This window comes from Euleptes europaea, chromosome 5 (genome assembly GCF_029931775.1).
Source record: "Euleptes europaea isolate rEulEur1 chromosome 5, rEulEur1.hap1, whole genome shotgun sequence".
NCBI lineage: Eukaryota > Metazoa > Chordata > Lepidosauria > Squamata > Sphaerodactylidae > Euleptes > Euleptes europaea.
Genome location: NC_079316.1, coordinates 97,649,565 through 98,226,280, shown reverse-complemented (window position 1 = coordinate 98,226,280; position 576,716 = coordinate 97,649,565). Strand labels below are relative to the sequence as shown.

At 44.1% G+C, this 576,716-nt stretch overlaps 3 protein-coding genes across 4 annotated transcripts; all 3 read right to left on the bottom strand.

Moving 5' to 3' along the window:
• Nucleotides 1-6,945: 6,945 nt before the first annotated feature.
• On the bottom strand, nucleotides 6,946-29,309 carry SLC16A9 (solute carrier family 16 member 9). Its single transcript, XM_056850077.1, has 5 exons — nucleotides 29,105-29,309; nucleotides 13,164-13,307; nucleotides 11,569-11,664; nucleotides 8,854-9,771; nucleotides 6,946-7,189 (listed from the first exon to the last, which is right to left on the bottom strand). Exons 1-5 carry the CDS (start codon nucleotides 29,298-29,300, stop codon nucleotides 7,005-7,007), a joined length of 1,539 nt encoding a protein of 512 aa, XP_056706055.1. The 5' UTR covers nucleotides 29,301-29,309; the 3' UTR covers nucleotides 6,946-7,004.
• Nucleotides 29,310-91,565: 62,256 nt separating this feature from the next.
• On the bottom strand, nucleotides 91,566-171,582 carry CCDC6 (coiled-coil domain containing 6). The gene is made up of 9 exons (XM_056850049.1): nucleotides 171,298-171,582; nucleotides 124,767-124,916; nucleotides 117,855-117,983; nucleotides 107,659-107,762; nucleotides 104,535-104,695; nucleotides 97,465-97,621; nucleotides 96,180-96,280; nucleotides 93,600-93,724; nucleotides 91,566-91,914 (listed from the first exon to the last, which is right to left on the bottom strand). Exons 1-9 carry the CDS (start codon nucleotides 171,580-171,582, stop codon nucleotides 91,738-91,740), a joined length of 1,389 nt encoding a protein of 462 aa, XP_056706027.1. The 3' UTR covers nucleotides 91,566-91,737.
• A 21,287-nt stretch (nucleotides 171,583-192,869) lies between these two features.
• ANK3 (ankyrin 3) lies at nucleotides 192,870-494,114 on the bottom strand. Of its 2 annotated transcripts, XM_056849508.1 has the most exons (47): nucleotides 493,638-494,114; nucleotides 396,590-396,691; nucleotides 394,718-394,816; nucleotides 392,289-392,387; nucleotides 383,499-383,597; nucleotides 381,800-381,985; nucleotides 379,018-379,116; nucleotides 374,423-374,521; nucleotides 357,975-358,073; nucleotides 355,175-355,372; nucleotides 351,910-352,008; nucleotides 349,639-349,737; nucleotides 345,257-345,355; nucleotides 342,846-343,043; nucleotides 340,936-341,034; nucleotides 339,723-339,821; nucleotides 335,695-335,892; nucleotides 329,919-330,017; nucleotides 316,404-316,502; nucleotides 316,175-316,273; nucleotides 314,746-314,841; nucleotides 310,842-310,914; nucleotides 310,658-310,720; nucleotides 299,013-299,136; nucleotides 293,458-293,560; nucleotides 282,926-283,032; nucleotides 262,576-262,800; nucleotides 255,506-255,660; nucleotides 247,246-247,457; nucleotides 245,832-246,039; nucleotides 243,167-243,263; nucleotides 242,515-242,743; nucleotides 240,657-240,782; nucleotides 235,261-235,383; nucleotides 234,755-234,781; nucleotides 230,810-230,891; nucleotides 217,648-225,327; nucleotides 216,905-216,979; nucleotides 215,514-215,645; nucleotides 214,106-214,249; nucleotides 211,238-211,328; nucleotides 207,032-207,410; nucleotides 205,133-205,294; nucleotides 198,042-198,125; nucleotides 197,836-197,895; nucleotides 195,104-195,189; nucleotides 192,870-193,039 (listed from the first exon to the last, which is right to left on the bottom strand). In XM_056849508.1, the coding sequence occupies exons 1-46, from the start codon at nucleotides 493,749-493,751 to the stop codon at nucleotides 195,121-195,123; spliced, it is 13,308 nt and encodes a 4,435-aa protein (XP_056705486.1). In that variant the 5' UTR covers nucleotides 493,752-494,114; the 3' UTR covers nucleotides 192,870-193,039; nucleotides 195,104-195,120. The 2 variants fall into 2 exon arrangements, with proteins under 2 accessions (XP_056705486.1, XP_056705485.1); XM_056849507.1 differs by lacking the exons at nucleotides 205,133-205,294; nucleotides 310,658-310,720; nucleotides 310,842-310,914; ... (19 more) ...; nucleotides 396,590-396,691; nucleotides 493,638-494,114 and adding exons at nucleotides 231,733-231,795; nucleotides 303,270-303,510.
• Nucleotides 494,115-576,716: the final 82,602 nt, after the last annotated feature.

Here is a 576,716-nt window from a genome sequence, read left to right as displayed (position 1 = left end):
AGGGGAGCTACTTGTAATCATGAAGCCCAAGCATCAATATTGGCATCTGGTTTTCTGCCCATTTGTGAGTTAAACAGATTCGGCGGATCCCACACAAGCCAACCCAGTGAATCCAGAAAATTCTTCCACAACCCCAGCTGAAATATGGTATATATAGGAGGCTGAAGCGGGAACTGGGAACCAACTTTGGCCTCCTCATAAAGGAGGCATGAGGGGGATGCATAGAATGGACACAGCCCTTGCGTTCCAATTCTGAAGTTTTCACTTCACTTTGCAAGCACTCAGACCATGACAGAACACCCATAGTCCACAGCAGCCAGAGCGCCACACCTCTCCTAGAACCCCAAAGTAACAGCAGAGCAGCGACACATTTCTGGAAGATGAAACAGAAAAGAAGCGAAAGTGCAGACAGCAAAGGAGAGTATAGGGTTAATAAGCAGCAGCAGCAGCGGAGGCAGGGGTTCACTGGAGGACTTCCAGCTTCCACCACTGAGCACTGCTAAATGGGAAGAAATCTGGCACCCTACCCATCACGAGACACTGTTGGAGCTGCTACTGGGGCTGTTGCTTCAGCACTGTGACTTTAAGAAGTTGCTGTGCCGATATCAACGCCCATTGTGGGCCACTGATGCCATTACCTGACCCTGCATTGGGTACTGCTTTCCACCAAGTTACCCTGCACCTCCACAGTGCTGGGGGAACAGTTCTTGATGCTACTTCTTGATGCTTCTGATAAGGGCTCCAGTCCCCTGTCCCCATTTAGTTGTTAAACGGGTAGCCCCTCCAGTGAACTGCCGCATGAGGAGGAGGTTCAATGCCATTTAGTAGCCCCAGGAACAGAGGAATTAATTAAGACGAAACTGCTGAGTCGCAAGGAAGATCCTTGTGAAAACAGAAGTTTGAAAACCATTGGTACTGAAATGTGCCAGAAGGCAGAGCAGGTTTACGGGGATGAAGTACAGGAGAGTTCAGTGTAGCCATTGAAACAGTGAGAAAGAACAGAATGAATCAAAACATGGCAGGAGAGCCCAGGCTATACTAAGCTTGTCAGACTTCATAAGCCAAGCAGGGTTGGCCATGGTTAGTATTTGGATGGGAAACCACCAAGGAAGAGGGTTGCTATGTGAGGATGGGAGCGGCAAACCAGCTCTGCTCATCACTTGCCTTGAAAACAACGTAGGGGTTGCCGTAAGTCGGTTGCGACAACACTTTATTATTATTATTAATATTGTTATTAGAGAAAGAGAAGATGATCTAATGTGGCTTGCGGAAGAAAACTTTTTCAGTGAAATGCAAAGATGGACATTGTGTTTTAAAGCTGCTATCTTTAAAGGAAGATACACTTTCATCTTTGACCACAAGATGGCAGTTTTAACCCAAAACACTTGGGATTCTTCTCCGTGGGGCATTTTTCACAGTAGATTTTGCTTCTTTTGCCGTGGAGCAAAAAAACCCAATTAAATTACTTTTTCATGACAGCGTACCTTCCCCCCCATCCCGAAGCAGTTTTGATTTTTCACGGGAAGAACTGCGCAGTATTCTGCACCGCTTACCTCTGCTCCCTTGTCCTTCCCCTTCCATTCCGCTTGTGACTCACTGCCCCAAATCCGCCCAACCCCGCCCACTTTGCCCATGATGCTGCTTCACTCCATCTGGCCTCTAGATGTCGCTCCCTCGCTGGTGATTTGACAACACTCTCCCGGACATGCCCGGGCACTGACTCGAAATTGTCTCATCCCCCCCCCCATTGCCTACTTTGGCATAGTCATTCCATTAGTATTGCAGTCGGTGGGTACACGTTTACAGGTGGTTGTATGTTGCTGCCACCCACAACATCCGCTCCCTCCATTAGGAGTGATTCCAATAGTGCAACCTTGCCAACCTCTCTCCTCTTGCTGTACAAATCGTAAGCAAAAAGGAAAACAGCAGTGCAGAATGCCTTGTGCCATATGTACATGGACTCTCTGCCTCCCTCGGACTTGCTAAGCCGAGGTCCCCGAGTCCGATTGGTCAGGTATGTAGTATGCGCCAGCTCTCTTTCTGCTTGTGGCCATGGATATTCCTCTTCCCATTGAATACTGTTACTCCCCTCTTCCAGGCTGCAAAGTTGGCTACTACCATCAACTCAACGTGGGCATGGAGTTCTGCGTTTTAACCATGCATTGTCCATGACGATTGTGGCGAAGGGACCGAAATTATGTGGCCTCCAATGGCTCTCTCCCTCAACCCAACTGCCCCTCGCAATGACGCCATCACGAGACTACACCACGCGTGCTTGCAAAGTACAGTGCTCCGCCCTCCTGCACCGAGAACCCCCTGCGCAAGCGCTCATTGGCAAAAGGGGGGGAAAGTGAGGCAAATTAGGGGGGGGAATCACAACCACATAAACACTTATGGGATCTGTGCTTGCAGCAACAGACCAAGAAAGGGATCTTGGGGAGTTAGTGGATAGCTGAATGAAGATGAGAAACCACTGTGCAGCTGCTGTAAAACAGGCAAATTCCAAGCTGTCCATAATTAGACAAGGAATACAGATTGAAACTGCTGATATCATACTGCCATTGTACATATGTTTGGTGAGACCACACTTGGAATACTGTGTGCAGTTCTGGTCACCACACCTAAAAAAGGAGATTACAGAGCTTGAGAAGGTGCAGAAGGTGCAGAAAACAGCTGCCAAAAGATTAGGGGACTAGAGCAACTGTCCACGGTGGAGCGTTTAGGACGCTTAGGGCTGTGTAGCTTTGACAGAAGGTGGCTAAGGGGATATATGACAGAGGTCTGGATAATTGTGTATTGTGTACAGATAGTGGGCAGGGAGAAGTTGTTCTCCCTCTCACATAATACTAGAACACGGGGTCATCTGCTAAAGCTGGAGACAGAGAGATTATAAACAGATAAAAGGAAATATTTCTTCAGACAACACATAGTTAAATTTTGGAACTCCCTGCCCCAGGATGTGGTGAAGGCTGCCAGCTTGGAGGGGTGGAAGGGGGGAGTGGACATATTCATTGCGGAAAGGGGTCTTCATGGCTGTTAGAATGGATAGTAGTCATGCTGCATGCCTACTCTCTCTGGTATCAGAGGAGCATGCCTATTATTTTGGGTGCAGTGGAACACAGGCAGGATGGTGCTGTTGCACTCGTCTTGTTTGCGGCTTCCTAGAGGCACCTGTTTGCCCACTGTGTAAACAGACTGCTTGACTTGATGGGCCTTGGTCTGATCCAGCAGGGCCTTTTGTGTGTTCCTATGTTATTCTGGGGTTTTTTAAATATAATTTTGGCAAGCCTGGAGTTATCCACATTTGCAGCACCCGCACTCAGTGTTGAAATCTTCACTGAGGTATCCTCCACCACCAACACAAGATGTGATTGAATGCCCCAATTTGCATTACCTGTGCTATTTTGGAATGCAAGCACACAGTTTTCACTGGCTCATCCCCATCCTTATGCTTACCCCCCCCCCCATAAACTGCTTATGCTGACTCATGGATATTGTATTTCAAAAATTTACTTCCCAGAAAGATACCTGACTGTAATAGAATGGGAATGTGTACCTATTTTCTGGGGCCTGACCAAGCTGAGACCTTACTTGTGTGGACCAAAATTTGAGTTGCAAACTGATAATGCCCTTCTTTGTTGATTGGATAGGGTGAAGAGCGCAAACCAGAATTTTTTTGTGGTAGAGTCTTACCCAGCAAGACTTTGATTTCACGTTAAAGGGAGAGACAAAACAGTTGCTGACCACCTCTCCCGCCTGTATGTGGATTCTGATGTTAACAGAGATTTGGTTGTGCAACATTATTTTGCTTTCTGTCTTTGACTGTCGATTTGTGTATGAATCCATGAATGTAAGTGAAGCTACAACACCAAACCAACTCATATGTGTTTAAGAGAACTGTTTTATATCCAAATTCAGAGTGTTGTTTGACCATGGTTTCATTGACCATGGTAGATTAGCCCTTTCTTAGGATGAAACTTAGCTCACATCTGTAGTTTAATATTCCCCGAGGGGACAGACGTAAACAAAAAACCACCTTGGTTTCCTTTTGCTACAAAAGATTTGATCAGGCTGCGGCCTAACAGGGATTAATATCAAACCTTTGAGGGCTCCATACAGAAAACAAGCCCCCTTGCAAACGCACTTTGGTGTAATGTTACTTTGTGTTTGTAGCATGTGGGAACGAGGACGGAAGCTCAGTCAAAGCTGCCTTCCAGGCAACATCCTTTTCCCTAATTGGGGGCCATAAAGACCCATTTGTTTCCCAGGTGACAAATCTGCAGAGGCGCCATCATGACTTGCTTTTGCATTTGCTGCAGAGATGGTGTGTAAATAGCAAAGTTGTTGGTCAGGTGCTAAAAAATTGAACCCACAGTGAGGTTGGCTTCAGTGGGCTGGCGCAAGGTTGACCCCGCCTTGCATTCTGCACTGTTAGTTAAAATGAGTAACCAGTAGATGCAAACTTTCCCCATCCGAATTCTCAAAACTCAACAATAAGCCCCCCTCTTCCGACACAAACCACATTCATGGCTGCGAGCTGCAAAACCCCTCCGCCAGTGGCCAAGAGGGGGCATGTGACCTGACCGCTGGATGCGATTGGCTCGAATCCGCCAGCAATCAAGTGGGACTTTTGAAACAAAGAAATAAATGGAAATAGTCACCCAACGCTGACCAATCCCTATGCTGTGTAGCGCAGTCAGAACACTGAGCAAAGAAGTGACACCTGCTGGCCGCCGCACAAATTGCAGCAAAAGGGGCGGTGTTTTCAACCAAACACGGAACTCACCCCAGCCAATCGCTGTTCTTGGAAGGAGGAAATAGCCATCATGGGCAGTGGCAAATGAACCGAAGCAAACAATTCTTCATGGGCCTCTGAGCCACAAAACGCGCACCAACAGGAAAGAACGGCTCAAAAGTGGTTTGATTTGCCGCAGTTATAATGCGGCTTTTATTGCTCAATCCGGAATAATTCGGAGCTGCCATGAATAATCCAAAATTTGCACTGACGCAAATCAGATTTTAAACCGCAGCAAAGCTCCGTGAAAAATGCCCCCGTGTGTTGGCCAGTTCATTGATTTGCAAAGCAGTCTTAACTCAACTGATAGGACTACAAAAACTATAGGGACAGAAGCATGAACTGAATGTGCTTGCCCCTTTAACTTCTATGGGGCATGTATGAGAAAGGTTCTTGCTCGGTGGCAGCATTAAATTACCTGAAAGCTTCTTGGCATGGAGTAGGGGTCACTGGGGCTGTGTGTGTGCATGTGGGGGGATAGTTGTGGATTTCCTGCATTTTACAGGGGGTAGGACTAGATGACCATAGCGGTCCCTTCCAACTCTATGATTCTAAGTCAGAGGTGGGGGATCGTCAGGCCCGGGAGCACTTTAAGGCACGCAGAATCATTTGGTCTGGCCCTTGGTGGGTCCTGGCAGATCTCTAGCTCAGAAGGATTGAAGACTGGCGATCCATCCCGTGGACAGGAATAGCCTCTCTTCAAGGTGGAATAGCCTCTTTTTGAGGCGGATGGTCTGTTGCACCCGGCTGGTGCAACAGACCATCCCATTCCACCAGATGCGCAAGCACACCACCGGTTGGATGCCTGCCTGCTTGCCCGAGCGGGAGGAGAGGGTTCATCTGGGGCAGCTGCCTGCTTGGGGCTTGGTTGGCTAATTTTTAAGTTGATAATTGTGTGGCCCGCCAATGATGTTAGAAATATCCAAATGGCCCTTGGCGGAAAAAAGGTTCCCCACCTGTTCTAAGTAAACTCCCCCTTAAAACTAAGAAGAGTCTACAGGGTATGTTTTAATGTGATGCACTAAAGAACCTCCTGCCTCAAGGTTTCCCTAGACTGGAATATGGCAAAACACTTCCACGACCACATGACTGTTTCTGTACCTGGTCCACAGTTTGTATTTCCTTCCTTGGTTCCATATCTTTTGGTTCATCAGTTTTAGAAAAACAGACTTAGGAAGAAGAGAGCAGTAAAATTTTGGAGTACAGCATCTTCAGCAGTATCTCGAGCCCACACTGTTTACCTCACGGGTAATGCAACCAAAGAGACCTTACAATAGAAAATGTTATCTTATGGGGAAGCAAGTACCCCCAATTCATATTACATTCAGGTTGATATGATGAGATCTTCTCTAACAAGTTCTCTCCCCTACAGAACAATCAATATTTCTGAGAGAAGCAAGAGCCATCACTGTCAAATATAAGCAAAAGGTTTACATAAAGTTGGTATAAAATACATTTTGTTCGTTTAAAAAAGAGCTGGTGCAAATGCAGCAAAATATACCATAAGTAAAGGGTGGTGGTAGGACAGAGATACCACTCTGGCTCTCAACTAGAGCTCTGGATATATCTATGGATCTCTAGAACTTCTGTGCATGCAAAACTTTCTTTCTTAATTTCAGCATTTTGTATGTGTATTGCTTGCCCAATACTGAAGCCAATGAGAAAGTCTTGATGCAGGAATTCCATATACATCTCAGAGCTTCTTAATGGACCCATTAAGAGCTCTGGGTTAGATAAACTGGCTACAGTCCAGCTATGTAGGCACAAGTGGGATTCTCTCACTGCTGGCAATGGAAAGGTAAAAGACTCTTCGTGCAGCTAGATTTGAGTCCAGCAGCACCTTAGAGACCAAGATTTTTTTGGGGGGGGGGGTATATGCTTTTTGAGAGTCAAAGGTCCCTTCATCACACTCTCAAAAGGTTATACTCTGAATATCTTGTTGGCCTCTAAGGTTCTACTGTACTCGAAGCCAGCTCTTCTACTGCAGATGAACACAGCTATCCTCTGAAATGATCCTTGTGCGGAAGGAGCTTTGGCAGCCATTGCTAGCACTGAGCCTCCCATGCATGACAGAGGCTCTGGATCAAACCTAAATGCATTTCAGAGTAATAAAAAAGAGGTTTCTTGCTTCATAAATAAAAGTGGGGAAAATTACTAAAATATCTTGCTGTGCAGTATAAAAAGGCAATCGAAGGCTCTTTGCCGTCACCTAAGCAGTGGCTGAAACTTTGTAGGAGTAAATACTCGGAAGTGGCTTTTCAGGCTGATTGCTACTGTTCAAGTTGTTCCAACATGGAATTGCAGCAACCAACAAAAGCAGCCCTCCAAACAAGACACAAAGTCCACTAAAATAAAATGCTGTGTCGTAGGACTCTGTCCAGTCATAGAACCAACCTGAAAAAGAAAAGAAAAAAGTTAGGCACACAAACCTTGACTGAAAAGATTAACAGTTTCTAAATACATTCTATTATCCTTTATACCAGGGGTCCCCAAGGTGGTGCACATGGGTGCCACAGCACCCGCTGATACTTTTCCTGGTGCCCAGCAAGTGTTTTAAGAATGTGGGTGAGGCCAGGTGGTGCTAGCTGAGCTACTGATTGGCCATTGGAGACCTGTCAGACACTGCCAGGTGAGTGCTTCTTACCTAGTTCAATCAGTATATTTGTGCGTGAGAAAATATTTTTAAACAATATGTTCAATTTTAAAATCACTTCACTTCACTCTGACATTTTGTGACTGGCTCCACCTCCTGCCGCAGCCATTCTGTGGTTGTGCCCACCGCCCTGTGTCAAATTTCTAAAGGCACCCCCACAACCTTGGGGACCCCACTGCTCTCTCTCTCTATATATATATATTTCAACTAGACATCCAGGTAGCATAAAAATAAATGAAGCTACTTTGTGTTTTTCCATGAAAAAGAGAAACATGATTGTAAAATAGATATTTCTATACTAGCAAATATGAAGTTGCCACATTGTGGCATCCCAATTTGCAGCACACCCATTGTGAAGGATCAGGACTGGTAACAAAAGCTCAAGAACGCCACCAAGACAAAATAAAACCCCATCTTGTTAACCATCCCCACCTCCACCCCTCTGCTGATTTAGTCATGAGCCCCCAAAGTCAGACTGAAAATATATGCCTTCCCCTGCTACTAAAAGATGCTTATGCTTGGACTTTTTAAAGTTACATGTCGGTCCCCCAATGATGGACAAAGAAACGCTGGGCTGGTTTCAAATAAGGCACTTCCTTTCATGCCAGTGTCCCACCCCACACCCCACCCCAGTCTCTGCCAATTCTCCCTCCAGTTGCAGCCCCATGTACCAGATGCAAACCCCCCCCCAAAGGTATCCTAACTGAGGAATAACGGGGGGGGGGCAGATTCAAGGAGCAGGCAAGAAAGTGCCATTTCACAAGTTGAACTCTGCTCGGGTCCTTCCCATTGTTTATAGCAGGGGGTCTCCAACTTTTTTGAGGCTGTGGGTACATTTGGAATTCTGACACGGTGTGGTAGGTGCAGCCACAAAATGCTTGCCACAGCTTAACTTCAGTACCACAGTGTAGATCCTTGTGCTGCCATGACAGCTGCTGCCAAAGCAACTTTAAAAAAAAAAGTCTGCACAGCCAATCAAATCTCCGATAGTCAATCAGCATGTTGGGGATCCCTGGTTTATAAAATGACTGGCTTAAGATATCTCACCTTACAAACAGAATTAAAAAAAACCAGAAAAAATCCCCTAATAATGTGTATTTTATAGGTTTTAGCATCTAATGAGTATCTTTTCACATTTACAATAAAGTCTGAATAGCAGTAGGGATGTCATTCACTTCCTTCCAGAATTTCTTATTTGAACAAATTTTACATTTCCCACAAATTACTAGAACTGATTCCACTGAAGAAGCCATGGCCTTCAGTTTGGAAGACCCGAGGCTCTTAATGACACATTGTTTTGGAGGTAATTAGTTCATAGGGTCATCATAAGTCACATAACACACACAAGGAAATGCCTTTTTAAAAAAAAAATCAGGAAAACATACATGTTTAAATGTGATCTTACCTACAATTGGTGGTCCAAGACTATTTCCAAGTCCAGCAAAAAACATCAATATACCATATGCATGGGCTAATTTTTCTATTCCCACAGTCTCTGTTGTGACATATGGAAAAATGGACCAATTGCCAGTCAGAAAACCTAAAACCCCTGAAAGTATTGCCAGCATAATGTAACTTTGGGCAAACGGAATCAAAAGCAGTGCCACTGAAGTCATTATTAAGGTCAGGACGTACAGATATAAAGTATTCATCCATTTAAAATCTGCTAATATTCCTAAAGCAAGTTTACCAGTGGCAGTCATAATGCCTATGATCGAAACAAGAGGAATGACGCAGTTTTCTTCACCAATATTCGAACTTCTGGCTATGTCTTCCATGAGCAAAGATGGAGGAAATACCCCAATGTCAAAGAAGAAGATGGCAATAAAAAGCGATGAAAATACTTTGTTTTTAAAAAGACTTAGTGTTTCTGCCCAGTAGTCTAAATAGAGGTGCCATTTCTTTTTGGCAAGATGTTTACAGAAATATGTCTTTTCTGCGACTTTCATTTTGTAAGTGTCTGTCTCCTTTGATGCGACTGACGACAGTCTGTTCTTGTTCACAAGAGATCCCTGCTTACAATCACTGCCGGATGGTTTATTCACACTTTTCCCTTCAGTACTGGCTTTTTCCAATATATTTTCATTCTCTTCATAAAGGTTTTTTTCTTTTTCATTATAAATGAGGTACTGGTCTGGAATCTTCTCGAGGCATGGCTTCTCTGGTAAGGAAAAACTGCATGAGCGCAAAGGTCTCATTAGACTCCCGCACGCTAGTATATTTAGAGACAATGCGCCAACAATGAGCAGACAGCCTTCCAACCCATAAAGTTCAATTAGTTTTCTTTGTAATGCTGCATATATAAAAAGTCCAACACTTGATCCTGAGGGGGCAGGGGGAGAAAATAGACAGACACTTAAAAAGACACACTTAAAACCCTTTCATAGAGCAACTTTTAGTACGACAATACTACACATAATCTAGCGGCTGAACATACTGGGTTGGATCCAGATCAAGGACCATGCAAGGACCCCACGAGGTTTACCTATCTTTCCAACTTTCTTCTCCCCACAGCAGTCATTTCTGACCTGGGAAAGTTTATATGGGGTTGTTGGACAAACATGGAGTAACAGCTACATGGGGGGGGGGGGGTGTCTGAAAACTTGCTCCTTTCTTCCTTTTCTGTCAGCAAAGCTCCACTCATAGAGGAGAGAGGAGGGAGCAATTTCACCACCTTCTCTCTCCCTACCAGCTTCCCAGCCCACATGGCTATTACTCCTTCAGGGTCCCCATAGCTCCAAGAATAAACTTTCCCAGAGTCAGACAGGACTGGAGGGGGGTGGGGGGTAGGAAGACTATCAGTGTCTTCTGCTGTCAGATCTTGGGATCCAACCCATAATTTATGAAATTGTAAAAGAAAAACAAACCCTTGACTTGAATCAGAATGTCGTTCAGCTAGTAATCCATCAAGCCAAATACAGTATGCCATGTATTGTGCATGCCATGTGTTTGAGACACACACACCTCCATTTTGGTAGTAAAACCAGAACATTTATTGAGTTCCTGGGGGATGCATGTGGCTTCATGGTCTCCAATTATGCAGTCCATGTATATTTAACTATAGTTGATCATTTTATAATCCTTTGCTCTGAGCAAAGATTTTTTTGGGGAAGGGCAACTGATAAACATCTAAATAAACTTGCACATGCAGCTGTTTTTGAAGCTATTTTTGTATTACATAAAAACCCTAATGCTGACAGAAGTACAGAAAAATAATTTTATGCAGGGTTTCTGAGCAGAATAAATCTATTAAGAAAAAAATGACAAAGCCACTAAAGAGGGGGTCCCCCATTTCTGCATCAGGCATAGAAAAAAGGTACTAGGTATGTTTTAGATATTCAGACAAAACAAAATCATAGATAAGGAAAGCATCATTAAGGCTCAGTTCAGACAGATGTGACAAAAAAAATCATTGTTTAATTAACAGTGAAATCCTACAGAGTTCCTCCAGGCTAGCCACAGTAATTTTAGTGGACTCTGACTGGAGTGACTCTGCATAGGATTGCACTGTAAAACTAACCAAGGCTAGTGTGATTTTCTGAACAGCCACTCCCACTAACTAGGAGTAGCCGGATCCATCAAACCAAGTCCTAAAATCCTAGTTTGAAGTTGGTTTATTTACCACAGTTAGTCTTAACTATGGCTACGTGTGATGTGTGAACACACATATATCCCGGTTTGTTTTCTGAACACGACCCCTCCCCAATTACTAGGACTTCCAGCCTCCAGGAAGGGCCTGGAGGTTTCCTGGAATTACAACTGGTCTCCAGACAATCAGTTCCCCTGGAGAAAATTGTTGCTTTGGAGTGTGGACTCTATGGCATTATACCCTGATGAGGTCCCTCACCTCCCCAAACCCTACTTTCCCCAGGTTCCACCCTCAAATCTACAGGTATTTCCCAACCTGGAGTTGGCAACCCTACCAATTACAGAGTGAAACCAGTCTTTCTCAAGGCCAGTCAAAATTTGAGTGAACACCTACAAGCAGAATCTTAGCATCACAAACCAACTATTGTTAAAATAAACCATGGTTTGCATTACGTCTGAACTGTGTGGAAGAGTTATACCTGTGTAGGGCCATTTGGAACAGAAGAGATTAATCTGTGCTAAAAGCCCATACCTGTAGAAATGAGGCCAAGGGCAAGGCCTCTGCGTTTGTCAAAATACTGGCATGTAATAGTTACTGTTGCTGTGTACAATAAGCCACACCCGAGTCCTGAAAAGAGAAGAAATTTTTCACAAATGAAGAATCCTTTATTACTGAATAAGGATTATGATGATGTGCAGCAACAAAGGCAAAAATCATTTGTAAGGTACAAATCTAGAAAGCCCTGCTGTAGCACAACCGCCATTAATTTACAACAGGATATATGAGGCAGCCGCCAGAAAGCTTCTTAGTAATTCAGGTAGAGTGGCCAACACCGGATTGGGAAATTCCTGGCGATTTGGGGGCGAAGCTTGGGTAGGGCAGGGTTTGGAAAGGGGAGGGACCTCAACACAGCAGAGTATAATGCCACAGAGGGCTCACTCCAAAGCAGCCATTTTCTCTAGGGGGACTGTGGTTTGGAGATCAGCTGTTATACTGGGAGATCTCCAGACCCTACCTGGAGGCTGGCAACCCTAGGGCAGTTAACTTATGAATGCTTTGCTATTTGCTCTTATCAGTACAAAGGAGAATTAAAGTATTAAACTTAGGGTTGCCAGCTCCGGGTTGGGAAATACCTGGAGATTTTGGGGGTGGAACCTGAGGAGGGCAGGGTGTGGAGAGGGGAGGGACTTCAATGCCATAGAGTCTAATTGCCAAAACAGCCATTTTCTCCAGGGGAACTGATCTCTGTCACCTATAGGGTTGCCAGGTCCACCCTTGCCATTGATGGGAGCTTCGGTGTGTGGGGGGGGCGATTTGTGAGCACACAGCACACACATGCAATAATGTCTCTTCTGGGGTAAACTCAGAAGTGATGGGGACACTATAGCATGTCCCCTTAAAAACTCTATGGAAACCATAGAGTTTTTGGAGGAATGTGCTAGAGCATCCTTGTCAAATCCGGGAGTGACGGGGACACTAGCATATTCCTCCAAAAACTCTATGGTCTCCATATATATATTTTTAAAAGAGATGTGCTAGAGCTTCCCTCTCTTTTTCAGGTTTACCTCGGAAGAGACTTTATTGTGCCACGCCGCATGCATGTGGTGATTGCCCCCCTTTAGCTGGACTGTTTCCGCCCGCTGGCCAGCTGAGGGGCAGCAGGCAGGCCTGTTAAGTGGCGGGAATTGCCTGCCATTAACAGGCACCTGGTAAGCCTAGTCACCTGGAGATCTGATGTTGTTGTTGTTATTGTTGTTGCTGTTTCAATTTATAGTCCGCCTGCCCTGGATGAAGCCAGGTTCAGGGCAAGTAGCAGCCATAAAATCAACATATCATCAAGTATAAATATCTCAATAAAAGAATTAAAAGAATTAAAAATACCACAGCAATTCCCTAATTGCTAAAACCATAGATAACGGACAATACCATATAGTACTCGCTGAAAAACAGCAAGCAGATAGGCCCCCTCAGATCAATAGTGGGAGATCTCCAGCCACCACCTGGAGGTTGGCAACCCTAGACTGCAGTTCTGAAGTGCAAAAAAAAAAAAAAAAAGAAAAAACCTTCCCCTCTAGAACACATAGGCACCTTATGCATTTTTAAAGGATCTCTATGAACTCTCTTACCAACAAGAATTCCATAGGAAAAAAACAGGAAGTAGATGTTAGGCGCAAAGCTGCTCATCATTAGCCCCCCTGCAACCATAAAGCTGCTGAAGATGGTTACAGGTCTGGCTCCAAATGCAGAGACGCATGTGCTGCAAACAGGACCTATATGGTTTTTAAGGGGTTAAAAATGGAAACACTTTTATGATATCAAGCTCTCTAAGGTAGCATTCAAAAGATTCATTCCCTTAACTCAATAACTCTCAACAGGCCGTTCGGTCAACCAGAATTAGGGGAAATAGGAATTCCTCTTTGACTCTTATTTAGTGTTTGAAGAGTGAACCAGGAAATGCTCCTCTATTTGCAGTGCTTGATGGTACCATCGAGCAGTAAGTCAATCTCCCGTTTCACTAGCACTTTATCCTCCCATAGATTTTTCCTTAGCCAGATTTAATGTATTACCGTCAGCTCTATTAACTGGTCATTATCTTGGTGTTCCCCTTTCTGATAGATTGTGCCCTTGCTCCAACAAAGAGGTTGAAACTATCCAACATGTTTTCTTCCGGTGCCCCTTCTATCAAACGTTACATTTTAAATTTTTTAATCCTATCTTGACTCAAATGGAGGAATTTCCTAATTATTTAATGGTTCTCACTCTTCTTAACAATCAGGACCTAATATTATTGAAACCGTGGCTAACTTTCGTGTTGGTATGATTGCAATCCATTCTGCCTTATAACAGCTTTTCTATGTGTTTTACTGCATTTATCGAAATGTTTGTTATCCCAATAAAGGTACCTGAACTGAACTATCCTCCCATACACACAAGTAGTATTTGTGGTCCTAGCTCCCTCCATTTGCCTTAGGCCTGCCATGTCCTGATGGGTGCTGCCAAGTTGGGATGACGACTGCTGCTCCATTTCTAAACCAGCTAAGATTTAAGCAGATTTCTTTCTTGGCCCAAGGGAGCAAAAGTTTGAGAATTTCCATTTATTTAATTTGGCCTTTATCCTTTGGACTTCTATTCTCCGAGCAAGTTCCATAGAGGGTTGCTCCTATATTTACACACTAACATATGGATTGTCCCTATATATTATACCCTAACATGCTGAAATTCTAAAATAAACTTGCATGCTTCAACAGAAGAAATGCAGTGTTATCCCTGCAGTATGCTCAATAACCAATCAGCACTATAGACAGGGCCATGCCTCTTTCTCACCCAGTGCAGGATGGGAGGTAATTACCCCAGCTTCTGCCCACAATGCCTGAGGAATCAACAGATGTCCACCCACTCTCTCCATTCAAGCGTGAGTGTATGTTTGTGTGTAAAGAGCCATCAAGTAGCTGCCAACTTTTGGTGACCCCATAGGGTTTTCAAGGCAGGAGACTAACAGAGGTGGTTTGCCATTGTGTTCCTCTGCATAGCAACCCTGGTATTCCTTGGTGGCCTCCCATCCAAATACTACCCAGGGTCGACCTTGCTTATCTTCCTGATATCTGTCAAGATCGGCCTAGCCTGGGCCATCCAGGTAGGTAGAGGTGACCAAGTCTATCTGCGACAACAGGAGCTCTCGAGACTGGACAGACAGCAACCAGTCATCTAGGTAGGGGAAAATAGTATAACCAAAGTGCATAAATGCGCCACCACTGCAGCCATGCACTCGGTGAAAACCCTTGGTACTGTTGCCAGGCCAAAGGGGAGCACATTATACTGAAAAATGTGGGGGCCCTGTCTAAAACGCAGATACTTCCTGTGAGCATCACAGACAGCAATGTGAAAGTAGGCATCCTTCAGGTCAAGAACAGCCATCCAGGTAGCTGGGGTGAGTAGCTCAATCACAGAAGGCAAAGAAACCACCCTGAATTTATGAATAAACAAACATTTATTTAAATCTCTCATGTGAAGGATGGGCCTGCGACCACCATCCTTCTTTATCAACTACAAAAACTCTGGAGAAAACCCCCCAACAAGGGGTATCATGGGGCACTTGCTGAACTGCACCCTCTCATAACAACTCACAAAGATGAGAGGTGAGCTCTGGGAAGGGATTGTCCCTAGCCAAACTGGGAGGAGAACAGGGAGGAACACTCTTACTCTAGGCTGTAACCGAATCTAATAATCCTAAATACCCATGAATCTGAATAGATTCTAGCCCACTCAGAAAAATATCTGGAAAGCCTATCAAAAAATGGAGTATACTCAGTGAGTGCCGGCAGGGACAGTCAGAAGTGTGGGCCTTGCTGCTCACTATTCTTAGGAGGTGGTGGAGTGGTGTTAGACCTGGGCCTGTGAGGAGGCTTGGTCTTCTTGAAGGACTGTTGATAACTGGGCTGATAGCCAGCTTGTCTGGAAGGATACTAGGGGTGATATTGACGCTGGCCCCTGAAGAACGGGTTGGCGAAGCTACGCTGGCACTGCCCAAATCTGTCCCTGGGTTGCTGTTGCTGTGAGGGTATCACACCCAGAGACTTGGCCGTTTGCTTGTCCTTCTTAATATTGGTGAGAAATTCAGTAGTCTTGGTGGAAAAGAGGGTGAATCCCTCGAAAGGCAGATCCTCCACCCAGGACCGGATGTCAACCAACAGAGCAGTGTTATGCAACCAAGTAGGTCTTCTGATAATGACAGCAGTGGCAATCCCTCTGGAAGAGGTTTCTGCCACATGTTTGCCAGCTTGAATCTGTTGAATCTGATTCCTGGAGTCCTCAGTAAAGGAGTCTAGGCGTGGGCTAAGCTTCTCCCAAAGATGAAGCTGGTATCCTGCCACGATGACTTGGTACATCACAATCCTATAGTTTAGGGAAGGCAAAGTATAGACCTTCCTTCAGAGGGTGTTGATCTGATGACTCTCTGTCAGAAGGAGTTGAATGCTGGCCAAATCTCTGTCGAGCCTGCAATTCTGTAGCCACAATGGATGACGGTGGTGGGTGCAGAGATAGGAATCCTGCTGATTCTTGTTTGATGCAATAGAGATTTTCTAACTTCTTTGACGAAGCAGTGGCAGAGGCTGGCTTCTTCCAGACTGGAAAGGCCAGGTCGGAAAGTCCCTCCAGCAGTGGGAAAGACACAAAGGATTGTGAGTCAGGGTAAAGACGATTTAGGATCTTGTATTGAGGTTTATAATGGGAGGTGGATACCTCAAGCTCAAAAGCCTGCGCGATGTTAAGCATTTGCTCTACGTGGAGCTTAGAATCCTTCGTGGGAGAGCTAGAGCCCGGGTCAGCAACCGTATCATCAAGTGATGTCTCTGATCTATTTTCCAAACTGTACATCGAAGGATCGACCTCTTCCTCCTCCTGATCGGAGCTGGACAGGGCGGAGGTGGATGGGAAAGGCTGCACGGAACCAAAGGATGTCACTGGGATCAGGTTAGGTGGAGGAGCCAGCTGTTCCAGTCCTGAATCTAGAGCGAGATAAGAAAAGGGGGGCTCAGGGGGTTGTTGCCAGGGAGAAAACTAATGAGTGTCAAAAGGATGCTCTGGGCTGAACTGAGCCAGTTGGGGTTACAGCTCACCTTCGGAGGAGGGTGGAGAGGCAGAACCTAAGGATGGCATCTTTGGCGGACTCTGCAACTTGCCAGAACCAGCAGGTGGAACCAGCTTCTGATCGGAGGGCTCAATGTGCTTGAGCTTCTGTTTGCACTTTTTGGACGAAGGACCCACAGTGGGGTGCTTCTTGTTTGACGAATGGCGCTTATGTGAAGAAGTCACTCTTGATGACACCAAACCCTCCTCTGTTCCGGTTAGTGGAGGAGTGGGTCAGGAAGATCATGGATCTGTCGGAACCGAGGGAGCCCCTGAAGAGACCATCGGAACCGTGGAGGGAACCAAGGATGTAACAGATCTAGATATGGATGGTAAACATGGGGTCCCAGGAGCCAACGGGGGGAGAGTGGAAGAGAGGGCTCTTTTCCACAGTTCGGCCTTGAGTCTGGCCTCTCTATCACCCTTGGCCTTGTTACTGAATTTTGGGCAGATCTTGCAGGCCGCCACATTGTGCGCCTTGCCCAGGCATAGCATGCAGCTCTCATGCCCGTCAGAATGGGGCATCTTGATGCTGCATTTCTTAAATAAGGGCTTAGGAGACATAATGAATCAGCCCCCCAATCCTGAGAGGGAACAGTGCAGGAAAAACTGGAGGATGGGCAAGTCAAACTACCCACACACTTAAGATTGATGAATAAAATGGCTAGGAAAGGAATAACACGTCTGAGCTCGGCGGCAGTGAAAAAGGAAGGGGTGGTGCCTCCCCAGAGTGTGTGACGTTTGGGTGAGAAAACGTCTAACTAGCTCCGGGCGTAGGTGCCCCATTGTGGCTAGTAGCTAGAAGTCTTTTCTGATAGCAGACCTGCACTTCCTAATTTACCTCTACACCACTGGTGTTTAGATAAAGACAGAGAGGAAAAGGTGTAGCCATCCTTATTTCTTTTAACCTGTAGATTCAGCTGAGTCACTTCAGTTGCTAATCTTTTGTATATCTTTTCACTTAAAATTTCCTTCTCTCAAGATTACTGCTGTTCCACTTTGCACCAGAATGAAAAATAAAATCAATCCAAGTATGTTTGTGCTGAACTAAACACCCTACAAAGCCGGTTAGTAGCATCATCCCTGCTTGTCCCTAAAGACATCAACACTTGGATTCTAGGAGAAGGGGGGGAGGGGGAGACAGAGACACTTCTAACTGCCATTTACCATGAGAGGGAGGGCAGCTCCTGACTCCTTCCTGCACCACCTGCAGTGGCTGTGCTAGCCAATGTCCCTCATGCTCCACTATATATCTTTTTCTCATCAATTTATTTTTAAGAAAAACCCAATCCTTTATTAAACACCATACACCCAGATGCACAAAAACCTATTTCACACTGCACAATTCTTTGACACCACACAAAATGTATGTAGCTGCACATTACTATGATTCTTGAACTGAAGCAGTCATTATTTCTGTTTGGCACAAGTGACACAAGCAGAACAAAAAGTGAAACAACATATAGTTCAGCACGGGAGCATCACCAGATTCCCACAGCAGATATCCCATAAGAGTGCCTGCCTCACCATATCTGCTTCGAGAAGAGGGCCTAGGCAGGGTCCAAACCAAGAGAAATTTACTCAGGTTCTGGAGGGCTTTTGTGAGCAAGAGATACTGAAACTAAAATGTAGTAGGTTATGTTTGTGCAAATATATATCCCACTCAGTTTATATTATCATTACATCTATAGGGTGTCTATATCTTGTAACATCTTGCAGAAACAGCATCATCATTCGATCAGGTTAAGCTGCCTGCTGGTCCTCTCATAACTCAGGAAAAGTGCAGAGGTTCCTGGTCTCAAAGCTGGAGCCTACTATTCTTGCACCAGGAATGGTCTCAGAGATCACTCCATCAGTGCTTCTTTCTGTGCAGTTGGAGCGTGTGTTTAAATGTAAATGGGGGTAAAATACCAAAATTAGGATTTGAGGGAGGTAAGCACCCTCCCTAGACCCCGCAGACACCCTTGTTAGGCAGAAGTCCAAAAGATCCAGGAAGAACAAACACAAGCCAAATATCAGCACGTGTAGTGAAGAACTAGTCAAAAGTCAGAGCCATGGAGTTCTCTTGATGACCGAATAACTCTTTCTGCTCCTTCTCTCAGTGTGTGTTGAGACAGGCATTGCCTTTGCCGTTTACACACATGTGCTACAATAGAACCTTTGAAAAGTAGCCAAAAAAATAGTGGTTCTATGGTGCTCACAATCCAGGAGATGAGACTCCACAAGTCATGGGTTGAAGACCACTGCCCTTCATGAACCAAGAGTAATTCCAGAAGACTGCTCAGAGTAGACAAGCTGACATCTAGGAAAGCTTGCCGATCATTACTAATCTTCTCACTGAAGAGTTCCTTCACACAAATTCCTCTCAGAAAGTATACTCCCTAGCAGCTCTTTAATTTCCTTTTTTTCCCCTCTGGGGATTTGACTTGAGAACTATTGAAAAGACTATTCAGCTGGTTACGTAGCCTTGGTAAAAAGTTCTTACATTTAAATCACCATTAAAAAAAATTAAAACCTGCTCTTCAGCTGCCTGTTTGGGGAAGCACCTCTTGAGAACAAGTGCCTCCCTGGATGCAGGTTCTGATACCAAAGGTAAAACATACATTATGGCACAGGACGACAACGCCACGACAGCTTAGTTTTTCCAGAATCACAATATCCTCCATCTGCTCAACAGAATAACGGTGTTGATGCGACTGCAACACAATGAGAGAACAGGTTCTCACTCCCAAAGAAGCAGTCTGTCTTTTCCAACACTTGCTCAACAGTAATTTTTCAACACTGAATTGACAAGAACCTTTATCAAGGCATGCGGAAATTATGATTAGGAACCACTAGAGGGCCAGGCAATGTGTAGTAAAATAGTTAGGCCCAGATGAAAGGTGGCATCACACTTTAGCTTCTCCCGTACCCTTTCTAGTATAAAAGACTCACTGTGAGCTCTGGATCATCTGGAAACAGGTGTTCTATTAGGGAGGCAGTATCACCTTGCTAAGCATTAACATATTCTAAGGAGCATTATCTTCTCTTTTACAGATTACACATTATATGCCCAAGTGTAGAGGGCAAACAGCTGGTACATTTATATCCTAGCAAGGGCGAAGCCATGCCAAGAACAAAAACTTCATGCTTTACCAATGGAACATTTATGAAATTACACCTAAAGCAAGTGTGATCATTACAACTCTAGACACAATGATAAATCAACACATAGTCCCAGGTATGTGAGGAATTTCCCAATTCATCTTTTAACATAAAGTCACATAGGCTGTGTTCACATAATGAACACTCTAGTTAGTGGCAAGAACAAGCCTGGTTTACCCTCAGACACTCCCTTACCCCTGACTTTCTGCTCTCTTCCTTCTTTTGAAAGAAGAAAAGGGTCCTTACCTGTAACTGTGGCTTTCAAGTACTGGCACAGAACCATGTTTGGAACATTCTAGAAGTTTAAACCAATCTTGTCAAGAAGCATGAGAAGTGCCACTGGAGCATGGGCATCCAAGCACACCAGTTGAAAGACTGGATCTTGAACTGGTGGGGTAGGTTGGTTGACATCCAGCTTGCACAATGTGGCCACTCAGATGAGCAGTTCTACAAAGCCAGATGTCTTTAGCAAGAAACACAGGTATCTGATCTCCTACCGAAGAGTCATGAGAAGATTCCAAGGCTACCTCTGATGATGCTGATGATTCAACCCCTCACTTTTGGGCAACAATAAAGAACAGGATCTAGATTGGCTGGAGGCAGCTTGAGGTAGGTTACTTTGGAGAGAACTGTTGCTTGGCCGTAAGAAAGGACAATGGCAGAGGACTGTCAGTTCTGAGGGAACAGACGGACTCCAAACCATCGGTTTTGAAAGGGCAGGCAGAGCCATGAGACAAAAGAGCTGCCCTAACTGAAGAACTTGCAGGAGGTATAGGACACAGGAGCTTCAGTTTTGTGAGGAAGACTGTAGAAATGGAGGCAGATGGACCAGAAGGGGGGGCTCAGGACCTAGGTCACAGTGGGTGGTGTTCAAATCAGAAGTGACAGTTGGACCACGGTTTACAGACCCTAAATGAAGGAACTTAAGAGCATTTTCAATGGTTTCTAGGATCTTCTTCTCTCCCATCTTACTAGTGATCGGTACCCAAGGTAGGTCATGTATGCAGACCGGGCCTGATAGTCTTTCTGGAACGTGGTTCCCAGATGTGGTACTGAGAATCACAGGACCAACCCTGGTAAGTCCCAGGCACATGGAAAGGAATGATGAGAAAACACCCCACCTGTTGAATAGCCAACTTGTGTAAAGGTGAGGGAGTGGCTGTGAGGACCATCTCCTAGTGGAGTGCCCTGGGGGGGGGAGGTTCCAGTGCAACACCAGACAAGCCTCCTGTGTTCTGAAGCTGTCCATCCAAAATGGATCCGATGAGCTGCACATCAGGGCAGGTGCTACACCCCCAATATTATGCCCAGTATTACAGGCTGTGGAATGGACATGGATGGTGAAGCACCGTTCAGTATCGATTAAAGTCGCGCTGCTGGAACGGATAAGAGTGGTTTGAGGGGTTTTAGAACAGCAAGCAGCCCTGAAGATGAAACCAGGGAGAAAAATAACAGATGTGAAGAGATGGTCATGTCCACTTGGAAACCAGCCGATGGACATTTACTTTCTTTTCTTCAGCTTTGAAGATGTGCCACAGTGATGTTTTGCTTTCAAAGGTCAGGATTTTTGATTTAGCTGGTCAGGAGTCACAGCTGCAGTACCCAGGGGGTCAGAGATAAACAGAGATAGAAGCAGTACTCAGACAAAGCACACAAATCCACTTGGTATCTACTTGGCAAATAGTACCTGTGGCCATCAAGTCTGAACCACATAAGGCAAACTCTCACAATGTAGCTCAAACATAAATGAAGCTGTTTTGGTGAGCTTGCTTAATGAAGCACTGGCAATGTGTACAGGAGCCCCAGCAGCTTTGCGACCCTCACCTAGCCTAAGATAAGAGAACCAAGGAGGATGGCACACTGGTCCCCCCCCCCCAGGCATGCCTGTTGCACCCACTTTCTTAGAATGGGGGTGGGCGCCAGCCACCAAAAACTGGTTTAAGCTTAGCCCTTAAAAAGTTCTCAGCGTGGCTCTGCACAGGTCCCCCGCCCCGCTGGGGAGAGCAGGCCACAAAGAAGAGTTTTTGTTCAAGCTGAAGTACATCAGCAAAGAGCAGTTTATTTCTTGTCTATGGATTCTAAACCACAGTTCAGTCCTGGGTCAGAACTCAGTTTTTTAGGCAAGAAACAAAAGAACAAATGTGTTCAAGTGCCCCAATTTATATGTCATAATTGCAGTTTATTTTGATCCAGAAAGTCTTCTGTTTTAGTTCAGCAGACAAAAGGGAGGAGGTGGGAGCTCAAGCACCTGAGGAGTAAATCATGAATAAAGCGAATACAGTGCTCCTGTGTAAATGTTTTTCAGAATGCGTAGAATAACTGATCAATTTCCAAATGAGTAACAAAACCACTTTATTTTATACAGCTATAGATAATTGAATTTATGAAACACAGCATAGCAAAATTCCCAGTAACTTATTCTTAACATACACCTTATGTCAAGCTATATCATTAAAAAAAAAAACCATCAGTGAACGAAGTTAATGTTTCACTGAAAATGATCTAACTCTCTTATGGAAGAAAAAAAATTCTTTGGTAACAGGGAATACTGTAAAGACAGATTGATCCTTGAGAAATTCAGCTGGGTGTTTTGTTATAGATCTTCCTGCCTTCAGTCAAGCCTTAGTTGCCATGGAGAGGGCAAAGGGATAAGTCTTCTCCCTCTCCTTCAGTCACCAATGTCATTTTTGAATCTTAAATATGATATCCGTTTGACCCGCTCTTTGAGATTCATCAAACAATTTACAAAGACAATCCCCTTTTCTTTCTAAACACTGGCGATAAATATTTCATTGCTGGCCAGTCTTCATCACTGTGACAAACAAATACCAGCCTTATTCATATGATCACAATCTTCTCTTAGGCTGCATTCCAATAGCAGTTTTTCACATTGCTGGCTGCACAGCACATCAAATTGGCCATGTGAGAAAGAGAGCTGCAGAAATACGAGGTTGTGTGTGAGTCTTTGTGAATTTACTGCTGAACAATCAGATGCTTGAACCTTACCATCTTAGGTAGGCCTCATGTATACCCGTCTGCTGTATGGATCACAATGGAGCACTATAATTGTTTTCTGCAACCTTGTGTGATTTATAGGCACTGCCTATACTTCAGTAGAACTGGTGCACCCAACACTTGAGAATCTCCAGTGAAGATAGTAATTTAAATCGATTCTCAATCCTAGATGTAATGGTTTCTGTACATTAAGGAGGGATGTTTCCAAATCACAGAATTCTTAATTCTCACTAGCTACAAGCCCTACACACACACACAAAAAATCATCTTTCTTGTCTAGTTTCTTTTTGTTTCTTTTCTCTTCTGTGTTCTTGTGTCATCCTTTGGACCTTTATACCTCCTTTAACTGATCCTTCCTCCATAACCAGACCTGCTTCACACTGTGACTATTATTGGAGGAAAAGCATAGCAATGCTATTTTTAAACTCAGTTTTAATACAAACAGTAGACACACAGTAGACAAGTAGTTGTAGATGTGATCATCCCATCTCCTGTGTCCTTAAAGATTCTTCCCTCTGCCCTGCTGCACTAGTTTTATCGACAAGTGTTGCCTTAGTGATATGCTAACCTCTTCATGTCATGCACAGTAGGAAGAACTGCAATAAAAAGCAGCAGAGATCTGCAAAACCTTATACAGATATATTCTGGCACAACCTCTAAGCAACACTTTCCTACTAAACTATACCCAAGTACACACAACTGAAACACATATTCTGGTCTTCCCTATTTATCATGACCTTCGCCTTTCTCCAATCATTACCCTCTTGGCAAATTTTAGATTGCAAGCTCCTTGGGGCAGGGACCTGCCTTCTTCTGTTTTGTAAAGTCCTGTGCATATTGCTGGTGCTGTATAAGAAACAACCGCAGACTCCCCATACTTCATAAAGAGGACAGCTGCTTGGTACCTACACTGTATTAACTCCTCTGCCCTGCACTAATAATAATAAATAATGATAATTTATTGGATTTTTAGGCTGCTCTATCCTGACAAGTCGGGCTCAAAAAAGACTGAGAAGCATATATACAAGGTATCAGCCAGGTATTTGTTAGGGATGCACACTTAAATACTACTTAATGAAAATCTGAAAGTAATGATCTCTTATCTTTAATACACTGAATGTTCCACATCTAAAAAAATCTCTAACAGTTATGACCATCAGTAATCTCTGGAAATGTCTATGGCAACTTCTGTCACTGGTACTGTCTGCTTTTCAGTCATACTAGGTGGTGGTAGCAAGAGCAGATAAAAGTTTTTGCCAGTTCACACATTACAGAGTCCACAGGTTGGACCTGGGGTCCCCTCCCTGTATAACAACTGGACACAAGTTGTGGATTCTCTTCCATTCAGGGGCAGACAGGGAGGTGAAAATGTCCCAGAAAGGGCCCTGCCTCTGCCCCCCCTTCCCCCAAGGGAAGGGGGAAAGGAGCAACAGCTGTTTGCTGGTGGCTGAGGCAGCTGGCTTGCTGGCTGGCTATGGCGGCAGCTGTTCACCAGCATGGCCTGGGAAGCCAGCTCACTCGCCACAGCAGCTGCTCACCAGTCCTGCACAGGGAGAGAGCTGATGGCTCTCTCGCCGCCATTACTGCTCTGCCACCCCACACTTGGCAAGGGCCTCCAGCTCTCCTGTTGCAGTAGCTGTTCACCTGCCATGCACAGGAAGAAGGTCAACATCTTTCTTGCCCTGGGGGCTGCTCCTCTGCCCCACATGGGGTGAGGGCTGAGGGCTCTCCTTTCGCCACAGCCATCTGCCTGCTGCACAGGGGGTGAAGGCTGCACAGCGGCTGCTGAGAGGGCCTCTCTTAAAAGGGATAAGGGCAACCTCTCGCCTGAGGCTGGGGTGGCCCCTGCCCCCCCTCCCCCACCATCAGCCTGCTGGGATTTTTCCTGATGGTCTTAATGACAAATCTGCCCCTGCTTCAGTTCCTCCATGTGTGGGGTGCCCAATTGAACACACATGAACACATGACGCTGCCTTATACTGAATCAGATCCTTGGTCCATCAAAGTCAGTATTGTCTACTCAGACCGGCAGCGGCTCTCCAGGGTCTCAGGCAGAGGTCTTTCACATCACCTACTTGCCTGGTCCCTTTAACTGGAGATGCTGGAGATTGAACCTGGGACCTTCTGCCAAGCAGATGATCTACCACCACTGAGCCAGGGCCCCTCCCCATTCATGACTGATGTGAAGAAGGGACTTCAGCCTCCCACCCCCCCATGCAGTTTTCCCAACCTGAAAGGGGGGGGACTTCTTGGCCTGTTGGTGAAGACCACAAGAAACTAAAGAGAACCCCATTCCCCATCCCCCCAATTCAGGTCAGGAAAATGGCACAGGGGGAAACTGAAGCTCCTTTTCCACATGCATCACCATTCCGATCCAAGCTGAGCACGACATACAAAGGAACGGAGCACACCCACAACTCCCATCTTACTGTTACGCATGGTGGGGACTCCAGACCCAACCTGTGAATTCTATGTCAATCAATTTAAGTCACAGGTACATCTTCCAAATGTTCCCACTGAAGATCTTTCCGAAAGGCATTTTTGTGCACAACATTTCCACTTCTTTCCAATCACTGCACTGTCTCAGGGGCTTTCTGCGTTTACATAAGCAGAAGCAGGCTCCCCTTGCTTGTTATTCTCTAAGCTGGAGCTCTGCTTCCCTGTCTACCAGGAGGCAAATGCAAGCAGACACTCCCAAGGTCTGACTTATATTCTTTGAAAGGCAGGAATAGAGTAGACTACAGCAGAACATCATCACGCCTTGCACGGTCTGCGGCCTTCGTATCTGCGGGACTGCCTCTCCTGGTGTGCTCTCCAGAGGACTCTTCGTTCAACCAATACCAATCTTTTGGTAATCCCCGTCCAGAGGAATGTACGGCTGGCCTTGGCCAGGGCTTTTCGGCCCTGCCCCCCACCTGGTGGAATAGCCTCTCGATTTGAGATCAGGGCCCTGCGGGACCTTAAGGAGTTCTGCAGGGCCTGTAAAACAGAGCTATTCCACCAGGTTTATGGTTGAGGCCAGCTACAGTTTCACAAATATGATTGCTGGCCTCCCCAACCCGCACCGTCACAGTATCTTAATTCCATCTGCTCGCCTAGTTAAACCTTTTTATACTTAGAGGCGCCTAAGTAGTTTTAGGATTGGATTTAGAATTTTAGGGCTATTTTAAATGCTGTTTTAAATGGTCTTATTGATTAAAAGGGTTTTTATTCCCTTGTAAGCCGCTCTGAGCCCAGTCTCGGCAGGGGAGAGCGGGGTATTAAATTGAAACAATAAATAAATAAATAAAGATGACAAAAGGGGATGGGAAAAACCCAAAAATTAGCTTGAAAGTGTTGCAAGATGAGAAAAGGCGAGATGGCTTAGCATCACCAAACCTTAAACTGCACTATCAAGCTGCGGGATTAGTTTGGATAGCAGACTGGATCAAAGAACCAGAAGAGAGTATACTGAAAGTGGAGAAGGGGGTGCACTGGTTTGGGACAACATCTGTATTTCAAAGTTGCTATAAGCCCCTCTCCTTAATTCATTCAACTTAAAATTTACATAAACACAATTTTTAAATATAAATTTTAAGTTGAATAAGTTAAGGAGAGGGGCTTATAGCAATTTTTAAACTCCTTAGGAAAAACATGTAATTATCTTTTCTTAAGTTCCTTTTTTAAGAATAATTTCAAGATTAAGCTGGGCTATCTTAAAAATATATATCGCGCTCCAAAATGGAAATAGCAGCTGTGGTTTGGCTAACGCAAAGAGGTGAAAGTACAGCCTGTTTCTTGCTCTCCACAATATGACTAATAGTCTACTGCATGTTTCCTGCAAGATGGCCCACACAGAATGCTTCCGGTGAACATATTCCAAAATAGTATTTCTGTACCTTTCGATATGACAGGTTGGTTACAATATAGCAATTTGCTATTCACCAAAAAATTCAGGTCTCACACGACACTATTGGGCTGATGGCTTTCCCCCATGCACTCAGTTTCTCATTCTTTTTTTGTAATGTTTCACCTTTTCTTCCTTCGATAAATTAGATTTTATAGCTAACTGCCAGCCAGATCTCCAGGTCAAGACTCCAAAAATTTGCCCAAAAAATCACTTTCCCCTTGTCTACTCCTACAAATCTCATGAATGGGTCCTGATAGTTATTTTTAAAATGGTGGGATGCAAGAAGCAGTTCCTGCAAAACTCCTCTTTTCCTCACCCTTCTATAACAATGACTTTAATGGTGGTAGAAAGTTCTGTCAAGCTGCAGTTGATTTACCCCATAGGGTTTTCAAGGCAATAGACGTTGAAGAGGTGGTTTGCCATCACATGCCTCTGTGTAGCGACACTGCACTTCTTGCTGGTCTCCCAACCAAGTGCCAACCAGGGCCTGCTTAGCTTCTGAGATATAATGAGATGAGCCTGGCCCATCCAAATCGGGGCTTAAAGTAAATAGCCAGTCATATTTCCAACAATTGTCTTTCTGGGCCACTTCTCAAGCTCTGTGCTATGCATATAGGCATCAATCCCCCCCACACACATACACACAGATGAGAGGGATTTCTACCAGTGTAGCAGGATTTCCACCCCTTCCCAATCCTGCTGCACCCCAAAATGCTCCTGTAAATGGTATTCCTGGGGGACATGGGACCCCCCCGGAATGGAATAAGGAAGAGTTGACAGTCTGCACCAGAACTTAGTGAAAATTACACCCCCCATGTCCATTAGCAAAATTTCTCATGGGATCCAACTTCTACTAGTCTGTTCTCCTGACACATCCCTGCAGCACAAGGGGCATTCCACTGACACAAAAGCCTCCTCTGGCAGCAGAAGAGCTCTTCAATTGGAAAAAGGCTCCTTGAGTCAGAGGAATGCACTGGCACCAGAAGAACAGACTGGCAGGGCCCCATCAACAAAATCTGGAAGTGCCTCAACCTTCACCGGAGATTAGTGTATCATGTAATACCTACTTGGTTCTCCTCTGAACAAAAGGGAATTAAAAAAAAAAAACCTCAAACCTTTTTAGGTCATTTCAAGGGTATATAACTGCCTCATATTTGAACACACGCACACTTACATTGTGTGCAGTTTGGACCCAAGAACCAGTGCCGATAGATTAACATCATTGTGTTTTTCTCCATGTTTCAGTTCAGAATGAAGGATGGACACAATGAAAGCAGGTGCTACTACCTTCCATGAGGTGCCATTTCAGACATTTCATGGCTCATGTGAGGGCTTTGTCCACATGCAGCCCTACTATTTCCCACTAGAGTTGCGGTTTTAAGTATATGCTCATTTATGAATGACATTTTTATTATGCTGATCCTCTAGCAATTCAGGGTGGTGTATACAGTTAGGGTACAATTACTAGCTGCTCTGCAATTTACTTTTATGCAGCAGGTTCATGCTTGCTTCCTTAAGCAAACGCTAAGGAAGCAGCAATTCCGTATAATTATCTGTGGATGCTTCTACATGGAGATGATTTTGTGTAGCTCTCATTGCCACTGAGAATGCAGAGGCATTTGCGGAGGTGACAGAACATCCTCACAGCAGTTTCCCCCTCTTTCCTTGCCTCAGTCCCCTGCAGCCATCATTCCCCTTCTCCAACAGAGGTTGTTGGTGGGGGGGTCAGGAACTGCTAGATCGTTCTAATGCTATAGCAGTTCTGTTAGTTCCCATTTTCTTTTTTTAAGAAAGTACATCTCAAACCCTTTTTGTTGTGTAGTTATAAGAGAAAATGTAAGCCTACACCTTTCCCCTTAAAATTCTGGAACAAAATGAGCCAGAAAGTTACTTTCTTTAAGAAATAGAACCAAAGAATTAGTAGATTATGGCTACAGACTGATATAACACTATAGTGATGTAGCAATTCCCAACTTTTAAAAAAAGCCCTCTGGTGTGTGTGGGGTGGAATGTTGCCATGAGGACTGGGGCAAGGAAAATGGTGCTGATGTGGGTGGGACCTGCAAAACTGCTCACCTTCCCATCTACACATCCAAAAGCACTTTGACTGCAATCATTCCAAACAGATCATAGCAAAGTGGACCAGCAGAGGAAAATGTCACATGGATGGTCCTGAAAACAGCAGTGCTGTAAGGAAGACAAGGCAGAGCAATATGAGCTGTTTCCACATGGATGTTTTGGTTTCTTTATTCGAAAATATGCAAGGGAACTTTCTCATTTTTAACAAATTGAATTTGGTTATGTAGAAATTTTAAAGCACACAGGTACTGGAAACGTGTTTTATAAGTTAACACTGAAATTTAAATTATAAGCTTTTAAAAAGATACTTACTTGCAAGTAAACCGACACCACTTGCAAGGGATCCAACCCAAGCAGTTTTTCCTTTCCCTTCTCCAAAAATGTCCAGCCATTCTAAATATAAAACTCCAACAGCTAATGGAGATCCATAACACAAGAACTGGGTGAAGAAGGAGACAAGTACTATAACCCAGCCCCATCCACCATCTGGTGACTTCTCGAACACCATTCTCTGGGAGTAGTTCAAGAACTCAAAGGTCTGTGTAAAAAAAAATATGTACACATACATATGGGAACAGAGTTGAATGGACACACAGATTTCAACAAAATTTAAAATATATAAGCCACATGTTCAGAAAGTAAGTTGGCACAGATGCATGGAGACAGTGTCACCAAGCCCAGACTATAAACATCGCTTAGAGTGCAGTGCTAAATCCATTAAAATTAATGTGCTTAAAAGAGTGCAACCTTGCTTAGGAGGGCACTGCACAGGCTTCACCAGTGATCTCTCTATATGCTGCCTAATGCCATCCACCATAGACTTGATGAAGGTGAGGATGGAATAGGTTTTGATAGGCTCTAAAGTGCCACTGGACTTCCATCCAATGTTGCTGCTACACACTAACATGGTTACCCATCTGGAACGATCATCTGATGGTAGACTTTGGTATAAAGTGTTTGCCCCCTCCACAGCCACTCACTGCAACCCCACTCCCCTTCTCACACCTCCAAGGGTAAGCATCCCTACCCAGAAACGCTTGTAAAGACAGGAGAGCCTCGTGGTGCTCATGCAGCTCATGGTTTCAACAGAGGCAGCTTACTGTGCATATCGTACTGGGCGCTAGGCTGCCCTCCTCTACTGAAACCTATGGGCAAGTTCTGTGTACACGCCAGTGCCCCCCACAGACTTCTAGATCAAGTGCAATATTCTACTCTACTAGTGTGACTCGTGTACCTACTCAGTTCATAAGCAATTCTTCAGGAACCTTACAGAACAACTTTTTTTAAAAAAATAACACTACTTTTTCCAGTCAAGGGATCACTTTGCAAGTTCAGGCAATTACACGAAGACCAGTGAAAGAATAATATGTGACAGTGAGCACACACAATGTGCTTCTCTATTTAGATGTGGGTTCCAGCATCCAGCTGGACTCCAGAGACAGACAGTTCTGCAGAGGAATAACCCACGTGCTACTTTTTTACATTTGGGTACCTCTGTAAATCACTCTTGAAAGCAGTGTGTCCTTCAATGGAAAATACACATGTGTGCTAACTGGCTCTTATAGCTTCCTCAACCTCATTTAGTATAAGCTCAGGAAGACCAAAAGTTTCTCCCACATGCCCATAGCAGTTTTCATTACAGGCAGGCTCGGTCTGACCAGTGGTGATTTCAGACTGCTGAGAGTTTACATGTAAAGCCAGGTAAGGGCACAACTCTGAGTTTGGAGCCAACAGACCAACCTCCATCCAGGGTAAGTCAACAATTATCCCTGCCTCACTGGAGACCAGAAGTGCTCACTAAGGGGACCCACAATGTGCTATTATAGCCTCACTTCATAGCCAAAATTTGGGAGATGGAGCAGAGAAGCAAAGAGGGACAACTCTGCTTCATCTGAAGGTAAAAGGATGTCGTAGCAGCTTCTGAAGACAGGTGTGGCTTGATAAAGTTAGAACAAGGAATCAGTTCAAAAGGAACACTCACCACAGCCTAAATTTTACACTTATCCAAATTCCCAAAGACTGTAAAAAGGCATAAGGCATTATATAAACCAGTAAATAAATATATCTGTATGTTTAAGGTGTGCATTTTCCCTTATTTTTTCAGGCAGAGGAAGGGGCTGCAGAAACCCCATGGGTAGGACAGTACAAATAAGCTTGCAGCTTTTCCTGCCTTCCCCCAGAATGTTCTTGTGCCCCTCAAATGCTGCTGGTTGAGAAACAAAATGCTACAGGGCATTGGGGGAATCACAGTGAGGAGCAGGGAATTAAGCAAAATCATCCTGCCTTCCCCTTCTGCCAACAGTGCTCAACTGATGGAGAAGGAAGGTATGGACACTTTCTCCCAATTCTCCCACCTCAATGCAGCCCCCTCCCTGAAAGCCTTTTATTCATGGGCCCCCTGAAGCTACAGAATCAGCTTTTTGGGGCTCACAAGAAGCTGCTGGTGGAAGACAGGGAAAATACTGGTTCCGGAAGCGCTCTAGCATTCTCCGTTCAACGGTTTAACCCGTTAAACCCAAAGGCTGAAAAAGACCAAGATTCAAATTTAAAAATCAAACATTTCTTGTAATGGTTATTTATTTCCTAAGTAAAACAAAAGACTGCAAGAGGTATGCCATAAGGTGAAAAAATGGGAATGCTAACAGCAGCATGCATCTTAAATTTTAAAAAAATCCAATAAGGAAAAGAAAACCCTCTCATATAAATTGTATAAGGCTGCAATGTACTTAAAGACATAAGAGGTAGTACTTACAGAAGATGGTCTCAAGTCATTCAATCTTCTAGAACAAGTTATTACTCGAGAATCTGGCAACCCAACCTGGGAAGAAATATCAGGTTTCTGAGCCAAAGCAACCGAACTGTGCAGAACCACAGTGGAAAAGAATTAAAAAATTTGCTATTGTGATGCAGGAAGGATTGTTGTATAGAGATTTCAAAAGCTACTACTCTAATCAGAGAGAACAAAAACAGAGGAAGCACCCACCATCACTCAAAAATTTGACAACAGCCTTGGATCCAAGGAAAGCAAAAACTGTAAGGGCAATAAACATAAGAAACATTCTGATATTCTGTACCCTGGAGTGATTTCTAGATCTCCAGCATAACTGCCTCTACTTTTGATTTATTGCCAATAATTTATCCATAAAATGTAGGATCTTTCTACCCTTCCATCACATATAGTTTTAAAAGCCATTGCTTTCATTAACTGCACTGTAGTCCTTGTCCTTTAGCCTGGTGCTTGTATCTGATGAAAGAAGCTCTGCCTCTCAAAAGCTCATACCCTGAAAATCTCATTGGTCTCTAAGATGCTACTGGACTAGTTAAAAACATGTTTCTCTCTCCCACTGAAGTCAGTGGGACTTAAAAGTACCTAATTATGGCTGGATTGTGCCCTATACTTGAATAGCCACTATAGTAACTGATTATAATTTCTCAAATGCTTGCCATCTTTGTGTTACACATATCCAAATTCATTAGAATGTCCGTGTGCCTATATTTTGTTGTATTTTAATTTAAAATTGTTATTCAAACAGATTTTAAACCATACTTGAAATGTTATCATTGGGAGAGAGAAAAATACAGTGCACTCAATTATTTATTAGAAAATAAAAATCCTGTGCATTTTCAGCGGGGTGCTTGTCACGAGGACGGATTAAAATCTGGAAGAAGCTTTTATCCATCAATCTATTATGAGCAAGGAAAAGTATTGTAGCAAGTGCTACAACGGCATGGAGATGTATCACCAAGCCACCCATGAATAAAGGCAATTCCTTAATCCTCTGAGCACTGGTAAATTGGATGTAAGACATGCAACAGAGGTTTCAATATAGTGGTTAGTGTTGGACAAGAAGTAGGGAGCTCCAGTTCAAGATCCCATTCTGCCATTAAGCAAAGTGGCTGACCTTGGTCTTGGTCCTTCTGCCTCCAGATTTCGCTCTCTCACCCACATACTCCCCCTAACCTGTCTCACAGAGTGGCTGTGAAAATAAACAGAGGACAAGAAAAAGTGTGTAACCCAAATACCAGAGACTACACATTCGATTCAGACTGGCACAACTCCTACTCCACAACTGATATGTGTTGGATTTCAAAGACAATGTTGACAAATCTGGGACCTGTAAATATTGCTCCAAGAACATTTTCTGATCACAGTCCCATTGAACTAACCTGGATCCAAGGAGGGCACTGCCTAAGAAGATGGAAAGTTAATGATCAGATTTTGCAAAGGAAAGAGATAGCTGCCCAATGTGGAAAAAAACTAGAAGAATTCTTCCGTTTTAACAACACTCCTGATGTCTCAAGCTCTACAATTTGGGATGCGAGCAAAGCCTTAAAAAAGAAGAAGTATGTAACCTTGCAGTGCTTGAAAGAAGGGTGGGACAAAACCCCAATGAATAAAACCCACAAGCATATATTAATCTTTTCCCCGCATCAAGTCATAGCTGACCTATGGCAACCCCATGGGTCATTCTAGGCAAGAGATGAGCAGAGGTGGTTTGCCATTGCCATCCTCCATATAGCAACCCCAGTCTTCCTTGGTGGTCTCCCATCCAAGTACTAACTGTGGCCAACTCTGCATCATTCCCAAGCTCAGGCTAAGCTGAGCTATTCAGGCTGCCCAAGAAAGCGATGTTAAAATTTCCAGGGCCAAAACAACATAAATTGCAGCACATTAAATGCCGATCAAACTTTTTGTGCAGATTTTCTTAGCAGCTAGTTTGTACAGAGACATCATTCAAGTAACATCCTGATCATTGTTAGAAAGAAGATTATTTTATCTACCACTGAGCGTGAAGCTAGCCTGGCTAAAATGGCTGCAAGAAACTTGGACCCAGGAGCTGAGTAAAGACAGCAAAACAGGACGTTGTGTGGGATGTCCTCTAGTTCTGGTTTTTCCAAGTAACAGCTGGCTAACATGGTTGTTAGCACTGTTTGAAATCAGATTACAGTAAAGGCTTCTCTTAAGTTTATGAAAGGTGAGGCTAGACAAGTAAAAAGCTCTTGTGTGGTCCTGTTTGATCAGTTTAAACCAAGGAACCAACCTGGAGCTGATGATAATTCACCTGTCATCAACAGCATCTACATTAAATATCTGGTCATGAGTTTTATGACCATCCAAAGAGGCACCCTGGGAGCTGACCGATATCTGACAGTGACAAAAAAATCCTAATATAACCGGTGCCCCAGGGGGTATCCTTCTGCAGCTGGATAAACACAGCCTTGACGGGCAACTAGATGGATAATTCTTCAGCAGCTTTCTCCAGTAGCTAATTAAAACAACATGGGCACAAGTCCTGACACAGGGAAAGCCAACTTCAGCCCACAACAAGGCAGCTGGTGTACCCTGATGAAGACCAAAAATTCTCAAAAAAGAAAAAAGAAAAAAAAAGGAGTGCTCCAAACTCATTACTGTGCTGTCATTCCAGCCCCAAATCTCAACCCCACAAGAATGTCGAGCAAAAACTTTACTTGGGAACAGTCTCAAGGTGGAATCTATCAGGAAAACGGCCCAAAACAATTTAAGAACTGCCCCAAGTCATTCTTACGACTGAAGCCTTTGTTATCACTAAATGGGCCTTCCAGGGAAGGGTTTTAGGTTACCCTAAGGTACTTGAATCTACTACAGTGACTTATTGGGGCTATTATCCTTATGCTCCCAGAACTCCTTTCCCCAAAAAAAATCACCTTAATCTTTTAAAACTTTTTTTAATGATTCTGCTTGAATGACCAATAGGTTTTAAGCAGGACCATATTAAAGTACAATGGCCAAATTTTTTAATATTTAATACATTCCCCTTATCCTTTAAAATCTCTCTCTCTCTCTCCTTACCATCTCCAATTTATTGTTATTAAATTTCAGGAAGGGTGAATTGGGGGAGGGGCCGTGGCTCAGTGGTAGAGCATCTGCTTGCCATGCAGAAGGTCCCAGGTCCAAGCCTTGGCATCTCCAGTTAAAGGTACTATGCAATTAGGTGATGTGAAAGACCTCTGCCTGAGACCCTGGAGAGCCGCTGCTGGTCTGAGTAGACAATACCGACTTTGATGGACCAAGGGTCTGATTCAGTATAAGGCAGCTTCACGTGTTCATGTGCCTTCTTTCCATTATCAAATGACTCAACCACTCTATCAACCTCAAATAATGGACAATGAAAAAAAATGTAACTTATCGTACCTATACTGCCAGAATTAAGTACCTAGAAGGTCAAGCAAAAAACAACTAACAAGGCCAAAAATATAATTAAAAGCTAAACCATTAAAAAGTTGTCTAAGTACACATACGTTTAAAACAAGTTAACATGCTAATGATTTCTACAAATCTTTGTGATTTTTGGGCATAGTAGAAATTTGATACATAATTTACAGTCTGGTGTGCTAGTTTCTTTTAGGCCACTGAAAGAAGGCAAATATGCCGAAACATGTATGGTCTTTATATGAGTGCATGTCTATGGTTTGCGTATGATTGCATGTCTAATTGTATATTATGCCAATTGTGTTATTTTAATATAGGTGTTTGGAAGGCTCCTTGCAAGCCCATATAGGAGTCATTAGCATTATATGGTTTTAATTTGTATTAAACTTATGTGTACTTAGACAACTTTTTAATGGTTTAGCTTTTAATTATATTTTGGCCTTGTTAGTTGTTTTTTTTGCTTGACCTTCTAGATACTTAATTCTGTTTTTAGGGTTAAGTTTTTGTTCCCCCCCCCTTTTTGTACCTATACTGCCAGACCCACAAGGGCAGATCCTATTGGAAAATGGAATTTTACCAAACCTGCCCTTCAACTCAGGTGATGACAGTGCATTCAGAGAGGTTGTGCTAGATCCTACATAAAATATAAACAAATAAATCTATTTTTATTATATTGTGCACAAATATATGTTAGAAACACTAAGCCTACAATGTAGGCTACCTAAAAAGCATGAACAAATAACACATTCTCAGTTGATGTCAATACATAAAATGACCAAACACATTTTGGCCTTATATAGGCTTTTCTCATACATAAAACAATTTTATAATACACATCCTGACATCTATATACACGTTATACAAGGTAAAATATATATAAAAGTCTTTTGAAAAGTGAAAGTCAATTAGTATAACCTTAATAAATAATATACCTTAAAAAAAGTTTATTTTTTTTTGAAATTGTATGGTTACCTTTTGTTTTGTGTGGCTTTATGTAGAAATATTTAGTCCATGTGTGTTAATACATGGTTGCAAGCTCACACCTGGGTCAAAAATTATATATATATTTAAAAAATAGTTATACTATCCATAAAAGAATTTTTTCTAGAACCTCCTCTTTTTCCTTAGAATTGTCCCAAATTACCTATTCAAACTAACCTTGTCATTCCTCATGAGGCCAACATAAGAGAGAATAGAACCATGTCACCAGCATACAGAACAGATCCTCTCTGGACCAAGGGAGAGTGGAAGCAGATCTGGCCCTGATAATCTCACTACTCTGTTGCTGAGGTATAAATTGAAAAGCAATGGAGCCAGAATGAATTCCTTTTTTACTCCTCTGAGAACTGGAATTTCCTCAGTTAAGGATCCAGCTGTGCACACTGTTATTTTAGTTGATAAATTGCTGTAGAGTTCATACATCAAGCATAGTAACCATTTGTTGACGTTTGTAACAACCAGCTGGGACCACAGCCGGTTCCTACCCACAGATGTTTAGTAGAACAATGTGCATAGTATGGCAGCCTCGATCCCAATGAAAACACTGAAACTTTGCTTTACATCTGACGAAATGGCCTCTGGTTCACACAAAAAACCCACCTTCAGTCACCAAAAAAAAAGTCTTTAAGGTGCCACAGACATCTCTGTTGTTGTGGCAGCTACAGATTAATATCCCCCTAGTATTAGTATGCGAGTTGGTTGCAGATAACTTGCTCCATTTGTTCCAGCAGGACTATGACAGCATTATACTAACACTCGAGGCATCTACAAAAGGCTGTATCTCTGAATTATGACTACTGAACATCTCCTTAAGGGAGTTGATACCTACAGGTGATGCTAAACCAATCCTAGGTGGTTCTCCCATTTAGTGAAGGAATATACTCGGGGGGGGGGGAGGATTACTTGACTACAGAAGACCAAGAAACATTCCAAATGGCCCCTTAAATCAAGCTGCAAGCTGAAGTTTTAGCTACAAAGACCAAAATCTGAAAACTGTAATCTTACACGCCGCAATCCATGTCAGCCTCTTTCAAAGACTCATCTCTCAGTAGGCCTGAGCGTCTGCCATCTAGGTTCTGTTTTTTCGAGGAACTGATTTTACTGCTTTATACTGCAGTTCTGTTAACGCCTTCCCCCCAGGGGAGCAAGTATTCTCAATGACACACAAATCAAAATTAACCCCAAACCAGTTCAGCATGATTGCTTATGCCAACAATACACATGTTTAGATTGCCTGGTTCCCAGATTACATTCATTTTCTCTGTAATTAGGAGATTTAATATCTGCTGCCTAACACCTTAGAAGACAGAGCTCTTGCAGCTGGCAATTCTATCATGTTCCTGAATTAAGAGAAACCAATGATTTGTATTTTAATTCTTTTTGTAGAGAAACATGACACTAGTTTTGTGAACATTCTCCTGGTCCTCAGGAATTTCCATTCAGTCACAATGGTTTTTTGCCAGGTGCCCTGCTTTCACCACATAAGACACTGGCACAACTTTTATCACACTGGCAGAAAACAGGAGGGAAAGAGCAGCACTACAAAACTTTTACAGCGCAATAATAAGCAACACTGAGTAAATTGCTCATACCCAGCATCGAACAACTGTTTCAACAGAGAACACCTTAGAGAGAACATTTTCTCTGTCTCCCACACTACTAGAACTTGGGGGCACCCAATGAAGCTAATGGAGAATGGACTCACAATGGACAAAAGGAAGCACTTCTTTACTCAACAAGTGATTAGAATGCGGAATTCACTGCCACAAGATGCAGCATTGGCCAGACACACTTACTACGGCTACTAGCCATGATGACTAAAGGAAACTTCCACACTTAGCGGCAAAAAATCTCTGAATACCAGTGCTAGATGGCAACACCAGGGGAAAGCTTGGCCTCTATGCCCTTTTTATGGCCCACTGCAGTAACTGGCTGACCACTGTTTGAGACAGAATGCTGGACTGGATGGACCACTGGTTGATCCAGAAGGGCTCTTCTTAGGTTCTTAGGGGGGGAAATTGCAATGATAAAGCATTATTTGAGTGTGCAAAGTGCCGTGCAGTCGCAACCAACTTAAGGTAACCCTGTAAGGTTTTCAAGGTAAGAGATATTCAGAGGTGATTTGCTAGTGCCTGCCTCTATGTAGCAACCCTAAACTTCCTCGGTGGTCTTCCATCCAAGTACTAACCAGGGCCGACCCTGCTTAGCTTTTGAGATCTGACAAGATCTGGCTTGCCAACTATTTAGCAGTAGTAAATTATCATTCCTATTAAGTACTTTTAAGGCATTTCTATACAATGCAAACATACTGTCAAATAACATAGATGAAAAGTGATGTATATCATATGGTGGAATAAATTTTTCCTTCCAAGATTTACTCTTATTGTGTTTTGCTTTTCTCTTTTAACTACAATCCCTGTAGTCCACCAATCAATTTTAAATGTACACAGCATGAGTGTGTATTAAGGACCTACTTAACAGTTAAGGCATTAACAACACTTTTAAATTACTGCAACTATGCACTTCAGAATATTAGCATTTTCTTGGATGACAGCAAGGCCCACCTGTCCCAGCATTCTTTGCAATAATCTCCACAGCCAGTGGACATAAGAGGGTCCCCAGGAAACTGTACGGTAGTTCCCCGAGGACCATGGTCTGACTTCTACTCATGAAACAGCAGGATTCTGCTGTATATTCCAGAACTGGGGTTGGGTTCAAGAGAACTGCATTCAAATGTCTACTCAGTCATGAAGCTCACTGGACAGCCTTGAGAAAGTTACTATCCTCAGCATAAACTGCCCCCAGAGTGTTCGTGAGCATAAAATGATACGCCATCCTGAGGTCCTTGGAGAAGGGGGTAAGACACAAGTGTGGCAACCATAGGCAAGCAAGCAAAATAAGTGTAACTTACCATAAATTAACACACACCATGGAAAAAGGCTAACGTCAGTGGAACAACACCTGGCATATCTTCTTCATAATGATGAATACTTCCTCTTTACCTAGTCCATAACTGACCAAAAAAAGAAAAAAAGAAAAGTGAGGCTATCACAGTATAATAAAAGTTTGCCTTCAGGGGGAAACACATTTTTCCACAGCACATACTGTGCAGTCAGAACCTCAATACTAGGTTAAAGCAAAAACTAAAATATAACTGGTCATTACATAATCCAGTTTTAAAAATATGTTAAGGCTCACGAGGTACATGCTGTACTGCAAGATGTCACAAGAAATATGCACTTCAGCCTAGACACACATATACACTTTAACTCACAATCTATCTTGAGGTAAGCTAAAGATAAGTTTGAACGCAGTTGCTGGAATGTTAATACAGTTGGAGATGGCTTAGCATTTCCAGAATTAAAATTTTAAAAATAAGAGACAGGGTGAAGCTTTGTGGCTGCATCTATTCAACGGACATTGCAGTATCTTGAAATAAAAGAACTACTTATAGCATTGTGGTGTTATGTTCAAAAACATCTCACAGCTTATTTTGTAAGCCTGGAAGTATGACCAGGAAGGGAGAGTCTTCTGGACACAGACTGGGATTCTGCAATCTGTTCAGCATGGGAAACTTAAGAGTCACTGACTCTCAAGTTTCTCCACCAAGAGGAGAACAATCGTGTTCCAAGAGCAAATAGATGTATTTTGGTCAAACATACTACTGTCATCGGTTCTTGTAGGTTATCCGGGTTGTGTGACCGTGGTCTTGGTATTTTCTTTCCTGACGTTTCGCCCACAGCTGTGGCAGGCATCTTCAGAGGAGTAACACTGAAGGACAGTGTCTCTCAGTGTCAAGTGTGTAGGAAGAGCAATATATAGTCAGAAGGGGCTTGGGTTTGAGCTGAGTCATTGTCCTGCAAAGTACTGAAGGTAATGTGCTAATCATTGTCCTGAAAGTATTAAGATAATGTGCTAATGAGGGTGTGGTATGTTAATGTGGAACCATTGTATGCTGAAGTGATCTGTTAACATGTGGAATCCAAAGCTAATCCGCAAGGCTATTGTGGACTGTAGTCTTTGTTAGTCTGGAGGTTTTCAGGACAGGAAGCCAAGCCTTATTCATTCTTAAACTCTCTTCTTTTCTGTTAAAGTTGTGCTGATGTTTATGAATTTCAATGGCTTCTCTGTGCAATCTGACAAAATAGTTGGTAGAATTGTCCAGTATTTCAGTGTCTTGGAATAAGACCCTGTATCCTGTTTGGGTCAGTCCATGTTCAGCCACAGAAATGAAATCAGAAGAGCCATTAAACCAAACAGAAAACTCAGGAAAAACAGTCTCCCATAGGAAAGGTATTCTTGCCATTTATTAAAGGAGTCACTGATAAGATGGAGAAACTTGTGTTTAAACCCACCAAGAAAATACAACAGATGCTACGATCAGCAAAAGAGACCCCCTCTCCTCTGCAGGAGTATATCGTATACCTTGCAGTTGTGGACAAGTTTACATCGAGACCACAAAACGCAGCATACAAAAAAGGATAAAAGAACATGAAAGATACTGCAGACTTGGCCAACCTGAGAAATCAGCAGTGGCTATCCCCAAGATCACGATTTTTCGCAATCAATCTCAACAAATTGGCCCCTTCCAACACTATGATTTGATGATTCTAAGACTTTATTCCTTGCCTCCATCATCAACCAAAAGGGAGACCGCAACCAAGAAATCATGAGACTGAGACTGGGAAGGGTAGTCATGAAGGAGCTAGAAAAGATTCTTAAGTGTAAGGATGTGTCACTGGCAACCAAGATCAAGTTAATTCATGCCATAGTATTCCTTATTACTATGTATGGGGGTGAAAGCTGGACAATGAAGAAAGTAGATTCCTTTGAAATGTAGTGTCAGAAGAGAGTGTTCCGAACACCGGGTCCACCAAAAAACCAAATAAGTGGATTCTAGATCAAATCAAGCCTGAACTTTCCCTAGAAGCTTAAATGACTCAACGGAGGTACTTTGCTCTCATAATGAGAAGAGTTACTGGAAAAAAAACAATAATGCTAGGAAAAGTTGAAGGCAGCAGGAAAAGAGGAAGACTCAACATGAGATGGATTGATTGTATAAAGGAAGCCACGGCCCTTAGTTTACAAGACCTGAGCAAGGCTGTTAACGAGAGGACATTTTGGAGGACACTGATTCACAGGGTCGCCATGAGTTGGAAGCGACTTGACGGCACTTCACACACACACAAATTTATAGCATCTTGGAGACTAAGATTAACATCAGGGGATATGTGCTGTGAGGCAGATCCTAATCTCCTCCCACCTCGGTCAAGGATTTTTCAAAGCTCTGATTGCTTTGAAGCTGTCAGAAAGGTTCATTCCACCATACTCAGCATTGCAGGATTTTGCAAAGTGCAAAGGCCCATAAAAAACCTTGTAACATCCTAGATTTGAGGTGGATGGGGATGTGATACATAATTTCCCCATACAATCCTGCATAAAAATAACACCCAACTGTGCTTAATTTTTCAGGTTTGAAGCTACATAAAACTCAGCTAAGTGAAACTCAGAATCATAGAGCGGGAAGGGACCACCAGGGTCATCTAGTCCAACCCCCTGCACAATGCAGGAAATTCCGAACTACCTCAGTGGCTCACAACAAGCGCAAGGGCACTAGAGCATTAGACTTCTAAAATTCTGGCCCTGCCTGAAACTCAATGATCATGTAAGACTGCAATATCAGCTATCCCACAATGCCTCAAGGAACTCCCAAACTGTAGAAATTTAACTGTAGAAATTTAAAAGCTGGTTGAACTATCCCAACATCTATAACCCAGCCTGCAAAGGTATTTATTGAAAATTCTTCCCTGCCCCCCTCTGAAAATACATAGTGTTTGCTTGTACAAGAGAAAGTTCTGGCACAATAGATGAATTACCTTTCAGTATGACTACTGTGATTTTACAAGTTGCACACAGATGCACACAGATGTGGAGATGGTTTCAGATGCAGGCAAATATCTGTTTTAATGTTAGTGTTTTAAAATGTTACCGGTGTGGCATCCCAAAGCATAATCTTGATGTATGTACATCTCTCACCACATGATACACCTGTGGCTCATGTGGTATAAAATAAGTGTCTCTCTGTCCATAAGAAGACAGAGTGTACACTTTATAGCAACTAAATTAAGCTGATAAAGTATAAAAGGCTCAAAATCCCATCCAGTTGATTTACAACAACAAACCCCTTCACAGGTGAGAACAGCTCCTCAGCCTTAATACACACCCCACACTCTTTTACTTTAGATTATTGTTTATATAGCAGTCATCAGCAAACAAAGAGATTTATACCAGACAGCAAAAGAAACCACCTGAAGGAATTTACAATCAGAAGTTAGACAAGGGAGAGAGAGATACCGTAATAGCGACAAGAGGACACAGCAACAAGAGATAAGTATGAACAACTATTAGCCTCTGGTACTTATACTTCACAGTGGGTAGCTGTGTTAGTCTGTCTGCAGTAGTAGAAAAGAGCAAGAGTCCAGTAGCACCTTAAAGACTAACAAAAATATTTTCTGGCAGGGTATTTTCTTTACTGAAGAAGTGAGCTGTGGCTCACGAAAGCTCATACCCTGCCAGAAAATATTTTTGTTAAGTCTTTAAGGTGCTATTGGACTCTTGCTCTTTTCTACTGGTACCTATACTGACAACCAGCCCCCCCCCCCGCAGCATTTTAACAACATACTTGACCTTTCGTTGCTCTTCACTCACTCTTGCCCCCAAAAAATAGTGATTAAAAAGTGAAGTAATCCTGCTTTAAGCAATCTTGGCAGCGATCAAGTCGTGTGGAGAAAGCAAGACTGCAAGGTTACTTCCAGTGCAACTCCAGCCAGACTCACCCCAGGCTAAGCACGCTGGTTTCTGCATAGGATTGCACGGTAATTCCGGGACATGCAAACTATTTGCGCCTTTTAAACCGCGTGGAGAAAGCAAGACTGCAAGGTTACTTCCAGTGCAACTCCAGCCAGACTTACCCCAGGCTAAGCACGCCGATTTCTGCATAGGATTGCACGGTAATTCCGGGACATGCAAACTATCTGCGCCTTTTAAGCCGACTGAATGAAGGGAACGGAGCCAGCCGTGCAAAACCGGGTCCCTGCTGCACAATCTGCAGCTCGTTTGAACCCTCAGCTGCAGCACATCCCTCCCATGCAGTTTATAGCGTCTTTTTTTTTGCAAAAACGGAGGAAAAGGGGGTTGCGAGTGGGCTTCCCCCCCGCCCCCCCGCCAGTCTTGGACGCTGGGCAAACTTCATGTCGCGCCCCGCACCCCCGGACCCCAAACCGGACCCCCCACGCGCCGGCCCGACTCTCTCCTCCCCTTCCCCCCCCACCCCATTTACCTGCTATAGCCCCGCTCGGCAGCCCCCGCCCCCACCCCCCAGGCAAGGCGGCGGCCGTCTCTGTGAGGGAAATCTCTCCCCCCCCCCCCGACCCCGAGGGCCCTTCTTTACTGACGCCTCAGGCCGGGGGAAGCGAGGGGGCCGCCCGGAGCCGCCGAGCCGGCCAGCGCCCGGCTCCCCCGGCTGGGCGTCCTCCGCGGAGGCGGCGGGGGAGCAAGGCGAGAGGGGCAGCGGCCGGCGCGAACCGGTTGGAGCTCAGCGCGGCTGTGGTGTGGTGGTGCGGGTGTGTGTTTTTGTGGAAAGGGGAAGAAGGCGGCGGCGGCGCTGCTGAGGCTCCGGCTGCGCCTCACCCGCTCCTGCCGCCAGGAAGGAGCCCCGCGGCCGCCTTCCGCCGGCCCGCAAGAAGCGGCGCCCTGGCAGGCCGGTCGGTGTGTCACCCGAGGCCGTTGCCAGAAGGAGGGGGGAGGGCGAGCTAAGGCGGGGGGGGGGGGAGGAGAGCCAAGGCCTGGGTCGCTCGGCGGCCTCAGCATCTGAGGCGACAAGTCAGGCAGGTGGTGCTGAGGCCGCCGAGCGACCCAGGCCCTGGCTCCTGCCTGACTGGTCTCCTCAGATGCTGAGGCCTGACTGGTCTCCTCAGATGCTGATGCTGCCGAGCGACCCAGGCCCTGGCTCCTGCCTGCCTGGTCTCCTCAGATACTGAGGCCTGACTGGTCTCCTCAGATGCTGATGCTGCCGAGCGACCCAGGCCCTGGCTCCTGCCTGACTGGTCTCCTCAGATGCTGAGGCCTGACTGGTCTCCTCAGATGCTGATGCTGCCGAGCGACCCAGGCCCTGGCTCCTGCCTGCCTGGTCTCCTCAGATACTGAGGCCTGACTGGTCTCCTCAGATGCTGATGCTGCCGAGCGACCCAGGCCCTGGCTCCTGCCTGACTGGTCTCCTCAGATGCTGAGGCCGCCGAGCGACCCAGGCCTTGGCTCCTGCCTGACTGGTCTCCTTAGTTGCTGAGGCTGCCGAGCGACCCAGGCCCTGGCTCCTGCCTGCCTGGTCTCCTCAGATGCTGAGGCCTGACTGGTCTCCTCAGATGCTGAGGCCTGACTGGTCTCCTCAGATGCTGATGCTGCCGAACGACCCAGGCCCTGGCTCCTGCCTGACTGGTCTCCTCAGATGCTGAGGCCGCCGAGCGACCCAGGCCTTGGCTCCTGCCTAACTGGTCTCCTCAGATGCTGAGGCCTGACTGGTCTCCTCAGATGCTGAGGCCGCCGAGCGACCCAGGCCTTGGCTCCTGCCTGACTGGTCTCCTTAGTTGCTGAGGCTGCCGAGCGACCCAGGCCCTGGCTCCTGCCTGCCTGGTCTCCTCAGATGCTGAGGCCTGACTGGTCTCCTCAGATGCTGATGCTGCCGAACGACCCAGGCCCTGGCTCCTGCCTGACTGGTCTCCTCAGATGCTGAGGCCGCCGAGCGACCCAGGCCTTGGCTCCTGCCTAACTGGTCTCCTCAGATGCTGATGCTGCCGAGCGACCCAGGCCTTGGCTCCTGCCTAACTGGTCTCCTCAGATGCTGAGGCCTGACTGGTCTCCTCAGATGCTGAGGCCGCCGAGCGACCCAGGCCTTGGCTCCTGCCTGACTGGTCTCCTTAGTTGCTGAGGCCGCCGAGTGACCCAGGCCCTGACTCCTGCCTGACTGGTCTCCTCAGATGCTGAGGCCGCCGAGCGACCCAGGCCTTGGCTCCTGCCTAACTGGTCTCCTCAGATGCTGAGGCCTGACTGGTCTCCTCAGATGCTGAGGCCGCCGAGCGACCCAGGCCTTGGCTCCTGCCTGACTGGTCTCCTTAGTTGCTGAGGCCGCCGAGCGACCCAGGCCCTGGCTCCTGCCTGACTGGTCTCCTTAGTTGCTGAGGCCGCCGAGCGACCCAGGCCCTGGCTCCTGCCTGACTGGTCTCCTTAGTTGCTGAGGCCGCCGAGCGACCCAGGCCCTGGCTCCTGCCTGACTGGTCTCCTTAGTTGCTGAGGTCGCCGAGCGACCCAGGCCCTGGCTCCTGCCTGACTGGTCTCCTCAGATGCTGAGGCCGCCGAGCGACCCAGGCCTTGGCTCCTGCCTAACTGGTCTCCTCAGATGCTGAGGCCTGACTGGTCTCCTCAGATGCTGAGGCCGCCGAGCGACCCAGGCCTTGGCTCCTGCCTGACTGGTCTCCTTAGTTGCTGAGGCCGCCGAGCGACCCAGGCCCTGGCTCCTGCCTGCCTGGTCTCCTCAGATGCTGAGGCCTGACTGGTCTCCTCAGATACTGAGGCCTGACTGGTCTCCTCAGATGCTGATGCTGCCGAGCGACCCAGGCCCTGGCTCCTGCCTGACTGGTCTCCTCAGATGCTGAGGCCGCCGAGCGACCCAGGCCTTGGCTCCTGCCTAACTGGTCTCCTCAGATGCTGAGGCCTGACTGGTCTCCTCAGATGCTGAGGCCGCCGAGCGACCCAGGCCTTGGCTCCTGCCTGACTGGTCTCCTTAGTTGCTGAGGCCGCCGAGCGACCCAGGCCCTGGCTCCTGCCTGCCTGGTCTCCTCAGATGCTGAGGCCTGACTGGTCTCCTCAGATGCTGAGGCCTGACTGGTCTCCTCAGATGCTGATGCTGCCGAACGACCCAGGCCCTGGCTCCTGCCTGACTGGTCTCCTCAGATGCTGAGGCCGCCGAGCGACCCAGGCCTTGGCTCCTGCCTAACTGGTCTCCTCAGATGCTGAGGCCTGACTGGTCTCCTCAGATGCTGAGGCCGCCGAGCGACCCAGGCCTTGGCTCCTGCCTGACTGGTCTCCTTAGTTGCTGAGGCCGCCGAGCGACCCAGGCCCTGACTCCTGCCTGACTGGTCTCCTCAGATGCTGGGGCCGCCGAGCGACCCAGGCCTTGGCTCCTGCCTAACTGGTCTCCTCAGATGCTGAGGCCGCCGAGCGACCCAGGCCTTGGCTCCTGCCTGACTGGTCTCCTTAGTTGCTGAGGCCGCCGAGCGACCCAGGCCCTGGCTCCTGCCTGCCTGGTCTCCTCAGATGCTGAGGCCTGACTGGTCTCCTCAGATACTGAGGCCTGACTGGTCTCCTCAGATGCTGATGCTGCCGAGCGACCCAGGCCCTGGCTCCTGCCTGACTGGTCTCCTCAGATGCTGAGGCCGCCGAGCGACCCAGGCCTTGGCTCCTGCCTAACTGGTCTCCTCAGATGCTGAGGCCTGACTGGTCTCCTCAGATGCTGAGGCCGCCGAGCGACCCAGGCCTTGGCTCCTGCCTGACTGGTCTCCTTAGTTGCTGAGGCCGCCGAGCGACCCAGGCCCTGGCTCCTGCCTGCCTGGTCTCCTCAGATGCTGAGGCCTGACTGGTCTCCTCAGATACTGAGGCCTGACTGGTCTCCTCAGATGCTGATGCTGCCGAGCGACCCAGGCCTTGGCTCCTGCCTAACTGGTCTACTCAGATGCTGAGGCCTGACTGGTCTCCTCAGATGCTGAGGCCGCCGAGCGACCCAGGCCTTGGCTCCTGCCTGACTGGTCTCCTTAGTTGCTGAGGCCGCCGAGCGACCCAGGCCCTGGCTCCTGCCTGACTGGTCTCCTCAGATGCTGAGGCCTGACTGGTCTCCTCAGATACTGAGGCCTGACTGGTCTCCTCAGATACTGAGGCCTGACTGGTCTCCTCAGATGCTGATGCTGCCGAACGACCCAGGCCCTGGCTCCTGCCTGACTGGTCTCCTCAGATGCTGAGGCCGCCGAGCGACCCAGGCCTTGGCTCCTGCCTAACTGGTCTCCTCAGATGCTGAGGCCTGACTGGTCTCCTCAGATGCTGAGGCCGCCGAGCGACCCAGGCCTTGGCTCCTGCCTGACTGGTCTCCTTAGTTGCTGAGGCCGCCGAGCGACCCAGGCCCTGGCTCCTGCCTGCCTGGTCTCCTCAGATACTGAGGCCTGACTGGTCTCCTCAGATACTGAGGCCTGACTGGTCTCCTCAGATGCTGATGCTGCCGAGCGACCCAGGCCCTGGCTCCTGCCTGACTGGTCTCCTTAGTTGCTGAGGCCGCCGAGCGACCCAGGCCCTGGCTCCTGCCTGCCTGGTCTCCTCAGATGCTGAGGCCTGACTGGTCTCCTCAGATACTGAGGCCTGACTGGTCTCCTCAGATGCTGATGCTGCCGAGCGACCCAGGCCCTGGCTCCTGCCTGACTGGTCTCCTCAGATGCTGAGGCCGCCGAGCGACCCAGGCCTTGGCTCCTGCCTAACTGGTCTCCTCAGATGCTGAGGCCTGACTGGTCTCCTCAGATGCTGAGGCCGCCGAGCGACCCAGGCCTTGGCTCCTGCCTGACTGGTCTCCTTAGTTGCTGAGGCTGCCGAGCGACCCAGGCCCTGGCTCCTGCCTGCCTGGTCTCCTCAGATGCTGAGGCCTGACTGGTCTCCTCAGATGCTGAGGCCTGACTGGTCTCCTCAGATGCTGATGCTGCCGAACGACCCAGGCCCTGGCTCCTGCCTGACTGGTCTCCTCAGATGCTGAGGCCGCCGAGCGACCCAGGCCTTGGCTCCTGCCTAACTGGTCTCCTCAGATGCTGAGGCCTGACTGGTCTCCTCAGATGCTGAGGCCGCCGAGCGACCCAGGCCTTGGCTCCTGCCTGACTGGTCTCCTTAGTTGCTGAGGCCGCCGAGCGACCCAGGCCCTGACTCCTGCCTGACTGGTCTCCTCAGATGCTGAGGCCGCCGAGCGACCCAGGCCTTGGCTCCTGCCTAACTGGTCTCCTCAGATGCTGAGGCCTGACTGGTCTCCTCAGATGCTGAGGCCGCCGAGCGACCCAGGCCTTGGCTCCTGCCTGACTGGTCTCCTTAGTTGCTGAGGCCGCCGAGCGACCCAGGCCCTGGCTCCTGCCTGACTGGTCTCCTTAGTTGCTGAGGCCGCCGAGCGACCCAGGCCCTGGCTCCTGCCTGACTGGTCTCCTTAGTTGCTGAGGCCGCCGAGCGACCCAGGCCCTGGCTCCTGCCTGACTGGTCTCCTTAGTTGCTGAGGTCGCCGAGCGACCCAGGCCCTGGCTCCTGCCTGACTGGTCTCCTCAGATGCTGAGGCCGCCGAGCGACCCAGGCCTTGGCTCCTGCCTAACTGGTCTCCTCAGATGCTGAGGCCTGACTGGTCTCCTCAGATGCTGAGGCCGCCGAGCGACCCAGGCCTTGGCTCCTGCCTGACTGGTCTCCTTAGTTGCTGAGGCCGCCGAGCGACCCAGGCCCTGGCTCCTGCCTGCCTGGTCTCCTCAGATGCTGAGGCCTGACTGGTCTCCTCAGATACTGAGGCCTGACTGGTCTCCTCAGATGCTGATGCTGCCGAGCGACCCAGGCCCTGGCTCCTGCCTGACTGGTCTCCTCAGATGCTGAGGCCGCTGAGCGACCCAGGCCTTGGCTCCTGCCTAACTGGTCTCCTCAGATGCTGAGGCCTGACTGGTCTCCTCAGATGCTGAGGCCGCCGAGCGACCCAGGCCTTGGCTCCTGCATGACTGGTCTCCTTAGTTGCTGAGGCCGCCGAGCGACCCAGGCCCTGGCTCCTGCCTGCCTGGTCTCCTCAGATGCTGAGGCCTGACTGGTCTCCTCAGATGCTGAGGCCTGACTGGTCTCCTCAGATGCTGATGCTGCCGAACGACCCAGGCCCTGGCTCCTGCCTGACTGGTCTCCTCAGATGCTGAGGCCGCCGAGCGACCCAGGCCTTGGCTCCTGCCTAACTGGTCTCCTCAGATGCTGAGGCCTGACTGGTCTCCTCAGATGCTGAGGCCGCCGAGCGACCCAGGCCTTGGCTCCTGCCTGACTGGTCTCCTTAGTTGCTGAGGCCGCCGAGCGACCCAGGCCCTGACTCCTGCCTGACTGGTCTCCTCAGATGCTGGGGCCGCCGAGCGACCCAGGCCTTGGCTCCTGCCTAACTGGTCTCCTCAGATGCTGAGGCCTGACTGGTCTCCTCAGATGCTGAGGCCGCCGAGCGACCCAGGCCTTGGCTCCTGCCTGACTGGTCTCCTTAGTTGCTGAGGCCGCCGAGCGACCCAGGCCCTGGCTCCTGCCTGCCTGGTCTCCTCAGATGCTGAGGCCTGACTGGTCTCCTCAGATACTGAGGCCTGACTGGTCTCCTCAGATGCTGATGCTGCCGAGCGACCCAGGCCCTGGCTCCTGCCTGACTGGTCTCCTCAGATGCTGAGGCCGCCGAGCGACCCAGGCCTTGGCTCCTGCCTAACTGGTCTCCTCAGATGCTGAGGCCTGACTGGTCTCCTCAGATGCTGAGGCCGCCGAGCGACCCAGGCCTTGGCTCCTGCCTGACTGGTCTCCTTAGTTGCTGAGGCCGCCGAGCGACCCAGGCCCTGGCTCCTGCCTGCCTGGTCTCCTCAGATGCTGAGGCCTGACTGGTCTCCTCAGATACTGAGGCCTGACTGGTCTCCTCAGATGCTGATGCTGCCGAGCGACCCAGGCCTTGGCTCCTGCCTAACTGGTCTCCTCAGATGCTGAGGCCTGACTGGTCTCCTCAGATGCTGAGGCCGCCGAGCGACCCAGGCCTTGGCTCCTGCCTGACTGGTCTCCTTAGTTGCTGAGGCCGCCGAGCGACCCAGGCCCTGGCTCCTGCCTGACTGGTCTCCTCAGATGCTGAGGCCTGACTGGTCTCCTCAGATACTGAGGCCTGACTGGTCTCCTCAGATACTGAGGCCTGACTGGTCTCCTCAGATGCTGATGCTGCCGAACGACCCAGGCCCTGGCTCCTGCCTGACTGGTCTCCTCAGATGCTGAGGCCGCCGAGCGACCCAGGCCTTGGCTCCTGCCTAACTGGTCTCCTCAGATGCTGAGGCCTGACTGGTCTCCTCAGATGCTGAGGCCGCCGAGCGACCCAGGCCTTGGCTCCTGCCTGACTGGTCTCCTTAGTTGCTGAGGCCGCCGAGCGACCCAGGCCCTGGCTCCTGCCTGACTGGTCTCCTCAGATGCTGAGGCCTAACTGGTCTCCTCAGATGCTGAGGCCTGACTGGTCTCCTCAGATGCTGAGGCCGCCGAGCGACCCAGGCCTTGGCTCCTGCCTGACTGGTCTCCTTAGTTGCTGAGGCCGCCGAGCGACCCAGGCCCTGACTCCTGCCTGACTGGTCTCCTCAGATGCTGGGGCCGCCGAGCGACCCAGGCCTTGGCTCCTGCCTAACTGGTCTCCTCAGATGCTGAGGCCGCCGAGCGACCCAGGCCTTGGCTCCTGCCTGACTGGTCTCCTTAGTTGCTGAGGCCGCCGAGCGACCCAGGCCCTGGCTCCTGCCTGCCTGGTCTCCTCAGATGCTGAGGCCTGACTGGTCTCCTCAGATACTGAGGCCTGACTGGTCTCCTCAGATGCTGATGCTGCCGAGCGACCCAGGCCCTGGCTCCTGCCTGACTGGTCTCCTCAGATGCTGAGGCCGCCGAGCGACCCAGGCCTTGGCTCCTGCCTAACTGGTCTCAGATGCTGAGGCCGCCGAGCGACCCAGGCCTTGGCTCCTGCCTGACTGGTCTCCTTAGTTGCTGAGGCCGCCGAGCGACCCAGGCCCTGGCTCCTGCCTGCCTGGTCTCCTCAGATGCTGAGGCCTGACTGGTCTCCTCAGATACTGAGGCCTGACTGGTCTCCTCAGATGCTGATGCTGCCGAGCGACCCAGGCCTTGGCTCCTGCCTAACTGGTCTCCTCAGATGCTGAGGCCTGACTGGTCTCCTCAGATGCTGAGGCCGCCGAGCGACCCAGGCCTTGGCTCCTGCCTGACTGGTCTCCTTAGTTGCTGAGGCCGCCGAGCGACCCAGACCCTGGCTCCTGCCTGACTGGTCTCCTCAGATGCTGAGGCCTGACTGGTCTCCTCAGATGCTGATGCTGCCGAACGACCCAGGCCCTGGCTCCTGCCTGACTGGTCTCCTCAGATGCTGAGGCCGCCGAGCGACCCAGGCCTTGGCTCCTGCCTAACTGGTCTCCTCAGATGCTGAGGCCTGACTGGTCTCCTCAGATGCTGAGGCCGCCGAGCGACCCAGGCCTTGGCTCCTGCCTGACTGGTCTCCTTAGTTGCTGAGGCCGCCGAGCGACCCAGGCCCTGGCTCCTGCCTGACTGGTCTCCTCAGATGCTGAGGCCTGACTGGTCTCCTCAGATACTGAGGCCTGACTGGTCTCCTCAGATGCTGATGCTGCCGAACGACCCAGGCCCTGGCTCCTGCCTGACTGGTCTCCTCAGATGCTGAGGCCGCCGAGCGACCCAGGCCTTGGCTCCTGCCTAACTGGTCTCCTCAGATGCTGAGGCCTGACTGGTCTCCTCAGATGCTGAGGCCGCCGAGCGACCCAGGCCTTGGCTCCTGCCTGACTGGTCTCCTTAGTTGCTGAGGCCGCCGAGCGACCCAGGCCTTGGCTCCTGCCTGACTGGTCTCCTCAGATGCTGAGGCCTGATTGGTCTCCTCAGATGCTGAGGCCGCCGAGCGACTCAGGCCCTGGCTCCTGCCTGCCTGGTCTCCTCAGATGCTGAGGCCTGACTGGTCTCCTCAGATGCTGAGGCCGCCGAGCGACCCAGGCCCTGGCTCCTGCCTGACTGGTCTCCTCAGATGCTGAGGCCGCCGAGCGACCCAGGCCCTGGCTCCTGCCTGCCTGGTCTCCTCAGATGCTGAGGCCTGACTGGTCTCCTCAGATGCTGATGCTGCCGAACGACCCAGGCCCTGGCTCCTACCTGACTGGTCTCCTCAGATGCTGAGGCCTGACTGGTCTCCTCAGATGCTGAGGCCGCCGAGCGACCCAGGCCCTGGCTCCTGCCTGCCTGGTCTCCTCAGATGCTGAGGCCTGACTGGTCTCCTCAGATGCTGAGGCCGCCGAGCGACCCAGGCCCTGGCTCCTGCCTGCCTGGTCTCCTCAGATGCTGAGGCCTGACTGGTCTCCTCAGATGCTGAGGCCGCCGAGCGACCCAGGCCCTGGCTCCTGCCTGCCTGGTCTCCTCAGATGCTGAGGCCTGACTGGTCTCCTCAGATGCTGAGGCCTGACTGGTCTCCTCAGATGCTGAGGCTGCCGAGCGACCCAGGCCTTGGCTCCTGCCTGACTGGTCTCCTCAGATGCTGAGGCCGCCGAGCGACCCAGGCCTTGGCTCCTGCCTGACTGGTCTCCTCAGATGCTGAGGCCTGACTGGTCTCCTCAGATGCTGAGGCCGCCGAGCGACCCAGGCCTTGGCTCCTGCCTGACTGGTCTCCTTAGTTGCTGAGGCCGCCGAGCGACCCAGGCCTTGGCTCCTGCCTGACTGGTCTCCTCAGATGCTGAGGCCGCCGAGCGACCCAGGCCCTGGCTCCTGCCTGACTGGTCTCCTCAGATGCTGAGGCCGCCGAGCGACCCAGGCCCTGGCTCCTGCCTGACTGGTCTCCTCAGATGCTGAGGCCGCCGAGCGACCCAGGCCCTGGCTCCTGCCTGACTGGTCTCCTCAGATGCTGAGGCCGCCGAGCGACCCAGGCCCTGGCTCCTGCCTGCCTGGTCTCCTCAGATGCTGAGGCCGCCGAGCGACCCAGGCCCTGGCTCCTGCCTGACTGGTCTCCTCAGATGCTGAGGCCGCCGAGCGACCCAGGCCCTGGCTCCTGCCTGACTGGTCTCCTCAGATGCTGAGGCCGCCGAGCGACCCAGGCCCTGGCTCCTGCCTGACTGGTCTCCTCAGATGCTGAGGCCGCCGAGCGACCCAGGCTCTGTCTCCTGCCTGACTGGTCTCCTCAGATGCTGAGGCCGCCGAGCGACCCAGGCCCTGGCTCCTGCCTGACTGGTCTCCTCAGATGCTGAGGCCTGACTGGTCTCCTCAGATGCTGAGGCCGCCGAGCGACCCAGGCCTTGGCTCCTGCCTGACTGGTCTCCTCAGATGCTGAGGCCTGACTGGTCTCCTCAGATGCTGAGGCCTGACTGGTCTCCTCAGATGCTGAGGCCTGACTGGTCTCCTCAGATGCTGAGGCCTGACTTGTCTCCTCAGATGCTGAGGCTGCCGAGCGACCCAGGCCTTGGCTCCTGCCTGACTGGTCTCCTCAGATGCTGAGGCCGCCGAGCGACCCAGGCCTTGGCTCCTGCCTGACTGGTCTCCTCAGATGCTGAGGCCTGACTGGTCTCCTCAGATGCTGAGGCCTGACTGGTCTCCTCAGATGCTGAGGCCTGACTGGTCTCCTCAGATGCTGAGGCCTGACTGGTCTCATCAGATGCTGAGGCCTGACTGGTCTCCTCAGATGCTGAGGCTGCCGAGCGACCCAGGCCTTGGCTCCTGCCTGACTGGTCTCCTCAGATGCTGAGGCCGCCGAGAGACCCAGGCCTTGGCTCCTGCCTGACTGGTCTCCTCAGATGCTGAGGCCGCCGAGCGACCCAGGCCTTGGCTCCTGCCTGACTGGTCTCCTTAGTTGCTGAGGCCGCTGAGCGACCCAGGCCTTGGCTCCTGCCTGACTGGTCTCCTCAGATGCTGAGGCCGCCGAGCGTCCCAGGCCCTGGCTCCTGCCTGACTGGTCTCCTCAGATGCTGAGGCCGCCGAGCGACCCAGGCCCTGGCTCCTGCCTGACTGGTCTCCTCAGATGCTGAGGCCGCCGAGCGACCCAGGCCCTGGCTCCTGCCTGCCTGGTCTCCTCAGATGCTGAGGCCGCCGAGCGACCCAGGCCCTGGCTCCTGCCTGACTGGTCTCCTCAGATGCTGAGGCCGCCGAGCGACCCAGGCCCTGGCTCCTGCCTGACTGGTCTCCTCAGATGCTGAGGCCTGACTGGTCTCCTCAGATGCTGAGGCCTGACTTGTCTCCTCAGATGCTGAGGCCGCAGAGCGACCCAGGCCTTGGCTCCTGCCTGACTGGTCTCCTCAGATGCTGAGGCCGCCGAGCGACCCAGGCCCTGGCTCCTGCCTGACTGGTCTCCTCAGATGCTGAGGCCGCAGAGCGACCCAGGCTCTGGCTCCTGCCTGACTGGTCTCAGATGCTGAGGCCTGACTGGTCTCCTCAGATGCTGAGGCCGCAGAGCGACCCAGGACTAGGCTCTCCTCCCCCCGCCCGCCTTCCCCCCCCCGCCTTGGCTCTCTCTCTCTTCCCCCCCCCACATTAATGGCATGTGTTAACGGCAGTGACTGAACAGCGTCTCAAGGGGTCGTTTTATGAGGCCTTCAAGCTGCCGGCCGTGTTTTCCCTTAACGCGTCCTAAGGCTGCATAATATTCACACTTAGTTGGCGGTTGCGTTTAGGGTTGCCAGGCCCCTCTTTGCAACCGGCGGGAGGTTTTGGGGCGGAGTCTGAAGAGGGTGGGGTTTGGGGAGGGACTTCAGTGCCCTAGAGTTCAATTGCCAAAGCGGCCCTTTCTCTCCAGGTGGTCTGATCTCTGATGGCTGGAGATCAGTTGAATTAGCAGGAGATCTCCTGCTACTACCTGGCTGAAGAACTCCTTACACACCTGAAGTCCCTTCTTTCTGCAGTGGAAATTTACTACATATAAAGAAAAAATTGAAGCTCACTTCTTGTCATTTTACACTTGAAGCTATGGAAATTGACAACAACCATAGAGGGTGGTTCCCCCATTAAATACCCGTTCGGCGAGCTGATAAAGGATACTTGAAACGCGTTCTTGCCTTGGACCTTTTGACTAGACCAGTGGTTCTGACTTGTTTCTTCGTGATTAGGACTACCTGGCAACACAACGTTTTCAGTCTGAACTTTAGTGTTTTTGCCACTTAAGTACTTGTATAGCCCTAGCTGGCTGTTGTAAGCTGTATAGCCCTAGCTGGCTGTTGTAAGCTTTGATAAATTTATTTTTATTTTTTTGAGTGAATCAACACACTCATGAATTAAGCCCTGTGTGGCATTTGAATGTGAATTAATGAATGTGTGAATTAACATGCAACAGCTTTTGTTTTAAGCCCTGCGAGGCATTTGATCTTGTTGCTTTTCATTGCCCTTTTTGAATTAGAAAATCTTTATTTATTTTCATAAGCTTGGTCTTATACATTTGGTTACTATTTTGAGCCTCGTGCTGCTTCCCTCTATAGACTACCTGGCAGTTGGCAACCCTAGCTGCGCTGCAGCAAATGTGTTATAGCTGGATTGCCCAATGATTGCAATAGCACAATAGCTCAATGCCCGATGTTGGCTGGGTGCAGCCACACACGTATCATCTTCACACTGTAGTTCTCGCCTTTTAAGGAAGGTAGAGGTCACTTTCTAGGGGGAGGGATGGACACCCCACATACACCGGTAAGCATTTGACCCATTCAGCGGCTGTTCCTGGTGATGTGGGCTAAATCCTCCGTACTACTTGTTACGGATACCGTGGACTGCCAAAAAAACAAATCAGTGGGTTATAGATCAAATCAAGCCTGAACTGATCCTAGAAGCTAAAATGACTAAACTGAGGCTATCGTATTTTGGTCACATTATGAGAAGGCAAGAGTCACTGGAAAAGACAGTCATGCTAGGAAAAGTTGAGGGCAGCAGGAAAAGAGGAAGACCCAACAAGAGATGGATGGACTCAATAAAAGAAGCCATAGCCCTCAGTTTGCAAGACCTGATCAAGGCTGTCAAAGACAGGACATTTTGGAGGACTTTCATTCATAGGGTCGCCATGAGTCGGAAACGACTTAACGGCACATAACACACACACTTGATGTTAAGATATGGATAGTCAACCTATACCCTTCCCTGGGCCCATGGGTTTGTGACAGAGTTAATCAGTCTGCCACAGCTTATCTACCCGTATAGTCACGTTTTTGTACTTACTTCATGTGTTGAGCTTGGGATGAACCCCACCACAAATAGCCTTGTTTTAAGGTTGGAATCCTATATCCACACTTTAAAATTAGCTCCACTGGGGGACTCCCAATTTAACACATACAGGATCAAGCAACATGTTGCTTAGGGTTTCCAGTCTCCAGGTGGAGCCTCAAGATCAGGAATTTCAATTGATCTCCACATTCCCCTGGAGAAAATGGCTGCTTTGGAGGTTGGACACTATGGCATTATGCCCTCCTCTTTCCAAACACCCCCCTGGAGGCTACACCTCAAAAAATTCCAGGAATTTTCCAGCCCAGAGTTGGCAACCCTGTTGCGTACTGTTTCCTCATACCATGTTTTCTAACCTCAGACCTTCACTGTTCCCGTTTTCTTCCATTCATGCAAACACCAATTTCTAATAACATTTTGCATTTACTCAGGGCTTTGGGTGTTCAAAGCCTTTAAAACAATCCTTTAAAGTTGGCCAGTACTAATTGCACAATAAAGAGAATACTACAGATGGGAAAACTGAGGGAATAGTCAAGGTCAAACAGTGATTTCATGGTTGATGTGGGATTTGGACTGAGGACCTTCAAAACCTCACACATTCGAATTATTCCCACTCTCACTATTGGTGGTTTTAATTTTCTCCACTCTTGCTGATACTCCCCCTGCCTCTGATCTGCTTTTTTTTTTAACCGTCATTATGACTTTAGTTAGCTATCACACTAGAGATGGAATTCACTTTGGGTTGTCAGGTCCTCCCTCGCCATGGGCGGTAGATGGGGAGTAAGATTGCCAGATCCAGGTTGAGAAATTCCTGGAGATTTGGGGATGGAGCCTGGGGAGGACAGGGACCTCAGTGGGATACAATGCCATAGAATTTACCCTCCAAAGCATCTGTTTTCTCCCGGAGAACTGATATCTGTAGTCTAGAAATGAACTGTAATTCCACGGGATCCCCAGGTCCCACCTGGACTCTGGAATCCCTAATATTCACCATCTTGGCTGTGGACAAAAAGTTAACATTTGGCAAATTTGGATGCATCAGACATATCCTAGCACTTAGAATCATAGAGTTGGAAGGGACCACCAGGGTCATCTAGTTCAACCCCCTGCACAATGCAGGAAATTCCAAACTACCTCCCCCCATACCCCCAGTGACCCCCTACTCCATGCCCAAAAGATGGCCAAGATGCCCTCCCTCTCAAGATCTGCCTAAGGTCATAGTATCAGCATTGCTGACAGATGGCCATCTAACCTCTTCTTAAAAACCTCCAGGGAAGGAGAGCTTACCACCTCCCGAGGAAGCCTGTTCCATTGAGGAACCGCTCTAACTATTAGCAGATTCTTCCTAATGTCTAGATGGAAACTCTTTTATTTTAATTTGAACCCTTGTTTCTGGTCCGACCTTCTGGAGCAACAGAAAACAACTCAGCACCATCCTCTATATGACAGCCCTTCAAGTACTTGAAGATGGTTATCATATCCCCTCTCAGTCTTCTCCTCTTCAGGCTAAACATACCCAGCTCCTTCAACCTTTCCTCATAGCATAGGCGTAAACTATGGTGGGGGGGGGGCTGAGGGTCTCGAGCCCGCCCGAACTTAGCCAGGGGTCTGAGCCCCCCCCCCAGAAACCAGTGCCCACATGAGGGGCTCAGTTACAATGGCAGCTGAAGCACAGTCCTGTCCTACCTTCCTGATGTATCATATTACAATTTCCATTATTCTTTGGGGCTTTGTAACTGTTTGTTAGTATGTATTTGTGTGTTTATTAAGAATTTATACATTGCCTTAAAAGACCTATTTCTTTGGCTCAAACAAAGGATCTTGCCACTGAACTTTGCAGGTTTGTTCTCACCCACAACTGCTTCAGGTTTGGTGAGGAGTTATATCTTCAAATCAGTGGCACAGCCGTGGGCACCCGCTCCACAGTATGCCAATATTTTCATGGTGGATCTAGAACAGCGTTTTCTGAACTCCTACCCATTGGCACCTCTCCTTTTCTTGAGATTAATTGATGACGTTTTCTTTGTCTGAACTCATGGCAAAGAAACCGTCAAAAGATTTCACCAGACTTTCAACAACTTCCACCCCACAATCAATCTAACTATGAATTTCTCTGAACAAGAAATACTCTTCCTGGACACCACAGTATGGATACATGAGGGACGCACAAGCACCACATTATACTGTAAAACGACAGATCAGCAAACATATCTACATGCCTCCAGGTACCACCCCAACCATATCAAACAGTCCATTGTCTATAACCAAGCCCTACGCTATATACCGTATATACTCACGTATAAGCTGAGTTTTTCAACCCCAAAAAAGGGCTGAAAAATCCCAACTCAGTTTATACGCAGGTCAATACAGTATTTCACGGTTTCTCCCCTCCCCCAATGCATGGAGCCGCACTGAGTCTCCTGCCGTGCCAGCGTGCTCCCCCCTCCGCTGGCCAGCTGATGGGAGGGCTGTCCCGCCTACCCCCCCACCCCCCACGCCTTCTGCTGGGCGGTGGTTTCGTCCTCCACCGCGCTGTCCCACCTTTCCCCGCAGCCCTGGCTGGCTGGCCAGCCCGGGGGCCAGGGAACGTCAGCGCCGCTGGAGGTTTCCTGCCCTGCCCTCCCCCCCGGATCACCCGGCCTGCGTGCTGGACGTGCCGCCGGAGAGCCCCTTCCATCCCAATCCCCCAGCCTCTGCGCTGGCTGCGCCGCCAGAGGTTTCCTGCCCTGCCCTCCCCCCCGGATCACCCGGCCTGCGTGCTGGACACGCTGCCGGGGAGCCCCTGAACTGCCCTCCCCCCTATCCCCCAGCCTCTGCGCTGGCTGCAGCGCCGGAGGTTTCCTGCCCTGCCCTCCCCCCCCCATGGATCACCCTGCCTGCGCGCTGGATGCACCGCCGGGGAGCCCCTGCCCTGCCCTCCCCCCTGACCCCCCAGCCTCTGCGCTGGCCACACCGCCGAAGGTTTCCTGCCCTGCCCTCCCCCCCATGGATCACCCGGCCTGCGTGCAGGCCACGCCGCCGGGGAGCCTCTGCGCTGACCGCGCCACCGGAGGTTCCCTGCCCTGCCCTCCCCCCGATCCCCCAGCCTCTGCGCTGGCCGCGCCGCCAGAGGTTTCCTGCCCTGCCCTCCTCCCCCCATGGATCACCCAGCCTGAGCGCTGTCCCACCTTTCCCCGCGGCCCCGTCTGGCTGGCCAGCCCAGGGCCAGGGAACGTCGTCGGCGCCTTGTCGGCTGGGCGGGGCCCTCCCGGGCCGGTCCTCCCTCTTGCCAACTGACGAGCGGGCCTGTTGGTGCTTGTGGGGGCCTCTGGCGCACACCCCTAGCCGGCTGCATAGCCGCCTCTCCCGGTGAGTAGGGGGTTCAAGGGCTCTTCCCCTCCCCCCGTAGGATGGCGCTGGGGTCGGGGTGGGCGGTAGGGTGACCCGGGGCAGGGGCGAGATCCTCCTCCCGCTCCAAAATGGCGGCCGCCATTTTAGAGCGCAGCATTATTGACCCTCGGCTTATACTCGGGTCAATAAAAAAATCCCTTTTCTGTGGTGCAATTCGGTGCCTCGGCTTATACTCAGGTGTGCTTATACCCAAGTATATATGGTATAAGAGCCCCGTGGCGCAGAGTGGTATGCTGCAGTACTGCAGTCCCAAGCTCTGTTCACGACCTGAGTTTGATCCCAACGGAAGTTGGTTTCAGGTAGCCGGCTCAAGGTTGACTCAGCCTTCCATCCTTCCGAGGTCGGTAAAATGAGGACCCAGCTTGCTGGGGGTAAAGGGAAGATGACTGGGGAAGGCACTGGCAAACCACCCCGCAAACAAAGTCTGCCTAGAAAATGTCAGGATGTAACATCACCCCATGGGTCAAGAATGACCCGGTGCTTGCACAGGGGACCTTTACCTTTACCTTTTACGCTATAGTCGCATCTGCTCCAACCCCTCAGACAGAGATACTCACTTGAAGGAGCTACAGCGAGCATTTTTGCAACTACAATATCCTGGTTATATGGTACAAAAAGATGATTGGAAAGGCCAGAATGATACCCAGGCACAGTTTGGTACAAGACAAACCCAAATAAAATGACAATAGAACACCTTTGCTGGTCACATACAACTCACAACTCAAACCAGTCCAACGTATTACTGTTAACAACCTACAACCAATTCTGGATTGTGACACTTTCCTCTTCAGAGAAGAGAGCTTCTAATGTGAAGCGAAAGCCAGGCCGACAGTACCAAGATACTTCAAAAACCACCTATGAATGGCTCTCTTATGATGTGGCAATGGAAAAAGCACACACACACACATACAGAACCTTTATTGGCATAATAACCATGTTGGCAGATGCATTTATACAGGCACCTTAAAAGAAAAAAAAGTGTTTCATCATAAAATGACAATCAGTTAAAATCAGTATATAACATTAAAAAGGATCTCCTTCTCATATTTCAAGCTAATAAACCCCATTAATAACAAATACACAATTGCATCTCTATGGTCATCATTTTTGTCCTAAACCATCATTCTCTCTCTCTCTCTCTATGACAATTGCAAGAAATTCAGCAACATGATCGATGACTTCTGGGGATTTATCCATCAGTAACAATTTGATACTCTTGTCTGCTGAATTTTTTGCAACTTGAAGGTAAGGATTAATTAACTGTAAATGCTGTTGAGTGAAAAATGGACAGCGCAAAAGGATATGATGGACAGAGTCTGGTCCTTTAAGATGACAACTACAAAACCTTTTCTTACGTGGTAGTTTCTTATATCTGCCACTAACCATAGCTGAAGGAAATATATTCAGCCTGGCCAACATGAAGGCCCTACGCTGCTGGGGGAGAACTAAATTTGAAAAACAATGGGCCATGACGACCTGTGTGTGAGGCCAAAAGCACATGGTGAGCAGGTCTTGTTTGCTCCACCAATTATTATTGGCATTCATTTTTCTGTTTCTGTTCCTGCCATCTTCCCATGCCCCTCCCTACTCTTGATGCAAGATTCCCACTGTTTTATCACTGTGGACATTAAAGAGGACAAAAACAAAGGTGTTGAGACAGAGTAGAAGAAAATGAATTTGATCAGGAAGGAGCAGCCATCTTGCCACTTTCTGCCCCCATTCATTCCAGGCAATTGAGACAAAAACTGTTTGCACTTATCCCTTATACTCCCGTATATCTTTGCAACAAAAAGGGCTTGAGGCTTCTTTCTTAAGTGAAAGCTAGGAATTCAGAGGTGAGGCACGGCCTATTTTGGGTGGGCATTGCTCTAAAATGCCCCTCTGTAGTTACTGACATGTGAAATGGCCTTTAGCTCACAAAACCTTATGGTTAAAAAAGGAGGAAGGTGCCACAAGACTCCTTTTAGTATGTTTGCAGTGATTTCCTTAGTGCCTAAAGAGCATAACATCTGTGATTTAAGAAGAGCTTCATAGGTTATAGCCCATGTGGAGGGAGTCACAAACTACTATCACATGATGGCTATGTTCCGCCTAGAGGAAGGTTCCCCCATGTGGGCCCCATGAGAGGCATGGCACCCGCTTCATGGCAACCAGAATGAGATGGGGATTAGCAACATGGGGGGGATTGACAACTGTGTGACATCACTTCCAAAGAATACCTGGAAGTAATGTCTCATCTCTTTAGGAATCGCTGAAAACTCTGTGTATCAACTTGCTCCTGAATCAAAGGCAGTATCCTTTCCGTTAAGGAAGAAAATAGATTCCTTTGAAATGTGGTGTTGGAGGAAAGTGTTGCGGATTCCGTGGACTGCCAAAAAAACAAATCAGTGGGTTATAGATCAAATCAAGCCTGAACTGACCCTAGAAGCTAAAATGACTAAACTGAGGCTGTCGTATTTTGGTCACGTCATGAGACGACAAGAGTCACTGGAAAAGACCGTCATGATAGGAAAAGTTGAGGGCAGCAGGAAAAGAGGAAGACCCAACAAGAGATGGATGGACTCAATAAAGGAAGCCACAGCCTTCAATTTGCAAGATCTGAGCAAGGCTGTCAAAGATAGGACATTTTGGAGGACTTTCATTCATAGGGTCGCCATGAGTCGGAAGCGACTTGACGGCACTTAACACACACACACCCTTTCCATTAGCTGATATGTGTCAGAAAACTACGAGATCAGTAACTAATTTTTTGTCCGCTGTAATATCTTTAAAGCGCTCTCATGCTCAGAATTAAGAAATAATGCTAGCTTTTATTATTACATTTTATGTTTATGTTTTATACGTTTTCTAGTATGGTTTAATAACACTGTAACTAATTTTAATCTTATTATATGGCTTAAGATTTCAGGTCGAAGGAGCTCTGTTAATAAACATAAAAAGGAAACTCTGTAGCAAACCATAAAGCTTCTGCAATTCCTAGAGAGGCATTACATCATTTCTGGGATTTCCACAATGAGTACAGTCAGATTTATTGTCAGCTGAAACATTTCTTACTGTGTAATTGTCCTTATTTTTATCTATCAAATATTGAAGGGTATGTGACACCTCCTACAAAGAAGCCACTGGAACCTATTCCAGTTAGTGTTCCTAGGGAAGGGGAGAACAGTCATTGGTGCTAACATGAACACACACAAAATCGCCTGTTAGAATAAAAAAATCTGTGTATGAGATGTCCTATACTTGTCAACACTCTCATGTACATGTCACTCGTCTAATTACACACCAAGATTGTTTCAGCTACTGTGGTTAACGCCAACAACATTGGAAAAGGCATCTGAGGAATTGTACAGATATGCAGTTACAGCAGCCAGAGTGGTTCTAGCAGCGAAATGGAAATTGGATGGAAGCCCCAATATAGAAGAATGGAAGAGCAAATTGGCAGAATATGCTGTGATGCTGAAACTATCCAATCTAGTAAATAAAAGACGTAGAGAAGAATTTATCTCAAACTTGAGGTTCTACGTGAGAACAATATAAATTATGAGGAGTTTGATATGGAGAGTATCAAACGTGTTATTAAGATGTATTTTTGTTCAAGTTTAGTAGAAATATAGAAACAGGCAATAAATACAGTATACTTTAGAATGTATTGGGATACAAGGGATACCCACACCCATTGTAAACATGCATACTCTTGTGGATAAGATTTGTGAAGCATCACTGTAACCCCCATCCTTCCTTTTTATGTTTATCCTTTTATTTTTTTGAAAATAAAAATTTAAAATGAAAGAATTAATCTGACTGTACTTATTATGGAACACCTGTAATTTAAACATCCACAACATTTACTACCTAGGTGTGGGAGAAGCCAGTAGAAGGAAAGCAGCACATTTATATTTGTGTTTAATCTGGTTACCCAGTGATTGGGTTTAATCACAAGATTTACAAACACAGAGTGGTTGTTCTTGTGCCTAAAAAGTTCCTAGAAAAATGTCATTGTTCTAAGATTTAACATTTCAGAATTAACCTCAATAGCTGTAGTGTGTGAAAAAGCAAGCTGTGTTCTGTATGGTGATTTTGTGTTTGTGTGTTCATAGGGTTGCCATCTCCTGGTTGAGAAATACCTGGAGATTTTTGGGGTGGAGCCTGAAGAGGGTGGGGTTTGGGGAAGGGAAGGACTTCAATTGGGTCTAATGCCATGGAGTCCACCTTCCAAAGCAGCCATTTTCTCCAGGTGAAAACATATTTTTCTGACCTTAATTGTCAACGCAGTGTTATATAATTGGTGAGCAGACAGTCATACAGCAGTGTGTGCAAAAATATGGAATAAAAATCTGATTATTTTAATATAAACTGCATGCAAGACTGTTGTCTATAGTTGGCGCCTGTGCCGTTTTTGCACAAAGAACATAACACTCTACAGCTGCTGTTCTGTCTCTCACTCCCTCAATCTTTTCTTTATTCTTATTCACTTCCCCTAGTCCTGCTAACACTTCAACTTGCAGGAAATAATTTTTTGATTGCCGGCATAAATTGTCGGCTGGTAATTAAAACCTGTTATATTGCTAGACATTCTCCTTCATGGTACTGAATTTTCAGAAGCTTTTTTTTGTGTGTGCTACCACTGTTCCAGTTCCATAGAACTGAAAGCTCAACTTTGGTGGCCGTCAAGCGTAAGAACACTTACTCCGATGTAAATTCTACTGAAGTCAAAGAATTAATTCCAAATAAATATGTTTATGATCAATCAATTGATCTGACTCTCAGCATACATAAAGGAGCCGGGAATCAGCTAATAGGCAAAGACTGGAATGCTTTTTGTTTGTTCATAGACTCCCATAATGGACTAAAAGATGTGAATGCCTTAAAATATGGACTTAGTATATATACATGGGTGGCTTCCAAAAGATCTTTAAAAACTGACCTTTTGATTTTGCAATGTGTTTATTATTTTATATGGATTGTACATATCTTGTGAGCTCTGTCGATAATTAGTAGAAAATCTTGTCTGTTCATACCTTGTGACTAGAGAAGTGCAGCAGCTAAACACTACAGTTAAACATTCAGTCCTTTTGGTTTTAAAAACGGGGGGGAGAAAGTTGTCGAGACACCTATGCACAGCAATAATTATGCTTTAAAATAATCAAAACAGAGGTTTGTAGATATACTGCAGTGTTACATTCACTGACACATTCCGAGAACCTAGTTTGCTGTGTGGGGAAGAATAAAGGTCTACAGTGACCATTAAGAGTAAGGGAGCAGTCTTCCAAATCTGTAGTTAATAATTCAAAGACAGTTCAGTAGCTGCACAATTATACTTTTGCTGGCCTGCTTGTTTTCTTTCACTAACACAAGGAATGGCTGAGTTGGCCAAGTTTAAACTTGCCAGGTTAAAAGATGACAATTGTAGAGTCAATCACACTTAATCCCTTGTTATTTCATTTCTACTTGTCAAGATTTGTATTAATAATTAGTTGGTTAAAAGGCTCCAGTTTCTTACCTCACAAATCCAAGGGAACAAGAGAGATCTGGGAAGGAAGAGGAATTTGCACTGTGCTCAAAGTCCATTATGTTCCAAGTCCAAGAACTTAAATCTCCTGTAAGAAAAACAATTCTCGTAACTAAAGGAGTAAAGATAAGGAAAACAAAATGTTACTATGATTAATTGCATTCCGGAGTTGAGAGGGCAACGTCTAAAAGTGGTGTGTTGGTCACTATAATGAAATCCATCCTGGGGCATAAAAATACTTGCAAGCCATGTTCCAAGTGTTTGCTTGCACCAGATGGGAAAGCTGAAGATAGCTGTGTTGGCTATCATGCTTCTAGAGCAGGATCAGATAACGCTCACTCAACCTGGGGTGGCTCTCCCAAGACTTTTCTAGAAGAGTTGCAGGATTTTTTCACATCAGGACTTGGTTGTTTCATTTATTGGTGCAGAAATAGCTGCACATTCAAAGGATCCTTTATCTCTGACAGACTGGGATCACAGACTGGGAAATTTTGTAAATGACACACCAATTCATATTAACTCCAGGCTGTACTCAACCTTAAATTTTTAATGCCAAACTGTTTTTTTAAAATATCATTTTATATAATTTGTGCCAGAAGGTCTTCAATAAGGGAATTACTGTAAGTATGGATTTGGCAGTTTTATTGCTCTCTGGATTTTAAATTTTCCTTCATTTGGGGAAATATTAGTAACTTTTCTTCCAAAATAATCATTGGCTCCTTGACCTGATCAGTATTGTGTGGGGAGAGATCATTTCAGTCACACACATATACACAGAGAGAGTATTGGATCACAATTCCAAATCTGAGCCCCCATCTTGAGTGGGACTGAATGAGAAATGAGGCTAAACCGCCTCTTCCTCTGCTGCTACAGAGCAGAGGTTCCCAACCTTTTTGACACAGTAACTCATAAGAGTAAATTTGCTTGGTATGATGAGCCATTTTAAAAAAGGGAGGGGGTCTTATGTAAGTCAATAGAACTGCAAAATCCTGGGACCCACCTGCACAGGTTTTGCAACCCATGTTTGGGTCGGGACCCACAGATTAGGAAAGGCAGCTACACAGAATTTCAGGCTAGCTGCTCAGCAATCGGTGTAGCACAAAGTGGGGCATAGGGGCTCTCCTGGCCCCGTGCTGTGCTTGAGACTGATGACTCAGCAGCTTTGTAATTCCCAAGAGGTGGGGAGGTGTTTCTCCTCCTCATTGGTTCTGGAGAAGCCCCCCTCCCAGTTATAAAACTTGGCCTCTTCAAGGTCAATTCCTTCTTTTTTCCATTATCAAATATATGCTGCCTCTCTGCTTTAAAAAGCCCCTGAGGTGATGAAGAATAAAAACATGGTAGTTCAAATACTTAACTGGCAGAATCTGCCTCCCAGGCTCTTGCAGGCTCATTGCTGGCTTACGTGTTACGCTCTCTCCTGTTCTTTTCAAGCTGCTCTCTTCAGTCAGGTTATGACAGGCTGTTCTGTCTCCTCTTGCCTCCTCTCAGGGGCAAAACAGCTCTTAAGCAGACCTGTGTGGTAGCACAATGGAGAGAGCAGCCACCTCAGCTAGAAACAGAGGAAGCTGGATGGTAGATTGACCAGGCTGTACTCTTCTTACTCCCCTCAGGACCAAATGGTTCCTCAGTAGGCTTCCTTTTGCCCCTGTCAGGGCTTTCATCTGCTCTAAGCATCCTGTTCTCACTGGAAGATGCTGTGCATGTACAGCCCTCACTAGGCGGGCTTTTGTCTCCTTTTTTAAATAACAGCAGCAACAAGTAATATTGTTCTAGATATTTGGCAGGTCCACCAAGCATATCTGTGGGGAGACGATGGTGTCCGGCAGGCCGTGGGTGGCGAAGAGCCGGCGCAGCTCCCGGATGACGGTCCGCGAGGTCAGGGATGTCACGGCCACAACTTCCAGCCATTTGGAGTAGGCGTCCACAATGACTAGGAAAGTCTTGCCTTTGAATGGTCCTGCAAAATTGATGTGTAAGCAGGACCAGGGGGGGGTGCGGATTCCCACCGCTGAACAGGGGCGCTTGGCATCTCGGGCCGGGACTCCTGGTAGGGCTGGCAACGGCTCACCCATTCCTCTATTGTGGCATCAATGCCCGGCCACCAAACGTAGCTGCGTGCCAGCGCCTTCATGCGGACGATGCCCAGGTAGCTGGCGTGTAGTGCCTCCAGTACTCTTGAGCGCAGTTTGGCTGGTATGATGACGCGGCTTCCCCAGAGCAGGCACCCTTTGTGAAGGCACCCTTCGGTGGCGGCCGCGATCAGGACGTCGTCGAAGTACGGGACACCGCCGGGAAGGCCCTTCAGGAGATCCTCCATGAGGTTTTGGAAGATGCCGGGCACCGTGCTGACCTCGAACTGCAGGCATTTCACCCTGAAGGTGCCCTGGTGGGTGACGATCGTCTGGGCGTCCGCTGAGTCGCCGTCGACGGGCAGCTGTTGATACGCTTGCGCCAGGTTGAGCTTAGCGAACATCCGGCCGCCGGTGAGGGACGCCAGGTGGCGGCTCTCCACGGGCACCGGGTATGCGTGACTCTGAAGTGCCTTGTTAATGGTGCACTTATAGTCCGCACAGATCCGGACGTCGCTGTTGGGCTTCAGCGGTGTGACGATCGGGGTCTCCCATCGTGCGCTCGGGAACAGTTCCAGGATGCCCTGGGAGACGAGGCGGTCCAACTCGGCGTCAATTCTGTCTTTCAGGGTGAAGGGAACGCGGCTGGGCTTGAGGCGGGTGGGGACGGCGGCAGGGTCGATGAGCAGGCGGACGGGAGGGCCTTTGTAGCACCCCAGCGGGCCGTTCCATACGTCCTCGAATTCGGTCCAGACGGCGTCAAGCAGGGGCTGGTTGATGTGGTTTATGCCCATTAGGTGGATTCCCAGTGTGGGGAACCACTCGAGTCCCAGGAGGCTAGCGCGAGGACCCTCCTCGACGGCAAGGCGTAGGCGGCTCTCGAAGGGCTTGTGGCGGACGTTCACGAAGGCGGCGCTCCGAACTGGCACCCGGCCGCGCTGGTAGTTGGAGATGACGATCTCCGACGGCTGCAGCTTGGGAAGGGTCGTTCAGGCGGCCAAGGCGCGATAGGTCTCCGCCAAGATGATTGAGAGCGCCAAGCCGGAGTCGACCTCCATAACACACGGGGCGCCCTCGATGGAGATGGTGATGGAGACTTTCTGGGCACCGCGGACCTTGTGAAGCTCGATGCTGTGAAGTCGGTCGTCATGGTGGCAACGGCAGGACGTGGTGCTGCCCTTGGTGGCCAGCTCGTGGACGGGCTGGGTGGCGCCGTCTTTCTTTCCCGGGGCTGCCGACCGACCCTTCTTGGCGGCGCAGCAGACTTTAGCGATGTGGCCGCTCCGGCCACATCCACGGCAGACGGCGTCGCAGAAACGGCACATGCGACGGTCGTGCTGGTCCTCGCAGCTGGCGCACGGGCAAGCCATTGGATCCCGCAACCGGTGCCCCTGGACGGCCATTTTGTAAGCCTCAGCCTCTCTGTCCTCATCGCTGGCGCTCTCATAGTGGACTGTCGCAGGTGTCGGTGGATTGGTCTTCCTTAGTAGGGTTTTAAAAATGGAACAAACAACTTAGTAGAGGAAAGACAGCTGATAACACAATCTCTCCTCAGAAAGTTAGAAAACCCAATGCTTGGCAATGCCTTATGAGAAACCAGTATCTGTACGTAAAGTAACACATTTGAAAATGCATTATTTTACATGCGTATAGTTATTTACTTCATTTACACCCTACTTTTCTCCCAGTGGGGAGCCAAAGCGACTTACAAGCTTCTATACTTCTATCATCACAACACTGGTGATGTAGGCTAGTCTGAGAATGTCTGAAATTCTAACCACTTCACCACACCAGCTCTCATGTTCGGGATGGAACTAAAATGTAATGTATCTTCCCTTAATGGATTGTGTAAGTAATATTCATTTTGTAAGGGACAGCACCACAAGTGCCATTAAATCTTTATATCAAAGAACAATTAATATATTCCCCTGCCCTTTGTGATGTAGCAGAAGAGCTCTACTCTTCCAGCTCATCTCAGTTAAAGGAGAATGAACTGCTCAAAGACTAAGAAGAATGCAAAATTTTCATAACTGGCCATTCTAGAGATCAATTGACAGAATTTGCTCTCAAGTAAATTGATCAAAACAAATGTAATAAAACACAATGAAGTAAATCAATTTAGGAACATCTAGTAGAAGTTCAGGAATATTTTAACTTTAATCGCAATATTCCAAATGAATCCGCTATTCTATTTTAATTAGCTAATCATAAAGGGCAGCAGGAAAAGAGGAAGACCTGACAAGAGATGGATTGATTCGGAAGCCACAGCCCTCAGTTTGCAAGGTCTGAGCAAGGCTGTCAAAGATAGGACATTTTGATTAATTTTGATAGGACACTTTGATTCATAGGTTCGCCATGAGTCAGAAGTGACTTGACGGCACTTAACACACACATTCATAAACATTAACACTAATTATCATCAACAATGAAATGAAGTTTTATTCTTCCTCCTATAAATAGATATGTAAGCACAAGAAGCTCACTTTTGCTAGATTTGCTAAAGAGAAGTAAAGCGGATTGTAGTACAACAACAAAGTGTATTGTAGGGCCAAGAGAACTTCCAGTAATATGTTAAAACAAAATATAGCAATTGTACAGGTTTGATGAACAGAGTTCTTTCAACATCCAGGATCTTATCTCAATGGCTACATTGAAAAAAAGTTATTTATTTATTTACTTACTTTATTTATACCCTACGTATATCTCCAGTTGGGACCCAGAGCAGCTTACATCATTCTCCTCTCCACCCCTTTATCCTCACAATCCCCTGTGAGGTAGGCTAGGCTGAGTGTGTGTGAGTGGCCCAAGGTCACGCAGCAAGCTTCCATGGCAGAGTGGGGATTCAGAACTGGGTATCCCAGATCCTAGTGTGACACTTGAACCACCACAGTGCACTGGTTCTATGCATCCTCCCCAGCTAGTAGAAGGATAACTCGCTGTTTACTTCAAAGGCCTGGAAGCAGCTAAGAGGGGAGCAATGACACTATCTCTGACTCCTTTATAATAATAAGAAAACAATAGCACACGGGTTACAGGCTCTATCACCCCTACATATGGTTGCTAACCTCCAGGTGGGGCCTGTAGATCTGCTGGAATTACAACGAATCTCCAGACAACAGAGATCTGTTCACCTGGAGAAAGTGGCTGCTTCGGAGAGTGAACTCTGGCATTATACCCCACTGAAGTCCCTCTCCTTCCCAAATCTCCGCCCTCGCCAGGCTCCACCCCAAAAATCTCAGGGTATTTCCAAACCCAGAGCTGGCAATCCTACCCCTGCACCACAGGAACTAAGTTGATCTTTTGAAGGCATGTGCTTCTGACAACCCTGAAGGATTGCTGAAAGCAAACAGTTATCAACCTGCTAATGTAAAAGCTCTCCTATATTTTGGTACACTTAAGGTTTTGAAATATCTTGCACCTTTCTTAAGTACTAGAAAGTTTAGATCCAAGGATAAAAGTAAACAGGAGCTATGTGCCATAGCATTCATATTCTGGTAAATCCTTTCCTTGACTAATGTTTGGGCCTTCTTCAGAATGTAAAACAGTAAAGCCAGGATTGAAAATCCGGCCCCGTCCCTCGCAGAGCTCAGCCAGTGGACTCCTGCCGAAGGGAATGGTCGCCAAGGCAGTCCATTTGTGTTGGGTTACACAAGCCGGATGGCACTGAGGCCCATTTGACCCACCCTTTCTCTTTAGGGAAATAGGGGGAGGGGTCATTTAGCAGCCTCCTTCCTATGTTGTCATGGCTTAGCTTGTACTGCATGGGATCGTTTAGATGCTTCAGCAGTGGAAGTGGACATCCATCCTGCCTTTAACTCATGTGTGTGTTCATGAAAGAGGCACTGATCCCCCCAGATATCTTTCATAATTAGAAATGCCAGCTGTGCAGTATTGCTAATTATCTTGTGAGTGTGCCTACAAAGAGCAGAAAGAGCAATTCCTTCATTTTGAATGTAGAAACCATACCTGGCAAGAAGGTTGGATTGGTGTAGCAGCCACATTCTTTCTCTGCTGCAGTATACTTTCTTCCATTTGCTGAGAAAAGCATCTTTCAATTCTAAAGAGGCAAAAAGATGGCAAATACGCAGCCAGAGGTTTTTGACTACAATCTTTGCAATAGCTAATATAAACCGCTGAGATAATCCGCTTCTATTTAGTAAATCAAAGGAAATGCTGCACCAGGATTCCAGCCTTGATGTTCAGTTGCTTGTGGCCCAAATCCAAAATGCATAAGTAACAGTATATACCTCTCTGTATAGACAAGTACTTCACCTACATGCAGATTTCTTTTTGCTGACTCACAGAGCGTTTAGGCTCTAAGTCAGACAAAGCTTGCTGTTTCATTCAAAAGCCTTCTGTTTTATGAACTCCCTTTCCTGATGAATACTGGGCCACAACAATTCATCTTAACCCAGACAACAGAGGCAATCATTTGGTAAAAATGACTTCTACCTTAGTTTTTTTGCCCGAATACCAGACTGTCTCCCCATGACATTGGTGATGTAATGACATCACTTCCGGAAGTGACATTGGCCCCAGCCTCCCTCTGCAGCTGGTATGTGTCCACCTCCCACCGCTGGTAGCCAGAGGTGACCTGGCAACCGTATGTGGAGCTCATTTGTAATTCCAGGAGATCTCAGGCCCACCTGGAGGTTGGCAACTCTAGCTATCCTTGATACTGAAAACAACAGGGACATGCAAAAGCTCCATGTCTGCAAGGTTAGCTGACAGCTCAGACTGAATTGGCAGGCAGAAAGTTAGACAAATAGAAAAGCTTTGGACATGGGAAAGCTTTGGACTAGTTCCCATCTCTCCTCAGCTGCAAAGTTAACTTGATGGTCTTAGGTAAGTTACATTCAGCCTCATGTAATTCTTGAAGTGGAGTTGCTGTGGGTAGAAAATGTTATCATCACATGCACTCAGTCTTGAGCTTTTTGGGTGGAAGGATAGGATATAAATGCAATGAATAAAGCATTCAGCCTATAGAACTCACCGCTACAGGAGGCTGAGCAGACTACTTTTTAAAGTATTGGCTAAATATATGAAAAATAGTCCTGTCCGTGGCTGTAGGTAGCACACAAAAGAAGAAGAGCTGGGTTTTATACTCTGCTTTTCTCTACCTTAAGGAGTCTCACAGTGGCTTACAGTTACAATTCCTTCCTCTCTCCACAACAGGCACCTTGTGAAGTAGATGGGGCTGAGAGAGTTCTGAGAGAACTGTGTCTGGCCCAAGGTCACCCAGCAGGCGTCATGTGGAGGAGTGGGAAATCAAACCCAGTTCTGCAGATTAGAGCCTGCCACTCTTAACCACTACACCACACTGGCTGTCCAGGATCAGACCAGGCATAATTCTAAGTAGCAGATAGTGATGTTTTGTCAAGGACCTGCCACCATTACCTACAATTTGCCCTGTCTTGTCTAGATAAGCACTGCAGGAATACACTTATAGCTTACTCTTCCTGGCAAGATTTGTGCCAGTTCACTTCCATTTGTACCTGCTTTTTCGCCCCCAAAATATAAACGTACATGCCAGAGAACAGCAACCGTTTCTCTTTTTCCTTCCTCCTCCTCTTTCCCCCCCATCTACAGTCATAATTAAAATTTCTTTATTTGAGATGGTGGAAATCCTGCAGCCAGTTTTCACTGGTTCTTCAATGGTACATCCCTTGCCCTGCGGTCATACAAGAGGCAGCATGAATAAAACACTAACATGTCCTTCTTGTTCTTCTTTCAGTTTTGAGCTGGTTATAGTTAGATACAGGAGGGCAGAGGCTAGCCAACAGTGTTGCAGTCCATGGACCAAGAACCAAAAATTGACCTACTGGTATCAGATAATGCGGCAAACCCTCTCAATGTTTTCCTGAAAATGTATGTCTACGTATTATCTTTCTGTGTAATAACCCTTTCTGATTGATAGTATAAGCTTTTTATGATGTCATTAAGATGGCTCAGGGCAATTTTCCCTACCTTTTCTAATCTGAGCTAATCATGAACCGAGTGACCAATTTAAAACTTGAAAGCACTGCTGGAAAGTGAATAAATTCCCCTACAAATAACTAATACTAATAATGTCTCTATCCATTACTTTTTTTATATATGGCATAATTTTTAAGTTAATTTTACCACATTTTTATAAGGTTTATGGCATATGGCGCTTTACCTAATCCAGATGTGTGTGTGTGTGTGTGTAAAGTGCTGTCAAGTCGCAGCCGACTTATGGCGACCCCTTTTGGGGTTTTCATGGCAAGAGACTAACAGAGGTGGTTTGCCCGTGCCTTCTTCTGCACAACAACCCTGGACTTCCTTGGTGGTCTCCCATCCAAATACTAATCAGGGCTGACCCTCCTTAGCTTCTGAGATCTGAAGAGATCGGGCTAGCCTGGGCCATCCAGGTCAGGGCCCTAATCCAGACAGTCACCAAAAATATATTAGATAATTGTAGCTAATTCTTTTGTCTTTGCAATTAGCCATAGCATGACGGAATCCATTTTGGTATTCTACAGTTAGGTATATGGGAACGGATCCACATTCTATGTGATTTTTAGCCAATGTAACTGGATAATAGGTAACTTAGTGTTGCTGCAAAGAAACAACTTTTGTGAGTTCAGCAACTGTTCAGTATGCGTTTTTTTTATTTACAAATCTGACATTTCACAACTGCTAACATCTGATTCCCCCCCCAAACTATTTTTAATGTTCATCAGCACGAAAATCATCTTCCAAGTCCTCTGTTCAACTGCAAAGTCCACCTCTGTGTTGTTGTTTTTCCTGGTTGCTACATGGACTTAGTTGCACTGCTATGTGTACAGACATGTAACAACCTGGAAAGGGGGGGAGAGAAAGAAAGAAGCTTTGCCACCTTACCTGATACTGACATCTGGTCTGGCCGATGGACTATTAATAACATGTTCCTGCAAGGACAAAATCCACTCTCTGTATGCGGCTTTCATTACAGGACTGTGCCAATAGCATTCTCAGCTAGAAGGGCACTGAAATAGGTGATTGGTAATGTTACATCATCACATCTACCCTGACCAAGATATGGAGCCCTGTGTGGGGCTGCTTGGTAGCTAGGGCCAGAGACGCTATAGGCAGTGATGTATAGGCAGCAACGGCATCTGCTGAGTTCTGTGGAACGGGCTGCGTTCTGGGATATATTTAGTGGGAAGAACTTGGTCTCAATCCTGGGCTCTGCAGAAGGGAGGGGATTTAGCCTCTACTGCACAAAAATTCCCTATTGTACATTTTTCCTTTTCTGTTGTATAAATACTTTAATTCCTATAAGGGCAAAGGGGACTATTCTAAGTGGGGAACTTTATTACTGGGGAGGGGAGGGGGTTCCAGCATAGGTGGGATCAGTGATATACTGCACTAGTTGACTAGAAACACAGCTGAGCTACAGATAAATCACATGGTACAAAACTCCTTAGACTATACTATTTCAGACACTTTCTTGTATCCATCCTCTTCACAAATTCTGACACACACACACACACACACCAACAACTCCCCGCAAACAGAAATCCAGTACACCAAGGAGAAGGATAGGCTAGAACCATTTGCCTGAAATGCTTGATTTTCATGGGCAGAGAATTTTTTATATGGGGGGGTGGATCCTTCCTATGGGTTGGCACAGTTTTGGGAACAAAAAACCCCATGTGATTTATCTGCTCATATAAATCAACCCCTAAAATTAAGTCTGTGAGTGGGAAAATAAATATGTGCACAGCAAAAATTTAAACAATGTTCCTCTCCTCAAGGATGATTTTCAGCAAATAGGCCTCTCCAGCAAAACCCTTAATTACATTAAAATAACCAGCCAAATTTAAGTAGCGCATGATTTAACACCCCCCCCAAAGACAAAATCAGGTAGTAATCCTAGAACTCCTTAATAGTTTGAGGAATGCAATACTTCTTAACAGGCTTGATGCTTTAATATGTTGTCATGGTTAGCACTTGTTTTGGAAAGAACCAAACAGAAACACACAGTTATTTAAATAAAGTTGGCATGACACTCACACCTCATGAAAAATCTACAAAGTCTTTCTCAGTATAAACAAATGGAAGTGCGGCCTTTTACATTAGAGGAGATATGTTTGGACAAGCAGAAGTAACCTGAACAAGCTGGTAATACATACGTGGGAAAGCTTGAATCTTCCATTTAAGGCCAACAATACTTCAGCTGTATGTAGTATCCAGTATTTTCCAAATGGCTTTGGAAACACCTGCATACAGATAGTTTTCAAAGCTCTTTTGCACTTTCCATGTTCAAGACAGCCAGTAAAATGGTAACAAGACGGGCGGCATCGTGTAATGTAAGAACTAGCTCGCTAGAGCAGGCCAAGATTCCTCCAGTTTAATGTTCTACATCTAGATTAGATTACTGGTTTGCTCTACATGGGGCTGCCCTTGATAAGAGTTCCAAAGCTTCAATTGGTGCAGAATGCCGCACCCAGGATGCTGACTGGTGTGAGTTGTAGGGACCATATCTCTCCAGCCTTGGCCAATCTACATAGGCTCCCAATTTTCAGAGAAAAACTGAGGCAAAATAGGCATTAAGCCTTTCTGCTTTCTCTCTGTCTTCTGTCAGTTTCATCATTTTCACCCAACAGTGGGCCTATGGTCTCTTTTCCCTTGCGTTTGCTTTTCACCTTGGTAGACGCTGGCAGCTGCACAGAATCTGGCAGCTCTCTCTGAGGTTTCAGATTCAAGGTCTGCAAGAAGAAGGGAGGTATACCATTCCTCCAATCTTCCTGGATTTTGGTGTGTGTGTGATTTTAATGGTTTGAAGTGTGATTTTGTATTGCTAGCCAGCTTGGAACAGGACCTTGATTACTCACCGAGAAGGTTCCTTCTCCTCTGAGGTACGAAGGACATCTTGGAGAGAGATGGGTGATTCCGTTCCTGGTCGATAGATAGGCAGGAAGTAGAAAACTTTTCGCCTCACTTCCTGTCCTGTGACCGGAATCGCCCCTTTGTCTCCACTTGAGACTTCCAGAGCTGGACAGGAATCTGAAAGGTAAATAGAAGGAACAACACGGACCGAACTCTCAGTCATGTGGTTGTGGTTACTTTAATGAGGATTACATTGGGGTAACCTGGGTTACACTGAGCTTGGGTCCGCTATCAGACATAACCATAAAGAAATAAGTGTGTGTATATATATATATATATATATATATATATATATATATATATATACACACATATTCTACGTGCGACATGCCGAACAGGTGGTGATACACGAGTTTATGTGGGAGGAGGACAACTCCCTCTCCCTCATCCCGACTGTGGCTGAGAAGTACCAACGTAAGGTGCTCCAGTCTCTGCCCCAGGGTGGGGCCAAGATGCCCTTCGTACCTCAGAGGAGAAGGAACCTTCTCGGTGAGTAATCAAGGTCCCGTTCTCCCTGAGGTGAAGGGCATCTTGGAGAGAGATGGGATGTCCAAGAGCTACTCCGTTGAAGAGTGGGTGTCGTCCGCTGCAAGGACGTGCTGGAGCACCCGGCCCCCAAAGGCGGCGTCTGCCGAAGGAAACTGGTTGAGGCGGTAATGACGCACGAAGGTGGACACTGAGGACCAGCTGGCTGCCTTGCAGTTCTCTTCGACTGATGCCCTGTTGTCGAAGGCCGCTGAGGTGGCTGTGCTGCAGATTGAGTGCGCAGTGATGCCGGGCGGAACAGGCCTGTCGCTGAGTCTGTAGGCTTCTTCGATGCACTTGCGCAGCGTCCTGCTGAGGGCAGGCTTGGAGAGTTGTCTCCCCTTGTTGGGAGCGGCCACTGAAATGAACAGAGCGTCGGACTGCTGGAAGGCTGCAGTGCGAGAGATGTATATGCGCAAAACCCGCCACAGGTCGAGGGTGTGCCATTCCTGCTCCCGGGGGTGTCGCGGGTGTGGCGCGAAAGAAAGAAGGTGGATCTCTTGCTGTCTGTGGAAGACCGAGGTGGGGGACTACGGTGGAGATGGCTGCCAGCTGCTTACGCAGGGTGGACGGCTGCAATCCCTGTCGTGCTCCCTCCTGCAGGAAAGCCAGTAGCGTGGCCGTGGGCAGAGCCAGCGGGTCAGCTCCCTTCCGTCTGCACCAGCGAACGAACGCCTTCCATGCGGAGTTGTAAATGCACTGGGTGGCTGAGATGGAAATGTGAGTTCCAGTATGTGCTTATGTACACAAGCAAAAAAACTACTCATTATAATGAGTGAGGGTTTGTGCATTGAAAGGATTCAGGATTGGGGGGGAGATCACTTCCACTCCGCATTGTTTACACTGAACTGGCACCATAGCTTTAAAGGCTGAGAGCGCTCTGTTTTCCTTTCCTGAAGTGTGACCTTGCTGGGAAAGCATCCATTTACCCTGCAACAAGTTATAAGCAAGGAGTCATTTTGTAAAGAAAGGAGCATCTGTACAGGCTCAATGTCTCTTGTGATTTTCTCCATAGGGGTGTACTCTCGTGTGCACAGGGACAGCACTGGAGTTTAGGGGCAAAAGAATGTATGGGGACAAGGAGACAAACTTGAGCCAAACTTTCTGTCAGAGAATAGCTGGGTCAGAGGTGGATCTGCCACTTTCCAACCATACTGTTGTTCTGCATGAATTGTATTTAGTCTAGTCTAGTCTATTAGCAGAATGAATAGCCCAGACTAGTCTGAGCTCATCAGAGCTTGAAAGCTAAGCAGGGTTGGCCATGGTTAGTATTTGAATGGGAGACCACCAAGGTTGTCTATGCAGAGGCAGGCAATGGCAAATCACCACCTCTACTCATATCTTGCCTTGAAAACCCAATGATGGGTCACCATAAGTCAGATGTAACTTGAAGGCACTTAATTATTATTATTATTAGCCCTTTGTAGTTTCTTGATTGAACTGTGCATGAACAGTAGCTGCTAGAAAGACTCGCTTTCCCCCAAGTAATATATTTGGGAAAGAAACCACCAGCCTCATTTTGTACTCCTTCATTATGCTCTTTAGTTATCATTTTGAAACTATTGTGCCTTTACCGATTTGCCGGTTGGGCAGTGACAAGTATTGCATGACTCACACAAAAGTAACATAGGACAGGAAAATGGAAAGGGGCACTGAACACACACATTGCACAGAGAAGGTTCCAGTTTCAATACTGAAGGGCTTCTAGGAGCAGGTGTTGGGAAACACCTTTCTTGGCCGGAGGCTGCAGACAACCACTGCCAGTCAGAATAGACAATAAATAAAGCTCGATGGACCAATGTTGCGACTCAGTTCAAGACATCTTCCTCTACCTGTGGTGAGCGGGGGACCTTCTCTCTTTCTACAAAGTTATTTTCAAAGCTGAACACATACCCTCCCTGTCTCCCACAGCGAAGGTGTGGATGAGTTCAATCAAGTAGTGGGTCTGGGGGCAGATTTCACGCCAATCCCCCAACTTCAGCTATTCAGCCTCATGCTTCCTTTTGCTGCTTGAGACTGATACAAGAACTTTACCTGTGGCTCCCCATTTCCATGGGCCCTTGCTGGCATTTGTTCTTACAGTGCCATGGAATGGCACATAACAGATCAACAACAGCTAGTTATTTAAGTAATTTTGTAGACCCCTTTCCCCAAGGCTCAGCTTAGGAAAGGGGTACAATCTCAAACGCCAGGCTGTATTTGACCCCTTTTGAAATGTGGTTAAAACTTTATCAACAACACAATATACTGCTGCACTGTCTGGAAGAGTGAGATGTCTTTTGCAGCTCTCTACGGCCAAAAGCTACAAGGAAGCGGCAGTTTGCTCTTTTCCTAGGTCCAACCATCCCTTACTTTAAGGCCTTGAAAATGTGCAATGCCTTTTCAGCATATGGAGGGAAAACAGACTTTTAGCCATGTGCAGTAATCTTCAGTCTTCTTCGAAGACCAATGTAACGGTCCATTTTGCACTTTTCCACGGAAATCCTTAGGAGGTGGCCATTACATTATGAATGCATTGGAGCCAAATTACTGCACGGACGTCAAGCTTTGGATTCACAAGGGCACTAAACAAGCAAAAGAGGTGCTGTGTGGCTTCTTGGAACTCATTCATCCTGAAGATGCAACTCACATGGCATCTCATTCAAGAAAGGAAATGCTTTTGAGGGCTTCTGTTATCAATCTGTTCCCCAGCACTATAATTAGTGTTGCATTACTTTTGTAACATTTGGCCAGGATCCAAAGAACCCAGAAGTTGCTTCTGCATGCAAAATAAGGATTCTGGGCCTCTCCTCTTCCCATCAATTTTCATAGCCCAATTCTCAATCCCTTTAGGGTTGCCAACTCCAGGATGGGAAATTTCTGGAGATTTGGAGTGAAGCCTTGAGTGGAGAAGGATCTCAGTGGGGTATAATGTCCACCCTCCAATGCAGCCATTTTCTCCAAGGGATTTGATCTTTGTTGTCTGGAGATCGGTTACAATTCTTCAGATCTCCAGGTCCCACCTGGAGGTTGGCAACTCTATAGCCCCTTTCCACCTTTAGAGCCATTCACAAGGAATAGATGCAGCAGCTGAAAGCAGTGGAAGCGCATGTCTCTCTGGATGTTTGTCTTTACCTGTCTACTTGAGGTCATCCACATCCATGGTACTTTACAGAGTAACATAAGCAGAATGAATGTCAGGGGGTGAGATACTTCTGATGCTCAGCAGCAGCTGTGAGTCTCCAGAGGGCCAGCAGGCTCAGTGGCCATGTTCTGGTTGTGACAGGAGCCCTGCCCACTGATCAGCTGGGCACCAACAACACAGTTGCCACCTGGCTGATTGGCAGGGATAAGAAGACCTCACCTATAGAGCAGAGAGCAATAACATGGCTAAAAGAGGAAAGGATGAGGCCATGCCTATCGCCCAGTTAGAGCGGTTCCTCAGTGGAACAGCCTTCCTTGGAAGGTGGTGAGCTCTCCTTCCCTGGAGGTTTTTAAGAAGAGGTTAGATTGCCATCTGTCAGCAATGCTGATTCTATGACCTTAGGCAGTTCGTGAGAAGGGAGGGCATCTTGGCCATCTTCTGGGCATGGAGTGGGGGTCACTGGGGGTGTGGGGGAGGAGGTAGTTGTGAATTTCCTGCGTTGTGCAGGGGCTTGGACTAGATGACCCTGGTGGTCCCTTCCAATCAGCTCTCCACTTCCTGCAAAAGCCAAGAAGCTCTCTCTGAGGAGTAGTCTTCAAAAGCAAAAGAGAGGCCCATTAGGAGAAGCCAGTTTTTGCTCCAGACAGCCACAGAGCAAGGTAGAGACAAGAGTGAACTCTTTCCAGAGGCCTCTGGATAGGCAGGGAGGTAGATTGGCAGGGAGCCCAAGCACGGAGCATTACAGCGAAGGCAAATTCCTGCCCCAAGACAAAGGGAAAAGGAAAGTAGGGAGGGTAGCACCACATAGAAACGCGAACAAGTGTGAGCAAGTACCAGTCATACATCATTTTAGTTTGTGATGAGGACTAAGATTAAGCTATGAAATCATTACCTGAGAAAGAACAACACTGAGAAAGGAAATCAGACTGAGAATAAACAAAGTGAGCTTCTCTGAATCATGTCCTGTTTCGTGGAACTGTTCCAATGAAGAGTCCACTATACCTTTTAAACACTCATAAAAAGGCATTCTGGACTCTCTCCTTAAAACTCCACTTATGCTATATAAAGGTGTCAAAACAATCAGAAAGCACTCGACTTAGCAGTTTCTTGAGGTTTAAAAAAAACAGGAAGAACAATGGCTAATTCTAGCAGGCCGATGAAAACAGGAAGCTAGAATAACAGATGTCTTTCTAGAACTTGTTATGCTATGGGAAGCTGAGCAGCACAGCAATTTTAAGTAGGGTTATGTTGGGTCAACGCCAGAAGCCATCCCTAACGAGATTACAAGGAAACAATCTTGTGCATTTCAAAAGGTTGTTGCAACAACAACAATAAATCAAGTGGCATGAGACCATAGCCAAAACTTAGAGGGGGAACCTTGTTTTAAGGTCAATTTCTCTAGCGTACAATAGATTCTGCAGTAAACTCAGTACAAGCCCATAGGCTTCAAGGTCATGGTAGGAACAGAACACCTCTGCCAGCTAAGTGAAATCTGGGCTGAGCTTCTGTCCCTTCCTTGTTATAGATAGTTAAGCCTGGGCGTAGCCAGAGTAATGAGCTCAGTATTACACGGTTTTTGTCTTTTTCTTTTTAATGTATTGTTTGTAAATCGCTTGAGCCTCTGCTGAGGAGAATGGGAGAGTAAAGTGTGGATGGATGGATGGATGGATGGATGGATGGATGGATGGACGGACAGACAGACTTTACTCTCCCTTTCTCCTCAGCAGAGGAGAAATATATATATTTACAAACAGAAAGGGGAAAAAAACTACTGATGTTTATGAGGGCAAGGATATGCACACATCAGCCTTCTCTGTCTTCCAAAGCATGTTTGTTCAACTGAAAAGACCTCTTTAGATTTTCAAAAGGAAAATTCTATTCACTTACTATGAATTTCTATTTTCAGTGGTTCTTGAGTGTGCCAGTAAACATGTGTGGGGAAAGTTCTTCCTATAGTCAACAGGCAGCATCCTCAGGCTTTGATGACCCCATAGGAGGGGCTTCCCCAACAATCCCAAATCCTGGGGAAAAACCCACTCCATAATCAGCCTAAACTGGCCCTATTGGGCAAACCATTAAGAGTCCAGAAAAACAGGGACATCCCTCTGTGTAGAGCTATAAAAAATGCATGCAGCAGATCCCATAAAAATTAACCCAATATTCTCAATCCTAGATTCCATATTCAAAGACTACCATCATGAGGGTGGGGGGGGGACTACTTCAGGGATGGGGCAGTTTGCTATCATGTAGAAAGACTATGAAGAATTAACTACTACTGTCTGACATCAACATCCTGCAAAGGTGGCACTGTTTGAGGTGATGGCGTCTATGCAGCAGTGGTAAAAGCATCCATTGGTTTTCAGTTAACTACCCTAAAGACCAAATCCACTGATGCGCTACAGAAGTCGCCTCCCCCGCCCAAGCAGGTATGCAGTAACTCCCTTTAGAGGTTCCAACTTCTTGGATCGGTAAGCTTTAGCTATGCACCCTCTAATCACCCTACCAGTTGTTGAGACTGAAGTCCTAGACCTCTGAGAACTTTTGACTGAGACAAATTGACTCATACCTTCCAAGGTCCTTAACTGCTGAACATCAAATACATTTTCATTGTTCCAAAGGAAGGGCAGGATTGGGAAAAGACATTGGAAAGACAATCTCCTCAGACCTGTGAAAAAGAGAATAATCTTTCAGGATGAAGGTTGGGGTCAGCCCTGACACCCACTTCATCCTTGTGTAACACACAAATCTTTATTTACAGAGCGTGTGTTCAAATCTGAACTTGTACAGGCTAAAATAATGCCAGGGAAGAGAACAGTCTTAATGTCAGTTTCATAGGTGGCCACAGGTTTCCCTAGGTGGCTATAGGTTTAAACAGTGCCTAAATAAGAGCTAATAAAACTATTTTTTGCTCTGACCTGGATGGCCCAGGCTAGCCTGATAAATAGAGTTGCACTTACCTGTAACTGTTGTTCATCGAGTGGTCTTCTGTGCAGGCACACATGGGTACTGTAGTTGCTCAGGCAAGCTGCAGAGAACTGTCTAGAAAGCTTTGAGGCGCTTCAGAGCACATGGAGAACATGGAGGACTGAGCTGACCGCCAGATGTGCTTGACAGAAGTAACAACTAGGCGAGTATCATTTAATGAGCATGAGTAATGACACACCCCACATAATGGTGAAGTATAAGGTTGTGGGCCATCTGAACCCAATCATACAAAATTTGAGCTCACTTGGCAGCATAAGACAGTCAAGTGGGTGGTATTCGTAATGCTAACAACAACTTTTGCAACTCTAGCTAGGTTCCATCCAATGGTTGGGATAACCATGCCGCCCGATGTAGTGAAGGGATGCGGCAGAGTAGGGGCCAAGCCATGATCAGATCCACATTTTGAGGAAGTACACCAAATCTCCATCAGATGTAATCCAGAGAGTGGGAAACAGAAAACATTCTGACCAGTAGGGACGTGTGAGCATCACTGGTGCCCTGGTTCTGTGGAGCCAGGGAAACAAAAAGGCAGTATCAATAGAAACACGACCAGCACAACTAGAAATCATCCCAAAGGGCCTCATGGCAGCCAGTGTCCCGGAGTAAGACAGGGACATTTTGGATTGGCATTTATGACAATAGGGCTCCACCAGGGAAAAACCCTTATTCCCTAAAAAGGGAAAGCAGGGCACAAAGTGTGAGGAACTACCTGTGGGTTAACAAAACCTGTCTGCTTGGGAAATCTGTAACAGAGTAGACTTCTCCCACCATCTGGATGGCCAGGGAGGAAACGTTGCATTATGTGATCCTTTGCCACAACAGGAAGAACCTGGCCCAGCAGGACAGGGAACCCCCCCTCATTCTATAGATATTTACGTTGCCATACTGTATGCATTCATAACAGTGCCTGAAAGGCATGAAATGGCACTGGATCGTCCTGACCTCCAGAAGAGGAACGTGATCTCATGTAAACACCTTTAAACAAGTGCTGTGAGAACCTCAGTACCGGAGAGAATACAGCACAGCTCTGGACATAGGGAGACTATGCCCTGAGGTGGTATCAGTATAACACTCATCCTATCAGCCAGGATCTGTACCACTAGTCTGAGAAAAAGCAGGAACCATAAGGATATGCAATAATCCCAACTGTACTAGGGGACAAGGACTGGAAAAACAATTTTTTGTTGTATAGTTTTTAAAATGTCCTCTCGAAACCCGTTTTATAAATTCGGCAACCAGAGGTCTAAAGGTCTTCGACTGATGATCTACAATACACACAGAGGGGTATTTTCCTCAGTTTCAGAACCAAGTTGAAACAATTCGTTGTTTTTTTAACTACTAAGTATATACTCTAGTATCCAGTCCAGTAGCAATGGTGAACCAAAAGATTCCTTTTCAGAATTGATCTACACATGCAGATAAATCATGCAGCTACCAGAGACCAAAAAGCCCGTGGGCTGTAGCGCCATTAAGGGCTTAAACGAAAAAGCATTCAAAGTAGCTGCCAAGAATGCTATCTTTTGAATGGGTAGCAATTGGGTTTACACAAGATCAACTAGGAAACCCAAGATATATAGGGATCAGGAGGCGACAGACAGGCAAACCTGCAGGACTGGTAAAATGAATTGTCTAATTACAGATCTACAGCACCACCTGCTGATGGCAGGAAGCAAGTGCAACAGGCCTGTGCCTAGAACATAGTAGGGCAAATTAACATAAATTGTCCTTAAATCTAGGACTACAACCAAAAGGTCCCCCCAGGCAATAGAGGAAGGGTATCTGAAGGGGAAGTATCCTGAAATTTGGGCACCTGGGGATCCATATTAAGGAGTCTGAGGTCCAGTCAGGGTCCCTTATCAGCATTTTCCTCTTATTTAAGAGAAAAGTACATAGATTAAAATTTGTACGTTCCTAAAGGGAGGTTAGGATAAGAAGAAGAAGAAGAGTTGGTTTTTATATGCCAACTTTCTCTACCACTTAAGGCAGAATCAAACCGGATTACAATCATCTTCCCTTCCCCTCCCCACAACAGACACCCTGTGAGGTAGGTGAGGCTGAGAGAGCATGACTTGCCCAAGGTCACTCAGCTGGCTTCGTGTGTAGGAGTGGGGAAACAAATCCAGTTCACCAGATTAGCCTCCGCCGCTCATGTGGAGGAGTGGGGAATCAAACCCGGTTCTCCAGATCAGACTCCACCACTCCAAACCACTGCTCTTAACCACTACACCACGCTGGTGTTCATAGAGACCTCAGCTGCAATGAACTCAAAATCGAAGGAACCCGGTGCCTTGGATGGTTAAGATCACCATTCAGCACGTAGAACTAACATGCCCAGGAGTTAGCATTTAGTATTCTGTAGTCATGCCACCTGTTTGTCCCTGTATGAGAAGGTCCATTGTAAGCTGGGGAAGTCTCCCAATGTTGGGTAAACACAATGCATACACAGACTTAGAAAATGTACATAATTTGCTTAGGCTAATTACCGCCCTAACACTGAAACATGTTCTGCCCTTAATGGGAAGACTCAGTGCTCCTGCCCAGAGTCAAAAGGGCAGCCCCAGCAAACCCAGGGAAAAAATTGGGAACCTGAGCCGTATTGAGATAGAAGTATCCCAGCAACTAGGTGAGGGATACTGTAAGAGTTATCCAGCATCCTCCTTAGCTTTATATAGATTTCCTACCTTCTAAGTGAAAGCTTAGCTATAAAAGGAAGTAAGCCAAACATATACCATATTGGTTTCACATAACATATCCCTTGTCAGATCCAACTTTGAATCTGAGGGAGAGTATCAATTCTTCCAAGCCTATGCCTCCAGATTAATTGCTCTGAATAGAGCTGAACGACCCTGTGGGTGAGACCAGCAGGATCTCTGATATAATCCATCAAATTGGCCTGCACATGAGATGAAGTGGCCCATGAGCCCTCCCTCCTCGACATCAAGGTGGGCATGTCGGGGTTGGTGGGGAGACACTTGTCACACAGGGGATAAGTGTCTATGCACCCATGAGGGTGACTGGATTCCAGAGTGAGCAACCCAAGAAGGGGGCAAAGATGGCTCTGCTGACACGGGGGAGAGGAAACGGAACCTGACTGAGAAGCCTTCCCCACATGTTGGACAATGTTTCAGTCCAAGACTGACACCTGCTTACCCCACCAGTGACAGCGATGCATGACGTCGAGGGAAGCGGGAGAGGCTGTAACGCCAAACCTCTTTGCCGAGTCCAAACGGATGCCTCAGCAGCGATAGCAACAGTCGGCATGGAGGCGAACTCGAACCTGCTCGCCTTGGCACTGAGGAGGCATCAGTGCGTGACGTCGATGACACGCTCGTCTCCGCATCGAGGAAGAATCGGTGTACGACGTCAACGAGAGCCAGGTGGCTGTCGTGTTGGTGTGTCAGAGGTGACCCAATGTTGTTTTCTGTTGCTCTAGAAGGTCGGACCAGAACCAACGGGTTGAAATTAAATCAAAAGAGTTTCCGTCTAGACATTAGGAATAATTTTCTAACAGTTAGAGCAGTTCCTCAGTGGAACAGGCTTCCTTGGGAGGTGGTAAGCTCTCCTTCCCTGGAGGTTTTTAAGAAGAGGCTAGATGGTCATCAGGAAAAGCAGGAAAAGAGGAAGACCCAACAAGAGATGGATTGACTCAATAAAGGAAGCCACAGACTTCAATTTGCAGGATCTGAGCAAGGCTGTCAAAGATAGGACATTTTGGAGGACTTTCATTCATAGGGTCGCCATGAGTCGGAAGCGACTTGACGGCACTTAACACACACACACAGATGGTCATCTGTCAGCAATGCTGATTCTATAACCTTAGGCAGATCATGAGAGGGAGGGCACCTTGGCCATCTTCTGGGCATGAGGTATGGGTCACTGGGGGTGTGGGGGGGAGATAGTTCAGAATTTCCTGCATTGTGCAGGGGGTTGGACTAGATGACCCTGGTGGTCCCTTCCAACTCTCTGATTTTATGATTCTATGAGAGGTTTTTCACCCGGAGAAGGAGTAGACATTCCCACCTCCTTGGAATTGTTCATCCTCGAGATCTCCTCTCTGCACGTCATGGGGGACTGAACCCCTAGTGCCATAGACTAGAAAGCTTTCCACAGAGCCTGTTGACTTCGAGGTGTCATCCATGCACATAATGGGGGACGGAGCCCCTAGTGCAACTGTAAAACAGCTTTTCTCTGAGCCTGCTGACTTTGAGGTCTCATCCATGCATGTCATGGGGACATAGCCCCTAGTGCAAAAGAAGGCTTTCTTGCAGCCTGATGACTTCAAGGTGTCATCAACGCACATCATGGGGGACGGAGCCCTTAGTGCCACAGCATATCTAGTCTTTATCGCAGCCTTTCGGCTTTGAGACCTCTTCCACGCATGTCATGGGGAAACCTAAGCCCCTAGTGCATTAGTAAAACCGGATTTCCTCATAGACATTCGAACTGGAGATCACAAGCCACGGCGCCAAGGTGACATCAGAGTAGGCTAAACAGCTGTTTGTCTTTTTGATGGGGTTCTCCGAAGTAAACACCAACTCCTTATGAAGCAGCACCGACGGCTGTTAGCGAGTTTACACACAACATAGCCTGAATGACTTCTAAAGAGGATGACAGCATGAAACAAGTAACTGAAACAGAACAGACCATTAATTTGTGGCATACTCATTCTGCATTTGGCAGCATTGTTAAATAAAGCCATATTGGCAAAACGGGAATCAAATGCTGAGAGAAAACTTTTCTGAGGTAAAAAAAAAAAAGACACTAATCTCTCAAACAGAACCATTATTATTTTGTGCCATACTCAATGTACATTTGGCACATTTGTTAAATAAAGCTATATTGGCAAAAAACAAATCAAATCCTGGAGAGGACTTTTCTAAAATAAAAGACACAAATCTCTTAAACAGAAGAACAATGATTATTTTGTGTCATACTCATTCTATATTTGGCACATTTAATAAATAAAGCCATATTGGCAAAAAATAAATAAAATCCTGAAGAGAAAAACTTCTGAAGTAAAAAAAAAAGAAAAAAAGGCACAAATCTCTCAAACAGAACAACAGTCATTATTTTGTGCCACAGTATTTCTACATTTGGCACATTCGTTAAATAAAACCATATTGGCACAAAAGAAATAAAATCCTGGAAACTTTTGTGAGGTAACAGAAAAGACACTCTGAAACAAAGCTAGTCCTCCCTCCACAGCGGCGAAGAGAGAACTGAGGGAGGAGCACCCCTCCCCCTCCATCACATGACCGTTGGGTGGGAAGCCAGCTAGCTCTTGGCCTGGGATGGAGGGGAGGGGGAGCGCTCCAGGAGCTCTGAAGCTTCTCAAAGCTTTCTAGTCAGTTCTTTGCGGCTGGCCTGTGCAAGCACAGTACCCATGTGGGACTGCAAAGAAGCCACAAAGATGAACTTGTCAGATCTCGGACGCTAAGCAGGGTCAACTCTGTATAGTCCTTGGATGGGAGACCACCAAGGAAGTCCAAGGTGGGTATGGAGAGGCAGGTAATGGTAACCACCTCTGAATGTATCTTGCCTTGAAAACCCTAGGGGGGTCACCGTAAGTAGGCTGAGACTTGACGGCAATTTCCACTACCAAAACTATTTTTATCTCATGTAAAGGAACGGAATTAAGACCATCCAGTGACCTTGTTTGGCTGTCTGATGCTGGCATGGGAGCAACAGCTTGGTATGAAACAAACGTCCCCAGGAATTGGGCGAACATTATTAGATCTTCCCAAGTCCACTCCTCCACATGAACGGCGGACGCTAATCTGGTAAACTGGATGTTTCCCCACTCCTACACACGAAGCCAGCTGGATGACCTTGGGCAAGTTACAGCTCTGTTAGAGCTCTCTTAGCCCCACCTACCTCACAGGGTGTCTGTTGTGGGGAGGAGAAGGGAAGGTGATTGTAAACCGGTTTGAGTCTCTCTTAAGTGGTAGAGAAAGTCAGCATATAAAAACCAACTCTTTTTCTTTAGTATCGATTGCAGCGAGTCTAGGATCTTTTGTTGCCTTTCCTGTAAAAAGAGAACATTGTCTACTTGTCCGCAGTCACCAAACCCCTTCAAAAACACCCTATGTCCAGAGACCAGGGTGATGGAAAGGGCTCAGGATGACATGCATTTTCCTAGCAGAATACAGCCCTACCTCTGGGTCATCAAAGAGCGACACACATTTGCCAGTTCTTTGCTTTCAGCTGAGAACCAGAAGAGAAAGTTCTCTGTGACATTTGTATCAGCCAGCCTAACTGGAATACATAATGTCTGTTTGAGAGATAGCTGCCAATTCTAATCCATCACACTGTTTCATTTAAGCAATATTATGCTTCTGTTATTGTGATTGTCTATCAACATTAGCTTTCAAGCATGCAGTCAGTATAAGTTAAATTAAAAAAAAAAAACCAAGTACTTAGGGCTTACTTTCCACCCCTAAGCATTTGAGATTTTTTGACAATGATGCGTTAACTATATCTCAAAATGACCAGCAACATGAGCTACATCTTGCTAAGGATTTGTTTTTCTATATTTTCTCCAGCACAAAACCTGTTGGTTTTTAACAGTCTGATCAGAGATCTGTTACCTGTACCTTCTGTAAATGTTCCCAATAAATGCAACCCCCTCCCCAAGAATTCACAAACTGAAATGATTAAAGCCAATGAGTACCTGCTCAGAATACTGATTCTATTTAAAAGTCAGTTAATCTGAACTATATTAACTGGATTGGGGGCATGGGGGAGTGATGTAATAACCTTTAGGGGAAAAAGGTAAGAGACTTCTTCCAAAAGGGAGACTTCCAAGCGTACATTATTTTCTGAACCTACAAGCATAACAGAACAATGTGATTCATTGGTTTATAATACGGGCTGGCAAAGAGGTAATGGTGGTCCCCTATTGTGCCCTTTTGTTTCCTAGAAGAAACTGCCCCTGCTTTAACTGCAGTACCAGAACCAAGGACTACTTAAATTCAAGAGGTGAAAGTCACTTAAAACTAGTTTCAGATCCTGATTTAACAATAACCCTTGTTAACTTTAAACCACAGTTCTAAAGAACTGTTTAACCATGGATAAGCAAGGAGAGAAGAGGTATGAGGTTGTGGGGAGGAAGCACGCATAACTTCCTGGGAGCTGGACCCCCATTTCTTAACTGTGGTAAAACAAGGAACCAGCCCTCCACCTGCACTGGTTTTATAATAGCCCAAGAGTAGAAACTGACCCAGAAAGTTAGAACACAATCCCCATTTCTTTGGCTCTAATGAAACATTTAATATTTGGCATTCCACAAAGAACAACCTGGTCCAAGCCCCCTCAATTTTAATGGGAGAATATTAAGCACACGCCATTGAAATCAACGGGAATTAGACAGTGGGCATCTGCCAACCACAGCAAATTTCAATGGCAGAGTTAAAAGCATGCACTGTTCTCTCCAATAAAAATCAAGGAGATTCAAAGAAGGACTGGGATTAAATTTTTTTCCAACAATTATCTATTTTGTCCTCAAGAATGCGTGCAGTGAAGCTGCTAAAATAGCCACGAAAACATTTCTAACAAATTCATGTTCAGTTAAAAGCAGAGGAACTATAAAATAAACTATTTTCTACTGTATGCACTGAATAAGGTCTGATTTAAATGTGTTGGTTGTGATGTAAAAGTGCACACTTCGCAGTTGCAGCATGTCTCTTTCAAATGGACCTACTATGTATGCCCCCCCATCATGCTTAATCACGCCTTACAACACAGGAAGTGAAGCCATTAACCTAATTATGTCCCTGTTTGTCCTCGTGAAAGCATTTGCTGAAGAGAATGCCGTATCAAGGGAAAAAAGTGACAAAGTTTTTTTCCACTGCAAAGTGAAACCAAACAATTTATTTGTGTTAAATGAATTGAAAGAATGTATTTCAGAATATATTTCTTTGTACAATGTACCGGCTTATGCTGCTAAATATGTATTTGCTATCTTCACTTAACTTACTCTGTAATCTGTTATTTTTCCACCAAGCAATACAAAATTTTAGGCTGTTATACCAATATGCAGCTACAAATGTGTACTTTCAATAATATTTTCTTCTGATTCTTCATACAATATTTGTTCAGATTTTCAGAGTGGAGGGGTGGGAGTGTCACACAATATATTTTAAACATGAGGGGGAATCAGCCTGTTTTTTGTTTTTAATGCAAATTGCTTTTTATGGCAGAAATCAGAGAACACACTTTAATCAGCCACAAGGATCTTGTTGGCAGCACACACTTCACAGAAGATCATTGTGATGAAAAACAACATTACAGACAGTTTTACAGATCAACGTGAAAGAGAAATGAAACAATCAACTCTTAAGGTTCATGGATTGATACATTCTATATACTTCGACAAGTCAGGCTTTCCACATTGTACTTCAGACTGTACCACACACTGGAGAAAAAGGTATTTAAAGTTTAATGATGAATCTGAAAATTAAAGGATGCAATTAAGAAAAAGTGAACTTGGGCATCGAGCTGTCCAACTTCCACTTTTGCACTAAAAAGCTGTACTTTTGCCATTACTGAAATGTAGTGCTAATATATTGAATATGCTCGAAACATACTGTCCTGTCTTGGGAGTTCATAATATATAGCCCATGCCTGTAAATTCATATGCAAACTGTCATCAAAAAATATAAAAAGCTGTCCCTTTTATCTTACAAACCTAGAAGCCTGGGAGGGAAAAAAATAAAGCTTTGGGAGCTCAGCAAAACAAAATGCTGTAATATCAAACAGAGTAGCGAACGTTCCAGCCAGAGAATGGGCACACACACGCAAGTTCAAGTAAAACACTGATGGAATTTTTTTTTAATTAGTGTTGTAGATCCACAACACTGGCTGCATGGTAGGACTGCTTCAAATACGACATGCTTCTTGCACAGAAGACACTTCTGTGTAAAACTAAGCACGGCATCTCCCATGTAAGCTGCCACGTTTTATCATCTACGTGTAAGCTTCATGCTATCACCTACACCAAAGCGGTTTCCATGTAGGAAACATGCTACTATTTGAAGGAGCCTGTGGACAAAAAAGAAAAAAAAGGGAAAAAAAAAACCCATGTATAACACAATTAAACAGTGAAGCCTCAATTAACTTCAGTGCAAATAAGTCAAATCCAAATATGCTGTTGTAAGCCTTTGGCTTGTAGTAAACTGCTCGGTGTCATGAGTCCAACTCTGAAGACAGATTTGCTGAGCGCGTGCACTAAGGCTGAGATGAAGGATGCATCGAGTGTGGAAAAGAGGCCGACTGGACTGGTGGCTGCACGGGAGGTGGCGGAGGGGGCGGAGCAGGCTGCAGCGGGGTCTGCGTATTCGGAGAAGGAGGAGGAGTGGGGCGTTTGAATTTGTCAGGGCTGTTGCTTCTTCGTGGTGAAGGCCTCTGTGGAGCCAAATACAAAAAAGCAGGGATTGAATCTGCTGGTTCTTAAACAGCAAGGTAGAGGTTTTCCCAACATGTCCCCTCGTCAGGCAAATAAAACATCAGCTTCAGTACAAATTAAACCTGGATAACAAAATGCAAAACAGATATAGTTTATGGGCCCAATTTTTGAAATCTCTTTCAAGGGACCCACACCAGATCTTCCCAAGCTTTCAATACCTTCACGATAAGGGGCCTTTGTCCACTTTGAGCTATAATGCAAAGTTGCCGTTCTTTGATATATCCCATGCTATTCAAATTGAGCAAAGTGGACACACACAACTGAAGCAGAACAGGCAGAAAAGCTGAAATGAATGTGCCTATTTTCAAGGAGAAAGTATGCTTTGGAGTAATTCCTGGAGTGCACATAATGACCCAATTGTGGCACATCGTAACAGACAACCGATAAATGGATGGCCCTATAACTTCGTGTATTTTATGAAAACCATTAATGGAAATAAAGATTCATAGGATTTTACCAATTAATGTAAAAAAAAAACCAAACTCACAACATAATGAAGGACACCCGTGCAACCTTTTGGGGTCCAATAGCAAAAAAAGAAAAAGACAAAAGGGCCAGCTCTGAACTTTCCTGGTCCTTCATGCAGGACAAGTCTATCAGTGGCTATTAGCTAAGGTGACTAAAGGGAACATCCATATTTAGGGGCAGTAAACCTGAATACCAGTGCCAGAAGGCACTGTTTCTATGCCCAATTTCTGGACCTTCAAAGGAGCTGGCTGGCCACGGCATGAGACAGGATGCTGGACTAGATGGACTACTGGTCTGGTCCAGCAGGGCTCTTCTTATCTTCAAGCCCTAATACTGGTTACCTGCCAGAATGGTTTTATTACAGGCATAATGAAATGAAATAATGGAGGTTGACAACCCTTACATGGAAGTTTTGTTTCTAACCAGTGAAGACAGAAAATGTGTAAGCAGCTAGGTATGAATCATAGTATTGTACGGTGTCTAACCAAACTTTCTGTCAGATCATGACAACTGGGGATCAAACTGCTGCCTTGTTTCCCAGAATGAGTGGGTGTGGAGCCTTGGAGTATTTAAACTGTGTCACAACTCCAGCACTCAACTGACTGGTCTGTGACTGTCCCCTACTCTTCCCCCTGCTCCCCTTCCTGTTACTTTCCCTGCAGCTTCTGGTGGCAGAGCGTGAACACATGGCGATGAGAAGGTAACAGATGCAATTCCAGCACCAGCAACTACCAGGAACAGAAAGTGGCCGACCTGTGAGTGCAAAAGGTGTATATGCCCTGTCCCAAGGTGTGACCAATCCACTCCCTAATCTGAGTATTTGTTATCTATTCAATTAAATTATGATGCCTTTCCCACAGGTGATGGAGGCTTAAGGTGGCAAAGAAAGGCGTGAGCAGCAGGCAAGAAGAGAATTAAAACCATAAGCAATCCAGAAACACAAACCATTCTAACCGTCTTGCTCCACCCAGCAAAGCAAACTATTTATCGGAATCTGTCAAGTCTTGGCTGTAGAATAAAACTTTAGCGACAGAATTAGAAAAAAGGGAGAAGCATGGGATGAACAGGACTCTGATTTGAAGACATATGCAAAGAAGACAGAACTCTCACGTTTTACAGAAACCGGTTTTGTGATGGATTAGTCTGAAATACTCACTGTAATACCATGGGATGGTCCCATATGCTGCACATGAAGGCCTGGGTTGTTATAATAAGACACACCGGCTCTGGTAAGTGAAGTTGGGGGAGTAAAACCAACTGTGTGACTTGCATATGAGAGACCTAAATCAATGCAATTGACAGGTTAAAAACATATTCATGTATCCAAACATCCACCTAGTGCATTAGAAATGAGCGAGCAACAGTTACTACCTTCTAAAATGTTTTTTACACTAGACCAATAAGCTGTGTTTGAAAATCCAATTCACTTTTGATCTGTTCTTTGCCAGCCACTGACTTGAGTAAGCCCAAACTTATTCAAACTAGACAACAAGTAAATAAGCAAGGCATTAAACACTTGCACAGTTACGTAATAATGTTTTCCTGTAATTAGTAAGGACATATTTTTCTTCTTTAATACTCAGAAGAGGCTGTTAAAAGAACTGGCTGAAGTGATTTCAGAACCACTGGCAATAATCTTTGAGAATTCATGGAGAACAGGAGAAGTTCCAGCAGACTGGAGAAGGGCTAATGTGGTCCCCATCTTTAAAAGGGGGGGGGGGAGAAGAGATTCCAAACAATTATTGCCCAGTCAGCCTGACATCAATACCAGATAAAATACTAGAGCAGATAATTAAACAGATGGTCTGTAAGCCCTTAGAAAAAAATGCCATGCTCACTGACAGTCAACATGGGTTTCTCAAAAACAGGTCATGTCAAACTAATCTCATATCTTTTTTTGAAAGAGTGACAAGTATGGTAGATGAAGGGAATTCTGTAGAAGTAGTGTACCTTTATTTCAGTAAAGCCTTTGATAAAGTCCCCCATGATCTTCTTGAAACAAAGCTAGTAAAATGTGGGCTGGACACTGCTACTATTAGGTGGATTGGTAATTGGTTGACCAACTGAACCCCAAGGGTGCTCATTAATGGCACAACTTCCTCCTGGAGAGGAGTGACCAGTGGGGTACCACAGGGGTCTGTCCTGGGACCGGTACTATTTAATATTTTTATAAATGACTTGGATGATGGAATAGAGAGCATGCTAATCAAATTTGCAGATGACACCAAGTTAGGAGGGGTAGTTAAAACCCCGGAGGGTAGGGTCAGAGTTCAGAATGGCCTCAATAGACTGGAGAGTTGGGCCATAAGCAATAAAATGGATTTCAATAGGGAGAAGTGTAAAGTACTTCACCTAGGCAAAAACAACATAAGGCACAGGTACAGGATGGGAGATAGTTGGCTTGAAAACAGTACACGTGAAAGAGATCTGGGAGTCTTAGTTGACCACAAACTGAACATGAGTCAACAGTGTGATATGGCAGCTAAGAAGGCCAATGCAATTCTGGGCTGCATCAATAGGAGTATTGCGTCTAGATCAAGGGAAGTAATACTACCACTGTATTCTGCATTGGTCAGACCTCACTTGGGAAAGATTTGATGTGAAAGTTGTAATAGATGGGAACAGATTTGAGTTCTCATGACCACTCAGCTTTGAAAGAGTATATAAGGGGTTAAAAATTGTTCAGAAGTTGGAAGTTCTTTAGCAGACTATGCTGCTCTGCTGTCTGTCTAAATAATTCTTCCAGCATGGCCCATACAGAGGTATGTGAACTTCGTGTTTTTCCTGTAATTTTTTCTGAACAGATCTGCTTATAATCTGTTTATATTCTGTAATATTTTGTTAGATTTTTCATACAATGTAACTTTCATATATTCAATATGTGATGTGTTTTTTTACTTTAGTTAACTAGAAGCTAACAATAAAATAATTGTTTTACAATTCAAGGTTTGTATCATTACTTGGGGTAACTGGTTAAGTAAGATAATGTACTTTTTAGTGAAATACACAGAAACCTAGTTACCTATCACAGTAAATGACCACTTCAAGGGAAACAAACAAACAAACAAAAAAACACACCCAAATAATTAAGCAAAAAGCCAACTAACACATACACAACTGATCAAGTTGGGGAGAACAAGAAGGTGCGAATCCAATACTTAATAGTCTGTAAACTGGGTGACAAGTGAATAGCTGAGGATTTAGAGGTCTCCTGTCAAGAGGCCACTACAGAAAAGGTCCTATCTATAACTCCCCACCTTGCCTCTAATGGTGGGGTCAGAAAGATGACTGTGGCAGCCTGCCATGCCCCAAACATGCATCCCACACCCTTACTTGGTACACAAGAGGGCAGAAGGATCCAAGAGGGGAGAAGGTTTGTTCTTTCCAGACCTAGCTCTTTTTTTTTTTAGGTTCTTCCACAGCATACCATGAAGCCAAGGAGCAAGATGAACCCTGCAGGCCAACTGGCTTGCCGCCAGGTGCCGACATACACGTTATCAGTCACACCTGAGGGGGATGACTGTCAAGCAGGGCCATAAGGAGGTCTGTCCAGAGTTTGCCTGGCTGTATGACCTCTTGCAACAAAACAAAACTCTGTAGCCAGCCAGCTGCCAATCTTCATCATGCATGTGTAGGAGTTGAATATGCCCCCCACTGGGGGCCTACACTCTCATAGTGCACATAAAGACATCACAGTGCAATACAAAATTTGATCATAATCTAGTAAATCACTTACCAGGTGATATAGGTCTGCTAGAACTTGGTGAAGGTGTGTAAGGGATTGGACTGGACACAGTGCGAGGTCTTAATCCTTGTGCAGACATCTCGTTAAAGTATCTGATTAAAAAGATAAAATAATTGTTTGTTATTTTCAAACCCAGCCCCTTCCACAGCACACCACAGACCAAACTATAATAAGCTAGTAGTTCAGCAGCATCACACAGTCAGGAGGCATTGTAAAGTTTAACTGATTAAGCAGCTAGATACAATACACTGAACACCCTGCTGAGTAGGTGGGGCTGAGAGAGTTCTGACAGAACTGTGACTGGCCCAAGTTCACCCAGCAGGCTTCATGTGGAGGAGTGGGGAATTGAACCCGGTTCTCCAGATTAGAATCCGCTGCTCTTAACTACTACACCATGCTGGCTCTCAATGTTTCGCTGTACTGTTCTCAAAACTAGCAATGCTGCTTATTGCCTGTACATGGTTGGTTCTATACATCATATTGTCCTTGCTGCCTTGTTCTTAGTTATACTCTGCCTTGAGTCTCAGTGAGAAAGGCAAATTATGAATGAAGTAAACACACAAACATGTGCACGCATTATAGAAAAAACAATGACCTTCAGAGGTACTATTCACATACACAAATATGCAGTTGAATTGTGTGACTAAATAGTGTTTGATGAAATCATCTAAGATTTCGATGGCGGCCCTAAGAGCTACGTGATCCTTGCATGCTCTTGTCCTCAGTTTGCACTCTAGCTTAATACACAAATCAACTTGTTAACCATTAGGCTGTCAGGAGACCCACCCCGAATTACACGTGCAGGTATTACTCGAAAGCAGCAAGTGCATTAAGGAGTGGGGCAATCTTTGGAAGCATGAATGTTTGTTCTGATCTGATACTTCCATAAACATGGTATCGTAAGAGAGATCACAATACATTATAACAAAAAGAAGGCTAGCAAAGGCATATAGAAGTTCCAGTTCAAATGTGCCCCACCCAAAGCGGGTACAATTTATCTTGTGGCTGAAAGCTGTTTTGCTGCATTCCCCTTCTCCTCCAGTCCACCTTGTAAGCTGTGGGATTGCTCAGCATTAATTGTGTCAGGACAGGAAGTCAGCTGTACATCACACTGGAGAGGAGAAGAAATCTATACTTTTTTTGTGACCGCTCTACATTTTTATGATGCATGGTTCTTCCTTAAGATTTAGAAGCCATTTTTTGGAACATGTATTTAGTTTCTTTTGATGCCTTACAAAGCCCATGCTGTACCACTGCATTTACCAGCAACACATACCTCTCATCATCCATTTCCAAACTTGATTCACTTTCTGACAGCTGTCTGCACAAGGCTTCTCTTCTCTCCATCTCTCTCTGCAGTTTTCTTTGGAGCCTCAAATTTTCTTCTCTCATGTGACGTTCTTCCTCTAAATATTGTGCCATCTTCTCTGAGTCTAAAATGTCAAGATTTTTTTTTCTTTAGCAGCTCTTATTAAGTAAACCCAATTTCATGTTTCAGATGCATTGGAAACACTGGTACATTTTTAGAATTCAGAGCTTGTCTTTACCGAGTGGTAACAACATAAGCAGCATAACAGGTACCCTACTTTCAGGGGTCAGCAACCTTTTGATTTAAATTGCCGAACAATGTCAAAATTTAGAGCATGCAATCAACAGAGATAGCATAAGAAAGCCCATTTGCATAACTGAAATGATACTCTTTAACTTTACTGATAATTGACATATTCATTAATAATCCATAAACGTTTCTGCAGCCCATACACTGGTTTGTTGCGAGTCCTTCGTTAGCAAGTAGCACACACAAGATCTCACAATAAGTAATAAATATACACCGGAGTACAGGCTGTTTTAGTGCAGTGGCATAAATCTGTGCAGGGTTTGCAATTGGATTACTGGATTACTGTTCACTGCTATAATCTCCCTTTCTGTAAAGCATCTCTAAGAAGTCCTTTCGCCCAATAAAATGTTTTGCCGGCCATTTCCTTAACATGCAGATTATTCTAGCACCCCACCTACCCTGCCATTAGACTTTAGTTTAAAGATTTCATTTTCTTTCATTTGCTTTTTAAAAGAGCCATATTTGATTCTACTGGACCACATTTGGCTTTTCAGCCATACGTTGCGGACAGCTGTCCTACTTGGGCTATATGAGAGAAACCAACAGCAGATCAAAATACAGGAGGTGTGATCAGTTCCTAGAACAGACACAAGCAAAAGCAGACTAAAAAGAAAATGGCAGAACAGAAGGAAATGAAACAAAACAGAAGTAATACCAATATCCTGGGCTAAGTGTTATGGCGCAGTGATAAGCTGAGCTCATGAGACACAAATACAAAATTTCTTCCAAGACTTCACAACTGTTTTTAGCAAAGCAGAGAGTCATTTTTCAATTAGCATGCCTCCTCAGTGGGTGAGTGGCTTCAGAGCAAACTGCTAAAGAAATCTCTGGCTGAGTGTACAGTTATCTCTGACACAGATGTATTGTTTTGCTGGATCAGGAACTAACCCGTGTTGAAATGCAGCCAAGGTTCTTTTTTATTCATCTATTGATAAAACAGATGCAACACATAGAAAAGATAAACTCACGGTTGCACAGCAGAGATAAGAACTAAATTTACGACAACTTCAAGGTATAGGGAAGAGGGAGAGATGCAACTGTGAAGGAAATCACAGTCCTTCCACAACTATTGCCAACATCTGAAGCCATGAAGTTGCCTTATACTAAATAAGGTACTGTTGGCCCGTTACTCTGGCTGCCAGCGTCTCAGGCTGAGGTCTTTCATACAACCAGTGGGGTACCACAGGGGTCTGTCCTGGGAACGGTACTATTTAATATTTTTATAAATGACTTGGATGATGGAATAGAGAGCATGCTAATCAAATTTGCAGATGACACCAAGTTAGGAGGGGTAGTTAATACCCCGGAGGGTAGGGTCAGAGTTCAGAATGGCCTCAATAGACTGGAGAGCTGGGCCATAAGTAGTAAAATGGATTTCAATAGGGAGAAGTGTAAAGTACTTCACCTAGGCAAAAACAACATAAGGCACAGGTACAGGATGGGAGATAGTTGGCTTGACAGCAGTACATGTGTAAGAGATCTGGGAGTCTTAGTGGACCACAAACTGAACATGAATCAACGTGATATGGCGGCTAAGAAGGCCAATGCAATTCTGGGCTGCATCAATAGGAGTATTGTGTCTAGATCAAGGGAAGTAATACTACCACTGTATTCTGCATTGGTCAGACCTCACTTGGAATACTGTGTCCAGTTTTGGGCTCCACAATTTAAGAAGGATGTTGACAAGTTGGAGCGTGTCCAGAGGAGAGCGACCAGAATGATCAAAGGTCTGGAATCCATGCCCTATGGTGCTTTGATTGTGGGATCCTGCATGGCGGGCGGAGGGTTGGGGTCACTGGGGGTAGTTGTTAATTTCCTGCATTGTGCAGGGGGTTGGACTAGATGACCCTGGTGGTCCCTTCCAACTCTATGATTTTATAACCTACTACCAGGAGGGGCCAGGGATTGAACTCGAGACCTTCTGCGTGCAAAGCAGATGCTCTACCACTGAGCCACAGCCCTTCCCCAAGAAGGAACAGGGAGAGGCTGTTGGGGGGTGATATCCTCAAGGGGATACAATTATTCCCAAGGAACCAAGATCTATCCTGACAACTCATTAGTTCTGCATAGTGATTATTATTGTTACAGTGGCCTGAATCAAAACTGTATCTTCTGGTGGCAGCAGACAGAAAAAGAACGGGAGATGGAGGTAGAGAGAATTTTTCACCCATTTCCCCTCCCCTCCCATTGCAGACCTCCACTTCACCTCCCCCTCCTTGTCTCGGGGATCCCCTAGTCCCCAGATAGGCAGAGTAGCCTGCAGTGGGAGTTTGCTTCTGTAGGCAACCCTTTGCCTGTGCCAAGCCAATGAAATAGAGTATGTGTGTGTTGGGGGGAGGGGAATGTGACAATGACTCAAAGCCCTTTGCTTAAAAAAAGTGGGGGGGAGGAGAAAGAAAGAGAAACAGGTTAATCTGAGTTAGTAATGTTGCTATAGTTATTACGGGGTATAATATAATCATTCTGAGGCTGGGATGCAAACTGGCCAGGTCACTTTAAGCTTGGCAGAGTTGGACGCATCCCTGGAGCATTCCCACTTAGTTAGGAGGGAAATCAACTACAACTTGATTACAAGTAACCTGGGCCCAGCTTCTGGACCCCCCCCCCCGCCTGTGGGAAGTGGTTTACAGTAAGGCAGAACTGCCATGACAGCTCAAGACTCAGAAGGATTGCCCCTGGAACTATGGGTGGGGGGATCTTGTGGGAGGAAGGAGGGCAAATCATATACAATCCTATAAAATAGCTACCTTGTGAATATTTCCCAGCAGGTTTTCAGTTGACTTTACCCTAATAGATTAAAACAGTAGGATAGTCATTTACATAAATTCTCATGCTTAAGAAGAATTCGGCCACTCTAACAGAATACTGGGACGGTGTGGTGTAAGAATCAGATCACCTGAAAGTTTGGGTTTTTGAGGAGAGACCCCCTCCCCTTTGGACAACAATAAGGATTTTACTGTGAGGACAGAAATGAGGAGCTGGATCTTTGTTAATGCATAAAGAAGGTGAAGTGTTTCTGTCAGGCTTGTCGCCTGCCTTTCCTATAAGGAATTCGGGGCTGAGTACACGGGATTCACCCCCCATATATTTCCACAAGAGCCCTGTGTGACAGTGTGTGACTGACCTAAGATCATTTTGTGATCTTAATCACTGACAAACGAAGCCACTTCACCCCAAGTTCAACACTATCCATTGTCCACACCGTATCTGCCACACAAAGGAATCCTTCTCATATGACTTCCCTGGCAAAGGTTACTTCAGTAGCCCCAGATCCACACAGGAGGAGCCCATCCCCCTGCAACTCTCCCCACACCAGAAGAGGCCATATTTGCGTGGGAAGAAGCTCAGAGTAGGTTCTGACTGACAGCTCATATTGGAATAAATGTTGTCAGTCATTGAGGTGCAATTGGACTTCTGTGTTCTGTTTTGTGATGACAGACTAACATGGCTACCCGTTGGAATCCTCTCACATGGCTTCTGATGTTTTTTGCATTCTAGAAAGAAGCAGCCCCAAAGAGGCACCCAAAGTAGAATTCATTTCCCAAACTGAAATTGGGTAGAAAAGATTACATTGATCACTTTGGCAGTACAACAGACAGCTTCGAGGGCTTTCTTGCAGTTTGATCTCTTTTAGGTTGCTTATGGCCCCGTATGATATAATAAATCATTTGTGTTCACGGACAGATTTACTGTCCATTAGGTCATTCAAGGACAACAACAAACCACTTGAAAGACAAACTAGAGTAAAGCCAAAATCTGTCTTTGTGCTAATAAATCAGGCTCAGCACTTGTACATGTTCTCATTCACTGTACCCAGAGACCTTGTCCTTACTTTCAAGTACAGCAAGCGAAGGTAACACATTGGAAAAACTGGAGTATACCAAGGTTAATGCATCTCATCCACTTTAAGTGACAAAGAATATTAATTCCCCAATCTTGCATTCAAGGTCTCCACCTACTCTGCCTATAATCATATGCTCTACCATCTCCCCAAAACAAGGGCATTAATATCAAATAAAAATAGGCAGAAGTATTTTGGCAGGCCGGATAAATTAATAGAAATGAAACTAAAAACAGTCACATATGGGTGTGTCAAACAAAACGCAGGACATATTACAAGGTTTCTTCTCATCAGTAGATCAGAAGGTATCCATGAGAAGTTTATGCCTCCTACTCAGTCTGAAGGCAGGGCTTATGCCAGTTAGCTGCACTGTTCTCAGAGTCTGGCTGGAGGCAGACCCCCTAGTTCATGGCTTACAACAGCAGACAGGAAATACTGCGGGGGGGAAAACCATTTTGCTACTATTGTGAACATTATACTAGGCTGAGCTGAATGATGAACATAAGGGAAGCTACTTAGCTAGGAGATAAAAACCCCAAATGGGATTTTTGGCAGGGATCCCCTTCCATGTCCTTAACAACTGTGTGCTTTATCCATAGGGCAGAGGTCCAGATGGAGGGATTTTCTCATCCACAATGGCAGAGGGAAGGAGACCAGTGAGTAGAATGGGATGGCATTACTCTATTTTGAGGGCCTGGCCAGTCACTTTGCCTCAGTAGCAGGCCACCAAAGTGGAATTTCTTACTGTGGCCATAAGCGATGCCAAAGCAATTCCTGGGCACAATCGGAGGCAGCTGGGTTGGCAGGAGTAGCACTGCTGCTGGCACCCAGAACTGCTGAAACTTTGGTACGAATGAAAGCAGTGCTTCTTGCTGCTGGAACCGCCAGAGCAACACTGAAAGCAGCTGGTGTCTAAGGGGGCAGACTCCACCAGGGCCAGAAAACACCCGTGTGGCCATGACTAACTCTTCCTGACTAGCTGAGGCTGAGGGAGAAGACAGAGAAAGGCATGAGGATTTGGTATTAAAAAACATAGAGGCTTCGAAAGGGGTCTCCACAGAGGAAGCAGGCTGGGCATAAAGGGGAACGCACCGTAAGCCAGCCCTAGAAGTCTGTGCAATTCATTTCCATGAGTCCTGCCAGTGGAGTGAGGAGGAGACGTTGCCCTCTCGAGGACAGCCTCTTTCAGTAATAGAGAACTATCATGTTCTTAACGCTACCTACCCCCACAAGGGTATGGCCACACTCTACTGAAAGTAAAAGCAAAACAGGACATTATGTTCCTGTGTTTGCCAGTTTTCTATTGAAATCCAAGAGACTTTTCAAGCCTTAGGCCCACCCCCTGCCCTTTTCAACATACTAAATTTTTCTAGGAAAAGGAAAAAACATTCTGAAGTAAGCACGATGTATTTCCAATAATTTATCATTAACAGCATTAAGAGTCACTTTCCATTTGTTGAGGAAAAACTGTGCTCGTCAGTAATTACTGCCTTTCTTCCAGAAAACCTGAAGACCTGTTCCACAATCCGGCACCTCTCTCCCTGTTCTTGCCTTAAGTAAGTGATCTTCCATGTGAATTCAACATGTCAGAAATACAATAACATTTCAATTTATATTTTGTAAGTTTTTTACCCTTTCTTTCCTCCAAGCTTGATTACATCAAAGCCCATATAACTGAGTCGTACAAAAGTCACGTTCGCTGTGCAACCTGAAGTTCCAGATTCTGTTCCTAAATAGTACTGAGGTTTCATTTATTGGAAAGCCTACTATTACTACTACTGTTTGCCTACTAAAGCAACTAATCTGTATCTGCTTGTTCACGAAATGCATGTTTTACACAGACAACTTGACTTAAACCAATTATTTAAATCAATCTTTTTATCTTGCTGATCTTAAATTATTTAAATAGCTGACATGCAATCAATCCACCCTTCTGAATATTGACAGCTTACTTAATTTATAAAGTTCAATGATCAAGAACAAACAGGACTCCTATGGAAAAACAGGAATCACTCAGTTAGGGCATTTATTTCCACGTGCAGGAAGGAATAGCTGACAGGGAAGAAACCTGAGTCCCATTCATGATCTTATCAAAACATTTGTGTGTGTGCGTGAGGGGATACCCAGGGAAGACCACAAAAGATACACTGTCAGAAATGTAGTATTTAAAAAAAAAAATTCAAACAAGAGATTTCTTTAATGTTTGATATTCCTTGGAAGTCTGGCAGAGTGGCATCTTAAATGCTTTTTCAGGCTTCTGAACAGCAAATCCGGTATTACAGAGGGTAATGCAAACCTCAGATAGTTTCATTTCAGCAAAGTTGTATTACAATACCATGTCAATTTACTAAAAACTGTTTCATTTCTCCTCAAATGTGGCAATAGTCTTTAAAGCACCACCATAAAAAGATGGAATGACGTGGCGACGAGGGCAAGGTCGTAGTCCTTCTTGGATAGGAGGTAGTCCTCCGCTTCTCTCCTTTCGTCCGCCATCTTGCTCTCGGAGTGAAGTGGGGGGAGGAGGAAAAGGAACGGTCGAAGGTAGAGTGAGGGAAAAGTTGGGTAAAGAGACAAATGGAAGACAAGCGGGATTAAGCAGAGTGGGGGAGGATAGAGGAAATAAAGTCTGAAAAGGAGATGAATGAAAGACGTAGATCCCTATCTAAGTCGGAGCCACTCGGCGATACTGCTCTCCGTGATCTAGGCAGCACGGAAACTGGGCTATCTGGGCTTTCCCGCCCAGGAAGACAAGAAGTAAAGTTTTGGTCCTGCCTCCCTGGGCATGTGATGGTAAAACCCACAAGTCTGCAAGATGCCCTTTCTTCAGAACGAGAATATACGTTAGCAAGGCACGCAAGATCTCACAGGCAAGGCCAATTGGACTTACGTTGCAACTGTGCTGCTCTCAGTTGTTTCTTTAACCTCTCCACCTCATTCTTTAGAAACCTGATGTGCCGCATCATGTTCTCTGGGGAGTCTATCTCCATCGATATGTCCCTTGGTGAGGGAGGAGCAGACACTGGTTGGTCTAATTTCTCCTGCAAAATTCTAAATTAAAAATAACAAAAATGGAAACAAAAATCACATACAATCATATTCCACTTTAGTTCCGCATAACCCAACAAGGGAAAAAGCAGAATTATGTTTGTTTTTAAAAGGCTATATCTGAAGGGAGAGTAGTAGTCAAAGGCTATCTATTCATTTGCTCCAAAGCAACCGTCATATTAGGGCTACTCCAGCACAGCATCTTAAAGAAGAACAAACTCATGGTAGCACTTGTGGGTCTGAAGGCCACTTCCACAAGGAGGTCATCTCCATAATCAAGGTCATCTCCATAATCAGACTACACTTTGTATTCATTTGTGCTGTACATAGTGCTGGGACCAAGCGCCATCTGTTGCATTGCTGGACTTTCTGGCCTTGCTTTGTAAAAATACACAATATTTATTCTTTATAAGGTACCTTAAGTAAATCTAACTACCTATGAAAGCGATCACGCATGCTACAAATGCAGGCATTTTTAGCTTTTAACAGGCCAAAAGACTCTTCGCTGCATTTGTTTGCTTAAGTGCTTTCTTGCAAACCCAATCCTGTATTACAATCTTACTACTCTCCAAGAACACGAGCAAATAGAATTTCTGATTTCTTAAAACTTCCTCCTTCATTTCTGAACTACTGTTTGTACAAATCATACTTTCAAATATCCCTTTGCAACCATGAGGACTAGACTTTTTAAAAAAAACCTAGATTTATCAGGACCTAACAGGACACAGTACCTCATGCCTAGGATGATATAAAGATCACATCTAGACCTAAATGCATGACAGACCTCAGGGAAAACGACTGGGATGTACCACACTACAAAAGAATATAGGACTGGGATGTACCGCACTACTACACATGCAGAGGCTGCAGTCAGTTTGGCTGAGGATGTATGTGTGCCCCGGGAAGTCATCTTCCAACATGAGCGCATATGTATATAACTGAGACAGGAACAAGACTGCTTGCAGAAGTGAATCAGCAAATCAGTGGATTTCAAGAATTCCATACAGGTTACTTTTAACAGTGGGGGTACACGCTGACAGTCTAAAAACTTCTTTTCCCCTTTGGGTGGGTTCATGTGTCCGAGAGTCAAAATGCAGAGCAGTATTTGTGAGTGATAACTAACCATGCCGTGTGTGATGTAACAGAACAACACAGATAAGACTCTGAACCTTCTGAAGTCCATCCTACTGCAACCCTTCCAAGAAATGCTGTGTCACAGTAAGTCAATCTTACCACACACACAATGCAGATTACAGGCTCAGGAAGAAAAGAGACCTACATGAGAGAGGGGCTTGCTTATGATCATCCAGACAAGTCCATGGCAGAGGCAAGACTCAAACCAAGGATTTTCGGATTTGGAGTTGAGTGTGCCTTGGCCAATATGCTACATTAGCTCTGGTAGTGGGGATAATTTTATCACACTCCTGTATCTGATGAGAAGTTTGGGCAAGCGTGCGAGGGGCAACTTTCTCCTCACTGCTAAGTTACTGCCTGGTAAGTGGTCATCCTACATCTCCATGTGCTCTCAGATAACCATCCAAATGATTAATATGTTGAATAAGTTACTCAGTAGTCACCTGAACACATCTCCCCCCTCCCTATCCTCTCTCATCTTGTCACATTTAAAGAGAAAACAGTTTGATAAGTTAGCTTGATGTCATTTAGCTACATAAAGAGCATGCCAATATTTATTTATTTATTTATTTCCCACCCTCCCCAGCCAAGGCCAGGCCCAGGGCGGGGAACAACATTAAAACAACATAACAATAAAATACATTAAAACCGTAAAATCATCCCAAATTATTCTAAAATCATTAACACAAGGCTCCAAATAAAATGGCCATGAGACCAGAAAGATCACATCCACCCTGAAGCATTAATTTATCAGATTAACTACTACCACATCAAAGCATCTTTTTATTTTTTCCCACGGCTCTCACAGATGTCACTGCTTCAATGAAATTCATTGGTCACTAAGAAATGTCAATGAATGTCCAAAGCAGTTAAACATGATGATAATTTCAAGTTGTAAAATAAAGTTTTATATTATTGAAGCAAAGCCTGTCACAGGCCAAAAACTATGACACCCAGTCATTCAATGGTTACCGACAGGAGTAGACTGGGGACATTTATTTTTTACTTAGTTTATACTCTACGTTTCTCCCCAATAAGGACCCAAAGTGGCTTACATCCTCCTCCTCTCCTCCATTTTATCCTCACAACCAACCTCTGAGGTAGGCTAGGCTGAGAGTACATGACATTGTTCTTAATTTTTCTCCATTTTATGCTCACAACAACCTTATGAGGTAGGTTAGGCTTGAAAACGTGTGACTGGCCCCAGCGAGCTTCCATGGTAGAGTGGGGATCCAAATCTTGGTCTCCCAGATCCCAGTCGAACACTAACCACTACACCAGACTGGTTCTTGCCCTGGACCAAGACAAACTAAGTGGCTCCTGGCATACTACACAACAGAGCTACAAGGGCCACTCAAGTCAGAGCTATAGGGGCCAAGCATGGGCATTAGCTCACCTACTGCATCCTCCCCCAAACTGGCAGCGATCCAAGAGGCAACAATTGGTGAGCTGACACCAGGTGATATTGCTGATGCAGAGTCTGAGCCTGAGGTGATGGCAGTACTGCTGGGGCTTGGCTCCGCTTGCTCCTGGCCACCAGTAGCCCTCCAGGGCAGTGGCCCACTGGCAAATTTCCCTGCAAGTTAAATGACCAGTCCACCCTAATTTCAGACACATTTCGTATCCTATTTCCTACCCTAAGTACTAGTATTAATTAGGGGCTTTCCAAATATATTTCACCACAACCAAAAACATACTTCTTGTATAAAAAGACATGAAAAAAAACTGCTTTTAGAGTTTAAATATTTGATTTTAAATATTAAATAGCTTTCTTTAAGGAAGTTTTGTGAAACATGCAAGCAATACAAAACAAGGGGGGATTGAACACACACCGTTTTTCTGCTTCAAGTTTATCCATTCTCTTCCAGAGGCGATTCACTAATGCTTCTTGTTCTTGTTCTAGCGTATTTTCAAGGTCAATCTTCTCACGTCTTAGCTAAGGAAAAGAAATGGTTAATAAGAAAGAGAACTGCTTTGTCAAACATTTTAGTTGTATTGTTGCAAAAACATATTTAGGACCATTTTTACATATAAAAAAATTAAGTGGAATAAAGTATGGGACTGAGGTCCAAAAACCATATTTAGAGGGGTTTATGCTTCTGTTAAAAATCACTTCTGTTAAAAAACAAAACAAAAAGACAGCCTTCATCCACCCCCCTGAGGGTTGCTCTGATTTTCTTATCTCACCTGACTCTGAATCTGTAAAAATGCCAGAAATTAGAGCCCTTGTTACCTGCAACTGGGCCCATGAGAGAAGACTAGCTAGGGCCACAGGTCTTTTCCTCTCGACCAATCACTCTGGTAAAAAATATGCAATCAAATGACACTTTCAACCTGGGATGCAGGCCTGATTTTAATAGCAAAGTAACATGTATGTGTGAGGAGAGACAGTATTCCCCCCTTTCCTGTGCTTTGTATCAGCTGGAACTCCTTTCCCCCCCTTGACACAGGACATCAGTGGGGAGTAACGTGTGTGGGGAGTCAGCTCAGTGAGAGGGGCCACGGGGAAGTAACCTTGGGGTTACTGAGCCACATACCTCCTTAGCGCTTTAGTCCGGCCCCAACTCCCTGACTTTATACTTGATTTGGGCAGACACTAGATAAAATTAATGGACCAGCCACCATCAAAAGTAGTTAGGAACTAAAATTACACAGGATTTCATGGTTTGCTTAACTCAAGGCATCTGTCAGACAAGTGGAAGCAGCAAACAGATCATCCGCTATCAAGAAGCATGTACTCTTGCAGAGAACAACCTTGATTGATTCACATCTGAAGAGTAATCAAGCACAACGGCAGAAGAGACATACAGCAGCTCATTTCTAATGGCATCTCTGAAAAGGGCCACCATGAGAAGGAGATACAGTCACGTATCACATCCACTGAACCATCCACTCAGAGAAAAAATACCCAGGCAAAGCTCAAAAGTCTTCACAGTACTGAAAGTTAATGCTTATTTTACATTAAGGGAGAAAGAACGTCTCAATCACAATGAACAATAATTGCAGGAATAGAACAAAACTATCTTTGCCCTATATTTTTACTACCAAATGTAAAACTTCATCTAATGTGAAAGGAACTGTAGCATTAAACAGATGCAAAAATGAAGCAAGGTGATTCATAAAGGTGATCATGCTTTCCCAGATGACTGCACTACTAGTTCACACGAATCAAGAAGACAAAAAGATTCAATTCACATAACTGGCAGCAAAAACCTTACAACCTATTAATAGTTAATGAAAAACGTGTGCTTAACACAGCCAATGGGAAGAACTCAGAATTAATAGTCTGTAGGGCAATGAAAAGAATCAGCAACTAACTCTGATCTGATTGTATAACCAGGAAGCGAGAATGACAACTGTAACAGATTGTACTACGTCAATAAAAGGCAGTAGGAAAGAGGCTCTTCATAAAGCCAGATGATTCCTTCTCACAATATTTAAATATTAACCTTAAATGCTCAAGAAGTCTTACATGTGACATTTGAGGAAGGACTCAGCTCTCAGGAATGCTAACATCTTTGAACAAGTATTAGCTTTTTTACTCAAAGAGCAACCGCAGCAAAACCTACACCTATTTGTCACGCGGATGGCAAAATGTTTGGCTAATGCAGGGTAAAGAGTAAATTATGTCACAGGCAAGGAAGGAACAGCTCCCAAGAAACATGGGGAACTGGAAGGAATTAGGAAATGCCTAAACTCTTCTCTGATTAACAATCTCAAACAGTGTCTGTGACAAAAACTCCCTCCCTCTTATAGAAAACCATCTTGGCCATGAGCAGGACCCTTCTTTCAGCACTGAAGACTCACCTGACTCCTCTTGCCAGATGTTTCCAGGGAGAAGGATGTACATACTCCAGTCCCTTTAACAAAAGGAAGGCTTGGTGGCTTTTCTTGCAGCACTACCAGAGGCCTTGGTGCCAGGTCTGCCTACTACCCCATTCCCTGTACCAACATTATTGTGGATGAGTATGAAACTAAAGCCACTCCAAAGACAGCACCAGTGGACATCCACTTGGAATTCTAAAAATATCTCAAGCAAGATGCAGACTTGCATCTGGTACTCTAAGGAGGGCTGTGCAATCAACCTAGACCAGTGATGGCGAACCTTTTAGAGACCGAGTGCCCAAACTGCAACCCAAAACCCACTTATTTATCGCCAAGTGCCAATACGGCAATTTAACCTGAATACTGAGGGTTTCGTTTAGAAAAAACAACTCATACATTCACATATTTTGCATTAAAAGAAAAACACAATAACAGAGCTTTCAATGATACAAACAACTTTTTATTGAAAGGTAAAAGTTTGCATTTGGCATGCATCTCTCCAGGACTCGTCCTCTGCTCAGCCACCGGACATTATTGTACTTAAACAATTATACTGTGCCTGAACTTCAAGAAGTGCTTGAAACTGTCGACAATTCAGAGCACGAGCCATGATGTAATTCACCATTTTTGTGACATCTTTGAGGACATCATCAAATTTTTTGAACAATTAATGTGATTTTTGCTGTTGTGTGCATGCTGATAATTTGTCTACCCTTGGCTCATACTTTGTAAGTTTGAGAGCAACACATGCAGCACTCAGGTCATCTGTTAGCCTGTTTCTGGTGTCAGATTTGATATAATTCAAAGCTGAAAACAGCTGCTCACAAGCATAAGATGATCCAAACAAAGTAAAGAAAGCAATCCCAAGTGCTTTCATTGACTAAAAATTATTTGGCAGAGAATTCCACACTTTAAGGATTTCATTTTCAGAACTAACTGTGCTGTCCTTTGGCATCCCTTCTATCTTCTCAAGTGTTTCACGCAGGTCGTAGAATTTATTTTTCCAGATAGAGCTTTCTTGAAATTCTATTAGCTCCATTTCCAGATTTTCTAAATCTAACCAGTGTAGGCAGGAAAGATCAAATTCTTCACATTTGGCTTTATCTGGAGAAGTAAGAAAACGGAGCCTTGTTTACTCACTGTGACGGCTCCTTCTGTTCTGGGTTTAAGGGCATCTTGTCATCTGTGGGTATTGCCATCACGTGTCCAGGGAGGCAGGACTAAAAATTATCTTCAGCTTCCTGTCTCCCTGGGCGGGAAACCCAGTTTCGGACTCGCCGAGCTAATGAGACAGGTAAGTGCACACACACAAAACAGTAAGCAATAAACACTGCTATAACAATACACTGAACTCCAATAGAAACTGTAACATGGAAGGAACAACAGTGAAGAGGCCCCCCACAACGAGATTTAGGACAGATGGCGGACATTGGGAGAGAATTGACCCGCACTACCATCAGACCAGACCCCCAATTTTAACCAGAGAACAGGAGGAGATAAGTCTTGGATCCTAATGGGCGGGCAAGATGCCCTTCAACCCAGAACAGAAGGAGCCGTCACGGTGAGTAAACAAGGCTCCGTTCTCAGTTCTGGGTGAAGGGCATCTTGTCATCTGTGGGATATCCAAGAGCTCAATGACCGGGTGGGATTAGGACTTATCCAAGACCTGCTGCAGGACCCTTCTGCCAAAGGCTGCGTCAGCAGAGGCCATGGCGTCTATTTTGTAGTGTTTTATGAATGTAGAGGCAGTGGACCAGGTGGCCGCTCTACATATCTCCTCTAGGGAAGCCTGCCTATTGTAGGCGGCTGATGTGGCAGCACTGCGCACCGAATGTGCAGTGATGCCTGATGGGGGAGTAATCTTACTGGCCCTGTAGGCTTCAATGATACACTGTCAGACTGCTGTGCTAATTGCAGAGCTAGACATTTTACATCCCTTGAAGGGACTGGTTAAGGAAACAAACAGGGCATCTGATTTTCTGATAGAGGCAGTACGCTTCAGGTATGTTTTTAATAACCTTCTCATATCTAGGTGATGCCACTCCTTCTCCTTGGGGTGAGTGGGGTTAGGACAGAAGGAAGGTAGATGAATCTCCTGTGATCGGTGAAAAGAGGAGTTCACCTTGGGAATAAAGGTAGGGTCGGGTCTAAGGACGACCTTGTCCTTATGGAAAATACAAAAACCTTCGTTGGAGGAAAGAGCGCTCAGCTCCGACACGCGACAAGCCGAGGTCACAGCTGTGAGGAAAATGGTCTTAAGCCTCAGTAACCTTAAAGGGATCTCGCTAATTGGTTCGAATGGGTGGCGTGTTAATGCCGTGAGAACCACGTTTAACCGCCAGGTCGGGAAGCGATGTATTACTGGTGGGCAGGTCTGCCCTACGCCCTTGAGAAAAGTTATGACATGGGAGTGTTTGGATAGAGGCAAGCCCCCATCTATTGAGAGTACGGTGGAGAGGGCTGCCACCTGCCTTCGCAGAGTGGAGACCTTAAGCCCCACCTGAACTCCTTCTTGAAGGAATTCAAGGGTGCTAGGAATACCAGGAGAGGGTCTATGTGTTTGAGCCTACACCAGAGCACGAACGCCCTCCAGGATGTATTATAGATCCTCCTGGTTGAGGGTCGTCTGGCCTCAATCATTGTGTCCACTACCTGAGTCGTGTAGCCTTCTTCTAGAAGGGGTCTCCTCTCAATTTCCACGCGGTTAAGCACAGCCATTGAGGGTCTGGGTGAAACAATGCCCCCTGATTGAGTAGGTCCGGGGAGATTGGAAGTTCCCAGGGCGGTTGGACCGAGAGTTCCCTTAGGCTGGGGAACCAAGGCCTCCGAGGCCACATAGGAGCAACGAGGATCACAGTTGCCCTTTCCTTTCTGATTTTTCTTATTACCTTCTGCCCTGAGTGGAACTGACGGTGGATTGAACCATCGTCTCCCCTGAGAGAGAGGGAGGGCGCCAGCGCAGGCTTGGGGAGCATGGGCTTGGGGAGAAGGAGCACCGCCCTCAGCGCCCTCACCACAGAAACGACACAGCCCTAGGCAGAGGCGACGGGTCTGGGCGTGCCCACAGAGAGGGCTCGGCGTGCTGGCTGCGGCACGCGTGCCATAGGTTCACCAACACAGACCTAGACCGAAGATGGATACTATCAATATATTAGACATACAGTTTTAGTGGAATCATAATGAATCAAACTAAACTCTGCACTATTCAGCTTTGGGTAGTTTAGACGTCTACTGACAAGAAAATTTAGAGAATCGTTTTGTTTTGCTCTCAATGGGTCGAGGAATTCAACCTCCAAAGCAAGGTCAGACTGTAATTCCCCGTAGAAAATGGATGTAAAAGCAAAGCAAAGCCCTTAAAAGTTTTAAAATAAAGTTTGCAACATATTAAGATGGTCCTCTGCAGACTCAAAGGGGGAAAAGCCTGAATTGCCCTAATCCAGAAAGTAAACCACTCCAGTGATTTAAACAAAGAAGTTCAAATAGAAAAGAGCAAGAGTCCAGTAGCACCTTAAATAGCAATAAAATTTCTGGCAGGGTATGAGCTTTCGTGAGTCACAGCTCACTTCTTCAGGGGATATGATGATCATGTTCAAGTATTTGAGGGGCTGTCATATAGAGGATGGTGCTGAGTTGTTTTCTGTTGCCCAAGAAGGCCGGACCAGAACCAGCGGGTTGAAATTAAATCAAAAGAGTTTCCGTCTAGACATTAGGAAGAATTTTCTAACTGTTAGAGCAGTTCCTCAGTGGAACAGGCTTCCTTAGGATGTGGTAAGCTCTCCTTCCATGGAGGTTTTTAAGTTCAGATGGCCATCTGTCAGCAGTGCTGATTCTGTGACCTTAGGCAGATGATGAGAGGGAGGGCATCTTGGCCATCTTCTGGTCACTAGGGGTGTGGGGGGGGGAGGTAGTTGTGAATTTCCTGCATTGTGCAGGGAGTTGGACTTGATGACCCTGGTGGTCCCTTCCAACTCTATGATTCTAAGTTCAAAGTTCACACCACTAGTATGCCCCTGCAGGGTATGAATTTATAAGTTTGCTCCCCAGCCTCCTCTCTAATCAATTCAGACTATGTAAAAATAGTTATCTGGAAAAAGTTACACTGTTTACATCTTCAGGGAGTACCTACTGCTCCACCTAGCATTTGGGAACATGAATCATGATTGGGGAAGGCACTGGCAAACCACCCCATAAACAAAGTCTGCCTAGTAAACGATGGGGTGTGACATCATCCCATGGGTCAGGAATGACCTGGTGCTTGCACAGGGGACCTTTAAAAAATATTTTTCCCCAGGATCTAAAATCTAGAAGATCCTCAAATTGGAGCTCAATAGACTGAACATATGTAGACACAGTTTTGCTAAAAAAAAATATTTTTGGCCAGCCAGGGTGCTTACAAGAGCTACATTCTTAAGTCTCAAGTAGGAGGAACCCAGACAACAGGTAAGTAGCCCAGCATAAGACTGGCTAAGGTCAGTGTCAATCAAACCTATATTGAGGATTAGATTAACATAAATCTCCTATCTCTTTCCACAGTGGCACTGGCATCGTGTAGCATCAAAGAAGATTATCAGGTTCTCACAGACGCCACTATAGCGCCTTTAGTATTCATGTCCTGGAGTAATAATTCCAAGGGCAAGAACTGTACAGGAGACCCATGTGCCTCAAGATGATCTTTTGCTTTATCTACAATCCTACAAATGGTATTCTAATAGATTTCAGGGCTCATTACCACTGCGGTGGTTGCAGGGGGTGTCACAACTCTTCATTCCTTGCCAATGGTTAGGAATATTGCTGAGTTCTAACAGCTTTCACTATGCAGGGCCAGAAAACTATGGCCGGGCAGGGGGCCAAAATAAGGCATCTCTCTCAAGCCCCTGGTTTAGGAACCAAGGAATAGAGGGATGTACTCACACAGTGGTGAAATGGCTAGACTTCATTGTTATCGAGTATAAGGGATTAATCTCCATTCAGCCCAGGGCTTACAGGGGGCAGGCCCCTTAGCTGTTCTGAGCTATTCCAGCGTTTTCTACAAGGTTAACCTAGGTGGGTCAAACCCCCACCACATTTATTTATTTTGTCAAACTTATAACCCACTTTATCCCAGCATGCCAGGCTCAGAGCGTTTCACATAATCTACGAAATATACAACACAATAAAATCAGATAAAGCAATACATTAAAACAGCCCTAAACGGATTAAAATCACAAATTCTAATTCCTAATGACTCATGGAATTGCAATATACAGCCACAATATGGACAGTATGGTAGTTGTTGTTCGGCAGCGGCGGAAAGCACAGGGAGGCCAGCATTTATAGTACAACCGTAGCTGGCCTCAACCGTACGCCTGGTGGGACAGTTCTGTTTTACAGGCCCTGTGGAATTCCATAAGGTCCTGCAGGGCCCTGGTCTCATCAGAAAGACTGTTCCACCAGGCCAGGGCTGAAAAAGCTCTGGCCCTGGTTGAAGCCAGCCGGACACTCCTTGGGCTGGGGACCAGTCAATTAGTATTAGATGATCTTCGTCTTCATACCAGGAGAGGCGGTCCCACAGATACAAGGATCCCAGATCGTGTAAGGCTTTAAAGGTAATAACCAGCACCTTAAACCTGATCCGGTATTTCATCTGGAGCCAGTGCAGTTGATAAAGCACTGGCTTAATATGTGCCCGTAGCGGGGTCCCCGTAAGGAGCCTCGCAGCGGCATTCTGTACCAGCTGGAGTTTCTAGAGTTTTGAAAGGTTGCCTGAATGAAGAGGTGTTCACTGATCTCTTTCATGCTTGATAACATGGAATGATGCTGGTCCAAAAACTTAGAGGGTGAGAGCATGAAGTTCCAGGTTTGGGTAAGAGAATCAGTCAGATGCCCATAAGAGGGATGTTACAAGTTCCTAACTCTACCTCTGCACGCCCCTAGATACTTTCCAGCACCTCAAAGTTCATATCACAGAATGCAGACTATGTCATTCATGAAAATGCAGTCTTCTGATGACTGCAGCGTCTCCCTTCATGGATATGATGAAAGGAAACATTCCGCCTCAACTTTTGACAGACTGGCTGCTTCCACATGGGAATTTCTACATGTTTTGCGGAGTACAGAAAGGACTAGTGGGACTCCCAGGAAAACCTCCTCAATTCTGCATTTCTTCCCCCCGTTTTAGCCCTTTTTTTGGTCTTCATGCCTCATAACAGACATTCAATACTGTGGTTAGATTGTCAGTCGAGGATCTGGGAGACCCAAGTTCAAATCCCCACTCTGCCATGAAAGCTTGCTGGACGACCTTGGGCCTGTTACACACTCTCAGCCTAACCTACTACAGAGGGTTGTTGTGAGGATAAAACACAGGAGATGCGAATGATGTAAACTGCCTTGGGTGCCTACTGGGTAGAAACACGGTATAAATGAGGTAAATAAATAAAAAAATAAATGAAGTAGGCTGCCCTCTCAACACATTCCTACTCCACTCTAATTGGGGTGCCTTTTCCTTCCCCTGTGTGGAAGCAGCCATTGTTAGTCTACATACATCGAATGAAAACCTAGCAGAAAGCTCTGCTTTTCAGCCACAACCAACCTCTTGCAGCTTGTATAAAAGTAGTTCCCTGTAAAATACATCCCTTGTAATTATCACATTTTGAAGACCCCTATTTAAGCCCAACCGGCCCCCATAGCTGCTCATAACTCTAAAAACAATCCATTTACATCTACAGTTTGACTTTTATGAGAGAACACTTTTCCAGCCAAAAGGCCGAGAACCAACAAGGAGAAAATACATCAGAGACTTGAGTAAAGCTGCACTATCAAGATCCATAGTAGGTTTTAATGTAGACCCATAAAGATCTTTGGAAAAAGGAAAGTTTTAACTTTTCCCTGAAAAACTTGCGATCCGGCTAAACCATTTTACGGTAACCTGCATGCAAGCTAAGTGACCACTGCCATCTAGAGGCCGTTGTTTTTATTTCAACAAAGCCGGCTTCTACTTCTCTGGTTACTTTTGAGCTTCCTCATCTATTACTAATATACAAGCGAATGCAACACATTATTTTAATGCCCAGCAATGTCAGAGGGGTAATGTTGTTTTGCAGCACTAATCTGACCTTGCCCATGAAAATTTAGTTACATTTGTAATAAAATATATTTTAAGATATTTTTCCAGTTTTCAGAATTTATACTTCACTGGAAAAAAACACCCCATCAGCAACACTATTTCATTTTTTAGATCTACAAACATGGAACACAGTGCCATTGGTCAGAAACATCTTACTGCTTTACTCATACGATGGCAGATAAGAGAGGCAGAGAGGGAGACAAGGTGGTAAGATTAGTTCAAATGTCTATGAAACAGCATCAATATGGCTGTCTGAAATTTTCCAACTGTGGCACGGGATGCAGCAACTCTTGCGGCTTCACTCCCTAGACCATTTAAAAATTCCCACACCAAGTTTACTATGTGAAGGAAGTGCCCAAGTGTGAAAACAGGGTTTTTGCAAGAAGGAGACTTGACTGCATAATTCAGTGAGGTCTCATTTGTGGTCTAGATCAGCCTATAGTCAGCAGCCCTCCAAGTCTTCCTAAATGCCCCCTCTCCTTCCCATCGATAGCATATGGCTGTATTCATGCCTCTGCCAGCCTCTGTTTCCTCAAGTCACTGCATCTCTGGTCCCACTCCCTTTGGCTGCCCTATACCTTGCCTGGCCTTTCTACGACCCCTCTCCCCCATCCAGACAGCATACAGCCCATCTTAAGCTCCATGAGGTTTTTTCAGTGACCCCTCTCTTATTATGGCCTTCCTGCCCAAACTGAGAGCCAATGTGGTGTAGTGGATAACAGCGGTGGTTTGGAATGGTGGACTCTGATCTGGAGAACCGGGTTTGATTCCCCACTCCTCCACATGAGCGGCAGAGGCTAATCTGATGAACTGGATTTGTTTCCCCACTCCTACACACGAAGCCAGCTGGGTGACCTTGGGGCTTGTCACACTCTCTCAGCCTCACCTGTCTCACAGGGTCTGTTGTAGGGAGGGGAAGGGAAGGTGATTGTAAGCCCATTTGATTCTCCCTTAAGTGGCAGAGAAAGTCGGAGTATAAAAACCAACTCTTCTTCTTCAAACTCCATCATCTCCCCCCTTTGCCTCAAGCCTTCTTTTTCTGAGTTCCTCATCCAGAGCTTTACCATCAACAAATGCAATGTACTATAAAAGGATATTTACCTGCTCCAAAGTAAGTTGCTTTGAAATAGTATCATTTTCCAGTTTTTTAATCTTCTTCATCAGTTTGTTCACCTGGAATTCCTGTTCCTGTTCTAAATGCTGCTCAAGTTCAGCCTTCTCATGCTGTAGCTGTAGACCAAGAGAGACAGGGAAACCTAAGACACAAGCATTTTAAAACTGCAATGGGAATGATAAAAGACAGCTTTCATTAGCTCTGATCTGAAAATGGAGTGATGAACAGAACTAGTTTAACACAACAAACTTTTAATATACATGAAATCAAAGACAATTTCTATGCTTTTTGAAAGGACAAAGTTGGGTTTAAAAAAATACTACGTGTTGCATAAACAAGGTATAAGTTTTGGAAAAGGCACTCAATGCAACAGCTTAGAACACACCTGTTTTTTAAAGGCAGAGATTAGAGACAGGCAACTGGAGGCACAGAGAGTTCAATCTGGCCTCCCCGAAGGGCTTTCTCATATGGCATCGGGAACAGCCCATAATCCCACATTGCTCTCCCTTATTATCTATCTTGAACCCTTTCTCCTGTTGCAGTTCTCCTTAGGAAAGATGGGAGGTGAACAGAGAACACTTGGTGATCTTTTGGTCCTTGCCCTATTTAAACAGCGGCCCATTCTAAAAGTTAGATGCTGACTAGGGGCACAGTGGATGAATTCGCAGTGGAATGCCTCCCCAAAAGCCCTTTTCAGGTGAATGCTCTTTTGGAGACTTTTACATACCTCCTCCCAAGGTGGATACTACTCACAATTTATCCAAATCTATTATTCCTTTGTGAGAAAAACTGTCCCAGTGCAGCACCTGCTTGCATTTTCCATCTTCTAGTGTTACCCAGCGTTTATTTCCACAAGGAGGATCAAAATAAGATGAAACAGTGGAAGGAAGACCTGCACCTGGATCTTCCTAATGTCTTTTGATTCACAATTGCAGCCTTTTAAACCCAGTGCTTTTTTGAAAGCTTAAAAAAAAAACACGTCGGTACTCTTATATAAAAAGTTGCACTGAGTTCCACCAATTTCCCGCCTCAGGACCTGAGTCAGCCTTCACCCCCTTTGAGCTTATCTTGTATCAAAATAAACTGATGATGATGAGAGAGGGGTGAAGTACCAGTGAGTACTGCCATTAAAATGCCCTGTTTAAACCAAAGTTGGGTTCCTACTTTTTTTTTTCCTTTTGAAGGACTAACAACAGCGCAGATGGGGGGTGTCAATTAGTGAAACTACATGGAGTTGTGGAGAGGTTAAACATCCCCCTCCTGTCCCTGCAAAGCTCTGAAGATGTGGCAATTGTGAATGTAAAGCATGTTTACATCCTCTACATAACATTAAGCTGCTCTGGCAAGTGTGGAGGTACATTCAGCTCTTTTCAGCTTTTAAGAGCATCAAGAAGTGCTGGGAAAGACCTGAGAATAAAAGTTTAAGAAACTCTATGGAATCCACATGATTACAACACAGTTCTAGCCTCAGCCATTGTGAAGAACTAATAGCAGGTACAACACCAATATGAAGAATTATGCTCTCAGGGCATGAGCTACATATGCTGTGCTTACAGTCAACTAGTTTCCATTTAATGACAGTATTCAAACCCACTGGTACACATGAAGATAAACAACCGAACTACACACACAGAATACCTACAGAAAATGAGCATAGGAAAATAAGGTTCCTCAACATTTTGTTTTCTGCTACCAAGTCAGTCAGTCTCTCTCGCTCACACACACATCTTGTTTTCAGACAAACATGTTCTCTTCCAAGATTCCTGCTAACAGGCCATTGCCTCCCTACTGTGTTCCAGCAGTACATTATCTATGGAACCAATCATTGTGTTGCATAAAGCTAATTGAACAAAGTGCTCTTGCAAGGCCAATAAGCAAGCACAAAGTGTTTCTAAAACCACCATCCAGGCATTTTACAGCACTGGTTATGACATATTATGGAGTGGGGGGATGACATGGTCTGAGCAGAGAGATGGGAATCTGAATACTGAGTGTGCAAACAAGCTTTCCCTTTAAAATTAAGCTGGCAGACTGAAGGGTTTTTCAAATCAATACTTCCTTACGCTAAAAGTGAAAAAGCTGATACATCAGTGGGTTTTTAACCACAACATAAATCATGCTGATGTGGGAAATTCCAGCCAAGTTGCTAATGGGAGATCTATAACTCTCATACTCGGTCAGCTTTGTATTTATATTGTATTGGGGGGGGGGGAACATTCTGGAAGGTTCTCTTCACCCACCCATGATGCTACTATGAATCCAGTGTCTAAGCTCCCTACACGACAACAGCAAAAGCTTAACAATGCAGGCACTCAGGCTTTGTGACAGTCACTTTGCTGAACAATCGTGTGAGGGCATGATGCTGCACCCATCAGGGGCTCTGAGAGTCTGCACAAATGCTCCACAAAGAGGCCTGTCTCCATCCATGCAGTTCCAAAATTTCTCAAGAGCAGCATATAGGGCAAAGTGGGGGGGGGGGTGCAGTGGAAATTGCCAACCCCTCTTTCAAAAACCTAAGTACCCTTAAAGTCTTCAGAATTTGTGGTGTGATGCAGGTCAATAGATCCATCACTATGAGCGAGATCTGTAAAAATGCAAATTAAGCAAATTCATGCAAAATTACACAATCTGCCCTTCTGCAGAATGAAGATTCTGTGGATTTGGAATACTGTAAAATCATAGTTCCAGAGATCCTGGCAGACATTTTCTTAGGTGGCAAAACGGTAAGTTTGGGAAAACAATGAAAAATACTAAATAGACAGAGCAAGGACTCGACACCCAAGATACCCAGACAAACATTTTTAACATCCTCTGCAACTCAACTAACTTTTACTTTCATAGCCTACTTCTTGATAGTGTATCCTGAATTTATGTTGTTATGGAAAAGTTTTTTTCTTTTGATTTTCAGGAATTCCTTTCTTGGTCTGCATTCCTACAGTCGACAACAGCCCTAGACATAATGCTATCAACTTGAGATTCTCCCAAAGGAAATTACATGCAAATTGAAAGGAATAGTTGCAATGGGTAATTTCAGCCTGAAGAAGCGAGGCACCATCTGGATTTACACACCTCTAGTTAATTTAGCGTGTGCAATTTAAGCAATTACCCCAGATGTATTGTTAAGCATAAAGTAAGCGCTGCTTTTCATAGTGCCAATGGGTTCAAGGATTTCTTCTCTCCCCAGAAAAATTTCCTCCCCACTGGAAAATGTTCATTTTAGAAAGTGCTGTTATAGCTGTCAATCCTTTAAGGATTTCTTAAATTAAGTGACTGGATTTTAACTGATTACCTGATTAAACACTTTGAATTTTCAAAAACAATTTTTAGATAATTAAGAAAAACCTGTTTTTTCCTTCTGTAGTGGCATACAAGGAAAATAAATAAAAGTTGTTGCCATCAGGGAAAAAGTTATTACAAGTTTTCAGTATAAAGAAAAACTGGATCCATAGAATACACCCTAACACACTGAAATCAAAACAAATTTAAAAATAAACAAGTTTAAGGAAGGTCTATCAGTGTTATGGAAGAGAAGGCAGCCTTGCCTGTGAGATCAATGAGGAAAAAGCAAAAAAAAGAAGGAAGGAAAAGTCAGTAGAAGCTGATTTAACTATTATTTGTACTTTGAAGCTTGTACTTTGAAGCTTGTCAATCGTTAATAGCTGAAAAAATATTGATATTTATCAACTGAGCACAACCAGTTTTCCAGTCACATATTAAAATACTACAAAACTACAGGTTCGACAGGAAGACAAACTGCTACTTCTTAAGAAAGGATACCAACTGGTAAAGATATCTCCAAATTTATCTACCCTGTTAGCCATGGGTGTAGACCAAGCATCAAGTTTCTTGAAGCAAAGGTGGAAGACATCGAACACCAGACAGACCTTGGAAAATCACCATTTTCCCTAGAACCTGATAAGTCTAGATACTTAGTCTCACCTGCGGCCTGTTTTTCTCATCTTGAGCCTATTAATTATAGGAAGGCCTTTACCCTTGCCAGATGCCAGGCCCTACCATCGGCTGTTTTAGAAAATATAAGAAGATTCCTAGATCAGAGAGGTTTTGTTTGTGTGGGACAGGGGACATTGAAACCATTGAAAATGCACTATGTTGTCCATTCTACCGTGAAGTTAGATCAAAGCTTATTTTCCCCCTGCTTGGTAAATTCCCTGAAGCTTTTGGCAAAGAAGCTCCTATTAGAAGATCCACAGCTTACGCTCCAAACTGCTAAGTTCTGCGCTGCTGCTATTAAAATACGCAGAGCTGTATTAGAAAATGATCGTTAGAATATTTTACAATTTTAAGGTGATAATTTTAATCAGGGGTTGTTTTTATTGATCTTACACCTTTATTTGTACGGGCAGTTTGAGATTCTGCGGTGCAAAACTATTGAGTCTGGAAATTTTGAAGTGTTGGCATGTGATTGGTCAGTTGATCGTATTAATAAATTTGATTGATATCTCCAAATTTATTTTTCACCACATTTGGTACTGATAAATAAGTATTTTTAGACGTTTATTTTTAGAAGTCTTCTGGAATAGAATCAGGCCCCAGTCTGTTCAGTGCCATCTATCCTGACAAGAAGCTATTCTTCAAGATCCCCAGCAAAAGTCTTCCCCAGCCTCACTACCTGAGATTCTATTAACTGGAGTTCTCAGGGCCTGAACCCAAGACCACCTGCATGACAAGCACGGGTTTCATCACAAAGTTTACAGCTCCAACACAGTAAACATTCTTAGTTCCCACGTGCTGGTTTGCTTTCAGCCAATTGATGGGGGTTGAGCTGTATGTGAATATGCAGTCAGAGGAGCTAAACAGATATTAAAACTGATCAACCAAACCACTATCTGGTTTGCGTTCATATTTATCCTTATACCGCCCCCCCCAAAAAGGAACAAAGGCCACTTATTTATGATGGAGTAACATAGAAACAACCCCTGACCTGGATGCCCAGGCTAGCCTGATCTCATCAGATCTCAGAAGCTAAGCAGGGTCAGCCCTGGTTAGTATTTGGATGGGAGACCACCAAGGAATACCAGGGTTGCTGGGCAGAGGAAGGCACTGGCACACCTCTGTTAGTCTCTTGCCATGAAAACCCCAAAAGGGGTCGCCATAAGTCGGCTGCGACTTGATGGCACTTTTCACACACAACATAGAAACAACTTTAGCCCAGGATCCGCTTCCAAATTAATTTCTTTAACTGTTCTTCTATACAGACACATAAAGACCCTGTTCCCAAATGTAAGGATGGAAAGCTGACAATACTCTCCGTTGCTTTGTCCCAGTGTGATGATTAGGAGATCACTCTGGCTGAAAAGTCTTTCCAGACTATCAGAATCAGCATTCACTGAATCACTGTATAGATAGTTTTATTCACAGTGGGTAGCCGTGTTAGTCTGTTTGCAGTAGTCAAAAAGGGCAAGAGTCCAGTAGCACCTTAAAGACTAACAAAAATATTTTCTGGTAGGGTATGAGCTTTCGTGAGCCACAGCTCACTTCTTCAGATAAGAATCTGAAGAAGTGAGCTGTGGCTCACGAAAGCTCATACCCTACCAGAAAATATTTTTGTTAGTCTTTAAGGTGCTACTGGACTCTTGCCCTTTTTGACTAGATAGTTTTATGTCACTCCTGATATATTAGGTTCCATGTGGTTATGGATTTGGCTTCAGGCAGCCTCAGTCATTAGAAAGTGGAAAGGCTTTACTAAGATCATAAACCTGTTATGATACTCATTGCCACGGGGGAGAAAGATGGGGTATAAATGAAGTAAATTAAAATATAAATCCTCACTTATATTGCTACTATATATTTGGCGCTTTGGGGTGTGTATTTGTAAGGTACTATCTGTCTTTTGAAGAACTGTCGTGAGACTCTAAGCCCATTAAGTGTATGAACCTTTCCCCTCCTCATACACCAGGGAAGATACCAGAACTTCCAAGCCATTTTGTCACCTGCAAAGTCCCCATCCCACCACAGCGTCAGGAGGTCGAAGGCCCACTGCACAGAAGCGAAGACAATTCTTTCCTTGCTGTGCCAGATTAAGTGACAGGGTGACTTGGTAAGCATATGCAAAAAAATTCAAATGCTCTAAGCTCTTGAATAAGCACACAACCTTTCAAAACGGTCTCAATAAAAACACTTGTAAGCACACACTATAAATACCTTATCAGGAAAGCCGTATGTTAGTAAAAATAAAATTAAACTGCCAGAGAGAAGCATTTCTGACTAAGGTTTATATATAACTGCAAGGGTTATGTCATTCAATTACCTTGGTCAACCATGCTTTCTTTTATTTACAAAACATGGGCTTTGAATCCTATCAAGGCACAAACAGAAGGAGATTGCAGGAGGGTTTTTTTGCTGCCTGCCCTTCCCACTGCCTCCTGAAAAGCTGCTCCTGACAGTTCAGGGGTCCCTGGGAACAATGTGAGATGCATGAGAGAAAGGACAACCAGAAAGTGAACATCAGCAGAGACCACCACACAGATGTAGAGCACTTCTTGAGGAGTGTGTGTGCGTGCGTGTGTGGGGTAACATGTTACTAGGGGGCTACAGTGGGAAGGAAGCAGCAAAAAGTGGGGATGTCAATTTGCGCTGTTTGCAGTACAACAGGATCCAACTCAGTGTTTTAACCACAACCCCCGAGAAACAAGCCAGCCCAAACCTGTAACTTTATTCAGAAGCAAGCACCACTTAACTCAGTAGGATCAGGATGCACAGCTGACAGGCTAGATCATACCAGCCCTTGTCTCCTCCTTGTTTATGCTGCTTCCTTTCTCTGCTTTCAAGATCTCACGAGGCTACAAATTTAATGACACCAAACACATCCTCCAGCCACCTTCCTTCCAACTCCATCCTGTGATTTCCTTTCCCGAAAAGACGTGCTAAAAACCACATACCTGCATCAGCTTCCTTGAGAGCTCGTTAGTGAGAAATTCTTCCTCCTTTTCATAGTTCACTGCAAGTGTCTCTTTCTCCTTTTGCAAAGCTTGAATCTTCTTAAACAGGGTATTACTGATAAATTCCTCTTCTTGCTCTGCTCTTGCTTGCTGCAAAAAGAAAGATTTTAAAAAATAACTACATGATGGAAACAGCCAAAACAAAAACTGTGCTTTGGTGGACTGGAATCACTCTCTAAATGTTTTCATGTTTTGTTTGTTTGCCACTTAAGCTTCACTAATACCAAGATTAAGACCAAAGACTGGTAACTTTGCCCCCATCAATACATGTGAAGATGGAAACGCTACCCACCAAACCTATAAATTAAGCTCTGATATAGAAAGTGATGCATTTAGTACTGCACTTCCATTGGAGAAAAACAATGCACTGCAGTAGTGCCACAGATTGTCAAATGCAACTGTGAAGTGAGGTACCTATGAGGCTGTGCACACATTTATTGGGCTCCTGGGAAAAGTGTATTTCTAAATCTACATACAGACAGCAAGCATTCCCATACCAAGTAAATCAAACCTGTGTGCAGAAACATATTTTGGCACACAGACGGCAAGTTCCAATTCCTGGAGCAGAATGCAAGTATTTCAGCCAGTTAAAATGAAACCAAGACGCAGGCCACAAAGATGTGACACAAGATGCCAGCTCTTTTATATCCTCCACCTCTCTTAGGAATTTTACTTGTCATATAAATACAAAATAGTTCTCCACTTCTGTTTCTTTCAGTACTCAAACAAAGGGGGTGAAGGTATGAAGGCCCTGCAGAACCATAGCTAATTCATTCCCCGCAACATATCCTTCTAAAACTACAGGTAAGAGGGCTGTCACAGAAGGTTGGGGGGGGGGAAATAATTCAAACAATAGACGCTTTGTGTGACATTAATGTAATGGAAGCAATGGCTAAGGGGGAAATGTCGGAGAGTCCGTCCTTACTAAGTGTCGATCGGGGCTCATGCCCACCATAATCAGGGAAGCACCACACGAGTCTAAGCAAGTCCAAACCAACAGGCTGTTCCTTGTAACCTGGCAAGGCACAGTTTCAGGTTCTCATCTAGGATAATTAAATCTCTTATGTCCCTAGAAGGACAGCCAAATTTAATTGTGAATTCAGCCCATAGCTGCGAGGCATTTGCAAGCTTTTTTTGCGGCATCTTGTCGCTTTGCCATGATCTCCCTGCCAATCTTGATACAGTAAAGGAACTAGAGGCCCCTTGTCTGTGTTCCGGTCTGATTTTGGACCATTTCAGTCGGCTTTCACAAATCGATGTTGACAGGATCCTGTTAGCTGTGAGGCCCACCACAGGCCTCTTAGACCCTGGGAGATCCTGATAGGTCAAGGCCAGTCTAGATGCGGTGCGGGATCCCCTGGAAGAGAGTGTCAACCTGTTCCTTAGCATGGGGACGTTTCCCAGGGGCTTTGAAAGAGGAAATGGTGTGGCCACTTTTGAAAAAGCCATCTTTAGTTCTCTGGGATCTTACCAACTACTGCCCAGTATCCAATCTTTCATACCTGGGTAATGTAATTGAGAGAGAAGTGGCAGAGCAGCTGCAGGGTTTCCTGGGTGACACATCAGTTTTGGACCTATTCCAGTCAGGTTTTCGCCCTGGTCATGGGACAGAGATGGCTCTGGTTGCCCTCGCAGACTATCTCTGTTGACAGCTGGACTGAGGCGGGACGGGGCTGCTGATACTGTTGGATCTGTCAGCAGCCTTTGACATGGTTGATCACGATCTCTTGGACCACCGCCTCACTGACATTGAAATCCAGGGCTTAGCCCTTCAGGGGTTGCACTCCTTTCTCCATGATCGGGGACAGAGGGTGACGCTTGGGGAAGAGGTATCGCAGTGGCACCCTTTGTGTGTGGGGTTCTGCAGAGTGTGATCTTCTCCCATGTTGTTTAACATCTACATGTACCCCTTGCCCAGCTTGTCAGGAGTTTGGGGCTGGGTTGTCACCAGTACGCTGTTGACATACCCAGCTTTACCTGTTGATGGACCTCCACCCAGACTCCGCCCCGGACATACTGGCCATGTGCTTGGATGCTGTGACTGGATGGTTGAGGAAAAGCTGGTTAAAATTGAATCCATCAAAGACGGAGGTCCTGTGGCTGGGTCGGGGCAGCTCTGAGGCAGGGTGCCAGCTCCCAGCTCTTGATGGCATGCAATTAACCCCTGCACCTGCCGTCAGGAGCCTGGGGTGATCCTGGATGCCTCCTTAACAATGGAGGCTTAGGTCAGAGCCGTGATCAAGGCAGCCTTTTCCCATCTCTGCTGGGCCAGGCAGTCGGTGCCCTACCTCTCCCACTCTGATCTAGCCACAGTGATCCATGTGACGGTCACCTCTAGACTGGATTACTGTAACTTGCTCTATGTAGGGCTGCCCTTGAGACTGATCCAGAAACTCCAGCTGGTACAAAATGCCGCAGTGAGGCTTCTTAGGGGGACCCCACTGCGGGAACATATTCAGCCAGCGCTCCGTCAACTGCACTGTCTCCAGCTGGAATGCCGGATCAGGTTCAAGGTGCTGGTTTTGACCTATAAAGCCTTACCGTTTGGGACCTCCATACCTTTGGGACCACCTCTCCTGGTATACCTCCAAAGACCATTACGCTCGACTAATAACAATTTGTTGGTGGTTCCCAGCCCCAGGAGTGTGTGGTTATCCTCAATAAGGGCTAGGACCTTTTCTGCCCTGGCCCCGGCCTGGTGGGACGCCCTTCCTAGTGAAGTCAGGGCCCTGCAGGACCTTAAAGAGTTCCGCAGGGCCTGTAAGATGGAGCTATTCCACCAGGCCTACCATTGAGGGCAACCACAGGTTGTCATCTGTGCTGGCCTCCCTACCCCCACCCTCTCTGTTTTTATTAACTATGTTGGGGCACTGAGTGCTCTGCCGGGCCTCTCAGTGGCGACTATGCTTTGAATAAGCGCCATCCGGCTATACAAATTAATATCTGCTGTGTAGTTTTAAAAGTTTTAATTGTAGATGTATTATGATTTTATTGTTCTATTCTTATTATTTTGTTGTTAACCACCCTGAGCCCAGCTTTGGCTGGGGATTGAGGGTGAGTTAGAAATCTAAATAAATTAAAAGTAATAATATGAAGCTGGAAGCAGGGAAGGCTCATCTGGAGCTGCAACAGAGGTCCCACTGGCCATCTAACCTCTGCAAACAACCCAGGCGACCTGCTCATAGGAGCAAAGAAACTGCTGACAAATATGCTCACAGAAGTTGAAGCAGCTGCTTCTGCAAGCAGCATATACACCAGGGATCTCCTTTTACAGAAGCCACCACCCGACTTCTGACTCTCCTCTCTGCAGTCAGTCTTGGACTGGCTAATTCTTTATTAACGTCTTCCCTCGAAGCCAGCATTTCAGTTTCTCTCATTTGATCCCTGCCAGATATTTCACCAATGACTGAAAATCCTGATAAAGCCAGCATCCCCGATTTTGCAAAAATCATAGCTTTCTCGTCATTGCCATGAGAATCTTCACAGGTGTTCACGTCTGCAAACGCCACACGCCATCTTGTGCAGCATCTCCTGCACAAGCTGAGAAATCACACTCTCTCCTCAGACTCTAATTTTTTTAAACATCTAATTTATTTTGTTTGGACTGAAGTCTTCAAACATTCACATATCCCATTGCCTTCACTGCAGCTGTCATTTTAATCTTCGCTTCAGCTCCACTGCAATTTGAACTGTTTTTAGGAAGGTCTGCTGTCGAGATGAAGAGTGACCTCAAGAGGACGTCTGCGCCATCCCCTTTTGCACAGCATGCACTAGAATATATCAAAAACAGCTGGAGCACTCTGCACCTCGTATCTCCAGTTGTATCTCTTTTTCCAGGTTTTAATCACAGAGAAATTAATATCTATATAATGGGGTGCAAACATTTCTATGCTGCCTCTTGTAATGTCCATATAATCACTGCAAAGGATGTTGCCTCCCTTTAAAAAAATTATATACCGCTTTTCTCCCTAATCAGGACCCGAAGGGGATTATCACATTGTTCTACCCGCTCCTCATCCTTATCCCCACCACTAGGCCTGTGAAGCAGGATAGGCTGAGAGACTGTGATGGGCCCAAGGTCACCTGACGCACTTCCATGGCAGAGTGGGAATTTGAACCCAGGTCCTAGTCTGACACTCTAACTCAGTGGCCCCCAACTTTTTGACTCTGCAGGCACCTTTGGGATTCTGACACAGGGAAGTGGGCACAACTACAAAATCGCCGCTGCAGGAAACAGAGCCAACCACAAAAAGTCAGGGAGTGAGGTTACTCTAACAGTAACTCTTCAACATTTCATGAAGAAGCTCGGTTTAACAGGATGCCTTTTTAAATGAACACATTGTTTTTAAAAAAATTATTGCATGCACACAGTCATGCAGTGAAGATCCTTGTACTGTAGTTGTAGCTGCTGTTGAAGCAAAGTTTTAAATGTTCTGTACAGCCAATCAGATCCCCTGCTGGGCAAACGCCCCATCTGTCCCTGCCCACTTTCTAAAAACACTTAATGGGTGCCAGGAAAAGTGTTGGCAGGCACCATAGCACCCACAGGCACTACATTGGTGATCCACGCACCTTACCATTACACCATGCCAGCTCTTGGCAGCTCCTTCAGGCTGCCACATGTCCTACTGGGTAAATATGAAAGCAGTGAAGCAACATGGCATTTTAGGCAATGTACTACAATATTTAAACCTAAAGTATACTAAGAAGTAAACATAGCAGCACCTTGCTTTATCCATTACGACTTGATTTAACTGGTGGGCCAGTGTGGTGTACTGGTTCAGGTTTCAGACTAGAATTTGGAAAACCCAGGTTCAAATCCCCACTCTGCCGTGGAAGCTTGGGCCAGTCACACACTCCCAACATAACCTACCTCACAGGGTGGTTGTGAGGATAAAATGCAGGAGAGGAGAACAATGGAGAGAAAAACAGGATATAAACAAAGGTAATAAATACATTTAAGAACACAAGAAATGCCCAAACGCAATGCAGCAATTATCCATCAGGCCCATCATCCTGTTCTCCACTATGTCCTACTTGGCATTACTGAAACTTGGTGGGATATCACTCACAATTGGAATGTTAAGATTGAGGGGTACAACTTGTTTAGAAGGGATAGACAGATAAGGAAGGGGGAGGAGTAGCATTGTATGTCAAAGATGTGTACACTTGTGAAGAAGTACATGAATCTGAGCATGGTAGTTCAGTCAAGAGTCTATGGGTAAAAATAAAAGGAGTAAGAAATAATCGTGATATTAAGGTGGGAAGTCCAACTCTGCTAAAAATGCAGGGTCCAATAAATTCCTGACTTGTCTTGCTGACAACTTCATATTCCAGAAAGTGGCAGGGAAACAAGGGGATCTACTATCTTGGACTTGATTCTCACCAACAGGGAAGAACTGGTTGATGAGGTTGGAAGTCCAACTCTGCTAAAAATGCAGGGTCCAATAAATTCCTGACTTGTCTTGCTGACAACTTCATATTCCAGAAAGTGGCAGGGAAACAAGGGGATCTGCTATCTTGGACTTGATTCTCACCAACAGGGAAGAACTGGTTGATGAGGTTAAAGTAGTAGGCACTCTGGGTAGTAGTGAGAATGTCATCTTGGAATTTACAATATTGGGGAAAGGAAAAACTACGTAGTCAGACATATAGGTTGGACTTTAAGAGAGCAAATTTTAACAAACTTAAACTTATGCTGGGTAGAATCCCATGGTCAGAAATATTTGAGAAGGGAATTCAAGAAGGGTGGGGGATTCTTAATACTGAAGGCGAAATAACAAACCATTCCAATGTGAAGGAAAAATGGGAGGAGCCTAAAGAGGCCAGGGTGGCTCCATAAACAGTTTTTTAAAGAGTTGAGAAATAAAAAAGACTCATTTAGGAAGTGGAAGGAGGGCCTTGTAACCAAAGAGGAACATAAACAAATAACTAGTGCTTGTAGGGAGAATGTTAGGAAAGCTAAAGCTCAGTATGAGTTTAGGCTAGCAAGAGATGCAAAACACAACAAAAAAGGGTTCTTTTCCTATGTACAGAGTAAGACTAAGAAAAAGGACAAGATAAGCCCACTGTGGGGACCGGAAAGTGAAATTGTAACAGGAGATGAAGAGAGGGCAGAACTCCTCAATTCCTTTTTTCCCTCAGTCCTTTCTTGTGAGGGGAGCAGTGCTTAACATGGCATAAACAGAACACATGATGAGGGAAGGGATGTGCAGCTGAGGATTGGCAATGGGGTAGTGCACAAATACCTAGTTTCTTTACACAAAACAAAGTCCTCAGGGCCAGATGAATTGCATACAAGGGTACTCAAAGAACTTGCAGATGTAATTTCTGAGCCTCTGTCCATTATTTTTGGAAAGTCTTGGAGAACATGTGAGGTGCCAGAAGATTGGAGGTGGGCAAATGTTGTCCCCATCTTCAAGAAGGGGAAAAAGGAGGATCCGGGTAACTATTGACCCATCAGCTTGACTTCTATATCGAGAAACATTTTAGAACAAATCATCAAACAGTCACTCCTTGAGCATTTAGAAAGGATGGATCTGATTAATAAGAGCCAGCATGGGTTTCTCAAGATCACGTCATCTCAGACTAATCTTATTTCCTTTTTTGAGCAAGTTACTACCTTGCTGGATCAGGGGAATGCTGTAGACATAGTTTATCTAGATTTCAGTAAGGCTTTTGATAAGGTTCCACATAGTATTCTAGTTAATAAATTGGGGAAATGTGGTTTACATCCTATTACTATTAGGTGGAATTGTAACTGGTTGACAGATCACATCCAAAGAGTGGTTGTTAATGGTTCCTCATCCAATTGGAAAGAAGTGACTAGTGGAGTGCCTCAGGGATCTGTCCTGGGCCCTGTGTTGTTCAACATCTTTATAAATGATTTGGATGAAGGAATAGAGGGGATGCTTATTAAATTTGCAGATGATACTAAATTGGGAGAAGTAGCAAATACAGTGGAAGACAGAGCCAGGATACACGATGATCTTGATAGGCTTGAGAATTGGGTTAAAACTAATAAAATGCACTTCAACAAAGATAAATGTAAAGTTCTGCATTTAGGTAGGAAAAATCAAATACATAATTATACGAGCAGTAGTGTGTGTGAAAAGGATCTGGGGTCTTAGTAGACCAAACATTGAACATGAGTCAGCAGTGTGATGCGGTAGCTAAAAATGCAAATGTGATCTTGGGCTGTATCAACAGAAGTATAGTGTCCAGATCACGTGAAGTGCTGGTATTGCTTTACTCTGCTCTGGTTAGACCTCACCTACAGTACTGTGTTCAGTTTTGGGCACCGCAATTTAAGAAAGATGTAGACAAGTTGGAACGTGTCCAGAGGAAGGCAACTAAGTTGGTGAGGGGTCTGGAGACTAAGTCCTATGAGGAAAGGTTGAAGGAGCTGGGAATGTTTAGCCTGAAGAGGAGAAGACTGAGAGGGGATTTGATAACCATCTTCAAGTGCTTGAACGGCTGTCATATAGAGGATGGTGTTGAGTTGTTTCTGTTGCCCCAGAAGGTGGTACCAGAACCAACGGGTTGAAATTAAATCAAAAGAGTTTCCGTCTAGACATTAGAAAAAAATTTCTAACAGTTAGGGCGGTTCCTCAGTGGAACAGGCTTCCTCAGGAGGTGGTAAGCTCTCCTTCCATGGAGGTTTTTAAGAAGAGGTTAGATGGCCATCTGTCAGCAATGCTGATTCTATAACCTTAGGCAGATGATGAGAGGGAAGGCATCTTGGCCATCTTCTGGGCATGGAGGTCACTGGGGGTTTGGGGGGGGAGGTAGTTGTGAATTTCCTGCATTGTGCAGGGGGTTGGAAATCTGCCCACACCGACCCATGATCTGATTACATCCAGGTGAAATTATTGTGATGTGTTCTACATGGAACTGCCTTTGAAAACAGTCCAGAAACTTCAGCTCATCCAGAATGTAGCAGCCGGACTACTGTCAAGGGTTGGTTTCAGGGATCCTATCACCCCATGCTGAAATATCTATATCTATGCTGGCTTTGTTTCTGAGCACAATTCAAAGTGCTGGTTCTTACCTTTAAAGCCCTGAATGGCTTGGGGCCATAGTATTGAACAACTGCCTGCTCCCATATTGTCCAGTCCACCTGATAAGATCTGACTCAATAGCCCTGCTCTCCGTCCCTTTGTCTTCAGAGGTGAGGCAGAAAGTTATTAGAGATAGAACCTTTTCAGTGGTGGCACCCTGTCCATGGAACACCCTTCCCCTTGAGGCCCACCTGGTGCCTACACTACTTTCTTTTAGATGCTAGGCCAAAATGTTTCTGTTTACCTAAGCTTTGAACAAAGGGGCTTACCTTTTTAACATCATTTTATAGTCTGTTTTTAGCCCAAGAACCCATTTTAATCTACTTCATATTTTATGCTCTCCTTTTTTTAACGGTGGGTTTCAACAACAGTTGTGACGTTTTATGTATATGTTTTATGTTGTAAGCTACTTCAGGCAGCTTCCCTGGAGAGGTGGCATAGAAATTTTCCAAATAAGTAACAAAAAATAAAATATTTTGCAAATGGCATCATTATTGTTCCACTCAATTTTGAGAGTAGTGATATTTTTCCAATATTAATTAAAACAATTTTTCGTCCACACAACTTTCCAGCACAATATCAATGCTCCCAATAGGTAGTCATGCCCTTCCTGACTTTCCAATACAAAATTGCAATGATAATTTTTGAAGGAACTTCTCTAAGGCCAACTTTAGGAATCCCTAAAGCTTCCTTTACAACAGTAACAGTGGTTTTCCTCCTACCCGAAACCAACCCAAGGGACCCAAAAAGGCTTCATGTAGTTTTGATTGCCAGGAACATCTTGATCCTTCAATTAGTGGCAAGATAGTCAGCCTTTTTAAAAGGTGTTGGGAGCCTAGAGTGCTTCCTTCAGGGCTCTGTACTGTTTAGCCCTGCCAAGAATGCTCTGGCATCACACACTCCTGGCCACTGCCTACCAGCACAGCTAGCACCCAGAGATGTGGGGCGGAAATGTCTCCAGTGCTTTATTTTTTTCCATAGAAAAATTTCCATTTCTAAATTCATAAAATTAAGCACAGAGAACGGATACCATAACTAATATTAGGCATTTTTTAGCAGTTCTGAAGATTTTTTTCCCCAGGTGGATGGTTAAGGTTTTCCAGCTGGTCATTCCTACGAATTCTGAGAAAGAATATATGACCTCGCCGGCGGAGGGAACCTCCAAGGGCCCAGCAGGGTAGGGGAACAGCAGTGGGGAGAGCAGCAAGAGCCCCAAACAACTTGGCAGCAGCCACAGGAGCAGCAGGATGGGAGGCACGGAAGCCAACCCCCCTGCCACAGGCCCTGGGGGAATAACAGCCTACAGCCGGGTCGGGCCCAGATGAGAGACAAGGAAGGGAGGCTTCCCACCCTGAGCAACAGGAGGAAGGAGATGGAACAGTGGCAGCCTAACTGACCACCTCCCTTTATCAATGCCAGAGGGAGGTGGAGCCAGGGCCCTGGGAAGGGCCCCAAAAGCTGAGGGCGGGCATGCCAGGGTGGAGCAGGGTAGGCCTCGCAGAGTTTAATTGGTTAGCTGTAGAGGTCAAATCAAAAGTTAAAATTATGTTTCTTCTCTCACATGGTCGAATGGACAGTCAAATCACCTATATGATATGAAACTAAGTAGTACTAGAAAAGCCCTGACCTGAATGGCCCAGGCTAGCCTGAACTCGTCAGAAGCTAAGCAGGATCATCCTGGTCAGTATTTGGATGGGAGACTACCAAGGATATCCAGGGTCAATACACAGAGGCAGGCAATGGCAAACCACCTCTGTACATCTCTTGCCTGTGACTTGACAGCACTTTCTCCAACCAGTAATAGAAATGATGCCACAAATAATCAAGCTGACATGTCCCAGTGATTTTTTTGTCTTATCAAATATTATAGCCCAAATGTTAACCTACTGGGACATAAAATTAATACTGGTGTATTTACAAAATATTGTTTATTAAATAATACTAATTAAGTACCATCAAGTTGCAACACTCTTATGGAGACCCTCTCAAAGGGTTTTCATGGCAATAGATGAGCAGACGTGGTTTGCCATCGGCTGCCTCTGTGTGGCAGCTGCAGTCTTCATTGGTGGTCTGGTCTCCCATCCAAGCACTAACCATGGCCAACCCTGCTTACCTTTTGACAAGCTTGGCTAGTCTGGGCTATTCAGGCTGGGTTTTTTTTTACTAAATACAAGTCAAAATAGACATGCTAAATCAGATCAGTCTCTACTTAGGGCATTGGAAAATTTCCTGATCCATATTTTTCCAGAAAAACCATATCACTGCTTGCACCCTTCCACTCTTTCCCGGCCACTTGTGTCAAGAGTAGCCTGCTCTCTCATGAGAGGTTCTGTGCTTTTTAACAGCTGCATGACAAAAAATCAACAGGTGCAATTTTTCTGAGTACAGAAATGCAGAGTTGGGACTTCTGACTGTCCTATTTTGGAAGGGGGAAAATGTGGCAAGCCTAGCTGGCATGGCGGGGCTCCTCGTAAATGGGATGTTTAGAGTGTGCAGTTTCACTGAAGCTCTGAGCCAAGTGCATTTGCACACAGTTTGGTAAAAATGCTGTCAGAATATAGCATGAAAAGGTGCAGGAAGGCCAGCAACACCAGGAGCTTAATTCCTAACCAACAGTGTCTCCTTCCTTTGACCGCGCTAAGTTCCCCCTCCCTCTCACCCTTTCTTCTTCTTGCAAAAAGAAGGGCAGGGGAGCCCTGCTTTTCACTTTTTCTCCTTACTACACACTTCTTCAGAAAAGAGTAGTAGTCTAGGGTCCCCAACACAGTGCCCATGGGCACCACGATGCCCACCATCACCTTTCCTGGTGCTCGCCAAGTGTTTTTAGAAAGTGGGCAGAGCCAGGTGGTTCTTTTGTCCAGCAGGGCTTCTGGCTGTGCAGATTAAAAGGCATCCTGTTGAGCAGAGCTTCTGCCTGAAATATTGAAGAGTTACTGTTAGAATTATACATAACCTTGCTCCTTGATATTTTATAGTTAGCTCCACCTCCTGTTGTTGCACCTACCACCCTGTGTCAGAATCCCCACGGTGCCTGCAGGCTCAAAAAGGTGGGGGACCCTTGGAGCAGTAATTTTGGCTCCTCTCTCTTCATGCTATATTCTAAGCAGGTAAGCAGGTATATTCTAAGTCAGATAAAGCAGGTACATTCCAAGTCAGGTAAACACCTGCTTCCTTTTATTACCTTTCTGTAGAAAACAATGACCTCCTTGAAGACTGAGAACACACACCATGATTTACCTCCTCACAAACAAACCTCAAGCTATTCTTGGAAATGAGAGCACTATTACATTGCTGCCTTAGGGTATGCATCACAATGGAGAGGAAGAAGCCCCTGGAATGATTTGGTACTAAAGAGTTAGAGGGAGGGTGGCTGGACTGAGCCCAGATGTTGTTTTGAGCCCCCAAAATAATAATAAAAGTTTGTGAGGAAGGAGGAATCAAAGCTCTTCCCCCTAACCCCATAAATGCTGCTGGGAGGATCACAGACACCACTACATCATCAACAGCTGCTGGTGATAAGATCTTCCCATCACATACTCACCCCCCACACCCTCTCATCCACTCTTTCTGGCCTCTACAGAAGCTTCTGTGGATCTCGAAATAAACACATTTTATAGCCTATCTTTGAACAAGGGGTTTTCTCTTGAGTCAGAATAGATTTGCAACATTTCTGGGGGGAAAACTGATTATTGTAAGCAAGGAGGATCGCTCAGGTCCGTCCCCCCCCCCCCCCGCCCTCATATCACAAGCCCAGGGCATTATGAGGTGTCCTATAGTGAAACTGATATCCCCCCCCCATTATAAGCTGCCTTGAGCCAAAAGAAAAAGGTTGTATAGGGCAACTCTGCCCCTTATCCCGAAAAGGTTTTATACTGTTGAGCCTGAACTTTACCTGTCCTCCTGTTCAACCATAAAGGCCCTATTTGGAGGAAGAGCACAAACATGATCGGAGTGCACCAAGGTCAAACACGTACTCAGCCCATAACACAAGCCAGCCTGTAATAAGACAGTTTCTTAACCTCAGTTCTACAAGAAAAATGAAACTGCAGAACACTAAAAAATGTTTTGTGATTAGTATATCAGTATATTATAATTAACTTCATAAGTAAACTGAAACTCATTAACATGGAATAGTTATAAGCTGATTCCCCCCACAGCAGACAATCACTATTATTCAAGGAAAAAAAGCAAAGCAAATATAGTTAAGCAATTATATCAAAAATATTTTTGTTTTCTTTTAAGGGAACCCTGCTTTACTGACTCGGCCATTTTGCTTCAAATTAAGGAGAAAAATATCTGTCCCTTGTTAAGCAGCAGAATGCCCGCTTACAGATAGCTCATTTCAGTTTGGCAAAGCTAGGACGAAGCAGCTACAGAAGAGAGAACAAAAAAACAATCAAAATATGAAGTTCAGTTTGAGTTTAACTATCAGGATTATCCACCAAGCTCACACATGCCAAACATAAATGTGCACTAGATACATCACACCCAAATATGTCAAGCACACATACCAACTTCCCAAATAGCTCTATTACAAGAACTATACTTTTCCCCAAAACTACATTTGAGGTGCCAACAAAAAACCACCCAAAAACATATTTGTCAAATGTATGGCAAATGCCTGGATTTTTAGAGGCAAGAGACGTTCAGAGCTGGTTTGCCAGAGCCTGCCTCACGACTCTGGACCTCCTTGATTGTCTCTCATCCAAGTGCTAACCAGGGTCAACCCTGCTTAGCTGCTGAGATCTGATGAGATTGGGCTAGCCTCAGCTATTCAGACATGCACATGTGTGTGTGTGTGTATAAATATATAAATGCAAATTCAGAATAAATACCTGCCAGAAACCTCATACTTCTTCCAAATGTACTGAAATACTAAAAGCATAAGAAGTGTCAGAAGAACAGTTCCATTGAAAGAAGGGAGACAAATGGAATTTGAACCGAAAAACCAGGTTTTTTTTTAGCAAACCTTCTATGCAAAAAGTAGTAACAGACTCAAAATAAAGTGGTTCAACAGTCAGGCACTCAAGAGGTTCTTAGGCCATTTATGCAGGGCTGTTTCCCTGTGGTCACCCCTGCCGACTGCTCTGGTGTTTAGTTTTGATTATGCATGCCTTTCCCGACTATCAGAGGTCACCTTGCTCTCCCTGAGCATTTCATCCACGTTTTCCGGATTCTCGCTAAAACAGCATCTGGAAAATACAGGCAAAACACGTGAAAACGCACAGAGAGAGCGAGGCAACCTCTGACAGTCTGGAAAGGCATGCATAATCAAAATGAACCACCAGAGTAGTTGGCAGGGTGACTGTGAGGGAAACAGCCCTGCATAAATGGCCTTAGGGATGTTGTGGGCTTCTTTTTTGCTCCAGCTATACTTGGGAAAACTCTACTTCCCAGTGAACCATGTGAAAAAAAGGAGAAATAGGAAGAACCGAGTACCAGAAACCCTCCTGGTGGTACAGCCGAGGGATGCTGTTGTCCAGCAGCAAGGCCTCAGTCTGGAGGCTTCTTCTGCTTCCTTGGCCCCGGAGTTCCTCCTTATCCCATTCTATCCTACCTAAAAACAGTTAAATTCTTTTCGATTTTTGCTAAGACAGTGCATCTTCTTGAAGATAGTGGAGGTAGGGACAAATTTTAAAAAGGCAGGCAGGCTATGAGAACTAGAGTAAAAGGAGGTCGAAAGGTGGAATAAGATGGTGTTTAGCTGTTTTAAGCTCATTTTGTCATCATGTTGTTATTTAGGCCAAGGCCTCCAAGTGTGACTAGATACCTGACAAAAGGAACTTTGACTCTCGAAAGCTTATACCCCGAAAATCTTGTTTGTCTTTATGGTGCTACTGGATTCGTATCTAGCTGTTCTACTGCAGACTAACACAGCCACCCTGTGAAACTATCTTCTTAGTAAACCTAAGGCCTACGGAAGATACGGAACTGGAACATTATGCTGACATTACACATAGCTTAATAACTAGTTTATGCACCAGGTCATAGCAAACAAAGTTTACAAAAAAATTATGCAAGCAAGCACTGTGTAATTATTCTCCTCTTTTATTGGCCAAAGGAGAAAAATTTAGGTCAATCCACCCAGAGAGACTTCAAGCAACATAACAAAGTAATTAATATAATAATCAACTTGAAAAACAATCAACCCCCCCCCCACCAAAGCTCAAACTGAGCATCCTTTCCTGCCACTTTCACATAGTTACATTGCAAGCAAGCAGCATATTATTCCACATGAAACATTATCTTACTGGTTCAAAGCATCTGAATAGACAAAACAATTTTTTGTATCTGATCCAGACAACTGAAAAAATACTTCTGAATCTTAGCCACAACTGAATGCATATGTTTAATGGTTTGACTCAAAAGTATAGTGTCCAGATCATGCGAAGTGATGGTATCACTTTACTCTAGTTAGACCTCACCTAGATTATTGTGTTTAATTTTGGGCACCACAATTTAAGAAGGATGTAGACAAGCTGGAACTTGTCCAGAGGAGGGCAACTAAGTTGGTGAGAGGTCTAGAGGCCAAGTCCCATGAGGAAAGGTTGAAGGAGTTGGGTATGTTTAGCCTGGACAGGAGACAACTGAGAGGTAATATGATAGCCATCTTCAAGTATTTGCTGACATATAGAGGATGGTGCTCAGTTGTTTTCTGTTGCCCCAGAAGGTTGGACCCAAACCAACGGGTTGAAGTTAAATCAAAAGAGTTTCTGTCTAAACATTAGGAAGTACTTTCTGACAGTTAGAGCAGTTCCTCAGAACAGGCTTCCTCGGGAGGTGGTAGGCTCTCCTTCCCTATAGGTTTTTAAGCATAGGCTAGATGGCCATCTGTCAGCAATGCTGATTCTATGACCTTAGGCAGATCATGAGAGGGATGGCAGGAAGGGTTGCGTCAAGTGTTTGACTCTCGTGGCCCTTTCTTGCATACCTAAAGGTTAGTGCCGATTACCACTTTGGGGTCAGGAAGTAATTTTTCCTACAGGCCAAATTGGCCAGGGATCCTGGAGGGTTTTTTTTTTTTTTTTTGCCATCTTCTGGGCATGGGGTAGGGGTCACTGGGTGTGTGTTGGGGAGGTAGTTATGAATTTTCTGAATTGTGCAGGGGGTTGGACTAGATGACCCTGGTGGTCCCTTCCAACATTATGATTCCGTGATTCTATGACTCCCTGATTGCAAGAGAACGGAGCCTTGATTACTTACCGTGAAGGCTCCTTCTCTTCTGAGGCGAAGGCGTCTTGAGCTGTGGGTCATTTTCCTTGCTTCATCAGGGAGGCAGGACCTAATTTTTTAATTTCCTGTCCCAGCTTGGCGGTAAATAGCCTACAGAGACTCAGTTACAGTCTTGCCTAGCTTAATAAGACAGGATTGATTAACCATTCCAACAACATACGTAACGACAGAAAACACCCACAATGATAACACTGGAACACAAGAGCCAGAGTGAAGCGAGAAGGACCCGAAGGAACTAACAAAACTGCGTAACTTATCAAAGAAACTTTTTTATAAGTTCTCCTGATCATGTCTAACATAGTCAGAAGGATCAACTGTAATTATTTCCCAGGGCGGGCAATACGCCTTTGCCTCAGAAGAGAAGGAGCCTTCACGGTAAGTAATCAAGGCTCCGTTCTCCACTGAGGCTCAGGCATCTTGAGCTCTGGGACGTACAAGAGCTCCCATGTGGGTGGGCTATGAACCTTCTTCCGCCACGTGTTGTAACACTTTACGACCGAAGGCAGCTTGTGCAGAAGACCAGGTATGCACCTTATAATGTTTGATAAAGGTAGAAACGGAAGACCAGGTGGCGGCCCGGCATATCTCTTCGACTGGAGCTTGCCTGTCAAACGCTGCTGTGGTGGCCGCACTACGTAAGGAATGTGCAGTGATGCCGTCAGGGACGGTTACCCCTGTGTCCTTGTAAGCCTCTATGATACACTGTTTGATCGTGTAACTAATTGCTGCTGTTGACATCCTTTCCCCTTTTTTAGGATTGGTAATCCCAACGAACATGTAGTCTGATTGTCTGATATCGGAAGTTCTGTGTATGAAAATGCATAAGGCTCTACACATATCCAACAAATGCCAGGATCGTTCCTTGGGGCAGAAAGGTTTGGGGCAAAAGGAGGGAAGGTTGATTTCCTGTGGCCTATGGAAGTTGGAGTTCACCTTCGGACAGAAGGTGGGGTCTGGTGTAAGAACCACTTTATCTTTGTGGAAAACACCGAGACCCTTGCAAATCGAAAGTGCCCTGAGTTCGGACACTCTTCAGGCCGAGGTAATAGCCACCAGAAACAATACTTTCGTACACAGGTATTTCATGGATACCGAGTGGAGAGGCTCGAATGGGGCTTTTGTGAATGCCTTGAGAACCAAATTGAGGCTCCAGGAGGGGAAGCGATGAACTACTGGTGGCCGAGTCTGAGTGACTCCCTTTAAGAAGGCGATAATGTGCCTATGTCTAGATGTAGGAATCCCTTCTATGAATGGGATAACTGTGGCCAATGCCGCAACCTGTCGCCTCAAGGTAGATGCAGAGAGTTTAAGTCGTATGCCTTCCTGGAGGAACTCCAGTATCTTGTGGAGACCAGGACAGATGGGAACCAACCCCCTTTCTTCTAGCCCAGTGGACAAACGCCTTCCATGAGGTGTTATAAATGTGCCTGGTAGCAGGCCGGCGGGCCTCTAATATGGTGGTAACCACGTCAGTAGAATATCCCAAATCTAGCAACGATCGCTGTTCAAGAGCCAGACGGTCAAACAGAACCATTGGGGGTCTGGGTGTTTCAGGGGCCCCTGACGCAGGGTTCCCCAATGGGACGGAATTCTCCAAGGTTCCTGACATGACAGCTGGAGCAGTGTCGCGAACCAGGGTCGATGGGACCAGAATGGAGCTATCAGAAGAACTTTGGCCCTTTCCGACTGTATTTTTCTCAGGACCTTGGCTAGGATGGGAAGTGGGGGAAAGGTGTAGAGTAGCCCCTGAGGCCATGGGCTCAATAGTGCGTCTGTGCCCTCCGCTGATGTGTTGTGATACCTTGTGAAGAATCTTGGGACCTTGAAGTTTTCGCCAGAGGCGAACAAATCTACTGATGGAACGCCAAATTTGATAGTAATTTGTTGGAAGGCCTCCTGATCTAACGCCCACTCTCCTTCGTCTACGAACTGGCGGCTTAGCCAGTCCGCTTGGACGTTGAGAGTGCCCTTGATGTGTTCTGCTTGTATTGATGTGAGATTGCCATGTGTGGTTCTAAGGATTGAAGCTACATGCAAAAAGGAGCCTTGTTTACTCACCGAGAAGATCCTTTCCGCTCTGAGGAAGAGGGGCATCTTGAATCTTGGGTGTTTCTCGCCCACTGCTAGGGAAGGCAGGAACTAAAATCTCAACTTCCTGTCTCCTGGGCAAGGAGCACCCACAGCTTCCAGTTTTTTTTTAACGAGCTGAGAGCAGGTGTAACATATATAACCTCAACAATACACTCAACATGAGTATGAACGAGGAACAGTAAGATAACAGGAACAAGAGAGGAAGAAGCCTTATGACCAGCTGCATGTGTAATTTCACAGGCTTCGAGTATTTGGCTCTGCCACCCTAGGAAGGTGATAATTGCCATCTTTGGGTGGAAAGGATGCCCTTCTTCCTCAGAGCAGAAAGGACCTTCTCGGTGAGTAAACAAGGCTCCTTTCCAGCTCTGAGGGAAGGGCATCTTGAATCCTGGGATAGCCATGAGCCATGTGTTCTCAGGTGGGAAACAGTCCTCATCATCTTTCACCACGTGTTGAAGAATACGTCTTCCAAATGCCGCATCTGCCGAGGCGGGGGTATTGATGCGGTAATGTCTAATGAAGGTAGAGATGGTCGATCAGGTGGCAGCCATACAAATCTCCTCTATCGATGTTTGCTTGTTGAAAGTGACCGTAGTAGTGGCACTGTGCAGGGAGTGGGCAGTAATACCTTCTGGAATGGAAAGACCGCTAGCCCTGTAGGCTTCCATTATTCAACAGACCAGGTTCTGTGTGGCCAGTCCGGCAATATCAATATCACATTCGCCAGTTCTCGTTGAATTTTCCTGATGACCTTCAAGAGGATTGGTAGAGGCGGGAAGGCATATAGTGGACCCGGAGGCCAAGTTGACAGTGAGCCTTGACCTCCTCTGCATTCGGATGGAAATATCGGGAGAAGAATCATGGAAGCTTCCTGTTCTGGAATGAGGCAAAGAGGTCCACCTTTGGTGTGCCAAACCTGTCTGCCATGGACTGGAAGGTCTGAGTGCTGATTCTCCCTCCTCAATGATTTGGCAACTCAGCCAGTTCACTTGTAGATTGAGGATGCCCTGAAAATGCTTCGCCTGCAGGGACTTCAAATGAATTTCTGCCCATGAGATTATCAACACCGTCTCCCTGTGGACCGCCAAAGACCTGGACCCACCCTGTTTGTTGATGTGAACTTTTGTGGCAATGTTGTCCATTCTGATTAGGACATGTCTGTTTAGAAGGGTGGCACGGAACTCCAAGAGGGCCAGCCGCACTGCTCAAAGCTCCAGGAGATTTATGTGTAGTAACTTCTCGTCCAAGCTCTAAGAGCCTTGAGCAATATGGCCTTGTATTGTCGCTCCCCAACCCTCCATGCAAGCGTCTGTGAACACCTGAACCGGATCTTCGTGGATATAAGTCTGCCCTGTAGTGAGGCTGGATGGTTTGGCCCACCAAGTCAGGCTTAATCTGGTGCTTGGAGTTAGCTGAATGGGTTTGTCTATTTTGGCGGTGATGCACAGCTGATGTGGTCACTACAGGGACTGAAGAGGTCTGGTGTGGAAGCGTGCCCATGGTAATAGTCTGAGACATGATATCATGAGCCCTTGGAGTCTTGTTAGGGCCAATAGACGTGGTTGTCGTAGCATGGTCGTGGATTGGGCAGTGGCTGAAATCTTGAGAGTCTTTTCCTTTGGAAGGAAAAGTGTGTTGACTGTAGAGTCGATTTTTTCCTGGGGTACAAGGGAGCTTTTGGCCCTGTTTATCAGGTAACCATGGTTTTCTAGAGTCCTGATAACCTTGTTGGTGTGCTGGATGGACAGGCGCTTGGACGGAACACTGATGAGTAGATCAAGGTAAAGATGAATTTGAACTCCTTCCCTCCTCAACAAGGCCACCAAGGTGATCAGGACCTTCGGGAAAACCCTAGGAGCTAAAGCCAGACCAAATGGGAGAGCCTTGAATTGCGTGTGTTGGTTTATATAGAACCTCAGGAAGCGACGGTGGGATTGATGAATAGGAATGTGTAGATAAACTTCCTTGAGGTCTACGGAAGTTCCGGGATGGGGGGCCTCCACAATGGTCCTCCGGGTCTCCATCCAGAAGTGTTTTGCCTGAATGAAGCAGCTGACAAACTTCAGGTCTAGTACTGCTCTCCAGTCCCCATTCTTCTTGGGGACCGTGAAGAATACTGAATACACTCCAAGGGAATGCTCCTCAGTCGGTACCGGCTCTATTGCATCGATGCTGAGCAGGTGGTTTATGGCTTCCATGGTTCTCAGGTGCTTGTCTGCATGTTGGGATCTTGGTGGCATGATAAAGCGGTTGGGAGGCTTCCGTAAGAATTCTTTTGTTGCATGGACGCTGAGGGTGGGTCCCTGGGTCCCCTCAGAATCAGGGAACCTGGGGTTGTTTGGGTCCCTGACTGTTATCATGGACAAATTGTTCATTTACAGGCATAACCTAAATAGATAACAGCAGGGCACAGAATCCAGTACTAGGTTTCCAGGGTGGAATAAGCAAATATGGACACTTTTTTCAGTTAAATCCCTTGATGCCAAGGATCCTAGGGCTTGAACCTGAAACCATGAAACCTCAGGGCCCTCTTTAGACACAGAAGGACAACATGGGGCCCTGTGAGTGGCCAGCAAAAGGTTCACATGTCCTCAAACTCAAGCAGCAGAGCTTGTATGTGAAGTCAGAGAGCTCAACTGGAGAATGAAGGAGGATCCCTTTCTGTTTACAGAACTGTACTGGACCTCTAGAGGTTTCAGATTCCATTTGTGTACTCTGTTTGCTGTGCTCTATGCTCTTGGGGAAATTCACAGTCTTTACAACAGTTCCCTTTCTATAAGACTGACAGCAACAAACAAAAATATTCAAGAAGGTAAAACCACATGTGGGTCAAAACACAATGAAAATCAAGTCGAACAAGTGTACATTGTTTTCCTCACATTATTCGGCAACCCCTTATATATATTCACACAATTTCTCAGAGGACTAAATTTTGCAAAGGAAATATAGGAAGGCACATAATATTTAGCTGGTCACCAACTGACAACTAGCTGGTGACCCCCTGTGAGCCTCCTGGTGGCACCACTGGGCTCATGATCTACCAGGCAAACCCACACACAAAGGAGCCACTGGTGTGATGAATTGGTGTCTCCAATATGGCAGCTGTCTTTGCAGGGAAAAAGTAGTATAAAAGAAAATGAATCCAGCACAATCTCAGTGACACAGCTGCACTAAGTTGCAGCACTCCGGTAGACACTCCACATGTGAAGACATGAGAACGCCTGCACACACAGAATGCCCTACATATGAAAGCTTCCCAATAACAAGCATGGTTGGTAGAGGACATATGCAGTGTGTGAAGTGCTCACAGATTAATCTTCAACTTGGAGGTGGGGTCCAGCTGCTCGCACATTCTCAAGTTGAAACTGAAGTCACCATTAGCATTAACAAGTGATGTGCTGCCCTTGGACACTGCAGCGGGTGAGAGAAAAAACAGCAGCCAATCTGACTCCAGGCTACCCAGGTTCCCATCGACAAGGATCCCGTAGAAGGTGCAACATAATGATCAATCTCAATCAAGCTTGCTGTTATGTAGCAAAGAACTGTGCAAAACCCTGTGTCTTATACCACCATTATACATTTACAATCTCCAGGAGGGAAACATTCTACTGCAGTTGGTAAAGGAACAGTTTCGTGAAAAGGAATTCTAGCATGCTGTAGGCTACAGGACACATAGAGATCCGTATCTTCATGCAGATTTGTCTCTGCTGACCAGGGCGGAGAAGGAGCCAACAGCACATCACAAGAGAATGGGTGTGACTATGCTACAGCTATACTCACAGGCCCACCAGCTCTTGCCCCGGCATGCCATAACCCAGCCCTTGTGGAACCCGTTGTAGACTGGCTAGCCATGACTTCTATTATTTCCATCTCTAAAAGCATAGCTATCTCTGAAAAGAACAGCTTTCCCAGCTATATTTTCTGGTTTTGTAAGTTTTTTCACTGACCCAAGAACTGAAAAATAGATGGGGGTCGGGTGGTGGACTCCCCGTCTTTGGAGGTCTTTAAGCAAAGGTTGGATGGCCATCTGTCGGGAGCATTTTGATTTTGGGATCCTGCATGGCAGGGGGTTGGACTGGATGGCCCTTGTGGTCTCTTCCAACCTTGTGTAATTTTGTGATTTTTGTGATTTTGTGGGTCAGTTTCTTAACAGAAAGGACAGTGCACTGAAGACTTATTGAGTTTTCTTGTACCGGTAATCTGTTCACTAATGTAATTATAGGCCAGGGGTGGAGAACCTTTTTCCTGCCAAGGGCCATTTGCTCATTGGAGCCATAACCAGGTGTAGATCTCCCGGCGTGTGGGGGGAAAGAGACTAGGGTTGCCAGGTCTCCAGCCACCACCTGGAGGGTGGCAACCACAGGGGAGGCCACGAAGAGAAGGCCTGGAGGGCATCCCCGCTCCCCCTCCCAGGAGGGAGGGCAGCCAGCGGTAGGCCCCCAAGCAAATGAGGCGCTGGGGGGGCGAAGCCCACAGCAGAACCTCAGGGAAGGAAGGGAGGAAGGAAGGAAAACAGAGAAATGGAGGGGGAGAAAAGGACGGAAGGAGACAAAGAAAGAGACGAGGGAGAGAAAGGAGAAAGAGTAATAGAAAAAGAGGAAGAGAGAAAAGGCTTCCCCCCACACACACACACACAAACACGCCGGCCCCACACAACCGGGCCCAGGCTCCCCGCCTCCCCCAACACACACACTGCAACACACGCAGCCCCGCGCGACCGGGCCCTATCCTCCACGCCCTCCCACTCCCCCACCCCAAGTCCATAAAAGGCCCTCCAAGCCCAATCAGCTCCCGTACACATGTTCCGCCGCCGGGAGCCACTGGCCTTCCCCCCCCCCCTCATCGCTTGATAGGCGGCGAGAGGGGCTTACAGTGTGCTGCGGCATTCCTGCATGCCGCGACTGTAGGGGGCAGCCCACGGGGGAAGAGTCCCTCCCCCTCCCCTTGCCGACCAACAGTCAACGAGAGGAGGTCCAAAGGGCGCTGGCCCCAGGAACACCCTCTGGGAGGGCCGCGCTGTACTGCACCTCCGCGGCTGGGCTCTGGAGCTCCCGAGGGCAACTGAAAATATCCTCGGACGCTCCCCATCCCTGTTATAGGGCCATGGAACCAAGCCCACTAACAAGGCAGCCCAGTGATGGAAGCCCAGCCACCCAAAAATCAGTGTTATCTTCCTGTACATTCCTCTGCATAATCCTAATGCTTGTGCCAGAGTCAGTGCTGATTCACAAAAGTTTATACTGGATTAAATTGTTAAGACTTTAAAGTGCCGCTGGTCTTCTGTTTAATTTCGGCGAAACAAGCAAACACAGCTACGCCTCTGGAATTGTAGTCTCTCAGCCAGCCAAACTCTAAAGTGCTCCTGATTAGTAGCGTTGGGGGGAGGGGAACTACCACTCTTGCCAAACCAAAACTGGATTGAGCCCTCACTCTGGCAGGTGTGTGTGACTCACACCCCAGATGCTTAGATCTAATGGCCTATTCGCGCTCATGTTCAAGCAACACCAAGGGCATGGAGGATTGCCTAATACAAGGACACAAGTGATAGCAACAGTGCTCCAGCCTGGTTTCATGCTCCCATCCTGCACTGCCTGGTTTGCAACTTTGAAAGTCTGGGGAACTTTAAAAGTAGTTCATGATGCAGCACGGGACGGGCACTGGTAAAGTCAAGAGGCCCTCAAATGTACCTACAACAAACTCTCTGGATTACGGCCATAATTCTTTTTTTCATTGCCAAAGGACCCCAGTTCCCACAGGTTTTGTTTTGCAAGGGCCTGTTAACACTCTGCCTATCTCGGTTCTGACTTCCTCCCTCTCCCATTTCTCTTTAATTGAGTCTTCTCAATTTAAACGTTTTCCTTGCAAATATACCAGCCCCTTTGTCTAAGCATGTTCCTTCTAGCCCCACATAGAGCAGAAAAGAAGTTTTCAATTCATTCTGCTCATTTTTGAAAGTTCTATAACAGGGATGGGGAACCTCAGGCCCGGGGGCCGTATGCGGCCCCCGAGGACATTTTTTGTGGCCCTCGGGAGCTCCGGGGCCCTGCTGCAGAGGCGCAGCACAGGGCAGCCCTCCCTGAGGGTATTCCTGGGGCCACGGCTTGCAGGGGCGCTGCAGCACCCTTTGGACGGCTGTTGGTCGGCGAGAGGAGGGGGAGGGACGCTTCCCCCAAGGCTGCCCCCTATAGCCGCAGCATGCAGGAATGCCGGGGCACACTGTAAGCCCCTCTTGCTGCCTGTTGGCTGTTGAGCAGTGAGGGGGGGGGGAAAGAGGCCTGTGGCTACCGGCGGCAGAGCATGCACGCAGGAGCCAATCGGGCTTCGGGGGGCCTTTTGTGGACTCTGGGGGGGGGAGGGCATGGAGCCTGGGGCCAGGTCGCGTGGGGCCGGCGTGTGTGTGTGGGGGGGAAGGCTTTTCTCTCTCCCTCTCTTTCTCTTTCTTTGTCTGTCTCCCTTCATCCTTTTCTTTCTCCCCCTCTTTCCATTTCTTTCTCCCTCTCTCCCTTTTCCTCTTTCTGTTTTCCTTTCTTCCTCCCTTGCCGATCGACCACGGGCTGCGCCCCCCTGGCGCCTCGTTTGCTCGGGCCCACCTCTGGCTGCCCTCCTGCCTGGGAGAGGGGGAGGACCGGGGGCACCCTCCAGGCCTTCTCTGCATGGCCTCCCCTGGGGTTGCCAACCTCCAGGTGGTGGCCGGAGGCCTGGCAACCCTAGCCTCTCCACCCCCCCCCACCGGGAGATCTACACCTGGTATGGCCCCCGAATAATGTTATAAATGTGCAAATGGCCCTTGGCAGGAAAAAGGTTCCCCACCCCTGTTCTATAACAAGCCAAAAAACTCTGCTTCATTCTAAGTGTATTTTCTTGTGCTAAACTGCAAGATCATTATCAACCTCAACAATTAACATTTCACACAGCAAGCATAGAGCCCTGTTGCTCTTCCTCAGCATGTGGGAAGTATAAATAAGAACACAGCTACAAGTTGCCTGATTTGTTTCACTGTTCTATGGAATCACTCCCACCCTTTTGCATGCTGGCCCTCTTCCAGTTTCTCTCTGAAATTCCAATCTATTTTGCTTGAGGGATGGACTGTGCAATTATTAAAATAATATTGTGCAGTCTATCTTAAAACGGAAAGGGAAAGAAAGAAAAAAGGGAGCGAAGGCTGCTAACGGCAAATTTAAAGCAGGTCAAAGAAAGAACTGCCTAAATAAAAGGAAAAGATCATCAACCTTCTAAATGGAGCCTTGATTACTTACCGTGACGGCTCCTTCTCTCCTGAGGCGAAGGGCGTCTTGAGCAATGGTTATCTTCCTTATTCCATCCGGGGAAGGCAGGACTAAATTCTAACTTCCTGTCTTCCTGGCGGGAAAACAGCCTGAAGAAGCCCAGTTACCGGCTTGCCTAGCTCAATGGACAGGAGTTATAACTGAAAACTGATAACTGAAAACTGATAACATGACCAACAAGAAAAAACGTGATAACAGACCAACCATAGTAAGTGAAGATTAGAGAGAACTAAGAGATGTAGCTCGGTCTACTTGCAATTGGCATCCGTTTAGAGAATGCCAGTCCTATTATTATGGTGTGAAGGTTCGGAATTAATGCCCCTTTACGCTCAGGGTGGGCAAGACGCCCTTCGCCTCAGGAGAGAAGGAGCCTTCACAGTAAGTAATCAAGGCTCCATTCTCCTCTGAGGCTTCAGGCATCTTGAGCAATGGGACCTTCAAGAGCTCCCAAACGGGCGGGTTAAGAACCTTCCTGCACTACCTGCTGTAATACCCTTCGGCCGAAGGACGCTTGCGCAGAAGACCATGTGTTGATCTTGTAGTGCTTGATAAAAGTAGAGATTGTAGACCAGGTAGCTGCCCTACAAATCTCTTCTAATGGTGCTTGCCTGTTAAACACAGCAGTAGTTGCCGCGCTACGAAGGGAATGAGCGGTTATGCCCTCTGGAACAGGGGTCCAGCTGGCCTTATAAGCCTCAATGATGCAATGCTTAAGGGTGTAGCTGATTGCCGCCGCTGACATGCATTTTCCCTTAGTGGGTTTGGTAATGCCTATAAACATGTAATCCGATTCCCTGAAATCTGCCGTTCTACAGATGAATATCCGGATTGCTCTTCTAAGGTCCAAGGCGTGCCAGGCATGTTCCTTGGCACAAGAAGGTTTTGGGCAAAAGGAAGGTAAACTGATTTCCTGTGATTTGTGGAAAGAGGAGTTTACTTTCGGACGGAAGGTCGGATCTGGTCTTAAGACCACCTTATCCCTGTGAAAAACACAGAGACCTTCTCTGATGGATAAGGCTCTAATTTCCGAAACCCGTCTGGCTGAGGTGATGGCCACCAGAAATAAAACCTTCAAGCGAAGATACTTGAGGGGTAGTGAGTCAAGAGGTTCAAACAGAGCAGAGGTCAGTGCGTTTAACACTAGGTTTAGGCTCCAGAAAGGGAACCTATGAACAACCGGTGGTTGTGTCTGAGAAACTCCTTTTAGAAAGGCCATCACATGCCTGTGCCTAGATGTGGGAACCCCTTCTAAGGTGGGGATCACGGTAGTGATTGCGGCTATTTGTCTTCTTAGGGTAGACGCTGACAGTTTTAGGTGTACACCTTCCTGTAGGAACTCTAACACTTTTTGAATACCTGGATTCAAGGGATCGACCTTTTTTCTTCTCGCCCAGCATACGTATGCTTTCCATGAAGTATTGTAAATGCGTTGTGTGCTTGGACATCGTGCCTCCAGAATGGTAGCTGCGACCTCCTGGGAGTAACCCCTGTCTAACAGGAGTCTCCTTTTAAGTGCCAGGCGGTTAAACAAGACCATGTTAGGTCTGGGTGCACTAGTGGGCCCTGACGAAGTATTCCCCAGTGTGTTGGAATCCTCCATGGTTCCTGGACCGACAGTTGTAGGAGAGTTGCAAACCAAGGTCTGCAGGGCCAAAATGGGGCAATAAATATGACATTGGCCTTCTCTTGGAATACTTTTCTCTACCTTGGGTATTATTGATAGTGGTGGAAAGGCATACATCAGGCCCCTGGGCCATGGGCCGGTCAGGGCGTCTGTCCCTTCCGCATTTTGGTGGAAGTAGCGCATGAAGAACCTTGGAAGCCTGCTGTTTGTGTTTGAGGCGAACAAATCTACCTGAGGGACGCCAAATTTGGAAGTAATGAGCTAAAAGGCATCTAGATCTAGTGACCACTCTCCCTCGTCTACAGTTTGGCGGCTCAGCCAGTCCACCTGGATGTTGAGGGCCCCTTATATATGTTCTGCTCGAATTGATTTGAGGTGTACTTGTGCCCATGAGACTATTTCTACTGCCTCCAGATGAAGGGAGGATGACCTGGACCCTTCCTGCTTGTTGATGGATGCTTTTGTTGTTGTGTTGTCCGTCCTCACGAGGACATGGTGGCCCCAGAGGACTGATGTGAATTTTAGCAGAGCCAACTTGACTGCTCACAACTCCAGTAGGTTGATATGGAGTTTGGTCTCGTGAGGTGACCAACGCCCTTGAGTTATGTGTCTGTTGAGGGTGGCTCCCCATCCCTCCATGCTGGCATCCGTGAATACCTGTAAGGGCTCGTCGTGGATGTATTGACTGGCCTTCTGTAGGTTTGACATGCGGGTCCACCAACGTAATCCGTTTTATCTTCTGAGTAATAGGTATGGGTTTGTCTCATTTTTTGGCTATGTCCTTTTGGAAAGGCTGTAATAGCCATTGGAGGGGTCTCGAATGAAACTGGGCCCACAGTACCACCAAGATACAGGAGATCATGAGCCCCAGAAGCCTCGCCAATCGCATTAGGCGGGCCGACCTTGATATGATTATGGGAGATGTTAAGGTGACAATTTTGCAAATTTGTTCTGGAGGCAATGATAGGGAATTTGTGTGAGAGTCTATTTGGACCCCCAGGTGGACCAGGGAACGGGAAGGTGTCAAGGAGCTCTTTTTGAAATTGACTATGTATCCAAGGTGTTGGAGTGTCTGCACTACAGTTGTGGTGTGCTGTATGGACTGGGTTCTGGATTGGGCACAGATCAGGATGTCGTCCAGGTACTGGTGTACCTGGATCCCTTCCTGTCTGAGGGACGCTATGATAGTGACGAGAACCTTCGTGAAGACTCTCGGAGCGAAAGCCAGGCCAAAGGGGAGGGCCCTGAACTGAAAATAATGTTGGCCAATAGCAAACCGCAGGTAGCATTTGTGGTGCGGGTGAATGGGTACATGTAGGTAGGCCTCGGTTAAATCTACTGCCATCATGAAAGTGTTTGGCTGTAGTGACTCTACTATAGAGCGAAGCGTTTCCATTCTGAAATGTTTTCGTACCATCCTCCTGTTCACATACTTGAGGTTCAAGATGACCCTGCAGTCCCCATTCTTCTTGGGGACGGTGAAAAATATGGAGTAGACCCCTTGGTGCATCTCGTGAATGGGTACCTGTTCTATGGCCCTGATGTTTTGAAGGTGTTGGATGGCCCTGAGAGTTCTGGCTCACTTCTCCCTCTTGAGGGTTGTAGGGGAAAGGATAAAACAATTTCGTGGTTGGAAGATGAACTCCAGAAGGTAACCCTCCGATATAATTCTGGAGACCCAGTTGTCCGGGTTGGAGGCCAACCACTTGTTCTTGAAGAACTGAAGCCTCCCCCCGATCCCTGTGAGTTGGACGTCACTGGGCATTGGGTTTTGTAAATTTGTCTCCCTTGTCATTTCTGTTATTACTCTGTGGTCTTTGGAACCTCCCGCCTCTACGAAAGGGGCGAAAATTGCTATTCCATGACCCTCGTTTGTACTCAGTTCTACCCCTGGAAGAGGGACGAAAGGAACGAAAGGGCTGGTAATTGAAGGATCTCTGTTCCTTGAGCAACTGTCTAGGCCTGACCTGTTTTTTATCCTTCGTCTCTATCAGGATTTTTTCCAACTTTTCTCCAAAAAGTTTATCTCCTTGCACTGGGTAGGCCATGAGGGTGGTTTTGGCTCTAAAATCCGCTGGCCACGCTCTTAGCCAAAGGGCCCGTCTCAGTGATGTGACAGAGGCCATGGAACGGGCCGTGAAGGAGATGGAGTCTAAGGAGGCATCGACCATTAGACTGACCGCACTTAGAACTCTCTCCGAACCTCCAATAACCCTAAGGTTGTCGTCTGGGACCAATTGAATGAGTTTCTTGACCCATAAAAATGAGGCCCTAGCGAAAATGGACATAGTTGCATTTGCCTGAATCGCAAGGGCTGAGGCCTCATATGCCTTTCTGGCCAGGGAGTCTGATTTCCTGTCTAAGTGGTCACGTAAGGCTCCCATGCCGTCCTCTGGAACCAGACCTGGATTCTGTAGGTCTACCACCAGAGCGTCTACAAGTGGGACCTTGAGCATGGCCATGGCATGAGGTGCCAAAGAATAAAGTTTTTTAATCATGGGAGGCACTGTTTGGTGGATGAAGGGTTATCCCACTCCTCCCTGACTGTCCTAGAAAACAGGTCGGGAAAGGGGACTAAATTGTTAGAAGCCTTCTTCAATGGAAAGCACTCCTTAACCCCTTGTTTTAATTTGGATGTGGCTTCGTCTGAAGAGTCAGCCTCTTCATTTAATTCCAGGGCCAGGATTGCCTTAGCTAGCAGTGCCTGGTAGTCTTCCCCATTAAACAGTCTGGTGGGCTGTTCATCTGAGTGGGAGGACTCGTCTCCAGAGTCAAACTCTCCTTCTTCTAGCTCTTGATCTGAATCAATAGACAGAGAGGAATCTAATTGGCTAGTCTGAGTTTCACTGCCCTTAGATTTCAATGCAGCCTTGGTTGGCTACTGAGCCGAGGTAGAAGCCTGTGAAGCCTGTGGCTGGACTTGAATTGGAGCCAAGGTCTGATTAGTACCAGGCTCTCCTTCTCTATTGCTCAGAGACTAAGAAAATGGAGGGGGACCCAAAGGGACCCGCCCAAGGGAAGGTGGGGGAGTCTGCATTGGTAAGCCTGAAAGGCCTGCCATTGTCTTTGCAGGGCATAATTCACCAGGTCGTCAGCCTCCTGCTGGGAAAAATGGCAAACTCCTGCCTCTTCTGAAAGGGGAAGGGTACGTTACCAACTCCAGGTCGGGAGATATAATCAGCTGGAAACGCGAGGGCAGCCGTGGGTGCGCTCACAGCGGTCGCAGAATAGGCGGGAGACCTTTTCCTGGCTTTCACTTTATGGCCGTTCGTCTTGGAACCGCGTCTCTTTTTCCCCGCTCCATGTTTTGCCGTTGCGGTTTTTCGCGCCTTTTTAGGCGCCGACTGCCGCGGTACTGCCACCGCGCTCTGCAGCACGTCTTCTAAAGCAGCCATTCCTAAGGGCTCGCTATTGCGGCCGTTGGGAGAATCGGGGATGTGGCGGGCTGTTTGTACCAGCCCAAGTTGGTAATCCTCCACCAGCAGTAAATCGTCCTCCCGAGTGAGTATGGCATCCGCCATCTTAAATCCTCCTCCCGGGCTCTCACCACACTCAGACTGAAAATCCAGAAAAGAAATGCCACAAAGGGAGGGTTGGGAGGGGTGTAGATGGACGGAAATAGAGTATGTAGAAGTAGGTAAAAGATAAAAGTAGATAAGATAGAAGGGGGGGCTAAATAGCTACCCTATTCTGACTAAGCACAGAGCTGTGCCAAGATCCTGCTTTCCCCTTAAGAAGGCAGGAGGAAACTGGGCTTCTTCAGGCTATTTTCCCGCCAGGAAAACAGGAAGTTAGAATTTAGCCCTGCCTTCCCCGGATGGAACAAGGAAAATAACCATTGCTCAAGACGCCTGAAGCCTCAGAGGAGAACAGAATAAATAAGGCCAACATTTTGCTTGGTGTCAGGCCTGCTCAATACCCACAGGGAGCATCCACACACACACCCCCAACTGTGCCATAGTACCCTTCACTTTGCCAGAAATCCCTAACACAGGACACCTTGAGGCGTTTTGCCAGAAACTTCTCAGAACAAACCAAATCAAATGTATGCTACTTCTAACCCAACCTTTTTTTATTTTCTTTTTTTTTGCATGTACCTCCAGGACAATTAAAGCCATAATTGCTCTGATTTGATGTTCACTCAGATAAAAATGCTATCTTTATCTATCTAGCACATGCGTATCTCACCCTTCCTCTGAGAGGTGTACATGCTGCTGCGCATTTTATCGTCATAATCACCCAGTGAGGTAGATGAGGCCAAGAGACGGCGACTAGCCCAAGGTCACCCTGCAAACTTCATAGCAGACCCTACACCAAGTCTACCCACTCCACAACACAGAGATTTCAGCTCATCCAAGAGATATGTACTATGCCCATGGTCTGTTTCTAGGACAGAACAAAACTTGGTAATTTGCCAGGGGTTGGTAACCACTACAATTGAACCAGGAATTTTTGCCTTTTTAAATTTTCAGACCAGCAGCCACCTATGCTATATCGCCAATGCTTTTGAGGCTCTTCTCAGGCTGCACTCAGAAGCCAAGATGAACCATGACTTGTGCAAAGAACTGGGGCTAATTTACCAGATGTAGAGGAGGAGGAGGAGGAGTTGGTTTTTATATGCCGACTTTCTCTTCCACTTAAGGAAGAATCAAACTAGCTTACAATCACCCTCCCTTCCCCTCCCCAAAACAGACACCCTGTGTGACCAGCCCAAGATCACCCAGCTCATGTGTAGGAGTGGGGAAACAAATCCAGTTCACCAGATTAGCATCTGCTGCTCATGTAGCGAAGTGGGAATCAAACCTGGTTCTCCAGATCAGAGTTCACCCATAATCTGCCTGCTTCCTGCCTCTTTCCTGCATACTAGCAGGCAGGACAACCTCCATGCATTACCTCCGCAGCCACAAGGGATGGCTTTACTCAAAAACTGTTTGCAAATTTGTCACAACAAACTTCAAGTAAAACAAACCAAGGGGTTTTCGGGGGGGGGGGGAGTTTCCAAAAAGCAGCCTTTAAACTTGGGGCCCTTGAGAGGGGGGGGCTGTTAATAAATTAGAGTCTGAAATCCCAGGTTGGTTCCAGTTAACAAACCTAAATCTTGATTCAGATATCACAACAAACTGCAGTTTGAGTGAGCAACCAAAGTTGCTCATGATGTCCGAACAAAGCCTTATTTTCAGAGGCAGACTACTATGCAGCCAGTGGGTATGTTACTGCTCAAACGCGCCCCCCACCTCCGACTAGGATTATAGAACTTGTTTCACAGTTCCTTGGGAACTGGTCCAACTACCAGAATACAGAAAAACAAAAATATGTAACAGTTTCATCACTGACTTAATATGTTATGAGACAGGAAAAGAAAAAGAGTTGGCAGTTTCATCAGCTGGGTATTCACATCCACCTTGTCTGCTGCTGCCAATCCACTTCCCCCAAAAGCTGAGTAAATCTCTCCCCTCTCCCCCCTCTTCAACCTCTCATGTTCTTCCGTCTTTTCAATCAAGCACACCATTTCAATCCTTATTAGGCAGGAAGCTACAACTAAAGCATACACACACAGAGAGAGGCAAGAAATTTAAAAAATGATATTTTATGGAACTAATCTCTTTTTAAAGAATGTAGTATCAGGACAGGTGAATGCCATATTGATTTCAGTGAATAATCTGCGTCAATAATATCTCACTGTGAAGTGCTGACTTGCTGCAGTTAATGCAAATCAAAAACTGAGTAAGCACTTCTATGTTTTTGCCCCGACTTGCCATTTTAGATAATTTTGCATCACTGCACAGTTGTTTTACTATTATTTTGTAGACTGTATCTACACTTCTGCCTCACTTATTGGTGTTGTCAACATCATTATCCTTTTGCAATTGCTGACGGTATTATGTAATCACTTCAATTTAGGCTTATTTCTGATCACAGGTACAGAGAGAAAAGAGGCCTTGAATAACCTTGGGGAGAATTCTACTATCAGGCTGCACTACAAAAACAAACTGAAGGCCTCAGATACCTAGAGAATATATGACCCCTGGGGTGTAAAGAATGCTTTGGTAAAAGAAAACCCCACTGCAAATCATTCAAAACAATTTCAGGCACAGATCAGTCTTAAACCGACAACTGACCTTAAAGCAGCCACAGAAGAAAAACAGCCTATATCATGTGAAGCTCAAAACATTTCAAATATGAAAAATTCCAAAGTCAATGAAAATGCATCATCATGCAGTCAAAAATGACTCCTCTCTCTGCTCAAGGCAAAGAACTGTCATTGCTTTTCCAAATAATCTTTTAAAAGCTGGAATTCTCTCTTCCCCAATATAGGAGGACAACTATCGAAGGAACGTCAGAATATTCCCAACAGGGAAAAAGCAGCAGCTTCCAGACACATCTTATCCCATATCAGTATTAAATAATCTAAAATCACACCATATTCATATAATAAACTGTCTTGCAACACATCAAATGATCACACTTAGTTCAGTGGGATTTTGTTTTCATGGTTTGTTTTAAATGGGTTGGCCAGGGGCAAAGTGCATAGATGCTCAAGAAGAACAGGCCCAGGTGGGCAGTTGTTGTGTTCTTGGCCAAAGTCTTCATTTCCAACCACCTTTTCCACTTTAGATTATTATTCTTTTTTTAAAGCTCTTAGCACTACACAAGTACATAATATTAATTTCAGTTCTGGACTTCACTATCTGGTCATGCAATAAATTTTGCCATGACATTTTGCCATGACATTTTGACAACATTCTCCTGGGGGAAACTAATGAATCAGGAGCTACTTTTCCTGATCAAAAGATATCCTTTGCCATCAGCAGCAAAACCACTTTACCTGGAAAATGCTGCTTATATGCACTTTTACTACTGGGGGCTGATACCTCAACAAGGAACCTACCTTTACGTTTTATAACTCCTCTTTCAGTTACAGTTTTTCAGGACAGCTTAAAATTTAAAAAAATCCTACGAAGTCAAGAGAGGAGTATCTATGAAAACATCCCTTAAGCCACCCACACGTTTTTTTTTCCTAACGTAGCTGCTGCTCTTTCACTAGGATCTTCAAGCTTAGTGCTGATAGTGCTAATCACCTGCTTGGGGGGAGGTATACTTTTAATCATCCTCTCCTAACAGGCAAACAATACTGACAACACTGATCATAGCCTAGCTATAAAGTGCCACACAAGGAGCCACTGCATATACGGTAAGGTTTTAGAGCCACTGCCACCCACGTAGCTGAACAGCAACAGGTGCCTCAGCCAACTCCTGATTACACCAACCTTGAAAGTGAAGGGCTGCAGTCCATATCTCACACTGCAATAGGGTCAAGCTTTGGATCCTACCCAACTGCCAGAGAACAAGGGAAATTAACCACTGAAATACAGGGTGAGACACAGCCATTAAACTTCTCCCAGACATCAGCAACAGAAGATGATAAAGATCTAGAGTCCATCTTATCAGACCTAAAGAGATCCTTAGTGAGTCTACAAGTTAGAGCTGTGCCTTTAAAAAAACTTTCGTCAGAGGCTCAGTTTAGGAAAAGATTCCCATCGGGACAAAACCAAGCCCCAAGAAGAAACACAAGTAACCTCTCTAATAAATCTTAAAACAATGCAAACACAGGATCTTATAGACATTTCTGCCAGTCCTTTAAATGTCTTAAATCCAACCTCTGAAAACGGGACTTGCCCCCTGCGAAAGTAAGTCCCACACTACTGGGCAGTAGTCAGCATTGTGATGCGGTAGCTAAAAAGGAAAATGCAATCTTGGCCTGTATCAACAGAAGTATAGTGTCCAGATTACTTGAAGTGATGGTATCGCTTTACTCTGCTCTGGTTAGACGTCACCTAGAGTACTGTGTTCAGTTTTGGGCACTGCAATTTAAGACAGGTGTAGACAAGCTGGAATGTGTCCAGAGGAGGGCAACAAAGATGGTGAGGGCTCTGGAGACCAAGTCCTATGAGGAAAGGTTGAAGGAACTGGGTATATTTAGCTTGAAGAGGAAAACACTGAGAGGGGATATGATAACCATCTTCAAGTACTTGAAGGGCTGTCATATAGAGGAGGGTGCCGCATAGTTTTCTGTTGCCCCAGAAGGTCGGATCAGAATCCACGGGTTGAAATTAAATCAAAAGAGTTTCCGTCTAGACATTAGGAAGACTTTTCTAACAGTTAGAGCAGTTCCTCAGTGGAACAGTCTTCCTAGGGAGGTGGTAAGCTGTCCTTCCCTGGAGGTATTTAAGAGGTTAGATGGCCATCTGTCAGCAATGCTGATTCTATGACCTTAAGGAGATTGAGAGGGAGGGCATCTTGGCCATGGAGTAGGGGTCTTTGGGGGGGAGGTAGTTGTGAATTTCCTGCATTGTGCAGGGGGTTGGACTAGATGACACTGGTGGTCCCTTCCAACTCTATGATTCTATTCTATGAGGGAGAAACCAACGACAAAACGGCAATGTGTTAATGGCCAAAGAGCAAAAAACTGCACAGACAGTTTCTATATGGTAACTGCTAGTCCTAGCCTAACATTAGCATCCTATTTTTTCCAGGGCACCACCCTGTTCCTGGCTGCTTGCATTCTACAACTTCATTTGTTATACAAAACTGATTTTAACATCACTTCTCTTCATGATTTATATGATTACAGCTGGTTTGATTTTTTAATACCTAAACTGCCTTGCTACTACAGTCAAACCATTTAAGTGCTCATTTTACAGGGATTTTCAAGGATACAAAAATTGAAAGCTATGAGGTTGCTATAGAAATGCTGTACCTTTCTTTATTCTTCTGTTAGCCCTTCAGAACTCTCTGTGCTACTAAATGTCTGAACATATAACACCCACTTATAAATAACCTATCCTACATATAATATTTCAGAGAACAACCTCTGCATATCAGATCAAAAGCATAATTAGAAAGAACACCCAGTGAAACGTTTTGGCCAAACAAAAGGGGAAAAGGATCTTATTGTTTCAGATGTATACTCGTCTTTTGCAGCTATGTAGTGTGACATGCAGGTGATGGATTATAGTAGTAAGTAGGGTTGTGCAAAAAAAAAATCTGTAAATTTTGTGTTTGGGTTTATTGGGCCTTTTTTTTTTTTTTTTTTTGGTAAATCCAGAATAAGCTGAATACCCATACTGGTAAATATGGGTATTTGGCTTATTTCTGGGTTTACCGGAAAAAAACTGGGCCCATTATAGTATATGGAAAAAAATTCGAAGCTCCTGCGGGGGCATTTTTGGAGGTAGAGTCACCAAATTTGCAGCATGGCTGCAAGAGACTCTCCTTAGACGGTCACCGAAGTTTGGCAAAGTTTGGGACAGGGGGTCCAATTTTATGGGCCAGCAAAGGGGTGGCCCCCATCCTCCAGGCATTTGCGAGCCGAGCTGTCCATCGATTTTCAAGTTCCAAAGTTAAGCTTTGCCGAGGAGTGGCAGAAAGAGCCAATAGGCAGGCTGGCACCTCAAAGTCTGGGGCTCCCTTCATATTTGGGGTGCACAGCATGATGTCCATGCAAATTAGCTTTCAAACTGAGAGGAAAGGCTTAAATGCAAGGAAAATCAGGCATGGAAAACATTTCTTTTGGTGGCAAATGACATCCTGTGAACAGTCCTTTATTATAGTAATCAAAAATCTGATTTCAAGCGATCGTCACTGTGTGGAGAAACGAAGCCTCTACTCGGGCGACCTTCAGTTTGAGAGCAGGTTTTTGGGGGAGGGTGATAACAGAGCCAGTTGCAGTCTCGACCACGTGGACTGTTCTGAAGGAGACTGCTCATCCGCGCAGGTGAGGAAGTCTCCTTTGGAAGCCTGGTGGTGTGCGCAGCTGTCAAAGCTGGTTCTTTTTAGTCAGAGGGTATATCCCTCCGGATGGGACTAAGTGAGCCCCATCTTTTAAATAACCCTTATGCTTGATCCAGATTAACCCACTGAAAGGTGATGTTTGGTCAAACCAAGTTGGCTCCAATTACACGACCCCTACCTCAAAATCCTAACAAAACCAGTCAAAGATAGAAAAATGGGAGAAAGCACAGAGCTGTGCATCTGAGCAAAGGCAAATAGCCAAACCCAAAAAATTCAGGAATCGCCTATTCGGTTTCGGGCAGATTCCAAGGTTTTGGTATTGGGTCTACCTGAAACCCGAATATTGCCAAAATGGCTAATTGCGGGTTTATTTTTGGTTTGGGTATATTGATATGCACAACCCTAGTAGTAAGGTTTCCAACACATTGCTTCTTCTATATAATTAACATGGAGGGACATTCTGGTTAGTTTCTCTATTTGTCACTCTTCTCAGGAACTGTTCATATCTTGAATTCCATCTCTTCTTCCTGCATTTCACTCTTCTAGTGTCCAGTAAGAGATTTGTTACCTCAACTTCGAGCGCCTTTTTAAACAACTACTTCAACACTCAAATTTAAATGGAAAAATTACATCTCTTTTTACGATGCAATTAAAAGGCCAAAGAACTGAATAAGCATGAGAAAGCAAGTTTATTGCAAAACCTCTCTTCAAAATTTCCTCCTTAAAAAACCCACACATTTTCCCAATTAAGACTTCATATTGTTTGGCAATCAATCCCAAAAATTATTGAAATACACTGGATGTGAGAACCAAGTGGATGGTTTTTAAATGTTCTTAACAATGGATGAATCACACTAATTGTTCTATTCCAAATAAAATTCTATCAGACCCAATCTACCAAATCTACCAAACCCAAACGGATGAGTATTCTTTGTCCAGATAATAAAGTATTTTACTGGAAGTCTGGCTACCACTTGCAAGATAGAAAAACTCAACAATTTACATAAGTTCATAATATATACTTTTTCATATAAGAATGGTTTTGAATATTTCATGTTTTCCAATCAAAAAAGAAGTGGAAAATGATCACTGTTTTGTGACATCAGGTTTACTCTTTTATACTGGCATGCAAATTGCAAGCCTGTAGCCTTATCTTTCATAAATATTGAATATTTATATATGGATTTGCCTCTAAAACAGTCTCTGTAATCAACAGAAACAAGCCTTTCTAGTCAACTTTGCAAATGAGTATGAAATTAACACAAGCTACATGGTACTTGCAAAAACTCAAATTCAAAGTGTAACTGGTATACCTACAAACTGCTTATTTATGAGCAAGCAATTCCACTGTAGTAAAAAGATGGTCTTTAGAGACTGTTTGGTGCTCTTTCTCTGTGTCCATCCAGCTCTTGTGCTTCAATTAAGCATTTAAAAATATAAACATTAAACATAACTATTTTAATAAATATACTTGCCAGTGTCAAACTTGAAAAGCCAGGGACTGGAAGACCTCCTCTTTGGTACTAAACAGAAATTACCGTAATTTAGTACCGTGTGCAAATTAGTTAATTTTAGTCCACCTGCCCTTTTAAAACATTTTTGCTTTACTCTGAAAGAGCCACAGAGCTAGGCACAGAAAAGAACACCATAAAACACATCAGGACACTTTATGTATTACGGAGAGCTAGCAGAATCTGCATGAACACTGTCTCATATACTCTGGCCATGTGCCTGGAGGCCCTGGTGAGATGGTTAAAGCAGAGTCATCTGAAATTGAATCCATCAAAGATGGAGGTCCTGTGGCTGGGTTGGGGAGGCCTAGGGCAGGGGTTTCAGCTCCCAACTCTTGACAGAGTTCAGCTTAAATCAGTTTCCTCTGTCAGGAGTTTGGGTGTGGTCCTGGATGCGTCCCTTTCTTTGGAGGCCCAGGTCACAAATATGGCCAGGATTGTGTTTTTCTATCTCCGCCAAGCCAGGCAGCTCTGCCTACTTGTCTCCCCCTGATCTAGCCACAGTAATCCATGCACCAGTCATATCCAGATTAATTACTGTAACTCACTCTACGCAGGGCTACCCTTGAAGTTGCTTCGGAAGCTACAACTGGGCCAGAACGCAGCAGCATGGGTCCTTATGGGGACCCCATGGAGAATACATATTCAACCAGTGCTCTGCCAGGTGCACTGGCTCCAGATTGAGTACCGGGTCAAGTTCAAGGTCTTGGTATTGACCTTGAAAGCCATTGTAACTTCAGGACCACCTCTCCCAATACACCCCCCAAAGAGCGCTGTGCTCAGCTAGAACCAACTTACTGGTGTTCCCTGGCCCAAGACATATCCAGCTGTCCTCAACCAGAGCCCTGGCCTGGTGTAACTTTCTGTTGAATGAAATCTGGGTCCTGCAGACCTGGCTCAGTTCCACAGGGCCTATAAGACGGAGATGTTCCGCCAGGCCTATGGTTGAGGGCAGCGACGGTTTCACATCAATCAGCCTCCCCTGCTGGACCCTCCTAGAGTTGTATTCCCAGCTGTTGTTTGCTTTGTCCCTTGTGGATTTTTTGTTCATCCATACAAGGAACGTATCTCTCAATGCCATCTTTTAAGTAATTTTAGATAGTTCTAATTAATCAGTTTTAATTGTTGATGTATTGTGATATATTGGGGTTTTTAATGATTATAGGGTTGTTAGCTGACCTGATCCTGAGCTTCATTGGGGAAGGGTACAATGGAAATCGACTAAAATAAAAATGAGATGAAGATACCTTCAAATGTACACCCAAGGATTTCTCATAGGCTTTACGGAAGGAACCACCATATAAGGTCATACAGCAAATAGAGAACACCCATTTTCACATTATTTTCAATAGGAAGGGGAGTAAAGGCAGTTCCTACTACTTTAGGAAGTCAGAAGCAGATACACTCCTTGTGGCAAGAGATCCCTTATGTGAGGGGAAAGAGTGCCCCTGTTCAGGAGGTCAATACCTACTGGAATTACTAGATAGCTTGCACTTCCAAGGTTTGCACTCTGAATTCAAGACAAAGAAAAAGAGCCTCCATCTGCCCAAATGTAGCACATCCTGAGTCTACTTCTAGACTTCATCCTTATTGGGATAGGATACCCAAACCAAAATGAACACTGATAATTCAACGTGCTTACCTCTAGAACATGAATACCCAAGAGTCAAACTCATCACATTTTCAAAACACAAAAATCACAGAAAATGCTTTCCAAAATACAACATCCCCGATTAAAATGTTTACACAGAGTTTGAATATCACAACAGACTCAAAGTGTGTGAAAAATTCCAATCTGCTACTCTCAAATAAGCTTGCAAAATTTAATATAAACAGACCTGATGGCCAGACTCAATGAAATGACAATATTACTCAACCTATAGAGTCTAATTGCCTCAGAATATGCAATCTGTGACAAACTAGATGAGTGGATAGGCTTAACAGCCGTTTCGGGTGGGAGGGCATCTGTTGGTAGGCCCTCCCACCCCTGCTCTGTGGACCAGTAAGGGAAAGGTCCAGGGGCAGAAACAATGCCATGCAATCTCTCCTTGTATACTCCCCACAGAGCCTTACACTCTCTGAATAACAATTTACTGGTGATCCCTGAGGAGTGAGCTGCTGTCCTCAACGAGGGCCAGGGTTTTTTCAGCCCTGGCCCCAGCCTGGTGGAACAGTTTCCCTAGCAACATCAGGGCCCTGTAGGACCTAAATGAGTTCCTCAGGGCCTGTAAAACAGAACTGTTCTGCCAGGCTTATCACTGAGAGCAGCCACAAGTTACCTTCCATTGTCATAGCTGCTGGCCTTCCCATCCTTCCCCCCCCCCATCTTGCTTATGGGGGGCTCACTGCCTGGCCAGGTTTTTCTAATGGCCACTATTTATGATTATTGAATGCTATCCTGTTTTATTATTATATGTATAGACTTTTAATGAAGTTTTAAAGTATGTTTTAAGTGATGTTTTATGATCATATTGTTGTATCTCGCTCTGAGACTGGCTTGCTGGGAATAAGGGTGGGCTATAAATATAAGGAATAAATAAATAAAATGATGTCATGTCCGCCTGAAACCCCAGATGCGACATAAGCATTTCAGGGGACACTCTGTATGTCTCTGAAAACAACATGGTACTAATTTCTGCCTCTGCCTCCACGCCTAAACCTTCCAGGGATGTCGGCCACTGGCAGTACACACATGAACACACATGAAGCTGCCTTAAACTGAATCAGACCCTTGGTTCATCAAAGTCAGTATTGTCTGCTCTCCAGGGTCTCAGGAAGAGGTATTTCATATCACCTACTTTCCCAGTCCCTTTAACGGGAGATGACAGGGATTGAACCTAGGACTTTCTGCATTCCAAGCAGATGCTCTACCACTGAGCCACAGCCCCTCGCCTATGTACAGTTTTCAGAGTTGGAGGTAGTATTATAAAGATGTGTATTTATTATTTATTATAAATTTATCATACATTATTATAAAGACGAGTATTATAAATGAATGTATGAAGAGGTAGCATTATAAAAGAGGGGTACATGTGCTTTTTTGTGCCATCACAGCTCAAACTGGCTTTGTAGAGATCTGTAAGCACTTTCAAAAGCTCCCTACAACCCCCCCCCCCAAAAAAAAATTAGCTCACAGTAGCACAAACAGCACTGAAGCAAAAACGTGTTCACTTTTGTAAAGGGTCTGGGACTTGAAACACAAGGTGACATTTTAGTTTAGAAAAAAGATGACTAAGTAGGCACACAGCAGAGGTTTATAAAACTATGCATGGGGTGGAAAAATAGAACTTTCTCCCCCTCACCCACAATACTAGAACAAGGGGGGGCAGTGAAGTGGATGGGCAACAGATTCCTGACAGATAACAAGAAATGCATCTTTACTCAACAAGGGATTACGTTGTGGAACTCATCGCCACTGGATGTAGTGATGGCTACAAGCACAGGCTTCTAAAGGATTCATGGAGGACGGGTCCACCAAAGGTCCTCAGAAAGAGTAAATGAAACCTCCACACTCAGAGGCTGCAAACATCTGAATACCAGTGCTAAGAGGGGACATCATGGGAATGGTGTTGATCTTTATACCCTGTCTGTTGACCTCTGGGTGAAACAGGATACTGGGCTACATGGAGCAGGAGTCTGATTCAGCAGGGCTCTCCTTAGGTATCTATGCTATCAGTTTCATGGGCACTGTATACAACAGAGCTCATGACAAGTAATACAAACACACACACCATGCCCAGACATATTTTGGAGCAGCTTTTAGAGTTGTGTAAAGTATGCAAAAATATGAATGCTTGCTCATAACCATGCATACATCCTTTTTAAAAATAAGAGAAGTGCAAACCTACTCATATTTATTTAAAACATTTTAATATACTCAAGAGTCCTCTCATTTAACCAGTTTCCTATTTTTTGTTTTCAGTTTGCCTTATGAGTGAAAATTGATTAGATCAAATTATTTCTGATCCAGTCAAGGCAATCTCACCATTCCCTACGAGCAAAACAGAAAAGGCTGCCATTAGGGAGGTTAATACAGGAATGAACAGACTTTCCCTCTACTCCACTCATATAGTTATAATGAAAGATCACATCCTCTGTGAACAGAAAAAAAATGCAGTTATTATCTGATGTAGTAATATCAGTCCTGGCCTCTAAGTTCCAAAAGATGCTATGGTAACTTTTTGCCTGCCTGCTGTTATAAGCTAACTAACCTACCTTCCCTTTTACAAATGGCTTGCTTTAGAGCCCTTCAAACAAGATGTTAATTTGCATATGTACACAGGTAGCATATTAGCACTCCTCTATGATCTAGTTTCCCAGAGACTCCGATTTTCCTAAAAGAAGAGGGGGGGGGGACATCAAGCTTCCAGCCAGAGACTGCACACTGTGTTTTAACCACTACAAGCACTTCTGAGAACCCACAAAGGCTTCTTAACAGTAGTTCTGAGAGGCATAAACTACCCCAAGAAATCTCAGATGTATCTCTTGTTTATTATTACAATCCCAAATAAAGAACTGGGGGGGAAATCATAACTAAGCTCTGCTTGCCTTAAGAGAATTCCCACTCTATATCACAAATGGACAGTATTTGAGAAGTGACATCAATTTTCTATAACAAAAGTTGGCAATTCTACCAAATTGTCAAAGCCTATGAGAACATTTCAGGTGTATAGATACAAGTTCAATCTATCCACTGGAGATCACAACACGAGTATTGTTTTTAACCAAAACAAAGAGACTTGTTAGTTTTTAAGGTACCACAAGACCCTCCTCCCCCAAGCCAACAATACAGTCTAGCTCCTTGGAATGTGTCGCTGTTGTCAACACACAGTATATCTGTCAACAGTTCAACTATGTTTATAACAGACAAACGGCATGATGGTGGGTGTGTTCCTACCTTGACCTTGCTCCACATTACCTAATGGGACACACAAGGGAAAAAACTGCTTAAGCCTGCCATGATGTCCCATATTTGTTATTAACGCCTGGCATTCTAAACCTAGTCCTGTTCCAACCGTTAAGAGCTGTGTCAGTTCCCAGAGCTCCTCAGCCAGATTGTGCATACAAAAAACAACAAAACAACACGCAAACTGTGCATTTGCCAAGCTATTTTGCACATCTAACATCCAACCAAACTCCTCCTGGAGGCACTCGAGTACATTTTTGCCTTGCAACATTGTGCAAAACAAGGCCACGCACAGCCATTTAAGATCTCAAAGAAAAACAAACAGGGGACATGCATAGACTTTCCAGCCACTCTGTAGAAAGAACACAATTCTGAGTCTCCTGAAAACCACAGAACTTCATCGGGATAAAGAATCATCTCCTCAAGTATTAAAGCCACTGAAGGCAAACAGGCCTAGCTTAAAGGCATAGAATACCATCAACTTGATCCAATACAAAGATAAAGAGATTGCTAACCCTCTGGAACATTCACTGCACAAGTCTTGATGAGTGCTCAATCTAGTATTGGGTGTTACCCCCTTCTCAGAGAACATCAGCATTACAATCATACCAGATTAATGCCTCTCTCTAAGGCAGTGGTTCCCAACCTTTTTTTGACCAGGGACCACTAGGACTTTTTTGTTCGGTGCAGGGACCTCAAGGTTCAAAATAAAAATTCAGAGAATTTGAAAATAAACTTTAATCATAACTGTTAGTTAAACATTAAACTTAGAATAATATTTGAATATATATATATATATTTATAATAGAGAACTTTTAATTGAAAATATTAATTTATTATGGGTTTATAACTTTGTTTCGCGGACCTTAATTTAGTTCTCGCGGACCCCTGGGGGTCCACGGACCCCTGGTTGGGAACCAGTGCTCTAAGGAGAATCACAAAGTATACTGCAAGGATCTGGCCAACCAATGTCAATCACTGTCAGGAATGAAAGGCAGGCCTTGCTCTTACATCCATGTGGTAGACTTTATTTCACCGTACAGGCTTAAGCAGCACACATTTGTTTATGTGGGGAAAGGAAAGGTTGGACATCTCTGGGTTGGAAGCTAAAACAGCTTCATCACCCCTGCCTCGGTAACTTCCAAGTAGCTATAAACAAGCAAATCGTAACTGCACAGTTCTGCCTCCAGGAAATCCATACGTCACAAACTGGCTTGTCTTTTTTTTGGGGGGGGGGGAAATGTGTTGGTGTGTGTAAAAAAACACGTAACTCCAATAGTTCCTATTCCCCTAGCAGCCTTACCTTGCTGTTCACCCCGTGTCTTCTCAGTTTAAATTTTGCTTAGGGTAGCAACAATTTCTGGAGCTGTCCAGTACCCTTAACTTGGGCGTGCACAAGGAAGAACTCAGGTCTCAGAATTTATTCATTTTTAAAAAGATATATGCACCAGCAGGGCTGCATGTGGCGAAATTATGTTTTCCTCAAACCACGTGAGAAAATTCCTTTTGAGAACATTTCACTCTTCCCGTACACTCTGTTTCTGATCTCAAAGCCACAATTCCTTAAGAAAACTTCAGAGGGAGACTCCACTGTGAAATTGCAGAACTGGGTGGAATTAATTAAGAAGTTTCAAACTACTCCCCCCCACCTCCAACAAAGACTTGAAATTTCTTCAAGCATACAACTCTCTCAGCAAAACCTCGTACTCCCCACTCATTACCATTGGTAGAGTTTAGCACAACTAGTGAATTGTGTGTGTGTGTGTGTGTGTGTGTGTGTGTGTGTGTTAAGTGCCGTCAAGTCGCTTCCGACTCATGGCGACCCTAAGAATGAAAGTCCTCCAAAATGTCCTATCTTTGACAGCCTTGTTTGGCTCTTGCAAACTGAAGGCTGTGGCTTACTTTATTGAGTCAATCCATCTCTAACTAGTGAATTATCTCCATTTTTCTCAGCTATGGAATTGCAGAATGCACCCAGCACTTCTTAGGACCTAGACTCCGTTCGATATTTGCCTTAACAGCTCCTACCTAAAACAACTGAGCTGTGCACATCCCCTGAAAAAGTGGGCTGCAGACCACAAGACTCCTGGTCATTGTTACTTAGGGTTGCCAGCCTCCAAGGGGGGGGGGCTGGAATTCTCCTGGAATTATAACTGATCTTCAGAGCACAGAGATCTGTCCTCCTGGAGGAATTTGCAGCTTCAGAGGCCAAACTTTACAGTATACCATAGATTCTAGGTGAAATCCACCCGCAAACTCTCCCCTCCACAGGCCCCCCCCCAAAGATCCAGGAATTTCCCTGGCCAGAGCTGGCACCCCCCTTTTTTTTATTGCTCCCCACGAGCAAGGCCAAGAGTGGGGAAGGCGTGAGAAAAAACAGCCAAATTCTTTAATTTTATTGTTAACAAAGTAATTTTTAAACTGTTTAGACACTTTCACGGTCAGAGTTCATTGGTTCTTGTAGGTTATCTGGGCTGTGTGACCGTGGTCTTGGTATTTTCTTTCCTGACGTTTCGCCGGCAGCTGTGGCTGGCATCTTCAGAGGAGTAACACTGAAGGACAGTGTCTCCAAGACCACGGTCACACAGCCCGGATAACCTACAAGAACCAATGTTTAGACACTTCTTCGGAAGTCTGGTAATGGGTCACTTTTTTAAGGTGGGTGGAGGGTCAAAAGGGTATTTTGGCATTTTTCAACTTTGCAATTTTGGACGTATTAACCAGATTATATAATTTACACTCCCTGACCTGGATGGCCCAGGCTAGCCTGACCTCGTCAGATCTCAGAAGCTAAGCAGGGTTAGCCCTGGTTAGTATTTGGATGGGAGACCATCGAGGAATGCCAGGGTTGCTGTGCAGAGGAAGGCACTGGCAAACCCCCTCTGTTAGTCTCTTGCCATGAAAACCCCAAAAAAGGGGTCGCCATAAGTCGGCTGCGACTTGACACACACAATTTACACTCTTTTGTACTTTATTTTTTTTATTTTTATAGTGTTTGTTTGTCTTGATTTATGTGTTATGTTATGTTATAAAAATTAAATGTGTGTGTGTGTGTATATATATGTATATATACACACACACACACACACACTTTTATCCTTTCCTTTCCTTTTATCCCTTAGAAGCTCTTTGATCAATTGATCTTGAGCAGCATATATCTAGTGTTGGAGGGATATAAGGACTGAAACAAATCTTGCCACTGACAATGTAGCCCGATAGATAGATAGATAGATAGATAGATATAGATAGAGATATATACACACACACACGCATACATACATATATAACTTTTATAACATAACATAACATAACATACATATATATATATATATATATATATATATATATATATAACTTTTATAACATAACACACACACACACACATATATATATATATATATATATAACTTTTATAACATAACATATATATATGTTTTATAACATTACATACATACATATATATATACACACAAACACACACACACATTTAATTTTTATAACATAACATAACACATAAATCAAGACAAACACTATAAAAATAAAAAAAATAAAGTACAAAAGAGTGTGTGTGTGTGTGTATATGTGTATGTATATATATATATATATATATATATATATATATATATATATATATATATATATATATATATATATATATATATATATAAAGAAAAAACAGCCCAAGGCCCACATTGCAAGGGTCTTCCCAGCTGCGCCCACTTCCTTGAGGGTCTGCACCACCCCACGGGACTCAAGAGGGACCCACTAGGGCGGACTCTCGGCCTGGGCTTCAAAGGAGGCGCGGGAAAGCAGCCCAGCCCTGCTCCTCGCACCCCCGGGGGGCGGCCTCGGCTCCTCCCGGCCGCAGGGGGGGGGGACGGAGGGCGGGCTGGCTGGCTGGCTGGCTGGCTGGGCGCCTGGGCGGGCCGCGCGCGGCTCCCTTCCCCCCCCCGTCCCGCCCCACTCACGATGGTGACGCTGGCCTTGCGCAGGTCGCGGTTCTCCTCCTGCAGCGCCTTGCACTTGAGCTTGTAGGTCTCCAGCTCGATCTTGAGCACCTTGTTCTCCTGCTGCAGCGACGCCAGCCGGTTCGTCAGCTCCTCCAGGCGGAAGGGCGAGATCACGACGCCGCCCGCTTTGCCGCCGCCGCCCCCCGCCGGGCCGGGCCCCGCCGGGCAGCCGGGCAGCGCGCCGGGCGCCCCGCCGCCGCCGCCGCCGCCGTCCGTGTCGCTCTCGCTGGCGCTGTCGGCCATCACCCGCGCGCGGAGGGGCGGCTGCTGCTGCTGCTGCTGCTGCTGCACGGGGACGCTCTCGCCTCCACCCCGCTCGCTCGCTCGCCCGCTCGCCCGCCTCCCAGGCGGCTGTGGGGACGGAGGCGGGCGCGCCGCCTGGGCTGAGGCAGCTGGCGCACGCGCCGTCCGCGCGGCCCCCGCCGCTCTCGCTCAACGCCAAGAAGGGCGCTGCCCGCCGCCCTCGGCCGGCCCACAGCGACGCCGGCGGCAGCCTGCAGGCACTGCAGCCCCCCCGGCCCGGCCGGGCCGGGCCGGGGCGGCTGCAGTGCCTGCAGGCTGCCGCCGGCGTCGCTGTGGGCCCGCCGAGGAGCCCCGCCGGGAGTCGGCCGCAGCCCAGCGGCCCCCCGCGTCTCCCTCCCGCCGCCCGCCTCTTCCAGGCCCCGGAAGGCCTGGGCCGGCGGGGAAGGCCGCGCTGCAGTGGAGCCCCGCCCCCCCCCTCTTTAAGAGGCTTCTATGAATTTATTAAGAAGAGCAGATAAAAGATCAAATATACCTATCTTACTGCTAGGGAAATAAATATGTGTGTGTATATACATATATATATATAGGAAAATAAATATGTGTGTGTGTATACATATACACACATACATATACACACACACACACACACACACACACACACACACACATATATATATATATATATATATATATATATATATATATATATATATATATATATATATATAGGAAAATAAATATGTGTGTGTGTATATACACATATATATACATATACATATATATATATAGGAAAATAAATGTGTGTGTGTGTGTATACACATACATATACATATACATAGGAAAATAAATATGTGTGTGTATATACATATATATACATATACATATATATATATATAGGAAAATAAATTGTGTGTGTGTGTGTATACATATACATATATATAGGAAAATAAATATGTGTGTGTGTATATACACATATATATACATATACATATATATATAGGAAAATAAATGTGTGTGTGTGTATACACATACATATACATATACATATACATAGGAAAATAAATATGTGTGTGTATATACATATATATACATATACATATATATATATAGGAAAATAAATTGTGTGTGTGTGTGTGTATACATATATATACATATATATATATATAGGAAAATAAATGTGTGTGTGTGTGTTTATACACATATACATATATATATATATAGGAAAATAAATGTGTGTGTGTGTATATACATATATATATACATATACATATAGGAAAATAAATATGTGTGTGTGTATACACATACATATACATATACATATATATAGGAAAATAAATATATGTGTGTGTGTATATACATATATATACATACATATATATAGGAAAATAAATATGTGTGTGTGTGTGTATATACATATACATATATATAGGAAAATAAATATGTGTGTGTGTATATACACATATATACATATACATATATATATAGGAAAATAAATGTGTGTGTGTGTATACACATACATATCATATACATATACATAGGAAAATAAATATGTGTGTGTATATACATATATATACATATACATATATATATATAGGAAAATAAATTGTGTGTGTGTGTGTGTATACATATATATACATATATATATATATATATAGGAAAATAAATGTGTGTGTGTGTGTTTATACACATATACATATATATATATATATAGGAAAATAAATGTGTGTGTGTGTATATACATATATATATACATATACATATAGGAAAATAAATATGTGTGTGTGTATACACATACATATACATATACATATATATAGGAAAATAAATATATGTGTGTGTGTATATACATATATATACATACATATATATAGGAAAATAAATATGTGTGTGTGTGTGTATACACACATATATATACATATATAGGAAAATAAATGTGTGTGGTGTGTATATACATATATATATACATATACATATATATAGGAAAATAAATATGTGTGTGTGTGTATATACACATATATATACATATACATATATATAGGAAAATAAATGTGTGTGTGTGTGTGTATACACACACGCACACACACACATATATATATATATAAGACAGCACTGTAAAGAGGGGTAGAGATTGTTCAACAACAAAATGCTATGTGCACAATGTTTTTTTCCCTTTCCTTACTGTTTCCTATGTACTTTTTTATTTATAAATGTAAAAAATAATAATTAAAAAAAAAGAAAAAGAAAGAGGCTGCGGGGTTTTACTGGGCCAAGGGGCACAGCTGCAGCCACAGCACGCTTTGTGTGTCAAGGAGAAAAGGGGCACGGGTCCAGGAGCGCCTTAAAGACTAACACGAATGTTTTTCTGGCGGGGGGTGAGCTTTCGTGAGCCACAGCTCACTTCGTCAGATACAGCTCGAATGTGAATCCAGCTGTCTTTTAAGTATAGTATATAAGTACTCTCCTATACTTAAAGACAGATGTAGAAAAGGGCAAGAGTCCGGTAGCACCTTAAAGACTAACAAAAATATTTTCTAGCAGGGGGTGAGCTTTTGTGAGCCACAGCTCGCTTCGTCAGATACAGCTAGAATGTGAATCCATCTGTCTTTTAAGTATAGTATATAAGTACTCTCCTATACTTAAAGACAGATGTAGAAAAGGGCAAGAGTCCAGTAGCACCTTAAAGACTAACAAGAATGTTTTCCTGGTAGGGTGTGAGCTTTCATGAGCCACAGCTCAATTCATCAGATACAGCTCGAAAGTGAATCCAGCTGTCTTTAAGTATAGTATAGAAGTATAGTATATAAGTACTCTCCTATACTTAAAGACAGATGTAGAAAAGGGCAAGAGTCCGGCAGCACCTTAAAGACTAACAAAAATGTTTTTCTGGCAGGGTGTGAGCTTTCGTGAGCCACAGCTCACTTCTTCAGATACAGCTAGAACATGAATCCATCTGTCTTTAAGTACAGTATATAAGTATAGTATATAAGTACTCTCCTGTACTTAAAGACAGATGTAGAAAAGGGCAAGAGTCCAGTAGCACCTTAAAGACTAACAAGAATGTTTTCCTGGTAGGGTGTGAGCTTTCGTGAAAAACCTGTTATATTTCCAAAAGTTTGAACCTTTCCAAAGGAAGTCTTTTAAAAGTTCTTTTCAAGATGTTCATTTTTGATTCAGTTAATTTCTGTCACGTTGGCAAGGTGACCACTTGGAATGAAAGAATCTTTTCTTAGTGGAGCTAAATATCTTGGAGAATCTGTCTTTAAGTATAGTATATAAGTATAGTATAAAAGTACTCTCCTATACTTAAAGACAGATGTAGAAAAGGGCAAGAGTCCAGTAGCACCTTAAAGTCTAACAAGAATATTTCCTTGTAGGGTGTGAGCTTTTGTGATCAATTGATCAATTGATCTTGAGCAGCATATATCTAGTGTTGGAGGGATATAAGGACTGAAACAAATCTTGCCACTGACAATGTAGCCTTGGGATCCCTGTCACTTAGTAAAAAAGGCATTATGTCAGTTACAGAGGCATTGGATTTGTATATTAAAAGGGGGGAAATATAGTGCGATCGAAGTTCCTCGTAAAAGCAGCATTCCAAAAGGGCATGGGCTAATGAGTCAATAGAGCCAGAAGAGCAAGGGCAGATCCTGTCTGAGTATGGTATGTTCAGAATTCTGCCCTGCATTACCATAGAAGGGTTAGCATTCAATCTAGCCAAGGGAGAACATTTCAACCTTCCAGGGCATTCTGTTGCAGATTTAAGAGTAGCAGTTCTCTTACAAAGGAATTTGAAAGGGAGATTGGAAAGAGAAACTGCTGAATTACAGTTGATATTCAAACTAAAGTCAATGCATTTACCTGGGCTGAATAAAGACCTTGCATTCATGGCTCATTACCAGTGCTGATTTCTCCACACCCATCTCTCCCCTGGACATCACAGACTCTTCTGCATACCACACCTAATCCCATCACCCCTGCTATTCACATTTACATACTATTAACATTTACATACTAATGCTTGTCTGAATTCACTCTCCTCTACTTAAAGGCAGATGGATTCACATTCTAGCTGTATCTGAAGAAGTGAGCTGTGGCTCACGAAAGCTCATTCCCTGCCAGAAAATATTTTTGTTAGTCTTTAAGGTGCTACTGGACTCTTGCCCTTTTCTACTACTGCAGACAGACTAACACTGCTACCCACTGTGAATTTTTTTTGTAAAGTGTCGCATTGAACAGTTTTATCGAAACAAGTAGCGTTTTTATCTGACAAACCGGCCTCCTCCCCCTCAGACAATCGCCGGCTGTCCCGCGATCCCCTCACTCAGGACAATACTGGGCAGAGCTATGCTAGTCTAAAACCCCACTGCAAGCAAAGGGTTTAGAGTGGAGTAATTCTGCATGGGATTACACAGTAAAAATGTGTTCTCAGGCCTGTTTTCACACTATTCAAACCTTGGGGGGGGGATTTGGTTGAGCTAAAGTGAAATCCTTTTGCCTTCCACCTCCCAAAAGAAGCCTTGTTAGGACCAATTACACAAAGCTGCAACCTTTCCAGTTCCCCAGACCTGAGCTGGTGAAGCGATGTGGAGAACTCAAAAGCTTGTAAGGTAAAGGTCCCCTGTGCAAGCACTGGGTCATTCCTGACCCATGGGGTGACGTCACATCCCGACATTTCCAAGGCAGACTTTGTTTGCGGGGTGGTTTGCCAGTGCCTTCCCCAGTCATCTTCCCTTTACCCCCAGCAAGCTGGGTACTCATTTCACCGACCTCGGAAGGATGGAAGGCTGATACAACCTTGAGCCGGCTACCTGAAACCAACCAAAAGCTTGTACACGCTTGTCTAGAGGAGTGACTGTGTTAGTCTGTTGGAGCTCATATAAACAGGATTTTTGTATGAAGACTGTGCAATCCTCAACATTTCTATTCAGAAATTAATCCCACGGAATTCAGTTGGACTTAACTCCATAGTGAATTCACAATGATATAATTACACCATTAAAAAAAAATTAATGGCAACTGCAGCAAGCAATTCAGATGCTGTTAACCAGAACTATGCTTTTCAGCATGTGCCAAAATGCATATTGTCTTGACGACATGGTAAAATAGTTGTGTGGTCACAGAGACTGTACTTCCACTCTGCAGAAACAAACAAAAAATCCTACAACAAACCAGCTTCTAGAAAAAAAACAAGACCATACGAATGGGAGAGCAGATTGATGGTATTCTTTGGAACTCCCATTATTTGTGTAGAAATTATTGTGCTACATGTCATTGTGTAGAACCCACCCACATTAAGGTTTTATTGCAGCAAAAGCTTTTTGTGGACTAGAGTCCACTGTTAGCTCTGACAAAGAGGGCTGCAAACCACAAAGGTTGATGTTGGAATAAAATGTTAAGTTTTTAAGGTGCCTGCTCAGCAGACTCCTGTTTAATGCAGTGTCTTTTGATCAGTCCTAATAAAAGGTAATACACAGCTTTTGTTTCTGGAGCATTCTAGGCACAGTGGAATATGCTTTGCAGGTCTGTTCTGAATGCATCCATTGAGCTTAGGTGGAATCCACTCCACTTCAGCAGGTCTTTCACATTCGCTCTTCAGGCATCGGACTACAATGCTTTATAGCCGCCTTGTGACCTGCCACTGGTATGCACCTGTGAAAAACCGAAAGGCACTTTTTAATGGGCCCCCACCAGGATTCTGAATCAATGGATGGCTCTGCAAGGAAAGTTGATTGACAAACATGTCTCAACCTTCCTGCACTTTACAATGCCCTTGGGGTTTCAGTAAGCTCCACAGGACCTCCTACTGAATTCACAGAAAAACAACAAAGAGATTTGGTGAAACTTTAAAGGTGAATACGTTTGTTTCATCAAGAGCTTTCCTAGGAAAGCTCTGACAGCATCTGATTCATACAATGGACAGTGAAGAAGTTTTGGAATGTAAGATTTAAAAATGGGAGAACACATATTTGACACATGCTTCAGTAGAAGTCCCCAATATGCACATGACCCTGCTGAATTCAGTGTGAGACTTCTGAAGAAACAGGATTGTGCTTTTAAGTTATATGACTGCTCTGATTAAATCAAGTCATAGCATGGTTTCAGAAAAGAAAAATACGCCACGGCACTGGAGATTGGTTGGAAGGCACGCTTTAAGAAACCAGCCAAGTAGTAACGAGTAATCTAAAAACCCTGGTTTGGATTTTGCTCTGGACCAATGTGGCTACTTGCACCCAAATCCCAATTTGGGTTTCCATCTTTTTCTTTCTTTTTTTAAGTCAGTAAGCTTATTTCAGCAGGTGGAGGCACACACACACAAGCACTCCACTCTGCGCAGGATTTAGCATTAACTTAGATCAAAAGAGCCTAAAAATTATCCATCCATACAAAAGTCTTTCAAAAAAAATGCTGATACCTCAAGTGTCTCTGAGCATATTCCATGTTCCTAATGCTAGGGAAGCCAAGTTGTTAAAAATAGATACACAAACCTAAAGATGGAGTGCCCCTGCTCATGTGCTCTAATACCTGGAAAAAACAACCGAGGAGAAGGAAGGACCCTCTAGCAGGCAAAAAATCACTCACATTAACCATTGTTGCAGCAAAATTCACGAGCTGGATTTTAGAGTTCAAGATACAAAGACCTCAGACCACTTTTCTTGGGAAAAACAAGATTTATTAGCAATTGCTAGTCCCAGCTTTACTCTTGTGAGTAATAAAAAGAAAGCTCGGAGTTAAACAGAGGCGTGCAAGACCTTTTATAATCTTTGGTTAGTTCATTATACATTCTTTAAAACACGTCACCTATACATTATACTACTGATTGGTTTACAACTTTTCTGTTAACTTATTGGTTGATTAATATGTAATCCATTTGTTAATTGGCTTACTTATACAGACATTTCATTGATGAATCATAAAACAGAAATTACTTGATTGGTCAGATCAACTGGTGTATAGAGTCCATTGTTTTAACACCTGGCATTTCTATCTAGTTACAATTAATCTTTTCCTCCCTTGACATTCCAGCCACCCTGGCATCTGGGTCTGTTTATTACAACCCTGGCCAACCTTGGAAGAACAAGCAATATTGTATAGTTATCTTTTCTTGAATTCTCTTCTGTCTGTCTTTAACTTCTAAATATATCTTTCCAGAGGCCCTCTGATTTTGGAGTTTTAATAATAATAATTTTCAATTTTTAACTCTTACTGGTCTGCTGCTTCATTCCCCCCTTTGATACCAAGGCTCTTCTGGGCCTTGGTTATCACCATTTAGAATAGTTTGACCATAGTTACCATAGCTTTTAGACCACCTAGATTTTTGAACCAAGTTTTCATATTTGAACGGGGACATGGGTCACCTTGTACATTGGCGTGCAGTATCCCCATGTTCCATCTTGAGCTCACGTAGCTGGCCCATAAGTTTCAATGATACGTTGGGGTGGCCATTTGTTTCCCCATTGTGAACCCCCCCCAATGTTTATACTCCTTCTAGTTCGGGTTAAGTCATCGAACACAGGAGTACCCAGAATATTTCCTTGTTGTTTCGGGAGGAGGAAGAACCCCGGGACAATGGTCCCAAATGCACACGTTCCCCACCATTTGTGTGGTGTCTGGGAGTAAGCACTCCTGCCACAAAGCCAGAAGAATCCATCTGGGGCTTCCCAGGTCATGCTACTATCCTCGGGATTTGCCCACTGCCTTTTGAGCCAGATAAACACCTTGAATGGGTTATTCCCGGAGCAGTTATAAAGGGTCCTTAAGGTAGTGCAATTACTAGTGAGGGGGATTGGTGACCATATCGCTTTCAGGGGTTTGGGGATTCAAGTCATACTGGAAGACGTTACTGACAATGGGCCACTACTGAATGAGATAACTTTCACACTTATACCTTTGGGGTATAAGTGAGAGTTTTATTACACTGGGCCAAGGGCTTTGAGGTGGTCTCCAACCACGTTTAAAGGATTATCAGGAAGGAAGGTAGCAGACTGTTTAAGACATTTAAAACTTTTATAGTGAGGGCTTGAACCTTTAGGACATGAATCAGTAACAGAACGGACACCGCACAGGCGCTGTTTTTGAAAACAACAGAAAATAAAAACAAAACAACATTTAATTAAAAATCCTACAAGTTTATAAAACCAGTTCATTTGAAAAAGAGTCCTGAAACCTCCAGTCGATCCTCAATCTTCAGGCAGTGCGTTGACTAGTCAGCTTCCAGAGTGACTAGAGCAGGCCTGTTGTCCCTTTGCCCGTTTTTCAGGAATCACTAGAGTCCAGTAAATTAGTTTATCAAGTCTCAGCAAGTTCGGTAACTTTAAGAGAAGCAGGCTTCATACAAGAGTGGTGGATCCAAAGCTTTAATTTGGCAACCCAGAATGCAGAGGGAGTCATAAGGAGCCACACCCAATCGCCTGGTTTTACAGTGTATACGTTGGTGTTCAGCACTTCCGGGAGCCCCCCTTTGGGTCCACCAGTATTAAAGAGATAAGACAATTCTCCAGAACCATTAGTTGTTTTTACAAAACAAGATTTTTTTCCACTTAATATAAGTTTTCCTTTAGGCACTGAGTAAATAAGAGTGATCAATCACATACAGGTTTATAAGGAAAATATTTTACTGACCAGGCAGACAAAAGGCTGCTAAGGCAGATATGAGTTCCAGAAACATACATGTGTTTGGGACCACTGGGTGTAAATGCACTGTAGATCTGTTTTCTGGACTGGGAAGTGCTTTTCAGGCACCATTTTTAGAGTTTTGAGAACACCCTTTAACCTGGAATAACAGTACAGCTGGCACAGGCCCTTAGGAACATTTAAACTTTCTGCAATGAAGAAGCACAGTTAGAACAGACATTGTTTACAACAGTAAAGATAATACAACTGATTAGGTACTGAAAACCACATTTTTCAGGACAAACATTTTTGCAGAGAGATCATTGTCTTTGGTAGAGACCCCACGATTAATTGCAACATTTACAGTACCTGAACTATATACTTTTGGTATTGGAAATTGAATGAAACCATTTCAATCCCGTATAGTCCTTGCACCAAACATACGATGGCTTTTTCTAATGTTGTTTCCCATTCAGGATCCAGTCCTTTCCCAAAAATAGAACTTTAAAACAATTCAGTTAAAATTCGTACATCAACAAACATTTTTAGAGTTCATGTATGAGGTAGACCCAGAATTTATATATGAGGTAGATTCAGAGTTTACATATGAGGTAGATAGATTTTGCCTCTATAAAGTAAAGTGTTCCTTTACTCCTATTGTCATCCAATGGTCCAACCGCTTCCCTAGTTGGTTTCCTACTCCTAATGTACTTAAATTTCTTATTGTTTGTTTTGATGTGTTTAGTGACATGCCCATCAAAATCTTTTTTTGCACCTCTAATTGGAATTTATGCTGCTTGCATTTCCTTTGTGCAGGTTTGTGTTTGCTTTTGTTTGCCTCGTTTGGGCAATCCTTCCAGTCTCTGAAGGAAGACTTTTTTTCTCGCTTCGTTCACCTTACCCATTAGCCATGGTGGTGACCTCTTGGACTTATTACCACCTTTCCTGACCTGCGGTATACAATCTAGCTGAGCCTCTAGTAATGTGGACTTGAGTAATCCCCAAGCCTTTTCAAAAGATTTAACCCTTCTTTTCAGCTTCCTCTTTACCAGGTTTCTCATTTTAGAGAAGTTCCCTCTTTTAAAGTCAAGGGTAATTGTGTGAGATTTCCCAGTCACTTTCTCACTTACATATAAATTAAATTTGATGCCATTGTGGTCACTATTGCCAACTGGCTCAACTACATCCACATCTCGCACTAAGTTGCTAGCAGCACCACAATGTATTAAGTCCAGGATCGCCTTCCCTCTGGTTGGGTCTATGACCAACTGTTCAAGGGCACAGTCATTTAGGGTTTCTAAAAACTGTATCTCTTTGGCTTGACTAGAGCATACATTTATCCAGTCAATATGAGGGTAGTTAAAGTCTCCCATTATTACTACTTCATTACCTTTACATGCTTCCCTAATTTCATTCTCCATTTCAACATCACCCTGGGTCTTTTGGTCAGGAGGCCGATAGAACATCCCCAGTACTAAATTATCTTTGGGGCTCGGAATTGTCACCCGTAAGGATTCTGTGGATGAGTCTGCCCTTTTTATGGTTTCTGGCTTATTAGACACTATGCCTTCCTTGATATAGCAACACCCCCTCCAATACGCCCTTCCCTGTCATTTCTATACAGTTTGTAACCATGGATGACCGTATCCCACGGGTTCTCTCCCCGCCACCAGGTTTCTGTAATGCTCACTATATCTATGTTTTCTCTTTAAACTGTACACTCTAACTCCCCCATTTTTGCTTGGAGGCTTCTAGCATTAGCATAGAAACACCTCAACACTGTCTCTCTCTTTCGACTTGCCTGGCATGTGCCCTTGGTCATCCGTAAGTGGCTATCCCACTTTTTGTTACCATCCCCTTTCATGTCTATGCCATTCCCATGTGGGCAATCTGTAACAATTTCCCCTTTATTCATGTGCATTGAGTCTGATAGAACCAGATGCTTCTCAGCTCCTCTTGGCTTTCCCCCCAGGTTCAGTTTAAAAGCTGCTCTACCGTGCTGTCAGCGGTTATTACACTCCAATTGATAACTATCTGCTGTTTTAATATTGTTGTTGAAGATTGGTTTATGCTTTTAATTATTAGATGTTTAATGGTTTGAAATATATATATGTACTATGGTATTTATATGTATGATTTTAACGTTGTTACCCGCCCTGAGCCCGGTCATGGCTGGGGAGTTTGGGATAGAAATTCAAATAATAAATAAATAAATAAATAAATAAATAAATAAATAAATAAATAAATAAATGATGTATTGTGTGAAGGTGTCCCAAATTGGCAATATGTCTGCCACGCTAAAATAATTTTCCACCTCTTACTTCCTTGAAATGAATACAAGATCTCTCTCTTTCTCTCCATACAATCCAATACAGAGACCCATTTATTGTGCCCCTAAATCACCTGATCACAAAGCCCAAGTAAATGGTAATTACTCAATTATTTATGCAGCTGCTCCAGCTCTTAGCAAAAGTAGTAATTCTTGTAATAATCACATACAATGATTTAATTACACTTTGCTGTAATAGTTTTTGTTTGTCCCTCTCTCATTTAATCCTTATTTAATGGCTCTCTGGTGGTGCATTCTACAATTAAATTTCACTGCTGGTTCTTATAGTGATAGAAAATTAGACTTTCCATGCAGACTTATTTGGGAGTATGACCTGTTGAACACAGTGGGGCACTTCTGAGTAAACATGCATAGGACTAGGCCAATGTAATTTACGATTTACTGTTTCCATAAGCGAAGGCAATTAGCATTTCTGTTCTTGTTTTACAGTAACCCCAGGTTTTCTCCGAACCACATACTGAAGCGTCCCTTGAATGATTGTGATAGATCCTGAACAGTCTGCCCCTTGCGTAGACTGTTTTAGACACAAATGCTAATCTGAGAGAAATCTGTGATTGTTACCCTCTTAAAAATAGCACTACTCTTCATAGTTACACACTTGCAACCTGGAATGAATGCCTTACATATGTTAGGGATAATGAATGTCATTGCTTCCTTCATTTTACAAAATGGATCAAATCAAGGATGCAATATGAAGCTATAGATACAGTGCAATTTCAGATGAACATATGCTAGGGGTACCAGCCTCCAGGCGGGACCTGCTGAGAATCCCCTGAATTTAAAGCTCTTCTCCAGACTATAGAGATCAGTTCCCTTGGAGAAAATTGTTGCTTTGGAGGGTAGACTGTATGACATTGTATCCCACTGAGGTCCCTCCCTGCCTACCGAGGCTCCATCCTCAAATCTCTGGGAGTTTCCCAAACTCTAGCAACCCTACCCTGCCCCCCCCCCATCCCCACCAGTGGCCCGGGGGACCTAGCAACCCTAACAAAACTTAAAAAAAAAAAAAAGGCACAGAGTAAAATCATATTTAGGTTTTCTACACCTAAACATTCAAGTTATTCTAAAAGCCTAGGAATAACTTGTAAAAGACCACAGCCCGAAACCATATTGGTGGTCAAACTTGGTTTTAATAATTTATGTTCTGCACCTCAACTAATTTTAGCTATAGCACAGTAAAGCACAGAATGGAGGTCCCTCTGTAGTCCCATATGCTGTAAGAGATCCCTCAGCAACTGTCAGAATGATGCACTGAGGCACCACACAAAACCAATGATAAGCCCAAGTGTGCACAAACCCAGGGCTGGCCTTTGAGGTGAAAGTACTGAGCCTCATCCATCCTCAGCAAGGCATAATGCCATAGAATCCACCTTCCAAAATAGCCGTTTTCTCCGGGACGTACTAAAACTAAGGACAGCGATTGCCCATAGACAATACATGATTGCCCAAAGAGAATGTATGGTTGCTGATAGGGAATGAGGGAAACAACGCTGGCCCATAGAGAATAAAGGAAACCACGCTTGCCCATAGAGAATAAAGGAAAGCACACTTGCCCATAGAGAATACTTGACAGCACGCTTTTCCATAGAGAATAAAGTACAGCATGCTGGCCATAGGGAATACCGGAACGCACACTTGTCCATAGAGAATAAAGGAAAGCACACATGCCCATAGAGAATAAAAGACAGCATGCTGGCCATAGGGAATACTGGAAAGCACGCTTGTCCATAGAGAATAAAGGAAAGCACGCTGGCCCATAGGGAATACTTGAAAGCACGCTTGTCCATAGAGAATAAAGGAAAGCACGCTGGCCCATAGGGAATACTGGAAAGCACGCTTGTCCATAGAGAATAAAGGACAGCACGCTGGCCCATAGGGAATACTGGAAAGCACGCTTGTCCATAGAGAATAAAGGAAAGCACGCTTCCCCATAGGGAATAGCGGAAAGTACACTTTCCCATAGAGAACAAAGGACAGGACACTGGCTATAGGGAATACTGGAAAGCACACTGTCCCATAAGGAATACAGAAAGCATGCTTTCCTGTAGGGATTAAGCACAACCACGCTTGCCCATAGGGAATAAAGGAAAGCACACTGGCCCATAGAGAATAGAGAATGAAGGAAAGCACGCTGGCCCATAGAGAATAAAGGAAAGCATGCTTGCCCATAGAGAATAATTTTACCACTTGAGTGGCAAAAAGGCCCCTTGCAATGCGTTTACACCCGGAAGTGCCGCATTGCAAGCGGCCCTTTACCACTCAAACTAAGAGTTTGAGTGGTATAAGGCCCCTTGCGAGGTGGCACTTCCGGTTACCGGAAGTGACGTGCCATGGTGTTTAGGCGCATGCATGGTTGCCCGCCGACCCTCAGCTGGTCGGCGGGCCAAGGGGTGAATTGCCGGAGGTTTGCCCGCCACCAACGGGCACCTGGCAACCCTACTTATTCAGCTGAATAATAAACCTTTACACCTCCTTTGCTATAAGACCGAATCGTCTCCTCTCTGCCTGATTGCCTGGGGTGGGGAGGGGTTCCCCTTTTGTGGCTAACAATAATGACCTTATTAGGAGGCTGCATCTGGGCAATGACCGTAGCCGTCATGAGCTGTACTGGCTGGTCTTGCCTTGCTCCAATACTGGCTTGGTTGAGGGGTTTAGCAGCAACTGATCAGCAAGGGTTTCCCTCATCCCCATAGTAAGTGTTGCAGAAAGGCCCAGCCGGCAGAGTCAGAAGTACTGCTCTTTACTGTGCTCTGCCTTCCCTGAACCCCTAGTGGCTGCTGTTGCAGATGTGCATTAGAAATTAAAAAACCTGAAATCACATTCCATGAACGGAGCTTGATGCTGGCTTAAGGGGCCCTACAGCTGACCTGGACCCTGGGAATTTTGTCCCCCCCACCCCGCGCCCCAGTCCTTCCCTCTTGGCAGCCCTGCTTTGCAACACTTTCATGACAGGAAAGGGTGGGGAGTGTGTGACCACATTTCTCACTGTCGTTCAGGATGTTTTATATGGTATTGAAATTAAGTTTGTATTCTGAACTGGCTGAAGAGTCCTTAGAGGGCAGAAAGATGACTCCTGCATTTAAAAATAAACAAACACATACATTATCATGCCAATGCGTTTGCACCAGAATTTGTGCTTTTTAAAAGTAAAAAGGTAAAGGTCCCCTGTGCAAGCACAGGGTCATCCATGGGGTGACGTCACATCCCGACGTTTACTAGGCAGACTTTGTTTGCGGGGTGGTTTGCCAGTGCCTTCCCCAGTCATCTTCCCTTTACCCCCAGCCAGCTGGGTACTCATTTGACCGACCTCGGAAGGATGGAAGGCTGAGTCGACCTTGAGCCGGCTACCTGAAACCAACTTCTGTCGGGATTGAACTCAGGTCGTGAGCAGTGCTTGGACTGCAGTACTGCAGTTTACCACTCTGTGCCACGGGGCTCGTTTTTTAAAAGTACATCAACACACACATAAAAGAAAATTATTCTTTCCCCTTGCTACATACAAAAACTTCAAACGACAAAAGGATTAACTGAATCCTGGCAAAGAGACTATTTTAGTATTGGTGCCCATAAAATTATTACTGCATAAATGCACAGACTTTTGGGTGCTCACCTCATTCATCACAAAAGTGTCTTCAGTAAATCTTTTCAAAACTATTACAGCATATATTTAGTGACTTAAAGACCTGTTCATATTACAAAAAGCAGGCTGAGTCATTTTAAATTGTTGCAATTTGCCTGTCAGTTGTAGCACTAAAACCTCAGAGAACTATTTTCTTTTTTCTTTTTTGTTAATTTCTGAAGAATATTTTCATGCCAACATCTTGCCACGGTTGTCTACAGTGTCTTTCTTCCCATTTCTTACAGAGTGCATACCATAAAAAAGCCGGAAAAGTGAGGCAGTCAAAGAGAATCTGTTCAATTAGCGTTATTACCCAGCTTTTAAAAATATCAACCACACTGTAATTTATTCCATCTCTATTAACATATTTGCTATGGATGATTAGGGCTGAAACCTTTCTTGGTAGCATTTAACATTATGAAATGTGTCCTATGTGGTAGGTCAGCCAACGTCAAAAAAGTGCTTTAGAAAGCAAGTTACCGGTATTGGAAATTAAAAGCAGGCAACCATGTCTGACCCATTCTGCATGGGATGACAAGGAAGACGTGGGTGGGTTGAAGGTAATTTTCATGATTGCATCACTGTACATCATGAATCTGGCTACCTTTGAGGAAAGGAACCACTTTGGACACACTTTACGTCAAAATGAAAGTAAAGAGCTGTGCCTGGGTCTTTGTCGAACGAATTGTTATAAGGACTCAAATGACAAAACTACTTAAAAGTCAGGCAATGCTATGGCTTCAAACAGCAGTATAGTTTTGGTCGTCCTACTCAGCCATCTCAAGCCTATAACATATATGGTCACCAACTAATTTCCTATAATTTGATATAGGGAATGTCCAAACTGATTTGAGTTGTATGACGTTATGACCCTTAATAGAAGCCACAGCTGTACCTCTTAAAGGAAGTAGAAGATGACAAGTACATGCTATAAACAACATGTACATATAACAGGATGGAGAGAAACACGGGTTATGTACAAACAATCATGTTAAGTTATGTAGATGTCTAAACTTTACAGAACAAATCAGCACCTAGATATGAAGTATTTAAAAAGTTATTAAGCAACATCAAATTATGTTTTGAACATGAGCATTTTGCTGTGCTATGTTTGTTTCCCACCACACATCACTAGTTTTAGGCAAGTAGTGAACACAAGACAACGGATGACAGACATTTCTCTTACTGGTCAGGAGAAACAGCATTTAATATGTTTGTAGTCAAGACCAGGCTCATGGCGGGGAACATCAAACATATAACATTAACAATAAAAGTAATAATTCCAAAATTAAACAATAAAACCCAATTAAAAACCCTTAAAAACTCCAGATGGCGCTTAATTTGGCCCATAGTGCCCGGAATAGGCAGTAGGTTGCCCCCCCCCATTAGAGTAACATAGAACAAGGGGGGGATAGGGAGGCCAGCAGAGGATGATACCCGCAGCTGTCCTCAACTGTAGGCCTGGCGGAAAAGCTCTGTCTTGCAGGCCCTACAGAACTCTTTAAGGTCTGCCATGGAAGCTCACTGGGCAACCTTGGGCCAGTCATGCACTCTCAGCCTAACCTACATTACAGGGATGTTGTGAGGATAAATTGGAGGAGAGGAGAATGATGGAAGCTCCTTTGGGTCCCCACAGGGGGAAACAGCGGGTATAAATGAAGTAAATAAAAAATAATTTTGCCATCAGCAAATCAGCCATCATATGTTATTGTATCTCTGATTATCCAGAAGACTAGAGGTATGTTGCTATTATCAGGTTCTGTGATCTCTGTAATTGCTATTCTGAACACAAGAAATTTCCTCAACTGTTCAGTTATTTTTTTTACATCATTTGCATCATGTATCCAACATGAAATGAGATCAACAGAGTATATGAAAGTAGCTTTATCAAGTAATTATCAAGTTGTCAGTGTGTTGGGCATCAAAGGTCGCTGACGTCCTTCATGAACAAACATATTGGGTTTTATTCGTACAAGTTCATTGTCTTTACTGTAATGATTGTGAATTTCTATCCCAGATGTGAGATGTTCATAAATTGACAGATAACTGCAGCTGTGTTGTAGTCATCAGCAGGGCTTGAAGAACAGGTAATGTGTCCTATATAAAGGCTACGTGTTGGTACAGACTACTTCATTAAATGCTGGCTAGAATTCATCATGAATCTATGAAATTACACAGGCTATGCAATTTAGCCCAGCACATTTTATCTCCTCACTACTGCTGAACAAACTTTCTACATCTGCACCACTACTGATATGCAGCAGTGGTTTTTTGGTCTTTGACCAGATTTGTAAGCAGACTTGGTTAATCATTTGAAATGTTTGTAGAGTATCAGAATTACCAGTCCTTGCTCTTATCATCTGCCAGCTTCCTCAATCTCTGAGTTCATTGCCTCTTTTAGGAGGAGGAGGGTGTCTCTGACAAACCATCACCTGAGTAAGGTGGAATTTATTCTTCGTATTTGGTCTTGATTCAATTACATCTGTGTTATCAACTGACAATGGATCATTTGGTTTTCTGAAACACACTAATGCACATTCTCTCCCCCCCCCCCATTTTATCAACAATTGTCTGGGCAATGGTAGTATTGATCCTTCATGACCATGAGCAAGACCAACATGCTTGGGCATTGATTTTTGACCATGGCATAATGTACACACAATGTCCTGAGCAATGCTGCATATCTTTTGGGTTACTTAATTAGTCTCCACTTGCTGTTCATTTAAGATATCTGTTCCCCCCAAACAATGAAGATAGAGATCATCATCATCGCAGATAATTACCATTATTATCAATACAATTACACTTTGACATGACTCTGGAAGAATTAAAATCAGTATCTACATGCTATTTATAGCTTTCCATCTTGTACTTGTTTTACAAGGTATGGCTGTCTATTTGCAGTCACAATAACTATATATATATCTTATACACATTCTATACATAAAACTGTATGAAATTAATTGGCTACCAAATATACAGTAGGCTTGGAATAGCAGTTAAGGGTATTGCAGTTCGAAGCCCGTCTTTGGTGTTTTTGTCACTTGAGCCTTACAGTAATTCACCAGACAGAAACAGTTTTCACTATAATAATGCATTTATTATCAATCCTCTTTACCCTTCATTTGGGTGTATAGCAATGATCTCCTACATGGCGCCCATGGGTACCATGGCACCTACCAATGCTCTTCCTGACACTCATTTGCTTCTTTGGCAAAGTTTCTGCTTCTCTAAGTAAAGAGCCAATCCTGGCTTTTTTCCAACTCACAGGAGCAGACAAACCCAGGAGGCATCACCTTCGTATCTTCTGAAAACACCTATTCTGAAACAGCTGTCTCCATCAAAAGAGGCTGCTTCACTTGCAACCTCTCAGCGTTTTGTGACTGGCCTCAGCAGTTATAGCATCATAGAGTTGGAAGTGACCACAAGGGTCATCTAGTCCAACCCCCTACACAATGCAGGAATTCCGAACTACCTCCCCGCAACACCCCCAGTGACCCATACTTCATGCCCAGAAGATAGCCAAGGTGCCCTCCCGCTCATGATCTGCCTCAGGTCATTTTGTGAGGGCTCCTCTAAGGCAGCCATTTTGTAATGGTGCCCCCTCCTTCGTCTGACAATTCCAAAACTGCCCACAGGCTCAAAAAGATTGGGGAGTATTGGTCTATAGTATGCCTAAATAGGTTCATTACTTTTTGAACTGCGACAATTTCCCCAAAAGTGACCGGCTGCATGTTGTGTGGTGATATGTAACCTTGAAAATTCAGGCTCATTTTTGAGGATGGCATCCACCTACATCTTCTTTGTCACTCTCCATGTAATTAATCTGGAATAAATTAATCTGGAATAAGTGCCTGTTTTCAACATACAAGTAAAAATGACATTATGGCTGATGTACCAGTATGACTTTCCCTTATCTTTTCACCCATTCATTTGCTGCCTCTTGGTTGGCTGGAGAAACTTGCCATGCACTGATGTCCCATCATACTTTGTGCTATTAAACATTACCAAGGGAGAGAGGAGATGCAGGGCTGCCGTTTCCAGCAACAGCCTCATATCTCCTATCACAGCTACTTCCAGTATCATACATTATAACGTCTGGACACACACATACACGTATTCACCATCTATTGATGTACGTATGCAAGTGAGTGGTCACTGATCACAATAGGCAGAACTTCTATGTCGGCTCAAAGAGAAGACCTTTCAGTAGAGATTTCAACAGAGATGGCTGAAAGTCATCAAATGGTGGGAGATCAAGTGAATTAGCATTTGTAAAGAAATGCTGCATTGGCAAGTGTTTAACATGGCAGTAGAAATATGGCAAAATGAAGTCTTGAAGATTATTGTTGTCAATGAAGATCACTGCAATTTTACATTTACATTTCTTTTTACAAGGAAAAAATCCAGCAGATGGCCTCTTCTGATTCATAGTGGTCTTCCTATTTGCTGGGTTTCCACTTCATCTCCAACTTTATGATTGGGTGCAGACTGTCTTCCAGGGCTCTTCTTATGTTCTTATGGAATTGTACAACTGAGCAATTGGCCTTAATTAAAAATAGAGATTTTTGATTGTCTTCAGGGTCAGCTCGTGCCCTGATTGCAGGATGCTGATTATGACCTTGCTATCCAATTACTAGGTTGCCAACCTCCAGGTAGTAGCTGGATATCTCCTACTATAACAACTGATCTCCAGCTGATAGAGATAAATTCACCTGAAGAAAATGGCGGCTTTGGCAATTGGACTCTATGGCATTACTCTCCCCAAACCCTGCCCTCCTCAGGCTCCATCCCAAAAATCTCCAGGTATTTTCCAACCTGGAGCTGGCAACCCTACCACTCACCCAATTTGGAGAGATCCTCTTGATGCTTTTCATAATGTGCTTTGGTTTTATATCCATCACGGATAATTCGGCATTGTCCATCAATTTGGTCACTACACTGCTCACCCCATATTCCAGATTATTTATGGACAAATTAAATGATACCAATGGGGTCTAAAGGGCAAAGGGAGCAATGAGAGGACAGAGAAAGAAGAACAGAAGAAACAGGCAACCAGTGTAGGCATGTAAGAAGGGCCAAGGAGAGAGAAGGTGGAAGAATGAGGAAGCAAGAAGCAAGGGAGGGTGTTGCCAGAGCAAAGGCTGCAAATGGAAGTAATGAAAGCAAAGCCGCCTAGGAACAAGTACCCCCCACTCAGATGGTGACTCATGACTGTTTTGGTGTACATCTTAAGAGTATAATAATATTGCGATATCCGTATAAGTGAAGAGTTTTAACACAATTTATTTTATGCTTAAATAATCAACTAGATCATCCAGTGTTTTTTCATACATATGTAATTAGAGCTATTATCAATGAATTCTGTTTTCATATGAAGATAATTAACAAATTAAAGTATTTCACCAAAAAACCCAAATAAAAATGCCCTTTAAAACACAGCAGCCTTAACAACCTAATATAACACGGCTAGAATGATTACAGATGATTGGCTTATTGAAAGATTCTACATCTTAGAGCCAGTACACAATACAGTAATATTTTTACAGCGTGCCGCCAGTCTGTTATCTAAGAATTTCTCTTTGTTTCTTTCTTTTTAAAAAATATCCCAAACTTGTGCTTCCAAGAGCACCAACCCACCTCTAAAAGCTGCAAGCATTTTCCCCCACCCCGGGGTATAAAGCAAGAACAAATAGCACCCCCTCCCTATAATGCAACTACTGTAGATGTTATATCTTCTTTAAATTTTAGATCATCTCCATTGAAAAAAAAATTGGCAACGAATATTAAATGGCTACCTATGTGTTTGAAGAAAGGGCACCCACCCCAGCCAGCACTGCTGCTGGGGGAGCGCCCTTCGTTTCAGTGGCGCATGTGCTGGAGTCCCCTCTACAGCCTATTTAACCAAACGGGGACTGGCTCAGTGGCCGTGCTTGGTGGACTGCAACCTTCCCCCCCCCCCAAGAATCTTATTTGTTAAGTTGCAGTCTAGTATTTGCAAAACTGGAAAAAGATTTCATCAAAATAAGGTGAAACGCATGCATCAAAATATTAGTACTCTGAAGGGAAAAAATGTGTTTTTTCACAGAACTACAGAATTCCTCATCTTAGGAATCATTAAATTTGCAGTGGATTTTAAAGATTTTTTTAAAATCAAGCTAGCATTTTTGCATATACAAACCTTATAATTGCTATACAAGAATCTATGAAGATACACCCAGAATATCCCTGCAGGTGTAAGCCATGTTGAGACACCAATTTCTGTTCGACATGAATGCCGCATTCCTGTTGGTGAGCTAAGAGCCAATGCCTTATCAACATTGAATCTACTGAGAATTTATACAGTGTTATTTATTTACAGTGAAATTATCGATGTCGGTTATTATTATTTTTTTAAAAAAAGAAACGAGTGTTTTATTACCCTGACAGTTTGGGTCCAAGAAAAATAAGGCGAGCTGTTGTGTGGATTTTAGTAAATTTTAGTGTCTTTCTGTGGTTCAAACCATTTTTCAGTGTCAATTCGTTTCCCGCCCCCCGCCCCTTGCTACAGGAATTCTTTTTGTTTTGCGATGACTTCCAGTGGCCTGAAAGAAACTGTTCTATTGTGGCATCCTGTACAGTGCATCATTCCGCCATTTGCAAACTCTTCAATGCTGTGAATGAAAGTGAATTTCCATGCTCTTGTAGAAATGGCTCATGCTAAATTAATTTGTTTTGTTTTGTTTTCCTTTTCGCATAAAAAAACCATGCGGTTAATGTGTGGAAGCAGCAAACACACACGCACACACGCTTTTATCAGTGACTTGATAATTCCTGTTGATTTTTTTTTCTTCCTTGAGTTTCTTCCTAGAATACTGGCAGTAATAGCGCACACAGTCCTGGGATGGGCCGCAGGGTGGGGGAGAGAGAAAAAGAGCAAAGATCAGATACTTGCATGTAAAAACAAAATCACCAGGCAATTCAATCCTAAATTATTGCACAGTGTAATCATTTGTGTGTGGGGTAGGTGAAGGAAAGCAGTAATTTACTCTCACAAATGCAGTCTTACATTTTGCTGGAGTAGGGAAAATAATTTGTTGGCACAATGTTAAAAGATTCAAATGCAACAGCAAATCAGAGGTCTGCTCCTCTGTCCAAACAAAAGGGGAGGGGGGAGGATTCTGAAGGTATTCTTGACTGTATATATCCCCTATCAGGAGGAGCATCAAGAATACCTTCACAATTCTCTCTCAGCCCACATCTTTATTGCATGAGGTGAGGTAATTCTCCACCTACCTGAGTCACTTTCTCCTTCTTAGGCAAGGGACAATTAACCAATCATATTTAGAAGAGTTCGTTAGCTTTTTAACTTTTTAGTTTTGGGGATAAGCAGGCAGTTCTGAAAAAATCCCCCCCCCTTCGTTGTCATGACCTCAGTCTATATCTGTTATTTGGAGCTGTTATACTTGCTTTAACTTACTTCTCTCAGACAATGGCTCATTATCTCAGATGATTAGTTGCAGCAGCTGGCAAAAGCTGCCTCCTCTCAGGTAATTAAAAAAAAAGATGTATTTCACAAAATGGCTGTGCCATGGCAGGAAAAAAGCCTGGTCAGTATAAAAGTGAGCAACCCAGCTTACTTTCAGGAGATATGATTAAGATTAGGATATAAAGCCCCCCCCCCACACACAAACACACATTTCAACATGAATGGATATCTAAGTAATCATCATTTAGGATCATGGCCTTAATGTGCATTTCCTTTCTCTGGAGCCCTATGAATGGGATAAGGTAGGTGCTTCTTTGGAACATATGAGTAGGGTTTGCTTATTGAAGGCACTTCCAGATTAATCCCCCATTCCCTATATAATAATCTATATGCCTACAGTATATACACATTTAGCCATATTCTTTGAATGATATCACAAGGATGGCAATCACTACAGTGGTCCAGGATCAGACAAAACAGATAGATCAAAGTGTTTTGGACAAAGGACCAAAGTCTATGGACCACTGCAGAAACTTCAGATCAGATGTATATAGGGGAGGGTGCAAGACTAAGCCCAACCTTCATGTTTGATTACCCGACTGGTAAGGGTCTCATTTATCTCTAGCTACTGTTTCCAGTAGCCCCGTGGAGCAGAACAGTAAGCTGCAGTACTGCAGTCCAAGCTCTGCTCACAACCTGAGATCGATCCCAATGGAAGTTGGTTTCAGGTAGCCGGCTCAAGGTTGACTCAGTCTGCCATCCTTCCGAGGTTGGTAAAACGAGTAACCAGCTTGCTGGGGGTAAAGGGAAGATGACTGGGGAAGGCACTGGCAAACCACCCCGTAAACAAAGTCTGCCTAGGAGAAGTCAGGATGTGATATCACCCCATAGGTCAGGAATGACCCGGTGCTTGCACAGGGGACCTTTACCTTTTTACTGTTTCCAAACAGGCTTACTGACATAGAAGCCCCATAACTTATACCAGGGTTGATCTGGCTGCCTCAACGTCACTCCTAGAAACTCAGAAACATTTCTGCTCATAAACTTTGCCTTTTTTTTGTGTTTATATAATATGCAAGTGATGCCTTTGGGTGACTGGTACCATGTTGCCCCAGGTACGATGCATGTAAAAGGGGCAGTAGAAGTAAATGCAGCAATTAAAGGGTGCGTGGCAATGAGCACAAGCCCCAGCACTTACACTGCAGGCCAAAGGTCCATTGGTTGGATCCTAGGCATTACCACTTGCAGACGAGGGGGAGGGTGAATCTTACTCATTACCCCCTCTCACTGCAACCCCCCACTTTGACCCTCATGATCGGCCTGGGGGCCTACTCGGGGGAGCAGAAGACAGCAGTGGGAAGAGAGGAGGCATGGTTTACACAGTGCATCTCCACTCTCACTGCACAGGATTTAAGAGTAAAGCATAGGATCTGCTCATAGTGTCAAAAGGGGAATGTCCATGTATCATACTGACCATTTGCTGTTTGGCTGTTATGAATATGTCATCTTCTCTACATGTCGGACTTCCTTTTTTGTCTTCACCTTATAACTTTCTCCCTGCTTTAAAGAAAAAAAAGTACACTTTCAGAAATCAGATAGCATTCGTTACACTGCTGGTTCTAGTAGATCCCATGTAGCTGCGATGGGATATATAAAGCTGTTAAATCGTAACACTTCATGTCAAAAGTCACACAATCCACAGCCCTAGCCACTCAAAATCACACAATCCACGGCCCTAGCTGTAGAAACACAGTCTTTCAATATCAGTTATTTACTGGAAAGATAACCCTACATATTATGAGCTGTCTGCTGAATTGGGTTGCCACCATTCTAGAGCCATCTTCATCCATGTGAGTCTTCTTGATTTAGAATTCTAAATGCCTCACCTCATTAGAAAGCCAGATCTGTAGCTACCCCTTGCTGGGCACCCCAAGTTAGCAGATACTTTGGAAACAAAAGTACTTTCCTTAAAGGGTCATTAACAATTCAGCTTCAAAGTGAGTAGATTAGTAAAGGAGGAAAAGATGGGGAGGGGGAGAGGAGGCAAGCCAGCAAAAAATATTTGCCAAAACAGAACTTCTGCAATGAAAATAAAAGAACCGGCAAGCAGTGCAGATCTTCTCAATTCTGCTCATTTAGGCAGAAGACCTAGGAGTGGATCACTGTTCTAGTAACAGCAGCTCAGTGTTAATGTAGAAACAGACACTTGGGGGGGAGAAAAGAAAACCCCAACTTTTAATAGACTTGATAGCTGTGTAATTTTTTTTTAGTTTGGGAATTATTAATCTGTGTACATTGGTCTACATTATAGACTTACTCCAAAGAGAAAGATCCAGAAGTGGTATCATATTTCCACTTAAGGTTTGGCTTTGTCACCTACTCAAAAAGCAGGCTGCTCAGTGAAGGATATAGTGTACCTGGCACAACTAATATACCACCAATCATGCTAGGCACAAGGGTAATGGGAATGAGGTGCTCGATTAAGACCAGAAACCCCTTCTGACTAGGTAACATGTGTTTATTGATAAGTCAAGCACATATTAAGCTGAGTGAAAAAAGGAGGGCTAGAATAACTCCCTTTATCCTCCTCAATGTCCTGACAAATTGCAGATCTTATGGTCATTTAAAATATGTTCAAAGAAGGATCTAAGTTTAATTCTCCAGATCTAGAATATACACCTTCCCTGATATTATTTTTAAAACTGGCAAAATACAGTTCACTTAAAGATATGATAGTACAGGTAATGGATTGGTAGCAATCACAGCATTTTTGCTACAACAAAATTGTATTTTTTAAGAAGGCTGCAAACCTTAATTATTGGAGTAAAACAAAAGCTTTAGCTGATTAATCTGTGGAGCTGCAAACCATGGACACACTTGATTGTATTTGAAGCTACTTTGGTTCTGGTATGTCCCTGTAATTGTGAATTACAAGAAGAAAATGTTAAAGTTGGCTTTTTAAATTTAGAATGCATGGAAGCTTTTATTGATTAAATTGTAAGTTGTCTCCCACTTTGTTTAATATCTCAAAAAGGCACCAACTTTAAGAACTGAATACAGAGTACATGTGTTTGAATTTAATTAAGTGGTAAAGAGGATTCCTCAGCAAAAACAAAACAAAAAAACCACCCAAACAAACACAAAAACCATAAACAGTTTGATTGCCCCAGTTTTTGCAATCATCAGCCAAGACTGATAGAAAAGTTGGCTCCGTAAAGAGCCTGAATAAGGAAAACCTTAGAATGATGTGGGATTTGACTCTATAAAAGCACAGAGTCCACAGATCTGACAATGTTTGGGGCTGTGACGGAAACATCTAGTTTCAGACTTGCCACCATAACCTCTAAGAGTGCAATCCTGGGGGGTGGGGGTTAGGGAGCATCCAGGGATGGTGCGGCCACATCGCCTCCTCAGCGGCTTGCTGCTAGGCACAGCAAGTCAAAAAGGCTATTTTATGGAAAACCCCGCGAAACTGCTCCATAGGGTTTCATGGGGCTGTGCCAGCAATTTTGCAGGCGCAAGTCGCCGCCGCCAAAAGGGGGTGTGTTCCCAAGGTAAAAGGGCTTAGGGAACACTCCAGGAACGCTTCAGTGCCGGCTTAAGCCAGGGAAACGCTGCCAGCAAGGCTGCGCCGGTGCCCAAGCCTTGCACTGCCACACTGCTCCCTGGATCCGGCGTACGTGGCCCCGCGCTGGCATTAGTGCCAGTTTAGCCAGCGCAAGTGGCATTAATGCTGGTGCAGGGGTCACGCTGCCTCCTATCCCCTTTCAACCCCTTCCCCTTTGCTCTGTAAGTCACTGAAGGATTTCTTAGAGGCAAAGAACTGCATGCTTATGTCCTGAAACCTACTCTATGCCATCCTTTTCCAAGTTTGTACAAGAAATCAGAGGGAGATGGGAATGGTGATGGATCTTCAGACCATATAAAAAACAAAGTCTAATGCTCATGATTACTGCTGTCACCAAAATAAACTACAAATGTCTTTCTGAGGAGAACATACGGGCGCGCGCACACACACACACAAGTCCTATCCACAAACAGTCTGTCTTTGAGCCTTTCCAGAGTAGAGCTGCACCGCTTAGCACAAGCACAGGCGCTCTGCTTTGCATGGCTTGGTGTTAAACTGCAAGCCACCAGCCATTCAGCAGTGCTATTTAGACAAAGAGCACAACCCTTATTCGCTATCCCCCCTCTACACACTGTTACCATTTCACCAAGTTGTTTCTCATGTGGGATAACATGACGCCTTAATACTTTCCGGGTGACCTGTGGGAAGCAATATAGGAAAAAACGAAAATCGATACATTTCCCCCTGAATCTGAAAGGGCAAAACTGATGACAAAAAGTCAACACTCAAAAAAAAAAATTTTTTTTTTTTAAGTCAGAAAAATGAAAACACAAGATAGGATTACTTTTCTGGTCACGATGTTGCCTTCTTCGTCAGTAAACTGTTCTTCCGTAACAGATTCACCAGGAATGTTTTTCGCTTCCTCACCCTAAAGAATGTTATAACGTTAGGCAGATCAGCTATATTCCCCTGCATCGGCTTTTCATCACCACTCCAAGCAATATAACTCATGCGAGGTTACCTCCGAGAAACAGCGAATCCAACGTGGTTGACAACAAACAGCTCATAACACAATTTTTGCATTCTAATATATCACATTAAAATTTTCAGTAAGCTATCGTGAATCAGGATCCAAAATGCTGTGAATCTATGGGGACTTTCAGTGTCTATGGGGAGACCCCCCCTCAAAAAACTCTCCCAGAGACCCTCTGAAGGAGCACCCCACTAGAAGGAAAAATCGGCTCCCTTCCCCTGCACGTGGAGAAAAGCACGTGCTCAAGCTTTTCCCTTTCTTTTTTAGCTGATTTGCCCAATTCTATTCTTTCTTTTGTTTTCCAGATTTCTAGCTAATTCAGATCATAAGTCTTCCTTAGCCATAGCTCCATCCCCTTCTCCTCCAACTGTCTCAACCACTCTATCCTTCTTCGGAGGCATCCTGACAGACTTTCACCTCACAAAGTGTATTAATTTCTCACAGCAAGGTATTTACTTTGGTGTAATCACAAAATAAAATTTCACCTCAGCACTAACAATAGTTGCGGTCTGGATTTTAAGGGCTGGATAAGTATAGGCAGCAACCGGCATAGGATCGCATCCGGGAACGTGTAGGGCTGCCAGCAGGGCAGCGTGGAAATGCCACTGTTGCAAAACGTGCTAGAAACAATAACTCCGAAGTGATTTACAATAAACACATCATGCGCAGTGTATTCATAGCTGCCTCAATTCCCTAAATGACAGCAGCTCAAAAAGGTGCCAGGAATGTGCACATGAAGCAGCCTTCCACTGAGCCAGACCATCGGGCTATCAAAGTTACTGCTCTGACCGGCAGCAGCTCTCAAGGGCTTCAGGTAGCTGTCTTCCACAACACTACCCTGATCCTTCTGAAACTAGTAATGTCAGGGATTGAACCAGGGACCTTCTGCATGAAAAGCAGAGGTGCTACCAGTGAGACACAGATCCAATGGAGGTGACCTCCACAGGAGTACTGCACATATGTATTTGGCCCTCAGTCATGCACTAAACATGCTGGACTCTCCCTCATCTTATCAGCTACGGATCAGATAGATATTGTCTGGACAAAAATTTAAAAGCAAAAACATGACTACGTTTACAAAAGAAGAAAAAGAGATAAATTTCCTTTCTTGCTTGCTGATCTTCCTAGCAGACAAAAGAGTCAAGTTCTAACCCCGTAATCCCCTCTATGGAGGCAGAGTGGGGATTTTTTGCTTTTCATTTGGAACAGCACAGTTCTCTATATTTTTTATTTATTTATTTTGTGGTTTATAACCCGCCCTCCCCAGCCGAAGCTGGCTCAACCTTGGGTCAACCTTGGCACACAGACACAGTATAGGGACAAAGGGAAAATTGCTTCAGATTGCCCACATGGGAATTACTTGGACATGAAAGGGAATGGGGGAAAAATGATGGATAGCCACTTAAAGATGCCCAAAGGCACATGCCAGGCAAGTCGAAAGAGAGAAACAGTGTGGAGGTGTTTCTATGCCAATGCTAGAAGCCTCCAAGCAAAAATGGGGGAATTTAAGGGAAAACATAGATATAGTGAGCATTACAGAAACCTGGTGGAGGGGAGAGAACCAGTGGGATACAGTCTATACAAACTGTATAGAAATGACAGGGAAGGGCGTATTGGAGGGGGTGTTGCTATGTATATCAAGGAAGGCATAGTGTCTAATAAGCTAGAGACCATAAAAAGGGCAGACTCGTCCACAGAATCCTTATGGGTGATGATTCCGGGCCCCAAAGGAGATTTAGTACTGGGGACGTTCTATCGGCCCCCTGACCAAATGGCTCAGGGTGATCTTGAGATGGAGAATGAAATTAGGGAAGCATGTAAAGGTAATGAAGTAGTAATAATGGGAGACTTCAACTTCCTTCATATTGATTGGATAAATGTATGCTCCAGTCAAGCCAAAGAGATAAAATTTTTAGACATCCTAAATGACGGTGCCCTCGAACAGTTGGTCATAGACCCAACCAGAGGGGAGGCGATTCTGGATTTAATACTCTGTGGTGCTGCCAGTGATTTAGTGCGGGATGTGGATGTAGTTGAGCCAATTGGCAATAGTGATCACAATGGCATCAAATTTAATTTATATGTAAGTGGGAAAGTGACTGGGAAATCTCACACAATTACCTTTGACTTTAAAATAGGGAACTTCTCTAAAATGAGAAAACTGGTAAAGAGGAAGTTGAAAGGAACAGTTAGGAGGGTTAAATCTCTTGAAAAGGCTTGGGGGTTACTCAAGTCCACATTACTAGAGGCTCAGCTAGCTTGTATACTGCAGGTCAGGAAAGGTAGTAATAAGTCCAAGAGGTCACCACCATGGCTAACGGGTAAGGTGAAGGAAGCAATTAGAGAAAAAAAGTCTTCCTTCAGAGACTGGAAGGTTTGCCCAAATGAGGCGAACAGAAGCAAACACAAACCTGCACAAAGGAAATGCAAGCAGATAATTAGAGATGCAAAAAAAGATTTTGAGGGGCATATTGCTAAACACATCAAAACAAACAATAAGAAATTCTTTAAGTGTATTAGGAGTAGGAAACCAGCTAGGGAAGCAGCTGGACCATTGGATGACAATGGGAGTAGAGGAACTCTAAGGGAGATAAAACGATTGCTGAAAAACTAAATGAATTCTTCTAATTTGTCTTCACTGTTGAAGATACAGGACAGATTCCTTCTCCTGAACAGAGATTTTGGAGAGGGGGAAATGAGGAACTGAGGCAAATAGAGGTAACAAGGCAGGAAGTCCTAGAACGTCTAGACAAACTGCAAACTAACAAGTGACAGGGACCAGATGGTATTCATCCTAGAGTTCTTCAAGGACTCAAATGGGAAATTGCTGAACTTCTAACAAAGATATGTAATATGTCCCTTCGATCAGCCTCTGTACCAGAGGACTGGAGAATGGCCAATGTAACACCCATTTATAAAAAAGGTTCCAGGGGGGACCCAGGTAATTACAGGCCGGTTAGCTTAACCCTGTTCTGGGTAAATTAGTGGAAAGCATTATTAAAGATAGAATTGTCAAGCATATAGAAGGGCAAGGTCTGCTGGGCAAAACCCAACATGGCTTCTGTAAGGGAAGGTCCTGTCTCACTAACCTCTTAAAGAGTTTTTTGAAAGTGTCAATAAGCATGTGGACAGGAATGAGCCTGTGGATATTGTGTATTTGGATTTCCAAAAAGCTTTTGACAAAGTCCCCCACCAAAGACTGCTAAGCAAACTTCATAGTCACGGGATAAGAGGACAAGTCCTCTTATGGATTGAGAGCTGGGTGAAAAATAGGAAGCAGAGAGTAGGAATCAATGGTCAGTTCTCACAATGGCGGAATGTGAGCAGTGGGGTGCCTCAGGGATCTGTGTTGGGACCGGTGCTTTTCAACCTGTTCATCAATGACCTGGAGTTGGGGTTAAAACAGTGAAGTAGCCAAGTTTGCAGATGACACCAAATTATTTAGGGTGGTTAAAACAAAATCAGATTGTGAAGAGTTCCAGAAGGATCTCTGCATACTGGAAGAATGGGCATTAAAATGGCAAATGAGATTCAATGTGAGCAAGTGTAAAGTGATGCATATTGGGACAAAAAATCCCAACTTCACATATACATTGATGGGATCTGTGCTGGCAGCGACAGGCCAAGAAAGGGATCTTGGGGTGGTAGTGGATAGCTCAATGAAGATGTCTACCCAGTGTGCGGCTGCTGTAAAAAAGGCAGATTCCATGCTGGCTATAATTAGAAGAGGAATAGAGAATAAAACTGCTGATATCATACTGCCCTTGTACAAATCTATGGTGAGACCACACTTGGAATACTGTGTACAGTTCTGGTCACCACACCTAAAAAAGGATATTACAGAGCTTGAGAAGGTGCAGAAAAGAGCAACCAAAATGATTAGGGGACTAGAGCAACTGTCCTATGGGGAGCGGTTAAGACGCTTAGGGCTGTTTAGTTTGGAAAGAAGGCGGCTGAGGGGAGACATGATAGAGGTCTATAAAATTATGCATGGTTTGGAGAGAGTGGACAGGGAGACGTTTTTCTCCCTCTTCCATAATACTAGAACACGGGGTCATCTGCTAAAGCTGGAGGGTGAGAGATTCAAAACAGATAAAAGGAAGTATTTTTTCACACAACGCATAGTTAAATTGTGGAACTCCCTGCCCCAGGATGTGGTGATGGCTGCCAGCTTGGAGGGCTTTAAGAGGGGAGTGGACATATTCATGGAGGAGAGGGGTATTCATGGCTGTTAGTTAGAATGGATTTTAGTCATGCCGCATACCTATTCTCTCTAGTATCAGAGGAGCATGCCTATTATTTTGGGTGCGGTGGAACACAGGCAGGATGGTGCTGCTGCACTCGTCTTGTTAGTGGCTTCCTAGAGGCACCAGGTTGGCCACTGTGTGAACAGACTGCTGGACTTGATAGACCTTGGTCTGATCCAGCAGGGCCTTTCTTATGTTCTTATGTTCTTAGGGTACAGTCCTTGGATTATATCACTTCATATTTGAAGGTTTTTTAAACCTTTACTATAGACACTTTGAAGAGAAACCTAGACCAACAGCTTGATTTGTGATATACTAAACTTTCAACATACAACAGTTGCTTCTTTTTATTATGGGAGACCATTCAAACACACTATCCCCCCCACCTGCATTTTGAAATGGAACAATCCCCAAAGGGATGTACTCTATGCTGAGGAGGCAGCTCATTGTGGCTCAGAGGACTGTTCTCTGAAACAAGCAAAAGGTCCTGTAATGAATGGAGATCTTGCCAACTGCCTCTGTCGGACATCCAAGAATCAAGAGTGCAAAAGACTCTTTTCAGACAGACCCGCTCGATGTGTTTTGAGCTCTCAGACACAACAGTGTCCTTCATCAAGGGACTATGAGGATTAGAAGAGCCTAACCTCACACTGTCTGCTTCAGGGGACAAAGCAATAAAAATTCTTGTGACATCTTAAAAGACTGAGAGATATAATATAGCGGAAGCTTTCATGTCCCAGAGTCCATTTTGTCAGCTGCCAACATTCAGAGGGCAGAGAGATTTATACACAAAGCTATAGGAGAGACTCTTTAATGTTAGTCACCAGTTGGGCTGGGGAATAAAACAGATGGGAGGGGGGGAATGAAAGAACACCCTGCAGGCTAAACTGTGCAGACTTATGTAGACGGGAAAAGCATTTCTATTCCACTTGAAGCTGTTATATGAGATTCAACCAATATATTCCAAATGTTGAAAGACCCAATGAAATAACTAGGAGATTTCCATGAACCTTAGCATTAAGGGACACCTCTTGGGATATAAGGCACCAAGAGGAGTAGCCACAATCCTTAGCAAAACTTCAAATCTTCATTTATTTGAATGAATGGAGCTTTCTGGGTAAATGGGATAAAGTTGTGAGTTTGATTTATTTAAGTGGATTGGTTTAATTAAGGCATATAAGGGGGATAGTCAGAACATTCAGATTGTTGTGATTGGGTTAAATTCAAGATCTGAATACATATGGTGTTACAGGGGTCAGATTATAAATCCACAGTGCATTCCCCAATCAACCAGGCCCTGCAATCCTGACTTCCATCTTCAGATTCCAGGCCCATCTACTGCTACAGAAAGCACCATTCCTAAGGATTGACTGGCAAGACAGTTGAAGGCTATGAAGCTTTAAAAATATTTAATGCTATGATCTTTCTTTCCCCCTCCACCTTGAGCATGTGCAGCCAGCTTCTGTCTGTTAGTCACGAGGCCAAGAAACAGCAAGAATGTGGTGATCTAAGCTAGGTAAGTGAGGGCACAGCCCTGACGCTGCATAATTTGCCTTGAGAAAGTCCCCCATTCTCTCCTTATGGGTATGCTTCACAGGCATAATGTTACATGAAAGTCTGCCAAACAGATGACTGGTAGTTCCCCTCTCCCCCCTGAAAAAGGTATGCTGCCCAGATGTGCCACCTCTGTACTGTTGCACCAGCAAAGATGTGATCAGCTCTTGCAAAGAGGAGTGAGGGTCTTGCTGCTTTCCTGTGAACCCCGATTAATTAAAATGCCCTTTTCTGTGTTACTGAGCTCATATCAATGAAATGTATACACTAATTTCATGGGCTGTAAAGGAAAGGCAAAATATCAATTGCAAAAATTCCATGGAAAATTAATCTGTAGCAATGACTGCTCTTCGTTAAGGAATTATATGCTTGTCTGCAAAAGACTCCAAACAATGTTGTTCCTCATTTGTACACAGATATGCAAATGTGCACCAAGGAACAGTGTGTATAGTCATCTCCCTAGAAACAGGGCACTCCATTATAGCTGCCTTTACAAAGGGCCAAATGGAAAACAGGGAGAGTACCTGGAATCACCCTCAAATTCAATCAATAGCCATTTTGTAACTCAACTGTTACAATTTTACCTGCAATGGCAAGCAAATCAGCACACAGTAGTTTGACTCCTTTTTAGTAAGTTTTTTTTCAGAAGTAATTTTGATTTTTTTTTTTGAAGAATTCTTCTCAAAGTCTTGACTCCTGAGCCACACAGCAGCACATGTGAGCGCTTGTAGTTAAGATGAATGCGACTCTACAGAGAAATCAAAGGATGTGGCGCCATTTTGGATACTGCTTCAGGTCAAAGTGTAACAGGCATGGTTGCAAAACTGCTATTAGTCCAGTTTGCTTTTACCATACTGATCTGCAGTCCTGTACACCTACAGTGGATGAAGCCATGCAGAACACAGTGGGGTTATGGGAGACAAACTCTCGTGCAGCTTGGCTGTTTCTCACCACAAGCCTGCAGATTCTGCAAGGGGGAGTGCCCCGTTATGAAATACTTCCCACACCAAAAGAGGGCTTTTAGTATGAACAGGGCCGAGACCATCAGCACAGCAATCCAAGACCAATTTCATGCCACTGGAGCTGCACTGCACGCGATACCTTCAGAATCAAACGGCGTCGATAAACCCGCGTCATGATTCTTTGTTCTTCCTCTGAGCTCGAGTCACTCTGAATCTCAATGTCACTGTCACTGTCACTAAATTCCTGATAAATGCAGTTTTTAGTACATTTCACCAGCTCATGTAAAAGACAAACATGAATCTGAGCAGGCACAGAGGGGGAAAATTGTTATTCCCAACATTAGCTCATCCTTAGCAATACCATACAGGGAATCAGTGCAATCTGTGAAAGGTTATCAGTGGAGTTTGGCCCACAGTTGGGCAAGGATTCTGCCCGTTGAGTTGCATACAAGCATATTAAGCCAAACAGGTCTCGTAAAGTGCTGACGATGGCACATTGCAAATCATGTTTTACAAATTGGGAGGCAATTTTGGAAAAGTGTATTCCTCTGCTCTTCCAGTACAAATTCCTCCCTCCCTTCTTTGGTTAGTCTTAACCATGGTTTAGCACTGCTTCTACTAACCACTGTTTGCCAATCAGGAGCCAGCTTTGGGAGCCAGCTTTCCCCTTCCTACTCTGGCTTCAAATTCTGGTTGAGATAGAAACCTTGGTTAGTATTAATCACAATCAGGGCCAAAGGGAAGGAGGAAGAAAATGGTAATTGTCAAGGGTTAGGGAAAAACTGATTTAATTATTACAGCTCTGCTATGAACAAGCAAACACATAAAAATTACAGAGCTCTTGCATCTTATATGACTAGATGAAGTCACCATAATTAAACAGCCTCTCAGATACATATGCCATTATGGCAAAAAATTGTTTCTGATACTGAACAAATGCGCAATTTTACTTAAGGTCCAGTGCCTGGAAGCAACTGGAAATTCTGTGTGGACACTATATTATGCAATAGCCACAACATGCAAGAGTCATCCTGTTTTACAGTCTCTCTCCACTTCAGCTGCTTCAGATATCATGGGCTGTTGCCGTGCAGAAGCACTTCGACTTGTAGCCATAACAGAAGTATCAACTCTTAGGCCCAGATTCATATTTAATGTTGCACTATGCTTAACTCATATTTAATACTGAACTATGCATGTGAATTCCCCACATCTGTCCCACCCTGGCCTTGGTAGCACATGGGAAAGTGCCTAATCTTGTGCTGACTATGGTTTATTCAGAACTCTGCAGGAGGCTGACATCTGTCACCATAATGCAGCCTTGGAGCTGGAGGAAGGAGCACCTGTGGCGGGGGGTGGAGAGAGGGAGTGGGTGCGCCGTGCGTGCTCGCTGGAGCCAGGTGCTGGTGGCCATGGTGCCCGCTAGCCATGTTGTGCTGGCCAAGCTTCAGTGGAGGTGCAGTGGGCTTGTTGGCACCTGGGTGAGCTGGTGTGCGAGCAGCTCGTTCCTGCTGCTGGTGGGCATGCTGATGTGGGAGGTGGCCAGGCAGGAGTGCTGATGAGTGTGCTGATGCACAGACCACAGAGTCCTCTCTCTGCTGCCCCCTCTCTGCCGCCGCCCCCCTTCCTGCGCTGGCGGTAAATTTCCCCCCCAGACCCCTGCTAGACCAGCCCTGTCGTAATGCTGAAACTGGACTCTGTGTGAGATCTGCACAGGGGAAGGTTGTGGGGGGGGGGGAGACACAAGAGATACTGCAGCCTTTCCCTGCTCTCCAAACCCAAGCGTCAACATTCCATACTGGATCCTATCTGTGCATTTGTTTGGAAGAGGTAATAAAAGGAATGAGGATTCAGCAAGAGGTTATCAGTGCAGTCCTATGTGGGGCTAATTCCGGTCCATGTTCATTGATTTCAATGAGCTTAGGCTGGAGTTATTTTGCATGGGATTGCACCATAAATTTTGTTGTATGTTGACAAGGCTGAAGAGCTGAATGAAGAGGGACTGAACTCTCATGTCAAATACAGCAAATGGTACTGGTACCTTCTGTTCAGACGCTGCTGCTCCTTCCCCTTCCTGGGCTTTTGGTCTTGGCTTGCTCTCTTCGGAAGTGTTCCAGCTCATCTTTTTCATGCTGACAGGCACAGAGGTTTTAGATGCATCGACTGCTGGCTTGCTAGCCTCTTGCAAAGATTTCTGATGCGATCCTAAGGATATCGTTTGTTCTTCAGTACGGACAGAACTTAGTGTTTTTGGTTTCACAGTTTCCTTGTCACTCTGCTTTCCTAGACTGTTTGCAGACTCCTGAGCAAAAGGCTTAGTCTTTGCCTCCAATGTTGAGTGGGAGTAGTTGCCGTTGGCTTCCAGTTTTCCGGCTTCTCCTTTGAGATATGAGGTAACAGAATCTCTACATTGGTCGGGGCTGGAAAAGATAAAATAAAAGAGGTCACGTTCTCCATCATAGTTGAACAGCACTACGAAAAATTTTGAGTAAAACGAAAACAGCTTCAGAACAAAAGTCTAGGTAACAGCTTTAGTTGTGGGCAACTAGACAGTATGCAAACTGGTAGCTTTGGATGAGGGCACACATTGGAAGCCACCTCAGATGATGCACCAAGAAGATGCACCATTGGGCCCAGGTAAGCATTGCAATAAGGAGGGAGATATGCACAGTTTCAGAACCAAAGAAAAGCCCTACTGTATCAGGCCAAAGGATCAGGTTTTCCTATTTCCAACTGTAGCAAGCCAAAGGTTTCCAACATGAAGACAACAGACCTCCCCTCCCCACAAGAACTGGTATTCTGAAATATACTGTTTATGAACCACAATCCAGCCATCATCCAGCCATTAGATATCCAATCCTCCATGAATCTGTCTAATCCTCTTTTAAGATCACCAAGCAAGTGGACATCCCAATGTTTGGTGAAATCCAATGAACTAATTATGCACTGAACGAAAAGTTCTTCCTTTTGTCCATCTTGAATCTACCACTCATCTATTTTATTGAGTATCTTGGGAGATAAAATTACATTCTATTCACATTCTTCACACCACACTGCCTTTACCATAACTCCCCACTCCCACGTCATTTTTCTAAACTAAAAAGCCCCAAACATTCTAGCCTTCTGTTGTACAGAAAGGGCTCCAACCCCTTCTTCATTTCAGTTGCACATTTCTGCACTTTCACTAGCTCTATGACACCATCTTCTAAGATGACTTGACTAGAAACAGTACATACAATTCCGTATTTATATCTATGGTGCGGCCATTTTATTTCAACTAATTTCACAATAATATGTGCTTTTCACAGCAAACATACTCAGAATTAACATTTTCATTGACTTATCCACCATGACCCCACAATTTCTTTCCTGGTTAGTTAACCAATCCAGACTTCATCAGTGAACCAATATAGACAACCAGTTTTACACTGCAGAGGTTTTTTCTACTGAGTAGTTGCTGAGTAATCTATACTTCTAAAAATGTGAATCCCCCCCACGCACGTTATCATTTATGGTAAAGGATGAGATCATTATAAGGTGGTAAGATTTCCATGTGGTTGGATGCTCATCTGTACTGGTAACTGGTGGCTCGTGATAGAATGAGGAAGGTATTACTTGATAGAGTTTCATGATTACAGCATTCTTTCTCTGCTTTTCTTAACCATGATTTTTAGATTTCACAAATATTGTTGATGTACTTTAAAAGATTCAAAAAGTTTGAGAGTTCCCCCCCCCCAAAAAAATTATTTATACAAGTATGTTGGTGTTTGAAATCTTCTGAGAAACTCTACCCTAATATTTCTGAAACTGTCCTTTCCTGAAAGCCGGGAACCGTGTGGGCACGGCACTGCTACAGTGACTCCACAGAGGTTTTGCAGCTGCTGTGGGGTGAAAAAAGAGCTTTTAAAAATTCCTGGAAATGGGGCAAAAGGTGTGTGTGTGGGGGGAAAGGCTTAAAAAATTCCCAAAAATGGGGCAAAAGGCCCCATTGCAAACAGCGATGCTGCACCATCAAAAAGGTGGCACGGCACTGCCACTGCGTTAGGGGGCATTCCTGGGCTGAAAGGGGTTAGGAAGCTGCTTAATGGCAGCTCCTCCCCCTGGAACGTCCTGGGAACACCTCCTGGGACACCAGCGGGGGACTGGCGCCAGGAGAATGCCAGCGGGAGGCCGCGCCAGCGTCCGAGGGCTGCACTGCTGCCCCAGTCCAGGGGGGCTGCGTAAGTGGCGCTACGCCGGCGTCCATGCCAGTTTGCACAGCACAAGTGGCAAGGACACCAGCGTAGGGGTCACTCCAGCTCCTAAGAGCATTCCCCCGCCCTTCAGGAATGCACTGTATGATTCAGGGTGAATGATGACAAGATTAGATAGGATGTAAATTTGATTGTAATGTGTTGGTAGGTGCAGGTTAGGTCATAAAAGCAATTTCATTTCATGTAGATGATGTGGATGTGAGCACAATGAAAGCATCAATGTGGGGGGAAATACAAAATCTCTGTGAATAAATGAAGGATGTACAGGATATAATTAGGTCATTTCAATGATATACAACATGAGTTTGTTTTAACTTACCATCCAGCCTCTGCAACTGCTAATAAAGAACTAGGAAACAGCAACACAATGCATGGGGGACTAGGAACTGCTAATATTGCCACTCCATAGAAACATAATGTGTCAATAACCAGGGGAGGCCTTAGCAACCAAAGATTATTGGAAAGCCAGCTTGCTTCCTAAATGTGTGCCAAACAGCTACAAAGTTCACCCCATTCTCCCCAAGCGATCTCACTGTTTGCTTCCACCCAGCTGTTTGTATTTACCCCAGTGTGCACCCCTTTGCACTTGGGCAGAATTTCACTGGCTTTTTAGTTGCCCATTCATGTAGATGGAAGAGAACCTTTCGGAGCTTCCTGTTCGCCCTGCCTCCAGATCATTCACGAGTAAATTGCTAAGAGAATGAGCTGTGTTAGAAGAGACGGCAGATGGCAAGAGCTGATAGTGCCATGGTTGCTATAATGTGGGCTGCTCACTCGTCTGGATGAAGAGCCCAAGAGACAGAAAGGTAGTGAAGGAAACCCAAGAGGAGGACCTGGCAATTTGCACTGTACAGTGGAAACCCAGTGTGGCGCTCACGTTTGTCACTCATCTTGTGGACCCTGCAGCCATAACTGGCTGTATTAGGAAGGGAAGGCATCCTCCTTCCCCGCAGGAATGGCCCAGGTGGTTTGTCTTTGGGCACAAAGAAAGTAGAAGAAGAGTTGTTTTTATATGCTGACTTTCTTTATTTCTTAAGGAAGACTCAAACTAGCTTACCTTACCTTCCCCTCCCCACATCAGTCACCCTGTGAGGTAGGTGGGGCTGAGAGAGTGTGACTAGCCCAAGGTTACCCAGCTGGCTTCATGTGGGGAAACAAATCCAATTCACCAGATTAGCGTCCGCCACTCATGTGGAGGAGTGGGAATCAAATCCGGTTCTCCAGAGAGTCCACCACTCCAAACCACCACCCTTAACCACTACACCACACTGGCTCTGATAGTGGCAGTGAGCCATATCAGATGTCATACATATAGCTTTTCCTGCCCCTTGCCCTTCACCCTTCAGGGCAGTGCCCCCTCCCTAAGGACAGCATTGCACTGAAAAACCAGCAGTGGAAAACAGAGAATGAGACCCTGCTAAGAGTGCTGATTTTTGTAGATCAGCGCTCACAAGGAGCAGGGCCTTTCTTGGGGCGGTTTTCCTCACATCTTTGTGAAGGGAGGTGAAAACACTTCTGGTCTACTCAGCCATTGGGAAGTACAGCATTGGTGTTTTGGGGCCACTCACTTTGTTTCCATTTAGTTTTATCGTTAAGATTTTTAATTTTTAAGCTCTTTAGGATTTAACTGCCTTGATGTGTTGGAACGTGATTGGTCAGTCGACCGTATTAATAAATTTAAAACTGCCTTAAATTGTAAACTGACTTTGATAACAGCTGTTAAAATGTGATCCATATATATCATAAATGAATGATCACACAAATAAAGTTTTGATCGATAAAAATTCATATAAACATTCATTATACCACTCTGTGTAATCTGCCTTGAGTACAAGTGAGAAAAGCACACTAAAAATAACGTAAATAAATAAATGAAAAATATATTTATCTTCCGAAAGGAAACCATCAGCATGAAAACATCATCATTATTTAGAAACCCAAGCCCCTTGGCTAAATTTATTATTATAATAATGTCTGCCTAAGCCTTTTCCTACCTGTTATCCAGCCGATCCAGCACTTCACCGCTTATTTTGCATCCCAGAATTGGTTGTTCCACATCGACGCTGGAGGCTTCCCTCTGCCAACCTGTAATTGAAGACATTTCCTGTTCTGCCTGCTGAACATACTTAAGAATAGACCACACTTTTTCTTCTGTCATCTCCTCAGACTCAACTAATTCTTCAAGATGAATGTCTTCAAACAGAGATTTAAGCTTTTCTTCCGTCATCTCCTCATCAGTACCAGACTTTTCTCTCTCATGCTGTTCAGTTCTTATTAAGGTTGGACTAGTCTCTTTGCTTAGAGTACCAAGGTATCGAGGGCAGGTATTAAGGTCCATTTCTTCCAACTGGATCTGGCCTACATCTTTAGATGTTCCTTCTCTAGGCACTGAGAAAACATGCTTGCCTTCTTCCAGTGATGTGTCTTCTTCAATCACCACTGGAGGTCCTGTTGCTGTATCATCTATAGTTCCCTGTGAAGTTACTAACACGTCACTCAGTCTACTGGGAGTTCTAATGAGTGACTCTATGCTAGAGAAATCACTAAGGAAATCATCTTGATGGGAAGGGGTGGGTGGCATGAAGCGCAACCCAGTGGGAGTTTCCAGTTCCACTTGAATGGTGGGAAGGAAGACAGCACATTTGGACTGATCGTAATGCATCGTGGAGTATAAGCAAGCATGTGGAATGGCTGATTTAACTGTATAAAGTAAGAGAAATTCATGAGATGATAGCCATTTAATCATGGATGTGATAATGGATGTAATTTCCTTAAAGAATGCAACAAAACTTAAATCAGTAAGATTGCGATCACAGTACAGCTACTCCTTTTGACTGTTTCAGAAATTAATTAATAGCCTGCCATATACATTACTGAAAGTTTTCAGTTATTGGGTTTCCAGCCATTTTTATGACTCCATAGCTACAGAATATTCTCCAACCAGCAAATGCACTGAATCTGGCTGTCCTTGTATATCAGTGATGGCCAGATTACATTTCTACATTTATTTTGATTGATGCACATTGCGTAAATGTAATGCATTGAAGTGCATTATATTGCAAGACTGCCAAGTTTTCTATAGGCCTATTTTTTGTTGTTGCATATTACACTTGCCAAATACCATTACTGATGTGATGTACAGAGATACTTCAGTAATGGAAGTGCAGCCGTTGTGAAAAATGGAAAGCCACCTCAACAAGGACAGAAAAGTATAGCATAACACAACAGAGCAAATTCTATAAGGGCATCAGCTACAAACTACAGTTCAGGAGGAGGGATCTAAATATAAATTTCAGGAACAGTAAAGCTATGTAGATGGGAGGAGTGTAATGAGTAAGGAGATCTTGGTGATCTTGGAGACTGAGGCGATCTTGGTGATATGGGTACAATCAGAAACACTGATCAAATAAAGAGAGAAAAGAAAAGATAAGCAATGAAAAACATGAGGACAATCACTCTGTTTAATAGGGATGGCCAACTGCAGACCTGTGGTCCAGATCAGGTCTTGAAACATTGTATGTGGCCCCTTTACCAAACTGGACCCAAGATGTGGTCAAAAATTTTCAGCACACAGTATTTTACATACATTTTTATTGTATTGTTATCTCCTACATATTCTGAAACAGCCAAGGATGGCTCCCAAGGGGATCTTTCAAGAAGCACCATCCTTTCTTTACCCCTGCAATCAATGACCCCAAACCATCCAAGCAAGTATGATCCATACTTGCAAAGCTCTGATTCTAAATGATGCCACCTTTGTTCTAGAACCCAACCATTTTTGATGGAGCCAAACTGTATGCTGAAATACTTCAGACACCTGGGCTAGTGTCAGAAGAACATTAGAAATACAGAAGTTAGCCATTCTTGCTGTAGTGGTCAAACGTAGCACTGAGAAATCAAATGACAGCAGACTGTAAATCATACACACGTGTACACACCTGTAGACATTAGTCTGAATGGCTAGCATGGTGGTGGGATGGAAGAGTTCGGTGTGAGTAGGGTTGCCAGGGTTGGGAAATACCTGGAGATGTTGGGAGAGGAGCCTGAGGAAGGCGGGGTTTGGAGAGGGGAGGGACTTCAATGGGGCATAATGCCATAGAGTCCACCTTCCAAAGTGACCATTTTCTCCAGGGGAACTAATCTCTGTCACCTGGAGATCAGTTGTAAGAGAGGGAGTTCTCCAGCCACCACCTGGAGGCTGGCCACCCTAGGGGTGAGGTTGTGTTGCCTAGCAAGGAGTGTGCAGCTTTTCTGAATCAACTGAGAGAAAATTAAAATTAAGTCTGGTCTTGGTGAGGACAAGAAGTTCATGGACGATTCAGAGGAGAGGAAGGACAGAAAGGAACACAGAGAACAGAGAAGCACATTGTCTTTGAAAAAGACTCTTCCTTATGATCAAAAGGCACAGGTAACATTTCAAGAGGAAATTTCCTAAAATGTCCTCAGAACTTTCTTTCTGCAATGCTTTTTGTAAATAAATTAAGCTCATATGTTTGGCAAAGCTAGAAGATCCTCACAAAAGCCAGCAAAAAAGGATATGTATTAGAATAACACCCAACAACAACAAAAAAGAAAAAAATCAATTTAGTGTTTAGAATAACATAGCTTAAAAAAAAACCCAATGCATTTGGAAAGCAGCCTCCAGACGTAACTTAAAAGTCAGCACCAATTTTTATAACCTAATGACCGGTGCAGCTTCACTTACATATCGATTTGCAGGAAAAAAAACTTTACCAATGAAGAACAAAAAGAAAAAGAAATTTAATCTCTCGTGTTTCAGTTTATTAAATCAAAAGAACTTTCGATATGACCAAAAGGAAAATAAGATAAATTAAAAGGAGTATTACGAAAAACATAGTTACCATCAACAGGATCATGGAAAACATTATTTTCATCTGCAAAGCTTCTGGTGCCTGAAATGTTTCCATAATCAAATATTGGTCCTTCCAACAGAGTTACAATGTCAATCCTATTGATTTTTGTCAATACAGAGGTTAAGGCATCAGCTAAGGGAGAAAGAACAAAAAGCAGTCATTTTGTAACTGCTTTGATGTTTGCATAGTGTTAACGAACAATAAACATGTCAAAGGTGAAGGGGAGATATCTGCAAATGCCCATCATCTGCTCATCAAAGAGCCAAGGTTAGTCTCTGTTCCCCAATGCATGTCAAACACATGCTCCCAAGCATTTGGAAATGTGTTCACCTTTGCATTTGACACAGCAAATACAGATGTACCACAGTGATGCAGAAACCATGAGTTTGCTGATGATCAACATTGTCAATATAAGTTTGCAGTTACATGCAAGGTGCTGTAAAAAAAATGGACCAGTCCTGTTGATACGTCTGTAATCCCTAAAACCCCTCTATCTAAAATGGCAGAGAGAACACAGAAATGTAAGATCACAGCAGGAAGGATTATAAGGATTTCTTCTGGTTGGAAATCTACCACCTCCATTTTACTAATTTAAAAAACAAGCAAACCTGGAGATATACATGTACATCTGCTGTGCAGTATCTGCAATAGGATTTTGCATAGTACTCTGTGGCTATCAGCCATATAGAAATATGCATCTACCCAACACAAGCTTCCAGGGCTTCCAATACCTGCCCTTACAGTTTCCCTTCTAGCCAAAGATTTTGAACATGCAGGACACATGAAGAGGTCATCAGCAACCCTTCTTACTGCCCAGGGTAGGATAATAAACTACAGAGGGATAGGAGGAGATAGGCCCCCTGCCGCTTTTCCTCAGTCTAGCAGGAGGAACTGGAATTGTACACATGGGACAGGAGAGAGAAGGAGAATGTAACAGGTGGATGCTGATGCCCAAGGTAGACTTTGAAGTCTACATTCAGATCATAGTCCTTCAATTGCCCAGTGGCACAGAAGCAGATCAAACATCCATGCACATCACTTTATCACCAAAAGACTCAATGATTCGTGAACATGTGAACTGTATCTCCAGTGAAAATCACTGTATTCAAGAGGCCAATGAGCAGCACAAAAAAATTTTCTGTGGTGTGTGATCTGTAATGGCATGTGCATGAAGTCAGTGTCACAGAACAATGTTATGATGGGGCTGTGGTGATACTCAGCAGTAGAACATCTCTTTTGCATGCAGAAGGCCCAAAGTTCAATCCCCAGCATCTACCGCTAAAAGGATCACGTAGTTCTCAAGTGACAACCATGCCTGTATGCCACAGCCTACAGACTTCACCAATGTGATGAACTCTATATCATTGTAAACAACATGCAATGTCATTAAACTTACTCGTAGCATTTTTCCCGTCTCTGGTAACCCATTTCTTTAACAACATAAAGCTCTGAGCAATTAAAGAATTTGGGTTTTCTACACGTATCTGATTAATCTCATCAACAGAAAAATTCAGTTCTCTTGCCAGTTCTGAAGTATAGGAGGAGGACAGGGTAGGGAAAGAAAGATAAATAATATCAGTATTATGTTGTACAGGCTGTTCAGTAAGTTTCTCATAACAAACAAACATATTTGAAGTATAATAGTAATGCAGTATCAGCTAGGAGTATTACTGTTAGCGTTCCAAGGCCCTCTTCAGTCCTACAAGCCTCCAGGGAAAAATTTTTTAAGGAAGGGGCAGTGGAAGAAGATTTACACTTTCCTTTGTGCGCTACAAGCCAGAGCTTTGGGCTGGATCTTTCCTTGGCCATCTCTATGAACAGCCTTTATACGAACTGACAGCTTTCATGTAGACCCTAGCTTCCTCTTGTTCTACTAGCTTTTGGAAGAGCTGAATCTCGCAGATTATATGTCATGCCACACCACTGGTTTGAATCCAAAGAACCTCATGTCATTTTCATACACTGGAATTACCCATTCCCCTCCCAAAACTGCCACTCACACCACCTGAAAAGCTGCTCCTAGGGGTCAGATGGCCTTTAGGAATGGCGTGTGACATTGCATGGGGAGGAAAGAAGTTGGTGACCTCCATTGGTGAGCCAAAACACCTCTACTCACACATGGTAAATGCAGGGTCCAAGCCCATTAGATAAGCAATTGTGCATATATAAAGTGCTGTCAAGGTGCAATTGACTTATGGCGACCCTGTAGTGTTTTCCAGGCAAATATATTAACCAGAGGTGGTTTGCCATTGCCTTCCTCTGCAAAGTCCTCCTTGGTGGTCTCCCATCTAAGTACTGACCCTGCTTAGCTTCAAAGGCCTGACAAGATCAGGCTATACGATACCATTCCCCATCCTTGATAAGCAATTGTCAAGTAACAAAACTGTAAATAAAAACAACAATTCAGCCTGAGTGCAGGATTGACTGTACTGTACTGCTGACTCATCTATAGCCATGAAGCTCTCTGGGTAACACTGGGCCAGTCATACTGTCTCATTCTAACCTACCTCACAAGGCTGTTGTGGGGCTAAAATGGTAATTCCTTGACTGAATGAGCAAATGGATAAAAATGTGACGAACAAGAGAACTGTTTTATATCATGAGACGCAGTCCTAAGGCCCATTTAATAAAGATTGCATACATACATTTATGCCTATTGAATCACTTAAGTCTTAGGATACAAAATGCTTTGTTCCCCCCCCCCCCCCACACACACACATATACAGTAAGCTGGGAGTCAAATGTGTTTGCTGCTTCCTAGGTCATCACCACATCATCAAATCTTACCTGTCCAGCTAAGTCCCAGATGATCAGCCACAATTGCCATCCTGATATCTGTCCGTTCACATGGACTCTGTGGACCTGTGATTTTACAATTCCTTGATTAAAAAAGGTCTTGTGAAACAATCCTTAGCACTGACTAACAGAATTATAATATACTCTGTGCTAAGTTAACTGGTGCTCAGATCAAATACTAAAATGACCGAGTGCCCCAAAAAACCTACATAAATAAATAAATATATTTTGTCACAGCTTTCAAATTTTTTATTCTGAGAAATCCAAGTGTCAAACTAAATGATGTTAATTGTGTAGATGAAACCAAACATGCTGACAGTCTGTCTAGTGAACTGGTCAATGGTGGTTTAATTACTGGTGGAGGTGGGGGAGAACCCACCAGTACTTAAAGGGGGTTATGAAAAATCTGTTTCTCCCCCTCTATTTTGACAAAAATGAGACTTTTGCTGTCACAAAATAAATCTTCTAAGACCTGAATAATGACATGAATGTCTTCAAAGCATGCTTCACTAGCTGTCTCTAAGAATATAGGTTTCATTTAAAAGGAAGAAAGAAGAGTAGAAGACAGCACGTACAGATGACAATGACAGAATGAGAACTACAGGAAGTCACTTCACAAGCAGTCACAACAGTTCATGCACTAGGATCAACAAGTTGAAAATTTTACAAACTAGGCTGGATCTCCACGAGGTGAGCCATGAGAGCTCCAGAAACCTGACTCCCTCCATTCTCACCAGTCCTCTTACTCCTCCTCCTCTCACTGTCGGCCTTTTCAATCTTTGATTTTAAAGATGCTGCCTCTGTTCTCATATCTCTAGCGGGCTTCGATGTAATGGAAGGCAGGAAAACTTGAGTGGCTTCGGACAAGGACGTGTTTCGGGATGTACTGTCTTCTTCTTCGTCCTCGGACACCTCTGACTGCATCTGCTCCTCTTCGTCGGACAGACGATCCACCAGCTTTAATGCCTCACCACTAATTCCCTTAAAATACTCAATAGAATGCTTACATACCTCCCTAAGCTGGCTTTGCTTCACTTTAACTGTCGTTGTTGTAGTGGTGGCAGATCTTACCTTTAATGGTAATTTAGAAGGAAGTGGTTTGACTCTGCTTCTCTCTAGCTGCTCTTGGTTTTGAGCTGTGGGTGTCTTTCTAGCTACAGCTAAATTATGCCTTTGTGTATTTTTTACAGGAATCTTAGACCTCGCTTCTACATGTGGAGAAGAGCTGTTCTGTTTCCTTTTGTCAGGTTTACTCTCCTGTCTGACTTTAGTCACTCTGCCAGCCTGGCTACTGGTATGTGGGGTGGCTTCTTTTGCTGAGGTAGCCTTTATAGGAAGTTTTGATCTTGCTCTATTCCCTAGTGGCTCAGATGACTTCTGATGTTCTCCGTGTAATTTTTGCTTACAGTGTCCTTGTGATGCACCTGTACCACTTCCTGAAGTGTTTTTTGTTTGATTAGCTTTTTGTGTGGGATGCTTGGACTCAAAGTGTTCATTTAGCACTACTTTACAGGTAACACTATTAGTAGGTGTAGTGGGTGGATCCAAATTGTTGTTGTTATTAAAATTATCTTTTTGGAAATCATGCTTTTCTGCTTCCCTACCGTTTCTCTGGCTAAGCATAGCTGTACTCATAATCTCTGCTACGGTTTCATACTCTAACCCCTGAACAACCGATGTCACAGATTCTATCTTATCTGTCACTTCTCCAGGGCCATCTTTCTTCAGCGTCATGGTAGAAGCAGAAATTCCCATTTTAATAGGTGTGCGCAATTTGGGATCAATTTTAGAAGCATTAACAGCTGTTGATGATTTCTCCAGTGAGCTACTACCCAGTGTTGCTTCCGTACAATCTCCACCGGCCTGGGTGATGAGCTTATATTCAATTGCTGGTGTTTCTACGTCTCCCTCTAGAGTTTTTTCTACTGTTTTGTCCCCTGAGTGTGGTTGTGTGATGGCAGTGACTTTAGTTTTATCCCCTTCCCCCTTGTCCCCTGACTTCCCTTCAGAAGTATGCTCACCAATCTGAAAAAATTGGAGTCTTTCTTCAACAAAATCCCTCTTGCTCATGTCAATTGCGCCACTGCGAGTCATCTCAAACATCTTCCCTTCATGAAATGGGAAGGGGTTGGGCTCACTAGTTGGTGTACTTTCGTCTGTTGGAGTTCTGGCTGGAGTCGTATCGGGTGTTGTCGCTTGAGATCTATCTTCTACTCCCAGGCCAAAAGGCTTAGCCTCATCTTCCCTTGATTTAGATTCAAAAACTTCATCATCCCCACGGTTATTGGACCAAGGGTCAAAATCTAGACTTTTAGTAGCTACTGTCTTAAAAGGTGTTGCAAACTCTTCATCTACTTTGTAACTGAAATAAGAGTCAGGAAACACAGTCCTGTCAGGGTGTCTGCCTTCCAAAGTAAAAAACTGGGCCCCTGACTTCTGCTCAGTCTTATCTGCAGTTTTTTCAGAAGTTGGGCATTTTGTTAAAGGCTTGCTTTCTTCAGTACCAATTTTCCCTTCTTCCTCAATAACTTCCAGCTTACTTTGGCTAAAACACCGATCAGTCTGTTTCAAGATACCTTCTGTAGCCCATATGTCTTTTTTGGTTTCTACTGCAGGACCTGCAAGTTTAGAATCACTCTCGGTTAAGCCATCATCTTCATCTTGGAGATCATAGCCATCGAGAGAATCAATTTCAGTTGCGTCTGTATCATGGGAGAATTCTGCTGTGGTTGCAATGGAACACTCAGTGACAGACTGGTCATTGTTACCATTTTGTGCATTATCATTCTGGGGGGAATCCATGTCAAGATCAAATTCATTAGGCTTCCCAGTCTCCTTCTTTTCAGATGATTTATGCTTCGAGGCTTCCTTCCGGGTCTCTTCAGCATCATTTAATTTAAACATGTACCTTTTAATTGGAATGGGCTGATACAGGGATTCATCGTCACTGGAGTCACTGACATCTTCTCCTGGTGGCACAGGAGAAGGTGGCTGTACCCTTATGACTGGCTCAGCCAACTGGCATTTGTCATGTTCATCTTGCAGGTTTACTTCTATCAACTCCATCTCACTCTCAGAAGAGTGGCGTTGTTTTTCTGATTCAGTTTGATCAGCATCTAATGGAGGAGGAGGCGGGAATTCAATGTAGGCAACCCTGTTCCCCTTTGGCCTTTTATTAGAATCTCTATCTAGGTGATTGTCAGTTTTTGGTGCCTCCACACTAATCTGTTTTACAGAGGTTGATTTAGCCTCTGCTTCCTCGTCTGACTCTTCAGAAACCTCGGGGATAGGACTGGGTTTGCCTGGTATAAAAGCTATTAGTGAGTCAGGAGTTTTTGAGGTAAACTCATAGCTGACTTCTTCTGAACTAGGTGTTTCAGGGGTTAATGGGCTTTTCCCAGAGCTGTCTATAAAAGACACCTGTTCTAATGTGTCATCTTCTGGACTACCCTGAGGAGAAGGAAGCTGTTTTTGCTGTCTGGTGGTATAATAGCCTCCCCTTGTCTCTTGCACGGTCTTACACTCCTGACTTACAATTTTTTTAATACTTCCTTGCTGCACCTCCTTTTCATACTGCCTCCCTACTTGAACAAAACTGACATAAACTGGCAATGTTTTTATCCCTTTTGTGCCCTCAGCCGCAACTGCTAAGGGGGCAGATTTCCCCAAATTAGCATAATGATTTGAGTCAAAGTCCCTTGGGCTAATTTCTAAAGAATCGGGTGATTTACTAGGAGATAGCTCCGCATCCTCCACAGGAGGCCTTAACTCGATGCACCCATGTTGCTTACTGCTCACCTTACTGAATTCTGATTGCCTATTTCTAGCTTGCTCTGCGTAATCAAACTGTCTCTCAGCTTTTTCCTTAGCTATACCGACATGGGACACTTTAGCCGGCAGTCCGTGGACTGTGTTTTTTGGCTGCTCATGAATGCCATCAGAAATGTTAACTAATAACATTCTTTTTTCTTCTGAAATCCTGACTGGGATGTGGGATGTAGTCAACGGTTCCTTTTTCTTGCAAGTTTTATCCATCACTCCACTGGGGCATTCCCCTTCTCTGACCAGAAATTCTCTATACAGGACCTTTTTGGAGGGAGATTTTACAGTCACTTCCTTCACCTCCTTTGAACGCGATCCATTTGTTGACACTTTGTGCTCACATTCTGTCACAGTGATAAATTCACCAGCTTTGCCCATGTCTTTAGCCTCAGGGTGGGCAATGTGATTTTCTTTCACCACATCTTGAATAAGAACATGGGAAAGTTTTTCTTTTTGTGTTTTATGGGTTGATGTTCCGGGGCTTTCCCATGTTCTATAGATCTTTTTATCCCAATTCCCCTTTGATAGTGTAGTATCTGAGCTCAAACTGTACGCCAGACCTTTCGCCTTCTGATCTGACAAATCATCTGTAATGTTTTTACTTAGTGTTTCAGTTCTGTGTTTCAGTACATCTGAAGCAGCAGCATCTTCCACAGCCTTCCCTTTGCTCAGGATGCCATCTTTTAATTTGGCAGTGGAAGCTTCTCTCTGCAGTGTTATATTTCCATCAGCGAGGTCTACCTCTTTCACCTGCTTTTCCCGTGCATAAAATTGGTAGACTGGGAGCTTGCTGTCCTGGAATTTTTTCACTGGGATTTTAGATTGAGCGTCCTGCTTTTTATCATCTTGCGACAGCTCCTTACTCTTACAGCCTATGCTCTGTTCAAACTTCAGCCTAATAGAACTGAGTTTGGACTGCTTCAGTTGAAAGCCGGTCGGTGAAGACTCAGGGGTTTTACTCTTCTGAGCTATTCCTTTGTGCTCCACCAACTGCTTACAGTCTTCAGTTTGCTGCGTAAGAGCCCTTCTCTCAGGACTGCTGGGTAAACTAGCGGCTCTTCTTTCATCAGGTTTTGGGAAGCACTTTCTGTCATGGCTGTATGGTCCTCCTTTACTCCAGTCGTCCTTCGAACACGGCAGGTCAGTCGCTGTCACTTTTTCAGGGCTGCTGCTGGCTGAACTATGGCCTGAATGAACTTTCCCATTTCTTTTCTGTTGCTTTTTTTCTGGAGATTGGAGTTCATTGTTCAGTTTTTCTGTTTTGTCCCGGAAGAACTGTGATACTTCCGTCAGCTTTTCTTCCGCCTCCTTAACAGTCCTGTCCACCCTGTCTTCATATATCAACTTTTCTCTACCTCTATCTAATCTGTTCTCAGTAAACCGCATCCACATGGCTTGCTTGGGGCTACTAACATCTCCGGTATAATGTAACACTGTCACTTTATCATAATGATCATCTTTGGACATTTTACCTACACAGTTTTCTGATATATCTTTAGAGATTTTGGTGAGAATTTCTTTTGGGGGGGCTGTAGCTACTTTGTCTCTGCATCGCTTATCAGGCCCCTGCAAGTCTGAGCTAAGGGGTAAAACATGGTCTGTAACTGATTCCTCAGTATCAGAGTGAGACACATCTAGCTTTTCTGAGAGAAGCATTTTCTCAGCAAACCTGTATGATTCCCCTCTTAGTTCTGACAACTCATCATCATGGTACTCTACTGAGTGCTGGCTCAAAAGCTTCAGTGTTTTGTACGAGTCATCAGACATAAGTTGGGCAGAACTAGGGCGACTGTCTTCTTCCTGAGACACAGGAGTATTTACTCTAGAAGATTCCAGATAAGAAGGAAGTGACTCTTCAGCTGTAAGCTCTTCTTCTTCTTGCTGACCTTGTTCATCTGAACAAGGAAGAGAATCATGCTTTTCCAAATCAACCCGGGCTAGTTCTTTCTGATAAACATACATTTCTTTCTCTGGATGTTTTTTTGTTTCTCTAATAATGACTTCAGTAGGGTCAGCCTCATTACCTTTTTCAATATGGACCTCTATTATACGCTCCAGTTTGGGTTTCATTTTGCTGTCCTTCTCTGCATGTTGTGGTGAAATTTCAGTTGACTTGCTAACATCTGGTGTTACCGAAGACTTATGTTCAAACAGACCTGCCAGTTCTTTGGAAGGATCACGTCCTGACTGAAAAGCTTTCATTATATCGTGAACAGACATTGTTTCCTCAATTCTTTCTGAAGCATTCTCAGGGCATGGAGGCTTATGGTATACCATTCTAGTCGTGGTAGTGATATGAGTCTCTTCTTTCACACGGACACCTTTACCAAGAACACACTTGTGGTCATCATCTTCACTGTTCGCTTTCATTTGAAATGCTTTCACTTTTTCTTTGATAGATCCACCATTTGACCTGGGTTCTAGCTCCACGGGTTCCACTTTTGTTGATGGTGGCTCTTCTGCCTGTGGTTCAGGAACCTCTTCTGAAGAGGGTTCATAGCTACGGATGACATGAACCACCTCAGTTCTCGTTTCTGTAATGACAGGAGGGATGGGTACATCGTGGAAAAGTGGTTTTGGCCCTGTGCTCTCTGCACTTTGTGGGGCTGAAGGCGTTTTCTCACTTCTCGTTTCAAAGCCACTGTCAGACAATGGACTTTTATCTTGGTCATGTTGGGAAAAGTCATCTGGAGATTCTAAAATGGTATCTGTTCCAAAATAGGAATCTGTGATTTTGCACAACTCTTTTTCTGAAGTAGAAGGCCTCATGGAGGCTGGAGGCATTTTTAGCTTATGTTCTTGTAAAGCAGTGGCTGGTTTTAAAACTCGTTTCTGTCTCTCTTCGCCTTCTCGTTTCCCCTCGTCAAATTTGTACTTTAAGCTTGCCAGTGAACTACTCCCAATGTCATTAGTCAAATAATCAATTACTTTAGTCAAGTTATAATCCTTTTCAGACACGGCCTTTGCTTTAATTTGCATTTTTTCAGAAATTGATATAGGAGGATATATCATGGGCTGCCGTCTTGCTTCATCAATCTCATCTGCACTGAACTCTACCCATTCATCCTCAGATGAGTGTCCTTTATCATTATTTGATAGCTTGGCGGATCCTTTTTCTAAACACACATCTTTTTTCAGTATCTCACTAACTTTTACTAAGTCCTCTTTTACTTTCTCAACAATTTTAAAAGGTTCTTCATCATCTATTCTACCCTCTTTTGTTAGTTCTGGCTGGAATGCCTTGTCCTCCGTTACATCTGTCTGCAATATCGCTGTCATTCTTATTAGGTCCTCTTTCATCTCAGCCACATCTTTTAATATCTCCTGACTAGAGGATAAAGAAGATGGTGCGGACAACTTAAGCGCAGAGGGTGCTAAAAACAAGGATGATTTTATAGGAGATAAGTTTCGGTTAAAGTGAGGCTGTGTGCGTGTCTCTGTAGTCAATGTTTTAACAGGCGATAACAACGCAGCTGCCGATTTTGTAAGGGAAGTTGACTCTGGGAGCTTCTTTAGTGCTGGTTCAGACAAAACATTGACTACAGAATATACTGGCACTGTGATTGTTGATGAAGTAACTGACGAGGTAGTTGCTGATATTGACCCAAGAGATGTGTATAGTGCACCTGTAGAAGAAGTTCTTATTGACTGAAAGGCTGATGGACTCGAAGACACAAGCGACCTGAGTGGAGAAAATGGCATTGCGGTAGTGGTTGGAAACATTTTCTCAACTGTATCGGCGGCTGCATTAGCAGCACAACTTGCAGAACTGGCTGCCGCAGTGATCTTGTCTTGAAATGTGCCCGTGGCTTTAGATCCATTGAGTAAACTGGCAGGGGATGGATATTTCAAAGGTGACATGGACCCATTAACCATGGCTATCTCTGTATGCCCGACTATGTGTTTCGCAGGGGATGAGAGGGATGAAGCCATCGTGACTTTAGAGGATGAAACAGCATCAACTGCTGACTTAGCAGGAGACACCACTGATTTTAAAGGTGAAGATAAAAGCGGTGATGCTGATGTGATGATTGATTTAAATGGCAAACTTGAAGAGTACATGTTAATGTTCGATTTGGGAGATGCTGGAGGCGTCATGGTAATGGATGATCTCTCCAAAAGAGACCCAGCTGTAGTCACTGGAGATGTCCGAGAGGGGAAAGCAGAACTGGATGCCAGCCCTTTCAAACTAGTGGTTTCCGTTACTGCGGGAGTTCTGATGAAGGAACCAGAAGAGACTTGGATATTATACGGAGACGGTGAGATCACGGTTTTTATTGGCGAGGCCATTGTCCGAAATGATCTAATTGGAGAAGCTACATCGCTAACAGATTTAACTGAAGATGTAGTAGAGGCTCCTAATGTGGATTTTATCGGTGAAGCAGAAGAAACAGACCATATTGATTTTAATGGGGAAGCTGTTGGAGTGTTAGAGGAAGAGCTTGATAAGGAAGTGAAGCCTGATTTGGTTTGCCCAGGCACTGTTATTGGTGCTGTGGTCCATGACTGATATGGTCTTGCGGAAAAGAATGGCTTGTATGAATAGGTAGCAGGTAGGGATCTTGCAGCTCCTGTACTTCGTTCAACTGTTTCTTAAATTGTTAAACCAAAAGAAAAACCAAACGTAAAAAATCAACAAAAGTGATTGAAAAAACAGAGAGACCAGAGAAGAAAAATCGGTCAGTAAACGTTGTAATATTACAAAAAAGCAAGTACAACTGTTTGCATGAGTTAGGATGGAGTAGGTAAAAATTAACAGCTAAACTGGAAGGGGAAAAATAGGAATAAGCCACATAATTATGGATGATCCGAAATGGAGAAAGAAAGAAGAAGAAAAAAAAGGCAACATGAAATGAAAGACAGAAAAAAGCTCAAGGCAACCAAGTCTGCAAACAATGTAAAGAACAGAAAACACTAAGAAGGAGTCCATTATGGTCCACAGTAATAGCTGCAACCAAAAATTCTCATACTTCCTATTGACTTTCTGATGTGCTAAATTTGAAATATAATCTCCACTCCATTTTTTTTGCCTGTTACTGGTATGTGTTTGATTTGTGCAATTACTTGAACTTGTTTGCTGGGAAATTTCTATCATTCTATCCTTTACCAGAATGGTTGATATGCTGTATGCAGGGGTGTCCAATCTTTTGGCTTCCCTGGGCCACATTGGAAGAAGAATTGTCTTGGGCCACACATAAAATACACACATAAAATACACAAATGCACTAAAAAAATTGCAAAAAATTCTCATAATGTTTAGTTTATCATTTTGTGTTGGGCCGCATTCATAGCCGTCCTGGGCCGCATGCGGCCCGGGGGCCACGGGTTGGACAAGCCTGCTGTATAGTTAAAACCTACACAGAACAGTAGAAAACTTGTGCAAATGACATTGTGTAGCTAAAGTCTGCCTAGAAAACCACTCGAAGCTATTTCATGCAGCACCAAAAAATACCTTTAAAGTGACAGGCAATAGATGTGCAAACTGTGAAGCAACGGGGGGGAAAAGTCCAAATCTCTCTCTCCCATGCACATTTCAGATATGCTTCACGCTCACAAAGCCAATAAGAGCAAGAACTTTTTCTGACTTAAGGATTAAAAGAAAAAAAGGAATCTCTTCTGCATTTCTTGCCTTTTTCATGCGATATTCCTTTAACTTGGTCAAACTTAAAACAAAAAAATTCACATGAAATGACTTTAAGAAGCATTTGTCATACATAAAAAATGGGGAATACAATTAATGGGAAAAAGTGAGCAAGCAAAGCAACCAAAACTTTTTTTTTCTTCATGCATGGTTTGTCATGTCAGAACAAGCATATGGAATAAAACAGTTTGCATGGTGTACTATGCAGAATACTGCAAAATGTTCAAAAAATCTTTCCACAGAAGGCATTTTAGAAGAAGAGTACACTTTTTCTACAAGATGTAGTGTCTTGGTACCTTTTGAGGACAGTTTGCATAGCAATTCAAAGAAAGGCCTATTCAACTTTGGCTAACTCAAAAGGTAACAATGTAGAACACAATGCCAACCTGGCAAGGACAAATCTACAAATTGTGGGTATTCTCAAAATGTCCAGTTATCACAGGCTCCTCAAATCAAGTGGGGACTTGTATAGTTTGAAGCTACTGGCTGGAGCTGTCATGTTATGGTCCAGGTAGCCATAACAGGACCACATCATTATCGTTCAATACAAGAATGACTTTCAGAGCCCCAGTTTGTATATTAGTGGTGGCTCTTAAAAGATGGAATTGGTGGGTTGCCCCTCTTCTCCACTCCATGCCTCAAAGAATATGTGAACCTGGTCCTACCACCTACTTACTACTGATCACACAGAGCTCCACTAACGTAATTTCTCTCTCTGCTTTCAACAGAGAAAGAAATAGTGTGAATGGAACCTGGTTCACATGTTCTCTGAAGAGCACAGAAGGGGAGGGAGGCTACCACTCTACTGATTGAACCAGGCAGAGTTCCTTCATGATGAATGATTAAATGATAAAAAAAACTTAAAGAACATTTGAAGGCACAAGCTCTTCACTTGGAAGTTATAACTGGAACTAAAATACCTTCTCTCCACACCTTTGTTTGAAGTTATGTTGATAATATTTCAAACCAGTTTGGTCCGTTTTTAGGCGACCAATAATTCACTGTGAAAGAATCAATGTACAACTTGTATTATCCTAATAAAGTAATGCGAACATACAGGCTTTTCTAAGAGCTGTTCAGTCTACAATGGATAATTGTTATTATTATTATTATTATAAACATGCTGGATGAATATATCAATGGAAAAAATGCCGGTGATGGATATTTCCTGCACTGCAATAAAAGAATGTTAGATCTCATGTCCTATTACTTCAACTTTTGTAAGATCAAGAAATATGCAAAAATAAAATGAAGTAATATTCAAGCCTGTGCGAGTGAGAAGTCCAGAGTTTTGTTTTGTTTTTTACATTAAACAATCTGCCGGGAGTAACTACATCACTGGCTTCTTCCATTTGACACTCTAACAGTACAAAAGGTGCGGGATGAATCCACAGGAGAGTGGCAGCCATACTGCTGGTGAACCACAAGAACTGCCCCAAAGTTTTTACCTAAGAGGAGATATTTCTACAAGACCATTTTTCCCATCCCACATTTTGTACCTGATTTCTTTGCTTGGTCATAAGAGTTACTTTAAAAAGAAAAACATTATTATGGCCAAAATCCAAAGAGCTGTGAAACTAGTTCCATAAACACAAGGGGGCTTGTTCTGCCTGGAACTCTTTCCTCCTGCCTTATGGCAAACTGCTTTTGAACTGAGAGGAATTTTAAAAACTCTTTGTGATTCAGCATGGTATTGATGTCAGGTAGTCAAAGCAAAAAAAAAAAAAAAAAGTAAAAGATTGTCCTGTAATGCTATGTTTCAGCCTAAGTTCTTTGCATCCTGAGCTTACAACACTATACTGAAACCATCCGCATGCAAATAGCCACACATACAAATAAATTTCCATGGTTTGAGGGCATAGGGGGATTCTCAGGGCCATGTTTTTTACATGCCAATTGCAATTTACTATACTATTACTATGTATGGGTGTGAAAGCTGGACAATGAAGAAAGCTGACAGGAAGAAAGTAGACTCCTTTGAAATGTGGTGTTGGAGGAGAGTCTTACGGATACCATGAACTGCCAAAAAAAAAAAAAAATCAGTGGGTTATAGATCAAATCAAACCTGAACTGACCCTAGAAGCTAAAATGACTAAACTGAGGCTATCATATTTTGGTCACATTACGAGAAGGCAAGAGTCACTAGAAAAGACAGTCATGCTAGGAAAAGTTGAGGGCAGCAGGAAAAGAGGAAGACCCAACAAGAGATGGATTGACTCAATAAAGGAAGCCACAGCCCTCAATTTGCAAGACCTGAGCAAGGCTGTCAAAGATAGAATATTTTGGAGGACATTGATTCATAGGGTCACCATGAGTCAGAAGCGACTTGAAGGCACTTAACACACACACGCACAATTGCAATTATCAAATTAGCTTGGTCCTCTGAAATTTCATTGTGTGTTCAGTCTCTCGGACCTTTCAACAAATGACCACTAATGGGGGGGGGGGACTGGTCATGATGAGCTGATCACCTTGTGAATGATTCTGATAAATAACTGCCATGTTTGTGTGTGTGTGTGTGTGTGTGTAAAGTGCCATCAGGTTTTCAGGGCAAAAGACATTCAGACGTGGTTTGCCATTGCCTGCCTCTGCGTAGCAACCCTGGACTTCCTTGGTGGTCTCCCACCCAAGTGCTAACCAGGGGCGACCCTGCTTAGCTTTTGAGATCTGATGAGATTGGACCAGCCTGGGCCATGCAGGTCAGGGTCAACTGCCAAGGGTCACCCAGTATTCCCGTCACCTCCGTTTCAAAAGTGGAAAAACAATAATGCTAAAGCCTTAGGAGGAGGTAACAACTCAACCCAAATTTTGTAAATATAAAAGCCATTGAAGTGTTGTGTGTAAGCCCAATCACTATGCTCCAGTGAGGCAACAAATCCAGCCAGCAGCTTGACTATGAACTTTCCAGGCAGTGATAAATATTTACCTTTACTAGATTAGGAGTCAGGAAACAGCCCAATGACATGCCTTTGGTGTCTACTGAACTAAGTCACCGGTCTTCTCCTCCCACCCCTATGTGCATATGTCTGAGAGTTGCCTACATTGTTCAATAATCTAAAATAAACACCTTGCTAAAATGCTGCAAACTCAATCAGCATTAAAATACTATATGAAAATAATAGTAGATGAAATCAGATCTGTCAGATATGAAGATCTGAGATGACATCATTGTGTTGCCCTATTTTCCCCCCTCCAACATAAAAATGTGTAGGCCAACCTAGTACTCTCTTGACAACACAAGGCCCTTTCTTATGTTACAGCAACAGGATGCATGCCACTTGTTTGTGGATGTTTTTCCACACCATTTTATTGCCTTTCAAACACGGAGATCACATGAGAGAAGCTGACCAATATGACTAAGTAGTCTACTCTTTTTGAAAGCAGGCATGGGAAATACTTGCACCATCCCTAGGAGACTGGGTGACATTTGCTGGGAATTTCCCAATTTGTGAAGGCTTAGAAGAGCTCCTGAATAATGGACTGTCATTAGCCATTGAATCACAACCTTTTAACGGCATCCACTTGAGCTCCATGATCTAACATTATCAGAGCAATGGAGAAGTTACCACTGGAGTAAAACCACCCATGCTTCTCTGCAATTGTAAGAACAAGTCCTATGTGCAAGTCTCCATGTTGAGCAGGGTTGCTTCCCACCCTACCCTCACAAGACCCTCCACTGCCTATAATATGAACAATATAACAGGTTCACCAGCAGCTCACAGAGCTAAGATACTTTGAGCTGCCGCTGCTCTGGAGGTCTCCAGTGCACATTTGAGAGCACGTGATATCATGCAAATTGCTGAGTATATGTGGACAGGGAAAATCTGTGAGCTACTGGCTATAATGATTCATTCACATGAATGAATGCCTCTCGTGAATGAAAAAGATGATCCCCCCCTTAAATGTAATGTATAAACTGACTTCATATATTAAAGAGTTTCAAATAAAGTTGAATTAAGACTTTTTAAAGGTGGCATATCTGGCAGAACTGCATGTCTGGCCATAAGAACTGTTGTAGAAACTGAAATTGAAGCAACAGCTGTGTGCATACAGTTCTCTTCCACATTCATTCTCATTATCTATGTGCTTTGCCTGCCAACGTTATCACCTCCTGCGTGAATCATTGCAACAGTTAGATTTAACCACCTTGTCTTTTTAAAGGTGTGGCAGAACAGCCTGTCTTGTATTTGCTATGTAAACATAGATTAGAGATTCTACACTAATCATCCTTTTATTCCGTGGAGGACATAGTTTCCTATGCCTGAATATCCCAAGTGCTCTGTGTTCAAAAGAGCTTGTGGATAATGGGAGAATTTTGCCTACTGAATCAGGACTTTTTTCAAATGACACCAAAATACAACGTTTATAGAAAAAATGTCTCTTCTTGTGAAAAAATTGATTTACGGTATTAGTAAATTTGTTAAGAAACTCACTCATTCCAGGCTCAGTCAGATAGCTGTAGCGCTTACGTAAAGCAAGGGAGACAAAGTTCTGCCGCCGGTCCGTTTTCTCGGTCTGTAACAAAACATACTTCTTTTTTGGTATCTTCAGCAACATGGTACCCATTTACAGCAAGCTGTTCTATTTGTGTCCTGCATTTTCCCAAATATTGTTCAAAGTAAGAGTGTACTATCAGGTTCTTTGGATCTGAGACAGTGCCCAAAATTTCCTGTTTACCTTTGGGCTGGGAATAGCTAGTCTGAAACTAAACAGGTAATTTTGGACACTGTTTCCAATCCAAAATATCTGAATGCACACCCCTAGCAGAAAGAATGATTCATGCTACCTAGACACAATAATAAGAAAAAAATTATTCATCCTCCCCCTCTCATCTTAGACCTGAATCATGAACAGTACACATTGCAAGTAAAATGGGCTATAGATCTACCTAGAAAACTGAATAGGGGAACAGGGATAGAACTAATTTGCTGTTCCTCAGTATGTTTCAGGGGGACGGCCATGTTGGTCTGCAGTAGAACAGCTGGATTTGAGTTCAGCAACACCTGAGAGACCAACAAGCTTTCAGGAGTCAAAGCTCTAATGAAGTATCTGACACATTGGATGAAGGGAGCTTTGACTCTCGAAAGCTTATCTTTTGGTCTCTAAGGTTCTACTGGGCTTGAATCTAGCTGTTCCTCAGTATGGTAGGCTAGTGTGAGAGACTGGATGGACACGAAGCCAAACAATGTGTTTACCCTAGTCTGGACTTAAGTTACAGTCCAATACAAATATGTTTTAATTTTCTTTCAGTCATTCCACCTTCCCTCACGAGCTCAAACCTTCCCTCAGAAATCCCTCAGCTAGTCCTGGCCAGTTCTGAGGTTGCACTCAACTGGCACGTATTTAAAACTTGTACCTTAAGATTCACGTTGTCATTGAAGAATGGATAGAAAGGTGCCTGTTTCATTACACACGCATGCTTGTGGAGGAAGGAAAATGGTACATTATACCATTTGGTACATTATACAGTAGCATTTGGTACATTATACATTAGCATCTAATCAGATGCTACTTTCCCTCAGGATTTGACCTAGGTTGATGTTAGAAATGGGCTGTGAGGGTACATAGCCCAGCCCTCCTCTTCTCCCCTCATCACAGAGCGAAAGTAGTGAGTGAACTATGGGAGTTCCATGCTAATTTGGATGTGGGATAAACCTGACCTAGTGACACAGCGGGATCAGAGAGATCTTGTGCTCAAACAAACCAGGATTTGTTCAGTTGACATTATCTTCTCCTAGTGATGAAGGGAGTGTGGGAAGGGTGGGTGGGGGTTCACAATGCCCACCCCAATCTCATTCCAGGTAGAATCCTGGGGCAAATCAAACGGTGAATAGGTCATGAAATAGACATGTATATATCCATTCTTAAATGACATGTATATATTCATTCTTAAGTGACACTGACACTATAGGACTATGACATCTAGTAAAGTCCTATAGTGGTGAGGCTGGTTTTGGTGTTACACTTTACTGACTTAATATCTGTGTCTTCAAAACATGTGTCAGTGTCACTTAAGAATGGATATATACATTGACATTACACATCAATGTATATATCCATTCTTAAGTGACAATGACACATGTTTTGAAGACACAGATATTAAGGCAGTAAAGTGTAACACCAAAACCAGCCTCACCACTATAGGACTTTACTAGATGTCATATCTCAACAAGTATCTGGCAGGTATTTTTCAGCTATGTGGTATCCTAATGAGAATGTTCCTCAGTTTATCCATCTCAACCATATCGCAACATGAACATTAGAGCAATCATTTTTGTTTACAAAACAAAGTGGCCACAAACAAGGCTACAGTTACACACGTAGAACATCAATAAAGCTAGAACTGAGGCCAAATACTTCTTCCAAAATTAACTTGCCATGAAAGCACATAAATCACAAGGTACACCTACGTTAAAGTGAATACATAAAGGACAAAAAAAGGCATGGAAGGGTTTGTTTGTTTTTTAATATGCACAAATGCAGAGATGCAGATTAGAAAGCAATTGCTTACTAGTAACAACTTGCATTGTTAATCCCTGCAGAAATTTTGTTGCAAAAGGGAGAACCAGTATGGTGTAACAGTTAAGAGTGTCAGACTAGTTTCTGGAAAACCCAGGTTCTAATCTCCACTCATGCCATAGAAGCTCTCTGGGTGATCTTGGGCCAATTGTTCTCTCTCAGCCTAACCTATCTGACAGGGCCGTTGTGAGGATAAAATGGAGGCGAGGAGAATCATGTAAGCCACTCTGGGTCCCCATTGTGGAGAAAGGTGGGGTATAAATTAATTAATTAAATAAATATAGCTGTTAGTTTTCTTCCACATACAACTTTATAGCGGCGCTATAGGTTGCAGGTTCCTAGTAATTTTCATGTTTCTGTAAGAGCTTTTGCAAGGTGGATTTAGTTTCACCTTTTGTATGCAAAACTTTACTCTGAGTGTAAGATAGCTCTTTGGTGTGCAGAAAGCATCCCCCTGCATGCAAAAGAGCACATCTGAATCCAACCAGGGTTGTCAGTACGCCTGGAGAAAAAAGGTTCTGCCTCCTTTATAGAAACGAGCATGGAAACGAGCAGCAAAGCTTTTCATACTGTGGAGCTAAATAACATTACCCAATGAATTACCTAAAGTGTCTATTAAAGGAGTACGGCATTTTTCTTACAGGCAGTTGGAAAACTTAAATCCAACCCATGAAATTAATTAATGCTTGGTTTAATTTGAAAAAATAGTGAGTAAATGTTGGCTCGGTTCTGGCCAGAAATGACAAGACTAATAAATGTGAGCCAGATGATACCAGGGACATTTTCTATGGTCGTAAGCTCCATTTATCTGATATAGTACCATGATCTATCTTGCAGAGCACCACAAACCAGGAAGGTTCTATCGAACTTGTCCTGTGCGGGCCCTCAGCTAAGAGTATAACAATATCCCCAATCCTGCACAATTTGGAAGGGAGGCCTTTCCACATCCCACACAGAGGTATACAGTGGTCTCCTATCCAGGCCTGATTGGAAGTTTCTCCCAACAAGAACAATAATCTGTGCGCCAGTGCCTGGGGAGGAGTTGTTGGCCTCCCCCTATGCAAGATGTGAAAGGACAACCCTTGACTGGAAAGAGCAAAGCACATTAGTTGTGTACTTAGCTTAGTGATAGAACATTTGATTGAAGTCTGGTGGGAGAAAAGGAGAGGATTGGGAAAGGGTTAGGGATTTCTCACATGTGTGCAGATTCTACAAGGGAGGGGCCCTGGCTCAGTGGCAGAGCATCTGCTTGGAATGCAGAAGGTCCCAGGTCAATCCCTGGCATCTCGTTAAAGGGACCAGGCAAGTAGGTAATGTCAAAGACCTCTGCCTGAGACCCTGGAGAGCTGCTGCCAGTCTGAATAGACAATACTGACTTTGACGGACCAAGAGTCTGATTCAGTATAAGGCAGCTTCATGTGTTCATGTGTTCACACAGGGTTGGATCCTTTGACTCTCTTCAGCTAAACTGGACCCTGTGATACTCTTCTGCTAAGTCTTCCTTCATGGGAGAAGGACTGATGGAGAATGGCTTTTTCTGATGGAGGAAGGCTTCCTTGGATCAAACAAAGTCCTCCTTCATAGAAGGAAGTCTTCTTCCATTGGAGGAAGACTTGATGGAAGAATTCTTCACAGAATTCAACACAGAGAAGTGGAAGTATCATATTCATATTGTCCTAAGCACAACATGCAATCATAAGCTTTACCTGATGTCTACTGTGTTGGTATTTGAAAACAAAGCATGTAAATACATATAATTTGAGAATTTAGCCATCATATTTTCAAGATACCATAGGTGTATTTCTTTTATTGGTATGAATTCAGATACAGTAATTTAAAAAAGACAGTCTTTATATTACCTCATCATCTTGATCTGACTCTGTTTCCTTTTGGTCCCAAGATGCATTGCAGAGACAAGGAGTATTATAATGGGCAGCAGGGAAAAGAATATCAGGATATGAAAAGGACCAAGTAAGGGTGCACAAAAAAAAACTAAGCTAATTTATAAGGCAAAGCAAATCCAAAATGTCAACAGAAAATACATCAAATGCAAATCAGCATGTGACACTGAAAAAAGCGTAAATATCTATGAATGGCAAGCTGAAGCATAAGCAATAAACAGAGAACCCCCAACCATAAAAACTAAATAACAGAAACTGAACAGCACAGTAACAATCAACTTCAAAAGCTTTCTGCTTCATGAAAACAATTAGACATAAAACAAGCTTAATCAGACCGTAAGGCATTCACATTGCTAGTGTTTCATTCTAATTAGCAAAAAATAAGAATAAATAAAATAAAATAAAAAAACCCGTCCACCCCCAAGATTCATCAACTGAAATTAAACAAATCTTGGAAGTCATACCTTTTTGTGAGCTGGCAGAGTGATATTTAAGTTGCAAACGGCTGTTTGTGGTAGACCTTTTGTAGTCTTTGGTTCTTTTAAAAAGGATAAGCGACCACAAGGTTCTTGGCTGGTGTCTCTAATCTATAAATAAACAGATGTCCTGATGTTGGTCTTAGAAATTTCAAGCTTTTGGGGTGTGTGTTATGCATTACATTTAACTCAGCTCATATCTCTGTCCTTAAAAACAAACAAACAAACCAAAAGAGCAGGTTTTTTTTAAATACACCAAGAGATGGGAAAGTGTACGAAGATTGCCTCTTCAAATGCTTTGCCCTGAAATGATTTCTCCAAACTTTCCTTCTCATCCATCTACAGAGTACACCAAGAAACTAAGTTGTATGAGCACAGTTACAGAATGTCATAAACAAGTATGTAGAAAAATCCTGGCTGCTGAGAGGGGGTAGGCCAAAGGGGGGGGGGACTTCTAGGGGGGTCTGATCACCCTGTGGGCCTATAGAGTCAGCTTATATCATGCGATTGGCTTTAATAGTAGCCCTGTTCACGTTACAGTGAACAAACGCACATCCTGCATGTACGTTCTGTGACATCCTTTTTCACTCACTCAGCGCTCCTACTGCCCTCCACACCTTCTGTCACACAGGGTCAGGATGACATATAGGTCAGGAAGTCACATCTCACCCGTCTTGCCTCTTTTAAAACACATAAGAGAGCCATGACCATTTCACACACCAGGTCCTCTTCCTTCCTCATAGAGGCACCACCAGACAGGGTAGGCCAGCCCCCTTTAATAATCACCGCTCACACGAACACTGCACACGGCTATTGGGGCTGGGGACTCAAAGATGGCTTCATTCACACGCTGCCACCATTTATGCATATCCTAATACCGTGTTGGCGAACCTATGGCACGCGTGCCATAAGCGGCACGCCGAGCCCTCTCTGTGGGCACGCGCAGAGCCGTCGCGTCTGCCCCCTCCTCCGCCCCTCCTCGCAGCCTCGACGCAAGTTTCCACCACGCCGCAGCCAACTTTGTCACGGGGCTGGGGCGGAGGCGAGGCGGCAGGCGTAGCGGTGCGGCTGGCCGGGTAGCTGCTGGCCCAGGACTGCCGTGACGGCAGCTTCCTGGTGCGCAAGAGCGTGGCCGGCGCCTTCGCCCTCCGCCTGCTGTGAGTGGCCCTGGCCCCTTGGAGGCTGAGGGAAGAGGGCTTTCTCTCCCCCCCCCCGTAGGCTGCACTGTAATCGGCGGCAGCGAGTTGGGAATCACTCCCCCCCTTTCCCTCCCCTCCCCTCCCCTCGGAGCCCCCCTGAGTCGGGAGCTGCTACCAAGCATGCTTCTCCGCTCGGCACCAGTCCCGCTCTGCACGCCGCGAAGGGGAGAGCAGCGGCGGCAGCAGCCGGCTTCTCCCCCAGGCCAATGGATACCTTATGCAGGAGGGCGACGGCAGAGCTCCGGAGCTGATTTCCACCTCCTCGTCCCTCCTGGGGTTTGCATTTTGCTGCAGGCGGCGGAGGGGAGCCAGGGAGCCAGACCGGAGGAACGGAGTGGGAAAGCCCCCCCCCCCCCACTTTTGCAAACTTGCCGCCCTTTGCACCCGCATGGCTTTTGCTGCTGGTGTGGGAAGCGCGCGAGCTTCCCCCCCCCCTTACCCAGGGAGCGATGCAAAGGCGCCTCTTTCTCTGCAACACGGGAGGCTTTTTTGTGTGTGTTTGTGTCTTTGCATCGTTGGGGGGCGAGTTGCAAAAGTTCACCTTGCGGGTTTTCATGCAAGCCTGCGGACAACTCGACCTTTCCTCGGGGGTGTGTGTGTGTGTCTCTCTCTTCCCCCCCCCCCCCAATACACCCTGTTGCTGGGGCAAGCTGGCCCCTCGCACATTTTCCCCATCCAGATTCTGAAAACTCTGCATGGGGGGTGGGTTATTGGCCATTTGTGAATGGGAGATTTTGCCTTGGATTTGCCACTCAGATGCACATTTTCCCCATCCAGATTCTGAAAACTCTGCATGGGGGGTGGGTTATTGGCCATTTGTGAATGGGAGATTTTGCCTTGGATTTGCCACTCAGATGCACATTTTCCCCATCCAGATTCTCAAAACTCTGCATGGGGGGGGGGGTTATTGGCCATTTGTGAATGGGAGATTTTGCCTTGGATTTGCCACTCAGATGCACATTTTCCCCATCCAGATTCTCAAAACTCTGCATGGGGGGGTGGGTTATTGGCCATTTGTGAATGGGAGATTTTGCCTTGGATTTGCCACTCAGATGCACATTTTCCCCATCCAGATTCTCAAAACTCTGCATGGGGGGGTGGGTTATTGGCCATTTGTGAATGGGAGATTTTGCCTTGGATTTGCCACTCAGATACACATTTTCCCCATCCAGATTCTCAAAACTGCATGGGGGGGGGGGTTATTGGCCATTTGTGAATGGGAGATTTTGCCTTGGATTTGCCACTCAGATGCACATTTTCCCCATCCAGATTCTCAAAACTCTGCATTGGGAGGGGGGGGTTATTGGCCATTTGTGAATGGGAGATTTTGCCTTGGATTTGCCACTCAGATGCACATTTTCCCCATCCAGATTCTCAAAACTATGCATGGGGGGGGGTTTATTGGCCATTTGTGAATGGGAGATTTTGCCTTGGATTTGCCACTCAGATGCACATTTTCCCCATCCAGATTCTCAAAACTCTGCATGGGGGGTTATTGGCCATTTATTAATGGGAGGTTTTGCCTTGGATTTGCCACTCAGAATTCCTTAAAATTATTTGGCAGAAAATTCCACACTTTTAAGTCAATGAAAGCACTTGGGATTGCTTTCCTCACTTTGTTTGGATCATCTTATGCTTGTGAGCAGCTGTTTTCAGCTTTGAATTATATCAAATCTGACACCAGAAACAACTAACAGATGACCTGAGTGCTTCATGTGTTGCTCTCAAATTTACAAAGTATGAGCCAAGGGTAGACAAATTATCAGCATGCACACAACAGCAAAAATCACATTAATTGTTCAAAAGCATGTCTTTCGATAAAAAGTTGTTTGTATCATTGAAAGCTCTGTTATTGTGTTTTTCTTTTAAGGCAAAAGATGTTAACGTATGAGTTTTTTCTAAACTAAAACCTCAGTATTCAGGTTAAATTGCTGCATTGGCACTCGGCGATAAATAAGTGGGTTTGGGGTTGCAGTTTGGGCACTCGGTCTCTAAAAGGTTCACCATCACTGTCCTAATACATGTGTTTATACATATAGACCAAGATCTTAGCTTGTGAGGGTGTGCTTCTTTCCATGAGACCATACACATTTAGCCCACAGGGTTAAACAAATATGGAGTGAACTTTTGTTTATCATTTGAACATAACATTGGAGTAAATCAGGTAGAGGTTACAAAGTTTGTTTTCACTTGAACTTTTGAACTATTCCCCAATTTGGGGATTTGGGATTTTTTGTTACGTTGTTCTTTTTCCAGACATCATTAAGTTGCTCTTCAGCCACACACTTCAACTAGGCAGACTCCCTCTCTCAACTGAACTAATGGCTGTTTTCCACCATCCTTCTCACCTTTTGCCAGCTCTCATTGGTTGCTCTCAGGGAGATGCGGGACCTAACCTGTCTGTCACACATGCGTACATCTGTATGTAAGAAAGAGCTGGCAAGCATTTACCGTATTTTTCGCTCCATAAGACGCACTTTTTTCCTCCTCAAAAGTGAGGGGAAATGTCTGTGCGTCTTATGGAGTGAATGTGCATCTTATGGACCCTAGCCCAGTCCATCCGGGTCTCCCAGAGCCGGGCGGAGGGACCCCCTCCCCTCCCGCCAGCCGGCTGGGCACGCCGGAACGACGCGAGCCGGCGTTCCCCGCCCCGACGGCCAGCTGGGAGGAGGGCAGGCCCGCACAGAGCCCGCTGGGTGCGTCGGGACGGCGCGAGCAGGCGTTCCCCGATCTGATTGCCAGCTGGGGGGGGGGGGGCGTCTTATGGTCAGGTGCATCTTATGGAGCGAAAAATACGGTACTTGCAACTGAAACTAGGCACCAAGACCTGGATAAATGTAGGGTTTGTATCACACATTCAGCTGTACATCTGTTGAATGTAACTTCATCATCATTACTAGCATAATTTATCTCCTGCCTTTCTGCCCTCACAAGGGCCATCAAGGCAGCTAACAAATTAAAACTTACATAATAATATCACATTTTAAAACCATTAATACACATATAAAGAAAAATCAAGTGTACACTGTACATAGATTGGGCATGTGTTTAATGTAACTTGTGAACAGGGCTATGATATTAGGTGTGTGTGAAGGGAGGCCCTTCATCTGGGATCCTTGGTGGCTCTGGACAGTCCTGAGAACAATCAAGTCACCTTCATACCCAACGTGCCTGCATTACTGAAATAGCAGTTAAGTTAAATTATTCAAATTAAGCAGGCAAATAAAACCAACCATACAAACAGGAGCTCCTTTTGAAGCTAAGGGTGATGCATAACCTATTTTTGTAGCTCTCAAAGGAGCTGATGAACTACCATGTGAAATACAATTACAAATAAAACTGGATGAAGCTGGGTGAACTGTGCCACTGGGGGGGGGGGGCAGTGTATAAAGGAAAATAACAGGGAAACAGCACAATACAGCCATTAGCTGTATTAGCTCCTGTCTTGAGTGTGTGTAAAGTGCCAAGTCACAGATGACTTACAGTGACCAGAAGTGGTTTGCCACTGTCTGCCTCTGCATAGAAACCCTGGGCTTCCTTGGTGGGCTCCCATCCAAGTACTAACCAGGGACAACCCTGCTAAGTTTCCACGACTGGATGAGATTGGGCTAGCCAGGGTTGTCTAAATCAGGGCCCTGTCTTGGAGGGGGCATGTGAAAATACAATGTAAGCCCTGGCATGCACTTCAGCATGGTATCTGTTCTGCCCATCTATGGATGTTTGAAAATCACTTGAACTCACAGGGCTTAGCATACGGATGCCTGACTGGAAAAATCAGCTGCAATAACAGTCATTTCAAAAGGCAGCAGGACAGCTGACATGAATAGTGGGGCCTTGAAAAGCTTTCTACACATCAGCAAATAAGTTCACTGATATATCTCCTCTGGAATACCATTCTAGATCCTGGGGGCCTCTTACTGCCACTACCCTGTTTCCTTTGGTATCTGGAACAGGATTTTACCTGCCATTCCTAATCTGTAGGATGAGGGTTCATGCTAATGGGGATAATATTTTCTTGCAGCAGTGTACGTTGGCTGGCATTCCATTCTTGTAACAATGGAAGTTGGCTGGTACACATTCCATGTGAACACTCCGAATTAATAGGGACTCTATTTTTTTTTAAATCTGCATTACAAGGAGAAGACATTTTCCCAATGGTTACTTCTCTGGCAGCCTTATTTTTACCTTGATAGAAAATGGCAGTCTGTTTTCTTTGAAAGCATAAAAATTAAACACAAGTTGTTGTCCTCCTTTTGTTAGAGGGGCCAGATTCCCATAGCAATCCACATAAATAGGCTTTCCTTCCAGAACCTGTCAGATCAATAAAATGCTTGTTAAAATATATTAGAGCCACTCGACAGTTAAGCTAAGGAGTACAGACCTGAAATGGTTAGAATGATTAATTTACAGTTCTGTTTTATCCATTATTTATTTACCTATCACTTTTTTGTCACACACCTCCTTTTCTCCCTCACTATAGCCTCACAACAATCCCTTCAGCAAGGCTTGGCTGAAGGCCGAACGATATTAGATGCCGTCCCTGGGTTCACCCAAAGAATATGCCTCCATTTTGTTGTTGAGGAATGCCTTTTAAGAGTGCTGCAGGGGTCCCACTCTAGTTGGGACCACCACAGGTGGGGGAATGAGGGGCTCTTTAGTTTTCCCATTTCGTTTTTCCAACCGAAAATGGCACCTGGGGCCATTATTTGCCAACAAGCCCTGGCTGGTGCCATTTTGAGAAAAACATCTGGGGGGGGGAGACAGAAGCCACTCCCCCTCCACCTGCAGTGGTCCCAACCAGAACCGGGGGCCCTGTGGCACCCTTAAAAGGCATTCCCTGACTCTACAAAATGGAGGGCTGTCCCCAGGATGAACTTAGGGCTGGCATCTCATCTACCTCAGCCCTGAGTGTGTGTGTGACTGGCCCAAGGTCAGTTGGTGAGCTTCATGGATCACTGGGAAATTGAACCAGGCTCACCAAGTTCCTAGCCTGACTCTCTAGCCACTATACAACACTGGCAAGGATGTGTAAAGTTACCCATTGTGACTCAGATGCTTCCTTTTCAGCAAGAAGGATTGGATTCTACCAGCTTTCTCCTTCAAACTTGCTCAATTTCCTTTCTTACTGAATCTCCATATCATGTGGCTTTTTTGTCTGTGTGGGTCCCATGATCCCCTGGATAGCCTTTTGCTAACAGGTGATGTTCCTTCCTTTTGCACCAACAGAAAAGCTGGTAGAATCAAATCCTTTGGTAAAAAGCTAATGCGGAGATGGTTTTTCATTTTTCCTCCAGTTATCCTCAGACTTCCCAACCTCTACTCATTCCCTCACCTGCTGTTCCTCAGTTAGTTACTCTGCATGGGCACAAATGCATTCAACAGTTATGATGATAGGTCTTTAGGCCTATCATCATTAGGCTCTTGGGGGAAAAGGAACAAATTCAGAAAAGGAGAAATAGCTTCATAGCACTCTCCAGCCTCTAATCTCTGCCTCCGGACAGGCTGAGGATCAGGAGAATCAAGTGGTAAAACTTTTTCTTGACCATACTAATTCTAGCTGCAGATGGGGTTTGCACCACTGAATAATTCCCTATCCAAACAGGGAACAGCAACAACAAAAAACCCTCCCTGCACATACAACTGTAATATATCATGGACAAGCATCCAGTCTAGCCTTTCTCCCTGCAATGACACTTCTGTATGGATAGAGAGGATTTTCGTTGAGCGGCATACCATCGAAAGCAACAGTGTATACATCAAAGCCTCCTTATAGAGTATGGTGGCCCTGCCTCCCAAAACACTGGCCCAATCAGATGCCTTTTCTCTGATTGGTTCCTGAGTGTTCCAGGATCTGACCTATGGCCAGAGACCTAATATAGTCCAGCCCCACTGCTCATCTTCTTTTTGGCTTGCATTTACAGATAGTTACTAGGAGTGGTTTATAATGACTTGCATGGCTTTCTCCCAACCCTCTCTACCACAGCAAACTAAAACTTTTTTCTCCAAATCCCTGTAAGGGCTTTGCTGCTGAGTGACGATATACCTCAATATCTTTGCTTCTTGCAACTTCTTCAAAATTTTCTTGCTGCTCCAACGTTTTGTCCACTTTGTCATCCGTCATGCAGAAGCAACGCAAACTGGATTCTACAGCATCATTCATTTTGGCAAAAATCACAAACTTGGCCATGTATGGAACACATATTAGTTCCCTATAAAGTTGTGTGGCCAGCCCGACAGTTTCAAGAACTTGATGGCAGTCTGCTAGCCAAAATCTGAACATAGATTTGAAAAACAAAAGACCAATCAGCATATCCTCATACTATGGAGATCTAGTTTGCGAAGTGCTGAACAAAAGGATAAATACAAATTTGGTTTGAGTCATGACACAACTATTGACATCTCTCTCTAGGACCCCAGATACCAGAAGAAACACAGGTAGAATTCTGTATGCCTCACTAGCTTAGAACAGAACAATCTCCAGTCGGATTATCTAAATTAAATATATATGTACTGTACTATTTTTGTACATTTTCCTCCCTCTGATCAGGCAAAAAATCGCCCCAAACCACCTATTGAACCAAAATGTCCTTTTATTGAACCATATCATCAGCTAGTATACAATCTCTGACATTATTTTGATCCTTGAAAATCTCTGTCAAATATAATGGTCTGCTTTACCTCCACCCTTACTATACCTGGCTGAAACGTTGGTTGTGAAAGAGACACAATCATTTACAAAGGTCAGTGGAGTGGTGCCTGTGATATCTTCCCACTGAGCTGGTGAAGTACCGCCTAAGGGAAGAAAAAAAGATGTGTCAACATGTTTTTTAAAAGATCTAAATTTCTACACAGCTTTGAACTTCTACTTGAAGATGGATCTGCTTTGCTTCGTTTTTAACTAAACGTGTTAAGCGACTAAGACATCCTGATAAGTCCTGAGGGTAATTTTGGATACAGCCCTATGCAGAGTCTCTGCATTGAAAGGTGTGGGTGATACACACTGGTAGATGATGGGCATGGAGAAAGCTAGCCAAGCCAATGCCCTCATTCCCTCGCCCTGACTTCCTCAGCCCCTCCTCTCAACGCAGAACAGACCTTATTGCGCTTGGTGCTCCCTCCTGCTTCCCAGTTATACTACAAGCACACAGAGAGTTGGATCCTTGTTGTTTTTGTTTTTTAACCCCAACCTTTGCCCAATGAGCTCAGGGTGATATACATGGTTCCCTTTTCTACTGAATCTTCACAATAATCTTACAGCAAGGAAGGCAGAAAGAGTGAGCCTCGTGGGGGGCTTGAATCCAGCCCCCCATCCCCAGTCATTGAGTTGAATTCCATGGAAGATTTCTACTGATGGATGGTGAAAAACAATTTTCACCAGCTCCCCCCACCTGCAGCAGAACCCCCTTCAAGCTGTTCCCACCCAGGAAAATGAAACTGCCTGTACATTATTATGTAAATAAACGGTGAGGAAGACAAATAGATAGCCCTGCCATCTATCCAGGCTCTGAATATTTTGGAAGAGAAAGCTCCTGTCACAGAAATGTATGAGACTGATAAAACAGAGATATGCACAAGGAAAGAGAATGTTTCAGCTAAACTTTTCAATTAGAAAAGTTGGATTAAACTAACAAACACCAAGAGCCACAGTAATTATTCCTCAAACACGACGGCTCAGAGTCCTCATGAATATGAAATCGGCCATATAAAAAGTATTATGTGCCCAAGAAAATTTTATTTATGTTGTATTATAAAATAGTGTATGTGTCTTTGTGTAATATCGAGCATATATTTATAATTACTTCATAATCGGAATTCTTAAAATGTGCAGTTTACAATTTTAGACTAACAAAGAGCATCAAAGGATCACACTGAACTCTGTGTGCATGGTGTGTGTGTGCTGTGATTCTGCAGAATAGAAATCTTGCATAATGTGGCACTGACTGTAGCATTTCAGCTTCCTGAGAATCAGTGCTTTTATTTTTTAAAAGAGCAGCTTCCTAGATCTTATGGTTATTGAGGAAGACATTGTGCACACAGAAATCTGAGAAGCTAGATGAGTGGAAGATGTCTAGGAATCGAGGTAGGTATCCTTGCCCCAACATCAGCAAAAAGGGTTTAAAAAAAGCACAATAAGATACGCAAAATAAGAGACTGTCAGTACCAGCCTAAGTAGGGATGCTCGACCATCCACCAGTTCGGCTTGTGTCTTGTGCACTAGTTGCGAACCTGGACCTGATTTTTTGGCAGTCAGTGTGATGGTTGGTTGATCTGTTCAGTAGAGTTCAGCAGCTGATTTCACTGTATTCCTTCATAACCATGTAGTACATTGTAACTGACTTTTCGCACATGCATGTTCTCATAGAGCCTGATCAAGTTCTACTACCCCACCCCCCGTTGCATAACTGCTCTTCTCATCAGGCAATTTTTAAAAACTAGACAATTAGATCACTCACAAATCATATAAATCTGTCAGAAATAAATGTGATGTTTCAATAAAATCCTACTCTTTGGTGTTCATCCAAGTAGTAAAGCTAATAGCTGCTGATCAGATTGAATCAGCAGTGTCTTTGCACAAGCGCTGTTCTGCAAAAACCTAAAGCAAAATAGTTTGGCAGGAGTTTGTGGCTATCTGGCACAAACCCAAAAGACTGGGTGGACTTGCATCTCATCAACACCCAAAACATTAAACTTGACTTTTGAAGAATGTGCTTGTGGCAAAACATAGCATCCCTTATCCTAAACAGAGTTATGCCCATCTAGGCCCACTGATTTCAATTGACTTAGAAACTACCTATGGATCTTTAGGGAACACAGTGACTTGGATAAAAAAAATGCAAGTGGAAAGATGCTTGTGGCATGGATCATTTTCCCCTATCCTTGTCTCCACCCAAAATGCTGCTACTGAGGTTGTGCCCCTTGGGTATAGCATGGAATGCAGCATGGGAGGCTGCAGCTAGGCTAGAAAATCCACTGAAATCACAAAACCTTTGCATAAATGGAAGTGCCACCTACTTGCACATAGTACCTATGGATCCAACTCACAATGCACATTTGTTTAATTGATGCAGGGTGCAGAATTCTGTTACTCCAACCACGTAGTGCAGGTTTTTTTTAAAAAATGCATTTAGAACTGACCATACCTATTACCACAGTTTTTATCCTGTGTCTTCTCCAATATTTGGAGAAACTACTTACAGTAACAGAACTAATGTTTGCAGTGCAATCCTTAACAGAGTTATACAAGTCATGTCCACTGACTTCAATGGACTTAGGAAGGTGTAACTCTGCTTAGGGCTTCACTGTTAGAGACATGGAATGAAAATAATGTGGACAAATTACTTTTTAATGTTTTTGTCTAACCTGTGATACTACATAGTAGTCGAAGGCTGGGCGTTGTGTCGCCTTTATATCCATTGGTTATCCCTTCCCCAGATGGGGGCGGCACAGGGATTGTCATGGTGATTGGTTTATGGAATTTTCTTCTTCTGGGTTCCACAGTAACAATGGGACTGAAAGTTGCTTTGTTGCCAAGAATTTTCTTGACGGTTTCGTCTGGAACTGGTTGAGCCTGTTTACCGGTACAGAAAGAGAGTCTAGAAGTAGGAGTTTAAGGTTTTTTGTTTTTTTTTAAAGGAAAGCTAAACTGTCTCCTCATTCCATCTAGCTCCAGGGCCACCAACCTTTTTTGACTCTGTGGACACCTTAGGAAACAGCCAAGTAGAATACCAGCATCCTCACATCTCCTGGGAAGAAGGAAACCCTGAAGCAGGAATGGAGTCACATTGACTTACCAGTCCTCCTGATACTCCGACGGAAAATCGTTCCATTTGAATGAGGCAAGAACTTAGCACTGCCTTACAGTGGTCCCACCTACTTCCTGAAAAGCTCTACGGCGGCCAAGAGAAGTACTGGTGGGCACCATGATGCCCATGGGCTCCACGTTGGGGAACCCTGGTCTAGCGTCTTGATATACAATGCTATCCTCTCTAGTTTTCTGGACCATCACAATAGAGCTTCAAAATAAAGTTTCTGCTTTGCCTCAATGTCAAATTTCAAGCAACATTTTTGTCTCTGTTTTTTTAATTTCTTTTTAACAAAATTTATATCCCGCTTTGCTGCCCTCACAAGAGCCAGCAAGGCAGCTAACAAATTAAAACATTAAAATTAAAACACGATAAAATCACATTTTGAAACAGTTAAAATCACCCCACCCCCAAAAAACAAAAACAAAAAACCATACATACGTACAAAGATATACAAATAGAAATTAAAATACTGGTCAGGAAGGAAGGATCACTGAGGGAATGCCAAAAAGCTATAAAAGGCTACATGAATCCAGTAAAAATCAATAATGGTGTTCAATTAAATTTAGTATTATCATTATGACAATGTTAATGATGCACCATTCTGAAATGGGAGCCCTGAAGAAACTCATAATTACTGAACAAACAGTTACATGAGGGCTGCAATCCTAAGAACACGTTCCCTATAGGCTGTAAATGTCCGATTCATCCAGAGTCCAGTTGTCCCCTGAGATACTTATCCGATTGGTCTGAATAAGGCTTAGAAGGGAGACCAGAAATTAAGGAAGGCAGCACTACTACCTTTAGTAGTTGCACAAAAGAAGGAATTTGGGCAGCTGCCCTTTCTTATTCAGGCCTAAGACAAACAGCCCTCGCCTCTTCCATTAAATGTACCAGAGCCCTACCCCTCCCTTGCAGTAAGGTTCAGTTAAATCACATTTCTGGTTTTCAAAGGAACACCACTTTCTTACCTGAAGGCCCACTCGTATTCTTTTGGTTAACGCTCCTTCTGGGAATGAAGCCTGAACCCGCAGCACAGTTGTGCTGCTCAGGATACCACCCTCAGGACCAATCTGGTTGCTTTCTTGCTTGATTCGTGAAACCACCGCAAAGTACTGAGGGAAGTCCTTTGTGATAATTCTGCAGATGCGTTTCTTCTCAAGTTCTTCGGCACTGTCCATCTCTATATAAAGTTAACAATAGTATTTAGAAGAGTTGGTTTTTATACCCTGCTTTTCTCTACCTTTAAGGAATCTCAAAGCGGCTTACAATTGCCTTCTTTCCCTCTTCCCCACAACAGGCACCTTGCAAGGTAAGTGGGGCTGAGAGAGTTCAGAGAGAACTGTGATTGACCCAAGGTCACCCAGCAGGTTTCATGTGGAGGAGTAGGGAATCAAATCCGGTTCTCCCGATTAGAGTCCACTGCTCATGCAGAGGAATGAGGAATCAAACCTGTTTCTCCAGATTAGAGTCTGCCACTCTTAACCACTATACCACGCTGGTGTAGAGTACTAATAACCAGAGAGGTTATGAGCACTCTTTGAAAGGAAGCCTTTTTCATTATATCGTCTACTATGTGTAACTCTGAAACATAGCAGACTGTTCTTAACCTTATTACTTGTGCAAAAGGTTTGTGCTCTTCAATTTGAATCTGCAACCAATGGCAAGTTGGGTTTAATGTCACACTCATTTTAGAGCCAACTGTTTCCCCCTTGATTGTTCATCCTGAAGGAGACTGGCTTGGCTCTTATGCCTATGGTCCATATACATGCTACTCTCTGGGCACAGCGGGGACAGTCCACCACTGCAGACTTTAGTTCCTCTGGGCGCGAGATCCTTTCACGTGTACAATTCTAACAAGCACCAAAGTGACTAGTGCAGGAATCTGTGGCAGAGGGCTGCTTCCACAGTGCCCAGTGTATGGAACAAAGACACGGGGTCCAGTTCTCTGCATCCCAAATGCTGATGCAGTATACTGGTTGACCCTCATGAAAGGCACTATCATTTTTAAAAAATATATTTTTATTTTAAAAAGAAAAAAAATACAATACAATACAATGTCAAATCATGGTTTTTCATTTTGAAACAACTCAACAAAAATTATAAACAATCACTACAATATTACAAATGCAAAGTTTAAAGCTTGATAACAGCTACTTAATTAACACTTAGCTACTTAATTAACGCCTAGTCTTGACTATTCACTCTCATTTCCATTATCCTATTTAATATAAAAGCAAGGCACAATTATACAAATGTAATGTCATATTTAACTCCTTCCTCCAAAATTCAAAAAAGGATTTTATTATTGTATTGGCACTGATTTTCATTCTGCAGGTTCAAAATGGCTACCTGGTTGTGATTTGCAGAGAGGTGCATCCTAACATAAAAGTGAAAAGGATAAAGAATCACCTACAAAGTCAAGCTGGTGTTTGCAAGGAAAATTACCAGAAGGGCCACGTATGATTCCTAAAGTATACCTGCACTAACTACTGTGGGTATGTCCCAGAACGCTAAGTGAGCTGTTTAGGACAGCCCATGGCAGTCTAATCCCAGATAATATCCGCTAAGTCACCAATGCAATATAACTTGGCTTGTGTTTTATACACTGGCAGTTCCTGTTTAAAGGTTTGTCCCCTTTCAATGTGTATACAAATGGTGCTTTGGAGACGATATTTAGCAGAGCCAGTAGATGGTGCTGTACTCAGGAAATGCAATCAACAATCTCATTTCTAAGATGGAAACAAGGACGGATGATTTTCATTTCTTTCACTGTTGGATCAAATTACAAAGATGTCATAGCAATATAATCCGGACAGATCCTCTATACCATCAAAATGCCACCTCATTCACTTATGCTGTAAGCACCTTGGTGTGGAAATGCACACAAACCTGGCAACGGGATGGCAGCAACACCGGGCCTGGCACATTCTCAGACACTGCCACAAGCTGCAGCTTAGAAGAGCACAGTAGCTGAAAACATGTGCCGCCATGCTAATTGGAACAGCTGCCAGAAAGCAGCGGCTGCATTGGGACAGATGTTACTTTCTCTTTCTGGATGCATCCCTGAAAATGGCCTGGCCACTCTCTGTGGATACATGTATCACTGAACCAGCCCTAACACCACCATTAATTACCATGTGACACACACACACACACACACACACACAAAATCGATGAGGAAATTAGACAAATTCATGCAGGAAATCTGTCAGTGGGTATGACAGCTAAATGGGAATTCCATTTTCAGAGGCAGTGTATTTCTGAATACCAATTGCTGGGGGACAAACAATAGGAGCTTGTGTAGGGTCTGTTGCCTTCCTTCCCTGCTAGTGGCTACTGTTATAAACAGGACACTGGTTTTGGAATCTTCATCTAATATTTTATGCACATGGTTTTGTGCCACATATTATGCCATTAACATTGGTCTTATTTTCTTAGTTGTTTCAGGAGGTCCTTGTAGTTCTTTTCTTTATCTCTTCTGATTTTAGCATTAAAAGCTATCATTCTGCCACAGATGTATACCAAATTATTCTACGTCAAATTAAGCTGACTAAACACAAGATAGACGCCATGGAGACAGAAGAAGTTCATGAGAAGATCAAATTCGCCAAGCAAAGATTCTTCGAGAAAGCCAACAAACCCAGCCGATTTTTAGCTAATCAACTTCGGCAACAAGAAATAAAGAGAAAGATTCTAAGAGCAAAAAGCAACGGAATAACCTACAACAAACAAGAGGAAATTGAAAAAAAATTTCTGACTACTATACACAACTCTACGCAAAAGATGACTTACAAGAGCAAGGGCTACAAAGGTTAAACTTCCTAAGCTATCAGAAGGGGAACAAGAAAGGCTAAACTTCCTAAGCTATCAGAAGGGGAACAAGAAAGCCTCAACCAGAAGATGGCAACACAAGAAATCGTAGATGCCAGAAACCTGATAAAGCACCAGGCCCGGATGGTATTACTCCGAAGTTTTATAAGCTCTATGAGCAGCAACTCACACCTGTTTTGCTATCATTGTTCAACGACGTAATAGAAAATGGAAAGATTCCAACATCCGGGCAGGATGCACACATATCTCTATTACCGAAGGAAGGCACTGATCTATACCTTCCCCAGGCGTATAGACCAATCTCTTTGCTGAACGTTGATTACAAATTATTTGTCTCCATATTAACCAAAAGACTTCAAAGGTGCATCGCTAAGTTGGTGTATCCGGACCAAACTGGGTTCATCCCCAAGAGACTTATGAGAGAAAATGTAAGACTGGTTCTCAAAATTCAATATTGCAAAAGGCACCAGACAAGGCTGTCCACTTTCGCTGCTTCTATTCGACTTATCAATGGAGGTTTTAGCAAATTATACAAGAAATTATTTTAACATCAAGGGACTCAAATTTGGAAAAGAAGAACATAAAATTAAAAGCTATGCAGATGATGTTGCATTAATCTGTCAAAACCCAAAGGGCACTCTTCCATATGTGCAACATCATATTATGGAATTCGCAAAGTACTCGGGTTACAAACTAAACAAAGCAAAGACGAAGATATTGACATTTAATACTACAAAAATTGATGATATGTATATCAAAGAAACTACAGGATGCCAATAACGAAAGATTCACTCAAGTACTTAGGCATCAATATATTGTCACAAAACAAGACACTTTTTAAAACGAACTGCAAAAATCTGGGGAGAAACAGAAAAAGATCTGAGCCGATGGTCAAAGATTAATATTTCCTGGCTAGGAAGAATATCTACCATAAAGATGAATGTACTTCCAAGATTAAACTTTTTATTCCAGTTTCTACCAATAAGTATACCTGACAAGACGATAGACAACTGGCAGAAGCAAATAAATCGCTTTGTGTGGAATGGCAGGAAGCCAAGAATTAGATTTAAAGTACTACAGGATGAGAAAAGAAGAGGTGGGCTAGTGCTACCGAACGTTAAATTATACTACCATGCAGCCTGTTTGACTTGGGTTGCAGAGTGGATCAAACATCCCAAGAACAGAAATATTACATTGGAAAGAGTGGACCTCTTGCAAGGCTTCCATAAAGCCTTATGGAACCCTACGGCAACATTGCAATCAGGTAGAATCTCTGAAGATTGCGATATCAAGCCGGTGATCCTAAAAGTCTGGAAAAGATATAAAAAGAGAATCAGTCCCTCTCCGCCATCCATAATGTCTCCAACTGAAGCCTACCATGAAGACATTAAATTGAAAAATGAATCGCCATTAGTATACCGTGACATGGTTGATTCTATAGGAGAGATCAAAAGTTTATTAATGCTCCAAGACAAATTCGAAAAGATAAGCTGGCTGACATAACTCCAACTGAGATCCAACCTAAAAAGAGACTGTCTACAATCTGGGTCGTTCCGAGAATTAACAGAATTTGAGTCAATTGTAACCAAGAGTGACGACCATTTGTTAGGAAAAATCTACAAACTACTCCTGAAGTATGATACAGAAGAAGAACAAGTTAAGATAAACATGATTAAATGGATGCAAAATTTTGGTGAGATGGTCATGATGGAAACATGGGAAAAACTTTGTACTCCTGAACTAAAATACACCACAAGTCAAGAAGTGAAGGAAAACTGGTACAAGAAGTTCTACAGGTGGTATATGACGCCCAACATGATTTCTTGGATGGCCATCTCGAAGGGAAAAAAAGGGGCTTGCTGGAAATGCCAAGAGACAGATGGTTCTTACTTTCATGTTTGGTGGACCTGTCCGAGACTACAAATGTACTGGAAGAAGATTCAACGTAAACTACAGACATAACTAACATAAAAATAAGACTGGACCCCAAATACTTTCTATTAAGTATAACACCACCTGATTTACCCATGAGATTCAGAGATGTGTTCAAATATGCCACAACAGCTGCAAGAGTAGTACTGGCAAGAACCTGGAAGCAAATGTCTATACCTGACATAGAAGAATGGAAAGACAAAATGCTCGACTATGCAAACATGGCCAGAATGACGTTTATGACGAATCCTACCTATAATGAGTCAATAGAACAGTTTAACGAGAAATGGCAACCATTTTATACTTATATGCTAGCGGATTAATAGATAAATATACTATAAGAAACTAGAATATACAATCAGATAAATGTAAACATACTAGATCAATGAAAATGCTTGATAATTAATAGTTTGAAAATGTAAAATGCTTTTGAATTTATGAGACTAAAACCATGCTTGTTTACATCAGACGGGTTTCCCTTATCCCCTCCCTTTTTTCCTTTTTGTATCCCGTATTTGAATTAAAAAATAAATAAAAATTATGTAAAAAAAACAAAAAACATTGGTCTTTTATGCATAGGAATTTAACCTTGGGCTTGACGTTCTCTTGACCCACACTTTTCTGATCTGAATTCTCAAAATCCTATTCATGGTGGTTGTTTGCCCTGAAGAAATTCCTGGAGTATCAGTAGTACTGCAGAATCACCAGTAGAAATCCAGAAGAGTCTGAGTCCCTGCCCCTTGAAAACACTGCTTTGTAATTGGCTGTATTGCTGTAGTGTTTATTGATAGAAAAACGTCACCACCACCACCACCCACCAGCTCCCCTCTGCCCCCGGCAAATGGCTATTTTACAACCCAAGTGACACCAGAAAACAAAAAAAAGAAGAAGCCAGCACTGCAGCCCGCGGCTCAGCTACCCATCCCCTGAGATCAACAGCGAACAGTAGCCACACAGCACGTGGCTGCTTACTTCTTCGGGTGCCCTCCACCATTTTTTATATGATTATTTATCATTCATTTGATTAAAATATAATTAAAAATAAAGAGAGAGGCAGCAGAGGCTAAAATCCGATGCTCCCTCCTCCCACATTTGGGTGATGAACGATAAATAATCATATCAAAAGGGAAAAAATGGTGCAGAGCACCCGGAGACGTAAGCAGTTACATGGCTGCTTACGCCTTCGGTATCAATGGCTTCCCGGGGCTTCATGGAGGGATGGCTGAAGGTTCGCTGGAGGAGGAGTGGGAGGAGGAAACACAAGAATGGGGGCATGTGGGGGTGAGGATAGAGAGACCTATGCTTTGGCTTATGCACAGTAATGGCGACGATTTGACCTGGGTTGATCTTGGAGAAGTACTAAGAATCAGGTTAAAAGAGCACCGGGAAGACCCGGAGGGAGTGCAGGGTGGGTACGAGGTCAACTCTGAGGGACGGAAAACTGATGCATAACTCCAAAGAACACCGAGTCAGTCTGGGGGCAAACGTGAGTCAAAGTATCCATGCATAAAACATCATTGTTAATGTGGGAAAGAGGACGAGGTCCCTCTAAAACTGAATACACCATCCAGCTAGCATACACTTGTACTGCAGATTTAAGCAAAAATAATATGAAAAATGCCCTAAAGCTTTGTTCGAATGTGATATCTATAGTCCAGTCCAGATGGAATGGCAATCTATGTCCAAAGTTTATGGTGGGCGAAGGAAAGACATTCACTTTCATTTGCACACACACACATACACACAGACCACAGACAGCTTTATTCTCTGTGGTAGTCGGGCTGTTTCTGATGCTTCCACTGAAAACAACAAAGACACACATCAATCGAGAAATGAAATGTTTCTGGATTTCTCTCCCACAATCATAGGTTATCTCTGAGGCCCATCAGAGTTGACCTTAACTATCCTTGTACGAGAATGTACCAGCATAATTATTTAGTGTTCTCAACAATTTATCATTCCAGAGTAGTAGAAACAAACTGGCATTTTAGAAAGTAGCTGATTCTGATTGGAACACAAGTTTCTTCTCTATCTCCATTGGGCTAAAATTATGAGTAAATACATTCATATAGCCAATCACATAAATGATTTCAATCAATGTGACTCCTCAAAAAAGAATTGTGAGTCCACAATTCAAAAATCTGTTGGAGGAAGAGGGGGCTAAGAATACAGCTTAAAGCAAGTAATACATATCTTAACCATGGCACAAATAGAAACAACAGCAAATAGAGAAACAATGGATATTCCAACAAAATAAGAAATTATGGACTTTGGCAGAGTTTGGAAGGAATAAATCTGAAAAAAGCCGAAACAGGAGGAGACTTACTATACCTAATTCTGAACCAGGCCATAGAATGTGGATCAAAAAATCCACACAATGGGTCAGGGACAGGAGGGATTTTTCTACAAGCCTGGGGGAAGTCCCAGTTTTGCAGAAAGATATAAAATGAAAAAAAAAATGTTGGGGGTTACATACCCCCCCCCAAATCATAGAAGCATTTTTGCTGTATGAAGGTGTGCCGCTGACAGATTGCAAGACTACATTATGAGATCTCAGTGGCCACGTTCAGGGTTGCCTGGGAATCCACAGCCAACATTGCTGAAAATTCCAAGTTTCAGTTCATTTCAGCATTTGGGGGAGGCGAGTCGGGGGGGGGGAGAGAGACAGGCTTTAAAACAAGTAAAAGGAACAGAAGGTGAAGCTGGAGGGAGGAGGGGCAAAAATGGTAAAAAGAGTAAGCTGAGGGAGGGGAACAGGAGGTGGATGAGTGAGAGCTGAGCAGAGGTTGCCAGGGGAGAAACAGAGAAAGGTAGGTAGGTTAGTAAGTGGGAGAGAAGGAAATGGGAAGGACTGCAGGCCCTGCCAGGGGGAGGCAAAGAGGAAAAGCAAGAAGGAGAGATGAAACAGGGAAATGAGATTCCCCAAACCCCCATGAGTCCTCGTGGGTCTCCCAATCAGAGCTGTAACAAGAGAGCACAAAGCTGAAGGGCGCAGAAAAAGTATATCATGACTAAAATAAATGATGTGTTATAACTCTTGCTCTTTATGTATTTACATTTTAAACAAAATTACTATGAAAGTATAGGGAGTGCAATTTTATGTCCTTGCCTCAGGTGCAAAATTTGCTAGTCATGGCTTAGCTCCCAGTTATAATAATTTTGAAGTTAAACGGCTATCATTTATTAACTTCTGTATCAGATAAAGGAGTTACCAAAACATATAACTTGGCTATTTTGCACCTCTGTACGTAGCTCACGATCAGGTTGTATGTTTTTCTATTGGAAGGTATGATGTGTATAGCTATGTCTTTATGACATTACTCCCTACTACTTACTTGAATTGACAATGTGAGATTGGGCTTTAATTAAAAAATTTTTTTAAATGAGGGGTGTTTTTTTCCCAGCTCATACTTTCCCAGTAGTTAATACTTGGCACAGGCCAAAGTGGCGCTGTAAAACATTTACCTTCATTCATGCCATTGAGAATTTCAGTGAGGTTTTCATGTCTGCTGTCGTACTGGTGCTCTTTCCACGTCTCACCATTTTCACTTCGAAGCACTATCAGCTCTCTTTCTTTTCCACGCATTGATCCAAAATGGGGGATTTCCACTATGACAGGACTAGACCAAATAAAGACAAAGAGAAGCATCTCATATCGTATCTGTATCCCCCCCATTTTCTGAATAAACATCCTTTGCTTATTGAAATCTATGAAACAATGACAAGCACACTTACGAGGGGAAATGGTTAATAATTGGCAAAGCTGCAAAAAACTTTCCAATTAAGATTGCAGCGGTTATGTTATCACTCCAACTACACATCAAGATAAGCATACACAGGAGAGTGCTGGCAGACAGCAATTTACACAAACAAAAAGTAAAGAAGTCCAAAACACATATAAGCAACCAAAAAGAAAGGGTTTCAGCAGGTGAGCTGATCCTGCAAGTAGCTGTGCATATACAATGCCATTTAGTCAGGGCTGTGTATATTTGGTGCTAAAAAAAAAATTGTGCCAAAGTCTGCCGCCTATATAAATTATGCAAATTAAGTGACTTTGCAAGATTTATTCTGTAAAACAAGGCACTGAAACACAGGGCCACAGCTGCCAGTAACCCTTTGTTTTTGGCTTGCTCACCCAATCTTAAGCTTATCCTCAGAACTATGAGAGCTTGCTTTAAAAAAAATTGCTTTAAAAAAACAAAACAGGGATGAAACTGAAGCTAAATTTTGCTTTTTCTTCAGTCAAGAAGGATTAGCGTGTCAACAGTCCAGCGCATGCACAAGGCAGTATATTCAGGGCTATGCATACTCTTGCTAATAAAATAATAATAATTTTGCACCAAGGTAATTTCATTAAAGATTAACAGCAATGTAGAAAGAAAATTGAATTCTCCATTCTCTATACATTTTGGAAATCAAGCAAGTATGCATTGTTGGTTTTTTGCTTATTTATATAATGTAATTTTTCTCATGAAGGGGAAGGGCAAGGGGGTAATACTGGGAATAGGAGCCCCAGTCAATGCCTTTAAGCCCAGGTTACAGCCACAAGGACTAGAACCTTACTTTAAAAGGAGTGGGGAGTCTCAAGAGGCTGAATTCTTGAGACCCACTATCACATGCACTGTATTTGTTTTTTTCTGCAGTTGTGCAGAATCATAGAATACACACAGCCCTGCATTTATTTTGATCAATATCAATGGGAGATGCATGGACGTAGGCAAAGACTGAATTTGACTCAAAGGTATAGAAGGGACACAGTCAGGTTTAACAAACATACGGTTCATTTTGCAGACAAAGCACATTTACATTTACTGGGATGGAAAGTGTATACTTTGGTCCAGTGCAACATTGTGATTAAGTACCTCATAAAAATGAATTCTTCAACCGGCTAATTTTCAGCAATAATTGAAAGCCCGACCCATGAGACTTTGAACAGCTATTTCCCCTGCTCTATTCCTTTTGTATAAACCTTTTGTATAAATTTTTCAAAGGGCCTCATGTGCCCCTGAAATGTATTTGTGACCTGTGACCACATGATCTTCACCCTGTATTGAAATGGAGATGGCTGGGCTTTAAAAATGAAATCCTACAGCTAATTAATTTTGATGATATGCCGCATTATTCTTTTCTCTGGCCTTTTATTCATTTATTGTTTTGGATAATCTTTTTTGATTGTGACAGTTGCATTGTAGATCTTACTGGAACTGTTGCTAGTAGGGTGGCCAGGTCCCTCTTCACCACTGGCGGGAGATTTTTGGGGCGGAGCCTGAGGAGGGGAGGGACTTCAATGCCATAGAGTCCAATTGCCAAAGTGGCCATTTTCTCCAGGGGAACAGATCTCTATCGGCTGGAGATCAGTTGTAATAGCAGGAGATCTCCAGCTAGTACCTGGAGGTTGGCAACCCTAGTTGCTAGACTCAGCTTCGACTGACATGTTCAGAGCTGGGGAACAGATATTTTAAACGAAATAATATAAATCTGAGAATTCAGAATCAGCAATTTATGGAGCAATCCTAATCTTAGTTACACTCTTCTAAACCCATTGACTTCAATGGATTTAGGTGCAACTCTGTTGAAGATTGCACTGTTAATCTGGAGTACTAAAGCCGCCCTGAGCCTGGCTTTGCTCAGAGGGCAGGCTATTAAGATTAATAAATAATAATAATAAAGGAAATGTTTTATATTTAGCACTCCAATAAACAACAATGATATTATTTCCTTCCATGATAGCAAAGTCCAGTGTCAACGCAACATTCTTATAGCACAATCCCACGCAGAGTTACATCAGTCTAAGCCTATTGATTTAAGCGGAGTAAATCTGTACAGGATTGTCATGTGAATCTCCTAACTATAATTAGGATATTGACAATGCAATCCTAAACAGAATAACACTCTTCAAAATCTGTTTAAGTCAATGGGCATTGCACTGTAAGGGTGATCCACAGGTTTACATACTCCTTTCCCCTTCCTTTTCTCCTCTCATATAAGAATACTCCCTTTTCCTGGAACAGATTGTGGTGCAATATTACATTTGCACTCGTGTTGATGCTAATCAGGGTTAGTTTCAGACCAGAGTTTGCAACCATGGTTCAAAACAGGTTTGCATAGTTAGGAGATAGGAATACTACACTTATACTGGGCCAATATTGAAGATAAGACCTATCAGTCATTTCATGCTATAATCTTGCGCACTGTTCATTATAATGATATTGCAGCGAGAAGGAGGGAGCTCCACAACAGCTCAATATCACAGTTTTGGTGCCCTTTCGTAAAGGGTACCAGTTTAAACTAATTAGTTGTCCTTTTCTTGGTTGATGAATTGAACAGAACAGGCGTACACAACTAAGGACTCACCAAATCAAATGTATGAGTAGTGGCTAGATCAGGGGTCCCCAATGTGGTGTCTATGGGTGCAATGGGGCCGCCCACTCCATTCCTGGTGCCCACCAAGTTTTTTTTAGAAAGTGGGTGGTACCAATTTGGGATTTTGCCTAGCAGGGTTGCTGACTGGTCACTGGAGATTTTTTAAAAGTTGGTTAAGCAGCAGCTGCCACCACAGCACAAGGATCTTCAGCTGTGTGACTGAAGGTAAGCTGTGCGTATGCAAGAAAACATTTTTTAAACAATATGTCCGTTAATCCTGTTAAACAGAGCTTCTGCTGAAATGTTTAAGATTTAATATTAGTGTTACACATGACCTCATTTGGTGGTTGGTTCCACCTCCTGCAGCAGCAATTTTGTGGTTGAACCCACCACCCTGTGTCAGAATTCCAAAGGTGCCTGCAGGCTTAAAAATGTTTGGGCCCCCTGGGCTAGATATTTTGTAGGCAATAAAAAATTTACTGAGCCCCTAGTGGGCAGCATTGTCTGGCTTTGATGCTGGTGGTCACACCTGTGATGGTTTGGCATAGAGCCACTGTCTTGTGCATTTGTACTGGTAGTTTCAAAACCTTTCCCAGCCCTGTTTTAAATAATACACCTCCTGTTACCTGACTGTGTGCCCTCTACCCAGGATTACAAATGCATAATTAAGTGGCCAGTGTGAGAAGTCCACAGGTACAGCTCTTTGCTTTCCGTGCCATTCCTTAATAAGACGGACAGTTTTGCTAAAGTATTCATGGGCAAGTAAAGCAATTGACAGATCTTGTCACAGAAACACAAACCATTATGGATTATGCAGCTTTAAGACACAGTATCGTTATTTTCCTACAGAGATTGTACATAACATTGCCCCATTTATATAGAAGAGAAACTGCAGTGGCAAAATACAATATTTAACATTTATGAAGCACCCCACAAGTGCTGTGTAATTAGTTAAGGAATCATCTTAGCAAGGGTACATAATTTCTCCAGCTCTGTTTTTAAATTGGGAGAGTGTATTAGAAACAGCAATAACAGCAGTTTAGAAGAAAAGAGAATTTAAGGCACAGTCCATTTATTCTAAGAACTTTTACATCATTGATTTTAAGGGGTTGATTTAAGCACATATCTAAATCATTCCCAGTGAAATCACTGGGATGAAAAAGCACTTAATAGGCTGGAATGTGTCCTTGCTGGTATCTATAAAGTGTGCCAATTTTGTTTCTGCTCTTTGGGAATTTGTTCCAGCATCTGAAAAAGGAGATGGATATCATCAGTTCCACTTACATGCCTATCCTAACTTTGATCCAAAGTTAGAAATGTCAGTGCACAAAAAAGTTATCTTTTTAATACAATCTTTGCAGGTGAATAAGTCAGATACTGTCTCTCCATAGAAGACCCACATTGCTTTTTGCACAAAGATAAACAATACTCACAGAGAAGGTATTAAACAGGTATTGAATACAGGACTTGGAACAACATGCTACATTAAACTTTGCAACCTTTGAATGCAGGCAATGAAAATAGGATTTTAAATAAGAATACAATTTCCTGATTTTTGCACAAAGATATCAAAAATTCATACTTGGTTTTTCTACCTGACACATAACTCAATGTTAAAAGATTTAACATTTCACCAGTATTATTCTACAAGATCATATATTGAATTTTAATCAACAAGACCAGCTTTGGTCACAGGGGTGGCCAAATTGCCACTCCTGGAGTTTCAAGAAGTGCATTAGAAGTTAGTGGCAAATTTTGTAAATAGGTATACTATGAACACAGCGGGAACCAGTCAATCATTTCCAGTCTCCCATGTATGCACTGGGGTTAAAAGAAGATTGATATTGATCCTGATCCTTGAAGTTGTACACTAAATTAGTGCACAAAACACCTATTAGCAAAAAGGTGGGGGAAAACAGCTAGCAAAAGCTGTCCTGTTAACTGTAGTTGATCAGAACTCCATGTTTCATATTCTCTCCTGTCCCACGGACAAAGATGCATCACCAATGAAAGGATGCAAGAGTGCCACTCGGCCTGACTGGCTGCCCTCAATAAGCCTCTGTATGTGTAAACTGCCATCAAGTCACAGCCAACTTACAGAGAGCCCATATGGTTTTCAAGGCAAGAGATGGACAGATGTGGTTGGCCATAGCCTCCCTCTGTGTGGCAAAACTGGATTTCCCACTGAAGTAGTAACCAGGGCTGAGCCTGCTTAGCTTCCTATATCTGGCAAAATTGGCCTAGTCTGGGCCATCTAGATCTGGGTCTCTAGGCAAACTGATATCTGACTATTCAACTAAACAGTGCGAAAGCACATTAACATTTTATTAAGAATTCTAAACATTCTGTGTAAGATTTAAGATCCATGCCTCTTCAGGGTACATCTGGGACAGGCTTCCCCACTAGGGTGCTGGTTGTGATACCAAGCATCCCCCCCTCCCCAAAGGATAGCTCTTGGAGGTTAAAAACTAAGCTTTGGGAAATAGGGAAGGAAAAATAAACTGACTAGGAATAGTCGATACTCACAAACTATGGATACAAGCAGTCCCTCTAAGGATGTGTTTTTCATACTACCTCACTGATCAGCGGCAGCTGTCCAGAAGGGGAGACAAACCTTCCCAACCTCAAGGGAGTGGTTCTAAATCCATTCATCTGCCAAGGGATCCCTGCATGTTGCCTTCGATTCTGAGGCAGATTTAGGGCACTCACTGACTGGTTCATATTCTGCCACTGCTGCGCGCAAACAAAACGTGTGTCCTGGAATATTTTCAGAACTCTCCTGTAGTTATGCAGTGCTGGAAAGGTTCAGCAATAGAAGATGCTGTTTCTAGGCAGTTTGACCACCATGACTGAACTTCTCATTATAACAATGACCCTCAGGAAAGGCAGTCTGAATCCTGTATTTGGCCACCCCTGTTTTACAAACACCTACTTCAGAAAATTGCCCAAGTTTGGGAATGCCAGTTCCAAAACCATGTAAATACCTTCTCGACCAACAAGGCTAAAATCAAAGGATCACCACTGTTATTTTTAAAAGATACTTGATGTAGCTGAAACAGTTAAACATTGTTTAAAAATTAGGAAAAAAACACAGAAGTTATGAAAGCAGAAATGCTTGCAGTGAATTCCCCATGCCTAGAAGCACAAGATCGGTAAACAGGAGCAGTGCTAGAATAAATTCAAGCCACTATGATATTTCTTTCAGTGACGGTAAAATCAACTGAAAGGTGGTTGTTTTATTTTTTGTTAACTAAAAACAAAAATGGGAATGACCAAAAGGAAAAATAAATAAAGCAGAACTAAAAATTTAAAAAGAAAAAAGAACTGTAGACATTTGATATCTTTTCTTATAAACATCCTACCCAATAAATTTTGTTCCTTGAGGCCCAAGCTGCAGGATTCGGCTAACCATGCTCTCGCCCTCATTTAGAGGGGGAGAATTGGTAGGCAGGTGCAGTTTACTGAATAACATCCATGCAGCAGGAAGAGAAACAAGAGGGGAAATTAGGAACAGGCTGTCATTCCCAACAGAACTTTCCACCAGGGTGGTAACGAACCACAGGGTGGTAACGAACAAAATTTATCATCAGTTAAATATATAAAATAAATAATATATATTTCTGTACCCCACATCATAGTGGATTGTTTCCCCTAATGTTAGCTTTGGGAAAATGTCTGCTGTTGGCATTTGTGTTAGTTCAATGGATCAGATTCAGTGCTACAATATTCGTATTTAGTAGTTCATTCTTCCCTTTAGTGAAGGCATGCAGCTCTCAATAATGAGGGAAGGGTTTGGCATCGAGTATACAGCTGGAAATCAATGGCATTTCAGAATGATTTGGTGGTGGACATATAATTCAACATGGCTTCCAAACTCATTCCATTCTAAACATATATATGCATCTCCCTTTGACATCACTGGAGAGGAATCAAAAGCAATAGAAGAGAAAATTTTGGTAGTTTTTGTTTTTCTCAGTATGTCCTTAGGCAGAATTCTTGTTGATAATCATACAGAATTGTGCATAAAATAGAATTGCAGATGAGCTTTTTCAAAAAGGAATAGAGGCCTACCTCAAATTAAGCTATTTAAATAGGCAACAATTGAGAACGGTAAAGAAAAAGGTTACAGATGCAATATGGTATCCAGCAATAGTATTCACAGGACAACTCACCCTAAGAATTGTGCACCTGAAGGCCCCATTTCCACCAGTCTACTAGCCAATCCTTCTCCTTCAACCATTGGTGGAGGGCTGGCCAGTTTGTGCCTCTTTACCAAACGGCAGGTGATGCGGGTGGGCGCTGTACATTTTCGTGGAGGAATGATAATCCTCATACCGTGGTGACGGCTGCCCCTCATGGAACCTCCACGGGCATCCACCATAAAACTAACCAAAAAACTGTATGGAAAACAAGAAGAAAGTCATCTAGAAGTTGATTCTTTAAAATGTACAACCATAAGTATCAACCACAATCACAGTGTTACAATGAAACCAGTGACAACCAATGTCACTTAAAAAAAAAGTCACAATACACACTACCATGGCACAAGGTATACAAGTAACTCTTAGCATGACTTCTCCTTACGAAATTAAATTTTAATAGGCACACAGTGCAATCCTAAGAAGAGCCACACCCTTTTAAACCCATCGACTTTAATAAAAGGGGGTAACTTTGAGGACTGCATTGATAATCAATTAACGAACTGTTCATATTTTAGTAGCAAGGTGAATCCTTAGTAAAAAAAAATGCTATGTAAAATATTATGGTTAAAAAGTGTGCCTTTGTCTTCTGTAATTAAAATATTAATGTGTTATACATGCACTAATCAACTACATTGCACTACTAAACATTCTGCGTGCTTCAAAGAATATGACATTCACATGAAAAAGTATTATGAAGGTGCTTTAAAATTTCTTTGTAAACAAATCCATAGTGTTAAGTCTGGGGTTTTCAAGGTATTTCACTGACTTCCGTGGCCAGTTAGCCAGAAATTCATGATCAGATCTCATACATTTCTTTTTAAACTTAAAAGCATTGTAGAGAGTAGGGGAAACCAGGTCAGGACTGTGGAACAGGGAGATGGTTGTTTTAAAAAATGCTTTCCCCATGCCACTTCCCCAACCTAAACCGTACCCCTACCTATGAACCTGCTATTTGCAGGGAGAATCACACAGGTACACAGAGAAGCTTAGAAACGTGCAGAAGCAGAATGTAACAGAATCAGATTGCCAAAACTTCTAGTTTCCATGTATGAAAGCTATGCTTTTTAAAGGTAATTCTGGGTAACTCTAGGTTTTCGTAGATATTTCCAGAGATTCCTCAGTGAGACAATCAGTAACAGAGGACAAGCTTCGGAGAGAGACTGCTTACCTACCATTACCAGGGTTTCCTTACAACGACCAGCTCGGCTGGGAATCTTGAGTACCTTCTCAATTCAGACAGGTTACCCTCTCAGGTTACCCTCTCAGTTCATACAGCAAAACCTATCTCTGTGTACCCTAGAATATGCTCCAGAATCATCTGCAATGCCCCAGTGTTTTACAGAAAATGTTCACAGATTCTTTGGAGAGATTTGTTTGAAGATTGAAAATCCCAAAAACCACTTTGCTAACACATGAGTTAAAACAAACCACCATTTTTTTCTGTGCTCCAACACCTCAGTGGCCTACAGGTATCATCTACAACATAATCTGTGCACTGTAGAATCACAGTGGAGGCTTCGATCTCATAGTAATACCAGAGTGCCCAGCTTGCTGGGGGTAAAGATAACTGGGGAAGGCACTGGTAAACCATCCCGCAAAGTCAGGATGTGACATCACCCCATGGGTCAGTAATGACCCGGTGCTTGCACAGGGGACCTTTACCTTTTACCTTTTTAATACCAGACTGTATACATTATTTCTCACGGTGATTGTCGCTATGATGACAAGATGCCATAAGAGTTGACAACCTTGTGGAACATGGACTAGAAAGCCATCAATTACAGATGCAAGCAAAGCATGTTTTTTTCTGGGCACTTTCCACACAGGCTAATATGTACTGAAGATCCTCAGTGCTTGCACAGTGTTCTCCTTTCTTTTTAACCGTGCCCAACCACAAGAGACAGGCCATGCCACTAACTCAAGATTCAGAACCAGGAGACTCCTGCATTTGTCCTACAGCGTGATGTCTAACATCAAGGGCAAGTATACTGATGTAATTACAATAGGACGAACCCCAATTAGCATTTCTGTTGCTGCAAGTATTTCTACTCACAGGCTGCGATTCCCCCCACATCCCAGGGGATGGGGAAAATTGTTCTCCAGAAGCAGGAGGCCTTGTGTCCACTGAAACCCTAGTTGGGATTGAAGCCAATGAATGTAATGACTTTACAAATGACTTATCCAAGGATGGAATAGCTATGAGATGCCACTTCTGTAGGCTGCCAGGTCCAGTTTGATCCATTCAGAGACAGCTGTGTAGCTATTGCTATTCCATGACAAAAAGTCTTCTCAACTATCTGCAGGAATAGTTGGGTCAGAATTGGAGAGAAGGATACAGAACAGGGAGAAGGGTGGGTCACAAAATCTGAAGATGCTGTATGGGGAGCTAGGCCCAGTACCTGAATATTGCCATATCCCATGAAAGTTCTAGCAATATTTTCCTGTTGACAATGGCCATTTATGCAGGGTTGTTTCCCTTCAGTCACCCCCCTGCTTCGGGGCTTCCTTCTGATTATGCATGCATTTCCCAACCGTCAGAGGTTGCCTCACTCTCCCTGCACGTTTCGCCCGGGTTTTTTGGATGCTGGCTAAACATTAATCCAGAAAACACAGGCAAAATGCACAGAAACGTGAGGGGAGAGCAAGGCGATCTCTGACAGTCAGAAAATGCATGCATAATCAAGGGAAAGCCCCGAAGGAGCTGGCGGGGTTACCGCGAGGAAACTGCCATGCATAAATGGCCAAAATTTCTTCTTCCGTTCTTCTTGTTCTATATCTAATGGCGTTCACTAAATAACATAACTGGGCGATAATATGCCTCAGATTGGAAAAAAAGTTGCCTATCCTCCATCCTCGGGACTCAGTGGCTGACCAAATTTTTGGGACCCTGAAGCTTGAACTGTTATGGGGGCCACTTCACAGCAAGCAACAATAAAGCAACATCCAACAAGGTCCAAAGGGCCTTGCTGTCCTTGCAAGGACTTCGAGGTCCAAATGGCGGAGAAGAGGGCGGTGGGGTGGAGTCCTTGAAAATGGGCCACACAGTGAGCCCCTTCCCACCCGCAATGAGGTCTGGGTAACTGCTGTTATCTTCTTTAGTGGGGTTGTTCTATGCCAGATGTATTGGTTCATTCTCTAATAGAGAGGTAGAAGGTTATCAGAGGGAGATCGTTAGGCTAAAGGGGTGAAAATCTGATTTTTGGTGTTAAAATGCACAAGTGAGACGAGAGCAGGTCTGAATTGAGAATTCAGACGTCTTTTTATGGCTCCGATTGGCCTAAGGGCTGAACTACAGAACTATTAAGCCGTGCACCAGGATTCGAGGATTGTTACTGCTCTTGCTCGTTTACCATTTGACTGCTGTTCTGCCTAAGAGCTGATTGCCAAAGACACAGAGAAATAAAGGAAATGAAGTTTTTTTGTACCTAAACTCTTCTCAAACTTCTAAGGCCCTACACTGGACCTTCCCTGACGTTTTAAACCAGTTTTCCCACACTTTCAGTCAACGTTTTCCCTCCGGACCTTTCTACTCTCCCCTCCGCCCACCCATCTGACACAGAACTGTTGACTCTTACAGAGAATTCTGGGGCCTCTTCTGGGCTTTGCTGTCATCCTCTGTGAACTGATACTATATGCTAAGCCACTCTATACAGAGGGAGGTCAAGTTGTCTTTCAGGGGAAATTGTCTGCTGTTACTGATTTTTGAACTGAGGAAGCCCCAACAGGTTTCAAAGGAACTCGGGGTTCCCTCAAACACAGTTTAAAAGCTGCTGGCTTCAAAGTGTCCTTTATTACCATGCAGCGTCCCAGGATGGGCACTGCCTACATTATGATTTGATGTACGGTAACCTGACTTAGTCACAAGGCTAAATTACAGCATCTGTCAATAAAAAATTGGCCACAGTTATGTTTTCACAGGCAAACTTGGACTTCAAAGGAAGAGGGGCAATCATTGCTTGTAAGCAAAGGTTCCAGACTCACCTGGAGCCAGCTTTGGTGTCTGGGGCGGGGGCGGAGAGCGGCAGAGTTGCTTCCCCCCCCCTTCACGGGGGCGCATCTGATTGGGCCAGGGAGCCGATTGCTCCCGACCAATCGGGCGGGGCCGGAAGGCTGTTGCGAGGCAGGGGAGGCTTGGCTCGGCCCCCTCCCCCACTGCGCATGTCCGGCAGTTACCGACCGTTGCTTCAGTCTGTCTCCGGCTTTGGATTCTGGGACACAGCATGGTATACTGGGCCGGACGGTATGCTGAGACATCCGGATGGGGACGCCACCTGGGGATTGGACAGATATCGATCCAGTGGCTGGGCCAACGCGGAATGAGATGGTCTTCTTTCCTTCCTGCAATACAGCACTATTCCCAACGGCTTGGAATCCCGGACGTTTTAATTATTCAGCTTGGGGAGAATGACCTGGGTTTCCGCAAAGGGAAGAATCTGTCAGAAACAGCACAACTAAACCTACGGGCGCTGGCAAAGCACTGGCCCAAGACGACCATCGGGTGGTCCGATTTATTGGAGAGGCGGAGTTGGTGTTGGGGGGCACCTGCCCGGCCTTTGGATGTTGCCAGGCGTAAGGTCACAAACACGGTGGGGAAGACTGTGGTCTCCCTCGGGGGATTTATAATACGGCATTGGGATATCTCCCATCCGGATGGCGGCATTATTCAGACCAGATGGGGTCCACTTATCAGAGTGGGGGTCTGATATATGGCTACATGGCATTCGAGATGCCCTAAAAAACTGGCTGCAGTGCTAAGGCGCGTTGGCGGTAGCTGGGCGGGGTAATGCCCAGCTAGTTGGCGGTTTACGCATGGGGCTGGATGGGTTTTGATGGGGGGAAGCGGCCTGTGTGCCCCTTCCTCCAACTGGGGGACCCCAATAAGGGGTTTTGGGGGAGGCCAAGGAGTTGAGTTGCCGCATAGGGGGCGGCAGGTTTGGCCTCTACCTGAGTGACGGGGGAACACCAAGTGGCGCAAGCCCATGTGTATCCCACATACCGTCATCCTCTACTACTCCCAGCGGGACCGCTGGGAGTTCAGGCCTGCATCAGTTCGCAGCGGGACGGCTGATGCCCCCATCCAGCCTTCCCATGCTTCGCCAATGCGTCAATAACACTGTTGCCATTAATTTTAGTTGTGGCCATAATTTTTCCAATATTAAAATGTTTCCAATAAAAAATACTGTTCTTTGTTAATAAAATTGTTATATGTTTATTAAAGATGAGTAGTAGTATGTTATATAGTCAGTTCTCAGCCCAATAGCCCTTGGACAGCAAGCAAAGGTTCCAGACTCACCTGGAGCCAGCTTTGGTGTCTGGGGCGGGGGCGGAGAGCGGCAGAGTTGCTTCCCCCCCCCTTCACGGGGGCGCATCTGATTGGGCCAGGGAGCCGATTGCTCCCGACCAATCGGGCGGGGCCGGGAGGCTGTTGCGAGGCAGGGGAGGCTTGGCTCGGCCCCCTCCCCCACTGCGCATGTCCGGCAGTTACCGACCGTTGCTTCAGTCTGTCTCCGGCTTTGGCCCACCCTCCCTCCCTAAGGGCTTTAGATGTTGATGTTATGCTATATTTGTCACAACTAAGGCGGTTTACGCATGGGGCTGGATGGGTTTTGATGGGGGGAAGCGGCCTGTGTGCCCCTTCCTCCAACTGGGGGACCCCAATAAGGGGTTTTGGGGGAGGCCAAGGAGTTGAGTTGCCGCATAGGGGGCGGCAGGTTTGGCCTCTACCTGAGTGACGGGGGAACACCAAGTGGCGCAAGCCCATGTGTATCCCACATACCGTCATCCTCTACTACTCCCAGCGGGACCGCTGGGAGTTCAGGCCTGCATCAGTTCGCAACGGGACGGCTGATGCCCCCATCCAGCCTTCCCATGCTTCGCCAATGCGTCAATAACACTGTTGCCATTAATTTTAGTTGTGGCCATAATTTTTCCAATATTAAAATGTTTCCAATAAAAAATACTGTTCTTTGTTAATAAAATTGTTATATGTTTATTAAAGATGAGTAGTAGTATGTTATATAGTCAGTTCTCAGCCCAATAGCCCTTGGACAGCAAAATGTAACCATATCCCAAAAATCAAGCAAATGGACAGGATGTGTTAAGGCCAATTTACACAACCAGTATAAAAACAAGAGTAAAGGTTTTCCTGGACTGAATTACTTCAGACTATTGGGTGTGTACCTATGTGTGTATTTGTCTTCTACCGTATTTGCTACCCCTCCCAATTTAGTATCATCTGCAAATGTAATAAGCATCCCTTCTATTCCTTCATCCAAATCATTTATAAAGACATTGAGACAGGGCCCAGCAAAGATCCCTGAGGAACGCCACTAGTCACTCCTCTCCAAGTGGATGAGGAACCATTAACAAGCACTCTTTGGGTGCGATCTGTCAACCAGTTACAGATCCACCTAACAGTAATAGGATCGAGCCTTGGCTACTTACCGTGAAGGCTTCTTCTGCTCAGAGGGACGAAGGACATCTGTAGAATGGGTGTTTTCCGTTCCTCGTTCTCCGGGAGGCAGGACTCAAAACTCAACTTCCTGTCCCTTGAGGGAAACGCCCCTCCTTTCAGTTTAAAGACTTTCCGAGTAAATACATTTCAAGTTGGATAGGTAAACATAAATATTAAAGATGGAGGATAACCACCTGAATAACGACAGAAACTAAGAACGTGCAACTATCTAAGAACGTGCAACTATCACAGGGTTTAGGAGGAGACCCTGTAGTGTAGAGCATTAAGGAACTGTCTGCTAACTTCCAATCGAGTTGATAGGACGTCTGGGTGGGCCAGATGTCCTTCGTCCCTCTGAGCAGAAGAAGCCTTCACGGTAAGTAGCCAAGGCTCGTTCTCGCTCAGAGGGAGAAGGACATCTGTAGAATGGGACATACAAGAGCTGTCCCGGCCCGGGTAGGGTTTAGACGTCCTGGAGTATACTTTGTAAGATGCGCCTGCCGAAGGCGGCGTCCGCAGAGGCATATACGTTTAACTTATAGTGGCGCACGAATGTGGAAATGGAGGACCAGGTCGCGGCCTTGCATATTTCCTCCAGTGGGGCTCCTCTATCGAAGGCGGTGGAGGTGGCCGCGCTCCTGACTGAGTGGGCTGTGACCCCTGAAGGAATGGGAAGGTTGCTTTCTCTGTATGCCTGTGAGATGCAATGTGTGATGGTTCTGCTGATGGATGCCCTAGACATAGGTTTGCCCTTGTTAGGGGCTGTGAGATTAATGAATAGTGAATCAGAGTTTCTGATTGCTTTCGTGCGTTCTATGTATATATGGAGGGCTCTTCTAAGGTCTAGGGAGTGCCAGGCCTTTTCCGTTATGGTCTTAGGTTTAGGACAGAAGGAAGGCAAGACTAGCTCTTGCTCCCTGTGAAACTGACTGTTGCGTTTTGGGATAAAGGAAGGATCTGGTCTAAGGACTACTTTGTCCTTGTGGAAAATGCAAAGGTTTGGTCTAACTGACAGGGCCCCCAGCTCTGATACTCGGCGGGCCGAAGTGACCGCTGTTAGGAATAGGGTTTTCATGCGTAGCCACTTTAGACCTATCTGAGTGAGTGGTTCAAATGGTGGTTTAGTGAGGGCCGTGAGGACGGTATGGAGGCTCCATGAGGGGAATCTGTGTTTGACTGGAGGTGAGGCAAGGCTGACCCCTCGCAGGAAGGACTTAATGTGGGGATGTTTGTTTAGAGAATATCCGGAAACTTTTGGAACTATAGTTGCGATGGCTGCTAATTGTCTGCGGAGAGTGGATGGCGCCAGACCCTGAACGCGACCGTCCTGGAGAAAGGCTAGAATGCCGACTGCGCGTGGTTTCAGGGGGTTTCGGTGTTTCCGTCTACACCAGCGAGCGAAGGCTTTCCATGTGGTGTTGTAAATCCGTTGGGTAGATGGCCGTCTGGCCGCAAGAATGGTGGACACGATCTCGGGGTTGTAACCCTTGTCTAACAGTCTGCTCCGTTCAATAGCCATGCGGTTAATTGAAACCAATTCGGGTCCGGGTGGCAAATCGGGCCCTGTATCAGAAGGTCTGGTCTGTCCGGGAGCCTCCAGTGGTTGTGTCTGGACAGTTCTATCAGAGACGGGAACCATGGACGACGGGGCCAATGAGGAGTCACCATGATGACTGAGGCCTTGAGAAGCCGGACTCTCCTTAAGACTCTCGGGATGAGAGGGAGGGGGGGGAAGGCATACAGAAGACCCTGTGGCCAAGGGGAGAGGAGGGCATCGATTTGTTCCGCCCCTGGTTGTTGGTACCTGGAGAAGTATCTCGGGAGCTGGTGATTGGTCTTGGAGGCGAAAAGGTCTACTAGTGGGGTGCCGAATCGGCGAGTGATGAGGGGAAAGACTTCTGGGTTGAGGGACCACTCGGCTTCGTCTAGGTGTTGCCTGCTGAGCCAGTCCGCCTGTATGTTCGTGGTTCCCCTGATGTGTTCTGCACATAGTGATGAGAGATGAGTTTCCGCCCATAGCAACACTGCTGTGGCTTCCCGGTGGAGAGCCGATGACCTGGAGCCTCCTTGCTTGTTCAAGTAAGCTTTTGCGCTCACATTGTCTGTTCTGATCATCAGGTCCTTGCCCACCAGTTGTTTTTGGAAATGTTGCAAGGCTTTGAATATAGCTCTGGTTTCCAGTATGTTGATATGTAGCCTCTGCTCGGAGGGGTTCCACAACCCCTGCGCCGGTTGTCCAAGTAGAGTTGCACCCCATCCTAAGAGGGAGGCATCTGTGAACATCTGCAAAGGGGTGGGTCTGATGTATTGAAGACCCTTGGAAAGATTGTTTGGTTGTGTCCACCAGATGAGACTGGACCTGGCCGCCTTTGATAGGATTAGGTACCTGTCCCTTTTCTGGATGATATGCTTCTGATGGGCTCTGAGGAACCGCTGGAGAGGTCTTGCTTTGAGGCGAGCCCATTGCACAGCTGGTATGCAGGAAATCATGTGGCCCTGTAACTTCGCCAGGGTCATGAGGCTTACGGTTCTGGATTTGAAGGCAGATTTGGCCATGGAGTGTATTTTGAGAATCTTGTCCTCTGGTAAGATGAGAGCGTTGATTGTCGTGTCTATGTAGACCCCTAGGTGACGGAGTCTTTGAGTGGGATCTAGATGGCTCTTCTTGAAGTTTATCATGAATCCGTGAGTTTCTAGGGATTCCAGTACCCTTTGCGTGTGCAGTGAGCTTTGCTCGGTGGATGAAGCGCAAATAAGTACGTCGTCCAGATATGGATGTAGACGTATTCCTTCTTTTCGTAGCAGTGCCACCACTGTCACCAGCACCTTGGAGAAGACTCGTGGGGCTGAAGACAGACCGAAGGGGAGCGCCCGGAACTGGTAGTGATGACCTTGATACTGGAACCTTAGAAATCTTCTGTGTTGAGGGTGAATTAAGATATGAAGGTAGGCTTCTGTCAGATCTATAGAGGTGAGGAAGTCTCCCGGTCTTAGGGCCTCCGCGATGGATTTCAGGGTTTCCATCCTGAAGCGCTTTTTGAGAACGTGCCTGTTTAGGTGTTTGAGGTCTAGTATGGCACGCCATCCGCCGTCTCTCTTGGGCACGGTAAAGAAGATTGAGTAGATTCCCAAGGAGCGTTCCAATGGTGGGACCGGTTCTATGGCCTTGATAAGTTGAAGGTGTAGGATGGCCTGGGAGGTCCTGTGTTGTTTGTCCCTGTTCTTGGAGGTCGGTGAAACTCTCATCCGATCTGACGGGGGTCTGAAAAATTCGATTTGATAGCCTTGACGTATTAGCCGAAGCACCCAAGGGTCTGGCTGGGAGGCTTCCCACTGAGGGTAAAATAGAGTGAGTCTGCCCCCCACCGGAGGTGGGTTGGCGTCACTGTTTGCCTTGGCGAGTAGTCTTGTCTCCTTTTTCCCCTTGGAAGTTGGAGAATCTGTTGGATCTAGAGAATCGACCTGTTCTTCGAAAGGAGCCACGGTTGGAACTCCAATTGCCTCTTCTCTGTTCTGGTCTGAACCGCTGGAGGGTATGGTAGGGTCAAAAGGATGTGTTAGATGAGAAACCTTTGGGGTCCTTGCGTAGACTCTTGGGAAGCATCTTCTTTCTGTCCCTGGTTTCCACCAGGATGGAGTCCAGTTTATCTCCGAAAAGCCTCTTCCCTTGGTAAGGATATCCCATGAGGACTGATTTAGATCTGTGCTCTGTCTGCCAAGGTCGAAGCCAAAGCGCCCTTCTAGCGGAAGAGGCGGTAGCCATGGCTCTAGCAGCGAATGTCATCGTATCTAGAGTAGAGTCTGCCAGGAAGGACACAGCTCTCAGAATTCTTGACAATCCCTCCTGGGCATTTTTCTCCTCTGCCGGAATAAGCTGAGCTAGTTTGCGAGTCCATATGATGGCCGCTCTGGAAACCAGGGCCGATGTTATGGAGGAGCTTATGGCTAGAGCAGACGCCTGATGAGACTTCTTACATGCTAATTCCGTCTTCCTATCGGCTGGGTCTCTGATCATCACTAAACCCTCCTCAGTGACCAGATCTGAAGAGTGTAGAGCTGTAACTGGTGACTCCACTAAAGGGACCTGTAGCAGATCAGCTGTGCTATTGGCTATAGAGTATAACTTTCTAGTGGCTAGGGGGACCTGTTTGGTTGCCATCGGTTTGTCCCATTCTGCCTTTAGTAAGGACAGGAAATAGTCTGGGACAGGGACTGTCCTGTCTGGGGCTTCATGCATATGGAAAAATTCCTTGGATCCTCTCTTTTGCTGCTCTGATTGCTTATCAGGTTCTGCTGAGAGGTCCAACGCTGCAAGCGTCTTAGTTATTAACAGGGGAAATTCCTCAGTATTAAAGATTCTATTTTGTTTTGGTTGGTCAGGGATCTCCTCGCCCTCTGAAGAGAACTCGCCCTCCTCTTTGTCACTCCCTTCGTCTTCAGAAGAAAAAGGGGAGGTGGTCTGTTGCAAGACATTGTCCTGAGTAGCAACAGTGGTCCTACGTCCCTTCCCTATTAATTGACTGGAGTAAGGATCCAGTGTTTGAGCTCTGGATCTCTCCTCTGGTCTGGGTGCAGAGTGCCCAGCCATGATGGATGGAGGTGGGGAGGCTATTTGTGCTGCTCTGATGCCTTCAGTGAGGGCTTCCTTAAATAAGGTAGAGAGCTCTGCTTTTAGAAAGGAGAGGCCGCTAGTATCCAGCAGGGGGGGTGGGGGGAAGGTAGGATTCATTGGTAGAATGTTGCCAGAGGCGATTTGAGGCGAGACGCCGGGTATATTTTGAGGCGAGACGCCTGGGAGGGGAGGAGGCGAGACGCCCATGAGTGCGCTGGGATTGAGCAGGGGCGAGACGCCCTGGAGCATGGCGGTGGAAGGGACTGGCGAGACGCCGACCGCCTGGGTAATCCCCCGTGCGCTGAAGGAGGGAGGAGCGGCAGACGCCGCTGAATGTTCCCCGGTTCCAAACATGGAGAGGGGAGGGGCGATAGCCGCGCCGTAATCGCTAGCAGCGGTTTGAATATCGGCGGCGCGTGCTACAAAACCCGAAGCGGCGTGTGCTGCTGTTTCTCCCCCGCCCGTCTGGTCGGCTCGTATTTTTGGGGCGGCCTGCGGGGCGGGCGCCGCCGCGTCTTTCCCTTTGTTCCCGCTTGTAGGCGCGGTGGAAGAAGGAGAGGTGCGATCGGCTTTAGGCAGGCGTTTAGCTTTGCCAGTTTTAGAGTTGCCGGTCCGCTTCCTCTTTCCCGCTCCGGGGCCCCCTTTTTGCTTACCCTTAGCCTCGAAGGTATAGCTGCAGGATGGCTGCTCCTGCGAAGTTTGAGTGGGCTGCAAAAGACCCGGGTCCAGATCCCCCGGGACTATGAAGGGATCGGGCTGCCTGTCCGCCATCTTGGAATGGCGGGAAGGCAGGTATCCTAATGTAGGTTAAATTTAGGACAGAATTAGGGATAGATAATTAGTAGTAGATAAGTGATTATAGTAGTAGAATAGGAAGAAGAAGAAGAAGAAGAAGAGGAAGTAATCAGATTATTTTCTATTTTCTAGTAGGTCTGCGCAGAGCTGCGACTCTAGGCTGCTCTCCCGACGAGGCAGGAAACAAAACTGAAAGGAGGGGCGTTTCCCTCAAGGGACAGGAAGTTGAGTTTTGAGTCCTGCCTCCCGGAGAACGAGGAACGGAAAACACCCATTCTACAGATGTCCTTCTCCCTCTGAGCAGAAGAAGCCTTCACGGTAAGTAGCCAAGGCTCGATCCTATTACTGTTAGGTGGATCTGTAACTGGTTGACAGATCGCACCCAAAGAGTGCTTGTTAATGTCTTCTACCGTATTTGCTACCCCTCCCAATTTAGTATCATCTGCAAATGTAATAAGCATCCCTTCTATTCCTTCATCCAAATCATTTATAAAGACATTGAGACAGGGCCCAGCAAAGATCCCTGAGGAACGCCACTAGTCACTCCTCTCCAAGTGGATGAGGAACCATTAACAAGCACTCTTTGGGTGCGATCTGTCAACCAGTTACAGATCCACCTAACAGTAATAGGATCTAAACCATTTTCCCAATTTGTCGACAAGAATATTAGGTGGAACCTTATCAAAAGCCTTACTGAAACAAAGATAAACTATGTCTACAGCATTTCCCTGACCCAGCAAGGTAGTAACTTTCTCAAAAAAGGAGGTAAGATTACTCTGACATTACTTGTTCTTGAGAAACCCGTGCTGGCTCTTAGTATTTAGATCCATCCTTTCTAAATGCTCAAGGACTGACTGTTTGATGGTTTGTTCTAAAACTTTTCCTGGTATAGAAGTCAAGCTGATGGGTCAGTAGTTACCCAGATCCTCCTTTTTCCCCTTCTTGAAGATGGGGACATTTGCCCACCTCCAATCTTCTGGCTTCTCACCTGTTCTCCAAGACTTCTCAAAAATAATGGACAGAGGCTCAGAAATTACATCTGCAAGTTCTTTGCGCACCCTTGGATGCAATTCATCTGGCCCTGAGGACTTTGTTTCATTTAAAGAAACTAGGTGTTTGTGCACTACCCCAATACCAATCCTAGGCTGCAACTCCCTTCCCTCATCATGTGTTCTGTTCATGCCATGTTGAGCAACGTTTCCCTCGCAAGAAAAGACTGAGGAAAAGTAGGAATTGAGCAGTTCTGCCCTCGCTTCATCTCCTGTTACAGTTTCACTTTCCGGTCCCTACAATGGGCTTGTCTTGTCCTTGTTCTTATTCTGACTCTGTACATAGGAAAAGAACCCTTTAGCTTTTTAGCTTTCTATATGCAGGGGCATTTTCACAGGAAACATTCATATACAACACCACCCCAACAGTCTCAGAAAATCTTTGCCAGGGTTTCCTGCTGCTTGGGCAGATTGTTCCTTAGTTCACACTCACCCAACATGGGGAGGGTACCTTGACCCCAGGCGCTCGGTCCTTTTGCCTTCTTTCACTCTTCTCTGTGCCACCTTGTTTGTGCCTTTATTTGGCTTATAGTTCACTCAGTGTTGCCTCAGCACACGAACAATGTGCTAAATATTGTTCTCTACCCTGGTCATCAAAAGCCATTTTACCCATTCCGCTTGGCACAAAAGGTTACCAAACCAGTCTGTTTTATGCCTGTTTCAGGGGTGGGTTTGCCTAGGCTGCTGCTTTTTGTTTTTGTTTCCTTAGGTGGTGTCGCACATTGCTCGAAGCCAGTTTTCATGCTTATGTTGGCTTAGATCCTAAGTCTTCTTTCTCTTTGTCTGTAGTGGAAGCAGCCCTCTGTTATAGACCACATTCCTATATCACTAAACACTTTTTCACTCATTGAAAGAGATCGGCCTTGCATGAGAAGAAGTGCATGATGCCACAGGAACACACCCCATGGCCTTTGTGCTGGAAGAGGGCACCACACAATCAGAAACAAGGCTTAAGAGCCAAGCCGTTTATTTCTCCATGTCTCAGTGTAAGCTAATTATTTTAAGGCCAGTTCCCGGCATTCTATCACTCTAGGCTGTCCAAGGGACAAAATCCAGGAAGAGGAAAGGTCAACAGACTCTATACAATATGAACGGGATCATCAGGAGCAGAGAGTTGGCTTAGAAGAAGAATGTGCCATTATGTTCTAACCGACTCATGGGGACCCTATCTAGGGGGCGTTCCAGGCAATAGACAAGCAAAGGTGGTTTGCTGTTGCCTTCCTCTGTATACAAATCACAGCTTTCCCCAGTGGTCTCCCATCCAGGTACTAACTGTGGCCTACCCTGCTTTTTAGGGGTTTATGGAGATGAGCTGGGTGCTAGCTGACCACATTCTGATTCTGCAGTTTGCCAAAATGTGAAAGGAGCATAAATTATTTCATTGTACATCGAAGCAGCACACCAGTGGCAAATGGAACCCTTGTCAGCAAGAATATAGAGATCCTAGTCATTAGTGATACATTTCTTTTAAAAAACAAAAGTTGCAGACATCTGCCATCTGTTTGCAAACTGCATTGCCAGTTACACTGTACTCATTTTTTTTAAAAGCATACATTACTACTCATAACATTTTTAAACAACACTTCATGCATTGTTTCTACAAACAGGATTAGTAGCTGGTGTTCATCTAAAATTAATTATTGCTAATTTCTAAAGTACAGTGCTAAAAGCTTTTTTTAAAAGTGAAATGTTTATGGCAGAAGTTAGCAAGGGATGGGGGTAAATGCAGATGCACTAAAACAACCCATCTAGACCTATGTTGACTGTGGAAAAAGAATAAACATATATAAAATCAAAATGAGGAGTCAGACAGCATCATCACCTTGAATCATACTGTGGGAGTGGAGAGGAAAAGCTGCAAAATAATTTAGAAAGCAAATTGGGAAAGATTAATGCAAGATAATTAATTAGAAGCAAGCAACAGAAGATGTCAATCATAAGCAAAGAAAAATAACAAAAGCAGAGTATTTTGATTTGAGCTTGTTTTTTTTTTTAAGCAATTCTCTTTCCATTTTTAGAATACATATACTTCATGTTAAAGAGATCAGACTAGGTGTCCATGGCCAATGGTCTGGCTCAGTTAAAACCACAAAAGGGGTCCGCCAAGGCTGTATTTTGGCCTTACTGCTTTTTAACCTACACATAAATGATATGTAAAATTCCTGTCAGGTCCTCATTTCTTTCCAGTCAAAGTAGGTGGGAATGCTATTTCAATTTTGCTCTATGCAGATGACATACTGCTAATTTCCCATACCCAAATTGGCCTTAGAAGGCTGTTGAGACAGTTCAGCTCCTACTGTAATGAAAATCTATTCCATGTTAATTATGATAAAACCAAGATTATGGTTTTTGGTAGAAGATCACATTATTATAAATGGACAATGGATGAGAAACCCTTAGAACAGGTGTCTAGCTTTAAATATTTAGGGGAGATGTTTCATCAGTCAGGCTCTTGGACAACTCATATTGACTACGCTAAGCATAACCTTGAAAAAGCTGTCCTTGGTCTTCTTAGATTTTATAGGAGAAGAGGAGACTGTCTGATTCTTCCAACTATAGAAATTTATAAAATGAAATTACTGCCCCAACTTCTATATGGAGCACTGGTTTGGGGTCTTGGACCGTACCAAAACAAATTTGCACACCGGTTGTTAGTGGTCCCAACATCAACACCTTCAGCTATGGCTAGAGTAGAATTAACTCTACCCTCAATAACAACCCTGTTAATAAAACAGCCATTAATTACTGGCTGAACATCTTTTGTACATCCCCAGGCCTTTTGACCTTGGCGTATGAAGAGATGAAGAACAACTCATGGCGTAGTTCTGTGTTGAGACTGGTGGCTAGTCTTGGCTTCTCAGTAGAATATTTGAGGACCCTCGGATTCTATGCAGCCAAACTACGCATAAAACAAAGTTAGATCAGAGTGCTCAAACTGATATAGGTCTTGTAGGCAATTTGAGAACATCAATACTTTATAGACAGCTTCTCTCTCTCCCCTGACTCTTCCAGAGTATTTCACCAGTTTAAGGAACTGCAAGCACAGAAAGGCCTTCACCAGGGCATGCTTAGATATTCTGCCGCTCACAGTCTTGGAAGGCTATATGGGATCCCATATAGGAAACGAGTATGCTCCTGTGATCAAAAGTCTATTGAGGATCTATCCCACATCACATTCCAATGTCCAAGATATGAGGATGAGCATAACTGATTTTTGCAGCCCATATTATCCAGTTTCCCAGGAAGGTCAGATTAGGAGAAATTAGTCATATTATTGAAAGACAGAGACAAATACATTACTTCTCAAATGGCAAGATTTCATGAAGCATAAAAAGATGATGGGACATGCTGACCATAATATCTCTGACCCATAATTGCTCATTTGTCATCTTTTATTTGTCTCTGGATTACATGATCTTTCCTTCCTATTATATTTTAATGATGAATTTGTATTTGCATTTTAATATTTTATGGGAAATGTTTAATTTTTCAACCTATGTTATGTTACTTTTTTAATGTTATTGATTTTGTTTTGGCGGAATTTCTACCTTATTCTGTATTATTGCTATGGCTTTTTTTTGCTAATGCAATAAAGACTTGAGGATGATGTTAAAATGTATGGGAGGAAAGCGACCATTGTGCTTGCATAGAATGACCGTTTTTCAGTTAAGTAATAAAGGTGGACATTAAAAAGAAATGTGCCAGAACCCATAAGCCACCTATAAAAGTGCACTTTACATCATAATGATCAAGTCTGATGGATAAAAGAACAATCTGTAGCAATGATATTGATAGGTCAACATCCCAGCCTTCAGAATTATTTTATAATTATCGCAGTAGTACTTTTCCCAGTTTAATTAAGGATGCCTTGAACTAAATAAAAGTTATTGCATTTTAAAAAACCAACCTTTAGGATTTATATGTATATATTTGAAAGCATGGATGCATCCACATTTTGGCTTTTTGCACCAACATTTCCGTATTTCCATCTGACCCTTCTGTAAACTGTGGATATCAGAGCAAAATTAAAACAAAATGTTCCAAGCAAAATGCCTGTGGAACACTTTTGTTAATTGGGCAAAAAAAACAAAAAAAAAACCCTGCCTCTATGATCTCCCCATGTTTGCTGCCATGTGGAACAGAAAGCCAAGATGCGATAGTTATGATAGGGCTTTGGATCAGGGAGATGTGGGACCAGGAGACGTGAACTGAAAAAAAATCTTCTGCACAAAGTTTGCTGGGTGATTTGGCTTAGACCCTTATCTCTCAGTCAAAATGATCTGCTAGAGGTATTTTGAAGGTGGAGGGTCATGCACGCTGCCCTGAACAACTCAGAAGAAGGGTGAGATAAAAATGCCAAGAGAATGTTTACTACTAATAATAAGGGCTCATGGATTCTTATGCACCTGTACTCCTAAACAGGCCATTTTCAGCCCTCAAAATCAGGAGGTGGAGACTAGACACACTGTAGAGACTTAACATACAGGGCTCAACTTACAAGCCATGTATCCATCCTCCCTAAAGGCCAAGGGTGAGTAGGAGGGCATTTTGAAACTTGACTGCCCAATCATACAATATCTTCACCTAATTTTTTATATGGACTAACAAGTCCCATCCTAAGGTGAGTTAAACCCTTTTAAATTCACTGATTTCTATGTACTTAGAAAAATGTAACTCTGCTTAAGACGGCACTGTTAGTAAGTTATCATTCCATTTGCATTTGATGTGGAACTTGCAAATGCACCATGACCACAGGCTCTTTCCATCAGTGAAAAAAAAGAAAATATGTTGTGTAGAAGGACTGACAGTCACATTCTAGAACAGGTATGGCAATCTGAGACACGCAAGTCATGAATATGGGTGGGGTGCCGCTAAATGCAGAACCAGCAAGTACACTTTTAACATGCCTATAGGTCCAACATCTATTTTGATAGCTGGCACACTTGTTTTTGACGCGCATCACCTTAGTACCTTACACAGCAGTAGCCATGTGACAAAAAGAGAAGAGGTGTTTATTATCCTAACAAACCAGTAATTCAGTAGGGGACATTATTGCAAAGCCTTTTGTGAAATTAATCCATGTTAGTTTGGAGAGCAAAAATAAACCTTAAAGAACAGCAAGTTTTTAATCTAGTATAGGCTTTTGTGGACTAGGGCACCCATTTCAGCAGATTCATGTCAGGTACTGCCAAAGTGTGCTTCCCATCACAAAAGCTTGGGCTAGAATAAAGACCCCTCTTGTTGGGTGTTTTTTTTGGGGGGGGGGGCGTAAAGAGCATTTGAGTTCTTGCTGCTTCTCCCCACCCCCACCCCCAACACAGACTCTTAAGTACAAGAACTCCTAATTCCCAAGGAGTAATCTTTTTAAGATGCTGATTGAGATCTGGTGATATTTCAAGGTTAAAAACAAACTTCCTGTGCTGCAAGAATCTTCAACCTCTGCAAACAGCCAAACCCCATCAGAAGCGTCTCTTACTCAGTAGCATAATATGAGATGCACCCTTTTAAATGCAATTGCGTGGTATCTATTTTCATATGCTAAAGGGTGTGTCAGCTAAGAATATCAATGTCACCAACACTATTGGAATGGCATTTACTCTGAATATCTTTTTCTTCAGCAGGACTCTCTCCATCTCTGTAAAGGCAAATATAACTTGAGGACCCAGAGACTAATATTTTATTTTCCTGCAATAAATTGATTTAAAATACCTCACTTGAGCTCAAGTAGAAAATACAAGTCATAAAAATGAGGCATGGTTATAAAGATGTACATGACATTTCACTTCTTATTTGGCAAATATCGACTTGCAACTACAATGTTACCAAAACATAGATGAGTTTTTGAACTTCCGTTTAAAAGAAAGAGGATCCTGCAATGTGCATTTTGAAAACAACTTTTGAATTCTGTATCTTTTACTATTAGAAATGATCATAGGGTCAGAAGGGATTTAGGAAAGAGAATACGGCATAACTATAAAAACACAATTCTTATTAAGATCAGAAAATGAAATATTGAGCACCCTGTGAAAGTAAGAGGAATTACCCCGAAGTAACTAAAAGAAGTATGTTTTAGCATTTTTAAAATCAAATAAGGAACTTTTATAAATATAACAAACCTTGCAACTAACTAGCCAATTCAAATGAAGTTAAGCCTGCTTAAGCCAAACTGAAATCCAAGGGACCTCAAAACTGTGCACACTGACTTTCCCCCCCTGAATTGATCTCATCATGTGTATAATCATCATAATGATCATAATCAATGACAAACATTTGACTACATTCAACATTAGGCCCCCAAAACAAAATTCAATTTATTCCTAAATGATATGCAATATCTATTTATGACTCATAAACAGCTTAGATTTGATGTAATTCTACTTTCTAGTCCCATCCCCCAGTCTCTTCCCAAAATGCTGCAAAATGCTTGGCCATTTCACATGGGCGATGTCTGGGTCTTGGTAATCAGGAAAACTTTCAGCAGTTCCACTGGATACAAAGAAAATAAGAAGGGTCTATAGGCACATGGGCTTCCAAGCAAAACATGGATACGCTGAGTTGCTTCCAGCTCTTCAACGTAGCCATGGATTGGTTTGCGCATTTGGCAGTGTCTCCACATTTCTGCAGCACAATCCACCGTGGGCTTGTCTGCCCTTGGCAGCATTTTGCACAGCCAGAACAGCTGGAAACATGCATAGCCATTCTCATGTGTATATCAAATTTATATAAAACCACTGCTGTGTGACTGCAGGCACATGCAAGCCTTGGGACAACGGACTGAGGAGAATTGGCTGCAGACAGAGCCATGAGTGAAATGGGGAGTTAAAATGGCCCTGGAACAAGCTGAGTGGAGTTGCTGCTGCAGTATGGCATACCAGCACTTCAGCTGAACTCACCCACTGCTTCCTCCCGCAAACTAGCGGGAGTAGGAAACAGACGAGGTGACACTGATTATCATTCTTGTTGAAGGGGCTGAGCCAAGTGGCCCCTGAAGCACTAGCAGAGATTCTGGGGGTTGACTTGCTTGCTCCCAGATCATAGAGGTCCTCTAGAGCCACGCCCCCCTGGGTCCTCTAGAGCCACGCCCCCCTGGGAAATTTCCCCATAAGTTCAAAGGTCAGTCTGTCCCTGGACACTGCCACATATGTAAAGCAGTCTCTCTCTCTCTCTCCATGAATAAACCCTTTCCTTGGGAGTGACTTCCAAGGCAGTTAGTGGCCTTAAATGTGTCTTGGTAAGCAACCTAAAGGGGCAGAAAGACAGGGTAAAAATGTTGTTGACAACAACATTAATCATAATTTCTTCTACACAGCTGTTTTGGCTTCTAACACTAAGTTGTTGTTTTTTCTTTTTTTGTTCCAACAATGCTTACAGTTGTGTTACAGATTTAATCAAATTTTGTAAGTTACTTACCCAGAATGGATAGGACTGGAGACAAGGTTAACGTTATCCAAGGTGTCTACAGCCCAGCTATAATGTCTGAGTGAGTCAGAGTCGAATTCCCTTGGAAACGTCAGGTGCTTCAAAGGCAAGCAGAAATGTCAAAGTCAGTTGGGGGGTGGGTGGGGAGAAAACATTATCTATGATTTACCCCAAGCAAAAGAGAGCAAACTGTCAGGTGCTTCAAAGGCAAGCAGAAATGTCAAAGTCAGTTGGGGGGTGGGTGGGGAGAAAACATTATCTATGATTTACCCCAAGCAAAAGAGAGCAAACTGTTCCCAGCACTCAACAGTACCCATAATGATTATGAATCATTTATATAGCACTTTTGTTTTTGTTAGGTCACTTAATACTTGTTACACAATTCCAGGCAGAAATAAAGTGGCCTCTCTATTACCAGCAACCTTTGAAGCTTTCCTCCAACCTAGGAATCATAGAGTTGGAAGGGACCATCAGGGTCAGTTAGTTCAACCCCCTACACAATGCAGGAAATTCACAACTACCTCCCCCACACAACCCCTACTCCATGCCCAGAAGATTGCCACGATGCCCTCCCTTCTCATGAACTGCCTAAGGTCATAGAATCAGCATTGCTGACAGATGGCCATCTAGCCTCTCCTTAAAAACCTCCAGGGAAGGGGAGCTTACCACCTCCCGAGGAAGCCTGTTCCACTGAAGAACCGCTCTAACGATTAGAAAATTCTTCCTAATGACTAGACAGAAACTCTTTTGATTTCATTTCAACCCATTGGTTCTGGTCCGACCTTCTGGGGCAACAGAAAATAACTCAGCACCATCCTCTATATGACAGCCCTTCAAGTACTTGAAGATGGTTATCATATCCCCTCTCAGTCTTCTCCTCTTCAGGCTAAACATACCCAGCTCCTTCAACCTTTCCTCATAGGACTTGGTCTCCAGACCTCTCACCATCTTTGTTGCCCTCCTCTGGACAGCCTTCCCCCAATAGGAAAAGTTACTTAAGTTGAATTTACTCCAGCCTAAGTAGGATATCGTAACAAGCTCAGGGGTGAGTAGTCATTTGAGCCACAGAAAGCCACACTGAAACCAAAGCACTGCACCACACTGGGGACTTTATTAGCAATGGGTGTGTGTAAAGTGCCATGAAGTCACAGCTGACTTAAGGCAACCCAGAAAGGATTTCAAGGCAAAAGATTAAGTTAGCAGAGGTGGTTTGCCATTGCCTTCCTCTGCATAATGACCCTGGTATGCCTTGACGATCTCCCATCTAAGTACTAACCAGGACTGATCCTGCTTAGCTTTCTAGATCTGACGAGATCAGGCTAGCCTGTGCCATCCAGGTCAGGGCTTTATTAGCAACACCCTAAGTAACTATAATTCTACCTTAAAATTATATTCAAATTAAGGACATGCTTCTCACATATTCAACATGGAGCATGCTTGTAGAGCCATGGCCCGCCCACTCCTTTAATACATTTCAAAGAATATCTAAATGCACTAGGTAACAGGTGAACCTGAGATCTAGAAGGCAGGGGAGGAGTTTGGGCATCCACAAACGCCACTTTATTTTCCTATATCAATTTGAACAAAAGAGGTCATGGCTCAGCGGAGTTCATACTTTGCACAAAGAAGCTTCAAACTCTGAGATCCCTAGTCAGAAGTTTTCATCTAACCAGGTGCTGGGAAAGACCTTTTTCTACTGGCTTATTTTATGGCAGCATCCATTTTCTACTGGTTTATTTTATGGCACCATCCCGTCATTACAATCCATTCCACGATATGCCTGCTTTGCTTCAGCGACGGCACTGCGTCATATCCCTTTATACTCCCCCTCTGTTTCTGTGACTGCCACTTAGAAATGCAAAGTGAGGCAGACCATAGGGTAGGGCAGGCAGGAAAGCATGAGACTGCTGGCCCACCACACACTGAACTTCGCACCAAGGACTTAGATGGCTTTGTGCCATCACTGCAAAATAAGCAACAGCGGGCAGCAAAAAAGGTATTCCATGAAGGAGAGTCCATTTCCCCTTTTTGTACTTTGGATCAATATTGCATCCTAACTGGAATGCAGTGCTTGGCTACATGGTTTTTGGAGAGGGGGGCGGGCAGCTCAAACCTCATGGACTCACATACTCAAAACTGGCACAAACCCACCTGAGAATCACATAAAAGGTTGGTTCAGATGCAACTGCCAATCCATGGCTTGGCACTATGAGAATGAGCCCTCCCTCCTACCTCAAAGGCTCACACTCAATGACATATGCATGTGCCATCAAGTTGTACCTGACTTATGCCGAACCAAGAAAGGGAGGCAGGTAGAAGCAGAGGTGGTTTGATATTGCCTTCATCTGAAGAGTCGTCCTTGGTGGTCACCCATCCAAGCACTGACCCTGCTTAGCTTCCGAGATCTGACAAGATCAGGCTATAACACGCCACCTTTCCAAGAATCAATTGTGTATGTGTTGTCAAGTTGCTTGACTCAACTCATGGCAACCATATCAATCAATGTCCTCCAAAACGTCCTATTGTTAACAGCCTAGTTCAGGTCTCGCAAACTGAGGGCCGTGGCTTCCTTGATTGAGTCAATCCATCTCATGTTGGGTCTTCCTATTTTCCTGCTGCCTTAAACTTTTCCTAGCATTATTGTCTTTTCCAGTGACTCATCTTCTCATATTGTGACAAAATAAGATAGCCTCTGTTTAGTCATTTTAGCTTCTAGGGAGAATTCAGGCTTGATTTGATCTAGAACCCACTTATTTGAATTAGTAACTGCCAATTTCACATGATTTTCTGTTCCAGCCCAACTAGCAAACTATTGTTTGTACTTCCCATCCAAAGCAGAATTGCAGACCATAGTTGGAAGCTTCATTTGGAGGGGTAGCACAAACCATTGTTTTCTGGTTTAAACGTGATAGAAACCTACACTTTGATCTCAAGAGGAAACCTTGTGGCTAGCTGGTATAGTATGTGGAAAGAGGTAAGAAGGGGAGGAGGGAGGCAGAAAATGAACCCAGGGCTCATATCTTGGTGTGCTATTACAACTGAACTAACAGATAAGGAGCCTATCATTTGGTACAAAAAAATAATGGAACTCAATCTGACAGTTATATGGTATACCATTCTGTGAGTTTTATAAATACATTGTTTCCTGGCTGAAAATAAAGCATGAATAATAGGGCTACCAGGTCCCCCTTCTCCACTGGCGGGAGCTTCGTTGTGGTGGGGCTGGGAGGTGATTGGCGCAATAACTTGGGGTAAACCCAGAAGTGATGAGGACGCTCTAGCACATTCCACCAAAATCTCTATCGCCCCCCCTTCAGCTGGCCTGCTTCTGCCAGCCAGCCAGCTGAGAGGCGGTGGGCAGCCCCCTTAACTGGAGGGCAATTGCCCACCATTACCTGGTATCTGGCAATCCTAATGAATAAAGACAGTGAATGCTGTGACTACATGAGATCTGCTGGTGTCTATTATAATTCAACCTCCAAGCTCAAAGACTGCTTCAAAAATAATTTTTTTAGGTTCCTGTGTCAGAAATAATTCATCAGATCCATTTTGGTGCCCTGCTCAGGGATGAAGTCAGTTGTACGTTAGGGACATTTTATTTCTCTGTCTTCCCCTGAGATGATTTTTTTCAGGAGAAAAAAAAGCTCAATTTAATGCTACCTACAGGCTTCAGAGTATTTCTTGCTTTTAGTGTTTTGCTTTCAGATGTTGAAAACAATCATCCACATTTTTGTTCTAAGGTCACTTCACACATTAAGCAGAGGCAAACTTGAAATCTACTGACAGCAGGCTCAACTAGGGTTGCCAACCTCCAGGTACTATCTGGAGATCTCCTGCTATTACAAGTGATCTCCAGCCGATAGAGATCAGTTCACCTGGAGAAAATGGCTGCTTTGGCAATTGAACTCTATGGCATTGAAGTCCCTCCCCTCCCCAACCCCCCCTCCTCAGGCTCCACCCCAAAAACCTCCCACCAGCGGCAAAGAGGGACCTGGCAACCCTAGGCTCAACAGTTAAGAATGCCACCCTGACAAATTAACCTTAAGTTTTTAGGTGTATAATAGACGTTAAGTTAAAACAAACAAACAAACCTAGAAATGTAATATCCGAAGTGGCCTGCAGCACACTCATAATAATGCTTAAAGTCTAGGTCCTTTAAATGGCTACTTTGGAGGGTGGACTCTATGACATTATATCCTAATGAGGGCCCTCCCCTCCCCAAAACCCACTGTCCTCAGCCTTCACCCCCAAAATCTCCAGGTATTTCTCAACCTGGAGTTGGCAACCCTAGTAACATAGCAACAAGCTTGGGGGTAGGGTTGTCATCTCTGGAGTGTGAAATTCTTAGAGATTTGGGGGGGAACCTAAGGAAGGTGGGGTTTAGGGAGGGACCTCAACGGAGTATAATGCCACAGATTCCACCCTCCAAAGCAGCCATTTCCTGCAGGGAAACTGATCTCTGTTGTCTGGAGATGAGTTGTGATTCCAGGCGATCCCCAGGCCCCACCTGGAGGTTGGCAACCTTACCTGGATGGGTCTGCTTTCTTTGTCTCTTGTTAGTAACTTTAGCCTTCCATTTCATTTGGGGTCATTACCTTTATTTTCAGAAAGGTATAAAATTATATAAACTTAATCCTTTAATAACATTCAGTATATTCTCCTAAAACACAAGAGGGATAGTTCATTTGTGTTTCAGGCCCTGGCTATTACTGTGTTTCAATCTGAAGGTTTTGTAAAAGAAGAGTTAGACCTCAACTGACCTGAGCAAGAGACTCATCCCCTTGATCTGAAACTAAATGGTCCTACATGGTAAAAACTCGAGTTACCAGCTCAATATCTGTTTAAGCAATGAAGATAAGAAGGCACAACATATTCAAGAGGTTGGATCCCATGTATCTTTTCTACCAGTGCAGGCACTTTCTTCAGGAAGGAGGAGCAGGATTGCCAACTCCAGGTTGGGAAATTCCTGGTGATTTGGGGATGGAGACTGGGAAGGGCAGGGTTTGGGGAGGGACTTTAGAGGGGTTCATTGCCATAGAGTCTCACTTCCAAAGCACCCATTTTCTCCATGGGAACTGATCTATGCCACCTGGAGATCAACTGTAATTCCAGGAGATCACCATGCCCTAGCAAGGAGCCTTCCAGAATGAGGAAGTGCCTAAGGAGAGAGTGTTATCACCAAGCACAGGAGCTGTTACCACATGCTCTGTTCCTATCCCAGCACTGTGGACTGGTCTGTAGCGTTGCTAGCATATATAGCCTAAAAATATATCAAATTCTTGCAATGTATGCTAATTAAACTTAGTCTCCTGCCCGGGGTATGGCAAGTGTCTCACTGAGAATTGAAAGTACAGCAGATACTGTGAGCTCTAAGCTGATCCAGGCAGCCGGCAAACGCCAGCCGACCCTTAAGGTCAACACAGATAGCAAACGGAAAAGTTCGGTCCCTTTAAAACTCGGCTTCAGTGGGGGTAACAGAACTCCATTATAAGCATCTTTATGAGATTTTCTCACCATATTATAATTAATGGGCTTGACATTGAAGATCTGATTATATCAGCAAACCTTGCCTCTGGCCATGTAAAGAAACCTTGTGAAGTGGAAAAAGGATTAACATGATGTTATGAGAAAGTTTTAAAGGTTTAAAGTTGTTTTGAGAAAGTCTGAAGACCCTTGAGAAGATGTCATAAGAAGATTAATGGTGTAAAACCACAGATTAAGGTTTCCCATAAGGGGTTAGAAATTGTTCCATAGGGGGAGTTCTTTAGCAGACTATGCTGAAATGCTGTCTGTCTGTCTAAAGAATTGTCCCCAGCATGGCACATCTAGAGGTATGTGAACTTGGTATTTCTATTGTAACTTTTACTGAACAGATCTGCTTAAACTTTGTAATATTCTGTTAGGTTTTCCCCCTACAATGTTAGTTTTTTCCTACAGTGAAACTGTCATATATTTGTAACTGATGTGTTTTTTATGTTCTACCTTTACATCTTTTTTATACTGAAGTTTCTACAATAAAAAAGAATTTTTACATTCAAAGCTTGTATCACTACTTATGGGGTAACTGGTTAAGTAAGATATCGTTGTTGTTTTTTTTAGCAAAATACAACATCTAGAAACCTAGTTACCTTTCTCAGTACTGACTGCTTCAGGTCCGTTAACGGCAGATAGATTTGTTGATAGTTGTGGTATTTGATTATTATTTTTTTGGTGCTTGTTTTTAACCCTGCAAGCTGCTTTGAGATTGCATTGTGCGCAGAAGAGCAGGTTAAAGGTATCCAGGTAAATAAATAAAATCCTCTGGATGCAAGAGGTTCTTCCACTGTCTTGTGACAGGAGGTGGCTCTTTCTACCAGAGGAAAGCACCACCACTAGCAGGATCAAACCCAGTACTGTTTTTAGTCATACCTTCAGGAAGTTTTGTGTGGGAGGTAAAAGCACATAAGAATGAAACCCATGGGGTCATTACAAACCCAACATACTATCCTTCTATAGTTGTACTGCTATTTTTTTAAAATCCTTCATACAATTTCATATTCTACATTAAACGGGAGTCATTCTCAAACACACCTCCCTCTTTTTTAAAACAAAACCCTATGCTTCAACTCAGTGACCTCAATGCTTTTTTTTTTAAAAAAAGTCAGAGTTACAATTAAAATTTGCCATTCCTGCCAAAAAACCAGGGAAGTCAGGAATTGTAATTCAAGCCTACCGAAAGCCACTGTGGGCAGACAAACTTGCTAAGCATGGCAGGAATACCAAAATATTGCTATCCAGGTCACTGCACAAGAATGCTACATTTAAACTTTTAATGAGCGCCGCTTCTCAAAACCCTTTAATTAAAGAACGAGGGACTGTTTCGTAATCTTCCCTTGCAGAAAACACCATTCTATAAAGATACTCTCATAACCATAAACACATCACTGTCTTGACTTTAAAATCAAAAGGAATATTCTGAAACATTCAGGCAGTTGGACTCAAACAGATTCTGGCAGAAGGGAAAGGGATAGAGACGTCCAAAGAGACGTTCAGCATTTGACTGGGGGTGTGGAGGGCACCATTTCACCAGCTAGCCACAAGGTAAACAGAGACCAAACCTCGCCCACAGCCTTATGACAATAAGGAAGGAGAGAGAAGCAAGAGGAATGGGAAAGCTGGAAGACGTAGGTCAGAGGGATAATTTTTTTTAAAAGCAGATGATCAGACAATATTTGAGAATAGGAAGAGGTAATGCAGTGTGCACCCTGACCTGGATGGCCCAGGCTAGCCTGATCTCGTCCGATCTCAGAAGCTAAGCAGGGTCAGCCCTGGTTAGTATTTGGATGGGGAGACCACCAAGGAAGGCCAGGGTTGCAGTGCAGAGGAAGGCACTGGCAAACCGGTTAGTCTCTTGCCTTGAAAACCCCATAAGGGGTCCCCATAAGTCGGCTGCAACTTGACGGCACTTTACACACACACACACAATGCAGTGCGCACATCAGAAGGAAAGGTCTTGCATAGGCTGAGAGAAGAAAGAAAGGAACGAGGAGGAGAAGCCCCTCAGCAACCAACGTTAGTTTCATAAAGGAAGAAGGTCGCAGAATAATGAACAAAGAAAGCAGGAGAACAGAGAGGGAGAGAGAGAGAGAGAGAGAAATCACAATTTCACAAATGGGTCAACGCCTCATAAGCACCTAGCAACATCCCACTATCCCTTCACGTCCCGCCTGACTCATCCCTCACATTCCTTTATTCTCCACAATTCTCAACCAGACATCAATATGACCTCACATTCCTCACACACACTTTTCGTAACAGGGGAAAACAAACCTCACCCCCCCCCCAGCACTGCAACCCCCCCAACGAGCTCCAGCATTCGACAGCAATTTTTTTTAAGCTGAATGACCCCACATAGAGTTCCATCCAGGCATGTCAGGCAACTCAGGAGTTTTGTGTAGGTGGGCCCTTAAAGGAGTTTGGGAATTTCAGCCACCTCGTGCCCAAAGAAAATCTCTCTCACCATAAAAGCACCCTCTTGAACGCTACCCGTATGTACAAGCATGCTTGTAAAAACTATCAAAGGCTCGGAACCATCTCCTGGGGATATAACCAGTATAACGTCCTGATAAAAGAGCACGGAGGACATTTCTATGTTATCTGGTCCACTATTTCACGTAAACAGATACAACAAAAAGAAGGTCATCTGTTGTGCCGAGAAAACACTGCTAACCTTTCCATTCAAAGGTGCTTTCCATTCATAGGTGCTTAAATCAATTTTCGATCGAACTGTGGAAAGGCAAAACCTGCTTGTTATAGTTTGTAAAGTACAAGTATTCTACAGTTATAAACTTGCCTGACCTATTAATCTGAAAACCATGGAGTTAGGGATAAACCTCTTAGAGAGACAGTTCTTTTGCTACCAGTCATTTAAATGTTGGATATAATTATTTTGGGAGGAGTTTGCAAACTCTGAAATTTCAACATAGCTATTGTTTTCTGCCTAGAAGCACAGAATGTTGGCGGTACAAAGTTCGCTACTTTCCCTAATCTATCTGTAACTTTGGCCAAGCTGTTGCTTGCTTAGGATTGCTGAAGATTGCAGTGCGAAGGAGACAGAAAGGGGCTGCGGCATACATTAAGAAGAGGGCAGAAACCACAAGAATTCTGAAGCTGAGGACCAAACTAAATGGTACATGCAGATGTGCGTAAAAAAATACCAACAGCCATTTTCTGACAGAAAAAAAAGAATGCTGTTCCCCTATGTCAATATACCTCCAAGCCAGCCCCAAGTGCAGAAAAGACATGTTTGCAAGGATAAACGTGCCTTTAGAACCCTACAAGGGAAAAGCAGATTGGGGGTGGGGAAGATTTGGAGTGGAGAACTGGCATTTTAAGCACACCTTCCCCCACCTGGTTGATTCCCCACTCTCAAACTGGTGGCTTTACTCTAAAAAAGAATTGTTGCTGAGACTTTAATACATTCGTTTGCATGTCCTAAATCTTTAGTTAGGGCCCCATTCCCAACTCTTCAAATACCCACGATCTTCCTCCAGGGGAAAATTAAGACATGACTTTATCCAGAGCATAAGATCAAAGTAATCAGCCTTATCCAACAATAGGGGCAAACAATAAGGACACTATTCTGCTCCTGTTCCTGGTCACAGAGAAACTGTGGCTTCCAAAGCTAGGCTGAAGGGTCACCAGAGCAGACTGCTGTTTTGATATTTCATCTAGAAGAATGCTAAAATCCTTCTTGAATAACAACGGATGGTTGCCTGAACACTACAGTTTCTTAAACTGTCTGTCTACCATACTGGACAAAATGCACCAAGAAATCCATTGTAAAAGGAACAAACTGTCACAGGCAGCCTCTGAGGTAAATTGCAGAGAAAATTATTTCCTGGTAGCTGTAAAGCACTTTATATACTATACGATATGCCCCACCCAAGTCAGACGTTAAACAGACTGTGTGCAAAACGATCCTATGGTATCATATGCAAGACCTGGAAACTGCATGACCATGGCTGCTACCAATCTGAACAAACGTATTTCATGAGAAGTACTCTGTCCATTCTGAATGCTCTTCTGTGATATGAGAAGGTCAATTCCTTCCACACCTTTAACACCCGTGCAGCAAAAACAAGCAAGCCTCTTGTTTAACTGAACACTCCACATGCTGGCAAACAGTAGTATCTATATGTAGCCTGAATGGCCTCCCTGGAATTCCATGCAGCCACACTGGCCTTGCGCCTTTCAGCTGCAGAAGCAAGGTGCCCAACCCCAGAAGCAAACAGACCCAGCTTTAATTTAGCTCCAGAGTTCAGCAAATCTCTAATGAATCACCTAACTGTAATATGATCTATTCAGGTCTTGAAAGTCAAAAAGCAATTGCACTTCCACCAGTGAAATGCAGCACTTAATATCACAGGCACATGGTTCAATTCACAAAAAAGATAACAATATTATTTATTCCCAAAATTTATACCCCACCTTTCTTCTCCACCAAAATATACATGACAAAATCACATTTTAAAACCATGAAAACCAACCCTCTCCCACAAACACATATCACTGAAACAAATTAAAAACAGAGTTAAGGTATGTACAAAGACATAAAAACAGCAATTAAAACATTGGTCAGGAAGGAGTGATCACTGAGGGAATGCCAAATGAAACAAAAAAGTCTTCACCCACTGGCAGAAGTTGGCAACAGAAGGGGGCAGACAAGTCTCCCTGGAGAGAGTTTCAGACCTTTGGTGTCATGACCAAGAAGGCCTCTCCTGGACTGCCATCTGCCTAACCTCTGAAGGTTGGGGCATCCAAAGCAGGGCCTCCAAAGTTGACTGTAGCAATCAAGACAGCTGATAAATAACAAAACTGGCCAGAACTGGGATTGATGTTGGAGCGGAACAACTGGATGGGTTACAGAGCCGGCCAGCCACGGTAGGAAAAAGGGAGCTGATGGGAACAGGGAAGCAGACACAGACCCCCCCCCCCACCCACACACACTTGGAACATAAGACATAGGACTAGAAATAACTCACCTGGTCTTTCGATGGCACCAGCAGTTCTTCGATCATCATGCTGTCCCGAGCGAAGGAGCTTCTGTTCAGAGTGTAGGACCCGGCCGAACTAAAGGAGCGGAGGCTGATTGTATTTACAATTTACCACACAAAGTTAATGTGATAATGAGATGGAGAAAAGAAAAATTAATGCATGCAACTTCCAGGGAACCAGCAAAAAAAGTGGTGTGCTATAAATAAATGTTTATACAAATTTTTCAATGAGGCTAAAAAAATATAATAATTCACATAACTTCTTTAAAAATTGGTTTTCTCCCATGGATGTTAGAGTCATCTAAATCAGTGCATTATATAGTTGACTTTCAGTGAAATGTTTGCAAACATATATTCAGATATGTAGAGCGTGATTCAAAGCATTTGTGCTCAAAAGGGAATTTCTACTCAAGTTACTGTATAGTAAGTGTGTTTAGGACCTCTCTACAAAAACTACTGATAAGTGCTGAGGTGCCTGTATAAATGGGATTCTGCGTGGCTTGTTTTATTTTGTTCCGTGTGGGGAAGAAAACACATCCAATACCTTTAAATTCTCATTAGGCTACTTCATCCTCTTGTCTCCCTGTGAATGGTAGCTTCTACAAGCAAGTCTCTTGTGCTTTGCAGACAAAATGCACCAGATCAGTGGTCTTCAACCTTTCTACACCCAGGGCCCACTTTTAACACCCCTGGTGGTAACATGGGACCCACTGAATGTGAGCACATGACAGGAAGTAACATGATAGCAGACTCGTGACATGAAGAGGAGGACAAAAGGAATCTCCTCCAGTTCTAAAAGATCTCGCCTTGCCATCTACTGCTCCTCTCCACAAGGCAGGGGGACGGGATGCTATTGTTCTCTACGCATGTACACAGGCAACCTGTCCCTCCAAAAACAACACAAAATGGCGGCTCTGTTGGGTTTTATCACCCAGCAGCTGGAGTTCTGCAAACTACTGGAGAGTTCTGATGCATACGCTGACGATCCTGCACTAGCGTGAGTCATCAATCTCAGCCACAAACCCACTAGGATGACCTTAGGCACATGACTCTTTTCTTAGCCTGACCATCTGAACTATGGAAATATTAGTACTTGCCTACCATACAGGGCTGTTGAAAAGAGAGTCAAGAAAAAGTATGTGAAGCATTCCGAGTATGTGAAATATGCCTAAATAAATAAATATTATTATTATTGTGATTACTATTGTTATTTTCTGGAAATGTGGAGGGAAAAACTCTGAATATGCTCAGACCAAGGAAAATGCTGAGTCTCTGTGCATTATAAATTAAACCCTGGAAGCTACATTGAGTCAGAAATCATGCCACACATTCAGACATGCTTGCTGTTGGGACTGAAAAGAAAGAAAATGTCAAACAAAAACAGCGACATCCAGCAAAACAAAAATGCTTTTGAACTAATTTTTTAAACAAAGTATAAAGCTCTGGCAGTTTATAGCATGCACTTTGAACTTCTTAATAAAGTTTCCATTCCAAAATACATCCCACTTAGATTGTTTCTCTTGATGCTCGGAGATTCCACTGACTTGGACATAAAGCACAGTTGGCCCCTGAAGTATTATTAAAACCATCCTTCCCTATGCAAAATGTAATGAAATCAGATCATACATTATGGTGCTGTAACCAAAATAATATTATCTAAAATGGAGCAAAACAGATAAATGCACATCACAACAGAATGCTGAAGGGGGGGGAGGAAAATGATGAAAAAATTAGAAATGGTAAAAGCCGAGAAATGTCACAAGGGCCCCATGCTTTCTTACCTGACCTTAGGACTATTTTTAGAAATGTACAGGGGGAAAGAAACAAGGAAAGATAGAAAGCAAAGAATCAGACACTGAAAAAAGCATAATGCCATGGCTGGTTGACGTAGGCATTTAATGTAATTTATTGCTTTAATGTTACACTCAGAATCAACCATGTGATAACCAGCTTGTATTTTTGGCTACACACAGTGGTTTTCAAACCACCGGTGGTTTTTACACTTGTAACAGATGGTATAAGTAAAAGTGAACCTAAACCTCACAAGGTGATGATTGGTGCATGACAGAGTTAAATGAAAGATCCCCTGCTGCACCATCCACTGCATCTAATCAGCACACAAAACCAGATCCAGTGTGTGACCTGTCACAAAGGACAGATGTTTTGAGACCAGAGTTGCTACTTATATAGTGCTGGCAGGGGACCTCCTGGCAATGTGCCACTGGTGGGAGATTTTGGGGGCAGAGCCTGAGGAGGGTGGGGTTTGGGGAGGGACTTCAATGCCATAGAGTTCAATTGCCAAAGCATCCATTTTCTCCAGGTGAACTGGTCTCTATCAGCTGGAGATCAGTTGTAATAGCAGGAGATCTCCAGCTAGTACCTGGAGGTTGGCAACCCTAACCCTCAGTGGAGCAGTGTGGGAAATGGGGGTGACAGTGTTGGGAAGTAACTTCCTGTTTCAAAACAGAAAGTGACTTCATGATGTGCTTGGAATTTTCAAATCTGTATCATAAATACCATAACAATTTGGAAATTCCTAAGGAGATTAGCATAAAAAGTTTTGAAGAGGTGAAAATAGTAGACCAAGTTAAATATTTAGGTATATGGTTTAATGCAGACCCAAAGAAAAATCTAAAATTAAACTGTGACCCAGTTACACGTAAGATGAAAAACCAAGTTCAAAACTTATCGAAATTTAAGATATCCTTCTCTGGAAGAATCAATTTAATCAAAATGAAAATTTTACCTAAGTTAATTTTTTTTGTTTAAAAATCTGTTTATTGAAATTCCAAAGAAAATTATTATGGAATGGCAACAAATCTGTAACAGATTTATTTGGCAAAACAAAAAAGCACGAGTAAAAAGGGATAACTTATATGATTATAAAGAGAATAGAGGAATGGGATATCCGAATTTTTATTGGTATTACTTTGCCGCTAAAAATAGAAAGTTTAAAGAATTGGTTGGCTCTAGAAGATAATATTTCTTCAGTAGTTCTGGAACAAGATTTTATAAAGTTCCCAGTTGGAAAATGGCTGTGGACTGATAAAAAATATAAAGGAAATTATTATGATTATGGGGTTATAAATACCTTAATTGGAGCATGGGATCAGATTAATAGTAGGGAAATCATTATTAGAGTCAATAACATTTATGGATTAAATATAATTTAAAAGATTTTGATAAGTATTTACATTGGTTTAAAAATTTACAAATAATCTCTTACACAGAGATCCCAGATGTGTATTGTAAGTATTTTAGTAATATTATATTTCCATTTTCTTTTATTGTTATATTCTCATTTTCTCTTAATAAATTCTCTTAAAAAAACAATTTGGAAATTCCTAGAGAGTCCTGGTGTCATTTCCTGTTTCAGAACAGGGAGTGCCATCACAACACTAGAGAAATTTTTAATCTCTAAAGTTTTCACCACAGAGGTCTGAAAATTGCTAGAGCATCATGACATCACGTCCTGTTCTAAAACAGGAAGTGACATCCCAGCAGTTTCTGCCTCATCAGTGCTCCTGGGTAGTGCCAGCCGAAGGGTAGAAGCCACACCTGTTGAGGAGGTCCAGGCATGGATGCTGAAGACCTCTCAAGGACTGAAAGCCTTGGAAATCTCACCATCACGTCAATGAGATCGCACAGGGAGGTTGCAGTGGGTGGGTATTACAGAACCAAGTTCCCCAGTGTGTGAAAGTCACCCAACACTAGGCATATATAGCCTGATAGAGTGCTTAGTGGGGGACAGGGGAGTGTTAGGTGTTGCTGTCTTCCACTGTAATGCATAACAGAGTTGGAGTGTTCGGGGTCTTCTATGGCATAGTCTCCATAGGGTTCTACTGTGGTAGGGTTCTACAGCAGATAAGCTGAGGTAAAAAGGCAGACTACGAGAAAAGCACTGTGTTTCACAAACACACTTAAAGCGACAATCCTAAACACACTTGCATGCATGAAACTCCCAATGGAGCCAATATGGCGCCTGTAATGTGTGTTTTGAGCTTGTGGTATTTCCTCTGAGTGTAACATACACGAAAGATACTGCAGATGTAAGCGCGAGTACACAGCAATGAATAATGGTATTCTGAAACTATGTGAATTCTAAGGCTGTCGCAAGGAATAAAATATAAGCAAATACAACTGATGATTTCAGGTCAACAGGAGAGAAAGCAGTGCTCATAATACCACTTGTTGTTGGGGCCTTCCCTAATCCACTAAATACTGCCCAGTAAATTCTCTCTGTGAAGCATTACTACAGCCGCAACGTATAGATTGTTGAAGAACAGCACAATCCCAAACAGAGTTATGTCCTTCTAAGCCGCTGGCGTCAATGGACTTAGAAGGGTGTAATCCAGTTTTAGGTGGCACTGCTACTCTACAAACAAATATATAATAAACAGAAATAGAAAGCGAGGTTCTAAGCTACCTTGACAAGTAACAAAAGACAGCTTAAAAACATTCAAAAATACTCTAGTATGGTTATTTCCAGGATGCCTTGTTCATATGTAATTAAAAAGAAAGTTGGTTAAATGTCTGAAAGATTTATGATACAATGAAAATAGAGGGGACATGTTTCAGTACCAACAAGTCAAAATGATCAAGACAGAAAAGATACAAATGCCCAAGTTTTTACCTTGTGGGAGGTGCTACTCCCTCTTAAACAATGAAAGAGCTTTTTACAACAGATCATTAAAACTATAGGAAAAAGTCCTCAGGGCTCAGGCTTGTGAGGTTTAATTATTAGCTTCTACTGTCCGTAAGCAGGCTACTAAATCCATAACTGGAAATATCCTCTGAATTATTTGTAGTGCCTCATTTGTTTCAGATGCTAGACAATGTGGGAAATCTGGAGCTGAAACTTCTGGTCATATAAATGTTTGCATGGTGTGAAGGGGAAAGGCTGCCATCAGTCATGTGTAATCTTTGACCTATTTTCTTTCCCCTTGTAAGAAAACTGCTCGTTCCTTTGGAAACAAAACACTGCAACCGATTTAAGTAGCAATACAATTTGCAAACAGATTTAGGCTTTTTAACAAATTATTCTCCACCTGCACATTTTGGGAAACAAAAGGAATTAGACTAGCCAAAGCACTATCCTTCAGTTTTTCTGGCATAAGCTTATGTAATTTTCATTGTTGGGCAAAAAATTACGATCAAGTGATGGAACAAATGCCTTTTCCCCTCCCCTGCTAAATGGTCATTGCAGCCTAAATGATCTGGCTGAGAGACATGGGCTTCCAGCTGTTTTGAAATAAATACTTTGACATATCAAGAGCATAAGCAGATGCCAGGAAAAAAAAGTGAAGAATTAATTTGCTCTCAACTATTGCCATAACAAAGCCACCATGGTTGGGGAAGGGGAGAGCACAAAATGGAAAAAAAAAAGGATGCATATTTGAAAGATCTGGCGCAATCAGGGCAGTCAAATTCTGGAATTTCATTTAGCTTTTAAAACAAACAAACAAACAAGTAACATAATAAATTAAGAAAACAATGCACCGGTGTTTGGTGTGAAATAAACATGTGAACCACGTCCTGAATACCTGGCAGATCGGGCGCCTAGACTGAAGCCCATGTATCCTTCTGCAGGCAGAGAATCATCTCCGAGTTCTTTGAGATCCTGAGGCCCCAGATACTTGTCTGTATCTCCAGTCATGGCATCTTCACCTGCCGGCACAAAAGAAGGCTGAAATCAGAAGCTACAGAGTCTGAGGCTTTGCTTAGCTAATCCATCCTGGCGATTCATTGGGCCTGGTTGCTAGAAAGTAAACCTGCTGCATTCCTTAAGGCTTTTGCCTATCCTGGTATTAAACTGTCAATTATCTGTTATCTGCATGACATTTAAAAAACCCATTCAGGCATTAATCTAAAGATATCCCTGCAAATCCAGTAGTTTGGCTGGTTTATATCAGGTGTGACACCAGTCTGATCTTTCTAGCAATCTCAGGCAAAAGGATTATGAATTAAGGGGTGTTCTTCAGCATCTGACACAGCCAAGATCCTAGTCAGCAACTGGTTTTGTTGGTTGGCCATTGTGAAGAGTGAGGTGAGCCAATGTGCCATCCTCCCCAAGGTGGCCTTCTGGCTCATCCTATTGCACCAGTCACCACTCCCTCTAGATTGCTCTTTCACCTCCAAACTGTCAGCTGGGGAAAAAAGAGCACAGATTATTCTCCTTGGAAGGCTGGATTGGCCCCTGGAGCTTCCAGTTGCCAACCTGAAATCTTTATGAGGGGGGAAAAACATTCTGTTACAAAATCCTTACCTCCAAAACAGTAGATAAGTTCATCCTCTTAAGTCTGCTTAAAACATCTTGCCTTATTATAGGAGAACGATCGTGATTGATTCATTATTGTACAGTCCTGGAGAACTAAAGCTGGGATGGTGCAAATTCGGCCCAGAAAACTTCCTCTGAACTGGCGCAGATTTTGGCCAAAAAAATTCATCTCTACTATAAACTGGCTGTTACTCCCTACAATTTATTGTCAAAACTGTGCAGTGTGGACCAGAACATTAACAGAAAAGAACCCCCTAACCAAAGAGACATGCAATCAATTTTGGACAAATGAGATACGAGTTTCTGTGGATCCTAGAAGTATATAGTTTTAAGCTCACTGCAGCACTACTTTTTGAGCGTTGTAGTCTTAAAAGCTGTATAAACAGCAAAAACTGGTACAGAGTAACACAACCCTTCTTGGACTATTGTAACTTGCTCTATGTAGGGCTGCCCTTGAGACTGACCCAAAAACTCCAACTGGTACAGAACACCGCAGCAAGGCTTCTTACGGAGACCCCACTGCGGGCACACATTAAGCCAGTGCTCGGTCATCTGCACTGGCTCCAACTGGGACACGAGATCAGATTCAAGGTGCTGGTTTTGATCTTTAAAGCCTTATACAGTCTGGGACCTTCGTATCTGTGAGACTGCCTCTCCTGTCATGTCCCCCCAAAGAACATTACACTCATCAAATAATAATCTGTTGGTGGTCCCTGGCCCAAAGAATGTCCGGCTGGTCTTGACCAGAGCCAGAGCCAGGGCCCTGGCCCCTGTCTGGTGGAATAGTCTCTCTATTGAGTTCAGGGCCCAGCGGGACCTTAAGGAGTTTTGCAGGGCCTGCAAGACAGAGCTATTCCACCAGGCCTATGGCTGAGGCCAGCTACAATTTCTCCATCAGTGCTGGGCCTCGATACCCGCCCCTACCTTCACTTCCATCTGAACCTATTACTAACTACCTTGGGGGACCTGATGGCCCACAGGCCCTGCTGTGGCTTATATGCTATAGTGGGAGTGGCATCCTATATATTTATCATTGATGCTTTATTGATTCTGCTTATGGGGCCAGTTTTTACTTATAAGCACTGTTTAAACATTATTTTATTGTAATTTTATGGTAACATGATTATTTTGTTGGAGTCAATGATGTTGTGAACTGCACTGAGCCCGGCTTTGATGGGGAGGATGGGATATAAGATTAATAAAATAAATAAATCCTTTAAACCATGGTTGCAGGAGCTGGCTGTGGGATGACAGGCTTCCTCCTGTAGTCCCTACCCATAACCAGCGTTTACTGTTAACCAGGGTTTTGAAACCAGCTTTACAACCTGGTTAATGCAAGGGGACAGTGGTAAGGATTCATGTTTCCTCCCACCAGTCCCACCTCTGATCATATGTTATGTCTGTGCAGACATACTTGAGCATCAATATTTTCCTTACGAGAAATACGGACAGTTTGGTACCAAAAGCTTACAATATTGCAAGTATACAAACGATCTGGCACAAAAAAAGAGTCCTTTGAAAAAGTAGTTGTCACCAGACTGCATTGCTTGTTCTAATAAGCATAACCACTTAAGTGGATTCATCAAAAGCACAAGGGATTTCAGAATGGCCAGCAGAACATTCAATTAAGATTTGGAAGTTATGAATCTACAATATTCAATTTGAGTGATTGTGTGTGTGTGATTTCATAGGCAAATATAATTAACATATTATATGAGTAGAAGAGAAAGGGTAGAAGAAATTCAGGAGGTACAGGAATTTAGGATACACTCTGCTAAATAACAAAGCCACGGAGATCCACCTTAATGCGAATAACGAAGGGTTCTGTTTGAGTCATCTTCTAATGCCAATGTTGGAGTAGCTACCTAATCCACAGATCCTTATGTATACTGCAGTGGGATGCATAATTATTTTATTTTTCAAATTTATAGCCCGCCCTCATTCCCAGCAAGCCAGGCTCACGGTGGGTAATATCCTCTTAAAATACATAAATCCTTAAAGCATCAGTTAAAACATCATTTCATAGATGGCATAAAACAATCCCAAATGCCACCATGGGTCCAGAGTTCAACAGATCAGCCCCCAACTAGGGTTGCCAACCTCCAGGTAGTAGATGGAGATCTGCTATTACTACTGATCTCCAGCCGATAAGAGTTCACCTGGAGAAAATGGCCACTTTGGCAACTGGACTCTATGGCTTCGAAGTCCCTCCCCTCCCCAAACCCTGCCCTCCTCAGGCTCCGCCCCAAAAAACTCCACCAGGGGTGAAGCGGGACCTGGCAGCCCTAGACCCCCACCGATAGCAAGAGTGGGGGGGGGGGAATGTGTCCAAGGATCCTGTGTGTTTCCTGTGTGGACAGCTGTATCCCAGGATCCTGTGTGGTTCCTTACTGAAGGGCTGCTGACAGGTATGGGGGTTCAGAAGATAACACCTGAATCCTTCACAGTTCGTCTTCCTTCTGAATTATGTATTCCAAGTCCAGATGTAGGTATGGGTTCAGAGGCACAGGAACCACTCAAAGGAATTACCCCCAAACAGTAAATATAAGACTGAATTGGTACTAAAATAATCAACTGTGGGCCAGGGCTATTTCACCCATGCCGTTTCCCCCCACACCCACGCACATGCATGTAGCACAGGATGATCACGAAACAATGTATTTGTAGGATGATCGTCCATATGTCTGGTATTCTACTACCTGCACGTATGCCAGAAAGCTATGACTGCCAGATCTCCCTGGTGCCGCAAAAACTGATAGTTGGACCACGCAATGATGCCTACTTATCTCCCTTAAGAAAAACATCACCTGCGAAGCAGCTATGCAACCCAGCACTGAGTTATCAACTTAACTAGAGGCCCGTTTTTCAAAGACAACATTTCGCAAATCCACCAAACTGCTGGGAACAAAAATGAGTCCTTTTTAACATCAACATAAAAATGTCCAGAACGGAAGGGTTAAGCATAACAACTTTCTTCCAGCCATTTAAACTACACCCTATTATGTCATTCCACCAGTGACAGAGATATTCTAAAATAAGCCCTTGTGGTTTTAGGGCTCTCGCCCTGCCTCCTGTTTAACTTGGAATACGGCAGGTTATTTTGTGCATCTTTGCTTACACAAATGTTTGGACTCTTGCAAAGTTACACAGTTGAAAACGAGGGTTCACACAGAGCATTCCCAGAGTGGCTGATTTTGTGTGTGTGTGCGGTTGTGTGTGTGTGTGTGCGCCTCCACTTCTACTGGTTCAACCGAGTTTAAGTCAAACATTCATTTGCTGGGGGGGAGGGGGGGGGAGGAGGCCCCTCTTTTAAACTTCCAATCAGGTCTAAAAATACCCCCCTTTAGCTAGCTGCTGCCTTGCAATTGCGAAAATAACAGATCAACTTTCTTCCTGCGACCTGGCAACAGTGATTATTTTAAGTAACCGTTTTAAAAGTCCGTCGAGATCTTGCACAGGAGTACACCATAGTCAGGAAAAAAGAAAAAAATCACAGTAAATGCTAAAGGTAGAAAAGTCTTACTGTTTTGGAAAGCCATTTTCACCCGCCTGGTTGCTAATAGGTCTCTTTTTTTTTTCCGCCTCTTGATGTGTCCGAGAATTCCTATTAGTCCTATTCCTTCTTAAAAAGTGCTTTAGAGTTAATCTCCAAACCGGTAGAAGAACCTAATCTCCGTGGTTTCATAGTCACTTTCCACACTCCAACTGTGCTCGTCTTAACATCTTGATCTCTTCCAGCGCATGCATGTTACAAAAATGTGTCTCTTTGTCCTATGAACCCCCCCCCAAAAAAAAACTTTAGTTCCAAACTGACAGCCGTTGTTGGAGGTTAAAAATACCTCCCTTTTAAAAAAAAAATGCTTACATCCTTTCAAAAAACCCTCCGATTGGATTTGAAAACTTCTCCGGCAAGCTGCTACCAACAGGACTTGAATGGTGACATGCAGACAAGCGCTTGAGTTATTTGTATGTAAATAAGGGCACAGCCTGGGTGTCGTTTTTTCCCCCCCCTCTCTCCTGCTCTCCCTCTCCCTGTAATTTGATACCAACCCTTGTAGGTTAAAGCATGCAGGCACTGGGACAGGATGGATTTGGCCAGAAAAAGCAATGCACATGGCTCGTAGGGTCTTGCTGGAATTTCATCTTAAGTGTCTTAACTTTGGTTCCTAGTCAGGGCCAAGAGAGAAAGAAGCTTGCGATCGTGGAGAAGGGAAGGGACTAACCACCAGAAACCCAGCGGCAGATCTTCCTATCCAGAGGTGTAAGGATAAGAAGCTCCTGCTTGCCTCTTAACCCAAATCGGAAAAGCCTCCTCTTCCCCAGGCCAAAAGGTAACATACAAACACTCTCTCCCCCGCCCCCAGCCCATTCACTCACTGATGGAGATACTGGTGACTAGGTCTGGTTCTGTTAACCATTAACCTCAGCAACAGTCTCATTCCAGGAGGCAATTAAAGGGAGAGAACCTCAGTCAGATGGAGCATCCGCCAGTGTAGAAAAGTCATCTCCGGTAGTGGAAAGCCTGAGGGTTTTTTTTGCCTGTAGTCTGAATCTGCCTCTTTTATAAACAGAGGATTTATCCCCCCCACACACAAAATTCACAGGCTACTGGTATGTGTTGAATCTATAGCTAACGCTGAGGTTTATTAGCCAACTGCACCCATTTGGGATAGGCTAGCTTCGGACTTTGGATGTCCTTGGGAAATTGCTCTGCAGTCCCCTAAGCAGGTCTACTCAGTATCCTACTCAAGTTTATTCAGCAGGGCTACTCCCAGAAAAGTGTTCTTAGGATAGCACTGTTCAACTTGTAACATGCTAGTCATATTACTGGCTACTGAAATTAAGGCGCTCTTTTAAAAATTATATTTCTAGCTCACCTTATTCCTGCAGTTTGAGAAATGTTGCAATTTTAAAAATGAACTAAAACACGCATACACACAAAAAACATACAAAATCACAAGTGAAATGTAAATTCGGAATTGTAGGCAAGACTGATAGTTCAAACTCTTTCATCTTCCAAAGGAGGCCATTCACTCCTGATCCTAGTATGCATTTTGACTGTCAAAACTCAAACCTGCTTAGGGTTGCCAGGTCCCTCTTCGCAAACGGTGGGAGGTTTTTTGGGTGGAGCCAGAGGAGGGTGGGGATTGGAGGGCCTTCAATGCCATAGAGTCCCATTGCCAAAGTAGCCATTTTCTCCAGGTGAACTGATGTCTATCAACTGGAAATCAGTTGTAATAGCAGGAGAACTCCAGCTAATACCTGGAAGTTGGCAACCTGCTACTCACCCCCCCCCCCCAGAATTCAAGCTGTGAGGTCAACATAGGTGTGACTTGATGGCAAAATCACACAGACACCAACACCAAATTATGGCCAAAGAGGAGAGGGGAACTACAGCATAACTGGCCAAGCCAGAAATTAAGATCTCCAGCTATTCCCTGGAGGTTGGCAACTTTAACACTGGTGCTGGGCCACTTACACTGATGCATGGGTGTTGACACAGCCACAGCAGCTGCGCACTTCCAGTGGAGGGGCTTGCGCTGCCGCCATAGGGGGCGTTCCCAGGGGAAGGGCTGACATTAGTCAGCTCCCTGAGCCCTTTCGCCCTGTCGACTTGCCCCTGCAAAAATGGTGGCACAGCCCTTGGAACTGCATGCAGCAGTTTCACGGGCTTTGGGGGAATTTTCCCGGTTGGGTCGCTGGCTGCACCGTGACTGTGCCATCTCCAGGTGTGCTGCAACTACACCTCCCTTAGGATTGCACTGTCAGACAAGTAATTAAATACTGCGTTTACTTACCTGAGGCCACTGAATGAAAACCACATCCTATTACTGTATTATCGGTTTACAAAAAGTAGCTTCCCCTTTAAAAAGGCACAAGTAAACAACACCTCTCACTTGGAAGAACTATACAAAAAAACTCCTCTCTTCAAACTTGTGTTCAGAAAGATGCCTCAAGTAAGAGGCTCACGCATGAAGTTAAAGCTTCATTATTTGTATAAATTTTTAAACTTGTTTATAACACAAATCTGGCGGCGTGTTGGCTACCCACACCTTTGCCAAGTGCTCTTGTAACACCTGGAAGAAAAGCATGTTAAAGCCCAGGCTTATTTAAAGCAAAGACATTCCTTTGTTAACATTGGGGTAGATTTGAATATAAAAAGGAGGAGGAGGAAGAGGGAGAAGAAGAGTTATTTTTTATATGCTGACTTTCTCTACCACTTAAGGAAGAATCAAACTGGCTTACAATCACCTTCCCTTCCCCTCCCCACAACAGACACCTTGTGAGGTAGGTGGGGCTGAGACAGCTCTATCAGAGCTGTGACTAGCCCAAGATCACCCAGCTGTAGGGTTGTCAGGTCTTTCCTGGCAACAAGTGGGAGGTTTTGGGGGAGGAGCCTGAGGAGGGCGGGGTTTGGGGAGGGGCTTCAATGCCATAGAGTTCAATTGCCAAAGTGGCCATTTTCTCCAGGTGAACTGATGTCTATCAGCTGGAGATCCGTTGGAATAGCAGGAGATTAGCAACTATTACCTGGAGGTTGGCAACCCTACCCAGCTGGCTTCATGTGTAGGAGTAGGGAAACAAATCTAGTTCAACAGATTAGTGTCCACCAGTCATGTGGAGGAGTGAGGGATCAAACTGGGTTTGATTCCACTGCTCTAAACCACCGCTCTTAACCACTACACCAGGCTGGAAGGATTACAGGCAAGAACTAAAACAGGTAAACAAGACATTCTCCTTAAACAATTATCTTGGAAGGAATTTCCTGTTTTCTGAGAGCAAAGACAGCTTACCTCCAGAGTGTTTGCATTTCAATCATTAATTAATGTGGACCTGATGAAGGGCTAACCATTAGGGGAGAGGGATGCTGTTGTGATCTGTGTTCTCCAGTAACAGAAGAACTGACTGATTCTGCTATTACTACATCCTCTTTGCACCCATATGATAAAAGAACCTCAAAATTATGCACACTTTAGTGCATCTATGTCATTTTTACTGGTAGCAGGGCAGAATCCTCGGCAATGTTGGGATATATTTTAAGATTAAAGTGTAAAAAAAATTGGAATATATTTAAGAACATTCATTCTACTTTATCTAAGAAGGGTTCTGGAGAATTTGACAGCTTGCACACTGACCTTTGTCATTTTGGCTGTCTTCATAAACTGTATTATGTGGCTTTTGTTTATGGATTTTATTATGAACGAACACGTTGTGGGAAGTGCCATCAAATCACAGCTGACTTATGACGACCCTGTAGGGTTTCTAAGGCAAGAGAAAGTAGCTTGCCATTCCCTGTCTTTATGTAACATCTCTGGACTTCCTTGGTGGTCTCCCATCCAAATACTGACCTTAACATTATATACAGTTGTAACTCTTCACTGTTTGATGGATTTTCCCAAAAAAGCTTAAGAAAGCAGTGGTAAGACTTTTATTGAAAAAGTCATCATTGCTGGCTAATTATAGACCAGTATATAACTTGCCCTTTTGGGACAAGATTATTTAACATGGTGGTGGCTGAACAGTTACAGAAATATCTAGATGACATATCTACCCTTGACCCATTTCAATCTGCTTTCAGTCTTGGCTTTGGGACAGAGATGGCTTTAGTGGCTCTGGTGGACAATCACCATTCACATCTGGATAAGGGAAATGCCTCCCTACCAGTGCTAGTGGTAGATGTACCAGAATTAGTTCAGAATGATCACAGCATAATTTAGAAAAGAATTAGTTTGCTAAAAACAAATTAAGTAGCTTGAGTTAGTTGCCTATCACTCACCCTCTCTTCTATATTAAACTCTGTCCCTACAGAGGGCTCTTGTGAAGATGAATGAAGCAAGGAGTACAAAACATGCTAGGTAGGAACATTCTATTCGTACAGCAATTATTGTTACCCTCCTGACCCAGGCTCAGTACAACTGATTAGCCAGAACAGAATATCTGGATCTTTTAGGGTTTAGGCAACACACAAATTAAGCTCACCTCAATAGTTCGCAGGAGCAAACACTCAGGATAATTACTTAAAGCTGTAATATTTGCTATGATAGTCTGAATGCATGAGCATCATATATATAAGGCAACTATAAACTAATGTGAAAATATAATTTTGTACTCCCTCTTTCTTAAAGAGTGGAAGGTTCAAAGTAGATTTTACAGGGTATGTTTCCTCTGGAAGCTGTGCCTTTGAGATAATCATCTTTACACAAACATAGCTTGAGCTATCATTACAGGGGTGCAGAAACAACACATAGGCAAATGGTGCTAGTCTCTAAGTCACATTTATCTGGTTCTTCAAAATCCCAAATACTTAATTTGTCAGATGTAAAACTGCATTTTCACAACCTGTCTACAAACTGGAGAAACCCATTTCACCGCCCTCCATGTGATTCAAGATGCATTCCAAAATGGCTGCAGATAAAGGGCAGCCAAATTGCCAACTAACAGCCCATTCCTGAGGTTGGGGGCCGAATGGGCATAGGAGGCAATGTGACCCCTATTTGCGCTGTGCAGACTGGCACGGACAACGGCATAGGGGCACTCACGCCAGCCCCCTAGGACTGCCATGGCAGCAGTGCCCTAGTACGCTGTTGCGGCCTCCTGCCAGTGTCCTCCTAGCGCATCTCCTGCCATTAGGCAGCCTCCAAACCCCTTTCAGGCTGGGAACTCCGCCTTATGCTGCAGCATTGCTGTGCCACCTTTTTGGTGGTGCAGCCTCACTGTTTCCTATGGCGCAGCCTCACTGTTTCCCCCCATTTTTTTATTTTTAGCACGAAAATCCCCTTTTTTTGCTCGCTGCGGCTGCGAAACCTCCTTGGAGGTGCTGCGGCAGTGCCATGGCCATGCCGTCCCTGGCCACGTCTAGGCTCAGGAATGGGCTGTTAGCAAACATTTGTGGTTAACCATCAACAGGCTATAAGAAAAGAATATAGAGAAGGTCATCTCTGCATAGAAGAACTACAGGCTGTCTAGTACATCAAACCTGCTTTCGAAGGAATTACAGAGAACCTTTAATGAAGGACATCAGGACTCCAATAGCTTATATAGTCCTCCATACTTTATAGTTTTTTAATCTATGAAAGCTTTTTTGTTTTAGGCCATGTATCACCAACAATTTCAGTAAGTAATTCCAGAACCCGCTATATAACTGAGAACAAAGACCGGATATTAAAACAGTACCCCTGTAATCTTTTCATGTGCATTCCGTTTCGATAAGCACCTATCAGGTTTCTTCAACAATACTTGTATATCCACAATAGACATCAGTTTGAATAAAATTATAATACGTAAACATTTTATTTTATTAAAAAAGCAGCAATAACATCAGAGAATGCCCTAAGAAGGTTAATGGCATTTGATTAACATAGTGAAGAAAAGTCTGGGGGGGAAATCAGAGGGTTATCCTCAGTAATTACAGTAATTATTAAAACTACAGTGTGCATCAAAGCACAACTATTGCTAAGAAAATTAATAAGGAAGGTTAGTGAAAGTAAAGTCTGCTGCATATACACGGCCATGTACCAGTGATGCTTTTTACTGAAATTCATCAACTATCTCAGGGTAGTATTTCGTTGGTTCCCTCCAGAGGACTAAGTACAGAGTCCTGTGCTTATTGTTACTGTTCAATGGAATAGCATACATTTAAGATCCCAGGTTCGAATCCTTAAATTTCCAGTTAAGAGACCCAGGTATCAGGGCTTGGAAAGTCCTCTGCCTTTCATTTAAGACAATATTGAGCTAGAAGGTTCCACAATCTGACTCTGTATAAGAAAGCTCCTTACAAAATTACCACTAATCAATTTCCCCCTATAATAACTGCTGCTGTTGCTGAGATCTCAGCACTTCGAGGGTGGTTGCCATGGGAACAGGCCCTGAAAAGGCTCCTATAGCTTTCTTTTTAAAATTAGCAGTTCTATTTTTTCCAGGTTACATAAATTCAAAAATACGTGTAGACAATGTTGCATCAGATAAAAGCAACACAATAGAGGATTTCTCCGTGTATGAATGAACCAAGTTTACGAATTGCAATCCAATAGACTATCAGGTCATACAACAGTTATAAAAGATACTAGATTTTGTTCATTCCAGCAAAAATTCCAGACTTGGTTCTATATAAATTACATTGATTTTGGCATTCCCAGTGTTTGGAGGCTGCCACTCCTTAACCAACGGCTGTTGTACCTTTCAGTACTGCACAGAAAGAAGAATTTCCCAAGATGCAGCTCTTTCCAGCAACAGAAGGAACTGTACCAAGTGCCATTACATTTTCTATGCAACTCTATAAAGGTACAGGAGACCGAGCAGAACCTGAATCAGGCAGCCCTACTCCAGCGCAAAGAGAACTTCGATGACTAGTTTCCCCTTGACTGGATCCAAAGTGTCACAAGCAGAGTATCGGACTTCCCAGTCTCCTGCTGAATCCCAACGAGCCCACACAAATTCTGCTCCTGGGGTCACCGTCTACTCATGAATAGTGTGGACGGTGAAGTGGGGGTTGGAGGGGGACCAGCAAAATCTACCTCTTCTCCACCAATAAAAGGGCTGTTCCACCACTGTCAGTACCCTTATGCTTACATCTTTGAATCAAACTCCCTATTATCAAGGGAGGCAAAAAAGAATAATTATTGTGACAGTCTTTTAAAAGTGTAGTGAGGATGCACTTCTGTAATGCAAACTATTATGTTACCCCAGTACACTGAGCGACGCAGTTTCTTCTCAGTGAATTTAACCAGGGGGGTCATACAAAGAAACAAACCATTGACAGAAACAATCAACTTGGCTGGTGGGTTTCATCTGAGATGTAACAGCTCCCTAAAATGGTAGTGTACATGCAGCATTGATTGGTCATGTTAGGCAGAAACTGAAAATGTTGAAGGGCAGAGGTCACTGCAATACAAAAAAAATTTCTAGAAATACCTTCTTCAACATCTGACATATATTCACCATCACTGAGAATTTCAGGGGCATTCGCTTTACGAACTGCACGATTTAAGTGGACAAAACGTTCAGTTAATTAAAAAATGGAATGACAATCATGTTTACCATTAAGTTAAGCTACAATAAACAATGAAAAATAAGGAGAAGCACCATTATATCATACCTTCATCATCAGACATATCCAAGACTTCATTCATTGTTTCTGGGACATTCATCTTATGTTTTTCTGTGACGGTCTGCAAAAGACAAATGAAATATCCTTTCAGGCTGAAACTACCAATAGCATTTTGGAGGAAATAACAAATGTTAATAACAGACAATTTCCCTCATGCACTCACAGTGATACACATATACATTGGTTCAGTAATTTCTTACAAGTCTACCTCCTATATTCTTTTTCCATGCCAAAACACTGCCACGGTTTGGGCAAACTTATAGATACTGATGCTGGTATTTGTGTGTTCATCCCACCATGGCATAAACAGCAACTCTCAGGCGCTATTTCAGGTTAGGAAAAAGGCTCTGGGGGGAATAAACGTTAAATCCCCCCATCCCTTCATGGTCCTGGGTTGGAATTGGTTCTCGGTGTGTCTGATTTTTAAAGGGGGGCAGGTCCTTTCATTCATAGATCTCCTGGTTTCCTGTGTTGTTTAGCCCTGAGTTCATAGCTAAAACAATGCTACTACTGAGGATATGGGTGCCTACAGTTCATTCTTTTAGTTTAAACAACACAGGAACAAGAAAGGAATTTAATAACAAAATATCAAAAAAAGAGTTACCTCCTCCCTGCAAATGCTTTGTAGAAGTCGGCATCAGGGCAAAATTTGAACAAAATTACAACTATTGGTGACTCGAATGGAAGACTAAGAGGGAAATATGGTTTCCTCATTACAAAATCGCAATGTATTTTTTCTTGTTGCCAAAAGATTACTGAAGATTCTTGTCTTGGGACTGATCCAAAATGCTCAACAGCAAACAACAATTTATCTTTCCCCGTGTTGTTTTGGGGGGGAGGTAGTTGTGAATTTCCTGCATTATTGTGCAGGAGGTTGGAGTAGATGACCCTGGTGGTCCCTTCCAACTCTATGATTCTATGACTTTAAGCTCCCAGACTTGTTCTGCATTTATTTGCATTACCAAACTAAACAGTTCCATAGGTGTGGCAAGCAGATAGGAAGCAAATTGGGATTGTTTTCCTGCAATCAGTGTTAGCTTCCTTTAATTTACACTTGAGTTTGCTTATCTGCCTGAAGTGAATTTCAGCTCTGAAAGCTCCAGGCTGCAGCAGTTTTACAACTGATTCCTTCTTGCTGATTTGCAAGAGTCTGAGTATCAAGCTTTGGTGCCCTTTGCATTTTACAGCAGCTGTGTGGGGATTTGCTTTTCCATGGATTCATCTCAGAGTATTGCTGTTGCTTAAAGGTCCGGCCTCAACAGGCATGAGGGCCAAATGAATGGATTTCCCCCATGCAGGGGTCTCCGAACCCAGATCATGCGCAATATGCTGGTCAGAAAGACCTATACAATAGGTACAAGTCATGTGATGGCCAGGCCTCTGTGTGCTATAGCAGCACCATTATATAAGGATGGATCCATGGAAATCAGAACTCTATCATAATGCTTAGGGTTACCGATCTCTAGCTGGGGACTGGAGTTCTCCCAGAATTACAACTGATCTCCAGACTACAGAATTCAGTTCTCTTGGAAGAAAAAGCAGTTTCAGAGGATGGACACATTGGCCTCACATCCTATCCTCCAGGCATGTATTTTTCAGCCTCAATGCCACAATAGTGGCTGGTCCTAGAATGGGGCGAGGGGAGTGTGCACCGGGGGGGGGGGGGCTCTGAGGCACAGGAGTGGCAGGTGGGGAGAGAATTAAGCTACCACTCTTCAACATTTTTGCTTTGGTCTAAATTATCCTTTAACGATGCTGCTTTGTATTTTAAAATAAATTAAAATTTCTATAGGCCATTCCTGAAGAAAGCTGACCTTGATACTGTGACCTCGGTAACATCGAGATTAGATTATAGTAACACGTTCTACGTGGGGCTGCCCTTGAAGATGGTTCAGGAAGTGCAACTGGTGTAAAATGCAACCTCCAGAATGTTAATGGAGAGTTGCCACAACAAACACGTTATGCTAATTATACGGGCTCCCATTGTGTTTTCTGGCACAATTCCAAGTGCTGGTTTTAACCTTAAAGCCCCAAATGGCCCAAAGCACTTTGTCAGCCAGCCTCCACCCATATGATCCCTCTGAGAAAACCTGGAGGGACTTTGCTCCTCTTTCTAAGCTTAGTTTAGTAGGAACCCACAGGAGGACTACATGTGGAGGGTGGATTTCCCTCCCCAGAACAGACTTGTCTATCACAGTGAGTGATTAAATGTGGAATTTGCTGCCAGAGGATGTAATGAGGGGCACAGGCTTAGACAGCTTTAACAGATTAGACAGTTTCATGAAGGGATAGATCTATCAGTGGCTACTAGGCATGGTGACTAAAGGGAACCTCCACGTTCAGAGGCAGTAAATCTCTGAACACCAGTGCCAGGGGGCAACATCAGGGGAAGGCTTCGGCCTCTACTGTTGTTGGCCCACTGTCATAACTGGTTGGGCACCTGTGTGAACAGGATGCTGGACTAGACGGGCCGCCGGTCTGATCCAGCAGGGCTGTTCTTATGTTCTGATTTAGAGGCTTTCTATTAGAGTGAAAAGAACTCACTCAGGAAGGCCCTTCAGCAGCAGTTGATATTATTAAATGTTAAATGGGGAAGGAATGTTAATCTGATCAGATGTGCTGATTTTATGACTGATGGTTTAAATTGTATTTTTATGTTTTTATTGTATCTTTGTGTATTTTTACATACTAGTTGGGATGTAGTTTCCCCTAAAAACCACAAATAACCGTGTTGGCACTCAGTTATGTATGTTTTTGTTAACATGTAGTTAGCGCCTCAGTGTGGGATGATAGCTACTATTGGTTTAAACAACCACATAGGTTCAGCCTGGGACATTTTGTTATTATTAATATTATTATTGTTGCAGGTGGTGGTGATGATGATGATGATATAGTATTAAGAGAACGGACCTGTAATTGCTTTTTTCTGTGTTGACTCATTGACAGAATGGGTTTTAGTTCTGTTTGTGTATTTGACTCTTGTTTAACTACAGAAAGGGTAGCAACTTTTTTTGGGGGGGGGGAGGTAATACACCATCTTTTACAAAAAAACAGCTACTGTAATCTGCTTAGAGGTTTTATGATGGCAATGAACCTTCAGGCAGTGACGGGCAGACTTCACAGAGGGGCAGGGCACCAGATGGGCCTCTAGCTGCTATTGGCTGATCTGCTGTGATCTCAGAGACAGGCAGAAGAGCCTAGAGAAGACGCTGGAAGGAGCAGGTACTTGAGAAGTGAGCAGGCCAAGGAAGTGTGAGAACAAGAGAGCTGGAAAAGGGGGAAGCAAAGAGGAGTTGCCTGGGTGGGGAAGATAGAATGGGAAAAGTCACACATGGCCATGAGCTACAAAGATGAAGTTCATACATTGAACTTCATCTTTGTAGCTATCATTGCCGCCCATCGCTGGCTGCAGGCCTTTCAAAATATATTCATGGTAGCATGTATTATTTTCATGAAGGAATTTTCTATTTGTTGTATTCAAAATTTGCAGTCATGCTGATCCCTTACATACCTGGTTTTCATATACAGCTTTGTGGTCTATATAAAGATTTGCTTACACATAGCAAATATAGAAACTGTGTCAGATGTTGTGTGGATGTTTGCATAGATCAGAGGTGGGCAGAGAGTCCACTGGAAAATTCTCCTCTTTCTGTTTCAAGCTTATTTCTGTAATAATGAGTTCTGGAATATTTACTCTGATGGGGGGGGGGAAACTGAAAGGAGGGGTTTTCATGCTGGGAGAAAGCTCTGTGTGAAACAATCATGAGAACAAGCTGCCCAGGACTGTCCTAGACTGAGCCAAACAGTATATTCCGATTGCATCCAGTTAACAATCCCTTTGTTAGAGGACAAGCTGGTGTTATATTCAGTACAGAAACAGAGCCATACTTACAATGGTGGTCATGGTCTCTTCCGTCACGACCTTCAGAGTGTCGACCACGGAGATGTAGCCCAGTCGTCTGGCAATGGCAAGGGCAGTGTTCCCATTCTAAACAATGGGAAAGTTCATCAGAACAGATTGCTATGAGCAATATCTTAGGCTCAACAGATGGCTAGGGGAAGAGCTCATGCAGTCTGCTTATGTTCAAGAAAACACTTCTCGATCAAAGCTCAAAAACCACCATGAACTGCTGATGTTCCAGTGGGGAACGAATGTTTTGTGTAACACTTGCAGCTCACCCTCAAAGCAGTAAGCTTTCCCACAGGTTTTCAGGGCAATCAATGCTTAATTTGTAACTATTGTGTACAAACAAGCTGCAAAGCCAATCTCCAAATTAGTGATAATCTGGATGCAACTCTTGACATGGATGCAACTCTTGATGCAGAACAGAAAGCGATGAAACATGATTTTTCAAGATTTTGCAAGTCCGAATTCGTACCCACTTTATACCACTTGTATACCACAGCTTTACACCACGTGGATCAGCTTTATACCACTTGAATAGTCATGGCATCCACCCAAGAATCCTAGAAACCCCAGATCAGTGAAAAATTCCCCATGCTTCCTCACAGAACTACAGTTCCTAGGGTTCCCTGGGAGGGGGGAATGATAACTACACAAATGAACATGTAGGCCTACTTTGATTTTTATCAGGCAACATTCCTCCACCTAAGGCGTAGAGGAAGGAGTTTAGTGACTTAACACTTTTTGTGGCAATTGTGTTTTCTATGGTTATACACTAGCATTTTCTTGCATCAAACAGAGTGCATCCCTAAAGATGCTATGTGCACTGCAAATCTGGAACCCATCAGGGTTTCCTGGGCATGACTCCCAGTGTTTGAAAAGCCCGCCTGCCCACAGAATGCACAATGTAACATAGGTATATATCTCATTTGCCACATCAAGATTACAGCAGTGCGAAGCAAAGGGAAAATGAAAGGAAACACTGTGTAACAGTTATGGGCTGGATGGGCCTGAAAGAGGCAACAGATTTTAAACACTTACAAGCTTTACAGTCTATGCATATGTGGATCCAGAGTAGAAGCGGGGCACTGCTAAAAGTCGTTGTCCCTGGGTAGAAGGAGAACTGGGAACAATTTGCTAAATGGGGCATGCTAAAGAAAGCCTGGGGTACCTGAGCCCTAATCTTTCAGGGGTGCTTTTCATTTAATCACTGCTGCCAGCAAAGATGCATGACTGTTATGCTTCTGCGGTGCAATCGTGCACTTGTGAGTGCTTGTGTGTACTCCCACCATTTTCCCACCAGCCTTCTACAAAAGCAACATAATCAAAGTGAAATAGCAGCGGTTAATAGAGGGAAAGCATGAGTATACTCCCCAAACCACTGCCAAGAATAATGTTCCTGTTGCATCTCACTTACCACAGTGAGCTCATTTGGCGAAGCGCCATTCTGGAGCAAGACGTTGATTATATGAGTATGTCCCTGTTGTGCTGCTTGATGAAGGGGCGTGTAACCATTCTAAATGGAAGCACAAAAAAGGAAGAAGGAATTTTAAAGGGGATTCCCCCCCACACACACACAGTTACAAAGCCAAGACCACTTGGGATGGGGGTGGGAGAGGTGTGTATAAGAAAAACTGGAGTCTCACCTTTGTTTTGGCATTAACTTTCGCAAATTGCTGCAGAAGGAAATTAACTATTTTGATGTTTCCATAGTGGCAGCCGACGTGTAATGGAGTGTATCCCATCTGGAAGTAAACACAGGAAGGAAGGAAGGAAGGAAGGAAGGAAGGAAGGAAGGAAGGAAGGAAGGAAGGAAGGAAGGAAGGAAACACACTTTTAAAGTAGTAATTTGATACATTTACTGCAAACAGCAACAGCCCAATCCAGTTGTAGTTGTGCTTAGAAAAAGGTTTTTATCCATTTATTTGTTCATTTCTACCCCTCCTTTCTCCCCAAAGGGGACCAAAAGCAACTTACATCATTCTCCTCTTCTCCATTTTATCCTCACAACAACCCTGTGACTGGCCCAAGGTCACTCAGGAAGCTTCCATGCCAGAGTGGGGATTTGAATCTGGGTCTCCCAGATCCTGCTCCAACCGCTACACCGCACTGGTTGTGCACAACTAGCTGCAACATCCATCATCAATATGGACAGTGATGGAAACAGGAACACACATCCCACAGAAAGCAATGCAGTGAGGATAGATGGCATCCACATTCTGACAAGCATCCTAATGCACAACTGGGTGTACATTCAGTTTATGTCCCAGATCTAGCTCATGATATATGCCTGCTTATATGCATGTATCTCGTTACTTACATTGCGGCAAAAACACAGTACAAAAGAACAAATATTTTAAGTCAGAGACTCAACCATTGGGTGGGGGGGGGGAGGAGGACAGGACACAATATCTTTGATGGAGTTATGCTTTTAATCTATTCTTCCTTCCTTCCTGCAAAACTTGATGTTCACTAATGAATACAGAAAACACACTAAGTGAAGCCCAGCACCTTTCTTAGTTTTCGTCTTTAAAAAAAAAACTTCTAAAAAAAACTGACTTCACTTTCACGTGCCACCAAGGGTGTAGAAGGACACTTGCATTCCAGTTAAAAATATTTGAGTCAGCGCAGAAATCAGCAGAACACAGAAGATAAACGATAATTCAAACAGCAAGGCAGCAAGTGTTAAATATCTCATTAAATCCATTTTGAGTATCAATTATAATCAGGCCCCTTGACTGTCAGGAGAAGGACTTAGATTTTGGAATTCTTCTAAAGCAAGGATCACGGAGAACATTTTCAGCCTGACTCCAGAAAGGGATGAACCTAGGCACATCTTCCATGGATGGGTGCCACAGCGAAAGAAGCTCTGCTCTGTACCCTAACAGTTTCCTCATTGCTAAACGAAGGGACATGTTCTGGGATAAGGACGGCACTTCCGTGTCATGCCTGCACTTAATGTCCATCACAATGGGCCCTTGGTGTAGGTTGTCTGGGTACTCTCACAAAACAAACCTGCCTAATTAGCTGAAACAAAAAAACCACTTCTTTCTGGACAGAATGGTCACAAGAATCTAGTTGATGAAGAGGTTGATTAACCAGAAGTAAAAGTTAGGGACAAGGCTGCTAAGGTTGTGCCCAGTTATCCATGCGTAGGTCATGCTGAATTCAGTGAAAAGTATAAGTGCCTTTTTACATGCCAATTCACAGTGGGTAGCCGTGTTAGTCTGTTTGCAGTAGTCAAAAAGGGCACGAGTCCAGTAGCACCTTAAAGACTAACAAAAATATTTTCTGGTAGGGTATGAGCTTTCGTGAGCCACAGCTCACTTCTTCAGATACAGCTAGAATGTGAATCCATTGGTCTTTAAGTAGAGGAACAGTATGTAAATGTGAATAGCAGGCTTGATTGGATTAGGTGTGATATGCAAAAGAGTCTGTGATGTCCAGGGGAGAGATGGGTGTGGAGAAATCAGCATTGGTAATGGGCCATGAATGCAAGGTCTTTATTCAGCCCAGGTAAATGCATTGACTTTAGTTTGAATATCAACTGTAATTCAGCAGTTTCTCTTTCCAATCTCCCTTTAAAATTCCTTTGTAAGAGAACTGCTACTCTTAAATCTGCAACAAAATGTCCTGGAAGGTTGAAATGTTCACCCACTGGTTTTTGAATATTGTGGTTTCTGATGTCAGACTTATGTCCATTTAATCTTTGTCTAAGAGACTGACCTGTTTATCCAATGTAGATTGTGGAAGGGCATTGCTGGCATGTGATGGCATAAATCACATTAGAAGATGAGCAGGAATATGAACCTGAGATAGTATGGCTGACATTGGTGGGTCCAGAGATGGTGTTCCTATGTTCCTAGGAACACCATCTCTGGACCCACCAATGTCAGCCATACTACCTCAGGTAAATTCACATTTACATACTGTTCCTCTACTTAAAGACCGATGGATTCACATTCTAGCTGTATCTGAAGAAGTGAGCTGTGGCTCATGAAAGCTCATACCCTACCAGAAAATATTTTTGTTAGTCTTTAAGGTGCTACTGGACTCTTGCCCTTTTTGACTTTTTACATGCCAATCTATGTAAATAAGCCCCAAGAACAGTTTTTAAAATTAAAAGCAGACTTTGCAAGCTACATTTTTGCAGAAAGAGCAGTGTGTGTATGTGGAGGGGGGCTCACCCGAAATCTTTCCAGATGCGTGTTTACAAAGGTGTATCTAGAACCATGGGAGGAAAAGCAAAAAGCTGGGACTTATTTCAACTAGAAAAATGGCAAGTGAAGACAGTGTGAAGCATCTCCCAAGGTGGCTTTTTTCTTTTCTTTTTAAAGTCTTGCATTTGCTGAACAGGTTTGCGTAGCAATCATTTGCCCCTCACAGCTAAATGAATGGCATTACAGTAGAGGCCGCTGCTGTAGTGCCAACTTTAGAATCTGGGGGTAGCACAGGAAAGAGCCCCTTTAACTAGCAAGACGGATAGATGTGGAAGATATTGCAGAATCAAAAGGGGCACATTCTCACTTTGTGTGGTGTACAGCTCTACCTGGGATACACCCAGTCCTCTGTTCCTGCATTCCCACAGACTTTTCTGTGAGTTCCACAATCTTGGGCACCTGATCTCTCACTTTCCCTCGGTACCCAAGATCAGAAGGGACATAAAACCCATGGTGCTTTCAGCCTTCCATACAATACAAAAACACCCTATATTATGTTCCATGCAGGGCATTTGTTCTGTGTTGGCTCATTCTCTCACCCAAGTCACCATTTTGTGCATCAGCAATCAAGAGATGTGTGAACCAGCCTTCAAACTGTTGCTTGCAAAGCTTCTCTTTCCCCTAAAAGCAGGCCAAACCCTGCTTTCCTGGCAGTAGCAGGTTGGGCCCACCAGTCCTGGCTGTATGGAAAGGACTTTGAAAGCGACAAAACTGTTGCTAGACAGCATCGGTCAACTTATGATCTCCCTGCTGTGTGGGTGGGCCTATTAAAAGCTACAAAGAACCATCGAAAGACTATTCTGTTTGTCTGGTCAGTGTGCATATATACAACTGAAGGCATAGGAGAAGGGGACACTGGGGAAACAGACCCCAGAACTAGACGCTATCTTGCCTCCCCCCTGCAGGACCCCAAATATGTATTTGAAAAGATAATTATGCAACTGGAACCCTGCATGGTTAAAAAACAGACGGAGGAAGATTATGAATTGAAAAATGACCCTTAGGGGAAGAAGTGCCGCTTCTAGTCTGTTACTTAGGGATACCAGTCTCCAGGTGTGACGGACAGGAGGCTGTCCTGCCCCTGAAGGGGGCCACTCAGGTGAGCCCATGGGAGTGCTGTTCCAGCATCGTCACCTTTGAGGAGGGGGATGAGATGTAGAGGGAACACAGGAGAAGAGGGAAAGTTGAGTTCTGCCTCAGGGGACATATTCATGGAGGGAAGGGCTATCCATGGCTATTAGCTAAAATGGATACTAGTCATGGTGCATACCTATTCTCTCTAGTATCAGAGGAGCTTGCCTATTATATTAGGGGCTGTGGAACACAGGGCAAGATAAATGCTGCTGCAGTCGTCTTGTTTGTGGGCTTCCTAGAGGCACTTGGTTTGGCCACTGTGTGAACAGACTGCTGGACTTGATGGGCCTGGGACTGATCCAGCAGGGCCTTTCTTATGTTCTTATGAGAGAGCAGGACACCTCAGCTCTGGCTCAGGAAAAAGAGCAGACAGACTGAAGGGTAGCTCCGACTGGCAGTCTGGCAGAGTGGTTTAGCTCTATCTCTGGGAGAGAAGACAGTGCTCGGTGGTCAGGCCTGTCTCTGGGGATGAGCAGACCTTGTACAATTTAGTCTGACTCTGGAGGAAGGGCAAACTAGTGTGGGTGGAATCCTGTGTGTGAAAGATGATCCAACCTAGTGACTAGGATCATAGAGTTGGAAGGGACCACCAGGGTCATCTAGTCCAACCCCCTGCACAATGCAGGAAAGTCACAACTACCTCCCCCACACACCCCAGTGACCCCTACTCCATGCCCAGAAGATGGCCAAGATGTCCTCCTTCTCATGATCTGCCTAAGGTCATAGAATCAGCATTGCTGACAGATGGCCATCTAGCCTCTGCTTAAAAACCTCCAGGGAAAAAGTGCTTACCACCTCCCGAGGAAGCCTGTTCCACTGAGGAACTGGTCTGTTAGAAAAACCGCTCTAACTGTTAGATTCATTCTAGCTACTCTCTCACTGGGGGTGGATAATTCTGCCCCATCTTGGCATCAGCTGTAATTATATCACTCGAAGCACTCCTAATGGGGAGATGCACCAGAATTACCTGCCCAGGGCAGTGACTCATGCAGAACCACAGTGAGTGGGGCTCCTCTAAGGGCAGAGAGTTCTTACTGGAACGCATTGTATTATGCATTCTTGGGTTTAAGAATGAAGTTTATTTCCATTCTTAATTCAGAAAAAAAAGTATGCCTCTCTTTGGGAAACAATGGTCTAAAGATTAAACTACAGTTTTATCCTTTGCGAAATAAAGTGAAAGGTGACCGCCCTGCTGTCGGCAGGACGACTCTGTTTCAGCTCTTCCCTTCAGGAATCCAGAATGCTACCATACAGCAACACCAGCACCTGCCAAGCCTGGAGTAAAGCTATACATTTCAGTCCTGCGCTCTGACACCGCTGCTACTGGCATACTGGACTGGTACTGGGCTACTCTGAAAGGCACATTCTTAAGCCTTCCGTTCCTCCTGGTCACGTCATGTCATGCTTCATCAGCAACCACGTCCTGTACAATGCAAAATGACTGTCAGAAATGCAGAGGCTGATCGGACATGACACTACAGGCTGCTTCGTGGGTTTTGGGAGAAGACGCTCCTCTCTATTAAAAGCAGAAGTTGGCCAGCATCTGCAACGGCTCTGCTGTGTCAGATCGGCAAGATGAAAAATTAATATCCCAGGCTGTCTGCTTCATCAGAGCTAAAGAAGGATATCCTCTGATTCCCACTCAGGGCTACATAACTTCTATGCCAAATTGTTTTCCGTTTGGCAGGCACCTCTGTTTACGCTCATTTTTTGACTTTAATGCAGATGTGTATCCTGCAAAGATCTTGGGGAAGATGCCAACTGGCAGATTCTTCCCTTGCTGGGCCAAACATGAGTGAGTAGCAGGACAGGCAATTTTTGCACAGCTCCCCTGGATATACTGGTCAGGGTTCTTTAATGATGTTGATTCAAGAAGAGACCGACAAGTGCCATATATTACACACATACATGAGTCCAGCATATAAACATGCACTTAGAAGCCTTTGATTTGGGTGCTTACCCAGCTCTGGCTGATGTAATCATCTTGAAACTGATTTATCCAAGTAAATATAGAATTTATACTCAGACAATCCAAATGATTTTTTAAAAATGCAGCTTTTAATCCTCTGGCAATCATCTGATCATGTCCTCCCTCTTTAATTTATGAAACTAAGCCTTGCCTATACAATCCCTCTATTAACCTATTAACTAGGACATACATACAGAATATCTGCACATAAATAAAAATATAAATATTGAATACTATGTGAGTGTATTCACACATTTGTTATTTATTCATTCATTATTTATATTTTATATAGTAGTTTCATATTCAGCATTGTATACTCTCATTTATATGCTGATATAAATATACGGCTTAAAGGATAAAAGGATTTTAAGATGATTAATTGTCTCAATTAATGCTATCACCATATCATTATTCTATAAACTGATTAGTTACTTTTTTGCCTGATGTTCAAAGTAACACACTAAACTAAAAAGGTACAATCTACAAAACAATATAATTAATCAACCAATTTTTAAAACAAATACTTTTAATAAATGGATTATGTATGCATTTGTATCACCATACCTCAGTATAATTTTGATATATTAGAGTTAATTATAGTTTAATAAGCAAAAGCTATCGCTCACTGTAAAGAAGAATGGTCCATTTTAATACTGTCTTTGTCATTCTTTATACACTAGGATGAAAACAGTCTTTCAAAAAATCCCACACCTGCACTATCTCTGCCTCTCCAGTATAATAGAAGACAGAGCCACAATACAGGATGATCTTGACAGGCTGGAGAATGGGCCTAAAACTAATAAAATGCACTTCAACAGAGATAAATCTAAAGTTCTGCGTTTAGATAGGAAAAATCGAATGCATAATTATAGGATGGGGGAGACCTGTCTTAGCAGTAGTGTCTGCGAAAAGGATCTTGGGGTCTTAGTAGCCCTAACACTGAACATGAGTCAGCAGTGTGATGCTGTACCTAAAAAGACAAAAGCAATCTTGGGCTGTATCAAAAGAAGTATAGTGTCCAAATCACACGAAGTGATGGTATCACTTTGCTCTGGTTAGACCTCACCTGGAGTATTGTGTTCGGTTTAGGGCACCGCAATTTAAGAAGGATGTAGACAAGCTGGAATGTGTCCAGGGGAGGGCAATGAAGATGGTGAGGGGTCTGGAGACCAAGTCCTACGAGGAAAGGCTGAAGGAGCTGGGTATGTTTAGCCTGGAGAGGAGACGACTAAGAGGTGATATGATAACCATCTTCAAGTACTTGAAAGGCTGTCATATAGAGGATGGTGCTGAGTCGTTTTCTGTTGCCCCAGAAGGTTGGACCAGAACTAATGGGTTGAAATTAAATCAAAAGAGTTTCTGTCTAGACATTAGGAAGAATATTCTAACAGTTATAGCGGTTCCTCAGTGGAACAGGCTTCCGCAGGAGGTGGTAAGCTCTCCTTCCCTGGAGGTTTTTAAGCAGAGGCTGGATGGCCATCTGTCAACAATGCTGATTCTGTGACCTTAGGCAGATCATGAGAAGGAGGGCATCTTGGCCATCTCCTAGGCATGGAGTAGGGGTCACTGTGTGTGTGTGTGGGGGGAGGTAGTTGTGAATTTCCTGCGTTGTGCAGGGGGTTGGATTAGATGACCCTGGTGGTCCCTTCCAACTCTATGATCCCTATGATTTTAGCTGATTACAAATTTCAGCCTACATGTATCCCCAGAGAGAGGAGCAGGGTTAGTTACGGTCAAGATAGTTACGGTCACAAAACAGACCATGACAGTTTACTCACAGCTAAACATGAAAGTCAACTGGCATGACTAAGTTATTTGCTTGCTCTCTCTCTCCATCTCTGGATTTTACTACTGCAGGGTAATTGCAGTGTCACTGAGTTTTATGAGTCAGTAATTTGCTTCCTAACCTTTGATAAGAGGACAAGGGCAGGTAATTATTACTGCAGAGTGCTTTTTTCCACCGCTGTAGTTAAGAGTTTGACAAGTCTTTCATTACAAAGAACTTTCTAGAGAACTTGCAGAGCCTTTGTCCATCATTTTCCCTTGGAGGATGGGAAATGTGCCACAAGACTGCAGGAGGGCGAACGTTATCCCAATTTAAAAAAAAGGGAGGAGGGATGACCCCGGAAACTACAGGCCAGTCAGTTTGACCTCTGTCCCAGGGAAGATACTGGAGCAGATATTAAAGAGATCAGTTTGTGAGCATCTGAAAGACAACTTGGTGATCCGGGGAAGTCAGCATGGATTTGTCCACCAGCAGGTCCTGTAAGAGCAACCTCGTTTCCTTCTTTGATAGAGTGACAAACTTACTGGATCAAGGGAATAAAGTTAATGTTATTTACCTGGATTTCAGTGATTTCAGTAAGGCTTTTGACAGGGTTCCCCATGATGTTCTGATGGGTAAACTAGAGGACTGTGGACTGGACCCTAGGATAGTTAGGTGGATAGGGAACTGGTTGGAGAACTGCACTCAAAGAGTGGTTGTCAATGGCATTTCATCTGAATGGTGTCCAGTGGGGGTACTATAGGGTTTGGTTCTGAGCCCAGTACTTTTCAATATTTTTATAAATGATCTGGATGAGGGCATGGAGGGAGAACTCATTACATTTGCAGAAGCCACCAAATTGGGAGGAGCAGTGAACACACCAGAAGACAGAGATAGAATTCAACAAGATCTGAACACACTGGAAAAGTGGGCAGATGTGAACAAGATGCAATTTAACAAGGATAAATGCTGAGTTCTACATCTGGGTAAAAAAAAAAGAGGGACATGCATACTGGATGGGGGATACACTTCTGTGTAGCAGTGTGTGTGAGCAAGATCTTGGGGTACGAGTGGACCATAAGGTAAATATGAGCAGCCAGTGTGATGAAGCGACCAAAAAAGCTAATGCGAACTTGGGGTGAATCAACAGAGGCATAACATTCAACTTGCAACATGTTATAGTTCCACTGTACACAGCATTGGTCGGGCCCCACCTGGAGTATTGTGTGCAGTTCTAAAGGCCCCACTTCAAAAAGGTTGTGGACAGAATGGAGTGGGTGCAGAGGAGAGCGACGAGGATGACCAGGGGCCTGAAGACCAAGCCCTATGAGGAAAGGCTGAGGGAGTTGGGAACACTTAGTCTGGAGAAGAGAAGGTTGAGGGGGACATGGTTGCTCTCTTTAAGTATTTGAACAGCTGTCACTTAAAGGAGGGCAGGGAGCTGTTCCTGTTGGCAGCAGAGGATATGTGTGCTGAACTGGCTGCCAACTCCCGGTGTGGGGTTAAGCATCTCTGTAGCACCAGGGAGATGCTGTGGTTTAGAGCTGGGAGGTTGCACAGAGAAGGAGGTCAGGAATGTATAGTCCGGAGTTCAGAAGGCCAAAAGTCAGAGTCCGTCTTATGCCAAATCAGAATTCATGCACAGAGTCAATGAGGCCTGTCTAGGGGTCTAAAGTCAGAGGTCGTCGATCAGAGTTGGAGTCAGTGAGTTGCAAGGGACGTAACACGTTGCTTCCTCATTTCCCTGCTCAGTCCTCTTTTTCTAGTGTGCCTGCCTGGGCTAGACTTCATCTTGTGACGACCCCCCATTCTGTTGCTTTATCGCACGCTGGTATGCTTCAAGCCTCACACTGCGCCTTTTAGCAACAAGCGTCTTTCTCAGTCGCTGCCTCCACCTGTCAGCCCTTGACTCTGCCTCTGGTGAGTCAACGGTTTGATGGCTCACAGCTGGGCTACTGGGGCTAAGTTCCCTGCAGGGCGGGAGTGATCCTGACCAAACTTCAGACTGTGAGTCCTGCGGAGGTTCTGGGGGATCAGCAGCCTGAGAGCCGCCAGCTGGACTATTAAGCTCCTCACAAGGCTGGGATGGGTCTGATACTATTTCAGGCTGTGAGGCTTGAAGCAGGTCCAGCGGGGCTGCCTCCTCCTGCCTCTTCCTCTGAGGATGACTCGTTCCCCTGAGACTGACCCATGACACCAGGACTCACAATAATGGGTTTAAATTGCAGGCGGAGAGGTACCGGCTGGATATTAGGGGAAAGTTTTTTACAGTAAGAGCTGTTCGACAGTGGAATCAGCTACCTAGGGATGTGGCGAGCTCCCTCTCACTGGCAGTTTTTAAGCAGAGGCTGGACAAGCACTTGTCAGGGATGCTCTAGGCTGATCCTGCATTAAGCAGGGGGTTGGACTAGATGGCCCTTCCAACTCCTTATGATTCTACGATTCTGTACAATGTCAGGCTAGACGGGCCTGGAACTTCCGTCTGCTAAACGGTCAGCACCAGAGCCAGAGCCTCTGTCCCTAAACAGATCACGCACATGCTGCTGGTCCCAGAACCCCACAGCTGGGCCTGGTGTTGAGGGCCAGGCAGGAAAACATTTGAGTTCTGCATGATACACAGTAACCAAAGAGCAACAAAGATGCATGTAGAACAGCGAGATTCAAGTCCAGTAGCACTTAGAGACCAATAAAAATTTCAGGGTATAAGCGTTCGAGAGTCAAAGCTCCCTTTGTCAGATATAAGCTGGAATGGAGATCTCTGAGTCTGTATACCCCAGTCAGAAAGTGAAAGAGGTGTTGCAAAGAAGGAACTTAGGTTGCACAGGTACAATGCACATTGTAATCAGCTAAATTAGAGCAGAGGAGAATATAAATGTATTTCCCCATGCACTTTCCATTCTGAAAAGGGAGGAAAAAGCCCTGCAGGATGGCACATGTGAATTAACTTGATAAAAATAAAAGAACCTTTGTCCAGCAGCCAGTTCCCATCCCCTTTACTCTCCAAAAGTAGGCTGGGAAGTACAGGTGGACAGCACCCAAGCAGAATGTGTCTGGGCCCAATACAAACTTGTCACACACCTCCTCTCTATTATCCCACATATAAGATTTCATGAGTCATGAAACAAAAAAATCTATCATTTCTGAAGTTGTCTAAGTAAACAGTATCTTGGTAACGGTCTTGCAGTCTGAGTTGGACTCCCCAGCCTCTCTATTCCCCCGCCTCACACCTGGGCCCTTCAGATGGAGCCACTGCTCAACACTCCAACTCCAGATTGTCCTGGGAAAACAAGTTCAACATTCAAGAGGTTCTCAGTGGGGGGTTGGGTTTAACACACCTGGAAACTTTCCACAAATCTGGAAAAAGCTGGATGACCAATATAATATTTTCCTGAAAATTTGAAATTTTTCGGGTTTATTAAACCTAAACCTGAAAAATCCACAGTGCAAACTGAACTCTTGGCTTGGCTCCAAGCCCAGCATTCAGTTTGCACCACTTGGACTCTGGAGGTGGCAGCTAAAAACTGAATGCTGGGCTGTGAGTCCAGCGTTCAATTCTAAGCTGCTGCCTCCAAAGCCCAGTGTTCAGTTCTAAGCCGCCGCCTCCAAATTCCACATGGACTTCGGAGGTGGCAGGTGGACCCAGCTAGCAGGGAAGTGAGGGAGAGGGAGGGGGTCAAAAATGGTGGTGGGGGCAAAGTGGCCCTGAATAAGGCTGAAAAAATAGGCCTTATTCAGGGATCCGCTTTTTGGCTCCCTTTACTTGCTGCCATTCCCCACAGGGTAGACCCCCTCCGAAATATACCGAAAAGGTATTGTCGAAGGCTTTCACGGTCAGAGTTCATTGGTTCTTGTAGGTTATCCGGGCTGTGTAACCGTGGTCTTGGAATTTTCTTTCCTGACGTTTCGCCAGCAACTGTGGCAGGCATCTTCAGAGTCGTAACACTGAAGGACAGTGTCTCTCAGTGTCAAGGGTGTAGGAAGAGTAATATATAGTCAGAAAGGGGTTGGGTTTGAGCTGAGTATTGTCCTGCAAAAGTAATGTGCTAATCATTGTCCTGTAAGTATCAAGATAATGTGCTAATGAGGATATGGTATGTTAATATGGAACCATTGTATCCTGAAGTGATCTGTTAATGTGTGTAATCCAAAGCTAATCTGCATGGCTATTGTTGAATGTTGTCTTTGTTAGTCTGGAGGTTTTTTAGAACAGGAAGCCAAGCCTTATTCATTCTTAAACTCTCCTCTTTTCTGTTAAAGTTGTGCTGATGTTTATGAATTTCAATGGCTTCTCTGTGCAATCTGACAAAATAGTTGGTAGAATTGTCCAGTCTTTCAGTGTCTTGGAATAAGACCCTGTGTCCTGTTTGTGTCAGTCCATGTTCAGCCACTGCTGATTTCTCAGGTTGGCCAAGTCTGCAGTATCTTCCATGTTCTTTTATCCTTGTTTGTATGCTGCGTTTTGTGGTCCCGATGTAAACTTCTCCACAGCTGCAAGGTATACAATATACTCCTGCAGAGGTGAGGGGGTCTCGTTTGTCTTTTGCTGATCGTAGCATCTGTTGTATTTTCTTGGTGGTTTAAACACTGTTTGTAGGTTATGTTTTTTCAAAAGTTTCTCCATCCTATCAGTGACTCCTTTAATAAATGGCAAGAATACCTTTCCTATGGGAGACTGTTTTTCCTGAGTTTTCTGATTTTTGTTTGGTTTAATGGCCCTTCTGATTTCATTCTTGGAGTAGCCGTTTGCTAGCAGTGCGTGATTTAGATGATTAGTTTCTTCCTTGAGAAACTGTGGTTCACAGATCCGTCTTGCAGGGTCCATTAATGTTTTGATTATTCCTCTTTTCTGTCGGGGGTGGTGGTTGGAGTTTTTGTGTAAGTAGCGATCTGTGTGAGTTGGTTTCCGGTAGACCTTGTGACTGAGAAATCAGCAGTGGCTGAACATGGACTGACACAAACAAGACACAGGGTCTTATTCCAAGACACTGAAAGACTGGACAATTCTACCAACTATTTTGTCAGATTGCACAGAGAAGCCATTGAAATTCATAAACATCAGCACAACTTTAACAGAAAAGAGGAGAGTTTAAGAATGAATAAGGCTTGGCTTCCTGTTCTAAAAAACCTCCAGACTAACAAAGACAACATTCAACAATAGCCATGCAGATTAGCTTTGGATTACACACATTAACAGATCACTTCAGGATACAATGGTTCCATATTAACATACCATATCCTCATTAGCACATTATCTTGATACTTACAGGACAATGATTAGCACATTACTTTTGCAGGACAATACTCAGCTCAAACCCAACCCCTTTCTGACTATATATTACTCTTCCTACACCCTTGACACTGAGAGACACTGTCCTTCAGTGTTACTACTCTGAAGATGCCTGCCACAGTTGCTGGCGAAACGTCAGGAAAGAAAATTCCAAGACCACGGTTACACAGCCCGGATAACCTACAAGAACCAATACCGAAAAGGTATTTTTCATGGGGTTTTTTTGGTTTGGCTTTAGTCAGGTAGTTCTCATTTCCCTGCAATGTCCTGGGAAGGGTTACAACAGACTTTGTTCCCTATGTGAAGCATTAGGTCTGTTGTCACCTTTCAATACAGGTCATCTGCTATCTAGGAAGGACCACTTCAGTCATCTCTGCCTGTGGAGTTAGATGCATGGTGATTCATTTGCACATGCAAGTCATCCCTTGATATTGCAGTCATCCAATGACAAAGCTGCAGGTGAAAAACCACACATTAGAATTCAGTACATGCCTGCTGAATATGTGTGTGGGCTCCATTGCAAAACCCTGTACTCAAGAAGGTGTGATGCCAGACTTCTCCAGAGCCATTTCCAGAGCCTGGCTGCACGTAAGCATTCCTTTCTTGTGCCAATTAGTTAAGGGGGTGTGAATGCTATTTTTTTTTAGTGTTTGTGTGGGTGCTAAAACCACCAAGAAATAATTTTCAAATTGGGAAGTGTTTGTTTCAGTGGATTCAGTTTTGTTTGTTTCAGTGGATTCTCTTTTCCTACAGGAATGCCTGCACATGATGAATGTTCAAACATACCTTGGTCTGTGCATCCACAACAGCGCCTTGGTTAACAAGGACCTCGGCCACGTTGACTTTGTCCTCTTGAGCCGCCAGGTGCAGTGGAGTCAGGCCACTCTGTAAATCAGATATAGAGGCAATGAGCCCCTTGCAGAGGGGATGCACTCAAAAGGCAATTTCAGACGCTCAGCAAATTTTCGGCATTTGAGGTCATTTATGCATGGGAGTTTTACCTGAGGTTCGTTGCTGGCCAAACCCATACTTTCCAGTTGGGAATCTTTGCACCAAGCTCTCTCCGAGCTCAAATCAAGCCCCCCCCCTTTAAATGCTGCTTTGTAATTGGCTTATTTTCGCAGTGCTCACTGTGAGAGAAGATTCCCCATCCCAAAACCCAACTGCCACATAAAAAAGCATTTTAAGGGGGGGGGGGAACCAGAACAATCTGAAAGAAAGGGGGAGGGAGAAATCCAAGGCTTGGTTTTAAAAAGCCTTTCTTTTGCTCAGAAAGAGCCCCGAGGAAGCAGGAAGTGTTTGAATCCCCGCCTCTTTACACGCTTTGTGATTGGCTGTCACAAATGCCCATCTTCCTGTGGCCCGAGCTTTGCCTTCTGCATGGAGTTTTGAGCCGGGCTGAGCTCAGGCGAGAGGGAAGAGTCAGATTAACAGAGGAATGGGAAGACCCGGACATTGCGAGGGCTGGCAGCGAGGTCATTTCTAAGGGATGGAAAGCACATGCAGAACTCCAAGGAACAACCGAGTCAGACAGGGGGTGAATATGAGTTCAAGTACCCATGCATAAATGACCTGAGTGTCGTCAACTCTTTTGAAGAATGTTCAGTTATCAATGAGCAAATGCATGCTGATAAATTGCATGGCTTAAGCACAACATCAGAATAAAATGCAATGTTATCTTGTTGGCCCAAAAACAACACCCCAAATGTTATTTCTTCGGGCTGTTTCATTTTCTTTGATATGCAAGGGCACCAGAAGTCAAGTTCAAATGCCATAATTTTTCTTGTGTCGTATTTCTTGATTGATAGCTCAAAGTGTTCCATATATCACAAAGATAATCTGCTGCTGTTATTTTACATCACCCCAGGTAGGTGGATCCATGTTACTATCTCTATATTACACACAGGGGACTGAGAGACAGTGGCTTGTCTAAGGTTCTGTAGTGATTTTAAGTGGGGTGGAGATAGTCAAACTGTGGCCTTTAAGCCCTCAACTCACATTCTGATTTGTGGCTTTCAGGAAAATCAGTATAACAACACTACATCTGCTTTTCAGCCTGTGTTTTGTACATATAAGTAGGTGAAGGTTTTCTTTCCTTTCAAAAACATTCTACTCTCTTCCCCAGTGCCCACTGTTTTGTAGGGCTGAATCACACCAACCAGCAGTAGAGGAGGGGCTGTCTTAAACACACACACACAACCCAGATGGGGTCAGTCAGTCACAAGCAACACTTCAGATTTTCTTTTAAGGCCCGTAAGCACTTGGGGGGCATGTTTGTGGTGGCTCAGTGAAAACGGCTGGCCTTCTGAATGAACTGTGTTAACCCGATTTTAATGTGGCATCTTATGTGGAAGAAATGTGTTAACCCGATTTCAATGTGGAATCTTATGTGGAAGGACCAACAATGTTTTGTATAGCATAGACAGCTAAAGGGCAAGATTTGAGTCCAGTAGCACCTTAAAGATCAACAAGATTTCTGGAGTATAAGCTTTCATAAGAACATAAGAAGAGCCATGCTGGATCAGCCCAAAGGCCCATCAAGTCCAGCATTCTGTTCACACAGCAGCCAACCAGAAACCCACAAGCTGGATGACTGCAACAGCATCCTCCCGCCCGTGATCTCCAGCAACTGATATGAAGAGGCATACTTTCTCTGGTACTGGATGAAGTAGATATCCATCATTACTAGTAGGCATTAGTAGCCCCATCCTCCATGAATTTGTCCACTCTCTTTTTAAAGCCTTCATATGAAGAAGGGAACGTTGACTCTCGAAAGCTTATACTCCCCAAATTTTGTTGGTCTTTAAAGTGCTACTGGACTCGAATCTTCTTCTTCTACTGCAGACCAACATGGATACCCACCTGAAACAGTAAACTGCTAAGGCGGTGCAGATGATTAAAGACTGAACTTGACCAAAGTTCAAATCCCTGCTTGGCCACAAAGCTCTACTGGGAGATCCAGTCTGGTTAAAGTGTTGGACTAGGATCTGGGAGACCCAGGTTCAAATCCCCACTCTGACACTGAAGATCACTGGCTGTCCTTGGGCCAGTCACTCTCTCTCATGCTAATCTACCTCACAGGGTTTTTACCATGAGGATAAAACAGATACGGAGAGAATGGTATTTTAAGCTGCTTTGGATTCTCACTCGAGAGCAAAATGGTGTAAATCTAAACAAATATAAATAAATAATACTGGGTGGTCACCATCTCACATGACCGCTGGGCAAGAGGCTGCCTTCTACTACCAGGACATGGGCCTATCTAGTTCTTATCTCATCTGACTAGCAGTGGCTCCCCATTGTCTTAGGCCCAGAAATGTCCCTCCCTCGTCTGTTTAACTGGAGATGCCATTCAACCTGCAAAACATATATGTGGAAAAATGCATGCTGTGCCACTGAGCTCCAGCTCTTCCTAACTGCACCACTGGGGCCATGCTAATTTGAGATCCTTGGAAGGATGTGATGCAATAAATGTACAAGCAAAGCAAAAAAGGAAAAAAAGATGCCAGGTGACAGATATATTGCCTTGTAAAAGCCTTATGCTTTTGCTGTAAAAACTTCATCAGGGGGATCAGAGTTCCTTTACCTGGCATCTTTTTTGGTTTGCTGGCACATTGCTAGGTTAGCCCTGTTTTTCTTTCACTTTTGCAATAAATGTACTGAAAGGATCATGTGAAACTCTAAACCCCATCCTTTATGTTTTGCTGAAACCCAAGGGGCCTTAGCCTAAGTTACCCTTTTCTAAGGCTGCAAGGAAAAACACCAGGGTTGAGAAGGAAATATTTGGGAATTGTGTTACAGGAAGGAAGGTGGTGGCCAAAGTTTGGACAGATATTTACAATGCAATCCTATGCAGAGTTACTTCAGTCTAAGACCACTGAAATCTTAAACTGGAGTAATTCTCTTTAGGATTGCACTGTTAGTGTCTCACCTTGACATATTCCCTGGGCTTTTTTATTTTTGCTCACTCAGCATAGGTGACGGAGCAGTAAGTGATGGATTATTTGCGTGACAGGCTTCAACTGTACATTTGTTGACATAGCACTTTTCTCCCTCAGCCCCAAATCTCTTCCCATTAAACTGAACAGAGTCCAGATCACTCCCACCTGACATGGTTTGTAGACCTGGGCAGGCTGCCAATTTAAGCTGGCTCAATATTAGTCATCCAAATGTCATTTGGGAAAAACTACAGGTTCTTCCCTCTGTCCTTCCCCCAATGCTGACATTTTGATTTGAAACTTGCACAACTTGCGGCTTTCTACCTCCTGCCCCCCACCCAAGATGTCCAAATTAATGTCACCAAAACCAGAGATCAACATCTTTTTTTAAACCAGCTCTGGTATAGCTTTCCCTGCCCCCACCCCAAACTGTAAAACACAGACAGGCACATTTTGTGCCAAGATGAGCTGTTTGGCAACTGTATAAAACGAGTCAGCCAGCCTTGGACATATCCTGGCCATGTTGCTGCCTGGCTGGAACAAGAGTGAAATACGGCAGGCATAAGGGCTGGAGCTTGAAGAGGGACGCTGCCGGACCCAGAGGGCAGAATGTGTTCCTGTACTCCTCCCCTATCAGTTTGCTTGACATTTCCACTAGCAAAAAAGAAAGCACCTTACTTTACTGGATCCAACCAGGATCTAATTCAGCATTCTGCTTTAAATAATGCTAGCAGGGGCTTATTGATTACTATGGCATGGCCCCAGAAATCTTGTGGGCAGTCTCACGATTTGGTGCAGAGAAGGGAGCCCTCCCAACCTCTGGACCACTTCCCACTTTGTTCTAGCCCCTTTTCCTGCTGCCAGAAAGAGCTATAAGTGGCTGGTATCTCCTCTCTCCATTTACTGTAGTCCACTGTTGCTGTTGCTTCCCACACTGCACGGAGTTGTATTTGATGCTTCCTTTTTGGGTGGCATCATAGCTCTTCCTTCCCTCTCTGAGCAATGCCTCTCTTCCTTTCCTGTTCCACCAGAAGTGGCTTCTGTAATACATTTGGTCCTCCATATATCATGGACATGACCAGATGGGGCAGAAGCGAATCAGCTGGCTTACGGCTACTGGGTTGCCATAAATCGGCTGTGACGTGATGGCACTTTATTCACACACATTCTACATAGCACCTAGCGATTTGGCCTCTTCTACAAGGAAGCACCATGGATCAGACATAAACAGAATTTTTACAAACACCCAGCTTTGATCTGAAAGAGCTTGTGGGCTCACACATGTTGTCCTGGCCAGCCTTCGAGGAGGAATCCTGAAATAGCCCAAACCTTGACGAGTGGAGAGACGCTCGCCCTGGAGTATCTCAGGAAGAGACTTCCTCAGATGGAGAGGAGGAAGAATCCCAAGGAACCCCGCACCTAAGAATTCTTCAATGCTGACATTCTCAGATGCCAATTAACTCCCTCTTGGAATCACCCAGCATCTTGCCCTTCACTATCAGGGCCAGATCCAGAAACAGCAGCAGATGTACACTCGCCTCAGTTGCAAAGCACTGTCCCTTTAACTGAATACAGATCTCCTGAGGGGTGGGTGGCGCCTAGAACACCCGCCTCCTTGGAGGAATATTTCAGCCCTCCATAGGTTTCAGTGTTAGATCAGTGCAGGAGCATTACCAAAGCCTCAAATCTCTTAAGAATCTGGAAGGAGAACAGTCATTCTAGAGTACTCAATTTCAATTTTTGGTTCCTGTGTGGCAGAATATGCGTCCTTCAGGATGGTGTAAAGAGACAGTAATACACTGCTGCTGTTTTTGTTTGTTTGTTTTAAAAACAGTCTTAACCCAGCTACCAATCATTGTGACTATCTGTGTCAGCATGCTGAACACAAGTTAGCCCCATAACAGAAAAAAGCCTGTCAAATATATATATCATTTGACCCAACTACTATGACAATCTCCCCCAACGTTCTCTTGTGCTAAAATGTGCAGTACAGATTCAAAAACCTATCATGCTTCTCAAAAGCATTTAAAAAACAGAGATTTCCCCCCCCCCTTTCATTAGCTGTCTACATGCTTGGTTTTTCCTCTCTGTGGACCAATGCTCAGCTTTAAAAATGTGGATATATTCTGTGTGTGGCACAGGGGTGGGACATTGGCCACTGAACTCCACCCACAAGCCCACCTCACCTCCATGAGTTTGATGTAACATCCAGTTGCATCTCTAGAGATACAAGTGTGCACAAACATGAACATGTAGCACTGATATAGGCACGTTTTACCCGCCCGCCTCCCTTGCTGGGTAGGATTGCTTGCTATATGTAGGGTTTGCTATATGTGGAGCCTGGAGATCTCCTGGAATTACAACTTATCTCCAGATGACAGAGATCAATTCCCCTGAAGGAAACTGCTGCTTTGGAGGGTGGACTTTATGGCATTACACCCTGCTGAGATCCCCCCAAACCCCACCCTCCTTAGGCTCCACCCCCAAATCTCCAGGAATTTCCCAATCTGGAGTTGGCAACCCTAGACTTTATGGCTTATAAGCACTGCACTCAGTGTAGGAATCAGATATTGTGCCTTTTAATTCAACAGGGCCCCTGAGAGTACAAAAGGAAGCCAACTTACCTTGTTGCTTAGGTTCACATTAGCATTTCTGGTTAGGAGCAATGACACCATGTCTACGTGGCCCTCTTGGGAGGCAAGATGCACAGGAGTAATGCCCTGCCTGGTGACTGCATTGGCATCAGCACCATATTCCAGCAGCGTGGTTGCAATATCCATCTGGTTCTTCTTGGCAGCGATGTGCAGGGGCGTGTAACCATTCTGTCAACACAAAACGTTTGGGTTATCAGCTCATCGACAAAAACATGCGGACCTTTCTTCACATCTCAGGTATGACTGATTTTAGCATTGTTTTAATAATGCACACTGAAAAAAACTTCTTTTAAAATTCTGAGATAGCGGGGGAGGAATTGTTGAAGGCAGCTACCAGCTGATTGTAAGATCCAGGTCTCTTGCAATAAGAAGCCGAAGGGCCCTCCCCCCCATCTTAGGGACCCTTTTTTGGGTGGTAAGATGACATATAAATGGCTTAAAATACAATAATTTCAGAGGGTTGCCATGTCGGTGTGCAGTTGAACAGCCAGATTTGGGTCCAGTAGCCCCGTAGAGACCTGTAAGATTTTCAAGGCATACGCTTTCAAAAGGCAAAGCTCCCTTCGTCACATTGATGAAGGAAGCTTTGACTCTTGAAAGTTCATTCCGTGAAAATCTTGTTGGTTTCTAAGGGGCTACTGTACTTACATAAAATAAGACATTTTTTCAACTTTGTTCTCATGGATCAAGTTAAAAAATTAAAGAGTAATAAGAGAAAAACAGAAGAGGAAAAAGACAGAGGAAAACCCTATTGTGGGAGACAATTTCAGTGTAAGCAAGAGCATATATTGACTGTTGTCTAATAGGAACAGGAAATCTTCTGCCATCACAGCTGCCTGCTCAACACACAGCCCCAGGCTGTGAGGGGAAGGGGCTATAATTAATTCCAGTCCTGACGCTTGGTTTGGTTCCATTCTGTGGCTTGCTCACTGGAAAACATCTTTTTAGGAAGCTTCTTGGATGGCAGGAGAACGCCAAAGCAGCAGCTGCTGACCCATTTGGTTGGAGATGAGCAAAGCAATTGACCCGATATATAATTCCTGGTTCTCTTTCAAGTTGGTGATTTTATTATTTCTGGAGGCTTTGGCTTCAGAAAGCCGCTGGCACCTGGGGCAAGAGGAACCCCTGCACCACGTCAGTTTAGTTTCTTTCAACATTAAACTAGGTCAACGTTCAGTCCCCTCTATAAAGGCGGCACTTATGCGGTTGCATTATTTCAAGCCATTGCACTGCAATGCTAAAGGGTTTGGGAGTTGGCCTGGTTCATCTCCTAAGGCTGAGTGAAGGTGTATTCCTCCATACAAAAAGGCTCCAGCCTCTGCTTTGACGTTGCTGTATGAATACTGACTTGCCTTCCTTTTCACTACAATGTCAATAACCCACAGCCTCTATTAAGATCGCCCTCCACAATCCCTTTCTTCTCTGTTAATGCAAAAGAATCTGACATCTATGCATTTAATCATCCCCTGGAAGGCAAGCCAAAAGGACCTTATCTGTGCAATTTCAGGACCCCTCAACAAAGTCTTAAAACACATGTTAGAAAGTGGAAATATGCGTTGCCTGAAATGGAAAAAAAATCGGTACCATCTTGGTAGCTCAACCCCATTTCATGGCCTATTTGATTTTACTGTTGAGGACACCAAAAATACAATCTGATTAACAATTTATCTGGCATTTTAATCATTCCCCTACATTTATAAAATAGGATGCCTGCATGCAGACCACTGAAGGGGCTACATGGAAAGGAGAGCAGGGTAACAGATAATCTCTGTAATAATAGTACAACTCTACACTTCCCTTGCAGAAAAATACCAGGAAATACCTGATCTTCACCCAGTCCTAGCCAACTCTCCCATTCTAGAGGTTCTGCATGTATGCTGCCAGGGTATATCCTTGGAAGCAAAGAAGAATGAACCGGGAATATGGATACCTGCAGGAAAGAACCCACCACTTGTTTTACTTCTGTCTGGGCTTCAACGGGTGGGGGGAGAACTGGGCTCAGGGCCTACACATTGTGCGTTCTTTGTTCTCCAAGCTCAGTTCCCTCACTTGCTAATCATTGTTTTGGTGGCACACCCACTTGGATTTGCATCTGGATTTCTCCGCCCCAAGACTAACCATTCTAGCCGCTGAACCCAACTGGCTCTCTGTACCATCAGGTTCTAACAATGGTTTCATATGGCTTCCTGGTCTGAAATAAAAGTTTCTGACAGCTTAAAGAAGTTTACATAATTGCTTGTCCTTGACCCTCTCATTAAGACAACCCAGGTGGCACAATTTCATAAGGAGCCTATGTGACCATGCCTTCCCTATGCCAACCCCTGTATGAGAAGGCTTTTCTTCACAGTTGTTTTATGATGCAACTCTCTTCCCCATTCCATTTATCCAGCATCCCAAGCGTCTTTCAGAAGAGGATTTTCCTGCTGAGCATCTTTATCTCTGGGCTAGTCTACAGAGGCTGGTGTTAGACTGCAATGGGAAAATTTCACTTACAATGTTTTAAGTGTGATTTTAAAGCAAGTCTGACATTTTACTTAAAATTAGATCACCTGGTTTAAGAGTTTGACAAAGATTAGGGCTGCAATCCCATGCAGACTTACTAAGGAGGTTTACTTCAGAGTATGCCTAGGATAGTACTGTAAAAGATAAATGCTAGGAGGCATTCATATATACTTCCTCCCAGCTCTAAGGACCAGTTTCTGGGATCCAGTATTTTTCAAGCACAAAGCACCCGTACCACTCCATGTACAGAATTCCTTGACTACATTTTGCCAGGTTTACTCTGAAATACAGGCTGTTGAGGGCATTTTCTGCCTCCAGTTTTGAATGCCTACACAATCCACATATATTTATGATTCCATGTAGATGTTAGTGGGGAAAAACAACAACACAAACAACCATGCAAGGATCTTACCTGTTTTACTTAGCTTCGTCCCCCCCTGACATGGGCATTAAAGTATTCATAGAAAAGCATGCTGTCCGTGAGCCTCCCCAGGTGACATTTCACCCTCAGGCAGAAATCCCAGGGGAGGGAGGGAGCAGATTTAAGGAGAAGTGGGGAGAAGTGAATGAACTACTTGTGGAGGCTTGGCCCTGGCTGAAGCACAGGCTTTGCATGCCAAAGGTCCTTGTTCAATCCCTGGCATCTCCAGGTAAAAAAAAAATCTCAGGTAGGAAATGGTGGGAGAGACGTCTTTCTGCCGCGGTGGGCTGTTGTCAGCTTTTGGAGATGGTATAAGACAAAATCATACCTTCTTGCATGAATGCGTGGTCACCCTGATGCTATAAAACTCTGTAAGGAATGCCACCCAACCCAGAGGAAGGAGTCTCCCTTAAGTCTTGTTCGCCATCTTCTCCCAAGTTGTGTGAACCCCTAGAGCCGTGTTGGCGAACCTATGGCACGTGTGCCCGACTTGGCACACGAGCCCTCTCTCTGGGCATGCACGGGTGAGTTGAGCAGCCGTCGCGTCTGCCTTCCCTGGACTCCCCGCGGGCGGGGAGTCCAGGGAAGGCAGACGCGATGGCTGCTCAACCTACCCACGTTTGCCCACAGGTTTTGTACTGCTGCCAACATATTACATTTTGAGTGTACTTATTGTGCTTCACAATTGAACCTCCTAATTTTTATTGGTTATGGGAGTTTTTCATTCATTTTGTGAACTGGCTCTGTTGGGTTGAATGTAAGGATAAAAGTTTCAAACGAGTGACCGTGACCAAGAGGGTGGGCACCTTCTCAGGGAGTTTCAGAGGACTATAATATGATCTTCTGGTTACATCACTGACCCACCAAGGAGAATATTTCAGCAAAGCACATTCCTCCCCTCTTTCTTTAACAACTTCTATATCCTTCTCTGGGTGCTTAAGACATTCCTGAACAGAACCAGAGTAAGGTGCTCGGCACCAAGCCGAAAGAAGACAGATGGGAGGGCTGCACAGGAAGTAGCTTCATGCAAATAAATGGGCTGGCCCCCGGATTCCTACACAGCAAGGACTGGTACCTTTGCAGAGGCGTGAGGTGAGGCTCCCTGGTCCAAGAGCAGAAGCGCCACTTTCTGATTATCGTAATGTGCCGCGACATGCAGTGGAGTTAAACCACTCTAAAAACACGTGCAGAACAAACAGGCATTGTTAGAAAATAACCACCTGACATAAATGCTTGGAGAATTAGGTTAAACTAGGTTTGGTGAGATTACAGTGGTATTAACTGAAGTTTTGGAATGGGGAAAAAAAACACAGCACAACACAAAACTCTTGACTTGGGGATGAATGTCCTCTCTTACACGTTAAGAGGCAGCACACCTGGGCTAGTTTCAATGATAACTGTCGCCCTCAACTTTGATTGCCAAAACTGGTTGACTATGAGAAATGTTGATTCAGAGTTTGTATACTTGGTCCTCGAGAGCCAAATGCTTTCTGAACGATAACATGATACAACCTTTCCTGGAATTTATCACTTTCAGAATGTAGCTGGGGGATTCCATCAAACGCAGAATGTGCCATCTTCCTGCAGTTAGAAAATTAGGATACCAAAGAGAAGGGTTTTCATCTAGTCTTAATGATGAGCTGCTTTGCTATATTCAGGAAGTTCTTAAAAAAAATTAAGGCAAGCAATTCAGCTGTGGAATTCTCCCAACCACAGTCTGAAATGTTACATTCCAGGAACAGTTTTACTGTTCTACTTAGGTCTGCTTAGGGAATTCTGATTTCCAAGTAAACATTGTTTGTGTATCCTGGTGAAACCCAGTCCTCTGAGCACAATTGTCTTCTGGAAGATCTAGCAGAACACAGTCCAAATTGACTCAGGCCATTTATGCATAGGAGGTTTTGCCTTGGATTTGAGGCTCTCTAAATGCATATTTCCCCCCATCCGAATTCTCAAAACTGAAAAATAAACTCCCTGGCAGAGTGTTGAGAATTTGGATAGGGAAAAATAGGCATCCAGAGAGCAGCAAATCCAAGGCTAAACCTCCCATGCATAAATAGCTTCAGGCTGCAGTTACTACTTGATGGACATGCTGGATTTTGAAGTAGAAAATTCCTCAAAAAACCACAGAGTACATAAGGCCAATGTTGGAATAGTGGTGGGATGCACGAGGAAAAATACAAACATCCAAAAAAGATCCATTGCTACAATTACTGTTTGGCACATGCTAGAGACAGGGCAGATTTATCCTGTTAAAGTGGTTGGTTAGCGACACTTTCGTGCCATACCTTTCCAGCAGCATCAGGGGGGGCACTCTTCTGAAGCAGGAGGTTGGCCACTTCGATGTTGCCATACTTGGCAGCCACATGTAGAGGTGTAAACCCTTTCTGTAAGACAAAGGAATTTTCATCAGCAGTTCTGTTTACTGATGAGGCCTTGCTGAAGGCCCTGGCAGTGGTCTTCAGACAGCCAATCTATGCAAGTGAGCCACAGGGAGGGTAGTACATGTGCTGTATAAACAACCAAATGTGGTAACAGAGACAGATCTTGGAAGCTAAGCAGGGTCAGATCTGGTTAGTACTTGGATGAAAGATCACCAGAGAAGTCTGGGGTCACTATGCAGAAGTAGGCATAAGCAAACCACCTCTGAACATCTCTTGCCTTGAAAACCGTATGGGGTCATCATAAGTTGGCTACAATTTGGTGGTGCTTTCAACCACCACCAACAGAGACACAGAATTTGCTTCCTTTCAGCATTCACTTCAAAACAGTAGATGTTTGGGGATTCCTGACAGTGTGTGAGCAACACCTAGTATAACTTCAGAAGCCAAATGGCTTGCTGGATAGCATATCCTGAAGTCTCTGGGAAGGGCCTTCAACAGCCCCACATAGCTCTTTGTCCCCTGCCTGTGACTAGTGGAAGAAACATCAAGTATGCAAAACAGTTTAAAAGGCAACATAAATTACATAAAATATTACACAAAGTTGCTTTATTAGCAACATTTATATCAAGTGCAGAAATAACCTTTCCTGGGCACAGAACTATGCAGGGTTGCCCATCTGGAAACTTCAGCTGGTGTAAACTTTTGTCCAGCGTGAGCAAGTGGGAGCTCACCATCACAATACTGAAAGAATTGCACTGGATTCCAGGTCAAGTTCAAAGCACTAGCTTTATCCTATAAAACCTTAAATGGTTGGTGTCTTGACTATATCAACAAGTGCCTACTCTCATATGAAGTCCCCTGTGCTATGGTACGTTTTATTTTTTTAAGTAGATTTTAATTTTTGTCCTACCATCAGCCATCTTTTCTTTTAATCTGAAAGGATACAAATGCTTAACAAATAAAATACTACAGTAAAGCACTTCATAACATTCTAGCGTGCTGCTGAGTTCGTGCAGCTGCACCTTCAATTTCAACACCCTCCCTTGTCCTCAGCATTGTACCAAGTCTGGTTTGGCCCTAAACTTGGCAGGGCTCCATGGTCCTTCCTAGCACAAGAAGCCCTGGTTGTTTCTTGTCCCAAACTCCCTGTATTTGAAGCAATCTATTGAGGCCTCAATCACTGGATGTAACTTCTTTTCTCTGCTTGTTGGTTTTTTTCTTCCTAGGATACATAGAGCCATTCTATGCATAATGCAGAATGAGATGGTACCAATTCAGACTGGAAGGGGGGGTGTATGTGTGGTGTGTCATGTTTCCCAATGTTTCTCCACAGAAAAAGTTCTCTGCATGCTGTCCTATGGGGGAGAGGGGGAGAGAGAGAGAAGCATAGCCCTAATATGCTGATTTAATATAGTTGGGAAGCTTTTAACATTAAGGAACATTTAAAATATGACAGCCCCACCTGCAATCTGAAGTGGTATAATCAAGAATTCTTCTGCTTTGTTCTATCCACCTCATTCTGCTCAGAATTTCTTTACAGCTGTGGAATTGCCACAGATTGAACTGACAAACAATACAAAGACTTCAGCAATTCATCTCTCTGACATTAAAATGTCAGCTCTCTTATCCTTACTTGGAAGCTTTTTGATGAAGCAGAGCTTTTGGCTACAGTTCAATTTGTCACTTGGAATTGATTATATTCGCTGAGGGTCGGCTTTTTTGGGTATTACCCCTGGATACAGACTGGCCATGCCGGAAGGATTGTCAAAGCTCTCTTAAACAGACTCTGTCTGCTGTGCCTAAAATCCCCTCACCTTGGTAGTTATATTTAAAGAGGCACCATGGTCCAACAGGATGGATGCTACATCTTCGTGTCCTTCTCGTGCCGAGAGATGCAATGGCGTATATCCTGACGTCGTGGCAGCATTTGGAGACGCTCCTTGTTGCAACAGCAGCTGAACTATATCAGCCTTCCCCAGTCGTGCAGAGATGTGCAGTGGCGTTTGGTCATCCTAAACGGGAAGAAGGAGCCATAGATCATGATCATATATTACTAGCAACCTTTTAGAACTGGAGTCACTTGGAGAGAAGGCCTGGATATCACAACAACCCATTGGGTCTCTTCTACATTACGTTGTGGGGGAGGGTGAATTAAAGTGACTCCACCCACCCTGCTTTTAGCACCACTCTTTTAGGGCATCAGTCTGGGAATGAAGGAGGTTCAGCAGACCCCCCCCCCCCAAGCTTCCCCTGCTTCCCTCCTGCCAACCTCCTCCCTCTGGTTATCAGGAGCCAGCGAGGGGTGTCCATCTGGGCCCAAAGCTGCTGCAGATTTAATACCCACCAACACCCTCTGCATGCTCCACCCACCTCCCCTCAGCCTTGCAAGAATTCTAGCTGTTGTGAGGCTCCCACTGTGCTGCCATTTGAGGGGGGTCGAGCCAACTACTGAGGGGCTGGCCCCACCACCCCACTGATATCAGATCTGGAGGTGCTTGCTGATATGAACCTTGGGCATATATCTAGCATTAGTCAATCCCCAAAACTTCAGTGGGAAATGTTTTGAAGTGATCCTAATTGCTTAATCTTACCCCTTTTATCTGCATAGCTTATTCTCGGCTATGTTTCCTTGTCATGCCAGTGTCAAGAAATGCAAGTCATTGCATATCAGGAACTGAAAGGTCAGGAACACATTGCATCCTGGGAGACTGCCTTCAGCTGGTTTTGAACAGGTGTTAACCATAAGCTGATGCAAGAAGATGAAATGGGTGCAATGACTAAGCAAGATGACACAGCAAAATGCTGATTGGTTCCTGAGGACTGAGAAATGTATATATGTCTTTTACTATGTAACTGTGTGTGGGGAGATTTGGTGGAGTGTGAGTGTTTGAGATAGCTGTAATCTATGCACTGTAAATAAACTAACACTGGCTTTTTGTAGCTTGGTAGTTCTGGATTGTTTCCTGGGGACTCAACTAATCCGCTAGCTCCTCGCGACATATCATGAAACAAATATGTGTTACCTGTTTATATACTATCCTTCTTTCACTGCACTGTTTTCTACTTCTGTAACTCAATTTTCTGCACTGCTTGACACATCATGTCTGATTTTTTTGCATTGTTTCTAATATTTGTAATCCTTGTCCTATCGTATTGCTTATTAGGTGTCTCCTGCTATTTGAATGTGTAGTTGTACACCATGTAATCCACCTGGATTCTCAGTGAGAAAAGCAGGCTATATATAAAAATAAACAATATAAAATTATTTACATAGAGATGCATACATAACATGTATGAACCATTCTTCAGAATGCCTTGGGCACTGACTCCAGGGCAGAGTGGGCTTATCAATATCTCTACATAAGTAATAGTCTGCCTCAGACACCCACATTTTCAAGAAGGCTGCCTGAGGCTCAGAACTCTTGGGACCATTTGATGAGTGATTCTGCCTTGGAGGCCTGGGGCTTATGTCCTTCTCAAATCATTAAGCACCCAAGGTCCCATCTCTCCAGGACATTCCTGTCTTAAAAGATAGAAGAAGTACAGGGAGGCCACAGTGACAGCAGAACACAGAGCATCCAGTTGGGGTGCTGTCTCTTTAAATTCCTGTTAGGGAAGGGCTTGTTTTTACCACCAGAGAGGTCCCTTGAGCTCTGATCATTTCCAGAGTAACACCTGCTTCCCTTAGGAACTCTCCAAGATCCTGCAAAGACTAACTCTGATTTGCTATCTAGAACCTCTTAGTAACTCCCTAGTGCTGGTCAACTCCTGGTCCTGATTCCCACATCAGGTCTTGCCAAAGGACCCTGTGGGCTGACAATCTGGCCAGGATAGGATAATATAGTTTGCTAGGATCTCACTGGTGTCAGCAAATAGTAAAGTAATGATGATTTTACTAAGGTCAACACAGGTGGTTTATCTATCCCATCAGGCCACCTGGTCAGATGGTGGCTCTGTGTGGTTCATTGCAGCACTGCAAGAACACAAATGAACACATGAACTTGCCTGAAAATGAGGCAGAGCCTTGGTATATCAAGGTCTTTATCTGACTCACAGCAGCTCTCCAGGGTCTCAGGTGGAGAACTGATAACTTTTCACAGGAGATGTGGGGCTAGAACCTTTGGCCTTCTGCATGCAAAGCAGATGGTCTACCATAGGCCACAACCCCTCTCCTCCAACACATGGTCCTTGCAATGCCATTCTAATAGACACTCAATCACCTTACCTTGGCTTTTGCTTCTACCTGAGCTCCGTTCTGTACTAAGTACCGAACAACTTCCGACTGGCCAGCTCTTGCAGCCATATGTAGGGCTGTCTCTCCCCTCTATGAATGGAAAATATTATCAGAGGTTACAGTGCTAACCCTCCCCAACCTCCTGGAAACAAAGAAGTTTTTTTAAAAGCTACGAGAAGTGTTGAATCAATAGTCACAAAAATTTCCCCTCCTGTTGGGATGTAAATAATCACCCTGTGAATATTTCTAAGGTGCTGCCCAGGAACAGAATGCAACATCCAGTCAATATTTGACCTCCAGCTCTGGCCCTCAGAAAGTAATTTATTCCAGTATTGATTTTCTTTCTAACTACTAAGGACACATCAGTGTTTTTGCTCTTTGTTGAAGACAGTAATGTCCTTTTAAAATTTTGGTACTCCCTTTGTTGGGTTAACACATCAGGTTAAAGGACCATCCGCAGTTGATCAACATTTGTAATTATTTCCCTCATTTGATCCCTTTCCATTGTACTCTAATGATTCTGGTATATGTTGTCAAACAGCAAGCACTCAGCTGGGCAGATCAAATTAACCAAATGAACAACGAGAAGAATTAAAATGCTACTGAATTTGTAGAACTCCACAGCCTGAACCGAAAAGAATGCATCACCATGGAAATGGGTAAAAAAACTTTGGTTTCAAAGATAATTTTTGCATTTTGAGGAATGTTTTTAAAAAGGAAATGCTGCTTATAGTTCAGATGGGACTACATGAATCTATGATATGAAATGGTTTTATAGAGAAAACTGTCAAAGCGATGCTTAGTAACTGGGCCTGCCTCTCATTATGGCAAACAATTAATGATAAAGGGTACCTAAAAACAGCTCTGCATGTGAGTGTGCACATGTTTGTATGCATGCCTGTTCTGAAACTCAGCTATTTCAGTTTTCACAAATGCATCTCCATTTTTTTAACACCCGTCCACAAGGCCTCTGGGTAAAGGGAAGCAATCTAGCATGACTGCGTGGACACAACCAATATGTCCTGACAATCTGCTGCAATCTGTTTGCCTCATCAACAGGGTTTGCCTCAACACAGAAAAGCCCCTCCGCCCCAGTCTTCTGGGGATTATGGCACTCCAGGAATAGAATGCCCTTCTCACAAATCAGACACATGGAGCAATAACTGATGAGCTCTTCCTCATTCCAGTATAAAAGATGAGGGAAAAAACCCATGTTTGAGTAAAAATGTAAGTGGGGAGAGAGGGGAAGCTAAGCGAAAAACTCTTCAGCCTTCTTCTAAACACAAGGTGTAAATGACAGAAAGCTTTGGCTTCACATTCATCAGATCACTAGCAGTTAATCAGTGATAAATTAATTCTGGTCAGCAGCCTCACGTCTTGGAAGTGCCGAGCCCAATATTATGCATCAGCAAACCCCACAATGCAATGGGTGTATGCTATGAAAAGAACACCTCTATGCTAAATTAGCACAACCACAAAAAAATCAGCATAGGAAGCCAAAATATAATGAAATCTCCTATTTCTAATAGTATTTTACACATACAACAAAGAAAATGACAATGGTCTTATAATGCACAACTTGCTAAAACACTTTAAAGTCAAAAACAAATCAAAGGATCCACCCCAATCCGTCTTTGAGCAGGCTTGCCGCTTCACAAGGCGATCTCCATCCTGTATAGACGGTCTTCTAGAAACATGTACCGTTTCATCATCCAACTTCCATACAAGAGCTTAACCAATACATATGCAGTCATTAAAGAGCTATCTAACAATACATAAAGACTACAAAACAATTAGGAAACATCCGAGAACTCACCTCATCATATAAATATATAAATGATGCGTGACAAAGCAGCTAGCAGCTTGCTGATCACCAAAATATACAATGACGTTTGAGGGCAAGATACAAAAATGAACAATTATACCTAGCCATTTCCTTTCTTTTACAGTTGTGATCACTGAGAATGAATGGACACGATCTGTGAGGAACTTACAAACAACCATTTGACTGCATGTGTATTGGTTATGCTCTTGTATGGCAGATTCTACGTTATACTGAAGAAGTTGGATGACGAAACAGTGCATGTTTCTAGAAGACCGTCTATACAGGATTGGGACCCAAGACGGATTGGGGTGAATCCTTTGATTTGTTTTGGACTTTAAAGTATCTTAGCAAGTTGTGCATTATAGGACCATCATCATTTTCTTTATTGTATGTGTAAAATACTATTAGAAATAGGAGATTTCATTATATTTTGGCTTCCTATGCTGATTTTTTTGTGATCTGTGTATGCTAATCAGGGAAATGCAGCCAATCCCACTGCCCTGACAAGCATACCTGTACAACAAGCAAGCCCTTCTCAGAGTTAAGTGTCCACAAGAACAGCACTGCTTTCTTTAAACCTTCCTGACTTAGCCACTTTCATCTGAACGGGTCAACAGTTGCCTAGTATTGTCGAAGGCTTGACACTGAGAGACACTGTCCTTCAGTGTTACTCCTCTGAAGATGCCTGCCACAGCTGCTGGCGAAACGTCAGGAAAGAAAATACCAAGACCACGGTCACACAGCCCGGATAACCTACAAGAACCAAGTTGCCGAGTACTTTATAAGCAGCTACCTCCTGGTGACAGCGAAGCCTGGAGTCCTGCCTACCACGGGGGCAGAGGCATCCCCTATGCACATCCACATTCACTCCCGTGAACAAAGCTACTGAAACAAGAGTGGCTGTGTCACTTCCAATTCCAGAGGAGGAGTGCCCCCAACCTGGATGGCCCAGGGTAATGTGATCTTGTCAGATCTCAGAAGCTAAGTAAGATGGGAGACCACCAAGGAATACCAGGGTCACTATGCAGGGGAAGGCAATGGCAAACCACCTCTGTGTTAGTCTGTTGCCTTGTAAACCCTCCTGGTTTGCCATACATCAGCACTCTACACACTTTTAGCGGTGTCAGCCCATCGCAGGGAGAATTAAGACAGGTGCCTGGCCACACCAGCCACACATAGCATTTTATTACAGCTTAAACTTCCGCTGGAGCAGAGCCCACTTCTTCCGAAGCATCCCTCCAGCACCTCCAACATCCTCTCCCCTTGTTCTCCCCCATTTAAGCTCCCTCACTGGCACTTAAATCCCCCGCCCTTTTGTAACTCTCGCCTACTTTACTTGCTTCCATAGTATTTAGGATGTGTCCAAGCAGCGGCCACAGGGGCAACAAAGGACATCTATGTGGCAACACTCCATGCAGGCAATTATCATGCTGGAATGCTGTGTTCCATAACGTCCGGCATCTTGTATGTTGTATGAACAGACTCTATGGCATTGGGCCAGCCCATAGCTGCCCGTACAGAGTGCCACCATTTGGAAATATTCTGCGTCCGCTATGGGTGGCACAGCATTTAGACCTCTGCTAGAGGCAGCATCGCTTCTGTGAACTGTATAATAAGCTAGAACCCTAACTGCACTAAGTAGCATAAGCCACAGTCATTAAGCAGAACCTAAGAGTGCTGATTTACATAATTAGTGCATTGTTATCCCTTGCTTCCTCCATGGAGCTCAGGGCGTTTCTCCTCCTCCATTTTCTCCTCACATGAACTCTGTGAGGTAGGTTAGGCCGAGGGAGAGAGTGACTGGCCCAAAGTCACCCGGTAAGTTTCATGGCAGAACAGGGATTTAATCTTGGGTCTCATCAAATCTAGCCCAATACTCTAACCACTACACCACACTGGCTCAATGGAGTTATCACCATTGGGTATATACATACATGCGAGCTGATCCTAAACACCAGGGCTTGTCCAGATGGCAGCTTCCCAAGTTCTCTAGTGGTCACTGCAGGCTACCACCAAGAGAGCAGAAAGTACCTCAAGGAGGGACCAGTCCCTTTCTTCTCAGAAACACTTGAGTTCAGAAATGCAATTTAGTGCCTTGTAGAACTTATGCAAGCCTGTGTTAGCGAACTGGCTCAGCTGGGCTCAACACATGAATCCACAAAGCTGCCTTATACTGGATCAGACCACTGGCCCATCAAGGACCATTGTCTATTCTGACTGGCAGCTACTCCCCAGAGTCTCAGGCGAAGGTCTTTCACATCACCCACCACCTGATCCTTTTAACTGAAGATGCCAGGGATTGAACCTGAGACCTTCTGCATGCCAAGCAGATACTCTACCACTCAGCCACAGACCCTCCCCAAAATGGATTGTAGTGATCCTAAGCAACAAAACCAGTTTCTGCCGTTCTCTCTTTCTGGAAAAACCTTTGGGAAAGAACAATCTTGCACATGTTTTGAACATATGTCGCAGTGCCAGGAGAATCCCACAGGTTTGTTATCAAAGAGATTCTACTTTGCTGAGAAAGAAGGTTGAAACTGATACTCACCACGTTGGTTGTATTGGGTGATGCTCCGTGATGCATCAGCTGTGAAACGATATTTACATGTCCCATGAAGGCAGCCACATGGATCGGAGTCAGGCCCGACTGGGGGGAAAAGACAAGAAAAACAAATGGGGCTTGAACTAGCGGTGCAGTTTGCTATGGTGAAACTGGGCTGTCGGACCTTAACGTGGAACATTGTTAACAACTTGGAGCTTGGAGCTTAGTGGCTTTAAGCACTGGTTTTGAACAAAGCTTGCACAAGTCCTAGTCCCAGAAGCTAAGCAGGATTTGCCCAGGCTAGTATTTGGATGAGAGACCTCCAAGGAATACCAGGGTTGTGATGTGGAAATAGGCAATGGCAAACCACCTCTGAATGTCTCTTGCCTTGAAAATCCCACCGGGGTCGCCATAAGTCAGCCATGACTTCACGGCAAAAAAAAAAAAAAGATAAGAGAGATACATAAAGCACAATTTTAGGCAAATATAGAAGCGGGGGGAGAGCACAGAATGCAAGACTGGGCACAGGATCCAGCTTCCTGAATATCTCAGCTTTTCTCTTCTTTAAAAAAAAAAGCAAGTTTCTAGGCCTCAAGGTGATGGAAGTATGTAAGCATGTGATGTGAATGGTTTTTAGAGAAATCTCTGCAGAGAAAGGTATGGCCCAATAAGAGCTTCAGTGGGACTACAGGCCCCCTCCCCATATGAGCAGAAGGTTGGGATGAATAATGCAAAATGTTCATCAAGATACTAATTTGCATAATTTGCACAGGGCTGCAGAATTCAGCCTTTCTATATAGGGATAACTCAGAATTTTACTTCTTAGCATAGGCTGCACGCTCCCCACAGTGTAGCTCAAACCAGTGCAATGCAATTCATGTGTCTTTTGTACACATACCAAGAGATGCCTGTGTTTATATATTGGACGTCCATCCTGTACCAAAAAGTTATTGACAGGCACTGACAGAGCTCCTTCTCCCCACACTGGTGGAGGAGGTAAAGTGAAGCACCCAAGGAACAGTCTAAAGATTAACAAGGAGCTCACAGATCCCAACCACAACAGTGGTGGAATTTACAACCAATGCCCTACAGTTAACAGCCATACCTTGAACACCCCAGATTTCCTGCTTCACTGTCTGCTACCCCACCCATCTTGGTTAGCTCTCGGGAAACCTTCAAACAATCACCGTAACTGAAGGAAACAACATTAAGACCTCACCTTTGGTGTTGTAATGGTAGCAAATGTTAGGAGCAACAGGAACTCCTTTAGTTCTATTTCTTGACACCCCCCACCTTAGTTGGACTGTGGACCACAGGATCACACATTTGATTATTTAACCCCATCATCGGCACACTCAGACAGAAAAGCAGTATTTAGTATGAATAAGGCTGGTCCTTTCATATGGAATGTTATAGCACACTAATTGTGTATGTGGTTTTTTAAATAGGATGCCTGCTCTTGGTTTCAAAAACAAGGCATGCTTTGTAGCTGTAGTGTCAGAGGTGGGGCTTTATTTTCTGGGACCTAGGACATGCCTTAAGACGACACGTGTCAATCCTACTCTTGGTCCAACTGCAAAGAAAGCTCACAACTGTAGTTTTCAAACTGTATGCCAGGGAACCTTGGTTTTCTCAGGACCTTACTGGGATTTCTGCAGTTAGATCAGTAATGTTTGACAAATTTCCCCAAAAGATGGTTTGCCCACTGCTTCCCTTGCAATGCACAGCTGCAACAGGCAGTGTTTGTTCTATAGAACACCGTCAGCTCATACAGGGTGAGGATGAACACACCATGAAGCTGTCTTATACTGAATGAGACCACAGGTCCCTTAAGGTCAATACTGTCTACTAAGACTGGCAGTGGTTCCCAGGTCAAAGTCTCTCACATCATCTGATCCTTTAGCTGGAGATGTTGACAATTGCACTTGAGACCTTCTGCATGCCAAGTAGATGCTCTTCCCCTGAGTCACAGCCCCTCTTCTTGATGAGGAAGCCTACTAGAATCTAACAGCAGCCGATATGGTCTCAGAACGTGCCTCATAACATAAGACAAGATCTGCACCAGGCAGGAGTTTTTGGCCAAGGGTAAAGGACCTCTGAAAACAAAAACTTTGACAACCATTGGCATAAGTTAAAATTAACTGAAACAATGGAAAAGGCCACCCAGCTTCTCTTTAGCATCTCCACGTCCAGCGGTTCTCAGTGACTTATAATCAATGCACTAAGTGCTCTTTGTTTACTGAAAACACAACAGTGCGCGCAATCAATGCGCCTTACCTCAGTGACAGCTTGGATAGACGCCCCGTGTTTCAGCAAAAGTTCCATAACTTTAATTCTATTCTTTTTGCAGGCAATGTGGAGAGGTGTGAAACCGTTCTGCAAAATTCAGAAAGACTTTCAAAGACCTTCAACAAACATGAATGGCAACACACAGCTTCTCTGAACCATCTTCCCTACCTCCTGCTGTCCCCTAAAACTCTCCCACAGCCCCTAACTTTTATTTTATAAAAAAGCATATCAAAGAGATTACGACAGCACATTTTTTCCGTGCTCATCGCGTTTGTTTGTCTCAGTTTTTTGGAATACCACCACCACACAGTTTGCCTGCCTATACCTACTTTTTGACAATTTCTTGCCTCTCTAGGGCCTTCTTCCTAGCTAGATTAAACGCTAACCCTTCTATGGTTATGAGAGGCAGAATTTTTAATTTACCATACTCGGAAAGGACTTGTCCGTGCTCTTCTGGCTCCATTGATTCATTAGCTCATGTGCTCTTGGAATGCCGTTTCTATGAGGACCTTAGAGCACAATATATCTCTTAATACATACATCCAATGCTTCTGTGTCTGATATAATGCCTTTATTATTAAGTGACAGGGATCCCAAGGCTACATTGGCAGTGGCAAAATTTATCTCAGTCCTTATATCCCTCAAACATTAGATTCAGAACTATGCTGCTCAAGATCAATGGATCAAGGAGCTTCTAAGGGATAAAGGAAAGGAAAGGAATTTATTCTGTTTCAGCTTTGCAGGATGGAATGTTAATGATGAGCACGGTTTTGAAGTACAGGGGCGTTGGCACACACCCTGCAACAGCGCACAGCTATGCTTAAATTCCGTTGCAAGCAAAATGGGGGGGGGGGGAAGCAAGAAAATAAACTGTCCTGAACATCAAAGATCTGCTCACAGCATTTGCTTGAATGTTGATGCCAACCTGTATACATATCAAAGCGGCATCGTGGGCCTGTTTTAAAAACAGCTGACAGAATTGGGCTTCCAATCTGATCGAGATTAGCTACCTTACCCACCAGAGGGGGAAAATACCGTATGCTTTCATAACATATGGCCAGGGCCTCTGCCTCTTCTAGTTGAGTCAAAACAGGCAGGTCCATTCATTGCCTCTTCTTAGTGGATTTATTTAGGAACATTTACAGAGACTTCCTGCTCTCCCTGCTTGTTGCCTGCTATGGGAGGTTTTTTTAAAAAATGGCACTGCTTTGGTGGCGTGACATCACTTTCAGCGAATACCCAGAAGTGACATCACATTGCAGGCATGACAATGAAGTGGAGTGATGCTGCTCTAGAATCTGACCCTGGAAACAGTATCTTCCATGTCATACATTAGTTGGTATTTTTTCTTTACTGCATACACAAGTTGATCAAGTAAAACATGTCCTGATGGTCACTAGAGTGAGTGAGAATCTTGGGGATTAGAGGAAATGATGGAGAAGGAGAGGGTGGTCAAAGGCTCGAATGTAACCTCCGTATGAAAGGCTGTGTATGTGGGAATGCCACTTGCTTGGGGTTCACAATGGGGGCAGCTGCACCCTTTGTGTGATGTTTGATGGTTTCTCAAAAACATCTGGTGAGCCACTGTAGAAAATGGAATGCTGAACTGGACTGGTGCCAAGGTCGTAGTTTGCCTAGGGGGCCAAAAAACCTTGGGCCAGTCCTGGATAGGTCACTGCACCAAATAAATTTGGACTTGTGGGTCACTGTACCGAAAAAGTTGGGAACAGCTGTCCTAGTGTCACATCAGTGATGTGACTTCACTTCCAGTATTAGCAGGAAGGGACATCACGCTGCTAGCACAGTGCCATTCCCCATCATCCCTGTGCCCCACACACCCACATGCTGCCAGCCATTAGCTGGCAACCCTAGGAACCTTTCATTGGCAAAAAGCCTATAATAGGAACTAAAACCCTTGAGTCTCCTACTAGCTGCTCTAGGAATACTCAGAGATGTAAAAGCTCAGCATGCAGTCAACTTGGCATAAGAGCACACTTCCCATCTCAGGAATTAGGGCAGCCTAACTGAACACGAAACACAATGCATTGTAAATTTTGCTGCAAAAATATCCTGAAGTTATAAAAAATGCCTTCTAAACAAATGGTTGATACAATATAATGTGTAACTTTTTTGTTGTGGGTGAAGAAGTGCAGGTTTTGGGGGGGGGCACCATCCATTCTAGCTATTTCTGCACTTATGACAACACAGTACTCAGAAGAAAGCACCACTGAGCTCGGTGGGCTTTATGCTCAGATAAGTGCGCACAAACAGGGCTGTCTTGAGTCTCCTACTAGCAGCTTTGGGCTGTACTCAGATGGACAAGACCAGCATGCAGATAGCATGGCGTAGTTTCCCCATGATTCACGGCAGATAATGCTACACACTGTAACAGGAGCTCAGAAAATTCACAGCTTCCTAAAGCATGCTGGTACAGTCCAGTTGTATGCAATTCTAAAAAAAAATCCAATATGAGTTCTAGGGTTGGGATTGATAAAACAACATTTTGCACTCATTCACACAAACCGTAGAAAAAGCAGTCCCCTAAATTTTCACCCCACCTAAATAAAACTGTTACAGTATGATATGGCACCCCACCTAAGCAGGCGGATACTGCAACTGAGGAAAGAAAGGCTAAACAAAATGCTTCAATTAGAAGCATTTGTTGCAGATTCACACAAAATCTACTATTTAGAATAGTAGATTCTAAAATTTCTCCCCCAGTTACCTCCCCAAAGGCAAGGCAGGAACATGCTTATAGGGGGTAGAAGTCATTGTATTGAGATTCTCTCTCTAAGCCATGCACAAGCTTGTGTGTTCCCCCTCTTAATTCTTGCCTTGCAAACATCAGAAGCCTTCACCCAAAGCATTTTTCCCACTTGAAAAGCCAGTGTTTCATCTCTTCTTTCAAAACGCATAGACTCTGAATTTCTGCCACACTTACTGTTGTGCATAGTTAAGACCGTATTTACTCCTTTCCCACAGATTAACAGCAAGCCTTAAATAGAAAGGCAGACCCATTTCAATTGATACTAGTATTGCCTGACCAAATGGCACAGATCCTTTTCTTTCATGTAACTCAGACACAACTGGACATACATTACCTACATGGGAAATTCAAGAAAAAGGCTATTGATAACTGCAGGCCCCCTCTTTTCTCAAAGCCAGTGAGCAGCAATTGTGATAGCCGCGCTACACCCTGATGCTCAGGCTTGCTGGGAGCTTTTGCTGACTGCAAACAGCGGTGTAGACTCACCAGTGCTTTGGCATTAGGATTCGCTTTCTTGTCCAACAAAACCTTCGCGACTTTGTAGTGGCCACAGTGAGCGGCGACGTGCAGCGCCGTCAGGTAGTCGTTGGTGACATCGTCCACAGGCACATTGTGCTCGATCAGAAGCTGGACACAGTTGAGGTGGTCCCCCTGCGTCGCCATGTGCAATGGAGACAGGCCATTCTGAAAAGCCGAGGGGAAAGAAAAAGAGGGTGGAGTTAGATGGGACATGTGAAAATCTGTGCTGCTTTGGATGGAAACCCATCATCGTTACCTAGCTTTACGAGCTTTCTGTGATTTATAGAGGGAACATGAATGAGAACAACCTTTTAATTCAGGCATTATTCACATCTTCAAGCAAAACTTCTGTGGGAACTTGATAGTAGCCTGAGGGAAAGTGGCAGTTAAAAAAAAATACAAGTAGAACTAAGTTGGAAGCCTGACTCCTTCAACAATGCATAGCCAACGTAGTTGTAACAATCCCACAGTGCAATCCTGAGCAGAATTACACTCTCCTAAATCCACTGAGCCCTGACCTGGATGGCCTAGGCTAGCTCAATCTCATTAGATCTCAGAAACTAAGCAGGGTCAGCCCTGGCTAGTACTAGGAGACTACCAAGGAAGTCCAGGGTTGCGAAAGAGAAGCAGGTAATGGCAAACCACCTCTGAATGTCTCTTGCCTTGAAAACCCCATGGGGTCACCATAAGTGACTTGACAGCAAAAAACAAACAAAAAAACCACCATTGAAGTCAGTTAGGATGGCTCTGCAGGTCTCCTAACCATGGTCTCATGAGCTTCTTCTCTTCCATGGTGTAGCATGATGCCTGCATTGGTGCTAACCAGGATTGTTCTAATGCCCCCTTGAGGTAGTTGGTGTTTGTCCCAGCCTTGAAACAAGCTGTGTTGAGTCTACTACTAAAGAAGTCTACCCTGGACCCAGGAGATTTCAATAACTCCCAACCAGTCTCAAATGTTGCATTCTTGAGCAAGGTTATTGAACCAGTGGTGGCTTGACAACTTTAAGCTTTCCTGAATGAAGGGGATTGTTTGTATCCTTTCCCATCTGGTCTCAGTCCTGGTTATGGTTATGGTTATGGTTATGATACCACCTTATTCGCTCTGATGGATCTCATTTGCTGGGAGACAGGCAGAGGAAATTAGTCTCTGTTGATTCTCCTTTTGATATCATCACTCATGGTATCCTTCTGATCTGCCCTTCCAGACTGGGGCTTGGGAAGGGCAGTTTTGCAGTGGTTAAAATGTTACTTCTACCTATCCTTCCAAGCATTTTGTTACTGCCTTTGGAATGATGGTGTGGTAGTCTATTATTCTACAGAGATATATAGGGATGCCACGAATATCCATCATTTTCTGCTCTGGAGATCAAAATGCACTGACGGAACACAATTGTTCCAAACAATGAGCCTTGCAACGTGATCCCCTGTCTGTGGTACAGTCCAGCACTGGGTCGGCCTCCTCTTCTGTGTAAAAGAACTAGGCCTGAGATGTGGCAAGGCAGTAATAATTTTGAGGGACATTCTCAAAATATTCTGCACACCCACCTGAAAACCGAGTAAAGAATATAATTTCTGTTACAAGATCCATCTTATTTCAAATACAAAACAAAAAAAGAAACCCTTTTATCAGAAACAGTGAAGCAACTCTGGTTTTCCTTCTTGTCTTTTCTCAAGCGTGGGTATGATACAGTAGCAGCATGCCGTGTGGATGAGCTCATTAATGTCATTCACAAGGTATCTGGCCTCTCAGTTTACCACAGAAATCTTGTCAAAATTAACATATCAGAGAGGGAAAGAGACAGATAAAGAGCACAGGCAGCAGAAGCTCTTGGCTCTTTTATAATACGAAGTTTTCATTTCCCTCTGTAGGTGGGTAGGTGCCTCTAAATTATAGCAGCGGAGCTCTCTGTTGCTCAACAGAGTTATATAAGCCTGTTTCTAGGCCAGCGTCCCTCCATTGCCATCACACAAATCACGCACCTCGAGATTCTGAAATGCAGAATGAACTCACAGCCCCAGTCCTCCGTTTGAAGCTCACTTCTGCTATAAACCTATTTGATAATCCCAGTAAACCACTCTCTCTCAGCCCCACACACCTGCCCCATCCATTTAAAGAGTGGTGGAGGGATAACAACACTGACCTACCTTGCAGGGTGTTGTAAGAATCGTAAGAGAGCACATATTAAGCACTTTGTCCTCTTTCTAAAGCACCATGTGAATGCTTGTTAGTATTGTGCAGCTGTTGATTTGCCACCTGTTCCTTATTTTGAAGAACTGTTCTTTATTTAGCATTAACAGAAATACTCATGGGGGAAAAGAGGCGTACCATGACTGAAAACAGCAGCTTTAATGTATTAGTAGGGCACTAAATACTAATGAAATACAGGCAAGACACACCAATGATACCATTTTCTTACAGTTTCACTGTGATATCCTCATTTTAAAGCTCTTTAGAAAGCGGTCCAAACCCATAGACATATGTTCAGAGGAAGGCATTTTAAAAGGACATTTAAAACAACCACCAAAGTACGTGGATGTGCAAAACGACAGAAGAGCCCAGACCAAATATAAGGTCCCCCTCCCAATTTTTCAATTCAATTCAAAAGTTTTATTTGCAGAATATGAGTATCAGACAGATGTCAAAAAAAGTTACTTTCTGTCAACAGCTGATCTGTACACGAGATTCCCAGCATGCCTGAGAATGCCAAACTGGAAAAGGGGGGATATTCAAGGGATATTATTCTCTAAATGCCAAGTGCCAGATTACCTTTGTTTTGGAAAGAATAGGAGCTCCCCGATCAAGCAGCATTCTTACAACTTGTTCATGGCCGCTTCGTGCCCCACAATGGAGAGGTGTCAGCCCATCCTACGGAATACAGGAGTCACAATCCATTAAAATTAGAATGATGTGGCTTTTAACACATACAGAAGAAAAATATTTCTCCCATCTATGCTACATTTTCATGGTGCTGTTAACAAAACACAAAAAAACTAATCTCCATTTGTTTTTATTTTGCCCCCAACAGTACTGTTATTTTCCACCCTAGCATGAGAAATGCTACTGAGAGTAGACACAATTATAATTTGACCTGTGGTTTTTTTCTAAATCCCAATGTGACTGCCTCATAGGCAGTTCATAGTATTTCATTTTGGACAGGCAAACAAGACTTGATTTCTAACCGGCCTTGTGATCAAATTAGATCATCAAGGCAATTTACCAGAACACAACATCTATAGGAATTGTTACATAGAATATTAAAGCAGGCATCATCACAAAATATAGCAATATTTTAAAAAGCAGATATAACACAGTTCTAAGACAAATTAGAAATGGATCAACAGCAAAAGATTAAAGCCATTTAGCTGCTCTATGAAATGTGCTCATTTATTATTAGCATATTTCAGTGGCCTAAAGCTACATCCAATTATTAAATTACTATTATTCATTTTGATAATACTTGTAATGTGCACAACTACTATTTAATCTTTATCTCATGCATCTTTAACACCATGCCTGATCGTTCAGAGAGGAACTACTCATTTCATTATTCTGTGATCCTTTTTACCATTTATGTATTTTCGTTGCTCAGTCTGCTTTTTTTTTGCTGATACTCAAGGCTGGAAGTAAAATTTGTTTTGTATACTGCAGCTGCTGAAGCATCCATTTCAAAGGGGAAGACTAGTTATTTAACCCTTCCCCCCCATCCCAATTGTGAACCCTAAGACTTTTGCACCCCCATTGAAAGAAGTATGCCTGCAAATTGGTTCTTGTAGGTTATCCGGGCTGTGTAACCGTGGTCTTGGAATTTTCTTTCCTGACGTTTCGCCAGCAACTGTGGCAGGCATCTTCAGAGTAGTAACACTGAAGGACAGTGTCTCTCAGTGTCAAGGGTGTAGGAAGAGTAATATATAGTCAGAAAGGGGGTTGGGTTTGAGCTGAGTATTGTCCTGCAAAAGTATTGTCCTGTAAGTATCAAGATAATGTGCTAATGAGGGTATGGTATGTTAATATGGAACCATTGTATCCTGAAGTGATCTGTTAATGTGTGTAATCCAAAGCTAATCTGTATGGCTATTGTTGAATGTTGTCTTTGTCTGGAGGTTTTTCAGGGCAGGAAGCCAAGCCTTATTCATTCTTAAACTCTCCTCTTTTCTGTTAAAGTTGTGCTGATGTTTATGAATTTCAATGGCTTCTCTGTGCAATCTGACAAAATAGTTGGTAGAATTGTCCAGTCTTTCAGTGTCTTGGAATAAGACCCTGTGTCCTGTTTGTGTCAGTCCATGTTCAGCCACTGCTGATTTCTCAGGTTGGCCAAGTCTGCAGTCTGCAGACTTGGGAAATCAGCAGTGAGAACCTGAGAAATCAGCAGTGGCTGAACATGGACTGACACAAACAGGACACAGGGTCTTATTCCAAGACACTGAAAGACTGGACAATTCTACCAACTATTTTGTCAGATTGCACAGAGAAGCCATTGAAATTCATAAACATCAGCACAACTTTAACAGAAAAGAGGAGAGTTTAAGAATGAATAAGGCTTGGCTTCCTGCCCTGAAAAACCTCCAGACAAAGACAACATTCAACAATAGCCATACAGATTAGCTTTGGATTACACACATTAACAGATCACTTCAGGATACAATGGTTCCATATTAACATACCATACCCTCATTAGCACATTATCTTGATACTTACAGGACAATACTTTTGCAGGACAATACTCAGCTCAAACCCAACCCCCTTTCTGACTATATATTACTCTTCCTACACCCTTGACACTGAGAGACACTGTCCTTCAGTGTTACTACTCTGAAGATGCCTGCCACAGTTGCTGGCGAAACGTCAGGAAAGAAAATTCCAAGACCACGGTTACACAGCCCGGATAACCTACAAGAACCAATGAACTCTGACCGTGAAAGCCTTCGACAATATTTTATGCCTGCAAAGTTTTCTTGAAAGGAGTGATGTTTAGTGGGGCACAGGGAAAAGATTAAATAGCCCCTTTCCCCTCATCCTTCATGCTTCTGTCCAATTGGGATTGTCCAACTAGGACCAGGAACAGGGTTCACTCATTACATTCCACCCATGGTTTGGACAGCACGGAAGAGTTAAAACAAGCTCATCCTAAAGTAGCATCTAAACAAACCCCCACAGGCAGCCTCACTTCCCCTCTTTTGCTAAACTCACATTGCACAAAGAGCAAAGACATCCTACACCACACATCCATGCCAAGTTACCAGAACACTTAATTTTTATTTATTTTTTGTAATGGAATTCCTGAGGGACTACATCTCCCAACAACCCCTGACTCTGACCTAAGAAACAGTTGCTTTTCTTCTTAGGTGAGGAGGGAGAGGGGAGAGAAAGGAAGGGAAAGAAGAAACAAGAGGTCTGAAAAGAAATAACAACCAGGCTTTTGGGAGGAAATCAGTGGGTACTAGAAGCTGGAGAAAAGAACTTCTTGGAAACTTGCTGTCCAGCTAAAGCTCAAGGTAGAGACTTTGCTTAATACTGACTGTGTCAGTAGGGTTCCCAGTTGCCTGGTATTGGCAGGCAATCACCCACCAATTCTTGTGGCTGCCTGCCGACCCTCAGCTGGTCGCTGGGCAGAAGGCCAGCAGAAAGGGGGGGAGCGATCCATGCACCCAGCGCAATGATGTCATTTTTGTGTTGACGTGGAAACGCCGGTATCGCACGCAATGTCGGCGCTTCCACGTCAAATTGGAAGTGACATCATCGCACAGGGTGTGCAGATCACTGCCCCCCAACCTCACCTCTGTGAAGCTCCTGCCATTTGTCAGGAGGGACCTGGCAAACTTATGTGTCAGGCAGGGTTACCAGTTCTCCCACTGTGATGGGAGATGTCCAGCTGGAGCGGAAACAGAAGACAAATAAACAATTGCCACCAGGCTAATAGTGTGATGTCACTTGTAGGGAAAACCCAGAAGTGATGTCATGCCTCTCCAGGAATTACCAGAAACTCTATGGTTTTACTAAAGAGTTTCTGGTGATTCCTAGAGGAGCATGACATCACTTCTGGGTTTCCCCCAGAAACTGAATTTGGCCTCTAGATTGAAACCACCGGACTAAGTAATTTTCTATTTGTATTATTTAATGTACATTGAGGATTACTTAGTCTGGTGGTTTCAATCTAGAGGCACAGGTTGATGACATACAAATAAGACCACAATCGCAGTAAACAGGACACAATGTTTTTTTGGCCCAATAGGCCTTCTTCGGTGGTCACTAATACATAGATACACATATACACCAGATGTCAGGCTGTTATCTCAGTTTCTGTTGCCTCTGTTCCTTTGCTGAACCGTCCAGACCTCAAGGACAGCTCCACATACCAAAGCCTGGGAAAGTGTGCTCTGTTTAGGCTTTGGTGATGCTTTGTAATCTCCCGCTGTTTTCAAGCCTTATATTGCCAACTAGCTAGCAAGACACTCATAGCTGTCATTTTATCTTCTGTGCACTGTATCGCCTATTTGACCAGTAAAAGCCATCTGCTTGGATTCTAAATGTCTCTGTGGTGATTTCTGGTTCTTTGGGTCAAGAGCTCACATTATGACAGCTATGTCCTTCATCACCCTTTTCATCAGTCAGGCTGGAGCCCAGGAGGGTTCGCCTGCCACTCGGATGGGAGCTAAGACAAAGCTCTCCGAGTGAGTTTACCGTGCCTGGAGCCCCGTGTGGCTCGCCTGCCGCTCGGATGGGAGCTACTACAGAGCTCTCCGAGTGAGCCCGTTCCCGGTGGATCTGTTCCCCGGAGCAGGAGCTCTGGAAGGGTCTCCTCCTTGATACCTTCCTTTGGGGAAGCCCTAGACTACGTTCATCGGGCAGAAGTGGAACGTAGCCGCCTGACTGGACTTGTAAGGGCGTAGCGTGGAGGCCAGCGCCCGCCACGACCTCCTAGTGTCAGATTGTCTAGTGGAGGATGCTCAACTGGCCCGGTTGTGCGGAGCCGGGTTAAAAGTACTGGCAAAACGGATGGTTGCGCTCCTCCACGGAATGACCTAGACCACCTCCTCCCTAGACCACCGCTTCAATGGCCGGGATTGCTAAGCTGTCAACCCCCGTCTTTGGCGTCAACGCAGCGACCTTAGCGGTTCAGGTCCTGCCGCAACTGGATCTTCCGGATCAAGCCGGCTCTATGTCGGCATGGGAGCAGGAAGCTCTGCCACTAGTGACCACGACCCTGACCACCAAACTTGAAACGGATCAAGTTTTAGCGGATCGTAAGGGAACCAAAGAGGACTTGCACTATGAGGAAACTCTCTGGACTGCAAACTTCCGAATCAGCCAGCCCCGTCGCTTAGGTGATGCGGGCAAGGATATGTTTTTGCTCCGACAGCACAATCGGGAACACATAGACCGGGTGGCCCACTTGCAGGGTCAAATGCACGTTTTGCTTCACGACAACGACTGCTTGCAGCAGATACAAGCCGACCCGGATGGCTCGGCCCCAGCTCCACAACCAGGGTCTCCGGATCAGGCTCAACCGCAGCAACCTGCGGCACCTCTGGGCGGAACGCCCATGTTGCCAGTAACTCTAGCAGTGCCTGTGGTGCCAGGGGACCCCAGAGCTCCCGTCCTGCCACCCCCAGGAAGTCCAGGGGTTCCGTTGCTTGGATCTACACCAGCACCCGTACTACCTCCAGTTCCATGGAGACCACCCAAACTGAAGATCTCTTTTGCCGACTCGGCAGAGATACTACCTTGTCAGCGACCCAAGGTGAGGGGAGACCAAAAGCCTCCCCCCGAAGTCTCCGTTCCCTGCCCGCAGAGATCAGCACGGCCCCCTCGAGATCGCGAATCCCGATTCCAAAGGGGAGCTTGCCTCGTTTGCGGCGCGATGAACCACTTTGTTTCAGCATGTCCTCAACGCCTGGAACTCCCTCGACCGAATGCATTGCCCCGAGCTCGGGGACGACCTCAACGCAGAGGCACCGCGGCCACCCGCAGTACAGCACCGGGACGGCCCACACCCTCTGCACTTCCTACTTCTGCAGACCCCTCCGGGTCCTGGATTACAAGTGCCCCATTGGGGGACAATTCTCCGTCTTCGGACAGGGATCCTCCCTGGGATACCCTAGCATTAACCCTGGACTCGCTTCCTGACCTCTCGCAAAACCGGGGAAGGTCTCAACGCGGAGGCGCCGCGGCCGTCCGCAGTATAACGCCAGGTCGGGGACGACCTCAACGCAGAGGCACCGCGGCCACCCGCAGTACAGCACCGGGTTGGCCCACACCCTCTGCACTTTCTACTTCCGCAGACCCCTCCGGGTCCTGGATTACAAGTGCCCCAGTGGGGGACAATTCTTCGTCTTCGGACAGGGATCTTTCCTGGGATACCCCAGCGTTAACCCTGGACTCGCTTCCTGACCTTTCACAAAACCGGGGAAGGTCTCAACGCGGAGGCGCTGCGACCGCCCGCAGTACAACGCCAGGTCGGTTCACACCCTCTGCACTTCTGTTCAGAGACTCTCCCGATCTTCCTGTTTCTACAGACCCCTCCGGGTCTCGGATTATAAGTGCCCCAGTGGGGGACAATTCTCCATCTTTGGACAGGGATCATCTCCAGGATACCCCAGTGCTAAACCTGGACTCGCCTCTTGACCTGTCTAATAACCGGTCACAGTCTGCGGTGAATGGAACGTCCCCGCAGACCCCCGCAGTTTCTCCTGTAAAACCTACGAAACCGACGAAGGTGAAAGAAGTAGAAAGTACGGTGTATGTGGACGCAGTGTTACAACACTATAAAGGGGGTCCCCAACTGCCTGTCAAGGCACTTATTGACTCCGGTTGCGCTCGCACTCTCATCAATGAAGCCACATTTGCAGCACTCAAAGTCAAGTCCGAGGCTTTACCAGCCCCCGTCCATTTTGCCCAAATGGATGGGAGCCATTTCAAAGGGGGCCCAGTTGATCATCGCACTATAGGGGTGGCGATGGGAATTGGCTCCCACTGGGAGCAAATAGACTTTACCATAGCCCCTATCCGATTTGAAGTGGTCCTGGGAATTAACTGGATTAAAGGTCATAGTCCCAGTATAGACTGGGACACGAACACGATCTCCTTTGCCAACCCAAAATGCGACCAGCACCGACAGCAAGTTGCGGTGCTGTCTCCACCCGCTTCGGCATTAATCTTCGAAGTCCCATCACCGCCATCCCTCCCTGATGTATACCAGGACTTTGCTGATGTCTTCAACATTAAAGAATGTGATACCTTACCCCCCCACCAGGCCACTGACTGTGCAATTGAAGTGGTAAAGGACTGCACACTAACCAAGAGTAAAATTTACCCTATGAGCGCTTCCGAGCGCACTGTACTACGAGACTTTTTGGACAAAAACCTTGCCAGAGGGTTCATTCGCCCATCGAATGCCCCAAACTCAGCCCCTGCATTTTTCGTCTGAAAAAAGGAGGGCGACCTTCGCCTATGCATTGACTTCAGAAAACTCAATGCAGTTACTCAAGCCAACGCCTATCCTATACCACTAATATCAGATATTTTGGGGCAGTTGCAGGAGGGTCGTATATTCTCCAAGTTGGACTTAGTAGAAGCCTACTACTGGGTCCGCATCCGCGAAGGAGACGAGCCCCTCACTGCCTTCTCTAGCTGTTTTGGAATGTTTGAATTCCTCGTGATGCCTTTCGGGTTGAAAGGGGCCCCGGGGGTCTTCATGCAACTCATCAACGAAATCCTCCACGATTTGCTGTATCGCGGGGTGGTGGTTTATTTGGATGACATTCTTATTTATTCAAAAACCATGGATGAGCATGTAGTTCTGGTCCGAGAAGTTCTGCAGCGCCTGCGCAATCACCAACTCTTTGCAAAGTTGGCTAAATGCGAATTTCATCAGAGCAAAATAACGTTCTTAGGATACATAATCTCCCACCATGGCCTTAGCATGGACCCTACCAAGGTCCAATCCGTTCTCGATTGGACCCCTCCTACCAACCGCAAACAAGTGCAACAGTTTCTAGGTTTTGCTAATTTCTATCGCGGGTTCATCCCTAACTTCGCCCAAGTGGCGCTACCCATTACCGACCTGCTGAAAACCAAGGATAAAGAAAACTCGGCTACTTTACCCTCCGCTAAAATACTGTGGACTGATAAATGCCAAACCGCTTTTGTAGCCCTCAAACGCCTCTTCACTTCGGAACCCGTGCTACGGCACCCAGACCCGAATCAAATGTTCATTGTGCAAGTCGATGCCTCCGATGTGGCTATGGGAGGGGCTCTTCTTCAAAAAGGACCGGATGGTCTCCTTCACCCTTGCGCTTACTTCTCGAAGAAGTTTGCGCACTCCCAATTGAACTGGCCCATTTGGGAGAAAGAGGCATCGGCCGTTCACCATGCACTTACTCTATGGCGACAATTCCTGGAGGGGTCTAAAGTCCCCTTTGAAGTTTGGACCGATCACAAAAATCTAGCTGCCCTCACGGGGTCCCATAAATTGTCCGCAAAACAGCAGCGTTGGGCAGAATTCTTTGCTCAGTTTCGTTTCGTCCTGAAGCATGTCCCTGGGAAACAAAACGTTCTCGCAGATGCTCTCTCCCGGTTACCTCAATACCCGGCGAAACTCGATCGGCCAACAAACTCTTTATTTACACCCGCACAAAGAGAAGCCCTGCCTGTACTAGCTGTACAAACTCGATCCCAGACGCTGCCGCAACGGAAGCACGCAATAACCGGAGCGCAAGCTCCTCCAGCCCTACCGGCTGCCCAGCCGCCTCCGCAACCGAAACTCATGATGGCCGGCGCTCCCGCTCCTCCAGCTCTACCGGCTGCCCTGCCGCCTGCAGTCTGCACACCACCGCAAGTAAGCGCTTCCCCCTCGTCAACCCCCATGACTGCTCCTGATGCCACTATGACCAAGGGGGGGGCCCCCCATCTCCGAATCCTTCTTAAAGTCCCTTCGGGAACAATGCCTTATGGAACGCTCAGATCAAACCCTGCCTCCTGGTGTAATCGAACAAGGAGGCTCTTGGTACAAAGACTCGAAATTGTATGTGCCCAAAGCGCTCCGAAAAGACGTTTTACACTTGGCTCATGGAGTAAAGACAGCTGGACACTTTGGGTTCCTGAAAACCCTTCACCTGTTGCGCAGACAATTCTGGTGGGGGGGAATGCGTTCTGACATTGACTCTTTTATTCGCAGCTGTCCTGTTTGCGCCACAGTGAAACGTTCTCAAGGCAAGCCCCCAGGCCTACTGCAACCACTTGAAATACCCAACAGACCCTGGGAAGTGATTGCTATGGATTTTATGACGGATCTCCCTCTCAGCGGGGGAAAAACTGTATTATGGGTTATCACTGACTTATTTTCTAAGCAAATACATTTGGTTCCATGTGCGGGGATCCCCTCCGCTCAGAAGTTGGCCCGCCTCTTCGTGTCACATGTCTTTAGACTACATTCGTTTCCGCGCAAAATAATCTGCGACCGCGGAAGTAGTTTCGTTGCTAAGTTTTGGAAAGCTTTTCTCAAATTGGTGGGGGTGGAACAGGGGTTGTCTAGTGCATACCATCCCCAAACGGATGGTCAAACCGAACGTGTCAATGCTGTACTTGAATGTTATTTGCGCTGTTATGTCAACTACCACCAAGATGACTGGTTAGAACTGTTGCCTTTTGCAGAATATGCTTACAATAATGCTGTACATCAGTCCACAGGCTTCAGCCCGTTTTATGCGGTGTATGGACAGGACTTCGGTCCTATCACCCCGATAGAAGGTTTGGAGGGGGAGGGGGATGCCGACATTGCCTCTTGGGCACACACCCTCCGTACCACATGGCCCTGGCTGGTTAGCAACCTTGACCGAGCCAAGCGCAAATACAAGGCGCAGGCCGACAAGCATCGTTCCCCCGGGGGGGACCCGCAAGTGGGTAACCTGGTATACCTTTCCACCAAGAACCTGCGTTCCACCCGTCCGTGCCATAAGCTCAATGCTAAGTACATTGGCCCATTTCCCATCGTTCGCATCATAAATCCTGTCACGGTGGAACTGTCTCTCCCCAAAACCCTGAGGCGTGTGCACCCCGTTTTCCATATCAGCCTTCTAAAGCCCCATGTTGCTTCCCCGCAATGGCACCCGGAGCCGCCTCCTAAACAGCCCATAATGGTGGGGGGGAAAGAACATTTCGAAGTCTCTAAAATCCTGGATTCCCGCATACACCATGGAGTCTTGCAATACTTGGTCCGCTGGAAACACTTCCCCCCTGCCTATGACGAATGGGTTCGCGCACGGGATGTCTCCGCCCCCAAACTCGTCAACGCCTTTCACATTGCCTACCCAGACAGACCAGCCCCCTTGCAGAATGGGAGGGGGCCTTAAGGGGAGCAGGATGTCAGGCTGTTATCTCAGTTTCTGTTGCCTCTGTTCCTTTGCTGAACCGTCCAGACCTCAAGGACAGCTCCACATACCAAAGCCTGGGAAAGTGTGCTCTGTTTAGGCTTTGGTGATGCTTTGTAATCTCCCGCTGTTTTCAAGCCTTATATTGCCAACTAGCTAGCAAGACACTCATAGCTGTCATTTTATCTTCTGTGCACTGTATCGCCTATTTGACCAGTAAAAGCCATCTGCTTGGATTCTAAATGTCTCTGTGGTGATTTCTGGTTCTTTGGGTCAAGAGCTCACACCAAGAACAATTGTTGGTATATAAGCCAAAACAGGTGTTGATTAATTCTTACACATTTTATACTGTGTGGCCAATTGGTGACATAATTAGGGTAATGGTTCTTGTTCCACGATTTCCATGCTCACGTATAAAAACGTTTGTTTGTAAATTATATCTAAATTTGGCTGTTTATTCTTTCGTAGTGCATATGTATATCAACCAGCAATCAGTCACATCAGGCCGAAACACGTTTGGTCCTGTTTACAGTGATTGTGGTCTTCTTTGTAGGTCATCAGACTGTGGATATTTATTTGTATTATTTAATGTACATTGAGGACTACTTAATCTGGTGATTTCAATCAAATTAAAGACCTGTGTTTTTCATTTGTATTTTAAGTGCACTGTACAATAAACTGATTTATTTTGTTTAATTCATTTTTAACATCATTCCTGTTCAACCTTCATGGTACCTAACTCAATTTCTGAGATAGGTTTGTATCCCCTTTTTGGGGTGTTTCCCCCCAGAAGTGACATCATGCTTTTGATAATGGTGCCTCGCTTGTTTCTGCTCCCTGATCTGCTGCCAGTTGCAGGTCATGCCTGCCAATCTAAGTGTCAGGAGATTTCCTAAGAAGAAAGGATTACAACTGGTACACTCCTATTTCTTACCAGCAAGCACAATGGTTAAAGACCCATTCCTAGTTGAAGCTTCCCTGTTTACTTACCTCATGAAAGTTCTTGTTGCTATTAACTATATGTCACTACAGTTGCTGGAACCCACCAGGATTGCCAACACAAGTGCTGATGTACCTTCATCTCTAGCCTCAAATCTTATCTGCAGTTTCACACAACTAATTTGTATTGATATTACTTTTGTTTCCTAGCAAAGACCATGACTCTGGCATACTGAGCAGCCAACACACACACACACACACACACACACACAATACAGACACACACAAAGAGGTTCTACTCAGCAGAGAGGAAATCTTTACGAGGCCATACAACGATATGATTCTGTCTACCATCAACCACCATAAAAATGTATATTAGCATCAAAGTAATATTATAGCATTCAGAAACTTGTACAGAAGGCAGAATGGCAGCACTTCTGCCTGAAAGAGCAAAGGAATTGTCTCAGTGGGTCAGGATTTCCCACTATAATGACGCTATCCAAAGTACACAGTTGGACAGCAAATTTCTTTCTACTTGCCTAACATCTAAGAGGCATTAGGTGTGGCAAGAAAATATTAATGTTTCCCCCTTCAACATCACATACTTCCCTTTCAGAAAAAACAACTCAGTTTCCAAAACCAACCAGTAAGGTTGTGCATATCAATAAACCCAAACCGAAAATAAACCCGAAATTAGCCATTTTGGCAATATTCGTTTTTTTGTTTTACCAAATACCAAAATGTGGGAATAAAGCCAAAGGAGGATAGCTGATCGCCAGATCAGCTGAATAGGTATTTGGCTTTTTTCAGCTTCAGCTTTCCCCAGGATTTCCCTATTGGAATTTTTTTAATGAGTTCTGGGGGAGGCATTTTTGGAAGCAGAGTTCCAACATTTTCAGGGTAGCTTCAAGGAACTCTCCTTGCATGAACCCCAAAGTTTGGGGTTGGGTCGGGGGTCCAATTTTATGTGGGTCCCGAAGGGGTCACTCTCCCTCCTGCATAGAGAAGCATGGTAAAGTTTACAATGCTTCTCTATGGAGGGGGTCGATCCCTTTGGGGCCCCATAAAATTGGACCCCCCCTTGTCCCAAATTTCACCAAACTTTGGGGTTCATGGAAGGCGAGTCCCTTGCAGCTATGCTGCGAATTTGGTGACTCTAGTTTGAAAAATGCCCCCCCCCGATAATTTTAAAAGTACTTACTTTCCATACTCTGTAATGGCTGCCTGCTTCCTCACCAAAGAATGTGGAAAATTCAGTTTCCCATGAATGCTTGCAATGAGTTTTCCCACAAGGCAGAAGAGATAGAAGGTTCTTGTGAACACAGATAATATTTAAGGTTTCAGCAACAATGCTAGATATGGGTGAATGCAGAAACTACGGACCTGATCCTTTAAAAGAGTACAATTTCATCCAGAACTTTTAGTGATGCAACTCATTTGACATAATAACACTGGGTAAGGAATTTCCACTTGTGCTAGAACTCTGGCACAAGCAGACATGCAAGAAAAGTACTGTGGTAGCTACTTGCACAAAGTCGAACGTATTGCATCCCTTTTATGTTTCCACTTGCGCAAGATCCTGTGCAAACAATTTCTTGTCAGTATAATATACGGAAAGGAAAGTTCTAGATGTCACCCAAGATCTCGTGCAAGAGGAACTGTGCTAACACCATTTATGTTTTCACATGTGCATTGCTGGATCCAAGCCATCATGTTGAGAATTTTCCTGTACCCTACTTTCACTGGCTGCCACTGAGAGGCAAGAAACATAGAACGTGATGATGCCACCTCATGGGTTTTGCATTCCTAAACATTACCAGTGGAGAGAGGAGGCAGAGATACAGGTTGTTGCTTTTGGCTGTCACTGCATGTCAAACATGTCTAGTTATGACTTAAATGAGTGAATGGAGGGAATGATAATATTGTCTCATTTAGGAAATATATGAAAAAGGCTCACGTATCACAAGTTATCCCAAATGGATAGGGCACAGGAGATGATTCCAATAGGCCTTTTATGGAGGCTTCCCTTTCTGTGGCCATCAGCCATGCATGCTCTCAATGCGCCATGCTTGCTGCAACGTGCCCAGCGATTACCAATACTGGGAGGTTCTTCCACACCTCAAATTCAGAAGCCTGCCCCATTCCAAACCACTAGTGTACAGTCTATGTGCTCTACATTGGAGGAGGTGGAGAGAAGGGGTTGGCATTTCATAGAATCACAGAGTTAGAAGGGACCACCAGGGTCATCTAGTCCAAACCCCAGCACAATGCAGGAAATTCACAACTACCTCCCCCCTACACCCCTAGTGACCAGAAGATGGCCAAGGTGCCCTCCCTTAATGATCTGCCTAAGGTCACAGAATCAGCATTGCTGACAGATGGCCATCTAGCCTATTCTTAAAAACCTCCAGGGAAGGAGAGCTTATCAAAAGCCTTACTGAAATCAAGATAAACTATGTCTACAGCATTTCCCTGATCCAGCAAGGTAGTAGCTTTCTCAAAAAAGGAGATAAGATTAGTCTGACGTGACTTGAGAAACCCATGCTGGCTCTTAGTATTCAGATCCATCCTTTCTAAATGCTCAAGGACTGACTGCTTGATGATTTGTTCAAAAACTTTGCCTGGTATAGAAGTCAAGCTGATGGGTTGGTAGTTACCCAGATCCTCCTTTTCCCCCTTCTTGAAGATGGGGACAACATTTGCCTGCCTCCAATCTTCTGGCACCTCACCTGTTCTCCAAGACTTCTCAAAAATAATGGACAGAGGCTCAGAAATTTCATCTGCAAGTTCTTTGAGTACCCTTGGATGCAATTCATCTGGCCCAGAGGACTTTGTTTCATTTAAAGAAACTAGGTGTTTGTGCACTACCCCAATACCAATCCTTGGCTGCAAATTCCTCCCCTCATCATGTGTTCTGTTTATGCCATGTTGAGCACTGCTTCCCTCGCAAGAAAAGACTGAGGAAAAGTAGGAATTGATGAGTTCTGCCCTCTCTTCAAGTCCCCGCAATGGGCTTATTTCATCCTTGTTCTTATTCTGTACATAGGAAAAGAACCCTTTTTTGTTGTGTTTAGCATCTCTCGCTACCTTTATCTGAATGATATGATCCCTTATTTGCAAAAATCATCTTTCCACGCACCTGTATTGGCTGGCCATGAAATTTTGGTTCTGCTTTATGCAGATGACACAGCCTTATTATCAAGAACCGAAGTTGGACTCCGCAGAGCTCTAAATGCGTTTGTTGGTTACTGCTAATTTACTGATAGGAAGGCCTATCTTCTCTGTTGGTGAGAATCAAATCTAAGACAGCAGATTCCCTTGTTTCCCTGTCCACTTTCTGGAATAGGAAATTGTCAGGAAGACAAGTCAGGAATTTATTGGCTCTTGCATTTTTAGCAGAGTTGGACTTACAACAGATATCCGGGTAATTAAAATCTCCCATGACCACCATGTCCCGTTTCTTTGAGAACTTTGTAATCTCGTCTAGGAGTGTCTCATCCATGTCCTCTGCCTGGCTTGGTTGTCGATAGCAGACCCCCACCATAATATCACTATTATTTCTTACTCCTTTTATTTTTACCCATAGGTTCTCGACTATATTTCTGATCCGAAACAGCACTTGAAATTCCCTGTTTAGTTTCAGATTGGAAGTATTTCTGAGCCAATACTCAACAGGGAATTTTGGTTACTATTTCAGATTGGAACTATCCAAATGCATACCCCTAGTGGAGAGCGAGAAGTGATCAATTGCTTAACAAAAATTGCGGCAGGGACCCATCAGTCTATGATATATTCCATTGTATTTCCACTGTAATCAATGAAGAACATAAGCCACTCAGAGCGATCACAAAATTGTACAAGCTGAGTGTTTTCCTGGAGATCCCAGAGTTGGCCTTTATTCGTCTGCAATACAGCAGATTATAGATTACAAGTGTTTACTACTAATCCTGGGCAAAATATGCTCACTGTCTGCAAAAAAACCAATTCATCTTGGCATGCACAGTATCAGGCAGCCAAACGCTAGCTAATTTAATCAAATTAACTAACAGCCCACTCCTGGGGGGGGGGGGCGAATCCCCTCAGGAGGCAGAGTGACCTCGCCATCGGCGTAAGTATGTGTAATCATGTGATTACACATACTTACGCCGGCGGGGAGGCCAGGGCCACTGGTGGACGAGCACTGCGCCTTGCCCCTTCGCCGGTGCGGCCTCTCCGTGGCGCCGGCCACGGCGTAGAGAGGTGACACTGGTACAGCGGGGCGTTCCAGGGGTGGGATGGGGGGAGGAGCCTCCAGCTAGGCGGCTCCCTAACCCGTTTTGGCCTGGTACGTTGGTGCCGGCAACGGCGGTGCTAAAAAGCAGGCGCAACCTCGCTGTTCCCTATGGGGCAAAAAGCCCTGCTTGAAACGGCTTTTTTTCCTTCAACGGTGAAGGCGAAACGGCTTAGGAAGACATGCAGCTGCACCTCTTCCCTGCCGTTCCCCTACGCTGTCAGCTCAGGAATGGGTTGTTAGTATGTTTTATTTGCTAAAATCCATTCTGAAAGATAGAGAAAGGAGGGAGGGGATGATCAGAGAAAAAGGGTGTGTGTGACATGAAGCAACAGTACAATTTTCACTCAAAATGTTCTTATAAACTGAACACGAAATCTGCCCTCGATAGACTTTATTGCACAGCTGCCAATGCATGGAAATTCGTACAAATACGGATTCCATTTATTGGCTGTCATCTAATGCACCAAGCCCTTACACCAGCTGCCATGTATTACAACAAGAGATTCCTTCATATATCATAAAATCAGTCCCTGAGTGAGACATAAAATCAATTTTGCACTTTGGATTGCTAAACCCAGGCTGTGCTTGATTTACTTCAAGGGATGTCTACACCCAGCTCAGAAAGGTGTTGCTTTTCAGACATAGCTACCACACATGTGATGTCAGAACAAAAACAGGGAAAAGGTTATTAGGAGTCAGGATCCCAAGTAGATACATGGAGGAGGTTATTCATCGTGATTTCAGCTCAGCAAAAGCTTATTCTCTGCATTTTGGACAATATGTTATATCCTGACCAGAGGGCACTGTATTATCCAGAGTGGAGAAAATAAATCAATGAAATAATGTCCACTTGATTTACTTGGGATCCCAATAACAAACAATCCCCTCTTCTTCAGCATGACTGGACAATCTGAAAGTGACCAGGGGAGTACAGAAAGGAGCCTTGTGGTACGGAAAGGACCTCTTTTGACCCCACCCCCTAACTGAAGCACCAGTTAATCTTGCAAAATGACTTCTTGTTTACAAGGGAGTTTGAGAAGCCCTTAAAACTCAAAATGGAAAATTAGCGTAGTTAAGGAAGTGTCTAAAGACTCTATATACTTAGAAGGTGTTTTGCAGTTTTCTCCTGCAAAGGTATTTCTCTGAACGGAGGGTAGTTCTGAGTAATTTAGGAAATTGGGAAAAGAAGAATCATAGCTGTAGTGTCAAAGAGCCAGGTAGCAGATGCCCTCCCAGGTGAAGTCCTGGGTTCAAAATGGAACCTAAGAGACATTTGCCTGAAAGACTAAACTCTCCCCCTGCCTAAAGGCCAACAAAAGGTACCCACAAAGAATACAGAGCTACAGAATGAATGGTAGAACTGCCACAGTACCCCTATTTCCTGTGCTTAGAAATCCAAACCACTTTATCCTTCTTTGTACAGTCCTCCAGAGTTTCCACACATTGGCTAACATTTTGATTGTAGTATTTACATTGCATTTTTATGTTGGTAGCCACTTCAGTAGCCTTTGCACGATGAATTTGGAACACCACAAATAAACATAACTCACTTCAGAGGACTATCCTCAGGCTACATGTATTGTCCAGATGTGTCCCATATGATATAGGATGCTTTGGTAATTCATAGACAGTCTTACCCTTGTTTTGGCGTCAATTTTTCCTCCTCTATCAAGTAGCAGTTTAACCATGTTGGTATTCCCTCGCTTCGATGCTACATGTAATGGAGTGATATCATTCTGTGGGAGACAAAAAAAAGCAAACCCACACAACTTAATTTAATTCCAACACCCATCTTCCTTCACTTGAACTAAATCTGTTTCAGATTGTGCTTTCCATTATTATTATTATTATTTTGCAAAGTTAGATCAGGCTTCTTCACTGTAGTTCCTTCTATAATGCAGATGTGGTGTAGTGTGTACAGTGGTTGGGGGCTGGGTTCAATCCCTGTTCAACAAATAAGTCCATTTGTTGTAACAAAAAATATAAGGACATATTGAAAACTCTTTGAGAAAATGAGGTTCTCCTCATTTTCTCAAAGAGTTTTCAATATGTCCTTATATTTTTCGTTACAACTCTGTAAGACAGCTTACCATGCAATTCAAAGAATACGTTCTTCGGAGTAAGCATCATTGAATACACTTGAGTACAATTCTGAGCAGACTTGCTTAGGATTGCTGTCTTAGACTGTGAGGCCATGATTTGCCTCAGACAGTCTAGCAAGCTACCATGTGGATTTCTGTCTAGTGCTGGCATCTGATGATAACTTCTTGCAGGTGAGTATAATAGCAGCATTGCTTCAAAAACTTGCAAAACTTGTCAGATCACCGATGACAGCAGGACCAAAAAAACAACAACCCAGAGTGACAACAATACCTCTCTTATTCTTCCACCAACTTCATTAAAAAATTCTCGTTTGTCTACTATTTCCAAACTTAGCTCTCTATCTACTGCATCAGTTCTTGGCAAACATGTAGAACGTTCTCTTGGAAGAGCCACTGTCCTCATACCACCAACCAATTGGAGCTCCACAAGACAAAACCCTCTACTATCTGTTCATCTGATTTCAGAAGGGAAGAACTGAACATAATTAGGAAGTGTTAGGGCTGGAGCATGGAGGACGGAGTGATCAGTGATTGAACCGATCTGACGAAATCCCTGGTCCCTAAAAATGAACATAATGGGACTTTCTCATCACTCAGGCAACAGACACTCCCCCACATTCTGTTTTCACCTCTCCTTTCTTAAGTTTGAATAAAATGTAAAGCAGTATAAAAATAGCAATGAAAATGATCTATCAGCCTAAAGTTTGAGCACAGTGTTTTTAGCATAGCAACTTATTTCCCTACATTTCTAGCAACTGGAAAAAGTAACATATATATTTTTGAAGGGCAAAGCAAACCCCAGACATCTTAGTGCCTGAGGTGCAAAATGAAAATGGCTGCCTACCCATGCTAATTGTCTGGGGCACAATTCAGGAAAATTAAGTGTCATTAAAACAAATGGGAGCTATGTTAGGGCAGAACTATGTTCTTGTACAGTTCCCGTTCATTTCAAGGGGACTTGTATGGAACCCCCCCCCCAAGAGACTGAGCCCCATGGGTCTTTCACTCTGTCACTTGTCATGGCTTTCAAAATCCGTCAACTGATGAGGCTGCTTCCTCTTGCCACATGGCAGGGGTCCTCTGATGAGAGGCTGTAAACGTTTACAGACCACAAGTTTGCAAAACAATCTTCATCAACTTGGAATTCTGTTTAGCAATGCAACCATATGCAAATGTGCTGAACATTCAGGGCAATTATATAACGGACTCGCTCATGCATAAAGATCCAAGATGTAGCAGGATGCTCTATGCAGCCTGCCGAATTGCCTTAATGGCAAATAAAAATAATGAAACAAATTAAAATGGAAAACACACAGGCCCAAAACAGGGATGACAATAACAGTTTTGAGTTATGCCCTCGGTTATGTTCTGGAGAGGCATCACACAGCCAGCAGCATAACAGCGACTTCCTGATGAATGAGCCAGGCCGGCTAAGTAAGAACAGGAAGACATCTGTTCTGTGGCTGGCAGTATTAAGGATGTAGTGAATGCCTTGAAACCATGCACAACCTGGTCAAGGGGGTGTGCTGATCAGCAAGCATTTCTTCCAAACCAGATCTACACTGATGCCATAAACCAGGAGTGTCGAACTCAATTGTTACAAGGGCTGGATATGACACTTGGCTGGGCCATGCCTCGCGAGCCCATATCAAGAGTAGGGTGGTGGTGGCTGCCTCGGCTGCCTCGCGGGCTAGATAAGAACTCTCAAGGGGCCAGTTCCGGTCCGCGGACCTTATGTTTGACACCCCTGCCATAAACCATGCCTGCAATAGTGAGTCAGGCTGTCTTGTACTTGACTAATAAGGGTGCCACAAGCCATGACTTGCCTACTGTTTGATAATGAATGTTCACCTTCCCTGCATCAGACAAAATTCAGACTAGTACTCCAAAATACACTTGACATTGTAAGAGGATGTAAGGATGGAGATCATATCTCTCTGCTCGCTCAAGGGCATTACAAGCCATAGCTATTAGAGACAGAAAACACCAGGCAAAGAGATGCTCGATGCCTCTTCTCCCTTTCTCTCCTAAATTAACATCATAATTAAGCTACTCAGAACTAGTACTTTTCCCCACACACACTTACATTGTCCTGCAAAACACTATAGACCCTGATGGTACTATAATAAACAATAATCAGATCCATTATCTTAACCGGGCAGGACACAATTCCACAACATTAAATCAGTATACTATCCAGCATCTTGTCCACCAGTCCACAAAACAGCACAATATCCTTGAAAATAATCAACATTATGGCTTTATATCCTTGAAAATAATTAATATGATAGTTTTGGGTGAGCCAATATGGGGCTTGCAATGCCATCCTAAGCAGAGTTACACCCTTCTAAATCCATTGAAGTCAATAGGCTTAGAAGACTTCTGTTTAAGACTGTACTGACTGACACTGAATTGTAAACCTGGAAGCCTCTGGCATGAGCTCTCTGTAGCTCCAAACAATCTACTCCCACCCACCCACTCCAGTAATATGGGGATAATCATACCAGTCTACCTTACAGATTTGGTGTAGAAATCAGTGAGAAACTATACATAAAGTAATTTGGACTCTCTAAGGTGCAGTGTAAAGGGGAATATATAATAAACATGTTCCTCTGATACTGGAGAGAATAGGTATGCATCATGATTAGTATCCATGGATAGCCCTATCCTCCATGAACATGTCCACTCTCCTCTTAAAGCCTTCCAAGTTGGTGGCTATCACCACATCCTGGGGCAGGGAGTACCACAATTTAACTATGCGTGTGAAGAAATACTTCATTTTATCTGTTTTGAATCTCTCACCCTTCAGCAGATGACCCCGTGTTCTAGTATTATGAGAGAGGGAGAAAAGCTTCTCCCTGTCCACTCTCTCTCACCCCCAGATCCAGGTGACTGATGAACAGGTGGAAAAGCACCTCTGCATCAAGTTAATATTTCCCAATAATTTATCAAAGTAGTGAAATGGTGATCTTTATATTGTTGCAGTTTACATGAATTCTGATCTGTATTAATCTGTATTAGAGGTTATAAATGTGGAACAGTGGATGCCTTAAGTGAACACCTTAGTTTTAAGTTTATATCACAATATGTGTAATTAATTCATTGAATAAACTACTATGAGGTGACATCTGCTGGTTTAGAAGACTTAAAGAGGTTCGACAGATTCATGGAGTTGGAATGGTCCATGAGCAGCAATTAGATATGATCACCAAATAGAACCTCGATGTTCAGGGACCTTTTTTGGGGTGGCTGTTGCCTCTATTCCCTGCTGGTGGGATTCCCTAACTGACTAATGTGGGAAACTGGCCATCAGACTAAAGAAACCTCTGGTGTGATCCAGGAAGCCTTTTGTTTTATTCTTATGAAAGGTACAGGGTAAGTAGTTATCCTATCCTCATTTATACAGAGGGGATTAAAAATATTCAGTGAGTCCACTGCTTTCTCTGCAAGGATTGGGCCACTGTGGAAATTACTTGCATTTTTTTGTTTCAGATTAGCTGAAATATTTTAAACATTTTTTTCAGTTTAGTAGTTTTTGAGAGAGAGTGTCTCACTTAATTCAAAGGGGCTGATTTCCAGGTGACTTGTGTATCACCTATATTTAATTGGTAGTGCATGTCAGTGTTCTGGCTAAGTCCTTTGGCCAGGGAGTCTTTCTGATTCTTCTTCTTCTTTTTGCACTGTATCCCATTGCAACGTGCACTGTGTAAATCATAAATTAAGTAAAATCTATTCTTTAATAATCCTGTCCCTTGTCCTTTAACGGTTCCTACCTAATCGACAATTAATCCATTCCATTCGGTTCACAGTATTAGAAAGCCAAGTGATTTATTTTGTTGTGATATTTGTTTGGAACAGCATCATGGGGCAGCAGATGGAATTTTTGTCTGAAAGCCGATGGTAGTTCTTGGTGGCCCTGATGGTACTACATGACCTCCAGTGGCAAAGCTTTGTTCAACCAATTAAATATAATTTCACTGCATATTTGGGATCCTAGCGAGGATTAAGGATATAGACTACAGTTGGTGGGAACCATGGTTCAGCATTATGATTTCAGAAGTCCTTTAGAAGTCCTAATTTAAGGGACCTTCCTGCTGAAAAATAGCAGTATCCTAAAAATTAGTACTTACCCTTGCTGTAAAGTCCACAGCAGCACCACGATTTAAAAGCAGTGTAGCCACATTAATATTTCCATAGTGGGCAGCTATGTGGAGGGGAGTAAAGCCGCTCTGAAAGAAAAGAAATAAGTGCACACACAAAGCAAAATACCAATTATTTTTTAATATCTCCCAGCTCCTGTAATATTCATTTAGCAGCACAAATTGATTCTAGGAAGCAGAATATGTCCAGAGCAATCATCCATTCTATTCTAGTTTTTCAGTCACAGTATATCTTAACAATACCTGAAGACTACAAATACGAATATTCTAAGCAAAAAGAAAAGAAATTACCATGCCTAGCCTGGGAGAATAGGAGGAAGATAAGATGTTTGGCTATTGCAAAATAATCCCCCACCTAAAAATATTTTGATAAAATGAAAACGTTACCCTTTCTTTAATTTGATAGATCAATTTCTCATTCGAAATATCTACTCATGATCAGTATTTTAATATCCTTGCAAGTTAAGTAGATCTTAGAGCTTCCTTGCAGGAGTTCAAATGAAGTCACTTGATATTAATTGCTGAATAATTTCATAAATTCAAATCAGATACAAATTAAAACATCAAAGTCCATTTTATATGTGATGGTTTCTTTTAAAAAATAGGTTTCCTTCTACGAAAGATAAAAAGATTGATCTCCCACAGTGAGCAGTCACACTGGGCTAACGTTGCAACACTCCGACTCTAAGTAGAAAGTGTCTAACCAATTATATCATTTCAGTAACCTGCAGTGCAATCGTGAGCAGAGTTACACTGTTCTAAGCCCTTAGGTGTCAATGGCCTTGGAAGGGTGTAACTCCATGTAGGACTGCACCATTGTTTTCATACTTTAGCCATTTTAATTCCTTGCTTGAAAAATGCTCAAGAATACATGCAGCAATTCAACCAGTCCCTGCAATGTGTGAAACCTGAGAGGGAACTGGACGCGTTTCTAAACTCCTCAGCAAGCCCCTTTAGCCATGCCAGTTTTCGCTGCTCCAGTCTGGAGAGAGTTCACACATTTGTGTGTCACTTAGAGGAAAAATAACAACATTCCCTTTGCTGACACTGACCAGAAAGTGTCATGCAGGAGCCTACAGGACACGAGTCCTGGATGCAGAAGTGGGTCAGGGATGTCTGCAGCTCTTCACACAGCTGATAAAACAAGGATAATCACATTGGAAACCTGGGTGCTTTCCTCTTAGGCAAAAAATGACAACTTTTCTGCGGACACAATCCGTTTCCCAAAGGAAGCTTACTTGCGCACTTTTCAAAATGCCTGTTCCAGCTGCAGAAAACCCTGGGAACTAAAACTACATTCTCCTCTAGCACATGCTACATTCTGGACTCTAAAGCAGGTCTCTAAGGCTTCTAAAAAAGGCAATGCAGAGAAGAGAAGGAAGAAATGATGCAGCTGCTGTACGTTGGTGGAAGAGTGACAATGCACATATATATATATATATATATGTACATATATAATATATATTTAAGATATACCTCAGTTGTTCTATTCACCATCATCTAGGTTTACACATTTGGAAGCAAAGAAGGGGGAAAAAATGAGCGGTTAGTTCTCGACCGGTGATAATGGATGCAGAAAGCTTCGTGGCTGCTGGACGGAAGCTACGAGACAGGCACAGAAGGAATGTGAGGCTAAATGGAGGGCAAATGGCAGGTGGGGAGGGTTTTTGTTGTTGTTCAAACATGAATCGGGATGCATTAGAAATGAGAGTTCCTCATTTTCCCATGGGAGAATATAATCAAGTTCCAAGAAATCCCTTATTTCATTTCAACCTTCAACTCTATGCCTATCTTTCAGAAGGTAAAATAAAACATATTTGCCATGTCTGTGCCATAGAGATCACTTGCACATACATTGCGAACAAGGAACAAAACCCATTTGTTTGCCATTTGCTTTCTTGATTTCAGTTCCAGATGTTGGCTTTAGGATCTTTTGCTTATCCATAGGCCAGCAAAAGTTCCTTCAGCCTCAGAAGCCTTCCTCCAATTTAAGTGGCTCTTCAGTGGCAAAGGAAATTCTTCCATAGGTTGGAAGAAGGCTTCAGTTTAGTTTGCTGGAGTTGTTGGATACACTCCAATGGCATCTAACCACTTAGTTCCGCCAACAAAACAGCATTTCTGCTTTCACAAGAGGGGTCTGAGATTTTCACCAATTCCTACTTCCCACTGTAGACACTTCATTTTGCCCTCTGTACTTTTATTAAAGGCCTGCTGATCCAAGTACAAAACGTTGGGGGATTGGTAGGCTGCGGCAGAAGGAGGAAGTGGGGAAGTCCCATTCTGCAAATTTTGTAGACGGTTGGATACTCACTACTAGCCTTTGTTTTAAAAAGAGAATGCATCTTTGTTTCCATTTCTGGCTGTTGTCATTCTTTTCTCAAGACAAGATACAACCCCAAAACAGATCTGCACAACTCGTGACTCACTGAGCTGAATTCAGCCTACCAACCATCTATGGCAATCCATCAAATGAGTGATGACGAACCTCCAAATGTTGCTGCCTTCCTGAGAATGAAAAACTAAGGGAGGGGAGATTGCCAAATGCCTGGCACTGCAGTGCATGGCTGGCAAGCTAAGCTTGGTTTGGTGGCTCTTGAAGGACACAGGGTGACCTAAAACAATGCTAAATTAAACTGTAGCAGCGCAACCTGAAATAGACCCGGCTTGTCTTATGTAAACCACTCCATTCACTAGCAAAGAGGAGCAGAGGTCTTATATCCATCTCACAGCTGGTTTATTTTTCGCAACTAACCTTGGACTCCACATCTGCATTATGGTCGTTCTGCAGCAGCAGGGCAGCTGCCTTTGTGTCATCCTTGCGTGCAGCAATGTGAAGAGCAGGAAGACGGACTTTCCCCTTGGTGTCATTTTCAAGCAACAAGGAAACCACCTGGTCGTGGCCCTGTTGAAGGGCGACTGCCAACGGGGTGAAGCCATCCTATCAAACAAGCAACAATCAGCAGATGTTGATCCAAGGGGCCATTATTTGCATGCCTAGTGGACAGGGCTGTATGCATGTACATTGCAATCCACAAGAGTTCAGAAAAAGCAGAGAAATTAGCTTACTGACAGTCTCACCTGGTTGTAAAGGTATGCTTCAAATTGTGTGGTCAACGCCTGATAAAATGAAACTCCGTAACTCCATTCTAACTGGCGAGGGAGAGGAGTCAGTCATGGAATGTTGACAATCAGAGCAACTTTGGATATCTCAGGTTGCTTCCATATGTGGGGTGATTCCTCATTGTGCTCTCACAGCAGCAAAGGAAGGGTCAACATGGGGTAATTATCTGTGGTATGGTTGTGGATGTGGCTTTAGACATAAATTTGGTTTTGGATACATCGTTAGATCTGTCAGCAGCACATTTTTTGCTGGGCCTCTTTTCAATTGGTGGATCACTTAGGAAGGGGAACCACTTATGGATTCTATGGGCAACAGCAAGAGCCAAAAGACTAGCCCTTCAGTGTTGGAAATCCAATTCTACTCCATGTATAGAACTTGGGCAAGAAGGGATGTTGCACTTAGCTAGAAAAGAGCATATAGTGTTTTCCAGAAGTGATGCATACAAGAAACATGAGGACCTTTGGCCAAGCTTTTTGCAGCTATATGGCTTGGTTGATCAGTGGATTTCTTTTGTGGAGTTAGATGTTTGTTGGGAATTTATGTTGTTTACTTTTAATAAACTATTTAAGAAAACAGCAAATTTAAAACATGACAAGATTTCTTTTCATAAAGAAAAATGCATGCTTCAGAATGCTGCATCAGCACACAGACTATTAATTTCAGTGGGACTGGAAGTTCAGGGTTCAGGCAACCAAACAAATTGCTGAGTCAAGAGTTGCACTAGGGTTGGCAACAAATTCTGAGTAAACAGCACTGAAAGTGAAATTGGCACAAAAAATGTAAAAATGGATGCTGACATTGTAGAGAGAATTATCAGAATGTTCTGAATGTTCGTTACAATGAACCAAGTAAGCCAACTGTGGGCACTTAAAACAGTTAATATCGTTCACACGTATTCAATATTTCCGCCTCAAGACTGCAAAATCTATATCGACTTACTGCTACTATGAGCCAAACAAAGCATGCATCAGAAATCCATCAACAGTTTATGTATCCAGTATAGACTACAAAATCCATGCTGCAGTCCACATCTGAGCAAAGGATACATGCATGAAAACAACTGAAGTCAGTAACCAGGCAATTGTAAGGCAGGATGCACAGCACAAAACACAAAAGGGCAGCTATACTTTCTGTGCAAAATTGTGGAACAGGACCAGAAATAGATTTCAAGGGAGTTTGGCCTTAGGCACAATTTCACACTGTATAACAATTTTGTAGAATTTATGTTCATTGTTCCTTGCGTCTGGAGGAACTATGCAGCCCTACATCTCCATAGATGTCTACGGCATGATCTATACATGACTTTTTGGAAGAAGGTGTAAACCTTTACCTCTGTGGCAAGACTCTGACTTGCCCCATTGTCAAGAAGAAATTTAACCACTTCCAGGTGATTTTCTTGAGCCGCCATGTACAATGGTGTGAAGCCATTCTGAAAAAGAAGACACAACAGAATAAGCCTTTAAAAAAAACCCTAAAATCTTTATCAGATGATAATCTTGATCCTTTACTTTTGCATCATTTAGAGCTTGGTTTATGCACGCTGCAGAATGGGGTGGTAAAATGGACTGCAAATGCGAGACAATTTTTTTCTTCTAGTCTTAGTTTTATTGTTAGAAAATACAAAGAAAAACAGAACATCACAATTAAACATGAAAAAATACATAAATTACACAGACCAAGGAAAAAACTAGAAACAAGACTACAAAGACCAAAGAGAGAAACCCTGCATGAACTTCATTTGCTAACCCCAATGTGGGCATCAATATATTCAATTAAATTATCTGCTCATTAAGACATAAAATATTGGTTTACCTAATTAAATGACTTATATTACAGTCAGAGGTTTCCCCGAAATAAAGTAACGAATTACCTTATTGAATTCTTCCTTCACCTTACAACCTTGAATTACTCTGATATTGGAAGTAGTTTTTTCCAAAATCATAGTCATGTTTATTTTGTCGCCACCTGTCCAACGTCATATTTTCTGCCATTTTTCATTTTTTTAAAAACTTCAAACAAACATACAAAAAAAAGAAAAGAAAGAACTTTCTGCAAGTAGAGAATTAGCAGAGCAAGGAACGGTCTGTCTTTCTCCCTGAGGTGCTGTTAACTGGCAGGGAATGTTCTCCATGGAAGAAGGTGTTTGTGTGTGGGGATACAAAGGTAACAAATAAAACAAAAGCGGGTCAATAAGAGGAGAAACCCTTTCTATGTTAAAAAAAAATCTGATTTCAGTCTGTGAAGGCTCTGCCTGTGTGCCTGGGTGTGTGGCCAGTGCTGGCTCAGCAGCCAGAGCACAGCTGTTGACTTCGGGAGAACAGGAGAATGAGCCGATGTTGATAGAAATGCAGGGTCAGCTTCAGAGACGAAATCCACGGACGTTTTCACTGCCTTTCTGCTGACTTCAACACCCAATCTGGAATCTATGCTTCCCAAAGGAAAATGCAGCAATTGGGGCTCTCATCTATAGATTGGCCCTCCCTAAAGGTACAGCGGAGGATCATTTCACTCACTACTGCAGATACAAACCTGGATGTTGTACTGGGCATATGCCAAAACAGAGTTAGAGCCACTCGAACCTCTTTGATGAGTGTACCTGCATGATACATGTGTTGGTCACATTCACACATTGAGTTTTTTCTTTCTTTCTGAGACCCCTACTTAAAATATTTTGGGTATCCATCAAAAACTGTAACGTGAAGTGGCCCGCTGCAAGAATGAGCATCGTGGATCAAGGGGCACAATATCCAAAAAAAAGAGGAAGACCTACTGGCACTGATCGATCTGTTCAAAGAGTGTTTGGCCACTGCCTCTTTGCCAGATAACCACTGATGTGCTGCAGGATAGTTTCAATGGGCTCCACATAGGTTTCCAGTTAACCAGATTGGCAGGAGATGTTGAGATGGATAACAGCTGGAAAAAGTGAATGTATATCCAATGGGGCAGGGAACTGGGTAATGCAAAGGCACATCTTAAATACATAAGTGACTAGAATTGTGTTTTTTGCCAGCACAAAGTCAATCTGGGGGGAGGGGGCACAATCTATGTCCAGCAATCAATCAAAATAAACTCGGCTTGCTAAATAGGTTATTGATGTTTTTCAGCTTAAATTCCTTACACCTTTGGTGAATTCAGTTCCATAGAAGAACTCATCTTTGGGTCTTGGAACAAGCTGTGGTTCTGGCAGATTCAATCTTTGTCCCAGCACCTCCTATTTTAATATTAATATCATTGTTCTTTTTTAATGTGGCTTTTATCAATATTTAAGGCATTGTAATTTCCCAGTTGCTTCACCATGGTTTGAAATGTTACCATATTTTAATGGTGAGTTATTTGTTTTGTGAGGTGCACTTGTGGGCCTAGTTCAGGCTGAGAAGCCGGACATAAGCCAGTTAAATGTAATGGCATAGATCAGGGGCCCCAACATTGTGTCTGTGGGTCCCACTGCACCCACTGACACCCTGGAGCCTGCCAAGCATTTTTAGGAAGTGGGTGGGGCCAGGTAGGGCTTTTGCCCAGCAAGGCTTCTGATTGCCCATTGGAGATGTGATTGGCTGATCAGATTTTTTAAAACGTTGCTTTGGTAGCAGCTACCACCACAGCAGAAAAATCTTCACTGTGTGACTGAGGTTCAGCTGTGGAAATCATTTTGTGGCTGGCTTAGGGTTGCCAGCCTCCAGGTGGTCCCTGCAAATATAAAGGCTCAGTGCTGTAAGAATAATTGGAGCAACCCAAGACAGCACTATAAACAAAATTCTTATGCAAAAAGTGAATTTTATAGTGGTGGCTGAAGATCTCCTTGGATTACGATGGTCTTCAAGCAACAGAAATAAGTTCTCCTGGAGAAAATGGCTGCTTTGTAAGGTGGACTCTATGGCATTATAGTCTGCTGAGGTCCTTTGACTCTCCAAACTCTACCCCCAAAATCTCCAGGAATTTCCTAACCTGGAGCTGGCAACCCTAGGCTGGCTCCACCTCCTGTGGCAGCCATTTTGTGGCAGTCATTTTGTTGCTGCACCTACCATGCTGTGTCAAAATTCCAAAGGTGCCTGCAAGCTCAAAAAGGTCGGGGACCCCTGGTATAAACCCACTGCTCTCCCACCATGTTGCACCTTCTGGGATCCACTACCACTCACCATCCCATCAAGAGAGATCCCTATCCAAGCTCCTAGTATAGCAAAAATGGGAGTGGCATTGTTCAAAGAAGTCTGGGGAAGAACAGGATTCTGGGTACTGCATGGTGAACCTCAAGAAGGCCTTGCTTTGACCTGAGTGGTCTGGGGCATCTCAGCGCACCCATGACAGATCACAGTGTCAGGGCAGCGAGGATTTTGCCCAGATTCCTCCATCTCCTATTCTCCACATGGGGAGAGAACAGTTCAATGCTAAGGTCATCAGTGTATTTTAATGTGCATGAATGCTTCTTTCCAGTTGTAACATTTTCACATATACACATCCCCTTTATGATCCAAAACACTGTATCAAACTAACTGTGCTATTCAAAATAATTTCATCCCATTCATAAAATAAGGAATGTGATATAAATTTAGTAGAGTGTAATTTGTTTCAAATTATCCAAATTAAAAGTACCAAAATAGTGTGAAAGAAGTATTATTCTACATCACTTTAAACCATCCATTTCATAAATTAATTTGATAAATCAAGGACATTTTCAGTGGAGGAAGGATGGTTTATCCCATTACTATTGTGCACACATTATTATAGCAGCCTTCATTTCATAAGAATTTCATTTTGGCATTTGCAAGCATTAACATAAAGTTAATATAACATAAAAGAATGGTGAAGTGCTCTTTTCTGGATGTATCTCTGATAATGGGGTAATATGAACAGAAATTCTCTCCTGTTCTATTTTTATCCGTTGCCAGTCCAGCCAGGCAGTAATGCAAGTCTGGACAACAGTGAGCCTCAGGAAGGTTTTGATGTGCTATCTTCTACGTAAGCCCAGCAACAGACTGTTCTCCCCCAGCCAGAGGCCAACACCCACCTCATTCTCAATAGTTAACTGTATGGAAAGCTATGGGGACGCGCTTTCAGAATGTACTTTTCTTTCTTCTCAGTTAAGGGTTAAACAATATGTCACACTGGAATTCCATGACTGGAACTCCAAATACACAATTTGGCTCTGAAAAGCAGCTGTGGGGGAACATAAATGGACTGAGAACATAGCATAGGGGAAGGAGGCTTAACTGTTTCTCTCTCCCACACACACACTAACAATTTCCCTGATAAAAATGACCTGAGTTGCTTTAGGGGAGGGAAAAAAGACCAACACCCATACCTGGACTGTCTTTTTCCCCTACTAGGATTTAAAACAGGTTGGGATACAGGAAATGATACAGGGAAGGAAATGTTACGCCCCTGTTCCTTAGTGCCAGAGTGAGTTATACATGTTCAAACAAATAAATACTGTCCTCATAAGACCACAGTGAAATAGCCAATTACAATTTGTTGGGGTCTTATATGTTGGCATTCAGAGATATTGTCCCATCTGTCATGGCATCATGATGGCTTCCTGTTCACTGATTGGTTGAGGACACCTGTATGCCTGACTTGGAAAGGAGGAGGAATGAGTTGCTGCATTGGGGGTAGGAATTCTACCCTGCCAAAAGTTTTGGTTTGAAGCTGATGACTGCAACTGGCAAATGTTCAGTGGCGCCCTAGTTTGAAGTTAATTATTGTACAGTTCCTCCAAGGGAAACATTCCCTTTCAGATTGCTTCAGATGGCCTTCCATGATCCAGCACAACAGAAACTGGGGAAGCCTTTGCCACAGACATTCCCAAACACAAAGCATGAAGTTGAGCCCCAAAGTAGAGCACAGTAAGATTGCAGGCAACCCTTTTCTGTAAAGCTATTTTGTGTATCAGGCCAGCAGGTCTGAACATTGTGAGGTCCTTTTAGGGTTGCCAGGTCCCTCTTCACTACCAGTGGGAGGTTTTGGGGGTGGAGCCTGAAGAGGGCGGGGTTTGGGGAGGGGAGGGACTACAATGCCATAGAGTCCAATTGCCAAAGCACCCATTTTTCTCCAGGTGAATTGATCTCTATCGGCTGTAGATCAGTTGAATTAGCAGGAGATCTCCAGCTACTACCTGGCAGTTGGCAACCCTAGGTCCTTTGCTTCTTCTCTTGTTTATCTTTTGACACACCCCAACTGCCTTTCATGCACCCTCCTCCTGGGGTTGCGGGGCTGTCACTTGGAGGGGTCACGGTGATGCTAAGTGGGAATACAGAGAGCTGAGAACTAGGACTGTTGATTCGGTTCCATCCGACATGAAAAACAGCCAAATTTTCCCTGATTCGGCAGTTTCCAGTTCAGATAGAACCAAAGTCAAAAAAGGCGGGAAAACAATGAGCCGAATTTGGCGAGTTTGGGCGGACGCCGGATACATTCGTACAAATTCAGCGCCCCTGAATCAGCATTCTCCCGGGGCCAATGGGTGGCCAAGCTGGGTCTTCTTCTGGCCAATCAGTCGCGGATGAGTGTGTGAGCCCGGCCGCTGCACGGCCTGGGGAGAGAAAGAGAGAGTGTCTGTGTGTGTGAGAGAGAGATCCCCATCAGGGGGGGCCTGTGTGTGGTCCCAGGTTGCTGCGCAGCCCGGGGGGGAGAGAGTGTGTCTGTGTGTGTGAGAGAGAGTTCCCCATGTGGGGGGTGCATGTGCGTGGTCCCGGGTTGCTGTGTGGCCCGTGGGGGGGGGGAGAGAGAGGGATGTTTATGCACGGGAGGTTTTGCCTTGGATTTGCCGCTCTCTAGATGCACATTTTCCCCATCCAAATTCTTAAAACTCAACAATAAGCTCCCATGCAGAGTTTTGAGAATCTGGACGGGGAAAATGTGCATCTAGAGAGCGGCAAATCCAAGGCAAAACCTCCCGTGCATAAATGGCCAGAGAGTCTGTGTGTGTGAGTCTGTATTCCTTCCATTGCTGCTGCTCCTGTGCTGATCCTGTGCTGATTGTGAGAGATCCTGAGCTGAGGTGACCTGCTGCTGCTTGCTGGAATCAGTATGGATTACTCCTTCTGACCCCTGCTTCTGCTGGAAGAGAAGACATCCACAGTTTTTGGGGGCTTTTCTCTATAACTTTTTTCCTGTGTGTGTGGGGTAAGCAGATTCTGTGTGTGTGTTTGTGTGAGGGGGGAAGCCAAAGGGGGTGGGTTTACCTGTTCTGCTGGGGGATGGGCTTGATTGCCTCTGTGTGGGACTGTGCTTTCTGCTGTTTTCACTGGTTGCCAACTTCGTGTGGAGTTATCTGTGGGTCAGTGAGTCTCTCTCTGGCTGGCTCCTATTGTTTCCAATGGGCTGTGCAGCCGCTCCTGTTGTTTCTAATGGGCTATCCTGTCATTCATTTTAGTACATCCCATGTCAGTGAGTCTCTCTCTGGCTGGCCCGTTCTTCTCCTTCGTTTGGAATGTGCGTCTTATGGTTGGGGGGGGGGTTGTTCTGCTGGGGGGGGGCTTGATTGCCTCTGTGGAGTGTGATTGGGGGGGTTACCTGTCCTGGGGGGGGCTGATTGCCTCTTTGAGAGTATGATTGTTGCTGTGGAAGATTTGAATCCAGCAGAATGAAATCTATCAATACTGAAGATACAGAATTTGCGCAGGTCGCACTTATGCTAGTAACGTTATAAGATGCACTTTGGCTGTGTTGAAATGAAAAGATACATTACCCATGCTAGTTACGCTGTTTACTTACGCTTTGAGTGGGATGCACTTTCAGCATAGTTACGTCAGCTCTTAGAAGCCACGGACTGTCTTTTAATGTGTGTGTGTGTTGGGGGGGGAGCCAAAGAGGGGTGACCTGTCCTGGTGGTGGGACGGCTTGATCTCCTCTTTGTGAGTGTGATTGTTGCTGTTTTCACTGGTTGCCACCTTCGCCTGGAGGTCAGTGCGGGTCGGCGAGTCTCTCTCTGGCTGCCCCAGAAACAATGGGAGGTTTTGCCTTGGATTTGCCGCTCTCTAGACGCACGTTTCCCCGATCCAAATTTCCAAATCTCAACAATAAGCCCCCCTGCAGTTTTGAGAATTCAGATGGGGTAAATGTGCATCTAGAGAGCAGCAAACCTCCCATGCATAAGTAGCCAATGCAGCATCCTGCTTATTCCCCCCCTCCCCGGCCCCCCGCGGGTGTCCCTGCTCAGGATTTCTCCTTTCCCCTGACGGTGACACCTCAGCCATGTTGTCTCCTCTCTCAACTCCCCCCCACCCCGGTCTTTGTTGTTTTTGGGGGCCCCGGGGCTGAGGAAGCGGTGATAGGAGGAAGCAAAATGTAGAGGAAAGGGCGGGCAGTTCTGATCTTACTAGGAAGTAAGAGCCGCGGTGGGGCTTTGCTCCCAAGGTAAAGCGGAGCGAATTGTAAACAACGTCGCCTTTTATCAGTCCGCAACAATGGGAGGTTTTGCCTTGGATTTTCCGCTCTCTAGATGCACATTTTCCCCATTTAAATTCTCAAATCTCAACAATAATTCCCCCTGCAGAGTTTTGAGAATTTGTCTGGGGGAAATGTGCATCTAGAAAGCGGAAAATCCAAAGCAAAACCTCCTGTGCATAAATAGCCAACGAGAAACAATGGAAGGTTTTGCCTTGGATTTGCCGCTCTCTAGATGCACATTAAGGATTGCCTGCTCCCATTCATTCCAATGGGCGGATGGGGGGACCCCTTCCAGACCCCATAACTCAGGACCCCCTGACCCAATCTTAACCAAACTTGGGGGGTTCTTGCAAGTAGGGTCCCTCCAAGCTACCCTGAAAGTTTGGGACCTCTACCTCCAAAAATGCCCCCCCCCCCGAGCCACGGAAAGCCGCAAACATGCTTAAATGGCTTTATTTGGCTGAATTTATTCAGGAATGCCGAATTCCATGCCGAATTCCACGGATCCAAACAGGGCGAGTTCAGACTTTAGCATTTCCCGAATAAAAACGGGCCGAATTTTGCCGAATCTGAATTTTACTGAATTGTTTTCCCCAACAGCCCTACTGAGCACCCCTGTAGACCCTGGTCACATTCCTGGGAGCAGGAACTATCAGATCATAAAGAGACAAGGCATTCCCTTTGTTCTCACACAAATGTACACAGAGAACATACTGCAGTTCTGCTGAACTGTGACTGTGGAATTCATTTGACTGTCCTGGCAAGTCCATATTGTTGGAGTGAGAGCGACTCAGCATGCCTGGACATTGGGGGGTGCTAATTTACTCTAAGTGTGTAGGTGTTATCTCTTGAATGGGATGCTCCTCTTTGTCTGAACCTGGGGACTGCCCTCTGACCCCTCCTCCTTCTCTCTCAGTAGCCATTGTCTCTCACCCCTTTCCACATGGACCTGCATGGAAGCAGACATTTCTACAGGTCTCTCCTGTAGAAACAATATATCATACTTGCACACACATGACGCTGGATTAGTTAGCCACTTTTATAGGGATAATGTATTCTTTAGATTAGGCTTTCTATTTCTTTTATCAACTGCAACAAGAATGTGAACAGAATCTACTTGAATAAATGTAAGTTTTACTTTTTTGCAATTTACTTCTTGGGAAGATGATTTTTACTGCACTCAGTATCACGCTTCCATGACTGGGCAAACTCTGCTATATTAACCAAATATATAAACCCAATACATATGTCATTTCCCCTGCCCCAGGATGTTACCTGCACAGGAATGGGAAGCAGATGTCAAGCTTCTGGCCTCGTCCTGACCCCACACCCACCCCACACCCACACCCACACACTCCTCCCACCATGGGAAAAAAGGGAAGGGTTCACCTTGCAAGTTATGGGGACTTTTTGAATGCAAGTAAATGGGGGCTCTCCCGGTTCTGCTACTAATTTATCTCTGGGATGCGAGGTGCAGAAGGGAGCCCATGCAAGACCGAAGCCCACAAATGAACTCTATCCCGAGGACAATTCCATGCCGCGTAGAATAATACCTGCAAATTGTAACTGTGGATTAAAAGAACGGAATTTTTTACAATGCCAGTCACCTTGCCTTGTTACAAGCATCCATTTGAGCAAAGCAACCAGACATAATGGCAAAAGAAGAAAAGAGCAAATACATCTATGTATTCCAACACACTTCCAACACACACCTTTCGGCACCAAGCTTGTTTACCTGAGATTGTGCATTGACGTTGGCCCCGTTCGTAACCAGCACCTTCACCACTTCGGTCTGCCCCGCCAGAGATGCTATGTGCAAAGCTGTGTTTCCTTTCTGAAATGAGAGAAGGGCATGGCATGTGAAAAGCTTCCCCCGCTCTCGAGCGTCGTGATCAGAAGGAAGGCCCGGCTGAATATGCCGACAGCACAGCAGAGGCAGTTTTACAGTTGGGAGTTCAATATGCGATCAGTCACAGCCCAGGCTTCCGAACTATTTTGGAGAGGCCCCAGAGAGAAATTTAGGCCAAGGGAAGCATGCATTTCATTTCCCCGTCAGCCTACAAGCAGGTACAGCCCTATCATTTGACAGAGTTAAAGCAGGGGATCTAGGAAGGGATTTCCGTCTGCAGAGGGGAAATTCCTTGCCCTTTTTCTCCAAATGCTGCCCCAAATGCCCCTTGAGATGTTGCTCCTAGGGAACCCCCAGGAAGACCATGAGTTGGACATGGACGTCTGCAGTGGGACGGGCAAATCACTGAAAATCATACCTCCTTCCACCATTTGCAGGAATCCCCTGTAGGATCCAACTCAGTGATTGACCAGAGATTGCAAAGGGACGTAAGCTAGTGCACAGAGTGAGAACGGCTGCCCATGGACATGAACTTTATGATGTACAATACAACCACAGTCCCTTACTCAGCTAACTGGAAGTAAGTTTTAGGATTAAATCCTTTTTGAGGCACAGCAGCAAAAATCAGCATCAGACCTTAGAATAATATAATTCTAAATTTTAGGAGACAATATAATCATGTATGCTAGAAAAAGTTGTTCGGTACTGAAGGCTACAAGAAACATACATAATGGGACAGTAGCTGATCTGCATATTTTAATCTGGATTTCCATTAAAATAATTTCCATACTGAGGGTGACCCAAATGTGACAGATTTGTGCAGAAGACGGAATTGGAGAAGGCTCAGCCCTTTGCATGGCAAGGTGACAGGATTTTTCCTTCTACCCAACTAGTAACGGTAGTGGAAGCCTGTCAGCCTTTGCCTTTTCTTATCACCTTATCCAGTCTATCACTGTCAGCAAAGCGGAGAAGACAAGAACCCTGGTCAACCCAGTACATTCTAAGTAAGTTCTTATTGTTTGTCATGAGATGCACTTAGAACTATGCACATTACAGAGTATTATGTATTTGAGTCCTCTGTACGTGCAGGTCATATTCCTGTGCTTAAAGACTGCATACCTGTTATGCCCTAGAAATAACCTTTAAAACAAAATGAAAGCTGAAACAAAATGGTTTGGAGAGAGTGGACAGGGAGAAGCTTTTCTCCCTCTCTCATAATACTAGAACGCGAGGTCATCTGCTGAAGCTGGAAGGTGAGAGATTCAAAACAGATAAAAGGAAGTATTTTTTCACACAATGCATAGTTACATTGTGGAACTCCCTGCCCCAGGATGTGGTGATGGCTGCCAACTTGGGAGGCTTCAAGAGGGGAGTGGACATGTTCATGGAGGAAAGGGGTATTCATGGCTACTCGTTAAAATGGATACTAGTCATAATGCATACCTATTCTCTCCAGGATAAGAGGAGCATGCCTATTATCTTAGGTGCTGTGCAACACAGGCAGGATGGTGCTGCTGCAGTCATCTTGTTTGGGGGCTTCCTAGAGGCACCTGGTTGGCCACTGTGTGAACAGACTGCTGGACTTGATGGGCCTTGGTCTGATCCAGCAGGACTTTTCTTATGTAAAGCTGGAATTCTCAGGACTTACCCAAACTTACTATTCCACAGGAGCTACGCCTTATCAGCCAATTTCAGAACATAAGAAATTTGTGCTACAGCAGAAGTTGGCAATAAGGGCAAATGAAGGCAAGCAGAAGTCCCATATGACACATTCCTAGCTGCACTGTAGCATTTCAAATTGCAAGTGGTGACTGAATATCTGGATGTTCCTCAATATATAATACTCTATACATGTACAGAACTAGCATGCTGTGGAAAAGGCAGAATGTCCTTCCTGGTACAAATTTATGTATTTTTTTAGGAAGTGTTTTATTTTATGAAGCATTCAGACATTCAGTCCACCTCTACAACCTGAATTGGAATGACCAAGCTACAGATGCTTCACAATAATATAGTATAAAATATAATTTACCACACTGTACAGTAAAATCAGTGGGCCTGAATTGCAGGGAGGAAGGAACATCTCCTGACATGAATCTGCCCACCAATTCTGGCCTCTCCAACACTGGACTTCAGGCTCCATTAATTGTTGTCTCCTTCGCTAGCAGCTCCCAATCTTTAAGGCCCCCTCTGTCTGAAAAATCTGGCCACCGGCCTGGCTTAGCACCTCACTGTCTACAGAGCATTGGTCAACACTTTGCTAGTGTGGAATCCATGCAGGAAAACAGTAGAATGCCGAGATATGTGCTACAGACCTTTGTTGCGGCATCCACATTGGCGCCTCTCTGTATCAGCTCCGAAACGACTTCTACATGGCCTTCTTTGGAGGCGAGATGGAGAGCATTCAACCCATTCTGATAAAAACAGAAAGGAATGGGAAAGAGTGATGCAGGGTGCCCACGGCAACATGCAATATGTCAAGAGGCCCAAAGGTCACATTCCGACATGATGAGGGCTGGCAGAGAAGGATAAAGAGAGAGGCCCTTTTCACACTTGCTTTCAAATGAATTGCTTTCAGCACATCACATAACACACTGTGTAAGAAGCAGACTGGCTTCCTTGGAAAACAAATCTCTCCTCATATGGCACCGGACATATGGAATAGTCCTGTATAAAAGCTAAATAATAATAGCAAATATCATCATCAACCTAGGGTTGGCTATTATGCATTCTGTTTCTTACATTGGACCTGCAGTGTGGTGTACCACAAAGATATATACCGAACCAGAGTATCATATGTTGTAGAACAACATAAGCAAAAAAGGAGAGGTCCTTGCCTGAAGGAGCTTACAATATCAATTTCAACAGTTATGGAGAGAAGGAAAAAGGGACAGGCGAGAGTATAGGATAGGGTTGTAATGTGGCTGCAATGCTAAGCATACTTATTCAAATTTAAGCCCCACTTATGGATAACAGTCCCAAGGACAACTATCTTAGTTGCTGAAACAATGTATACTGTTTTTCATGGATATCTGAAGTTCAGTAGCCTAGTAGTAAGCAAGCAAAATATGCAAGCCCCTTGCACTGGACTCTTGCTACAACTCTCCAAGAATGATGTCAGCATTGGCATTTTCTCTGTATAATCCAATCCAACTATATAATTCAAACACACATTTGAACTTGTTCATCTCCACATATTTCACTTGTGCAACTGAGAGTTCCAGCTACCCAACACTACTGCACCAGCCAATCAGGTACAAATTACTATTCAGTTTGGGGTTTTTTTTGGCTGTCAAGTCACAGCTGACTTATAGCGGCCCCCCTAGGGTTTTCAAGGAAAGAGACATTCAGAGGTGGTTTGCCACTGGCTGCCTCTACATAGCGACCCTAGTGGTCTCCCAGCCAAGTACTAGCCAGAGGTTGACCTTGCTTAGCTTCTGAGATCTGATAAGATCAGGCAAGCCTGGGCTATCCAGGTCAGGGATATGTTAATTATTAGGTTCTAATTAACAGCAACAACTAGGAAGAAGTTCTTCAGCATAGAGAACTTCTGGAAAAATACTTGCCTTAGCAAACAGCAGCCATCGGGACCTAGGTATGGTTGTTCCACCTGGTTATGATGTAACTTTAATGTACCTGAATTCCTCTGTTCTTTTCTTCCTAACCACAACCCCCTTTTTTCCTATTATACTGAAAGACTGCCTAAACTAGTAAGGCTACTTGAGGATAAAAATAAATGGATAACCTTGCAAATGGCAAAGTTTCTTGCCATGGCTGTTAAGACTAGGTCAAGATCTCTTGATGTAAGCCCTTATAAGTAATTTTTTGTTGTGGTGTAGTTTATTATTATGTAAGATATTATGAAAGTAATCTTTGCTGTTATGGTTGTGCATTTTATACTACAGCTGCGGTGTAACTGAGTTGTTATTTTATGATTTTGTGTCTGTTGTTTGACCTTTAGTCAATGCAATAAAGCATTTAGTATGGATATATTGCAAGCCACTCTGGCAGGGACCCTTTTCACTCTTTGCCCAATGCTCAATACAACTGTTGGCACACACTAACAGCAGTGACACACACTGGGAGACAAAAGGCAGGCCAGCTATTCTGCAGTTGTTCTCGTAACAGCCACAGATCTAAACAAGCAGCGCTGTCATCAAAATAACAAACTAAAACATTTCTACTACCTGATTGCAAATGTTGATGTCAACTCCGCTTTTTAAGTAGTCGAGGGCCTTTTCTAAGTTGCCTGCCCGGGCAGCTCGTAGGTAACTTGCATTGGTGTCAGACTGCGAAAGAAAGAAAGTATATCTTCAGATCTCTGAACATGAAACAGAACAGACATTCTGCGGACAAAAAATGGCTCTTCACATTCACAATGAAACAAAACAGTCTTGATTCTGTACCATAAAGATTCCACTTTCACAAATCAATAGTCTATAGGCACACTTTATCCTTAAGCCAGTATGTGAGGTTTTTTTAAATAGTTTGGGAGGAATGGCAGTATACACTCTCAGGGGTTGGAGGTGATCCATGTAAGAGAACATGACTGCAGGTCATGAAGAAACCCCTTAAACAGACTACACAGACATTCTTTGGTGACTTTGCATCCCTTTCCGGTGCATTACCATAATTGTACATATTGTTTTCTTTCCACAAGATACTTGATAAAAGTCTAGGCTTAGCTGAAAAGAAGAAAATGGATAGCATTCTTCATTAACATCAATATATATTGATTGAATTTGTGAAAGTGAGGCCACTAACGTGGACTGGCTGAACTGATGAGGTTTCATGGGATGTCCATGAACACAGGCACGAAGCTGTCAGCCTGTGAGAGGGAAGGGAAAGTTATCATTCTGGCTGGAATTAAAACATCACACTGGCAGCCAGAGGTGTAACTGTGGGGCATGACGACGGTAACCTGAGTCAAACAAGAACAGAAAACTAATAAGGACTTGAATATGAGAATTTAAATATGCAAGTACATGGGGATATTATGGACACACTTGGCATGTTTGCAATACTCCTTTAAAGATTTTACAGGCCCTGTGAACTGGGAGGCTGGTGAGTGTACACTGATCCTCCAGATATGCACAGATCCTCCAGGCATGCACTGTTGCCATGTTGCCCGAAAGGGGCAACACACAGATTTTCAGCAACAGTACATGCAAACTAGAATCATGTAGCGCATACAGAGGCTGCGCACATATGTGCCCTTTCAGACAACACTGCAACCAGGAATATCAGGAGAATCGCTGGGATCATACGCTCCAGAGACACACAGTTGGCAGGTTCTTGGCATGTACAATTGTAACATCTGAAAAGGGTTTGTGGCAAACAGCAAAGTAACATTGGTGTTTCCACAACCCTTGTCACATATAGAACTGCCCTAAGTTATATGGACTGAAAACAGGAGACAGAAAGAAATATACTTTTGGGCACAGCTAACAATATATTCCTGAGCTATCATATCAGTTTTCTTCTCCAACTTTTCATCTCTCCTTTCTTTTCTCCTCACCTCCTAACCCCCCCCCTTTGAAGAGTGACATAAGGTGTGAGTAACTCCCAAAAGACAGACCTCAGCTCCATATACAGGAAACAGGACTCTGAGATGCTATGAATTCACCCCGGAGGAAAAATGCTCCCTCACTGATTCAGAGCAAAGCAAGTGCTCAGTTAGTAATGAGACAGGAATCCCGGGTCTCTATTCAATCCAGGAGAATGCACTGTCTTGAGCTTCATTATTAGTTGTAATTCAGCAGTCTCTCTTTCTAATCTCCCTTTGAAATCCCTTTGTAAGAACTTTCTTTTTCCTCTAGGCACTTAAATTTCCTAGAAAGGTAACATTTCAACATAGTAATCCTAATCCATTATGCCAGGAAGATTATTAATAACACAAGGACTTTGAAATCAATAATTAGGACAGTACAGTCTCACTATTTTATTGATTCCTTGTAGTTCTCCCAATGCAGGAAATGAGGGGGTTTGTGACATCATGGCTGCAATGGGTTGAGGCGCAGTTTCCAGTCAGAGAGAGACAGACCTATCCTTCAGTTAAATCTTTGAAGACACTGACAGTGCAATCCTAAACAGACTTACTCCAGTCTAAAACTACTGGGCTTAGACTTGAGCAACTTTGCATAGGACTACACTGTGAAACAGCAATGCCATTAACTAGTAATTTCAACACTGCAATTTTTAAAAAGTCTGGGAAATCAGAGCCCATAATAAAAGAATAAGCAACTGACCACATGTGCCAAATCCAGACCCCCCATAAACTGTCTGCCCCCTTTCACTTCTGTTAGGGTTGCCAACCACCAGGTGGGACCTGAAGTTCTCCATACTACAGGGATCAGCCCCTCTGGAGAAAATGGCTGCGTTGAAGGGCACACTGTACGGTATTTTACCCTGCTGAGCCCCACCCCTCCAACTTCACCCTCCCCAGGTTCTACCCCCAAATCGCCAGGACTTTCCCAACCCACAGTTGGCAAGCCTGACTTCTATCCTTCAACTGCTCTTTGGTGCATCATGGAGGAAGAGGGGCTCTGCCAAGAGAACCTTGCACTTAATTTTAAATCAACTTATAATTGTTACTTTTCTGCAGGCTGCACACTCCCCTTTGCCAGAGAACTTGATCCATGATCTCCATGTCCAGTCATGGTATGGATATCACGCTAATAGAGAGACCAAAAGCAAAGCCAGGCAGAGTCCCATTATTTTTGACATATTCTAGAAGAGGGAATTTGAGCATATGCAGCGAGTCACAAAGCTGCCAGTGTTTCAATGTTACCTTCAATGATTTTGCATTTCCCTACATTCTGTTGGCACTGGTTTGGAGGGGTGACAAAAACGTGGCATTAATATCACTTGTTTGTTCTCTTGAACTGGCACAATCTTGCAGCCAGCATGGTGTAGTGGTTAAGAGCGGTGGACTCTAATCTGGAGAACCGGGTTGGTTTCCTCACGCCTCCATTTGAAGTAGGGTTGCCAACTGCCAGGTAGTTAAATCAATCAACAGCACCAGCTCACTATACACTTTCAATAGTAGTTCAGTATAAAAAATTCTCCATTGAAATATGAAGCAGAACTCTCTTGTATTAAAGAAACTATACGGTATATCATAAATTATAAAGGTTATAATGTAACCTTTATAATTTATGATATACCGTATAGTTTCTTTAATACAAGAGAGTTCTGCTTCATATTTCAATGGAGAATTTTTTATACTGAACTACTATTGAAAGTGTATAGTGAGCTGGTGCTGTTGATTGATTTAACTGTGGATATTCAGCATACGTTTTTATTGTTTAACTGCCAGGTAGTAGCAGAAGATCTCCTGCTAATTCAACTGATCTCCAGCCGATAAGAGATCAGATCACCTGGAGAAAAATGGCCGCTTTGGCAATTGGACTCTATGGCATTGAAGTCCCTCCCCAAACCCCACCCTCCTCAGACTCCACCCCAAAAACCTCCCGCCGGTGGCGAAGAGGGACCTAGCAACCCTAATTTGAAGACTGCTGGGTGACCTTGGGCTAGTCAGTTAGGGTTGCCAGGTCCCTCTTCGCCACCAGTGGGAGGTTTTTGGGGCGGAGCCTGAGGAGGGCAGGGTCTGGGAGGGACTTCAATGCCATAGAGTCCAATGGCCAAAGCGCCCATTTTCTCCAGGTGAACTGATCTCTATCGGCTAGAGATCAGTTGTAATACCAGGAGATCTCCAGCTAGTACCTGGCAGTTGGCAACCCTAAACTTAATGCCTAAGAAGTAACATCTGTTGAGAAACTGGAGTGGGGTATTCTCTGAAATTGCAGCTTGTGGAAAAGAGGTACAAAGACTGGTACAGTTTGAGACAGAGTTAATGTTTGGGAGACGAGGCCACAGTGGTGCCTGGGGAAACGAAGCCATTGTTAAGATGGCTGCGGGAGTTCTTGCGGCGCCGGAACGCCCCGGGAATGCCTCCCGGGATGCCGTTGCGCCCCGGGAACACCTGCCGGGACGCCTCCCGGGTCACTGCCGCGTCTGGGCCCAGCGCTGCGGCGGCGGCCGGAGACCGGCGCGGAAATGCCAGCGTGCGCCTCCCGGGTGCCATCGCTGTGGGCCCGTCACTGGCCTCCAAAGGCCTTTGGCCGTGGCCGCCGGTGGAAGTGAGGAGTGGGCTGTGCGTTTTTCACTGCCCAAGACACTGAGTCCCATGATTCTGCCCTGGCTCCTCCCATTCCTGTCTACAGTCCATCCTAGCTCCACCCTGATCCACCATACTTTCCCAGGTCCTTTGCTGACTCCTGTCCTCTGGTCTCTGCCCACCAAAGAGGCTATTTTTTTAAATTCAAAAGCTGGCATTCACAATCATTTCCACCACTACTTACTACTGTGTACCGTGCACATTATTACGCAGGGCAGCTAATGTCGAAGCTCTTTCAAACCAGCAGACGCATGGACTGGAATATAAAAAGCCAGCATTTTATTAGGATTACTGAAGGTCTCGCAGAGGTTTTTTTTTTTTTTTCTGTCACAGCACAACAAGCAGCCTGTTTGACATTGTCAGCGAGTAAAAATCACCGTCAGCACTTTATAGTGGCTTCTGGCCACAGGGGGAAGAGACAATTCGGAGGGGAGTGTAGTGTGCAAATCCTACTCCCCACACTAATAGGAACCAGTGCTGGTTTTAAAATAAACAAAATGCTAAGGATGGCCAACATTTCCAGTATTATGACGCCTGTATTTTCAACTCTTTAATGGTGCAACCAGGAACCCATGGCACAGAGTGTTAAGCTGCAGTACTGCAGTCAAAAGCTCTGCTCACGACCCGAGTTCGATCCCGACGGAAGTCGCTTTCAGGTAGCCGGCTCAAGGTTGACTCAGCCGTCCATCCTTCCGAGGTCGGTCAAATGAGTCCCCAGCTTGCTGGGGGTAAAGGGAAGATGACTGGGGAAGGCACTGGCAAACCACCCAGCAAACAAAGTCTGCCTTGGAAATGTCGGGATGTGACATCACCCCATGGGTCAGGAATGACCCGGTGCTTGCACAGGGGACCTTTACCTTACTTAATGGTGCAACCGAAACAGAGTTACAGCCTTCTAAGTTCACGGCCTTCAATTATTTATTCGCTTCATTTATACCCCACTTTTCTCCTCAACGGGGACCCAAAATGGCAGACCACATTCTCCCTGTCTCCGTTTTGCCCTCACAAAAACCCTGTGAGGTAGATTAAGGTAAGAGTGAATGACTGGTCCAAAGTCATCCTGTGAGTTTCCGCGGCAGAGCAGGGGCTTCAAACCTGGGTCTCCCAGATCCTAGTCTGACCATTACCTCACGATAGTCCTTGGAAGGGTGTACCTTGGCTTAGGACTGCACTGTCAGTCCCACTTGTTGGGGGTATGGTGGTTCATAAATAAGTTGACTTTTAAACAATTGTATAGATGAGGGGGTTTTGGTAGGTACAACTTTTCACACTGCTCCAAACTCAGAAAGACAACGAACACCAAACCCCCATAAAGTCCCGACTTATTTAACAGAAAATCTCCAATTCCTAACACATTGCATTTATGTTCATCTAGGGAATTTTTCTAACAATCTGATATACTGCGTCTCCTTCCACTGAGGCGTATGCAGATGGGCCGTTTTTCCACACCTGACAGAACCCCCTGATGTCAAACAATTAAATGTATCAAGAGTTCGGGAATTTTATATTAAATAACTTTATACCCTATTGACTGCTTTTAACATTGATTTCCTCCCCTCCCCTTACAACCATCAAACATCTGCAGGAGAAACGGTCAGAATCCCCTCAGCCACACAACTATTAAACACAAAGGAACCCCAACAGCAAACAGTTGAAGGAGACGAAAAGTTGGTTTTTATATGCTGACTTTCTCTACCACTTAAGGGAGAACCAAACCGGCTTACAATCACCTTCCCTTCCCCTCCCCACAACAGACACCCTGTGAGGTAGGTGGGGCTGAGAGAGTGTGACTAGCCCAAGGTCACCCAGCTGGCTTCGTGTGTAGGAGTGGGGAAACAAATCCAGTTCACCAGATTAGCCTCCGCCGCTCACGTGGAGGAGTGGGGAATCAAACCCGGTTCTCCAGATCACAGTCCACCGCTCCAAACCGCCGCTCATAACCACTACACCATGTTGGCCCTCATGGTTCTGAAAAATCTCACTTTTTCTACAATTTTGAAAAGGTCTCCTTGCCTTTGGATAATGTTTTCTATACTCCTACTGCTATGCTGTTTTTAAGTTGAATAAAATAAACCTCTGGTGATATTTTCAGGTCTGTGGTTTGAAATTAAGGGCTGCATTATCCAGTGTGGGAAGAGAAGCCAGAATTCTGGCTTCCTTCACTGTACACACTGCCAACATCTCTTCTCATTAGGGGAAAAAAAAGATTTAAATAGAAACAAATTAATAAAGCAACTCAACATTCATTTTCATATTTTTAGATATTTCTACATTTTTATTATATTTACACAACTAAAAATGTATATATTGCCCTGAACTGGATGGCCTAGGCTAGCCCGATGTTGTCAGATCTCAGAAGCTAGGCAACAACCTAAGCAACAGGGTGAGCCCTGGTTAGCACATGGATGGGATATTACCAGAGATGACTGGGGCTGCTACACAGAGGCAGGCGATGGCAAACGGCCTCTGTTAGTCTCTTGCCTTGAAACCCCTACGGGTTCACCATGGTTAGCTGCGACTTGATGGCACGTTCCACCCAAAAACATATTACGTGACTATGTTACATGGGATGAGGACAATGCAAATATGCAAGGTAAGCCCATTGTGGGGACTGGAAAGTGAAATTGTAACAGGAGATGAAGAGAGGGCAGAACTCTTCAATTCCTACTTTTCCTCAGTCTTTTCTTGCAAGGGAAGAGGTGCTCAACATGGCATGAACAGAACACATGATGAGGGAAGGAATTTGCAGCCAAGGATTGGCATTGGGGTAGTACACAAACACCTAGTTTCTTTAAATGAAACAAAGTCCTCTGGGCCAGATGAATTGCATCCAAGGGTACGCAAAGAACTTGCAGATGTAATTTCTGAGCCTCTGTCCATTATTTTTGAGAAGTCTTGGAGAACAGGTGAGGTGCCAGAAAATTGGAGGCAGGCAAATGTCCCCATCTTCAAGAAGGGGAAAAAGGAGGATCCGGGTAACTACCAACCCATCAGCTTGACTTCTATACCAGGAAAAGTTTTAGAACAAATCATCAAACAGTCAGTCCTTGAGCATTTAGAAAGGATGGATCTGATTACTAAGAGCCAGCATGGGTTTCTCAAGAACAAGTCATGTCAGACCAATCTTATCTCCTTTTTTGAGCAAGTTACTATTTTGCTGGATCAGGGGAATGCTGTAGACATAGTTTATCTTGATTTCAGTAAGGCTTTTGATAAGGTTCCACATAGTATTCTAGTTGACAAATTGGGAAAATGTGGTTTAGATCCTGTTTCTGTTAGGTGGATCTGTAACTGGCTGACAGATCGCATCCAAAGAGTGCTTGTTAATGGTTCCTCATCCACATGGAGAAAAGTGACTAGTGGAGTGCCTCACGAATCAGTCCTTGGCCCTGTGTTGTTCAATATTTTTTAAATGATTTGGATGAAGGAATAGAGGGGATGCTTATTAAATTTGCTGATGATACTAAATTGGGAGGGGTAGCAAATACGGTAAAAGACAGAGCCAGGATACAAGATGATCTTGACAGGCTGGAGAATTGGCCTAAAACTAATAAAATGCACTTCAACAAAGATAAACGTAAAGTTCTGCATTTAGGTAGGAAAAATCAAATGCATAATTATAGGATGGGGGAGACTTGTCTGAGCAGTAGTGTGTGCGAAAAGGATCTTGGAGTCTTAGTAGACTAAACACTGAACATGAGTCAGCAGTGTGATGCGGTAGCTAAAAAGGCAAATGCTATCTTGGGCTGTATCAACAGAAATATAGTGTCCAGATCACGAAAAGTGATGGTATTACTTTGCTCTGCTCTGGTTAGACCTCACCTAGAGTATTGTGTTGTTTTGGGCACCACAATTTAAGAAAGATGTAGACAAGCTGGAAAGTGTCCAGAGGAGGGCAACAAAGATGGTGAGGGTTCTGGTGACCAAGTCCTATGAGGAAAGGTTGAAGGAGCTGGGTATGTTTAGCCTGAAGAGGAGAAGACTGAGAGGGGATATTATAACCATCTTAAAGTACTTGAAGGGTTATGATATAGAGGATGGTGCCGAGTGGTTTTCTGTTGCTCCAGAAGGTCAGACCAGAACCAATGGGTTGAAATTAAATCAAAAGAGTTTCCATCTAAACATCAAGAATAATTTTCTAACAGAGCGGTTCCTCAGTGGAACAGGCTTCCTCGGGAGGTGGTGAGCTCTCCTTCCCTGGAGGTTTTTAAGCAAAGGCTAGATGGCCATCTGTCAGCAGTGCTGATTCTATGACCTTAGGCAGATCATGACAGGAGGGCATCGTGACCATCTTCTGGGTATGGAGTATGGGTCACTGGGGGTGGTAGGGGAGGTAGTTGTGATTGTCCTGCATTGTGCAAGGGGTTGGATTAGATAACCCTGATGATCCCTTCCAACTCTATGATTCTATGATTCCCATCCCCCTTCCCCCAAGAGCCTCCTGAAACCTCAGAAAGGTTGATGCTCAGGGTTCCCTGAGGAGCCCCTTCTTTCTGTAGATTTTTCTTCTGAACTGAGTGGTTCTGCGAAAACTTTTCTGGTTCTCTGGTCCTAACCCCCTACTCTGAGCTCTCCACTATTAGTTAACTTCCCCCTGACTCACTCTGGTCACACTTTGATCAAATCCCGCCTCTCCTCCTTCCCATTTTCCCCCAGCGCCATTATACGAGAGCTGCTTTGGGTGGTGGAAAGTTCCAACAAGTCGCACCTGACTCAAGGTGACTCCATAGAGTTTTCAAGGCAAGAGATGTTCAGTGGTGATTTGCTATTGCCTCCCTCTGCTTCATGGCCCGAGACTGCCTTGGTGGTCTCTCATCCAAGTACTAACCAGGGCTGACCCCTTTTAGCTTCTGAAATCTGACAAGATCAGGCTAGCCTGGACCATCCAGGTCTGGCAAGTGCTGATTAGTGCAGCACAATGTTTATTCTACACCACAAATTTCAGACTTCCTAACATTTTGGAACTTTTCCCACATTGCTTTGTCTGCCAAGTAGGGTTGCCAACCTCCAGGTGGTCTCTTTAACAAACAAAAAAACCTATGCTGCTATAGTAGAAACTGCAAACAACCCGCATGGGGCTCAATAAATTCTAATACATATGCAACTATGTCTAACTATTTACATACTTTTATTATAATTTTCTTAAAACACTTCAACTGGTTGATTACTCAATCCTTAGGTGCTTATAACATGCTTATTACACATTCAAATAGAAAACAATTGCTTGTAATAAATTCAAAAGGAATAAAATAATTGTCAGCACAATAAGTTCATTCAGAAAGGCGGGGTGTGCCTGCGTACAAAGTTCAAAAGTGTTTTAAGAAAATTATAATAAAAGTATGTAAATAGTTAGACATAGTTGCATATGTATTAGAATTTATTGAGCCCCATGCTGGTTGTTGTTTGCAACCTCCAGGTGGTGGCAGGCAATCTCCTGCTATTACAACTGATCTCCAGCCGATAAAGATCAGTTCACCTGGAGAAAATGGCCACTTTGGCAATTGGACTCTATGGCATTGAAGCCCCTCCCTTCCCCAAACTACGCCCTCCTCAGGCTCCGCCCCAAAAACCTCCCGCCAGTTGCAAAAAGGGACCTGGCCACCCTACTGCCAAGAAACCTCTACAAGTTTGACATGCACAGTGCAAAGCATTCTGATGGGAGGGTTGCCAACTTCCAGGAGAAAATCAGTTCCCCTGGAGAAAATGGCTGCTTTGGAGGGTGGACTGTGGCATTATACCTAGCTGAAGTCACTCCCCTCTCCCAAAACGCCAGGAATTTCCCAGCTCAGAGTTGGCAACCTCATCATCTGGGGAGAGTGCAAGGGTAATATTCCATTCATGCAGGGCACAGGCCAGGCCTGTTGGTTTGCTTCACTTCTCCACATAAAATGAGAATATTCCAAGAGCAAGCAGGGCAAGATGTCTCTTTGAGGAAAGTTTGTCCACCAATTATTACTTTAAAAAATATATGAATTTACAAAAACACTACAAAACTGCATTAGCCAACAAAAATACACCCATATTTCAGATGAATCAAAAACCAAAAGGAAACAATATAAACACCAATCACTCAAAGAATGGAAAAAATGGCAAATATAAAGTATATCCCCACATTTCTTTCTGAATTTTGTTGACTGGATTGCTTGGGTCAAAATGTTCACAAATGGGGATCATCTTTGGAAAACCTTTTCTTCAGACCAATGCTTCCTCTACCAATATTTTGGTTGTCAAATGTTTGCCATGCGAAGCTGATAGACAAATTGACCACTTGTAAATATAGGTCTGCCTACTTGCTATTGTTCTTCTCTTTGAGGAAGCTCCTGGAACTTATTACCACTGCTTTGATTTTTACAGTTCTCACCAGGAAGTTCAGCAGACCAGGCTTATATTACCTAGGAAGTTTCAGAATGTAGGAAAACTCAACACACCTAAATTTCACCTGGAAAGGGAAATCTGCAGTGAGCAAGAAACTGTCTGCTCATTCTTAAGTAGACAATTATTTCCGGTATGCTATTTTCCCCTTTCTTGTCTTCTGCAATTTCCAAATTATTTCAGTGGGTGGCCCCATACAAAGAACATGTCTAAAGTATCTTTCAGGAAACACAATGCGCTCTTGCAAACCATTTCAAGCCTCAGGATTTCTAGGAAGTCATTTTGTGTTCTTTCAATTGCCATTGGCACAAAAAAGGAAGAGCTTCTGACTGGCCAAATATGAAGCAAGTAATAGGGTTGGGACACAAGGCAGAAGAGGTTACGTACTAGATGCTCAGCGTAGCCCATTGCCAGAACTGCAGCTTGTGAGCTTTGCTTATCCCTGCATTGAATATACTGTCATAGTCCCTCTTACATTAAGTATGGTGCATCAATAGCTGCAGTGCAGATAATGGCACATGGGAAATGGTCGGGAAACAAACAGGAATTTCCATGGCATGCAGTCGCACAAGGACACCAGTGGTTTCTAAGAACCCCCTTTTCATATTTAATAATTATCAGATCTGGAGGTTTGCCATCACAAGAAACAACAGTTTTTAAAATTAATAATAAATATTGTCATTGTGATAGCTGCCAAGTAGTTTATAAAATGTGCAGTGCTAATGTCCAGTTTTAGAAGCTGACTCATGTGTATATGTACACAAGAACATAGATGTAGCATTAAAAATCAGAGACGTGTGTGTTTTGTCAGAGCTGAAATAAATGCGTCTAAAATGCATTTCACCTTTCTTTTACAGAGTCTGATAGGATGAGGTTGGGATGAAAGCTTGTTAAAAAACAACTGACTGGCCAAGATCTATCCAGTGAACTTCATGGCCAAGTGGGGATTCAAACCTGGGTCTCCCTGGTCCAAGTCTAACTCTCTTATCTTGTACATTAGTAAGTTTTCTACTTCACAAACTTCAGGGAATATGTTCTACATAGATGTAACAGCTGGGAAACATTTCTTGGGTACTGCAGAGGTTTGGGGTGCATACTAGGGTACATGATCAGTCAAGTCTAGTGCTGCCCAAATTGGTTGGGCTTCCCTGTTGCTTGGTGCAAACTGAAAGCATGTCCGAGAATGTGCCCTACATATATGCACATAAGCAAGGGAAGATTGACCGGATTTTTTTGCTGTCAAGTCCCAGCTAACTTATGGCGACTCTACGGCATTTTCAAGGCAAGAGACGTCGAGAGGTGGTTTACCATTGCCTGCCTCTGCGTCACGACCCTTGGTGGTCTCCCATCTAAATAGTAACCGGTTCTGACCTTGCTTAGCTTCTGAGATCTGACGAGATTGGGCTGGCCTAGGCTATCCAGGTCAGAGCTAGACTGATAGTAACAGAAGGTCAACAACATTCTCTAGGAAGACTGCCAAGCAGAATGGATCTTCTCATCAAATAACGCAAAGAGGACTCCCCCCAAGGTACCAAGGAACACAGTATAAAGGGGTGCTGCCTGTTAGGAAAGAACTTCCTACCAAGCATTGAGTTTTCCACCTACTCAGGCCCACCCCATGGCTGCTCAGTCTCGAAAAGCAGCTGCTACCTGGTGCTGTGTTCCTTACCTCAAGCCTTAGAAACCTCTCTTCTAGAGGTTTAGGACAGTCTGACAGTCTACAAGTAGTAGAATTTTCCTGATTTGAAATATGTAGCTGGAAGATATATGTACATGATAGCAGAGGGGCTCTCTTTGTCTTCTTGTGGCATTGAGATTTTACATTGTTGGGTTTTTTAAATAGTTTTGTAAGCTGCTTTGAGTCGTGTTATACAGGATAAAAGTGGGATAAAAACATTTCAAAATAAATAAATAATCCCCGCCTTTTATGTGAAAATAGTGTCTTGTACCTTTGTGAGCTGAGCAGAACTTGCCGTTTGGTCATATTATGAGAAGACAAGAGTCACTGGAAAAGCCAATAATGCTAGGAAAAGTTGAAGGCAGCAGGAAAAGAGGAAGACCCAACGTGAGATGGACTGACTCTGTAAGGGAAGCCACGACCCTCAGTTTGCAAGACCTGAGCAAGGCTGTTAACGATAGGACATTGTGGAGGACAGAAGCAACTTCATAGGTCAGGAGCAACTTGACGGCACTTGACACACACACCTTACAAGCTGTGTAGAACTTTCCTGCTTCCCAACTCACTACACTCTACCCTATCAAAATATTTTACGGGGGGGGGGGGACAGCAGACCCTCATAAGCAGCACAGGGAGCAAAGCTGAAGTTTGCCATGGGATTGAGAATCTGTGGAAATGCCCCTCCCAGTATAGAATTTTTCTTCAGTCAGTGGAAACCAGTGGTAGAATACATGCCAATACAAATACCTTTTTACTGTTGGTTTGACTGATCTTACAGCATTATTTAATGCTTACAGTTTTAGAGGAGAGAGTTTGATTATTGTTAAGCTCCCCATTTGTAACATTTGTTTTGGACTGAAACCTCGAGCAGGATCTTATTGTTCACTAGCAGAACACATCCTGGCTTGTGTCCCAACAGAAGGATGCTAAATTTGTCACGGCAAGGGAGACAATAACCTCAGTTTGAAGGATGAACCTCTGCTTGAAATGCCTCCTGCATACAGAAGAAAGAAAAATTGTGGGGCACAAAAATTGTAAGTTCTTTTGCACATTTCCACAAAGAAATAAACAGAGGAGCACCTGTTTCTTTCTACGCAAGCAGCAGATTGGTTTGGTAGAGCGGACGGTACTACTTCTGTCTATAGGTATGCATGGTTATCACTTTTGAAAGTTCCTTCATGAAAAAGGGGGGATCAATAGACAATATGGGATGGTTGTAGCCCAACACTTTGACTCCTGTATTATTTTTCTATGTGCAGGAGAGGTTAATGCGCCTGAGGTTAATGCAGAAGGCCCCTAGTGGAATCTTCTTCTGTTAACCTTACTTCCTGATGATTTTGCTCATGAGAGATTATTCACACATTACAGCAGTCGAGTGTCCCCCCACATATGTACCTTTAACAGACATGGTCTGGGAACACCCCACTGGGAATTTAAATCACAGTTCCATGCAGGCCCTGTGTTCTTTTCCTGACCTGAAACAGCCCCCAGGGAGACACTGTTCATCTGAGGGGGTAACTTACAGGTACTGAATGCCACACCTAAGTTCCTTTAACAGGGCAAATATTTGGTAAATGCATGGGGGGGGGAGGAGGGAGGTTTAAGCCCCTGATGGGCCCCTGTGCCCCTGAACTGGATGTCCAGCATAGAAATAACTCCAAGTGCACATCTGACTCCAATCCTCATGGTGACCATGTGGCGCATCACGTGGCCTTTGCCTTTGTGAATTATCCCTCAGTAGAAAGTGCATGAAGAGCGATGAGGCAGGATTGGATTTGCAACCCTGTACTTCCGTCAGCTGACTACTGGTATATCATTTTATTTCTTCTGCATTCAGCGTGGCCCTGGCTGAACTCTGCGTTGAAAAGACATTTATAAAATGCCATTAAAATGTTATGGCTGATAACAAAGAGTGAAGAAAGGCCTCACAGCAGAGCTGTCTGTCATCACTAAGAAGCCTCTTGTTCCACGTTTATTCTAAACTCTTCAATTTCTTCACAGTTTAGACCACATGCAGGTTCTGATACCTTTTTTTCCTATTTCTGACACCCTCTATGACGGATGAGGAAGCACCGTTACATAAAATTAGGGACAATTTAAATCCCTCTCTTTCTAACGAAGCTGAACACTACCTTCCTCACATGTTGGAAAAAAAAGTGTTTGTTGAAACTGACTTAGAGTGCCAGACTAAAATCTGGGAGATCCAGATTCAAATCCTCAGTCTGTCATGGGTGACCTTGGACTACTCACAGTCTCTTAGCCTAACCTACCTAACAAGGTTGTTGTTGTTAGGGTAAAATTGAGGAGTGAGAACCATATTGTAAGCTGCTTTGGGTCTAGGGCTGCCAACCTCCACATGGTGGCTGGAGATCTCCTCTATTACATCTGATCTCCAGGTGACAAGAGATCAATTCACCTGGAGAAAATGGCAGCTTTGGAAGGTGGACTCTATGGCATTATATTCTGCTGAGGTCCCTCCCCTCCCCAAACCCTGCCCTCCTCATGTTCCACCCCCCAAATCTCCAAGTACTTCCCAACATGGTGCTGGCAACCCTATTTGGGTCTCCATCGGGGCTTAAATCATGGTATAAATGCTCTGCTGGCAAGTATCTTGTGTAAATAGGGGACCTGTGGATTTGGAATGGGTTGTTGTTTTTATATTCTCAGCCTGTTACTGAGATTATGCTCCCTGTTTCTTCATTTTCCATAAGCAGACAAAATAAAGTGTTTCACCATAAGAATCCTAGCTGACAGTTATGCACCGCTGTACAACCTAACCTGTGAGCAATTGAATTTAAAGATTATCCATGCCTCCCAAACCAAATAGGAAGTTTAATATTATGAAGGAAAGATGACAGGTCCTATGATTCTTGTCAATTTACTGCAACTGTTAATAAATGCATATCTGAAGATACAGCTGATTTATAATCTGTAAGGTTACGGTTTATTTATTTAGATATTTATACCCTGCTTTCCTCCCACACGAAGAGAAAAATGACTTACAACACTGTTCTCCCCTTCTCCGTTGGGCACCCCTCCATCATGCCTTGACCCGGGTGTTGCTGAGCATGCCCTCCTAAGGCAGCTTTTGGTATTAGTATTGTTCCTAATTGCCGTGGGCCATTTGGAGATCTCATTTTACTGTACTGTTTCACTTGTTATGTTCAATAATACAAAACTGTACCCAGTCTTAGTGGTAAGCCAATTCCAAAGTTTTTGTTGCTTTGCGGAGCACTAGTGAAAGGGAACAGTTGTTCGCTGTAAACTAGGGTTGGACTGTCAAACTTCAGGAGCAGTGGGGGTGGGGACTGCAGAAATCAGCATCACACAACACTGTGACATCTCGGAACGTACCCAGACGTTATGTCACAGCATCATGTGACATTCTAGGAACTCCCTGTATCTCTATGGTAAAAACCATAAAGATTGGGGGAATTCCTAAAGCATTGCATGATGCCATTCCTCCCCCAATTTCGTTCCCACTTCTGCATCGAGCAGCCACCAGAGCTTGGGGGCAAGAGGTGGGAGATTGTCTTCCATAGCAAGCAACTTGTCCCCCCTTACTGTAAATGGAAGTATGGAATGAAGCCCTCAGGTGCATTCAGGCCAAGGAAAATGGTGGCTCGTACAGTGAAAATGGCCACAGTAAGAGTAAGGAAGACTCAGACAAACTTCAGTGGCTGGTGGAGGGGGGGATGTCAAAAGATATTCCTGTTTGTGGTCCGACAATATTTTATACATTCCAAATCCCATGAAGTACCTTGAATCTGCAAGTACTTGGGGCCAAAGTATATGTTACTCTTCACAGAGGTCCCCCCACCCTGGGGCCCCTAGGCCATTTCAGCTTCTGAAACCATGACATGGTTCTGATCTGAATTCAGCAGTATGGATTGCAAGTCCCTGTGGAAAATTCATGTAAAATGTTAAGTGTAGTTTGGTCCTTAGTATTAAATAACCCTTTAGCATAGCTATAGTGTATTTCAAGAATTAAAAGAGCTTTACCTCCATTCTCTGACAATCATCACAACAACCCAGAAAAGAAGGGATTATTATTATTATAACCCTGCACAGCAAACTGAGGCAGCAGCAGAAGGGGGACAGCTGTGAGGTTATTGCTTTCCGAAAGCCCTCTAATATGTTCCTGGCTAAGGTAACATTTGAACTGGGGAATGCACAGGAAAGGGAGCATTGGGTTAGCTGGTCACTATTTCAGCTAGTTCTTTCTTTGTGATGCACCTGTTTATCTAGTACGTTTTTATCCTTTCTCCAGGTAGCTCAGGATAGCATTCATGGTTCTCCCTTCCTTATTTTATCGTCACAACAACCCTGTGAGGTAGGTTAAAGAATGAGGTGACTCGCTTAAGTTCATCCAGAAATCTTATGATAGCTTCACACAGACAGGATTTCCTAGGTTCTAGTCCAGTATCCCAACCATCTTCATCACAATTCTCTGTTATGCTTTCTGAAGAGGGACGATTTCCATTTTCTCATCCCTCTGTATTTGATCCCCAAATTCCTTGTTTTGATTTCACTTCTTCCTTGTGCAGTTCAAACTCATGACTCTTTTTTTTTTGGGCTGTCTTCTGTGTCCTAGCATCCCCCCCCCCAATTTTGTTTAAATAAATCAGTCTGAAAAAGCATAAGGATATTATATGTACAGATAGTCTGAGTGAATGTTCGGATTGTATATAAAAACCAGACAACATGAGTATACAACACAAACAAACCTGCACAACCAACAAGAACAAGCTGAGAGCAGAAACTTGACAAAACTATCAACTAACATTAAAACTAATGAAAGAGTGGAAATTCATTCCTATCTATAACTTTGGACCCGTTGGATTACTTGTCTCAAAAGTTGGCTTGACTTTGGTTTCTTCTCTGAAATTTCCTACTTACCATTGAGCCTATTCACTTGCTTCCATGTTAACTCACGTTCACAATCAGAGAGTTTTACCAAAAAAATTGTTCCTAAAGAGTGTTCCTTAAAACTCAAATAAAAAAAAACCCAAATATAATCCACTTAAAAAAACAGACATTGACCAAAATCAAATACCCGCACATTTAAAATACAGTTCTGACCTATTTCACTAAAGGTTCCAGCCAACGTGTATCAGGATGCTCATAAATGCAGTCTAGAAAGTTCGCTACACAGAATCCAGAACAGAAGGTGGCACCAAAATAGCCCTGACTTAACATTTTTTCCTGGCACATCAGCAACAGCTGTTGGTGTTCCCTATCTACAGCAATCAAGACAGACCATAAGACGATTAACATTCTACAGCTTTTTGAATAGTCACTCTTTACGATGTTTTCCTTAAACCGATTCCTATTTCTAACTTCATCCTTATCTTCAACATCCCCCACCCCAGAATTTCAGTTAATTCCACTTGTATCCGGCTCTTCCTCAGGAAGGCTGATGTGGGCATCATCCTGTTTTTATCTTTACAACCAGGTTGTGGGATAGAAAGTCAAGATCTCCCAATGAGCCTAATGCCTCTGTGAGAAATAAACCTGTGCGAAGCCCATCTAGTCCAAATAATGAAGACATCAGGTTCTATTCCCAGTTATCTTCAGGTCAAAGGCTACTGTGAGACAGACGGAGGGATGGGCGGATGGATTGATGGATGAGCTGGGGAAACAAAACTCTACTTTTGAACCTGGAGACCAGCTGCTAATTCGGAGTAGACAGTACTAGGCTGGATGGATCAATGGCCTGAGTCAGTAGAAAGCAGCTTCATGCGTACTAAGTAAATCAATACACTAACAGTACAATCCTATGCAGAGTTACTCCCAGGCTCAGCTCATCGATTTTAAAAATATATATTGGTTTCTCTAGGAACTGAAGCCAAACACAACTAGGAATTCTGCTGCCAGCCCAGCTAGTCAATTTCCAATTTCCATGGAACGACTCAGTAACCAAAATGCTTTAAAATTCTTAATTGGAAAAATCTCTTTCACTGAAATACATTTCTAAGAAAAAAATTAAAATACCCGGTACCCAATCAGCAAGCAAGACATTTTTTCACATTTTAAAATAATTCCTTACATTGTTTTTCAAAAGTTGAAGATATTTTCTCTTTTAAACAATGATCCTAAGCTGTATACTTTTGTCTATTCCCAGCAAATCATCTTGTAAGCAACACAAATCAGCTTTGCACCAAATTAACCCTTTCGTCAACAACAGGGCCTCTGAAAGACCGGTCAGCAGCTAGCAGAATCTATGGATTGAGATGCTGCTGCTCTTCCCCAGCGTTTGGGAGGTTCAGAGCTCACAAACAATAAAGAGGCAGCCGTTTTAATAAAGCAACAGTGTCCCTAGAAGTAAACAGTTTACGATACCCTTTCTGAACTGCTCCCCGCCATAGCTTAAATCATTTTGCATCGTGGGCATCTGTTCTTCAAGCCATCGCTGCGCACACCAGACAGAGAATTCAGTTCCTGCTCAAGGCTCTAACGGAACGCCACAATGGCACTAATGCCCATGCACTGCGCACTGTGGGGTCAGCACGCTTTCAAAGCCTCTGCTCGAGGGCAGAACAGTTTCAGCTTCAACCTAGCCCATCTGTGCACATTCCACAAAGGGTAGTTTGGCTGCATTAACAATCTACAGTGCAGGCTTTCGACAGCACGTCTGTGATCAGGATTTTCTGGCAATGCAAGGTGATATATTCCAAGCTAGCTGGTCCAAGCGATTCTCTGTGGTCAAAATGTGCCTGGCTAAGCCCTTTTTGTATAATTTTTTTGACATTCCTTGCGTGTAGGCACAGTTCTTGCAAAACTTGGAGGTAATGCCTTCTGTGAGAAGCTCAAAACCAACAAAAGGAGGTCTTATCTCACAGTATTCTAAGCTTAGGTTTTCAATTTTTGAGTCCATATGCGGTAATCTAATTGTATTTTGCTCCAGCCTTTCAAACTGAACACCCAATCTAATTTAACTGATGATGCAATAGGGTTGCCAACTCCGGCTTGAGAATTTCCTGGAGATTTGAGGGTGATGTCTGAGGACGGTGGTATTTGGGGAAGGGAGGGATCTCCGTGGGGATGTGATGCCACGGAATCCGCCCTCCCAAAGCTGCCGGGGAACTGAACTCTGTAGCCTGGAGACAGAGTTGTCAGAGTTGTGATCGCTAGAGCTACCCATGTCACTTCTGGGTATCTCTGGGAATCATCAGGAACTCCTGTAAATAGATGAGGCCTTGCTTTTCTTTTTAATTTTTCTCCCCAGAACAATTGTGCTCCCACCCTGGCCCCCAGTTTCCACCTGCCAATCAGCTGAGGATTGGCTGGTCAGGGCTACAGTTGGCTGGAGGTCTCCCACCTTAAGTGGGCAAACTGGAACTTCATCTGGAGATCAGCTATAATTCCAGCAGAACTACAGGCCCACCTGAAGGCTGGTAACCCTGTGGGACAAGAACTTAATTGTTGCCTTGATGGATCAGCCAAATGGTCCCTCTAATCCAGCATCATTTCCAGATGCCCTTGAAAGCTCAAATGCATGACTGGCTGATCTTTATGCCCAGCATTCAAGACTGGAATGAGATCACCTCTCAATGTGATGGTTCCTATGGTCAGGGCAAAGGACACAGGCCTGTCCTCTGTGTCTTTTCCTGGTTCTTTTTTAATGCTGTAGTAACTAGTGTTTACAAGCCAAGCAACCGGGAAACCAACAACCCAAATCCCAAGATTCCACATGCAACTTGCAAAAGCATATTAACTGGCCAGAAGGGGGATCAGAATTTCTGCTGATGTTTGCAAACTGAGTTTGAATGCTGCATAGGGTTCCCAACCTCCAGGTACTAGCTGGAGATCTCCTGCTATTACAACTGATCTCCAGCCGATAGAGATCAGTTCACCTGGAGAAAATGGCCACTTTGGCAATTGGTCTCTATGGCATTGAAGTCCCTCCCCTCCCTAAACCCTAGCTAGTTCTCTACACAGCCCTGGAAAACCAGGTCCCTCTTTGGCTTTTGCGGAGGCCTTTCCCACTTTTGTTAGTGAGCCCACACATGCACAAAGGTTGTATTTTTCTTCTCCAGGTCTCCAACTGTTCAGTAACTGAGCAAGGAAATACACCTTGACAATAGCACTCTTACACAAGGTTGCCAATTCTGGCTTGGGAACTTCCTGGAGATCTGAGGCCGGAGTCTGGAAAGAGCAGGTTATGGGGAGGGGAAGGAGCTCAGCAGGGATGTGATACCATAGAGTTCACCCTCTGAGGCTTCTACTTCCTCCAGGGAACCAAACTCTGAAGTCTGGAGGTCACTTGTAATTCTGGGAGAACTCTGGGTCCCTTCTGGAAGTGGGCATTGGGCAACCCTATTCTTGTATGTAAACCCATGCCTGTGGTCACTCAAGGTGCCCTGCTTCTCTTCCATTTGCCCCTAGACCTCTGGTATAGGTAGTAAGTGTTGCTGAATGCATTGAGTTCACACTGTCCTATGAAGGAACAGCCTAATTTATTTGTAAGATTCAAAATTCTGCATTGCTCCAAGGAAACCGTTGAAGTATTTGGTGTACCCTGGTAAGCCTCAGGCTTCACTGTGGGCCTCTTTAGTGCAAAGGAAATGAATGCAATGTACAGCAGGCAGGGGAAAGCCCTTGATATGAAAATGGGTATTACAAATACACACATACCTATTGTCATTTGGGAAATGTTAGAGCAGGGATGTCAAACATAAGGCCCGGGGGGCCAGATGCAGCCCCTTGAGAGCTCTTATCTGGCCCGCAAGCCAGCTGAGGCAGCCACCCCCCACACTCTTGATTTGGGTTGGCGAGGCATGGCCTGGCCTGGCCCAACCAAGTGACATTTATGTCATATCTGGCCCTCGTAACAAATGAGTTTGACACCCCTGTGTTAGAGGGTATTCTAATAGTACCAGAGGACCAGGAAGCAGGACTAGAGAAATCAACATGGGGGGAGGGAGGGGGGAATGGAGTTGGCACAACACCCCAGCCAGATGCCCAAACCACAGCTGGCCTAAGGAGCTTTGCTTTGGCCACTACCAGTTTTCTTGCTCCTTATGCTAATAGTGCCAGCTATTTGGCACAGCAAATTCATCTGTGGGTAATCCAGCAATTTAAATCACTCTTATAAATATGGCTAGGGGAAAAAAAGATTTCACATACAACAAGATTATGTATCCTTATTATCTCAATGGGCAATGCATTCCCTTCCCCCTCTTTTACAACTTCCCCAAGATTTGTTTCTTAAGCTTTTTCCTTGTTTCTCTTGCGTCAAATTATATCCAGATAACTCTTCAATTAATTTCTGACGTAAACAAGATTTAAAAGTGGAACCTTGAGACTATTATGTGGTTTGTGTGTGTGTGTGTGTGTGTGTGTGTATACGGACAGTGGAAGCATACACAGCGAGCAGCATGGTGTTGTGGCTGCAGTGCCAGACTAGGATCTGGGAGACCCAGATTCAAATCCCTACTCTGCCATGGAAGTTTTCTGGGTGACCTTGGGCCAGTCACACAATCTCAGCCTAGCCTACCTCACAGGGTTGTTTTGAGGATAAAATGGAGGAGAGGAGAACATGGCTGTAAAACTGCTGAAGGTCCCTACTGGGGAGAACAGCAGGGTATAAATACCTAAATCAAACCCATCTCTGCAATTGCTGGGCAGCAATTTAGTTTAAAAGAATGTAGAATTGTACTGATATGTAAATTAGGCTGTGCAAGCAATACAATTGCATTATTCTTTTTATCAACACGATCCCCAGTAAATGTTTTACGGAACACTGTCCCCTAAATGCTGTTGACCTTCAAGAGACATTTATCTTTTCGTTATCAGCCATACCTGACGGAATATACCCTTTGCTAGCTGGAACAACTTCTGCTATAACTGCTGCTTTACAATCAATTATTTCACTCTCTATGTTGCCCCCCCCCTCCATAGTAATTAGCTAAGTGTTATATTTATTTCCTTGTGACCTAACCCAGCAAAGAAGAGCAATCTCTGCTCCTCCAATCACCACCTTTAAGGTCAAAAGGATAAATCCTGCTAGGAAGGGCAAGATTGCTGTAGTTTCAGATTTGCAGGACTAGAGACTGCCGCCTCAGCAGCTTTTATCTTTCTTACCAGCAAGGTACGTTTCAATTAAAAACGGGTGTAGTCCTTTGATACATGAAGCCCACATGCATGCTCACTGGTTCCCAAAACTGCCCGTGAAATAACAACCCCAACAAAAACCGTAACTTGATAGAATAATACGCAGCCGCGCTCTTATAGGCTTCTGCCTGGACAAAAAAACAGCCTCTTCTGTAATTCTTCAGAAATCCCTCGGAGGAACAGCCGGAGGAGAACATGCCATCTTACGACTCCCACGGAAGGGGATCCTTGTGACCACTCAGACTGCAGGTAAAGCTAAATGCAGTTGACAAAATAAAGTAAGCAGATGCGTCCTAACTACGCTGCACGTTTATAGTTTTGCGGCTAGTGCATTGAAAAACAATTGCTCTCCCACAAATACATGCAAAAAGCAAAGCCCACTCTCGGGACAGCATCCACAAAGGCTTACTTGGTCCAGGAAGCACTCTCCCTCTTCCACTGCCATTTTCGGTGGCCAAATATGAAACTTGATGACTCAATTAGTTAACACTTTGGACACCGCAGCACAGCTAAAAATATCCTCCAAACAGGAAGCGGCACATTTTTTTTGTAAAAGCAGCTAAGCCTGCTCGTCCTGCTCCCCTAACTATTTTGGAGCCTCAAAACACAAGCAAAAGTCACCGGATTAGAAGCCCGGGCGCAAATGAGAGTCTGTCCTGGGATTCCTGACTTGCTTGGCCCTCATCCCTATAATCTCCCTTCATTCCCTGAATGTGTGACGGTGATACGTGGGCTACCAAAAATAGCCCCCAAATCAGCTGTTTGGGACTCTAAGGGCAGGTTGGGTTCACTCTTGAAACAAGCCTTTGTCATTCCGCTTATCAGCTGTTTCTGAAAAGCAAACTGGTTTGGTCTGATCCTCAGAGGCAGCTAAACCAAGGTTGTTTTTTTTTAACAACTCTTCCAACACTAGAAGCTGGCTTTCTCTCTGATGTTCATGCTTTATTTGAAATACACAAGCCAAGTGTGATCTTCCAGCTAATCATTGATGATTTACTTGTTCTGCAAGTTGGCCACACCTGCTACACAAAGGCATACACACATGGACACACTTGAAACTGCCTTGTATGGAACCAAACCATTGGCCCATCAAGGTCAGTATTGTCTTCTCAGACTGGCAGCAGCTCTCCAGGGTCTCAGGCAGAAGACTTCACATCACCTACTATCTGATCCTTTTAGCTGGAGATGCTGGCCATTGAACCGGGGACCTTCTGCATGCCAAGCAGACGTTCTACCATTGAGCCTTGCCTCCCCCCGCCCCATTTTCATTGTTTCTCTCTCTTCTTGGAGCTTAATCGGAGCTTAAAATAAGCAAGGTGCTTTCGTTTCATGGGGCGACATGTTTTCCCTTTAGCTATAAAGCGGTGGTTCTTTGACTGAGGCGGCGCCTGAAGTGGGTCACAACAACCCTCTGCCAGCTGATTTGTAGGGCCAGGAGAGAGGGGCAGGAAGAAGGGGAGAGGAGGCATGAGGAAGCTGGTAAGCTTCCTCTACCAGTTAAGGAAGAATCAAACCAGTTTACAATCTCCTTCTCTTCCTCTTCCCACAACAGACACCTTGGGAGGTAGGTGAGGCTGAGAGAGCTCTAAGGGAACTGTGACTAGCCCAAGGTCACCCAGCTGGCTTCATTTGTAGGAATGGGGAAACCAACCCGGTTCACCAGATTAGAGTCCACTGCTCATGTGGAGGAGTAGGGAATCAAACCCGGTTCTCCAGATTACAGCTCGCCGCTCTTAACCACTATACCACGCTGGTTCTCTTGGGTATGCTATGCATGCCAAAGGCAACAAATACTCTTTGAAAACACTGCTCTTTTATGAATTGATCTTGAATAGATCAAAATGCTAGTTGTTGAACCTTGCTGTGAATTTCCCCACACTCTAACCAACCACTACACTGGCTATCTCTCTCTGTGTGTGTGTGAGTCTGGTCATAACACCACTCACTCCATTCAGGCATGAACTCTGGGGAACCTGGAACACGAGGAAACTTTGCTCCACAGCTGGCAATACTGTTGTGGCTGCCTAGCAACCCCCACAAATGGTCACTGCAGGGGGCATCTGTTTCGTAAAGGTACAGGTGCTGCTTCTGTTATGGGGGGGAATAGCCCACCATGTTGTTGTTTTTTAAAAAGATTTCAGAGGGTTTTTTGCAACCCTGAGGCTTTTCTCAGGCTTGTAGAAATATCTACCTTGTCTTTTCATGGCTGCAGTCTCTAGATTTAAGTATCCACAGATAGGGCCAGGTTGAGAATCAGGTATACTGACAGCAGAGACAACATGAGCACACGGCCTTCAAATGCACGATGAGATGCTCTCCACTGGCACTGTTACTACATGTTTCTAATATGATGATTTTATTACTCCACAGAACACGCGCTAAATGTGACTGGCTGAACTGTCACTCCAGGCAGCCTCTGCCGAAGTGGAAGAAAGAAGCGTTTAAAGGTGGGGTGGAGGTGGAGCCAGTAGTGGTGGGAGTGAAAGATCAAAGGTGGTAATAGGAACACCCCAAATCCTTAAATAGGGGGAAAGTGAAAATGGCAGACAACTTGGCAGTCCTTTAGGAATCTGGTAAACTGGTAATGATTTGTCAAAAGACTATTCTCCATTAGTGCTTCGCATTTCAATTAAAAACACAAACTCATTGACATTTTGATACTTATTATTAGATGTGCCAATTACACTTTGCGCCCTGCTTTTCTGGACCTTAAACAACTGTATGGCAGACAAACCTAGCCCATGCAGTGCCCACCCCCCATCTCCATCCCATGTATGTGTGATCCTTAATTAAAATGTCAGGGCTTCCTTCAGTGGCACATTGATTTTAAAAAATCAGCTTCTGGTTGTCCAAGTCTATTTTATTCATATTGGACTCCATGGATTCCCTTTTCTAACAAGAATGGAAATGGAAAACAAGAAAGAAACTGTATAAGTTAGAAATGTAGATTGACGTGTGTTTGTCAGGCATGATAGTGGCATTGCTGCGGTGACTAGGTTGCCTAAAATGACAGTGTAGAAATGGGGTTATGCTACCAGTGACCTTGTTAACATATAAGCCCTGTTACACTGGATGCACATACAATCTGCACGTACATGTGTACAGCTGCATGTAAGGATGAGCCAACACTCATTCACTTTACAAATGAAACTGGGGTCTTATACCTAGATAAATGTGGTGTGTCAGTTAGACAGTCTGCATTGAACATAGCATGAGAGTTACTCAATGCACGATTAAAGAAAAATCAAGTGTACACTATACATGGATTCACTGGAATTTGTGAACACAGCTACAATTCTAATCCTTTGGTACCATCACTAACCTCTTCCTCAACATTTAATTATGGTTTTGCCTGCAAGTTATATCTGAGGATTCTTTTGATCCTTACAAAAGCCCTGCTACAAGGCTGGGAGATAATTAGAAACCTCATAATCATCTGGAGATCTGAAATGATGCTCAATTCGGTTTGTACAACAGGGACCGTCATTATTCCAAAAGCGACTTTGTGACTTGTGGATGTGTTTCTTCGAGCCCTGGAGGTCTAAAGAGTGCTCCAAGGCTTAAACTCATTAAGAACCTGGAAACCAGGAAATATGCATACATTATCTGTTACCGGGGGGGGGGGGGGGAGAAAAACACTGAGCAGATTTACTATAGAGACTTGTTGCCACTTCTGCTACTTCTTACCTTAAAGATTTAATACTGGATCTGGCAGGAAATAAATCCAGTTGGAGATTGAAATGCATAGCTAATCCCCAGCTCCTTCTTCGCTTAATGCTGCATGTGTTACCTATAAGCCAGAATTTCCCACATCTTCATCTTAGTGAGATACATGAGTTACAAGTGTGTGGCACTCACACATCTTATCAGTGGAAGCTGTGAGAGTTGTGGCTTAATGAAGCATAACTTACTCATGCATTATCACTCACAGAGTGCCAGTATGGCGTAGTGGTTAGAGAGTTGGATCAGAATCTGGGAGAGACCCAGATTCGAATCCCCGTTCTGCCTATGGAAGCTTGATGGGTGACCTTGGCTAGTTACACACTCTCAGCCTAACCCTCCTCACAGGATTGTTGTGAGGATAAAATGGAGGAGGGGAGAACAATGTAAGCCATTTTGAGTCCCCGTTGGGGGAAAAGGCAGAGTATAAATGAAGTAAATAAATAAATAAAATCTGTGCAGTCTCTTGTGTGATTGTCCAAAATGGCCACAGGTCCAGGCCATCACAGCCACCCCCTACCCAATGCAAATGCGTCCACATTAACCCTTTCCCCAGTAATCATGTCATACATGCACTCATGCATTCCTGAGAATCCAAACCATTACATTCCCATGGTTACCCTGTAGTCCAATTTTTTCAAGTACTGGTTTGTAGCCATTTTTAGAGCTCCTTTTGCAAATACACTACATGCTTTTAGGAGTGCTGTCCTCCTTGCTTCAGAGGTGTGGTTGTTTGATGAGACTGGCCATGGTGTTGAACCCCATGCCTGGTCATTACTGCTCATCCATCTGTCATTACCTGATGTCTCCAGGTAAAACAATCAGGCAGTAGTGATGGGAAAGATCCCAGCCTAAGAACCTGGAGAGCTGTACTGACAGAGTAGAAAATGCAGACCTTGACAGAACAGTGGTCAGGCTTGGTGTAAAGTACAGCTTTATGTGTTCACAGACTTTTGGAGGACTTTCATTCATAGGGTCGCCATGAGTCGAAAGCGACTTGACGGCACTTAACACACACACACACACACAGACTCAATAACTCCCCTTCCCCCTGAACAGTTCTCTTCCACTTTAGCCCAGAACGACACAAGATGTTTGTTCTACTGACCTGGCTCACGGAAAACCATCGCAAGTAGTTCAGGCCTTCTCAGGGAACAATAAAGGTGCTTTGGAATTCCCTCAGGGATAGCAGGAGAGCTTACTGCATGACCCCATACCACAGACAGGCCAAAGTGGGTGCTGGTGGGGCATTTTGATGGAACTGAAGTTGCTGCGCTGCTGATCAATTCAATCGTTGACACACACACCCCGTTTTCTGTATCCCACTTAAAGTACTGCTATGCACATGGTCGTCTAAGCACTGGTGCACGTGCATGGCCATAAAAAACCCCTACTCAGATTAGCAGTAATAACTATGGTGGAATGAGATGGGTCAACAGGGTACTGCTGAGGTTGGAGAGAGCAGCCTGCTAAAGGGAAGAAGAAACCTGCGGTGTTTTTTGGCTGCTGCTAGGTGAAGACTAGATCTTATACAATTATTCCAGAACTGGGCCAGTGCTGGCAAAATAGTTTTCTCGTTATTGTCACCTTCTCAAAACATCCTGCATGAATGTTGGTAATATCCAAACAGGATGGAAGAGAGTTATCTGAAAGTGCCCAGGAGTTGATGACTTATGGGCAACCATGATTTTTTGAGAAAGTGAGGTGATGGCCTGTCTCATCATGCATTTGAAAATTTAAGACAACCACAGAGACACTACTTTGCAGCAAGGCTCTTTGCAAGAACTGCCAAACAGCGGAAAGAACAAGTGATTGGAAGCTGGAAGTCGCTGGAGTACTTGGATACAAAATTAGTTCAGATCAGCAGGGCAACAGACAAGATACCCCAACCCTAAACCTCTCTATCTCACAGATTAAATGAAACGTTGGAGTAAGATACATGCTCTTGTATACTCCGAATTGGAGACTGAGAAGTACACACACAGCTTCTTAGAAAAAACTTCTTGAAATAATCAATTCCTGGAAAAGCTGCAGGAGCCAATTGGAGAAGAGTTGAACCAAAAGGATTTAAATGGACCATTACTAAGTTAAACTGAAAAATACACCATATGAGAACAAAGAAGAAATCGTTATCTGCTTGGGCCATAACTCCATACAGCATCTCCTATCAAACAGAAGCAACTTGAGGCAATGCCAATCATTCCTACCCTTTGATTTTTAAAAAAGGAAAGTGCTACCAAGTTAATCATTATTAACCCCCCTGAGTATCTTGGACACACAATCTTTAAGTCAGAGCTATGACTACACGCTGCCCACCTGTGTGGACAATACATAGAAACTACAATTTTAACTACCCCAAAGACCAAGTTGTCTATACTGAAGCAGTAGTACACAAATAGTCCTAAGATAACCCCACCTCGTACAAGCACATCCTTCAGATACATTAGAAGATCCCCCCAAACATGTCTACAACTGTCAGCTTTTCTAAGATGAGGCTTAAAGAAGTGGCTGGATGATACTCAGGTTAAATAGAATGCCATTCAATGTCACATTTAAACCACTAAAATAATAACTGCTACTAGTATACAAGCAGCATCAATTTTACAGTTTCTCCGGCCAAAATTATTTTTCTGAGTAATTACATTAGAGTGCAAAGGTCAACAGAAGTCTTCGTCATTTTTCACCATTGTTTTTGTTCTAGTCTTGCGGTCTGCATGGTTCATGGACCACACAACCATTGGTACATATGTGTGCAGCTCAGAGGTTTAATCTGGCATCCAGAGGACTGCCATCTAGCCCCTTGGGACCCACCCCCAGCCCTCAGGAACCCCTGATAATGTACTTCAGCTGCCTTTCCTTTTGTAGGCTAAGGCCTACCCAACTAGGGTTGCCAGCTCTAGATTGGCAAATTCTTGGAGATTAGGGGTGTCCCGAGCCCGACCTCATGCGGGTCACCTGAGGCCTCCCTGCTCCTCCCAGCCCTCAAGCACTATCTTCCCCACTCACCATGAAGCTGCCGAGGGAAGAGGGGGTGGTCTATGAGACAACTGACAGGGGAGCCCTAACGCCAACACGCTCTCTCTCCCTCCCAGGGCCAGCTGCCAGGACAGCAGAGGAGCAGAAGACCCAGACATAAATGGGAGGAGCGGGATGTGCAGGAACTGCGGTTGGAAGTCAAACCGTGGAGCAGCGGCTCCCGGGACCTGCTGCCCAGCTGAGAGACGGCAGGGCTCGGGCGGGGTGAGGCATGTGCACCACATCGGCCAGGTGGGGCCGTGGAGGCTCGCAGGCCCGCTGGGCAGCTGGGAGGGGGTGGGTTGGAAGAGGGCAGGGCTGCACCAACCTCCTAGCCAGACGGGACAGGTCTGGGAGGGGCGGTTCCGTTTGCTCCCAAGGATTCCATTGGGCATAGGCCCTCACTTCTGACAAAACCCGCCCGGACCACCAAAGGCCGCCAGCCCAGGGATGGGACTGGAGGTGAGCAAGTCAGGACCAAGAAGTGAGGGGGTCCCCATTGAAACCAGTGGACGGGGTCCCTGTTACACCTGTGGCCAATGGGGCCACTTCCGTAGAGAGTGTCCCCTTATGGTGTGCGATCTTGGATGGGAACAGGTGATGCAAGTGGGGTCGACAGGACTACGACCCGATCCCTTGGTGGTGTCTCTGCAGATGCAGGGGCAAAATGTGTTAGTGCTCGTAGACAGTGGATCTTCGATATCAATGGTTCTCAACCACCTCCTTCCGCTCGACCTCCCGGTAATTCGAATCACTAAGGTGGCTTGTTTCCACCATCACATGGAGAGATATCCTGTATTTTGGATGGATATGGAATGGGAAACCCGCAGTTACTGGGTGGATGTGTTTCTGGTACCGAAACTACCATACCACATGATGATAGGACGAGACGTTCCCTGCTTCCGGGAAATGTTACAAAACCTAAGCAACATCAACCGACGCAAGGAAGAAGCCCGAGTTCACCTCTTCGAAGGAGAAGACGAGGTACAACTGGGCTCGTCAAGAGGACCAGAATCAGAGAAGACTCCAAGTAACGATGGAGAGCTCCAGGCGGACTGGAATGGAGACCCAGAGTTTTGTCAAGAGCAACAGCAAGACCCCACCCTTGCCACCTTAAGAGGCATGGTGGTGGTAAGTGACAGAAGGGTAGTAGACCCCTGCCGGGCGGGGAAATGGCCCCAGATAGTGCAGAAACAGAGGTGATGGTATCGGGTTATACAAGACAAAGGGAGGGAGACCTACCAGTTATTAGTACCCCTGTCAGCACTGGGCTCACCAGACAAATCCCACAAACCGACATCTAGGCAGGTCTTCCATAGAAAGTTGATTTATTAGAAAGTATACAGTGAGTTACAGAAATTGACTTCAAACTTGGCAAGGACACTAATGGGGGGAGATCTAAGGGTACAGGAGATATAAAGGTGAAAGTGAACTTTTGGGATGACTACTGGTTGCTAAGGCAACCCACAGACAGCACTCTTTCCCAGGGACGATCAAAGACAAAACAAGCTAGAGCTGAACAACAGGTCGACCTTGAAACACCACCTGGCCTGGCCGCTGGGCGCCAGGCCGGTGCCTGACAACCCCGGGCCTACCAAGACCAACTACTGAAGCTTAGTCATGATCATTCCTGGGCAGGACATCAGGGGGTATATACATCGTCTATACAGGCAAGAACATATCCCTGACACTGGGCCAAGATCCACCAGTTGTTGGAAGGCCCTTTGTGGACTCAGGGGGCAGGGTCAGGGGAGGGGACTCCTGGGCCATAGTCTGTATAAAGGCCACTGGAGAAGAGGCCAAGGAGGAGAGGCTACGGGAAAATCTGTGAGCTGGGGAGAAAGCGCAGCAGTGACTCTGGCCGCCTCTGAGGGAGAGCTCAGTTCAAACTCCCCCTCAGAGTGGTCTGAGGCTGAGAAGGCTCCCTTGGCTTGGACCCGACTCTCACCGAAAGAGAACGGGTCGGGGCTCCTTGAGTCCGGTCATCACAAGGGGATGGGGCCTGGAGAGGGGAGGGACTTCAGTGTGGTATAATTCCACAGAGTTCACCCTCCAAAGCCACGATTTTCTCCACCTTTGTTGTCTGGAGATCAATTGCAATTCCAGGAGATCGCCAGGCCCCACCAGGATGTTGGCAACCCTAACCCAAATGGCGATGTCCATCAAAATGAATTTTTTTGTGTATAAAATGCTGTCAAGTTGCAGCTGACTTTTGGCAATCCCAGCAAGAGGCTTTCAAGGCAAGTGAGACGTAGAGGTGGCTTGCCATTGACTTCCTCTGCAGAGCCTTCCTTGGCAGTCTCCCATCCAAGTATTGACCCTGCTTAGCTTCTGACATCTGGCGAGAGTGGGCTACATCATACCATTCCACATCCTTCCAAATTAATTACATCATTCCAAATACAATTTTACCCAGACTGTAATATCCGTAATGTTTCTGTGTATTCTGAATCAAGCATCAGTTCGCCAGTAGGAGGTCAGCACCTCAGAATTCAAAATGAGCATTCAGGCTGATCAGACTGCTTTGTAGGTGTCTGGGCATCAATATCCATCCTTTCTAGGAAAGTGAGTTTTATAAAGTACTTAATTCCGCTCGCCCCGTCCCCTGCTGGATCAGTGATGCACAGTTGCAGATAGGGCTGTTGATTTAAAAAAAATTCGGTATAGTTCGGATTTGGCTGAATTCGGCCCGTTTAGATTCGGGATATGCCGAAGTCCGAACTCCCCCGCTTCGGGTCCGTGCAATTCGGCGGAAATTCAAAGTTCGGGAAAAACATTCGGCCGAATAAAGCCATTAAAAACACAACCGAGCCTTTCCGCGGCTCTGGGGGGGCATTTTTGGGGGTAGAGGTCCCAAACTTTCAGCGGAGCTTCAAAGGACATTTCTTGAAAGACCCCCCCAAGTTTTGTAAAGATTGGGTCAGGGGGGGCTGAGATATGGGCCCTGAAAGGGGTCCCCCCACCCTTAATGTGCATGTCTGAGCAGAGCTTGCTGCCCACGCACAAAGCTCCCAGCCCCGACAAACAGCTGAGAAGTTTGCAAAGCATTGCAACACGACTGTAAAGCAACACAACCTTGTAAGCAACACCTTTGCAACTGTGCAAAGCAACACCTGACACCTGGGAGTTTGCAAACCATGGAAAGGGACAGAGGCAGCTAGCTATGCATAATGAGCAGGAGGGGTGGAATTTCCCCTTTTGCATGGGACTCCAAATGCATTCTTTAAGTCACCATTTGAAAACCAGTTTTGAGCAAGCATCCAAATAGACCTAACCGCTCTTATGAATGAGGGAAAACCTGAAGACACACAACTGAAACCTCCCCTCAAACCAGGGAGAGAGAGACTCGAGGGGGAAACCCCCCCAGGCAGAACCGGCAAAAGCCCCCTTTGGCTTCCCCCCCACCCACATAAATTGCTCCCTCCCCACACACACAGACTCTGCTTCCCCCCCACACACACACACAGGAGAAAAATTATAGATTAAAGCCCCCAAAGGGGTCTTACTGTGGCTATCTTCTGTTCCATCAGGAGAGGCTGGGGACGACTTGTAATCCAAGATGATTCCAATTAGGCACGGGACGTTTTGCTCTGGAGATGCACAGGATCAGCTGATCCATTCATCCCAATAGGGGAAAGGGGAAAGCCCATATCTCGGGACCCCCTGACCCAATATTTACAAAACTTGGGTGGTCTCTTAAGAAGGCTTGTCTGAAGCTCCGCTCAAAGTTTGGGATCTGCACCCCCAAAAATGCGCCCCCTGCAGCCACGGAAAGAGAAAAGGGGGGAGCCAATATTTCTGCCCCCACTGAACCCATCTTTACAAAACTTGGGTGGTATCTTAAGAAGGATTGTCTGAAGCTATGCTGAAAGTTTGGGGGCTGTATCCCCAAAAAAGCACCCCCTGCAGCCACGGAAATGGAAAAGGGGGGGAAGGAAAAGGGGTGGAGCCCATATCTCGAGACCCCCTGACCCAATGTTTACAAAACTTGGGGGGTATCTTAAGAATGCACATCTGAAGCTCCACTGAAAGTTTGGGTTCTGTACCCCAAAAAATGCACCCCCTGCAGCCATGGAAAGAAAAAAGGGGGGAGCCCATATCTCGGGACCCCCTGACCCAATGTTTACAAAACGTGGGTGGTTTCTTAAGAAGGTTTGTCTGAATCTCTGCTGAAAGTTTGGGGTCTGTACCCCAAAACATACGCCCCCTGCAGCCACAGAAAGGAGTGAATGTGCACAAGCACCCCCCCACACACACACACGAGGATTTCCCTCTCTCTCTCTCTCCCTGGCCGGGCCGCACATCAGCTGATTCCTCCAGTACTCAATCCTGACTGATTGGCCAGAAGAAGACCCAGCTTAGCCACCGATTGGCCGGGGAAGGAGAATGCTGCTTACTGACGGTTATGCTGCTTACTGCCGCCCCGAATTGGCCGGATTTATTCGTGAACTCCCGAACTCGCTGAATTCGGCTCCCCCGGTTGCCCTCCATTTTTTAGTTCAGTTCGTCCCGAACTAAAAACCACCGAATCAGGGGAAATTCGGCTGTTTTTCAGTTCGGGCTGAACCGAATCAACAGCCCTAGTTGCAGATAGGTGAAAACAATATCTAAGAAGAAAATGGGTCTTTAAAACTTTTGGGATTGAGGTATTTAAAAATGGGTGTGTGTGTACGTGTGCGCGCATGCTTTTAATGATTAAAACAATTGCATTAGGGTGCAACTGTTCTCTCAGGAGCACTATACCATCATAGTGCAGCATTTATTTATTTATTAGTTAACAAAAACCACTTACCGGCTGGATATTAGGAAAAAACGATTTACAGTAAGAGTTGTTCAAGTGGAATCAGCTACCTAGGGAGGTGGTGAGCTCCTCATCACTGGTAGTCTCTAAGCAGAGGCTGGACAAGCATTTGTCAGGGATGCTCTAGGCATTCCTGATCCTGCATTAAGCAGAGGGTTGGACTAGATGGCCTGTATGGCCCCTTCCAACTCTATGATTCTATGACTCTAAACATTTTTTTCCGGCCTTTCAACTGCCAAACTCATTTCAAAATGTGGCTCCTGTTAAAAATCAGTGAACTCATTACTCTCTGGATTGTCCTTCGTTCTGAACCAGCCTTTCTTTGTAGCATCCCCTTTCCCTCCCACACCTTTCTATTGCGTATACAAATCAGTCTGACAGATTGATACTCCAAGGCATCTGATGAAGTAAACTCTGGCCATTAACGCATGGCCGCTTTCTCCCTCTTTTCTCCGGGAATGCAGCGAATTGGTGAGGTCCCCACGCACGCGCCTCGCCCACATGCGCATTGAACCCTCCCCCTTTCGCTATATCCCTGGGAGAAGCCATTCCTCTGTTGTCATGACTTAAAATGGAAGGCACGCAACAGAGGAAGGAGCTCACCCATGCGTGCCGGACGCCCGGATTGACTCCCCGCAGGGAAACCTCTGGGCCCCGGCAACAGCAGCGGCGGCTCCTTTTCCCTGGATCCCTGCCGTCAGAGGCGAAGCGGCGGTGGTGGCCCCTTCCAGCGCCAGGTCTGTGCACTTCCAGCCACTGCAAACCTCCACCTGGCAACCTTTCTCGGCAGCTGGAAGTGCACGGCCTTGGCGCTGGAAGGGGCCACCATCGCCGCTTCGCCTCTGAGGCGGGGATCCAGGCAGCAGGCTGATGGCTGCAGACTGCTCTGAGGTGAGCTTAAAATGCTGGCTGGGGCGGGGGGGAAGAGAGAGCCGGGGTGGAGGGAGGAAAAGGTGCCACCTCCGCTGCTGCTCTCCCCACCGGGGCCGGGCAGTGCCTTGTACCCGGCGGGGAAAGGAGCCAAATGTGTTTGTCCCTGTTTGATATCCCCGTGCGTTCAATTTTTTGAACGTGGGGACATAAAATGTGAGATAGGACAGGAACGAACCAATTCAATTATAGCCATGCGTTAATGGCCTCTGACTCACAAAAAAAGCTTGCATTGGGAAAAAGATTGTTAATCTTTACAGAACCACTGGACTCCTGTTTTCATTCTGCTGAACATTATTTGCCAGTCAGACGTATAGGAGTTCCTGCTATAGCAGTGTGGATTTAGAGGGGAGGGTTGTTTTTTGGGCCCTCTTCTATAATTTATAGACCCATAGGCTCTGAAAAGAACATTCGGCCACAAAAGCCTACCAAATGAGCAGAACAATAGATGCACCGTCCCTTTCTCTACGGCGGCCATCTAGTGGTGTCATGAATCAACAGCAAACAGGCAGCAGTTCCCTCCACACGTCAGAAACGTCTGACAGGTTGCCAGGATCCCAGGGCAGCAGGGGGACTTGCATTCCAGCCAAGGCCTGCCTCTGTCAGCATATGTACAACAGCCTCGCCCAGGCCCCACCTGTGGGTGCCGATAGCTCAATACAATACTCAGTGCAGCATTCCATCCTGTACAGTCCACAAGCCAGGATCCTGCCTCCAGCACCCACACATCCAAGAAATAGACTTTCAGCCTGGATAAATTAGAGATGAACAAAGAAATGGGGGAAGACGGAGCTCGTTTTCCCCTTCCGGGCATTGGAGGAGGGAACGGGGATTGGTGATGAAGGGGGAGGGAGTGGTAGAGGGGATGGGCCAGAAGCAGGGAGCAAAATTTTCCCAGCTTTCTGAGACTGCCTGCAAGAAATTGGGTTGCAGTAGCACTCGTAGCAAAACACAAATATGCTGAATACAATAAAGTATCAAAACTAACAGCACGTGTAGCTAAACAGACATAATTAAAGCGTATATATTTTTTGACATAAATGCCTACCAAACATAAAATGCAAGTGCTAGCATACACAATATCCAATTGTATATCCTTTCCTTTTATCCCTTAGAAGCTCCTTGATCAATTGATCTTGAGCAGCATATATCTAGTGTTGGAGGGATATAAGGATTGAAACAAATCTTGCCACTGACAATGTAGCCTTGGGTCCCTATCACTTAGTAAAAAAGGCATTATGTCAGTCACAGAGGCATTGGATTTGTATATTAAAAGGGGGGAAATATAGTGCGATCCAATTGTATATCAATACATCAATCGTCAAAACGTCTATATGCATATCAGCAACATCTGAGAATCCAATAAATCAAGGTATTCAATCAGAGTCCAATATTGTTTGAGATGAGAACCATTCATGAACAGGAAATTTATAAGCAGGAGATAGGCTATCCGGATTAATATTCAGCCATTTCATCCAAGCAGATTTCCTCAGTCCTATGTGACTGTTGCTGTAGAAAAGAATAACGTAATACTAACAAATATACCACATACAAATCCCAATATTAGTATACAATATACACAATCTTACCCACTACTAGCACTCAGTAAGCACAAACGTGGTTGTGCACTGCGTAGAATTCAGAAATTCAGTTATTATTCGAGAGGAATCGATATAGTAATATAAGTCCATGACAATTACCTTATAAGGATGTATCTAGAATGTCTTAAAGGGGCCAATACCACCAGGCATGCTGGTATACAGAAAGAATACACAAAAAAGTTGGTATAGCATAATAACTCTACTCCTATCTTAAAGGAAACTAAAGAAAACACGAAAGGTCCAAATCCGTTTTCAGCTCAAACAAACACCCAGTTCTTTGTTTCCAAATGGGCAATGGTGCCTTAAAGTGTACGTGCCATGAAATGTACAATATGACAGTACCAGTTGAGGACGCACAAGAATACTCTCTATGTGAAAAATCACATTTCTGCTTTTGCAGATATATACTATGCCAGTTTTCAGAATGACAGAAATACATGCAAAAATAAATGGGGAAGTGTTGTATATTCTTAACTACAGTAAAAGCATCATTATCTGGCACTCATTGGGAATGTGGGTTGCTGGTTAATCAAAACTGCTGCATACTCAAACTTATTGCTCTGCCCCGCCCACTACCACAAGGTATCTGTAGCGGGGAAACCCCAGCTCATTGGGAACATCATGGTGACGACCCCCATGCCTGGAGGCGCTTTTCCTCTCCCCTCAGCTAAGAAACCATCCTATGCAGTAGGCAGGCAAGTGGGCCTGAGAGCCCTGCGGCAGAGTTGGTTGTGGACATCTCAAAGCAGGCGGAGGGGGAAGAAGGCACCTGAGGATGATATCAGCTGACAGAGCCAGCTGCCAGAAGTCCAGCGATGGACAGAGGCATCAAGCTGGCCAGCTGGAGAAGCACAAGTGGGGCAGGCATGCATCTGAAAATGCAGAAGTATGGTGGCTGATGACAGAAAGAGCTTGCCCTCTGAGTGATTCCAGATAAGTGGGCATTCTGGATAACCAAGTGCTGGATAAAAAAGCTTTTCCTGTACATATTATTCATCAATTAAATAATCTCTTAAAAAAAAAAAAGAGAGCTTATTTTTTCTTCTTAGAAAAGCCAACTTTAAAGTCTGCTCCAAACCCTAAGGCTAGATTTCCCATTGCCTCACACTTTTAGAAATGATGCTGAATCTGTACAAAGCCAATCATAAAACCGACAAAGTATGCCCTCGGGTTTTGCAAGGGTGAGATGTACAAGAGGTGTAAGCCAGTGCTAGAAGAATGAAGACCAGGATCTTTCTGGCACCTGCCTCAGTAAGCTTTTAAAATATTAGCAACCATAAAGCTAAACAAAGAGCAGATGTATGACAGCCTCTGGGATGAATACATTCTGCATGAAGATTCTGCCACTTTGTCACCCTGAGGTTGACACTTGCTCATGTGGCGTGCAGCTGTGTCATGTTAGCACTGCATGGGTGCGTGTTGCGATGGCTTGGAGTTTGGTGCTTCTTTGCTGATCCTCTGAATTCCCCTCATCGCTTTTTAAGGACAGTTTCCAGAGCTTTTGGAAGCATCTTAAGCTAAAAGAGATCTCTTCCACGTGCATTTTATACATCTGCACTAAGGCTAGGCAGTATACCTCCTGCAACATCCCAACTTCTCAGACAATGAGGGCATGAATACATATGCATTTTACACATCTACACAGAAAAAGAGCATCATCCCATTGTACCTCGAATCCTTTCTTCTCTACCCAAACAGAATGCTAAGTTCCTACTTCATCACAAGCTCTGGACACATGGAATGCCCTTGGGAAAGGAAGGGAGGGTTCCTGCACCTCTTATAGATGGGTAAAAGAGAGGATTTGGAAATGTGCAGCTTGTTGGGTAGGAGTAAGTTTGCACCCGTTGAAAGTTCCTGTGCTACATATCAGGAGCCTGGCCACCCTTTATTTCTGGCACAGTCATGAGGGACAAATCTTTGAGGCTGAAAACTATCCAGAAACTTCAACTGGTTGGGCTAGCCAGGCTATATGTAGGTGCTGGATGTAGGGATTGCATCCACTGCACTGTTTCCAGGCATAGTTCAAAGTGCTGGTTCTTACCTCTAAGGCCCCACACGTTTGGCAGACAGGGTGCTTGAAGGACCATCTCTACCTATATCATCCAGCCTAAAAGTTAAGACCCTCTTCCTAGATACTAGAATAACCTGCACATGAAGGGAAAGGCAGACAAAGGTTTTCATGGAAATAAAGGGCTTCTTAGAGATGCTTTACAGAAAGGGAAATGATAGTGGGGAACAGTTGCCAGTAATCCAAGAGCAAACCATGCACAGATTTATACCCATGCACCAAAACTATCGTGCAGGGTGCTCATGTGAGTATTTGTGACTTATTATGAGATCTCACATATGCCATATCGTAACATGTCTTATTAATCAAAATGCCAATAAACAATAAAGTAGTATATTTTCAGTTATGCTAATAGGTTTTCTTATACTGGTACTTTGTTGATCTCTTGCTCAGAATATTGACACAGCCTGATTCTAAAGTTGCAGAGCTTACCTAGTTTATTTCTACCATCCAATACCTTAAAAAGTCATTCTTAAATTGTAGATCTAACTGACATTTTCCAATATTTAGCCCAAACTATTCCGGCATCACAGTGAGACAGTTCATAACAGCAAATTCATTTTGGTCATTGGTTAGTCGTTGGTAGATTCAATAAGACCATTAACGAATCAAGCCATAACATTAGTACCAACAATGTGAGAAAGAACTGCTAAGCTCACAGACAAATAATGTGGGGCCTGAGTACATCCTTACCAAAGTTGGGGAAAGTTGGCGCAATTTGCCAAGCATTTCCAGGATTTGAATTAATATTAGCATGGAACATTTAAATCACTATAGCCACTATTATGCAAAGTGACACAACAGCATGTACTGTTCTTCACTTATAGGATGACTATAAAGAAAAATCTTTAGTCAAACCATAATCTTAATTCAGGTCACATTTCACATAATGTAGTGAATCCTTTCAGCCATCATAATCTAATTCTGTCTTTCTTGATGCGACATACATCACGAAAGTACATTAATGAGAGAGCAACTCTGTTCCTCAAAATTGTAAGCGTGGAGGAGTCTTACTTCATAAATTCTCACAGTTTAAACAGAAGACTGAAACAGAAGACTCACAGCCCAATCCTGAGAGCTGCAGCGGCTGGGGATGGCGTGGCCATGGCGCTTCCGCCTCCAATGAGGTTTGGCCACTGCAGCAAGGGGGGAAAAGGGCTTTTTAAAAAGTAAAATTGAGAAAATGGGGGGAAAGCCCCATTGAAAACAGTGATGCTGGCACAGCACGGCTATTGTTTAAGGGGGCGTTCCTGGGTTGAAAGGGCCTACTGGCATCTCCATGCCCCGAAATGCCCCAGGGACACCTCTCGGGAAGCCAGCGCAAGGATTTGTGCCGACAGGATGCTGGCAGGACACCAAGCTGGCACCTGAGGGCCGAGCTTTCAGCGGCTGAGCAGGTGGACCAGTGCAAGGGGCACAACGCCGGCATCCATGCCAGTTTTCACGGCGCAAGTGGCATGGATGCCGGCATAGGGGTCACGTTGCCTCCTAAGGAGATTCAGCCCCCAGCCTCAGGAATGCACTGTAATACGCATGTATGCACTTTTCAAGAATCAGGTAGCAAAACTTCTTCAGGACACCTGATCACCTGGTTCTCCCATCAGTGGTCAAAGATAATCAAAATGTCACTCCCCAAAATGTGTAAGACTAACCCAGCCAGCCAGCTTCAGTATCAAAAAACAGATTTGAAATATGGAAATTAAAAGTCCTGAGCATTAACAAAGGAAATACGGATGAAGCTTCATCAATGAAATTGCTAAAAGAAGAAGAAGAGTTGGTTTTATTTGCCGACTTTCTCTATCACTTAAGGGAGAATCAAACCGGCTTACAATCACCTTCTCTTCCTCTCCCCACAACAAACACCCTGTGAGGTAGGTGAGGCTGAGAGAGCTTTAAGAGCTGTGACTAGCCCAAGGTCACCCAGCTGGCTTCATGTGGAGGAGTGGGGAATCAAACCCGGTTCTCCAGATCAGACTCCACCGCTCCAAACCACTGCTCTTAACCACTACACCAGCTTCATGCAACCCCCCCCAAACTTAACATTTTATCACTGCTATTCAAAACTGTATAATTGCTACCAATAATATCAAAATATATGATTAAGGTCGCAAACTTGCAGACACAGACACCTGTAGATAACATAAAGAGAAATCTCACCTATGGAACATGTAATAGCTGGCTACCCTGGTCTGCCTGATTCAGAATAGCCACACATCATCAGGTTGCGATCACCGATCACTACCAACTGTGTATGTTGTATGAAACTAATCAGTTCAGAACTATCTTCTTACTAAGAACATGTAATCCGGTGCTTGAGAATGACAATTACACCTTTGGAGGAGAGGGGTGACCCTTCTATGTCAGAGAGATAAAACAGATTACAACAGAGCAGACATAATTCCTCTTTAAGACAAAACCTAACAGTGTGTCTGGGGCACGTCACTCCCTGGATTTACTGATGGCCTGGCAGGTCAGCAAGGGACAAGCTATGGCTGCGGAAGAACCGGGGTGGCCTCCTAGCCATCGTGGCTGATGTCTGAGGCCCGGCGCTGGCCGATGACGCCATCGGCAAGCGGGCTCTGACACAGGGGGGCCGGGCTGCGCCCGTTGAGATGGCCGGTCAGAGGCTGAAGACAGGTGAGGGAAGAGCCCCGTCTTGGCCTAATAAGTAGTCTGACCATACGTACCGTTTGAACGGGACAGTCCCATTTTTATCATATTTCCCAGCCGTCTCGTCTTTTTAAGTAAAATGTCAATTTTGTCCCGTTTTGCACCTCATTACACTTCCAGAGTTTGTTTCCTTCAGTTCTGACATTTCTTATGCTGCATGCAAGCATGGCTGGGTAAATTCCCATAGAAAAAGTGCTCCGATCGGGTTACACTACGCAGAGCATAGACTACAATGCCATAGAGTCCAATTGCCAAAGCGGCCATTTTCTCCTGCTGAACTGATCTCTATTGGCTGGAGATCAGTTGTAATAGCAGGAGATTCCCAGCTAGTACCTGGAGGTTGGCAGCCCTACCAGAGAGGCTGAAAACAGACCATCAGACAGGAATCAGCAGATATCTGCTGCTGAAAGGATAGCAGGTGAAAATAGGCTAACAGTGCCCAGACTATAATAAACAATTTCAGTATGTTTTTACAAAACGTATCAAATTCATTATTGCACATGTGCAATATTTATCATGTTGCTGTAAAATTATATAAAATTATTACACTTAAATATTTCTATTTACTAGAGTGGATATTTCCTATATTCTCCTATTGTATATTATTTTTCTGAATATGGCATCCATGTACTCTTGTCCCTATTGCTGTATAGTTGGGACATATTGAGAAAATATGGCCTCAGGAGCATAAAAAATATTTTCGTTTAAGCTCTTGGTTTGAGAAATATAGTGTTTAGCTAAAATAACTAAAATATAATGGAATGTTGTAAGTAGTGTAAAATAACAGTATTATTTTTAAATTTCTCAATTTGATTTTAGCCAGTAACTTTTGAACCTTAATCAGAATATTACATAACCCCTGTCCCGTTTTTACCATCCCAATGTCCCGTTTTTATCTCAAGAAAATATGGCCAGCCTACTAATAGGCAGCCAATCAAGATGGGGACAGGACAGGCAGAAGCCAAGCCTGGTAGGTCACCTGGCCCATCTCACACTAAGTGCCCTTGAATGGGTAGAGAGCCTTGGGGGCAGGGTGGTGAAGAGGGTGGGGTTTGGGGAAGTCCAAATAAGGAAGGCCCACAGGTGAGGGAGGAGGAGTGCCCTGGATCTGTAGGGAAGAGGTTGGAAGTCAAGAACAAGGTGGAGCAACCCCCTCTCCTCCCCAGTCTGAGGCCTTGATGGTCCTTTCACCAACAAGCAACACCAGTCAATGCGGGGAGTGGGCACGGGGAGAGCCTCACACAGTGCTACCCTAAATAGAGTTATTACACAATGACTTCAGTTGAACTAGAAGGGTTTAACTCTGTTTAGGGCTGCACTGTAAAACATCTTGAATTGCAATTAGGGCTACTAATTGAATTGCAATTAGAGCTACCCCACTCTTTTTGTCTGCCACTGCTCTGAGCAGTAACATGAGAAAAATATTCCCCCCGCCACCAGCTGCAGCATCGCATCACTTCTGGTTTTTTTTTTTTTAATTGTAGTGACAAAGTAAAATAACTTTCCGGAGATTTCTAGAGCTACCTATGCCATTTCTGTTTTTTCACCAGAAGTTACATGAAGCTGCAGCCAGCATTGATCCATATCCCCTATACCCCCCACAGTCTTCCCACCAGTTACCATACCTCTTAGATATAACATGGGGAAGGGAGAGACTGGGAATGAAATAGCATACAAGACATAGCCTTGGAAATAAAGGATTTCTGGAAACTCAAGAAAATGAATACACTACTCCTTTGGATATTAACTTGTACTGAGTGTCTATACAACTAGTTTGTTGTTTCTTCACAAGGCACAATGTGTTCATGGCCCAAAAGATACAACATGCTGTTGCCTGAGCAACTGAACACATAATTGCACTTTGTCTGTACTGAATCTGGCAGAACTAAGAGATAGCTGAGTGCTGCCCCATTCATAATATTTCTTTCACGGCTATCCATCTTTATGGAAAGTCTCCAAGGAACTGGATTCCATCATCACTCTTAAACTGCAAATTCCATTAGTGATCTATGGGTATTTTAGGAAGTTTCCTCCTAATCTCTAAGCCAGGGTCACCAACCTTTTTTTTAATGAGAGCTACTTCCAAGTAGCCCTGACCTGGATGGCCCAGGCTAGCCTGATCTCGTCAGATCTCAGAAGCTAAGTAGGATCAGCCCTGGTTAGTATTTGGATGGGAGACCACCAAGGAAGTCCAGGGTTGCTGTGCAGAGGAAGGCACTTGCAAACCACCTCTGTTAGTCTCTTGCTTTGAAAACCCCATAAGGGGTCGCCATAAGTTGGCTGTGACTTGTCGGCACTTTTCACACACACTCACACACTTCCAAGTAACAACAACAACAAAATATCCCAAGCTACTTCCCAACCCGGACATGTTACCATGTTTCTTCTGTTCTAGAAACAGAACATAATCCAGGAAGAACGCCAGAAATGAAGCTATCAGCTAAACACCATACTGAAAAAAAAAAAATCTGATTTATTATTTATTTACTTTATTGATCGCCCACCTTTTTTGCTGAGGCACAAGGCGGGTTGCAGAAGAAAGCAATATACTCATACTACATGAGGCATCCAACAAACAATGCAATGGTGCAGAGTTAAAAGACAATACAAACAACAAACTGCCTAAGACAAAGTTTACCATAAGGAATATACTGAATGGAATCACAAAGGTAGAAGACAATGGAGTAAAAAGAGACCAGTACTTAGAATAATCATTGCAGGAGACTAAAATCCTATTGCATTAAAAAGACTCCCTTGTGGACTGTTCCAATCTGTTACCATTCTAATCTTTTTATAAAAGTGCCCTCCTGAACATTACTGCTTTGCACATTCTGCAGAAGGATAGGAGTATGGAATTCTCCTGACCTCCTTTTGCAATCTTTTCCTTGGACGTCTAAGGGATTTATGAGCTACTCTGCAGGAGATGTTGAGCTACCGGTAGCTCACAAGCTACCTGTTGGAGATCCCTCTAAGTCCTATACAGTTTAGCTGAAACAAAACCAACCCTGTTTTAAAATTAGCTATTATAGCCAATCCCTATCACTTTGTCACTTTCTACAGTGACCAAGAAGTAAAACCCAGGATGGAGCTGTGAAGATACTCACTGTCTGGGTTTAGCAGGGGAGGATAACAGGTTTAGCCCCACCCCAACAGCACATGAAGATACAACTTATTCAAACCTCACTTAGATCTCAGGGAGTGTTCCATGTTCACATGTGCAATGCTGGCAGCCCTAGTCAGAAAGAATTCCTATGCTTTAATTCTAATAGTAAATAACTGCTGCTCTCCTCAGCATCCTGCTGGCTCCCACACTCCTCTTCTGACTCACAGACCAGGCCTGAGCCCATCCCAGCTCAACGACTCCCCCTGTTTCTGGGGACAGAGAACAGGTGCTGACGTGCCAAGATGCTGCCAGAGTGGCCTACCCCTACAAGCTATTTATTCAAAAAAAATATCCAAATTGCAAAAGACTACTTATTGCAAGTATTAAAGGCATTCATAAAACACAAGTCTTGAGTATTATGTACATTGCCAGTATTGCTACTGTGCATGTGCATGCCAGGACGTCCACTTTTGGTGAATCATATGTAAAGGTAGTCCCCTGTGCTAGCACCGGGTCATTACTGACCCATGGGATGATGTCGCATCACAACGTTTACTAGGCAGGCTATGGTCATTTATGCATGGTCGCTTTAACCTCCTTTATTCCCCGTTTCAGCCAGGATCAAAGTAACCCGGGTTGGGGGAAACTGTATGCATTGGCTGGAATGATCAGGGACGAAACTGTGTGCTAATGGAGGCATGAATACAGAAAAGCAGTCTCCCAGGTTCAAATCAAGTCCCACCCCTTTAAATGCTGCTCTGCAATTGGCTGACTTCGCAGTACTCACCCTGAGAGAAGATCTCCTTCCCCCCAGACCCAACTGCCGCATAAAAAAGCATTTTAAGAACAAAAAATGGAGCCATCTGAAAGCGGGGGGGGGGATCCAAGCCTCGTTTTAAAAAAGCCTCTTTTTTTGCTCAGAAAGAGCTCCGAGGAAGCAGGAAGCACTTGAATCCCTGCCTCTTTACACACTGCTTCGTGATTGGCTGTGAGAGAAACCAATCTTCTGTGCTTCCCCTGTTTGGCTATCTGCATGCTGCCTTGAAGAGAGGTTTGGAAAAGGGTGGGGTGAAGCTCAACCCGAGAACAGAGTATGCATGCTCTGTGACTCCGGAATGAGCCAGGATGAACGGTTTAATTCGGGCCAGAAGAGGAATGGGAAAAGCCGGGTTGATTTTGCGTTGAAACAGTGTTGAGCTTCCAAGGAATGAGGTAATGTGCATACTGAAAACACTGATCCTGGCTGAAACGGAGAATAAACAAGGGTAAAGCGGCCATGCATGAATGACCTATGTTTACGGGGTGGTTTGCCATTGCCTTCCCCAGTCATCTACACTTTACCCCCAGCAAGCATTTCACCCAACCAGTCCTTTCAACAGTTTACTGCTATCTACATAAACTGAAATGGATCCACGAAGTGGCACTTCGTAATCTTTGAGGCGGAAGGTACCAGAATATTGTAGTTAAAAATACCGAAACACAAAATCCTGCATTTTTAAAGCACTGTTTTCAACATAATAAACTCGCTGGTTCCTTAGTATGATATAACGTTGCACAGGAATATTAAATAACAGCCCAAAAATGTGTGACTGTTTTGCTGCTTAGTGACAATGATGCTGGGGCGGATCTGTTGCCGCTTCTGGTGCTTTTGCAATTGTGTTTTATATAGCCCGTCATGTGGCTTCATGCTTTAAAAGAGCATTAGCTGCGATTGTATCAAAACAGCCAGTGAACTGCTAAAGAATGACTAAAGCACACACACACAAAAAGGATGAATCTGCTCCGATAATGGACGTAAACAGGCCCCATGTCCATCCCAATCTTCAATCATTCGAATGTACTGGTCAACACAGCTCAAAAGAACGAGAAGTCCTAGTTTAGAATGAATTTATAATGGTCATAGGAGCATTACCCAAATTAAGCTTCAGCTTCTATTTTTGGTTTGGGTCCTTTCCAGGTAACAGTTTTCTCTTTCTGTTTTTTTTTGTATCAGACCATCGGTCACTCCAGCTTGGTATTGTCTGGAGCGGCTGCCAAAGGCACTCAAGAGCGCTCTGAAGATGCTGGGGTTTGCATCTGGGACCTTACGGCTCCTGTTCTATCACAGACCTGTGGCTGGACATTTAAACACATCTCTTTTACAGCCCCAAAGCCTTCACACACTGAGGAAACATGAACAAGTTCAGTGCTGTGCTACTGCAGGCTGCAGGCTGATGCTACTTGCACAGGGGTCCCCAGCCTTTTTGAGCCTGTGGGTACCTTTGCAATTCTGACACCCGGTGGAGGGCACAAAACAGCTGCCATTGGAGGCAGAGCCCCCCCCCCCAAGAGGAAGTCCAAGTACAGGGGAAATGAGAGGTAATTTACACTGGGGAAAGAGGAACGAGACTGAGAATAAAACCAAAGCTGGGGTAGTAGTTGCTGCTGAAGCAATGTTTTTTAACCTGCACAGCCAACCAGATCTCTAATAGCCGATCAGAAGTGGCCCCGACCATGTTCTGAAAACACTCGGTGGGTACTAGGTAGGGTTGCCAGGTCCCTCTTCGCAACCTGCGGGAGATTTTTGGGGCGGAGCCTGAGGAGGGCGGGGGTTGAGGAGGGACTTCCATGCCATAGAGTCCAATTGCCTAAGCGGCCATTTTCTCCAGGTGAACTGATCTCTGTCGGCTTGTAATAGCAGGACATCTCCTGCTAGTACCGGGAGGTTGGCAACCCTAATACTCAGATGTCAGTGGGTCCCATGATGCCCACAAGTCTCATTCGCTATCAGGATCAACCAGACCAATCACTCCACTGATTAACAACAGCCATGTGAATCAAGAAAAGAGCTATTAGTCTCTGGATCTTTTTCGTGCCTGGGCCAGGTGCAGGCCAGATTCCTCTTCACTCCTGATGCTGCTTTTCTATCCATTCCTTTTGATTTCTGCTTTTCAACCACATTTCCCCAGAATCCAAAGGATGGTTTCCTGGCAACTGCCCAGACAATAGAGTTGCCAGGTCCCTCTTCACCACTGGTGGGAGGTTTTTGGGGTGGAGCCTAAGGAGGGTGAGGTTTGGGGAGGGGAGGGACTTCAATGCCATAGGGTCCAATTGCCAAAGTGGCCATTTTTTCTCCAGGTGAACTGATCTCTATCGGCTGGAGATCAGTTGTAATAGCAGGAGATCTCCAGCTAGTACCTGGAGGATGGCAACCTTGCGGAAGTCAACACTGTTTATGGCTAGAACGAAAACAACCTGGATTATTCTATGTCACCAAGTTAACACCTAGATACTCATGATGGTCTCTCACTCTCTACATATTTTCACATATTTTACCAGCTTATTTACCCACAAATTCCTATGTTAATGAATTGGAGCTTATCCATGGTTAAAAACTCTCTTCCAGTTATCAAAATCTTCCCTGCTTATAGTGCCATCCTGAGTTGCACCTTTCTCAGCCCATTGACTTCAATGGATTTAGAAAGGTGTCACTGTGCTTAGGATGGCACTGTTAGTCACCTAGGGACAATTCTGAATCATCACAGGTGACCAGTCGTGTAGCTATCTGTGAGTCTGTATATGTTCTATGCCCTGATCTGGATAGCCCAGGCTAGCCCGATCTTGTCTGATCTAAGAAGCTAAGCAGGGTCGGCAAAGGTCAGAACTTGAATGGGAGACCATCAAGGAATACCAGGGTTGCTACTCAGAGGCAGGCAATGGCAAACCTAACATCATAAGGATTTCTCAGATGAAAAGCCTTGTAAAAGGTAGGGACAAAGAAATGTTGCATCACTGTGAAAAATAAGTAAAATAGGAAGGTGTCTCTGTTACTCCCCCCACCCCGGGGAATAACAGTGTAAATGACAAGATTCATGGTAATGAGGTTTTGGGAAATTGTGCATTGAAAAAAGGCTTGGAATTTGCAGAATTCTGCTTGCAGACAGTGGTATGAACAGGTGGTCTTCAGACCTTTTCCAGAACTCTTTCCAACCCCCCCCCCCCGGCTCCCAACTCATAAAATTTGCTTTCAATCCTCTCTGCAAGTTCAGATCATTCTGCACAAAGACCCAAGTTTGCACTCTTTTGCTTCTGAAATGTAAACTATATTTGTCAACTGAGATGCACTAATATATCACCACAACTGCAGTAACAATTAAAAAGAGATTCTGGCTGGAAGGCTATGTGGAAGGCAGCCAGATTGATTGAAAAAAATATTTAAAAGATGTATTTATATCTTTGTTAATGTTACTATACATATTATGGATACCTAAAAGAGTTTTGGTGGAGTTGGACTCTTAAAGTAAAATCTGTGTTTTGAAATTCTCGTTTTAAAGCCTGTTTCCACTGCTATTTGGTAAATCCCATCTCGGACATGAATCCTTCAATCTAACGCTTCTGAAGCAGTCTTTGATAAAAGCCCACTGGGAAAATCCATTAAATCTCTCTATACATAGAAAATGTTCCATTCTTGCAGTTAATGTATAATCCCAATAAATAATGTAGCAGTATGTCCTAGCAATGCATTCACTTGGCTTGGGACATCTATTTGTTATTTATTTAGATCTACATTGCTGTATCTCCAGAGACCTGGTTGAGGCAGCTAACCATAAAAAGGAAAAACAAGTTGAAAAGTTAAGCAATCAACTAACATGAACATCACTAGCAAAACACACACATTCTCTTGCACAATCCGTAAAACCACCATCCAGTAAACTTACAAGAACATAAAACAGCACAAACACTACAGTATAAAACAATTCCATGAGACCAATCCTCATCACTTGATAGAGGTCCAGGTCTCATGGGATACTGGTAAAAAAGCTCAAACATCTTTGCATACATTTCACATATTAAGCCCCTCTTAAGTTTTTATTGCCTAAGAGGCATGAATTCAACCACATATAGAAGCACATTCATGCACAAATACTTCCACATGTACAGTTTCCACAGTACAATGGATACCATCAATAGTAGACATGAAAAAATATTAAGTAGTATTGGGAAAGGGTCAATTGGCCACATGAAAGAATATAGTATCCCTTGTAACCTGCTTACAGTACTGTATTGTAAATACATACTGGTTTCAATATATAGACATGATGCTGCACTATCTTAATACCTTTGCAAGAACTGAGGTTGCTTATAGAAAGAGGAATCTATAAGTATGGCATTTGAAAATCACAGTCACGCCCTTTTAAGCCCATTGAATTAAATGGAATTAGAAGGGTGGAATCCTTACTCTGTTTGGGATGGTACTGTTAGGGTGTGATCCTAAATAGGTCTGCTCAGAAGTAAACCCTTCTATGTTCAATGGAACTTACTCCCAGGTGTGCACAGGATTGCAGCCTAAATCGGTACAGAGAGGCCATATCCTCATAGACTCATATTTGATATTAAGAATATTTCCTATTTATGTCCACCTCCTTCCAGGCTGCTGAAAAGGTCAGTTAAAAACGGGGAAGGATGTTCTAGCCCAGTGACCACCCGGATGAAGAAGAGCTACTGGAAGGCTTCACCCCTTCCTCCCAGCAAGAACAAGGGTATTCTTAAACACGGGGCCACCAGGCCAGCTGCCTCAGGCCCTGCGGTGGGGTGCCCTGGCCCCTAAACTGCCCTGCTGGGGACTCCCCACCTGGCTGATGGCCTCTCACCACAGCAGATGGTGACAGCCAGGGGCTCAGCAGCAGGCAATCACTGGTAGGATGGTGGGCTTGTCACTCTATCTCAGCCTAACCTGCTTCAAAGAATTGTTGTGGATAAAGCAGAGGAGGGGATAATAATACTGTAAGCTGTTTTGGGTCCCCATTGGAGAGGAAAGCACAATGCAAACAAGCAAACAAATAAATGAATAATTAAAACAGATACCTAGACCTTACTGCATGGAATAGCCAGCTCCCCTCCCTACCTCCAGCCCCTTAAACATCTTATTACCTGTGACTATTGCAGCACCTATTTTTCGGGCTGACCAACCATGTATTCTGGACAAACTTGTCAAGTGGCTGGGAGATCTATGATCAGATTTCCCAGTGTTTTTTTTAAGTGAATAGAAACCCATGGGGGGGGGGGCTGATGGGGATCAGGGCTGCATGTGGATGAGGGGGGAGTTTAACTATTCCCATTTCAACCAGCTGAAACAACCCTGACTCCTCCCCACACACACCCAGCCCTAAAAAGAAAAGAAAAAAGAATATATATTTTTCTTTGTAGGTAAACAACAATGTACAGGTAGGGTCAGTTTTTATCAGCAAAACAGCACAGGAGCAAGCATTTATACCCCCACTCCCTGCACCACGACCCAGACCCAAATGAGAGGAAGGGGTGTCCATCCAGTATCTCTCAGCATTTTAAAAACCATGGAAAGACCCAACAATGGGATGGGTATCCCGGTGTCTTGTCTGTTGTGTCCCTTGAATGGATGGCTTTCTTTCCTTGAGGAGAAGCATGAAAGAACAGCTGAGCTCTGTGATCACGGCTGTTCTTCTGCCATATCTACACAATGGATCCATTCACTACGCACACCACTAGCACTAGCCAGATAAAAAAATGGCATTGTCTACAGTACATTTCCCTGCCGTCATCTTGTGTTTGGCTGCATGTGCAAAGTTACGACTGCTATGCTGGAGTGACGAAAAGCACTGTGGCCAATGGCAATGTCATCTCAGCAGATGTCTCACCAAGAGAAAAGTAAGTGGCAGATGAGAGCTGGAAAAGATTCAGTCCAATCCTGGCAATAATAATAATAATCCAAGCCCAGCCTTAGCTCTTTTATACATCGGCCCTTAAGTCTACAAATTCCCGGGGAAATACAAATGTAATTCAATTTCTAATTCATCCTGCAATAAATGCTTTCTGTAACAATATTCTATTCTGTTCCTCAGCCTAACGAATTGTGCACACAGACATGAGGATGTATAAGGACAATATTTGAACCATTGGTCTCACAGGTGCAGAGGGAGAAAAGATTAATTGGCACATAAATCAAATGACTGCATTGTAATGTCGCAGAGTTATCAGCACACACATGCAAAGGGAGAACAAGTCAAGGAGCTTTTGCCTTCCTTATGCTTCAGGTAGGGACAGGGAAATTGGACGTTATGAGCTTCTAATCTATCCTCTTTTCAAAATGCTGAAATCTGTTGACTTGGAGCTACTGGAGTGTTTCTGCGGAAGGCGGGGTTTCTGTCCACGCTGTGTGATTTTTTTGTCTTTCCCCTACTGAAACCCAAAATGCCCCCATCATACTGTTGGGAGGGAGGGTCCTTTTACTACCAGAATACACAGGGAGAAGGGGCTTTAACCTCCCCCATGCTGTTTCAGTATCTGCAGACCACCACAGGTGTTTCCCTCCTAAAAATGATGTTATTTACATGGCTACATATAAGTTTCTCAACAGAGGCAAGAGTGGGTTGAGGATGTGAAAACTTTGTGTGTATGTGTATGTGAGGGGGTACGGTCCCTTCTTCCTGTATTTTGTGATGGCAAACAGAAAAGAGCTGCTGTGTTTCTGGAAAGCACAAAACTCCCATTGCACATGTAAAAACAGAGTTGCACTTACCTGTAACTGTTGCTCATTGAGTGGTCTTCTGTGTAGGCACGTATGGGATCTGCACTTGCACAGGCCAACCACGGAGAACTGACTAGAAAGCTTTTAGGAGCTTCAGAGCACCTGGAGCGCTCCCCCTCCCCTCCGTCCCAGGCCAAGAACAAGCCGGCTTCCCGCCCAATGGTCACAAGACGGAGGGGGGAGTAGCACTCCTCCCTCAGTTCTCCCTTCGCCACCGTGGAAGAACTCAATAGCCACTAAACAGTAGCTCACAGCAGGGGAAGGAAGGAGGGATGCGTGCCTGCACAGAAGACCACTCGATGAACAACAGTTACAGGTAAGTGCAACTCTGTCTTTCATCTTCATGGCTTCTGTGCAGTCCCGCATGGGAGAATAGCAAGCTCACCTACCAAGGAGGCGTGTGTGGGCTTGTCACCAAATTAAAACATAACTCTCCCAAACAGATGTTTCCCCCCTGGAGTCCACCTCTATGGGGCAATGCCAGAGGAATGTGGATGGGAGGACCAGGATGCCACTTACAGAAATATTGGAGATCTGTAGTGGCAAGGAAAGCAGCGGCATGAGCCCTGTTGCAAGGGACCTCCACATGGAGTGGACAGTTTAGTTGAGCATTGCTATAAACACAAAGTCTTACAGCGTCCACCCACTCAGAAGCAGTTTCCAAAGAAGCTGCTGCTTCTGCCTTCTATGCACTGTAAAACAGCTGTACTGAACCTGAAAGACATGGTCTTCTGGCACTGAGTGCATGAAGCGATTGCTCAGTTAACAACTGAGGATTCAAAAGAAAAGAGGTTAGGCAATGTCCCGAACATAGAAATGGGACACTATCCTAGGTCGAATTCCAAGCAAGGTAATACCACATTAACCAGATGGAAAGTGATAACAGACCAATAAGTCCCCCATCATTTTGGTCAAAATGGTAGCAAGCAGAAGCTCCACCTTACAGAAAACCAGGTTAGACATTGCTATTGGACTGAAGTGTTATGCATAGCTGGCAACAGCACTATATAAACTTCAAAGAAGAAAACGGGGCATTAGCATAGGAAAAAATAGACTAGCCAAGCCCCTCAAAATCATTAGCACGCTGGTGCTGCAAATATTGAGTAAGAATTTATCAGGACATGGAGGACTGAGATGACCGCCAAATGTGCTTTACAGAAGTAACAGCTGGGACAGTATAATTTAATGAGAATGAGTAATGATACAGTCCACGTAATGGTGGAGTATGAGGTTGCGGGCCATCTGAACCCGATCACACAAAAATCAAGCTCACTTGGCAGCATAAGATGGTCAAGTGGGCGGCATGCGAAATGCCATCAACAACCTTTGCAATTTTAGCTAGGTCCCATCCGATTGTTGGGACCACCACGCTGCCTGTTGTAGTGAAGGGAAATCGTGGCAGAGTAGGGGCCATGCCATGATCAGATCCTCTTCTTGAGCAAGTAAACCAAATCTCCATCAGAAGCAATCCACAGAGTGGGGAACAGAAAACATACTGACCAGCCGGGACCTGTGAGCATCACTGTTGTCCTGGTTCTGTGGAGCCAGGGAGAACAAGAAAAAGGCAGCATCAATAGAAAATGTGACCAGCACAACTGGAAATCATCCCCAAAGGCCTCATGGCAGCCAATGTCCTGGAGTAAGACAGGGACATTTTGCATTGGCACTAGCAGCCAGTTGTCAAGGTATGGGAAGAACATGCGACCCTGCAAGGTTAAGAGGGCAACCACTGCTGCTAGGCACTTAGTAAATACCCAAGGGGCAGTTGCCAATCCAAATGGGAGGATGTTATACTCATAATGCTCCCCATCGCAGGTAAACCTCAAGTAAAGTTTACAATCATCGTGAATTGCAATGTGAAAATAAGTGTCTTTTTTAAATAAAGGAAATCCATACAGTTGGGGTGAGAGAAAGGCTGTAATAGAATTTTAGCATATTAAAAATACAGTCAGTCCAGAAGCAGCTGGCAAATGGTTTTTTGTGTGGAAGAGCAGAACCTAAATTATAAATGTGGAGTCATAGTGGGAGAAGTCCTAGTTGTTAAATACACAGGTCTTACTTGAATTAAGATACACAAAAGGATGTTTTTTTCTTCTTTTCTCTACCAAATATTTCAAAAACCAGTAAACAAGTCCCCAGATGCACTAGTGGCAGCCAGCCAGGGAGGGCATCTGCTGTGTTTATAAGATCTGCCGTTGACATATCTAACAGCCAAATATAGAATTATTCACTCCAATGATATCACTAGCTGTTCTGTCGAAAATGAAGGAACAACCCACTGGTTCACTGTGTCTCACATATGACATCATGCTTGGTGTGCCTGTGTGTGTGAAAAGATATAAGAGAACAATACAAAAGAGTTATGAGCTCATATATGTGAAGCTGGCACAAACATACACATTATGTATGCCTGACTACATGTATGTATGTGCGTATGTGTGTGATATACACACAAAAGTCACCAAATACAGCTCCCCAGTTCATAACACTAACCAAAGACCACACGAAACAAAGCAGCCTTACATGTAGGGTTGCCAACCTCCAGGTACTAGCAGGAGAACTCCTGTTATTTCAACTGATCTCCAACCAATAGAGATCAGTTCCCCTAGAGAAAATGGGCACTTTGGCAATTGGACTCTAAGGCATTGAAGTCCCTCCCCTCCCTAAATTCCGCCTTCCTCAGGCACCACCCCAAAAACCTCCAGCCAGTTGTGAAGAGAGACCTGGCAACCCTACTTACGTGCCCTACAGAATGTTGTAAGATCCTGCAGGGTAAAAGCTTCACTGTGGAGCCAATTCCAGAGGGAAGGGGCAACCACCGAAAATGCCCTTCCCCTAGTGGTTGACAAGCGGGCAATTCTTAGTGTGACATTGTTCAGGGCTGAACTGGTCATATGAACAGTATTATTAAAGTAAAAGACAAGTGGGCAATTCGCGGGCCAGGCGTCTGTAGAAGGCCTTGTGAAGATTATCTGAATCAATGGTGGTGGGGTAATACTGAGAGAGGCAGTCGTGCAAGTAGGATGGTCCCAGGCCATTTAGGGCATGGGTGTAAAACATAAGGCCCAGCGGCCAGATCCGGCCCCTTGACGGCTCTTATCTGGCCCACAAGCCTGCCAAGGCAGCCACCTCCCCCGGTCCCGAGGTGTCAATGATCAAAGACTGTTAAATAAAATAAAATAATGTATGAGTGTTATTGCATGTTTATATTTTAAATAAAAAATAATATCATTATTTGGCTATGCCTGTGTCTTCTATAAAGTTTTATTTCTGGTACCTGGTATTAAATGTTATGGTACACATGGCCCGGCCCAACCAAGAGATAGTTATGTAATATCTGGCCCTTGTAACAAATGTGTTCGACACCCCTGATTTAGGGCTAAAAACAGCACTATGAATCTGCACCAGAAGCTGACCAGCAGCCAGTGCAGGTGCCAAAGCATTGATGTTTCATGGGCAGACCAGGGGGACCCAGTCAGTGATCTAGCAGCTGCATTCTGGACTACCTGAAGGTTCTGAAGCATCTTCAAAGGCATCCCTACGTAGAGCATGATGTAGTAGTCTAATCTGGATGTGACCATCACATGGATCACAGGGGCAAAGTCGGGGGGAGGGGACAGACAGGGGGCCAGCTGGCGAGCTCAGCATAGGTGATAAAACGCTGTCTTTGCCAATTTGGACATGTTTGTCCAAGGTAAGGGAAGAGTCCCCCAGAGAGTACATATATTAAGCAACATCATTAGGGGAAGGCTCAACCCCTGTGAGACCACACAGGTTAAGGCCTGCGGAGCCAACCTCTCTCTGCTGACGGCCACCCTCTGTGAGCGTCCCTGGAGGAATGAGAACCACCCCAGTGCAGGGCCCCTCACCCTCAGGGAGGCTCGGTGGTCAAGCAGGACCAAATGGCCAAAGGTGTTGAAAGCAGCTGACAGATACAAAAGGATCAGCAGCACTGGCCCACTTTTGTCAAGGTGTAATCAGATATTGTCAATGGCTACTGGAGCTGTCTCAGTGCCAAACCCCAGCCTGAAAATGGATCGGAAGGGATCCAGGGCCAATGACCATTTATGTATGGGAGGTTTTGTTTTGGATTTGCTGCTCTCTAGGTGCGCATTTTCCCCATCCGAATTCTCAAAACTCTGCACGGGGGCTTATTTTTGAATTTTTGATAATTTGGTTGGGGAAAATGTGCATCTAGATAGTGACAAATCCAAGGCAAAACCTCCCATGCATAAATGGCCAATGTTTCATTCAGGAAATCATGAAGCTACATGGCCACAGCTTGCTCAATCATCTTTCCTAGGAATGGAAGGGTTTGACACCAGGGAGTACTAATTGGCCAGGTCCCTCTCGCCTAACTATGTTTTTTCAGCAGAGGTGTCACCGCCGCCTCCTTATGGGAGCCAGGGAAAAAGCCCCGATAGAGGGAGTGGTTAATAATTTCTCTCAGGGCTCCTCCCACCATCTCCTTGCATGCTTTCACCAGCCAGGAAGGTTAAACCTCAGCCAGGACCCTGTAGATATCAGTCTTTATCTCTAGGTTGCTGGTTTATTCAAGTTCAACAAAATCAATTGACAGTTCTTTGAAGAACACTGATAGTCACATCTCAGTTGCAACATCTGTTTGGCCATGTCATTTTTATTCCTATGAACAGAATAGACATGTCAAGTGAACTTTCTCCTTCTATAATCCAAAGACAGCCATTGACAATACACTTGCAATTGGACCAGCAGTGGTAAAGCAGAAGCATGGGGGAAGGGGAAAAATTAAATCCAACTCTAAAACAGCCCATAATTTAACATCTTTGATAAATTAAACATACATCAATTATCAAGTGTTCATTCAAATCTCCCTGTTCATTCAGCCCAGTGGGAAAACAGACAGAACATCAGACGGGGGAAACCAGAGCTTAAAGATCACTGTAAGACCTTCTGACTATCTCTTTTCCTAATCCAGACCTACAAAAGTTGGTGCAAGACTTCCTTGGATGAAAGGCAAAACATCGACATGATACAAATTTCAGAGATGACGGGGAAAGGAATCAAGATGATGGGGAAAGGAATCTGAGTACAGATTTGACAAGTAGATTCAGGGGCTATTAATAACATTACGCTCCCATCACCCACTGTTATGAAATGTTACTAGCTACAACATAAACCCTACCACATGCATTCAGAAAAGCCAAAAAAACAATCTCACAGAGAACAGTTGCAACAAGAGCCAGCATGCTTGAAAACCTTAGTGAGCTGTACATGGGAACAGACTATGCGTGGTGTATCTATGGCTCTGTCAATTTTAATGTCACAATGAAGACCTTGTCTAAGATAAAACTACATACAGACAAATGATCCAAATTAAATGGGAGTCACACCCATGAACATATGAAACTACCTGATACAGAGTCAGATCTTTGGTCTAGTAAGGTCAGTACTGTCTATTCTGACTGGCAGTAGCTCTCCTAGGTCTTAGGCAGAGGTCTTTGACATCACCACTTTACTTAATGCTTTTACCCGGAGATGGTGGGGATTGAACTGGCTACCCACCGCACACAAAGCAGGAGCTCCACCACACGGCCATGGCCCTTCCCCTATGCACCACAGAAATAGCCCCTTTGTGTGCTACCAAGTGCTGGAGTCTCCACTCGATGACGATGTTCTGCAGTCATCATCAGCTGCAGATGGATACTGAATCCATTGTGAATTGTGTAACGGTGGAAGAAATCCTCCCCCTAAACACACAGACTGACCGACAGATGTGTTCTTGAAACAGCAAAGTAATCACACAAACAATTCACCCTCCGAGAAGTTTAAAAGAAAGGGAGGGGAAAGTACAGTCTACTTATTTCCCCCAAAGGTGCTGATTTCTGAAAAGGTAAGCAACCCCCCCCCCCAACAACAAAGTGTGCACAACTCACCGGGGGGGGGGGGGGGAGAGAGACAGAGTCTCCCACTGAACAGAATGGGAGTTTCCCAACCTCAGAAATGTAATTAATGTCAACACCTACCTTGAACTGAAAGAATCATCAGCTGGCCATTCTGCTTGGGCTTCTACTGGCCCTCTGCCCAAGCTAAATCTGGGAACGTAATTTGTAAATGCCCCAAGAGAGCTGTGCCCACCTTGTGTAGACCTAACACCTGCTCAGCCTTCTGTCAAACCACACACATCGAAGCCGGCTGGGTGTTTTGCTTTCGGAATCAAGGTTTCTCCGGGTACTACAGAACAGGGGAAATATGGATATCATTGCCTGTTCCTTTCCCCACTGGGATACAAATCCCTGCTGTAGGAGGCCGGAGAGCAGGACCCAAGAGAATGCCTCTTAACTGGCGGTTTTTATTCTGTCATGGAGATTTGGGGAATTATCTGTTTTGCACCTGTTCCCACTGTTCTTGATATGATATTTCAGAATCTCTTAACCATGGTTAAGGTATCAGGAAATGGACAAAAGATGACATGTTCCTCCTAATACGAACATTTTCCCCTCCCTTACTTTCCCCAACTGCATTAAATTAGCTCTTCTATGTCTGCGCCAGTCTCCAGTACCATCGTAACCTGGTTTCAAAACAAGGCAGCTGGCTTGTCTTAACTGTGGCTAAATTCAGTGCAAATGCAACTATTTAACACAGTTAAGAGAACTGGCGGGGAGGACGGGGTGGATTCAAATATCAGATGGCAGTGAGAGAGAGGGAGTGTGCAATCCCACCGCTGGTTCTCGATCCAGGGCTGGCTTCAGCAGTTGGGGGATTCTGGGGAGGCAGTGTCCAGGGGCCCCTTTCTGCCCACCACTAGGCCAGCTTCATGCCTCCCTTCCAACCCCCACCTGCATGCCCCCCATGTGCCAGTGCATCCTTCTCCAGATCCCAAGCCCTTCCATTTCCTCATGCATGGGGTGAAGGGCCAGTGGCAGTGGGCCCCACCAGGAACACTGGGCCCTGTTGGATGCCCCATCTTAGGGTATGCTGATGCCAATCCTGTTTCTTAAGCATGGTTAAAACATAAGGATATTGTGTGTGTACGAGATCCCCAATGAAGCCCTGCATCCCTTGGTATCAGCATACCCTAAGGTGGCTTAGACTTCTCAAGCCAATGGGCCCGTTTGTTTCCCAGTGCAGTTCTTCTAGTAATAGAGGTAGTTTTTTGATATTACACAGAAGAGGCAGCTAGTAAAACAAAAGCCCTCTCCATTCTACTCCCATGTGGAATTCCAGGGGAATTCCAAAGAGAAGTATTCCATTTCTAGGGAATGGTCTAAACAAAAGCACACGAACAAAGTGGAACAAAGCAGTTGGTCTGATCAGCCCTCCTGGGAAACCTACGTACGGTACCTTCAGTTCCAAGGACGGACAACAGGATACAAATGTAATAACGTCATCCTAATCCCATCAGCACCTCAAGTCTGGGATCCAACTACACATGTGCTTTAAAAAACCCCAACAACAACTAGGCTTTATCTGCTTCCAAATGGAGACAATTATCTGTATAGCCATGGCTTGGACTGGCCCATAAGTATGGAGGCAACAAGCCATTTTGGACCTGATTCTGGAACAGTAGCACTCCAGCCACATTCTGCTCCTTAAATACAGCTCCGCCTTTGTATTTTAACCCTTCCCAGGCACAGGTGAGTAGCAACATTGTTTGGCTCTCACAAGGTGCTTAATGATTACTTTTCCCCACAAGGACAGGTATGTATGGGTGTCAAAAGATGGTTAGGTGAATATATCCTGTTTTGGAAGGAACTGATGGGGCTTGACCAATGCATTTTAAAGCAGCAGCAAGAAATAAAGCGAAATAACTGTGATCGCGGAACGCAATCTGATTTCAGAAGCACAAGAATTATACTCAAAAGTATTTTATACATCCACTTGTCACTACAGTATACTTCCTCACCAAGAGCCAATCAACAGTGAATCAATTTCCAGATGCTAATTATCACTCCTTAAAGAGTCTGCCCTGACTGGAATGGCTCAAGCTAGCCTGATCTCATCAGATCTCAGAAGCTAAGCAGGGTTGGTCCTGGCTGGTATTTGGATGGGGCACCACCAAGGAAGTCCAGGGTTGCTACACAGAGGCAGGCAATGGCAAACCACTTCTGTTTGTCTCTTGCCTTGGAAAACCTACCGGGTTCCCATAAGTCAGCTGAGACTTGACAGCATTTTATACACCCAAAGATTCGGTCAACAGCACAACAATTGGAGATGGGAGGAGTATTTAATAGAGCTGAAACAAATAGAAAAAGACAAAGCAAAGTCTTGGATCCCGCAAACTGCCAGTGGAAAGAACTGATGGCCTGGGATCTTCCCCACCTTTCCCTCTTCCCCGGAGCCCTTTCAGAACTCGGGAACGCGTCTACTAATAGCTGTGCCGATCAAACCGCTGTAGTAGGGAGGGGAAAGGGAACAAGCTACAAGCTCATCCTTTCTGTCTCTTGCACAAGTGGAGCTGCCAGACTTGCATGGATATTAGTACACGAGCATCCCTCAACCCTGATCAACGAACTTTTTGGGGGTCAGAAAGGGCTCCAGAGGGGAGGGCAAGGTGAGGAGAATCCATGGTCACTATACCTGCACCATGCAGGATCCAATCCAAAGGCTAAATCTCAAACATTATAATGTAATAACAAGCACAGCACAAGTATAATGCAAGGGTAGCAAAGTGGTGGTCCGGGCCTTGAGCCAATCTCCAAAGCTATCTTATCCAAGCCCTGGCAGCCATCCCACAGGGTGTGGTTAATAAAAAACACAAAGAAGTTGCTCACGGTTTCACTGTTAAAGAGGACAAAAACATTTATAACAAATAAGTAATTAAAAAAAAAGATTTACTACTTTAAGACAGACATATCTCTTTGGGATTTTGTATGTGGATTGGTTTGCAAAACCAGGATGCCTTTACTAAGGTACGGTGCCAACTAATTGATGGAACATCATTCTTTTTGGGGAAGTTTGTGCAGAAAAAAACCCTTCTGACCTCAAACTTCTGTCTTGAGAACAGAGTCATCCTTGAAAAATCCAGTAGCTTACCACCCCTACTACACTGCATTAGCTAATATGCTCTTGTGGACTCGTCTATGAGATCCTTAGAGGACAGGTGGCGCACACTTGTAACAATCAAACAAACAGGCCCTAGAATGAAGCACAGGCATTTAAAGCCCTTTGGTTAGATGCCATGCAATGCAATTTTGGAAATCCCTCCTATTCATGTGACAATGCCCTAAAATTGCCTGCCTGATATTTCCACAGGTACACAGGAGGGAATTTAATTGATTTGCCCCTCTACGACAGACCTCCAGCTCCCTATATTCCTAGGGTTTTTTCCCCATCAGAGATATTTTGTGATGCGTTCTGGGCTGCAGCAGAACGGGGTGGGGGTGGGGGTGGGAGCTAGAGTTCTGTCCATGGAAATTTCCGCCTTTTTTATCTCAAAAGGTGACCTGTAAAGCTTGGCTTTAGCTGTCAGTCTGCCACAGAGGATCCAGACTTCTGAAAACTACTACAAATCACCTTTATATTTAATGTTGCACAGATGGCTAGAGGTTACCCAATAAATTAACACAAATGTATGTAGAGCACAAATGCAGGAAGTTGCTGGCACTTTTCAGACAAAACCGACAATCACAGTAAGTAATACTACAAAAAGTCTGCTTGATTCCCCCCTCCCCAATTACTCCAAATGATAGGGATTCTTCAGACTATTCTATAAGATCTTCCCTTTGCCTTCAAAACCAATGGAAAGATTCCTTCAGCAGCTTTGGACCCAATCCCATGGATGGATCCAGTCTATTAACTACAGAAGAGGAACGTGCTATCCAGTCAGAACCAACTTATGGCAACCCCATCACATCCCAAATCAAGGCCTGTGTCAGGCATGGCCTGAGAAAGGAATGTTGTGGTTTTCTCCAGCTGCTGGCCAAGGCCAGCTCTAGCCCTGCAAACAATGTGTTTAGACTGAACTCTGTGGGAACGCCGGTAGAATCCTACCTCCCTGACAGCTCCTGGGAGGGGGGTTGCCATGGCATCTAGATCTACCCAGATTTGCCCTAGGCTTCCATATATGCCCTGTACTGTGCTTGTAGTTTTCATTAGCGTCCATTTGATTCTTAGCTTCTGTTAACCTGTGGATTTTTCCAATACATCAACTCTCTTTGGACTGCTTGTCTGTGGATGTCTATTTATGGGATTATCATGGGACTAGAGCTTACAGCCTGCTTTGCACACTGCCACCTATATTACCACAGGTTTTATAGAATGACAAAAACATTAGGAAATTTTACAAAATGTGGCCATTTGATTATTCACCTGGAATTAAAAATAATAGTTCAGCAGTTCCAATCAAAGTAACAAGGAGGGATTCATGCTACAAATGAACATTTGACTCTTTGGTGGAAATGCTGAACGGATGGTTGATCGCAAATGACAGAAATCTAATCTACTGTACATGAAGCATGAGTCATACTATCAGAAATGTCAAAGCTACGCAAGAATGAATATGCAACACATTCAGGCAAAAAAATTAAAGACAGTTTTATAAGTGTGAGGAATGGGATAAGCAAATGTATGTGTTACAGTGACTTCACCAGAGAAACAAATATAAGGGAAGGCCAATTCTTACCATCATGGGGTGATTTTGACAGCTGTAGAATCATATGGCTATAAGAAATCAGAATGCCACCAAGTAGGGTTGCCAGGTCCCTCTTCCCCACCAGCGAGAGGTTTTTGGGGTGGAGCCTGATGAGGGCGGGGTTTGGGGAGGGACTTCAATGCTATAGAGTCCAATTGCCAAAGTAGCCATATTCTCCAGGTGAACTGATCTCTATTGGCTGGAGATCAGTTGTGATAGTAGGAGATCTCCAGCTAGTACCTGGAGGTTGGCAAACCTACCACCAAGACCCTTCCACACTATGCAGGAACCTACTATCGGTACTGAGCTGCAGAGAGGCCAATGCCTAAGAGGTCTGAAGTAGCAGGACCCAGCAGGATCAGGACTAAAGTATGGGATGAAATACGAGATCACAGTAGATCCGCCTCTGCTCAGGATTGACTCTCTTGTGTTACATTTATACAGGCTGCTCTTTGAGTTCTGCCTTCCTCTCCCCTGCTTGGGGGGGCGGGTTTGTGAAGCAAACCCGCCCCCCCCCCAAGCAGGGGAGAGGAAGGCAGAACTCAAAGAGCAGCCTGTATAAATGTAACACAAGAGAGTCAATCCTGAGCAGAGGCGGATCTACTGTGAAACTAATGAAGCTTAAGCTTCAGGGCCCCTAATCCTGGAGGGGCCCCCTGAAGCAAATTTTTTAAAAATGAGTGAATTTCTCAACAAAATCGATGGAGTTTTTTAGATGGAAATCGATGGAGTTAATCATAAGCTAATGGGTTGAAGTTGATATTGACTTTAGAATATGCTCTAATACCCGTTTCATATGGCCTCAAAATGTCCCTGTAATTGATCAAATTTTAAAATTTTCTTGGGGGCTTTCAGTGCTTGAACCCCCAGATGTAAGGGTTCACTGAGCTCGCCAGAATCTTTTCACAGCCTACATTTTGGCAGCTGGATCCTCGAATCCTTCGTTGGTGCTCGGCTTAATAGTTCTATAGCTCAGCCCTTAGGCTAGAGCCAATCGGAACCATAAAAAGACATCTGAATTCTCAATTCAGGCTGCACTTGTATCGCTTGTGCATTTTAACACCAAAAATCAGATTTTCACCTCTTTATCCTAACTAGCCCCCTCTGATGACCTTCTACCTCCCTATTAGTATTATTATTTATTTATTAGTTACATTTATAGCCCACCCTCATTCCCAGCCAGAGCCGGGCTCAGGGCAGGATTCAAAGCCAAGGAGTTAAGGTTGCCAGGTCCCAGCATGCAAAACCCTGAGGGAGGCCTTGTGATGTCATGGGACCTGATGACATCACCTTGAATAACAGTATTGAGTGCAGTACATCACTAGGAATTGTACCACGGGATATCAGTGAATGTGTGTAGCCGCTATCATGTGGTGTTTAACACAAAAGTAACATGGAAATTAATATGAACTGGCCATCATTAAGCAGTAAAGTATTAGATCATTGCTTCCCATCTCCAATTTACACATGTAGCAGGCATGCACAAGAGTTTTAAAATAATCCATCCAACTTGGGGCTAGCTGATGACCCTTAGCCTCCAACCTGCCACCCTGTGGTGCAGAGAATCAGCCTGAACACTGAGTGTCAGAATCAAAGCCTGACACCTTTCAACTCTACCAAGTGTACATCAGCAGGTGGCAATATAAGAGTCCAGGAAAGCACAAGCAGGAAAGCATGTATATAAGGAAGGTGGAAACTGGGAAGGAAGCAGGTAGGTAGGTGGGAAGCCACAGGACAAGCGGAGAAAGAGAGTTAGCCAGACAAAGCTAGAATATTTCTGTTGCCTAGGCAAACAACAACAGCAGCGCAGGCCTGGAAGCATTTATAACCAAGTCACACCAAGGGGAAGCATTGGGCTACTTTGAGGGAATGGTGAAGGAACCATGGTAGGACCAGGGAAAATTACTATCCCCCCCTTTCCACACTGCAGCCTTGAATGGTTTTACCACAAGGAGTCACCAGTGCACAGACATCAAAGTCTCCTTTTGCATCCCACCTTACCTGCTTGCCCATTGGCATGAATTTCATTCTCATGAAGTAAACAATGAAGAGAAGTGACTTAAATACAGAGAAGATGTTCACCCCCAGTTTCATCTGGAGGAAGGAACTGACTTTTAAATAATGGTTGCAAATAAAAAAATTTTTTAGCATCCCCAACTACTTTGGGAGGGAAAGCTGCATGGTATAGCCCGATCTTGTAAGCTAAGCAGGGTCGGTAGTTGGAAGAGAAACCACCAAGGAAGACTCTGCAGAGGAAGGCAATGGTAAGCCACCCCTGCTTTTCACTTGCCCTGAAAGCCCCTTGCTGGGGCTGCCATAAGTCTGATGTGATTTGATGGTACTACACACACACAACGACAACTACTACTTTTGGTTACCTATTCTACTTTTGGCTTCACCTGGAAAACTCTCTTACACAAAAGACGGCTTGCCTATGCCAGATATATACTGATTTAATTGAAAAGGGATCTTCCAACACAAAAATGGGATGATTCCAAGAGTTCATATATCAGTTTTGTTTCTCAGTCGAAAATATTTGGGTAACGTTTTCCCCCTAAAGGAATGTTATGTCTTTTCCTTGGAAATAAAGCTGTTAATTTCAGAATGAAAGACTTTATTTGGATGTCTGTTTTTACATGGGATGCCAGCCTGGTTATCTTACAATAAGTACAGTTTCCAGGTCTGGGTTGGGAAATTCCTGGAGATGTGGAGGCGGAACCTGGGAAGGGTGGAGTTTACGAAGGGGAAGGAGCTCAGCATGGATGTGATGCCATATAGCCTGCCCTCTAAAGCTGCCATTTCCCCCAGAGGAACTGAACTCTATATAGTCTGGACATCAATTGTAATTCCAGAAGAACACCAGCCCCCACCTGGAGGTTGGGAACCCTAGTCTTCAGGCCTGCAGCCAAAAAACTGGCTGGATATTCCCAATCAATATGCGAACTTCAGCTTTCCCCTCCATGATATTTTTATGTATTTATTTAGAGAATTTATTAGCCTGCTGTTCTATCTTGTGGATCTCAAGCCGGCTTATAATATAAATAATGATTATAAAAAATGCATAAAAGACCACAATTTAAAATCTCCAGTTAGGACTGCCAATAAATAAAAAACCAAGTCCAAAAGTCAGGGGGCCAGGCGCATCTTCCTGGGGAGGTTCTTCCAAGATCGCGGAGCTTCTCCTGAAAAAGCCCTGTTTCATATGCCCACCAGATGTTAAAGTTCTTTATGTATACCCTGGTGTTCTCCATGATAGGGATGCAAAGCACCTTACAACACTGTTCTGACCTCCTCTACTTTATCCTCACAACAACCCTGTGAAGTAGGCTAGGCAGAGGGAAAGTGACTAGCATAAATTAACCTGGTTAATGGCAGAGTGGAACTCTCAACCAGGATTTCCAGATCCTCGTCTTTGAATGTAACCATGGTGGCTCATACTAACCACCACACCTTTGGCACTTCTTGGCTATGTTATCAACACCTCTTGCTGTCTCCTCTGCCATTTCTCCAGCCTCTCTTTCTCTCTCTGGCTTCAGCTCATTCTTCAGGATCACTCCTTCTTTCCAGCCTCATCCCACGCTAGGTCATCTCCTCCTTTTAGTCATCTCCTCCTTTCACTATTTTATTTTTTTATTCCAAATGTGACATTCCTCCTTACAGTCCAAAAGTTAGGGTTGTCGACCTCCAGGTGGGGCTTTGAGACCTCCTGGAATTACTACTGACCTCCAGACTACAGAAATCAGTTCCTCCAGGAGAAATGGCAGCTTCAGGAAGGCATCATATCCTCACTGAGCACTCGCTCCTCTCCCCTATCTCTGCCCTCCCTAGGCACCGCTGGCCCCAAGTCTTCAGGAACTTCCCACACCAGACTTGGCAACCCTACACCTAAAACAGAGACTCAAAACTCCCTCCAATTGTTCAAGTGTAGCGACCAAAACAAGAAGTTAACAGATTAACAGGACTGCAGCTCAGTTGTTTGTCACCCTTCTTGTATTTAAACAAAAACTGGAGAGAAAAATCAGATCCTCTTATTTTTTTTTAAATGCTTTGCATCTTATAGAGCCTACATTTCTCAAGATGCATGCAACACAAAAGGATCCGATATGTATTTGATTTAAACAAACAAAACTCCAACCATTCCAAAATGGAGGCTCTGGATGTAGACTGCTAAGCATTGCAGTTTCATGTAGCTTCACATCTTTTTCTCCACGGGCTGCCAAGCAACTCTGACAAAAAGGCTTCTGCCATGATACTAAAGGTGAACAACAGACGCAGAAATATTTATTTTGTTCCCCCTTTATGAGACCTAGGGTGCTGGAAGGGGAAAGAAAGCCAATGGTTGTATGTCATGCAAAATCTACCACTGCCTGCTGCACTGCAGTCTTAGATCACTCCTTGTGTGTCCCCAGTGACATTAAGATAGGTCGGGGAACACTCCCTTCAAATAAATGCAAGCTGTGTTTAAAAAAAATACTATGCTTGACGATCTAAAAAAAAAAATCTATATTCAACATGCATTTTTAGTATTACTTAAATATAAATTTACACATGCATTAACACAAAGAAGTTAAAATTGTATTAAATTGAGAACCTACTGAGAATCCAGATGGGATTTCTGTGCTCCAGTTTATGCTTGTCTGGTTTAATAAAGGCAGTAAATTACAGAGCACACTAATTTCATTTTGTGCTGCATACCATCCGTTGCAACAAAAGGCTTGCCTCCCTCCCTCCAACCAGCAACTACGAGAGGAAAATAGCTAGCTAGCTTGATCTGTTTCTTTGGATTCTCTACAGTTTATACAATAGATAGAAGAACAGGAGATATACGGTGTTTAAGACAGAGATGGTCGAAAGGGGGGAAATTCCCAGTCCCAAATTTTGGTGGCTATACTCATGCCCATGTGGACAGGGCATGCATCTAGTAATAGAGAAGAACAGTTTGTGGTCTGGTTGCCATGAAAACTAAATGATATAAGCTTCTTTTCTGACGACATGACAGGATGGCTAGAGGCTGAACAGGTAATTTGAACTGTACTGGAGCACAATGGCAGTGCAAGTGAGAATCGAAGAGAGATTTTGAAAATGCAAGCATGTGTGTTGATGCTACTCAGGTCTGCTTATAACATACGATCATAGCTAATCGTTCATTAATTCCACTGTGTCATTTGCTCATAGATGACACCCTACACATAATGATTATGTCGGGTTTCTATCCAGTGGTTGGGAATGAGGAAAAAAACGACTGTTATTTTTAAATGGTGTTTCAGGTATCTTAGCCTCTCATCTATTTCATACAAAGAACTTTATAATAGTTTAAAGGCCTGGCTCATTCCACATTAGAGAAAGGAAGTACTGGGTGAGGTGGGGTCCGATCCTGTGAATATAGGAGTCTCATATTGTTTGAGGGGGCTTAGTGTTTTGATGCTCAACCAAAACTGAACAGCATCATACATTTGCAGACCAAACCTAAGCAGACTTTCCTGGGAGTAAGTCTCACTGAATAGACCTGAGTAGGATTCTGTGTAGACCTGTTTAGGATTGCTCTCTTATTTACTTAATGTATATTCTGCATTTATCACAGAGGATTGACTCATGGTGTGCATCACCGAAGGAGAATACTGCATTATTCTGTTCTAAGTTTGGTAGCTGAAGGAAAAATAGAAGGCACAACGCACAAGAAATTATTATACCTCCCCAATCTCCCCCCCCACACACACACACTGTAGAAATTCTTTGGACAGATTTTGCCTTCTTTTTTGCACATGGATTTCTCTCTTATACACTTCAATTGTTGTTCCGCACTGGGAGGATTAGGAAGGATAATCATGCATTGTACATACTGAATTGTATAAAAGCAGGGACAAGGCAGAGCCCAGTTATTTATTCCCATGGCTGCTGCTCCTTAAGAAAAACATTAAAACAAGATGATCATTCTGCAGGAGATTTTATTAAAGGAAATGAGGTTTGGGGTTTGCATCTCTCGTTTTCACATGGAAAATATATTACAAACGTGACATGAATCAATTTACACAGCCAATAGACAAGACAATGAAAACTCAGAGCAGTTCTATAGATTCATATCTCAATTACCGAGTAAAAGATGAACCAGGACTTGCAATATATTATCTACGGCTGCTAAAAAGAGCAGCACAAATCTAAGCATGTATACTAGGAAGTAAGTCCAGCTGAGTTCAATGGGACTCCCTAGTCAACGTGTTTAGGATCGCCATCTTCGATTGGAGAGCAATGGTACCGAATGCACTGTATATGGTGATCCTAAGCATGGTTTTTGTTGTTTTTGTTTGCTATCAAGCTGCAGCCAACTTATGCTGACCCTGTAGGGTTTTCAAGGCAAGAGACGTTCAGAGGAAGTTTGCCATTGCCTGCCTCTGTGTAGCAACCCTGGACTTCCTTAGTGGTCTTCCATCCAAATACTAATCAGGGCTGACCCTGCTTAGATCCTGAGATCAGACGAGGATAGCTTGGGACTATCCAGGTCAGGGCAAGCATATTTACTCAGAAGTAAACCCCATTGGATTCAATGGAGTTTGCTCTTTAGTAACTATTTCTTTGGGATGTGGAATGGTATAGTATAGCCCACTCTCGTCAGATCTCAAAAGCTAAGCTGGGTCAGTACTTGGAAGGGAGACAGACCACCAAGGAAGACTCTGCAGAGGAAGGCAATGGCAAACCACCTCTGCTTCTCACTTGCCTTGAAATCCCCATCAGGGATCGCTATAAGTCAGTTGTGACTTGACAGCACTTAACACACACAACACACACACAACTTTGTGTATACACCACCTTTCTTCCCACTCATTCCTTAAGCCTTTCTTATGCAGCAAATGTACAAGAAAGGCATTTGTGTAATGAAGTCATTTTTGTAATTCCACATGAAGGTCTTTAGCATGATTTTGTGAGATGCCTTCTAGGTCTCTTAACTGTCACAAGCTAAAATGCTGGATAAACATCATTTGGCCCATACCAATTGCACTTATAGTCATCAAACAAAACCATTCCATTGATAGGTTACAGGTGACTTAGAAAACTACAGTATTAATGACCCTCCCCCTGAGTCTTCTACAGTTGATATCATACAAACCTTAAAGCTAATTTCTTTTTTTTTCTCCACAAAGGAATTTATAAAGTGCTTTAAAGTAATCAAAGCACTTTACATACATTATCACAGTAAGCCTTACAACGACCCTGTAGAGGGGGAGAGGGGCATATTAATATTGTTCTACTGAAAATGGGGAACTGAGTTGGCAAGAATAGCGGGGTGCCCACTTGAGGGCTGTAGCCTCAGAGTGCTTCCAAAGTTCCTCTCAAGAAGAAATGCAGTTTTCAGACTATACATCTTTCAAACAATCAGGCCCAGCTTTCTTGTTCAGGTCTTTACGTGTATTGCAAATAACCAATATATCTATTTATCTGTGTGTGTATTTGTTATAATTTGCAAAATCTACATACTGCATAGTTCCACAAGATCTAAGCACAAAGTACTGCATATCAGCATGAAACTATACAATATTATTTGACAAACATATTAAAACTAGCTATAAAACAGAATCTGAGAATTTAAACTCTACAGTTATCAATATATCTAATCCTCAACTTGGCCAACTCTGTTGTTATTTAAATCCAGAGATTGGAGTCATGGATAGACAAGACAGATGTTTCTACAAACCTGAGGTTTGCAGAAAAGTCTGAAATAATTAAAAAAACCATTGGATTTCCCCCCCAACTTTCCTGTATAACAGAAGCAGCACTTGCAGATTTAAAAAAAAACATATGCCCTCAGTGACCCTTGCTAAGTAACCACAAAAGTATTGCCAGCCTTCAAGCCTTTACTTTTGTCAGTAAAAGGCAGGGGAAAGGGCAGGGCCATTTCCAGGGCTGTTTTGGCCTTTGAGGGAGGACACATTGGTGCCAAGGCTGACTGCAATCACCAGGCAACTTATAGTACACAACGGGTATGACTCACCCAGGACTAGATGTTTGCTACTATTCAACGGCAGCCGCCACCATCCCCGGTAACCAGTATGGTATAGTGGATAGCTTTTCAGATTAGGATCTGTGAGACTCCATTTCTAATCCCCACTCGGCTGTGAAAGCTCTCTGGGCGACCTTGCATCAGTCACGCACTCTCAGCCTAACCTACCTTACAGGTTCTTGTGAATAAAATGGAGGAGAGGAGAATGAGATCAGCTGCTTTGGGTACCCATTGTGGAAAAAGATGGTGTATAAATGAACTAAATGAATTTAAAGGGTTCCAGAATTACGTGGAGCCCTGAGTTGCCGGCGCCAGGCGGGAGGAGAGCAATGCGGGCAGCTTGCAAGCGGCGAGGTCTGTCTTCGGCTTTCGTCCCACCCTCCCTCCCTATTTTGGTTGTTGTTTTAAAACTGTTTTATAATTGTGTTTGTACTATTTTATTGTCACAACTTATGCGAGGTGGGCATCTGGCAGGATCCGTTAAGGAGGAAAGCGGTCTGCGAACCCCTTTCCTCTGGTGCGGGGAATCCCAATAAGGGATTTTGGGGAGAGGCATGGCAGTAAGGCAAGCCAGTGCAGGGGCGGCCAGAAGGCCTCTCCCTAGATGGCTGTGGGATTTACTTAGTGGCTCACATCATGGTATTTTCCGAAAAAAGCCATCCCTGGTGACTCCAGCGGGACTGCTGGAGTGGGTTACATCAGTCTGCACTGGGGTCAGCAGATGTTGGGGGATCCTGCCTAAAATGCTGTGCCAATGCTTACAGCTGATATTGGAAAATAAGTTGTGGCCATTTTACTTCCACATAAAATTAATTTTCTTCTAGTTCAGAGTGTTGTGTTGGTTGTTATATTTGGTCAAAGTGGTAAAAACAGCAGGCTTCTCCTCGAATCTTGCCCTGTGCTGGCAATAATGAATGCAGCTGAAGAATGGGGGGCAGATAAAAGGTAGGTTGCCTGCTGAATGGGAAGAACAGAAGGAACACCAAAAAAGTGGGGGGACCTGATGGAACTCAACCAAAATGCTGATTACGAACCAAAGAGGTTGAGTTGAAAAATGCTAAAATTACAAATATATAAATTTTAATAAGGTGCACATATAGATTAAAAGCATAAAACTCCTAGTACAGACAAAAACTTACACATTCAATCAATACAAACATGAACAACTGCGATGCACATTCTTTCATTGACCAATATGAGATCCAAAAAGGACCAGACGCTCAACCTCTTTGGTTCGTAAAGAACAGAAAGAAGACAGAAACGGGGAGAGGTTATGGAGGGATTTCAAGAAAGGAAAAGAGGAAATAGTGGGGGAGGGGGAAAGGAATTGCCCCACAAGTCTTTGCTGCTCCCTCACTTCTAAGTCCATAACTTCACTGGACTTAGAAGGGTATAATTCACTTGGGATTTATTTTATTTACATAGATAGTTATACAGTCCCCTGCTTTTCTCCCCAATGGAGACTGAAAGCAGCTTACCTGACCATTCTTACATCTTCTACTTTATCCTCACAACAACAACCCTTTGAGGTAGGTTAGGATGAGAGAGATAGACTAGCAAGCTTCCTTGCCAGAATGGGGATTTGAACCTAGATCTCCTAGTTCCTAGTCCTCTTACCACTATACCACACCAGTTTAGGATTGTACTGTGAGCCCACCAGATCACTACAGTCAAGATGCTGAGCTATCTCATCACCTGACTAAAAAGAAAAAGAATCCTCTTTTACCATTCACCTGAAGAGGTATATTGACATATGCTAGCAGTCTAGGAAATAATTTCAGCACTATTGATAATACCTCAAACATAAAGTACCAAGCAATAAAGCAGGGCATATTGAGAGGAGCAAAACTGTCATAGAATAATAGAGCTGGAAGGGGCCATACAGGCCATCCAGTCCAACCCCCTGCTTAATGCATGATCAGGAACGCCTAAAGAATCCCTGACAAGTGCTTGTCCAGCCTCTTCTTAAAGACTGCCAGTGAGGGGGAGCTCACCACCTCCCTAGGTAGCTGATTCCACTGTCGAACAATTCTGACTATAAAACATTTTTTCCTAATCTCCAGCCGGTACCTTTCCTCCTGCAATTTAAACCCATTATTGCGTCCTATCCTCTGCTACCAACAGGAACAGCTCCCTGCCCTCCCTTCAAATACTTAAAGAGAGCAATCATGCCCCCCAACCTTCTCTTCTCCAGACTAAACATTCCCAACTCCCTCAGCCTTTCCTCGAAGGGCTTGGTCTCCAGGACCCTGATCATCCTCGTCGTTCTCCTCTGCACCTGCTCGATTCTCTCCACATCCTTTTTGAACTGTGTGCCAGGCTCATACAGGAGAAGGCAAGATGCTGGGTCCAGGCAATCAGCAGCACTTTGAACGTAACAGGGAAGCAAGCAGGTAGCCAGTGCACCAGAGGCAGAATTGGACGGACGTGAACCTACAGTTTGCACCTGTTAATGTGGGTAACAGTGAGGAAACAAGCCTACATTAAACTATTTATTGAAAAAGTGGCATCAAGGTAGAAAATCTGTGATGTAGAAGTGACATTTAACCAAATTATACAAGTATATTTTATGGGATATATAAGCATTTTTGGCTACTCAGGGTGGGAAAATGGAGAACTAAAGGCTAAACTGAAATCTTTTGGATAGATTTTTTAGAGTTTTCTGTCAAGAATTTTGAGCCCAGGGAATTTTCAGTTCCATCAACCAGCAAGTGATCTATTAATGTGAAATTCTGCCCAGGCCAAACCACCCCCCTTAGTCATGCGACTGAAAAGGCAATTGAGCAAAACAAACATCATGTTAGCAGAGGTAGCACCAACAGGCTGTTCATTAGAAACTGCAGCGGATTGAGTGAGTCCTCACATTCACATGACTGAACAGTTACATCATCTATCACTCACCAGTACAAGTAACTGTAAGCAACAACAGGTTTCTAAAACAAGGAAGGCAGGTAGGTGCTCAAATAAATCTGGGAATTGTCTCTTGATCCGAAAACTCTCCTTCCTAATGAATGCCTGATTTGTTGATCCAGGCTCCTGTTTCTAGGTTTTGAGGGAAAGACCTTTCTCAGCCCACTGAGTCAGTGGATGGACTTAGCAGGGAGTGACTAGGCTTACAACCCTCTAGGTGGAGCCTGGAGATCTCCCAGAATGACATAAGATCGCCAAACAACAGAGCTCAGTTCTCTTGGAGAAAATGGTTGCTTTGGAAGGTGAACTCTATGATATTTTACACTCCTGAGGTCCCTCCTATTCCCAAACCCCACCCTCTCTAGGTTCCTCCACCATTGGGTTGCCAGGTCCCTCTTCGCCACCAGGGGGAGGTTTTGGGGATGGAGCCTGAGGAGGGGGGGGGGTTGAGGAGGGGAGGGGAACTGCCAGTGTGAATGGACAATACTGACTTCAATGTGCCAAAGGTCTGATTCAGCATAAGGCAGCTTCATGTGTGTGTTCATGGGTGATTTTACCTTCTTTCCCCTGGGGCTCTCACAGTTTGTATCAGACCCCACAAACCAAGCAGGCCACACACTGGATCTGATCCTTGCTATGGGGGTGGATGTGGATTTGGTCTCTATTGAAAGAATGCCATGGTCAGACCACTTTGCCCTGAAGGTCCGACTGGGTGGCTCGGCCCCTCCCTGCACAGGTGGAGAGCTGATTTATGCTTGCCTGCAGAGACTAATAGATCCAATCGTTTCCAGAATGCTCTGCGGGCTTCGATGTTCCCCAGTGACTCACTAGCTGGCAGATGACTGGCATAGCCGTCTGTCCAAAGTAGGGCTGTCAATTCGGTTGCATCCTAACTGGAAATCTGATTCGGCTGTTTCCAGTTCGGATGCAAGCGAAGTAAAAAAAGGTGGGAAAATGTCCTGCCGAATTCAGCGAGTTCGGGGAAATGCCGAATAAAGTCAGACAAATTCGGCATTCCCGAACTTGGCATTTCCCCACCTTCCTATAGAAAGAAACAAAGACTCTCCTGGAAGGCAAGCAAACTTGCCTTCCAGGAGAGACAACCAAACAGCAGCGGCCAATAGGTGGCCAAGCTGGGTCTTCTTCTGGTCAATCAGAGAAGGGATTCTCCAGGAAAGCGGGGGAGGGAGGGGGTGGTCCCTCCGCCACTCAGGCGCTGCCTCACTCTCATTGGCCAGCTGACCGGCAGGCAGGGAGGGGCCTGAGCTCCCTTGCCAGGCTACTGGCTCAATCCTGCTGGGCTCCCGGGCTGTTCTGGCCCATGGAAGCCCAGAAAGAGAGTGAGAGAGGAGAGCAAGAGTGAGAGCAAGGGAAACGAAGGAAGGAAGACAACGGGGAAGGGATGGGGCAAGGTGGCTGCTACTCATTCCAATGGGGGGACCCCTTCCAGACCCCATAACTCGGGATCCCCTGACCCAACCTGCACCAAACCTGGGGGTTCTTGCAAGGAGGGTCCCTCCAAGCTACCCTGAAAGTTTGGGATGTCTACCTCCAAAAATGCCCCCCCCCGAGCCGCATAAAGCTGCGAATGTTTTTTAATTGCTTTAAATGGACGAATTTATTCAGGAATGCCGAATTTCAAACCAAATTCCTCGAATCCGAATAGGGGGAGTTCGGAATTCGGCATTTCCCAAATAAAAACAGGCCAAATTCAGCTGAACCCGAATCAAACCGATTTTTCCCCCAACAGCCCTAGTCCGAAGCCATTGAAGAGATCCCCCCTCCCCAGATGTCCTCTTTGCCCCGGGGCCAACCTACCTCCTTGGTATACCATGAAGCTACGAAGAATGAAGTGGGAGCTAAGAAAACTAGATCGAGTTTGGCAGTGTACTCATGACAAAGCTGAAAGAACATCTTATAGGACATTTATGAGATCCTATGAGATGATGGTGAAGGCTACTAAGAAGGAATTTTATACTGCCTCCATCGCATCTGCTAGCTCACGCCTAGCAAAATTATTTTGGGTAATTAGATTTTAAACTTCCTTCTCTGAGGGATCCAAAATTAATAGTGATTTGGCCATTAGCTGTGAGGTTTTTGTGAACTTTTTCACAGATAAAATCTTGTCGCTCCGCCAGGACCTCCCAGCCAATGTTGATACAGTGAGTGAACTGGAGTCCCCTTGGCCGTCTTCTTGCCCTGTGCCGGACCATTTCAGTCAACTCTCGTGGGCCGATGCCAACAGGATCCTGGCTGCTATGAAGCCCACCACTCTCTTCCTAGTCCCATACCTGTCATGGCTAATGAAAGCTGGGAGCAATGGGATTCGGTGGGCCCTGGAAGAAATTATCAACGTCCTTTAGTTCAGGGACATTCCCAGGGAGTTTAAAGGAGGTGGTGGTGAGGTCGCTCTTGAAAAGAACATCGTTGGATCCTACTGATCCGTCCAACTACCGCCCAGTGTCCAGCCTTTCTTTCCTGGGTAAGGTAGTTGAGACAGCAGCAGCAGAGCAGCTCCAGGCTTTCCTGGAGGACACATTGGCCTCAGATCCATTTCAGTCTGGCTTCTGGCCTGGCTACAGGACGGAGAAGGCACTGGTTGCCCTCATTGAGGATCTCAAGAGACAGTTGGATTGAGGTAATTTTTAAATTGAGAAGAAGAAGTGGTTTTTATATGCCGACTTTCTCTACCACTTAAGGGAGACTCAAACTGGCTTATAGTCACCTTCCCTTCCCCTCCCTACAACAGACACCTTATGAGGTAGGTGGGGCTGAGAGAGAGTGACTTGCCCAAGGTCACCCAGCTGGCTTCATGTGTAGGAGTGGGGAAACAAATCCAGTTCACCAGATCAGCCTCTGCCACACATGTGGAGGAGTGGGGAATCAAACCCGGTTCTCCAGATCAGAGTCCACTGCTCCAAACCAGCGCTCTTAACCGCTACACCAAGCTGAAATGTGTTCCTGTGGATCTCCAGAGACAGAAACTGGTGAATAAATTCCTAGCATTAAACTGTTTATTCCAGATACTAAATGGCAATTAGCTAGTCTTGGAATTAATTTAAATCTACCTTGATTCCAAACCACGAATAATGGGTACCACTGGAAATGCATACCTATTATTTTAACAGCCTTTCTTATTAGATCATAAAATATAGTGATGCTAGTGACATTGTGTAATTTTCTAATGCCCATCTCACATGAATGGTAAAAGTAACTGTTTAAAGGATGTTCTGCCCTGAACCAGATGGCCCAGGCTAGCCCAATCTCATCAGATCTCAGAAGCTAAACATGGTCAGCCCTAGTTAGTTCTTGGATGGGAGACCACCAAGGAATTCAAGGGTTGCTTTGCAGAGGCAGGCAATGGCAAACCATCTCTGCTTGTCTCTTGCCTTGAAAACCCCATAGGGGGTCACCATAATTTGGCTGTGTCTGGCACTTTCTGCCACCAAAGACTGTTCTACACATCATCATTGCTACACAGATCAAAAAGCCCCCTCAAGTAAGGCAACATTAACACACGTATTGGCTTGTGACATGGAGAGCTTCCATCCCATTGCCCACCACAAATGTATTTATCAGTGACAAGGAAATCAGAGCTGCTGCTGAATTGTAACCAAAATTAAACTGAAGTGAATGTAAAAGTTGATCCTCAGGGATTTGAGGAAAAGTCAAATGTTTAAATGAAGACTAGTAAATGTTCTTGGAGGAGGGTGGTCCATACCTCCCTAGAATGTCATCAGATTTTGCTTACATGAAATCCAAAGCTAATTCAGAGAGATTCCTCCACAGGAAAAAAATATATGAAAAAGACCAAGGGAAGCCAGCAGAGTTCAAGGGAGGCTAATCGAATTTCGATAAAATCAACAAAATTTCTCCAGGTCTTTTCAATTCCACATGTCTTTAATAGCACCTGATAATGACAATCTATTATCATATAAGATAGGGTTAACAATGGATCTCTCTCCTAGATTTATTTTTAATCTTTAAATGTATGAATGCTTATGCTTGATTTTTTAATCAGTGCCCACAAAAAAACTAATTATGTCACGTAATTATTGCTCTGGATATCTCTTCATTGGGCTTTCATTTTTTAAAAAAAATTCAGCTGCTTATTTTGTTTTAGGCCACTTGTATGATTCTGCTTAAATTTTAATGAAGCAATCACTAATGTGCATAGTTGTGATCTTGTAGAACTAGGTAAAAAACGCAAAATGTCATATTTTCAACATTTTAAACATTTAAACATTCAAACATTTCATATTCGATAATAAATACAAAATAATTAGCTACATTACTAAACAGAATTCAAAACAGACCAATACGCACAACTAAACTTCTTTTTTACTCACAAATAATCCTTTTGACATAACTTAACAGAGGAATCCGATATGCTTCCCAACCTTTAGTTTCTTTCTTATTAACTAAAGAAGTAAGCCTACCTACACATTCTCCTGAATTTTCCTTAACCAGTCCAGTTAACTTGGAAGATACTTGAACATGTATAAACTGCTGTCAAGTCGCAGCCAACTTATGGCAACACCATATGGTTTTCAAGGCATGTGAAAAGCAGAGGTGGTTTGCCATTGCCGCTTTTGCAAAGTCTTCCTTGGTGGACTCCCCATCTAAGTACTGACCTTGATTAGCTTTCAAGATCTGACAATATCAGGCTATATTATACCGTTCCACATCCCAGGAAGATACTTGGTCTTCCAAAAACTAGCCAAGACCAGCCTTGCACCTGATGAAGCTTAAACAGTGAAACGCGTAGGGGCTGTACATGACGATAAAGCTGCCGCCAGTCACCTGGGTCCCCCCCTGTTTTGATTACTACTTCCTTCCCAACAGAGGCAAAGACAAGGGTTCAACCAAGTGATTTCCAAACTATGTGCCAGTGCACACTGCTATTTATTTATTTTATTAGACTTACAGCCTGCCCTCCCCAGCAGGTGCGACAAGAGGAACAATACTCACACGTCTCTAACAATAAGAATAAAGTGATCCTCTAGTTTTAATCCAGAACCAAAAAACCACTTGTTTAGGAAGCAAATGTCTAACAAAACCCACCAGTAGTTTCACAGAAGCTTCCAAGAAGCAAGACCTACAAAATGGGTATCCCCTCCCCCACAAACCCCTTCACTGTTTGGGTGTTTTGTCTGGACCATAATGAAGACCCCAATATCAAACAGGTACTGTACCATTTGGTCACCATTTTGGATACATGCTAGGTAGATACATAAATGAAAATGTTCTGGATCATGGTGACAATCCATTATGAGATAACACCTTTATGTGTGAACTAGCCCATTAATACAAACTGACAAATGTGTGAATCGTCCAAGTTAGAGATATGCAGGAGAACACAGATTTGAAAGAGTGAAATGGGAAGCAGCTTAAAATATGAAGCAACCAAAATGGACCATCATTGAAGGTATAATATAAATTTGGTGGACAGTTGGTCTGTCCTCATTCCTTTATAATATGCCAACCAGCCCTTTTCTAAAACATGCCGTGCCTGGAAACTAGTGTTGGTAAGGGGTGTGAGTGTATCACAATGCAAAAAAAAAATCAGCAATACTAACACTGCATTGCAGGAAGATGCATCAGAGGATTTAGGATCAGTCTTATAGTCCTTTGGCATGACCATATGGACCAGAATTCAAGTTAGGAGGGGTAGAAAGAGACGCTCGTCCCTGCCCTGTGTTTCATACCACACACATCAAAGCCCCTAAAAACCACCCACACCTTTGATTATTATGATTTTATCCTCACAGGCTTATTGTGGAGATAAAACAGAAAGAGAGAGGACCATCTTTTGAGTGCCTTTAAGAAAGGCTGGAATAAAAATGTGACGGAACAGAAATGAATTATTCCTGGGAACCCAATCTTGAAAATGTTCGGCAGCAAATTTTTGAACCCTGAAATTTCCTTGTACATGTGCCCCCACTGAAAGCAGATATATGGCCCCTACCTACATTTGGCATTTGATTCAATATCTGCTTTCAAACAGAACCCCAGTTTAACTCCTGAAACTCCTACTCAAAAACTCGTTAATGAAAATAGTTTCAGAAGGTAGTCATGTTGGTCACAGTAGAACAGCCAGATTCGAGTCCAGAAGCACCTAAGAGACCAATAAGCTTTTTGGACTATAAGCTTTCGAGAGTCAAAGCTCCCTTTGTCAGATCTGATGAAGGTATCTGACAAAGGGAGCTTTGACTCTTGAAAGCTTATACTCTGAACATCTTGCTGATCTCTAAGTGCCACTGGAGTTGAATCTAGCTGTTCGTGAAAGGGTTGCTCTTTGATCAATAGAAATGCCAGAAAGTTCAATAGCTAGATTCCCTCACTCTGGTACTATTGGGTCCAGACACAGCGGGAAAGTGGAATTTTAATCGAAGCACATGGATTCATGAAGACATGGTGAACTTTCCTGCCCAGCCTCCCATTCCCTTGAAAAACTAGCATTTCCATACCCAGAACTCCCTGCTTGGACCCTATTGGCACCTGCATCATCTATCTACCTTCTCTTTTGATGTCTTCCTATTCAGGATGCTTTCACCTGTCCACTGAGTACATGTTTACCAGGATCAACAGAACTCTAGTTCTGATAGCCTTATTGGAGATGCCTTCAGGTAACAATAACTCAGGGGGATGGGGGAAGATTAAATTGGATAACCGTGCAGGAAATCGTTAAATACTCCAACTTCCCTCAGTTGCAGCTCCAATATGACCACCCACCAAACCCTGCAATTGCTATTGTGTCTATGTAAAGTGCCATCAAGTCACAACCGACTTATGGCGACCCCAGCAAGGGGCTTTTAAGGCAAGTGAGAAGCAGAGGTGGTTTGCCATTGCCTTCCTCCGCAGAATTGTTCATCCTTCTCAGAATGGGTTGGGTGGGAATAAAGGAGGCATGAGGAGCCCCATCCTTGATTTTTGCCTTACAAAACTGGTGGCTTCACTCCAGACTACCAATCCTGCCAGGCACCAAGAGAGTGTGAGATCTTCTTAGTCCCTATTTTCACACAACCCCAGAGTTTTGAAATGAAGGAAATAAGCACAATGCATTTCAGAATTCTTAAGTAAAATGCTTCCCTTTTCTAAAGAGGACTGTCCTACATAGATTCTTTGATTGCATTACCACTGTCATAGGAAATCTCCTCTCTCAACTGCCTTTTAATCTTTTCCCCACTTTTAGGGGGGAAACAGCAATCAGAATTTTTTATTTCAACAGCCACAAAGTGCAGGTTGTTTCAGATTAGACTGCAGGTAATCAGCACATTCATAAATTCTCCTTGAAGATGTTTTCTTTGTTTAGTTTGAAAAAAGGTGCCTAAAGGAAAGTGTTTTCTTGCCTGTCTTTTAACTGGAGTTTCGAGTATACTTATTCAAAAGCAGAAAAGTAGCATCTAGACTTTTAGAATTTTTTTTTCTCTAGCAAAAGTGAATGCCCAGGGTAGCCTGGTCTCGTCACATCTTGGAAGCTAAGTAGGGTCAACCCTGGTTAGTATTTGGATGGGAGACCTCCAAGGAATACCAGGGGAGTAAGGCAGAGGTAGGCAATAGCAAACCACCTCTGAACATCTCTTGCCTTGAAGACCCTACAGGGTGGTCGTAAGTCAGCTGCAATTTGAAGGCACTGTCCACTACAAAAGTGAATTCATACAACCACTTTATCCACTGCTGCTTTACACTTGTGTTCACCATGGGCCAAACCCATGTTAAGAAGTATTTGATGATTTTCACAAAACAGATATACCTAAGATCTGAACATGTTTTGGTGCATCCAGAGGACAAAAATGCACATGTGTACACAACTCGACTGAACAGCCTGACAAAAATGACGACGTACTCTCCAAGGCATCCGCTCTAGTAGAAACCGGCAGTGTTTAGTAAACATCTGCCACATACTCTCAAATGTATCTTTTCAGCCTTAAGGGATAAAAACATACTTTAAAAGAACTGAAAGTGCAGATTCTCTGGAAAATAGTTTTGGAGGGGTGTTGCCGTCAAGTCACAGCTGACTTTGGTGATCCTGTCAGGTTTTCAAGGCAAGAGATATTCAGAGGTGGTTTGTTATTGCCTGCCTCTGCGTGATGACCCTGGTTTTTGTTGGAGGTCTCCCATCCAAATACTTCTAGGGTCAAGCTGAGAGTGTGCGACTGGCCCAAGGTCACCCAGCAAGTTTCCTTGGCAGAGTGGGGATTTGAACCTGGGTTTCCCAGATCCTAGTCCGACACCTTAACCACTACACCACGCTGGCTCTCATAGTCCTAGTTACACACCTGTATATGCCCTATGATATAGCAACTGGTACAGAGCACAATGCCCTGCCCTTGGTAGCCCTTGCTAGCCCGATCTTGTCACATCTTGGAAGCTAATCAGGGTCAGCTCTGGTTAGTACGTGTATGGGAGACCACCAAGGAAGTCCAGGTTTGCTTCAAGGAGGCAGGCAATGGCAAACCACCTCTGAATGTCTCTTACCCTGAAAATCCTATGGGATCACCGTAAGTCAGCTGTTACTCGACGGCAAAAAAAAAACCAACAACAAACACCAGCAATAAAAAAGAGTTAATACTAGTGGCAGAAGCAGGCATGACCGAAGCAAACAGAACTTTTGCATTTTCAGAACTAAACATACAAATGCAACCATTAACATCCTGGCACAGCTCTAAGGGCCAGGAAGACAAAAATGTCAAGACAAGAAAAAAGTACTAGCTCTTGTTTTGTGTGTATGAAATCCTTTCTAAGCTAAGGACAATTAATTCTGTCTTTAAATACCAATGCAAATGCTTTCTCAATTCACATTGTTCTCACGAATAAAAAGTTACGGATAAGAAGTCTTGCATATAATTATTTCAGGTCACAGAGAAGCACTGAAATGTTAATCAGCCCAGTCAATTTTGTAATGGCTGGGATATTAAGTTAATTAATCAGATGTTCTTGTCAAAGCCAAAGATCAGGATAAACTCTTAAGTAACCCTTCATAAGGAGTCCTACTGCTGGCTGGTACCCGGAAAAGGTCTGAGCAACAGATAAGGATACAGCATCAAGGAATGACTTCAGCGTCACTACCTTTGCCCAATATTGACTTATTGATTATTTATTAAGGACATTTTTATTAGGCCTTTTTTCCAAGGAGCTCAAGATGGTACGGCCGTTTATGCTTGGTAATTAGCAGCACGTTCCAGGCTGAAGTGCCCCACATTTTTTTTTAATTTCTTCACGATGAACCGTCATTCCAGCCGTCACTGCAAAGCCAGTGCATACCTGCTTCACATTTCTTAAGAGCCCCCGCATTGAAGCATTTACTGAAGGAACCATGAAAAATCACAGCTGCGGCTTAACTATGCAAACGACCATTGCTAATAGCTATGCAAATGAAGGAGCAGGCAAGTGGGGGGTGGAATTTGTTTGACTTTCTCTTCTTGCATTGGGACCGTGAATAGTTATTTTAAAGGACGGATTTTTAAAAAGCAGCTTTGAGCCAGGATCAAAATCTGCCCTGCATAAACGGCCTACATGTGGTTCTCTCCCCCTCCCAATTCATTTTATCCCCCAAAAAACCCGGTGAGGTCGGTTAGGCTGAGAGAGTGACAAGCAAGCTTCACAGCTAAGTGTAGATATGACCCTAGATCTCCAGGATCCTAGTCTAACCACTACACTACATTGCATGTGGCCACTGACCCATCAGGAAATAGCCACGTGATCTGTAGGTGGCCACTCACTATAGCAACAAGCTAAGACACACGTCAATTGTTAACAGCATGGCAGTCACCTCCCCATGAATAAAATATTCCTGAACTTTTTGAAAAAGTCACTGCCAGTACATTATGTAGCACAGACCACAATCTAGTCTCAGTTACCTCCTTTCAACACTTTGACATAATTCTTTTGCAATTTGACCTTGGTAGGTGACAATACGGCACTGGGTTTTTTACCCTGAGGATTTTCAGGGTATATCAAAAACCTTAACATAAAATTTGTGAGGGTAGAATGAATGGGGCACGTTGTTGGGAGGCCTGCACATCTGGTTATCTGAAAGTTACATTGTATAAAAGGAGCCTTTATCAAAATGAGTCAATGCACTTATATGGGAGTGTCTTTCAACAGACTCAACATGGTGGCAGCCCTTTACTGGCACACACAACACCACTGACTGCCCTATGTCAATTCAAACGTTAGTCATGATGGAGCTCTGGAAACCAATACTGGGTGTTCAAAAGAGAGCTGATGCCATGTCGTAGCCAAGAGCATGAGATGTTAGCTAAGATGTAGTGTTACAGCAAACAATGGCTCACTAAACAGAGTTATACCAGCCTAAGCCCATTGGCTCCAACAGACTTAGAAGGGCACAACTCTGCTTAGGATGGCACTGTAGGAGCAGAGAAGCCCTTAGTTCAAATTTCACTTTGGACATGAAGGTGAACTTGGGCAAGTTATTGTTCTTGCAGCCTCAATCTCCCATCTGTTTGGGGAGGGGATACAGGTCAGTAGCAGAACACCTTCTTTGCAAGCATGCAGAAACAATGCCATTCAACCCTTGGCATCTCCAGTTAAGGGACTGACTGGTAGGTGATCTGAAATACCCAAGGCCAGATTAACTCATGCTGAGGTTCCAAGCGATGTCAAATTTAAGAAACCATATAGCATCATTCCCCCCAAATTGAAATTTAGTAAATTTTTGCTATTTAAAGTGCCCTCATAACCTGAGCCCCTCAGTTGTAGCTTACTTAGTCTGTGCATCAATTGAGCCCTAGAAAGACTTCAGTCTGACCCCAGAGAGCCTCTGACAATTGGAACAGACAATGCTGGGCTGGGTGGACCAATAGCCTTATCCAGTGTAAGACATTTTCATGTTTTCCTGTGCACTTGTTCAACATTTGTTCAACATGATCCAAGTGTTCCCAGCAAATATTCTTTTGCTGCAAAAAAGATCTAGGTGGGTAAAGTTTCCTAGGGAACTCCCCCCAAAGCTCACTTTTTTCATTTGTTCACTTCTGTATTCCTCCCTAGTAACTAGAGTTTTTGTTGACAGACAGCCTGATTCAACTTGGTGACAACATCACTTGAGGACAAACAAAACTAATCCAGAGACAGCGCAGTTCTTACTGAACAGACATTGCCCTCACTCTGGACTATCTTCTTTTGTTTTGGTGGTGGCATCATCACAAAATGAAATCTGATTGGTTTTATGAAGATGTCACAGTTTCTAGGAAGAGGGTCTTGTTTTCAAACAAAAGATGGCATCAGGGCTGCAGCCAAGACAATAGAGTATTGTTGGTACTACCAGAACACCTGGCATGGGGAGGCATGAATTGCTTGAATGTGTATTGAGTGTAAAATGTCTTCTGCCTGCAGGACCTCTGACTGGGGGGGGGGAGGTGGTAAAAAGGAGCAAAAAAGATCGCCCAGAGTGCATGTTTTTAAGGAATGCACACATATACACACGTTTTTCGCTAAGCCATATTCATATGTAGTAGGGGAAGAAACTGGCTTATCTCCAGTGCTAGGATAAAGAAGATTACTGAAATAAGGATAGAGAAGTACTTCGTAGACTTAGAAAAGGAACCAAGTACTACACCATCCTCGTTGTTCACATTATCCCAGGACTCATGATAAATTAGAGTTCAATTGGAAACTTATATAGAAGCAAGAAAAACGAAAGCCCAACTACAAAAATGCACCAAGTTTTTGATTTTGGTGACCTTAGCGCAGGGGTGGGGAACCTTTTTCCTGCCAAGGGCCATTTGCACATTTATAACATCATTCGGGGGTCATACCAGGTGTAGATCTCCCGGTGTGGAGAGGAGAGAGCTAGATTTGCCAGGTCTCCGGCCACCACCTGGAGGTTGGCAACCCCAGGGGAGGCCACGCAGAGAAGGCCTGGAGGGTGCCCCCGCTCCCCCGGTCCTCTCCCCCAGGCGGGAGGGCAGCCAGCGGTGGGCTTGAGCAAACAAGGCGCCAAGGGGGTGCAGCACGCGGTTGATCAGCAAGGGAGGAAGAGAGGAAGGAAGAAAAACAGAGAAAGAGGAAAAGGGAGAGAGGGAGAAAGAAATGGAAAGAGGGGAAAAAAAGAAAATGACCAAGACAGACGAAGAAAGAGACAGAAAGAGAGGGAGAGAGAAAAGCCTTTCCCCACACACACACACACCCGCCGGCCCCAGACAACCTGGCCCAGGCTCCATGCCCTCCCCCCCCAGAGTCCACAAAAGGCCCCCGAAGCCCGATCGGCTCCTGCGCACATGCTCTGCCACTGGGAGCCGTGGGCCTCTCCCCCCCCCTCGCTGCTCAACAGCCGACAGGCAGCGAGAGGGGCTTACAGAGTGCCCTGGCGTTCCTGCACGCTGCAGCTATAGAGGGCAGCCTTGGGGGAAGCGTCCTTCCTCCTCCTCTCGCCGACCAACAGCTGTCAGTCGGTGAGAGGAGGTCCAAAGGGCGCTGCAGCGCCTCTGCAAGTCATGGCCCCAGGAACACCCTCAGGGAGGGCTGCCCTGCCTCGCCCCTCCATGGCAGGGCCCCGGAGCTCCCGAGGGCCACAAAAAATGTCCTCGGGGGCCTGAGATTCCCCATCCCTGCCTTAGCGTATTTTAATGAAACACAGACCTAGAAGCAGCTGCCTTTTACAATATTTCAAAGACAGAAGTGGCTTAGCTGTGAAAATGCTCATTTTATGAAAAGAATTTAGAACACAGAATTTGGCTGCTACATGATGGAGACAACTTGCAGCATATAATATATGGAAGCACTGTATAATAGAATTATTTTATATTCAGTCTGTATTATAAGGTATCATTTTGTAAGACTTTCATTACAAATGTAATATGTACCTTGGCTACCATTGAATTCATATTTATATACAAATACATTGTGAGTCTTGAATATAAGTTCATACCAATAATTGGGTACTATTTTATATTTTGTTGGTCTTGTACATTCAGTACCTGACTCCCCCCTTTTCATGATTATTCAGAAAGCTACTATAAGGCAGCTTCATATGTTCATTAGGCCTTTGCAACCCTGAGTAAAATGGGTGGAAGAAAAGGACTTCACAACTAGTGTCTCTGGATGAAGTTCACCAAGCCTAGCAGTCAGTTTAAGTTTTGAGAATTGTACCTCTATACAATAGAGCGATGTTCCATCAACAGGAAAGTCATTGTGCGCACCTAAACCATTAGACCTAGAGATGAAAAAGACTGGAGGGGAATTAGAATTTGGAGAAAATACCTCCTCCGGCCCACCCCCATAGACCTGAAATGGAAAAATGGGGGGTTCTAGTGAAAAAATCTTTTTTTCAAAACGATTAAAGGTTGTGTGTGAAACGATGTTTTAAAATAATATTCACCACCAAGTGATGGTGCCGATAAACTCATAGCTCCAAGATCATAACAGACTAATGTTGGTAATGAGGTCAGTTCCGTTGCATTTGATTGGGTGTTGGGAAAGAGCTTTCAGTAGTTGCGGAATATAAAACACATTCCAACATTTGCTGCAGGAATGCTGAATGGGCAGATGCCAAGTGTACTGCTCAGGAAACATGGTAGAAATACCTTTGGAAAAGCCAGAAACTGATTCCTTTTACTTCTCATGTGCCTCAGTCTCCTCCATCTTCAGCATCCAGTGAAATAAATTGATGAATGTGTGAAAATAGCCAGTGGTTATGGATAGAGAATTGGACACAGGCGATACCATCACTCTGCCATGAAAGTTGTCCGGTGGTGCCCTTGGGCTGGTCATGGTCTCTCAATCTAGCCTACCTCATTAGGGTTGCCGGGCAAGGGCTGACCACTCCTGGGAGCTTTTGGGGATGGGGTTTGGTGTCACACAGCGTCACAATGTCATTTCCACTCATGTAATTGGAAATGACTTCACACGTCGAAGTGACACTAGCAAACCTCCCCCCAAAAAATTTTCTATGGTGAAACCATAGAGATTTGGGCTATTGCTAGAGTGTCATGGCAACACAAGATGTCACTTCTGAATACATTACATTATGTTACAGAAGTGACGTTGTGGCATTGCTGTGGTGCTTTTTCTCAGCAAATTTCTTCCACTGCTGCACTGGAGAGTAGTGGGCAGTGGCAGGGGTGGGAGGTCTCTCACCATAGTAGAAAACTTGGTCTCCTGTACCTCACAGGGTGTCGTTAACATAAAATGGAGGAGACAACCATGTATGCCACCCTCAAATCCTTGGGAAAAGGGTAAGATAAAAATATGTCAAGGAATACACTAACGTGTGAAAAAGTTAAGGAGCCTGTCTCAGTCTGTGTAAATCAAAAACCCATTAAACCAGTGGAAGTTGACATATATATGTTAGTCTTAATTGAGAATTAGAAAAGATTGAAAGGTAATGTTAATTGATTGTATCGAATGTATGAAAAAACAATAAAAAAAATTTATATAAAAAAAAACCAGTGGAAGTTGAGAACAATAGATACTGAATGTGATTCTGGGAAGAGAGATTCTGCCCCTGCAAATCAGGGGACTTAAAAACTGTTGAGCATGCCCTCCTGAACTGCAATTTCTATACATTACCCCGTTCGAAGTTTATTGAGCCCCTCTTATCGAGATTGAGACCTGACAGGGCAGGTGAAAGGTTTGAGATGCTCCTTCAACCACTCTTCAGGTTGCGAAATTTTGTTTAGCAGCAATGAAAATTCGTCGCCTTAGAACAGCACAATTGACAGATGTGTCTCAGCTTTAATTCTTTTTTTTAAATGTTTTAAAAATGTTTTAAGACTTGGACTGTAATTCTTTGATTGTAAGAATCTATTAGTCCATGCTTTCCGTTTTATCATGTTTTGACTGGCTAAGTGCCGCAAATAAATTATCTATCTATCTATCTATCTATCTATCTATCTATCTATCTATCTATCTATCTATCTATCTATCTATCTGAATGTGATTCAAGAAATACACTAGAACTGAAGCAGAGTGAGACATAAATTTACTGAAACAGATATAAATTCAAAAAATAACTTTATCTCTGGCTATGATGATACTTGATGATAAAATATCAGTTAACTCTTCCATATTATCATGAAAAACATCTCAATACTGAAATGTATTACTTTAGAGGGATGCTTAGTTCCTCAGCTTTTCTCAAAAAATTTGTTTCTGCATAAAAAATGCTGAGATCTACTAAATATAGACAACAAAAATCTTCTTTGTGTTTACTACACAGCTAAAAATGGAATGTTGTTTCCCCCTTGTTTTCTCAATTGACAAATCTATACTTGGAACACATCTCTGATGCCTGCTCTACTTATAATTACTATTTTAATAAAAAAATTAAATTTCATAATGATACTCTACAGTATAATTTTATGTGTTAACTAAATTATATGCAATATATTTCATGAACTTTAGGTAGTAAAACAAGTTTAGGATGGTTAAAAAAGGTACACTGCATATATTTTAACCCCTCCCCCCAAAAGTCCATATTTTTTCCATACCATAGAGTCAGCCCTCCAAAGCTGCCCTTTCCTCCAGGTGTGCTGATCTCTGAAGCCTTACGATCAGTTATAACTCCTGGAAATCAGGCCACACACTTCGAGGCTGATAACCCTAGCACAAGCCAACTGAAATGAATAGAATGTAGACTATATTCCATATTCACTGATGCTCTGTAGGGCTTTTTTCTAGAGAGCAGTATTTTCTTCCTATGTGTCATTTCCTGTACATTCCTGAGGGGAATGCCTGCGCCGGGCTTAGGAGGCAACGCAGCGGTGCTGCCTTCTAAGGAGGTTTCAGCTTGCCCGGCGCCAAAAATCCATGCAACCAGTGCCATAATGGATGCCCCGGCGGCCTTTGGCAGCGCCTGGATGCCGGCGGAAGGCTCCGTCAGCGGCCCAGCCCGGCACTGCCGCAGCAGTGGCCGATGTCCAGGCCTTCACGCCGGAATTGGGGCCACAATCACCGGCGTATGCTGCCCGGACACCAGTGCTGTGGGCCCTTGTGCTGGCGCAGGCCTTTGCTAGCCTCCAGAGGCCTTTCGTCCTGGCCACCAGTGTGGCTCAGGAATGCGCAGTTCATATTTAATTCCTTGATACAGATTAAATATGATCTTTCGGTGCAACGGAAGTGGGACAAATAGCTTTTGTGGCTATCCAAGAATGGTCATATAAATAGATTCTGTGCAGGAATCCAAAACTTTTTGTTCTGGGGGCCCATACTGCTTTCTAAGTAAATCAGTGAATATGAACATCAGCCCCACCCTTCAACATTGCAGTGAAGCACCTGCAGTCAGGAGGTATACGTTTATTCAACAATTACAACCAACCCTACCTTCCCCTGCAGGAAAACCCTACTGCCTTTAATAGAATCTTGGCACTGAAGTTAACAGATCCATTTTAGACGCTGGGCACATGGGAAATTAAATCTTGTTTTCTAAGCCCAGACTGTTCATAAACTAGGGCAACACACATAAAAGGCATATAAATAATATTCTCCCTTTAGAGAGAAAACGAAGAGCAATAGGAGGTCTGGCCATTCTTACGGCCAAAAGATTACACACGACAGTAACTTTGCTGTCACCCTATGGCCATTGGGCACAGGCCTCCCTACTTCAGCTCAGGAAAAAAACCATCCTGGTTATTAATATATATCTCCCTTCTGTTGGCACCAAAATCTGATCCAAGAAACATGGACCACACTCTAGCAATATTTGGACCTGCTCCTTACATCCTACTCGAATGCATCAGTGATAGTAGCAGGAGACTTTAATACCAGACTTGGCCCTTCAGATGAATCACTATATAACTCCCTAAATCTGATGCCTCCAGCAAAAGACCCTCAAAATACCCTTCCTCCCAGAATCTCAAAGGATTCCAAGTCTAACTGGAAGGGCCGCCACCTACTCCAGCTCGTGCTCAGACTTGACCTAGCTATTCTAAATGGGTCCATTCAAGGTGACATTCCTGGGGAGTACACCTTCTGGTCTAAACATGGGGCAAGTACTATTGATTATATTTTGGCATCTTACGACCTGCTCACTGCCAATCTATACCTTAAAGTTGAGCCCAGACAAGACAGTGCCCATCTCCCAGTCACTCTGGCTCTTAACATCTGCAACTCATCAGTCCACCCTCCCTTTCCAACCAGCGCTCCAAATGTAAATCAGGAATCTTTCCCAACTTACAGAAGACCACTTTGGACTGAGACTCTGCAACAACAGTGTAAAAATTGTTTTACTTCAGACACGGCACTACAACGTCAAAACTCTATGACTTCGGACATTCCAGCAATTCCAGCGATTACGTCATACCAACATTTGATCACCGGATGGACACAAATCCTTTTAAAGCAACCATGGAATTGCAACACCCAACCCCTCAGAAAAAGTAAATCTAAACGTTGGTTTGACGCAGAATGCTATTCTGCAAAGAACAACCTTGAGGCAAAATTCAAACAATATCAACTAAGTAATGCAACCAAGATTCCTCCTGAGCTCAAAATCCTAAAACAGCAGTATAAAAATCTTCTAGATGAGAAAAAAAGAAGAGCATAAAGGGACTCTTGGTCCCAACTGATTCAAGCCACCAAGTCAAAAGACTCAACAACTTTCTGGAACCTAATTAAAGCTGATCTGCATATACAACCCTCAAATCCTGGATGTTACATCTCTCCTGCTCTCTGGGAGTCCCATTTCGGGGCACTTTAATCTTCAAGAACAGACTGCCATAGTCCCATGAAGATTCAAACACAAAATCTTTCTGGTTGGCCTCCGGTAACAGCTAAAGAAGTTAGCAAATTAATAAACCAACTAAGACCTGGAATGGCCCTTGAATGTGACATAACCACAGAGATGATTAAATCAAATGCAGACTGGTGGGCCCAAATGCTTGCAGGCCTCTTTACTCATATAAACTAATCAGCTCACATCCCTTCCGACTGGGGACTTTCAATTATTGTGCCAATATATAACAAAGGAGAAAAATCAGACCCTACTAACTATTGCCCAATCCGCCTTCTTAGCACTGTCAGTAAACTTTACACAAGATATTTATGCTGGAAGCTTCTCGACTGGATTGACAGAGAAAACATACTGCTGGAAGAACCAAGCAGGCTTCAGAGCTGGACGATCCACTATAGACCAGTGCCTAGTACTCCATCACCTTGCAGAGAAATATAGCTCCAAACCAAATGGAGCACTATACGCAGCTTTTGTGGATTTTAAAGCAGCATTTGACAGTATATCTAGGTCCAGGTTATGGTCAAAATTTGAGAACTCCTCAATAGACCCAATAGAAATAAAATTTGATTGATTTGACTCTCTCTTCAAGATGTCATCATCACCTTTATTTTAAAGGTAATTCACAGTGGGTAGCCGTGTTAGTCTGTCTGCAGTAGTAGAAAAGGGCAAGAGTCCAGTAGCACCTTAAAGACTCAAAAATATTTTCTGGTAGGGTATGAGCTTTCGTGAGCTGTGGCTCACGAAAGCTCATACCCTACCAGAAAATATTTTTGTTAGTCTTTAAGGTGCTACTGGACTCTGGCCCTTTTTTATTTTAAAGGAACGGATTATTTAAGGATAACATTCTACCCTTTTCAGTATTCCAGTTCATCACATGGAGACCTCTGCTCATAAAATAGCAGGCAGAATGTGCCCCTAAGGAACTTCAACAACTGCCTATGAACTGGTAGTCCAAATGTTTGCATGTTCCCCCATGAATAAGTCCCTGCATTTTGAAAAAACAGCAATCAAGAAGATGTATGCTCCTCTCAAATGCTCCTCTCCAGCATGGTAGTTTTCTATATAGAGAAGTTGTTTTTTTTTTGGGGGGGAGGGGTACTTGTAAATATGCAATGCCACACGTACTGCTGAAAATGGTACCGTCAATGGTATACAACTGTAGGCTTTCCCATCTTTCCACACTCCGCTCACTTTAGAGAAGTTGCCTTGATTTTCAGCATGCCCCTCTGCTTTACCAATGGGAATATCCTTTCTGAATGTTCACATTCAGAAATACAAACATTCACAAATACCTTCCATCTGTCACAGTTTTTGACCCATGCTCTAGGAAAGTTACAGACTTGAAAAAATCTTAAGATTTTGTAAAAAAAAAAAATTGCAGTTTGCATGCGTCTGTGTCACAAAGCAAGCTTGTACACTACCCACAAGGACTAGTAACTGTGGATGTTTTTAAAATAAAGGAGCTGTGTGAACATCGTGCATTCAAAACCAGTCCCTTTTATTCTGCATTTACAATCCCTGCTTTCTATGTAAACGTACACTGAAATGCATCCTTTTACTAACCTGATTGTGAGAGTGACCAAACGAATACAGAACTAACCCATATTAACTTATCTTGGTTATCTGCCTTAGGGATGTGTGAGAATCACAAAAAACCCTTTCCCACCACAATCCATATTTTACACCATCTTTCTCTCTCCAAATATCTTGACTTCAGCCCCACCCCAACCATGTATCCTTTTTCCCCCCCACCACATCACCACCAGTGGAAGCTGTAGGTGAAAGAGAGCGGACTGGTGAGACTCACAAGGAATATGAACAGGTCAAGGAAAATTGCCTCTGACTGGCCTTGGGATAGGGTTACCAACCTCCGGGCCTGGGGGTTCTCCCAGAATTAAAACTTCTCTCTAGACTACAGAGACTAATTCCCCTGGAGGAAATGGCAGTGCTGGAGGGCAGACCCTACGGCATTACATCCCCAACAAGCTTCTTCCTCTCCCCCCAACTCCCCCTCCCACAGGCATCACCCCCAAATCTTTAGGAATTTCCTTCACCAGAGCTGATAACCCAGCCTTGGGAATGTGTGATTCAAGAATGAAGAAAATAATGAATGAAAACCTCTTAGCATGTACAGTAGTCCTTTTCCTTCAGGGCTGTCTTAAAAAAATAACAAAAGATAATAACTCTGTAAGGAGTTACGACAGAGCACTGGGAGAATTAATTACAGGAATCTCCGTGTATACCTGACTATTGGTTTAGTTTTCTTCTAGTAAGAGTGGCTACTGTTCCTGCCTTTCCACGAGTGCTGGCTGACCACCAGCAGGAGCTTTGGGGGCTGGGACAATTATTTATTTATTTAAATTTCTGCCCTGCTCTTTTCTGGCCTAGGGAACCACCCCGTAAACATAGTCTGTCTAGTAAACGTCAGGATGTGACGTCACCCCATGAGTCAGGAATGACCCGGTGCTTGCACAGTTTACCTTTTTACTACAGATTCTAGGATTGAAAACTGACACAGGTTGAGCCTTTATAACTGTTTGGCTGCAGGCCCCCTTCGCTCACACACAACAGCGTGCTTGTCACTACCCTCCTCTCCTCTCTGGAACACGCCTTACATCAAGTCACTGTCTAGCAAGCTCTGTATGGCCTCTTCTGACTGGCAAGAACTCTCCGAGGTCTCCAGCAGAGAAAGGTTCTTCCAAGGACCACTGCCTGAGATCTGGCGATTCAAAGGTCTTTCTGCATGCAAAGCCATTCTTACTGTGAGCCTAGCCTCTCCCCAAACTGGCATCTTCTGAGCAATCCCTTCAGACCCCAAATCGTGAATGTTGATGACAGAGAGTCAGTGTTTACTCAACGAGGAGGAAAATGAGTTCCAGATATAAGCTTTGGAACATGCAGGGTAATAATCACCTTGGCAAGTTCTGGAAAGATTATGTAGCCTTCACCCACTGACCTACCAGGCCCAGACCCTTGGGCTACACAATCAGGGGCATTCAAAAATGTCAATCAGGTAAGTGTGGAGCTCCTTGGGAGGAAGAGGCTCAGCACTTAGCGAGGAGAAGTGGCAGGGCATAAACCGCTTGTTTTCTTCAGTCAGCTGTTATAGGGTTCTGTGTCCAAAGAAATTTCTCAGCTAGTTTCTTGGCAAGGAAGAGACTCATTTCGAGGCAAGCATCAGCCAATCTGTACCCTAATATAGATGAAAAGACTGGAACAACGTACACAAGAGGTTTAAATTAGCTAAGGATCCAGCCACAAGTTTGGGTGTACAAAACCACTGGCTTTTTGGCACACTTTGAGTGGGCAAACAGATCCTTAGAAATGTTGCTTCTAACACCTGCACTCATTCCCAATATACTTTATTGAAAGTTGTCCCGCTTCCCTAGAAGAAACCCATTTGAAAATAGCAGACTTGTCTGGTGGCATTTTCAGGGGAAGTCTTGAAGGAACTGGTCTTGAGGCCTTAAAACATACACTGAGTGGCCATTTATTCATGGAAGGTTTTGCATTGGAGTTGTCACTCTCTAGATGCACATTTTCCCCATCTGAATTCTCAAAACTCTGCACGGCGGCTTATTGTTGAGTTTGGAGAATATGGATGGGGGAAAAAGTGCATCTAAAGAGTGGCAACTCCGATGCAAAACCTTCCATGAATAAATGGCCAGTGGGAAATTGCTTCCAGTACTGAACAGGAAGCACCACCAATGCGTCTGTCTGATGCTGGTCTTCACGGGGAAACCACGGGAGCCATTTGGCTGTGCAAACTGAAACCGTCACATGGGTGACTGTCCCTGCTGTCTCAACTGCCCAGGGATTTCAGCTCTCACCAGTGTTTTAATGCAGTTGGAAGCTTCCCCGAGGACATTTCTAATATTGTGCAGGTAAGAGGGTTAGCCTTGAGTATTATCATGAGACTGTCTGGGGGTGGGAGGGGGAGGATGGAAATGCTCCACTGCTGGTTGGTGGGTCTGCAGTGACTCACAATTCATAGTTGGAAAGAAGAGCTAATACAAAAAGAAACGGAGACAGAGCATGGATTCTATACTGTACAAAGGAAGGTCAGAAGGGTGGTCTCCCAAGCCTATCGGCACCCAGCTTGGATCTTCCAGTGCACCAGCGTTAAAACCTTATTCTCCAGATCAAGTTTAAGTTCTTGCTTTAGTCTTCATTTTTAAACAACCTCCACATGTTTTCAAGTTTCATGTCCTCCATTTCAGACATAAGCATGGGAGAATATTATTTCTTTTGTACGAGTCCCATTCCCAGGCTCTCTGTTCTGCAAAACCTCCCTTCCCCATAACATAATACTACAAGAAGAAAAAGAAAACCCATGTGATTTTTGATTATTGGTTTCCTGTCCATGGCCCACCCTGGTTGCTAGGCGATATCCCTTCTATGGTATCGTGCAGTATAAACAATAAAGCATTTCTGCCGACAAAGCAATTGTCCCACCTCGTTGAATCAAGAGGCCCTTATTGGCCCAGTCACCCCTGCCCCCTCCTCCTTCCACACTCTGCTTACAGGACAACACGCATGAGCACAATGGCTCTACACACTTGCTATTGTTCAACTTGAGCCCATTTAAGGATGCACCCTCCCATCCAAATTGTCAAAAAGTTAATTGGGAGGCGATGCATTTTTAACCTCTGTTCCATACACACATTTGTTGGGAGGTGACCTTTTTTTGGGGGGGTGGGAGATCCGCATTCCTGAGGGCACTTGCAGAGGTGGCAATAGTAGGGGAACCCCCTCCCTGCTAGCAACAATCCCCAAATCCCATTTATTGAGCATAACATGAACCCAAGGGAAACAATCATCACATATCTTCGTCTTGCTTTTGATGTGAAAACCAGGGCTTAAGGCTGGTCTTTTGCTCCTATCAATTCATCTGTGCTTGCAGAAACAAGAGCAATTATTTTAAAGACATCCTTTCCACCTTGCTTTAAATGGGGGGGGGGGAAAGAACCTATTGCTTACATGCTGCAGTACACACACTGACTTCAGCCATCTAAATCTACTGCCTTCTCATGGTCTCCCTGTACCAGAAGGCTTTTTAGTGCTTCATTATGCCAAACACTCCCTTTTACAGGAAAGAAAGTGGGAAGGGGAAGAAAGGAAAGCCCAGAAAATAGAAAGATGCTACCCAAGCCAAAGACGCACATATATGGGGTGGGGGTGGGGGCTCTACAACATGCCCTTTAAACATGCATCAATCCTCAGAGCCCATTAGGTTATGCATCCCTTAGGGAATATAACAAAGGCCCATGAAATTGTAAGATAACCTCATTCCTGAGCTCTTTTTCCTCCCCAAGAAAATGCACATCCATTCATGACCACGAAGCTTTATCACTGGGCCTTTTACTGGTGCCTACTGTACCCTCTAAAAGGGCAAGCCCACTCAGATCTCAAAGGAGGCATCTTCATTGAAGATGATGTGATCACCCCCCCCCCACACACACACACAACTATTTTGCTCTATGGTAGTGTGTAAGTGTGTGTGTGGGGGGCACAGTCTAAATACAGCAACAACCAGTGCAGAGGGCTGAATCTCCCAGGACTCTGTTTGCCTGGAGTGTCTCTGCATCCAAGGTAATACATAGCAGGGGAGGGAACATCAGACTCTGGTGTCTCAAGCCCATCCTTTCCACTAACAAAAGAAAGTTGCTCACAACACTTCATGAGCCAGAGATTTGTCAATAAAACAGACAAATACATTAATATACAAGTGGAGCAACATCATGATTTTTAAAAAATGGAAGTATTTTTTTAAGCAAGGCTCCCAGCACAAAGAGAACAACCAGCTTCTCATAAATTCAGTGTATATCCACATACAAGATCACCCTAGTTTGCAACTGAGAATGATGCAGTTGTTCTTTGTTTCACCTGTCAAAGGACCATCTCGAAACTAGTTTCTCTCACACTTAACCACAAGCTTGCAACCACAAGACAATGTGAGGATCTGCCCAGGAGAAAGAAAGAAAGAATGCCACCCCACCTGCACTACCACTGCCAAGGAGTCTAGTGTCTGACTTTTAAAGCCCCAATTTCCTTCCCCCCACCCATGCCTCCAAGTTGCCTGCTTCACAATGACACTCCACAGCCTTAACCACCATCATCCTGAGCCACTGAGTTGCACGCATCCCAGATCCCTGACATCTCTCACTGCAGTGGCAGCTCCGTAAAACAAAGGAATCCATGTCAAGAATTGTGCTCGTATAAATAGAGGTACCTTTTTTTTCCGATCCCGGGATCTCTTCCTATGTTTCCTCTTTTTCTCGTTTTCTTCATCAGGGTTAAGCTCTAAATCTCTGTTTTTCTTCAGCTGCGATGCTGCATGAGCCATAATGCATTTAGGGACACCCTGGGCAACAAAATCCTTTCCTGGTGTAAAAGGGTGCTGGTGCTCTCCTCAGGCGCCTCTAACCAGCCCTTATCAGCAAAGAAAAGCTTTGGCCAGAGCCAGGCAGACATTCAGAATTCAAAGGTCTGGGCGAAGCTGGCAGATGCTACCCGGATGCATGCCTGCAGGTCTCTTCCCGTACCTCTCTGCACCTGACCCTCCTCGACAAAGCAGTGCAGCCATCCTAATGCATTTAACGTAATGAGGAAGACAGCCGGGACAGAGAAAGCGGTATTATGGCCGTATCCCCCTTGCCACCAGCTGGAAGTGTCTAAGTGATTCCACGGAGGGGGGGGGGGCTGTGCTGGAAACGTCGGCTTCCTCCTCAAAGGCTCCAGAGCAATCGCTGCAGCCCCAACAGACTTTCCCCCCAATAATCTTCCAATCTGTTTTAGAAATCCACCCCCAAGGAGGAACAGTTATGACTTAGACAGCCTAGCTCAGATTTTCAGGCTGAGCCACTTAACCTACAATGAAATGGAGCAGCTCCCACTTTAGATTAACTGCTGATGGTGACCCACAAAAAATAAAAAAAAGAATTATTATTTTCCATTTTGCCATGGAGATCCTGACTGCATTATGTAGAAAACAATGCATGCATTGCTATATCTTAACAGTGTGTCTTTTATGCTGAATGTTCAGTCCTTCTGCAAGGATTACAGAAAGCTCTGTTGTCTTTTTTTCTAACACACACTTATTACAACACATCTTTAGAGGGGGGAAGAGGGGGGAGGAGGCAATCATGCACGGGCATGAGACAGAAATCCGATTCATAGGAAACGGTCCTAATACTTTTTCTCTTATGTGATCGAAAGGGAAGGGGAGCCCCCACACACACACACAAACACACCCACGGCAATCAGAGATCTGTGTAACAAGCTTTATTTTCTTGCACTCAGGAACGTCGATTTTGCCTTTTATGTCAAAGCTTGCTTCAATCACCTTGCTATTTTTTGCCACCTGAGTCTTCCCTGACTGCAGCTTTTGAATATTCATGATGGGAGGTAAAATAGCATCAGTATAAAAGGCCCTGCAGGGGCATTTGCCACACGCCTGGGCTCAGAGTGCATCTAAGCGATTCCCTCTGCATGTGAATATCCAAGGTGATCTAAAATTATACACAGACACATACATATAAGGTTGTAATGTGCATGCACACACAGATGCTACCTTTGGAAAAAAAACCCAGAGAAATCAGATGAGGAAGGAACCAGCTTGTCAGGTTTTAAGAGGCTCTGAAATCCCAACAGCACTAAATGCAGGGGGGGGGGGGCGCTTGGTCCAAGGCATGTTGGAATCCCAGGCGGGGTGATGATAAAAATACCCTAGATTTCCCTTGGGGCTCTTAAAGGAATTCTTGGTGCTACCATTCATCGTGAGTGTGAGGCTGGGCCCTCCTTTACAGAGGTAAAACTCAAGATCCTCCTTTACCCTCTCCAAGACTGAGATTATTATTATTTTTTCTTCTCGGCACTTCTTGATTGGCAGAGGGATGTGGCGTGCTGACCCACTTCTCATCCTTCCCTAGCAGCGCAATGCAGTCAAGCTGTGTGCCTCTCTCTCTCTCGACATCCGGTGTTGATTGATGGGCCTGAAGGCCAATGGTGGAAATCCTGTCTTTCCCAGGCTGGTTTTGCTTCCCTGGGATCCACCCAGTCACCTTCACAGAGAACCTTAAAAGGGCATTACCACTCCTAGTGGTTGTACCACCTTCCTTCCCTTTTGGCCAGTTGAAGCCCTGGGCATCAATGAGTTCTCTGAGACAGAGATCCATTTGATCTTAACCCTCCTTATATCTGGGGATTCCAGCTGTGAGATGCCAGGGTGACAACACTGCCATGGGTGGATAGGGTTGCCAACCTCCAGGTGATGGAAAAATCAGACACCTCTGTACAATTACCAAAGGATGAGAAATTCAGTACAGGAATACAGCCATAAATGATGCCAAATATATTCTGGCTAAATCTTTACAGTATGTGGTAATATAACCACCAACACCATATATTGCCAACAACAAGTGTATTTTTTCTTATTTACAGGATGTTTCAACAGGTAAGTACACAATTAATTCCTTTAACTAGTAAGTATTGAAGCAAAGTTCACTAAAAAAATGTCCTTTTAAGGTGTATTTCTTTCTTTGCAGCACAGCAGGCTATTGAAGGAGAAAAAGTTCACTAGAAAATGTCCTTTTAAGGTGTATCTCTTTCTTTGCAGCACAGCAGGCTATTGAAGGAGAAAACGATCGTTTCGGAGCACGAAGCCCAATTCTTCCTCAGTTCTTCAAAAATATATACTGCGTGCAGTTATACATCACCATTCATAATGTCAGGTTTCAGCTGAATACCATATTCAAGATTAAAGTGCAAAATTCTTCCCCAAAGGGGTAGTCCCTCCCCTCCCCAACCCCACCCTCCTCAGGCTCCACCCCAAAAACCCCACAGGTGGCGAAGAGGGACCTGGCAACCCTTTGGGTGGAGCAGCTGTGGAACCTGATATGTTGAGATGAGTAGGGCTGCCAGCTTCAGGTTGGGAAATACCTGGATATTTTTGGGGCAGAGCCTAAGGAGGGCGTGGTTTGGGGAGGGGAGGGACTTCAATGCCATAGAGTCCAAGTGCCAAAGCGGCCATTTTCTCCGGGTGAACTGATCTCTTATCGGCTGGAGATCAGTTGTAATAGCAGGAGATCTCCAGCTAGTACCTGGAAGTTGGAATTCAAAATATAGCACAAAACAATTGTTCCTAAAATAAAGAAACCAAACAATAGCAACTCATGCTATTACAGATATATATTGGAAACATTCAATAACCACAATTCTGGAGCAAAGAAATGTATATCACAATTGGTCTAAGACCCCAGCTCTCAGCATAAGGCTTTACAATGCAAAATATGCCAAAATGCTCAGTCCTTATTCAGTCCGTATTAATAATTTCAATTTCATAAAGTGCGTCAGTAAACCACGGAAACAAGATGTAGAGCTCTACATCATGCTAGCTGTAATAGCGTGAGTTGCTATTGTTTGGTTTCTTTATTTTAGAAACAATTGTTTTGTGCTATATTTTGAATTCCACACTCCTGATTAAGCACTTGCAAGCCGTTTTTTGATTAGTACCTGGAAGTTGGCAAGCCTAGTGATGTGAGGAGTCCAGCAGAGTTGACTGGTTTCTCAGACTTCACCTACTCACCTGACAGAACTGCTGGTCAACGCTCTAGGACTTCAACAGAGGTGACTTGAAAGAGCAAAAAGCAGGAATTGTAAGGAGGGCAACAAACGCATAGCCAGCCAGCGTGGCCTCATGGCGACAGAATGCCACGTAGGGACCAGGGAACCCAGGTTCGAATCACCACTGTGACATGGAAGCCCCACTGGGTGACTTTGAGCCCATCTCTCTCTCTCAGCCTAACCTACCTCACAGGGTTGTTCTGTGGAAAAAACGGAGGAGGGGAGAACAATGTAATCCTCTTTGGATCCTTTCTGGGGGGAAAGCAGGGTATAAAAATATTAAGTAAATCTTACTAGGAAATAAGAATTGAGAGAGGCAACAGGTCATTTTGTCCTGCCTGGTCCAAACTGAGAAGCATTGAAGACCTGAAGAAAAGTGAGGGTTCACAGACCAGGATGTCACATCATCTGGTTGTTGGCTACTTGCAGTACCCAGAATCCTTCTCGTGTTCCTCAAAGGGCTTTCAAGCAGGGGCTATGTTTACAGATCCTCATGGGATCGCATCACCGCCACCCCTACCACTGTGTGTATAAAGTGCCATCAAGTCACAGCCAACTTATAGCAAACCCCAGCAAGGGATTTTCAAGGCAAGTGGGAAGCAGAGGCAGTTTGCCATTGCCCTCCTCTGCAGAGTCTTCCTTGGTGGTCTCCCTTCCAAGTACTGACCCTGCTTAGCTTACAAGATCCCTTCCCTCCCAATACCCCTACTACTGTGTGTGTGTGTGTGTAAAGTGCCGTCAAATCGCAGCCGACGTATGGCGACCCCTTTTTGGGGGTTTTCATGGCAAGAGACTAGCAGAGGTGGTTTGCCAGTGCCTTCCTCTGTATAGCAACCCTGGTATTCCTTGGTGGTCTCCCATCCAAATACTAACCAGGGCTGACCCTGCTTAGCTTCTGAGATCTGACGAGATCAGGCTAGCCTGGGCCATCCACGTCAGGGACCCCTACTACTAGAAAAGCCCTAAACATTAAACAGAGTAAGCTAGCTGCCTCAGGTGATAACAGAGGGGGGGGGATTATAGGATGGCAAAGTGTCAGTTTAATGTTTAGTATCTCTCCTACCCAAATGAAGTGCACGCACCTTTTTGTGTTCTATTTATGGCCCCAACATGTCTTTGGACAGTCCTCTCCCAGCTTACTGGAGGAGGCAGCACATGAAATAGCGATAACAGCCACAATATGCTGCTTATCAGATATACTCCTTCCGTTCTCCCTGTTTTAAAAAAAGTTACCTTCCATAAACTTTCATGCATTTCAGTCTACAGAGAGCTAAATCAGAGCTGCGTATTGCAATATTTTGCAAGTTAAAGCCAGACTGAGCTTAAAAGGCCGAAAGGTTTGCTGAATATAGAAATAACAGCAACAGCGGCTGTTCGTTAACCTCACACGGAGTTGCATTAATGACAAACAAAGTAATGATTGAATGGCCAGGGCCAAATCCACTTTTGCACTTCCTAAACATGGGGGATTCCATTTTCTGCTAAGCCTGCTAAGAGAGGCAAATTCCTTCTGATAATTAAGAAACTCACCCCTAGAGCATTTGGATTTTCATTACGTTCATTACAGCCACTTTTGGTGCAATGAAGACCCTGGCTATTTTTAAAAAAATGTGCAACCCAACATAAAATGTGCAGCTCTGGAGAGGGATGGGGGGCGCAGTTTTAAAAAGAATGTTGGTGCAGTTCAAAAATTCAAGTCATGTAAAAGTAGGGTTGCCAGATGCCCAGTGGTGGCAGGCAAACGCTGCTAATTTTCCCCTCTGCCCACTGACCACTAGAGGGTCGGCGGGCAAACGTGCACATGCACGCCGATGCACCCACGTGGCACTTCCGGCTTGCAACCAAAAGTGCCACCTCGCGAGGAGCCTTATGCCACTAAAACTCTTAGTTTGCGATGCGGCACTTCCGGGTGTAAACGCATTGCAAGGGGCCTTTGCATCGCAAGCGGCCCTTTACCACTCAAACTAAGAGTTTGAGTGGCATAAGGCTCCTCGCGAGGTAGCACTTCCAGTTGCGCCACTCTCCTTTTATTTACCTCCATACCTTTATAATTACAATTTACACTTTCCTTCTTCCAATACAAATTTCCCCCTTCCCCCCCTTTCCCTCCCCCCACGGACCAATCCATACTATCATATTTTCATATTTTCAGCCATGAGCATAGCCTTTTTAGTTTTACTAAAGTCTCTTCGTTGGCTTCTCCTCTTTTCACCCAATTAATGTATGGGTTCCACTTAGTCTTCAATTCCATTTCTTCTGTTTCTCCCATTGTCTGTTGTTTTAAGTATCCCAATACATCTGTTTGCACATATTCGAACACATAATTATTCCACCTGTCCATAGTCCACTTTGTTTTATCTTTCCATCCAAAAGCTATAACTGTGTGAGCCGCTAATATCATGGCTTTAAACATCTCTTGTTCACTCTTTTCTACCTTCTCACACCCCATTATTCCCATAAACATCAGGTCTACAGTTACTTGAAGTCTAATCTTAAACAGTTCTCTAATTTTACTAAGTATTTTGTTCCAAAATTCTATTACCCTTGGGCACTCCCACCACAAATGTGAGAACCCCCCCTCTTTTGTATTACAATGCCAACAGTTCAGTCTCATTCCTTTGATCATATGTGCTACTTGGACCGGTGTTCTGTACCACTTCAGCATTATTTTCCTTTCCAACTCTTTATATCTATCCATCTTCAACATTTTAATACCCTTCATCATTTTATTCACCATTTGTGTTGATATTGTAGTTTCTTTTGCCCATTTTGCCTGTATTATTCTAATCATGAATTCTTTATCTCTTATCATCATTCTGTATATTTTCCCTGCTAATCCTTTTCTAATATATGCTTCACTCTTTATTAACTCTTCCAATTAATTGTCCTCTCTTTTCATACATTCTCCCCATCTTCCTTGTTTTACTGTTTCATATAGTCCCCTCAGTCCCAGCCAATGTCTTTGGCCCACTTCATCTAATACTCTCTGAAAAGGTTTCAAATTTCCTTGATGATCTAATATGTCCTTCACTCTATAATAACCCTTATTTTTAATTTATAACCCTAAGTTACCATCTATGACCCTTTCTTTCACGCAGGCTATTGGGGTCCATCTTGATTGTTCATCCACTTCATTTTCCATTTCTTCCAAACACTCAATACTGCCCGTCTCGGGCCCTTGGTTAATTGTAAAGCTTTATTCAAATTTTCTGTAAATATCCCATATTTCCCCATACCTTGATTTAATTCATTCTCTACTCTTATCCATTTCATATTTTCAGCTCCCTCAATCTCCATCAATGTTTTTAAATGAAATGCTTCATAATACTGTTGTAATTGTGGGAGACCCCATCCCAATTCCTCCTGAGGAGTTGCGCCACTCTCCTGCCCCAAAAGCTCCCGCCGGAGGAGAGGGGGGGACCTGGCAACCCTATGTAAAAGCTATATTGTTATTATTTACAGATGTAAAAAGGGACTGATGGCCCTTTTAGCAGATGTAAAAAGGGACTGATGGCCATGGGAAATGTAAACTAAGTAGTCCATGCTCCTCTAAACCCCCAATGCTGGTTGTCTACCTATTTCTCCTCCTGGGGCTAAAGACCCCTTCCCGCAGACTCAATGGCTGCTCTCCAAAAAGGGTTCACTTATGTTTCAAAGACAAAGGAAATAATTCGAGAACATGGGGACCTATTTCCTAACAACTCATGTGAAGCTGCCAGTGTCGTCGTAAGAACAGAATAGGATACATCATTAAAATGCACAAGTGTATTTTGGTGGTGCATGCTATGTATGCACATTACAAGCACATACCACAGTGTAATTCCAAATGTTCCTTTAAAAAATTCCTGATTGAAGACCAAGCCCGTTCGGCCAAGCTGGGTACACAATAAGCTTTTGAGAGAGAAGAAAATGCCTGTTCAACTAGAGATGGTTAAACCAACTGGAGTTTGTTAAACCGGAGCAAGTTCAAAAGCCAAAGGAGAGCAATATTTTGAATAGATGTGGTCCATTATTAAGACATGTGGACCCAAATAAGCATTCTTCAGAAGGAAAACAAGAACCATGCAAACACGTGTATTTTGTAACATGCTAAAGAGAAGAGAGAGAATCAGGGGGAAAATTACATTCAGGGCAGAATCAGTTTACAGTGAATTGGGGGGGGGCACACCTGAGAGCCAGTGTTACATAGTGGTTAGAGTGTTGGACTAGGATCTGGGAGATTCAGGTTCGAATCCTCACTTCTGTCATGGAAGCTTGCTGGGTGTCCTTGGGCCATTCACATACTCTCAGCCTAACCTACCTCAGGGTGGACGTGGAGATAAATGGAGGAGAGGAGAGCAATGTGAGCCACTTTGGGTCCCCTTTGGGGAGAATGGCAGGACATGAATAAAATGAGTGAGTAAGTAAGTAAGTAACATAAAAGCTCAGGCGGGGGGATTTGTGTAAGGGAGTTCCATCATTAACAAACTAAAAATAAGGGACTTACAAGTTGTTATAACGTATCATGACAAGATGCATTAATATATCTGATGGTTTTATATATAATGGTTTTATATAGAATGTAGTAATTACTGGAAAGAATTATTGGAAAGAATTTTGAAAAGGTTTTATAAACATAAAACAGATAGATCTTGATAGATGGTAGCATCTTAACAACCCAGTGAGCAAAAAGCAAGTCACTCAGAGTTAAGGAAACAGAAATCGCAGGTGTCTCCCCAACAGTGCATTTACTCTTTATACAAGAGTGTGCAGAGACTATACTGACAACCTGAGAGAGCATGATAAGGGCCACAGAACTCCCTATGTTTGGCACCCCTGGCAGTAGCCCATTCAATCCTGGAATGAGAAGTATAGAAGTATAGAATCATAGAGTTGGAAGGGACCACCAGGGCCATCAAGTCCAACCCCCTGCACAATGCAGGAAATTCACAACTACCTCCCCCCTCCACACCCCTAGTGACCAGAAGATGGCCAAGATGCCCTCCCTCTCATCATCTGCCTAAGGTCACCGAATCCTTAGTATGGTTGTTGGGTTGTTGGATCTTTTGCATTGATGAGTGCTGAAGCATTGAAAACAAACCCAGTATGAAAAGATCTCGACTTTAGAAGCAGGTGACTAGGAATAGTTTCTCGGAGGTTGCCATGGTATAGGGGAGCTAACATTAGAACGGAGAGTGCTTCTGTTTTCACACCATGTGTTACTCAAATTCTGCCAGTACTGCTGCAGATGCAGTTTTAAACGCCGTGATTCAGTTTTGTAGCCAAAATGTTTACATTATTCAGGCCTTGTTTGCAAATGGAAAACAGTAATGAAGGGGGAAAGCGGCAAATCAGGACATACTGTTCCCTTCGAGGGCCATTTTACAGATTACATGGTGGCAAACCTGGAGTTGCCTCCATGTGAATGCCCAACAGGGAACTGCAGGCTACCAATCCTGATTCCTGAGCCCCCAATAACTGTGCCAGCATGATATATGAATTTGCAAATATGTTTATCGCATTCACAATTAAGTTGTCTTAAGTGTACACCTAAAAATTTCAGGTGTAACCCTAAAAAATATAATGCATTAAGCTGCATTCTGGAAAAGAAAAAATACTTTTTAAGGTCATGTCTATGTCACCTCTCCAGAGAACCTGCTCAAAGCTGCTTACAAGGAAAATATAACAAAAACATAAAAGCATTATAAAAACACTTAGCAGCCTAAAATAGTTCTCAGGCTAGAAGCAGTCTATAAAAATATGTGAAATGATCAATGTCTTAATAAGTGATTAGCACTACAGAGTTTTGGATGAATGCTAGAGCATCACCCCGATGCATTGGCATCCCTTTTGGCTTGTGCCAGAAGTGATGTTGCAGCACTAGGGGACAGCAGAACTGGTAAGTCCCTGCCCCCAACACTTTCCCGCCTTGAGCTGGCAACCCTATTCTACAAGTGAGGGGCCATCACTGAGAAAGCCCTCTCCGGTTGTCACCCACCTCACCTCTCAAGGTGGAGGCGCAGAGAGCAGAGCTTATGGGGAAGATGTTAGTTGGTGGGTAGACAGTCTTGGAAGTGATGGCCCTTCAAGGCTCCCCGCTCCAAGCCATTTAGGGCCTTAAATGTAATAATGCCAGCTCAATTTTTTGTTATTGTCATCCTACTTTCTGTTATTTGCTCATTTTTAGAGACCAAGAACAATATTAGAATGGAACCCCTCAACTAAAGTTTTGTTGAGGGTAATGTGTGGTATTGCAGACCAGAGTTTACAGACTTCTGAAGCCTGCTATCCTGTTAAGGATGTTAAGAATTTGCAAATAATGAATTTCTGCTATGCAACTGTACACCCACTCTAACAAAATCAAACAGAACAAGATCAGATTTTCTGACCTACTTAATTATGGTCAAGATGTCTGATGCTATACTGCTTTAAACTTGAAGTTTCTTTTAAATATTCAGAACAAAAGTTGTGCTTCTTACCTTTTACAATGTAAAGCTAGCCATGATGCCTGACATTTATTTGATTCGGATTTTTTGTTTTTTTACATCTGAACAATTTATGAACCGCCAGTTGGGAGGAATCCCACCAGCCATTTACGGTGGCCCACCAAGTGCTCAAGTAAATACCCAAGGGCTGCAAATATCATGTGTGTGTTACCAAATACCTGCCAGGCCATAAAATATGGGTGGTGTATGGAGTTACACAAGCCTGGTTTATTTACTGATCTCATTCACAAGATGATTCCATATTCCTTATAATTTTCCTTCTTCCTTCATGCTTTAGGGGAAACTAATGGTGGACCTGCCCAACTATTTTTCTAGAGAACCATGATTCTTGCATGGGTTTTGGGTGACATTTGGAACTTGTACTCTTTTTTTTTTCTTCAAATGAAATGACCCTCCGTTATGTGTTTCTTCTTCCCAGAATGCAAATGTTGTAAACTAACACCAAGAGCAATCAAACAGTGAGCCCGCCAGTATCCAGTATTAAGGCTGGTATGACAGCGTCTGAAGATCTGGACTTTTCCTCCTTCATTTTTTTTTTTTAACATTTTGTTAATATCTGCCTGATGAAGAGTTCCAGAGAACGTGAAAGCTTTTGGGTTGGCCTCAGAAAAATGTATGTTTACAAATGTTTACAACTTTTTCTTTATCAAGGCCAGTCTTTGGTAGGGCTGGCCACCCTCTGACTGGGCAGGGGATTCCCTGGCCTAGCCCCACCCCCTGCTGCTGATCAGTAGGTCTGTGAGAGGGACTGCATGGGGGCAAGAGGAGGCCCAGACACGTGATGCACTGGCATCATTGGCAACACTGGACACTCTGGTATTTTGGCAAAAACTCTACGGTAAAACATGGAGTTTTTTGCCTAAATACCAGAGAGCCTCGCGTTGCTGATGACATGCTGACGTCACTTCCGGAGCACACCATAACTGACTTCACTGCATCACCAGCCTAGGCCTCCCCAACCCCCAGTAAGTCCCTGCTGCCCTCTGCTGGTTTCCAGGTTGGTCCTGGTAACCCTGTTTCATCCAAATATAGAGCTGGAGTATGTATTTCCTAGCTCTACTCCCCCTGAGTTGCTAGATCTAGAAGCCAAGGGCTCTAAAGGTGTAGTTCACTGACAGGTCTACCAATAGCTACGATAGCTAAATGGAACATATTTAGAGGTGGTATTCCTGAGAACTGTAAGCCAGGGGAAAATGCAAAAGGGACAGGTGTTGCTTTCATGCCCTGTTAGTGAGTTTCCAGAAGCATTTGGCTGGGTGCTGTCAGGAACAGAATGCTGAATGAAGTGGGCCTTTAGACTGACCCAGAAGGAACACACTGCAGTTACAGCAGCACCGAATTATTTGTGGCTCAGCTCAACTGATCTGGTGTCCACGTTCACGACACTTATGTAGGAACACAAGTGATTTGTTATTCATAAGCAATAAACAGAAAGCAGTAACATTGTACGGGAAGCACATTATCTGTAATGGTATCAGTAAGTTAATCTACCCAAAGCAAATGTATCTGGGCATGACGCAGAAATAAGGGACAGCAGCCAAAACATTCAAAACAAGCATAGCAACTTCCCCATCAGCCGAGACAGTGTTAGCGCACCAGACAACGGAAGCATGCAAAATGTATCTGATACAGGTATAGGCAATGAATCCAATCCCAGGCACACAACTGTGCATACCACTCTAGACACAGCTTTTCCTACAAGCGCAAGTCATGCCTCAAGGCCGTCTAATGCTGCTATCAGAGATACTACAAAGTCTGAAGATAGTTCACTCCCAAAGCAGTTCCACAGCAAGACTCTCAAATTTAGGAACATCTTGTTAAACGAAGCAGGTCTAAATCCTGCATAAGACACATAGGCCAAAAACGCACGGGCACTTACTCCTGTCTCCGCCCAGTCTCCTCCCTGCTTTTTTCCATTTTCAAGCAGGACCAAATTCTCGCAAACGGACAAGACCTCGGATGCTGATGGCCGAGCGTTGTGTCGACCTAAAACGAACCCGTCTTAGCGATTGAGGACCCAAACGGTTACCCCTGGCTCGCTTCAGATGAACAGGAGCCTATTCTTCCGCCGTCATGACGTCCCGCACGCCTCCAAACCCCTCCCTGCGCAACCTCACCCCTTTTGTTTCCAAATTTTTTGAAAAGTGGGAGCGCAGGGCTGTCATTGGTCAGTGAGTCAGCCAATCACCACAGGGAGTGTGCTTTGCTGAACGGCCAGGAAGTGCGTGTCTCCGGCGTTTTCTGTTTTGACGGGCAGATCAGCACGCTGACTCCCCACGGATCAAGAGAGGTTCTGCGCACAGATTGTCCCCCCGCCCAATTTGAACTGATCCTGGCTGGAAGGCGGAGGACACTGGGAAGAAACCGGAGTAAGTGCCCGTGCGTTTTCGGCCATAGAGAGCAAGCCTAAGCAGGTCTACTCAAAAGTTACAGTTGCCAGACCAAGCCTAGTAACCTGCGGGAGCGTTGGGGGTGAGGAAATGGGGAGGGTGAGAGATCAGCTGAGTCACAATGTCACTTCCAGGGGAAACCCAGAAGTGACGTGGGGTAGCTCTAGGAATCACTGAAAACTATGGTAAAAAAAATGAAACATACAGCTGGTTTTTAATGGCAAGGAGAATAATAATTTGTGGGCAAGGAGGACTGATGCATAAAAAAGTGAGTATACAAACTGGGGAAGCTGACATTACAAACCAGTTTTTAATTAACTCTGTAGCATCTTTCTATTGCATGTGGACTCCAGTACTTCTTGGCACAAGTAAGAAGGTGAGTGGTTATTTACAAACTTGGTTATTTTGAATATTGTTGATTTTTTTCACTGATCAAATGCTCCTAATTAAAACAAATTCGTAATACACACATACTAGTACTGTACTCTCTATACACACATATACATTGCCTGTTACCTCAGTTTATTACAATTCATAATACAAACATAGGCCATTTATGCACGGGAGGTTTTGCCTTGGATTTGCTGCTCTCTAGATGCACGTTTTCCCCATTCACATTCTCAAAACTCAACAATAAGCCCCCATGCAGAGTTTTGAGAAATTGGATGGGGAAAATGTGCATCAAGCGGCAAATCCAAGGCAAAACCTCCCGTGCATAAATGGCCATATTAATGCTGTACTCTCTTTCTATACACACATACATACTGCCTGTAACCTCAGTTTATTACAGCTACTGCTATGGTCAAAGAAGTCTTCATCAAAGCATCCAATAAGCATGACAGAATTGGCTAAGACACCCATAAAAGTCCTTCTAAGGAAATACTGGCAATCGCAAGTCACAGAACAAAACAGCGTGAGAGAGAGTAATTTCATTCACCCTGCCCTTCCATTATGTGCTGCAACAAAGGATCAGTCGGTTCAACTCGTAAAAACTTACAACAGGTTATATCAAGCCATTGGTGTTCAGTTGGTGACTTATGACTCACATGGCTGCATCAACCCACAGCAGGTCATATGATTTAAAAAAAATCTGAGGAAGAAAAGTAAAGTAGGAGAGAAAAGGGCATATCAGAGCTCAAATTACAAGGGTGGGGCGACAGGGGTACTAGCGACCCACCTCTTGCGATATGCCGTCTAGCTATTGTTTTACAAGGCTCTAGGAGCCATGACCCACCCCATACACAGCATCACTATTCAAGACCCCTCTCTCCAACAGACTCCCTGCCCGGATTTCTCCACAGTGTTTATTTGTGGCTACGTGCCTGGCGTGGCTGAGGCGAGCACTCGGATATCCAGCTCCGAATGACCTTGTTTGCTCTCTCCAGCCATGGCATGACCCCGCATAGCCTGCCTGCCTGCCCCCTCCCCTCCGTGCAATGATTAAGTCAGATGTTCCTTGCTGTCAGAGTCTCTCGCACCCCCCCAAGAGTCAGAACTGCCTTGGCATCTAGTCCATACACTGAGGAACTAGTTGTCAGTCTCCAGCGTGGGAGAAAAGGTTGGTAAAAAGGCTGAGAGAGAGAAGCATTCTAGCCTACTTGCTTTAAAACTTCCCTTACACCTGAACGTAAACCAAGGGAACATTGCCCCCAAAGAGAGAGAATACACATTCTTGAATTCAAGGTATGGAGCAGAAGAAGGTGGGGAGGGGGCAGATGGGGGGAAACCTGATTCAAATAGCCATTGAGAACCATTCAAGGAATAACTGAATTCTTCTGTCTATTTGGGATGGAGGTCTTCCTGGCCTAGGCGGTCCCCAAAGAACTGCTGAGGCCAAATATACAGAAAGGGGAAAGAAAGCAATGAACAAATTCCTGACAGTTCCTTTCCAGTAGTTATGGAGTGGCAGGAGCTTCCAACCCAGAAGATGAGAAACCTGTTCATGTTACTTGATCAGAGTGTAAAGACAGCGGGTGCCTCCCAGCCTGGAGTTGAGCTAGCACTCATGACACCCTTGCTTAACACTGCTCTGTGGTCTTCTGTTTGATGTTCTGGATCTTGAAGAGACTGGCACATACATAAAGCTGGTGATTGCCTCTTGGTAAGGGCTACTCACAGAAAACATGGGATTAAGGGCACGGTGGTAATGGTGCCGCACCTGGAAAAACCCACTTATGCCCCAGCTGATAACTCTCACGCTGCTCTTCTTTCCAGCCTGCTTCTGCCTCTCAGGTCCAAACGACCTGAGACTTTTTGAACGAGTTGGGTCTGGGTTCCTCAGACCCAATGTGCTTTCCCCACAGCCACGACGAAGCAGCGAGGAATGTCCCTTTGAAACTCTGTGGGGTCTGGTTCAACTTGGGGCTGCACTTCCTCCTGCACTACGGCCCCAAGCCAAACTGGGTCCCTGCGTAGTTTTAAAGGGCTGTTTCCCACAGCTGTCCAGACCACAGGCATCATTCTTCAGAGAGTCTTCTGCTGCTTTCTTCAGTTCTGTTCATTGCCTCTCCCTGCATCTGCTGCATCTTTCTATTCACACTCTCTTACTTAGAGATCCCTTACTTCAACAGATCTTCTCAGAATCCTACGTAGTTTTTTTCCCCAGTTGGGTTTCCCAGAGAAATCCACTCCCTTTGCTTACAGTAACTAGGCTTGGCATTGCTCAGAATGCATTGCTTCCCTCGCAGAAATGAATTCACCTCCCATTTACCTCGTAACTTTACAGTTTCTTAATATTGAACATTACCTTTTTAAAAATGCAGACTTTATTGATTACACTCTTCATACATATATAACTTCCAACAGAGGATTTTAGCTATTTCTGTGTGGACTGAAATCTGGATCCCCTTGCATTATAACCCAGGGGGTTACCGCACTTGTATTCCCAGCGATGTATTAAGAGTTTGAAAATGTTATAAAAAATACTGTTCGCACTTTCTATGTATTCCCAGCGATGTATTAAGAGTTTGAAAAGGTTATAAAAAATACTGTTCGCACTTTCTATGTATTCCCAGCGATGTATTAAGAGTTTGAAAAGGTTATAAAAAATACTGTTCGCACTTTGGCCCCTTTAGCTGTGAAGACATTTTCCAACCATTTATAAGCCGTGGTATCCAAAAACCCTTTTAAAGCGATGTTTTTTACAACATTTTCAAACTCTTAATACATTGCTGGGAATACAAAGTGCGGTAACCCCCGCCCCCCAGTTTCAACTAATGTTACTCTGATGGCATCGAAGGCTGGAGTATATGAGGGGCTAGTACTGAGTCACATGGGATCAGAATAGAAAACGTGTAAGTGTAATTCAATGAGAGCTAAGCAGATAACTGTTAAAAGGTACCTACTTTCCTCTCCTTCCAGCTACTGGGAGGAAGAGATTAGGAGTGGCATGATGATGCTTTTGCAGATAATTAATTAATTTGGAAGATTTATATTCCATCTAATAACTCTAAGGTGTCTGACATAGCCAACAATAACGCATTCAAACAACAGTAACTTAAAACAAGTCATCCAAGATAGGCAACTATTACAAAATCAGCAATACAAATTCACATCACAAAAACCCAGCATACAAAAATAAGCACGAAGAAGAAGAAGAAGAAGAGTTAGTTTTTTTATGCCGACTTTCTCTACCACTTAAGGGAGAATCAAACCACCTTACAATCACCTTCCCTTACCCTCCCCACAACAGAAACCCTGTGAGGTAGGTGAGGCTGAGAGAGTGTGACTAGCTGGCTTTGTGTGTAGGAGTGGGGAAACAAATCCAGTTCACCAGATCAGCCTCCGCCGCTCATGCGGAGGAGTGGGGAATCAAACCCGGTTCTCCAGATCAGATTCCACTGCTCCAAACCACCGCTCTTATCTACTACACCACACTGGCTCTCACCTACAAGGGGTGGGGGGAATGAAGGGGGAAAACAAGCTGAAAGCCTGCAAAAATAAGAAGGTTTTCTGACTAAAACTTGAAAGGCTAAGGAGCAGGTGGATGGTTCTGGTGAGGGCATTCCACAATCAAGGAGCCTCTACAGCAGTGGTTCCCAACCTTTTTTTGACCAGGGACCACTAGGACCTTTTTGTTCGGTGCAGGGACCCCAAGGTTCAAAATAAAAATTCTGAGAATTTGAAAATAAACTTTAATCATAACTGTTAGTTAAACATTAAACTTAGAATAATATTTGAATATATATTTTTATAAGAGAACTTTTAATTGAAAATATTAATTTATTATGGGTTTATAACTTTGTTTCGCTGACCTTAATTTAGTTCTCGTGGACCCCTGGGGGTCCACGGACCCCCGGTTGGGAACCAGTGCTCTACAGGGAAGGTCTTTTCTCTGTGAAGGATCATCTAGCACTATTACAGATAGCCAGATCATTCAGGAGTGGTGGAATATGGGAAGGGTGTGGGCAGAGTCATATCTAGGGTTGCCAACCTCCAGGTAGCTCCTGGAAATCTCTCGCTATTATAATTGATCTCCAAACGACCAAGATCAGTTCCCCCGGAGAAAACAGCACCATTGGGGGGGGGGTGGACTGTATAGCATTATACCCTGCTGAAGTTCCTCCCCTCCCCAAACCCCATCCCCTCCAGGCTCCACCCTCAAAATCTCCAGTTATTTCCCACCCCAGAGCTGGCAACCCTATTCATATGACATCTGATCCTAGACACTTTAAGACTTCAAAGGAATAAACAAGTTAAGCTACACAAGCATGGTCAGACAGCTTTGCATATTTGTTTTCCTACCAATGCATGCAAATTGACGTTGTGAACTTGCTCATTTGTTCCTCATTAAATTTTTAGAATGCCAAAGAAATGTGATTTGTGGCCAATTTCAGTAGTTAGTTTACATAAGACCTCCATTAAAGAATGTGCATTATCACTTAATCACCAAAGAGATCTTGCAAGGACTATCTGAAATACTGTTTGATGATCCTCAACTTTTTAAATAATCAATGCTTCTCAAAGTACTATAAATTATTATGTGGCACATCCAGTAATGAAAGTGGATTAGACGTTTTGTCAGAATTCCCACAAGGTACCATCGCGAATATGGATCGTCGTTTGCCTTTACTGCGTCCTAAAGCTGAAACAGAAACATTCCCAAAAGAATTTCCATTAAAAAATCACCTTTATAAATTTTGATGCAAAATGTTCCCCTGACAGAGTATAAATCTTCAAATGTTTACAAATATACTCCATGTTCATTTTCACATCCAAGTTCCTGAGTAAACCACACCATAGTTGCTGGGTACTGGGGGCACATAATTTTGGGCACTGAGGGCACATACTTTTGATTATACCTGCACACAAGAAAATCCTGGGAATATTGTCCTGCAACTTATCCATCTCTTTATGTTTTTCATTCTGCTGTTCTTCCAGGGCCACATTCAGCATTTCTGTTTCTCTGCTTTAGCCTCACAACAACCCTCTGAGGTAGCATAGGAGCAGAGACAGCAACTGGCCTGAGGTTGCCCACAGTGCAATCTGAAACAGGGTTACACCCTTTTAAGCCCTATATGGCAAAGAACTCTGTTTCCAAGAGAAAGCAAAGGACAGCTTATTGCTTGCGACACAGAGAACTGAACTGGATAGAACACCCCTCAAAAAGAAAAATCCTTTATTGTCTGAGCAATGGAAAAGATGACCTCATAGGTCTTTTCCATCACAGACTCTCTCATCACGTCCCGGCTTCTTTTTCATGAGGACAATTTTATGCGCTACTTTCTCTACCTCCCATTTAAAACCAAGAACTGTCTTGTCTTGCATGACAAGAATTTGTTTCAAATTGTGGTTCGAAGTTCATGACGGTAATTAAGAGTATCTACAATAAGAAAAACACTAGACTTTTACTTAATGGAAGACTTACAGACACTCTCCAGATTGAAAAGGCACAAGACAAGGCTGCCCACTTCCCCCCCTTATTGTTTAACATTGCTATGGAAGTATTAGCAAATAAAATAAGATCGGATTCACGCATCGCTAATTTGAAGTATGAAGATCAAGAATATAAGATCAAGAGCTATGCAGACGATGTGGTTTTGATCTGCCAATATCCACTGAAGTCAATACAAGGTATCAAATTTCAGTTAGATCAATTTAGCTATTATTCTGGGTACCAACTAAATAAGCAAAAAACAAAAATTATTTGTTATAATATGCAAAATGAAGAGAAGAGAAAAATTGCCGATATTCTGCAATGTTCACATGCCCAAAAAAGTGTGAAGTATCTTGGAATTAATATACCAAGTGAAGGCGACCTATTATATGAAATGAACTATAACAGCGCATTCCTGAGAAGCGCTGGCAGCACTTACCAAAGCCCTTAGGAGGCTGACGAAGGCCTCTGCTGGCGCAAGGGCCCACAGTGCCAGCACCCGGAAGGCACACGCCAGCGTTAGTGGCCCCAGCGCCGGCGTGCAGGCCCGGATGCCGGTCCCTGGTTGCCGCCACAGCAGCGCTGTGCTCGGATGCCGCCGGAGCATCCCGCCAGCATCTGGCCGCTGGAACAGGCTGTGGCGGCACCTCAGGAGGCGTGGCCGCCATTAGGTGGCCTCCAGAGCCGAAATGGCTTTTATTTTTTGTGAGATATGCCATCTTTTAGGTGGCGTATCTCCCGTGCAACCCTATAAGGGTTGCACAGTTTTTTTGCGCCGGGCAGAGGCAACGCCGCTAGTTTGCCTCTTAAGCCTCAAGCGGGCATTCCTCTAAGGAATGCACTGTAAATCATTATGGGACAAAATTGAGAAAGATTTAGGGAGGTGGGACAGATTAAGGATCTCATGGTCAGGTAAAATCGCAACTATTAAAATGAATGTACTACCAAAGTTAAATCTTCTATTTCAGATGTTGCCAATCTATATCAAAGACCTGATCATCAAGACCTGCCCCGTGAACGCACCAGCAACTTACCTCGCTATTTATACGTGTCGAGTACACAAGCACCCAAAACGAAATAAAATTTCTGTTCCCACCGCGCCACCTTTCTCCGCTTATTTTGATAAAGTTTGCATGATTTCTGTTCCCACTGCGCCGCCTTTGTGACGCTTAAAGGGCTAAAGACCTTCCTGGCGGACAGAGCGGTCTATCAGCAGCTGTTAGCCCGGACAGCAAAGCATGGAACCTCCAGGCTCGGGAGCAGTATACCTTTGCGGGCTGCCTCCCTGATCCTTCCGGAGACGCGGAAAGGAACGCGGCGTCCGAGGACACGATCCAGCAAAGCCCTCGCCGAGGCGCCTTTACTCAGAAGCAAGCCCCACTGTGCGCAACGAAGGGTGGTGGGGAAAGGAAGGAAGGGGACCGGCTGGCCGGGGGGAACTGCAGCGGGGCGAGCCTTGATCCCAGCCTAGGCTCCTTTGCTCGCGAGGAAGCCCCAGCTGGGAGCGCCTCCCTCCCTTCCCTCCCCCGTTAGCACGCATGCGATCCCTTCCCCTCCCCCGCCGGCCCTCAACATCCGGCCCCTTCCCGCTGATGCTCACCGGCGCTACCCCTTTCCTTCCTAGTTCAGCTCCGCCCAGCTCCGCATCCTTCTCCCGCCAGCCTCTTTCTCCCCAGCCGCCAAAATGGTCCCTCCTCCTTCAGCCTCCCAGCCCCCCTCCTTGCAAGACATTCCTGCAACGACCTGTTGCATGTTCGCACTTCAAAGCTCCGCGTGAGGAAAACGCTTAATTTTAATAATTCGCCGTATAAGCGGATCCTCTTAACGCGGAGAAATTCTGCTGTGAAGATGTCTCTGAAATCCTTCGCTTGAGATGAAGTGTGAACATGCAGGGAAACCCCACATAAATCGGAGCGGCAAACGTGCAGCGCGGACGTGGCCCTGGCAACAGAGGTTGAATAAATTCGTCTGGGGAGGCAAAAATCCAAGAATTAGGTTTAAAGTTCTTCAAGACTAGAAGAAAAGAGGCAGTTTGGGATTATCAAACCTAAAATTGTATTACCAGGCAGCTTGCCTTGTATGGATTTATGACTGGATTACCCAACCTGAGGACAGGAAGATTAGATTAAAAAAACAGGGACTATACAAGGATTCCACAGACAACTTTGGATAAAAAATGATCCTAAGATACTGGGATCTGTACATGTTTATTATTGCAACGTTCGTAATCACCTTCTAAAAGTGTGGAAATCAATTAAGATCAGACTTAGCCCTTCGCCACCAATAATTATGTCACCAACAGAAGCTTATTTGGATTTCCACAACAGAAAGTCGCAGCTGACTTATGGAGACCCCTTCTGGGGTTTTCATGGCAAGAGACTAACAGAGGTGGTTTGCCAGTGCCTTCCTCTGCACAGCAACCCTGGACTTCCTTGGTAGTCTCCCATCCAAATACTAACCAGTGCTGACCCTGCTTAACTTCTGAGATCTGACGAGGTCAGGCTAGCCTGGGCCATCCAGGTCAGGGCCTTATTTAACTTACAGTGATTTAATAACAAAAGATGGAAAAATAAAGACAAGTGAAGACCTACAGAAAGCAGGCAAGAATGTTTTGTGGTTTATACACCACCAAATAGTTGACAGATTAAGGAAAGACTGTTTTGCAGGAGGAAACCCAAGAAAACGAAATCTAAAGACCACCTACTGGCAAGCTTATACAATTTCTCCTGACATATGATACAGAAACAGAACAAGTGAAAACCTGAATGGTTAAATGGATGCAGAATTTTGGAGAGATGGTCTCGATGAAGCAGGGAATCACTTTGGACAACAGAGATAAAATTTACCTCCTCACAAACTATTAGAGAGAACTGGTACAAGATGTTTTTTAGATGGTACCTTTGATCTAAAGATCTTAAGAAGATGTACAAAACGGATCCAGCCAAGTGCTGGAAATGTACAGACACAGAAGGAACTTAAAAAAAAAAAAATCAGTGGTGGACTTGTACCAAAAGCAAAAATATTGGCGAATGATCCATCAAGAACTTCAGAAAATGCTTCGGGTGAAGTTTGAATTAGAACCTAAATACATGTTGTTGGGCATGATCCCTCCTCAACTCAATTTCACTCATAAAGAGCTTTACCAATATGCAGTTTCAGCCGCTAGAATTGTTTATGCTAAATATTGGAAATCTAATACAATCCCAGATATTATGGAGTGGAATAATAAACTCTCTGATTTTGCATTGATGGCCAAATTAACGCAACTGGTTAACATTAAACCAATAGATGAATTTGTTTTTGAAATGGCAGTTTTTCTATGACTACAATTCAGGTGACGAATAAGTAATTGAATAAATTAGAAAACAACTGATAAAAGAATTTATACATTAGATGTATACATGTTTAAGATATTTCATAGAGGTTGTGACAATAGATTTTCTTAAGCCTAGTATATGTGGAGGCTTAGGGGATGAAATATGAAATGTATCTTTTTATTTTTTGTGAATCTTAGGATGTAGTAATATTTAGGATGACGGATAGAATATCTGACAATATCTTTTCTTTTAAAAAAATTCAATAATATTTCCCCTTTCCCTTCTTTTTCTTCTCTGTATTCCCTTTATATATATATATATATATATATATATATATATATATATATATATATATATATATATATATATATACATAAAAAGAATTTGTTTCAAATGTGTAGAAACATCTTCGTCAATAATCTGATGACTCAGCCAGTCTGCTTGGTTGTTGAGCATCCCTTGGATGTGTTCTGCGTGGATAGAGGCGAGGTGGGACTCCGCCCAATTCAGGATGAGCTTGGCTTCTCGATGGAGAGATGAAGATCTGAAGCCCCCATTTGTATATATGGACTTTTACGGAGATATTGCCCATCCTTATAAGTATGTGATGACCCTTGATCTGTGGTTGGAATGTCAGCAATGCTTTGTAAATTGCTCTCAATTCCAGTATGTTTATGCTCAATTTGCTTTCTTGTTTGGACCAGAGGCCTTGAGCCAGATGCTGTGATAGGGAGGCCTCCAGCCTGTCAGGCTGGTGTCAGTGAAAATCTGGATTGGGGCTTCATGGATGTATAGTCTGCCCTTCTCCAGGTTTTTGTGTTTGGTCCACCAAACTAAGGATTGTTTGGGGCAAGTGGAATGTCCAGTTGCCTGTTGGATTTTTGAAGAATCTCTGGCTGGTGGGGCCAAAGGAACCACTGCATCACTCTTGAATGAAATTGGGCCCATGGCAATCTTCTCTTCTGGGGGGAAAAGCTCATTCTTGCTGGTGTCTATGATGTCCCTGGCTGGGGATGCAATCTTGGCAATCTTCTTGCTGGTGTCTATTATCATCTCTAAGTGCTGTAGACATTGCACCAGGACCAGGTGGATCTTCTCCTTGTTGAAGAGGTAACCATGGTCTCGAAGGATCTGGGCATAGGAAGAGGTAACCATGGTCTCGAAGGATCTGGGTAGCCTGCTTCATGTGACTCACGGCGAGGTCCGGCCAGTTAGAGAGCAAGCAAGACCACAGGAAGGAGGGGGCAGTGAGAGGGCCAAGTGAGGTAAGATCAAGTAGAGGAAAAACCAGGAAAGGAAAAAAGTGGTATGCCAGTAAGACTGGAAACAATTTTATTAAATTATTTTCCAGATAAACCAAAGGATATTCGAATTATGTTTCTCCATATACTAATGGTTGCTAGAACAAATCTTGTGAGATACTAGAAAAGCAATAAATTCCCTGATTTAAATAATTGGCTTGATAAGGTTAAAGAAACCTATGCTTTAATTAAGTTGACATATTATAATAACGACAAAAATACGGAAGAACTGGACGCTCGCTGGAATTTAACAATTTCAAGGATGGAAAAAACACTCCAATGTGTAAATCGCAGAGAGGTAGTGATATAATAATTATGTGGATTTTTGATAAATAGATGAGTATTGCTTGGTTCACTGTTATGGGTATTTTAGTTGTATTTCGTTATATTAGCAGCATGGTTTTAGTTTCTTTTCAAGAATTTATATTATGAGTATTAATAATATTTTATTTCCATTTTCTTTTATTATTATATTTTCATTTTCTCTTAGTACATTCTCTAACTAATAGGGTAAAAAAGGAAAAAAGCTGTATGAGCAGCTACAAAGAGAAAAAAAGCTATGATCCGATTGAGTCTGAGCCCAAAAGCTGCAGTCAGTTTTGCCATGCTCTCCCTAGCTAGGCAGGAAAAGAACTGGAGAGGGGAGGAGTTTCCTGCCCCGGAGACAGGAAGACAAGGTTTTTGGTCCTGCCTCCCTAAGCACTGAGCAGGAAACACCCAAGCTAGAAGATGCCCTCCTCCTCAGAGCGAGAACAGTGACTGGCCCAAGGTCACCCAGCAGGCTTCACGTGGAGGAGTGGGGAATCAAACCCGGTTCTCCAGATTAGAGTCCATTATACCACAGTAGATTTCTGAATCAGTATTAAACCATGTTTGGAATCCTACCTGAGGCAAATGCAAACCATGGATTGTGGGTTTGCACATAATGGCTTTGATGTGAACTCCAGCATCTCTAATTAGATGCTTATGCAGGAGGAGGAGGGATATATAATCCCAAGGATCCCGCAGGGCTGTTTACACAGTGGCAAAGCATGGCTTGCTGCTATATCTGAAGCAAGCCTTTATTAATGACTGGGTCAGGGAGGCAGGCCAATAGCTAACTCCTAAAGAAAGTCAAAATTCCCTTTGCAGGTTCCCTTAGAATAAGCACTGGTAAAAAGAACAGCTACATCAGTTTGCAACCTCCGTGCAACAAACAAGGGTGGAAATGTTGTCATTAGCCCATGCTAGGTGGTGCTGGCGGCTCAATAGCCATGCATCTGAACTGTACAGTGCCAGCTGCCCCCACCTCTACTCTATTGTTTTTGTGTGAGAGAGCAGACAAGCTGTCTTTCCTTGCCTCTTCTCAGAACTTTTCGCGGCTGTCCTTGGTAGGTGTTCAGTTTGCACTTTCTACAAACAGCAGAAATACTTTGGAGGGAACTGTCCAGTCCATCCTGCAAAGCAGCTTGCTAGGAGATGTGTTAATGGGTGAGTCTGTTGGCAGAGAGAGCTTCAGCCCTCTGCTCAAAATGAGAGGAACAAATCTATGGCCTGGGAACTTGTGAAAGAGCATTTTCCAAGTAGCCATCTGCAGCCCTCTGCCCCTGGAGATCTACTCATCAGCAAACACCCTGCCCTTCACCTGTTAGGATGGGCTGCTTGCTGATGGCTCCTTGTAATGTCTAAAGGGGATGTCCTGAAGAACACTACACAGATGTGAGCCCCTCTGCAGCGAGAAACATGCTTTCTGGCAACCAAACCCAGAAGTGCAGTATTGCTTGGTGATCCCCACCTCCCAGGGATCCAACACAATCAGGTATTTCCCAGGAAGCGATGCTGGGGAGAGGAGCCACTGTGAGCATGCTTCTAAGGCTGACAAAGCCATTAGACAGATATTCTTTGAATTCTAGGGGGTAACATCTAGTTGATTAATCAATTACATGAAGCAATTAAAAAGAGTTTTAAGTCATCAAAAAGATGCCCTGATTAACAGAGAGTAGATTTTAAAACTATAGGTGTGGATGCTCACCTCCCTTTCCACTTGCACTAGGTTGCTACCAGTTGCAGATAAGGGGTGGGTGGGCAATTTTTGCTGATTCCCCCTTTTCACAGTTTCCCCCCACCCCGGTTCAATTCTCATGGTTTTCTAGGGGGTCCACTGATCCACCAGAGCACAATTCTGGGGGTAACAGAAAACTGAAGGGAGGGAGGGAGAAGTGGAAATTTTAAGCAGAGATGCTCTGTTCACGCTGTGCAGGATCCAAGCCATCTTTAATCAGAGTACGTACACACCCATGGGAGGCATGAGCTTTCTTAAGAGAGGTGTTCTTTCTTTTCTCTCACCCAGAAATAGTCTGTTCTGAGGGTCAAGTTAAAGGAGATGCTCTAACTCCCCAGCACATTCTCTCTCGGTAAACAGCAGCCGCAGGAGAGGGGAAAAGTCTGATCAGACCCACAGTAAAGCGGTCTAATTCTCCATCCTCCCTGCTACATGGTCTTGACCACAAATGACTGCCGAAGCTGCTACGTGCCACACCAGAGGAGGCATACAGGCTGCCTGTTTACTGAAAGGCTGCCAGCCCTAGAAGAAATAAGATAAAAAGCGGAAGTATCTGGATGAGAGTGGTCTTGTTTTACATTCCTTTTCTGTTCCTGGGAGTAATGGCTGGATCCATTGCAACCCAGCTGCTGGCATGCTGTGCAGTTCCTGAAAGGCATTACTTCTGCTGGCTGGCAGGCTAGCCTAAGCTTAGGGGGGAAAGGGGCTGGCTGTTCTGGAGACTCTCAAAAGCAAGAGACAAGCATTCCTGTCAAGGAGACTGGGTACTGGACTGAAAGCAGCAACCAGCCAGCATATGCAGACCAGGGATATCTGCAAATTTACACTTAAATTGTACACTCTCCAGAACGTGCCTTCAAAGACTTGTTCAGTTGATCACTCAAAGGAAGGTAGTAAGTGCATAATTTTAAGTCATCCCTTAAATTGCCTGGAAAAAAGCACAGAAATAATTCCAGAGGAGACTTATTATTATTCATCCTATGCACAGGTTTGTGTTTCAAATCCCACCCTTTTATCTGGATCAAGAATAGCCACCTGGGGACTCCTGGGCAGCATCAGGTCCCCCAAACTACTTTAACCAGGCTGGGCTGGCTAGGTCTCCTGCTATAGTGGGAGGCCTCCCACTGAAAGCTGACTCCTGACTCCACTCGGTAGGCCCATGGGAGTAAAAATAATTTTAAAAATTGCTGTCACAGTGATGTCCTGAAAATGCATACAGAATAGGGCTGCCAAGTCCCCACTGGGGGCAAGGGATCCCCCACCTCCAGGTCCCAAGTAAACTTAAAAAGAAAAATAATGCCACATCTGTTTACAGGAAGCTCTCACCATAGAGTTCCTGGATATTCCTAGAGCTTCCTAGAAGTGACAAAGGGTAGCTCTAATTTCCGGTGATTCCTTTTTAATTTTTCTCCCAGGATGCTGCCCCCCATAAACCTCCTACCAGTTGCCAGGCATTTGCCTGGCAACCCTAATACAGAATTGCTGCCAAAAGTGTAATAAGTACGAATTGCACATTGAGCCACTGTGGGAGCATCTGTACATCACTTCTCATTCTTATCTGTAAGTAGGGTTGCCAGGTCCCTCTTTGCCACCGGGGGGAGTTTTTTGGGGTGGAGCCTGAGAAGGGCGGGGTTTGGGGAGGGGAGGGACTTCAATGCCATAGAGCCCAATTACCAAAGCGGCCATTTTCTCCAGGTGAACTGATCTCTATTGGCTGGAGAGCAGTTGTGATAGCAGGGGATCTCCAGCTAGTACCTGGAGGTTGGCAACCCTATCTGTAAGAGGGAAATGCAGTGTGTGCATGCAATGGCATGGAGAGCCCTAGCAAGCTAGGGTTCCCAACAGTGCCTAGGCAAATTCTAGGAAATTGGGGGAGGAGGGGGCTGTGCCTGGAGTGGGTGGAAATTGGGAAAGATTTGGTATCACGTCTGGGTGACACTTGAGGCTTCCTTGCTTAGTCTCTATAGTTTTTACCTAGGGGAAATTCCTAGAACGTCACTATGTAGAGGCCATTTTTTTCTCCAGCTTGTCAGTTTCTCAGAGTCAGGAAACTGGAGCTCAGGGTGGATAACTCCCTGGGTCCATAAATGGGAGGCCTAAGAGTGGCCTCTGGTGCAGCTCCCATCCATTTCACAAGAGCTTGAGTAGGAGAGCTTCTTGGTGGGTAGTGCTGTTTGAGTACAAGGCATTTGTTTTAGCATTCCTGTTGTCCTCAGAAAATCCCCGGGAAATTACTTATTTTAAAGTCAACCCATGCATTTAAACAGGGATTTTAACAATTGACTGTTCACTGTTGGCTAGGTCTCAGGCAGCAATGGTGCAGGCCGAGGAGGGCAGTTCTACTCATCCTCCCTTGCAGCAATGGCTGGCAGCATCCTTTATTGTGCACCAGCATCCTCCTCATTGTGCTTGGGTGGGTTGGCTGGAGAACCAGCCTTGTAAGTACATCCTCCCCCCACACACACACACAATTTCATGATTTCATCAACTGGGCCTGGATATTTTCATTCGTCTTTTCTGAATCCCTGTAGCTTCTGAAGATTATACAAAAAAAGGAAAATGTATAATTCAGAATGAAAACAAAACAAACAAACCCCGATCTCAATAAGCAGTTCATTGGCCCAATCACTATGAGGTGAAATAAAGCAAGGATGCACATAACAGAGGTAAGAAAGCAGAATAAAAATGCACAAAATTGGGAGAATAGCTGGAGTAGGCAGCGTTAACAGTAGAGAACAATGTAGAGGTTATAGTTTGAGAGTGCCATGACAGCCAGGAAGCGCTGCAAGTTTTTTGGGTGCAGAATTCAGCTGACTATCTCAGCTTTCATTTTTTATTTTAAAAAAGCCAGGTTTGAGTCATAGAAAAGAGCAAGAGTCCAGTAGCACCTTAAAGACCAACAAAAATATTTTCTGGCAGGGTATGAGCTTTCGTGAGCCACAGCTCCCTTCTTCAGATCACTTCTTCAGATTCTTCAGGTTTGAGTCATAGCTGCAAAGATATGCTGGAAAGTGTGTGGGCAACGCCTGCTGAAATTGCAAAAGACAGCGAGGTGGTGGAATAAGATTTTTTGAGGTTGGGAGCAAGGCCTTCCATTGTTCTCCACTCCTCGACCTAGCCAGCAAAATCAGACTATACTGTGCAAAAGAAGAACACCTTATTTGTACCACTGATGGAGTCCTGCTTTTCTCAGCGCAGAATATGGATTGTCTGGGCAATGAATTTTATTGTTTTTTAGCCTGGAATACAGAGGCAGCCTTGGCTAAGGCAAACTGAACAACCAATGATAATGACAAAGGGTCATGGTATAAACTGTATCATCTTGGTGATGAGACTGCCGGAGAAGTCACTGCTAGCACTGCAAGATCTCCCTAGAGTAAACCTACTGAGGTCAAAGAGGCTATTGACAAATCGGACAAAGATTAATCAGGCATCTTCCACTACAAGACGCCTGGCTCAGTAGTTATCATTTGAGAGAGAAGCAGCAACACTTGCTCACACATCCTACTGTTATGGTGTGACATATTTCACACCATAACTTCTTTCTCTCTCTCCCATAGGGGGGAAAAAACTCCTGGCTTTCTTCCTCAGCTCCCACAGATTTCCTGCAGCCCCACAAACTGACCAAAACAAAGCTTGCATACACAGCAGCTGTACAGTTGAAGCCACAGCAATCGACCCTCCGTCTGTCTTTGGAGGTGACAGAATGATTTGATCCTCCAGGCTCAGAGATTTGCTACCAGGAAGCCTCTGTACATTTCGTGTTGAACTAAGGCCAAGGTTTATTGCTAACCTTTTAGAAACATCTCTAATTGTCTTTCGGCAGGATGTATTCCTACTCAGTCCAACAGATGATTTGGAAAACAAACCCTTTTAACTGAGAGCAGTTTCAAATTATTTCATTTGCATCCCAAACCAATTGAAAGTCTAAATGTGGCTGCAAATCAAAGCAAGGGGAGAATGCTTTACGGTCTGCTAGTATTATCAGAAGGAGATTGAGACTAGGAAGGACAGCCATGAAGGAGCTAGAAAAGCTTTTGAAGTGTAAGGATGTGTCACTGGCCACCAGGACTAGATTAATTAATGTCATCGTATTTCTTATTACTATGTATGGGTGTGAAAGCTGGACAGTGAAGAAAGCTGATAGGAAGAAAGTAGATTCCTTTGAAATGTGGTGTTGGAGGAGAGTGTTACGGATACCGTGGACTGCCAAAAAAACAAATCAGTGAGTTATAGATCAAATCAAGCCTGAACTGACCCTAGAAGCTAAAATGACTAAACTGAGGCTGTCGTATTTTAGCCACATTATGAGAAGACAAGAGTCACTGGAAAAGACAGTCATGCTAGGAAAGGTTGAGGGCAGCAGGAAAAGAGGAAGACCCAACAAGAGATGGACTGACTCAATAAAGGAAGCCACAGCCCTCAATTTGCAAGATCTGAGCAAGGCTGTCAAAGATAGGACGTTTTGGAGGACTTTCATTCATAGGGTCGCCGTGAGTCGGAAGCGACTTGACGGCACTTCATACACACACACACACACACACACACACACACACACACACACACACACACACAGTATTATCACTACTTTCTTTATTCCAGCAATGTTTTTGAAGTCCGCTATGTTCATTTATTTGCTGAGGAACCTCCTATAAAAGTAGTCTTCAGCCTTTTTCCGATCTGGAACCCATCTTTAACACCTAGCTGGCAACATAGGATCCACAAAGCAGCAACCACATGACAGGAAGACATATGACATAAGAGTCATAGGACAGGAGGAGGAGGAGCCAGATTTATGACCTTATTAGTAGGAAGGGGGGCTGCATACCACAAATATGCCATGGAGCATTACAGATCTGACTGGAAGCCAATGTATTCATAGAATCATACAATCATTGAGTTGGAAGGGACCACCAGGGTCATCAAGTCCAACCCCCTGTACAATGCAGGAAACTCACAACTACCTCCCCAACACACCCTCAGTGACCCCTACTCCATGCCTAGAAGATGCCCAAGATGCCCTCCCTCCCATGAACTGCCCAAGGTAATAGAATCAGCATTGCTGACAGATGGCCATCTAGCCTCTCCTTAAAAACCTCCAGGGAAGGAACACTTACCACTTCTCAAGGAAGTCTGTTCCACTGAGGAACCACTCTGTTAGAAAATTCTTCCTAATGTCAAGACGGAAACTCTTTTGATTTCAACCCGTTGGTTCTGGTCCAACTTTCTGGGGCAACAGAAAACAACTCAGCACCATCCTCCATATGACACCCCTTCAAGTACTTGAAGATGGTTATCATATCCCCTCTCAGTCTTCTCTTCTTCAGGCTAAACATACCCACCTCCTTCAACCTTTCCTCACAGGGCTTGGTCTCCAGACCCCTCAACATCTTTGTTGCCTTCCTCTGGACACGTTCCAGCTTGTCTACATCCTTCTTAAATTGTGGTGCCCAAAACTGAACACAATATTCTAGGTGAGGTCTAACCAGAGCAGAGTAAAGCTACCACATCACACTGCTGACTCATGTTCAGTGTTTGGTCTACTAAGAGCCCAAGATCCTTTTTGCACACGCTACTGCTAAGGCAAGTCTCCCCCATCCTATAATTATGCATTTGATTTTTTTCTACCTAAATGCAGAACTTTACATTTATCTCTGTTGAAATGCATTTTATTGGTTTTAACCCAATTCTCCAGCCTGTCAAAATCATCCTGTATCCTGGCTCTGTCTTCTACCATATTTTAGTAATCAGATCCATCCTTTCTAAATGCTCAAGGACTGGCTGACTGATGATTTGTTCAAAATCTTTTCCCAGTATAGAAGTCAAATATTCACATTTAATAGTCACACAAACAGTCTGCCCCGCAACGACCCCAACCCAGGGTGTCTTGGGCCCTCCCCATGGCGTGCCACCTACCATGGGGGCCTGCTGGAGATGCTGCTGCAACAGCCGCACTCCACCCAGCTGCTCTGCCCACACCTCCTCTCTTCCCTGCAGGACCGGCCCAGGGACGATGTCTGGACTAGGCTGCTCTGAAGAGGGCCCAGAAGACAACTGAGGGAAGAGCACAAGGGTGGCCGACACCCAGCCGGATGAGCTGTGCCACACTCTGAGCCGGCGTCACCGATTCTGAGTTGGCCCACCACCCAGCTGGTCGTCAGATGGGTGAAGCGTGGGCTGGACAGAGGCATAAGGAGCCCCGACAAACCACACAATGCTGGCTTGGGGCTGATGGAAGCCCCAGCTCAAACCTTTTGTGGACTTGGAGGGGTGGAGTTGGGGAGAGAGAAGTGGAGGGGCTAGAAGGCCCAGCCTCTATTTAAGGCCAGTTGAGGGCTGAGGCCGAGGAGGATAGAGGATGGGTCAGTCTGGCTCCTTGGAAAAGCCTGAAACCCTGACAGACACAGACTCCCCCTCAGGCCAAGGAAGCTCTGCTGGCCAGGCCTCTACCAGATCTCAGAAGCAAAGGGAGGTCTCTCCCTGAGCTGGGGGCCCACACAGTCTATTTGTTATTATTTATTTCTTTAGATATTTATAGCCTACTTTTCTCCCAAATGAGGATCCTCCATTTTATCCTCACAAAAACCACCCTGGTTTTCGACAGCGACTAGCTCAAATTCATCCAGCAAGCTTCCATAAAAACATAAAAAGAGCTCTGCTGGATTGGACCAGTGGTTCCATCTAATGCAGCATCACATCTCACACGGTAGCCAACAACAGGGCACAGAGGCTGAGGCCTTCGTCTGAGGTTGCCTCCTTGCACTGGTATTCAGAGGTTTGTTGCCTGTGATTGTGGATGTTCCATTTTGTCACCATAGCTAATAGTCACCAATAGATCTATCCTCTGTGAATCTGTCCAATCCCTTTTTAAAGTGTCTGGGCTTGTGGTCACTTACTCAGGAGTCTTTGATGAGGTACCTTGTCAAAAGCCTTTTGAAAGCCCAAACGTATAATGTCTACCAGGTCCCTATTACCTACATGATTGTTCAATTTCTCAAAGAACTCCCAAGACATTGACGAGGTGGGTCTTCCCGTAGCAGAAGCCATGATGATTTTCCTGCAGCTGGCTTTGTTCCTCTAAGTGCCTAATTTATATTTGTTACAGTTCCTACCAATTTGCCTGGGACACACGTTAGTCTAACTGGCCTGTACTTTCATGGTTCCCCTCTGGACCCCTTTCAAAAATCGGTGTACTACTTTTTACTCTCCAGTCTTCTGGTACAGTGGCTGGTTTTAGTGACATATTACATACATTGGTTAGCAGGTCTCAAATTTGAGTTCCCTGAACCTTCGGGTGCATGCCATCAGTACCCAGAGACTTCTTAATTTTGAATTTCCTTAGCTTCATCTCGTCACTACGATTTGGTTCAGTTCTTCAAACTTCCTTCCTGAAAATAGTGGCTATGGCCTGAATACATGGCCCACACATTCCACAGTGAACACAGATGTAAAGAATTCATTGACTTCTCTGCCATCTCCCCATGTGCCTTCAGCAATCCTTTTATTCCTTGGTCATACAAAAGACCTAACTGCTTCTCCAGCTGGTTTTCTGCTCTAGAGATATTTAAAGAAATGCTTGTTGTTATGTTTTTCAGCAATTCACTCCTCAAATTCTCTTTTCATTAACTTGCACTTTTTTTACCTGACCCTGTGCTCCCTTCTATACACTTCCTTGGGGCAGACCTTCCACTTTTTAAAAGAAGCCCTTTCACCTTTTATGGCTTCCTTGACTTGGGTGGTTAACCATGCAGGAATTCTTTTAGCAATACCTTTCCTAAACTTGGCAATACCTTTCCTAATCTGGGGAACACATTCTGTCTGGGCTCAACCAGCTTCCAAACATCCTGTAAGGATTTGACTCTTGTGTTTCCTTTTCAGTTTCTAACTAGTCCTCTAGTTTTGGCACACGGACACCTATAATGCATTTCCCCCTCCAACAACTGTCGCCTCCCCTGGCCTTCTGGTCTCTGCAGGTGGCCTTCCATCATCACCTGCCCTCCCAAGCTCAACTCCCCTGTTAGAAGACCCTGTTTGAAAGCCCTGGATGCAAGCCCCCAGGAAACGCTGTGTGCCTTCTTTCATAGCCTGACCACTAATATATTCTGATTTAAAGCCGTGACCTCCAGGTAAAGATTCCAACGTAGGTCTCCCAGATCCTAGTCTGGAACTCTAACCAACACACCGCAGCTTGTGAAAATAAATTTGGAACAGAATTTTTAAAAATGGAAAATGACTCCATCCAAATATTTTGAAGCACCAAGAGACCCTGGTTAAGATTTTAGGTAGCTCTCTGTCTCTCTCTCTCTTACACACTCATGACATTCTTTATAAAATGGAGACCTTATAGTGAGCTTTACAGTGATACTATTTTTTTTAAGGACTTTACCCTCTATTACTATTATAATCAGTTCCTGAAGAAAACTATTGGGAATGCTCCCGCCCAAACAGTCTTCATTTTGAAGGCAAAACAGCTCCAATCCTAAGCGGTTTTTATGTTTGTGATGCAGAAACCGCAGTGCAACCGAGCTCAGCAACTGGGAGGCTTCCAAAGATTCGGATGAACAGAGCCCTCTCTCCCCTTGAGGTAGCTGCACAGTCTTTACATACAAATCAGATCTCTAAGGCTGGAATTGCATCAAGGCATCGGCTGCAGCTGTGTGCTACAGTAAATGTGCCCTTAGTCACCTTGTCAAGGCCTCAGGGAGCTTATATGTTCCATCTGAGTGGCAGTCAAGTGAGGAAAAGATGGCAAAGAGGATGAAAAAAAGTAAGCAAACAAACGAACCAGGGAATGTGTGATCTTTTCTTGGACAAAGCTTGTGAAATATTGTGTTTATCAGTGACACAGAACTCTCAGTCTTGTGGATTTATTTATGTACTTAGATTTTTCTCCCCCTTGGGAACCCAAAGCGATTTATACTACCTTTCTTCTCTGTCTTATTCTCACAACCACCCTGGGAGGTAGGTCAGGCTGAGTATGTGTGTATGTGAGTGTGTGTGTGTGTGTTTGTGAGACTGGGCCCAAAATCACTCAGCAACCTTTCATGGCAGAACAGAGATTTGAACCTGGATCTCTCAATTCTAAGTCTGACACCCCAACCATTATACCACACTAATGTAGGAAGATAGCAAAGTTCTCACGTATCAGCAAATAAATCCCACATAACTGATGCACAGAACAAGCCATAATGTGTAAAATGACGAAAGCTATAAGCTTTTCAGACACACAGAACACTCCTTTAGGCATAGACAGGCAAGCAGATGCACCCTCTTTACCTATGTAGCGGAATCATGATAAAACTTTCCTAGTTGCAGCTATGTGGGACGGATGCAGATGTGAATGTTTTTTCCTTTTTTTAAATAAAAACTTTATTACTACATAAAATTACATATATACATAAAATTGGGGGAAAGAAAAAGAAACAAAAAATATCAATCAAAATTACATACCATTACAGGTAAAAGTAATAATAATAATAAAAGATAACGAACTCTCAGTACCCATATTAAAGCGAGCAAAAACATTACTCATCTTCTTCTCCACGTTCTAGATTTTTAAAAGTTTTTTCAATTCTGGAGATTATTGGGATCCAGACAACATCTAGATCTTCCATATTTTTTATCATTTTTATAATAAGTTAGCTTAATTAATACATAAGTTTGTTTAAACTTATCTATCCAGTTATTTAAATCCGGGAATTTGTTTCCTTTCCAATATCTTACAAAGTTAATTCTAGCTGTTGTTATCATATGAAGGAATACGTCTCGTAGATCTTTTTGTATATCTGGTATATAATTTAGTAGAACGGTTTCAGGATTTGCCAGAATATTTATTTCGAGAACTGTTAGATATAATTTGGATCACTTTCTTCCAATATGCCTTAGCTCTTCTACAGCCCCACCACATGTGAAGGAAATCGGCTTCAGCAAGTTTGCAGTGCCAACAATTACTAGCATCTTTGTCAAGGCTCAGCATTTTTTGTATTCTGTTGGGAGAAAGATGCCACATATGTATCATTTTAAGTAAGTTTTCCCTAAATATAAGGCTTATAGTATGAATGATGGGAAAATTTGGTTCTAAAATTAGCCTGCCGAGGAGAACCTGTAAATCAAGTTTGCTCCCTGGCACACCGTCGTTCAAGTTGAATATACAAATTGGCCCACAGAGACCACTGTGTGAGTATGACTGACCAAGCTAGCTACCCGGTTTCTTAGCAGTTATGTGGACTGCCAAGGGCAACACGATACAGAACTGTTATGTAAGGGCAGGTCCCAACATAACAGTGGGTAGGACTGTGGAAAGGAGAAAGCTATTTCTTTTCTTCTGAATGTAAGAGGTTGTTTCAGAGGGGTCAATATGGTCAGGAATAGTGGGCACGATCCAGTATGAACACGTCCTGCAAAAACCCTACTGAGATGAACAGTGCTAGAAAGTGGATTTTTCCTCACCTGCCTTTTATTTCAGGGGTGCATCTCTGTACCCACAAAACAAGTTCTCCAAACTATGTTTTCCTTGCCTAAATACCTTCCTTGTTAATCATTTGCTGCTGGAAGAGACACTTCTTAATGATACTGCATTGTATGCTCTGAGTTTTGCCTCCAGTAACATCTGTGAATCTGGAGCACTACCATCTTGTGGTCTGTCTGGGGAAACAATAAAAGGAATCACATTATTTTACAGAGCATAGATTGCGTTCTGCAGCAAGAGAGATTGGCTCCCTGTTTGACTTGCAGCTCTGTGCTATTTTGTAGTGGAAAGATGCAGCCAATAGGAGGTTCCACAGAGGCAGGTTCCTCTGAAATTTTTCCTGGCACCATATCCTCCACATTTCTTTAAAAAAATTCACACTGCACAGCAAATCCCACATCTCAACTGTGGCCCTACTTCTCAAAGCCCGCGCTGCCCCAAGTCTTCTTTTAAAAGTTGCCAAGCCTTGAATCAAAAATTTTGGTACGTGGGCAGGGCTTGAGAGCATCTCTATTGATGGGCCCAGGAGCAAAGCCCCTGAGCACAACTGTATATTCATTTAAGGTGTACAGCTAAAACGGAAGAAGGATTAAAATATTGTCGAAGGCTTTCACGGTCAGAGTTCATTGGTTCTTGTAGGTTATCCGGGCTGTGTAACCGTGGTCTTGGAATTTTCTTTCCTGACGTTTCGCCAGCAGCTGTGGCAGGCATCTTCAGAGTAGTAACACTACTCTGAGTGTTACTACTCTGAAGATGCCTGCCACAGCTGCTGGCGAAACGTCAGGAAAGAAAATTCCAAGACCACGGTTACACAGCCCGGATAACCTACAAGAACCAAGGAAGAAGGATTGTTTCCCCAAAGCAAACACTGAATCAAGCCAGGTTTACTTCTTTGGTCAGATGGCAACTAAATTCAGCCACATCAAAGAGTTACATAAAGGCATTACAATACTGTTTTGTTAGGTTTTTTATTTATTTTAAAAATGGCTGTTTTCAATCCCTTTCCTAATAATACTTAGTGTGGAGTTTGCTCCCCTCCCCTTTTGCCACATGGTGAGCTGACATTTTCGTTTAGCTGTTTAGCACAATAGCAAATATCACTTTGCTGGTTAGTCACGGCTAGTTCAAAACCAGTAAACATATGGTTGGGTTTTGTTTTGGGGTTTTTTGTCCTAGTGCATACAGTTTTATGTATGACTTACTTATATTGGGTTGGACTTTACCAATGGGAAGCAGGTGGAGATAGTGGAAGCAGATCTTTCTTCCCTTCCCCAGCAGCCTTCTGCATGTCCTCCAAAGCCTCTGCTGAGGGTCATGGGAACTTCCTGAACAATATGTCTTGTGGCATGGCAGGAGAGGCTGACAACTGTCCAGTTTTCTACTAGCATGACTATTTTTTCTCTCTTCTAGCTGGTTGCCAGGTGAAGGACTTTCATATAATGGAACAAACAGGAGTGAGACCAGTTTTTAATCACTTACTGACTTCTAATGCAAAGGAATTTGTTATGCTGCACCTTCAAAACCTTTGCAGCACTAGGCTTGCAGCCAATTTTAACTTTCATTTTCTACTTAGGCTTTTCTGTGCCTCAAAAGGAACTTCTCTAAACACCTGAGCTGTCTTTGGCTGCCTTTGCTGTTTCCCTTTCCCTCCTGGTATTTTTTCAGTCCAGGGGAAAGCTTGAGTCTAACTGTTCTTAGTGAAACTATCTTCGAACATGTGTGCAATTTCACATTTTTATTTAAGAACTTTTGAATGTATGCCATCTGGACCTGGTGATTTTTTTTTAATTGCAGTTTTCCAGAAAGTCCTAGAATTTTATGTTGTTACCTCTGTTTCACTGTTTTTCACAGTCCTTCCTTAAAAAACAAATGGTTGTGGTGTGGATAACACCACACACACACTTAGAGGAGGGCTGGGAGCTGTTCCTGTTGGCAGCTGAGGATAGGACTTGCAATAATAGGATAAAATTACAGGTGGAAAGAATATTAGGAAAATGTTTTTTACAGTAAGAGTAGTTCAGCAGTGGAATCGGCAGCCTAGGGAGGTAGTGAGATCCCCCTCACTGGCAGTCTTCAAGAAGCAGCTGGATGAACACTTGTCAGGGTTGCTTTAGGTGGATTCTGCATTGAGCAGGGTATTGGGACTAGATGGCCTGCAAGGCCGCTTCCAACTCTACTGTGATCTGTCTGACAGCTTTCATAGCAAAGACCCCACATTTAGCTCCCTGTCTCCACTCTGCTATTAGCATTTTAAATGGGAAAGTCATTTAAAAACATTATCCTTCAGTAATCCAATCACACCTTTATAGTCCATTGGTTTGCTTTAAGATTGGTTTTTTTTTTAGCAATGCATTCTTCAAATTCGTTTCCAGCTTGCCTTACTATTATTTGTTTGGCCGGAGTTTGTGCTCATTACGTTCCTCATTTGAAAATAAAATGTGTGTGCATCATCGTTCCTAATCTTCGGCACTCCCAGAACATTGGTTTTATATAACCTCCCAGAACCCTGAAGCTATTTGACCCTCCTGACTCTCAACTTCCTCTTAGCTAATCCTCTCAGTCCAACCTCAAGTGACCCAAACTGGACATAAGTGCTTTGTCCAATGGTATGAATATTTCCTTACTGGAAATACCCTACCTAATACAACCAAGAATAATATCTGCCTTTTAATCAGTGGCATCATCTTGGCTGTTCATACATACAAAAACTGCTAGAAGGGACTTGTAAGGCTTTCTCATGCCACTTGTGCCACGTGGAAGGAACACACACTGTAGCCAATTGAGGTTTAACAGACTAATTGAAGCCAAAGCCAATTTCAGCAATGTGTGAAAAATGCTTTCAGAGCTCTTCCTCCCACCCCCCCCCCGGTCATTATTGAGCCAGAAACCCCAGTGAATAGCAAATACAGTTGTTATTACTCATCCCCCAAAGTTTCGTTTTGTACTACTAAATTTCAGTCTATTTCAACTGGCCCAGTTCATGAGGCCATCGACGATTTTATCCCAGAAAAATCTCTTGGTTTCCAGACAGCATTGTCCTTGTTCTTTCAATCTGGTGCCAAACGTGAATTTTGTAAACATGTTTCTGCTTCTTCAGAAAAAAGCAGTAAGGATCTTCTCTTTCAACCTATTGTATGCAGTATTCTTCCAATCCAGCTGGAAAATCCCCTCTGTAACCATCATTAAAAAGAATGGGAGATGCTCAAGAGCACTGTAGCATCTATCGATATGGCAAGTGCAGGAGATCTTCCACAAGGAGTTTGAAATATCCAGAAGTGTCTTTCTGACCTTTACCAAAGCCTGAAGAAATCTGCAATACAGATTTTTGTTAACTAATATACATAACCGCCCTCACCTGTATAGCCGAGGCTAAGCAGGGACGGCCCTGGCTATTATTTGGAAGGGAATTTATGGTGTTTCTCAACCTGTGGGTTGGGATGAAAAGTGGGTCATGAAGCCTCTGCAAGTTAGTTGCAGGCCAGTCCTCCTTAATGGCTGCCCCCTGCCCCTTCCATTGCTCTCTTTTGCATTTTGGAAACCAAGATCTGACCCTGGACACAGTATCTTCCATGTCATACATTAGTTGGTATTTTTTCTTCACTGCATATACAGGTTGATCAAGTAAAACATGTCCTGATGGTCTCTAGAGTGAGTGAGAATCTTGGGGATTAGAGGAAATGATGGAGAAGGAGAGGGTGGTCAAAGGCTCGAATGTAACCTCCGTATGAAAGGCTGAGTATGTGGGAATGCCACTTGCTTGGGATTCACAATGGGGGCAGCTGCACGCTTTGTGTGATGTTTGTTGGTTTTCCAAAACATCTGGTGAGCCACTGTAGAAAATAGAATGCTGAATTAGATGGGTGCCAAGGTCATAGTTTGCCTAGAGCAGGGGTGGGGAACCTTTTTTCTGCCAAGGGCCAGTTGGATATTTATAACATCATTCGCGGGCCATACAAAATTATCAAAATTATCCTCAGGCTCCACCCCTAAAATCTCCATATATTTCCCAAGCCAGACCTGGCAACCCTATAAATAACATAAATGAATACATCAGTCAGTTAAGCCTTTGAGTAAATAACGTTATTTACAGCAGGCAAGTAATTGCAGTATTGCATAGGTGTGGCAGTAATTAACAGAGGCAGACCTCTAGGACTAAGTATACCTCTTAAAACAGGAAGATAGATACCACGTTAGTGGATGCAAGAGGGTTCCTGAGAGCTGAAGCTTTGATCTATTGCCAGCGAGCAGGCAGTGGTTCCCCTCTGCATGGGAAGGGGAGGCAGGCGCCCGTCCAGTTTCAGGCTACAGGTTTGCTGGCAGCGGGTGCAGCATGTGCCCCCCAGTGGCTGCGGTGGTTTCCCGGCGCTTCGCCTCCCGGCCGGCTTACAGCACCTCCCCGTGACTGGAGCGCAAGAGGTTTCAGGAGCTCCCTTACAAAGCAGTGCTGCTGAAGGCTTGCCGCTTGGCATGGAAGGCGAGGATATTTCTTTAAGGCCAACCAGCGGGCCACCTTAAGAGGGGAAGCAGGCTGAGAGTGCAAGAGGCACCCTGAGCGAAGCTGTTTGACTCTTTTCCTGTTGCTACAGAGAAACGTCTGTTTATGCATGAGAGGTTTTGCCTTGGATTTGCTGCTCTAGATGTTTGCCTTGGCAGGGCCAGATCAAATGATTTCACGGGCCTTAAATGGCCCACGGGCCAGATGTTCCCCACCTCTGGTTTAGAGCGACCAGCCTGGGCCAGCCCTGAATGGGTCACCATACCAAGCAAATTTGGACTTGTAGGTCACTATACCGAAAAGGTTGGGGACCATTGACCTGTTTTATATACCCCCACCTTTAAAAAAGAGCTAAGAGTTCATGAATACAATAGTCCTCACCTTCTTGTGTTTAGCATCTAGTCTCCGGAGGAAACTTGGAAGGAGGAACTTTAACCCTTTGTCTGTATGCATTCCTGTTATCTCTTGCAGTCTCTCCTGGGCAAAATCCCTATTTAAAATACAACATAGGCACTTCAAAAGTTCTATTTAACTATGAATTCAGCAATTAGTGGCAAAATTATGACACTTGTAGAGGTAAGACCCAAGAGATCAAGATGCTCATCTAGACCACACGTTGACAACTGTTTGTGATATGACACCCTGTCACTTGCTGTTACCATACTTGAAGAGATTTCACTAGGCATGATTCTTTGCAATAATAGATTCCTTTTTTAAAAAGGGCAACCCATGACACTTTGACAAGCAACACAACAGCTTCCTATTAATGAAACATTTTTCCAGTGTGAGTAGCAATTATGCCTCTAAAATGTACGACAATTCTGTCATGACAGGATAAGACACATGTACAAGTAAGACAAGACTTTTTCTGTGCAAATATGCATTATTCCAACCCATTTGTACATTTAACCATCAAGAATGACAGTTCTACAATTCCCTCCCCCCTTTTCTTTCTGGCTTCATAGGATTACCGGTAGTTATATCTTGATTGGGTGATATATGCCTGACTAGCCACTAGGTGGCAGAACTGTCTTGTCAAAAGAAGATGAAAAATGATGTATTAACAATAAATCTTGCAAGGCAGACTCATGGCTGGAACAGAAATGCCAAAGAAAACTGAGTCTAGATTTTCCAACCCAGTGCCTTGTTCATTAACTAAAAAACACCTGAACAATACAATGACATATATATTTTAAATTCATTTAAACAGTTGTTATTCATCTACATAAATGCAACCATGTTGTGTTTTTAACGGCATCTGAACATCTATTTATTGAGAAGCCTCAATTCTTGCATTTGTACAACTGTCAGCCTACATAAAGCAAAAGAGAAAGATGGCGACATTACTTTGCATCAAGAAAACCAAACGGTTCTGAAACGTAACAGGGTATCCCAAGAGCATGCAAGGTCCTGATGTAAGCTCAACATGATCTTTAAAAGAAAAAGGAAACACTGCAAAAACGAAATAGAAATTATAGTTACAATCTACTAAAACAAATATGTTGATATCACTACATGATTATTTGGTGTAAAAAATACAATATTAATTATAGTCTTAGCTGTATTGTCTAAGACTGTAATTACAAGTATCATTTTTTTACATACGCCATTATTTGGACTCGAAACAAAACTATGACATTTAGAGAGGAAGCCTAAGCAAGTCTATGAGAAGTAAGTCCCGTTTTATTCAGTTGGCCTACTCCCAGGCAAGTGTAGGATTGCAGCTTCAGAGTGGTAGCTGCTGAAATAAAACTGGCCTTAGATGTTAGCAATCTGAATCTTCTCCTTCATTCTGTTCCTGAAGTTAAATGGATTGTGCTGTACAGAAACCATTCTATGATAGTTTTTGCTACCTGGTAAACCAAAGATTTTATATCTAGTATCTTCAGCCAATCCCCAAACTATGTATGACACAGATCCGAGTTGATTTAAGAATGGGGAATTTAGCAACCTATTTAGTATATGATCATGATCCAGCAAAGAACATGCTTTTAAATCGCATTCAGTTTAAGCAAGGAGATTTGCTATCACACATTGCTCACAGAATGGGATTTCTAGAAAACGCTGTGGGGTTTTCTGATCAAATCTATGTAGAAAGGAAACGAAGAGAAAGGGTCCTCCAAACATGAAGCTGAGACAACAACCAGCAGAGGGGGTTTGAGTCAGATTAAGTACTGCTGTTCCTTCTTAAGACCCTGATGAACAATTTCAGCCTCTGTCTGTTTGCAGTGCCAGAGGCACAACGCCACATTTGAGATTCACACAGGGCCAGAATAAACAGTGGTACCAACGGTGTCTGCCTGCTGAACCATGAACATAGGCAAAAAAGCTACGATCAAAATGGCTGCCTAGCAGCATCCTCAAGGGGGAGGTTGCCGGTGGTTACATCCTCTCAGACCAGTGACGTTCAAGCCACTGGAGAGACAACGGGATTAACCTGCATCGACAAGGACTGACTCGGGTATGCTGCATCAAGGCTTTGGCAACAGCACTGCCTTTGCAGCCTTTCTAAAAGGATTAGATTTTTTCCCCCTTGCTCAACAAAGAGCTGCACACAATGACGACTGCTGGGAAATTCCACTAGGTTCAAAACAAGAGCTTTTGAACATCCTATGATCAGCTCAGAACTTTATTCAGCTTCCCAAAATTCTGGTATACCTTGAGAAAGTGATTTGCTGCTATTCCCTTTATTGTGGCAATTTAATACTCTCCAAGTAAGTTTTCCCTCCCATCTTTTTTTCTCTCCTCCAGGGACAGCAGAGGGAGAGCAACTACCATAAAAAGGCAGTTTCTCTGTGATTGGCCAAAGAACCCTCTTCTCCCAGGTCTGGCCACCTTTTGGCCTGGGAGTTAAATTCCCCCCTCCCTCCGCCCGGACACAGCCAAGGTAAGTTGCCTGGACTTGCCCAAGGAGAGCTTTCTCCTTGCAAAGGCGGAAAAAAAGCTGAACCCAGAATAGCCGGATATTTTCAGCTTATCCGAGAATCGCCCATTTCGACTGGGCTTTTTCTGGCCTTTTTGTGCATCTAATAAAACCCGAACTCAGTAAAGCCGAAATGGCATTTTTCCGGCTTTTTTCTGGTTCAGGTTTTACTGAATGCACAGCCCTAGTTAGCGCCTTGCCCCAAGGCCGCCCTGGCTGAGCCACAGGATTTAGCTTCGATAGATTTAGCTTCGGCGGCTTTGCCTCAACCACCCAGTCACGGCATCCAAGCGCCTGGCCAGTGTGTCCGGGTCAGAGTCCGGATGGCCGTCCATCAACAGATAAAGCTGGGTGTCATCAGCGTACTGATGACATCCAAGCCTGAAACTCTGGACAAGCTGGGCAAGAGGACGCATGCAGATGTTAAATAACATAGGGGAGAGGATTGCACCTTGCGGCACCCCATACACCAAAGGACGCCGCTGCGACATCTCTTCCCCTAGGGTCACTCTCTGTCCCCGACCATGGACAAAACAGCTCAGCCATTGAAGGACTACGCCCCAGATCCCATTGTCAGCAAGGCGGTGGTCTAGAAGCTCATGAGGATGAAATGAAGAAGAAGCTGCTTTAGATTTCCACTCCTCTGCCCCTGCATGTTAAAAAGCAAACAAACGTTTCCTTGCATGTGACAAACTAGGTTAGAATCATCTTGATGAGCAGGGTCTCCACATGTGATGAGTTACTTATGCAGGAGAGGATTCACCCACTTTCTTGGAAAGATTCCAAGAAAGTTTTTTGAATGTGCAGCTTAGTTCATAGAATATGGCTTCGTTAAGAGGGGTCTTGGGACAATGAATCATGCAGTTGGGGGCTTTTATGCTGTGCCATAAAACAAGCTGACAGTACGCAGGTGGCAGAGGCAATGACAATTGAGAAATGAACCTGGGAACCACAGTTCATTCTTGTGGGTTGGGTAGAGTGCTGTGCTTGAACAACCAGGCTGCTTCCTCTAGTGGTGGAGGGCTTGTGTATCTAAAGAGGCATTTGTCAGAACAAGGAAACATGAATTCCATGTGTCCTTATGTCCTTGAAAATATTTTTTTCACAAACATGGCATATATCCAAGTACTGGGAAGAAAAAACAATATAATCGGTGGTGTCATAATCATTATTTCTTTTTCCGGAAAGTCCGCCCACATATACGATGTATGCATCGTTAGCCAGGTGTTCAGATCTTTTCTTTGTAGGATCCTCAAGTCTAAACGGATTATTGATGTCCTTGGTGATTCACAGGCTTCTTTTCAGACTTTTTTTCTCCTCCTTCAATAGAGTGACTGAACAATTAAGCATTCAGGGGAAAAGAAAACAGAATATTTGCCAAAGTGGACAGATATGAGCTTTGGATGTGATATTCTTAATCTTACTGTTATAATCTTTGACTGTGACTTTCTTATTGCCAGCTAATTTTCTATTGAGATGAAGGAAGAATGTTTAATGTTATTAATAAATGATGTTTATTTTTGGAAGAAGGGAGAATATCAGTAGAGACATACCTAATGATGGCGGCGAGGGAGATTACCCAACTGCTTCCTATTTCATAGGATTATGTGTTATGGGAATTTATAAAGGAGATGAATGTAAGAATTGAGCTGTATCTCCCCTAATCTCTTCTGGAAGCCAAAAGTGGAACAGCCTCAGGAAGAGGGAGCAGAGATGGCTTTTCCTTGGCCCCTTCAGAGAGAGCTCTGGACTGGCTTGGCTAACTAAATACTAAGCAAAGACTGGAGGAAATGGATCTTCAATAGGAATCTTCTAGTTGCAGAACCAGAATCCATGTAGTGAGGCTAGTGCCACATTGTCCAGCACCAGGGAGAGCACCCTGGGAAAGTAGATGTTGACCAGACGTGGTCCAAAACTCAACCGAGCATTGACATCAGTGCCACAGCCAAGCCCAGCCCCTCAGTCAAAGGTGCAAGGAATTGGAAAAGATTGTTCTGATCTGGATCTGTGCATTAAATGGCCTGTGATTGTGGCCATTTCCGCATAATTATTTGTAACGTGTATTAAATGTTTTATCTTTTTGTGTCCAGACCATTTCCCCTCTGTTTGGTATCGGATACATTTTCCAACTGTTTAATCTACATGTTTTCAACAAACACTTATAAAACGATGTTACCCTTTACTCCATTTTCAAGACAACTTCCCCTGAGGTGTGAACAAGTTTTGGACGCCATTCATTTCTCCACTCCTCCGTTGTCCACTCCCACTTCGTTGCCCATTTCCCTCCCCTTCCCCCTTCCCCTCCCTGCCCACCAACCATTTATTTCCCTGCTTTTAATTTTTTTATTTAATGTATTTTGACTAGCGAAGGAACATAAGGAGTGCTTGGCAACACACACACACCCCGGTGATTTCACTGCTTACTCAATTTTGTAGGAGCCATATCCCACGAAAGGGGCGTGATGTTGTGTTCTCTGATATGGTTCCCGCACCAAACAATCTCATGGACAGGATTCGTCTCTCCCTCCCATTCCTCCTGCTCTTTGATTGTTTTAATTAATTGCATTGTAACTAGCACAGGACCGCTGGAGCATTGGACCAACACCTCTCCACTGATTATCTTATTTCCTGTATGTGCATCTCGTTTCTCAGTACATTTTCGCCACTGGAAATCCCCCCTTCTGTCAGATTGCAAAGGGGGGCATGCCCATGATTTTTTCGGTTATGTTCCCGCACAAAACAATCCTATGGCCAGGTTTTATCCTTGGAGACTGAAGGGAAAGGAATGCTTAAAAATGAACTCTGTAAGCTACCATCCACCAAGAGTGCAAATTTAATAGCTGAGAGGATGGCGAGTCTGATTGTTTGTGGGAGGAAGGAGGGAATGTGCCTGCATGGAGATTGTGGTTAGGGTCGTGGCATCCATTTTGAGTAAATTGACCTTTCTACATGCTGTGGAAATGTGGTGGATATGTAGGTTACACTCCATAATCTGACTTTGTTTGGTCGTTGTCATGTTTTTTGGTAGTTAGCAAGAAGATCCTGCTGTCGCAAAAACATGATCCAAGGAAAGGATGCCCCGTTATGATTCTATGATTACGATCTCACAGATGAAGAGAGTTGTGGTTAGCAAAAGCGTTTTACTGTGCGTGGGGTAGCCTTTTTTAATGCTGTCTCTGATGTTGTTATTGAGTGGTAACTCCTGTCTTAACTAGAGTCAACCATATAGCTAATTTAGCCGATACATTGCAGCAGGCTGCCTGCCAATAACAGAATTAATTCCCCGAGACTTCCCAAGGAGGGCATTGCAGTATTTCTATTAGACATGTTTGTCTTTATCGGAGATGGGAACAGAACTTCTGGTTCCTTGGGGATCCATTGTTGGAGCACAGAATTAGAGAGGGTTTAATATATCCTCAGTACTAGGCACTACTGAGGCTGAGGCTTCCTCTGAGGAAGAGGACCTGGAAGCAGCAGACATTGAAAAGTAAGAACCACAGCAGGCAGAGCAGGCAAAAAGAGATGAATGTTCCCAATGTCTACAACCATCCAGGGCAGGGCACTCACCTGCGTCTGACAGCAGCCCTCCACAGTCTCTGGAGCAGCGACGCAGGAAAAGTAGATAAGTCCTACTCGAGCGTAGAAGAAGTGCTTGGTTGCAAGCACAAGAGCATGGCCAGGTGACAACAGTGAGGATATGAGTCTCCTCTGGCAAGGAGTGCTGAGTCCTAGGCTTATTTAAGCAGAGGCTTGCATCCATATGGGTGTGGAAACAAGTTGTGCTACCACCTTGTGATTTTACCTTGGAACTCTGTGTGCCTATGACTATGGACTGACTCCTGACTATTCTCTTGGACTGCGTTTGTACTACTTAGAACAGAACTCTACAGATAAACCGGCTTTGACTTTGGACCATTCTTGACCCTGCTTCCCTGCCTCTGGCCCTGGGACATGACAGTGTGAGAGGTTAGACAGGTCTCTAGACCAGGTTCACCAGGTAGTTCTTTAAAAAAAAAAACAAAAAAACCAAGAAAATATTAAGTGGAGTTTAGGTTAGGACCTCTTTTTGTATGCAATTTTTTTTTTTAGTTTTCTTGGGGGAGGGTTCATAAAACGTTGTCAGGGCAGGGACTGATCATAGTCCAGGAACGCTAACTATGCCCTTAAACTTCTCTGCATTACAGAAAGCCAGAGTTTGGCCCAGGGGAGCCAGAGTTTGGCCCAGGGGTGCAGGCAAGAGGGGCCCCGAGGACAAAGTGAAGGAGAAGACTAAAGGGGTGGAGGCGAGGGGGAGGGTGTCAGGGCTTTGGCCTGGTCTCACTTCTCAGGGCCTCTCTAGTGTTTGTGCTTTCGGTTTAGCCCGGCCAAGCACCTGGGCTGTGTTGAGTCTTCAACTGTGGGAATCCTTATCTTTGTTGTTGCCGGGCAATGCTGGCCCAGGACCCCAGAAGAAGTGCTTATAGTCTAGTAAACTTTCCTAGGAAAGTATTGCCTGCTTCGCTACGCCTGTGAGCGGTCAAGTCTTTAGTCTTAACCTGCTTGTCTTTGAATAAATCGTTTTACTTCAGACCACACCTATCTGAGTCCTTTACATAGATCGAGAGGTAGACACCTGAGCTTGACAGAGGGCTGCGGCTCTCCCCCGCCGACCTGTGTGGGGAGCAGCTCCAGATTCTGGAGAGGAGTCTCTTTGGCGAGGGGGCCTCTGGAGCTGCCCCACCCGCAGAGATGAAGGCAGGTACTGGCACTGGGTGGGGGTCTGCTGCTTAGGCTGTCCATCCTCCTCCTTCTCCTAATGTTGTGGAGCCTTCCCAGCAGCAGGAGGCAGAGGAGGAGGAGCAGCCTGAGGAGGACTTGGGGCTGAGCTTCTTGGACGCGAGTCTTTTGGAGCTCACCCCCACTTCCAAGAGGGTGGTGGAGGAGCTTGCACGGTCACTGGACACACCATCGACTTTGCCTCCTCCTTCACACCTCAGCAGTCCTTCCAAAGGGAGACAGGAGGAAAGGGTGGAGGAGGCACAAGAGGAAGAGATGGAGGTGCACCCAGAGGTGCGGCCATCTCAACCCCTTCCCCCGCCGCCAGCTCCCCTGCGTTCCCTAGACGCAGTGTGTCTGCCCCGAGCACCTCTAGGCAGGCTGCTCCCATGGCACCTTCAGTGTCTCGTACACGTGGGTGCCCCCTCACATCCTTGGTCTGGAAGCAGTTCCAGAGCAGAGTGCCAGTTCTGTAGGGCCTGGGTCAGTCGAGGGAGAGGCCTTAATCATCTCTCCACCTCCGGACTCCGGAACCATCTGAAGAAGCACCACCATGCGGTGCTTCTTCAGGGGGAGAAAGAGGCTGGTGCGCCATATCCAATAAAACAACTAAAGCTCCCCCCCACAGTTAAAATCATTTAGCAGCATATTACAGACCATATCAAGCCATAGTTTGCCTATATAAGGCCTGTTAAAAACTTTTCCTTAGTTTGAATGCTATGGTGAAAACGGAGGCCACTCTCTGTGTCACGAGTAAATTTACATCCGCCAACAAGAATCTTACTCGCGCTTCTTCTGAAACCAGGACCTGTGGGATGCACTGAATCCATCTAGGTCATATTGTAGTATACAGGGAACAACAAAAGAGGATATGTGGTCATCAGAGCAGGGGCAAAACAGTTGACTATATGGAATATTTCCATATCTGCCTTGGATTACTGCTGATGGAAAGCAACTGTAAAGCAACTGCTCTCTTCATTTCCAGTTCTACTAACTCATTAAGGTAGTTTGAAGGGGCTTTGTTCAATTTGAATAAAGAATACAACTTTGAAAACTGTGCTTTTTGTGTCTGCAATATGTCTTGGGCTGCTTCCCTATCACCTACCCATTTCCTAATTCCTTGTGGGTCCCAGGATTTTAAAATCGTCAATTAGGGCAGATTATAAAGCCTTAAAATTGGGGAATGAGCTTCATGCCAAAAGTTCTCCTTTAAATAAAACATGTACCTGTAAAAAATCAAACGTGCTTTTGGGGCCCTGGTTAATTTTAAATACGGTGATAATTTAGGAGTCTTAAGTGTATTCTCATAGCCACTGAGGGTAAGCCCACTTCCAGTCTAAGATTTGCTGATGGGACACACTGAGGTAGCCCAAGAATTTTCCTTAAGAAGTTGTTTCGGATTACCTCCAGTTCCTTAAATGATTTCTGGTTTTTCCCCCAAATCTCTACCCTGTAAAGGAGCTGTGGCAACACCTTTCCCACAAATGCTGCTTTCTACGCATGCCTGCAAAATGCCACAAAAAAATAGTAGCTCCATGGAGGCTCACAACCTACCCAGTGGTGATGTGCAGCTCACCCGAGGGTGCCAATGTGTGGGCTGAGGACCACTGCACCAGCAGCACCTTTGAAATGATTCAGATTGACAAACACAGTCTTGCAGTTTTGGAATGGGGAGAAGCTGCATCTTTCTATGAAATACATAACAGGCACAAATCAATAGACTCAAGCTGAAGCGGGTCAGTGCCTTTCGGGTGACTATACTTTTAGAATTGATCCCTTCCTGAAAATTGGTATGTTATCTTATTCAGATAGTCACCTACTAAGCAGGACTCAACTACTTTACTCACTTAAAAAGTCTTTTTATTGATGTACTCCCATGTAATTGTGTATATATATGTATATATGCAAGTATTACAAAGTCTTAATATTCAATAACAATGTATACAGTAAAGCAAGCAAGTTCTACATACTATTCAGTTTTAAAATCCAACACTTAAAATATAACAAAGAAGTCTGATTTAGTTCAAAGTATCTAATTCACACTCTAGAATAATATATTTGTAAAGCCATACATAACAACTGCATCTTCTGAGACCCTCTGAGAGAGGTCTGAAGTTCTAGCCCTCTCCCTGCCTGTATTTATACAGTTTCAGTCACCTACAATGAGGTTGACTTTAACAAACGAGCAATTCTCATTTTTACTGCACATGCTCAGTGGCCTCCCATTGTATTGCCAAATAAGGACTTCCTCTTCCAGGAGGCTATTTTGCTAAACTATAAACAATACTGTTTTAAGCTTTATTAGCACTCTATACAATCAATTTTAGTATCATTCTCATCTCCAGGAAAAAAGGTTAAGATTGAACCTTTTCATTAATTTCGAGCATCTTGTTTTCATGGTTAAATCACAAAATACAATTATTGTTTACATTACATCATTACAGCATCACATATCCTTGAATATAGTGGGTGGAGAGCATTTCTGCATATGAAGTCAGTGGAAGGCAGGAATCTGACACTTAGTTTCTGCATTTCAATAGTTATATAAGGAGTGGCTAACAGTTTCTCATTAGCTAACTGTTTCTCATAAACAAATAGCTGGGAAAGGTCTTAGAAAAAATAAACAGAATGTGTTGCTGGAAAATTACTGAAGCCTTTGACAGAGTAATAGAAGCTGAAGCCTCTGGCAAAGAATATTCTCCTTCCCTTTAAAAGGAAATTAAACCTCTGCTATATATCTTTTGCATTTTATATGTGTTGTTGGGTTTTATATTGAATAATTCTGCATATGTACAACACTATTTCCATGTTCATGTGCTCCAATATGTCAAAGCCTGTAACAAAGCTTTTGCTATCACATGGATATAGTGATAAAGAAAAGCTTTGCCTGTTGATCCATGCCTGCTTTGTAGCTGCTAAAAGCATAGAGACTCTGACCTGAAAAGCTATACTCAGTATTAACATTTAGATTTGGTAAAAAAATGATCTGCCTATACAGGCATTCTGTATTCCAAAGCAAACACAGCTCCATTTTTTTCAGAGGGATGATCTATCAGGTGAGTAAACATTTTTTAAAGAGCTTGCAATTACTCTCTCCCCCCATCTTTTGCTGAGTGATTTCTTCTTCTGACTCTGCCCACAGAGAGTCAGAAGCACAAGAAAACAGAAGGCGTGAGCGATCACCAGGCGTAGGCTGTAAGGGTGGCACAAGCAGGCTCTGCTGACTAGCCACCCGGGGAGTGGCATCAGCCAACTGCTGGTCTTTTCCCTAGCAACACAATCTGTTAAGTGTGGCCTTGCCAGAAAACATATCTGACAATTGCAGCTTCCATAGAAACTCTGTCTAGCAAGTGTAGGCTCTCTCAACAAATTCAGTTGACAGCTATTTTCAGAGAAATTCTGTTTGCTAGACAATCTTCGGATATGGTGTCGGCCCTCCCCCCAAAAAAGTACCGAAAGGATGATAGCCGAGAACAGTAAATGATCAGTGTCACTGTGTCACAGTCTCTGCTACTGATCAATACATGCATAATTAATTCCAGCAGAGATCCAATTTGTGCTTGAAGATGTCTCATTACCAACACAAAATCCACAGCCAAAAATGCTGATAGGGTGTCTTTATCATAAATCACCTATTTTTGTGCATGGTATCAGGTAGGTAGCCATGTTAGTCTATAGTAGAAGAGCAAGATTCTAGTCCAATTACACCTTAAAGACCAACCAGATTCCCAGGGTATAAACCTTTGAGAGTCAAGACTCCCCTCATCAATATCTGATGAAGGGAGTTCTGACTCTTGAAAGCTCATACTCTGGAAATCTGGTTAATCTTTTAGGTGCTACTGTACTTGAATCTTATTTTTTGTGCATGAAAGGCCTTGATACTATAAGGACATTCATTTTCTTCCAGTGTTGTTTCCACCTAATTCTCAGTCACTTATTTAGTTGGGACAGTGAACATAGCCAGATTAATTAATACTTAACTACATGTAGTCATTCCCCGAGTAAAACACTTTGTTCCCCTTTTGGCCGCACACCTTAACGTGGTGAGGGGGGTTGTATGTGTCAGCAAAGCTGGGAGCGATGCCATAAGGGGTCTAGACTCTATCAAGAGACTAAACTCCTAACAGAGTCACTCAAGACGGAATGGTCAGACCTGGACACCAGACCAAGATGCATCTGCCTACTTCAGGGATCAATGGCCCCATCCGCAGAAGAGAACAGGCAGTTCCAATGGTGATGGGGGCAGAGGAAACTTTGAAGGTTAGCTACTGGGCAGCAGCAATAGTGGAATGTGACTCTGGCAGAGGATCTTCTGTAGAAAACAGCAGTGCCACTACAGCTAACCCTGGTTAGTACTGCACAGAAGAAGGCAAAGGTAAACCACTTCTGACCAACCCTTACCTTGAAAACCCTATGATGAGACAATCCAAAATGAAAAAAAGATATAGTGCTGGAAGATGGGACCCCCAGGATGGATGGCACTTAATCAGCTACTGGGAAGAGCAGAGACAAGTACGAGTAGCGCTGTTCTTAATGACGAGATTGGACTAAAGCCAAAAGGACGTTCAGTGGTTGACGTGAATGGATGCAAAAGGAAAGTCCAATGTATATAACAGGAACATGGAGTGCAAGAAGCATGAATCAAGGTAAACTTGGAATTGTAAAACAAGAAATGAAACGTTTGAACATTTCAATCCTGGGAGTAAGTGAACTAAAGTGGACTGGATTAAGACATTTTCAGTCAGAAAATTACAAAGTGTTTTACTCAGGGAATGACAAAAACAGAAGAAACAGAGTTGCTTTTATAGTGAGGCAAGATGTAGCAAAGGCAGTCAGGAACTATAATGCAAAGTCTGACCAAATAATATCCATTAGACTTCAGGGAAAACCTATCAACATAACCTATCAACATAACCATCATTCAAGTTTATGCCCCAACTACAGATGCTGATGAGGAAGAAACTGAAAGTTTTTATGCAAATGTTCAAGAAGAAACTGATCACACACCTAAACAAGATGTACTGAAAATCATAGGTGAGTGGAACGCAAAAGTAGGAAACAAAGCAGAATGAAATGTTGTTGGCAGATTTGGGCTAGGAGCACAGAATGAAGCAGGGGATTGACTCAAAGAATTCTACTTAACACACACACACACCGACATGTAGGTGGCTTATTTGTGTGAAACCACTAGCCACTAACACCAATTTATCCCTATCAAATTAATGCAGGACCATACAAAGGGGTGGTTCATACACGCATGTAATCAAGTGATGAGTAACAGTGATGTACATGTATAAATATGAATCTAATTGATTCAGTTTACTAATTCAATTTGTTCGACATCTGCCCATTTCAACGGACTGTGAGAACAGTTGGAATTATATTTCTATCACTTTTTTTTGGCCAGGGACCACTAGGACTTTTTTGTTCGGTGCAGGGACCCCAAGGTTCAAAATAAAAATTCCGAGAATTTGAAAATAAACTTTAATCATAACTGTTAGTTAAACATTAAACTTAGAATAATATTTGAATATATATTTTTATAATAGAGAACTTTTAATTGAAAATATTAATTTATTATGGGTTTATAACTTTGTTTCGCGGACCTTAATTTAGTTCTCACAGACCCCTGGGGGTCCGCGGACCCCCGGTTGGGAACCAGTGCTATAGAGCAATCCAGCACCTTCAAATATCTGGGGATAACGTTCAATGAAACTTTAACCTGGAGGGCTCATTTGGCAATTACCAGAGCCACATCCTTAAGATGCATAGGGGCTATTCTGAAATTTTATTATACAAAAGGAGGATTCTTGATTGACCCAGCTCTGAAACTTTACCAAAGTAAAGCGGTTGCTCAACCTTTGTATGGTGTAGAGGTTTGGGTTTGGAAGGATAGTCTGGTCACAAAGCTGGAAACTATCCAAAATCACTTCTTGAGAAGAATTCTAACCTTACCCAGAGGCACCCCTGCAGCCCTGATGCGAGCAGAACTCGGTTTGCCCTCAATCAGGGCCCATGTTCACTTAGCCCTGTTAAGATCTTGGAGAAAGCATAGCAGTGACACCACCAACTTACATCGCAGGCAGTGTTTTAAACAGATGATGCAAAATGATGCCGACAAGCTAGCCTGCTATAACAACATCCTGCATTGCTACTCCATATCAGATGTCACCCAGGCTGTCCCCATAGCAGGTACCAGCATTCGGGATTGGGTGTTCAAATGTGATGCTGCATCAGACAGGCAAACAATCTCCTAGTCCAAATTCTCACCATGGTATAAACAGTTCAAAAGGGATCATGTCAGAGCTTCATACCTGGTCAGCATCCCCTTCCATAACCTCAAAATAGCTTTTACCTCCCTCCGGTTTTAAACCATGCCAACAGCTTGGATAGCTGGACCTTACTCCCAAACACCATGGGCCTCTCGCCTATGTATTTGTGGAGGACCGAATTCATTACACCTTATTCTGTCCTCTTTACACACAATCCAGACTTAAATTTCTCGGAGTGTTTCTAAATGGCCTAAATCTTTCTCCAGATCCAGAGAAGCTGCTCTTTCTCCTACCAGATGCCAATCCTGATGTTTCCTACAAAGTGTCACTCTTTGCTTTAGCAGCTAAGAAAATCCAAACTAAAGCTGTTTTTAATCAGGGAACTTAACGTATTTAAATACTAGTTTCTTGTGGGTCAGACTGTTTTAAAGTTATTTTAATGTTATTTTATGTTAATGTTATTTTAATGTTTTGTATGGTGGATTGTGATGGCCTTCGGCTGCAGACAATAAACTTTATCACCATCACAGTAAATATAACAGACAGTTGTCATTTTGGGAAAGGCCTTCTTGGGAGAGAACAAAATGCTGTCCTGTCATTCACTTATGGCTTTTGTGATGCATACTACATTCACACTGCATGGGTTCTTCACACACCACTGGCCAAACATGGAGCAGAAAGTCCTACAACACAATCAACAGTGAATTCTGCCAATTACACAAAATGTTGTTTTTATTTTTACAAATATTCCACTTCTATCGTTTTGCATTTTGATGTTATATGCAAAGTTTATGTCATGTACATATTATATCATTTTTGCACCATTTATGTGACTGATGCAATAGCAGGCATTAATTATAACTGCAAAATTCCAATCAAAGTTTGTCAGTATGGTCAGGAAAAAAAGACGAGTGCATTCATCCTGGGTGGGGAGAAACCAGAGCAGAAACTGGAACCTTTCTTAATTGAAAAAGTTTGCAAAATTCAGTATACTCAAAGCCATCACTCGAACAAGAGGCCAGAGAAAGTTCGCACATGAGAGATGTGGAATCACATAGCAGAAGAAAGCAGCATATGTAAATATACCCCAAACTGCTTTAGTTGATTTTGTTATACAAAACCCACGCAATAAGATGGTGTGTGTGACCTGATGGGTAAAAAGAGCCTCGAGCATGAAATTACACATATTTGCCAGCAACATATAGAAATGTTCAAGCCAAGTAAATAAGAAATAAGCACGCACATAGGCTATTGCACAGTCTAGAACTCCAACATGGAAACTGTTTCTGCTGGCCAAAAACCTATCTTCTCCAGCCAGTTCAAAGCTCAGAACTGTTGATCTCATTTCTTTTCCCATATTCAACATTTCAAAAATCCAGCTCTTTGAGCCAGGCAGGTGGGATGCACTGCAAATTCCAGTAGCTGCTTACTATAAAGTCCTTCATCAATGCCCTTGACCTACCAAGCCATCATCTGGCAGGTTATACAAAACCGAGAGAGAGACAGAGGTCTAAAACGCATGGTCAGTTAGCCCAGTTACAGCCCAGTTCCAGCCCAGTTCCCTCCCAGTTTCACCCAGGATCGAATCTTCGCAAACGGACGATACATTAGTTACTCTTCTTTCAGCCCTGTATCGAAGCGAAATGAACCCGCCTTTTCCCATTCCTCTTCTGGGAGAAACAGAAACAGAAATAGGGGAAGCACAGATGATTGGCATCACTCACAGCCAATCACGAGGCAGTTTGTGAAGAGGCAGGAATTCAAATGCTTCCTGCCTGCTGCTACTTGGGAGCTTTTTCTGAGAAAAAGAAAGTCTTTTTTAAAACCAGGCTTGGATTCCCCCCTCCCTTCTTTCAGGTAGCTCCGTTTTTTGTTTTTTTAGTTCTTAAAATGCTTTTAAAATTACAAGCGGGGGGGGGGGAGAAGCCTCCATTAGTCAATTCGAAAGGACCAATCACCAGGAGCTGGGGTGGGGTGGGGGGCTTACTCAGCAGGAACCCGCATTTGCTGTTTACATGGATCCATTTGCACATAGTTTAGTCCCTGCTCATTCCAGGTAACGTGGGTTCATTTGATCCTGGGTGGAACGGGGCTGGAACTGGGCTGGAACTGGGCTAAGTGACCATGCGTTTTAGACCATAGAAAGCCATTTTGCATAACCCAAACACTGCAAACAACACGTCTCGTTAGAGTATTAGCATCATCCACCAAGGGCTCGTACTTCCTTATCGCAAATCCTATGTTGCTAAAAGCAAAACAAAGCAAGATATTTTATTGTTTACTGTTGCTGGTACAGATGCATGAAAGCACGGGCTCCCTGTCGTTACAGTTCATGTCTATCCTCCAGACACGCTTTCCTTTCCCTTTGCCCTTTTCTCTCCACTGAATTTTCTCCTGGCTGATTTAATAGTCTCTGGTTGCCCTCCAGCCTCTGCACACTGACATCATCAAGAGACCAACAAGGGAGGCCATTTTCTTGTTCCCTTTCGGTCAACAAGCCTGCCGTTTTGTGCGTCACTCGGTTGTGACTCCACAAACAACCCCAGTAACAAAGGCCATTTTTTTTGTTTTTCTAGTGACGTCCTTTCATATATTTTTTTTTTGGTTCACATCTTTTCAACAATTTTTTTTTTTAAAAAGCAGCGTCTATAATGTCCACTGGGCTTGTTGGCATCCAGATGGAAACAAAGCATATAAATAAAAATGGCCTGGACCAAAGTTTGGCAAACGAAACAGAAATCTGTCAATCAAGTTGATGAAACATCATTAAGAATCTCTGTGAGCATTTGACTCATGGCTATTAAGGGAAAGTTTTAATGATAAAAGGGTCGACCAACCCTGGTTACATTTTTTTCTCTGGTTCTTCAAAGACAAGTAACTTGTAAAAACAGATTCAGCAATGAATTTTTAAGATTACATTATTAGTTGGACTAATAATTTGTGGACGCTGGGGTCACTGTGTGGACTAGGGTTGCCAGGTCCCTCTTCACCACTGGCGGGAGATTTTTGGGGCGGAGCTTGAGGAGGACGGGGTTTGGGGAGGGGAGGGACTTCACTGCCATAGAGTCCAATTGCCAAAGTGGCCATTTTCTCCAGGTGAACTGATCTATATTGGCTGGAGGTCAGTTGTAATAGCATGAGATCTCCAGCTAGTACCTGGAGGTTGGCAATCCTAATGTGGACTCTGTTTCTGTTAATATTAATGAATACCAGCATCCCTTGTTTAAGACACAATATAAGCAATGAAGTTTGGGGGAAGTGCTACTTTCTGTTTATATAAAAACCAGCTACCAATGTTCTAACAACTTCATCATTGCCAAGATACAGAACTGAAAATCTGGCTGTGCAGATGGCATCAACCAGCTGTAAATGAGTTCTAGTGGGTGCAGGAGACAGGGTGCCATTCACCTCCACGGGGAAAGCAAATGCAGGCAACTGTTTGACCCACCAGCCCTGACGTTGGTTGTCCCAGTTTGGCCTTCACTAGCAGCCCTATTGAATACACTGCAATCAGTCACACAGTGCAATCCCAAATGGAGTTACACCCTTCCAAATCCATTGGTTTAGAAGGGTAGATTGCACTGACAGAACAGCTACAACAGACAGGCTTTCCATCATAATGACTGACATTTTCTAGCAAATTCTAAAATCTGAAAAACCAAAATGGGAGACAGCTAGTGTAGGAACGCTCCAGTTTCTTCTCTGACTAAGGAGATGTCAGTTCTTCAGATCTTGCAATCCAGGCAGTGCTTTCCCCAGAGTACTTGAAACGGCTGAAATAATGCCTACCCAACTATAATAGCAACTGTGTTATCATTAGTGCTCTCTTGTTCAAATCAGAACCTTTCTAGAGTTAAAGAAGAAGAGAAAAAGAAGCATTCATTTTTGTTTAAATCCCATGTTCAATGTACTATTTACTATCCAGTATGACACATTTCTCCCTTAACCTTAATTCACTTTCTTCCCTCTCTAGATATCGCCCTGGGGCCTTCGGTTTTTCCTTCTGTTCCTATTAGCACCACCTCATCCTTGCCAGACAAATGGAATCTATCAGCAAGCATATCTTAGAGCTTCACAGTTTCTGTTTTCATGGGGCAGAAACATCACTGAGAGTGAACTGGAAAAGAAAATCTGGCAAGGAGAGGAAAAAATGCCCAAAGGGCTTCACAATTCAGAGACACAGAAGTACGACACAGTTACACAACAGCTAAAAGCTCTTCTCTCATCCTGTTTTGACAGCCTTACCATAAATAGGTTAAAAAAATATTATACACGGCAACTTTTCTGTATGGCTTTTCTCTCTCATTACTCTTAGAAAGGACACACACATAATATTCACTAAGGCTTGTGATTATTTTGCTTTTAAGTAGCGGCAGCCAAGAAAATCTAAGCCTAATAGACAATTCCTTCTTGTTTGTGGAATCAATCACAGCTATGACTGCAATTATCATAGAATCATAGAATCATAGAGTTGGAAGGGACCACCAGGGTCATCTAGTCCAACTTCCCTGCACAATGCAGGAAACTCACTACTACCTCCCCCCCAGTGACCCTTAGTCCATGCCCAGAAGATGGCCAAGGTGCCCTCCCTCTCATGAACTAAGGTAATAGAATCAGCATTGCTGACAGATGGACATCTAGCCTCTGCTTAAAAACCTCCAGGGAAGGAGCACTTACTACCTCCCGAGGGAGTCTGTTCCACTGAGGAACTGCTCTAACTGTTAGAAAATTCTTCCTGATGTCTAGATGGAAACTCTTTTGATTTAATTTCAACCCGTTGGTTCTGGTCCGACCTTCTAGAGCAACAAAAAACAACTCGGCACCCTCCTCTATATGTCAGCCCTTCCAGTACTTGAAGATGGTTATCATATCCCCTCTCAGTCTTCTCCTCTTCAGGCTAAACATACCCAGCTCCTTCAATCTTTCCTCATAGGACTTGGTCTCCAGACCCCTCACCATCTTTGTTGCCCTCCTCTGCATAGGTTCCAGCTTGTCTACATCCTTCTTAAATTGTGGTGCCCACTGAACACAATAGGTGAGGTCTAACCAGAGCAGAGTAAAGCGATACCATCACTTCGCATGATCTGGACACTATACTTCTGTTGATGCCGCCCAAGATCGCTTTTGCCTTTTTAGCTATGGCATCACACTGCTGACTCATGTTCAGTGTTTGGTCTACTAAGACCCCAAGATCCTTTTCACACAACTACTGCTAAGACAAGTCTCTCCCATCCTATAATTATGCATTTGATTTTTCCTACCTCAATACAGAACTTTACATTTATCTCTGTTGAAATGCATTTTATTGGTTTTAGCCTAATTCTCCAGCCTGTCGAGATCATCCTGTATCCTGGCTCGGTCTTCTACCATATTTCCTACCCCTCCCAATTTTGTATCATCTGCAAATTTAATAAGCATCCCCTCTATTCCTTCATCAAAGTCATTTATAAAGATATTGAACAACACAGCACCCAGGACACATCCCTGAGGCATTCCACTAGTCACTCCTCTCCAAGTGGATGAGGAACCATTAACAAGCAATCTTTGGGTGAGATCTGTCAACCAATTACAGATCCACCTAACAGTAACAGTATCTAAACCACATTTTCCCAATTTGTCAACAAGAATATTATGCGGAACCTTATCAAAAGCCTTACTAAAATCTAGATAAACTAGGCCTACAGCATTCCCCTGATCCAGCTTCTATGGTCTTTAGAATAAACCCCATCCAGACTCTCTAAGGAACATTCAAAATTATGAGTGGAGCCTATGGAACCAAAGGTTCATGTGAGGTATCAAGCTAAGAACTCCATTTGAATGGACTCCTCATGCTAAAGTTGAAGGGGCTTAAACATTCCCGCACTCCTGATGAGACAGTGAAAAAAATGATAATGAATAATGGATTGAGCTAAAATGCAGGACACAGGCATTTCCCCTAAAGGCCAGTTCTGATGTCACCTTTTTATCAGCTTCATTTCTCAAGGGAAACGGTTGCGTTCAACAAAATGAGGTGGAAGTTTGAAGAAACAGGCCACTCCTTCCCCTCTTCTGGCCAATTAAAACAGTGCACGTGGAAGAGATTGTCCATGAAACCCTTTCCAGATGTCAGGTGCTCCACACTGATGCAAGGTGAATACTTCAGGTGTGAAACAGACAGGAGGGCATAAATCCAACATACTGATGTCAAGTTCATGTCAAAAATGGTGAAGGCTGGTAGTCTGGTGGTACAAAGGGACACTTTCCCTAGATTGAAGAAAGGCAAGAGTTCTGGCAGCTTTATATTGATGAGGGGCACCAGTGAGGTCCTCTGGTGTCACCTGACTTCCTAGGCCAAGAGAATTATGGGATGTAGTATGAATTCTCTTCTCTGACTAACAGCCCTGGTAGAACTCCAGAACTAGCATCTGATCCACAGAGATCCCAGTTTGAGGAAGGGCTAAGTAAAAATAAACTGAAACAATTGTAAGCCCTGATCAACCACTGCATGCTGTATGTGTACAGAGATAGACAGGATCACACCACCGATCTTGCCCTAGGCATCTGCATGAATGGATGAATGCCTGCTGTAAGCACATGTACACATATAATCTGTTTGTGTGATCAAGACCCTGCATTTGGCATCATTCCTGATACCACACATGATATTTCTGTTTATACACACGTAGGGTTCACGGAAGGAGAGTCTGTATGCGCAGACTCTCAAAGAGGAGCCAGCAGGCACACTCATGGAGCCCTAGAGTTAGAGTGGACCTTACAGGCCATCCAGTCCTGGGACATCCAGGGCTAGGGCATCCTACACCCTTTTATGCACGCATAGCAGACACCGATTTTGGGCCCCTGAGCAGGGTTACATCTGATCTCTCTTTTATGGTAGAATGTATGAGGAGAGCTCCCTAGGCCCTGTAAAAATGTATCATTTGATTAGGGTATGTGGTCCTTGGTCATAAATTAACAGCTGTCCAATAATTCTTTAGTTCTTGTTCATGATTGTGAAACTCTTTTTTTCAAATTGTAGCTTGCATGAACTATTGTATCTGCTGTGAGGAAACTGTGGAAACTGCCTCTGCTTGCAAGGGGGTAATCTGGTGTTGCAGCAACTGTCTACATCTGCACCTCGGAAACCTAAATCATAGTTTTATTGTGTGTTTGGAATCTTGACCACAGTGAAGTGTTAATATTCACTGGATCTTTTTTCTTGCTACCATTAAAAAAATAATGTCAAAGGAGACAAAAAGTAGCTACTTTAGATTTACTAATTCTTTTTTATTGTTTTTTTAATTATTGTTTTATTTATATTGTAAGCTTCTTTGAATTCTGCAAGGGAGAACCGTGGCTAATAAATGTTTTAAATAAATACAAAAATCAATTTCTCATTCTGTGGTTGAAGGCAACTTTTTCTGCCACTTTGTTGTATACATGAAATGCAACTAAGAACATGAGACTGCATCCTAAGGATGTGATGATACGCATGTATGTGGGTCACTGCAACTGCAACACATCTCCACAAGCAGTAGCTTTCCTTCAGATCTCCAAGATGCCAGTACAGCTTGGAGGACTCACATGTGGCCTGGGAAGGGAGGGGTTGAAGAGAGACAACCAACCAGGCTGGCTCCTGGTTCACACTCCTCACTGCAGCCCTCTGGGTCTCACAGCTTTTGGTCTATACAAACCCCACAACCTCCAGCATCAGCATATCGGAGGCCTCTGGGGGCAACTGGAGGAAAGGAAAAGTGCAGGTGAGATCTTTATCATGACCATCCTTACACATCCCTCCCTAGGATCCAAGCCAAGATCTTTACTAGACTGGAGGGCTCATTTGGCTATGTGGTTATCAGACACTTGATTTTCCCGATAGTTGATCATGTCTGCTGGCAACAGCCATCTGGGATGAATCAGGCTATAGACTGGTGCATCTGATTACGCATTACAGAGAACATACAAATTGGACTGAACTGAATGCCACCTCTGGCTGCCGCAAGGACTGATACTTTTTCTTTTTTGAGATCTGCTGTGATTCATCACCATAATCGCCCTCATCAACTCAGTGGTGCTCCCCGAGTCATATTTAAATGGATAGTGACTCAGCCACAGTCGCTCTCTGCGCCTCATAAACTTTGCATGAATTTGATGGCTGGAGCACCTGATGTAAGCCTTGAGACACCAGAAATGGCCTTTGTTTGACCCCAGCCACTGACCTCCTTAATATGGAGGAGGAGGAGGAAGAGGAGACAAGCACAGTGCGCTCACCCAGCCTCTGAACTTGTTCCATACTCCATGCACAGGAAGAACAGCTAGTGTGATGATTATCTGAGTTGTGGTCTATGACTGGGGAGTCCTTGAGTTGAAAGGAGCCTTAAAGGTCATCCAGTCCAAATCCTTGCTCATCCCATCAGATGGCTGTGCAGCCTCTGCTGGAAGACTGCAAGGAAGGAAGAGCCCACAAACTTCCAGGCAATTGGTTCTACTGCCAGACTGCTCTCACCATCAGGAAGTTTCTCCTAATGTTCAACCAAAACCTACCCTCCTGTAACCTGAATCTTAAAGATCTAGTCTTGCCCCCTGGAGCAGCAGAGCACGAGTCTTTGCTCTTGTCCATCTGACAGCCCTTCAGTATTTGAAGACCACAATTTTGTTGGTCCTTAGTCTTATCTTCTCCAGGCTAAACGTACCCAGTTCTCTCAAACGTTTGTTGTAGTCCTAGTTTTCCAGACCACTGACCATCTTTGTTGCCCTCCTCTCAACCTGTTACAACTTTTCAATGTCTTTCTTAAAGTGCAGCACGCAGAACTGGACTGCTACAGATTAGGTCAATATAGTGCAGAGTAAGAACTACTTCTTCTTATGACTTGGATTCTATACCTCCATTCATGCAGCCCCAAATTGCATTTGTTGTTGTTGTTGTTGTTTTGGTGTAACTGTATCACACTGAGATTCAAGTCTAGTAGCACCTCAGAGACCAACAAGATTTTCGGGGGTATGCATCACACTGCTGTCTCCAAGACCCCCTTCACATGTACTACTGCCAAGTCAGGCAGGTACCCTTCATTCAGTTACGACGCTCACTGGATAAACGTGGGCACATGTTGTTATCCCTCCGCCGTGCCTACCACTCAGGTTTATTGGAGGGGTAAAATGGAGGGTAGCCATGTATGTGGCTCTGGGCACCTTGGTAGAAAGGATGCCTAAAAAAGAGAGAGGGAGAGGAAGATGGGAAAGGGAGAGGAGAGTCCTTTGGCAGTTATGAGAACTCACAGCCTTTTGAAACTGGCCTGCAGCCATACAATTCTTCTCAAGCTTGTGATGCAGTGTTCTCACAATGCCCCTACCTCTGGACAATCATCTGTCCTTCCATTTCTGTTGTTCACCTCCAGGGAACCCAGTCTGAAAGACCAGGGATTGCCAAGACTCATCCTTCAGTTTGTTAATCAAATCTGAACCCTGCAAACTGTAACAGTGTGCTATCTGGTACAAAAAAATCCTCCATATTTCACATGTAAGCCAAAAAAAATTATGAATTAGATCCACATAATTAAAGGGCTCACTCCAGCATTGCTGTCACCAATGAAGCTAATGGTAGTTAGAGTTTATTTGCAACATGTGTACAGTAATGTGCTTCACATTATTTTAAAACTCTCTCTGTGTTATTTTAATCGCCGCCTCACAATTTTAATGTGTTATTTTAATCTCCACCTCACTAAACTGCAGGATATATTCTAGCATCTAGTCAATTTGCATCTTTTTCAATGACAATGTTAGTGGGAAAAGGTATCTTAAGGCAATGGCACAAATGCAAAGAAACAAGTTCTAACAAGTTGTGTGGTCATTTTCCACCCCTGAGGACCAAATAACAAATAATGTTTCATCAGGAGACTGAATCTGTGGGCTAAACTGGGGAAAACTTGAGCCCTGTAACAACTTCTCCAGTCAAGTTCAATCATTATAAAGTGATGCATATACAAATAATTTAATAATGACATCAACTGTTTGATGGCACAGGCCATGTAAGTGCATTCCTTCCATTTTCCCCATGCATCGACAAAATTAAATGGCTGTTCTGGACAGTATCATATGCAGTACTGTTCTCAGAAAGGTAAATCCTCCAGATGCAAGTTCTCCTCTCCATTTCTCATCAAAATGAATGAAAGCCACACAAAAGCAAGGAATGCTCGTTTGCCTTCTTCCATTCAATTCAATGGAGTGTGCAAAGAAGACTGTCTCTTTCGCAGGCATTCCATCTGGCTTGCAGTTGAGTGCCATTTGAAGACGGAGGATAACAGTGAAGCATGCCAGTTCCAGAATTTCTAGACATTCCACAATTCTGGTTCCTGCTTCATTCCCTTCTGAGACAAAGGAGGCCACACGCACGATGGTCTCCTCAGAGTGGCCCTCCAGATGATTTACTGACTCTCAACTGCTCTCAGCCTTCTATGCTCCTGTAGCAGGTTCAGTCATCAGGCTTCTTTCTTTCCCTTTGGGCTAATTTATGAAGTCATATTTTTCTAAGGGTGACCCACACAGGCCGGCCTCGTTACTATTTTATGTAGTGATAACACTGAACAACGAATCATAAAACTCTAACTCAATTTTGGAGAAGATGTTCTTCAAATGAGATTCATAGAAAATGACCATGATATGCATTATTGTAGAGAAAGTTGGGCAGAGTTGGACTGAGAACAAAGATTCCTTTTCTGCTGCCTTGGTCTTAAATCTTGAGCAGCTCTAGGATGCCACAAGTTAGACCCAATCCCAGAGGCATCAGACCAGCCAGTATTTCCCTCTTGGTCATAATTAGGACTACAAATGGTAAGCAACTCCTCCCACTGTTTATGACAGCAGCAGAAGGTCTAGGTCATAATAAGGTTGCCTATAGCACCCATGACTTGCTGACTCCACTTCAGTGTGCTCTGGGTCCGTTTCAAGAGAGGCCACTTGCTTTTGAGACACTTGAACAAGATGAACAGAAATTTCTTCCTATCAGCAATATGTATCCTTCATTCCCAGCTGACAACACAACCAACAATGTATGTTATGAGACACATCAGCTCTCCCTTCTTATTTCAGCAGTGTAGAACAGTTTTGAGTAGAGGAAATTGTCTTCATTGAAATCCATGGCTCTTCAAGACCAAATTTGCTTCTCCACCAAAGACAAGAGATCCAGACTTCTGCAAATGGTATCACAGATTTTACTTTTTGTATGGTGATTCATGTATCTTCCTCAGGCTCTGTTTCCATCACTTTCAAATACCTTTTCCATTCGTGTTCTGCTCTAATGATGCACATCATGCCAGTAGTTTCACAATGTAGTGTTACAATGATGGTCAACTTGTCCCTATTTGTAGGATCTAAAAGCAGCACTCCAAGCCAGCAGAAGATGACATGTACTGGTTTGACTTTTTCAACTTTTGCAGAATATTTATTTATGGAATTTATACGCTGTCTCCCCAGAGTTGGCTCATGGTGGCTTACGCGTAAAAACAATACCATAAAATCACAAATACCCCATAAATTATCAATATAAGAAACAACAGGGGAACAAAAAGAACATAAAACAACATGTAAACACCCTAAAATATTCATAAAATATCCCCAACCATAAACAACTAAAAAGATAAAAACCTCTTAGTTAAAAGCATAGGTAAAAAGAAATGTTTTGGCCTGGTTCCTAAAAAAATATTTGGTAGGAGACGGTTGGGGCTAAAAAGGGAGAGCCTTCCAAAGGAAAGTTGCCACCACTTAAAAGGCTCAGTTTCTAGTTGTCACAAGCCTCACATCTGAGAGGAGGGCTCAGGAGGCAGATTTTCACTGGCATGCTCATCTTTCAAGTACCCTGACCTCAAGCCATTTTGGGCCATAAAGGTAAGAACCAAGAAATGGATGGGCAGCAAATGTTCTCCTAAGAACTCACTGGGGCCAGGCCTGGCAGCAACCACTTGTTGAGTTGATACCATACGATTTGCATGACTCACCCAGGCCCAATTGCTTGCTATTGTTCAACATCAAGCACCCCATGAAAGCCAGTGTGATACAGTGAGAGTCTCAGACTAGGATATGGGAAACCTAGGTTTGAATCACCGCTCTGCCATGGAAGCTCACTGGGTGACCTTGGGCCAGTTATATATTCTCAGCCTAACTTGCCTCACAGGGTGGTTGTGAGGATAAAATGGAGGAGAGGTCAATGATTTACAGCCCATTCCTGAAATAATGGCGTGCGGAGTCGGCGGGGAAGAGGCACAGCGGCGCCTCTTCCTAAGCCGATTCGCGCACGGCATAAAAAAAGGGGGGGAAAGCGCCGTTTCGAGGCTTTTGTTTTTGTTTTACCAGGGCTAAAAGCCCCGTTGAAAACAGCGAGGCTGCACCTGCTCAAAAGCAGGCGCAGCACTGCCGTTCCTGGCGCCGGCATAACCAGCTGAACCGGGATAGGGAGCTGCCTAACCGGCAGCTCCTCCCCCCTGCCCCCAGAAGCCCCTCTGCGCTGGCGCAGCATCTCTACACCGTGGCCTGCACCACAGAGAGGCCGCACCGGTGGAGGGGCAAGGCGCTGTCCAGCAGCGCTCGGCCACCGGCGGGACTGGCCTCGCCGCCAGTGTAAGTGCGTGTAATCGCGTGATTACACACACTTACGCTGGCGGCGGGGTCACTCCGCCTCCAGAAGACTTTCACACACCCCTTTCAGGAATGGGCTGTTAAACGTGCTTTGGGTCCCCATTGCGGAGAAAGATGGGATATAAATGAACTAATAAATATAGCTGAAGATGTAGGTTGGTGGGTGGGCGGGTGGAAAAGAGGAAGAAAGCTGGGAATGGTGAGTAGATGGGGATTGCCAGGAGGAAGGAAAGAGAAAATAATGTGGGGAAGGGAATACAAGGGGGAAACGAAGTGTCCCTTGCAAGCCCTTGCATATTCCTTCCTGTGTGATGGGGCCCAGCCCAGCTGCCAGCACTGTGCATCTGGGGCTGGGTGTGAGCTCCAGGCAGCTGGCCTTCAAGGTTCTGTTTCTCAAACGTTTGTTATGACTGCTTTCTCTCCGTTTGTGTGATAACTGTAATCTACCATGGGCACCAGGTTCGGCTTGGTAACCAACTGTGCCTTTGGTTTTCTGGATATGTTCCAACCTGTCTGTATTCCCTCCAGTAGAGTCCTCATACCTTCCCCTGTAAGTTCCTGCTACTCACCTTATGCTTCCCAAATAAACCAGCCTCTTAGAATACCCTGTCTGGACGTTTGGTGATTGGGATTCAACAGGTGAACTCAGACCTTACACTGGAGTTTCGTCTTCCCAGGTAAAGGTTGCCATGGGGTTGGAAAAGGAAAAAAGCTGAAGACAGGAAGGCAGATAAAGGTAGGTTGGCTGATGGGTGTGAAGGAGAGAAGGAAGCAAGAAAATGGTCACCTCTAGACTGGATTACTGTAACTCGCTCTACATAGGGCTGACCTTGAGACTGACCCAAATGCTCCAGCTGGTGCAAAACGCCATGGCGAGACTCCTTATGGGGTCTTCGCTGCGGGATCATATAACACCAGTGTTAAAACAGCTGCACTGGCTCTAGCTGGAGTATTGGATCAGGTTCCAGGTGTTGGTTTTGACCTTTAAAGCTTTACACGGATTGGGACCACCGTACCTGCGGGACCGTCTCTCCTGGTATGCCCCCCAGAGAGCTTTAAGATCTGTGGACAGTAATTTACTGGTGGTCCCTGGCCCGAAGAATTAGCGGCTGTCCTCAACAAGGGCCAGGGCTTTTTCGGCCATGGCCCCGGCCTGGTGGAATAGCCTTCCTGGTAACATCAGGGTCCTGCGGGACCTTAAGGAGTTCAGCAGGGTCTGTAAAATGGAGTTATTCCGCCAGGCCTATAACTGAGGACAGCCGCAAGAAGATCTATCTTTACTGGCCTCCCCATCCCGCCCCCCACTTTGAAATCTGGGGGGCTGATCTGCTGACATTTATGCTGTGGCGCCTAGGTATAGTTACGCCCATCTGTTTAAGGTTTTAAATAGTTTTAATGATTACGGTTTTAAGGATGCACTTAATTTATATTGGATGTATTTATGTTTTAATTATTGTTAGCCACCCTGAGCCTGGTTCGCTGGGGATGAGGGCGGGTTATAAATTCGAAAAAATAAATACATAATCTATTATTAGAATCTGTACTGTTTTATGCGTATCTTGAGGGATTTTATCCCTTTATTCCAGTTTTTAATCTCCACTACGTTTTTATATTTTGTATTATCAGTCCATAACTGTTTGTGTATGTATTTAACTTCAATTTTTTAGGATACGGTATCTGATGGTCTATGACTGAAAATAAAGTCTGTTCTGAGCTTAGCACGACAAAGCCACTTGAATGTTCAGTTCCTGCTTGATGGGGAAACGGCCCAGAAAAGATTAAAAAGCACTGCTATAACAGTAGCTCATATCTTCCCTGTAGAGACAGAAAAAGCAAGGGAAAAACAGTTACTGCATCCAGAAATCCTAAGAGGACACAGTAGCTGCACTACAAACATACAAAAGGAGAAAATCTTGCACACTATTAATACACATCAAAAAGGACAACCAAAAACAAAACAAAAAAAACAAGAAACATCTTCATTTATGAAGGGCATCTCCCAGTATCTCCCAGCAAATTGCTCCCAGGAAACCTGGGTTAACTTGCTTTTCCCTCATTTACCCCGACATTCTCCATTTCCTGTGGCCATTCCCCAAACAACTAGCATCATTAATAAGTCTCCTAAACACGAATTTTCTTGAAGCAGGACTGTGTATGTGGCACTTTATGCACCCCACCTTCCATAGCATTGCAATTTTCATATATTATGCAAATTATATTATGGGAGGGGCTGTGGGTCAGTGGTAGAGCATTTGCTTTGCATGCAGAATGACCCATGTTCAATCTGCAACATCTCCAGTTTTGAAAGGATCAGATACTAGGTGATGTGAAAGACCTCTGCTTGAGACCCTGGAGAGCAGCTGCCAGTCTGAGTAGACAATACTGACCTTGAAGGACTGATGTTCTGATTCAGTGTAAGGTAGCTTCACATGTGTTCAAATTTGCATTTTCTTATTTTGCATAACGTATTATACTATTTTGCAAATTTTAATCTGTTCTGTCTACTCATGTAGGACACTCAACTCTGGTCCCAACCACTGGAACTCTGTCTGGCATTTCAAGCACACCTTGCCCACACGCTTGTAAGCCTGTCTGTGCAAAATGAGATCCTCAGGGAGCCACATTAGAAACTGCAGTAAGGTGTGGAGAGTCACCCTGCAGAAATGACCTCCTACGTGAATAAGACTGTTGGCTAGGTGCCAGAATGCATGTAAAAAGAATTCTCCAGGGTATCCACGGCATCTGTTTGATGTCCTATTGCTATAATGATCCCCTCTTATTTTTAAGGCACTTCTATGAGACAACAACATGTACTTTTTGCAAGAACATTGCGTCTGAAACACTTAAGAACAATCATTTAATTAGAGTGAGCTCAGTATTTATTATATTACAATATCGGAAAGCATCTGAGTAGCTAACATTTGCCAAGATGTCTTCATCAATTTTTCTTCTCTGTCACATTAAGTGTGAGCAAGTGCAATGCCTCTGTCCTGTTTAATAAGGGGAAGAAAATATTTAGCACATATTTAAACCATATTCTGCACAAGGCTATTAGCACTTAGTACTAAAGCTGATACAGCCCTGGGTGATCACGGGTTGTCAAGTTATTAGACTGATTTTCTAAAAAATACAGGAAAGTATTTTAATACAGGAGAGCCAGCGTGGTGCAATGGTTAAGAGCAGCAGACTCAAATCTGAAGAACCGGGTTTGATTCCCCACTCCTCTACATGAGCGGTGGACTCTAATCTGGTGAACCGGGTTTGTTTCCCCACTCCTCCACATGAAGCCTGCTGGGTGACCTCACAGTTCTCTCAGAACTTTCTCAGCCCCACCAATCTCACAAGATGTTTGTTGTGAGGAGGGGAAGAGAAGCTGATTTGTAAGCCACTTTGAGACTCCTGAAAGATAGAGAAAAGCTGGGTATAAAACCAACTCTTCTTTTTCTGTTTCTGTTTCAGACATAATATAAAATAATTAGATCCTGAATTTGAGGTGAAATATCTAGGTATTACATTGACAGATAAGAATTGTATGTTATTTCAAAATAACTATGTTAAAACATGGAATGAAATTTTAAAAGATCTGCTAAAATGGAAAAATCTTAATCTATCGTTGCTGGGGAGAATCTCAATAATTAAGATGACTGTTTTACCAAAAACGTTATACCTGTTTCAAACAATACTGGTATTGACAACTGATTGAGTATTTATACAGTGGCAGAAAGATATTACAAATTTTGTTTGACAAGGGAAAAAACCTCGAGTTAGTTATAAAATTCTACAAGAGGTGGATTGGGTTTACTGGATCTGAAATTATATTATGCTTCATGTTGTTTACTTTGGTTGAAGGAACGGATAATGCTGAGAAACAGAAGATTATTTGATATGACAAGGTTACGGTAAATAAAGATTTTAACAACCATAATATTAGATGTGCTATTTTAAGAATATGGGGAAAATATAAATTTAGAATTGGTACAAAAACACCACTATGGGTTTCACCCCAGGAAGCTTTATTTAAAAGACAAATGACATATGAGGGTAAGTGGCTGCTTTATAGGGATATTTTGGTCCTTACTCAAGAGGATCTTAAACTGAAAAAGAGAGAAGAATCCTTGATAGAAGGGAATTGGTTTCTGTACGCGCAACTTTAGATAGATTTAAGTTAGATAAAAGATTGTTTGGTTTTGAGGACTGTAAGACAGAATTTGAAACAACATTATGTACAAATGGTGAACATACTATTACTAAAATGTATAAAATTTTATTGAGATATGAAACAGAAGATGAACAAGTGAGAGAGTGTATGATAAAATGTGGTCATAATATAGAACAATGGGAAAATATGTGGTCAAAGGGACTAAAATTTACATTAAGATATAATTTCAAGGAGAACTGGTATAAACTGATGTATTGTTAGCATTCATAACCAAGGAAATTAGCAAAAATGTACAAAAATGTTTCAAATAAGTGTTGGAAGTGTCAAACTCATGAAGGGTCTTTTTATCATCTATGGCGTACATGTACAAATTCTAAAAAAATGTGGACAGAAATACATTTGGAAATTCGAAAGATTTTAAAAGTTAATTTTAAAATGAAGCCAGAGATATACCTTTTAGGTTTCACAGACAAACAGTTTGAAAAAGAATATGGAACTTTGTTTCTATATATGATCTCAGCAGCAAGATTATTCTATGTGCAAAAATGGAAGAACATAGTGTTACCCAGTTTAGAAGAATGGCTGATGAAACTGCTAGAATTAGCAGAGATGACAAAACTAACTACATTAATTAGGGGAAAGAATGTAAACAAATTCAACGAAAACTGGAATCCCCTGATGGACTTTATACAGAAATCAGAAAAAAAATGACTTGATGATAAGTGGGTTTGAAGATTAAAAGAATAAGAATATAAAGATAATAGAGGAAAGTAGATAATCTATGAAGACAATAAAAACATTAAGATATAGAGTATAAAAGGTAACTAGAGAGCTATCAATAACTTTGTTATAGATATATCCTTTGCAATTGAAAGCGAAAGTCTTATGTATATGTGTGCGTGCGTGTGTGTATAAATAAATGTTTGTTTTCTTCTGCTTTTTCTTTTTCTTCTTCTGTTGTTTTGTTTGTTTTTTGTCAAGTGTGTTCTTTTTTTAAATGTATGTCTATGTTTATGTATGGAAATTTCCCACCTCCCTTCTCCTGCTACAGCTCACTGGGTGATAGGAGACCCTGAGGAACACTATGAGGAAGGTTCGCAGTGGGAAAGTGGAACTGGCAGAAATTGCCCCTCCCCTTCAGTTATCATAAAATTTACTCTGGATCCAACCCCAAGAAATCCAGGATCTGTTGCAGAACCAGGCTCCCACAGAACGAGGCTTTCATTATTCTTAAAGCATGTTCATAGCTTTTGCGGGCATCATCATCGATAAGACCTCTGAGTCTGCTTGGGGTGCAACAACCAGCTGAGGATGCCACAGTGCTCTTGAGAATCATCTTACTCCCAGATGGTGGCAGCATGGGAGGAAGTGGCAGGCATACCCTTTGTCCACTGTCCTCCCTCAGACTACTGCAGCTGCTGCCCAGGTCCAAGTCAGACTCCAGCGGTACTGGCAGTTCCCCTGGAGCTTGGCTGTATCTTGGAGGTGGACAAACACTTTGGGGAGCTTGAACTGGACCTAAATGTGGGTATGAAAGTGAGTTGAATATAGCAAAATATGCCTGTTGAAGGCTCAGAGGTCTAAGGGTGTAGAGTTTGGGCACCCTTCTAGTCTACTGACCGGTCAAATAACATCAATTAACTGCCTATTTGACACATTCAGCTGCCCCATTAACTTAAAAATGCCTTTATAATAGTAGCAGTTTACACCTTTTAAGTCACGGTGCCATCAAATATTGATGACAGGAGTGAAGGCTCCTTTTTCCCAGGTCTTGTGGAAGTTTAGGTTACACAACCAGGCACACATAAAGGCCTTGGGCACACCCCTGCCCTCCAAGTCCTTCCTGCGTCCTCTTCCCTCACAATTAAACAACAAGATCTTTCCTTTATCCCTTAGAAGCTCCTTGATCCATTGATCTTGAGCAGCGTAAATCTAATGTTTGAGGGATATAAGGACTGAAATAAATCTTGCCACTGACAATGTAGCCTTGGGATCCCTGTCACTTAATAAAAAAGGCATTATGTCAGACACAGAGGCATTAGATATATACCGTATGTTAAAAGGGGAGAGATATAGTGTGATCGAAGTTCTTCATAAAAACGGCATTCCAAGAGGGCATGAGCTAATGAATCAATAGAGCCAGAAGAGCAAGGACAGGTCCTGTCTGGGTATGGTAAGTTCAAAATTCTGCCCTGCATAACCATAGAGGGGTTAGCATTCAGTCTACCTAAACAGAAGGAGTTGTCAAATAATAAATATAAGCGGGCAAACCGTGTGGTGGTATTCCGAAAAACTGAGACGAACAAACGCGGCGAGCACGAAAAGTAGTGCTGTTATAATCAAGCTCTTTAATGTGCTTTTTAATCTTGGTGAAAGCTTCAGTTTTCCCAAGATCTAATAACATATCCTGAGAGAAGCCCAACAATGACAATTTCTCATCTAAGATTTTTTGCCATGAGGATTTAAAAGGGTCATGCTTCAGAGAAGCTAGGAGCCCCTCAGTGCTAAAGCACAGCTTAAGTTGTAACTTAAAAGGCAGCCAACCATGCCCTCGCTTCAAGCGACATTTGGCCAAACTCGGAGTGAAGGGTAATGCCAGCAACACACCGAGGGGCATTTAAGAGTTTTCGTAAAAACTGAAGCAATGGACGAGCTATAGATTCATTGATAACAGTTATCCAAATGGCAACACCAAAAAGGACAATTGGAATATTTTTTAAGTTGAAAACCTGAATAGCCCCTGGGATATATTTGTCACCTTTGGTATGGAAAATATTGACAATAGCTCCAGCCCCAGGTTTACTGCTTTTTGATGGGCATTCCAATTTAGTTTATGGGGGAAAAGAATGCCAAGAAAAACAAACTCCTTGAACAAGAAGATCTAGCTTATCCTACTGCCCGTGTACTATAACTGTAGGCTTCTCTGAGCAGGAACCCGAATGCAGGAAGCCTAAAACTAAGCAACCATCTTATTACATACATGTTATTTTAAAACACAACAGTATTAATGCATAAAATATAGAATAAATAATCCCACTATTTTTAAGACACAGCCTCTAATTTATTTTACAACCAGGACAATACCTATGACCATACATTCCCCTCCCCCTGAGTATCTCTCTTTCCAGTATTCTATCATTTTTCCCAGTCTTGAAAGAAAAAAACCGGATTAGTCATAGCAGTAACAGTGCCAGATCTCACCTTAATCAGAGAAATTAATTTACACATAATCATAATGTTCAACATCTTCCTACACCATTCCTCCCTGGATAAGTTTATTTTAGTACACTTTCAATTCTTTGCATTACCATTTTAACAACTACTAAGAAATCACCTAGTGGATTTCTACTTAGTTTCCATGCTCAAGTCATTTAGAAGCAGAACCTGTGGAGCAGAATGAAGCACGTAACTGGTGATGTCTTACATTACTTAACTGGTGATGTCTTACAATATTTCAAACCCCAACGGTCTTAGGATTATTCTTGCTGGGTGTACAATACCCCAGAGCATGAGAACACAAGAACAACCCTTCTGGATCAGACCAGTGGTTCACCTAGTCCAGCATCCTCCCTCACACAGTGGCCAACAAGAGGGCACAGAGGCTGAGGCCTTCCCCTGATGTTATCTCCTTGCACTGGTATTCAGAGTTTTACTGCCTCTGAACCAGTGGCGGATTGGGTCTAAAAATATTGGTTGCCAGGAGACAAAGGGGGCCCACCCACAACTATAAAGCTATCATTTAATTTTTATAAGAAATAAATAAAATTTTCAAAAAATCCGTAAGTGGAAAAAAGGTACAATTAAAATGCTTGCGAAATAAATTTATATTTTCAGTAGTTACAGTGTACATATATTGTACATATTACTGGCAGTATACAGTAGATACTAAATGTAAATATAGATTGTTGTAATTTAATTTTTAATTTTTTTAATTTTAAATAAATTGTGGATATTTTTAAATAGTTTGCTTGTACTGAACATTTTACACATTAACAGGTAGTTCAAAAGCATATTTCATGCAGTCCACTATATTAAGAGCAATTGTTTGAATTCACTAGATGATTATGCGAATCTGTCAATAATTGTTTCGGCATCCAATTTATCTATCAATTCCTTTTCAATGGATAGCAGCATGTATGATTCCAAGTTCTCCTCAGAAAGTGAACTTCTTAGCCTCGTCTTTATCTTTATTTTTGAAAATGTCCTGTCACATTGGACTTGAATAACTGATAGTGTGCAGATGACTTTATAAAGTTCATAAAGGTTATCATGCCTTGTCATGAAGTCTGTGGATGCCAGAATTTTTAGTACACACAGTGGGCAAGTGCTACAAATTTTGTTGCAACTGAATCCATATTCTCACCATCATTAAGCAATAGCTTTAATACATCCAAGTTCGAATCAAAAGAAAACAATTCCAATATTACTTGATCTTTGCTGATTTGTGGAGACAGCTTAATAATACCTTCCAATGCTTCATCTTCAAGGCCCTTCTCTGCAATAGTTTTAAACTTTGCTGGGTCCAAGCAGGATAAATCCTTATGCAACTTTTTGTGTTGTACAAAGCGTGAATTTAGTGACTGGACAATGTGGTCCATTATTAGGTTAAACACATTTACTCAAAAATCAGCTAGAGAATCTGAGGATTTTTCTTCATCAAATATAAGCTCATCTGCCATTCTTCTTCCTCTGCCTCTTAACTGGCAATGCTCTTTCCAAAGAATCAATTTCCAATGTTTGATTTTCATCCATATTCAACTGTGAAATCTTGTAATTACATTTATTTACAAATTCCAATGCCTTGCTGTGAAAGTTATCAAATGTTCTTGTCTGTTCCTTCAACTTTGTTGTAGCTGAATCTACTAAACTCCATGCAGTAAACATATCTAAACCACTTGTCTGTAAATAACTTGATAACGGGGCTGTAGTTTCAAATGCATACAAGTAAGTAAATGCAGTCAATATTGTTTCAAACTTTAGAAGACTTTGAAGTAAAACATTTGCTTCTTGTTTTGTTTTTGAATCAAAATTGTCTGACTTTTGATAATGTTTAAGGGGGCCAACTTCATCAGGGGCCTACAGGGCCCACTTGCCATTGGGCAAGCTGACACCCTAGCCAGTCCACCAGTGCTCTGAACGTGGAAGGAAGAAGGAAGAAGGAAGAAGGAGAAGGAGGAAAAGGAGAAGGAGGAGAAGAAGAAGAAGAGTTGGTTTTTATAAGCCGACTTTCTAAGGAGGAATCAAACCAGCTTCCTTTCCCCTCCCCACAACAGACACCCTGTGAGGAAGGTGGGGCTGAGGGAGTATGTCTGGTCCAAGGTCACCCATCTGGCTTCATGTGGAGGAGTGGGGAAACAAATCCAGTTCACCAGATTAGCCTCCGCCGCTCATGTGGAAGAGTGGGGAATCAAACCCGGTTCTCCAGATCAGAGTTTATTGAACAATACAATAGAAACAAAACACAACAAAATACATGTAACAAATACAACATGTATAAAATACAGCAAGAACTGGGCTCCAAAACTAGAAAATGCATTGGAAAAACTAAACCAGAACTACAAAACTGAAGAGCCACACAATGATATGGTATAATCCATAGAGTGGCAGGGCAATGAAAACTATCCAAAGCATCTGCAAAACCACAGAAGTGTGAGAACATTCCCCCCTTCTTTCCCATTTCCAGTTCTCACATATGGATTCTACCAATGCCTTACAAGAAAACTGAAATGTAATGCCATCACATTGAAAAAGTATGCATCTTTCTTCCTCATTCATAAAATGTCTTAAATAATGAAAGTTACCAGGTAAGAGCACACCATAGCTTGTTATCTCTGGGCAACTGAAGGGCTGGATTTAAACAGCTGCACCTGTACAACCCTGGCTTCAACAGGCAGCTCTGCCACATGGAAATCTCCACTCAGGTCTATACGAAATAAAGGTACTAATTGCACCCATGACCTTGCTGAAAAGCAGACATTCCTGATTAATCCTTCCTCTTAAGGGAAAAAGATCTTGAGAGATGATGCAAAAATTCTTAATGGGCATCACACTACTATGTAATAAATCAACCCATGGATTCAAGACCCTGAAGACACAGTGCCGCAACCCACATGTGGGCTCCAATCCATGGGTTCAAGACCACTGCTCTGAAGTCTCTTCCTGACGATCAAATTCTGTTCTAATTGAAGAATTCTGTTCTAACTGATCAAATTCTATTCTGTCTGATGAAAGAAGCTCTGACTCTCGAAAGCTCATACCCTGAAAATCTTGTTGCACTCTAAGGTGCTACTGGACTCATAACTAGATATTCTACTGCAGGTCACCATGGCTACCCTCTGAAACTATTCCAACTTTCTAAAACTCTTCTTTAATTTTTCTGTTCGGATACCAATTTTCACATTCTAAGCCTTACCTACTTTTTTATTCCATTACTTTAATTTACTGTATGAAAATCATTCTCTTTTTCTGGAATCCTGTTAGCCTCTAAATCAATTTCCCTCACCCTCTTCAACCGATTAGGCTACTTCTCCTTGAAATGGCTTTAATTCCGTATCAAATTTCTGAATTCATTAAATATTTTTAATAGACTTCTGTTTTTGTTTCTTTGTATTCCTAGCATTTATTATATTCGACTGTACATAAAGCACAGTAAAAATAAGATGGTTCTAACATTTTGATTAGCATAGCATTTCTGTATCAAGCCCAAAAAGGTTCCATGAGAAACTGAAGTTAAATACTCAAATTAGTTTCTGTAATCAAATTCTATGCTTAAATATTCAGTATATAATTAATTACTGAAATCATGTTGATTTAATGAACAAAATCAGTACTAAGATAAAATGAGTGCTTCTAAATATTGCAAATAGTTCTTCAAATTGTCAAAAAGTCTTCAACTACTACATATTAATTTCCCAGGCATCATCAAAAAGTATCTAAAAATAATTTAAGTAATACAATAAATACTTTATCACAAAGTCCTATATTCAATATTAGATGCAAATTAATTCCTAATATTGGATAATATAATTAATAAAATTAATTCAATACAAGGGCTTGGATATTGTAATAAATCTCTGCCAATGGACTGACATCAGTGGGCCTTTATTACATCCCCCACACACACACTATAGCCCAAATCACCAAAATGCTACCACTGTGGGATAGGAGAACCCCCAGAAACAGTACAAGATGAGAGTCAATGGACTGCAGCAGGAGGGGGAAATCAGCAAAAATTACTCCTCCCTTGTTAGTGGAAATTTTCCATGGAATCCAGCCCATTAAGCATTCACTAAGACTGCTGCTTAATGGTGACATCCAACGTCCCTGCTACACCAAAGACCACCTTTTTCATTCATTCATTCATTCAATTCATTCATTCATTCATTGCCACAGCTGTAATTCTTGCTCCTCAATTCAGTTACCTCCACAATCAGAGGCAGTAACCCTCTGAATATCAGCCCTAGAAGCCATGAGGGGAAGGCCTTGGTCTCTCTACCCTGATTATCAGTCCTTCTGGTCAACTGGTTCCGTGGAAGAGGATGCTGGACTAAATGGATCACAAGTCTGATCCAGCAGGGCTCTTCTTATACTCTTATTTAAGACCAAATATAATCTGATCTTCAAGTAAATCTATCTTTTTATTATCCAGAAGTATCATAAAATCTGGTTCATCTGGTCATTGCCCACAACATTATATTCTCAAAGACAAAATCAAAGTCCTGATTTGTTGTTGGCATTGAATATTGAGGGGGGAAAGCACTGGTAATGTTAATCTTCTCAACATAGGCTGCAAGATCATCCTATTTTAAGGCACAAAAATGTAAATAAAAAATCCTGGCTCCTGTTTATTTGGCCCTGCTCAAGTGCCATGCTAGAGGGATGATATCTTCTACCTCACTCTTCATGAACGCCAAGTGCAAGGCTTTGAAGCGCTGCAATTCTAAGCAGTGCCATACTCTTCTATATGCACTGTAAGGCAGAAGAATGGCACTTATTTTCTTGATGGAAAAAAGAACCTCGGGACTCTTCCGCTCCTGTTCCAAATTGAAGAGATGGGCAAGTCACCTTTGACAGCTGAGGATGAGCAGCTGCTGCAAGCAGATAATTTGTAAAATGCTGATCTTCTCTTGCCCAGCACCACTTCTCCATTCATACCTCCATCAGTTGTCACAGGTCACAAGAATGGAGGAGCGAGGACTACGTAAGTTCTTCTCATTCCTAAACGTTACTTATTCTGTTAAGCACACAGCTCCCGCCCAACCCTAGGCTTTTGGTATAAAATAACCTGGATGGTTGGGGTATTTCTGTCAGTTTCCCACAGTACATTCACTGCCATGTCACAAAACGCCCTCAGCATTTTTCCATTTCAACATGCAAATGGTTTTCAAGATAAGGATGGTTTGCTAATACCAGAAACAGATTTGTAATTCAGTAATGTGGAAGAACATATCCCATCACAAAAAAAATTAGAATTTGTCAGTGATGCACATGTTTAAGCAGTCTGCTTTGAATTGGCAGGCAGATGCAATATTTTATTTATTTATAGCTTCAGCCTGTTGTGGTCTAAACATTCACTAAATAGCATCTGAAACCCACCTCTGTGTTGTGTTTTTGCAAGCACAAGATTTCAAGAAGCTAAACAGATTTTTTTTTTAAAAAATGCATCAGAGTAATACATGAAGTTCATTTTCAACAGGAAATGAAACAAGTTGGAATGCTTAAATCCCAAGAGAAGTCTGAGCAAAAGCATGAGTACAAAGCAAGCTTTCTGGTATCCTATTGTAATTTTAAAAAATGCATTAATTACAGAAAAGCTATGTAGCCATGCTGATGTAATTCAATGAGCAATTCCAAAGTCAGTCCAGCAGTCTGCCCTGCTTGCTTAAGATATCTTTTATGCCAACAAGATTGCTTGAAACACTGACTCGCACAAGGATATAAAGACTACACTCGACCTCTCACTCTTCACATGCTGACCTAATTCAGCAATGCCAACCTTCTCCTAGAATTACAACTTATCTCCACACTACATTGATCTGTTCCCCTGGAAGAAAAGGGTGCTTTGGAGGGTGGACTCTATGGCACTCTATGCCCACTGAGATCCCTCCCCTCCCCAAATCCAGCCCTCCCTAGGTTCCACCCCCAAATCTCCACTAATTTCCCAAGTTGGAGTTGGCAGCCCTAGCTTGTAGGAATAGAAGGAACCACACACAACAACAAAAATGAACTAACACATCATATCCACAGTCCTGAGAATAGTGGGATGAAGTGGCTAACACAGTGAGCCAAGAAAGCCCTGACTGATAGCACCACTGTTGGAGGATTTACGTGAGACACTGTAGCTCAGCCATAAGCCTCTATCTGTAACTATTTTACTGGGCTCTTGAAAGAACTACAGAAAAAAAACATAAATATGTAGTAATGTTTAAATGAAGGCAGCCCATTCCTGGGGGTGGGTGATGGTTTCGTGTTGGAAAAACCATAGATGATGGTTTCATGTTGGAAAAAAAAATTAAAAATGTAACTTGACACCTGCAAAATGGCACGTTCCCGAGGTGAAAGGGCTTTGGGAGCTGCCTAAAGGCAGCTCTGCCCCCGGGAACACCTCCTGGATGCCAGCATGAGCACTCCCGACGGAAAAACACTGCTGAGAAGGACTGGATGAACTTATCTAATTCGCGTTTGTTAGATCTTGAAGGTTTTAACAATATAAGTGGATGGCAGGGCTATTTGTGGTATGGTAAAATTAAGATACAAGCATCATTTCGTAACCATATAATCAGGTCCTCCTTATTTCATATTTGGATGAGATATAAACGTATTCTTGAACCAGTAACACCGATGTGGATATCACCTCAAGAAATGTTGACATTACGCCCACTTAGATTGGACAAATTTATTACCTACCAAGAGTTAATTAACTGGGAAGGAAAGAAAAGCTCACTAAAAGACTTTCAGTTACTTAAAGACGATTTACAATGGCTTCAATATCATCAAATTAAATCAGTATTTACACAAGACATGAAGAATGGATTCTCTAAAAAAAAATCGCCTTTTCACAGGATGCTATTAGATAATAACACTCAACTGATTTCTAAAATGTATAATCTTCTTTTAACAATTTATTGTGAGCAGGAAATAATCAAACCAACAATGATTAATTGGGCTCAAACTGCGGGACATGATATTGCCCTAAACAAATGGGAAAGACTATGGGCGAAAGACCTGAAAGGAATAAATGCGCAGTCAATTCGAGAAAATATCTACAAAATGATGTATAGATGGCATTTAACACCTAAGAAGATTGCAAGGATTTACAAAGTGACATCCCCTAAATGTTGGAAATGTAATAAAGAAGTTGGTTCTTTTTATCATATGTGGTGGACTTGTGACAAAGCTAAGGATTTTTGGGATATGATTTATAATGAATTAAGACTAATAGTACAAAACAATATACCCAAAACACCAGAAATGATGCTATTAAGTATGATACCTGATGATTTGTTAATACAAAGGACTTTTTTGATTTATGCGACAACAGCTGCAAGACTGCTTTATGCAGCAAAATGGAAAGGGGCAGACACTCCTGGGGAAAAAGACTGGATTATGAAAATGTTTGAACTGGTGGAAATGGCAAAACTTACAGCTACTTTAAATCAAAAAGACAATATTCAATTTATGGGGGAATGGGAGGCTTGGATGAAATATTGTGAATATGAATTAGGACTGGGGAAAATGGAAGAGTACCTTTTAATCTGATCTAGATGACATTGCTAACATTAAGAAGTGTAATCAATTATATTAATAGTATATTGTGATTGAAACTTAACTGAGATATAAGAATAATTAAGATCAGACCATATCACGATGGGATAGAATACTTTATTAAGAGGCGGACGGAGGTGACGGGGAAGTCAATAAATTTTCCTTTATTTTTTATTTTTATTTAGCACTTAAATAATTATAACAACATTACTTATGATTTAGTTTTTTATATTACTTCTATTGTTGTTTGTTAACATGGAAAATTTATATTATAAAAACCAAAAAAATTTTCAAAAAAAAAAAAAAGGGAAAACACTGCTGAGGAGGCAGTGACAGCGCACGAGGCTCACACTGCCATGTCGCTTCCCAAAGCCAGCATAAGTTGCCCTGCGCTGGCGACTGTGCCACTTTGGACAGGGCAAGTGGCACAGGGTCACGCTGGCTCCTAAATGGCTCCGCCCCCCCCTTCAGGGTTGCTTGGTTAGTTAATATTCTCACAGGAATTCTGTACTCATGATATTCTACACTCAGTTATACAGAATCCTATCAACACAACAGTAACACAAGCAAAATATAAATTTCATATCAACATGGTTATACCTAACTAACAGTCCAATACCTTTCAAAGTCTTATTGACCCTCCTCACTGGTTGTGTGTGTTTGTTACATATATCCATTTTAAATGTTATTTTAATGGTCTACATGGTTTAATGCACTGGAGTTTGCAGCCTTGGGGACACTATTTGCATGGAAAGACAGCATATAAATTTTCTAAACCAACAAACCATCGAAGTCCATGGGCTTCAATTGGCTTAGATGGTGTAACATGGTTTAGGATTGCACTTTGGGTAGCGTTTAGGGGTTTAAACACAAAGCAACGTTGATTTCCACTTCACCTTTCATTCCCACTCTTCAGTCAGTTATGTAGCATAAAACACCTAAGTTTCTTCATTCAAGAGCCATCATACTTCAGCTGTTTCATGCTGCTAAAAAATGCATTGTTTGCTTATTGTTTCGGAAAGAAAATGAATTTTTAAAATTTCCCTGGAAGAACATCTAAAACACTTCAGGGATTTTAAAGAACATACTTCAGATTGAAAAAGAAGGGAATGTCATATGAAAAACTAAATTGCACTTAAAAAAACAACCCTTTGCATTTGTCCTTTTCTCTGGTTCTGTACGCGGCCTGTTAAATGGTGGCGTACATGACCCTGGTGGTCCCTTCCAACTGTATGACTCTATGATTCCAAATAGACAATAAATGTAAAATATTCCGTATTGCAGTTTTGTGATCAAAGAAGCTGATGATCACACTATTGTGAAAATTGTTATTTTTTTATGTTTTTCTGTTTTTCAATCCCTCCTTAGGGGAGAATTTCACATTGACTAAAACACAGGTCTGCCGCTAAAAATGGCAGCCCCGTATCAAGTCCCCTTCAATAGTGTGTACTACAGCTTATTTTGTGCCCGGACATTACAATGTTGAGCATTTCCTCATGGGAGGCAGCCAATGATAGTAAGTGTCCAGGGTGGGAAGTACACCTCATGTAATATAAACTGAACTGCTTTTATGAGTGGGGTGGATTAAATAAAGGGTTATTTTAGCAGCGGTCCCATGTTTCCGGTAACATGCAGTTCTGCTCTTATAAATACGCAAAATAGAAATGTCTGGAAGGTGCATATACAAATATACACTCACATCTGATGTGACTGCATTTAAGAAAAAGTTGAAATGTTATTTTCTAAATGGGAGGGGAGAGAGAGAGATGGAGATTTAAATCAGATCATATTTAAAATAGCCAAATGTGCACCCTTGATAAGGACTACAGTCAATTAACA

What these genes read in the sequence shown, in the direction of transcription:
- CCDC6 (XM_056850049.1), bottom strand. Translation starts at nt 171,582, where the DNA reads ATGGCCGACAGCGCCAGCGAGAGCGACACGGACGGCGGCGGCGGCGGC. An exon ending in GCAAGGCCAGCGTCACCATC is followed by an intron (nt 124,917 to 171,297) that starts GTGAGTGGGGCG and finishes TTCTTTTTGCAG; the next exon opens with CAAGCAAGAGCAGAGCAAGA. An exon ending in TAGCAGACCTATATCACCTG is followed by an intron (nt 93,725 to 96,179) that starts GTAAGTGATTTA and finishes GCATTGATTTAG; the next exon opens with GTCTCTCATATGCAAGTCAC.
- SLC16A9 (XM_056850077.1), bottom strand. Translation starts at nt 29,300, where the DNA reads ATGGTGTTCGAGAAGTCACCAGATGGTGGATGGGGCTGGGTTATAGTA. An exon ending in TTCCTATGGAATTCTTGTTG is followed by an intron (nt 11,665 to 13,163) that starts GTAAGAGAGTTC and finishes TTCTCTTTTCAG; the next exon opens with GACTCGGGTGTGGCTTATTG. An exon ending in TCTTGGACCACCAATTGTAG is followed by an intron (nt 7,190 to 8,853) that starts GTAAGATCACAT and finishes TTTCTTTTTCAG; the next exon opens with GTTGGTTCTATGACTGGACA.
- ANK3 (XM_056849508.1), bottom strand. Translation starts at nt 493,751, where the DNA reads ATGGCTCATGCAGCATCGCAGCTGAAGAAAAACAGAGATTTAGAGCTT. An exon ending in CCCGGGATCGGAAAAAAAAG is followed by an intron (nt 396,692 to 493,637) that starts GTACCTCTATTT and finishes TTTCTTTCGCAG; the next exon opens with TCTGACACCAATGCAAGTTA. An exon ending in CTATTCTTTCCAAAACAAAG is followed by an intron (nt 355,373 to 357,974) that starts GTAATCTGGCAC and finishes TCGGCTTTTCAG; the next exon opens with AATGGCCTGTCTCCATTGCA.